We start from the raw sequence: 463279 nt of genomic DNA on the forward strand, positions 1-463279 counted from the left end.
AATTTGCATTGATATGAATCTTGGTTTACTGATATTAATTTAAGGTCAATTTTATTATATGTATATGTATTTCTGATATTGATTAAGGTATTGTGATTGTGTAGTTCACTTAAAAATGTAATGTATATAGGTTGTTAATGGATAATTATCAATAATAGTCAAGTTTGTAGTCATGTTAGTTAGATTTTCTAGATGTGCATGCATATATTTCAAATAGGCATTCATCATATCTTTCAAAGGCTAGAGAATATGGTATTTTAAATGTTTTAATAACTTAGGGTTTTTCATGACAATGAGACACTCTGCTCCTGGCAGCACCAATCTACTTCAAGCAGAAGATGGGCATCGAAGAGGCACCTTATGGAGTTTGATAGCCATTTGGGCAAGAAATTGCTCTTGCCTGGACTGTTGCATAAACTGGACACAGAGAACCCACAGAGAGAGGACTACTGAACTTGCCTAAAGGTGAGATGATCTTTCGGGGTTCCTGATTCATGAAGGAGTCTGCGAGACATTCTGCAGGACACAGCAGATAGTGACTGAACTGACTTTGAAATTTCCTGCTTCATGGAAATGTGTGCTGGAAACTATGGGCCTTTAGGCCGAAGATGGATGCCCCAACAGAGAAACTTTGGGTGACTGTCCAGGCAGCAAGATGTCTCTGTCATTTCTAGAGTTTGAAAGTTGCTTATTTCTTGTTTGCTTAGGTAATATTATATCCTTCTGGCGTCTTTGATGGAGTTGAATAATAGATAGTTATAGTTATAGTTTTCCATTGTTATGATAAAAGATAAAATAGATATAACTGTTTTGTCATATGTAATTTTGCTATGTTAAAGTGAAAGCCTTTCCTTTTTGTTTAAACAGAAAAAGGGGAAATGATGGAGAAAGGTCATTGGCTAATAAAGAAACTGCTTTGGCCCATTTGATAGGCTACCCCTTAGGTGGGTGGAGTAGACAGAATAGAATGCTGGGAGGAAGAGGAAGTGAGCTCAGACTCGACAGCTCTGCTCTCTGGAGCAGACGCCATGCTCCCCTCTCCCCGGCAGATGCGATGAAGCTCTGACCCAGGATGGACGTAGGCTAGAATCTTCCCGGTAAGCGCTCCTTGGGGTGCTACATACATGAACAGAAATGGGCCAAGCAGTGTTTAAAAGAATAGAGTTTGTGTGTCGTTATTTTGGGGCATAAGCTAGCCAGGCAACCATGAGCCGGGCTGTGGGAAGAGGCCCGCAGCCCCTACTACAAATACTGACCTTGTGTACATAGTGACGATTGGTTAACGTAGTAACCTACTGGATTTGGGGTCACCTAGGAGACACTGGCTGTGACTGGGAGGGGGTTTCCAGGAAGGCTGAACTGCAGAGACAAGATCTGCCCTTATTGTCAGTTGCACTATCCCTGGGCCTGGGCCAAATAAAAAAGGGAATCAAACTGAGTGGGCACCTTCGTAGTCTTGCTCTGCTTCCTGACTGATGTGTCATGAGCAGCTGCCTCGCTCCTGCCACTGTGCCTTCCCTCAGGTCACTCTACCCTGAAACCGTGAGCCACAGAAAAAATCACCTTCCTTCAGGTGCCTTTGACAAGTATTTTGAGTCAGCAATGAAACAAGTGGAGAGGGGCTAAGGCACTGGCCCCTGCCTGTGGGTCTTACAGAGTAGCGCTCTGAGCGGCACACTTTGCTGCATTTCTGGAACTTTTCTTTTTCAGGGTGCTCAACTAATGCGGTTCTTTGGCCAACTGAGCTCTTGTGCCCTGTAACTGCTCTGTATCCTTGGGTCCTGGATTCTATAAGAAAGCAGGCCGAGAAACCATGGGGAGCAAGCCAATAAGCAGCTCCCCTCCATGGCCTCTGCATCAGCTCCTGCCTCCAGGTTCCTGCCCTGCCTGAGTTCCTGCCCTCACTGCTTCTGATGATGAACTGTCATAGGGAACTGTGAGTGAAATAAACCCTTTCCTCCCCGAGTTGCTTTTGGTCATGGTGTCTCATCACAGCAATAGTGACCCTGACTAAGACAGATGCACTTTGGAGAAGGCTGTATCCTTCTGGAATGTGGGCCCATCTGTGTTGTTCTCGGAAGTGGTGGGGCCACCCTGACTCTCTGCTGGGAGTCGTCTGCTCAGATGACTGGTGGGACAGTCATTAATGCAGCCAACAGCTGAACCCCTTAGTGGACCGAACTTCTCTTTAAAAATGTTATTCAGTTTTTAAGTGTGTGGGTATTTTGCCTGCTTCTCTGTCTGTGCACCACATGTGTGCCGCACCCTCAGGGGCCAGAAGAGGACGTCAGATCCTCTGGAACTAGATTACAGCTGGTTTTGAGCTGCCACGTGGGTGTTGGGAATTGAACCCTATTCCTCTGGAAGCAGCCAGTGCTCTTGCCTGCCGAATCATCTCTCCACCCCCTCATTCTCTTACACAAGTGGATCTGACAGTCACTTTAACTCCTGCTTCACAGGGTCTAAGCAAAACATGTCAGATTCAACCACACCCCACAGACTGTCCCCAGTTCCCACCAACATGTCAGATTCCTCAACCACACCTCACACAATGTCCCCAGTTCCCACCAAACCTGTCACATTCCTCAACCACACCCCACAGACTGTCCCCAGTTCCCACCAAACCTGTCACATTCCTCAACCACACCCCACAGACTGTCCCCAGCTCCCACCTCGGACCTGGACACACTCCTTTGCAATGGGAAGACAAAGCTGGTTCAGCACCAGGTTTGACGGCACTGCCTCTTTCAGCTGGACACCTCCTCCCACACCCCCTCATATGACTTGAACAAGATTGGGAGGTTCTCTTCCAATTCATATATCATTTTCTTACAACAGGAATTTGTTAATTTTATTTCAGTGTGCTTTTTTTTTATTCTGTAGATGTAAATCCATCTATACAGTGTGCCATTTAAAAGGCCTAAACACAAGCTTATACTTATCCCTTGTAAATGTCACTGGCTAGAATTTGCCTCCTGACTTCTACGCTCTTGATTCTGCAGCCTCTTGCATTTTCAGTCCCTAAATGGACTGTGCAATGTAGCATGTGACCTTTAACGTGATAGTGTGGGTTCACGTGCTACCCCACAACTCTGCTAATAACCAGATTTTTCTCTTGTAAATCGCCCTCTTCAGTCCTCAGGGACTGTTACTACATTTTACCTCTGTTCCATGATGAGTACATGGCCAAGATCTGGCCAGTGGATTGTGGTACCCACTTCCCATCCCTATCAGGGAGATACCTATAGACTGAGAATTGTCCCCTGGGTACCTGGGGGGATCTTGTTCCTGCCAAGTGTGCTACAGAGAAAGCAGAAGTGTGGAGTTTTTGATAGGGTCACACCCAAGGGTCCTGGGGTGGGCAGGGGTATCACAGAGGGAGGTGGTGGAGAGTCTTAGTTGATTGTGACCCTCATCACTTTGTAAGCGAGGCATGGGGGTGCTGCAGTGTCACTGTTGAAGAAAAACCTGGTTGGTTTCCACGCATTTACACTAAACTGAAGAGTTGCCAATAATGTTAAGAAAAGAAATCAAAGCTCTTTCCCTTGGGGTCATTTAACCAAGATTGAGCCCAGATTGTGAAATTCTCTACCTCGCTCTCTGTGTGTCTTCCTTCGGTTCCCTGTCTGTTGCAGGAGTCTTAATCTGTGCCTGCCTGAAGACTGTTTTGTGAATCTGTCCTTGTGTTTGTGTGTCTGCAAATCTGTCTGTGCATTTGTTCCTCAGGCTGTCTTGTGAATCTGTCCCTGTGTGTTTGAGAATCTGTCTGTGTGTCTGTTCCTCACGAAGGACTTCACTCTGTCTTTATTGACAGTAAAGCAAGCATCCTATGGGGAAGGAATGGGAAACTTTATAGAAATCTTTAGCAGTGTTTTACAAGGGAAAAATCAGTGGGTCTAACTAAGCCCAACTGACCCAGATAACAATTATCACTGTTAATATTACTGTTAATAATCAGTTGATGAACTGATATTCAAGGGTTGTGTTTAACATTTATGGTGGATATTCATTTTAGAAGGTTCCTTTCAACTTCTATTTTTGCCACATTCAGCAAATTGCTTACTAGAACTTGGGTGCATTACTCAGGGCCAGGGCCATGAAAGAGCATGTAATTTGAGATTACAGTTCTCTGTTAGCTTAGACTGCAAATGTGGATACATGGGAAATCCAATCAGTTACACTGCTTTCATAAAGACATATTAAACAGGCAGGCCGAGCACACAGTAGGGCAGCAATCTTAAGTCTTACGTGACCTCAAGGTGTCGTACTAACTCTGCTGTGAGGCCCGGCAAAAGTTCAAGCCTCTTAGAATGTAAGAGAAAACAATCAAACTCATCTCATTCCTTTCTGAAATTTTCTTTATGGATCTTTTGATTCTTTTGCATTCGAAGGTTGAGGGGACCATCACTGGGGCCCATTCTAGAGCACCAGTGGCTGTTCAGTTTGGATTGTAAAGTTTTACCTTTAAGTTTAACATTTGCCTTCTGGGGGTGTGGGGGAGGGGAAAAGCCCTTTAGCTCAAGTTCTGGTTCCTGATCCTGGAGGCAGGAGCGAGGGGTTTGCTCACTGGGTAAAGCCCCAGCCCCACAATGAGAGGACCTGAGCTAAAGCTCCCGGTAGCCAGGATCTGTGCTCCCAGTGCTCCTCCTGTGGGATGGCAGAGGAGACAACCAGCCTGGCAGGGATCCTAACACCCACTATCATCCTGTTTCTCACACCTGCTGTGCCATGACAGACCCATGCCCACACCTATCAACAGGCACATACAGATTTCATTTGAAGTTGGTATGAGGATCTTCATGCTGTTTGGGTGATCCATGATCTCTCGAAAATTTTCTAGACTCTCCATGCAGCCTCCCTCCAGGAAAACAGACCCACACTGCGCATGAAACCCAGGGCCTTGCACATGCTAGGCCCATGTTCCAGCGCTGTCCACAGCGATGGCTGCCCTCGATTCTGGGTCCTGCTTTCCAAACCCGCTGGCTCTCCTCTCCTGGCTTCTGATAGCATTTGACTTTCCCACCTATGGCTAAGTCCAAGTTCCTTATTTTATAAGCAGAATATCTGGGAAGGCAGATCAGAATGGAGCTGGGCAAGGCGGTGCTGTAATCCCAGGGCTGGGAAAATAGAGGCTGGAGAATTGCTTTGAGTTCAAGGCTAGTCTGGGCTGTGACTGTGCGATCTTGTTTCCAAAATGAAAATAAATAATAATAATAATAATAATAATAATAATAATAATAATAAAGACCAGCTGGAGAGATAGCTTAGTGGGCAAGAGCTTTTGCAGAGGACCAAGCGGCAAAGATCCATACCCTCTTCTGGCCTCCATGGGTACCTGCTCCATGTGGCGCACACACACCATTCTCTCTCACACACACACACATTTAAAATAAAATAAATATTTTTTAAATGCAAAAACATGGCAAAACTATCCAACTAATCAGAAAACCCCAGACAGAATGGGAATGGTTCGTCTAAACACATCAGATTAAAGAGAAAAGTCTTTTTGGTCCCTGGGCATGGCAGCTCTTAGCCACAAGCCGCGTTCCTTCCTGAAACACTTCCCTGAGTCTTCTCACACGGGAAGTGCCTTCCCACACTTACCAAGGTGCTAGAGCCTCCTCCCTTCAGAACTTTCCGCTCAGCAGCTCAGCACCCGTAGGCTCCACATTGGCTCCAGCCTCTTCTGCCAATGTGTGAAGTTCAGAGTTCAGTGGAGCACAACTTAGAGCGTGGGGTTCCGTCTAGGTAAAGACGGCCCCAGTTCTTAGAGCATGGGGGGTCCGTCCAGGTAAAGACGGTGTGTGGGGGTCTGCCCCAGTTCTTAGGAGAGGTCTGGGATGACACCGAGAGGTGACTGACGGTTGAGCCATCGGACCCTGCAGGGAGTGAAAAGCCAGAACTGAAGGTATGCATAGGAAACACTGTGACCACAGGAAGCTACAGTTCACCTCAGTCGTGTACGCTTGAGAGATACGTGACTCTCTGAGGCTGACAGGGGCTGGGGAGAAAGCTCTGGGGGTTCTCTGCTCCATCCACGTGTGAGGTTGCTGAGGTCAGGTCCCCAGTGTTGACCCACAAAACTGGGGTGTCCTGTGCACTTGCAGTCCCAGCACTGGAGAGGCTGAGACATGTGTACCTGGGACTCACTGACCATGCAGCCTAGCCTACTCAGTGAGTACCAGGCTCAGTGAGAAACCCTGCCTTCAAAAACAAAATGGATGTCATAAACACCACATCCCCCAATAAAACTGGCCACCATTCTCAAAGTTTCCTTGCATCTTTGACAGTGGCCACCACCATTGCTTGTGCCAGGTAGCTATCGGACTTGGCTGAGAGCTGTCTAGAAGTCAGGCATTGGGTGAGGAAAGCTGCTAATAGCGGGAGATTCTTCTGCACAGGGATACAGTTATGCATTTCTCCTGAAGAGCTGAGGCTCCTTCAACAGCAGCGTCTGCCGTACTCAACTGGGGAGGTCTTCACAATAACTCCAGGCACCAGCTTTCCCAGCAGGTCGTTCCCACACCGTGATCTTCATGTTTGAGGCCTCCCAGGCTGCAAGCTGTAGGAGGCCTTGAAAAGCTTGACTGAGGGTCTCAGAATAGCAACCTCCAAGGAGAGCAGGGAGGGCTCTGGATGGGTTCCCTCTCCCTTCCCCTCTCCGCCCCCACTCCCCGGTGCTAGGACCATAGGTCAGTGACACCATGCCTGGCTTTTTCATGTGCGACCACACTCCATGCACGTATGGGAAGCTCCTTTCCACTGAGCTGCTTTCCAGGCCATTGTCAGGTTTGCAGACCACACTAAAGAAAGCAGGGAGGTGACTAGGACGGAAGGTGGCTTGGCAGTTAACAGTGCTTGCTGTTCTTTCGGAAGACCTGAACTCAGTTGGCTTCTAGCACCCATATTAGACAGCTCGCAACCACCTGTAACTCCAGCTCCAGGGATCCAGCATCCTCTTTGGCTTCTGAGTTCACTTCACTTATGTGCACAGATCCACACATATAACTAAAAATAGAAATAAAATCTTTGAATGAGCGATTGTGAATGAGAAGTTGACAGGTGTAAGATCTGAACACAGCACTGGCGACCTGAGCTGAGTGACTTTGGGTAAGCTTCTTGATGTCTCTGAGCCTGAGTCCCCATCTGGAAAGTGCAATAAAAGAATGGCATCTTTACTGGGAGGGGTGTGTGTGTGTGTGTGTGTGTGTGAAATGACAGCGTAGGTCAGACAGAGGCAGGTTTACTTTACATTCACAGATATTTGTTTATTGAGTAATACTGTATGATAATGATATTTTAAGTGACCAAGTGCAAAACTGACCCAGAGCTACGTCTTCTTAGCTCAGATGTCAGCTGGATATATCCAGGAACTGAGCGCTCAAGGCAAAGGCTTCTGGGTGACTGGAAGTGCTAGTGTAGAGCAGGAAGACTGAGGTGGGGAGGGGAGGGTGGCACATGCTGCCTGCAGCCAGGGTGGCTCTCTTAGGGACTGTCTTTGGTGAGGGCATGTGGGCCACAGAGCAAACATTCCTAACCCCAAAATCTAAAATCCAAAGTTCTGAACTACGAAGTTTTCTAAGCACATGAATGACATCACACAGCACCCATTTCCACACCCAATCTTGTACTGGGTCAGCACACAGGTATACCTCAGCTCCCGGGACCAGTCCGTCCATCTCAGTAGCTGATTTACCGATTGAGTTGTTTGATTTCTTGGTACTTAGCCTTCTGAGTTGTGTGTACACTCTAGATCTTAATCTTCTTTTCGATTGTAACTGATAAAGCTCTTTTCCTGTCCTGTGGCCTGCCTCTTCTCTCAACTGTTTCCTTTGCTGGGCTGAAGCATTTTAATTTTATTGGCTCTTGTCTCTATTTCCTGTCAGTGTCTTTTACAGAAAGGCCCTGCCTATGTCTCTATCTTGAAGTGGTTTCTGTGTTTTTCCTCCGACAGTTTTAGAGTTTTAGGTCTGCTATGGAGGCTTTTGATCCGTTTAGAATTGCCAGCAGACATGTGAAAATGTTCAACACCACTAGCCAGCAGGGAAATGCGAATTAAGACCACATTGCGATTCCCTCTAGCTCCAGCCAGAGCAGCTGTCATCAAGAAAACAAAGGGCAGCAAATGCTGGTGAGGAAGCGGAGAGAAGGGAGCTCTTAGATACTGCTGGCAGCAATGTGAAGAGGCAGCCACCATGGAAATTAGTATAGGGCTTCCTCAAAAGGCTGGGAACAGAACTACCCTGAGAGCCAGCTACTCCACTCCAGTGTCCGGTGTGTTTACTCAAAGGACTCCAAATTAATATCCCAGAGATATCTATGAATCTGTGCTAATCAGCTTCAACTATCAATTTGCCACAGCCTATGATCACGTGGGAGATCAACAAGGGTTGTCTACATTGTTAGCTTGTGGGCCTGTCTGTGGGGATTATCTTCATTCAGTTAAATGATAGGGGAAGACCCAGTCCACTGTGGGCAGCACCATTCCCCAGGCAGGGGGCCCTGAACTGTGTGAGAGAGGAGGAAGCGTGCATACACTCATCTATCTCCTGACTGCGGATGTGAAGTCCAGCTGTTTGGAGCACCTGTCACTGAGCTGCTCCTGCCGTGGTGGACTAGAACCTGGAACTACAACCTGAAATGAGTGCCCTTCTCCCCTAAGCTGTAGTTTTTGAGGTTATTTTGTCATAGCCACAAAAAGGAAACTAGCACACCACCCACTTCATTGTAGCATTGTCATAAGAGCTGAGTTGTGGAGCCGGCACAGGTGTCAGCAACAGAAATGCCGATAAAAAAGGGTGGTCCATAGACACAAAGAAAAATGGACTGATGGCGTTTGTGGGAAAATGGTGCAACTGGAGATGGTCATGTTTAGCAAATTAAATCAAACGCAGAAAGACAAACATTGGATGTTCTCTCTCATTTGTGGATGCTATGTTACAGATACATAAACTCATGTGTGTATACGCGACACGGAAGGAGGATTCATGGCGGGGAGGAGGGAGGGAAGAAAGGGGAGGGCCAAGGTGTGTGTGTTGGGGAGGGGGGTCAAGTACACTATATACTCACATGGGAACATCTATGAAATGTGGCGGTGTGTGCACAGGATACTTACAAACTCCAGCTGCCCCAACACAGCGAGCAATGAGCAGACCGTGAGAACATGGCGTCTGTGTAAGTGGATTTGGGGTTTGGACTTGCTCCCAATCCCAAAATATCTATCAGGTATTCTAAAATGAAAGGGGGAAATGTTCCTCAACTTTCTAGTCTCTAGTGTGCCTTGTCCTCTCTCCCAATGTCTCTGTCCAACTTTGGAATCAGAGCAATGCTGGCCTCAAAGGATGACGAGGACATGCCCCCTTCTACTTCTAGAAGAGTGGGGAGGACTGCTCCTCCCTCCCCTTCACATGGTTAGCAGAATTCACAGTGCTGTCTGTGTGGCCCTGGATTTTCTTCCTGGGATCTTTGGTGACTTCCTCCATCCCTTGTCGTATTATCTGAGGCCACACAAATGTTCTAGATCAGTACTCCTCAACGTGTGGGTCAGGACTCCTTTGGGTGCTGAACAACCCTTTCCCAGGGATCAGATATTCTGCCTGTCAGATCTGTTTACATTACAAGTCATAACAGTGGCAAAATTACAGTTATGAAGTAGCAATGAAAATAATGTTATGGCTGGGAGCCACCACAACATGAGGAACCGTGTTAAAGCGTCAGGAAGGTTGAGAACCACTGCTCTAGGTTTGTTTTTGTGGCTTCCATCTTCTGATTTTCTGTTTCATATAGGCTGTCACAGTGGAAGACCGTCCCTGCTGCAGAACACCAGCTGAAACCCGAGAACAGTGTGTCAGGGGCCTGGAGCGGGCAAAACATTTGATACAGCAACCCGGGGAGGGAGGAACAGTTTGTTTTGGTTCACAACTTCAAGAGATCTCAGTCTGTCTCAGCTGGAGCCCTGGTGGAGCTTTTGGGGCCAGAAGAACGCAAGTGGGTCAGGAAGCAGAGAGCAAGGTAGAGCCAGAGTGGCTCCATCTAAGGGTTTCACACCCTCCCCAAAACAGAACCGTGAGCTAGAGACTGAACACTCAACTCTTGAGCCTTTGGGCACATCCCGGATTCAAACGATAATAAAATGGCTAGTTTAGGATAGAGGCAGAGATGAGAGAGGATGGGAAAAAGATGTGGACCTGTGGACAGGAGTCGAAAATTCCGGCTAGGAAAACTGGGTAGAGGTAGAGGTGACAGACAACAAAACAAAACAAAACAAACGGGAGACGCTGAGGTTGGAATGAAGAAATAGGTGTGCTGGACCAAAAGAAATGAGATTAGAGCAAGGCTACAGAAATATTTTGCTAATAATTTTAGATTTTGTTTCTTTCTTTCTTTTTTTTTTTTTTTGTTTTTTGTTTTTTGTTTTTTGAGACAGGGTTTCTCTGTGGCTTTGGAGCCTGTCCTGGAACTAGCTCTGTAGACCAGGCTGGTCTCGAACTCACAGAGATCCGCCTGCCTCTGCCTCCCGAGTGCTGGGATTAAAGGCGTGCGCCACCATCGCCCGGCTTAGATTTTGTTTCTTGATTGGCAGGCAGCCATCTGCATTTTTTTAAGCCCCTGAAGGTCCTTGGCTCACCGACTATAGAGGAAAATGGTTTGAGTAGTTGCATGGAGAAATTAGCAGCCAATACGCCAAGCTGCTACTTCTGTCAGTTGGGAAGGATGTTGAAGAGGGAGTCAGAGGCTGGACCTCTGAGATCCTGAGCGGCAGAATCAATGGGCCAGAGGGTGAATTATCAACTGATATGGAGGCAGGTCATTTGCTGGGACCTTGCTCTTGGTGGCAATGGCAGCATCACCCTTTGAAGCTGAGTGCCAGGTCTGTGCACCCCAAGAAGCAGGCTGCAAACGTGACCTGACTGAAGCTGTCACATTAATTCTCAAAGCTTCAAGGAAGGACGTACCAATGGGAACAAAAAAGCTTCCAGAAAGTGTTCTTGCCTCATGGAAGCAGTGTGCTGGCAGGAAAACCTTGACATTGAGTTGATTTCAATAGTCACCAGGACAGCGTGCTTGCTTTCAGGCTTCTCAGTGGGCTTTGAAACTGTGAAGGACTGGCATGCAGGCTCAGGCAGGTGGGGAAAAAATGCCTAATTTTAGAGTAGAATATTTTTCTTTTTTCTTTTCATAGGAAAAAATGTAGAGAAAAACAAATGCCAGCCACCCTTGTTGGCAACCTGGGTGACACTGGCCTTACTTCTCTTGGGTGACAGAGGCTTTTGCAGGTGAGGCCATCTGTGGAAGGATGGTGTGTGTAAACACTCTGATGTGGGCAGCCGCTTGCTTTGTGGCTGAGCCTTGAGGTTTTTCTTGGAATTGTGAAAAGACAAAAACAATCCTCCAAAAGCAAAATGAGATGAGTGGACGCTTGGTGACTTAGGTCCCCCAAGTGACTCTGACCACACGTCCTCAGCTGGAGCCACTCCAAAAACAAAGCCAAGCAAAACAAAACCTAAATTTGTTTTGTAGATTTAAACAGTTCTGCACTAAGGGAGCTGACTCAGTGTGTCAAGGGCTTGCCACACTTTGTGTCCCCAGCACACATGTGAAAGACAGGTATGGTGGCACATGTCTGTACTCCAGAGCTGGGAGACAGAGAAAAGAGGGTGGGGGGGGGTTCGCTGGCCAGTCTAGCTGAATTAGTGAGCTTCACATTCAGTGAGAGACCCTGTCTCAAGAAACAAGGGCAAGTGATGGGGGATGACAACTTATGTGGACCTCTGTCATCCACACACGTCGGCATATTCACAAACTTGTACACACACACACACGTACACAATTCATACAAGTGCATATGTGAGCATGCTCACACACACATGCATGCCCACATGGACTTACATGCTCCCACACACATACATGCTCACATACACATGCATGCCCCCACACATACATGATCACACACATGTATGCTCCCTCACACACTTGCATACTCATACACACATATGTTCTCACACACATGTGCATGCTCTCATACACATGCATACTCACACACATGCATGTTCTCACATACGCATGCATGCTCTCTCACACACATGCATGTTCTCACATACGCATGCATGCTCTCACACACATGCATGCTCATGCTCATATGCTTCCTCTCACACACATGCATGCTCACACACATGTATGCTCTCACACACACATGAATGCGCACATATGCATGCATCCTCTCACATACACATGCATGCTATCACACATATGTATGCTCACACAATGCATGCACACACACATGTATGCTCTCACACACATGCATGCTCTCACTCACATGTATGCTCTCACACAATGAATTCTCTCATACACATGTATGCTCACACACACATGCATCCTCTCACACACATGCATGCTATCACACATATGTATGCTCACACACATGCATGCACACACACATGTATGCTCTCACACACATGCATGCTCTCACTCACATGTATGCTCTCACACAATGAATTCTCTCACACACATGTATGCTCACACATACACATGCATCCTCTCACACACATGCATGCTCACACACATGCATGCTCTCACTCACATGTATGCTCTCACACAATGAATTCTCTCACACACATGTATGCTCACACACACACATGCATCCTCTCACACACATGCATGCTCACACACATGTATGCTCTCACACATGTATGCTCTCACACACACATGAATACGCACATATGCATGCATCCTCTCACATACACATGCATGCTCTCACTCACATGTATGCTCTCACACACATACATGCTCACACAGACATGCATGCACACACACATGCATGCTCTCACTCACATGTATGCTCTCACACAATGCATTCTCTCACACACATGTATGCTCACACACACATGCATCCTCTCACACATGCATGCTCATACTCTCACAATGCATTGCAATGTGTACTTCCAGGTTCAGCTTTGTAAATTTTTACAATCATCAACTCAACAATGGCCCAACTTCTGTTCTATAAGAATTTTCCATAAAATGAACCAGTGATCCTTGAAGACGAGGTTGATTTTAGGACCTCACAAGAAATCCAAGAGATGAGCCGGGCATCCTGCTGTATCCAAAACAAGAAAGCCAGTTAGGCTTGCCCCAGCTATCTGGAAAGTTCTCAGGTCCAACCTCCTGGCTTTTTCTGTGTAAAGTCAAGACTCTGGGAGCAGCAAAAGGAATGACTGTAGGGCTGGGGAGAGCCCCAGTGGCTTGTCACACAAAGCTTGGGAGCTTGAGTTCGAATCTCCAGAATCTAGGTACAGTAGTCTATAACCTTGGTGCATCAATGAGACGAATCTCCCAGAATCCTCTGGGTCTGCTGCCTGGCTTACACTGCAGTAGACACCATGGTGGACAATAAGGAAGAGCAGTTTGTCCCAATGACCTTTATCTTACTGTGACAAAAAGCCTGACGGAAACGGCTCCTGGGAGGAAGGCTTTGTGATTTCAGAGCCTCTTGGTCCACCATACTGAGGAACACACATGTAAGTCTAAAGGTATGAGTGTGTATTGCTGAGAGACACACATGTAAGTGCCATGGTATGAGTGTGTATGGGTGAGAGACGCACATGGAGGACGAGAAAGCAGAGGCCAGTGATCACTTCCTCCATCCTAAAGGATGCACAGCCTCTCGTCAGAACAGCACCACCATCAGAGGACGGTCCTCAGAACAGGGGATTCAAGGAGACTTTTCAGATCCAAATCGAGGCACCATTCTTGTGAAAACGCCCCGAGAGGAGGCGGGTTCTGCACACATGTCTCTTAGGTAACACGTGATGGACAGGGTGGGTCTATAAGAGCTCTGGGCATTCCTGCCTTCCGTTGTCTGGCCCTGTGTGACCAGTAGACCTGATGTGCTTTCTAACAGAATGAGACAGCTTGATGGGATGGTGCTGAGGCAGCCGGACTCCTGTAAGGTGCCTCATGTGTCCCTCCTTGTCCTTTGGGAGGACACTGAGGTAGGTGGTCTCAGTGATCTTGTGTCATAGATGAAAACCTTGTACTGTTGGGCTGTGGAGTGGTGCTAGTATTAGCTATTTTTTAAAAACAGGATCTCACTATATAGCTCTGGCTGGTCTAAAACTCTCCATGTAGATCCAGCTATGGCCTCATCACAGGGATCCTCCTGTCTCTGTTTCTCAAGTACTGGGATTAAACGTGTTCACTGTTATGTTGGTATTGACTTTAATCTTTTTAGTCAGCTTTTATGTTGGGGAGAAATTGTAATTCCAGACAAGGACTTGACACTCAGAGGCTCCCAGAGGCCATGTGGCCTTGATGTGGTACCATCGGTAATGGGAGCCTTGATAGGGAAGGGCTTATAGAAGGTCTATAGGTTATTGGGGATGAGATCTTGGAGGGACTGTGTGTGACCTCAGCACTTCCCTCTTCTCCTTGCTGGTGTGAGACCATCAGTTCACTCCACTTTACACTCCAACTATGAGACACTGCCTGCCCAAGGCAGCAGGACCAGGCGGTCACAGACTGAGATCTCCGAAACTGAGAGCCAAGCCTTAGTAGTCAGTGATCTCAGATGCTCATTGCAGTAGCGGGAAGCCGTGAGCATAGGCGTGCACGGCTGTGTCTTGCGGTCTGTCGTCAGCCCTCTGGAAGTAATGAAGTACACTAACACATTGCTCTCAGCACAGCCCTCATCACTCAGATCTCCGTCGGTGCTTAATGTCCTTTCTCTACTTCAGGGTCCCACCCAAAACACAATGTCTGGTTGTTTCTTAGGCCTCCTCAGACGCCTCTGGTTGAGACAGTTTCTCAGACTTTCTTTGTTTTTGATGACCTTGACATTTTTTTTTTCATTTTTTTTCCCTCCTGCCTCAGCTTCCCACGTGTTGGAGTTTCAGGAGGTGCTGGGCTCCCTCGACAACAGTTTTGAGACTTGCGCTGTGGTGACAAGTGACCAAGATTTGGGTTGTCCCTACTGCTGTTGTGCATGTCATCTAAGGATTTCTCTCTCTGCTAGCTACTTTCATGAGATGTCTGTGTCTGAGTGTTCCTGTACGGACAGACAGACAGACACACACACACACACACACACACATGCATATGGCTATGTTGTCTGTTAGTTTCTATGCAACACACATGTGCTTGGTGCCTGTAGAGGCCAGAAAGGGCATCAGATCCCTTGGAGTTGATTTACAGATAATAGTTAGAACCACCGTGTGGGTGTTGGAAACCAAACCTAAGTCCTCTGCAGGAGTAGCCAGTGCTCCTGTCTCCTGAGTCATCTCTGCAGCCTGAGAAGGTTGAATTTGGACCAGTGGTCTGAGGGTCTGCTCTGCTCCAAATACCCACCCTGGTACTCTTTTCCTGGGCTAGGCAAGTTCAGGGTCTCCTCAAACTGAGTCCTTTATGTTGCTTTCCATAGACATCTTTGTCAAGAGGACAAGAGAGGCAGCCACTGTGTAGCCGGATACAAAGGAAAACAATTCTGAGTGGCCAGAACATGGATTTTTCAGCTTTAGTTTCAAGATTTCTGAGGCCCAGTGAGACTCCCTAACATTTAAGGTGTTCACAGGGGTCTAGGCATAAAAATATCACTCAGGGGATGGTGGCTACTTCATCACACAAATCTAGCCATTGCCCACACCAGGGGTCACCACTCTAGGGCTGTGACACTCTTCATGGGAACCCCATGTGACCCGGCCTGTCCTCTCTAACCTGAACAGTTCACAGGCACTACCCCTTAGTTCCCCGAAGACCAAGTCCTTAGAGTTTGTTCCAATCCCAGGGCTTTTTGCCTAGACCTGGGGTTCTCAACCTTTTAATACAGTTTCTTCTGTTGTGGTGATCCCCAACCATGAAATTATTTTCATTTCTACTTTATGACTGTAATTTTGCTACTGTTATGAATAATAATGTAAATGTCTGATATGCAGGATATCTGATGTGCAGGATGGCCTCAGACAACCCCTGTGAGTTACCACTGACCCAGAATGTCCCTGTCTTGATTTAGTTATCTACCCCAGATAGCAGGCTCTCCTTCGAGACTCCCTAATCCCCTGAGATCCCTGCTGTGCTTCCTGGAAGCAACTTTTACAAGTGTACGGTGTTTGATTAGTTTATTAGCTCGTTATCCCATCCTCTGAGCAGATAACATGCTCTTCCAGGGCAGTGTCTTGCCTGTTCTGTGTCCCCAGAGTCCCCAGTGTCTGTAGAACCAGATGGGAATGAAAATAACAAGGCCTGAACCTTTGGGATCCAAGTGTACCCACTGTGGGTGGGGACAGAAGGACACACCCGGGCTGCTAACTCATTGACACACCTCCCTGAGTGTTGTCCTAAAGCCCTTCTCTTGTGTTTTTAGAAATTCATGTATATGTACAAATTTGCGTACATACATGTGTGGAGGCCAGAGGTCAACCTTGGACATCATTCCTCAGGCACTGTCCACTACCTTCTTTTAAAGACAAGATCTCTCACTGGGAGATCCTGAGATCAGCCAGTAAGCGAGACTGGCTGGCCAACCAGTCTCCATGATCTGCTAGCCTCTGCCTTCCCATGCTGGGATTACAGAAACGCACCGCCACACCAGGCTCTCCACACTGGTTTTAGGTCTCAAACTCTGATCCTTAGGTTTGTGTGGCAAGCACTCCACCTACTGAGCTGACTCCCTAGTCCCAGGGAGAGCTTTCTCCAGCAGCTGTCATTACTGAACACAAAGCTCATAGGAGGTGGGCAAAGGATGGAGCTCCCAGCAGCTGTGTCCTACCCTTTAGTCGTCAATCCAGCCTGCAGCCAAGCACCTCTTTCCTCGGGTTCCTCCTTTTCCTGGTCAAGAGAGATCTGAACCACTTCTCTGAAGATTCCCTTTGCAGAAGGATGAGTGCACCCTGTGTGACTGTCCCGGAAACTGGGACACCATCAGCGCTGGTCTCTTGAGGAGCCAAACAAGGCAAGAATGTGGAGCATGTATGGGAATGCCAGTGGCCAGATGGCAAGGGGAATGGAGGAGGGGATCAGGGGATGAGGACACAGGGACTTGCTCCCTTCTTGTTGCCTCTACTGATGTGGTCCCTTGGCATATGGACGGTCACTGGGTCTTCCTTTCCTTTCTGTAACTTTTCCTTCTGGCTGGTTTCTTTGGTCTTTTTGGTTCATGGTGGTGTTCTTTTCTTTTTCTGTCTGAAAAAGAAGAATTTATTTTGTCATGACTGTATGTGTGTGTCTGTGTGCACATGAGTGTGGGGCCCACAGAGGCCAGAAGGGGATATGAGATTTTCCAGGGCAGGGGCTACAGGTGGTTTTGAGCCATCCATCGTGGGTGCTGGGAGCTAAATTCAGATCCTCTGCAAGAGCAGTACATGCTCATGACTGTTGAGCCATCTCTTTTCTCTTTGTGACCTGAATGCGTGTGTCTGCAGGTATATAGTGCATGTGTGTGTGTGTGTGTGTATGTGTGTTCTGTAGGTTAGCCTTGGGCATTTCTTTTCTTTTTTTTTTTTTTTTTTTTTTTTTGTTTTTTGAGACAGGGTTTCTCTGTGGTTTTGGAGCCTGTCCTGGAACTAGCTCTTGTAGACCAGGCTGGTCTTGAACTCACAGAGATCCGCCTGCCTCTGCCTCCCAAGTGCTGGGATTAAAGGCGTGCGCTACCACCGCCCGGCAGCCTTGGGCATTTCTTAGGATGCTGTCTGCCTTGGTGTCTGAAACTGGCCTGGAATGGACTGATCAGGCTGCTAACCTGGCTGGCCAGCAAACTCCAGGGATCCCCCTGTCTCTGCCTCCTCCGTGTTGGGATTTCAGAGTGTATCTCCACACCTGACTTTTCTGCATAAGTGCTGGACAGGGGTGGGAGGGGTGGGTGGGTGAACTCAGGTCCTCAAGCTTAAATGGCAAGCACTTTCCTGGCTGACGCACCTCCCCAGCCCTTCTGTTTTGCATTTCTTAAGTGCTAGTTTTGATGCTTGAGAAAGAGATGACACCACAATTCCCTGAGGCCCGGTGGTTCAGAAATCTGAATTGTTTGCTTAATGCAAATCTTACTGCCTTTTGCACCACCTCTGAAGTTTAACTTTTATTGGCGGCAGCTGGAAATGAATCCTTCAGAAGATGTGAGCACTGTTCCTGGCCCACCCAGAGTCCCTCCGGATACCCATGACATTACTCCAAGCAGATTTATTTTTTTGTTTTTGGTTTTGCTTTTTTAAATGTAAAATCATAGTCCTGCCTAGTGCCTGCATAGGGCATCAGTGGCTCCCTATCACTCCCTACTTGAGTTTTATGGTCTTGAGGAGTCTATGGTGTCATATCTGCTGTCTTTAAGCCTTATGGGGTGGGACTGGGGTCAGCCATGGAAGCTGAGCCACAAGACAGCATACTATTGAGCAAGACCATGCTACAGAGATGAGAGCAAGACACCTACTGTGGGAGAAAGTCCGGACAGAGCCCTTTAGATCAAGGGAGTCTAGATGGGTGGGCGCTCTAGACCTGCAGGACAGCGCTTCCGGGAGAGGCTGCTGTGTGTGTGGATGCGGGTGTGAGCTCTCCGTGACTGCTGCTCCTGTGAACTCAAGTTCAGGGCTGGATGTAGGCTTGATGCTGATGGAGTCTGGGCACAGCTGGGCACATGCAGGAGGATGGAAGGTGCAGGGGGATGGGACTGCCAACCACCTCTGCACAGCTGCCTGCCTCTCTCTGCCATGACCAGCGCTCCTCTCAGTTGGTGGCTGCTGGTTCTGTTTGAGTGAGAATGCCTATATACATGTATATATGCACATGCGCGTGCGTACATGCACACGTGCTTGCACACACACACATGCGCACATGACTTCAGAGGGAGAGCAGAGAGGTCTAAAGAACTGTGGGGCAGATTTACTGTGTGCTGTGTGTTATGTGGCATGACAAGCCCATCTAGAAAGCACTATAGCCTCGGCCACGCTGTTGGCTTACATCTTCCTTCTCCTGCCCTTCTGCTCCTTGTCTCCTTTCCTCTCTTTCTCCCTCCCCCACCCCACCCCATCCTGTATTAGCATTTATCTCATTCTTGTAACACACTACCCCACAAGAAGCGACTTAAGGAAGGGTGCATTTGTCTGGTTCACAGTTGGAGCATTTTGGTGGATGCTGGAGGCTGCAGGTCACATGTCAGGAAGCAGAGAGAGATCCAGGCTGGTTCTCAGCTCACTTTCTCCTCTTTCTCCATCCAGAACCCCAGCTCATGGGATCATGATACCATGCTCAGGATGGGTCTCTCCACCTTGACCAACATAGAAGCTCCCTTACAAACATACTCTGAAGTTTATCTCCTGGGTTGTTCTAGACCCCTTTCAAGTTGACAATCAAAATTAAAATTAGCAGTAGTCATCTTCCCTCCAGAAGCGTTCCGTCTGGCTGAGCTTGAGTTTGGCCCAAGCATACAGCTTTCTCTCCAGGAACCCTAAGAGCCCCATGCTGAGATCCCTTACTGGCTAGTAGGGACTGGTATGAGCTTTGGGGACTCTGTCCTGTGCACTGTGGTGTAAGGGTGGCATTGCCCATACCTCTAGCAGTGGTTCAAGTGACTGTGGCTTCCTTATCAAGGTAGGGGCTCTGGGAAAGACATACAGTCCACAAATACACCAGCAATTCCAGACACACAGGAGTTGTGTGCTGAGGCAGGAGGATTGCAAGGGTCAAGGTCTGCCAAAGGCAACAGCGTAAATACAAGGGCAGTGAGATCCTGACCCCCCCAATGAAATAAGATAAAAATGGCGGAGTGTTTGCCTTGTGTGCTGGAGACCCTGCGTTCAATTAGAGTACCATTAAACAAAGAAAAAGTAGGCTTGCATAGTAGCCTAGCACTCACATGTTCACATGCATACATGCGCATACCCACATGCATGTGCACACACAGATGTGGGAGCATACATACTCAAACACACACACACACACCATACATATCACACTACACATACACAGACCACACACACATACAAACCACATACGCACCACACATCATACCATATACACACACCACAAACTACACACACACTCCAAACACATATACACCACACACATCATACCACATACCGCACACGCACACACAAAGCTTACACATCTCCTGAAATCTCAAACACCCGTGTGTGTGTGTGTGTGTGTGTGTGTGTGTGGTTCCCCCTAGAATTTGACTCTATTCTTTGTTACTTTGTTATTTAACAATGTAACCTATAGCTTCTTTTCCAGGTTCTGTCAAGGGACCCAGGTCTCAAGGTGAAATGTACCAACTCCCGAGAGCAGAGTCCCAGCGGTGACCAAATTAAGTTCAGTAATAGAATATTGCGTGTGATGCCCCACTCCACATGGAGGCAGTGAGACGGGGCACCTCAAGGTTGAATTCTGTGTTCTTAGGCAGACCTGCGTGGTTCCTGTTGGCTTTGCTGGGAAGAGCTGGCCTTCCCAGAGCCCAGGCAAGCCTGCTAAGCTAGGTAATTGTTGCAGTTTACCACACACTGGCTGCATGCTCAACTGTGGAGAGGCAAAGAAAATGTCAACGAGGTCTAATAACATGGTGAAAATGAGAAGATGGATGGAGGGAGGAAGGGGAGGGAGGGCGGTGTGGCTCTCCGCAGAGCGCCTTGCCTGGAGACCAGCCTCAAGGGAAACCTCCAGAGTCCTCAGAGCAAAACCCAGCCATCAGGGGCTTGGGATCTAAACAGGGGAGTGGGGTGGGGGGGAGGGGGAGGGGGGAGGGGGGGGAGGGCAGCTAACCTCCCCTGAGCCATCACCAACCAGATGTGCAGGTGGCCTGGGGTTCCATGAGGGATCCTCGCTGCAGGAGGAAGGAATGCAGGACAGAGTGTTTTGGGGGGGTGACATTGAGTACTCCAGGAACCGTGTGAAAGGTGGGGCCAGCCTGCCTCTGCCAAGTTTGAGTAGATTTGATTGCATGGCTGCATTTGGTGTTTGCTGCTCCTGTCGTGAGGTCCTCTGAGGACATAAGCGACCAGGTTGTGTGTAAGGAAAGGAGAGTTGAGTGAGCCTCTAGGGGCACAGAATTCAGTCCCCAAATGACTGTCAGTGAAAATGCAAGGCCAGGAGTCCAATATTCCAAAGCAACCCCATGGGCCTGGAAGTGCATTCTAGCCCAGTTAAGCCTCCCTTGACACCACAGCTCTGAATGACTCTATATTGTACCCTTGTGAGACCCTGGAAAGTGGACCTGCAGAGCTACACCTAACCTCTTAGCTCAGAGACTGGGGGACAGCCACTGTGAGCTGAGCTGCATGGAGTTGTCAAGAGGATAGTCACACTGCCACCCAGCAGCAATTAACCCAGGGGCAAATAGTCAGATAGAAGCCAAGTGGCCAAGCAAGGTCTCTTCTAGAACCTTCCCTAAAGGAGGTGAGAACGGAGCCTCTGGGAACTGGCGGCGGAGAGCCACAGCTCACATTTGAGTTGCAGTTCCACATCTCAGGAAACCGATTTCTCACTTGCTTGTTGGGTGCTGAGCACGATTACAGGACTCCTGGCTCTGACTCCCAAGTGGGTGGTTATAGCTGTAGCGACGCTTCTGGAACAAGGGTTCAGCTTGGGGAAGTCCTGATCATGTGCTCTGTGCCCACATGGCAGAGATAGGGCTGGTGGAGCTACAGGAGCAGGCAGCCAAGGCGAGAGCCAGTGCTGCCTCTGCTCTCCCCAGCTCCACAGCGACCTGGAGAACTTTGGCCCTGGGCCAATCAGCTCAAGATCTGGTTTGCCTGTGGCTGTATTTGCATAGTACACACGGGTCTAGCAGGCACTTCCGCTGAGAAGAGACAGAACCAACTCTTCTCTCTTTCCAAGGACTACTTCCTGGGTGGAATTGCTTTCCCAGGATGGGCTCAGTGTCCTTACTGCTTGTTTATTTAGAGAAATGAAGGGCTGATGGATGGAGCTGTCATTTGTTTGCTTCCTGGGTTCCCTCTAAAGCAGCTTATGGGGAAAGCCCTGCAGAAAGGTCTAGTTCCCCTGCCCCCTCTCTGGTCTTATTTGGGACCGTATTAAAGGGACAGAAGATTTTTGTTGAGGAGTAACCAGTTCTTTTCACAGGGTGATGGAATGGCATCGTGTCCCTTCCTATGCTCTCTGGACTCCTTTACATGGCCTTGAAGGTCTCCAGGGTTACGTCTCATGGTTGGTGGTTGTTCTTCACTCTGACTCTTGGGGTGGCTGTTCTTCACTCTGACACCCCGCTCCCAATTGAATAAAAAGAGACTTATTCTTACTTAGGAATGCCTGGCAGCCTTAGCTTAGCTTATTTCTAGCCAATCTTTCTTGTTATCCCATCTACCTTTTGCCTCTCTGCTTTTACCTTGTCCTATTTCTGCTTATCTGTTCTTTCCTTCTTATTCCGTGTCTGGCTGTGTGGCTGAGTGGCTGGCCCCTCATTTCTTGTTCTTTAATCTCTCCTCCCAGACTTCTCCTATTTATTTTCTCTGCCCGCCCCACACAGCCTTCTCTTGCCTGGCTATTGGCCATTCAGCTTTTTATTAGACCATCAGGCATTTTAGACAGGCAAAGTAATACAGCTTCATTGAGTTAAACAAATGCGACATTAAAGAATGCAACACATCTTTGCATCACTAAACAGATGTCCCACAGCATAAACAAAGGTAACACATCTTAAACTAATGTTCCACAGCATCTCATTTCTTCTCTGTACCTGTTCAGGCCCCTGTTCCCTGCCCTACTCTCCCCTTGGAAGGGCCCCAGACCATTTCCTGGCATCTTTCATTTCATTTTACTTTTTGAGAGACAGTCTCATGTAGCTGAGGGTGGCTTCAAATATCCAGAAAAACCTTTAACTTAGCTCCTTCTGTCTCCACCACCCAAATGCTGGGGTTTCAGATGTGTGCCGTTATGCCTGGTTTAGACGGTGCTGGGAATTGAACCTAGGGCTTTATATATTGAGGTGGATCAAGGTCAACACTACCCACTGAGCTACATTCCACCCCCTCTCTTTATCCTTCAGTTCTGAGCTAGTGTCGTCTACTCAGAGATGAACCCCCTCCCCTCACACGTACTGTGAATAGGCTTATTATAGGACGTCTGTAACCTTTGGCCACATCACACCCTTTAGTCAAGCAATTAATTGCCATTCATGTCCTGGCTAGAATGTTATTTCGTGTCGTTGGGGCTGGGGGTGAGGCTGTGCTTCATGTACGTTAGGACATTTCCTTAAATGAATGATGGATGACCAGGGCACAAGAATTTGTGACTGGATGGATGGGTGACTGTTGGTGTTTCTGCTCTACCCAAGTCCTTACCTGCCCTTTGAAGGACTCAAGGGAAGATTTCTTGACTTAATTACCACGTTAGCGCCTGGCTTTCTGGTGAATGGTGTGTGACCTCCTGGCATGTGGTATGAGAAGCGTGAGTTGGAGGATGATAGTGGCTTAGGCAGAGACAGGAGGGACAGCTCTGGGGCTGGAGCAGATCAAACTCTAATTAGGTCCGACACACATCATATCTGCTCAGAGAGCATGAGGTTCTTTAGAATCGAGGGTGCTGCACTTCAGGGCCACTGGGTTCCTGGAGTCTAGATGGCTCCTGCAAAATCCCGCATTCTGTTTATTCCAGAAATGGTTGTGTGCCAGCGACCCTTGGGTGAGCCTGTGTGCCCAGGCCCTTAGAATTGACCTCACTGGTTCCACCCCCAGCAGCTCTTCCCACCTCCCTCAGCCCCTTCCCTGATCCTCCCAGGAGCCTTCCCAGAGTCTAGCTTGATAGCTCAGGCTGCCCCAAACTCCAAGTCCTCCTGCATTGGTCTCTGGCATGCATGTGTCCCCACACCCAGCCAAACCAGTTTGGATTAAAGAGAGCATAGAGAAAATATTGAGGTTAGAAGGGCAAGGGGAGGTAGAAGGCACAGAGAGAGGAAGAGAGCAGAAGCGGGGTGGCGGACAGATGATGGAGGAAGGTCATTGGCTAATAAAGAAACTGCCTTGGCCCATTTGATAGGCCAGCCTTTAGGTGGGTGGAATAAACAGAAGAGAATGCTGGGAGGAAGAGGAAGTGAGCTCAGACTCGATAGCTCTCCTCTCTGGGGCAGATGCGATGAAGCTCCGACCCAAGATGAACATAGGCTAGAATCTCCCTGGTAAGTCACCACCTCGTGGTGCTACACACATTAATAGAAATGGGCCAAGCAGTGTTTATATGAATACAGTTTGTGTGTTGTTATTTCGGGGCATAAGCTAGCCAGGCGGCCGGGAGCTGGGTGGCAGGAACGCGGCCCCGCAGCTCCATCAACAGACAGAGTTCAGGGAAGGACTCCTAACAGCCCTGCAAGGTTGATTCCAAGCCGCTTCTGTCAGAGGAATGCCAGCATACATGCACACAGACAGACACATGCATGTGCACACACACCACAGAGCAGAGAGCTGTGCATTGAGCAGTCAGACAGAAATCCTTGAAAGACAGATGTCCATACATCCAGGAAGGAAGATGGATGGAACTCTCATGCTTGGCATTGGCTGATGAAACCGAGGCTCTGAGAAGGGGCTGGGGGTTCAGGCTGCAGGCTGGTACTTTAATATTCTCATTGCTGTCAACTACCTGGCCGAGGCAGCTGAGGGGATGAAGGGATTTTTTAGCTCTTCCTTCTGCCCCCAGTGGCCCACCAGGTGGTCCTCCTTTCTCCTCACCTCAGCACCTCCTGCCTCTGGGGTCAGCTGATTTGGCCTTTCCATCCACAGCTCTGTTCCAGTGCTCTCCACGCTTCCTGCGAAGGGACCTCAAATCTCTACTTAGAAGGCAGAGTGAGTCATTGTTAATTGCTGACCAGGGATAGAGCAGATGGCCTTTTAGTGGTGGGCAGTCAGTCCAGTAGCCCCCAATTGCCTGATGCTTGTTAGAGAGTCATGTGGATGTCTCTCAAGACTGTGCCTAGAAGGCTGAAGTCTGAGGGGGGTTCTAGGATTGGTTTGGGTCTCACTTCTCAGCTATTCTGAGCAAATGTGCACAGAAGGGAGTGCCAGAGGCCAGCCTGTCACTCAGGTCTCGGAAAGGCTTAGACCACCGCTTACCCAGCACTGAATACTGGATCACCTAATGGGCTTTACCCCATGTACACCTCGTACATCTGCCCGGGTCCTGTTCTCTGGTATGTGCCCTGCTCCTTCATGCCCTCCTGTCCTGGGTGGATCCTAGTGTGGGCCCTGGCTTTCCACCTTTCCTGGGTCGGCACACTCCCAATTCCAATCTAGTCATGGAGTGTGAGGGAAGACCCAGTGTTGATGCGTGTCTCAGTCAACAAAACAACACACAATGTAGGATAGGCTTCTGGAATGTTCTCTGGAATTCTTGGCCTTGGACATTGGTACTTTCTCATTCTCTCCAGCTTCTCCTCTGAGTGCTTCTTGTGGTGAAGGTTGTTTCACCGACTCTGTTCACAGGGTGGAAGATCCCAGGTGTGCCTCAACTGAGGATGAGCATAGCAGCTCTCAGTTGTGGCGGGGACAGACCTGGCACGGGGCTCAGCCTTATCTTTTTAGTGACCATTTAAGTTTGTGTTTGTTTGTTTTTTCTTTGAGACAGGGTTTCTCTGTGTAGTCCTGGCTGTCCTGGAACTCACTCTGTAAACCAGGCTGGCCTCAAACTCACCGCCTCTGCCTCCTGAGTGCCGGCTGGGATTAAAGGTGTTTGCCACCATGCCCAGCTCTGTCCATTTAAGTCTTCATTTCATCACCTGGAGATCATGTGTGCAGTCTCAGCAAGCTCAGAAGCTGAAATAAGTGAGACCAGGCAATCCCTGCTTAGCTTTTTTCCTTGGAAGCTGCTAGCATATATTCTGGTGGGCTAAACGTGTGTTTTCACAGTTATTAATCTGTGTGTGCGTGTGTGTGTCAGGGAGCCCATGCAGAGGTCAGGGCACAGCTTGCTGGAGGCAGTTCTACATCCCCACCATGTGGGTCTCAGGAATGGAACTTAGGCTTGACAGTGTCTTTACCCCAATCTTCTCACCTTCCAGAGAGCTGTGCCTTTAGTGTGCCGTTCTCAGCCGCGTCCTGCTAATGGCGTAATGTGGTGGAGAGGAGAGAGAGAGAGAGCACACTGCGAACTGTGTGGGAACCCTGGAGTTCTGTCAATTCACAGAAGCAGCTTGAGATCTGAGCACTTCAGTCTTTTGGGGGTGGAGGGGGCTGGGCCGTGATTGTTTGCCAGGGAGTTCTGCCCACCAAGCACACGCGTGGGTGTCGATTTGTCGTCTGCATCTTTCTAGGGACTGCAGGCTGGTGACGATGATGTTTAATGACAGGGCTCAGAGGCTCAGTTATGACAACTATGTCACTGTCATCAATGCCCTTTGTTTTCGGTGAGCAGGGAAGCTGCTTCGTATTCCAGCCATGAGAAAGGGGAGGTGGAGTCAGCGGAGAAGACAGAGTGGGCCACCTAATCCTATTTCCAGAAGTTGTACCTGGGCATGAGGTCAGCTGACTTACATGATGAGGGGCCTCAGAAACATGGACACGTTTAGGACATGCTGTTCCTTCCGTTAGAAAAGCAATTGCTTGTGTTTATAAATGCACATCACTTTTGCCATTTTTGGTTCCTAGAATTGCCCTAGGGAGATGTTATTTTTGGTAAGGGGGGTCTTCCTGCTTTGGCATGTAACTGTGAGACTCTGGTTTAGAATCTTTTCTACCATGGGAGAGGCGGTAGAATGGGAGGTGATGTTGGCGGAAGACCTACTAGGTGTCAGGCAAGGTGTGTGTGTTCACATGTGTATGTGTGTATGCACTTCAAAGGGCAGTCAGATGACAAACTTGGGTGTTGTCCCCAAATGAAATTTAAGAAAAAAAAGTCACGCTTATTTATCATACATGTATACACCCATGCAGAGGTCAGAGGTCACCTTTCAGGCCTTAATTCTCCTCTTCCACTGAACTTGCTTAAATCATCACGCTAAGTGGTAAGCACCCTTACTGGCTGAGCTATCATGTTCGCCCCTCAAATTGTTTTTTGAGCTTTGGTCTCTTGATGGTCTAGAGCTCACAAATTCAGCTAGGCCGGCTGGCCAGTGAGCCCTCCCCCATCTCTGCCTGCCTCACCATCTCCTACTCCCAGGCCCAGTGCTGGGATGTGGGGTCTGGGAATGGAACTAAAGTCCTTATCTTTGTGTGACTGGCACTTCACAGACTGAACCATCTTCCTATCCCAAGGTACATTTCTAGGTGTTGGCCTCCTTCTGTTTAGACAAGAGATCTGGTTGTAACTGGTCTCATTGCCCGGTCATTAGTGAAAACAGCCACAAGAGAACTTAGATGTTGCCTCTGCTGTCTCTCAATCATTTAGCAGAGACCAAGGCTTTGAATGAAAGTGTCTCCATAACTTACTACACACTACAACTGGGAAAAAGAACTCAACAAAAACAAACAAAAAGTATCTTAGGTCAAAAAGGATCAAGAAAATGAGTGAGGCAGGAGGATGGTTTATTTGTAAAACCCCCAGATGACTTAAAAAAAAAAACCCAAGTTTTTGGAAGAAGCTATTGTGATTCAGACATAAAAAGGCAGCATCCTTTTTGGGAACTTACCCCTCCCTCCACCTCGGGTGGACAAGACATTCTGTGTTCCCATTTTTGGGTGAGAAAGTAGCAGAAGTGGGGAGTCCAAGGCCAGGTTGGGCTCCGCCTGTCTCTGCCGAGGAAGTGGCACTATGCAGTGACAGCAGTTCTATGGGAGAGATCCAGCTCCTTCTCAGGGCCTTCACACCCCTTCTTGGCCCCCTACATACTGGACCTTGGAGCTGGAGAAACTTCTGGTAAAACTGGTCAGTTAGCAAACAGAGTAGAGAAAACAAAAAGAGAGAAAACAAAAGCTGTGTCATGTGACGGCAGACCCAAGCCACTTCTGCTAGGACAGCCCCAGAACTAGCCAAAACTTGACCATTACCCCCTCAGCTAAGGACAGAATGTTGACTCGGTCCAGCTCTGGCCGAACCGAGGTTCACTGTGCTATGTGACAATTTGGATAAAGGCGCTTCAAGTTCAGGATGGCTTCAGATTTTCTGGTCCCTCAATGCCTGCCACGTGGATTCTGAATGTCGACCTGTGTGCCTGGCTACAAAAAAATAAGTAACAACCGAGGCAGGATTGGGGGTAGTGAAAAGGCCCAGGCCCCTGGAAATTCCCTATTGCCCAGAAGAGGGGCCTCAGCTCTTCTACTTCCCTGAAAACTCAGGAGGCCCAGAGCTCTCAAGGAGGCACTTCCTCTTGTACCCCTTGAGTTGGTACTAAGCCTGCAAGAGCCAGAACACTCAAAGCCCCCCACTGGACACAAAACCCGAGGCCTTTCACCTGAGTACAAGCCAGCTGTGACCTTGAACCTAGAGTGTTTCAGCAGCTGTGTCCCCAGGGACAGCTCTGCTCCAGGGCAGGACTCTTCACCCTGCTTCACCCAGCACACAGTAGCCAAGCAACTTTCTCCACTATTTCGGTTTCTCTTGGCATGGTTCACAGAGGGAGGTCTAGGGTGGGGCTAGTGGCTGGGGACACCCCCTGGGAGTAGCTCTGACCTCAATCAGGTTTTGGCAATCACCTGAAAGGACAGGTGGGGCTGCTCCAGGGTACTTCCTGGAAGTGCTTGTTGGACAGTGTGCTATTGGAGACCTCCTGGCATGGTCCCCTGAGTACTGGGCGTCTGGACTGTGCTTGGGGAGCTAAGGGTGAGGAGGAGAGGAAAGGGAGGAGGGAGAGGGAAAGGAGGAGGGAGAGGAAGTCCCTGGTGCCTGAGAGGCTGGGTCAGGAGCGCGTGGCCGCCGACGGTTGGGGGCGCGCCGGGCTGGGACGCGGAGCCGCGGAAGGGGCGGCGCGTCGGGGTCCGCGTCGGGGTCGCGCGTCGGGCGCGCCGTGGCCCCGTCGGGGCGGTGGGAGCTGCGGAGCCGCCATGGCGGACCTGGAGGCCGTGCTGGCCGACGTCAGCTACCTGATGGCCATGGAGAAGAGCAAGGCGGCGCCGGCTGCGCGCGCCAGCAAGAAGGTCGTCCTGCCGGAGCCCAGGTATGGCTCCGGCCCTCTCCGCCCTCTCCAGTCCCCTTCGGTCCTCTCCCGCCCTCTCCGGTCCCTTCCATCCCCTCCTGTTCACTCCGGTCCTCTCCCGCCCTCGCCAGTGCCTCTAGTCCCCTCCCTTCTCCTCCACCCCTCTGTCCCGGGCTGGTTGCAGGGCCGTCTGTGTGTCAGCACCCCTTCCCCTGCCCTCCGCCCCTATTCCCCCTGTAGCAGTAAGTAGACCTTGACTTCTCAGTTCTGTCAGCAGTGCCGTCACCTCAGCCACTTTCCTCAACTTGGACCCCTGGTGGTCTGCCCTTTCTGGAAAGGGTGATGGGAGAACTGCTTGAGTCTAGCCTGTCTTTCAAGACTGTCGTGGGTTCCCGCTGAATCGGCCCTGGCTCGTGAGTCCCTGCCAAGTTGCTCGTTTATCGCCACTGATTGATTATTGATTTTACGGAGGTGTGATGGCTCCTTTGGGCTGTACTTGTCCCAGGGAGTTCCCACCGGTGTTCTACCTTCTTAGCTGAGCCCACTGCCAGTTGCATAGTAGGTGTGGTAACCCCATGCACAACAAACAGCCCCTGGAGTTGACAGGAAAATTGGCTCGGACTTTATGGCAACCCTTGAACCATGCAATTCTGTTAGGATCTAAACCAAAGCTGCCCCCCCCCACACACCATGCTTTGAAATGATCAACTGTGACACACCCATGTAGCCCCAATGTTACCTTGATGTGATGGAAAATATACATATTTATTCTTTCAATCTTTTGAGGTACTGGGGAGGGGACCCAGGGTTTCACATGTGCTAGGTAAGCAATTTACCACTGAGCAGCTTGCACAGCCCCCAGAGAACCTTTCAGTGCTGAGCGATGGTCAGATTATTTTTTCCAAGTGTGTTTGTGAGCCCCGTGATCCAGGGAGCATCAAATCCCTGTATCGTGTTTGCTGGGAAGATTCGTACTGTACACACAGCTGCGCTGGCTGGGTATTTTTGGCTTGCCTTCCCTTCCAAGCCTTGGCCCCTTGCTGTTTTTTTGGGGTGTGTTGCTCCCTGATAGTGCAAACCAGCCACGAGGGGAGACCTCAGTGGACAGTAGACAGTGGACTGTGGACAGTGCATCCCCTCCTGGAGTTTAACCTATTTGGAGCTCACTGGTAATGAGACTTGATTGACATCTCTAGTAAGTGGGAAGGGCAAGACCCAGGACTCCTCAAGTCAGACTCAAGCCTCAGTAGACAACCCCCCTGTGGGGGCACAAAAAGGCTTCGTTTCGTTCTTGCGTCCCCTTGCTCTGCCCCACCCTGTGAGGGGCATGGAATCTTAAATATGTATGGTTTCTATATATAAAACCCATAAATCACAACTCATGGGGAGTTTTGCAGGGGAAGGGGACGTATGAATCCTAAAATTAGGAAGGTCTGTCTGCTGGTCTTTTCTTCTTGGTATCTGAACCCTAGCTGGGCTTCTGCTCTGTGGTGTTGCTCTCGGACGCACACTCCAGTGCCCACTTCCCCGTACCAACACCTCCGTTTTTCTATGGCCCTTTTTTGGCTTTGGTGATAGTTTCTTGCGAAGGAGAAGTGGTGTGGTTAAGTTCGCAAGCCCTGACATTCTAAGGTTGAGGGATGTCAACAAGAGAATTGAGTTAGGACAAAGTCCTTGGAGGACTGCGTTTCTGTCGCTCTTTTTCAGGTAGACTCTTGAATTAGGCCATCTGTTTCCTTCCAGGAGTCTAATTGGTTGCCTGTTTTTCTCAGTGGCTTCAGCCCCTAAGTAATAACCACCTGGTGACAGTTCCTCCTGGTGCCTTATGAGGGCTTGACTGCTGGAAGACATTTTTCGGAGTTGTGTTTACGTAACGAGGAGCGTGCATTTGAACTTGCCCATTGGTTTGTCACTATTGACTTCTTTATTTTCAACTAATTTTTTGGTTACCATCAATCTTCTTCGTGCTTCCTCGTCTCGGTACCTCTGCCTCTTCCCAGTTTTCAAGAGAACCAGACAGTATTGCATTAATTATAACAAAACTGGTCTGCAGGGCCCAGCCTCCTTTGCCTGTTACAGAGAACCTCAGAAAATGGAACACTGAGCCCAGGGGAGAGTTTTCCTCCCCCAAGAAGGCAAGAGGCAAACATTTTGTTATGTTGACACGTTATTCAATTAACGGGCCGATGGGTGTAAATCCTCCGAAGGCGACTATTTGTTCAAATCACATCTCTGCTTTAGTTCACCCAAACATTTGTTGAGCTAATGGAGCTGATAATGGGGCCTGCTGGAGGTGGTGGCTGTGACCCTTGCCGCCCTCCTAAGCAGGGTGTTTATCTTTGTGTCCATTGTGTGCTACGGTGACAAGAAATGTTCCAGTTGAATTAGGTCTCACTCACAGGCTGAGGCCAGAGAGGCAGGCTCTTAGTCATGCTGAGGCTTAGAGCTCTTCATATTGGGTCCATTTCTCTGCTAACCTTTTCCAAACAGACTGTTACTGAGTTGACTTGAAGTCACATGCAACTGAAGGAAGTTGAGTCATGAGTCTAGGTCCTCCTCTGAGAAACGCCTTCTGGCTACTGGACGTTGGTAATGTTGGGTCCTCCTTAGGAAACCTCTCTTGTCAATCACTCATGCCAAATCCCTGGGAAAGGAGAGAACACAGCTGAGGCTGTGGGTGTGCCGAAGTGGATGTGCAGCCGTCAGAGGACAGCTGAGGTGTGGGCATGCCGAGGTGGATGTGCAGCTGTTGGAGGACAGCTGTGTGGCATGCCGAGGTAGATGTGCAGCCGTTGGAGGACAGCTGTGTGGGCATGCAGAGGTGAATGTGCAGCCGTCGGAGGACAGCTGTGTGGTGTGCCAAGGTGGATGTGCAGCCGTCGGAGGACAGCTGAGGTGTGGGCATGCCGAGGTGGACGTGCAGCCGTTGGAGGACAGCTGAGGTGTGGGCATGCAGAGGTGGATGTGTAGACGTTGGAGGACAGCTGAGGTGTGGGCATGCAGAGGTGGGTTGCAGCCGTCAGAGGACAGCTGAGGCTGTGAGCATGCAGAGGTGGATGTGCAGCCGTCGGAGGACAGCTGAGGTGTGGGCATGCAGAGTGGATGTGCATCCGTCGGAGGACAGCTGTGTGGTGTGCCGAGGTGGATGTGCAGTCATCAGAGGACAGCTATGTGGCATGCCGAGGTAGATGTGCAGCCGTCAGAGGACATCCTCAGCTCTCAATCCACAGTTCCCACGTGTTTCCCACGTGTTTGAGCCACGTCTTGTTTACTGACCCACTTCTGGTCTTTTGTCTCTATCCCCCATCTTGCTGTCCCTGTTTATGTGGGTCCTCGGTATCCAAACTCAGGTCTTCACACTCTTTATTTACTTCCTAAGCCATCTCCCCGGCCCTGTTCAGTGTTTCTTATCCGAGGTGGGTAGCAGTTGTGGACCTGTTTCTCGGAAGCTGATATGGGGATGTGAAGACTCAGGGAGTAGACCTGGGCAAGAGCTTTGCTTCCAAGCGTGGTTGCCTCACTGCTGTATTTAACCTTGAACAGGCGTCATTTGGATTCTGAGGTTCTGTATTTGTGCAACGTATCATGCTTGTGAAGAGCCTTCTCATGACTCGTGAAGAGCTGTCCACACTTGGCAACGCATAAGTGACATGTGCATTCGTGTTTCCTGTCTGTCAAACCTTGGCCAACGTGGAAAGGGTGTGGCTTTCTGCCCGTTCACATTGTGATCACTTGAGAGAGCCCTCCCTGTCCAGCTTTTCCGATGTTCCCTTGGCTTCTTTCTGTGCCGACAGCCTAACCTGGGATGAGAACCGATAAGGGCGGGAAGTCACCAGGTGGTGGCTCTCTGCAAGGCTCCCATCCCCCACAAACGAGCAAACAAACCCGCAGAACCTTCGGGAAGACAGTGTTTCATCTTGGATAGGAGCCATTCTAAGAGTGCGAAAGGCAATTTGTCCTTTCCGCTATTATTTCATTCTTGGTCAAAGTTAATTTGTGCCAGCAACTCGGAGTGGCACTGGCTGCTCACAGCTGCCGGTTCTTGTACACAGATGCTCTGGGGCAATCAGTTTGGGGCCAGGGACCTGTCCAGCGGAACGCTGTAAAATGCTTGAAATTCAGAGCCCCGTGTGTCTCTTCGAGGTACAGGCAGTCCTTGCTTTGATGATGTGTTCTTAGCAACAGTCTTCTGAAGCGCTTGCCCAGAACTTGGCTTTGCCAAGCACCCATGAAGACAAGGATGTCAGGGTTGGAGGAGACACAGCAGGCTGGCAGATGGATGGCAAAGGGGTGAAGTGAGATTGGAAGCAACAGGAGGCTTTTCTTCATGGGGGCCCCCAACACCCAGACAAAGGAAAGGTGTCTTTTAGGTAATGGCATAGAAACTAACGTCACTGGCAATGTCTCCTGGGCCAGGTCTTGGTGCCATCAAGTGCTACAGAGGTAGCCACACCAGGTGCACACCATTTTCCTGTTTCACGCATGCTCAAGAATACCAGGGAAGGGATCTAGGATGCAGGATCCAGGATGCAGGATGCAGGATGCAGGTCTGGGTTCCCCATTCTACCCATTGAGCAGTTTAGCCTCTCCTAGCTGAACAGAAGAGCCAACACCCTCACCTTTTATTTTACAAGGAATGGATGAAACTCTGTTTTAATTTGGGGAAAAGTCACCTTAGGAGATCTTAATCACTGGTGTGGCTTCCAGACAGCAGGGCTGTCCTCAGGCTGAAAGAGAGCTGTGACCCCCTGACGAAGGTAATTGTGGTGAAGCATGAGGTCCGATGACACAGGAAAAAGTGTGCTGTGTGTCCTTGCTGGGGTGGTGAGGAGCTGTGGTCAACGTTGCCTCATCTTCCAGACAGGTTTCCACTGGGGTGTCTACTCAGAAAAAGGAGGTGCTGATCCCCACTTCCATTTCTAGGAAAAGAAAATGTATTTAGCTTAATTTTTAATAAAACCACTATTTCAAAAACCCTTCTCTTATTAGAGAATAATAAGGTGTGAAGACGACCACTGGGAAATGACTGAGCACGGTTGTCTCCTCATCGCGGTATCCCTCTGCGGACACTGGCAATAGGGACAGAAGTGACAAACTATGCCCTGGTTAATTTTGTTTCGGCTTGACACAGGCTGGAGTTGCTGGAGAGAGGGAGCCTCAGCTGAGAAAATGCCTCCATGAGATCAAGCTGTAGACAAGCCTGTAGGGTGTTTTCTTAATTAGTGGTTGATGGGGGAGGGGCTTAGACCACTGTGGGTGGTGCCATCCCTGGGCTGTGGCTCTAAGCCAGCAGGCGAGCAAGCCATGTGGGCAAGCTGGTAAGCAGCACCCTCCATGGCCTCTGCCTCAGCTCCTGCCTCCAGGCTCCTGCCCTGACTTACTTTGGTAATGAACAATGATGTGCTTTTGGTCATGGTGTCCACCACAGTAACCCTAACCAAGACACTGCATGTATGTATGACCTAGAGCTCACTATGTAAGCCAGGTTGACTTCAGACCTACAGAGCTACACCTGCCTCCACCTCCCAAGTGCTGGGATGATAGGTGTTCACCGCCGTGCCTGGCTTTTCCACCTTATTTCCTGAGGCAGGGTCTCTCTGTGAACCTGGGACTCATTGGTTCGTCTGGACTGGTTGGTCAGCAAACCGCAGAACCAGTCCTCCCCCTGTCTCTCTGCCTCCAGTCCAGCTCTGGGCTGAGACATGCACTATCACGCATGGCTTTTACCCGGTGCTGGGAGTCCTACTGTGTGCAGGGCTGAGATAGCTGTGCCCAGGTCACCAGCACACTCCTGAGCCACTGTGTCCAGCGGAGCTGGTGCCCCCCTTCTGCCTTTGCTTCTCTCCAGCCTCTCATGTCTTCTTTCTATTCTCGTCATTAGTGCAGAATTGGAATTCCCAGGCCTTCTGATTGCTCTGTGGGTCAGTCCTCATGTCCTGCAAATGTCATTTCTAATTTTAGAACTCATCTTTTGGGTCCTCTGTGCTCTGGCCAAATCATGCACATATTTAAATACTTTCTATGTGTGGCTTTACAGGAGCAGAGTTCTGCCATCTGAGTACCTGGTAGTCAGTGAAGGCCTTCTGGGTACCTGGTGAAGGCCTTCTGGGTACCTGGTGAAGGCCTTCTGGGTACCTGGTGAAGGCCTTCTGGGTACCTGGTGAAGGCCTTCTGGGTACCTGGTGAAGGCCTTCTGGGTACCTGGTGAAGGCCTTCTGGGTACCTGGTGAAGGCCTTCTGGACACCTGGTAGCTGGCGAAGGTCAGCATGGACTCCACCTTGGGTCCATGCACTTGTCTAACATTGCTCCATGCTTCCATGGTGTTAGGAGCAGGAAGCGTGGATCATATATGAGAGGAAGTGGCCAGGACCTCCATGCAGAGTGACCTAACAGCCCTCTGCCATCAGGGTCTCTCAGCTTCCTGTGCCCTCCCTCCTATCATTGATGAATGTAGTAGAATAGAGGGTTCTAGAAGAACCTTGGAAAGAGAGACTTGGAAAGTCTCCGATCATTGTATTCAGTTTCCACACCTCTAATGCACACTATCTACTCATCTGACCTTAGAATGCTCGAACAGAAACCCCTGTCCTAAGTATTTTTATTCATTCGTTAGTAGAGCATGGAACGGGGGAAGGCTCTTGAAGAACGCCAGACACAGGAAAAGGCAGACTTCCAGCGTACTATCTGGTTGTTGGGATTGTGCACACACAGCACAGGGCACTGGTACACTTTCAAAAAGCATATGGCATGGCTAGGAGTGCGGGTCAGCTGGCATAAACATGTGACGGCAGAAGCATTTGCCTAGCATGCATGAAAACCCCAGGTCCACACCTGTGATCCCAGTAACTGGGAGGTGGAGGCAGGAGGGTCAGGAATTCAAAGTCATCTTTTGCTGCATAGTGAGTTAGAGGCTAGCCTGGGCTACTTGAGAACCTGTCTCAAAACTCAAAAGGAGGAGGACTAATGGAAGGAGGTGGGGGAGGGAGGAGCTCAAATTAGACAGCGGTAGCTGTGAAGCAGTGTGCTGGAGGCCCTGGTGCCAGGCTGCCTGGAGGAGATGGAGGCAGAGTCCTGGAGAATTGGGAGGCTGACTGATTGGGCCAGGGAAGAGCAGCTGGTGAGGCCTAGAACCAGAAGTGGGTACAGGTCCCAGGTGTCTCCTCAGCTTTTCTGTGAGCTGTGTACTGTGGTCTTGTGTGTCTAGATCCCCCTACATGGTGTTTCCCTCCCTCCTCTCTTCTCCCTGCACCCCTCTATTCCTCTGATGAGATCTGGGGTCTTCACAGGCCTTCTGCTCTTGACTTTGTGCCTTCCTTCCCTAACATGAACCAGGATTGATGGTGTGATGCGCTAGGTGGCTCCGGGTCGTGAGCAGGTTTTGCCCGACTCTTTCTTAGGCACGAGAGATTGTAGAAATTCTCAGGGTCTCACTCTCGTGTTTAAAGGGCTCTCGGAGAGCGACCAGTCTGGCCACACGTCTCGGACACCTTTGGAATGTCTGTTCTACAGTCTGAGCGCTGGGTTCCTCGTCCCTCTGTGGTTCTCCAAAACACAACCTTCCAAGCATGGCAACTGCCCAGCCTGCCTTGGCTTCTGTGGGAAGTTCTCTGGGCCTTTGTCATCTTGGGTGTAGTGAGGTGTGCACATCACTTTGTAATCTACCTAGGACAGGAGTGTCTCCGGTAAATGAGGATCTTAAAATCCACAAAGATGTCAAAAAAGACAGGTATAAAATCCCCATAACTACTTTAGGTATGGTATCTTGGATGTTGAACGTGTGGTCGGCTTACTTCTAAGTTCAGTTTTAGAAAGAGATTTTTGGCACTGGGAATGCTTTAAAATCTGTGCTGTCAGTTTTCTGACCAGGGCTTGAATTAGGACATGGAGTGAGGGGTGGGTTATACTCATAGAAGGCTCACCATTATTGATGGGGATGTTTAAGGAAGAAGGGGGCCCTGATTGTGCTGACAGTTGCCCTGCCTTGTGAGAACGGAAAGATGAGCATTTCAGGGATTCAGGAACACAAATCCCATTAGCCGGGGAGGGCTCTACTCTCTTAATCCTAGCAGCCAAGCTCCACTGTCTGCAGAGCTGGGTGTGACCGGACCTCACAAGCTAGGCACGCACTGGCAGTCTCCCTCCTCCCCAGCGTAGCATCCTGAATCATATTACCGAGCAACACACTCTGGTGTGTGCAGCTGTGTGAGTGCCAGCCGGAGTTAATGTTTCACTTAGAAGAAGTCTTCACAAGGTTTTCTGTAGTTTCCAGACACTTCATCCAGGGTTTCTGTATCCACATGGCTCTTGATAGGAATTTAAGTTAGAACTGGACTAAGAGTTGCGTGAATCAACCCTCGTGTGGCTGCTAAATTCCGAAGGCTGCATTTTAGCTTCAAAGACATCAAAGGCTGTGATATTCTGCCTATATCGTCTTCGTGAAGTATGGGAGTCTGGAGGGCCCGCGGTGGCAGAACTCTTGCCTAGCTTGTATGAGGCCTTGTGCAAAAGGGGAAGGAAGGAAGGAAGGAAAGAAGGAAGGAAGGAAGGAAGGAAGGAAGGAAGGAAGGAAGGAAGGAAGGAAGGAAGAAAAGCCTTCACATGTGAGCCTGAGGGACTCAGTGGTGAGTCACCCAGGCCCACCCAGCGCTGACTCCCGTGACAGCAAGCTGAGGCACTGCTCACCTGCAGTGTGGTCTCACTATCTCCTACTAAATTTGTGGTGTTGCACACGAATGCGTCGCACACGTGAGTGTTGCACACTCATGCATGTGCAGGTGCACATGGAACTGCATGCGTGTGCATGTGGAGGCTGGAGGTCAACTGAAGGTTTTATCCCTCAGAAGCCATCCACCTTGGTTTGCTGAGACAAAGTCACCCACTGACCCAGAACTCACCCACAAGCTGGGCTGGCCAGCGAGTGCCAGGGAGTCCCCCAGGTTTTGCTTCTCCAGTGTCTCGACAGAGCTCAAGTCCTCATGCTTCACTGACAGTCGTCTCCAGCTCTCTAGCACTTCTGAGCGGTGCAGTCTTCTCAGCAGGGCATTAAGTGCAGACTAGGGCATGCCCTGGCTGGTACCCTTGGTGCCGCCCACTGAACCCTCCTCAGTGGGGCAGGAAGGAGTTAGTGTTTATGGAAAGAGTCCCAGCACTTTGTGGCACAGGTGGGGCACTGCCTCTCCCCCTCCATGCTGACAGACGCACCTCCAGGGTCTGATCAGCGGCTGGCTGGCTGACTGGCTGGCTGGCTGGTTTAGAGCCTTGTGAAAACAGATGCCCGTCCTTGATTCTGTGCTGTAGACTGACGGCTGATGCACAGAGCTGGGGCGGCTCCATTTGGCGGCTCTGCCTCATTGCTGTTGCAAGCTCCGGGCTTAGCTTGTGGCTCTCTCCTATCCGTCAGGGACAGCACGCTTGATGGCAGAGTCCACATAGGAAAAGATGGAGAGTCCTGCGGCTCCATAGGCCCTCTGCGTTCGCGGCTGGTTCGTCATTTCAGCTGAATTTGAAGCTATTCTTTAACTGTTGGCTGCTCTGGGTCAGGGCAGAGCCACAGCACTGGGTGACAATCAGGGACAGGTGGGTTTGACCAGATCCTGATTCAAGTCCAACAGCCATGGGAAGGCTGGTCCTGGAGTCAGAAGAGGGAGCAGGCTGTGTATCTTCCGGAGTTACAGTTTCTTCTGGAATGGAGGGGGTGGGTCAGGGCAGGGAAGAGTGCAAAGATGGAGGAAGTGTGGGAGGCAAAGGAGCCCCAAATTCTGGTAGCTGCTAAGGATGGGATCTCTGTGTCCTATACTTGCTATCTGAGAATATAATAATGATGATGATGATGATGATGAATTATTATTGAGACAGTATCTCATGTTGCACAGGCTGCCCTCAAACTCACTGTGTAGCCAAGGATGACTTGAATATCTGATATTCCGACTTCTTCTAGAGTGCGGCTTACAGAAGGTACCATCGTGCCCTGTTTGTTGGTGCTGGGGTGAAACCCAGGGTTTGGTGCCTGCGGGGCAAGCAGCCTGGTGTGGGAATTCCTGTGCAATGGCGAGGTGTGAGGGTGCTAACTGTGTTCTTCTAACGTGGAGGGCCTCCGTTGTCACACAACTGGACTGTGACAGTGTCATATGGATGCAACCTTCTGCATTGACAACTTCCTGGTGCAAAGAACTTTGCTGAGGTCCCCTGAGAGCTAGAGTCGCAGTGCTGCTAAAGAAACCCAGGGGGAAGGTGGGGAGAGCCTGGCTGGTGCAGACAGGCCGCACTTCAAGCACACTGTCACCCCATCTTTTTACTAAGAGGCCTGCATCAACCCTCTATTTTGAAATCATTTGCAGGCCTGTGAGCCGGCTCAGCAGGCAGTGTTTGTGGCTCAGGCGGTGAACTGAGTTCGATCCCTAGGACCCACGTGGTAGGAGGAGAGAACCAGCTTCCACAGGCTGTCGTCCTGAGGGCCTCATGCTCACGTGACATGCGCACAACCACCCCATACCTGCCACCACTTCACAGTGATTACTGTTTCCAGATGTGTTGCTAAGACCAGTATGAGGAGAAACAAAGTCTTATTAGAGAGAATCTGGACAATCGAGATTGTTTCTAGAGCAGATGTGTCGGTGTGCAGATGTTGGTAAACTCCAGACAGCTTGTTCATTCCTGAAAACACGAACTGGGACCTCGTCAGTGGTAGAGAACATTTGCCCAGCCCAGGACAGGCCTTCACTTCCATCCCCACCACTGAACAAAGTTGGTGAAGTCCCTAAAGGAACTCATAAGGGGGTCCTCACTAACTCAGAAGAGAAAGGGGACAAGATAACCAGAAGGCTATTAAAAAAGTAAGACAAATCCAGGGAGTCGCATCCCAGTCCTTGGATTAGATTTATGAACTAATAACTCTGAGCTGTGCGGGAGGGGTGGGCTCCTAGTCACTATCACACAAGACTCTAATCCCTCTACATTGTGTGCAAAGACGAGTTCCAGAGCATCTAATGAAGTTGTCGCGGAAGAGTTATATCAGAATGCGAGGGGACTTATGTCTGTGGGCGGGGGAACACACGGGCTTTCCTGAGCGAACCCTGAGATATATAGACTGTGACTGAGGAGACAAGGGATCTGAAGTTCTCACGTGACCCAGCTTGCCATGCACCAGCTTAAAAGACCAAGTACCCTTCGGAGAGGTGCACGGACCAGAGGTGTCCCGGACTGGGGGTTTAGCTTTTTAGATTTTGGAATATTTACAGGCACATACCGAGATAGGACACAGATCTAGTCAAAGAGGGAAGGCTGTGTCCTTCACACCTCCCACCCTTGGCTCTAGAGGGCATTTTGTTAGTGAGACCTTGTAATAAAAAAATACACAGACAACACTTTCGGATTATAGAGTATTCTGAAATCTGAGTCTTCAGGTCAGGGGTGCATTGGGTGACCGTCCTAGAATGGGGTGACTTAGCTTGTCACTTCTTTGCTGGGCAATACTCATTTAATTTCATTTCTGCTGGACTCAAAAGGCTTCAGGGAGGAGGCAGCCTGGCCAGTGCTGAGAGCACAGGCCTTTTCTGTCAGTGAGTCGGTTTGCTGGACAGTTTCTCCTCATAGACTCGGGAGGGGGGAGCTTCTTTCCAGCAGCCACACTGGTCCTGATGCTGTGGAGGCAAGCAAGTCCCTCTGTGGATGCTGCTCGCTGGCTTCTGTTTTCCTGCATTTGAAGGGAAATTACTGGTCTTTTGTGCGTTTGTTTGCTGTTTTCTCCTGGCCTGGAAAAGCCAGTGCCTCCTGTCCCTGCTTCTCTCTTGGTCCTCATGGGGACCCCCTCAGTAGCTGCAGTCCTGAACAGTATGGGTGTCTCCATGCCCCACTGTCCTAGCTTCATTCTCCATGCCTGCTCTAGATGAGGCCCTGCAGGGCAGGGAAGATCAAGTCTAGAGCCGACTTTGAGCAAATGAGTGAGTAGCAGCAGAGCAAACTCTCTCTTCGTTGTTCCCCCAAGGAAGAGCATGTATTTAGAAAGCAAGGCCTGTTGGTGCAGGCCTGTAATCCCAGCTGCCAGGGAGGCTGAGGCAGAGGGCAAAAAGGTTGAAGGCCTGTGACTTTTACCTTGACAGAGTAAGTTCAGAGTAGGCCACCGAGTAAAGAGTGCTGGGGATACAGCTCAGTGGGAGAGCACTGGGCTAGCATATACTAGGCTCTGGGTTCAGTCCCCACCCATCCCCCCAAGGAGAGCGAGAGCTTGTTAACCTATTTGTGGTAGTATGGTCGATATCCAAAGTGCTGAACTTTAAGACAGTCGTGTGCAGGACAAGGTTCTTTATGCTCATGACATCAGGAACTCCTGAATTCCTTTGTATGCATAAAAACATAAGCAAGCACTGTTATAGGACAGTGGTTCTCAACCTGTGGGTCGTGACCCCTTTGGGGGGGGTCCCATGATCCTTTCACAGGGGTTGCCTAAAACCCTTGGAAAACACAGATATTTACATTATGATTCACAACAGTAGCAAGATTATAGCTATGAAGTAGCATTGAAAATAATTTTATGGTTGGGGTCAGCACAACATGAGGAACTGTGGTTGAGCGCCGCTGGTCTGGGAAGTGACCTTATTTTTTTTTTTTTTTTTAAAGATTTATTTATTTATTATGTATACAACATTCTGCCTCCATATATGTCCGCATGCCAGAGGAGGGCGCCAGATCTCATTACAGATGGTTGTGAGCCACCATGTGGTTGCTGGGAATTGAACTCAGGACCTCTGGAAGAACAGCCAGTGCTCTTAACCTCTGAGCCATCTCTCCAGCCCCCAGTGACCTTATTTTAAACTGCAGATTTGGATACATTGGGCTCAATAGCTTTCCTTAAGCTGTGAGAATCATATTAGTTTTCTTTTTCCAGACAGGGTTTCTCTGTGCAGCCCTGGTTGTCCTGGAACTCGCTCTGTAGACCAGGTTGGCCGAGAACTCAGAGATTTGCCTGCCTCTGCCTCCCAAGTGCTGGGATTAAAGGCATGCACCACTATGTCTGACTCAAGAATCATTTTCTCTAGACAATTCTGAGGCCCCTTACATGAGAAAAATACCAGGTGAGGAACCTAACCATTTCTTGGTGACTAATGAGACAGGAGACTGGAACCCAATGAGCTCAGGGCGAGGCGGTAGGGGTCAGAAGCCGTGGGGGTCAGAAGCCTTTGGGCTCAGGGCAAGACAGTGGGGGTCAGAACCACTGGGCTCAGGGCCAGGCTGTGGAGTCTTAGAAGGATATTTTCTGGGAGGCTCATTTTGTTTTGAAAAGTAACTTGTCAGCTCCACGTCAGTACAGGACGTCACACTGGACGTCACACTGTATATCACACTGGATGTCACACTGGACGTCACACTGGACGTCACACTCAACCTCTTGCCTTGCTGGTGTCAGTTGTCTGAGAAACAGAGATAAAGGGAACCTGGGTACTCTGAGGGTTTGTTGAAGGTCCGTGCTGTTGGGCAGGGTATGGTTTAAGATCCTATTACATTAAAATCACCATGGAGGGTCCTAGGGTGTGTGTGTGTGTATGCAGAGTGGAGCGTACACACCTGTGTGTATACACGCGTGGAGGTCAGAAGTCAATGTCTCCCTTACCTGCTCTCCTCCATTGTTTTTCCGTCTTTCAGACACAGGTCTCTCCCTGGGCTCCCTGGTTAGGCCAGGCTGGGTGGCTACAGAGCACCAGGAATCCCGTCTCCTCTCCAGTGCTGGGATTGCAGGTGTGTGCCCTGGTGCTTGACCTTTTACCTGAGTGCCAGGAAGCCAAACTCTGATCCTATGCTACGTGGCTAGCGCTTCATTCACTGAGCCATCTCCTCAGCTCCTGGCACCCCTAGTTATGAGGTCTCATGATCCCAGGTTTGGCAAGGATGAGAAGCCAGTGAGCAACTAGCTCTGCTTCCCGTGGCTGCTCCATGTCCCTACCATCCACATTGCTCTTCCTGTTGGCTTCTGTCCCAGGCCAGATGCCAGCTAGGGACGCATCCCCAGCAGGTGCAGGGGAGGAGTAAGGGCAAGACAACTTCCTTTTAAGAAAGTGATTAGGGCTTGTCTCTTCTGGTAAGGTTTTCACTATTGTGACCTTGGTCATGTGACCACACTGATTCTTGAGGTGCATTGCCTATGGCTGTCCAGGTTCTTCTCTGTTCAGATGGAGATGGAGGATGGTGAGAAACAGCCCCCTTAGCATCAAGAGTCCTGGATGCCAGAGGCTCACAGGCTGCACTTGGCCAGTCATGGATTTGCAGGTTGCAGATCTCAGTCTTCAGCTGCTCTTCCAAGCACCGTCCTGTCAGAGAGGTGTTTATTTGGGTGCCTGTAGGGTAGGCTATGCAGAGATGCAGAGGGGAAGCACTAGACAACTTGGAACCCTGGGTAATGAAATTTAGGTATGCTTACTGTTGTACAAAGAAGAGGACTGGGGAGTGGGTTCACAGTGCGAGCAAGAGGGCCAGCGTTTGTGTCTTCAACATTCACATGCCCAGTGGTTCCTGTGTATAATCCTGGCACAGGGGACGGAGACAGGGGAAACCTGTGGAGTGCTGGCCAGCTGACCTCATGGAATCTGTGAGTTCCAGACTCAGGGAAAAACTCCATCTCAAAAGAGGTGGTGCATGCAGGGTGTGGGAACCTGGCAGATATCTGTGAGTTCCAGGCCAGCCAGGGCCATATTGGGAGGCAATGTTGCAATAAATAAGCAAGTAAATAAAGAAATGGAATAATGAATGAAAAGGAAAAAAGAAAAACAATGGCACGTTGTGGAAGAAACTCATTGACCTCTTACTTCCATGTGCTGGAATACGTCTGCATCACACCACACACACACACACACACACACACACACACACCGCATGGCATTGACTGTCTAGATCTTGTTGGAGTAGCACCAGGAGTAGCACACAGCTTCACTGGCATGTGGATGGATGTTCAGGGACAAATTACTATGGGTGCTGGATTGCTCAAGGCTGTGGGATTTATATGCAAGACTGAGTGCTGAGGAGCTGGGGGATGGAGGAGGCTGGGGAGGAGCTGGGAGTGGAGGAGGCTGGGAGGAGCTGGGGGATGGAGGAGGCTGGGGAGGAGCTGGGGGTGGAGGAGGCTTGGAGAGCTAGGGGTGGAGGAGCTGGGGATGAGCTGGGGGAAGCTGGGGGATGGAGGAGGCTGGGGGAGAAGCTGGGGGTGGAGAAAGCTGGGAGGTGCTGGGAGGTGGAGGAGGCTGGGGAGGAGCTGGGGGTGGAGGAAGCTGGGGAGGAGCTGGGGAGGAGCTGGCCCCAATCTCCATAGTGAAACACTTACACAGCCTACTGTGCTGCCTGTGTGGTCCGGTGGCTTAAACAGCAAGGCAAAGTTTCCATGGTGACTTTGGCTATTTGGTTCTGGGTTGTGTGCCTAATGAGTTGTTTGTGGAAAATCTCTAGCAACTGTACATTAGAAAACAAAACACCCAAGTCTTGCGGTTTCGTTTTGAGGGACTTGACGTTTGAAGCGACTGCCGAGCTATTTTTCTTAAAGAAGCTGCCCTGTGGTTTGTGATCCTGAGTGTGTGTGGTTTGCAGAGCGCTCGCACACACCAGCTGGCCTGGTCTCCCCACCTGCTTCCTGTGCAACTAGACTTTTACAGGAATGTGATGCCTACCGGGTAAAATATTTATGCTCTAGAGTGAAACAGCCAGGCCTCTGGTGGAGCTTGGTGGATTTTAACTGTGGAAGCTGTTCAGTCAGGTCAACTGCTGAGTCTTCTCCAACAGCCACAAGCTGGGGCTCTGTCTCTCTTCCCTTGGCCTGAGGAGATCAGGTGGCTGGTCCTTCAATCAATTAATTGTGTGTGGGTGTGCACTGAAGTCAGAGGGCCGCTTGCGGGAGTCACGTCTCCCCTTTCACCATGTGCGTCCTGGGTGTTGAGCCCAAGTTGTCAGTCTTGGCAACCAGCCCCTTTGTCCGCTGTGCCATCTTGCCAGCATTTCATGTGATTTAGTAGCAGAGGCGTCTTAGTCATGGAGCTGTCTGGTCCATGTCCTCAACAGTGCTGCTGTCTCTCTACCCAGCTGCCGTGCAGTTTTAAGGAACCTACGGGACTCCAGTCAGAATCTGTCTTATATCCTGGCTTAGGCTGTCAAGGAAGCTGGAGGCCGGACTTGGGTCCTTTCACACTTTGTGTGGCGAAGCTGTCACAAGTGTGCAGGAGAGAGCGGTGTGTGGAAGCACCACCTCACCCAGCCGTCACTCTGCCCCCCTCAGCCTGTCCTCTAGGGCATCTCCCCCCACCTCCCATTCCCCCTGGTTATTAAGCAACACCCCCAGGCAGGTATGTTGTTTCACCCCAGCTCTTTCTGTAAGCATTCATGAGAACAAGTAACTTTTTTTTTTTTTTAATATCTTCGAGACAGGGTTTCTCCGTAGCTTTTGGTTCCTGTCCTGGAACTAGCTCTTGTAGACCAGGCTGGTCTCGAACTCACAGAGATCCGCCTGCCTCTGCCTCCCAAGTGCTGGGGTTAAAGGCGTGCGCCACCACCGCCCGGCCAGCAAGTAACTCTTTTCAGATACAAGTTGCTTCAGATGTTCAATCAAGCCACAGGTATCTCTCTCCCCTCTTCCCCCCACCCTCTCTGACAAAGTCTCACTATGTAGCCCAGGCTGATGTCAAACTCATGATCCCCCTGCCTCAGCCCCTGAGTGCTAAGATTAGAGGCACCACACCTGGCAACATTTTAACATAAAGAGATTTTTTTCTTAGTTTGTACTTACGTGGTACATTCTTTTTCGTCTTGCAGAACACTTGTCCCCACTTCTGCGGTTACCTTTTGATTATTTTTTTTTGTTGTTGTTGTTCCAGAAATCAGGTCCCTTGTGTTCTGTTGCTGTGATAAAATACCATAACCAAGGCAAAGTCAAAAGGAAGGGTGTGCTTATGGTTGTTCCATGGATAGGAACCCATGACCGTCATGGAGGGCGCATGGCAGCGGTAGGCAGGAGTGGCGCTGGAGCAGCAGCTGAGAGCTCACATCTGACTCACAAACAGGAGGCAGAGAGCACACTGGGAATAGCCAAGTCTTCTGAAACCTCAGAGCCTGTCCCCAGTGGCACACCTCCTCCAACAAGGTCACACCTCCTAATCTTTCCCAAAACGGTTCCATCAACTGGGGCCCAAGTATTCAAACATATGGGGTTCAGTTCCCAGCACCCACATGGCAGTTCACAACTGCCTTGTAACTCCAGTCCCAGGACATATCCAATGCCCATTTTTGGCCTCTTCTGGCACCAGGCACATGCATGGCTCACAGAGGTTCAGTCAAGCAAAACACCCATACATATAAAAATTTTTCAAAGTTAAAAAATAAAGGAGACAAGACAGACACACAGTGAAATATAAGGAAACCCAATAAATTTGATTCCATCAAAATTAAACATGCAAGTGTGTGGATAATGGCATTATTAGGTAATAACACACATCTCCACACACCATCTCAGTACCTGGGGCTGCCCTCTGCAGTCAAGGAACATGCACTGCTTTGAGGGGAGATTCAGAGTCTCTGTTCTTTAACTCAATGTCATTACTTTAGGTTCTACCTATGCTGTTCAGTGCATAAATCAGTAGATTGTTTCCCTCTGATCCTCTGTTTTGAGACACTGCGTAGCTCTGGATAGCCCAGAACTCACTATGTAGAACAGGCTGGCCTCAAACTCTCAGATATCTACGCCTCTACCTAGCTCATTCCCTTTTATTGGCGAGTCATAGCCATTAGCGGACGTCCTTGTGGCAATGTGTGTGCTTTCCAGCTTGGATCAGGCTGAGATGACCAGCCTGTCATGTGTCAGCTTGTATTTGGTTGTACACGTTCACATTTCTGGGGTCAGTACCCAGGAGCAGAAGGTGGGTCTTATGGCAGTATTGTTGAACTTCGGGGCACTGCCGAGCCCTTTGCCATGTCTGTTCCACGCTCCCAGTAGTTATTCCGCATTTGCTGACATGGGGTTTGGGGTTTGGTCTTTTCTCTGGCAGTGTGTGCTGGAGTTACACTGTGGTTTCAGTTCCCGTTTTCTGGCGACTCGTGATTCTGGGTCCCTCTTCACGAGCTTTTTCACCGTCTGTGTGAACAGTGAAGTATCTGTTCATTTGTATTTTCTCACTTATATTGAATTGATTTTTGTTTTATTTTTTTTGGGGGGGGAGTGGGAGGAAAGGGTCCCAGGTAACCCAGGCTGGCCCTCAACTTGCTATGTAGCTGAGGATGTCCTTGAACTTGTGATTCTCCTGCTTCCACCTCCAAAGTGCTGGGGTTACAGGAGTTTACCAACACACACAGTGTTTTAGGTTGTTGTTCTCTTTAAATTTCTTTTTTAGATTGATTTATTTTATGTGTACACATGGTTGCCTTTGTGTGTGTGTGTGTGTGTGTGCACCATGTGCATGTTTGGCGCCCTCTGAGGTCAGAAGAGGGTGGTGGGTCCCCTGGAACTGAAGTGACAGACAGTGATGATGAGTCACCATGCGGGAACTTCGCCCCTCTGCAAGAGCAACAGGTGCTCTTAACCACTAGCTGTCTCCAGCCCCTTGTTTTCATGTTTGTTGGATTCAGGCCCCAGGCAGATGGCAATCTGCATTTGCAGTCGGTTCTCTCAGGCTGTGGCTTTTCTTTCACCCTCTTAAATTCTAATGGCAAAACGGAAGTTTTGATGCCAGTGGCTCAGTTTTTCCCTTACGGCTCCCTGTTCTGCTTTCCCGTGTTTAGTTGGAGGCCAGAGTCAATGCTGAGTGTCTCTAGATCACTTTCCACTCTGTTTTGGTACGGGGTCTCACTGGCAGGTTCCAGGGGGTCTGTCTGTCTCTGCTGCCCCCGGAGATTGGATTACAGATGTGTGTTGCCGGCCTGGATGTTACATTTGCTTTGGGACTCCGAGTTGCGGTCCTCACTGGTGCAACATAGTTTATTGACTACCCTGCCAGCTGTGTGGCTGGTGGTCCATTCTCGTATCTGACATCTTTGTTTACTACTTTTTTGTGGTTTTCTTTGGGAAGTTCTGTGGTTCTGTATGAAAGTCTACGGTGCACCTCACTGAAGTCTACAGCACATTTCAAATTATTTTCTGTATGCTGCATTGGAAGACCAACCACTATCTCTGAGCCCGAAATTAAACATGAAAAATATTGAAGATACAAGCAGAAATCAAGACATAAGCATAGAATAGGTTTCAATGAGAAAGGAAATTGGGCCTTTAAATGAAAGATAATTACACTGCTTTGAGAACTGCATGTAAGTGGATCGGGCTCTGAGACGCGGGCCAGATTTTATAGGAGGCAGATTCAAAAGTCTCAGCATGGTAAATAAGGCAAGAATTGAGAGTCAGAATGGAACCAGTGCTAGCCTGGTAAATGTGCTGACTGTGGGAGTCTAGAATGTTCCCAGGACAGTCTCTAGAGGTGTCAGGATGGTGTGTGAGCCAATCATAACATGCGAGATTCTAGATCAAATGGATTCCTTAGTTCATCAAAGAAGAAAAGATCCTGTCTTCCAAAGGAAGCAAATCCACAAGCAGCCCGCGTAGAGTTGAGTTTGGTCCCTTTCTCCAGGCAGCAGTTGACACACTGAGAATTGAGGAACATGCGCTTGCCTAATTTTACTTTTAAATTACTTATTGTACCCTATTTGAAAAGTTCATCACTAGTAACCGACTCCAAAGGACAGTAATGATGCTTCCCTCCCTTGAGCTGAGCGATACTGCTATCTCTTCTCTCCCTGCACCCTGCAGGGTAGAATGCAGGGCCAGGAGCGGTCCTCAGGTCTCTGCAGTTTGAAGCACCATCATCGTGGTTCAGGGGAGAGAGCTCTGGTGTTGTTTTCACTAACAATGCTGAGCAAGGAGCCTCTGCAGGCAGAGAAGTCAAGGAAACACCATCCGCCACACCCCAGAGGAGCCCCCCTGCATCTTAAGCCTGCACTTAGGAGCTAAAGCGAACGTTCTAGAAGAAAACCATGGTGGGACAGGTTGTAGCCTCAGACTAAGCAGTTTTGGTTTGGTTTTGGCACCAGAAGCTTGATACATAGTAGAAAAATATTGAAAAGTCAAGATCAATCAAGTTGCAAATACTAATGCCCTTTGAAGACATCAAGGGATTTCAAGACAGACTTTAAACTCTGAGGAACTCTTTAAATAGCTGTCATGGTTTCCGTTCTAGTTGCTAAAGCAACCGAAGAGAGAAAGGTCTATTTTATTTTAAGTCCTAAGTCCAGGTTACGGCTGTCACTGAAGGGTAGTCAAGGCGGCAGGGAGTTGGAGCAGCCGCGTCCACAGAAAGAAGCAGCAAGGACAAATCCTGCACCCCTGCACTTGATCACTTCCTCCTCTTTCATAGCTCTCAGGTCTCAAGACAAGGGAATGGCGCTGCCCACTTTTAGGCTGGGTCTTCCCAAGTCAGTTAACATCGTCAAGATGATCTCCCACAGGCATTTCCACAGAACAACCTGATCTACAGTTAACATAGTCAAGATGATCTCCCACAGGCATTTCCACAGACCAACCTGATCTACAGTCCCTCAGTGAGTCCCTCAGTGAGTCCCTCCCAGGTGACTCTTGACAAAACATCCTGATGATAATATATGATAACTCGAGTCCTGAATACAGAAAGAACTAAATAATAAATACCAGTCCTCCTCAAAGTATTTGAAGGGGTTCTCCCACAGAAGACACGCCAGCAACAGACAGATTAAGTGCTTAGCATGTTTATCATCTACTCTGGCTAATTTACTATCCAGGCCCATGCAGAGGCCAGAAGGCAGGCGCTATCTACAGTGCATTTGCAGCATTAGCTCCGTGTGGAGAGTGGTGTATGTGTTCCTGGAATCACCAGTCGGCAAGTCACATGGAATGTCTAGGGGTCACAAGGGACAAAGATACATGACCAGTGGGTGGATAGCCTCTGGTAGGAGCAGACTTAGATTGCTTGTGGACACAGAGATCCTCTTGGCACATTGAAAGTGTGCCATTTGACGTGGCAGAGCATGTGTTTGTTAAATGTTATACAAGTCATCACCTGAGATGGCTCAGCAGGTAAAGGTGTTTGCTCCCAAGCCTAGTGACATTTGAGCCTGGAGGACCCACATGGTAGAAGGAGACAACTGACTCCCTGGGTTGGCCTCCTATCCCCATATACGCACCACCATGGCATGTGCATGTGCGTACACACCCAAAATAAATAAAATGTAAAAAATACAAACAAATTAAAACCCTTCCAACCTGCATTTCCATGGCTAAGAAACTCTAGCTCAAAAAACTGAAGAAAAGGAGCTGACAAGAAAACACAGTAGCAGGGTTATCTACTTAAGTCCACCCATATACAGTAAATGCAAATTGTCCACATACTTCACTGAAAAGTCGGTCAAAGAGAACAGGGAAGCCAGGTCCAACTGTACACTGTGAGCCAGAAACTCACCCAGGTAGGAAACACAGGTGCTTAGGCAGCGGACCCCACACAGACACCAGCGGACCCCACACAGACACCAGCTGAGAGAAACCTGCAGCAACCTAGTCGGGCTTTAATGAACCAAGGCTGTGACATGCATGAAGAAGAGGAGCTTCAGGGTGATGGGTCCCCTCAGCATTGAGGCACAGTACCCCCTGCTCATTTGTCGAATAGAGTTACGAAACAGACAATGCAGGTGACATCGGAAGCAGACACGGACAGAATCAGGATTATAGTTTGGGAGTTCGGCAATATTGAATCTGGAGATTCTATGTGGCACCATTAGTCATTCCGACCCAATGATTATTTACCAATCAGTTCTTCCAGTAGCAACACATGTACGAAAGACTCAAAGATAGATTACATGCCAGACAGTGAAGCAAAAATTGGCAAATCCAGAGAGAACAGAACCATTTGGTGTGTGCTTTCTTAGCCTCTGAAGAATTAAGCCAGAATCAGTAACTGGCAGGCACCTGACATCTCCAAGAACTCAGTGACTCCCAAGCTACCTCAGAAACGATTATCACCCATGCCACCCCCAAGCTAGCGGAGGAGCAATGAAGACCAGACCACATGGTACTTCTGTGAGGGGTCAGGTGGGGCAAATACAGAGCTGTGAGTGTGTGCTGTTGGCTCCACAGAGCGTTCAGGATGCCTCAGTGAGGATCAGATGGTCTTATGACAAAACAGCGAACCATTAGGGACAATATAGGAAACAAGACCTTTTTGTTTTTACCCTATCAGTGCACAGAGGTCAGCCGGAAATGAACACTGCACCTGAAAGGAGAGCTACGGCTAAGAATTATCTTGTTATTTTAACTGTGTGTGTCTGTGCCTGGGTCTAAAAGAGCACCTTGGATCCCATGGAACTGTAGTCACGGGTGTTTGTGAGTCGCTGGTGTGATTACTGGGAACCGAACCCTGGTCCTCTGCTAGAGCGGCCAGTGCTCTTAGCCACTGAGCCATCTCCCCAGCTCTGATCATTCTGAAACTTCTAAAGGAAAATATAGATGACCTTTGGAGGTATGAACACTACAAAGTGTTGTAATATGAGCAGTGGGCTAAGTTCCTGGCACCCGGCCGCCCGCATGTCTTTACCCGAAATAATTACACGAAAACTGTATTCTTTTAAACACTGCTTGGCCCATTAGTTCCAGCCTCTTATTGGCTAGCTCTTACATATTGATCTAACCCATTTCTAATATTCTGTGTAGCACCACGAGCTGGCTTACCAGGAAAGATCTTAACCTGCGTCTGTCTGGAGTGGGAGAATCATGGAAACTCACTGACTTGGCTTCTTTTTCCCAGCATTCTGTTCTGTCTACTCCACCTACCTAATTTTTTATCCTATCAGAGGCCAAGCAGTTTCTTTATTAATTAACCAATGAAAGCAACAGATAGAAAGATGACCCTCCTCCATCATTTCCCCTTTTTCTGTTTAAACAAAAAGGAAGGCTTTCATTTTAACATAGTACAATTACATATAGCAAAACAGTTATAAAGCAAGAATTACAGTTACAATACTTATATATATATTATCCTTTATCATAACTAAGGAAAACTATAACTAACCATTCTTCAACTCCATCAAAGACTCCAGAAGGATATAATATTTCCTAAACAAATAAAAAATCCAAAACTCTAGAAATGACAGAGACATCTCGCTGCCTGTACAGTTACCCAAAGTTCCTCTGTACCATTGGGGCATCCATCTTCGGCCTTCAGGCCCATAGTATCCAGCAGACATTTCCATGAAGCAGGGAATTTCAAAGGCAGTTCAGTCACTATCTGCTGTGTCCTGCAGAATGTCTTGCAGACTCTTTCATGAGTCAGGAACCCCGAAAGACCATCTCACCTTTTGGCAAGTTCAGCAGTCCTTTTTCTGCGGGTTCTTTGTGTCCAGTTCATGCAACAGTCTAGGCAAGAGCAGTTTCTTGCCCAAATGGCTATCAAACTCCATAAGGAGCCTCCTCGATGCCCATCTTCCTCTTGAAGTAGATTGGTGCTGCCAGGAGCAGACATGTCTCATTGTCATGAAAAGCCCTAAGTTATTAAAACATTAAATGCCATATTCTGCAGTCTTTGAAAGATATGAAGAATGTCTGTCTAACTGAAATATATCTCTATATATCCAGAAAAATCTAACTAACATGACTACAAATTTGACTATTATAGATGATTATCCATTAACAACCTATATTTTCTAATTATACATTACATTTTTAAATGAACTACACAATCACAATACCTTAATAAAGATCAGAAATACATATACTTATAACAAAATTGACCTTAAAGTCATACCAATGCAAATTATTCATATATCATATCCCCCTTTAAATGTAAAAGAATATTTATAAACCATATTTGGGAACACGGGCGCAGTTTTTTTCTCTCCAAACTGCTTCCTGCTGAATGGGGGCGTCATTAATTAGGTCTTTCATGGTATAACCTGTGTGCCAGGTTCATCTCAGTTGGCAGTTGAGTGAAGTAATTTTTTGAAGGTGTTCACAGCAACCTTTCAGAAGGACATGGTCTATCATACCATATTAGGATAGAAACAATCCACAGGGTCTTGTCCTCTGTGAAAACAAAAGAAGACCCTTTCCAAAGCATCATATCCTTAGACCCAAATTCTGAAGTCATACCCTCATGATATCCGTTCTGGTTCCACTTGGCAGCACATAAATTGAAATGTCTCTCTGTATTTAGCTCCTTTACAGTCAAAAAATTTAAAGAAAACACAATGTACATAATCCAGACTCTCTGTGAATTTTCCATTTTTATATGGCTTATTTTTCTTTATTTCTTTTAATCTACAACTATCTGTACTCTGTCTCTTTAAAGACTTCACCCCCTTTTTTATTCTTTATATTCTTTTTCTTCTCTCTCCCAAGCCTACGTACAATCATCCAACACTGTGACTCATTTAGTGGTCTTTTATGTCTAAATCTGTTTTATTGTGAATCTGTAATTTTTTTTTTACTATCCAGGAGCATTTTGTTTTGCGCTTTTAAATCACTAAGCGCTTAAGAATCTAAGCTGTGACATTCCTAGGTCAAAAACAGATACTTCCTGCTTGCCCCGCCCAGTCCAACATGGTGGAGCTGCTTGTGCCTCTGAGCCACAGCATGCAATGACTTCCTTTTAGGCACACAGCGAGTCTAGTTGCCATCAAGCAAGCCATAGCACTTTACTCCAAATGCTCCATTCAAAAGCTCTGTCTCCCGCAGGAGCCAGACAGAGAGGGCGATGGCCGCACAGCCCAGAAAGCCGGCATTTTAAAACAGCCAGTTTTTTCCTGCTGCTGAGTCAGGAAAATTTCTTTGTGGCACGCAACCCAGAAACAGCAAAAAGCTGTCTTAAATTCTCTCTCTCTCCTTTTTAAGCCCTCTCAGGTTTTACGTGGAGTTCATTTGCACGTTGGGTGCCACTCTGTTGTAATAGGAGCAGCGGGCTGGGCTGCGTCTCGCCACCCGGCTAGCTTTACCCGAAATAATTACACGGAAACTGTATTCTTTTAAACACTGCTTGGCCCATTAGTTCCAGCCTCTTATTGGCTAGCTCTTACATATTGATCTAACCCATTTCTGATATTCTGTGTAGCCCCACAAGGTGGCTTACCAGGGAGATCTTAACCTGCGTCTGTCTGGAGTGGGAGAATCATGGCAACTCACTGACTCGGCTTCTTTTTCCCAGCATTCTGTTCTGTCTACTCCACCTACCTAATTTTCTACCCTATCAGAGGCCAAGCAGTTTCTTTATTAATTAACCAATGAAAGCAACAGATAGAAAGATGACCCTCCTCCATCAACAAAGTGGGGTTGCTGACCATGGAAATGACCCATCGTATGACGTCATCAACTAAACCAGTGTTGCAGAGACCCTGTGAGAAACCAAAAGAAGACACTAAGGGCCAATCCAGGGACAACTCAAGTTGTATTCCAGGCTGTTCTTCCAGGCTGCATAAAGAAGCCTTTCGTTCAATAACCAGGCAAGCATCCCAGCGGAAAGCCAGACTATTTGATGAGGCTCCTCACAAAAGTAGATGTGTCGATCCCAGTCAGCACGTACGGACATGTTCAACATCACTGCTCATGAGGAAAGTGCAAGTTAAAATACAAACTGAACCAAGATCTTCCACGTGCAGCAAGGTATCTGAAAGAGAGAATAGCCTGAGTACGGACAGGGTGGAGGAGCAGCTTGAATCATCACATGCTGTCAGTGGCAGTGAGATGACAGGACTGCTTGGGACTGTGGGGTTCACGGTTTCCCTGGATGGACGATAGAATTTACCAGGCAAGCAGCATCTCAGCTCCTCAGTGTTCCCCTGTGAGGGATGACAACACGCGTCTTTAAAATGTCTTGCACATGGATATTTAAGGTGTTTATTATTCATAACAATCCCAAACTGGTGGCAACACAAATGCCCACAGACAAATGATCAGCAAACCCTGGGCTATTCCTGCAGCAACAGAAGCTTGGCTGGGGAAAGGCTAAGGACTCACAGTATGGAGTGTGGGAGTAGCCCTGGGGCTAAAGATAAAAGCAAGCTCATGAAATGAGACAGCCCAGTGTGGAGGCCGATGCAAGCTGCAGTTTTGACCTGCAGCACGTGGCCTGTGTGGAAGGCCCCTAGCTGCCTGAACTCTGGAATCTGTGGAAGGCTTTTTGCCTTGTAGGACTGATGGAAACTTTTAATGTCGTTTTTTAGGACAAGGAGTTACAGGGTGCGTGCGTTTGTGTAAGGTGCACCTAACAGTGCTACCAAGATATGCATTGAATTATGACTTGTGGTGGTTTGAATAGGTATGGCTCCCATAGACTCGTGCAATTTTGTCATAGTTGGGGTTTCTATTGCTGTGAAGAGACACCATGACCACAGCAACTCTAAAAAAGGAAATAATTTAATTGGGGCTGACTTACAGTTTTCAGAGGTTTTGTCTGTTAATATCATGGCAATATATGGTAGTATGCAGGCCAACATGGTGCTGGAAAAGGAGCCTAGAGTTCTATATCTTGATCTGCAGGCAATAGGAAGTGAACTGAGTCCCACACTGGGTGTAGCTTATGATACTCAAAGCCTATCTCCATAGGGAGACTTCTTCCAAGAGGCCGCACCTATTCCAACAAAGCCAAACCTCCTAATAGTGCTACTATCTATGGGCCAAACATTCAAACACGTGAGTCTGTGGGAGCTATACATATTCAAACCACCACAGTTTGAATGCTTGGCCTATAGAGAGTGGCACTGTTAGGAGGTGTGGCCTTGTTAGTGGAAGTTTGTCACTGTGGGGGCAGGCTTTAAAGTCTCATATGCTCAAACTACACCCAGTGTGGGACTCAGTTCACTTCCTGTTACCTGAGGCTCAAGATGTAGAACTCTCAGCTCTGCCTCCGACGCCATGTCTGTCTGCCTGCTGCCTTGCTTCCAGCCAGGGATAAACCTCTGAAACTGTAAGCCAGCCCCAATTACATGTTTTTCTTTATAAGAGTTGTAATGATCATGGTATTTCTTCACAGTAATAGAAACTCTAATTAAAATATGATATATGCTAAAAAATTAAAAATGAATTATACCTTGGTTTGCCTTTAAACAGATTTTAAAAAAGTAATTCTATCAAGGAGCTCAGTGGGTAAAGGCGATTGATGACAGTAGGAATTTATGCCCCAAATCCACAGGCAGAAGAGAAATAAGCCCCACACGTCTTCGGACCTCCACACTTGCACTGTGCATACACACTAAATGAATGCAAAGCATGGAAGTAGCTTGTTCACTCACTGTCAGTGACCAGCAGACTAGATTTCATTCCATTTGGATCAGTGCTCTGCGGCTCACAAGCTGAAAAGCCCCCTTCTCCATTTCCTGTCTCTGTCCCACGTCATAGTTCAGTGTGTATGTGTTGTTTACTTTCTGAGCTCACCGCTCCTTCTGCATCTAGCACTTTCTTGTGTCCTGATGGTGCTCCTTTCATAATTAGCCCTGATATCTTACTTCTCTTCTTTTAGAAATGTACTGGCTGCCCTAGATTCTGTGTTGTTTTATATAAATTGTTTCTTGTTTCTGTATTCTGTGAAAGTCCCCCTGGGGTCCTGATGGACTCAGACAGACTTGATAATGAAATGAGGCAGGTCTTTGAATGTTCTTAAAGTCAGTCTTGCTGTTCACAACCGTGGTGCGTATCCCCCACTCCTTAAACTCTCTATGTGATTTATAATTTTCCCCATAAATGTTTTGTGCACATTTTGGAAGGTTTTAATTTCAAGGCATTTCAGCTTTTTCATTTTATTGTAACTAGGCTCTTCCCTTTTAATCACTTTAAAAATTGGTAGCATATGGAAATTATTTCAAAACACTAATTTTGTACCTGGGAAGGGTCTTTTGCTTTTGATTAAGGAAGAGATTGATAGCAGAATTTCTGTGGAAGCATGCCTGGTAGTGTATGGGGGTATGCATTTGGTATGTGTGCATGTGGCTAGGGCTGTGTGTTCAGTGTACATGTGGCATTGATGTGCATATCTGGGGCTGTGTGCAGAGTATGTATACATGCATGAAACTGTATGGAGTATGTGTGTACATGCATGGGGCCATGTGTGGGGTATGTCTGCATGCATGAAACTGTTTGGGTTGTGTATGCATACCTGGGGCTATACATGGAATATATATGTGGCATTTATGTGCATATCTGGGGTGTGTGCCTGTGTGGGACTGTGGGGAGAGCATGTGTGTGAATGTGTGGGTCTGTGGGGGGTATGTATGTATGTATGCATGCATGAAATTGTGGGGTATGTGTGCATGCATAGGACCGTGTGTGGGATATATGTGCACTCATGGGAGCTATATGAGGAACATGTATATGCATACATGGGAGTGTGGAGGCATGAGGCTACATGTTGGATATATGTGTATGCATGGGGCTGTGTGAGGAATATGTGTGTGCATGCATGAGACTTATAGGGTATGTATGCACGCATGGGGCTGTGTGTGGGGTATGTGTGCATGCCTGGGGCTGTGAAGAATACATGTGTTCATGAATGAGGCTGTGGGGGTATGTAAGTGTGTATGTGCATTCTCCTACTCTCATACATACTTTAGAGAGAGGGGATACTGAAGGTGCATTTTGGCATCTTCTGAAATGGATTCTCCACATACAGAGTTGATCCGGGTCCTGGGAGGGGGTGGTGGCTGGAGTCTTGGCTGCTGTCAGTCCCTGGACGGTTCCTTTAGTCCTGGACAGCAGTGGGAGGAATCTCTCATACAGCTGATGTCCTCAGTGGCAGTGACCATCTCTTTCTCTGTGGATCAGGGTTACTCACGCTGCACTTTTAATGTGGTCTTTAAACTATTCCACTGTATCGACTGCTCTTCCTCTTGTGCCCGAATGCCTGGCAGAGCAAACTGAAGGAGGAAGGCTTCCTTCCTCTTACTGTTTGAGGGTGCAGTCCGTCATGGTGGGGACGGCATGGCGGCAGGAGGCTTCTGGATATGACTGCGGGAACATGAAGCTGCTTGCTTACATCTGGACGGATCAGGAAGTAGAGATGGGGCAGGAAGTGGGTTCTGACTGTGAACCTCATGACCCATACTCTAGTGCCACACTTCCTTCGACTGTGCCCCTCCTCCTAAAGGACCCACACAGTCCCCAAACAGCACTACAGCTGCAACCAAGAGTTCAAATATAGGATTCTGGGGGAGAGGGGCATTTTATACCTAAACATAGCTTTCTTCCTGGGACCCTGCAGGCTAACGGCCATCTCGTGATGCAGCTGTGTCCAGTCTCATTTCAAAAGGCTTCTTTTTCCCACAGTTTTCAAAAGTCCAGAGTCTCAGCCAGGCCTGGGTGGCTCACACCTTTAACCCCAGCACTTGGGAGGCAGAGGCAGGTAGACCTCTTTGAGTTCAAGGCCATCTTGATGTACACAGAGAGTTCCAAGACCCTATCTCAAAAATCAAAAAGTTTAAGTCTCTTCCTGGACTGAAGACAAACTGTTAAACTATAAGTCCATGCAACATTAAAAATGTGTTCCTTACTTCCAGCATATGTGTGTTGAGTAGATATTCCCTTTCCAAAGGGCTGGGGTGAGTTGAGGCCTAGAGAGGAGAGACCAAGCAAAGCAGGAACAACCAGCAGGGTAGACCCTGGATCCCACAGCCCCAGGCTCAGGATTGGGGCTCTTGGTGGCATCTTATGGGCTCTAGCATTTTGGATATCCATAGCCTCAGCTCTGTTGCCCGTGGCACCTGTGACAGTGCTCTTGCGCCTGCTCTGACTGGGTGCTTTGTCAGACTTCTGTTTCTGGGTTCTCTCGCTATCCTGGGTTCCCCATTGCATCCTAGACTTTACCTGCTCAGAAGTTCCCTGCTACCCATGGCCAGCGTTCAGGGTTCTAGAGCCTGGGTGCAGGCTTTGCATCTCTATTCTTGCGAAACCAACACCATGTGGATAGCCACACATTCTGTTCCAGCTGAGATGTGGCCTGCCACCCCTACTCCTCCCTAGCCCACCCCATCCCATTCCCACCCTCTCTCACCCCACCCCACCCCACCGCTGTGGCTGAAAATGAGAAAGCATTCTTCTTAGATGCCTGGGGGGGGGTGCTCTTTGCTCAACCACACCCCTTGTATCGCAACACCCTGCGATTCTTCCTACTGTTCCAGCTCTGAGTCCGAGGCTCTTTCATTAATCACAGTTACAAGGCCTTGACTTGTCAACATCCCCTGAGCAACTTCACCGCAGCTTTGCTCACTCACTGTCCGTCCGTTCCTTGAAAAGCTGCCCACCTTTCACACGTTCATCTCTCCGCTCTCCGTCCCAACCACATCCTGGCCTGAACGCCATGCTACCCTGAGGGGTCTCTTCTCTTCGCCCCGTTGTAGCTCAGCCTCACTCAAGATTGGGGACACAGAAAGAAGACAGACACACTTTGCCAGAATGTAATGCGAATGATTGTAGTCTGACCCCCAAGGCAGCTCTTATCCCCGTGGACCTGCTGGGCGTGGCCTCCACCATTTGCATGTTTTGGGCATTCTGGCCTTCTGAACATCTTCTGGAATGACCCATTAAGGTCTGCTAATAGCATTTAAGGGCTCTTCAGTTCTTAGATACAAACTCTTCCAAATTCCTCTGCAAAGTAGTTCATCAGCCCGAGAGCCGCATGGTCAGGTGGTCAGAGCCATGATTCCCCTGCAGATGGGTTCATCAGCCTGAGAGCCGCATGGTCAGGTGGTCAGAGCCATGATTCCCCTGCAGACGGGTTCATCAGCCTGAGAGCCGCATGGTCAGGTGGTCAGAGCCATGATTCCTCTGCACACTGGTTCATCAGCCTAAGAGCCACATGGTCAGGTGGTCAGAGCCATGATTCCTCTGCACACTGGTTCATCAAGCTGAGAACCACAGTCAGGTGGTCAGAGCCATAATCTCCGTCCCCAGCAGCAATTCTCTTTTTTTGGGTCTCTGTGACTAAATGTACAGCAAGGAAGGGGAAGGGTTTATGTTGATTTATAGTTTGAGGGTTGTGCTAGCTAGTTTCATGTCAACTTGACACAAGCTAGGTGGGGAAACTCCGCTGAGGAAATGCCTCCATAAGATTCAGCTGTAGGACATTTTCTTACTGAGTGGTTGATGGAGGAGGGCCCAGTCCATTGTAGGTGGGGCCAACCCTGGGCTTGTGGTCCTGGGTTCTATAAAAAAGAGGTTGAGCAAGCCATGAGGACCAACCCAGTAACCAGCATGGCCTTTGCATCAGCTCCTGCCTCCAGGTTCCTGCCCTGTTTGAGTTCGTGTCTTGACTTTCTTCAGTGATGGGCTACTGTCTTAGTTAAAGTTCTAGTGCTGTGAAGAGACACAGTGACCACAGTAACATTTATAAAGAAAAACATTTAATTTGGGCTGGCTTACAGATTCAGAGGTTTAGTTCATTATGGTCGTGACAGGAAGCATGGTGGTATACAGGCAGACATAATGCCGGAGAAGGTACAGAGAATTCCACAACTGGATCCACAGGCAGCAGAAAGAGATGGGGGGAGAGAGAGAGAGAGAGACTAGGCCTGACTTGAGCTTCTGAAACCTCAAAGCCCATTCCCAGTTGCACACTTCCTTTAACAAGGCCACACCTATAATACCACCCCCTACTCATTCAAATCTGAATCTGTAGGGTCTGTTCTTACTCAAACCATCACCACTACGATGTGGAAGCATAAGCCAAATAAATTCTTTCCTTTCCAACTCGCTTTTGGTTATGGTGTTCATCATAGCAATAGGAGCTCTGACTAAGACAAGGGTTCAGTCTGTCGTGGCCGGAAGGCATGGTGGCAGGAAAGGTGTAGCTGTGGTTGTTAGAGTCTGAGGCTGCTTGCTCACATCTAGGTCAACAAACAAACAAACAAACAAACAAAGAAAAACCCTGAGATCAGGCAGTATGTGATGCTCCCAGCGTCTGCTTCCTCCAGCGAGGCCCTACCTCCAGAGTGTCCCCAGCCTCCTCAAACACTGGAGCGTCTGCAGGGCACTGTGCACCCATGCCCTAACAGCCACTCTTATCTTGCAGTATCCGGAGCGTGATGCAGAGGTATCTTGCAGAAAGAAACGAAATAACCTTTGACAAGATTTTCAATCAGAAAATCGGTGAGTTCTGCTTCTTCATCGGGTACTGTCATGGCAGCAGTGAGAGCTGGTGATGTCACAGTGGCCTCTGCGTGGAGCCCTTGGTGCTGTGTACCATGTAGAGCTGAAGAGGGGACTGGTTAGTGTCAGGTGGTTAGTGACTCGCTTCACTCCTGTGTATTTTCCCTGTGATGCGTTATTTGGAAACAGATGGTTTAAGCTTTAAGGTCCTTGGTGGGTGTTTGTGGAGTGTTACACCACAACCTGGAGGGAAAAGTGAGGAGAGGTTCGGTCCCTCCCCAGCAGGTTCCTGGAGCTGCCTCTCTCAGAGGGAGACATTACTCAAGGTGTTTCTGCCTGTTCACACCAGATGGACGTTTCTGTGCCTCAGAGAGACCCCTCCTGCTGGAGCCACTCCTCTTCTTGTTGAGAATGCCTCATGAAGCACCAGGCTTGCTCTTTGTGTCTGAGCTTTAGACTTGCTGGCTATTTCTCGTAGAGGGAGGCTTGCTCTGCATGGAGCCTGTGATCTCCGTGTCTGGCCACTTTCCCTGACAACGAAGCTTGCATTTATTTGTCTGCTGCTGCGATGCTAGCAATTCATCCCGTTTCAGGGTGTGCGTGGACGTACTGCACTTTGTTTATCCATGTAGGCGGTAGAAGACCGTTGGATTATCTCTACTTTTTTGTCCATTCTGAGCAAAGTAGCTGTGATCTGTGAATATTTACAACCCCCCCATCTCCCTCCCTCCTTCTCCCTCCCTCCCTCCCTCCCTCCCTCCCTTCCTCCCTCCCCCTCCCTTTACCCCCCATCTCTGTGTGTGTGTATACCTGTACAGCCATTCATTTTCCTTAGATATACACCCCAGAGCAGAGTTGCTGGGTTGTATGGTAAAATCACGTTAAGCTTTTAAGGAAAGAAAGCAGCAGACTTCCTTCTAAAGTGGCTGGACTTTGCACATGCCTGAGTCCAAAGTGCCTGCCCCTGGCTGCGCCCGCCCCCCCCCCCCATTCATTTGGTTGCAGCCATCTCATTGTGGGTTCTATTTCTCGTTCCCTCACAGTTGGGGATGTTTGAATAATTGGCCGTTTCTAGATGGTCTTTGGAGAAATGTCTATTTAAATCAGGTCACCTTTGTTATTGTCATGGTCGTGTTTGAAAATGTGCTCCTCCTGTAGGCAAGACCTCCTTTCCTGTTTCGCTGGCGGCATGTGGAGCCGCGAGGTTTCACTATTAACGCAGTCCAGTCTGTACACTTGCTCTCTGGTCACAGCTCGGAGTCATAGCTAAAACGTTTTGCTCAATGGTTTGTAACAACTTTCTTCTAAATGTTTTGGGTTTTTCTCTTACGTTTCGTATTTAGCTTACTGGGTTAAGTTTTTAAATCTACAATAAGATCTAAATTAGTGGGGTTGTTTTATTTGTATACTGTTTTTTTTTTACATTTATTTATTTGTGTGTGGGGTGCATGTATGCATGCCAAGACTTGTATGAGAGGTCAAAGGGCAACTTTTGTTTGGGAGTTGGTTCTCTCCTTCTCTCATGTGGGTTCTAGGGATTGACCTCAGGCTGTCGGGCTTGGCAGCAAGCCCATTTTATCAGCTGAGCCATCTCACCTGCCCCTTTCCCTTTCTTATGCATGACATTTCCTTTCCCCATTGTATTGCCTTTTATAATCTTTGCTGAAAATTGACTGTAGAATTGGCTTAGTGTGGCTTCTGACGTCTGTTTACCCCCGAGTTGGCTTAGGACATTGTTCATGTCCCTGCTTTAGAGCAAGGTTTAGAACTGGGAAAGAAAAGTCTCTCCACCGTGTTCTCTTTGTTTGTTTTAAGGTTGTTTGGGGGCTATTCTGGACCCTTTACATTTCTGTGTGAGGATTTTTAGTAATCCCTTTGCAGTTTCCTCTGGGCCTGTGATAGAGAGCCTTCAATCTGTGCTGCTGGCAGCCCCTGTGTTGACCCTATTTTTGCGAATAGCCTCAGCTGCTTTGATTGCTTGGGGCAATGCTGTCTTTTCCAGCCTTGTGCTTCTCAGTGAGTTTATTCCTAAGGAAGGAAACCTGTTCCACAGGGTCGAGCTGGAGCTGCTTCCACTTTTGATTGCTCATTGCAGAGATTCAGAAGTACAATGTGTTCTATAGCTAGCTCCTGGGTTCCAAACTAGGTTAATAGTTCTAGTTAGGTGGGTGCTTGTCTGTGTGTACACCTGTGTGTGTGCCTGTGTGTATGCACCTGTGAGCATGTGCCTATGTCTTTCTGTGTGTGCACACACACCAGTGTTTGTGTGCATGCATGTGTGTATTTTTTGTATGTGTGCACCTATCTGTGTGTGCACCTGAATGTATGTGTTTCTGAGTGTGTTTCTGTGTGTGGGTGTACCTGTGTGTTCATGTGTGTGTGTGTGTGTGTGCATGCATCTGTGGTTCGTGTATGTCTATTGCATGTGTGGACCTGTGTGTTTCTGTATGCATCAGTGTGTGTTTGTGCTCTTATGTGTGTGTATGTGAGCGTGTGACTGTGGTTCAAGTGTGGTTTTATGTGTGTATGTGTTTATGGTACAATTATGGTATTTGTGTGCATGTAAGTGTGTATGCATATAGGTGTGTATATGTGAATTCCTTAGGCTAGTCTACAACCTGTCTGAATAATCAGTTTTACTTCTTTATAATCTTGTGTCTTTATTATTTTTCATTTTAATTCTTAATTATTTCTTAATGTTTCTCTCAGTTGTTTTTTAGCATGATTTAAAATAACATTCATCTATAAAGAATTCATAAATTGCATTTGATTTTTGTGGCCCAGGTATAAAAATAGGGTTCCCACAAGCTTTGAGAACAAGAGAAGTGTATTTGCTGATGGGAAAATAAAAGCATGTAGGCACAACAGAGGCCACCATGTTATCACAGCTGTTTTAAAGAGGGAACAGTTTTTAGTGTTTTTCCTGTAGAGACGGAGATGAACTTGATTCATCCCAGGTCTTGTTCCACACAGAAACACCGGAACTAACACCAAACACTAGAGATCATACCAGTAAGACTTTCTAGGGTCTGGTGATGTGGTTTGGTGGGTAGAATGCTTGCCTCTAGTAGATGAAGCCTTGGGTTCAATTCCCAGCTCTGCACAAACTGGGTTGGTATTGCGTCCCTGTAATCACAGCACTTGGGGGCATAGGCACAGAAGTTCAAGGCTATCTTTGACCACTAATGAGTTTGAGGCTAGCTTGGGCTACGCAAGACCCTGTCTACAAACAAAACACTTTAGGATTCATTGTTGTCAGTCTTAATGAGCAAAGCTACCAATCTGTTTTATGGCTCATAAAATGATTGTTTTAGAAGTTTTGTACCTTAAAGCAAAATAGATGTGCAGAAGAATCTTTAGACACTGATAGCTGGGCGACCTCTGCCTGGTGACAACTGAGCAGTCTGCTTGTGGCCGTAGAGTGGGACCAGTACCTGTGACCATGCTGCACCCCCATTCTCCCTGGACTGACCCTTTCCTGACAGACATCCCAGGTTCCCTCCCCATTCCATCAGTGCAGTATCCTCTAGCTCAGAGTCACCTTTTACCACAGGAGAGGAAAGACAAGGGTGCCCCTTTGACTCAGCATCAATGGTTCAATGGCGCTGGCCTTGTGTGTCATTCACTGCAGGAGGGGAGGGGGTGGAGAGGGTTAAGGAGCCCTTTGGGCTTCCTGAGAGTGGGAATGAGCGCTCAGCTAAGTTCTGCTAACTGAATTTTCAGTAGAAAGGGCTAAAAGGTAGCAGGCAGGCAAGCTCTGGGGAACCTGGGTCAGTCAGAGTCAGAGATTCCAGTTTCTGCCTCGGATAACAAAGCCATGCAGGGGGAGACCCTGAGGAGAGGAAGCAGACATCGTCAGATACTGACAAGGTGATCTTGCAGCCACTCTGTTAGCTTGGGTCAGAGAGGGGACCTGCCCTCCCCACAGCCTCTGCACCCTGGGAACTGGGGACAAATGAGAGGTCTGAGGTGAACGCTGATGGAAGGGCCACATCTGTGTCTCAAGGAAACTTGTTTGTCTTCCTGTTAAGCCATCACTCAAATTCTAGAAGCAATCATAGTCATCACTGCTCAGAGGAAGATTCAGGAAAGGTTCATTTTAGCTACATATCTGCTACCCTGTGCTTGAACCCCTGGCTCCTGACCTTTGACCCATGATTCACAGGCTGGTAAAGCTATTTGCATTTTTTTCTAAAGGTAGATTTTCCCCTCCCATGAGCAGCATTGTCCATCCAGGCTCAGACCAATAGCTTCGTCCTCCGCTTGCACTGTTGGCTGTACTTGTGGTTCACTCCCTAAGGAGCCACGCTACTTATGTAATACTGCCGCTGCTGCTGCTGCTGCTGCTGAGTTAACCCCCGCTATCATTTCCTTTCTCTACACATGGGCAGACTAGGAAAGAACACGTGCATCTGTAGGGGCCGAGGCGGGGCTCATTTGAAGAGTGCTCAACCCCCACGTGCACACCCAGCCATCAGAACACACAGGGCACCCCAAACATGCACTCAGTACTTGTAATCCATATACGTGTGCAGGAAAGTGTGCACACATGCACACAGCACAACATACTTCCCTGCTGAGACTGTGCACAGCACTCAGGAGTGACTGTATGTATAATGCATGTGCATGTACTCAGCATAGTGCACACACACGCGTGCATGGGCACACACGCATTCATACCTCTGGTTTTTTGTTCTACTTCCTATGGGCATCGATGACTGCACTGTTCTCTAGACACTCAGGCAGGTGACTGACACATCTGTCCTTGCCCGTCACTGTCCTTCTCCATGCTACTACTGTAGCCTACAGCATTATCCCCTCTCCAGGATATTTCAGGACGTTTTCATAACTGGTGGTCCTGTGGTTACTTTTATCCCTTCCTAACTGACCAGACACACCACATCACACCAGGCTCACGCTGTGACTCTAACCGGGGCAGAGATCTGCTAGACTCAGGAACGCAGGCCAGCAAAACAGCCTCAGTCAGTTTGTTCTCCTTGATTTCACTACTTGCCTCTGCTCCCTCTTACTCTTTCCCTTCCTTCTCCTGCCTCCTGAGAAATGTCCCCACTGCCATCCCCAGGGGCACTGGGCTCCTGCCCTCATTGCTGTGTCCACAACAGCAGCTTCTACACTTGTGGACTCAAGAAGCTGCAGATGGAGAATATTCCCAAACAAATCACATCTGTGCTGAACGTTGCACTTTCCCTGGTCCACAGTCTCTGAGCACTACAGCAGAACTGCCATTTTCACAGTGTTTCACATCAGGAATGATGAGGGGATGAGAGGAAGGGACAATGGCGGGAGGATGGGAATATGGGATGATGGGATGATGGGATGATGGTGAGAAGATGGGATGATGGGATGATGGTGAGAAGATGGGATGATGGGATGATGGTGAGAAGATGGGAGGATGGGAGGATGGTGGGAGAATGGGAGGATGGGAGGATGGGAGGATGGGATGATGGGAAAAGTGTGCACAGAAAGAGTCTCACTGTATAACATAAATTCAGGAGATGGACAGCAAGGCAGTTTTCACAACACCGTTATGCAGGATGTTGCATAGAGAAAAGGCACAAAGGGAGGGCGTGCTTATTCGGCAGAAGATGATGGTTTTTAAAGTATTCCCTGCCCCCGACTGGTCTCAAGGAAATCTTGCTCTCTCTCCCATCTGCTGGACTTGACTGCCACCCAAATTTTATCCTAGTGGCCTAGGATGCAAAGCTTTATCTAATAAATAATTTTGGGCTTGAGTCTGCCCTCTTTCTCTGTCTGGTCTGACATGCAACCAACTGCCTCTATCTATCCCAATGTGGAATTTCAGCTTAGCTCAGGGCTGAGTGTTCAGGAAGTGTCTTGGCTCAAATCTCCTCAGCTCTGGACTTGCAAGCTGGATTTTCATGTCTTATAAAACAATTGCCCACTTTATTAAAATGATTCCCCACAGGCCTTTTGGCAGTTGGAAGCTTCCAGCAAACACCATGCTGTCCAGCTGATACATATCGAATGTGGGTTTCTTGCAGATGGGTCCCTGGGCCGCTGAAAAAAGTAGCTTTAACAGCACCTTTGAGACCCTGTGCTGTTGCAGATCATCCCTGTCACCATCCGTGTCCCTCGGGGACTTGCCCTTCCTGAGCTGAAGTCGTGGCATCGACTCTGTTGAAAATGCCTGCATCGGGGCCTTTGAAATTCTTCCTGCAGCCCATGTACATCTCTACACTTCCCTTCCTCTATAACCCTCCATGGCTTCCCACCATGCTAATGTTCTCACAGTGCTGATTCCTGTCAACCCTAGCCAGGGGACACAGAGGAAAAGGAGGGTGAACCCCTGTCTTCACACAAGTCTGACCTGGTGATAGGGAAACAGTAATGAGGAAGCTACTTACTCAATGAGGTGGGACCACTCCCTGAACATGGTCCTACCTGTCAGTCATAGCACAAGGAAACACCCTCCGCTCCAGGAAGTGGGGAAGGAGCCGAGAGACACATTGCTCACACTGGACCAGGGCTCATACCACAGTCACCTCAGTCATGGCGCCCTATGGCACAGACTGCCAGTCTGCCATGAGGGGCAGGCATGTAGATCTTCATGAAGACTTCCAATCCTGAGTGGTAGTGTATGCCCAGTCCCTGCACATGGGAGACAGAATCAGAAAGACATGAGTTTGAAGGCGGCTTGTGTCATTGTTCCTTTCTCTGTGGCTGGGATAAAACACCCTAACCAAAGCACTCAGGGAGTGTGGTGGTTTGAATCGGATTGGCCCCCATAAGCTCACCAGGAGTGGCACTATCAGGAGGTGTGGCTTTGTTGGAGTAGGTGTGGTATTTTTGGAGGAAGTGTGTCACTGTGGGGGCGGGCTTTGAGACATTTGCTCAAGCTATGCCTATCTCAGTTTACTTCCTGCTGCCTGAGGATCAGGATGTAGAACTCTCACCCCTTCTCCAGCACCATGTTTAATGCAAACCATCATGATGATGATAATGAACTAAGGCTCTGAAACTGTATGTCAGCCCCAATTAAATGTTCTCATTTATAAGAGCTGCCGTGGGCATGGTGTCTCTTCACAGCAATAGAAACCCTAAAATAAGGAGGAAGGGTTTACTCTGGCTCACAGTTCAAGGCACAGCCCATTATGGTGGGGAAGTCAAGGCAGGGGGAGCCTGAAGCTGATCACATTACATCCTCAAGCAGGAAGCAGGGAGTGATGAATGCAGGTTGCTTCTCCACTCATACAGTTCAGGACCCCAGCTAGGGAATGGTGCCGCCCACAGTGGACAGGTCTTCTCTGTTAACTCAAGATAACCTCTCATGGGTGTGTGTGCCTGGAGACTTGTCTCCTTAGTGATGTCTTGGGAAAGTTAAGAACCTAATGCAGGGGGATAAGAGGAAATGGACAGCTCCCTGGATCTCTGAGGGGGTCACTCTGGGGCTACTGCTTCGTGTAAGGCTTGCTTTAAGTCCTGAAGGCACAGCAAGTGCCAGCCACCTGAAGTTGGAGGGCAGATGGCCAAGGAATGTCCTGTGGAGGACTGGCAAGTGAGAGAAGAGTGTGAGAGTCTTAGTGTGTGGAGGTCAGGTGAATGGTGGATACAGTAGTAAATATAGTATGCAGATATGGTGGGTGGAGCCTATCTGCTGGACCTGGCTGACTGGGAAGGTGGGATGTGGAGACTGCCTTTCGTGAGGCAAAACAGGTGTCACTGTGGGGCGATGTGTGTTTTCTAATGTCTGCAGCAGCATCCAGGGACATTGGAAAGCACTGGGAAGGCGCTGGGGAAGGGCTGGTAGGAAAAGACACTGGAGGTTAGAGGTACTGCAGCTTCCTAGGGCACAGGATGCTTGCTTGTGTGGTGAAGGGAGCCTCTCCCTCAACAGGCCAGTCTGTCCCTGTGTTCCAGGCAGCTGTCGGCTTTCTGAGTGAGTGGATTACAGCTCGGAGAGCTCCTCATGATACACGTGTGATGTACTAGATCCTCTTTTGCTTTCAGGGAACTTGTTTGAAATCTCGTACCCCTGGGAAGATGTTCCCATGGACACAGTCAGCACGGAACACTGGGTGGATGCACCTTGTTCATTGGCTTCGTCTTGTTGGGTCTGGTGTAGAAAACCAGCTTCGACAAAACTCCTATATTCCAGGGTAGGAGCGTGAGGATAAGAATTATTAGGCAAAAGAAACAGAGATAGAGGAGAAATAAGAGGCAGGGACACAGAACAGCATCAGAGTCGGGAGGGACATTCAGTGAATACTGAATCCACCGCGGTTATTCGTCCACAGGTGTAGCTTATATACTTCACTCCAAAAGGGGGAGGGGAGGCAACAGACTTCATGACATAAGGAATAGATTTGAGTTCTCCGACCTTTGGTCCAGGGGGAGCAGATCTACTCAACACTCAAAATACTAATTAACACCACCCTAGGCCAGTGTCTCTTCTTGTTTGTAGCCACGTCTGTTAACAGCTTTGAGAGAGCAAAATAAACTCAAGCTCCCTGACCTTCAGTCAAGGTGGACCGGGCTCACGTCTGCCTGCGCCCAGTCTAGACGTGCTGGGTCCATGTGGTCTGTGACATCCTCCTGCCTCACACCCACAGCGCCAGTGTGCGTGGGTAGCTCTACACAGTTCTTTGGGTAATATTTGTCCAGTGGTTTATTAGACTATCTCCATTTTTTTGTAAATCATTTGAAATCGGCCTAATTGTCAGTGTTTGTGCTGTAGAAGGATGTCATGGTTAGTCTTCTGTCCACTTGACACAAACTAGAGTCATTTGGAAAGAAGGAACATAAATTGAGAAAACTTTTCCATCAGATTATCTGTAGGCAAGCCTGGGGGGCATTTTCTTGATTAGTGATTGATGGGGGGGCAACCCATTGTAGGTGGGGCCATCCTTGATCTGGTGGTCCTGAGTTCTACAGGAAAGCAGGCTGAGCAAGCCTCGAGGGCAAACCAGTAAACACACCCCTCCCTGGCCCCTGCAGCTCTTGCCTCCAGGTTCTTGCCCTGTCTGAGTTCCTGTCCTGACTTTCTCCAGTGGCACGGTGCCTTGGGACTATAAGCTGAATTAACTCTTTCATCCCCGAGTTGTTTTGGTTTAGTTGTTTCTCACAACAACCGAGACCCCGAAGACAAGGAGCGTGGGCTGACACTGGCGAAGGATTGTGGCCTGGGGGAGCCTGCCCTGCTCTAGGACTGGGGACTTTCACTGCGCATTCTGCCAGTTGTGACAAGATCATTTTATACAACCGGAAGGAATACAGCTATTGGAAAGGTTGGGTGCAATTTTTTCCCTCCCCAGTGTTCTAGAAGTTTCCTCCCATTCCACTTTTGTTTTCCAGACAAGGATGTTCCATGGGTTTTCCTTTGGCCTCATACCTAGATAGCCATTTGCCCTCTGTTCCCAGGACTCATGGCACTTTGTGAGAAAAGAAAGGATCCTGTAGCTCCTCCTAGAGTGTGTGGGTTTCCTGGGAACAGACAGAGCCTGGATTTCAACTTGGGTAACATGGCTGCTCTTGTGTTCAATGGCAGTATACTCAATATGGGTTTTTTTTCCTGTGAAGGTTTAAGCCCACATGCAAAAGCTCCCTTACCATGAACAATCATGGCGTCCTGCGCCTTTAATCCCAGTACTCAGGAGGCAGAGGGAGGCGGATCTCTGAGTCTGAGGCCAGCTTGTTCTACAGAGAGAGTTCAAGGATAGCCAAGTCTATACAAAGAAACCCTGCCTCAAAAAACTAAACAAAATTAAAAGAACAACCTAAACAAAATTAAAAGAACAATTAAAAGTTTACCAAGGAGGGCAGTAAGGTGCTCAGTAGGTAAAGGTTCTTACCACCAAGCCTTATAACCCAAGTTCTAGCCTCAGCATTCACTTGCTTGAAGGAAGGAACCGACCCAACTGACTCCTGTGACCTCCACATGCTTGCCGTGGACACACACACTATATACACATGGAAATAAACAGATAAATACGTAAACAAACAAATGTGACTAAAATTTTTAAACTTAAAAGATGTGGAAGCGCGTCAGGGAGGCAGTTAGCTGTATGCTTATTTTATTATATTCATTGGCTCCTGTTGGAACTGAGATGGATTGAGAGGCCCACTGAGGACTGACAGCGTGGGCTAGTCAGATTGGCCCGCAGCAGCTGGGCATGCAGTGCCGTATCTGATGGCTGGATGTGTGCCTTATTTATTTTCCTATTAATTTGCTTTTCCATTTACTGTTTAAGGTTCCCTTTATTATCCCCTATGCAGGACAAGATTCTGACCCCTTGTTTCAATGGCTGACAATGCAGGAGATGGCTCCACGCTCCAGTATTATGTGTTTTGGGGTGGAAATGCTAAGTCCTCTTACTCACATATTTTTGTATGGAAGTGGAATTATCAGAGTTCTTCCAAGGGTCTACGTGCAAGGCTTTTCGCAGACACATGGCTTGCAGGCATGTTTCTCCAAATGCTCAAGCTTCTTGTGCAGCTCCTAATGGAAGCGGCAATGCGTACTGAAGTGCACTTGCTGTTTTTCTACTACAGATGAGTAGGCTGTTAGTGACCTTGGCTAACCTCAAAGGTTGCAAAGCCTTTCTCCTTCGTTCTCCCATGACAGTCATCATCTGGAGTCACAGTCTTCTTAGGGTCCATTTATCCACAAGCATGGTGTTACTCTCTGCTTACTTACGTTTTCTCGGTTGTATGCGTTGGTGCCTTGTAACTTTTAACCGAGGAGTCATACACATGTCTGGCTAGGTTTGTACCCGAATGATGCACTGGTTGGTGTTGAGGAGCTGCACGGCTGTGTGATTTCTCATGGTGCTGTGCACCAAAGCTTGACGTGAATCTATTGCATTAGTTGATCTCATTGCACAACAGTGAAGTCTTTTATTGCATTATAGCTCAGTTTCTAGACAGACACTGCTCTTTCAAGACAGTATTTTAGGTTGTACATTTTTCATGTTGAATCTGGAGCTTCTTGGCATCCTTAACCTTTGAAACATTGTAAGAAAATGCAATACAGATGATTTTATTACCAAGGCCGTTTGTTATTCTGCACAACATGATTATGGTGAGTGTTCACTGTCTGCCCTTTGGATAATTTTGTTTTTATTCTTGGGCCATTGAGTTTCTGGCATCTCCTGTCTGGGTGCTGCAAGCTTGCAGTGTCTCCCGCTGCCAACTTGCTTCTGTTTCACCGTCCTCTGGTCTTCACACCATGATTCCTACTTAAACCGATGTCCAACCACGCATCCCACAATGTTCAGCTCACTTTGTCATATTTAAAAACAAAAGAACCTTAGTGGTGAAGACCCTCTGGGAACTGATCCAAGACCCTTTCCTTTTAAAAATTGCATAATTTATTTGTGTGGGTGTGAAGGTGCGCCTGTGGAGGTCAAAGGTCACTTGTGTGAGTCGCTTCCCTCCTTCTGCTACATAGGTCCTGGGGATCAAACTCAGCTTGTCAGCTTGGTGGGAAGCTCCTTTACTCACTGAGCCATCTCACTGGGCCAAAGGCTTTTTTTTTTTTTTTTTTTTTTTTTTTAAGTTGAACTGTGCCGAAGTATAGAGGAAGATGATGTGAGTTTTGTAACCTCACTCACCCGATGAAGCAGGCATGTGTGGTGTTCCCCAATACTTCCCGTGATGCAGTCATGAGGCTGGCATGAAGACATTTGTTTGAAGGCACTTGATGAGGTGGCAGAGTGTAGCGCCAGGGTGTATGCTTGCTCAGTGATTCCCGAAGTGTGGAGAGATGTGGAAGGTGGAAACGGCCTCCTGAAGGCCTTTCAGAGAACTCTCGGAGCATGGGGTCTTGGCTGGCCACGTGACTCCTCTCCCCACTCAGCGTCAGGGTAATGGCCGTGGAGCTTAGAAAGGCACTCCAGTTAACTTATGTTAGCAATTCCGTCCTTTTGTGCTTGCTCAAGGATGTAATGTACTCAAAGTTTATTTTTTCTTTGGTGCCAAACTCAACCATCTCAAGTGGTTGGAAAACTGCTAATTACATAAGGGACGCATATTTGAAAGCCATACTGATAGAGTTTGTTTCTATTATTGGCCATATAAAATTTTTAATTATCAAAGGCAAGACTTTGGTTATCTCTCCAGCATAATAAAATGCCTCCTCCAGGAAATTATATAATCATAAATTATTTTTTATTTTACCCCTGCCACTGTTTTGTTGTTGTTTGTTTTATTTCTAAGACATGGTCTCACCCTGTAGCCCAGACTAGTCTAGAATTCACTATATAGCTCAGGCTGGTCTAGACTTTTAGCAGTCCTCCTGCCTCAGCCTTCTAGGTGCAAGATTGACACCTCTTGCCTCTATATTGTCTTTTTAAAAATAAAATTTAATGTGCCTATGGATTCAGAGATAGTGGCATTACCAGCCCTCCCCAGCAATGTGGGAGGTCTATACCGAGCATGGTCTTGGTAACCTGGCTATCCTAGCGGTTGGGAGGGGAGTCTCTGAGTACATAGTTTACATTGAGACGATGGCAGGCACATGGAGGAGACCCTTCTATGTGTCTATACCCAAAGTGTTCAACCTTCATGCCAAGACATTTATTTGCCCACTCTTTTATTAAGGTGTTTCCATTAAAAAAAAACCAAAAAAGAAAAAAACCCAAAAACTGACTTATGAGAGTTTTGTTCAGGGCATGGAGAGATGGCTCGGTTGGTTAAGAGTGCTCACTGCCCTTCCAGAGGCCAAGGATGTTCAGATGCCAGAGCTAACCCCTGACAGCTCCCACCCAGCTCCCACCCAGCTCACACCCAGCTCACACCCAGCTCACACCCAGCTTCCACCCAGCTCACACCCAGTTCACACCCAGCTCCCATCCAGCTCACACCCAGCTCCAGGGGATCTAATGGCCTCTCCTGGCTTGGCAGGCAGATACTGGCTGAGCCATCTTCATGGCCCCCAACCTTCTGGAGTTTTTGATTCCTGTGTCTCCACCCTCAATGTACTTGGTTTATTCAGGCTCGACTGTGAGGCTTCTGCTAGGTATCGTGGTTGTGAAGTTGTGAAGGACAGGAGGCTTGAAACTCAGAAAACTAGCTAGAGGCCTGGGCCTGTGGGGGAAGCTGTGGAAAGGGATGTACTCTCCTGGGCTGGAAAGTGCTCAGGGCAGTTATGTGAGATAAGCTTGCTTTGCAAGCTTGAGGGTCTCAGTTTGGATGCCCAGCGCCCATCTGAAAACCCAGGTGTGTCTGTGCTCGCCTCTCCCTCCAGCCCTGGGTGTGCAGAGACAGGCAGATTCCAGAGCTCACCAGGAGAACCTGATACTGACATCTAGCCTGCATGCACGCACACACTTACCTGCACGCTCACCTTTGAGCAATCTTGCACAGACAGGGACATGTACCCCCATATAGACTCCAGTGTTGTGTCTCATCCTGGGCATACCTCAGAGCAAAGGTGGCCCTTGGAGCAACTGGAAGGAATAAAGGGTCTCAGAATTGTTTGTGTGGGGGACAGGGAGTTGGGGTGTTCCAGGCATGAGGCATGGCTGGCTTCACGGTGGTCCTGGTGTCCTCAGCAAGAATTCCTTGTCAATGAGTAGCTTGCATACCACGTGTTTGCTAGGATGTGAGGAAAGGGCCTAGAAGGGCCCAGAAGCTCCACCAGCCCCAGGCGTCCTGTTTCCACAAGAATCCTGTGGTGGTCACGTGAACTCTATCCTCTGCGTCTCTGTCCTCTTCGAGTGTTAACTCACTATAGTGACCTGCGGTCTCAGGGGCTGGTGACAATGGGAGGGGCTGTAAGCAGAGAAAAAAAATACCAAGCCAGCCGTGGGTATGGTACTGTCCTCGGGTTCACACTCTTCAGTTCCCCATTTTCCCCCTGAAGTAGGGGAGGGAGATGCTGAGTGATAAACACATTATTTCAAAGAAGCCCTGTGGGCTAAAATTTCCTCATCTCCCCAGCTGAAGTTTTTTCGTCTTTCCCTTTAGGCTTTCTGCTATTTAAAGACTTCTGTTTGAATGAAATCGACGAAGCCGTGCCCCAGGTGAAGTTTTATGAAGAGGTAAGACTCAGACCTCTCGTGTGATTCCCTTCCAAAATATTTTCAGCTTAGCCTTGGAACAGTCTTAAAGATCACAAACATGTTGTGGAATTCGAAGTCCATTAAATAACTTGGTGGTGGCAGATGAGTTAGCAGCGCTGACCATGCCCACAAGCCAGGGCTGGTGCACAGTTCAGGCTCCTAGCCTTGAACTCACAGCCCCTACCTGTTGCCCTGTCTCTGTCTATGCCCTGTCTTAAGAGGGCTGGGACTCAAGACTGAGAGCAGAGGTTCTCAGCCTGTGGGGTCGTGACCCTTTTGTGGGGTCCAATGACCCTTTCACAGAGGTCACATATCAGACATTCTATATATCATATATTTACATCACGGTTTATAACTGTAACAAACTTACAGTTATGAAGTAGCAATGAAACAGCTTTATGGTTGGGGGGGGATCACCATCACATGAGAAACTGCATTTAAGGGATGCAGTGCTGGGATGATTGGGAACCACTGATCTAGAGGCTCTGGAGCACGAGGGAGGAGGAGAGCAGATGAGACTCCAGAGTCATTCGAAGGTCGTAAGCGGCACCTGCTTTTGACCATCTATAGGTGTTGGTTGTGACCACGAGAGCCGAGGCTGGAGGATTTGGATAAGAACTTAAAACCCAAAGTTTCCTGGCCATCTTGGAGAACTGGGGCGGGAACTTTGTGGGGTTGGGGCTCCCAGACATATATTTGCTTTCCCCAAGACATTGGGTAAAGTTTGGAATTGGAGGGACCTGTAGAGTTAGTGCAGAAGTTTCTGGAAGGTCCATTGAACTCTGTCTTAACCTTATGGGAGTTAGAGAATGCAGGCTTCCTGGGAGCCACGTGAGTAAGTGAGGGACACCCTGGTGGGAGTGTTATGCCCACTGCTGAGGTATAGCCACTCTTTTGGGGCTGAACTGGGTAGTTGGGAATTAAGGCTCCCCACTGGCCAGAGAGATGTTTCCAGACACAAAGAGAATAGTGAGGTTTTAGGGAAGGATTTTTGGTTTTGCCCCTGCTTATTCAGTCATATTCCTCGAACCCCAGCCTCGTGCTTGGCATTGTGTGTCTCTGTGTCTCTGCGCTTACACTCTGGGAGAGAAAGCTGGATATCCACAGACATAGGAACTGCTCCAGGAGCTCAGGCAGACTCCGTGTGGTTCATTGTGGGTTGGTGGCCACTCTACATGAATGAGTTCAGTATCATCTCAGCAAGGTCTCATTTAAACAAGAACATGGGTGACGAGAAGACTGGCCCCTCCGAGGTGGGGTTAGGAAAGCTCAGGAGGCCACACCCAACTTCATGGTGGGAGGAGCTTAGCATTTAGGAGCTGACATTGAGGAGGGTAGCCTGGGAGTGGGGGAATTGGGGGGGTGGGGACAGGCGAGTTAAAGATGGACACAGTGACAGGTTCTGGTTTTAGCATATTTGGGTGTGCTGATCCGGAGCCTCTGCCATGAGCTGGATGCTCTCCATCTGGACTCACGTCGCTGCAGGTTTTTGTCACCTACCGCGACAGATGTTGAAATCTACCGCTCGGATGGGGGAAGGCCTCTCTGATTTCTCTTGAAGCTCTGTGGTCAGGCTCACCCATGATGTCACTGGTATATCACCACAAGAAGTGCCCTGCCTCTTATTTCAGTCCTCTTTTGTCCTAAATTGGCTTCTTTCTCCCTGTGCTGTGGCCGGAGCCACAGCTTCTCCCTGTGAGAGAGCAGGGAGGCTCGTGTCTTTACAGTGCGTCCCACTGACCATTCCCATCCTGGCAATGCCTGCTTCCCAATGAGTGATTTTAGACATCGTGTTCATATTGCAGAGTTTGCTGGAATTCTTCAGTCTGTCCGTTTACATCTCTAGACACCTCTGGAGCCACGGGGACAGTCATCTCTTAGAGCGCACGCTCTCCTCCCTGCCAGGGCTCTGGTCGTATTTTCATGATTGATGGGTATTATCCTGTTGGCCTCAGCACTGTGATCAGTTTTTCTTTCAATATTTTTTCTCCCTCTTCTGCAAATTGGATTCTGTCTCAGCTTCTGCAGCCTGCTCTCCCGTCCATCCGCCGAATGGCTTATTTCAGATTCCAGACTTTCACTTCTGACAATTCCAGTTGATTTTTTTAATAGCTGCTGTCCTGTTTTCATTTCTGTTGCTGTGATAAAATACCTAGACAAGAACCTTGAAGTGGGAGGATGGGATTATTCTGCTTAAAGTCCTGGGTCACAGTCTGTGGCTGAAGTCAAGCCAAGAGTCTGAAGCAGGTCACATTACAGGCAAGAGTAGAAAGACCCTAAGGTTGCTCCTTGCTGACTTGCTTCAGGCTAACTTTCTCCTCTCGGCCTGTTCAGGATCTCCCTTCTGCACCTGGTGAACAGTGCTGCCCAGGATGGACTGGACCTTTTCACATTAATTAACAATAAAGACAGCGTCGCATGGATCCACCCTGCCAAGGCCACCTGCTGTAGAAAATCACTCAGCATTCCTGTCTTCTAGGTGATTCTAGGCTCTAACACATTGATGTTCAACTAGAGTAGCATGACTGTTTCCTTCTGCTGCCACCCATCCTTCCTTAGATCACACACATGTTCTGATATTTCTAATTACAATCACTGGTGTGCAGCGCTTGCCCTGATCATTCCAGCCCCGATCTTGCTGGATCTTGCTGCTGACCTGCTTTTTCCTGCGTGGCTCCATCTCCTGCACATATGGAGAGCAGTGCGGTCCACAAAGGTGTGCTCAACCCCAGAGAGGGTGTGAGTTGTTTAGTGCCAGCAGCCACCGAGTCTGGCTTTCCCACACCCCTGCGCGGTGTGCCACCACTGAATCTGGTTCAGCTCCTTAGCCATTCTGGGCTGCTGATGTTGGCCATGTCCAGAAGCCCACATGTCAACATGTGCTCGGCAAGTCTGATAGAATGAATATCTGTGTGGATTCTGGAGCCCACCTTTGTGGCTTGTTATCTCCAGAATGTTCTTCTCTCATAGTTTCTGTTTGATGTCCCTTCTCCGTTATCCCTGTCTCTTAGGTCTCTCTGCAGTGCTTCCTTGAATTGATAGTCATGGTCTCAGGAGGACCACTCTGCTCCAAGGTTGTTGTCTGTGTTTGATGGGTTTTCAATGATGCACAAGCATGGATGATGGGTGCGGCACGTAGGCAAAGAGTCAATGGTGACCCCTGTAACCAGGGTGGGACATGGCGACTGTGATTCATGGCAAGTGGCTAGCTAGGGCTCCCTTAGATAACCCCAAATGGAGATGCTCAGCAGGAAAGGTCACATGTGCGGCCCCTGTTGCTGACGTCTGTGGGCCTGACAGCTTTCCCTAAGGTGTGTGTGGCTAGTGACAAAACCTTACAGAGTGCCCAGTGCTCTGAAGCCAATGGGAGACTGAGTGAAATGGAGGCAAAGCCCTGGAGATGCGGAACTCAGATCCCAGAGAGGGGGAGCTATGGACACAGCTGCGGCCTGGGCAGTGACATGTTCAACCATGTGTGTGCCCAAGCAAAGAGTTGATGGCCTGAAGGGGGAATGCTGTCACCACTGACACTGTGTCTGTACTTTAGCATGGGGACACCTCTAACGTGGTCCCACTTACATAAGTACCAAATCCGCCCTTCTACCAGGATTGGATGTAGTGTTACTAAATCAAGAATTCCTTTAGGCCAGCAGAGCCACCGCTGATGGCCTGTTATTTAATTAGTGATCTTTCTGAAAGAAAGTGAGGTGTAAGTTCAGCGCTGGTCCCATGCTTGCTCTACTCTGTCTGGTGTTCACACAGCTTTTTGTCAGATTCAGGTCTCGGAGCACAGACACTGGGCCGTGCCTCATTTGTTCACGAAGCCGGGATTGTCTGTGTAGCTACTGCAAGAGACAAATCATGGAAACTTCCAGAGAATGAGCATATGACCCACCAGATGCCACTCTGCCTCACTTGCACCCCATTATGTGTGTGTTCAGGATATTAGTTTTGGGGTCGTGCGCCATGACTGGAGGTCATTTGCATGTCCAGGGACAAACCTTGGTCTCTGGTTGGGTTAGATCTGTTTTAGCATCCAGGCCTGCTGGCATTAACCCTCGAATCTCCCAAGACCAAAATGTAACCAGAGCAATCACCAAGCAGAGGAAATGAACCAAACCCTAGTCCTTTCCTTTCTGGTGGCTTAGATGCATTGCACCTGACTTTGTCCACCTGGCAATGCCATCTATGCAGCTGCCATGTGGTTAGTTTTCAGAAACTGAGGTGGGATGGTTGAATCGGGTCCTTGGTTATTCCAGCTTCGCTGCTCTGCCGAGAGCCTCCGATCCTCTTGAGCTGGTCCTATAGTGACTGTCTTCTGCCCCAAGAAGACCCCATTCTAAGCCCCAGAAATCCCATAGGCGTGCATGCTAGCCACTATGCTACTCATGATGGGGTCTTGGTAATTTCTCAGTGTGGGAACCTGCTGTTCCAGGGCCTCAGTGGTGACACCTCCCTGCCTCCAAGCTATGACCTTGTCCGTATGAGAAATCCCTGTAGGACTGACTGGCTTTAATTCCAGTATGTGGACACCAGTCTGTAAGGTCAAAGCTACTTCCACAAGGAAGTCCCTGTTTCTGCCAGCCCAGGTGGACGGCTCTCAGGTGTGACACCATGTGTGTAACCAGGTTATGCACAGCAGCATGGTGTGCGGAAGGTATCTCTACCTTCATAGTTCATTGTCTTCAGTCTTGTCTTGTGTTGTCAAAATATGTCTGTAAAGAAATGAGAACAGCTTTCTGACCAGGGACCTCTCGTAATCAGATAATAGCAATTTGGATCATTCCCACAAAAGACAGTTGTCTCTAAACCCCATCTCATTGTTTAGTCAGCTGGCAGCCTTTCCTAGCATAGCATTTGACATAATAGTGTGTCCTTCCTTCCTTCCTTCCTTCCTTCCTTCCTTCCTTCCTTCCTTCCTTCCTTCCTTCCTTCCTTCCTTCCTACTGTTTCGCTGCTAGCCCAGGCTAGCCTTGGCTACACTCCTCCATCTCTGCCTCTGGAGGGCTGGGATGCACAGCCAAGCATACCACGCAAGGCCTGCATTTACAGTAAATAGTACACCATTTGCAGTAGTGCTGGAAAAGCATTGCTTTTATCCAGTAGTGTGCGCCACCTCCACATACATGCTTCCTTCACATGACTTTAGAAACCTGTTGGTGAGTCCCGACCATTTTCCCCTGCTGATCCTGGAACTGGTAGAGCGTGAACCAGCTCCATCTCAGAGCTGAAGCACAGCCAGGCTGGAAGATCTGGAGAGAACTGGCCAGGCAAGTGGTCCCTGGCTTCTGTGCTGCGGGATAACTGTGGCCACGGTCATCTTTATTTCCATATGAAAATGCTCAGGGTCACCAGAGAGGGAAATCCGTTCGTGTTTCCAGCTGGGCCTAACTTGATGCAACCTTGTTACCCTCTCATGTGAAACGGTCTTTTTTTTTGGGAATCGCTGCCTCAGTAATTTGTCTTATCTCTCATGGGGAAGGGTTCCTGACTGGGTCAGTCATGGTTCTAAATAAAGCTGGTCTCTAGGAAGCTGCAAGCTAATGTTGACACTCTCCGGAAATCTAGATAAAAGAGTACGAGAAACTGGACAATGAGGAGGACCGGCTGCGCCGGAGCCGCCAGATGTATGATGCCTACATCATGAGAGAGCTCCTGTCCTGCACACACGTGAGTGTCCCATCCGGCTCCCCAGACAGCACCCATGGGGGTTACACTGCCCCCCCATTTCCAGAAGGGAGCCCAGCTACACAGCTGCAATCCCGGGATGGGGTCTGGGTCTCCTTTTCTCCCATAACCATGCGGTTTTCTGACTCGGTGTCTCCTGCTACATATATGCCTGCTTTATTCCCTGAAGTCAGTCTTGGTCCTGCGGGAAGCTGATGCCATGAGAGAGGGCTTGTCTGGATCATGAAGAAAGGTTTCTATTCTAGACTTGATGAAGGAAATGAAGATTTACTCTCATTCTTAGTCTCATTATTATTTGACAGGGTCTCTATGTAGCCCAGGCTGAACTTCAACTCCCGATCCTTTTACCTCAGTGTCCTACATGCTACACCACCACACCTAGATGATGATGTGATGGTGATGTGAGGATGTGATGGTGATGTGATGATGATATGATGATGATGTGATGATGTGATGGTGATGTGATGATGTGATGGTGATGTGATGATGATGTGATGGTGATATGATGGTGATGTGATGGTGATGTGAGGATGTGATGGTGATGTGATGATGTGATGATGATGAGTTGATGTGATGATGTGATGGTGATGTGATGATGATGTGATGGTGATGTGATGATGATGTGATGGTGATATGATGGTGATGTGATGGTGATGTGATGGTGATGTGATGGTGATGTGATGATGTGATGGTGATGTGATGATGATGTGATGATGATGTGATGATGTGATGGTGATGTGATGATGTGATGATGATGTGATGATGTGATGGTGATGTGATGGTGATGTGATGATGTGATGGTGATGTGATGATGATGATGTGATGGTGATGTGATGATGATGTGATGGTGTGATGGTGATGTGATGATGATGATGATGTGATGATGATGATGTGATGATGATGTGATGATGATGTGATGGTGATGTGATGGTGATGTGATGATGATGTGATGCTGATGTGATGCTGATGTGATGCTGTGATGGTGATGCGATGATGATGATGTGATGATGATGATGTGATGCTGATGTGATGATGTGATGGTGATGTGATGATGATGATGTGATGATGATGATGATGTGATGGTGATGTGATGATGATGTGATGATGCAATGGTGATGTGATGATGATGTGATGGTGACATGCTGATGATGTGATAATGATGTGGTGATGATGTGATGATGATGACAATGATGTGATTATGATGATGTGATTATGATGTAACAATGATTATTATGATGATGATGATGATGTGATAATTAGTGTTGCTGTACTGTTTAGAATTGAACCCAGGTTCTTATGCTTGCTATGCAAATACTACTAAGCCATCTCCCTAGCCTTGCTTTATTAGTTTTAATTTAGCTGTACTTTAACAATTAGGTGAATCAGAATTCGATTAATATAAATCTTCAGTGATGTCTTTGGATTAATAAGAACTATAATTATTATGTTAATTTTATTCATGAATAGTTAAGTCAATTTTTTTCACGAATAGTTAAGTAATGGTTGAAATTATTGTCTTCCTTAGAAGTCAGATAAACAATAATTGAGATAAACTAGATTCTTAGGAACTAACTTCGCCAGAAATAAATGGACTAATTATCAATGTGGAAATTACCATGAGGATGCCTCTCTATCACTGTGGGCCATTTTATAATGGACACACAGTCTTCACCTACTCTGTCCAGGGCCTTGGCCACTAGCCACATAAGCTATTTGAGTTTATTTAAAGCAATTAAAATCAGATGGAATTGCTCCCTGTCAACCACATCTGAAGTATCCTGGAGCTGTGTGCCCAGAATCTCCATATGTGACAACACAAGGGCACAGCGCTGTACTGTGGCAGGAGGGCTGACTGGATGCCCCTGTCATGCCTTTGCACTTAGGGTGTGGTTACAGTTCTCAGTGATGCTGTGAGCGGCTGTACACGAGCTGGCCCCTCTCAGAGCTTCTATTGCTTTACTGTGCTTTATAGAAAGAATTGGGGCTGGGTGGATGCTCACCACTTTGTGCCCTGGTACCTTGGCTGAATCATAGAGGGTGGATGTGTCTTGTGGAACCTATGTGAATTTGACTTTCCTCAGCTGAGCTACGGGGGGAGGGGCTTTGGTAGAGTGGGTTTTATTCAAAAGGCTTGTGGTGATTATCCTCCAGATTAAGTGAGATTTACGTTCAGGAGTTAGAAGCAATGCTCTCAGAACCTTTAACAAGCCATGAGTAGCAGCCAGGTGGTGGTAGGGACACATGCCTTTCCCAGCACTCAGGAAGCAGAGGCAGGAGGATCTCTGTGAGTTCAAGGCCAGCCTGGTCTACAAGAGCTAAAACAAAACAAAACCCCCACAAAGAAACAAAAACAAACAAACAACAAAAAAAAAAAAACAAGCCATGAGTGGCATGCCCATGCCACTTGACTCCCTCTATCCTGAACACTACAGAGATTTAAATGACCAGACTCAGAAAGCTGGCCTCTCCCTGACAGGCCTGTGTGTGTGTTTGCTGCTATTAAGGGTGGATGGCTTCTTCCTGAAAGCCTTTTCCTGTATGGGTTTTCTGAGGAGGTGGCTGTGGTAGTGAGGATGTCTCAGATGGGAAGCATACTTTCATGTTTCTATGAATTACAAGAAGTGTAGGAATCCCATTAGTCAGTCATAAACAATTTGAATGAAGCAGTCTACATTGAAAGGTTTCTGGAAGATGAAGTTTGTAACCCACATGGAAGTTCTGTTCTGTTTGCCCCAGCTGCCTGCCCTCTGCTGGGGTGGCAGTGAGACCTCCCAGACCCAGAGCCAACTGCCACTGTGGCCTGGCTTGGAATTCTTGTGATGAATTCCTACATACATATTTCTGTATCCGTCTTCTCTGACACAGCAGACAGTTTACCTCTATAGAGCCAGCATCAAGGAAGGAAGAGGTTATGTAGTCAGGCAGTGGTGGGATTTCTTATACTCTGTTGCCATGGGAACTTTGATTACTGAGGGTTCTATTCTGGGCACTTAAATAAGGGCTCTGGATGCTCAGAAGACACCATGAGCTTGGACTGTGTGCAGAGAGCCCACAGGGTACTCTTCCAGGATCTCTGTGCCAGCCATTGGTTGTAACGTGTGATCTGTAGACACGTCACCTTGTTAAAATCACGATGTCTTCCTTCCTTCCTTTCTTCTGTTATTGTTTCTAAGACATTCTCCAAACAAGCTGTGGAACATGTCCAGAGCCATCTCTCCAAGAAGCAGGTGACAGCCACTCTTTTTCAGGTAAGATAAGATGGCTTCCATACAGATGCCCCTGATCTGCCTCCCAGTCAGACCTGATAATGTTGTTCTCAACTAGCAGAACTGAATCCATGGTGGTCTGCTCAGAGCACGTGGGTCCTCATCTGCAACCTGCCTCAGAGCCGACAGGTTTCCCTGATGTTCCCGGAAAGGGGCCACTTCAGTGTTCTTGTAACGATATGTTCTGGAAATCCACTGAGCTAAGACAGAGTTGAGCCTTCCTCCTGCTCGGCACTTGGTGTCTATGAGGAGTGGAGTACTATGGCTTCTAGTGATTATCTACTGGATTGAGCGAGATTTATGTTTGAGAGTTAGAAGTGATGCTCCAAGAACCTTCGGGGTCCCATGTTACTTGACTGCTTCTGTCCTGAACACTACAAAGATTTAACACAAGACTTGGAAAGCTGGCTTTCCTGCTGATGGGCCTGTGTGTGTTTGCTGCTGTTTAGGGTTTTTTGTAGCCTAGGTTTTCTGTAGAGGTGGCAGTAGTCATGAGGGCAATACGGTCTCAGATAGGTAGCATCTGTTCATGTTTCTGTGAATTATAAGAAATGAAGGGACCCCACTAATCAATTAGTTCTCAAAAGTGAAATGAATGCATTCCTCCTTTATTAGATTACCAGGTTGTTTACAGTGAGCTACACTGGGATAGCCCAGGCTAGCCCCTGGATCCTCCACCACCTGGGGCAACTACAGGCACATGTGGCTGTACCCCAATGGTTCTGGATTCAGTGTCTTAGAACATTACAAACGTCTATAAAGCAAAGTCAGTAATTCTCAGATTTAGAGCATCCGTCTAGTGACATACCGGGCATCCCTTTCCCCTCACACAGTCCCAGATGCTCCCAGAGTGAGGTCAGAGCCCATGTCCCTGGCAACACCGACAAGCTGCTTGAGTACTGGTCATCAGTAAGAAATACACATGAGCGAAGTTCACAGTGAAACACAGAGGAAGGGGTTTCTGAAGCATGGCCAAACTGGGAAGAAGGACAAAGGACCCCACCCTACAACCATCGTCTAGGTCCTGACGTGAGGACGAGGTTCAGGTAGAGGGCCGTCTGCTATCTCAGGTGTTTCCAGGCTGCCGCGTCATCCTGCAGGGTGTTCTGATCGCTCTCAGAACCACATAATGGCACCGTACTTCAGCCTTTTTCTCCCTTGAGCGTGAGATTCCTGGGAAAATTCTAGTTCTCTGGGACCTTGTTTCATAGTTTGGTGACTGCCAGGGGGACACAAGTATCTTTTTCGATTGTCTTCATCCCTGCCAGTCCAGTCACAGAAAGAGTCCATGCTTCAGCTGTGGTCTGCTGCAGTTTCTGAACCCAATGGGACACTGGCTCTCAGAGGAGCCTTGGAGTTGGAGTGGGCACACACAGGATGCTTTCCAAGGGGCCTGCCCATCTCACCATCCCACAAATGAAAGCTGTGATTAGTATCACAGTCAGCGTGGTACTAATGTCTGCATTGCCGTCTCCATGGATTGTAGTGTGGGAACTTTAGGTTTCAACTGATTTGCATAGATAGCCCTCAGCCAGTCACATGTGACATTGCTGGGCTGTACCATAGACTACATGGCATGTAGATAGCCCGTAGCCAGTCACACCTGACATTGCTGGACTGTACCATAGAGATAGCCTGTACCCAGTCACGTCCTGATGCTGCTGGGCCGTATGATCTATTGCTTGTCATGTCACTTGAAGTTCCCACGAGGGAGACGAGATACAGCATGAAGTCAGATTTATTTTCTAGAAACAACAGTGACTGCTCGCAGTAAAGAGTTTTGCTCAGCTTTTAGCCAGCTGGGGTGCTGTGTCCTAGATCGGGAGTAGAAGCTCCGTAGTCCAGCTTCCCTCTAGGCTGCCTCTTCTCATGGCGGGGGGGGGGGGGGGGGCTTGAGGCCGGAGAGTTGAGGGCGGGATACAGGGCTTATTCCTTAATAACTACCCTCTCATGAGAACTGACCAGAGTCCCGGAGAACTGTATCAATGCCTTCTGAGGCCCTCAGGGCACTGTCCACCTCCTGTCCACCAGTACAGCATCACCATGCTGGAGACCAGGCTTCCAATATCTGACCCTGGGAGACGTGTGCAGCCACACTCAACCCTTGACTCCTTCCATATTCAGATTTCTGCCTTAGTGACAAGGGAACAGGTCGCTGTAGGTGAGTTCCGAAGACTACGGTAGAAGTGGCCCCAGGGCACTCTCACTTAGAAGCTGTGTGGTCCAAGGCAGCCTCCTCATAGCCTAGTGATGAACTGGATGAATGACTGGATGGAAGGACAGAGGGCCGTCATCTAGTGAAGTCACTTGTAGCTTAGAGCGCAACACAAGTGTGTTACAGCAAATACAAAGCCATCAATTAATATTCCGTGTGTTTGCTAGCCTGGTTTGGAGAGAAATAAATTGCATCAGTGCATTTGGAGGGGGGTGAGGGGCCTGGCTGGAGGTGGGAGAGGGGCCTAGCTGGTGGGTGACTGAAACATGCTAGGCCCCAAGCTCTGCTGGCAACATTCTTAAATCTCATTTATTAGATGCAACTGTCCCTTCTTATTAGATTGAAGAAATTGAGGACCTCGAGGGGACGTGTGCTCTCACCCCCATGGCTGGTTCTGTCTCCCTTCACCTGTGTGCATGAGCAGTGGTTCTGAGCAGTGCCTGACACAAGCCACCTCAGGATAGAAGGGTTTGTTGGGGCTCACAGTCCACAGAGACACAGCTCTTGTGGTGGGGACAGTGCGGGAACAGGAGTCCACAGTCAGGAAGCTGCCTCTCACATGATGGTGTTCCCCGCATCAGGGTGGCTCTTCCTTCATAGACATGCTGAGAGATCTGTCTCCATGGTGATTCTAGACCCTGTGAGACTGGCAGTCAGTAGCTACCAGCACAGGTTTGATAGGTTAAAATGTGCCCAGATGGTGGTGAAGTAGTCCTAGAGAGGCTTGGCTGCTCTCCAGTTAATAGGAAGAATTCAGTGTTCGATAAAATGGAGAAGGGAACGATGGATGAACCCACCTGTTCCCTGTGGAGAAAGTCTATCAGAGGAACATGGGGACACGAGTCCCCGCCTCAGCGACCTGCTGCCAGGACACTGTCTACTTCTGAGGACTCCGGTCTCCCACTTCTTTCTCTATGTATTTTGGCAAACTTTTAGTGAAGACGCAGAAAAAGTTAAATTTCCCATCTTCCAACTCATCAAATATTATCAAGAGATATTTTCCTAAAAGTCCACTCTGGTGAACTTTGAAGCATGGCCATCCGCCAGCTTCTTGTTCTCAACTGGAGTGTGTGGAGCAGAAAAATGTGGCTGCTTGTTCAGGTCGATGAAGCAGAGCTGAGAAAGAAGGTTGTTGATCCCCATGTGAGGAGCCTGGAGTTCTCAGCCTGCTCTCCAGGGAACTCCCTAGACGTCCCAAGGGCACCCACCCCACCCTACCCCAGAGCCTTCTTTCCTTTCTCCTGAGTACCTTTAGCATTGAATCTAAAGAAGGTATAACATTAATTAACCACACAGACAATTAGGACAATCAGCTTCTAGTCTTTAAATCTCAGTCCACATGGAAAAGGCTCCTAGCAATTTACAAAGCTTGCTGGGAAACTCACTCACATGGCCCAGTGTCAAGTGAAAACATGCGATCTCCTTTTCAGAAGTCAGTCAGAATTTCAAGATGATGACAGAGGTTCACATAGCTCAGGGCTGGGACCCTCTACGTGGCTCATGAAGCCAATTCCAATCACTGAAGAAGTGTCTGTAGCTCCTGAGGAGCTGCTCTGTCCCTGACAATGTGGAATGTAGTAGGAGCTGGCTGAAATAATGACCCTGGGATGAGGGGACAGCAAGAGGGACAAGCACAGGGCAACGATCATCCCCGAGAAGCGTGGTTGCTGACCTCAGTGCCTGTCTTTGCTTCGTTCCTGCTTACATGGTGTTTCTTCTCCATATTTTCTAGCCATACATAGAGGAAATCTGTGAGAGCCTTCGAGGGGATATTTTCCAGAAGTTTATGGAAAGGTATGCAGCCTGTGTGTGGATGCCTGGTGTTTCCCAGTACGTGCTACCCTTCTAACATGCATTGCCTTATCCCCCCACAGGCCCTTAGTGGTCATGGTCCACAGCCAGCCTTTGGTCATACTGCTTCCTGAACTTTACGTTATAGCTCTGGGGTGTATGGCTTTATGTGCCCTCGACCCCTGCATTCTACTTCAGCATGGTCTAAAATTCAGACAGTCTAGGGAACTTCCAGGATTAGAGAGAGGCCTTTGCTGACACAGCATGGTGACAGTGTTTTATCTGATGTCGTATCTTGGGGTCCTTGAGGCATGTCTTCCTACTGCGAGTCAAGCCTGGGAAGGGATAGACTATGTGCTCAGAGGTATCGTTTGCACACTTGATGGATTGGTCCCCCTGGGTTTCCAAGCTACAGAGTAGTGTGCAGTCTTGCTCTGAAGCTGCTCAGCGCTCCTTGAGCTGTTTGTCGGAGCCAGTTCTCTGGGCTCCGAGTCCCCTAGAGGCAGCCCCCTGTGTGTATTCTCCTCGACCGTGTATGTGGTGATTTATCCTGTGCCGAGTGTCTTGGGAAATTGGCATTTATTTATGGTATCACAGGTACCAGCAGAAACCTCTGGAAAGGGGCTCAGTGAAGCCAGGGAGGAGTGCAGGCTCAGAGCTGATCTTCAGCCTCATTCCAGGCCAGCCCCACTACTTTGATTTCTCAAATCTGGCTCCCACCTCTGAGCCTATCTTACTGTTGTGTGATGGGGTACCACTTACTCCAGGCTTAGAGACTATTTTGTTCTTTATCTCAAGAGTCGGTGATCCCTCATCATGGGATGCCAAGGGGCATGATTGCCTTCTTGTGAGTGTGGAATTTGGGTTTCATAAACACGGGCCTTGGGCATCACCAGAGATGCATAGGCAGATGAGTGGGTGCATTCAGGGTCAAGGTGGAATTCCCTGTGAGCTCTGGCTTCTGCGGAAGAAGGAGAAGCCTCAGCAGTGTGGCTGTGGCTCTCTTCTGCTGTGTTCAGGGAGCACTGAGGCTGGGGGAGGGGAGATCGGGAGTGCCGCAGACTCAATGAGCCTCTAGCACTGAGCAGCAGAGTTGGTCCTGGACTCACCCGAGCCACTCCCACATCCAGGTTTCACCCTCTTTACCCTCCAGGTCCTTTGGCTCTGACTGCCCTGGTCCCTAGAGATTTGCCCTCTGCCCCAGGTTATTAATGAAGAACCGTGTCCATGTTAACCCTGAGGCAGATACTCTGCTACATCCCCAGGGGACATCTGTGCTTTCTGAAGAGGAACTAGTCACAGCAAGTTCGCGCTTAGCCTGCAAAGGGTACTGACTATTAATCCTCTTCCTGAGCTGCCGGAACGCTAAGGCTGATTGTAAATATGTCAGAGCCTGTCAGACCCAGGCTCCCAGAGAGAAGAGTAGGTTCAAGTCATGAGGGGAGGGGAGTCCCAAAGACTGGTGTTTCTGCACAAACCAATGCATGTCTGAACCGTGATTTTAGACAGCCTCGAAGAGACATTAGGAGGGCAGCGGAGACTAAAGGTCACTTCAGTTCACGGGGAGAACTGCTGTGTTTGTGAAGACCACAGGGCTTTGGGTGATTGATATCGGAAGCCTTTTATTCGGTGATCCCCAGAGGCTTTCTCTTAGGATGCTGGTACCTGTGACTTCACACAAACCCCATCTCCCCTTCCTCCTCCCTGTTTCATTCAAAGAGGCTTGAATTCTGTGTCTTTATGAGGATTCAGTCAGGGGCTAGGTGAGATGCAGTCTTCTGATCCTCATCGCCCTTCCCTTCCCTTCTCTCTCCGCTTCTTTTTTTTCTCTAGCTCTAGGGACTGAGTCCAAGGCCCTATTCCTGTTCAATGGACATTCTACCCCAAAGCTCCATTGCCCAAGCCCACACCCTGAGTTTCTTCTGAACCTCGTATAATACCACATAAAATTCTGCTCATTAATGGATAAGCAAGCATAATAGTGCCTGAGTTAAGAAGACAGAGGAAGGCATTTCTCCACTGCATGAATGAAGACAGAGCTTGGCAGGCAGTGGGGAAGGCACCTTGAGTGCCAGGGGCTCCCTGCTGCACCCCATGGCTTCTTAAGAAGCACAGGAGCCTGCAGGTCTCTGACCACCTGCTCACCGACATATGGCCTTTGCCCGGTACCATTTGCTGGCATTGGTCTTGGCAGCCATGAAGTGGGGTCGGGAGGCCCTAGGTCACAGGGCTGTTGAAAGGGGTCAATGAGCCGTGTGGATTGGGCATGCAGTGAACACGGGCTCTGTTTGGTGCTCTTAGAGATATTTGTGAACATTGCTTGTCCTTTTCTTTTTGGGCGTTTAGAGCAGAAGGTCTAAAATAGTAGAACCATCTATAGCTACCAAGCCTGTGAAGTGAGACCGCTCCAAATCGAAATGCCTCTTGTATATAAAAGAAACTGGGTCTCAGAGGCCTTGTGTGGAAAGAAAGACATAGAAAATCAGCATCCATACACTATTAAATCAAATTATACATGTGGCGTGTGACAGCTGAGGGGAGACACTGGCTCTTTCAGTTAAACAGTAAAATTAAGCCACGAATGCTGGGTGAAAAAAGTTTTAATATATATTTTGGGGTTGTATGTCATCGCTCCTCCCCCTCCAACTGCTGTGTCTCCAAGTTCATGGTTTCTTCTATAATTACTGTTGCTACAGACATATGTGTGTGAATACAAATATTCACACAAGTGAATAACCCGAGGCCACTTCGCTTTGCTCACGTGCACATGTGTGCAGGACTGACCACTTGGGACCGGACAAGCTATGTGGGTGATCATTCTTGGAGGAGACTGATTTTCACTTGGGGTAGGGCCATGTGGGGTGTCTCTTGTCCCTGTTGGCAGGTTAACTGTGCTGATCTTGTTTGGGCAACCATATTGGTGAGAATTCATGTTTGTGGCTTCTCTGTTATATGTCCCGGTCCCTGGCTCTTACAATCTTTCTGCCCCTCTTCTAAGATTTGCCCTAAGAAGCAGGTGCAGGGGTTGTGTGGGAGACCTGTCCGGTGTAGTCTTTGAGAATGTTTTCTTTGTGTGAGAGGCAACACTGGAGTTGATTTCAGCCCGTCCCTTAAGGCTCTTCTAGAACCCTATTAAGTGTTTATGTAACTCTTTGGTAATTACTTACATTCTCTTTTAGCGATAAATTCACCAGATTCTGTCAGTGGAAGAATGTGGAATTAAATATTCATGTGAGTACCATCCTTCTGTTTCCTCTGCCCTGATGTCATGAGAAAACGCTGCTTTGTTCTGGAACATTTTCCCGAAGGGTTCTCAGCGCAGATGTCCTTGTACGGCTCCGGCTGCCGTGGCTAGAAAGGCGGGCTCCCGTGCTCACTGAAAAGCAGTCAGGACCTTGACTTTCTTTTCTCATGTGTGTGTGAGAATGAGTTTATACACACAGGAAAGGCTATGTTAGGCTGGAATTGATTGACCCCAAGTGTGATAGTGACAACACAACTTAATACGCTGTCTCTGCAGCCTGGACTCTGGCCACGATGTGCAGGTCCCTTTCTTTGTCTACTGTAGGATATAATAAAAGGAGAAGAATCCTTTGCTGGAATAAAGTTTCAGGGTTGTTTTATTTCCTTTTCCTTATTTTGAAACTGTCAGAAGTAGGGGTTGGGTCAATGGTAGAACACTATTGAGTGCCAGGATTCAGGCCTCAGCATGAGGAACAAATCTCTCTCAGTCTCTCTCTCTCTCTCTCTCTCTCTCTCTCTCTCTCTCTCTCTCTCTCTCTCTCTCTCCAAAGTTGGATGCAGACCACCACTGTGTGTAGTTGCTAGGTAGCACGCCATTCCCTAGTCTGAAGTGTCAGTCATTCCGGGAAAGGACTGGTTCGTGGGTCATGTTTGGATGCACAGTTCTGTCTCCATCTCTACCTTCCTCACGAGAATCTTCTCAAAAACATGGGGTTTAATGGGCAAAAGAATCAATTGTGTTTTGTTTTTCAAGAAAATTTGTACCTAAAGCGGTTCTGTTAGAAGAGGAGTTCACTAAACCTGTTGTTTGTATTTCGTGTCCCGGATGGTTTAAAAGAAAGGGTTTGGAACACACACACACACATATACATAGGTACACACAGACACACACAGGCATATACACACACAGATACACATGTACACAGATACAGGCATCCATATATACACATACAGATACACATGCCCACACATATACACACAGACACACACACATACACACACAGACACACACAGGCATACAGACGCAGACACACATGTACACAGATACACAGATGTAGGCATATATATACACACATACAGACAGATACACACATGCATACAGACACAGATACATATATACATAGACACACACATACATACAAATACACAGATACACTCACACACAGGCATATACACACAGACACACATACACACATATATACACAGATACAGGCACATGCATATACATACACACAGGAACAGACACATACACATATACACACAGATAACACACAGGCATACATACACAGAACAGATACACATGTATACACATATAGATACAGATACAGGCACACACACATATATGTACACAGACACAGATACACACAGATATACACAGACACACGTACACACATATATACACAGACACAGGCACATACATATACGTACACACACACACACATATATATATACATAGACAGATACACACAGGCATACACAGGCACACATAGGCATACACACACAGACACACAGACACACATACACACATATATACACAGATATAGGCGCACACACATACACACACACACATACCTCTTTCCTGGCCCCTGAGCTCTGTGGATGGAGGGAGCACTTGTATAAATGAAGTCTTTTTCTGTGACTCTCTTTGACTTTCATCTGAGGAGTCCTGCCCACAGCCAGCCTCTCAGCATTTCCAGTGAGAAAGACATTTGTCCTGAAACAGATGCTCTTGACATGAACTCCTGTCCAAGCCCCCCCTCCCCCACCTCCCAGGATAGTGCCTGGAATGGTCTCATTGTCCCCAAACTCTAGGCTGAGATCACTATTCATTTTGAATAGGAATTCTACGCTCACTTGGCCCCGGGGTCATGGCTTGTATAACCTAAGGTTTTCAAGTGTGCAGGGACAATCCCCTCCCACACTGCAACCCCACACTGTCTCCATGTTGGGCCTGGTGTGTCACGGGGAGGTGGCCAGGGGACAAGGCTGCTTCTAGTTACGCCACCCTGAGAGGCTCAGGAGTCTCTCCTGGAAGGGAGAGGGGACACCAGGCTGTCTACACTTCGCTTGATGTGACTTTCTGTAATTTTGGTCTTCCTTCTGTCTTATGCCTCCACAGCTGACCATGAACGACTTCAGCGTGCACAGGATTATTGGCCGCGGAGGGTTTGGGGAAGTGTATGGCTGCAGGAAAGCAGACACCGGGAAAATGTGAGCCTCTGTCTTCTCACGGGGCCATAAGAGTGCATTGTGGAGGCCTTGCTTCCACAGAAAGAGACAGGACTTGAGCTTGGGCCGTCAGCCTGGCCCTCCACTTGTCAGAGCTGCCGTAAAGCCAACAGGAGCCGCATGCAGAGTGCCCGCTCCAGGGAGACCGTCCTGCAATCGCTACCTGTTCCTCTTGGAGCTTGAGCCCCATGATGCCCACAAAGGCCCCATAGGGCTCCTGCTGAAAGTCCCCCCAGGACCAGGGTGTCCTGTCCTCTCTGCTCTTCAGTAGGAGGTTTTATGAAAGCCATCCTGACAATGTGTAGAACATCTCAAAAGTTCCTTGTCAGGGAGAAACTATTTCCCATGTACTGAGGGTCCCTTGCTGCCTCAGGAACCCAGACATTGTAGGATTGCACAGAGAAAACACTAAACTCGAGCATCCGTCTGCTTTCCTATAGGTCATGTGATAGGGTCTCAGTGTGTGGCCGAGGTTGTCCTGGAACTGTCTACTAGACCAGGCTGAGCTCCAGCTCTTAGAGATCACCTGCCTCTGCCTCAAGGCATTTCCCAGCATGCCCAGCTCACACTGTTTCAGTTAACAAAACATAAGCAAGCAGGTGTTCTGAGTCCCAGAGAGTTGAAGCAAATGTGACAGTCACCCAAACTTTAGATTTCTCTCTCAGCTTCCCACTGTTTTACTAAAAGTGCTTCCTGTTTTCCTCCATTTGAGATGGTTCTTGCAAATTTTAAGTTGTCAGCGGGCCCTCCAATAACCAGCCACAGACATGAAAAGTCTATTTATCACTTGAAAGACCACAAGACATGCATGAGGGTGGGAGAAGCCAGTCAGGGTCTCCTGCTCCCCGCTCCCCCGCCCAGTATCATGGGGCAGGAGCACACGTTATGTATTTCTTTATTAGTGTTTATTTATTGTTTCTGCTTCATCCTTTATCTAACTAGGTTCTCTACCCATGTGCTGCGAGAAATCCCTCTGGTGCTGCACGATTGCTTTCCTCCCATAGTGCCACAAAATGGAGATTTCCTGCGGGGCACCTGGGTGTCATCTTGCTTTCTTTCAATGTGGTAGAAATATTCCAGAAGTTCGTGTAGCCTGGTGTAACCGGCTGATTGCACCCTCACCCGTTTGTTCTCAGGTACGCCATGAAATGCTTAGACAAGAAGAGGGTGAAGATGAAGCAGGGGGAGACCCTGGCCCTGAACGAGAGGATCATGCTGTCCCTCGTCAGCACTGGGGTGAGTAGCTGGCCCTGTGGCTTCCTAGCTCTTATCCATTGCTCTGTTTGTCCCAGCTGATCACAGAGGAGGTTGACCAAGGCTGGGTTAGGATGTGACACAGGGAGGGCCGGGCAGGGTGGGTGGGGTGTGAGGACAGTTCAGCCCCTGTCCTACAGACCCAGCATCTCCCTCGGAGCCCTGCCCTTCCTTGGCTTCCTTCTTTGCGGCGTGTAGTACCAGGTGGCAGAAATTATATGAGAAGAACATTTGAATGTCATTTAATAGTTGCCCACACCATGTAAAGCTAGTCAGAGGAAGAAAGGTTTCCCCCTGTCCTTGATGAGCCAGGCAGGGGTGGGGCATCCACCCTGACTTATTTGTCTGGCAGCGGGTGTTGTCAGTCACGGCAGCCTCGGCTTTGGAGCTGGAGATGTGGCTGTGGGAAAGAGCACTTGATGGGCAGGCATGAGGCCTTGTGTTCACTCCCTGTACCACCACCTACAGAAACCCCAGATGCCACCAAGTGAGTTGACCCAACCAAGACAGCTTCCCTTGTCTAAATCTATGCAGCATGTGGACACCAGAAGGCTGCGGGCAACACTCAGAGCAGGGCAGGGGTTGGGGCCATGGAGTTGTACTGTGATGCAGTATCCCTGTCATAATTGGAGGGTGTCTGGTTGTCCCTGTCCAGGCCATAGGTGGGCATTTCTAATTGTCACCTCCAGCCGTAGGTGGGCCCTTCTGACTGTCATCACCAGATTCTATGTCCTCTCTGCCCAAAGGATCTCATCAAACCTTAATGGCTAGTCAAAGATCCCTTTCAGCTGGTGAGAGGGCTGTGGAGACCCAGAGCGGACCCACCGCTTCCAGTTCTCGGCCTCACTGACCCAAGCCCAGCCATCCCTTTGGAGGCAAAGTGGGTTTTCATGGCCAGCTTTTGTTGACTTGTGGTTGGTAATGATCCTAATTTTCAGAGCTTCCAGAAGGACTGTTTGCTATGGAAGCAAAACATTCGTGTCATTTAGGTGAGCTGTGGGATGAGAACGGGGCTCTTAATACTCCATCATTGTGCGCCCCTGCTTTCCAGCTCTGGACATTTAGCTCCATTTTCAGTGAGTTATTTCAAAGCCCTATTCGTTTTCAAGAAGTCATACGGAAAATGTATTTTTTTTTTTTATGTTGGAAGTATACAAGGTCATTTTGTTTGTATTCTTTTAATTTTTTTTTCAAACAAGGGTGCATCTTTGGTCAGACCTGAAGGGAATAAATTTGAAAATGATGTTACATTGGGCCACTACCGTAAGCTTACCGAAGAGAGCCCTGCTTATGTCTGGATAGTGGTCTGGAGGCTGGTTAATCCTCAGCCTGGAGAGCCATAGCAAAGTGACTTGGAATTGTCAGCGTCTGGTTCTGCATGAACACCAGAGGACACTCCTGGCCGCTGCTTGGCCCCTGGATCAATGATGCTGGCAGGCAGTGGATTCTGAGGCAGCGCCCAGCCTACCCCTTTTTTCTGTTACTATGTTACTCCTTCTGATCTGTTTCACGGCACCGCAGCGATGAGCACTGTGGGGCTTGAACGAAAGCCATGAAAACTGTAACCACTTACCCTGGGGAACAACTGAGCTCCAGACTAAAGAAATCAGAGGGTCTGTGGGAGAAGGGGCTTCCAACGCGTGGCAGGGGAGGGGCTTCCTAGGTGTAGCAGGGGAGGGGCTAACCACAAGTATTTGTACAGTCTCACAGTACTTTGGTCAGATGCCCAACGAGGCCTGCTGAGTTTGCCACTGTCACATGTTGCTGTTAGGCTCTCGACCCTCACGCAGACATCAGGGAAGGCTCTGGTGGCAGGTGCAGCTTTGGTGAAGTAGCTGTGGGTTTTCCCAAGCATGAACTTGAAAGGAGGCAGAGATCAGCACCAGGCTGTGGTCTGAGGCTGTGAGAAACAAGGCTTGCATAAAGGATTTGAAAGACTCAAACTTGAACGGCTTGCATGTTGAGAACTTGATGGTCAGGACTGAGGCTGGTTAAAAAAAAAAAAAAAAAAAAAAAAAAAGAAGGTGTAGATCCCGCTGGCTGGAACTGGGTTGACGGGAGCCTGTACCTGGCACTGGATGAAACCACCTTCTATGGAGCCCTGGGGATGCTCAGAGACCAGCAGGTGTGGGGCTTCCATCCTGGTCGGCTATCCACTTCTTTGTGGACTCAGGCAAGCTGTTCCCTATTTAATAGGCTTGGGCTTTACTTCCTGGGCTTTGAATTAAGGAAGTGAGACCTGCTGGTTTTTTAGAGCCTCATTCTAAATCTAAAACTCATTCATTTTCTTACTAAAGGCCCTTGCTTTCTCGGGGAGACACAGCCAGCCTCTTTGCAGTTTTTCGCGGCTGTCATTAGAAGGACTACAAGCCAGCGTGTTCCAGAATCTTCCCTGTACGGGCCTCCAGTGTCCTGGGTACAGTTCCCCACCTAAGCTTGGAAAGACCCTGGCCTTACTGAGTTTAGGGTCCTCTGTTCCACTGAGCTGCCCCTTAGATCACAGGGCAAGTTTTAGGGGAGCCCCACTGAGGATTAAGGGGGAACTGTGGAGCAAAATAAGATGGTTTCCCCAGGTTGTGGGGAGATCTGGAGAAGCATGGGGGGGGTGCTATGCTGGCTGGTTTTGTGTCAACTTGACAGAAGTTAGAGTCATCTGAGAAGAGGAAACTTCAATTGAGAAAATGTCTCCATAAGATCAGTCTGTACACAAGCCTGTGGAGAATTTTCTTAGTGATTGATGGGGGAAGAGTCCAGCCCATTGTGGTTGGGGCCATCCCTGGGCTGGTGGTCCTGGGTTCTATGAGAAAGCAGGCTGAGAAAGCCATGATGAGCAAGTCAGTAAGCAGCACCCTCCATGACCTCTGCATCAGCTCCTGCCTCCAGGTTCCTGCCCTGTTCCTGCCTTGTCTTTCCTCAGTGGACTGTGGTCCAGGATATGTAAACCAAACAAACCCTTTCTCCCAACTAAATCTTGGTCATGTTGTTTCATCACAGTAATAGTAACCCTGAGTTAAACAGGGCCCAGAATGCCACTGGCTCACAGGAGGACAGCTCTGTGCTTCTTGTTCTTGAGGACACACAACACTTGGCATCAATAAATTCGCCATCTCAGCAGAGGACCAAAGAGGAAGCTGTCGTTCATCTTGACCCAGTTTTCTCTAGAACTTATGGAAATGAGTCTAAGTTTGTACACCGCCTCTCTGCGTCTGTGGTGTTGGGATTGCAAGCACAGGTCACCGTGACTAACTCTTTAATATGGGTTCTGGAGATCAAACTCAGGCTGTCTCGCTTGCGTGGTGAGAACTTACAGATTAAGCGTCTACCTAATACCAAGGTTTTAAAGAAGTTTTCCTGTGGAAACCTCAGCACCTTCTTTGGATTTTAATAATTCACAGTGATGAAAAAGTCCATATTGTGTGGATAGGCCGTGTTGTGGTTGCAACCCTCTAGTGGTGAGGTGTAGTTGGAATTTTCTTTGGGCCACCTAAATAATGTCTCCTAAATAGAGACACAGAGACTTGATGAATTGTGAAGGCCCAGCCATAGTTTAGACTTGCCCACTATATCTTTTAGCCTAATTTAACCTGTTTCTGTTCAACTATGTTTTGCCTCGGGTCTTTTTACCTTTAGTTTTGTATGCCCTACTTTCCTGCTTTCTCCGTATCTGGCTTACTGGCCCCCTGTGTCTCCCTGGTGTCTCTTTTTCTTTTTCCTTTAAAGACTAAATTCCTCCTCCTTCTTACTGTCCTTGCACAGAAGTCCTGCCTATACCTCATCCCTCTTTCTTGGTCATTCAACTTTTTATCAGAAATCAGGAGCCTAAAGCAGGCAAGGTAAAACAGAAACACATCTTTACATAACTAAACACATCTTTGCGTAGTTCAGCAAGGGGAACACATCTTTGCATAGTTAAACAAATATTCCACAGTGGTGAGGTCATGTGAAGAATCTGGACTTGTGAGTCCTGCGGAAGAAGAGCAGTCATGAGGACTGGTCATCAGGAGAAGTAGCCTTGTCAGAAGTCCTGAAGTCACCCAAGTCTTGGAACACCAGTTCCCTGCCCAGGTCATTCCTCTCCTGAGCTTTCACAAAGTGGCTAGCTCTGCTGTTAGCCCGACCTACGTGTGACTGAGTCTGCTTCTCTCTCCCTGAGAGCATGAGATAGCCTGTGTTGCTGCACATGGCGCTAGCTCGATGAGCTGGACAGCAGGGTTGGCAGGAGCTTCCCCAGGACCAGATCCAGCTTGACAACCATCTTCTAGACAGCACCTGAGCCAAGAACGGCTCATCCGTTTCTAGATGGAGGAAAAGGACACAGAATGTGCATGGTCTGCAGAGCCTGAGCTCCTGTCTAGTGCTTCTTCTGCTGACTCTCCTCAGGGGCCTTTCCTGGGCTGGGCAAATCCAGCAGAGCGGTGTGGCAGCTCTTGCACCTGTGGCACAGGTGGGCCCCCGACTGTCTGCCTGGTGTGGAGTTGCCAGGTCATGGGGTCAGCAGGTGATGCACAGTACAGGTAACAGCTCCAAACAGCTGGTCCCGGCTCAGCACCTAGGTGTCTGAACAGTAGTGTTGGTACAGAGTGTGAGGCCAGGCCATACTTTGGCTTTGTTGTGCAGATGCTCAGCTGTCCAGCACTGATAGAAAACACTGACCCTGCCTGTCGCCTTTTATGTTGCATTCATTGCACTCAAGTGACCATCTGCATGTGTGCTCACTGGAGAGTTCCTTCCTCAGTTGCAATGTTTTGTGCTTGAACTTAGGCCATGCCGTCTGAACTACATTTACCTTATGAGCAGTTCTGTGTGTGTTTGTGCACACCTGTTTGTATGCATGTGTATGTATGCTCCTGTATACATGTGTACACCTGTGTGTATATGTATATATATTATATGCACTTGTGTTTGTGGATACATGTGTGTATACCTATGGATACGTATATGTATATATATGAGTGTACCTGTGTGTATCTGTGTGTGCCTCTATGTGTGTGTACACATGTGTATACACGTATATTTATATAGTGTGTGCTCCTATGTGTGTGCACACATGTGTATACACGTATATTTATATAGTGTGTGCTCCTATGTGTGTGCACATGTATATATGAGTGCATATATATGTGTAATATGTGTTTATTTTTGCTTGTATATATGTGTATATGCATGTGTCATCTGTGTGTGTGTGTATGCTCACCTTATGCAGAGGCATGGGGATACTTGTCCATATGTGTGCCGGTGGAGGCCAGAAGTGGATGCTGGCTTAATCTGTCACTCTGTACCTTGTGTTTTGAGACAGGGTCTCACCCTGAACCTGGAGCTCACTGACTTGGCTAGATGGACAGCCAGTGAGCCCTAGGGATCCCCTTGTCTCTGCCTCCCCAGCGTCAGCATTTCAGTGTGTGCTGAGGTGGGTGCGGGGCATCTGGACTCAGGTCCTCATGCTGTGCAGCAGCAGTGTTCCCACCAAGCCTTCTCCCAGCCCCGTGAGAAGTCATCACATCCTCTGTGACTTTCCAGTTTTCCACAAAGCGTGTCTGTACTTTAGTTGCAGTCAGCCTTTCAGCGCTCATTTCTGGTAGGGTTCTGTGGAATCCATAACTGATTCAAGGGACATGGACACCCATTTACTGTGGAGTTACTCTGTCAGTCACTCTACAGCATAGGTTCCACCTTCAAAAGCTAATTTCGTACTAATAGCACAGACACCAACCACCCTCTCGTTCGGTTCTCCCGCGTTCAAAGCAGAGATTCAAATACATAGTTGACTAGCCAGAACCCAAACCGTGGCCAGCAGAGGCCAGTGGGGCAGCAGCATCCCTGGAGGCTCTGAAGAGAGCAATGCCAGGTTGAGTCAGGGTGAGAGAATGTCTCGAGTTCAGCTGCTCTGATGATGGCCTGTCTCTGTCATCAGCAGGATCTGTTGCTCCATGGTTTCTAAAGTGACCAGTACATGTCACACTCAAGCCAATGAGAAGGAGTAGGAGTCTGCAGTGGGGTGTTTGGTGGTAGAAATGGTTTCTGGGGCGGCTCCTGTTCTTCTCAGACTTGTGTTCATTCTCTCTAGGACTGTCCCTTCATTGTCTGCATGACTTATGCCTTTCACACACCGGACAAACTCTGCTTCATCTTGGACCTGATGAATGGTAAGCAAACCCAGGGGTTCACCTGCAGGGAGAGCTCAGTGTGGCGTTCATTCTGAGCTGGTGGCACCCAGGCATGCTGGACTCTGTGAACTTGTCCCATAATTGTAATCTCTTTGTAATTTGGAGGGCATCTTTGCCCTTTGGACTTTGGTAGATTCATCTTCAATATTGGCTGTGATTTCTCTCTCAGCCTGCCATTCTCTCTCTGGGAAGCTGGATCTAGAAACTTCTCACAAAATTAATGCAGGCCTTGAAGTTTTACCTTCTGGACTGCAGCTGCCCCCAATCTTTAATTAGCTTATTTCATGGTCTCAACTCTTGGGAATGAAATATCTCCCAAGCATATAGGCCAAACACAGGCATGCATTGAGAAGCTGGCTTTCCAGGATTGGTTTGTGTGGGTCCTGCCTTGCTCCTCTGTGTTTCCGATGTCCTCAGGACTCTGCGTTCATCTTTGAAACATGAACGGTCACCCTGAAAACACACAGATACAAAATGTTGAGCTGCGGAGGCTTTCAGCATGAGAGTGTGATATTGGAGCACTTGGAATGTTTTTAGGAAAGCTGACATGAAAGATGAACCATTCAGCCATTCAGATTCTTTTTATTTTTTTAGTTCCCTTGAAGTTTTATTATGTTTTGAGTGTTTGATTTGAGCTCAGATCTACCCCCAAAATAGGAAGAACATAAGGTCAGTAATGAGCCAAAGATGCCAGAGCCAACAGCACATGCCTTGCAGATCCTGTGTGTAGATGGGCAGAAGGGGGCAGTGCTCATGGAGGGGTGAGGACAGAGTGGCCCCTTCCCTGCCGGGGTCAGGCTGGTGGAGGCTGAGCTGGCCCACTGGGAAGAGCTTGGAGCCCTTTATTTAGTGTCTCAGTACATGTGCAGTGAGGGAAGAGGTGTGTGGGGTGCAAGGCAACAAAGTCTGCCATGTGACAGACTATCATACACCCCTCCCTGCCATGTGACAGACTATCACACACCCCTCCCTGCCATGTGACAGACTATCACACACCCCTCCCTGCCCTGGGCCTTATGGACTGTCCTTGAAGCAGTGAAACTGTTTCCTTTTCCCAACATTGTATTTTGAACAATTCTGAAGTTATGGCTAGGGTAACAGTTTCATGAGGTTTCTTGGATACCCATCGCCTAGGGTTTGCCAGTTACACTTCACTGGTTTGACAGCATTGACAGCATCATATCCCTTTCCATGGAACCAGTGTTGAAGGCTTTTCTTGTTTTGTTTTTTTTTGGGGGTTTTTTGTTTGTTTGTTTGTTTGTTTTTAACTGTGGCCTATTGAGGCGGTCATTGCTTTGGAACACTATGTAGGGGGGTTCGGTTACTAGGCAGGTTTAAATAGTCAGTGGTCCAGCTGGCCCATGCTTGGTGGTATAATTGGTAGCCGAGCCACAAGCCCCTAGTGGTGGCTCCATCTCATCCACTTGAAGTTGTTTCTATAATGATCAACACCTTTGGTCAGATTACAGAAACCAAAGACAGATGTCAAGGCAAAAGGAAGAGCCATTCTGTTTTGCTCTCGCACCCCTGTTATTTAGGGTGACCCCGTCTACTCTCAGTGAACATTCTGGGTCTCTGGTTGCAGGGGGCGACATGCACTACCACCTGTCCCAGCACGGGGTGTTTTCTGAGAAGGAGATGCGCTTTTATGCCAGCGAGATCATCCTGGGTCTCGAGCACATGCATACACGCTTCGTTGTCTACAGAGACCTGAAGGTGAGGAGGATTGGGGTGTGCCCACAGCAGGGACGGTACCTGTGGCCAGTCCCCATTGTCATGGCAACCTCAGTGCCTGCTAAGGTACTGGGTGGAGAAGTTCTCATGCTAGGTCCAGATGTTACACAATATAGGAGATGCTGGTTGGTATGTTTGGGGCATTTCCAACTTCGTATATAATCATGGTTTGGTTGACGCTCACTAAGGAACAGATCTTATCCTGCTGGTGGGTCAGGGTTTGAGACGGATAAAGACAAGCTGTGGGCCAAGATAAAGGATGATGGAGTCCTTGCTCCTGTGAACAAGGCTGGGTGGATGGAAAGGGGTGGGTTGTGGATTGCAGCTCAGTTCATAAAACTTCCTGGGGACACCTTGTGGTCCCTTACTGAGCTGAGATTGACTCACTGAGTTGTGGTCAAGTGCTTGGTGCTGGGGTCTCCATGCAGGAGGGAATATGGGTGTGTCCATGGTGACACTGTCTATGTGTGATGCAGACAGAGAAGAAAATAAAAGGGACTGCATTAGTCAGGGATTCTATTTCTGCAATAAACCTCCATGACCAGCACCAACTCAGGGAGGAAAGGGTTTGTTTCATTTTATAGTTTGTAATCCATCATGTAAGGAAGTCAAGACAGAAGCTCAAACAGGGCAGGGACCTAGAGGCAAGAGCTGATGCAGAGGCCATGGAGGGGTGCTTGTAATGGTCTGCCCTGTCCCTTTAAGAGATAAGCCCTGCCCACTCCCCTCCCCTTGGATCTTCCTTCCTCTTCCAGCCTGCAAGCTCCCTCCTTTCTGTCCCTCTCTTCCCTCTCCTGAAGAGGTAACTTCTGCTTCTCTCCCTTCTCCTCCCCCCCCCCCCCCCGTTCTCTCCTCACCCTCCCTCCCATAGCCCACTGAGTAAACTCTACCCAAACCCTCTCTCCGCATGGTACGCCTATCCCTCTCTGTCTCTCATCCGCTGCAGCTCCTCGAGGGACTGGCTGACCCACCAAGGGCTCTCACCTGCCCCGTGGCTCCCTGCCTGGTACCCACTGCCCCTTGTGGCACGCTGCCCACTGCCGCCCCTTGGTGACGCGGTGTTTAACTTTTACCGTTACAGTGCTGCTTACTGGTTTATTCCCCCACTGCTTGCTCAGCCTGCTTTCTTAGAGAACCCAGGACCACCTGACCGGGGACGACACCACCCACAATGGGCTGTGTCTACCCCATAAATCACTAATTAAGAAAATGCCCTACAGGCTTGCCTACAGCTTGATCATATGAAGGCATCTTCTCAATGATGGTTCTCTCTTCTCAGATGACAAAAACAACAAACAAACAAAATCATCCAGGGTGAGACCCCGACAGATTATAGACACATGTGTGGGATGTCTCAGTAGCATCGAGAGGTAAATTGGTAGAGGTGACAGCATAGGATAAGAGAACGCCAAGAGAAAGTGCTAGTGGCTGGTTTCTGTCTCCTGGAATGGTCGAGTATGCAGTGGTCTGAGATGAAGTCCAGTTACTTTCTCCAGGGCTCTGTGAGACGGACGTTGTGTTGCTTGTTTGAGACGGGTCTCCCTGTGTAGTCCAGGGCGGCATGGAACTCGAGATCCTCCTGTCTCAGCCTCCCTCTTGGAGGCTTGTACCAGCCTGTCCTGATGCTGATAGATCTAGGAAGCAAAGTGCTATATTTTGGTTTTGAGCACATAATTTCTTTTCCCCAAATACTTCTGAGAAGTTGAAAGTGTTCTTTGTGTTAAAGGATTACTCTCTTAGCTTTCTTTCATGCGTGCATACAGAAGAAAAGATAATTTTTTATTGAACTAGAAATAAGCAGATGCTGGTGGGCTCATGGCATGTTAGCTGTTCATGAATTTTATGAGGAACCAGATACATGCTGACAGCTCACGGAGCTGCTGCCCTGTGTCTTAATTTAGACCCTGGGATGGCTTTAGACCCATGTCTCTGCTGTGTTTTGTTTTCTAAGCTTTTTAGTAGGCAATGATGTTATTCAGTTCCCATTCAAATTTAATCCAAAGCATGATTATTCATGCTTCAGTATTGTAAGAGCTTGTCATTATTTTTATTTTAGTCAAAACAATAGGTGCTTCACGGCAGAAGGCAAAAAGCTGTTCCTGAGGAGACTGTAGTTGGGTGTGTGGGGGCGTGGCCTTTGTTTCTGTGATTGTTCTGCCCAAATCTAATCTAGATGGAAATTGTCCCAGTCACACCAGAGTCAGGGTCAGACTGTTTAGCCATTTGCTAGGGCCCTCGTCAGTGATGGCTCTTCATCAGAATTAGCATGAAGCTTTGGGTCAACAGTTGCACATCTTGCAAGATCCCTTCCTTGTCTTGCCCCTTGAAGCCATGTTCTCTAAACCTCGTGGTCCACAGATGACCTCCAGAAGCCTGTGCGCCTGCTCCCCATTGCTAGGATGTCCATGCGGCTACACCTGAGCTCTTGGGGTAACCCCATTGCTAGCATGTCCCTGAGGCTACACTGGAGCCCTTGGAGTAATGGTGAAGACATGCTTTCAATTCTATAGTGGGAACCCTGCTGCCCCCCACCCCCACTTTGGGTGTCATTCTCTGGTGGGGTTGGTGTAATGGTTAAGATAAAATGGTGCAGTTCCCTGAGGGGCAGTAGTAGGCCATAAGGGGCAGCCGGGTCCCACCACCTGAGGCCTCTGTGTGTCCCAGGAGGGTGGGAGGTGGTAGGTGAGAGACCTTGGTAGGTTGGCATGGAAGCCAGTCCCCACAAGGAGCCGCAGTGGGTGAGAGATGGATAGGCATGCCATGCAGAGAGAGGGTTTGGGTATAGTTTATTCAGTAGGTTATGGGAGGAAAGGAAGAGAGGGAGAGAGAGAGAAACAGTGAAAGAGAGAGGGAGATGGGGGAGGGGGAGAAGATGAGGGCAGAGGAGGCTGCAGCCACCTCTTCCAAAGAGAGACAGGGCAAAGAGAGCTCAGGCTGGAAGCAGAAGGAAGATCTACTTGCCTCTGTCGATGGGGGAGGGTGCAGGCGGGACCTGTCTCTTAAAGGGACAGGACAGACCATTACAGAGAGGGCCCTTTGTCCACCTTACAGCTCCTTCCCACTGAAGTCAGCAGAGTGGAGCTATGTTCCTTGTCCTGCTGGCTGATTTGAGAACACAGAGTTCCCCGTGATGACATAGGGATGCCCTGTGGAGGTCATGTGCAGCTCGGTCGTCTCCTGGGGACTCTTGAACTTCTTTTTCTTTCAGCCTGCAAACATCCTCCTGGATGAACAGGGGCATGTGAGGATATCTGATCTTGGTCTTGCCTGCGATTTCTCCAAAAAGAAGCCACACGCCAGTGTGTGAGTAGCATGTCCGCTGCGTTTGCCGCAGTCCACAATGTGGCACCTTTGTTCAGGCAGCACACCTGGCCACAGGTGCCCCCGTCTCCTGCATCAGCTGCATTTTCTCTGTTGTACTCAGTGTCAAGGTGGTGGGAGTGGAGGTAAAGAGCAGAGTGCTTCCCGTCACTGTTTATGGGGACAGACACGGCTCCCGGGGAACTGACCCTGCTTGGGAAGGGGTCTGGTTCTGAAGAAGCTGAAGGTCATGCTGCCCGTGGAATCTGAGCAAGTCAGCTCACCTCTTACCTTCAGTCTCTTCTGTAAAGTAGAGCAAATACACTTTTACCCCATTGCCAGAGTATGTACAGAGCCCGTTGCCCTAGAGAGGCACATGACGGAAGGCTGCCCACAATGCCCCCAGGGAGGGCTCAGGCCGGCTTCCACCTCCGTCTCCTGTACTTCAGGAACTTCGGGGAATCAGACACCTGCTTACTCACAGGTTCAGGGCTTAACACAGGCCGTATCCTAGACTTGAGAGGTGAACCAGTTGCCACAGGGAAGTGCCTCTTGAGCCCACAACCTCTAGCCATCTCTGAAGACTAGGAGCTGCATTTAGTGGTGGCAGAGCTAAGTTCAGGTGGCCTTTGGCCACCTCTAGATAAAAGCCTTGCCCTAGCTCTGAAGAAGAGTGTGCCAGTGACCACCCCAAAAGCCCACTTTCCCTTCTTCCCCCTGGGCCCATGAATGGCTCAGCAGAGAAAGCTGTTGCCACACTGCCTGACCATCTGAGTTCGATCTCCAGGCTCCACATGAAGGGAGGGAGGAGAGAACTGACTCCCATAAGTTGTCCTGTGTCCTCCACACACAAGCCATGGCCTGGCACACAGGCACACACAGGCACTAAATAAATATGAAAGTTTCTCATTCCTAGCACCGAGTCTTCTACAGTTACATTTCACCATCCCTCTGAGCAAATGCTCTCTCTACTGAATGGACCTGGAGATAGGTACCCTGAGTTTCATTCTGTGTGCAGAATAAACACAGACCTTCCTTTTGTGTAACTAGATCTGAAGGGGTGGATTTGCGGTGCTCGATGAGGGCCTGCTTTAAATGCAAACTGCCTTTGAAAGCGCATTGCTCCGCTGTTGATACATGGATGGTAAACTGCACAGTTTCTCTAAGCAGATGCTCTTTGCCCAGAAACTGTTGCAAGGCTCTGAGAGCATCAAGGGTCTGCCCAGCGGGCTATCTGCACTTCCCTCAGGCTGTTCCTTGGCCATTTTTGAGAGATGCTTTTGCATTTTTAATGCCACCCCTCTTTGGCACGCTCTTGTCTTCAGTTTACTGTGGTCATTACTAAACATGAATAGTAGATTCATAAGGATGCATCTTCCCAGAACTCAGCTCTGTGGCATGGCATAGTTTATCCTACTAAGCTGGCCGCCTAGGTCCTGAGAGGTGAATCCAGTCCACATGGAGGCCTGCTGTGCCTGCCTCCGGAAGCGCTGTATTTTGAACAGTGGCTTGGCTTCCTTTACTGTCACTGTGATAGAATACTCTGATAACAGCAAATTAAGGGAGCGAGGACTTGAGTTGTATTCCAGGTTATAGCACATCATGGCAGGGACATCCTAGCTGTGGACCCGAGGCAGCTGGGCACATCACATCCGGTCAGGAGAACAGTCCCTGCTCTGCTCACTTTGTCCCTTTTGTACAGCCCGGGACCCAAGCCTAGAGAATGGTGCTGCCCACTTTTAGTGTGGGTTTTGCCACCTCAGTGTGAACCCTAATCAGTTCAGTTCCAGGCATGCCCGGGAGTGAGTGGTCCCTCCCAGGTATTCCAAATCTGTGTGAACAGTTGACACTGGCCATCTCAAACAGCATTTACAAAGAGATTGGGCTGAGAAGTTGGCCAGGCTCCTGGTTTAAATGCTGGCATCACTTCAGTGCAGATAAATGTACAGGAAGCTAGCAAACTCCAGAGGTAGTGGACACCTGCAGAGCCATCTACATCAGCTGGTTTGATTTCTCCTGGAGGTTGTCCCTCCCCTCCCAAATGGTGGTTCAGTCACGGATAGCACCCAGCAGTCACCTCAAAGGGCTTCCAGGCTATCTAAAACTCAGCTTTCCCAATAAGCATTTTGGAAGCCCTGGCAGGGGCCTCCTCTGTTGCTGGCATGGCTCTTTTGATCTTATGCTGGCACCTTGTGGAAAGCCAGGCCTGCCACTACCTGCCAGCACCCATTTCACGCATTGTGCAGCTCCTTGAAGCCTCCCCATGGGCTCCAGTGATCATCCATGATCCTTACTGACTTGGGGTTTCTGAGTGAATCCTCAGTGTGTGTAAACAAGTCAGCAGCACTTACCCTAAGGCAGGGCATGATTTGAACCTTGCCTCCTGCCATACGTAGGTTCAGTTCACCTCTTGGGCCTTGTGATGCTGAGCCCTGGCCATACTCGTGTTCCCCTCAGCACCTCTTCATCCTCTCATTGACAGAAGTCAGTGAGAAAGAGAACAGCTATAGAGCTGCAGACAGGGGCTTTCCCAACATTCTTTTTGATGGCGTCGTAGATCCCCTGGGTCACTCAGGCTCATCTTGGGGCACAGTGTATGTCCCTATGGGTCTTCACAGACACCACCAGCCAGATCGGTTGCATCAACCCTGGCGGTCCACGGGGTGATAGATGCCTTAGCCAAATTGCCTTCATCCTCCTTCCCTTCCTGTGTGAACTCACGATCGCCTTCTGCAGAGCACTCAGCATAAGGCGTGTGCTCAGGCCATGGTGCATGCTCTCTTCTCCGTGCTCAGCCACTGCCCTCTCAACAAGGGGCGGTGTCCTCCCGTGACCATCTCCTTCCCTCCCCAGGGGCACCCATGGGTACATGGCTCCGGAGGTGTTGCAGAAGGGGACACCGTATGACAGCAGCGCTGACTGGTTCTCCCTGGGTTGTATGCTCTTCAAGCTCCTGCGGGGGTGAGTGGAACCCAGATGTCCTGTCCTGGGGTGCTTGGGTCCAGTGGAGGTTCCTGGGCTGAGGTTAACCCAGTGGCAGAGGGCTTGCCTCATGTGCAAGAGACCCTGGGTTCCATCCTCAGCCTGGGGTGGGGAGAATATTTATAAATTACTGTCTTGATGTCATGTTAAATTGCACAGTGGCCTTTAAGCCACACTGCTGCAGATGACAGCCATGGTGGCTCCTCCTTTTTTACTCAGGCCAGCTTCTATGCTGAGGATTCAGAGATTAATACTTTCTGGCTTCATCTTTTTGTCCCATGCCATAGGTCCTGGGTACCTTAAGCTAGGACTAAGGTAAAAATAAGACTAAATAGAGCTAACCAAGAGGGCTTTGGAGCATTTCCACAGTAAACCATATTCTGGGACTAGGCGGAAGCATTAAAACGTGGATGACCGGAGAAGGTGGTGTGTTGTCCCCCACACCGCCACAAATGACTTCTCATGATTCCTGAACATCAAGCATTTGGGAATTCTGGAGTGTGGGGCTGGGGAGCCAAAGTAACCCTGCCTGAAAAGTTGGCATTTCTCTGTGAGCCTGCTAACATTGTCTCTTGGAAGTTGACCTTTCTACTTGACTGTATTCTAAGCTACAGAGACACTGAGTTGGGCGGCAGGGAGGGGATGATTGACAGCTGACACCTTCTGTGACTTTCTAGATGCTCTAGCTGGTTTTAAGTGGGAGCTTGTTCTAGCGGAACCCAACTGTACTTGCCATTCTCACTACAGAGGTCCAAGAAAGATGCGTGTCCCCACTTCCTGTCTAGATTTCTCTCTTATCAGTTGCCCAGTAGCCTGTGCCCACAGTCTGTTGAGGGTTCACTGCACCCCTGGGAAAACTCATAGGTTCTGCTTAGTACATTTGAAGAGCTGTTGAATGCCATAGTCCCCCAACCTCGGCTCCACTCACTATATCCTGATGCTTCTGTAATCCAATTCTGCTGCGCCCATTGTATTCCCTGGGGATGTAAAATTGTATTACCGCTAAGAAAGTCAGGTCTGTTATTCCGTAATTACATTACCAGTACCATGTCGGTGGAGCCCAGGCGCCCCTTATTCCTGATCCCAGGACTAGCTGACCTGATTAGAGGTTATGCAGAGCAAGTCAGGGGAAGCCATTTCCCAGGGAGGCCCCCTTCTGTCCCCACTACAGTCCTTGCAGGTTCACGGAGACACCCAGGAGTCCCTCCAGTTGCTGGAGACAACAGGGCACAGCGGAATTGGATTACGAAAGCATCAAGCCAAACTGTCCATACGAGAGTCATCAATAAAGGACCCCAGGGAAACGGTGCAAGCCCGAGAAGGCTGGGATTTGCCTCTTCATTGCCGTCCCTAGTGAAAGACGACTTTGTGTTTGAAGAATCGGGAAGGGCTTGTCTGATTACCACTTCAGTCCTATGCAACTGTGATTTGCCCCTCGTGGAGTGAGTTCAGTTTTACACAGCTGCGGTTCAATTTCTGAGTCCTTCTGAATAGGGAAATAGAAAGTCCTTGGTGAAATCCTTCCTCTCCTGGGACAAGAAGTTTCTCTCACAGACCTTAAGATCCCTGAGGACGGCCCCAGGGACAAGTGTGGAGAGAGAGGTGAGAGAGATGAAAGCCAGAGAGTGGGCACAGGTCAGGTGACCAAAATGCCTGACTGCAACTCTTCAAAAGGGAGTCTCATGGAAGGGCTGTTTTGGCGGGGGGAGGGGGGCATCTGGTGAGATGGCTCAGCACAGAAAGACACCTGAGTTCAATCCCTGGGACCAACATGGTAGAAGGAGAGAACCAGCTCCTCAAAGTTGTCCTCTGACCTCTACACATCTCCCCACATGCATGTGCATGCATGTGCTAGCACACACACACACACACACAGAGAGAGAGACAGAGAGAGAGACAGAGAGACAGAGAGAGAGAGACAGAGAGAGGTTGTATCACCTAAGAATCTGTTATATGTGTGGCCATGTAAGCCTCTTGCTTCTCCATGCCAGTTCCCAGGGTCCCTGATTGCTGACTGCCTGTACTGGGGAGGAGTCTTGGCCTAGGTGGCTTTGATGCATCCTCCCCCCTGAGGTTCAGCGCTCAGACCACTCTCTCCCATGCTTACCCAGAAGCCCTTCCAGAGACTGCATAGCACTAGAAGCAAAGAGCAGGAAATTAGTTCTGACTCCTGCGATTTAAGCTTGATAAACATTTATTGAGTACTTAAAGCACATGAGGGCCTGATGCAGAGGAGGAGGGGAAGAGGGCTTTGGGAGGAGGGAGAAGGAAGGTAAAAGAGGGGGAGGCTCCCCCAGAGGACTGGGAACCGGGAAGCACAGAAGTGGAGGACCCACTTCTGGTGTGGCTGAGTGGGGTAACTGTGTGGGAGATGGGGCTCTCAGGATGGAGATGATGTGGTGGGGACAGGTGCAGCTTGCCACAGGGGCCCACTGAGTGGTAATTACTGTCTCAAGTAGGGTATGTTAGCAGAGGCAATGCCGACCTGGGAGGGCCTCGGTATGCGCTGCGGAGCATGGCCTTGTTTCTCGGTGTCAGGAACTGGGGGATTTTTAACAACGGGATGACAAGACCTTGTGACCTGCAGCAAAATGATTCTTGAAGCCGCCTGTAGTGTAGTGGGACAGAGACATGCCTGAGCTGCAACAGGAGGGGATGTGAGGGACAGAATGGTAGAGTCAGCGTAGACAGTGCAGGGACATCCGTGCACCTGGATGAGGAAGGGCAGCAGTTCGCTCTTGGGAGGATGTAGTCAACAGAACCAGCGGTCACAGGGCCCTTTCATGAGCAAGGCCCCAAGGTGGGTCTGCAGAAGGAAGAACTGAGACTAGAGACAGGGCTCAGGGGTGAAGGGCACTCTCTGCTCTTCAGAGGACCCAGGTTTGATTCCCAGCACCCACATAGCAGCTTGCAGCCATCTGTAACTCCAGTTCCAGGGGCCCTGGCTTCGTTCTCTGGCCTCTGCCGGCACTGCAGGCACAAGATGCAGGCAAACAACCAGACCCATAAAGTAAAAACGAGGGGATTTGCTTTAGAGGCGAAGGAACTAGGCAGGGGACCATCCTTCAACAGCCAGAAATAACAGAAGATGCCGCTCATTAAGCTGCCTCCGGGAGACACAGCACTGTCTTGTGAACCTGTCCTTGTTTAGAGGCCCCTGAAGCTGCTCTTCATTGACCCTGAGAAGTGAAAGTGGGTAGAGCAGGACACTGAGTGAGCAGAGCTTGTGTCTGGAGGCGTGCTGCATTCCTGGAGTGACCTTTTCCCTTCCCATCCTATCCTAAGGGCAGCCTCAGCAACACTCAGCTGCAATCTCCAGGGCCACTCAACACTCCCTGGGGATAGTTTTAGTTGTCATAGTTTAGGGTGCTTGGGCAACTCAGGTATCCAAGTGCATAAGAGATTCCCTGTTTCCCTCAGAATTATGGGAATCAAGAACTTTCCCTCTGGGGCAGCCCCCCCCCCCAATATGTCTTCCATCAACATAGAGCCTGAGTGGAGGTCTGGGGTTAGGGTTGAGTGCCACTGGGGGAAAGGGGACCATTTATAGATAGTTACTGGCTCAAATTCCGAAGGCATATTTGATATGACATACAATCTTTCTTGCATTCTAAAATTAAGTTGTGAGAGTGTTTAATCATATGTCACATTGGTTTGGGCTCAGTGTCAACCCTGTGGATTTGAAGTGTCTGATGTGGGAGTGCGTGGGCTTCCTCAGTTTCCTGGCAGGTGTGGGGGGATGTGCTCAGCCTGACACTCTCTAATTAAGAGAGCTGTGTGTGCTTTTACTCGAGATGTGGGCTCTCTGTAGTCAAAAGCCACCCAGAGCTGGGAAGCCTGTCTCTGTACTCTGTGCTGAAGACTATTTACAGAGCCCGCATCAGGGCACAGCTGCCGTCACATGTTCTGTGAGTGCCACTTGTCCTGCTCAAAATGGAGATGTTACTATCTGAGGTTTCTCTTTAACATTTTCCAAAATAGAAAGCCAAGTCCCAGACTTGGTTCACAAAGAGTAATCAAGACTCCATTTGGCAGCTCGTATGTGTGGGGCTGAATACTCAAGTGTTCCTGACGAGATGGCCCAGGGTGGGAGAGCTGGAAAGTCACTTCCCATGTTGCCTTGCTGAGTCAGACGTGGACTCACTGAACTTGTAAATGGGGACTGTGGACCTAGGGACAGATGGGAGCTTGGTGGAGGGACTGAAACGGAACCACGCCACCCAGGTGGTTTTTAATGAACAGCATTTCTTTGGGCTCATGTTCATGGAAGCCAGGAGTTCAGTGAGCAGCTTGAAGGATTTCCTACAGTGTCATTACAGGATGTGGCCGGGCGGGAGAGGGAAGTCAGACTCACCTTTCTGGCTGGCCCCTCCACAACAGCTTTACTCCTTCCTGGGGTTAGAGCCCTCCTGGTGTCACCTTTTAAAGGCCCCCGCCTCACAGGACAGTTAGAACATTTCAACAGGACTCTGGGAGTGACCTTCACACTGTGTCAGAGGTCAAGGATGAACGGAATCTGCTGGCTTTGCACTCACCTGTGTGGGCATCCTTAAGTTCAAGGTCCTCTCCAACTCCTTAAACCTTGAGAAACATAATGGGGGGGAGGCAGCAGGATGGCAGATGGAGATGCCACCACTGACTTGGCATCCCTCTGCCTGGGCCCCGGCGTACTGCTACTTCTGTGGGTTTGTCCAAGAGGGGCTGTCCAAGAGGCAGTTGGTGATTCAGAGGACATTGTCGCCAGTAGCACGCAAGCACTGTCTTCCGTGCTTTGGGCTTTTATTATTTTATGTATTTATCTGATGGTGTCTCGTGTGGTCTATGCTTGCCTGGAATTCCTGCATAGCTGAGGATGCCTTTGAACCTGGATCCTCTGCTCTTCTGCCTCCCTTGCTGGTGCACCACCATGCCTGACTTCTGTTTCCTCTCTGAGCGCAGTAACTGCATGTTTCTTCTCCTTGGAAACAAGGTGAAAAGGACATTTCCAGTCAAATCAGTTCAAAGATTATCACACATCCTTGGCCAGTGTCAGTTTGTCTTGTTTGAATTTTTGTTCAATTAGTGCTCTTAGGAGATGGCATAGCTGTGGTCATTCACCACGGTGCTGGGGCTCCCTCTCTTGTCCAGAGGGAGAAGGAAGGAGACTAAAACCTTCCCTCCAGCAGGAATGGCAGCCTAGGACAGGTGGGACTGGGACTCCCTCCTTTAGAGTTGCTAGGTCTCGGCTTCCATGCATGGCTGCAGTAGGTAGTGTTGGCCTCAGATCCTTCCCAGAGGATCTCATGTCAGTTTATGTCTGACATACCTCATACATGGGCGTGGCCATGGCAAAGACATGCCTCTCTGTCAGGAGACCTGGTCCTAGCCTGTAGCCCTTCATCAGCTTCCAGTACATCACTGGTCCAGGGGTTCTAATTTGCATATTTGAAAGCTAGCTTCTACAGACTTTCCAGGACACAAAAAATATGGCTCACACTTAAAATCCCAGCACATTGGAAACTAAAGTGGGAGAATGGAAGTGAGTTTGAGGACAGCCTGGGCTACATAGTGAGTTTAGGGCCCACCTGGACTACATAGACCCCCCCACCACGTGTGTGTGTGTACTATATAACACTCTCAGATGTTTATGTAACACTTCACATGAACACATCACAGACACTTGATGACCCATGCTCACCACATCAGTTCTCACAATGGCAAGACTACGGAAGCAGCTAGGCATGGACTACGGAAGCAGCTAGGCATCCACCAACAAAGGCATGGATGAAGACAATGTAGCATTATGTTCTGCCATAAAGGATAACAAAGTTAAGCCATTTGTAGTTAAAATGGCTACGCTGGAGCTAATCATTTAATGCCAGCTGAGTCTGCTCCAGAGACACAAGCATCATGTTGTCACTTGTGGTCCCAGATTTTAATACATGTGTGGATTATAGGAGAGTATTGAAAACTGTGGAGCAGAGGGAGAAAAGGGGGGAACAGAGAGAAGGGGGAGTAGGGAGAGAGAAGGGGAAGCAGAGAGAGAAAAAGGGGAGCAGAGAGAGAAGAGGGAGCGAGGGAGAGAAGGGGAGCAGGGGGAGAGAGAGAAAGAGGAGATGATAACATATACACAGCTGAAAATGGCCTGGTGTAACTCTAGATGAGAATAATAGCTTGAAAAATAATAGTAAAGAAGTATATATAATAAATAACACAGCAAAGAGGAGTCCTCGGCTTACCAAGCCCGTCTGGGCTCTGACACTTTACAGCTGACCACAGTATTAGCACCTACTGTCTGCTGCCACTGTCTTTTGTCTAGATGTAAACATGGGTGCTGAACAGCCAGGTCACATGGACTCCAGCTTTCCTGACTCACCCTGGGTAAAGCAAGACTGGGCCCGCTGGGGCCGTCCTTGTTACTGGGCTGTGTCATGCTGTGCGCCCTGGCTTCCAGGCGGATCCGCATTCACTGCAGGGATTCGGTGCAGCACAGAGCATCCGCTGTTTTAGGAGCTGCATTGCAGAAGTCTGCCACAGCTACTGCAGCCCTCACCCTTGCTGACATGGCTGCCTGGTGCCTGTGTCCTGCTGGTGACTTTTAGCTGGAGAGGCCTCTCTTATTGTCATAATGTCACCACAGTGAGGGCCAAGTGTGTCGTATCTGGCTCATTCGGGATATGGTCTCTGCTGTGGCTGGGTTTTGTTTTCAGAAATAGCGAATGTTTATCATCTAACTTCTGTACTTTACCCAAATATTAGTCAGTGCCTGTACCAAGTTAGCCGATGCCTTGTTTTAATAGAGCTTTCTTTTATGTCTACAGCCACAGCCCTTTCAGACAGCACAAAACCAAAGACAAGCACGAGATAGACCGCATGACCCTGACAGTGGTGAGATGATTAAGCGTGGTCTCCGTGTTCCGTGTCTCATTGTTACCGGCTAAATGTGCTGGGAAAGGCGTAAGGTGCCGCAGGGCTGGGGAGATGGCCCTGTGGATAAAGAATTTGTCCCACGGACCTGAGGGTCAGAGTTCTGATCCCGAGAACCACGTGGAAACCGGATGCATTTGTAATAGCAGTCCTGCTGGGAGATGACTTCTGAAGAGAGGAAAATCCACGGAAGGCCGGGGTTTCCTCACCCGGGTGTGCCCAGCAGAAAGGCACCAAAGACACCAGGTGGATGATGAGGACAGTCTGACCTCCACAAGGGCCTTGTGGCACACAGGCACCCACACCCATTTGAACAACCATGTGTTCATGATATATAATACAAAAAGACATAAAGAGATCAAAACCACAAAGTATTATATACAACATGTGATGTTATCTATACATACATATATAAAACATGAAATGTGAAATAAATACATGATGACAAAATCATTCCTAGGGAAGTTTTGAGAGAAAGAGATGAGTGGAAGCATGCTCCACCGCTAATGATGAGATCCGGAACTGAGCAGAATAAGCTGTGGCAGGTGGGGAGCCGGCATGGCCATCAAATAAACGGAGACTAGCCCTGCCAACCTGCCGGAAGATTCCCAAACCAAGCAGTAACCGTTTTAGATTAATGCTAGCCTGTCGTGAATTCAGTTTTAGATAATCTCTTACCCAAGGAGCAGCCTTGACCTCTGGTTGGGTGTGAAGCCACTGCCTTAGGATGGGCCTTCAAAATCCATCTCTTCTCTCCCCAGAACGTGCAGCTTCCAGATGCCTTCTCCCCAGAACTGAGGTCCCTCCTGGAGGGTTTGCTCCAGCGGGATGTGAGCCAGCGGCTGGGCTGCTGCGGAGGCGGGTAGGCTATCTTTCAGAGTCTCCACTCTAAGGAAACCGGTGGTCTTTTACATCCAGTCCCTACAAGCCCTCAGCATCTACTGGAGTGGGATCACATGGGGCAGGGTCACACGGGGTGGGGTTGCACAAGGAGGAGGCCACACAGGGTGTTGGTTATCCATGCTGTTACCCTTACAATTCTAGATGGAAATGCCCTATGGAGATGTTTGCTTTGGCTCACAGTTTCAGAGGGGTCAGCCTGTCCTGGCTGGAAGCCAAAGCACACGGGGTCAGTTTTTCATGAGGGCATAGGCTGGACTTGTTTCTTAGCTGAACTAGAAGCAGAGATAGGGGAACTGGAGGATTTTTTTCAAAGTGAATCCCTTACTGGAGCTCAAACTTTCTTGTTAGAGACTCCAGCCTTCCAAAATAGTATTAGCATCTGGGAAAACTGTTCAAACAGAAGTTTGTGAGAGGAGGGAGAATGTGGAGGAGGGGTGGGCAGAGAGGGGTACAAGAGGGGAGAAAATGAGGGGGGGAGAGTAGAGGAAGGGGAGGGAGGAGAAGAGAAGGGGAGGAGATGGGGTAGGGAGGGGAAAGAGATGACAGGAAGGGAGATGGAGGAAGGGGAAGGATGGGAGAGAGGGGGACAGGAGAGGAGAAGATGGGGGAGAGAGGGAGAGAGATTGAACAGGAGGAGAGAGGAGAGGGGGGCATGCGGGGAGGAGAGAGGGAGGGGAGAGATGTGAAGGAAATCCTGAAGGGAAGGGGGCGAGATGGGGACCGGAGGGGAGGGGAACAAAGGGGGACAGAGGAGAGGGGGAGGAAATAGAGAGGAGAGGAGAGATAAGGGGTTTTCCTTTTTCCTCCCAAGTCCTGTGAGAACTGAGTGTGGCCTCTGTCCCTCCCTTTCACCGTCCCCTGTTGCACTTGAGGTCCCTGGGTCTGGTGTTAACCTGACCCCAGCCCTCCACTTTCCGGGCCCCATCTTTAATTTCAGTATGTTCCCAAGTAGCCCCCTAGAGAGGGGCTGAGGAGTGAATACTGCCCCCGAAACCAGCCTGATGTCGCAGCTGGGCAGAAGTGCTAAAGGTCTGAGGCTGGTACTTGTGCTGTCAGGGCTTCTCTGGATGCTAGTGGCGGGGCTTCTCCAAGACCGGTGTTCCTCAGCTGTAGAGATTGCGCCATCTCCCCAGCCTGTCGCTTTCTCTTAGCACTCCTATGAGCGTTGGCAGAATGATGCCCTGACCTTGTGTGTTCGCTGTCTCTCCCCTTTGATTCCTTGTTTTGCTCTCTGATCATTTAGATCTACAGCCTTTCTATTGATTTTGTTTTTTAAGAAGCTCTTTGGCAAGTTTGGTTTCTCAAATGTCAAACCTTCCAGGGCCTTCGAAGCTTCCTGTTAGAATTCACATCTAGTTGTGGAGACTTGAGGATTCAGGGGTGGGAACAATGCTTGGTGTGTGGGTTGAGTGCGAATGTGTGTCTGTGTGTGTCAGCGATTCCACAGAGTTCCAGCACACACACACACACACACACACACACACACACACACACACAGAGTCTGGAGGTCAGCACGTGCTCCATCCCCAGAGCAGCTGTTTCGCCACCCACTTGCGCTGCATGCCACCCTGTCCGTCCCCAGGTACCTTTGGACAGCCCCTTGATGTGTCTGTGTACTCCACACCATGGTTCCTGTGACAGCAGGGAAAGGAAGGAGCCAGACTGGACGCCGGCCGCCTCTCTAGTTCCTTCTGTCACGTGTTCAGTCTGCTGTGTGTAGACAGCAGCAGGTGCAGGTGAAGACAGGACAAGGCCCCTGGAATGTCGCTCCTGAGGACATGGTATCTGCTTTGCCCGGGGTCCTCCATCCATCTCTGAGCATTTGTTAAGTGATTCGGGTTGAGGAGGAACCGTGAGGGCAGCAGAGGCAGCAGTGTGCTAGAAAAGGGATACTGAGCAACATCCTTTGAAGAGAGGTGGGTCACAGGTCTGAGCATTGCACGTGAAGGGCCATACAGTGGTCAAATCTGTGACTCGCCTTGCAGAGGGAGGGAGGGCTTGGAGGTGGGACCCCACTGCAGTGGCTCAGCAGAGCAGAGAGGCTGGAGTCACGAGGATGGAGGAGGGGGCAGGTGAAGAATAGCTCCGAGGGGCTGCACGCTCTGGATCTGGGGTCTTGGGAATTGATAGAAAGGGGGCAGAGCAAGGCTGAGGATTAGCCCCCAGGAACCATTGCTGCTGTGTGTGCTCAGCCTTGATCCTAACCTTCAAGGAGTTTGTTTACTCAGCTGAATGGGGGTGGGGCTCACATTGTGCCACTGGAGTTTGCCATCTAAGTGAATGTTGGAGGCTTCACAGTCCTGCCCTCTTCCTGTCCTTCTGTCCATCATGACTGATTGGCATTTGCTGGAGATACTTTAACACTCGGCTCTCCAGCATCACTCTTCTTCAGATTGTTTTGTCATGTGCACCCACACAGCATGGATGTACATGTGTGTGTGTGTGGGAACTGCCAGGCTGTCTTAAGCTTCAGGATGCATCTGGACAAGGAGACATCTTCCCAGGTTCAGTGTTGATGCTTCTAGTTGCTGCAGCATTTTCTGTGTTCTCAGAAAGTAACTTCTTGCTTTTTTTCTACACATGTGTGCATGCGAGTCTGTGTATTATGCTTGTGCACATGTCTGCATGTGTGTGTGTGTGTGTGTGTGAGAGAGAGAGAGAGAGAGCCCAAGATTGATGAGTGTCTTCCCTGATTGCTCTCTACCTTGTATACTGGAGCAGGTCCCTCCCCAGAGTTTTCTGATTGGCCTAGCCTATCAGAACATCCCCTGTCTCTGCCTCTTGCTACCATGTCAGTCCGGCATTTACATGGGAGCCAGGGATCCAAACTCAGGTTCTTGAGGCTACATGACAAGCGCTTTACCCCCTGGGCTGTTTTCCAGCCTGCAATTGGTTCCTTAACGAACAGGACCGTTCTCTGTGGGAGAGACACACTCTCTGGGAGACAGTTAGCACAGCACTGTTCACATTTCCCATCTGACCTCTGCAGGACTCTCTCTCTCCCTCCTCTTCCCCAGGGCGCAGGAGGTGAAGGAGCACATCTTCTTCAAGGGCATCGACTGGCAGCATGTGTACTTACGGAAGGTATCCCTCTGGGCCCTCTGAGCTCTCTGTCTGTCTCTCTGCTGCTGGCTTCCTAACTCTGCCCCCCCCCAGGTCCCCCACCCCTGCCTGCCATGGCTCTATATTCTGCCTGGATGCATTGCCATGTAGGGACCCCTGCTGGGGAGGCTCCTTTTACTCATTTTTCTCACACGGGCCAGATGTGCCTGATTTTGCATTTGTGGTTCAACCAACCATGGATGGAAAATATTCAGGAAAAAAAAACATAAAACCGCTGGTGTGCTCAGCACATGCGGACTCCTGGTGTCAAATGACACAGACTGACCACTATCTGTGAGCATTTACGCTGTCACCTCAAGACTGAAGTCTATGGGGGATATATAGGCTATATACAAGTTCTGTGCAAACCCTTGCTGCTGTATGTGAGGGGCCTGCTCCTCAGTGGACTTGTAGCCAGGTGATGGCCTGGAAGGCCCTCTGCAGGTGCCGAGGGGCAGCCATCTAAGAATTTTGGAGATATCTCAACACATGAATAGAAGGCCCAGGACAGCAGTTGTCTGCCTAATTGGGATATGTATAGAGACAGACTTCAGTATGCAAGGAACATCGACGTTTTTCTAGCCTTATACTGTCCTTTCCTGATTTTTTTTTAACTTTTGTTTTGTGCCAGAGCCCAACCCAGGCCTCTCTCCACTAAGCCTGTCCTTTTCCGTGCAGCCGTACCCTACCCCTTCCCCTATTTTAAGCTTCGTTGTGCTTCTCTTTGGTATAGGAACACCCCAGTTGAATTTTTAATGTGTTTCTGTGTGAAGCCCAGCTACAGAGTGATGGCAGTTCCTATGGAGAGGAGGGAGTGCCCGCCCAACCTGCCATGCTCAGGTCACCTGGGCAGCCAGCACTGATGAGGGTTTGCTGTGTGACGGCTCAGGGTGATCTGCCCTCTCTGGGCATGTGCTTCCTGAAAACCAGGCTGTGTTCTTTTTATAGACTGTTATCTTGGGCTGGGGGCATTCAGGGCAGCTGGTAACTGGGCCCTACCTACTTGTTGGATCTTCTAGTACCCACCACCCCTAATCCCTCCTCGGGGAGAAGTCAATGCTGCAGACGCCTTTGATATTGGCTCATTTGATGAGGAGGACACCAAAGGCATTAAGGTATGCATACTTCCAGGTATGGGGTTTCAGCTATATTCACTGTGTATGGAGGGGACTGGGGATCGACTGGAGCCCTTGTACATACTAGACGAACACTCTACCACCAAGCTACACCTCCAACCCTTCACTCACTCTGCAGCCCAGCAGGCCTTGAACCAAAGAACCTTCTCAGCTCCCCCGCTGCTGGCGTAACAGGCCACCCCACCCTTCTAGCTTGAGGAGAGGAGACTGTTGCACGCAGCTATAGTTTCAGTATTAGCACCTACATGCAGCAGCAGCAGCCACAGCTTTCCTTTCCCCGTCATTTCACTTTGATGAGTGGCAGCGTGCTCACTCGTGTTGTTATGTGTGGCATTTGCGATTCGACTCCAACTTGGATCTGCGGCAGGAATAACAACTGATTCAAACACGTTCCACTCAGAGCAGAAGAATCCGTGATCTTCGTGCGTCTAAGTCTAGGGCTGTGGTTCCCAACCTGTGGGTTGTGACCCCTTTGGGAGTCAAATGACCCTTGGGCCCCTGAAGACCAACTGCATATCAGATATTTACATTACAATCCATAACAGTAGCAAAATTACAGTTATGAAGTATCAGCAAAATAATTTTATGTTTGGGCGTCACCATAACATGATGAATTGTACTAAAGGGTCCCAGCTTTAGGAAGGTTGAGAACAACTGGTCTAGGATCTGCCTGTGTCAGGAGGGAACATGCACACAGCAGGAATCTCATGTCAATCAAGGGTCCTCTGCATTTTTCAGACTTTGGTGCATGACTCTGTTTTTCCAAGTGGTGACAAGACGTACTCACAGGGAGAGTGAGTCATGAGGAAAATCACCATCTGTAAAATGCTAAGTCAGCGAGCCTGTCATCTGCCCTGACTGTGGTGGTTTAGCCTAGCCCCAGCTCTTCTCTGCTGCTAGAGTTTATCCCAGCAGGGCCAGTTACTCAGTTTCCCACCTGAAGGCCCCCTCCAGCCACAGTGATGGTTCTGCATGTCAAACCCACACCAGCTACCTGGAGAGTGAATGGTGGGCTCTGTGACTGAGTCAGGCAGGGGCGGTCACAGGGACACTTGGAAAAGGAGTGCTGGGGACAGAATGAAGGTAGAGCCTGGAGGGAGATGAAGCCTGGAGGAGAGGCAGCTGTGAGCAGGGGCAGCTGTGTGGAGCCACAGGCTCCTGGAGTGGAGGCTGACCCGGAGACCATGGGGTGTTATAGGACCTGTAGCAAAGCCACCATCTCCTGGACCCCCAGGGCAGCCTGCCTTAGAGGGCGAGACAAAGACAGTGCTGCTGTGAAGTGCACACCCTTCACTGCAGCTCCCGGGCTGGGTGCCTGCTCTCCAGCCACTCGTGTTTAAACATTCGTCTGTGCACAGTGCTGGTGTTGGGAGGTCATGCGACGCCGGCTGACCCAGCCTGCAGCCTGCTTTCCCGCTTTTCCACACCATGAGAGGGAGGTTGGTCAGCTGGCCCAGCTTTTCTCCCTTATCGGCTTTTGAATACTATGCAGACCCTTGTCCCCATTTTTTTTTTTTTTTAGAAATACGGCACCCACAGCTGAAAGTCTGCTTGGCTGCCAAGAGTCGCTTACTGCTTCTAAATAAAACACAGTGTGTGGGGCTGGAGGAGCACACAGTCAAGTGTTTGCTGCGCACGAGCGCCTGAGTTCAGAGCCCTAGCATGGGAGTAAAATTAGGCACAGCGATGCACACTTATAACCCAGCACTGAGAAGTGAAGGGGAGCAGAGACAAGAGGAAGCCTGGTGTCGCTAGTCAGTAAGCTCCAGGTTCAGTAAGAGATACTGTCCCCCACGTATAAATACATAACTATGCTGTGTTAGAGAAAGACTCTTCCCTACCTCTGGCCTACTCACACAGACACACATACACATACACTTTCATACACATGTACACATGTAGAGAAAGACAGTGATGCCTACTCACACAGACACACATACACATGCACCTTCATACACATGTACACACACAGCACCACATACATATGCATACAAAGAAATTTTAAAAGTCAACATAAGTTTATTTTTATTGACAAAAATACACTAGTGTTATTGAAGACCAGGCCCAGGCTGCCTGACCTGGGGCCAAGGCGAAGCCTTCCCTGGTGTGGCCATGGGAGGCACTAGAGCATGTGTTCCCCTGTCCTTACACACCCAGCTCTTGGACTGCGATCAGGACCTCTATAAGAACTTCCCACTAGTGATCTCTGAGCGCTGGCAGCAGGAAGTGGTGGAGACCATCTACGATGCCGTCAACGCCGATACGGATAAAATCGAGGCCAGGAAGAGGGCTAAAAATAAGCAACTTGGTCAGGAGGAAGGTAAAAGGCTGTGGGGCTCACTGACATCAAGTGCTTCCCAGCATAGGAAACAGCGTGCCGGGCTCGGGTTTCACGTGGATTCCAAGGGCTGAGTCCGTCTCCAGGCAGATGGGAATGAACACTGAGGGAGGCATTGCTATCTGAGTTCTGGGGTCTCCCTGCTCCTGGGACTCTGCAGGGAAGACTTGAGGATTCAGTCCTTGAAGATAGGACATTACAGAGTCAGGAACAGACCCAGTGAGATTCCAGATGTCTCAGTGACAGAAATGTACAGTCCCGCCACCTGTATCCAGGACAAAGGCAGAACTAAATGTGTTTTAACTCTACCCAGAAATGCAAGCCCATGTCAGAAGGGCAGCTCTGTGGGTGCCACCCCTGCCTTCCTCTGCTGTCTTTTACTTTTTCTCCATCTCAAGGAACATGTGGGTCTCATCCTTTCGAGGGTTGTCTGTCCCCAGATTGTACATTCCCAAGGGCAGATTTTTGTCTCATCTTTATTGTTGTTCCTCAGTGGACCCACCAAACACTGATCCGTGCCTAGCCGCCATGGCATCATGGGTAGACTGATGGATGAGTGGGTGTGGTTTTACCACATTGTGAAATGCCCCCACCTTAATGACTCAGTGTGAGTCTGAGCTGTTGGACTCCGCTGTCTTCGAGGGCGGTGAGCCGAGGATGAGCCTGCAGTGACAGCCAGGGGAGTTTATAGGATGGAAGTCAATTAACGGACTTTGAGAGAATTCACGATTAAATAGTCTCTTATTTAGTAGTTTGAAAACAAAATTTTGTCCGGTCTGAGTTGCCAGTATGTACTGCAGGTTCAAAGGCCAAGAATCAAGGTTTGAACTCAGAGCTTAGAACCTTCTGAGCTCCCACATCCCAGTCCCATGTGTTAAAAAAATGAGATCATGGTGTTTAAAAAAACAAATTGCTTTTGTAGAGACACGTGCCCCCGTCCGGCCCCAAAGCTTGTCATTAGTGGTGTTAGCTCAGGACCTGAGTGACCCTGTGTCTCCACCCTCAGATTACGCCCTGGGGAAGGACTGCATCATGCATGGGTTCATGCTGAAGCTGGGCAACCCCTTTCTCACGCAATGGCAGAGGCGCTACTTCTACCTGTTCCCTAACAGACTGGAGTGGAGAGGAGAGGGCGAATCTCGGGTGAGTTCTGGGGGTGGCACCTGCGCAGCTCTTTGGCACTGGGGCTCTGGGGCTCCCTCACACTGCCTCCTGTCTGTGTCTCTTGTGTCTCAGAAGCAAGGGTTGCTGTGGTCTAACTTTTAGTGTCTGTGTCAAGTTCTTTCCTGGAATAAAGACACAGGTATCCTTTGAAAGACAGAGTCCCGAGTGCAGCAGCCTCACAGAGTCAATGGAGGCTGGAGAGCGGAATGGTGGGATGGGGAAGAGCAGAGCAGGAGAGGGCAATCCCAACTCATGGCTCGCGGGACTCAGCACACTCCAAGGTGCCTCTCTGGGCCTCAGTTTCCTCACTGAGAAGTGGGAGACACAGCTCCCATAATTAGGGCACGCTAACCCGAGGCCAGGCGCCATAAACAATCTCAGTGGTTAGCAGCTTGCATGGTCCAACCCCAACTTACCGAAAGGAATCCAGGGCAGCCAAGGGCACAGCCAGCCTGCTGTGGGTGGAGAGGGCTATTGACCCCGATATGTCTTGGTCTCTCCCCAAGTCGGATCAGATGAAATGTTACCCGTGGGATCTGTTTAGGGTGGCAAGGATGCTGACCCAGGCTGTTTGCCCTCTGTTGGAATCTCAATCCCTCAGACCCTTTTTCAAGCTAATGGTGACAAAGGGACAAGGCAGGCTGCTTCATTAAACACCCTTCGTGTGAGAGGCCCAGAAAGGAGCCCACCTGGGTGGATGGTGTGTGGTCTGCCGTGAGGCGGGGCAGAGTTCATCACTGTGAGTGTGGCCATGGTTCCCGGGGTCAGGCCATGGTTGTAATTAGGACTCTGGGATGAGGATCAGCAGCCTCTCAGCTTCAGAGGACCCGAGCAGGAGGCTCAGCTCTGCTGTCTTGACTTTGAGTCATGGTTTTTGAGAATTGCTCCTTATGAACGGTGGCAGTAGCCTGTGGTCACTTCCCGGTTGTGCCACAGGCCTTTTAAAATTAAAATCTCTTGGATTTGAGCATGAAATCAGGTGTTCTGGGAGTGCGCCTAGATGCAGCTCTGTGCTGGCAGGTATTGAAGTATCTTCCCAGAGCCTGGGCAGGCAATCCTCTCAAGCCTAGCTGTGCAAGGCCAAAGCAAACTGTCACAGTTGCAACAATGTATCATTTATTATTACTATTATTTTCTTTGGACATTCAGTATTCTGTGTGAAGCTAGGCAGTCCCGAGGTAGATCTGTAAGAATGAACAGAGGGACAGACAGCATGGGAGTTTCTCACGTTTTCCACTCCAGATTTCTTAGAATGTATCTAAAATATAAACAAACAAACACCACCCCCGTGTAACCACACTGCGGCCTGCTGAGCCTTCACACTAGATCTGCTGTAAGCATCACGCAGGACCACCTCCTGTAGTTAGGTCTTTCAGATGTGGATCTAGTGTCTTAGCCCATCCATGCCTTAGCTGTCACCCACCGCTGTTCACTGTTCTGCTGATGGCTAGACAGCGGCAGATGTCCCTGCCATGTGGCTCTGTACTCTCATGGCTTTCCACACCAACACTGTAATCCAGAACCCTGGGCGGTGGGGCCCTCACAGAAATGGTGCGTCCTTGGTTGCTTTGAACTTCTTTTTGTGTCCTTTGTAGCCCTTCTCCTCATTTCTAGAATATCAGCCAAGAAAGAAAAAGAAAATGTCATTGGCTTTTGAAAATTCACCCTTTAGTTTGCCGGAAGAGATCACAAAATAAAAAAGTAATTGTTCACTTTTCCCATTTGTATTTAGCAAAATTTACTGACCATGGAACAGATCTTGTCGGTGGAAGAGACCCAGATTAAAGACAGAAAGTGCATTTTATTCCGAATAAAAGGAGGGAAACAGTTCGTCTTGCAATGCGAGGTGAGTTTTTATTGGCGTTCTCTGGAATAACGACAGACAGGGATGGGCGGATTCCCAGGGCTCTTGCCAGGTCCCCAAGCTTCTCCTTGCCTCTCTCACAGACTTAGCTGTAAGGTTTAGGTCAATTAAGTCCAGTAAACTAACACAGGTAAATAAATTTGTGTTAGCGGAGAGGATAGTTGAGTCTGGGGCCTGCCTGGGGCAGGCAGAGCTGGAGTCTACTCTCCCAGCTAACTTATCTCTCTGATCTCTGAGATTCCAAAAGGACTTTTCCAGGGGGACGGACTGTCTGTTTTTCTCTGAGTTGTACTGTAGCTCAAGTTTCATCATTTTACACTTTTCTTTGGTGTACTGAGCTGTGTGCACACATGTTTTCACAGGGTGAAGGGAGAGGAACTGGTAGAACAAGGACACCCGTTAGCTTGTTGTTGAGACAGGGTCTTGCTACGTAGCCCAGGCTGGTGGGGAACCCGGGACTCTGTGACTTGGCTTTCCCAGTATTGGAATTACAGGTGGACACAGGAACTTCAGAACTACTTTAGACATGTGAGAGGGTGTCTTACCATATCAGGACCACCTCCCCCTGTTCATTATTCTATAGGCTGTGGTTTTAGGACCCAGAGAAAATCCCCAACTAGATTAAGGCAGTAGATAGGATACAAGGGATGCACTGGGAGAGCCCAGGACTCACTCTCTGAGTTTCTCGCCATGCTCGACGGGACCTGAAGGTAGAAGCGAGGCTTCAGGGCAGGCAGGCAGGATGTGTCCTCTTTCAGGCTCCAAACGCTTTTGTAGATACTGTTGGCAGATGGGTAGACAGGTCCCAATTCCTGCGTGTTTCTCTGTGCAGAGTGACCCCGAGTTTGCACAGTGGCTGAAGGAGCTGACGTGCACCTTTAATGAGGCCCAGAGGCTGCTGCGCCGTGCCCCCAAGTTCCTCAACAAACCCCGAACCACCATCCTGGAGCTCTCCAAGCCACCACTGTGCCACAGAAACAGCAGCGGCCTCTAAACCACAGAGCAGCAAGGCCCGCAGGAGGGGCCCCGGCTCTTCAGTCCAGAAGTGGAATGGAGCCACGGGGAGCCGTGTGGAGCTGAGACACAACGGTTCTGAGCACCGGGCTTCTCCAGGCTGGGGATGCCCACGACACCAAGGTGGCCTTGCAGGAGTCGGGACAACCTCTGGGCTGGCCTGTCCACAATTGAAATTACTGAAGAAGCAGAAGGCATTTTTCTGCATACCCACTTACTTTGGTACCCATGGCCTCAGAACAGGAAATGACCTTTATCACTCAAGCGTTATTGAGCCTGTCTGGGATGGGACCACAGTGTCTGGGGCTGCAGTAGCCTGTCCTAGGCACCGATGTATCTGAGTGCCTGCCTGGAGTTTGGGGGTGTGTGGCTCCAAATCCTGGAGGAAGCACAGTAGCCTGGGGTCTCTGTAGGTCAGGGATAACTCCTGCTTGTCCCAGAGGTGATGAAGTAGCACTGAGTACCACGTACACTGCCTGCCTCTGGTGGCTCTGCTCTAAGGATGCCAGTCAGAGAGCAGAGGTAGGAATGTCCCTTTGAGGAATGGCCACCTTCTGGTCAACATGACCAGAGGAGATGCCCCAGGACTTCAGGTCAAGCGGGATGTAGGTAACCTACCAGGCACGCGCTTGGGGTCTCCATGAGGGGCAGGTCTATGACAGAGTCGTGCTCCCTCTGCCATGCCTGGGAAGCATATCCGAGGACATGCCTAAGGCACAAGAGTATAATTTATAATGAACTCACACTGATGGGTGGCAGTGGCCAGCGGTCTCCTGTACGCCCTGGCATGCCCACATCCTTCTGTCACTGATGCACTGTGCAGTGGGTTATTCTCATGGGGGCGGCAGTTTGCCCAGCACCCTTCCCGAAAAGTTACTTCCTCCACCGCTGCCCCGAATAAATGCTGGGTTCCTGTGTCACCGCACTGAAACAGAAGTCCTTGAAGGGCTCCGCGGACTTGTCAAGCTCCTGGGGGCTGTGTTTCTAGATGAACTGCTGAGCACGTAAGAACCTGACATTGAAGTTCTTTGCATTCTGTCCTAGATCTGACAGTTCCCAGTGTGTACCGTTGTGTTTCTATGCTGGGAAAATAAGTTTTTATTTATTTATTTTTAACATTGCAATGATCTTTTGAGGGTTTGGAAGATAATTTACCCGTGACTATGCAGGTGCGTGGGGGAGTTGTGAGGCTCAATGCCCATCTCGTTGCCCGTTCAGGGTTCGAGTCCACATCCATGTACCACTGTTCACTGCCTCTAGTGTGGGAATGTGGCTGCAGCCTAGCACGGGCACCCTGCTTGCTTAAAGAGAATGGTATTCAGATTCTATTGCACATATGCACACTTAGTTAAGTGTTGATGTTACTGTGTGGGTGTGGCTGGGGTGGGCAGCTCATACAAGCTCAAGCAGACCTGCAGGGGTGGGAGCTGCATCTCTGGCCAATTCAGGGGATATACAGTACCCTCTGCCAATCAGGAGGGTGACTTGACCCCGGCTGACATTGGGCTAGCCAGACTAAATTTTGTATGGGGTTATAGCTGTACCAAAGGGTTTTAAAGGTGACAGAGGATCATGGGTTCCTGTACCTACATGATATTGAGCTACACTCTCACAGACATCATGTGTTACTGTCTTGGCTGAGTCAATTTGAAGACTCTTTTCCCTTTTAGAAAGGAATTGTGTGTGTGGAGAGGCTCTCCTCAGAGCCCCCGGCCTCAGACTTACTCCAGGTAAACCATTTTATCTCCTCAACCCCGTCTCCCTCATGAGGACACGGCTGAGGGAGGGCAGATGGCCCTTGCAGTAGGTCCTCAAGATTCCCGTGACGGTGATGGGTCCTCAGAGGCCGTCTTTCCACCCAAGCACGCGGTGACGGGGTGGCCTGAGCCCACAGGGTGGAGGGAAAGCCACTGAGTTTTCAATGCTTGGCTGTTTGAGAGTTTCTGTCACGTTGGTGGGTCCCTGGATGCCAGATGCTTCTGTACATTAACAGAACGAGCCCGTGCCTTCTCCTGGTTCCAGTTTCTGGGGAAGAGTACTTAACACGGTCAGAGACATTCCAGGAGGTGCTGCTTTAACACAATTCTGTTCTAAGCAGCCTTGGTTCCATAAACAAGACTGTTAGATCACTTTAAAGCAGCCATGTGACACACGCTAAATCGAAGCCTTTGGCAAACCCAGTTTATTTTTATTTATTTTTAACCTGAACTACCCTCTTGCTCCTGGGGCTCCATACTCGTGCCTCCAGAACATGGTTAAGTGTGATACTTCGGCAAAGTCTGTAGAAATTGTCTCACTGTCAAGGTTGACAGGGGAACCTGTCTCACTGTTGACACAGGGGTCTGCACACTGATGGCTCCATTGATTGATATTACAAACCGTAAAACCAGCAGCGAGCAGTGTGGGATGGTGGCTTGCTGGGGAGAGATGATATCCTTTCAAGAAAGATAGCATTGGATAGACTTGATGCAGCAGGATCATGAGCCCAGCCTTGATTGACAGAGGCAGGAGGCTTATGAGTTTGAGGCTAGCCTGGGCTACATAGCAAGGCCTTGCCTGTTGTGCTTTCCTGTCCCTTTAAGGGACAAGCTACGCCCACTGACCTCTTACCTCTGACCTGCTCCTCGCCATCTTGCCCCTTCTCTCTCTCCCTCTCCCTCTCCCTCTCCCTCTTTCTCTCCCTCTCTCTCCCCTTCAATAAATGCTTTTATGGCTACTTTCTGTGTCCATGGGTCTGCTCACAACCGCCACGCATTGGGAATTCTGCCGCGTGGCTTCCCTCTGCTGCCGCTCGGGTGCCAGACTCTGGAGCCGGCACCCGGCACCACTGGGGACCCGCTGGAGCTTGCTGCTCCGTGAGCCCGCCGGGTGGGGGGAACCCCAATATTTTAGGAATAAGATTGCCTTCAGAACACCAAGGGCTTTGGCAGTAGCTTTGGGGTCACACTCTTGCCTCTCATGTTCATGGTTCTGGGTTTAATCTCCAGTGGGGGTGGAGGGTGGACAGCCAACTGTTAGCCACCAATAAGACTTAGCCCGAGTAACCTCTTGTCCTTAGCCATGTGCAGCTATTCTGAGGCCCCACTAGCCATGACTGTTCACCAGTGGTCAGTGTGGCAAAGGGTCAGAGCTCCCCAGGACAGGAGCAGGTCTGTTTCATATTCCTGAGAGGCCAGTGGAACCTGTGGTGGGCTCAGGGCAGGCGGAGAAGGTTTGCTTGGTCAGCTGATGGAAACCAGACCCTGGGCATGAAAAGGCACCAAGGAAGAAAGGATGGACACTAGTGGGAGGCCCCCTGGGAATTCCCAAGCGATGAGTTCCCGAGGCCGAGTTGCTCCCCTCATGAAGGTGTCACGGGTTGTTCCCTGGACATTCCCAGGAAGGTCCCTCATCGGCGGAATATCCCTGGACGCTGAGTCTGTCACCCGACACTGTGTGCTGTGTAGCCCGGGCAGAGAGAGACAGTGTCCGGGTCACTGCTACTGAATGTGCTGCCGGGGTCGGGGGCAGTGTCCCAGGATGACGCCATGGCCTCTCTGCGTGTTTAACTCCATTTCCACTTTGAACTTTGACAAATTAAACAAAACAAAACAAAAAAAAGCATAAAACAAAATTTCTTTTCCCGAGTGAGGTTGACCTGAAAGTTGCTCGCATTTGTGTTAGCAGGATTGTTTTGCTTTATTCAGGCCTCATTCTCATCTGCTTGTCTGTTGCTCTGGAGTGAAGAGCTGAACTGTAAGCCGCCTCTCCTCAGTTGTGATACACCTTGAGGTTTTCCTTGTTGATTCGCTTTTGTTCACTTAAATAAGAGAGAACTGAGCACAGCGTCTCAGATCCCACAGCCTTAGTATTCAGGACACCGAGACAGGAAGCTGACAAGTCCCAGGACAGTCTTAGAACTAAGTAACTAACAGAATCAGAGTTGTTGCTTTCTGACCCAGAACAAGTGTGAGCACTCTGCCAGCAGCGGGGAGGTGCTGTGTCCTGAGATGTGGCATGGAAAGTGCATTCAAAGTGTGGGCTGTCATGAAGAACAAAGACCTTCTCATAGTTAGAACCCGTGGCATAGAGCGAGGTCCCCAGCGGGGTCCTTTCTGAAACAAGTACCTAGCTTCCTTCCCTTTTTGTTGGACCTAGAGATAAAATGTCTTTGAAGGTGGGGTGGGGATGGAGCCATCATTCCAGTCGTCAACTGTGATTTGTCCGTTTGTTTATTTCGTTGGTTGTTTACCCGCTCTTGGTTGTACGTATTGCATGTGGTTTATAAACTCAACACTGGCCTTTTTTTTTTTTAGTTCTGTTATTAAATTATATTTTTCTATGTTCTAGGTAATAGCAGACCTGGCTTTTTCTGGGTAACAGAGATGGATGGACCTGTAACTATGAGACAAGAGTTCTATTTTAGCACAAAAAGCATTTTATATTATTTATTGAATCCGTATGTGTGTTCCCATGGAAACCATCTGTATTTTACTGCTCCTTGTGATCTGTATAGTTTGTTATTTAAAGAGAGATGGCAGCCTTTTGTGTTGTTGAAACAATAAAACTGAGCTCCGACGAGCAGCAGCGTGAGTTGGTGTCTGATTTCTCTGGCTTGGACTGTCCTCAACTGCGGTGTGCACATGGGTTTATAATGCATCATGGGTGGCTTGCAGAAGATTGATCTCCTGTCCCTCCTCCTTAAAAGGCACTGAGAGTGCTGTGCCCAGGCTGACAACCAAACATTTCGGGGAATGACCTCCCATCACTCCATCAAGATGCTGATCTGGTTTCAAAGCCAGCCGTGTCTACCCTGTCAGCTGGGCGAACAGAGTTCTTCTCTAGCCAGCATGGCCTCCTGGGACCAGGGATGTCCAGCACACTTCAGCCTTCTTGCTGTGTGCTGTCCCCCTCGGTCTTAGTGGCCTCCGTGTACAGTAATAGATCGCACCAGCTCAGCCCTCTTTCCCTGTCTCTTACGCACAGCAAGTTGTATGTTAGAACTGGTTGGGGGAGGGGCTCATTTGCCGGGGTTTTCTTACCCCTTTCTGTTCAGTGCTTGCCACTTTAAACCAGAACCCATGCCACGGCTGCCTGGGCAGGACTGTTTGCTATGGGCCCATGTCAGGGGCCCATGCCTCCTGTCTCTGACTTGGACAGGAGATGCCCTGTGTCTTGCTGATTTGGTAAGAAAGGAAGTTACCACTGACCTGGCCAGGTCACTACTGAGACTCCCTGGAGTGTCTTGGTGCAGACTTTAAAACTCATCAGCCAAATAGCCGTCAGGAGACCCCAGTCTGGTGACCCTGGTCTGGTCTGTGCAGCCGCCCTGCGGGCACAAGACACTGCCTTGTGAATTGTAGATGTATACATCTGTAACCAAGGCCGAAGAGCTCCTGGCCCTCGGGAACGCCAGGCAAATGCCACCAACCCCGAACTGGCTTCTCTCCAAGGACACTCAACTCAGCCCCCAGCCAGTCACTGTGAATGGCGCAGCTTGTGTTTTCTGTATGTGTTTTATGTGTGTGTGTTGTCCCCTGGACTTTGTTTTTACTATGGGAAAAGCTTGAATATATTCATCAGGCTGTTGGAAGGTAGTCCCGAGCCTAGACTATCGATGTGATAGTCACGAGGCGTGTCACCGCATGGGATGGAGGAGCAGACCCTCAGGGTTCTAACTGGGAAAACACGCACACGTATCACACAGAACAGTGGGGTAGGCCACCCGCGGCAGTCGCCACACAATCTGAGCACTTGTATGTGTTTGCTTCCCTCAAGTTGCCCACTGTGCATTTGTGTTACTCGTGTGAAGCCCAAGAGCCTCCTCCATGACTGGACCCATAGGCTTGCGAGTGTCTGACTTGGGACCAGCTCAGAAACTGGGTCTGTCCTGGTGACCTTTGGGTAGAAAAAGAAGGAAATTGGTGTATTTTGTACTCCCCACAGTAGCTTTGGGTCAGCTGTCCCCTCAGCTGTCAATGTCACTCCCTCTACTCTACGTGGCTTCTTTGCCTTCTCCATTACGGTCTGAGAGGCTGGCCCTGCCTCTGGCCCCTCAGGTCTCCCTCTCCTAAGTGCTGCTGTGACTGTCCAAAGACCCTTTCATCCTCTACACATGGTGGACAATTTGAGAAGCCTTTCAACTCCTGGTGTCACGCATGCGCATCTGTCCTCATGTGCTGGTGTCACGCATGCGCATCTGTCCTCATCTGCTGGCGTCACGCATGAGCATCTGTCCTCGTGCTGGCGTCACGCTTTACGCATGCGCATCTGTCCTCATGTGCTGGTGTCACGCATGCGCATCTGTCCTCATCTGCTGGCATCACGCATGAGCATCTGTCCTCGTGCTGGCGTCACGCATGTGCATCTGTCCTCATCTGCTGGCGTCACGCATGCGCATCTGTCCTCATGTGCTGGTGTCACGCATGCACATCTGTCCTCATGTGCTGGTGTCACGCATGCGCATCTGTCCTCATCTGCTGGCGTCACGCATGAGCATCTGTCCTCATCTGCTGGCATCACGCATGAGCATCTGTCTTCATTTGATGGTGTCACGCATGCGCATCTTTCCTCATGTGTTGGCATCACGCATGCGCATCTGTCCTCATCTGATGGTGTCATGCATGAGCATCTGTCCTCGTGCTGGCGTCACGCATGCGCATCTGTCCTCATCTGCTTCCTATTGCTCTATAAACACCATAACCAAGGCAGCCTGGGGAGGGAAGGGCTTCGTTCATCCTAGACTCTCTGGTCAGAGTGAATCACTGGGGGAACTTAGGGCAGGACCTGGAGGCAGGCACTGCGGCAGAGGCCACGGAAGAACATTGCTTACTGCCTTGATCCCCATGGCTTCCTCAACCTGCTTTCCTATACACCCAGGACCATCTGCCTAGGGGTGACACCACCCCAAGGGAGGACCCACAGTGGGCTGAATCCTCTCATATCCATTGTTATGCAAGAAAATGCCCCATTGTTTGTCATAGTGTTGGGGACATTTTCTCAGTTGTGAGTCCCTCTTCTCAGGTGACCCGAGCTTGTGTTCAGTTGTCACAAACCCAGGCACCACAGGCCCTTGATGCAGTTAGTGCACAGAGTTAAGTTTGTGACAATTTGATGTAATGTGCTATGACAAGGTGGGACTCCCCCAAAGTCTGCCCTTTCCCCAGGCCTGGGATGGAAACTTCAAAGAAGCAGGTTCTGAACCTTGATACTATGGACCTAAGAGACCAAGTGACTTATTGAGGGGGAAGTAAATCCACAATCCAGGGTCTCCAAACACTGCTGCAGGTCCCTTAGGTACAAAAGGGGGCAAAATTGCTTCCAGCTGAAAGCCCCAGTTTACAAGAGGGTGGCTTTTGCCACGTTGAGGTTAAGACTGGGCCTGACTCGTGGGTGAGTGTTGAGGTCAGGTTTAGTGTCTGGAGCCTTGAACTTCTCTGAGATGGTGTGAGCTCACATGGTTACAGTGGCCAAATCTTCAGGCCAAGAAATCAGCATGGGACCTGACTCTTAGAGTTCGCACCGCCCTGAACCAAAACTGAAGGAGCTGTGGCCATTAGATGGTGGGAGTGGACCTGCCCAGTATTTTCGACACAGGCCAAAGCCACAGGACACAGTGAGGTAGGAACTGTCAATTCCACGCTTCTCCTTCAGCGCTGGGTGAGCTCACGGCTTTTACGGTGCCTGTAGGTGCAAGGCAGAGTGAGCAGAGCCGTGCAGCCAGGCCACAGTTTGCCAGGGTCATTCATGGCCACCTGGGCACTGGGCAGAAGCAATGGTGTAGATAGTAGATGTGAATACACCACCCACCTTGTCAAAATCGTCATGGGTGACCTTGACTGCTGTCGTGGGCCAATCAGATCTTTCTCAGGAAGACTTATTGGCCCGGTGGCTCTGTCATCAGATGTTCTCAGCTGTCATCTCCTTTGGGGAGGCCTCAGCAGCAGAGTGCCCTTGCTCAGCGCCATGCCCTTCTGCAGGCTGTTTCACACTGATACTTGGGAATGTAGCAAAAACAGATCCAGAAAGTGCACTGGGGTTGGCCAAGGTGGTCCTGGGACCTCCCTGTGCCAAGTGTGGATGCCATTCCCAGGATTCAGACACATGCTCCCTGTATCCTGTTCTCAGGGCTATGTCACAGGGAAACCGGTTTGCAGCTCTAATACAGTACTGGATGGATCCCCTCAGAGATGGATGGAACCGCCGTTGGTGTCACGGGTCACTTCCCTGAAAGGATGGCAAGTGACAGGTGAAAATGGGTGGCGGAAAATGGGATTCAGACATTGAATGGTGAAGACACTCCACCAAATAACACAATGACCCTCTTTCCTGGTGACAGTGGCTTGTGGGACCCACGGAACCCAGCATGGCAGCTTCTGGGTGTTTCTTTTTTCCCTCCTCTCCTCCCACTTGGGGAAGGAAGACTGGAGTTGGGGAGGGGTGCGGGGTGCTTGGCGGATGCCACATCCTGCTTACCAGCTCCAGTATGATTTGTCAGCCCAGGGGTCACACATCCACCTCCACAGACGTGTGTGGTCACTTGCTTTGGGTGGATTGTGGATGTTAACACAACTACACAGGATACTATCAGCCTAAAGCCCAGAGAATCACTTCTGCACCCCAACCCACTGCTTATGGCCCACCTTCAGGCTAAGAGGGGAGCTAGAAATGGCCTGGGTGGTTCAAGTCTGAATACCATTGGGTCCTCACGGGCTTGAAAAACATAGCTTGTAGAAATGCCCACAGCAGCTCATGCCACACACTGGGACCCTTGGGTGCCCACAACCTCATGTTTGTTATCTAAATGGTCATTCTCACAGAAGGCCCCCTATGTGCCAGTGAACCTGTGAGAATTATGGATGCTCAGGGGGTACACTGGCTTGTTTTATGTCAATTTGACATAAGCTAGAGTTAGCTGAAAGGAGGGTAACTCAATTGAGGCGACGCTATAGGGCATTTTCTTAATTAGTGATTGATCAGGGAGGGCCCAGCCTATTGTGGGCAGGGCCACCCTGGTCCTGGGTTCTGTAAGAAAGCAGGCTGAGCAAGCCTTAGAATCAAACCAGTAAGCAGTACCCTTCCATGGCCTCTGCACCAGCTCCTGCCACCAGGTTCCTGCCCTGTTTGAGTTCCTGTCCTGACTTCCTTCAGTGATGAACAGTGATGTGGAAGTGTGAGCCGAATAAACCCTTTACTCTCCAACTTGCTTTGGTCACAGTGTTCATACCAGCAACAGAAACTTTGACTAAATCAAGTTGATAGCAGGATGAGGGGACATTGCTGTGTCAGTCCTGACCATGTTGGTTTTGAGAGGACTGTATGAAGACTTTGGGACTGGATTAGAAAAGCCATTGAGTGCCGAGAGCTCAGTGGATTGTTCTGTGGGAGCTCGGATGAGGGGAATGCTGAGGGCAGGGCAGATGATGGAGGCCTGACTCGTGAGGTGTCAGAGGGAAGCAAAGACTCTACCAGGCCATTTTCTGGGGCAATGGCTGCTGGTCAGATGGGGCTGAAGAATCAGCTGCCATAAAGAAGAGATCAGTATTATTGATATGAAGTCTTCTGGGACATAGAAGCTGGTGTCCAGAGGCAGCCAAGGCTGTACCTCGAGCTGGCAGCTGAACTTGGTAGTGCAGGAGTCACCCAGGTGGTGCTGGCTTTGAAGGCCTGAAGGAGTCATGGAGAGCACCTGAGGATTGGCACTGTGTGGCAGGGCTGGAGTCCCAGGAGAGGCCAGTGGTGAAAGTGCAGCCCAGTTGCAGCAGAGACCCCAGGATTTTGGAGACGCCAGTACCATGGGATGGGCACCAAGAACAGCAGCAGTGGAGTAGAGCCAGCCTGAGCCTGGAAGACAAGCTGTGTAGCTGCAGAGGGCAGAGCTGGAGAAGTGTCCAAGTCCTTTGGAGGAGCCCAGATGACTGTGAGTGAACCCCAGGCTGCGGACATTGAATTATTTACTCAGTTGGAGTTTGGTTTTGCTTTGCTCGGATGGGTACTATGCACTGGTTCTCCCCTCTTGAAGCAGAAAGTATTTGTTTTTGATTTGACAGGAGCCCACAGATGAGAGATTTTGAACTTTAAAAAGAGACTTTGGATTTTTAAAAAGACTAGATGTTTTTTAAAAACTGAACTTTTAATGTTTGAATTTATAAAGACTGTGGGACTTTTAAAGTTACTTATGTTTTATATTGTGATATTAATGTAACATCCTGGGAATAAGTGAGAAAGAAGGTTCTAATTGAAAAGTGGTGTGTTTTTGTGCCAAGCTGACAGGGGTCAGTTGTCCTGGCTAGTTTTTTATGTCGACAATGCCTCCATAAGATCCAGCTGTAGGGCATTTTCTTAATCAGTGATTGATGGGTGAGGGCCCAGCCCATTGTGGGAGGTGCTATCCCTGGCTTGTGGTCCTGGGTTCTATAAGAAAACAGGCTGAGCAACCATGGGGAACAAGCTGGTAAGCAGCTCCTGTCCATGGCCTCTGTTTCAGCTCCTGCCTCCAGGTTCCTCCTGTCTGGTTTGAGTTTCTGTCTTGACTTCTTCAATGATAGACTTCATAATATGAAAGTTTATGCCAAATAAGCCTTTTCCTCCCCATTTGCTTTTGGTCATGGTGTTCCATCACAATAGTAACCCTAACCAAGCAGGGGAAAGCACTCTTTGTGAGGTTACTGCCTCATTGAGGCGGAATGAAGAGGGTGGTAACTGGTGCCGTCAAGCACTGGGACCAAGGTTTGATCCCCGTCACCCAAGTAAAAAGCCTGGCATGGCAGTTAGTGCTTAGAATCCTGAGTCGGGGGCCCAGTGGCCAAGCAGCCCAGGAAATATGCGGGTTCCAGGCCAGTGAGAGACCTTGTCTCAAAGACAACGTGGGCAGAATCTGAAGAATAGCACCCCAAAGTTAACCTGTGCCCTCGACACGCAACAGCATGTACTCACGCTGGCAAGTGCACCTGCAGGCACGTAAACACGCTCATATGCTCTCTCTCGCTCTCTCTCTCTCTTTCTTTCTCTCTCTCTCTCTCTCTCTCTCTCTCTCTCTCTCTCTCTCTCTCTCTCTCTCTCTCTCTCTCTCTCTCACATGCAGAGTGGAAATGTGCTTAGGAGAAGCAGCCTGTATGTTTGAACGATTAGAGTTCTGCATTTGATTTCTGACCGGATCCCTCGGGACTGTGTGTGGGGACATGTGCCCTGCGGATGTACTGAAGGCTCAACCTGCTGGTCTGCTCTGGGGCTGACACCCAGGGCCATAGGCAGGCTAAGCACCGGCTCTAAGCGCTGGCTCTACACTGTGCTCCGCCCATCCCAGGACAAAGCCTTTTGGGCAGAGGCTGGGTTAGCAATGTATTTAGGATTGCTTCTGGAGTAAATGCTACCTGGGTTCAAGTATTGGCTTTCCAGTGCCTTGGACAAGCTGGTTAACCTAAAAAAATTACATGTCTTTATTTCTCTATGTGTGCACACTAGGAACATGGGTGGAGGTCAGAGGACAATCAGCAGAAGTCCTAGGGATTGAACTCGGATCATGGGCTTGGCAGCAAGCCCCCCTCCTCACCGAGCCATTTCACTAGCTCCAAGTGCCTCAATTTCTACCTGTAGAATGGAGACGAGAGAACCTCTCCGCAGCGGGGCTGTTGGGAAAACAAACTGAATTAGAGCCTTTGGCAGAAAACTCTCGCTATGGGAGGTGCTGCCTACATTGCTTGTTTACTGCTTCATGTCACAAAGAGCCACCACAGTGGTTCCGGCAACTTCTACTCCGCCTAGTAGGATAGAGGGCTACTTGTCTTCCTTCCTGACGCTTGCTCGAGGCCTCTGCTCTTTCCCAAGGCAGAAGCTGCAGCTTGGGTGTGTGTGACCCGCCGGGGACAAGATGAAGGCTGAGAATATGCTCGTCCAGAGCGGTCCCCTCCCTGCTCCCTGCCTCCATATATGTCCATGCCATCCACAGCTGGTTCAACGGCCACCACCCCGGCTGTGTCTCCTGGCCAGACCTGGGGCTCACGGGCTAATTTTGGAAATGACTGGGGCCCAGCTGCTATCTCACTGGCTGGGGGAGGAGGCACAGCGAGGGATGTGAGAGTCTGAAGCAGGCGCTCCTGACGCCGTTCCCTGCCCTGTCCGGCTCTCCACACTTGCTGGGGTCCCTTTGTGACCATCCAGGAGACTTTCGGGACAGGAGTGGTTCCAGAAACTCGAGGCCACCAGGTACTGTCGGGCTGGGCGTTATGCTGGCACCCTGCAAGCTGGAAGAAAGTCCCAGTGTTCAGAGGCCTGTGTGAGGCCTTGGGACATGTGGTCTATTTTAGGCCTTCCTGAAGGCGAGTGCTTCTCAGGCCTTACCCTTTTCTGTGGACTGTGGTGTTTGCTCCAACAACGAACCATTTGGTGTAAGGATTTTATCCTAGACCACGGAGACACTGTTTAAGCTTCCAAGTTTTGTGTCTGTTTGCCAAGCATTAAAAAGGATTTATTTTTACATTTATTATTTATTTGGAGGTATTGTTCCAGCGCACACGTGTGGAGGTCAGACAATAGCTTTGGGTGGTGGTCTCTCTCCTTCTACCATGTGGGTCCCTGGGAGAGAACTCAAGTCGTCAGTCTTGGCAGCGAGCTCCTGCCGAGCGAGCTCTCTAGACCACTGCTAACCTTTGCTTTAAAAGTTGTTGAGTTCTGAGTTAACCTCTACTGTGGAATCTGAGAGTGCAGAGCCCAGGTGTATGTGTGTGCACACGCGCACATGTGTGCATGTATGTATATGGTGTGTGTATATGTGTTTGTAGATGTATATGTATGTGTCTGTGTGTATGCGAGTGTGATATGTATGTGTGTATATGTATGTTTATGTATGTGTGTTATATACGTATGTGTGTCTGTGTGTGGTGTGGTATGTACGTGTATGTGTGGTATCTATGTCTATGTGTCTGCATGTAGTATGTGTGTGTGGTATGTATGTGTATATACATATATTTGTGTGTGTATGTATGTATATGTGTATGCTGCATGTATATGTATGTGTGTATATGTGTATGTTGTACATATGTATATGTATGTGTGTATCTACGTTGTGTGTATGTGTATATATGTGTGTGTATGTGTTGTGTGTATGTATTGTGTGTGTGTTTAGTATGTATGTGTATTGTGTATGTATTTGTGGTATGTATATACATATGTGTCTGTGTGTTTAATCTCATTGATTTCAGCTTTACTGCTTTTCTGTCTTTGTCCAGAGGGCCTAGCTTTCCCCTCCTGAGTGTTCAGCACTGCTGAACATGAGTCTGAGCTTCCATAGGATTTTCTTTCAAATGAAGCCTATGTGTGTAGTGAGGGAGGGGCTGGTGGCCCAAGGCTGGAAGATTCAGTGTTCCATGTTGCTTTCTGAGGGAAGTGTTTGCTATAACACACTGATCCCCACTTCCCTTGGGCCCTGGGGAGGTGCAAACTTCTTACAACAATTTGTCTGAGCTCCGAGGCATCAAAGTTGCAGGTCTCAGGAGGTCTCAGGCAACTGCTTCCCTCGAGCAGGTGAGGAAGAGCCCAGGCCTTCCCAGGATGGTCCCACATTCAGGACTGGGGGGTCTAGACTGTTAATTGACTTTTGACCCTCCTAACAGACTGTTTCTCTCAGGGCACCTGCTCCTGCAGCTGACTCCTTGCCTCTTTAAGCTGCCTCCTTCTGAACCTGGGTAGCAGGTGGAGCATCAGGAGAGGGATGTGTTCTGGGGGGCAAGGGAAGCCAGAGAGGAGAAAGAAGGGAGAGGAGAGTGGAGAGGTGAGGGAGAGAAGGAGAAACAGGAGGAGGGAGTGGAGGGGGAGGAAGAGCAGAGGTAACTGCAGGAGGGAGGGAGAAGGAGAGATGAGGGGGAGGGGAGGAAAGAATGGGAGCCAGAGAAGGAAGGCAGAAGAGGGTGGCAGGCCTGGCCTTCTTTTGAGGGGCCTTTTGGTGACAATCAGGTATTTGGTTCTTCTTGCACACGGGCTTGGTCACTTTGAGTCACAGGGCCTCATGCTGCTGCTGACCCTGTGACCTTGGCCATGACCTTCCCAGTGGAGATTTTGTTTTTTCTTCTAACACCTGAGGGCAAAGGACCCCCTGGCCTCTCCTGTAGGACTTAGCTACCAGTGGGGCCTGCCCCACCTGATACATTGGTGTCTCCTTCACACTGGCCTGGGAAGGGCCCTGGAATGCGTGGTCCAGGCTTATCTCAGATTCCATGACAGTATTTGGGATCAACCAGAGACTGAAGTTCTGGCTGGTGCCCACCCAGATCAGATTTCATAGCCTTCTCTTTGATGTGTGGTGTGCTTGTGTGGTGTACACAGGTGCAGTGTGCATGTGTGTGGTATATGTGTGGTATGCATGTGTGTGGTATGTGTGTGGGGCACATGTGTAGTGTGCATGTGTGTGGTATGTGTGTGGAGTACATGTGTGGTATGCATGTATGTGGGTGTGTGCATGTGTGTGGTATGTGTGTGGAGTATATATGTGGTGTGCATGTGTGTGGTATGTGTGTGGGGTACATGTGTGGTGTGAATGTGTGTGTGCATGTGTGTGATATGTGTGTGGGGTACATGTGTGGTGTGCATGTGTGTGTGCATGTGTGTGGGGTACATGTGTGGTGTGCATGTGTGTGGTATGTGTGGGGGGCACATGTGTAGTGTGCATGTGTGTGGTATGTGTGTGGGGTACATGTGTGGTATGCATGTGTGGTATACATGTGTGTGGTGTGCATGTATGTGGTGTGTGTGGGGCACATGTGTGGTATGCATGTGTGTGGTATGTGTGTGGGGTACATGTATGGTGTGCATGTGTGTGGTATGTGTGTGGTGTGCATGTGTGTGGTATGTGTGTGGTGTGGATGTATGTAGTATGTGTGTAGTGTGCATATGTGTGGTATGTGTGTGGTGTGCATGTATGGTGTGGTGGGGGCCTGCTCACCACAATCTTCATCTGTCATAAGTACAGAAGACACACAGTTGTCACAAAGTTCTGAGGAGCCAGTGTGTGGTAGAATGGTGTACCTTTCTGTGTCACTTAGAGATGAGACCCGAGTCTCCACTCTGGGAAGACTCCCCCACAACTCAGCCTAAAGGTTGCATCTCTACACAGCCACTAGGAGGGAGGGGACAGTCTTCCTTGATGCCTGCAGTCTTTGGAAGATGAGGACATGTTCATAGGGTCTGTGCTAAGTTGGTGACCCATTACTCAGATGTGCTGGAAGCAACCAAGGCATTTGAAAACCAGAGAGGACGGTTTGGGACAAACAGAGTCTGTGGGGTGCTGTCCAATACTCCCTGTGTGCTAGGGCACAGAGAGGAGAGGCAACTTGCCTATGGGCACACAGTTCTGCAGTGATAAGATTGGGCTTGCCTCTGTCCTTCATGATGGCATTTAGACAGTCCTGCTAGAAACCCCGCCTACTGTTTCCTCCCCCAAACCTCCCACCTCATCCTTGTCATCCAAGACTGGAAAGAAAACATGCAATCCCAGATTTTTTTTTTTTTTTGATTGTGTATGTGTGTCTTTGGGTATCTGACAGCAAAGGCCAGAAATCTGCTGGGCATACATGTTTACCTGCACAGCTAGCCATTAGCTGGGTAGGGACGTTGGGGCTCAGGGTCCTGGGAGTTTCTCTTCACCATCAACCGGAGCTTGTTTTCAGCTGTTTTGGGGAACCAGCTGGTGTTTGGGCTCGGGTTTCATAAGGGCAGCTGGAAGAGCCACAGCATTGAGACACTGTTCCTTGGGATCAAACATTTCACTTGCCCTCAATAGTCCTGGGGCTCTGGCATGAAGAATGAGCCCATTTCACAGCTCAGGAATGTAGGGCTTCAGAAACCCAAGGTCACACAGACAAATGAACCCAAGATTAGGTGCTTTTCTGGTAGACATCTGTGTGATCTGTTAAATGATTTATATTAAATCCTGTGACGTTTCACTAGGGTGGATAGAAGACGAAGGCCATTCTGGGTCATCCTGCAGGATTGGATGGCTGTCGGGGACAACTGTCAGTTTTACAGAGGAGGAACCGGCACCACAGACTCACAGGGTGGCCAACTCTCTCCCCTATTTTCCTGTCATCAGTGTTCAGCACACTTTCTCATTTCTTTTCCATGTCTCATCTATTTCCTGTTGAAACAAAAACACATCTGCCTCCGTTTCTGCTTCTGCTATTCTTCCCATTATCCTAGCGCTGGACGGGTGCTGGTCTAGACTGCGCTGAATTTGGGACTTGATAATTCTGTCTCTGTTGGATCCTGAAGGGTGTCTAGTGGCATCTCTGGCTTTGACCCAAGACTCACATAATACCATCTTTGAGTGTGGCATCTGCAACTGTGCCCAGGCATCACTAGCATCCATGGGCATGCACAGTCACCATTTAGTGAGACACACTGGCACAGCCACCCATTCCTACACCCACAGCAGACATGACTAGTCAATCTCAGAACACTGCTGTCTCAAATCACACATAGCCCAGGCAGCTGCCTAGCTAAGAGTCAGACTTCATTGGTCGCCTCTCATTAAGTCATCAGCTCCACCTGCAAGGTCCAGCATGTCATTAAGGGCATGGTGGCTGTTAAGGACATGTGACCTACTGTATAATTTAGAGACAGAGGAGAGGAGGGGCTAACAGCTTAGTGGCTGATTGTGCTGTGTGATTAGGTGTTCTGTCACCTGAGAACTTTATGAGACATGGCTGATACAAACATACTTAGACCACAAGAGACCAGTGTCTTCGTCTGACAGATAGTGGAATAACAGCCCCCAAGAGCATGGGCTCAGGTGAGGCCTGAGGTCTCCAGGGAAAAGAAGGATGCCCTTGATCATGCCCACCTCATGTAGAGGGAGAAGCTCACACAGGGCACAGATACTTTCTTCTGAAAAATGGTGGGAGGTCAGATGAAGACGTGTGTGTGTGTGTGTGTATGAGAGTGAGTGTATGCGTGAGAGAGAGAGTATGTGTGTGTGAGAATGTGTGTGTATGTGTGAGAGAGAGAATGTGAGAGAGTGTGTGAGAGTGTGTGTGAGTGTGAGTGTGTGAGTGTATGTGTGTGTGAGTGTGTGTGAGTGTATGTGTGAGAGAGTGTGTATGTGAGAGGGAGAGAGTGTGTGTGTGTGTGAGTGTGTGTGTGTGAGTGTGTGTGAGAGAGAGAGAGAGAGAGAGAGAGAGAGAGAGAGAGAGAGAGAGAGAGAGAGAGAGAGCAGGAGAGCAGTGCTAGCGGTGTCGCTGTGTGGCTGCTATGGCAGCACATATAAAGGAAGTACATGAGTTATAGCATTCCTTCTGGGAGTAAGCTCCCAGGTAATGGATGAGACAAAGAGGGATGATGATCAAGAGGGATGGAATCCTCTTGGATGTGATGTCTGTGACATTAGAGTGACACAGGCAGGCACCAGAGGCCTGAACTCTGTGCTGTGGTCAGGCCTTTGGCTGCCCTTCTCCTGTGACCCTCCCTCCCCTGTAACCCTCCCTCCCTACCCTGTGACCCTCCCACCCTCCCCTGTAACCCTCCCACCCTCCCTTGTAACCCTCCCTCCCCTGTGACCCTCCCTCCCCTGTGACCCTCCCTCCCCTGTAACCTTTCCTCCCCTGTGACCCTCTCTCTTTGCCCTGTGACCCTCCCTCCCCTGTGACCCTCCCTCCCCTGTGACCCTCCCTCCCCATGACCCTCCCTTGCCCATGGCACTTTATGAACCCCTCCTCCCTGACCTTCCCTTCCCTATGTGAAATTCCATCCCTTGTGCCCTCCCCAAGGGCTCCTTCCTTTGTGACCCTCCCTCCCTCTTGACCTCCCTTCCTATGACCCTCCTTCACCTGTGACCTTTTCACCCAAGTGGCCTCCCTCCTGTGTGACCCCCTCCTTTGTGTCACTCCTCTTCCCTGTGACAGTCTCTTTCCCTGCTCTTCCTCCCCATGAGCACCCCCACTCCCCCTGCTTCTTGCCTCTGTCTCAGCTGCTTTCCTGTCCTCCCTCCCCTCTCCTCTGCCCACATTCCCCCTCACCATCTGCCTTAGGGATTCTAGTACTGTGATAAACACCACAATCAAAAGCAGCTTGGGGGGAAAGGGCTTGTTCCATTTTATACTTCAAGGTCACAGTCTTCACTGAGAGAAGTCAGGGCAGGAACCTAGAGGCAGGAGCTGATGCAGGGGCCATGGAGGGTTGCTGCTTACTGGCTTGCTCAACCTGCTTTCTTATAGAACCCAGGACCATCAACCCAGGGATGGCCCCACCCACATGGAGGCGTGATCTCCATGAAGATTCTGTCTTCCTAGACATGCACTACCCAGAACAGCTTCCAGCACTTTCCTCACTCACCTTCTCTGTGCTTTTTAATGGCCTTGTGAGATAGGAGCTCACTACTATGCAGCCCCGGCTAGTCTTGAACTCAAGAGCCTCCTGCCTAGCTTCCCACATCCGGGATTCCTGGTGTGTGTGTGTGCCACCACACCTGGCTCATTCCTTGTACTTTTTTAGTTCTGAGTATGACACACTGCTACAGATATACCTGGCTCTGACTGGCCACAGACTTTCCTGCCTCTAATGACAAAAGGGTTTTTATTCCTTTCTGTTATGGTTTGTCTCAAGGTCTGCGCCAGGAAAGAAGCACAGCCACCTCTTTTGGTTACTTAGCCAAGGTCAGAGTGAATGAGCCACAACTGTCACCTTTGTCACTTAGCCAGTAGACACAGGTGCTCCATCTGCTCCTCCCACGTCTCGGGCAGACTTTAATCATCAACCAGAGGTCTCTTTTGTCCCCGAGTGTAGACACAGCTCAGAGTTCTTCCTATGTAACACTCTAAGTAGCTATACTCTTAAGGATCAGTCTGAATACTGGAACCGATTTGACCCTGGCTGTAGCAGCCAAATCTTTCTGGAAAATGACACATTTGGTGGGATTTCAGAGAGACTAGTGAGTAAAGGAACTGTCCCTTGACAGCTGCCGCTGGGCTGGGGGACTCTAGTGGGCTCAGGTCCTTGCAAAGTGGGAAACAAAGCCCCACACACACACAAGCTGCAGCCCCGTTAGGAGAGAAAAGGTAGATTGCTGCTGCACCATGCCAAGGCTGTGCCAGGGCTGAGGCAGGTGCTTCCATTCTCCCAGCGTCCCTGCTTTCCTGAGTACCTGGCCTCTGTGTGACCTTAGGGAGCCGGGTGACAGGCTATCCAGTCTTTCTTGGTTCTGCAGGAGAGCTCACAGGGTGAGCCCTCTGCCTGCCTGCAGGAGAAAGGAGGCCCAAAGTCATTTCAGGATCAAATAAGAGAGAGAACCAACCTAGTGTGGGAAGCTGACATGAGCCACGCAGAGGTAGGCCACAGGCAGGGGGACCACCGAGTTCTAGGGACCATTGACCCATCTGATCTCAGAACCTGCTCCGCTGCCTAGCTGGGTCCTGGAGCTTCCTACACCTTCGCCTGAGGGAGGGAACCCCAAACTGGAGTTCCTCCCTAAAACTCCTAACACAGGCATTGGAAATGAAATACAAGGCTCCCTAAAGTGATGTCATTATATCTGTGCTGTCCCCCAAAGGAAGAAGGGCAGACAGTTCAGAGCCTGGGCTCAGAGACCATCCCCCTGCTCTGCTGTGTGACCATGTGCCCATAGTCCACTTCTCTGATCCCCAGACACCAGCTCTTCCTCCCCACACTCCCAGTCCTCCCCCTCAGTAGACACTAGTGCTTGTGGCAGGTCTTTCCTGGGACTTTTGGACTTTCAGTGGTGACTCCAGGCAAGGGCCTCGACTTCTCTGAGCAGCTGTCTGCCCCGTTGGTGACTCCAGCCATACATACTGGCTCAGATCCAGCAGGGTTGGGGCAGTTTCACTGTGAGGACCTCAGGGTCATGCACACGGTCAGTTCTTGACCGTGGGAACAGATGATTAAGGCCACTAAGTCAAGACAAACCCCTGCTTTCCATGTGGCGCCTCCCACTTCACAGCAAAGGACGCTGAGAGCTTCCCAGGTATCCTGGGATGTGCGTAGTGGCCAGGATACCATGAAGTCCCACTGTGAGTGGGATATTGGGGTCCCGTGGTGGGCTCGCCCGTGTCCCTGCCCTGTGAGTGGGACGTCAGGGATCCTGTCGTGGGCTCCCCCATGTCTCTGCTCTGTGAGTGGGACATCAGAGATCCTGTCGTGGCTCACCTATGTCCCTGCCCTGTGAGTGGGACGTCAGGGATCCTGTCGTGGGCTCACCCGTGTCCCTGCCCTGTGAGTGGGACGTCAGGGATCCTGTCGTGGGCTCACCCGTGTCCCTGCCCTGTGAGTGGGACGTCAGGGAGTCAGGGATCCTGTCGTGGGCTCACCCATGTCTCTGCTCTGTGAGTGTGACGTCAAGGATCCTGTCGTGGCCTCGCCTGTGTCCCTGCCCTGTGAGTGGGGGACGTCATGGGACCTGTCATGGGCTCACCCATGTCTCTGCTCTGTGAGTGGAAAGTCAGGGGTCCTGTCATGGGCTCGCCTGTGTCCCTGCCCTGTGAGTGGGACATCAGGGATCCTGTCGTGGGCTCGCCCGTGTCCCTGCCCTGTGAGTGGGGGATGTCATGTGACCTGTCGTGGGCAGGGACATCAGGGGTCTCGTGGTGGGCTCACCCCAAGTCCCTGCTCTGTGAGTGGGACATCAGGGGTCCTGTCATGGGCTCGCCCCGTGTCCCTGCTCTGTGAGTGGGACATCAGGGGTTCCGTGGTGGGCTCACCCCAAGTCCCTGCTCTGTGAGTGGGACATCAGGGGTCCCGTGGTGGGCTCGCCCCAAGTCCCTGCTCTGTGAGTGGGACATCAGGGGTCCCGTGGTGGGCTCGCCCCAAGTCCCTGCTCTGTGAGTGGGACGTCAGGGGTTCCGTGGTGGGCTCGCCCCAAGTCCCTGCTCTGTGAGTGGGACGTCAGGGATCCTGTCGTAGGTTCGCCCTGTGAGCTGCACCTTTTCCCTTCTCTCACTCACCGTTCACGGAATGGAGCCATGTCACAGGAAGCAGAACGGGATGAGGTTTTTCTGTTACTCCACCAAGAAAGTGTCTCTCAGCTGAGATCTCAGGGGAGTGAAGATGGGAGTTACGTAGGTGGAACAGCATTTGAGGCAGGTAGAACAGCATTGCAAAGGGCCTGGGGTGAGAATGTACCTGGAAGGGTATGCCTGGGGCTTAGTTTACCTGCCTTGCTGGGAGGAGCTGGTAGGCAGGTGGTCATAAGGGACTCTTTGGTTCCCATGAGGACTTACGCATTTATTCTGGGAGGCAGATAAACTCAGTGGCTGTATCTTGAAGACTGGACACTGGGTGGTGGTGGGGAGCTCAGAGGGTCATGGTGGAAGCTTCAGGTCCTGCCTGAACATGGAAAATGTTCCAGGTCACTTATATATCCAGGTATTGGCCTCTCTCACTGGCCCTCCCACACACAGGAGACTGGAGAGGGCACAGCATTCCAGAGTCAGCACTGGGAGCTGCTTAAGCTGGCATCGGACAGCATGTGTGGGTCAGGCCTGGAAGGAATGACAACTTGAGAACACCATGTAAATGCAGGGGAGATGGGGCCTTGCAGTACAAAGGGCTCCTGGCCCCAGTCAGTGAGACTAGCCTGCAGCCTGCGGGTGGGGTCAGGGTGCTGGGCACTGGGACACCAGCTGAGACCTGGGGGAGAGCGAGCAGCTCAGGGTTGTCACAGCCAATGTTCCTTGAGTCTCCGGATGGTGAGTGATTTCATCTCAGGGCCATGGCCAGAGCCTGGGAGGGCACGGTAGCTGGGACAGCCAGTGTCACGTCAGATCTATTCCTGCCCTGGGCTCAGCTCCCGAATTCAGAGCCTGTGAGTCACTAGGGCACTCTCCAGTGTCTCCCAAGGGACCTACTGTGGGGAAGGGGGTGGCCTCGTGATTTACTTGGCCTCATGCTATCTGCACATGGAGCTCAAACTGTGAGGATTTTTCCATAGGGAAAGACCTGGCTGCTCTGGCCACCTGTGCAAGGTCATGTCCAGCCTCCCACTGGCATGTAGTCTCTTCAAGCCTAAATGTCCCTTCTTGGATCTTTGAACCTGGAGTTTCTTCCTTGCCCAGGCATGGAGAGAGCTGGGAGGCCAGCCAATAACTGTGGGCTAACCAGCTCCCTGCACCCAGTCCCTGTGTGTGGCAGCTGCCAATGCCTAGGGTCAGGCTCTCTGAGGACGAGGTCAGACTGCTCACCAGGCGTTGCTGGGGCCGAGTTAGAAAGAGCTGTGCATAGAGACTGCGGTCCCAGTGTTCTGCAGTGCCCATGACTACCGTCTGCGAGGGCACATGCAATGTGCTTATAGCCAAGCTCCAGGCCTGTGCGGCTGTAGGAAGTCAGAGACCAAAGAAGGCTCTGGTGTGTGTGTGTTTGCGAGAGAGAGAGAGAGAGAGAGAGAGAGAGAGAGAGAGAGAGAGAGAGAGAGAGAGAGATTTTCCCTCTCTTTGCTTTTTAAATTATTGTACAACACAACACTTTGAACAAATTTTCCCAACTTACAGGGCTGAGAGAAGATGAGATATTGACTCCTGGCATAAGAGACAAATAAAAAAAAAAGAAACAAAAATGGGGTGAAACAAAAAAAGATCTCCAGCACATTTTCACACGCATGAGCATGCACCTCCAGGACACATGCTCACACACGAGTGTGAACCTCCAGGACACGTGTTCACACGCAGGAGCATGTACCTCCAGGACATATGCTCACACACATGAGCATTCACCTCCAGGACACATGTTCACACGCATGAGCGTGTACCTCCAGGACATATGCTCACACACATGAGCGTGCACCTCCAGGACACATGTTCACACACAAGTGTGAACCTCCAGGACACATGTTCACACGCATGACTGTGTACCTCCAGGACACACGCTAACACGCATGAGCGTGTACCTCCAGGACATATGCTCACACACGAGTGTGTACCTCTGGTCTCACTTCCACTTTCAAGTCTCTCTCTCTCTTTCTCTCTCCCTCCCTCCCTCCCTCCCTCCCTCCCTCCCTCCCTCCCTCCCTCCCTCCCTCCCTCCCTCTCTCTCTCTCTCTCTCTCTCTCTCTCTCTCTCACACACACACACACACACACACACACACACACACATGATTTTACTATCAGTACAAAGTATAGGATCCGGAAAGGAGAGCAAACCCAAGCAGACTCTTTGTAAGCCTTCTACACTGATCTCCAGATGTGTCCTTTCTCCTGCAAATGACAATATCCTGTCCTTCCCCACGACTGCATAAAACTACATCGTGCATCTGGACTATATTTCTCTATCTCCTCTGATGGGCATCTGGGGCTGGTGCAGGAGTAAAGCGGAGGCGCAAGTGTCTCTGATCTGTTGATGTCAGTCCTGCGGAAACATTTCCAGGAGACATGTGGCTGGCTGGTGTGGCGGTTCTATTTTCGGGATTTACCAGACCCTCCACACTGGTACATTCCCACCATTTCAGCTGAGGTCTGATTTTCCTACAGTCAAATGCCCCATCTTTTATTTTTTAATTAAAAGTTTTTCATGTATTTTGAATGTATTTCTGCTCCCCAAACTCCTCCCAGATCTTCCCAGCTCCAATCCCACCCCTCTTGATGTTCTCTCTCTTTCTCTCAAAAGTAAGAAAACCATTAATCCCAGCACTCAGGAGGCAGAGGCAGGCGGATCTCTGTGAGTTCGAGACCAGCCTGGTCTACAAAGGGAGTTCCAGGACAGGCTCCAAAGCTACAGAGAAACCCTGTCTCAAAAAACCAAAAAAAAAAAGAAAAAAAAAGTAAGAAAACCAAACAAAACAACAAAAAGAACACTCCCCAAATTCCCCAAATCAAAACAAACAAGGAAAAGACCAATAATCAAAAAAAAAAAAAAATGATGGCTAAAGCAAAACGAAACAAGTCAACAAATACAGCGTTGAGCTCCTACTTCACCCTGCTCTCCCGTTCCCTGTCTAACCCCATACCCCAGTTTCCCCTTTGTCTCTTCATAACACTGTGCTCTGTTTCCCCTTCCTTGGAAGATCCGCTCCTGCCCCAGACCCTTACTAGGTACCCAACCTCTTAGGTTTTTTGGATTGTGGCAGGCATATTGGATTGAAAGCTTAAAAACTAGGTTCCCCATAAGGGAGGAAGCACACGTTTGTCTCTTTGGATCTGAGTTACTCGTTCAAGATGATACTTCTAGATCCATTCATTTGCTTGAAACTTTCAGTTTCTTATTGAATATTTCCATTAGCCACCATCAGTTGGTGGACTTCTAGGCTGTTCTAATTTCTGGCTATTATAAATAGAGCAGTAATGAACGTAGATGAACAGCATCTCTGGAATAGGCTGTAGAGGCCTCTGAGTATATGCCCAAGAGTGGCATAGGTAGGTCTTGGGGTAGATAAACTCCCAGCTTTCCACCATGGCTGTCTCAGCACTCACACCAGCAATGACGAAGTGTGCCCCTCCCCCACATCCTCACCAGCGTTTGCTCATTTGTCTTATTGATCTTGGCCATTCTGACAGGTGTAAGAGGAAATCTCAAAGTGATTTTTGATTTGCATTTCCTTGATGACTAAGGACGTTGAACATTTCTTTAAGTTCCCGGCCATTTGTGTTTCCTCTTTTGAGAGTTCTGCCTAGTTCTACACCCCATTTTTTCCCCTTTGATTTCTTAAGGTAGGGTTTCTCTGAGTAACAGCCTTAACTGTCCTGGAACTAGTTCTTGTAGACCAGGCTGGCCTCGAACACACAGAGACCCACTGCCTCTGCTTCCCAAGTGCTGAGATTAAAGGCGTGTGCCACCCTCACCTGACTCCGACACCCCATTTTTAATTGAGTTATTTGTTTTCTTGATGTCTTTTTTTTTTTTTTTTTAGTTCTTTATATATTTTGGGTATTAGCACTCTACTGGGTGTGGTGTTGGTAAAAATAATTTCCCATTGTGTAGCCTGCTGCTTTGTCTGGATGATGGTGTCCTTTGCCATACAGAAGCATTGTGTTAATGGTGTTCTGTTCAGAAACTCGTCTCTTGTGCCAAAGAGTTCAAGACTATTCCTGCTTTCTCTTCTATCAGTTTCAGTGGATCTGGTTTAATGCTGAGGTCTTTGATCCATTTGGAGCTGGATGTTTTGCAGGATGAGCAGTATGGCTCTATCTGCATTCTACAGGCAGCTGTCCAGCCGACAAGCATTTACTGAAGATGCTGTCTTTTTTCCCCAGTGTTTAGTTTTTGATTAGGTATGCATAGGTGTGAGGACTTATGCCCGAATCTTCCATTTGATCCTACAGATCAGTGTCTTTTTCTCTGCCAATATCACGCAGTTTTCATTCCTCGAGTTCTGTAGTAAAATTTGACGTTGGGGATGGTGATGCCTCCAGCAGTTCTTTTATTGTTTTGGGTTGTTTTAGCTATCCTGGGTTTTCTGTGTTCCAATATGAAGCTGAAGATTGATTTTTCTCCCCCAATATCTGTGAAAATTATGCGGGAATTGTGATGCAGATGACGATATTAATGTCTGTGAGATGGATTTCATGTGTAACGCACTTGGGTCAGGATGTGGACTATTCGATGCCTTCCAGAAAGTTCCTTTGTACGACCCTGCAGCCGAAACTCCTCTCATCTCTACTACTTCTTCGGGGACTCAATCACCACGCTGCTTAGGCAGGCATGGTCTCTGTGCACGTGCTTAGGAGCCGCACACACAAGAATGTGTGTTTCTCCCTCGACACGAAGCTATGGTGTCGAGTCGTGAGGAAGAGAATTTCACACACTATCCAGTGCGTAGCTGGGGGCTTCACCGTTGGGCACACTCTCATGCGAAGGGACTTCTGTCATAGTAGAACATCCTACAATTGGTGTGGGCAGGAAGAAATGGCTGACCAGGGTAAAAGCCTCTTTCAGGTCTCTGTGGTTCAGATGGGACAACGCTGTCCCTTCCCCGTGTGGTGCTGGCAGTGGTGGGAGCTGAGCCAGTTCTAACCAGTCTCTCTCTTCTCTACCTTCCGTGTCAGCTGTCAGGCCCCTGTCCGCTCATTTCACGCTCTCCACAAGCCTGTGAAACTTCACTCCGTGTCGGCCTCCGGAGCACAACCTCATTTGTCACCTGCAGCCCAGCCAGCGGTGTCGTCATGGCCATATCGTCACGCCTCGCCCTGTGGGAGCAGAAGGAAAGTGGTATTCCGGGGCTGTGGTCACAGGGCCGGGACTCTCCCCTGGCGACATGGGCCACCTTCCCACCTCGGGCAGAGCGACAGCCCACTGTCTCCATGGCCTGATCAGGCCTTCTGGGCCTAGCCTGGTGACTCCTTCTACACCTGTCACCTGCTTTGCCCTTTCTCATTCCTTAGCAGGAGGCTGGGAATGATGGTGGCACAGCCTCTCATCCACACCTCACGGCAGCCCGAAGAGCATGGGGCAGGGGAGGGAGCAGAGGGTAGCTGTTGGCTGCCAGTCTAATGCTGGAGGATTTCCATGAACCTTCTCTGGTCACCACAGAGACCTGGAAAAGGCTCTTACCCTGGTCACCTGTTTCTTCCCATTCACACCTATCGTAGGATGTGCTAAGAGCTCCCTTGTCTCTGTTCCTCCACTCCCGTCCTCCTCTCTTCCCCTCCCGTCTCTTCCCCTCCCGTCTCTTCTCCTCCTTGCCCCTCCCTTCTTAACCCTTTTCTTCCCTTTGCATAGACGATTTTCCCTAAACTTTTCTTTCTTTCTTTCTTTCTTTCTTTCTTTCTTTCTTTCTTTCTTTCTTTCTTTCTTTCTTTCTTTCTTTCTGTTCATAGTTGGTTAAATCCATAGACACAAACAGGAAATCCAACTGCATAGGCCATGGCTAAAGGTCTTTCCCGCCTTCTGTGGTCTTAGCACACAGGAATAATCTGTTATCTTAATCCAAGTCCTCAGGAGGCTTCTTCAAAGCAACTGGGAGGTACCGCAGAAGCAAGCTTAGAGCACAGTGCACCCTGGGAATAGCCCTGTGTTAGGTGGGAAAGGCATCTTCTCCTAGAGCTCCTCCAGTGCCCACCTGGGGCCAGAAGCACTAGGGCAGGGGGGCCCAATGTGTGATTCACCCCCTTGACATCCCCAAAACTGCTTTGAGAACAGGAAGGAGCCCTGTGGTTTTGATGGTTTGAGTTTCTCTCAGGAGGAGATTCTCTCCTGTGTAGACGCTGCTATCCCTGGTCCATCCATTCTCTCTCTCACGCTGTCTCAGCCTCCTGGCATCCCTCAGAGCCCTTCCACTTTCCTCTCATGTTGTCCCCTAGGCAAGCCCCAGGCAGTGTCCCAGACTGTCTGGAGGGGGCCCTAACTTTGCAGGTTCACTTCCAACTCTCTCCACACACAGATTCGAGAGGAGGACAAGAGCCCCCCTCCGTCCTCCCCACCTCCCTTGTTCTCCGTCATCCCTGGGGGCTTCATCAAGCAGCTGGTTCGAGAGACAGAGAAAGAGTCCAAAGAGGCTAGGCGGAGGAAAGAGGCAGTGCTCGCCTCCCCAGAAGCAGAGGTAAGTGGTGGTGGTTGTGTTGGGGGGAAGCACTGGGCACCTCCGTCCTGCCCTGAGTCAATCATTCCATCTTTGCTCCTACCGTCCTACTCTTTCTTGTACTTGCTTTGTTGAGCTCCTATGTAAACTAAAAAACCCATCTCCGATTGCCCACCCCTGGAGGGCCTCACATTGTTTTTCTTGAGACCACACTGTGCTCTTGATCACAGGTCTTATTGGGAATTCGTTAACAGCGGCAGCTGCTGCTCACTCAGCTCTATATCAGCTCTCAGGCCTTGAACTTCCTTCTGTTCCAGGCGGGTCTGGAGTTTCTACTCCTCATGCGACAGCCTCCTGAGTAGCTGTGGTTATAGGCCTGGATCAGTTCCCTCATGAAAGCAGAAAAGATGCTGACACAGCACTTACTGGGCTAGCCTGAAGCTGAGCATCAGCATCCTTCTGGGTCAGGTGCATGTGCTGGGGGTCCCTGTCCCAGTGCCCTCCAGCTGCAGGTCTCCCAGCCCCTCCCAAGTCTCCTGAAACATCCATCACCCAGTAACAAAAGGGTTAAACTCAGCCAGGTCGGAGAGCCTGATTGGTGGAAGGTCCGCAGAAGAACTTTTGCTGTTCTGAATGGCACCAACCAAAGCTAGCCCACGGAAGGGGCCAGCGCCGCTTCCCTAGCCCACAGAAGGGGCCAGCGCCGCTTCCCTAGCCCACAGAAGGGGCCAGTGTTGCTGGGCAGAATTCCAAGGCTGGACACTGGGGAGGCAGGCTTGGAGTACAGTGCATCCTGGGAGTATCTCTGTGTTAGGCAGACAGGGCTCAAGCTCCTGGTGCCTCCATAGCACCCTCTTGTGGTGAAGAGAGTGATGGCAGTGCTGGGCTGGAAGGCTCAGGGATGACAAATCTAGGCTTTCGCCGGAGTCCAGAGAGTCAGCCCTGCTCCTTCCTGGCCTCCTCCTCAGTTCATCTATGTCACATGCGCTTGCACCGGTCTAGTGATATAGACTTCTCTGTGACAGCGAGCTGCTCACAATCGACTCACAGCAGCTGTGGGGACAGTGGTCCAGTCTCATAGAAGAGGGTCCTGGGCCTGCCCCTGCCTGACTTAAAGCACAAGCAGCGGCCATGACATGCCTGTGGATAGGGATCCAGTTGTGACAAATGTCCCTGCCTGTCACCAAACAATGCTCACTTAATGCTTGTGGCCCTGTTTAAAACTCAGTGCCCTAGTGGGCATGGGAGTCATACCCATTTATCAGAGGTGGAGACTGAGGCCCTGAGAGGCCAAGCTACTTTCCCCAAGGCCACAAGACCAACAGAGGCAGAGCCAGCCCATGCAAAGTCTGTGCTCTAGAGCTGCCTGGGCTGGGGGAGCAGGACATGTGGGTGAGACACGGAGGAAGGAGAAAGGGCTCACCTGCTGGGTATCACCATCAGCATGAGCAGGCATGAGGTGGCAGGGAAGGAAGGGGTGGACAGGCCAGGGACCAGAAGGTACCCAGCTTTGCCAGAGTGTAGGGCCAGTGGAGACAAGGTAACCCTGAAAGGCCTGGAGGAACCCATTGAGGGTGTGTTGGTACACTTCCTATAGACTTGGGGTGGCCCCCAATGTCCTGATGGGTTATAAAATGACAATCAGCTGATGGGTGGGGGATGGGCGGATGACCCGGACAGCAAATGCGAGAACCAGGAAGGCTGCAGTGAGCGCTGTCTCTGCTCTCCCACTCTGAGATTCCAGAAGGCCTAAACGGCATGCCTGTATTGTGTGGGAACCAGAGCTCACAGAAGGTAGGAGACAATGGCCACAGTCACCAGGCCCATGACAAGAACATGTCTCCCTACCGATGATCTCACCAGGAGGACTGAGGTGGACACAGGAGTAATAGCCACGGTTGCAGCAGCTCCTGAGAGCTGACTGTACTGGGCCACTGCCAGTCCTAACACCACACGGCAAGGCAGGGCTTTATGATCCTCATGCTATTGGTAAGAAATTGGCCCAGAGAGGAGAAGGCATTTACCCGAAGACACACAGTGGAGAGAGACAGAGGTAGAGTTGAATTTGGTTCTGTTGGACTCCCGTGTCAAACTTCCATTCCTGATTTTGCTGACCTTTAGCCTCTGTCTGGGCTGAAGCTCACTGCCAAGCACAGAGTCTACAGTGTCAGAAGGGCCTGGGCATCTTTGGGTGGGTGAACCTGGGCATAAATGGCCACTGGTGAGTCATTCAGCAGCTAAATACTTTGTGGTCTCTGTTCCTAGACCCCAGAAGTTCCCACTAACCAAGCCAACAAGACCAACAATGTCCCCAAGTCTGGAAGCCAGCAGACTTCCCAGGGCAGCTCATCAGCCACTCAGAAGGATGCAGACATTCCAGGCAAGGAGCCCCCAGGGGCTGATGACAAGAGCTCCACCCCTGTGACCAGCACCAGTGGAGAGAAGCCGCAGGAATCGAGTCCCGCAGGAACACCAGCCAAAAGGACACTGCCCCTCAACAGGGGCGTGAGGAGGGGTGATGTGTTACTGATGGTGGCCAAGCTGGACCCAGAGTTGGCCAAGCCAGAGCAGAAGACCCAACTTCGTGACATCCCCAAAGACAAGACCCCAGCCCCAACCACAGATCCTGGAGGGACAAAGAAAGGGGCAACCACAGAGGCTCCCTGCGGCCCCCAGGCACCTGTGCCTGAGAAGAACGTGACTGGGGATGATGGAGCCACAGGCCAGGGCACAAAAGAGGGGAAATCTCAGGGCTTAGAGGGGAAGGGGAGCCGGGACCCCCAGACCAAAGGGCGAAAGGAATGTGAGTCCCAGAGCACAGAGGGGCAGGGGACCCCGTCTCCAGTCCAGGGGGTAGACAAAAAGGGACAAGTGGGAACAGTAGAGAAAGACAGAGGGGGTCCCCCAAAGAAGATGGAAAAAGGGGATGGGTCGAAGGGCACAGGAGCTGAAGTGAGACCTTTGGAGCCCCCAGTCCCCACAAGGAAGTGGGGAAGTTCCCTGGGCCGAAGGAGCAAATGGGACAGTTCTCAGAGCAAGAACAGAGAAAGTGAATCTCAATGTAGGGGTGAGAAGATGGGAAAAGCGGAACCCAGGGGGCAGCCACAGAAGGTTCCAGGGAGCATGGAAAAGGCTGAGAGATCCCAGAAGAAGCCGGTGACACCAGAAAAATGCCAGGAGCAGCCTGAGGTGGCAGTGGAGACTCAGAGTCCCCAGGAAAGCTGCAAGGCCCCAGGTGCGATACCCACAGAAGGGACCTCGGCAGAGGCTGCAAGGAGGGAGGACCAACCAGAAAGCAGGGTGCAGGTGGCCAAGGAACCTTGTGTGCACGCAGAGGAAGAAGTGGACATTGTGGAGTCTCAGGCAGAAGGGCACGTAGAATCCATTCCCAAGCCTCACTCGGAAAGGCCTCCTACGCAGAAGCCTATGGAGGAGAAGCAGGTCCTGCAGGACCCAGGCAGTGGGGACCAGAGTGGAGACTCTGACCAGGTGATGGGCTATGGGCTGTGGAGCTTATGGGATGGGAAGGGCATGCCTTAAGGGAGCCACAGGGGGGCAGAGGGCTGGCCAGAGCCCAGCACATCGGGGGACCAGGAGAGCTCTTCCTTGAAAAGTGAGGCTCCTGGACTTCAAGTGGCCCCTGCCCAAGCTAGACTTCTCCCCTGTCCACTCCCTATGCTACTTAGTGCTTGTCATGTCCCATCTCACCCACAATTCTCTGCAGTGACATGTAGTTTCTCAGGCCCTTCCGTTAGAAGGTTGCAACCTCTGGTAGCTGTGGGAAGCTGCAGGTGTGGAGTCCCCACACCAAGCCTGGGCTGGTGGCGTTTGATGATTCAGTGCTGCTCTTTCTGCTCCCAGGCCTCAGGGGACAGCTGGTACGAGGCGCAGAAAGTCTGGCTGGTACAGAAGGAGGGATTCACACTTGGTGAGTGGGTTCAGCTGGGGGGTGCAGAAGGAGGGATTCACACTTGGAGAGTGGGTTCAGCGGAGGTCCCTGTTCTCCTATCTCTCCCACCACCAGTTCCCAGCCAGTTAGATTCACTCTCGGAGTAAGGAGGGAGAGGAGGAACCCAGATAAGAGTGGGATGTTCAGAGGCGTCTAAGCCTGGGGATGAAGAAGTAGCACACAGCTGGATTCCAGAGTACCACCAGGACGGCAGTCCAGGGCCAGCGGGCAGAGAGATGCCCTCTCCAGAGCCCAAGCTTGCTGACTAGTTGAGCTGTAGGCTACATTCGTCATTTTTGTTCCAGAGAACATGGAGCTGGAGGGCTACTGTTCTGTCCTGACCTAGGTGTGGGGTGGATCAGTGGGCCCTACCCTCTGAGGGGCCTTGCTCAGTGCTGGGCCCTGTAAGTCAGACTCAGCCTTTGTCCCTAAAGGGCTTAAGGCAATGGTTCTCATCCTTCCTAATGCTGTGACCCTTTAGGGCAGTTCTTCATGTACTGACCCCAACCATAAAAACTATTTTCATTGCTACTCATAATTATAACTTTACAACTGTTACGAACTGTAATGTAAATATCTGCGTTTTCTGGTGGTCTTAGGTGACCCTGTGAAAGGGTCACTTGACCCCCTGAAGAGGTCACAACCCACATGAGAACTGCTGGGTTAGGGGGTCACAGTTGAGGCCCTTTATGTGAACAGGGACAATTGAACTTCTCAACCTGTCCTAAGTTCTGTCTCCAGCTCCTTGACCTGACTCAGAGACCCTCCCCTTCCCGTCCCCTCCTCTCCCCTCCCCTTCCCCTCCTCTCCCCTCCCCTCCCTTCTCCTTTTTCCCTTCTGTCTCTGGCTACCCACACAGCCACAGTGCTCAAACCAGACGAGGGGACAGCTGACCTGCCAGCTGGAAGGGTGCGCCTTTGTATCGACGCTGACAAGACTGTCACAGAGGTGGATGAGGAACAGGTTCACCGAGTGAGTTGCCCTTCCCTCCATCCCCACCCTGCCAGAAGTTTCCCTGACCGTACCTACAGATGTCTAGAGCGCTTGTGGGAAGAGCCCTATGGCAGTCATTGTTCTGCCCGTGGGATCCCATCATGGGACTACTCACTCTAGCCTCCCTGTGAAGACAGGCTGCTCAGTCTGTTGCTGTAGTTCTGACTGACCCGAGTAACACTCTGCATTTTGTGAAAATCATTTTATGGATATGCTTCCCTTTTCACCCTGGATGCTTGTTGTTGTAGCATAGGTTCCAATGACCTATACTTTGGGCATCAATCTTTCTCTTAGGGGGTTGTGTGTTTCTTCATAGAAGCCTTGGTAAAGGACAGAGTTGGCCACTGACTTCCACCCATGGGTGTCACAAAGCATGTCTAGCATGCCTTTCTAAGACCTAGACAAGGAGACAACAGCAAGGGACATGTGCCCACCTGAAGCCCCTGCCTGATGAGCTCTGGGTTTTACTTGGTCTGACACTGACCCCACAAGGCAGTGAATCCAGGAAGGGGGACAAACACAAAGAAAATGGGCAGGACAAGGAAAGGGGCTATCACTTCTCATCTGTGTGCTGGCCTTTGTCACACGGCTTTGAAATGACAAGACCAAGCAGTGTGTGGGTACATGCAGGCATCCAGGCGTGTGTATGCAGGCACATACATGTCTGTGCATGCTTGGTGGTGTGGATGGGGTAGAGGTCGAGGAAGCCAGGAGAGATCGTATGTGATGTCTACAGGCCAACCCGTCTGAGCTGGACCAGGCCGAGGATCTGGCTTCTCTGGTCAGCGTCAACGAGTCAAGTGTTCTGAACACACTTCTACAACGTTACCGGGCTCAGCTGCCACACACCCGTTCAGGCCCTGATCTGATAGCCATGCAGCCCCAGATGACCACAGTGCCCTCTGCAGGGAAGGTGAGGTGGGACCGTGGTGGGGGGCAGGGACAAGTGGATAACTCTTCTCCTGGACACTAGAGGGGAGGAGAGAGTCCAGCACCCAGGGAAACCCCCAACTTGGCTCGGGATGAGAATCTGGGACTTGGCAGGTGCTGAGGACCATGTGACCCCCTGCTCCCTAGAGGGAAAAGGTGAGCTCTGGTCCAAAGTCCAGGTGGGAAGCCTTCACTGAGGCACTGCAGCTCCTCTTAGCTCCTAACATATGCTAGATTCAGAAGTCCCCCGCACCCACATCCATGTGAGACAGTAGCCCCGTTTACCCTGATATTTATTGTCCATTAAGTAGAGGAAAAGGCGTTTTTGGTCGGGATTAGGCATGAAAGCAAAGACTCATGGCGCCACCTGGTGGGCAGGCTTGGACCACACCTGTGCCCTTTGAGCCGTCCCAGGCAGCTGCTTGCTGGTGGGTGTGGGTTCTCAGGAGCGCTAGCTCTGCTGCCCTGTTGGCTCCTAGCGAGGGAAACAGTCACAGATGGTAAAATCCACGGTGGCCAGAGTGGACTGGAAGAAGCCAGTCGGCGAGGTGCATGCGTCACAGGTCCTGGGTGTAACTGTACGGTGACAGAATCACAGGAGCCGATGGAGGATGCCCAAGACCCTGGGCTGCAGACAGATGGAAACGGGGATGGTGTGTGAGCACGTCCTTTGTGCACTATTACTGACTTGTGGAGATGGGCCCTGGGAAGGCCATGGTGCTCCCTAACCTTGACACCCGACTGTCACTCAGGGCCGCAAAGTCACACTATACTCACTGGAGTCCCATGGTACAAAGCCCACCCAACATCTCTCGTCTCAGACTGGATGTTATAAATTGGGCAAAAGCATCTAAAAACGGGCACGGGGAGAGCTAGCTGTGAGTGCCACTGCCCTGGCCTCCATGTGGAGGGCACTAGGCTCTTTCCCTCCCCCAGTCCTCCCACCTCTCAATCTAATAGGAAGTTGTCTTGGCTCGGTCAACTTCTGGTTCCTCAGACAGCCACCAACTAGGGGATAGGTCTGCAGTGTGGCCTGGGACTAGGAACAGTTTGTGTCTTGACTGGGTGGCTTCAGGACACAGTGAGAGGCTCCTTTGGGGTTGGAACACGTTGAAGTGTCTATGGGTGTGAGCTCACATGTGAATGTGGGGTACAGCTGGGGAGGTCTGTGGAGGGGGGTTGCTGTGCACTCTGCAGGAGGTCCAAGGTGTCACATGTAGGTCTATGTGTGCCCATGGGTGTACTATGTCCCATCTGTTCTCCATACAGTTGGCGGGGTGGGGGAGGGTGTGGCTCATGAACTGGAGTTCCCAGGCTCTGAGGCTACGTCGAGTAGGGCATGCCTTGTCCTATGGCTTCTGATGAAGAACCTGCTGGCTGCTGGTGACCAGTGGTTTAGAACAAAAGACTCAAAGCAGGGTGAGGTCACTCCAGCTCTGGGGCCTCATGCAGCCCCAGCTAGAGGTCTGAGACAAGTGGAGGGCTCTGGGGTATGTGCCCAGGTTTCTCCAAGTCTCAGGGAGGGGTCAAGGCTAGGCTGGACCCTGTGGTCACTGTGGGGTCTGGGGGCCTTGGAATCCCATCCTCTATCCAGCTGTTTGTCTGATGATGTTCAACTTGTACCCAGTTCAATCCAGCTTTCTCTGGAATGCTTTTCTGTGGTTGTCACCACGCTCACAGGACAGCGCATCATCTGGAGAGGGCTCTGGGCTCTCTGTGATCAGCCCCACCCATCATGTTCCCAGACCCCTATATCTGCTTTCTGGCCCTGTAGCCTTGCCTTTTTCTTCATCCAAAGGAGCTGGCCCCCGAGGCACTCCCTGCTGCTTGCTCCTTCTGTCTGCAGTCAAGCCTGTCTCTCTGGAGACTCACTCATGCTGTACCTGTTTTCCTGAGTTTGAGGTGTTTTCTGGGACCTGGGACATGCTGTGCCAACCCCAGGATTGCTGGAGGGCTGGGATGCTGTTGTGTTCAATGTGACCTGTGACGTAAGGGTCTCTGAGAACATGTTTTCCTTTCTTTTGGACATGTACCTGCAGCAGCCATGTGGGCTGCGTGAGTTTCCATGGAGAAAGCTCCCGCCTGTGCTCTGCAGTGACAACATCACAGCACCCACCCGCATGGTCCGAGGGTCTTGCTTGTTCCACGTCTTCCTCGGAACCCAGCAGTGACTGGCCACAACTAGTTTCTTGGCCAGGGGGGATGGCTCAATCTGTTTTCATGGCAGACATCACACACACACACACACACACACACACACACACACACACACACAGCGGCCATCCCGTTTCCATGCTCAGTATTGCTAATCAGTTGTGTCAGGTTTTCCAGCTACCCCACTTCAGACAAATTCTACCCAATGACTGGACTAGCAAACACAACAAACCCCTTCTGGGTGGAGGCTTTAATGAGCTCATAGGTTTCCCAGGACCCCTGGTGAGGCAGCGGTGGATGGCACTTGCAGGCTGGCAGGAGGGCTGATGTGTGTCATCTTCTCGCAGGTACCCCGAGGCCGCCAGGATGGTCTGCCTGCCCATGTCACGTCCCTGGCCCAGCGTGCCTACTGGGCACTGCTGAGCCAGAGAAGAGACCAGAGCATTGTGGCGCTGGGCCGGAGCGGGGCTGGGAAGACCACCTGCTGCGAGCAGGTGCTGGAGCACCTGGTGGACATGGCAGGCAGCGTGGATGGCAGGGTGTCAGGTATGGTGGTTTCCAGGTGACAGGCAGATGGGAATAGGGAGGGAAGAGTTCAGGGGTCCCAGGCGGCTCATGTGGGAGTGTCCTAGGTGGCTCTTCTTTGCCATTCACTGAGCACAGATAGGCGAGGGCCCCGTGTTAGCTGCTGACCCAGGAAGCTGCTGCTCCCTTGTACACCTCTGCCAGGATAACGATTCCCCTCTCTTATGACACCGGTGGCCATTGCAGCCACCACAATTAGAAGCAAAAGTTCAGCTGCCACCTGTTGGGAGCCATCCTGCCAGACAAATTGTCAGTACCTCGGGAGTGTGTGTCCTTGAGCGGCGCACTAGGCTGTGTGCTTCATACAGAGGATCCGAGAAGCAAAGATGCAAGTGTCCCGAAGGGGTGCAGTGGGCCTTAACGACCCAACTGTAATGACAAGGGCAGTAGTCACAGCCATCAGTGTGGGCCACCTCCAAGGACCCTGTGTCAGGTCTTCAAAGCACAAGAACTCTGTGATTTTGAACAGGACTGGGAGGTAGTTATTATTATTTGAATTTTATAAATAAGGGCATTAAGAATCAGAGAGGTCAAACTAGCTTGTCCAAGGCCACGGAACAAGCTGGCCAGAGAGCTGAGAATGGTAGCCACCCCGGGTGAAGGTTCTTACTCAGATTTTAATGTCCCCATGGAGCCATCATAGGCATTTCTTACCTCATCGTGCCCCAGGCATGAAAGATCAATGCCTCAGCTAATCCCTCCCCATCCCCTCCACTTAGCCACACAGTTTATTTAGAAAGTACACACACGAGCTTGTGTGAGTGTGTGTGTGTGTGTGTGTGTGTGCATGCCTGTGTACTCTACAGACAGTAGCATTTTCACTTCCTTCCAGAGTAGTGTCTTGTCACCCTGGGACCATTGCCCCCAGGACAACACGGTGCTACACCCTGATGCCAGTGGCTGGGCAGCCACCACTGCAGCCTACAGGTGCTTTCCTATCACCATGGGTTGTTAGGTCAGTCAGTGTTTCAGGACTACGCCAGGGACTCACTATTACCACCTCCAGCCTCCAGTGATGGGCTACCTGAGACATAAACAAGAATACCTTGCCGGGCAGAGCACCCTTGGACCTCCCTTAGGTACTCTGTCTGCTGCCCCCTCTGTGGTTGCTCTAACACTTAGCTTCTGGGCTGGGGATGAGGGTGTGGCTGACCCAGACTCACAGATGGTTTCTGCCGTGTGTGTGAAGGTGGGAGACAGGACAGGCTGTATCCAGGACAGGCTGTATCCAGGTGCCTGGTACAGCATGCAGGGCACTGTGGGAACTCAGAATAGCCATGCCAGGGCATTGTGGGTATTCAGAATACCCATAGGAAGGTTCCAGGTGCTTGGCACAGCATGCAGGGCATTGTGGGAACTCAGAATACCGATGTGGAGATTCCAGGACTCTCAGGATCTCTGCTGGCCCTCAGGTGTTAATGAAGAGTTAGGAGGACCCCAGGCACCACACATTTGTCACAGAGATTGTCTCTGTCCTACCCACGATTCTGGTACTTGAGATGCACAAGTGACACCTCCCCTCTGTCTCCCAACAGTGGAGAAGCTCCAGGCTGCTTTCACTGTCCTGCGGGCCTTTGGCTCTGTGTCCACTGGCCACAGCCGCAGGGCCACCCGCTTTGCCATGGTGATGAGCTTGGACTTCAGTGCCACAGGCCGCATCACCGCTGCTCAGCTCCAGGTGAGGCTCAGGGACGGGCAAGGGCTCCTTAAGGTGTGGTGCCTGCACCCACTCTCCAGTCAGGACCCTGGGATGTGTCTGAATGCATGCAGGTCCTCAGGGACAAGGGTTCCATGAGGCTCAGCACCCCAGAATGTTGAAAGCAGCTAGCACGGTGTGGCTCTGGGGTAGGGGTGCCATGCAGTACAGACAGAATCCAGGTGCTAGTTGACATGTGTGTTGAAATGTAACAGATCCATACAGAAGCCTGTCGCTGTGTGCCGGACATGCGGCCTGTCTCCCTCTCCAACATTCCAGCTGAACAGAAAATAAAACTGAGCATTAGAGGGGATGGCCACACAGCACCTGATGCCAACCCAGCTCAGGGAGATCTGGCTCTGCCGGCACCACTGGGTGCAGGGTGGCAGGCTTCAATAAGTGCGGCTCTCTTGCCTTTCATGGGAGCTGGAGGACTCCGTAGCTTGTCTGATTGCCTGTGGGGTTCTGAACCTGGGGTGAGATCATCCCTGTGATGAGGCCTCAGGGAGTTTGGAGGTGGGGCACTCTGGTGGGGCCTTTGGGGACCACGTCTTGGGGACCTGGCCTCACACTGCTCGTCTTGCCCTCACAGACAATGCTTCTGGAGAGCAGGCATGTGGCCTGGCAGCCACAAGGGGAAGGCAACTTTGAAGTTTTCTCTCAGCTGCTAGCTGGGTTGGATATGGATCTCAGGTGGGTACCTGGGCCAGCTGAGGCAGCGGATGAAGAGGGCCCAGTGTGAAGCTCCAGCTAGAGCTGAGAGGCTGGGTTTCGGGGTGCTGAGGACCCCAGTTGCCTGGGCTCTGCATAAGGGCTGAGGGATGTTGCTCACATTTTGAGATTGAAATCCCAGTCCCTTTCTCGGGAGCACTGTGTGAGGTCGGAGCGTGGGGTAATTATGGAGAGAGGCCCTGGTACAAACAGTGATGGCAGACGGGTACACCGTGGTGTGAACTGGGGCAGCTGGGGTGTGACCCTGCAGGGGGACACCTCCTGCTCTCTGCTTCTGGCAGACCCTCACTTCCAGTCCTCTCTTCCAGGACGGAGCTGAACCTGCACCAGATGGCAGAAAGCAGTGCCTTTGGCATGGGCGTGTGGCCCCAGGTAAGTGATCGACCTCCTGGGTGCATCCCAGTCCCAGGGCCAGGCTGGGAGGTGATGGAAGGTCCTTTTGCTCTGGCTCTGCAGTTGGCAATGGCGGTCACATGGGAGATGCAGGAGCCGCCTTCATAGTCTGGGCTGACTGAGAAAGTGAGACTTGTCTCTGAATAGAGAGGAGCGTGGTGGGTGAGGCCTGAAGCAAGTGGGTTCTTTCAAACCTGGCTTTGATTGTACCTGAACATCGGTGTCATCTTGCATCAAACCTTCCTCTCCAGTGCTTTCTGAACCTCCTTTGCCCTCATTCAGCTGTGATGACACTGGGTTAAAGGTCAGGACTCTGGCACTGTAGTAGGAAGTCAGGCAAGGGAATAAATGTGGCCATGAGAGAAGAACATGGAGGAGGAAGTGAGACTGTGGGCTTCAGAGGGTGATTGGAAGAGGTGCTTGACCTCAGTCAGGACAGGTTTCATAGCCAAGGACATGGGGCCTGGCTGACATTGGGTTCTAAAGAATGAGCAGGAGTTCACCAGGTAGAGAGGAGTCAAACCAGATCAAGGTACAAGGGCCAGTCCCTCTCTGAGCACAGATGCAAAAAATTCTCAATAATAGACTTGCAAATTAAATCCAAGAGCACATTAAAAAGATCGTTCATCGTAAGACGGCTGCATTCCAGGGGTGCAGACATGGTTCAGTGTATGCAAGTCAATAAATACAATACGTCGTGGAAATGGAATCAGGGCACATGTCACAAACCTTTCAAGAGATGCAGAGAGGGATGTTGACAAAAATCCAACGTCCTTCATGACAAAATTCCCGAGGAGCCTAGGTGTAGAAGTCGTCTGAGCAACACGAATGCTGCGGGAGAACCCAAAGCTTCCCACGGACGTGAGGAACAAGCCAGGCATCCACGCTGCACTCCTACTCAGCAGCCGTGGGGTCTGCGCTAGGACAGAAGGACGAGAAGCCGACAATAAACAGGGAAAGAGGGGTCACAGTATCATTAGCGGCAGATGACCTGGTTCTGTGACCCTCAGGACTGCACCGGGAATCTCAGAGTTGGCAGACACCCTCAGCAGAGTGGCAGAACACAGACAACACACACAAGGCGGCGGCCCTCCTCTGTGCCAGTGACAGATGTCAGGGAAAGAAATCAAGGAGCCAATCCCATTCGTAATGACCACAGCAAACATCTTGCAATAAACACAACATGGCAATCCAAAGCCCCAGGCAGCGAGAACCTTAAGAAACTGAGGGAAGAAACTGAAGAAGACACTAGAAGATGAAAAGACCGTCCACAGGCACTGCAGAATCAGTGCTCTAAGAGGCTGTCCTACCAAGGCCATCTGCAGACTCAACATTCCCACCCAGGTTCCAATGCCATCCCTCATGGATGTAGAAAAACGGCCTTGAAACTCACAGAGAAGCAGAAGGGACCCGGGGCAGCCAAAGCAGTTCTGAGAAAAAGCGAGATTGAGGGAGGTGTCACCATGCACCATGTCTGGTTAACCCGCGGTGACAGAGCAGTGAAAGCACCACAGGACGACGTGGACAGATGTGGACAGACGTGTTGATCAATGGGATAGAACTGAGGACCCAGACACGAGATGGTGTACCCACAACAACAATATCCCCTAGGGAGAGACAAGCGTCTTCAGCAAATGGTGCAGAATGAAGCTCTCTCCTCACCCCGCAAAAACCAACTTCAGATGAACCAGACCCCAGTCCAAGGCTCCACACTCTGGAATTGCTAGGGGAGATCTTCCGTCACCCAGGGAACAATGCCAACTCTGACGAAGGAAGCACTGTGGAAAAAAAAAAAAACCTGTACAACAAAGGACACAACAGGAAAAGGGGACCCACAGAACACCAGAAGCTGGCAGAGGATTATCTAGAATTTGCATCTAGGGTACACAAAGAACTCCAAAAATAACGAAGCAACAAGAAATCAGTGAACCCATTGACAGTGAACTAATGAAGTGAGCAGACGCTTCTCAAATGACAAGACATAACCAGCCCCAGTCAGAATGGATGTCGTTAAGGAAACATGACAACCGCTGGCAAGGATGCAGGCCAAGGGGCCCCTCATGTGCCATGAGGGAGTGTGAGTGAATCCAGTCACCAGGGAAGCTGACTGGGAGGCTCCTCAGGAAACTAAGGTCCATGTGACCCAGAGGTGCAGCTGAGTGCTGACACAAATGTCCCTGAGTCAACTCACCACAGGGATGCTGGCACCCCAACATTCACCACATTACAGCAGTAAGTTCTGGAACCAGCCTGGGTGTCCACCAACACAGCAGTGGACAAAGAGAATGTGGGGTTTGTAGTGGCACTGTACGCAGCTGTGACGGGGAAGGGAGCTCCGGCTCCTGAGGGAAAGGAATGCCGTGGGAGATGGTTTTGGAAAGCTGAGCCATGTGGTCCCTGCACTTGTGTTTCCTGGGTTTTCTACAGATAGATACAGTCGTAGATGTGCGTATGATGTGGATGGGAAATGGGAAACAGAGGCTGGGAGGCCGGGGAGGAAGGGCCCATGGGGTGAAACAGTATCTCTGTTGTTGCTATGGTCCTGCCGGTGGATGGCAGCCCCTGCCTGAGATTCGCTGTCCACGCCCCCATCTCCAGAGGTCAGCTGTGAGCAGTGGAAAAGCCAGAGAGGAGCAAGTCAGAGCTTTCAATTGGTCACCATTCTGTGCTGGGCTTCTATTTTATTATCAGTTGTTGTCCGCCTCAGTTCCCCCCTGGCGGGTATGCAGGAGAGCAAGTGGGCCGTGTTGTCCGCAGCTCTGAGGGTCTGAAGCGTGACCCTGTGGGTGAGGCAGCCAGAGAAGGGAAGTGGCTCTTGTGATTTCTAGCCTAAGCAAGCTGCTGAAACCATGGACACAGCATACACACCACAATTGCTGTAGACATGCACGTATGCATGCACATACATATACACACCACAAACAGACATACCACAGACATGCACATATACATACCACAGACATACACATACCGCAGACATATACATTCATACTACATACATGTCACATGTGCTATGGACATACACATACACTCGTACCACAGGCACACACACACATGACACACACATATACCACATACATTCCACACATGCTATAGACAAGCACAGACATATGCCATAGACATGCCACACATAATACAGACATGCACACATACACACATGTCATAGACACGCCACAGACACTATAGACATGCACATATGGATATACATGCATCCCACATACCACACATGCCTCTAGCCCGCTAAGCCTTCCTGTAACCACTGTGCCCTGATTGAGCGTCACACGTAGATGACACTGCGTGCTTGCTGTGGTGTGAATGAACCTGGAGTGTTGGAGACTTTAATCCCTAAAGTCTTCAGTGTCTGGAATGGGGACTTTGGGAGGTGTTCAGGAATCAATAATGCCCTGAGGGTGGGCTCCCATGATGGTGTTGGTGGCCTGAGCCAGCCAGCTTTCTCTGTCCCACTACATGCCAGCTCTGCCAGCTCAGTGTGCAGCTGAGGCCCCTCCAAATGCAGTGCTGTGCTCGGGATTTCCCAGACAGCCATCCCAGGAAGGCATGCATTAGCCCGTCTTAGACATTTTAAAATTGCTACAAATGAAGAGCAACCCTTTGGATCCAACTTCTTTAATTCAGCATTGGGTTTGGAAGCCACACACACACATACACACACACACATATACACACACACGCACACATACACACACACATATACACACACACACACACACGTGAATATGATTGGCTTGTCCTTTTTCCTTGCCATGTAGAACTCCTTTCCTGGGCTTGGGATTCGCCACTTTCTGCTCAGCTTCATTCCTAGTACCCAGCTAGCTCAGGGTGGCATATCCATTCATCTGATTTATTTCTGGTTTCACGGTTTTTACTCAAGAGCAGATCTGACAGGGAGCTGTGCAGTTGCTTAAAGAACAATGGGCTCTCTGCCATCGTCCCGAGCCTCATCACATTTGACAGGAAGACACCTCCCTGATAACACACATTCTCTGTTTCCAAAGCGACCCGGGCTGTGTGGACAGAGGAGTGAGGCTTTCTGGGAGTCTCCCCTCCCTCTCACGACAGCAAAGTGCTGGGTGATAGGTTCTACCTATTATTCAAAATCGGGTGCTCCTTGCTGACACCGGGAGTCAGAGCAACCCCACATCCTGTCCTCTGCGTGTCCTTTCCCTGCTACTTTGAAATCTCATGAATAACCAGGCTCTTGTTGTGGGAATCCTCCCTTCCCTGTGTGCTGTGGAGGAGCAGCTGCGGTTGCTAGGCTGAGTCCCTGGTTGCTAGGGACTTTGTGGTTCTGTGGTGGCCCAGAAATACGACAGAGCGCTGGGACATGCTTCTGCTGTTAATTGAAACACTTCCAAGGCGAATCTCTCAATGTCACCACCTGCTTTGATGTCGCTCCAATTGACCAAGGATCCTTGTGTGTCTCTCAGTTACCCGCTGTGGCTGGAGCAGAAAAGAAACAGCCTGGGCAGGACTCAGGAAGCCTCTGGTCTCATGTCTGCAGTTAATTGGCTGTGCGACCTTTGGTATCTGTCGTGCCCTCTCTGGGCATGGGACTCTACAAAATTCAAGGACTTGTCAGCTCTAACAGACTGCCCTGCCTCTATCCCCCAAATTCTTTACTTGGATCAGGTGCTAATTGGAGGGTTGCTGACAAAAGGATTCCTGTTCCCGCCTCACTTTCTCTTTGCCTTCCAGGCTTCTGAATCATTTGTCCTTGGCCAGATGGCTCATGCACAGAACTACTTTTAGATTAATTTTAATATTCAGTCAAATATAATTAGAACTATAAATCTGACAAAAAGAGAAAAAAAGACACTTGACGATCAATAACCCATAGACATCTCACTGGGCCAGTCTTTGCTGCTTCAATTTCTCTGCCAACTTCCCTTCCTCCCACAGGGGGTAGAAAGCAAACACTACTCCAGCTTCTGAGGTATATCCTGGGGTTTGGTGGCAAAAGGTGGTGTTCTGAAAGGAATCTGGGTCCACTTGGCTTGCCATGGGCTCTTGATTGATTAGTGATGTCTGCTGTGGGTCCAGAAATGGAGTGGGGTCAGGTCTCAGTACTTAATGGTCTCAGCTAGAAACTTAGCTCCTTAGAATTGTGTCTGTGGCCTTCATGACTGACCACGACTGCCTCAGGCCTTGTCTCTTTTCCATCTTTGCCTCACTCACCTCCACGAAAAACCACTTCTGGGTCCTCATTTGGCCAGCCACCTGCTGTCATTGTCACCCTCATGGGTGGGGCCCTCCAACCATTCATTCGGTCCGTTCCCCACATCTGCCTTTCAAGTTCCCACCCCGGTTCTGCTCATCCTCTGTAATCTCCCATGTGCCTGCTCGGGTCTGGGGTCTGCTGTGCAGCCCATTTCCCACGCCCCATTGCTTTTATGTCTGCTCACTTCTGCCTTGGGGGGCTCTGGGCTGGAGCTTGGGCTGAAGCTCAGGCTCCTTTATCTTGGCATCCAGACCAGAGCTCAGTGCAAATCAGAGCCTCGATAAATCCTTCTAAAAAGAGTAAAACCTACTCTGCACCCCAAACTGGACACCATTGACATTTACAAACTTCCCAGAAGTCTGAATGTGTCTGCCAAACCCAGCCTGGCTTAACTGTGGGTAATTTACTGCGATCGTAAACCAACCGTGTGCACCACAGACTGACCTCAGCTCTGAGCTGTGACTTCTAGTCCCTCCACCGTGACAGCCTTTTCTTCTCTCCCCTTCCCCTAGCCTGAAGACAAGCAGAAGGCGGGGACTGCATTTTCCCAGCTCCAGGGCGCCATGGAGCTGCTGGGCATCTCGGAAGATGAGCAGCGAGCCATTTGGCGGGTGCTGGCAGCCATCTATCACCTGGGTGCAGCAGGGGCGTGCAAAGGTACGTCAGTCCCTCCTGCCAGCTGTTGTCTGATGTGGCGCCTCTCTCAGAAAGGTGGGGACAGACTCCACCTGTCACCACTCCTGTCTCAGAGTTCCCCAGTGATTTTTCCAGCCAGTGGTGTCCATGAGACCCTGTCATTTCTGCTGTCTGTTACTGCAGTCACCAGGCACATAAGCCACATAGCACTTGAAATGTAGCCCATAGCTATGGAATTGAATTTAGAATTGTATGTAAGTGTATGTGTATGTGTGTGAGAGTATTGTATGTGTTTGTGTGCATGTGTGCGCGCATGTGTAATATGTGTGTATATATCTGGTGTATGTATATGTTTGTATACATGCGTGTATGTGCATGGGCGTGTTGTGTGAATGGTGTGTGTGGTATATGTGCATGTGCATGCATATGTGTGTGCATGTCTGTGTGGTCTATGAGTATGTGTGTGCATGTATGTGTATGTGTGTGGGTGTGCATGTGTGTATGGGTGTGGTGTGTATATGGGTGTGCATGCGTGTGCATACATATGTGTATGTGTGTGGTGTGTGTATGTGTGTGCATGTGTGTGTGTGTGTGTGGTATGTGGAATGTGGTGTGTGGTGTGTGTGTGTTGTAGGACAGAGGAAGCCTTAGAACTTTCTTCCTCAGGTTCTGTCTACCTTGGGTTTTCAGACAGAGTCTCTCACTGGCCTGGAGCTGCCCAGTCATGGCAGACTGGCTGTTGTGTCCCAAAGATGCCCCTGTTTCTGTATTCTAGCTCTGGGTTAGCGACAGGCCACCATGCCTAACTTGTACACACGAGTGCTGGGAATGGACTCACGCTTGTGCAGCAGGGACTTTGCACACCGTATCATCTCCCTGGCCCTGGTTGTACATAATTTTAATGACTAAGTAGCCAGTGGCTTCTGCTGTCCAGAGAAGCCTTAGGCTCTGAGTTGAGGTTGCCCGTGCAATAGACGAGTAACCCATCACACAGGCTGGGTTCCACCACTCATCCCCATGGTCTGTGATTGACAGCTTCCTGGTTGTGTCTCAATCACCAGTGTCTCTGTGGCTTTGGCATCTTGGCCCTTTCTTCTTCAGCCATTCCCTGCCCTACTGATGCCCTGGTGCCACTGCCATCGTTGTGAGCTCTTTACAGCAGGCGTTTGCCCGTTTACACGTCTGTGTTTGGACTGTTGCAGTGGTTTCTTGTCTCTCTCACTGCTGTGGCACTATGACAAATGTCCACATCTTGATGACATAAAGAACAGGAGTCCAGCCTCTTCTGTCAGTGCTGAGTGCCAGGTATCTGGAGCAGGCTATGTGCACACCTGTGAAGGCTCATGGGAGCATCTCCCTCTTCAGTCTTTGTCTCTGGCCTTTTTCCTTTAGCATTGTTATCTTACCCTGTTTCTGCTATCACCTGCACTTCCTTCTGGGTTCTCATCTCCTTTTCTGTAACTTCTAAGAACACCGGTCTTTGGGTGTCCATGGTTGGTCTTGTCTTGAGTGCTGCCAAAGTAGTGGCGGCCATGCCCAAGAGTTAAAAAGAAGGAAGGGACTAGAGCTGCTCATGTGACCAACTCTCAGCTCTGATAGGCTAGGAGTCCTTGACTGGCAGTTCCAAGCTGCACAGTGGGCGGGGCTGTCTGGAAGGCTTCCTGCCTTCTAGGACAGGTTCAGCAGAAAGAGGAGGTGGTGGGTGAGGAGGAAGAGGGTAAGGAGGAAAAAGGGGAAGGCAGAGGACCAGTCCAGCAGACAGCTGGTCCTGCCTTCCCGTGTCGACTGGATATGCTCTTTGTCTCCAACTGGGCTAGACTGCAGTCAGCTGCCATGGTAAAGAGAGGCTCTACTCGACTTCCTCTCCTCTTGGGTTAGTGGGCATCCCCTTGGATGTACAGTCAGATGCTCCCTCGCGTGGACATGCTCAGGATGATAAGAGAGAAATCCATGTCTATAAATACTTTATTAACTCATGGTTATGGCAGTAATTTCCTCCATCCCCCCCCCCCCACATTATTTTACGGAGAGCTCGTGTCAGTCTGCCTGGAAGCCCTGCCCCGTGATTTACTGTATTTTTCTGCTTTGGAAGATTTCATAATGGGTTGTTCTAGAATCAGCTATTAAAAATCCACAGTCGTGTATAAACGCCTCTGCCTTGTGTCACAACAGATCGCTCTGAAATATATTAGGCTCATTTTCATTAATCAGGGATCCAGCCTGTGCCTCCTCAGCCTGCTTTGGAAGCCCTGAAACCAGCGTGCTTTGGGTAGGAAGGTGTGGGGTCTCTTGTCTGGATGGGGGCTTTGCAAAATGACAGTGTGGCAACATGCACACCGATGCTCTGAGAAGCCTTGAGAACACTTGCATATGTGGTCTGACTGCAACGGAGAGGCTGCTGGGGATGGCTGCCTCAGTTTTCTTGCTGTTAAATGGGCTGTGAGGAGGCTTGGATGGGCACCTGAACTTGGATCCCTGGCACCCACATAAGCTGGGCACGGTGGCTGTCATTTGTATCCCTGGTGGGCTTTCTGACCAGACAGTCTAGCTTGCACACTGGTTTCCAGGATCAGTGAGGGGCTCTGTCTCGAAGAACAAGATGGAGAGAGACAGGGAGAACGCCTGATGCTGATGCCTGCCCTCTGTATGCACAGCACACAGGTGCACAGGCACACAAACATGTACACGTGACAGTAGGCCGATGAGGGCCTGCACTAAGTGCACATAGTGGTTACACCAGGAGCGACAGAACATTAATACAAGAGTTGGCACCCACGTGGGGCCCGGACACACCCACTCCTGTCTGCCTGTGTTCTCCATGTGAGGAGATGGGAGCTTTTCATCAGGTGCCACATGGCAGCTGCACCCTTGGGTTCCTGTCGTTCCTGAGATGAGCGGTCACAGGCTGTGTGAAATCTCTGCAGTTTAGGGACAACACAGGATTGGGGTGGCAAAGATTGGCCCAGTGGCATTCCACAGGTAAAGCCAAGCCCTGCAGGTCATGTGGATCTCCTGTGATCTGTGACCCAGCTGCAACCTGGGTAGGTCCTTGCCTTCTCTCCGACCTCCCTTGGTGGCCACCAGACTGGGCCTTAGGCCATCTGCTCCTCCCCACAGGCCATCCCACCACAGTGTCGCAGTTAGGGAGTGCACAGACGCCATGTACCACAAATGTCGGCAGAGCTGGGACTCTCTGTCTTTGTGAGCTCTTTGGTCTCCATTCTGTCCTGTGGCACTGACACTAGGTGTGCTCCATGGGGTGCAGCTGTGAAATGCCTCCCATGAGTGACCATGCATGGTGTCACTCCACTTAAAGGTGCTGGCGAGTGACAGGCTCAGATTCCCTCTGCAGTGCTTGTCTGTGTAAGACAATGGTCAGGGCACAGGCCCTGAGACCCAGTTGAATCCAGGGTTCCTGTATATGCGTGCTGTACCTCTGTGAGGGCTAGCCTCATACTCCAGGGCTTCATCATGAGTTATTACATCCTAAGAGTTGGGGCATTTGTAAACTCAAAGGGCTCACTCCCCTTAGGGTCCCTGATGTGAGGTTCCCCATGTGGCTGTTTTCTACATGTGGCTGATAGAAGCTATGCAGGTCAAGCTGTCCTGGGCTGAGTGGAGAGCTCCTTTCTGCTCATGGTGTCAGGTCTCTCCATGTGGGGAGCTTGGGCTTCATGGAGTCTCAAGGTTTCGGGACCCCAAGTACGTGTTTGTTAGGACAACGCTGGAAACTGTCACCTTTCTGAGTTGTGGTACTTTGTCCTGTTCTATTGATTAAAAGCTTCAAGGGTCAAAGGAGGCAGACTCCACCCCCAGAGATGAGAGGGCTGGTTTCCCTAATAGTGTCCCTGGATATCAGGGTTGTGTATCATATTGAAAGACCCCCAGTAGGGACCTTCCCTCAGGTGGAGAACCCCGGACCCAAGAACCAAGCCGAGACCACAGATTGGATGCAAACTGCAAGAGGTAGACACAGGTACCTGCGGGCGGCAAAGTCTTTCGGAGGACTTGCACGCCTGCAGACTGGGTGAGGGTTCTTTTGATAACAAAAGCAGGGCACAGAAGCTGATGCATGGTTACAGGGATTCCATTGGTCAGTACAAATAAGGCGAGGGGTTCACCCTGAGGACAAGTTCCTCAGGAACATTAAGATCTGATAATAACTGACTTGACTCTATCTAGGGTGCAGGTGGGTTTTCCCAGAATTTTCCGTTCCCCTCCCAGGTCAGATGTCTGACCACAGACATTCTGTTTGGCAATCTCTGTTTGGCAACCTAAGAGCATTGACCTTGCCCTGGACCTATACTTGTTTGTGTGCAGGCCCTGCAAAATGGTGTTACAACGGCTAAGCTGGGTTTAGGCAATATAGCAGGGCTGGGGGTCTTTCAATATGCTGTGCTTGTCACTGAGCTGGCTGTGTGACTCACTGGGTCCTGCTGTGTTCTCGGGTATAGTGTAAGAATCAGCTCTGTAACTGATTCTGATGGATTCAGGGATGTCCTCCCATACACTGCCCAGCTCCTTCTGAGGGGACAGAGACTGACCGGGGTCTTCTCGGGTCTCCCAAGGACACTTCTGAAAGGGGTAATCTATTTGCTCTTAGAACACACACTGGTGTCCATTTCACCAAATTGGGGCCTCTGGTTGCATGAGCCTAAAAGTCATGGCAGTGCTCTTTGAACAAGAGTGTCTCCATGAACAAACTCATCCCTGAATCTGGCCACTCCTTCGCTCCATCTTAGGCCGGCGTGGGTGGGTGTCTTTGTCTCTTGGTTTTCAGAGATGACTTGGCAGACAGAGAAGGGGTCACCTTGGCTCCAGATACCAAGGCTCAGAGATGTTCTGTGGTTCCAAAGTCCAACAGCATCCGTTGAGCTCAGGGACTGTCTCTAAAGTTTCCTTGAGGCTGCCTGGTTGTGCTCATCCCAAGGTGCATTCTGGGTGCTCAGAGCACCACACTTTCATAGGGGCCCTTCCTTGGTTCCATCCAATCCTCTGATGTCCCTACAGCACTCTGCTGTAGAGGTTGAGCTGAGCAGAATGGGCGACAATTCCAAGTTGAGACTGTGGGTGCTCCCAGGGCCAGGCTGATCTTTCCAACTGGGACAATTCTCTGTCCTTGGGGACTCAATGTTCTCATCTCTAAAATGTTATGGTAATGTCCATGTCAATACACTTGCCATCTGACCATTTATAGTGCCCCCCCCCCCGGTTTCCTTAATACTTATGTGAATATTATCAGCCAGAAGTTCTACCTGGTGAGGGATCGTGGGCCTATCTTCACTCCTCCCCATTCCCTGTAGCTCTCCACAGAAAGTGGAGCCTTATGTCACTGTGCCTGCTGACCCTTGCTGCTGGACAAAGAGGACCACAGCAAATAGAATCTGGTCTGGCAGCTGGAGTGAGGGCAGCTCATGTCTCTGGCTTATATGGCTTGGCCTCTGTTCCCCATGAAGGTCAGAAACATGCTTCATTTATTTGCCTTCACTAAATTCACCAGCCTGCTTAGCATTGACCCATCGCCTAAGGCACGACACAGTCAGACCATATATAAGGGGCTGGTGATGGGAGGGAAGTGAGCAAAGGCCACAGTCAACTCCCGCCACCTTGTAAAGATGCCGGCTGCTGAATGAATGGGACTGTAATTTGGGGGCCCAAGAGGCTCACTATGCAGTGTCACTAACGACAAGGGCTCAGCACCCCATCCTTTTTGGACAATAATGGAGTCAGTCCACGTGTAGCTGGAGGAGGTGGGCGGATGCACTCTAGGCTGGGAGCCCCTGAGCACAGAGCAAGCATGGGCACAAGGCAGTGTCTTCCTTGCTTTGTCCAGGGTGCCCCTCTCTGCTGTTTCATGGCTGTGGTTCCGTCTACACCGAGTGTCTCTGAACAACAGAAACACCCCGAAAGGATTCAGCACCAGCCAGTAAAGCTGATTCACACCCTGCTTCTGCCTGCACCCAGGACCCAGCGGATGACCTGAGCGGCTTCTGGTCTCGGTGCTGTCACAGTCACGCCATGAGGCTGCAAGTCCCCTTTCCCTTCTCCCTCACAGTCACGCGATGAGGCTGCAAGTCCCCTTTCCCTTCTCCCTCACAGTCACGCGATGAGGCTGCAAGTCCCCTTTCCCTTCCCCCCTCACTCCTTTCTCCTACAGTTTTTTTTCAGTTTAGTTATTTTATATGTGTTGGTGTTTTGCCTGCATGTATGTCTGTATCACATTCATGCCTGGTGCTTGGGGGGGGGGCAGAAGAGGGTTCAGTTGCTCTGGAACTGGAGTTATAGGCAGTTGTGAGCCATCACATGGATGCTGGGAACCAAACCCAAGTTCTTTACAAGAGCAACAGTGCCCTTACTCACTGAGCTACCTCTTCAGCCCCCTTCTCTCTCCCCCTATTCTATGTCTACAGCAGACCCCCCAGCTGCCCTGGGACTCTGCCTTCATTTCTCCAGACTACATAGATTACCTACGGAAAGTGTGGTGATGCTGGGGACAGGAGGAGAGTTCCAGGCAGGCAGCAGCCTCAGGTGGGTCCACAGGGTCCTGCAGGCAGCTGAACCTATGAGACAGACATAGGGAGAGTGCTCTGGGCTCTGGAGCTGTAACGTGCAGGATCTGCACATCTGGTTCTTTTTTCTATCTCCACGTGAGGCCTGGGGTCTGAGTTCCCACCTAAATCCCCGTCCCCGTGTGGTAGATGGACAGCCGTGGACAGTCATGTGACTAGGTGCCGTGGACATTCCATCAATCAGTCCTGAGACCCGGCCCCTCCCCATCCCTTCTTCCCACATGCTTCTCAAGGCCAAGTCTGTGCCTGTCCTCCCTGCCCCAGCTGGTAGCTTGGCTTCTGTCCCAGCAGCTGTGCAGCAGGCCTATTCTGGGCCACAGGCAAGGATTTATTCTGCATTTTCTGAGCATATTGAATTCATTCATTAAGCGGGGATGGCTGCTCTGGGATGGAAACAATTAGAAGTTTCTGAAAAATGAACTCCCTGAAGTGGCTGGGACTGGAAGGCAGAGCTCTGGCAGCTCATGGCCTTGGGGGTGAGTGTGGAAGCTGCAGCGAGGGGCCTCTGGGGTCCAGCAGACCATGATGTCCCTTAGTGGTCACTGGGTGCTCCACAGCCACAGGAAGGGGTGTTGAGGATATGTGGTGAAGATGATGGTGGTGCTGTCATGGTGATGCTGATGACAGAAGTGGTTATGAGAAGGGTAGTGGTGGTGATGGTGGTGCTGTCGTGGTGATGCTGATGACAGAGGTGGTTATGAGAAGGGTAGTGGTGATGATGGTGGTGCTGTCGTGGTGATGCTGATGACAGAGGTGGTTATGAGAAGGGTAGTGGTGATGATGGTGGTGCTGTTGTGGTGATGCTGATGACAGAGGTGGTTATGAGAAGGGTAGTGGTGATGATGGTGGTGCTGTTGTGGTGATGCTGATGACAGAGGTGGTTATGAGAAGGGTAGTGGTGATGATGGTGGTGCTGTCGTGGTGATGCTGATGACAGAGGTGGTTATGAGAAGGGTAGTGGTGATGATGGTGGTGCTGTCGTGGTGATGCTGATGACAGAGGTGGTTATGAGAAGGGTAGTGGTGATGATGGTGGTGCTGTTGTGGTGATGCTGATGACAGAGGTGGTTATGAGAAGGGTAGTGGTGATGATGGTGGTGCTGTTGTGGTGATGCTGATGACAGAGGTGGTTATGAGAAGGGTAGTGGTGATGATGGTGGTGCTGTTGTGGTGATGCTGATGACAGAGGTGGTTATGAGAAGGGTAGTGGTGATGATGGTGGTGACTAAGTAGCTCCAAAGGGATTTGTGGAGTGACCCATGTGACCAGCTGTTGCAAAGAGCCTGTGGCTGCTAAAAGGGTTCTGGACTGGGCCCAGTTAGATCCAAGTCCCTCCTGGTGCTTTCTTTTCTAGCAGAGTGGCCTCAGGCGAGTCACTCACAGATTCGCTTTTGGTCCCTTGGTGCTGTTGGTCCTGCTATCACTTTGTGCAGCACCTTCTGGCTGAGGACTCCCTGAGCTTTCTGCTCCACAATGGTGTCCTCTGTGTAGGGACCCTGATAGCTGGCTTTGCATCCAGTGTCTAACTTTACTCTTAAGTCACCCAATGGGAAAGTGACCAGCCCATTTCACAGATAAAAAGACCAAGACCCAGAAAGAGGACATCTCTTACTTGAGATATCACAATGACAACAAAATTGTCTTTGGACCTCTGGCCTCTGGCTCTTCCCAGTCTCCCAGCTCCATGAAGAGTCCCTGATAACCACTCCCCACTGAAGTCTTGGTTATGCTAGTTCAAGAGACCTCCCTAGGGCCTATTCCTCTCCCCTCGTGAATTCTCAGTGCACAGGGCACACTGGAGCCTCTGAGAACCCTTCACCAAAGCCTGCTGTTGTAAGTTACCCCACCTGAAGGGTCCACAGTGTCACCTCCCAGGATGGCCCCACCCCCTACCGCAGCCTTAGCCATGATGCCCATCCCTACGGGTCAGGTGTAACTCAGCAGCAGTTTCTGGATGGTTTTGTCCAGATGTGCAAACAGCAGAGCCTGGTGCTGATGCCGGCTTCCTCCAAAGCAGCAGGAGGAAGTCACGTGGGTGGGCAAAGTGTCAGGGTAGGAGCTCTGTGAAGCAGGAAGCTCTGTAAGAGGAGGGACGACGCTTCCCATGGTGCCCTTGGCAGCATTTGCCTGGAATTTGGGTAGGAGATTCAGTTCCTGGAATGTTTCTTCTTAGGACATGTACTTCCTGATGTCTTTCACGAGGGTGGGTGGTTCTGGGGTGCAGATCTAGTGCACCCACAACCTTTCCAAGTCTTCACACTGCTCTCTTCTGACCGTTGCTGTCCTCATTTTGAGGAGAATGAAATTGAATATCTGGGAGTCAACCTGACTTTTTAGGACATTGTGTGGTACCAAGAGGAAGAAACCTGGTCAATCATCCTCATCAACTTAGACCATGAAAACTTCTATGGACAAGTTCAACAGAACCACCGCATACGGGCTGCCCATGCATGCTTCAGCATTGCCAGGGCACAGAACTTTCATATACGGACTGCCCATGCATGCTTCAGCATGCCAGGGCACAGAACTGCCACATACGGGCTGCCTGTGCATGCTTTGGCATTGCCAGGGCACAGAACTGCCGCATACGGGCTGCCCGTGCATGCTTTGCCATTGCCAGGGCATAAATTTCATTTTCATTTGTGGCACCAAGTGGTAGAAATGGGATTCGAACCAGTCATTTTGTCCTTGGCGCTAACTCCTGTTCTACTTGCAGCAACCACAACCACAATCCTTTGAGCTTATCTCTTCTCTGCAGGTGGCCATAGTCTTTCCAGGCTTCAGAACTGTAAATCTCTGTGTGAGGCAGAGGGAGCCAGATGCTCTGGTGTTATAAATAAGCCCCATAATGTTGAGTAATCAGGAACAACTCAGCTATTGTCGGAAGGAGAAATAACTCGGTTATTAATAAATGCAGGAGGTCACAGTAATTGATAGCAATTGAACCCACTGTGTGCAGGGACATAGCTATGCCATTGTGCACTTGCATGCATGCTCGTTCGCTCCCTCCCTCTCTCCTTCTGCCCCCACTCTCCTCCTCCCCTCCCTGAGTCCTCAAACCTTGCCTCTGCAGGTAGATTTGAGTCATAGACTCTGCAGCCCCAGGATCTTCTCTTGCAACTTCCTTTTCTCCCTCTCACTCCCCCTTTATTCTCTCTGTTTAAGTTTTGCCTGCCCGGTGACTCTGGAGACAGAGTAACCATCGGGGCTCTTTCAGCTGAGCCAGAATTTCCCAGACCAATGTCTGATGGGACACGGGAACTGCTGCAGGCTCTGTGAAGGTGTTCTAAGGTTAAACTGGGTTAAAAAGAATGTCCTCTGCTGGAGGCTCACAGAAACTGCTCTAAGGGCTCCGAGAAGTCCCGCAGCTATGATGCATAGCCAGGCTGTGACAAGGATATGATACAGGAATCATTTTCCTCCCTGTGTGTGTACAGCTGTCTGTGATTTTGGAGGTCAAAGGTGACTTTGGCTGCCTTTCTCCGTCTCTCTCCACCTTACTGTTTTTGAAACAATGTATCTTGGGCATTCCACTTTGGCTAGACCAACCGGCAAGGCCAGCGAGCCCCAGGCTTCCGTCCCCACCTCTCCAGTGTTGGGACTGCAGGCCTGTACTGCCACCCCTGGCTTTCCCCGTGGGTTCTGGGGATCTGAACTCAGGCCCTCCCTTTACTGATGGGGCCATTTCTGTCCCTTTTTCCTCGAATATGTTCGATGAACTTTGGGGAGACTGACACACAACTCTGAGATCACCTGCCCTGTTCCACAGCTCTGTTGTCACTGAGAATCACCGAGTCAGCCCTGCCTGGCCCGGTTGCTGTTGACTTGAGACTGGTCTCAGTCAGACATGCGAGTAGCCTCTGGGGAATAAACAAGATGTCAGAGAAAGAAGGCAGCTTGCTGAGAGCTTGCATTCCTCTCTGGACTCTTTGCTGGGCCACCTTCATTTGAAGGGAAGCCCAGCTAGATATTGGTTTCTGTGGCCATGGACAGTGGTCCCTCCCGAGCCTTGGCTGAAGATGCTAGGGTGAGAGTTCAAGGGCAAGGGTACATGTGTGATGTGAGGCTGGAAGGCCAGGAAGGGCTGTGCTAGAGAACAGGCAAGCAAGAGGCAGGGCTGCCTGACCATTCTCACCAGACACTCAAGAAATGGCTGGCAATGCGTACACACCGGGAGTGACCTCTCTTCTCGGAGGATATTCCAGCTACAGCTTCTGGACTCCTAGAAGGTAATGAGAGGAATGTCAGCCCACAGCAGGGAGAGGCCCACCCTGCTCCCTGGCAGAACTGGTTTTCATCCCTCTCTCTTTGACAGTCCCTCTCTGCCCCTCTGCCCAGCTCCCTTTGGTTTTATCTTCACATTGATGTTGTCCCATTGTTCTGATGGTCCATATGGCTGGCTCCTCGGGGGCAGAGGACCACTCTCATCCATCAAGTCTTGGGAAAGGAGGCAATGGCGGGGTGAGCAGGACTGGCCATCAGCCGTGCAGCTCATCCACTTCTGGACTCATTCCTCACCAGGCGACTTATCCCAAGGCCAAGACAGAAGCCTGGTGACAGCAGTGATCTCTGAGTTCTCTACTCCTCCGTGGATGGCAGAAGAGCCAAATAGCTTCTCCACAGGGGCCTGGCAGGCTCCGGGCCACTTCCTGTAACACCCTGGACAGTAAGCTTGAGCGTGTCGTGCATAGTTGTCTTTCCATTAGCACATTCTTTCGGAGGAGAAACTCTATCTATAGACGGGGCCCAGGCAGAGTCCCTGGCACGTACCCTGTACTCAAATCTCAATGATTATCATTACTGTTAACTGATAGCCTTGTGGAGGAAGGGATCAAACCCAGAAAGCCTTTTTCCTCCATATGCTGGGAATCCCCCCATTCCATGCCATCCCCCACTGCAACCTCAGTGGTGACCCTTTGAGGAGCACAACAATGTCCCTAACTTTGGAAGGAGTTAGTAACAGACACTGGGCTAACACAGGACTTCTCAGTAGAGAAGTAGCCTTAGTCAATTGAGGGCTCCCAGAGGGGACACTTGCTAGCTAGCAGTCTCCTTGGTCTCCATGGTACATAGCCATTTCTGGAAGCAGCCAGCAGACCTGCAGGGGGAGCCCTGCCCTGCAGGAACCTGGAAAAGAGCACCCCCTGGAGTTTACAGGTGAAGCTGCAGGGACAGTGAGCTGGGCACTGCTGTGGGGCTCCACCCTGTCCTTGTGCTCTTCTGAAAGGATCTTGGGGGCTCTTCTGATCTTTCATGGATTGTAATAACTGTGCGTCCGCCTGAGTAGTGGCTACTACTGAGAAAGGCAGTGGTGGAAATTGGAATCTGAGGCTGTTTCTTCCTGGTAATCTCACCCAGCTCCATCTCTCTCCTCCTCAAGTGGCACCTCTGAGTTCTTGGCATTCCTGGGATGGGCTGTGGCCACTGTCCCTGTCTGATCAAAGAGGAGTCAAGTTTTAGTTAAGCTCCTATGCTACTGACCAAGTTCCCTTCAGACCACTTTGGCTTTACTAGCTGGAGACCCTTCAACAGACCCTGGAAATGTGCTTGTAGGCCAGGAAGACTCACAGAGCCCAGAAGACAACCTCAGAACCCTCAGCTCCTCCCAGAAACCTCACCGCACCATCTCCCCAGCTTCATCAGCTCCCTGAGGCTGGACAAGTCACTGTAGGTGTGGTGGGGGCAGGGACTCCAGAGCAGATGTGCATGGTGGGGGTGGTAGGAAAGGATGAGAGACACCCACAGAGAGAAGTACCTCCTGTTAGTGTGAGCAGCCCCCGTGCCCAGGAAGAAGGAAGCCTCTTCTCTCATGCCTGCTCAGCTCCCTTTTTGACAAAGAGAGAGCTGGCTGGCTTCAGCCTGGGAGACAATGGATCTAATTAGAATCTAATGGCCTGCTGGCACCTGCACATTTCTGCTTTCTGTTGTGACAGGTGACAATGATTCTCACTAGACACAGAACTAACGTTTCCTTTCACAATGTGTTTGTCTAAGAGAAATAGATGACTAGGTCCCATCGGGGACTGTGGATCTGGGGGTCCTAAGGACGTGCTGAGTTTCCTAAAGGTGACAGTTGAAGGATGGGCTTTGGCGAGTGGCAGCAGGTTCTTCTTCTCAGTGGCTGTCTATTGTCTGTTGATTTTCTGAGTCATTTTTCGCATCTTTAAGTGACAATGACCACCCACCTCTATAGCAGCGGTGAAGGAGGAAGACTGAGGCTTCAGGCAGTATAGTAAGCTCAGGCCAGCCTGGGTTGGATAGTGAGACCTTGTCTCAAAGAAACAATCTACAAAAATGCACGAACGGTAATAGTGCTAGAATGCTCTGAAAATTTAGTAGTGATGGCAAACAGGGGATGGGCTAACATATACCAAGATGGGGACATCATATAGACTCCCAAGTTCCAAATGAGGGGAGCAAAAAATACAGCATGTTAAATAAGAGAAGGTCAATAAAACTTAACTATTACACTACCCTTATTGTTGACACCATACTCACTGCCACCATCATGACCACCATCATCGCCATCATCATCATCATCACCGTCATCATCATCACCATCATCATCACGACCACCATCATCATCACCATCATCACCACCATCACCATCATCATCATCACCATCATCATCACCATCATCATCACCACCACCATCGTCATCACCATCATTGCCATCATCATCACCATCATCATCACCATCATCACCACCATCACCATCATCACCATCATCATCACCATCATCACCACCATCATCATCACCATCATCATCACCATCATCACCATCATCACCATCATTATCATCACCATCACCATCATCATCACCACCATCATCACCAACATCATCATCACCAACATCATCATCACCCCTGCAATCACCACCACCATCATCACCATCATGATCATCACCATCACCACCATCATCACTATCACCACCAACACCATCATCACCCTCGCCATCACCATCACCACCACAATCACCACCACAATCATCACCACCATCATCACCACCATCGCCACCACCACCACTACCACCACCACCATCATCACCATCACTACCACTGTCATCATCACCATCATCACCACCATCATCACCATCACCACCACCACCAACACCATCATCACCATCATTGCTATAGCATCACCATCACTTGCAATCATCATGGCCACCACCATCACCACCACCATCAGCTGTGTCATCAGCTATGATTGACTTCCTCAGGTCTCAGTTCCACCGTCCTTGCAAAGTGGCATTTGTGGTAGCTTCCTGCGAAGCTGGCCCACAAGAACACCTAGCAAGCAGCTGTTATTTGCCATCTTCTCCAGGTAGCACTGGTTAAAGTCTCAGGCAGAGTCTTTCCCACAGCGTTCCAATTTTGCCCCGAGACTGACTGTTCAGATGTCTCCTTGGCCCACTGGGCCCTGGCAGCCACCTGGGGGGCAGAGGGATGTCTGCAGGGAGCCGTGGTTTGTGAGAAGACAGGAGACATTGTGATTTGTTTTAATTAGTCAGTTATTTGTATTTGGGTCACAAATCAGTCCACAGCTACTGTAGGGAATTTAGAAAATGTCAGTTCTTCACTCCGTCTGACTATATTCCTGCTTGCCGTGTAATTTTCAAAGATGTAAAAACATCTGTTTCTTTGTGTGGCATGTGAAGACAATGACCACACGCTAGTTCTCTCATTCAGACGTGTGGGTCTGGGGACTGAACTCGGGTCTTCAGGATTGGTGGCAGCACCTGGCCTGCTGGGCCATCCCACCATGCCCTCCCTCCTCCCTCTTCTCATCGTACCAACACTCTAGAAACGACGTCACGGTGTCTTGCAGGGTAGTTTTCCACCCACTTTTGCTGAAAGGCATCAGTGAGCACCGTGTGTGCTACACAGTCAGGAAGTGTTTTAAATGGCGCCCCGTGATTCTCTGACGACCCCACTTTGCTGCCCTCCTTGTTGTGCTCCAGGTGGACAGCTTGTTTTTCACACAGCACCCTCACTTCTGCCCCGGGGATCCCCCCCCCGCTTCCTCACCTCTAAGCTCCTTGCTGGTCATAGCCCAAGCCCAGTGTTACATCTCTCCAGGGTTCCTCTGGGCAGCGGACATCCATCTCTCTTTGTCCATTATTCTGGTTTAGTGTCTCCTTGCGGTATGAACCGCCTGAACTCATCTCCCTTGTCTGCCTGTCTGCTTGCTTCTTGCCCAGTTCCCTACCTGGACCATAAGGTCGCTGTATGAGGCAGTCACTGTGTGTGACTTTCTGTCATGTCAAAGGTGCTCTGTAAATCGTGCTGAGCATGCAGGTGACTGGTTAAATGTGTGGCTGGGTAACTGGGTAAGTGTTTGGGTGGTTGATTGGGCAGCAAGGGTCAGACAGTAGATGTGCACATGGGTGGCTATGCCCTAATTATCCTATTCTCCATTTAAAGTCTTTCCCGTATTAGCTTGAAAAGAAAAAGACCAAAGTAGATGGAAGAGTGGCAGGACTCTCTGAGGTGTTCTTGGGCATGCAGCCACCCTGTGCCTGGCATCTCATTCCACATCTTCCTTGTCCTCTGCACAGTGGGCCGGAAGCAGTTCATGCGGTTTGAGTGGGCCAGCCGCGCTGCCGAAGCTTTGGGCTGTGACTACGAGGAACTGAACTCCGCCACCTTCAAGCACCACCTGCGGCAGATTCTCGAGCAGATGACATCAGGGCCACAGCGCCAGGGCCTGGAAGACAACGAAGCCTGCTCAGGTACCAAGCACCCAAGACCACACTCTAGGTGCCCAGTTCCTTGCAGAGACTGCGCTGGTGGCTGCGCTACATGCTCTCCGTGTTTCCACGCGTTCATCATGACAGCTGAGGAGAGTTGCTCTGTGCACAAGTGCCAGGCTAGGGAATGCCAGTGTTGGTGGAAAAGGAAACAGTTCTTCCCTGACTGATGCTTATGGTCAAACAGCTCTCTCTGGCCATTGACCATGGAGGCTGCAGAGTCCTGGATCGGTACTCTGTGCTGGGAGAGGGGACATCAGGCTGTGCCCAGAGGCTGATGTATTTCCACTGTGGTTTGTGTTTGTGGGGTGCTTGATAGGTAGAGGAGGAAGTTCTACCTGTGTGAGGATGAGGGCGAGGCTGGGGCATCTGGAGTGGGGGGGGATGTGGGAGGGAGGATGAAGGGCAGGTACCTATCAGCACACACAGTTGCAATGACTGATGGGAAGCTGAAGAGTGGCTTAATGAGGGAGGAGGAGCCTTGTCCTCAGGAAATCTCAGCTGGAAAGCTGAGCCGCCAGGAGGAGAGCTGAAAACCTGTAGAAACCATAGGTGAGGGACGTGACTCAGCGGGCAGAGTTCCTGCCGTGCAAGCATGAGAACCTGAGTTTGGATTCCCAAGGACCCACCTGAAAGCTGGGCACAGTAGTGTGCGTCAGCCCTGAGGAAACAGAGGCAAGAAGGTCCTGGGGGCCGCTGAGCCAGTGAGTTACAGTGAGGGGCCTTGTCTCAAAAAATAGGGTGCAAAGTGATGGAAGAAGACAGCAGTGTCACCCTCTGGCTTTCACACTCATACACACATACATAAACACACACACTCACACACAAATGCACTCACACACAAATGCAACACAAACACATTTACAAACACACACATATACTTACACAAACACACACTGATGCACACACAATACATTCACACACAAACACACACACCACTACATGAAAGGGAAATGGAACAGATGCTGGGTCTAGGGTACACACGGAGGTGACATGAAGTGCTGGGGCACCATCTTGGATTGGGTCTGAAGAGCCATGGGGAACGGTTGGGTCTTTCACTGGTGAAGGACAGATGAGAGGCTGTACCCATGAAGGTGGCTCTCCAGGGTCCTGAGGCTGTGGTTGTAGAAGACAGAGGTGTGCTTTGTCAGGCAGCAGGGTTTGTGATAAGGAGGAGGGGCTGTGTGAACTAACTTCGGGGACAAACCTCTCTGTCCCATGGGACTCTAGAGCCGTCTATCTTCCAATAAGGCGGACGGCTCTTCTTTTTTGTTCCCAGTTTGAACTCTGCTGTCTCCTCCTCTCATTTGTAGCACACTACACACGTGAATGGCAAGCTTGTGTGTGCACACCCATGTACACATATGTGTGCACACAATACATATGCATAGGTAAGCAGCATGTATACACATGGTGTGCCACATACATGAAAAGACACATGTGCAGAATGCACACAAGACAGACACACCACTTCTTGAGTCTGAGTTGGTCTGTCCACAAAGGTCTCAGAGATAGACATTAAGCAGGCAAGGGACCTGTGTGCCTCAGATCAATGTTGTGAGGCTGTGGGTTGCCTAGCAACAGCCCAGGGTGGGGATGGAGATAAAGGAGGGATGGGAACTGCTTGGGAGCAGCAGTGGGCAGGCTGTCTAAAATGTGAAGCAGAAATATTTGTCTTGAGGGGAAATGGATTCTAATTCTATGATGGGAACTGGGCGGAAGGTCAGGAGCTGTGACTGGCTGCTCTCCATTGCACAGCCTCGTTCAGGCCAGCTACTTTCATGGGATACACTCATGCCCCTGTGTTCAGTCAAGTCTGAGGCTACCTCCCTACCCCCAGCGCTGGAGAGAGATCTTCTGCCATTTCCCACTGTTCTATGTCCAAGTTGTGCCTCTGGGCTGACAGAGTCCAATTATCTCGCCATTCGCTCTGCTCGAATGACCAAGTTATCTCAACAAAGTGATTCTGGCCAATTCAAACAGTTGGAAGACTCTGTGAACCCAGAAGATTTCACCCGAGTAAATCTTAGGAGTGAAGTGATTGAGTCTGAGTGTGAAGCCGTGACTGCTTCCAGAGGAATGAGCACCACGCATGCTGTCCACACTTCCATTCTGTGCCTGGTGCCAGGGATTTAAAGCCCCAACCCCAGAGATGGTTCTTCACTTCAGGGCACTCCCAGTCTCAGAAGGGAGACATAGTTTAAACTAATAAAGACCATGAAAGCAAAAAAAAAAAATAGATATAAAGTATAATTATAAAGCATTGGTATAAAACTGATGCTATATGCCCAGATTGGGAGTGGCTCCCCAACCCCACAGTCAGCTTTCTCTGTTGAACCAAGGACAGGAGCCGGTCATATTCAGAAGGGTTATTTGGACTAAGAGAGCAATCAAGGGTCCCACCATTCCAGGACATGCTCCTAGTGACCTAGAACCCCCCTGCTTTTTCAAGTTCCTGCCACCTCGAGGTAGTGCTAGCCTGAGGACTGAGCATGGAATGTGGCGTCATGTTCAAAATACAGCACCATATCCCTTCCTACCATTGTGATAAGACACCATTATCAATGCAACTTATAGAAGAAGCATTTGGCAGGTGACAGGCTGGAAAAACAGCAGAAAACTACATCTCAAGCCCCAAGCATGGGGAATTGTTTAAGTCTTTTGAAACACTTGAAGACCGCATCTCCTCCCACAAGGTCACACCCCCAATCCTTCCCATGTAGTCCTGCCAACTGAGACAGATATTCAGATGTGTTAGCCTATGGGAGCCGCTCTCATCCAAATGTTTCAGCCACTCTCTGAGGAGCATGTGAGGCACTGGGAGAGACATGGCACATTAGGGGAGACTCTGGGGTCTCACTAGGTTTTTAGCACCTTTCTGAAAACCACACACATATTATTTGAGCACCGAGGGAGGTGACTTCTCTCTCTGGTGACCCTGACTGCTTGGTATCGATGCTCTTGGCCCTGCGAGAGGTCATAGCCTCCAAGTATTTATTGTTTTCTGTCTCCCCCATCCCAGGGCTCAAGATGACAGGCGTGGAATGTGTGGAGGGGATGGCCTCTGGCCTGTACGAAGAGCTCTTCGTGGCTGTGGTCTCCCTCATCAACAGGTAATGGTGGTCTGTCAGACTGAACTCAGGCCTTCTGCAGTACGTAATGGGCACAAACCAGGGGCGTTTCTCAGAGTGGGATACTATAAACAGAGGAGAGGAGGTTTCTAAGGCAAAGCTGGCCTTAAATCTCGTCCTTGCTGTGTGACTTCCCAAGTCCGTTTATTCCTCTGGTTTCTACAACTTGAAAGCTGTTGTTTCCTCTGGGATTACTGGGACATTAGAACAAGTGAGCGATACATTGAAGTACATTTCTAACAGTGAAATTCCCAGCAGCAGGACCTGGGGGAGCAGGACCTCGGGGCGCAGGACCTCGGGGCACAGGACCTCGGGGCACAGGACCTCGGGGCACAGGACCTCGGGGCGCAGGACCTGGGGACGTGGGACCTGGGGGTGCAGCTCAAAAGGCAAAGTTCTCCCACTCGAGCTAGAGGGACAATGTTCAGAGCCCAGAACCCATCTAAAAAAACCAGGAAGCACAGACCTGTAATCCCCGACCTGGGGAGATGAGGCTAGGCAGACTGTCGGCGAGCCAAAGCCTGAGCTCCACGTTCATTGAGAAACCCTGCCTCAAAAAGCAGGGAGAAGAATAACAGCAGGTGGCATGACCTCTGTATTCACATACAAACACACACATACATACACATACACACACATGTACACACACACACATACACATACACCCATGCATGCGCGGGCACAAATGTGTACACACACACACACATGCATACACATACTCACATGTACACACATACATACACATGCACACAAATGCATTCACACACATACACATGCATGCACATGTACAGATGCACATACACATGCACACATGTGCGCATACCTACACATGCCTGTATAGGCACATGTGGTCATGCATACACACATACACACATGTGCTCACAGACATACACATGTGCACACACATACATGCATACACATGTATGCACAGGTACACACACATACACATGTGTGTACACAAATATGCACATACACACATACGTACACTCACACCCCAACAAAACTTACGGATTTGGTAACACCTGCTAAGGGCAGGGGACAGCCCTAATGATTCACCCCGCCTTGAGCTATTTTCTTCTCATGTGTGCCCAGTGTGCAGATGAGAAGAACAAGGTGTGGGATGGGGAGCCAGTGAGATGCTGCCCTCTGCTGCTGTCTTCCAGTGCGCTGCCCTGGTCATTTATTTCTCTAGCTTTTCCTTCTGGGTGTGGGGGACGAGCAGGACAGACTAGCAGCATGGCCTGTGGGGTGGCAGTCCAGGGAAAATGCCAGGCTGCTCCGAGTCCATCTTCCTCAGAAGTCCATTGAGCAGCTCCAGCATGACCCGTGGGGAACACAGGGAGGGGGTCCCCTTCTCTGCAAGAGTGCGCGGCATAATTAGACTTTGGAATCCTGTTAAGGGATGAGCCGCTGCTGCGTAGCAACCGAGCAGCCAGGATCTCCAGTTGCCAGGGCCTTGGAATCCGCTCCCTTTATCGCTATCTGAGTAATTACCATCCGCCGGGAGGCACAGGCACCATATCTAGAAACTGAGGGATCTTTGTGCTTCGAGGAAGGGAGGGCTGTGAGCTTGTAGTGAAGGGGAGCAGAGAGGCCACCTATCCCGCTCCTGGCCTGCCAGCGTCTCTACAATAGAGACTTTGCTGAGAAGGAAGGTCACCACGTCCATTATGGGCTCTAGGAGGTGCCCCCCTCTCCAATTTCACCTTCCTCTCGTGCACATCTCTGTGGTGGCTGCCCTGCTCGACCCCTTTGTATAGACAGAAAAATCTTCATAAGGAGAATGGAGAACTAAGGTCCAAAGCCTGCTCCCCAGAGCTGACGGCAGATGTTGCTGGTGATGGCGAGAGCAGAGGACTTTGCTGAGCACCAATCAGAGGGCAAGCTGTGTGCTCCTGGCAGTGGGTGTGGTGTAACGTCCTATTCTCCCAGAAGCCTTCGGAGCTGGCCTCTGCCTTGAACCATTTTACAGCCCAGCACCAGAGAGCTCAAGCAGCTCCCCAGAGACACACAGCCCTCTGTGGCAGAATAGAATGGCAGCCCACGCTTCAGAAGGCTTTCCGTTCTGTCTTTTGAGTCAAGCAGTCTGGACTGTCTGTCCAGACAGAAACATCGGAAGTATCCAACGGAAGTGATAACATACACAATGTATCTCTCAGCTCAGTGTGCTATGGGGAAAGAGAGGGATTTCTCTGGTGGCTTCTGACATAGGCCCCGATGGAGAAGTCACATTGACTGAAAGCTTGCTGCATCCTCGCCTCACGAGACACACTGACACATCCTTTACTGCAGCCCTGGACCAACTCACTCCTGCCATCATGTAACAGCTGGGGAAAGTCATGCTCAGAGAGGTTAAGTAGATTGCCTGGGGTGGGAGTCACACAGCCTATACATGGTGAGCTTGGGTTCAGAGCCAGATCCACCTAGAACGCTGCCTCAGTTTCTCCATCTCTGCTAGGGGAGGGTAGAACCAGCAGATCTTTTCTCTCCCCAGATCTTTCTCTTCCCACCATCTGTCTATGGCTTCCATCATGGTGGTTGACTCTCCAGGCTTTCGGAATCCTCGGCACCAGGGCAAGGACCGGGCGGCCACCTTTGAGGAGCTGTGTTACAATTATGCCCAGGAGCGCCTGCAGTTACTCTTCTACCACAGGACCTTTGCTTCTACCCTGGAGAGATACCGAGAGGTGTGTGTCGGCTGGACTGGGGCTTCCCAGGCCTGTGCCCAGGGGTGAGGCCAAACGGGTGGAGTGAATATCCGTGTCAACTGACCCGAGTCACCTGCGCGACACCTTGCTCCAGGTCTGGCTACCTCCGCCTCTGCCCTGGTGCAGACGGTTCCGCACGAGCTGCTGTTGTGTACAGACACAGGGCTGACCACCCTTTGGGGGACAAGCAATCACTTCTAATGGAGTAACAGGAGCATGCACCTGGTCACATGCCTTCTGTGGGGATTTACAGAAATTCTTAGCATGTGAGCCAGGAACACATAAGGCCCAATCGCCTCTGAACGGCCTCTTTCTTCCTATGTCCGTGCTGGCCGTCAGAGGGGGGCACACTCTCAGCACAGAGGAATGCACAAACCCTGAGCAGACAACAAAGAGAACTTATCCAGACATATCCACTACCTGGTTCTCCTCCAGTGCATTGAATACTGTTGACGTCCGCACTGTAATTTTAAACAGTTCTGGAGCATAGTAGGATGCTTGCTCACTGGCATCCGTGCCACCAATGTCACCCATCTACAAATGGTCAGGGGGCAAAGTTTCTGCTACATACATTTCACAATTTTAAAAGTAACTTCGAAAGGATGACTTAATCATTCTGGAAGCTTGACTTTCCCCCCTGAACTTACAGAGGAAACTAACATACACATCTTCTGAATTTCAGGAAGGCATTCCCGTGCACTTTGACCTCCCAGAGCCATCCCCAGGAACCACGGTGGCTGTTGTGGATCATAATCCCTCTCAGGTAAGAGAGCATCCAGGGCCCTGGGGCTCTCAGGCTTTGTTGGTGCCTGTTCTCTAAGTTCTTCGAACCAGGGTTCCCCGAGGATAGTTACAGACTGGTGTGGGGTGTGGCCATGGAAATGCCCTGAAGCCTAAGGCATGCACTCAGTTCTGTGCTAGTCCTGCAGCAGACTCACACGGGCCTGACGGGAGCCAAGCCTGTCAGGACTGCGGCAGCTCCCACTGGAGCCATCTGGGATTCAGCTGCAGATGCTGGCTGCAGAGACTGGAGGGAGGGAGCGACCTCTGTGGGAGAGGGCTCACACTGACACCATCCTCCTTCCCAGAACTTGATGACTGTACCCCAGCTCACCCTTGTCACAGATCTTTGACCTGGGACCCTAGCTTCTTATTTTTGTTTTCTGCCCTTTGCTTTTTAGTGTGAAAGTTTGTGGGCTATGGAGCAATCTAGGCACGGGTTCAGTCTTGATGAGCTTAAACCCATCTTTTCACTTCTCTCTGCCTTGGTTTCCCCTTCTCCAAGCGGGGAGGGTGTATTTCCCTGAGTGGGTATAACCTTACCGAAACATTGAACAGAAAGCACTTGCCACTGAGTGAGACCAGAAAGCCCTATACGTGGCCCTTGCCATGCCTTGGGCTATGGCCGGCTGCAGCCCCTATCCTGTCTCCTGCTGGCTATGACAGTTTTGCTCCTCAGGTCACAGTGGATCAGCTGCCCTGTGAAGCCTCTTCCTCCATAGCCCATCACCTGTTGAAGGGTCATCTGGGGGAGTGCAGTGGTCAGAGGGGCCCAAACTGTGGCTTCTGAGGGCCTCTGCTAAGTAAGGATGGACCAGCTGTCCATCTTGATTCCAGTGACGAGGGCCAATGGTCCTCTAGGCTTGGCCTCTGTGAGCATCGTGTGTCCCTCCCCAGGCTTTAGAGACTGAACTGTCGTCAGAGCCCTGGTTCAGTTCCGAGAGCCCCAGTTGGTGGGCAGCCCAGGGCCCCAGGCACACGACGTTGGCGAGTGATCCCCGCCCAGCACTACTCAGCCCGTTGTTCCTTGTGCCAACTCAGCCTCACCAGGTCTCTCATAGACCAGTCGGCAAGTCCATGGGATTCCTGGAAGGTCGCTATGAGTAGCTTTAAAATTCCATGTTTGCTATGGAGTCAAGTTCATGTTCTCTAGAATATTTCTTGAGTGCTTATCTCTTTAAATGTATTCCCTGAGAGCTCAGTATAACAAAACACCACGATTTCTAAGAGGGAGTGGTGTGGCAGGCTGACTGTGCACGTGCTGGAGCTTCCTGTGTGGCTGGGGAGGAATTACAAGCAGACACACGCTTCTTAAGTCCCCAGGGCAGTCATCTGGGGAAGGCCTTTCCAGGCTCCATTTTACATGGGGAAACAAGGCTCAGAGGGGATGTGGTAGGTTGTTCAGGGTCATAAAGATGGAGGTGGGGAGGAGTCATACCCTTTGCAGAGCTCTTGACTTCAGTAGGAGAGTGAAGGCTGAGCAGAATCACAGGGCCCAGCAGGCACGCTTAGTCCTGAGGGCTGGGAAGAGTGTCCAGAACTGAGTCTCGTACACACTGCATCTCCTACCAGGTCCAGCTACCGGCTGGAAGAAGTTCTGAGGATGCCAGGGGCCTTTTCTGGGTCTTGGATGAAGAGGTCCGGGTGGAAGGCTCCAGTGATAGTGCGGTACTTGAGCGTCTGCGCACAGCCTTTGAGAAGAAGTCGTCTGGGGCGGATGGTAAGGGAGGCAGGGGTAGGGATGGGGGTGCGTCCTGCCTCAGTGTGGAAGTCTGTCTATACCAGCTGGGAAAGGCTTTGGCTTCTTTGCTAGGCAATCACAGTACCTGGGTCTGTTTTAGGAGGTCACAAATGCAGTGGGAAAAATCAGGTCAAATATAATGTTTACATATATACACATACACATGTAATGCAGGCCTGTATGTTAGTAATATGGTCTTCCTGTTTTACATTGTAACACTTGTAAAGCAGGATTGAATGTGCATGTGCACTTGTGTGCACATGCGCGTGCGCACATACATACCTGCTACAATATAATGTAGCCAGGGAAATCACAGAGAAACTCCACACCATGCTGTTTGAAGTTTTAGCCTCCAAAACTATGCAGTTAGAACTTTTTTAAAAAAAATATAGGAGCCTGTCTCTGGCTATGGTCATGAAAATGGAGCAGTGCACAGCAGTTCCCTTTCTGTGGTTCCTCAAAAGTGCCACGCACACCCTCCTCACTCCAGGGACCGTGTACTGCCGGTTCTCGCACAGAGACACCTTCTACTTCATCCCAGCCCAGTGGGTGGACTTCCTCACCTCCTTTGAGTCTGGCGTCCTCCCTGGCCATCACCTTGTGTCAAACAATACCCCACATCACTGGGGACTCCCACACCTTTACTTTCTGCGCCACCTGACATCACACACTTTTCCATCAGACATCCCCATTGCAGGGTAGGCCAGCTCCTCTAGCATTGAGAGCTGGGCTGGCTTCCTCACAGTTCCTAGAGTAGCCCTGGTGTGACTACGTGCACAGGTTCTTGACACAAAATGGATGAACATGTGAAATCAATGATGCGGAGCCAATGAAATGAAATTCTTAAATAGGTGTCGTCTGTACCCTGACTTTAAAGCAAAGAGGCTGGAAGTCAGGTCAGAAGGGGGCGGTGTCTTGTGGAGCGTGGCTAGGGTGGAAGAACCCACTAAAGTCTGTAAACCTTTCTTCCTTTAGGCTTGATTGTCTAACCCCAGGTACTCTGAGCTGGATGCTCCAAGGCTCTCTGTTCCCAGGGGGAGACTCTGTCCTTTGTCCTGAATGGGCCAGGACAGACATGTTAATTCAGGCATTTTGGTTTCAAAGACTCCCCGTCCCCAGATCTTTCTAATGAGCTCTGAGCTCTTGAGAATAAGTGGATACTATGACCTCTGCCGAGTGTCCTCTTACAGGCCAGTGAGACTGTCTTAGACACTGTTCTGTTGCTGTGAAGAGACACCATGACCACAGCAACTCTTATAAAAGAATGCATTTAATTGGGGGCTGTCTAACGGTTCAGAGGTTCAGTCCATTTTCATCATAGCGACAAGCATGGTGGCATGCAAACCACCATTGTGCTGGAGAGTTCCACATCTGGATTCATAGGCAGTAGGAAGAGAGACTCATGACTTGGAACAGAATTTTTGATACCTCAGAGGCCACCCCCAGTGATACATACACCTCCTCCAACAAGGCCACACCTCCTAACCCTTCAAATAATAGTGCCGTTTCCTGATAACCAAATCTATGAGCCTAAATGGGGGCCATTCTCATTCAAAGCACCACAGAGCCCAACAAGGTTGGGGGAGTCTCCAAGGAACCTGTGTCCCTAGATAGTCAAGTTCTGCTACGCATTCTGTTCCATTCTGAATAGAGAGGGCTGAGAAGACCCTGCCTGGAGATCCAGTCTTATGGGGGAGTTAAGGAAGGACCGAAACAATACAAGACAAGGCTTTGTCTCCCACTAGTGTCCATCCACTCATCCGTCCACCCCCAGCGCTTCCTCCAGTCCATATGCCACTATGACACTAAGGACAGAGAGATAAACACTGATTCTGAAACAGCACCCAAAGGTTAATGTTAGTAACCGTGGAGACAAGGCTGCCGCTTGCTCAGAGAGTACCATGTGCCACGTGCTGGCTAATGTTTTATGCAGCCTTAGACCCTTCCCCACCTTGGGAAGTATGTATTATTTAAGCGTCACTTTGCAGACCAGAGAACTAAGGCTCAGAGAGAGCATTCCAGTGGATCAGCTTTCCCTCTAACCCCAAGGCCTGGTCTTCTGTGTCTCTGATCCTGTCTCTTGTTTACAAGGGTTCGCTATCTCCCGAAGGAGCCTTTGTTTGACTCTTGGTACTTCAGACGGGTCTAGGTTTCCCATGGATGCATGTTTTAAAGTATTTAACAGCCACTTATCTCCACATGGTGGGAAAGAAATGGTGCTTATTCACGCCAGGTTCACGATCAAACTCTTCTTTTAAAAAGAATGTGCCTGTGAAAACATGAGTCGGTTTAAACAAAACCTGATGCAAATCATGACCCAGCTGACAGCTAGGTACATATAGGAAACTCAGGAAGAATGTGTGTTCTCCGATTTTGGGCTGAATAGGCGTCTGGGGCTTAAGAACACAAAAAGGAACAAATCTGGAAGTGAGGCATGCGCCTCACTACTGCAGCGAGTGTGTACACCAGGAACTGCTGGCTTTAGCTGTCTAAAAAGACACTGACCATTTTAAATTTGGTGGTGGGTATGTGAACAGAGTGCACACAATCCTGACAGACACCCAATGCTCGCGCCCCCGTCTCGTTCCAGGACCCCCTGTGCTGCGGACCTGCGAGCAGCCCCTTCAGTGTGAGCTGTTCCACCAGCTGGGACTGGACCCTGTGCGCTATGACCTCACAGGCTGGCTTCGCAGAGCCAAGCCTAACCTCTCAGCCATGGAGGCCCCCCAGGTCCTGCAGCGGTCCAAAAGGTGAGCCATGCTGGGTGTGGGACAGGGCAGCATATCTGTCCCTGTGGCTGTTTCTGTTCAGCAACAAGCCAGTGAGTGAGGACGGCAGTCTAGAAATCCCATCTGTCTACAGTAGCGGAACGAAGGCCGTGACTCCAATTGGAGTAGCACAATGTCTTCCCGGAGGCAGAGCAGACCTGGGGGCAGAGCAGACCTGGTGGCAGAGCAGAGTAGGCCTTGGGGGAGTCAGCTCACAGCCAGGAAGTCGTGTCTCTGTATTTTGGCTTTCCACCTCTCATTAAGTATCTGAGAGATGATGCGACTGGAGTAACTTTTATGGACATCCTAGAACCCGGGGGCTCATAAAACCAAAATGATATGTTTTGTAGCAGTAGAAAAAGCTCTTTGAGCTCCCTGCTCACTCGTCCCAGAAGCACTGGAACAAGGCCTGCAGCAATCCAGACTCCATTTCCAGGTTAATAGAAAACACTTGCTATGTGAGGGTGCATGCCTCTCAAGTTCAGTGCTGGAAACCTGCTGGGGCAGAGCCTAGAGGCGGGCAGAGAAGGAGGGACCTGTGTTTCAGGTAGGTAGACTAATCAGGAAACGTATGCGAGTGCCTACTGTGTGCTCTGTCTTATTCTTTTTTTTTTTTTTTTTTTTTTTTTGGTGTTTTTTGAGACAGGGTTTCTCTGTGGTTTTGGAGCCTGTCCTGGAACTAGCTCTTGTAGACCAGGCTGGTCTCGAACTCACAGAGATCCGCCTGCCTCCGCCTCCCAAGTGCTGGGATTAAAGGCGTGCGCCACCACCGCCCGGCTTCTGTCTTATTCTTCTTCAGAGGAATACACATTCTTAGCTCCATTTTACAGCCGGGGAAACGTGTCTCCAGTGGTGAAGCCCCTGTTTTTGACTCTGCTGGCACAGCCAGGATACTGATTAAAGGAAGCTCTTAGGGTCTTATGGTCAGAGTTCATTTGTAACCCCCAAAACTCAGAAGGCCAAGGGAGTTCATAGCTCTTGCAGAGACCCAGAGGTGGAGTGAGGCAGAAAGAGGGTTACTGAATGGGGATCTAGGATACTGGGGTCAAGCCGCCGTTCTATCCTTTGGTGTGATGATGAGTAGCCATGCTGTCTCTCGTGGCCTCCTTCACCATAAACTCAAAGCCAGAAGCACAAGATTCAGCAGGTCAGTTCTCCTTCACAAGCAGGGGGCATGCAGATTGTGCCTCAGTTTCTTTCTGGCGCACACCAGAAAGCCTGGGCCTCCTATTCCATAGCATAGACATGGGAGTGGTGGCCACACATGGTTGCTTAGTAACACTTCTACAGTATAAAGTAGCAGGCAACTTATGGAGGAGGCTCAGTGAAGAGACAGGACAGGTGGCATGTGGCGGGCACCAAGCCTCCGGCTTCTAGCTCCTTCCACTGGAGCAGTGGGTTCTGTCCAGTTGCCTTTTTCTTTTTGAAAAAAAAAAAACTTTGACATGTTATTCAAAATTATGATGCAGGATTATGGGAGGCTATTTTCCTGGTCCCCGTGTAGACGGCTCTATCTAAAGGGTTGGATGGCAACCATTGTGTAGCATATTGTGCTTTGGGCCCGTTCTCGCTCTACCTCACTATTTCTGCCCCCCATTAGTCCTTTCTGCTCCCACATGGATTTGCTTCTACTGTCAGGAATCAGAACACATATGACCTTATGCTTCCATCAGGTCTGGGATCCACAGATGAGAGAAAACAGTGATCCCATTTTTCTGAGATTGCCTGAGGTCTTTTAATGTGATTATTTCCAGTTACAGCTGTTTTTCTGAAAATGTCCTAACTCCATTCTTCTGCATGACCCACAAAGAATTCTGTTGTGATACAAGCCGTATTTCTTTATCCATTTCTCTGTTGGGCACCTGAGTTGGTTCTGTATCTCTGCCCTTGAGCAAAACCAGCTTGGGTCCATTAGGGAGCCTTAGTAGCCAGACAGCCTTGCAATACGTTTTGGAAGGCTGGTTGTGGGGAGGCTGAGAGGAGGTGGAGACTCTTTAGGTGTAAGCCTGGGCACTTCATTATTGTCTTGTAGCAGTGAGTCATTCATTCCTATAGTCATAAAGTTGGCACCTACTGTATACCTGGTCTGCTCTAGGCATAATTAACATGGCTGTGCCTTCAGGATGGAAGGGGCTTCGTAGGATTGCCAGGAGGGAGATTCTCATGGGCAAGGGAGGGAGTTGCTCAGGAGGGAGCCAGCATTTCTGAGACAGAAGGGTTGTGAACAGAGGTGCTCATGCTTCCTTCCCCATGGGAGAGCTTACCAGAGAGTCCCTTGAAACCCCCTCTCTTCCTCACTAGGGAGGAGCTGCAGAGCCTCTTCCAGGTCCGGGCCAAGCTGCCTCCTGTGTGCCGTGCGGTGGCAGGGCTTGAGGGCACCTCTCAGCAGGCTCTGCACCGGAGTCGTGTGGTGCGAAGGGCTTTTGCCAGCGGCGTTGCTGCACTGAAGAGGAAGGCTCCCTGTGCCCAGATCAAGCTGCAGATGGTGAGTGGGTGAGCTAGGCTATGACCCATGTGACCTTGGACCTCCATCACACGGACCACCACCCCACCAGGTTGCTCACTTCTACTGAATCCTGCAAAACCACAGAGATAGGTTTCCCCTGCTCTACTGGGAGGGACACAGCGGTTCCAAGTCTTGGAGAATCGTGACCATGGCCACCCCTGAGAAATGACTCACCCAGGTCCAAGGCCAAGAGACTTGGGCATTTGGTGTTGAGCTGAGGATCTTGTGAGGGGTCATTGCCCTCTTGTCTGGACTGTTAGACTAGTTCCACTTGCCTTTCTCCCTGAGACACCTTCTCTGGCGGGGTTCAGGAAGCAGGATTCAGCATGCATGTGAACATGCTACTTTAACCTGCTTACAGGTTGGACTGGTCCTGGGCAGGCTGAGCGTGAATGAGAACTGTGGTTGTACATTGTAGACCATGGGAAGAATATGTTTGAAAAATGAAACCCTCACAGAATATTAACCCCAAGTACTAAGTCCTGGGTTCTAGTCATAGTTCCTTTGCTGGGGGTGTCTCTGTGACCTAGTCACACACAGTGACTTCTCCCATACCTCAGTTTCCCCAGCTGTGTCCACCAGGCTGCTTATTTTCCCCAAACATAAGCCAGCATAAGCACAATGTCTTGGGTGTGAGACACAGGGCGTCCCCAAGGATGTCCAGGCGATGTTCAATGTGTGTCTGTCAACTTCCCCTTGAAACATCAGCTCTGATCCTGTCTGCTTCGGTCCCAGGATGCTCTCATCAGTTTGCTGAGTCGGTCTCAGCTGCACTTCATCCACTGCCTTGTGCCAACCTCAGTGGAAAGCAAGACTGGGCAGGGGACTCCATCACCTCCACAGCCTGGCGGAGACCAAGGCGGAGCCAACAAGCCCCCAGCTTTGGACATTCCAGCCCTAAGGGTTCAACTCGCAGGCTGTCATATCCTAGAGGCATTAAGATTGCACAGGGCAGGTAAGAAACAGATGGGAACAAGGTGCCCTTGTCCTGGCAGCACCCACTATGCACTAGTCAGCCACAGGACAGGAACATTCGTTATATCTCAGAGAGTCACAGAACACGAGCACCCACTGTGGGTCCTGCGCTGTGCATGCAGTGAGAAAAGTTGTACCCGCCTCCCATTTTACAGATGAAGCAACTGAGGTTCAAAATAGCGAAGGATTCCTCAGGGTGACGCTTCAGGGATAAGAGCACTGGGATATCAGGTGTCCCTGACTTCCCATGTGGCTTCCAGAATTGCTTCTGGCTCCAGAGGGCTAGACCCGGCCTTTACACCCATCGTGGGAAGAGCGGAAGTCCCCAAAGGAGTAAAAGTTTAAGGTTTCAGACTGTAAGCCAGTGTGAAGATCTCTGCATGCAGGGTGACAAGATGAGGTGGAGAGGCAAGAGGCTCATGGGTGCCTAGGGGACTTTCCTACTCTTAGGGGTGGGGTACCCCAGCAGAGGTAAAATAACAATCAGGTCCTGAGGTGGAAGAACTGGCTGCCATCTGGCAGTGGGGAGGACACTTAGAAGAGGGACCACAGGGTAAAAGCAGGGTAAGATCAGGGAGGTGCAGAGCTGGGGTTTCTGGGAGTGAGTCAGGCTGGGTGTAGAGCTAACACCCCTCCAGGGGAGGCCACAGCTGCCTTTTCTGACCTCTCAGCGTCTGCCAGTCACAGCTGGGTGATGGAGCAGCAGGGGATGTGGGGTTTTCAGCAAAGAAAAGAGTGTGCAGATCTGTTTAGCATGCAACCCCGTGCCTGTGGTTTCTGCATCAAGTTTGATCTGAAATCGCCCCCATTGTTTTCTACCACTCAACCTTCGAAGGTCTGAGCTCAGCCACTCTCTGCAGAGGCCGGGCAGCAGTCTCATGTGGCCTGTGTGTATGTCCTGCGGCCTCTGATGTCCTATCTTGTGGTCACTGCAAATCCCATGTCAATAGTGGAACCTTGGATACAGAACATTTGACAGAGAAGCTGGGGGTCGTTAAAGACAAAGCTGAGACACCCCACTCCACACTGAATACCGAGAGCATCGGCACAGGCGGAGGAAGTGAATAACGTCACAGGGGAAAGAAGGGGTTCACAGCTGGCAGCCGGGCCCCACAGCCAATAGACTTGCCTGCCTAACAGCAGGTGTGGCTGCCTCATACAGTGTGTGTATATGTATACATGTATGTGATTAGCGTGAATATATGTGTGTGTATTCATGAGTTCATGTGTATGCATGTGGGTGTGGTGTTGTATTATGTGTGTGAGGAGTGTATGTGATATGTGTTGATGTGATATGTGTGGTGTGTATATGCATGTGGTATGTGGTGTGTATGGCAGCTCCTGTCTATGCCCAGTACTTTGCTCACCCCTTAGATTATATGAGAAGCGTGATGCCCTGGTTAGTGTACAAAGGCTTTAGCCATCCTTCCCATTGGGTGAACAGAGATGCATGTCCTGTGGGACTCTGGAAGGAAGGGTGTTGGCATTCGAGAGCTATTGAGAATTTCCTGAGTGACAGCCCTGGGAAGATGCTGCAGAGTTTTCCAGAAGGTCTTGTGATGGAGGAGGTGTTTACAATGAAGCCCGAAAGCAGGAACACGTGAGCAGTCGTTAGTACTGACTGAACACTGCCTCCCAGCGCTCTGCCTGTGTCTTCCCACTCATGACTGCCTGCTGTGTCCCCAGGTTACGCTGAACATATGGGACTTGCTCAGTTCCGCCGTCGGTTCCAGGTGCTGGACCCTCTGCTACTGAAGAAGCTTGACTCGACCTCTGAGGGACTGGATGAGAGAAAGGTATGTGAGCTTGGCTCACAAGCAGGGGAGGCCAGATGCTCCCGCGTGACCGCTGTTCTGTGTGGACTGTTTAAGGACAGCTGGAACAGGGATCTAAGAGCAGGGTTTGAGGGCAGTGGGGAGTAGCCTGTGATTTGAGTCAGACCTCACCCTACCCAGAATGCCCTCCTGAAGCCTTCATGAGTGTGCACAGAAAAGAATAGAGGAAATAGAGTGGTGTGTCCTGTGTCCCACCTCACAAGAACTGTGGCAGCACAGAACCCTCACCTTGCGGTGGCCCACAGGAATGTTTGAGGAGCACCTCACATGAAAATGTGATCAACAGGCCACCACAGGGCCTTTGCACCGGCTGTCCTCTCTCCAGAAGACACTCTCTGATGGATCCTTTGCTGTCCACCCCAGCTCAGGGACACTCAACATCGGGTCTTCTTGTTTTGGTGTCTCAGGAGTCCCTGCCCTTAACTGAAATTAAGTTTCCCAGCAAGTACTCAATAATTTTAATCAGACAGCTGGATACACACATGTGTGTATGCACACACAAGCATTCATGTGTACGTGTGTATGTGAGGATATGCATGCACACAGACATACACAGGCACACACAAGTCACACGCTTATACACACACACATAGATGCACACAGACATATACATATATACATACACACGCACACACACAATCTGTCTTGGTACTTTCACCCTGATTTTTCTGTTTCCAATCCTGCTCTAAATCCATGAAACCTCATCTTCGCCCCTCACCCCTCACTTTTTACAATGGAGCTGTCCCATGATGAATGACCGTGGGCTTGTCAGTGGGTAGAGCCTGGTGGCATCCCTGCGAAGCTAGTACCGTCAGTCTCTTTGGCAAATGAGGCCCTTAAAGATGCAGCAAATTTCAGGCCCTTAAAAGTGAATTCCACTGGTGTTCATGGGCTTGTTCCTGGAAAGTCAGCTTCTAAGTTGCAGGGGAGGGTCGATGAAAGATTGTGGGTCTTGGAGTCAGACACGTGTAACTTCAGCTGTCACTCAGGTAGGTGACTATCTGTCTGCCTCAGTCTCTTTACCTTTAGAGTGGGAACAGCGGCAGCAGCTGTCTCCATCAGTGCTCTGATGCTAAGAGTAGCCAACGTGCCCTGCACAGGTCCCGGCACGCGGAGGAGCTTCATGCACGTTAACTGCTTCTGTCAAGAGCAGCAGCAGTGGTGGCCGCTGCAGCATCTTTCAGGGTCAGGCTAACGGGTGGGTGATCCACAGACTGTCACAACAATGCTGAATCATCCCTCCGTGTGCGTGTGTGTGTGTGTGTGTGTGCTCGGGCGCATGTGCTCGACTGTACTTGGAATCCTCCACCTTGTCATCCTCAGTGAACCTTACGGTTGGAAGGGTAAACAGAGTCACAGTCTTAGACTTCTTGGTTTCTTCCCACTGTACCAGGACTCAGGGCACCTCCAGCTCCTTCTGGGTGCTTCTCCCCTTCTCTGAATTTTGGAAGCCCCATAATTTGGTTTGGCTTTGATCAGCATGTGATGTCTTTTCTCCTTGGTCCACGCATGACCACCACATAGAGGGGCTACAGTGCTGGAGACTCTGGGGTTCCTGTGCAGTGGGCAATGAGAAAGGCTGGAGCCTGAGGGAACTTCCTGTGGGGTGACGGGCACTGCTCATGGCAGCATTTGGACTCTGGACAAGTCAGCAGGACTCTGTTGTGACTAAACCAAATCCACCTCCATATATACTCCAGGCGCCAGAGAATGGAAAATTACCAGCGCAGCAGACTTGCTTGGAAGTATTTTTTGCTTCTCATTCCTTTTTTTTTTTATTTGTTCACAAATTTCATTTGCTGGGGCATAGAATTTTGGTAGCAAAGAAAGAAAACACCATCCTGCCTCTTATGAAAAAGCTGATAAATATTCATTTGTCAGGCAACGTGATGGGCTATGAATTATGCATGGGTATGTATTCTGGTGGGCAAGCCGGAAGGCTCTGCACGCAGAGTGGTTAAGACCTCAGTATTCCATGAGACAGGTCTGACAGCTAGGAAAGGTCACTGTCGACATCAGACACTAGACGGCAGCAGAGGGGATTCTTGTCAGGGTGGAAAATGGACCCTAGTGGGTCCCCCTTGTGCCTGATTGTGGTGTCTCTGCAAGCTGTACCAGCTCCTCAGAGAAGTGCTCTCATCCTGGGTGTCTGCACATTCACATCACAAAATCGCTTCCTGGTGTTGGGGTGCACGCCTGTGACCCCAATACTAAGGAGGTAGAGGTGGATAGATCAGTTCACGCTCATCCACAAGATACAAGGTGGTAGAGTTCCAGCCTGAGACAATGTTCCAAGACAAAGCCTTCTGCTCAGGGGAGTCATTTCTCAGCAGAGACGGTTGAAGCAGGACTGCAGAGCCAGACAGAGACAGCTGGGGCTCAGACCCAGACTCTGACTCTGGGTCCTTATGCAGAGCATTAAAAATAATTATTATGGGTAGAAAGATTGCTCTCCCGTGATCTTAGAGCACTTACTACAATTGCAGAGGACCCAGGTTCAGTTCCCGGCACCCACATTGGACAGCTCACCACCCCTGTAGCATCTATGAGGGATCCAATAGCTTCTTCTGGCTTCCATGGTACCTGCGGTACCTGGCACACATACACTCACTCGGACACACAGACACATACATTTAAAATTAATTAATTAAAACATTGTCGGTGACTGTAGTTGTACCCCTTTCTCTCTGTGAGGGTCCATGAGAAACAACTGAAGGGAGGAAGCTCTGGGCACAGGTCGTCTTGGCAGAGGAAGAAGGTGGTAGAAGAAAGGACTCACATCTCCAGCAGCAGGGCCAGGAGGCTGCTTGCTCAGTAGTGTCCACCTGAAGTCGGTTCTTTTGCCCCACCCCTTCCCCGGTGGGAGCTGTCCACACTCAGTGTGCTGAACTTGCTGCTCTCATCCTGGGGAGAGCAGCTCTCTGGAAATGAATTCCACCACTTTCCCCCTCATTTGCTGGGTTCTCACCATGGACATTATTCCAGTCACTGTTTTTCTCCATCACATGAATCAATGCCATCACATGTGTGGGGTGTTTTTTGGTGTGCCTCTTGGCATTCGGCTTAGTCAGCACCCTGGGTGTTAAATGGAGCTGTCTGCCTTCAACCATGCTGTGGTCAGTGTGCAAGGGAAGGATGCACGAGTTCTAGATGAGCGAGCATTAGAGCTGGAGGCTTGGGCTTCAAACTGCATCTTCCTCCATGACTTTCTAAGGATTGAAGCCTATCAACTGGTAGCCATCTGAACTAAGGTGAGCTCAGAGCAGCGTCCAGCAGAGCCCTGAGTTGTTCTCAGGACTTTGTAGCTCCGTGCGAGCCCTCCTGGCTATATCCTTCCCTGTTATCCAGGACACAGGAAGCTCTTGACAAAACTCGAGGGCAGAATTTTCATATCTAATTGATCTATCAATTATTAAGAGGCAGGTGTTAATGCCCCTGGCCACTAATGTTGAGCTGTCTTGCTTTTCTTTAATTCTATCTATTTTCTGCTTCTTGTGTCTTGGGACTTTCTGACTAGGTGCTGAGATAATTTGCCTGTCTGGCTGGAAGGTTAACTCTTTCACCACTGGACATGTCTCTAGCCATTTGTAGTAATGGGTTTGGCTTGAGTCCAGTTTTGTTTGTGTTGGTTGGTGCAAGCGCTATTTCTGTTAGGCTCGCCATTTGAAGGGTGTTGCTCCGTCCATTTTTGCCCCTTTCATTGGGCTCTGGTCTGAATCCCTTGCAAACAGTTGTCTGATTTACTTTGTATGAACTCAGTTGCTCTTCTCGTGGACTATCTGAGGAAGCTGGCAATGTTCCAGAGACGATAGAGTGTATCTTCATTCAGTTTAATATTAACCTAGTTCTGGTTCAAGAAAGAGTGTTCCATGGATCCACCTCCTTGTTGACACCTCTGTGCCAGTGTTACGTGTACAAATTATAAGTCCATTAATACAATTTTATATTTTCTTTCACTTAATCTTTTATCTTTTAAATCCATTAACATATTTTTATAGTATTTTCTTTTTTGAGACAGGGTCTCATTATGTAGCCCTGGCTGTCCTAGAACTCACAGTGTAGACCAGGCTGGCCTCAGATCCTAGAGATCAGCCTGCCTCTGCCTCCCAAGCGCTGGCACCACACAGGCTTACACCATTCCCTTGTTCTTTCACGTTTATGCTTTCTGCTGTTCTTGAATCTTTAAAAGTTTGAGTCATTATTTCTTCCAGCCTTTAATACAAACACAAGATCTGATAGTAATGACTCCCCAGCCTTTGTGTGCCCGGGTAGAGTTTTGAGTCATTTTGTTTCGGGAGGACTGGGAGCACAGCTCTGTAAGGTGTAGAGGGCTTGATTGGCAGGGCCTTTTCCCTCCTGGTATGTTTGTTATGTAATCCGACGGCCTCCTGGACATTACCATTCTAGTTTGTTTTCCATGGCTGTGACAAACACCTTGAGCAAAAGCAACTTAGGGAGCAAAGGGGTTATTTTAGCTTATAGGTCATTGTCCAGCACATCATCTTGCTTGTAGTTTTTGGAAGGAGTAAAATTTGGGCAAGTTTGAAGCCATAGCCCTTTGTCCCATTTTTCCCCCTCCTTCTCTCCTTTCCGAGACTCTACCATGCAGACACTGGACATGGCTCTGTTGCCAGGTGTGACTCAGTTTTCTTTATTCCCACCTTTCTCTGTTCTTCAAATGGGCAATTCTCTCTGATGTCACTCCCAACTCACCGGCTCACCTGCCAGCCTGGGTCTGCGGTTGAGCCCCACGGGGAAGCTGTCATTTCAGTTGTTTGATTTTTTCAAAGTGAAGAATTTCCATATGTAGTTTTCAGCCATTTTTATCTGTATATGAATTTTTTTGGTGCTGGGGATCAAACCCAGCCCCTGATCATGCTCAGCAGGGAGTCTGCCACACAGTCACCTACAGCCTGCTCTGTCTTTTAACTCACAAAGTGGCACTTTTCTCAGGTCTTTGAACAGATCTACAATGAATACTTGGAAATCTGCACACTAAGTACACATTCTGAGCCGAGAAGGTCTATTCTGTTGGCCACACCCTCCTTCCCCCAGTAGTAGTCATAACTTCTGGTAGTGTGGTATGTGTGTGTGTGTGTGTGTGTGTGTGTGTGTTTTCATTTCTGTCGAAACCTGGGTGTCTTAGACAATGACTTTAGGCACAGGTTTTTTCCTAACCATCTGGCGACTTGTCCTGACTGGTGTGAACCCCTGGTGTCTACCTGCTTTTTAAGGCTCATGGTTTTATTGTTTGGCCTGGCTCCTCCCCATTGAGGGCCACATCTGCATCCATCCTTGGGGCTGCAGAGGTTTTTCTGTGCACATTTCTATTTTACTGATGAGTCTGGGTACACAGGAGAGCTGTCTGCATCTGGGGTGTCAGCATTGCACTCCAGTGTCCACAGCTGTCTGTCCTTTCTCTTCCTACACCCACACCCATGGCTCTTGTTCTTGTCTTTAGCATAGAGTCAGAAATACAAAGGTACTTGACATTTTGAAATTTGTGGTCTAATGGATGAATCTAGAAAACATCATATTGAGTGAGGTAACCCAGATCCAGAAAGACAAATATCATATGTACTCACTCATAAATGGCTTTTAGACATAAAGCAAAGAAAGCCAGCTTACAATTCACAATCCCAGAGAACCTAGACAACAATGAGGACCCAAAGAGAGACATAAATTGATCTAATCTACATGTGAAGTAGAAAAAGACAAGATCTCCCGAGTAAACTGGGGGCATGGGAACTATGGGAGAGGGTAGAAGGGGAGGAAAGAAAAGGAGGGAAGTGAAGAAAAATATATAGCTCAATAGAAACAATAAAGAAATACAAAGGTAGTTTGGAAGCCCACTGGCTGTTCCTCTTCCTACAACCTGTGAGGTTCCTGGATGTAGAGTCCACTTGCTTCTGTTAGAACAGTCATCTTGGCTGTGACTGTCCCTACCTGCTGCTGCTGCTGCTACTGCTTCCGAGCTCCTGGCTGCTTCTGACCCTGCCTGGGACATAGGCTAGCCATGCCTTGCACTGTATCTATGATCCCGTTCTGACTGAGAACACTGTACAGCCAGAACTGATTGGGGTGCAGGGAGCAGGGAGCGGGATGAAAGAGCCCCAGTCAGGATGGCTTCCAGCTCCCACTGCCCCGACTTAGTCTTCAGCAGACTTCCTGGAGCCATTGATTCTCATTTTGTTAAATCTTTTTGTTCAATTTGCTGAGTGCTGAATTTGCTCCTTTATTAAACTGTAGCCGTTGTCATGATGGTTGTGCAGAACAGAGAGGGGTCTGGAAGCTCCTTGGGAACTTCTCTTGCATATCAGTCCTGTGACATCTGTAAGACCAGAGAGGAGCAGGTTGCCTAGGGTCACACAGCCAGGGAGTGGAGGATCTGGGCTGGGTACCAGCATCAGAGAGGAGAGAGCAGGTTCATGCATCAGTTCCTGGATCCTGTGGCATCCTTTCCTGGGGCATTACCCTTCCCATTGCACCGGGCCTCAGTTGCCTCCTTGGTGAAGGCGGAAAATGTATTGCAAAGGCTTGGGTACAAATTGTGCACAGGCCATTGGAAAAGTGCTTGGGATCGGAAGGTGGGCCGAAAACTGTTTCTTTTTTAAGGCAGGGTCTCTGTGTCATCCTGGATGACTAGAACTCACTATGTTGACCAGAAGGCCTGGAATTCTGTGTAGGTCAAACTGGCCTTGAACTCACAGAGATTCACCTTCCTCTGCCTCCCAAGTGCTGGGACTAAAGGCGTGTGCTATTACTAAACTGCTTCTTTGGAGTAAAATGGCCCATATTACACTCACAGACCAGCATTCCATGCTGTATGAACCTCAGGTGTCTGTGGAAGAGCTGATGTGACAATGACACCATCCGACATAGCAACCTGGATCCCTGCCGCATCTTTCTTATTTTTTTTTTTATATAACAGGCTGTTGGACAATGATTGCACTGTGTTGAACTAAATTAAATAATTGCTATCTGGCCTAAACAAAGAGCATTTCCATATGGTTCAATTACATATTAATATTAATGAAGACAACACAAACAGCAATTAAATAATTAAGTGCAAAGTCATTTACAAATTCCTTTTCCTATTTTCTAAATGAAGCCTCCCTGGGGTCTTTAAGGTCTAGACAGGGCTATTATCATCATTTTGCAATCCAGGGAGGAGACCGGAGACACATCACTCACTTGCTCTCCATCGGCTGGACCAGAGCTCTCTCAAAGGTCTCTCTTCGAAGTCAACAAAGCAGGCACATTATTTTCTAGGGCTGGTATTTTTGTTCACATCTGAAGGATTCTAAGAAAATCAAGAGCTAGAGACGTACCCTTCGTTCCTATAGCGTCTGAGTGCACTGTTCGGTGGTGTCTGTATTGCAGCTTAGAATACGAAATTCCTCGCGTGTTAGAACCTCTCCCAGGGTTGTGTGCGTTTGGTGCCCAACTTATCCTGGTGTGGCGCATGTAGATCAAACGGTATGTGAGGTCCCACAGACAGCTGAGATCCATTCCTCCGTCTTTTCAGAAGGAGGCCGAGGCTGGCAGTAAGGTGCTGGCCTCAGATCTTTTCATGGATGAACGAAGTAAGACCTGGTCCCAGGTGGATGCAGTTCCAGGTCTTGTCGTTTGAGTCAGGGTGTTTCTAGGTATCCGAGAGTGGTCTTCAGCTCACAATCCTCCTGCCTCAGCTCCCCAAAGTGCTGGGATTAACCCTAGATCCGCACACCCTTTCTCCAAACACACACACTCTAGCCTTTGCCTCTAAAAGAGACGCAGAAAAATGTCTCTGCCTGGGGTTCTGCTTTGCCCATCCATCTTGCTCTCAGTCAGTTTTATCATCTTTTTTCCTGTGCAGAGAGAAGAGATGTTGTATTTGGGTATATTGGCTTTATGTGTCTTGGCTGCCTTCAACTCCCTTGGAACATTTTTTTTTGCTAAAATATAATAAATGAAACCACTCAGACAGGAGGGGGGGTGCTATATAGGAGGCTTTTCCAGGGCTCCAGGAGAGGAGGCCAATTGTGATCCGGGACTAGATTTTTCAACAAGCAATTTTCGGGGGTGTCTCAGGAAGTATCCCAGGATGCTCCGGACCTTCAGGCTGGCAGCTATTTCACTCAATTGCTGCCCCACTTCTTCCTAAGTTTTGCGGTTGCTCAAGGTAGTTTATCCTGATAACAGCCTTTCAGACAGTCTATGGGGGAGCGCACATAGGGAGGGTGGAATGGGAGGTGATGTTGGTCATATGGGGCGGGGCAAGCTGAGGGACCACAGACAAAAGGAAGATTCCACAGGAATTCATGTCTACCTTCTCCAAAATCTCTGGAAAAATTAACTTCTGCAGGGAACTGTCTCCTTTGACCTCTGTCTGGATCTCTCTGACTCCCCCCCACTGCCCTGCCTGCTCCTTCTGCTTCCCCTTCCCCATGTTCACTGAGTCCTCACTGTGTGCATGGAGAAGTATCTTAGTGCCATGGAGGAACAAGGAGATGACAGACACAGGCTCCCCCTGTGTGGCTGAGGGTGGGCCAGATGGGCACAGATGCAGATATCTGTATCTTGGCAGCAGCTGCCCGCATCATTTTACCTGGAGTCTTAGATGTTTTCAGTGGAACGGGAATGGTGGGGGTTGAAACACGCAGGCCTCCTGAAGGTTCCAACGGAGTGTGTGCTGTGTGTGGCAGGGGCCTGGGGGATGCTTCTCTCTGCACTTGCTCCTCTGAGTTGGGGCTCTGCTTGCTCCTCCTTCCTGCATCCTGCCATGCAGTGAGTTTGACCTTCAGCGTGGGTCTCATTATGCCATGCTCTCTTTGAATTTCTCTCTTCTCACCCCCGCCCCTGCAGGCAGTGGAGGAACTCTTGCAGACCCTGGATCTGGAGAAGAAAGCAGTGGCCGTGGGGCACAGCCAAGTGAGTGACTATCTTGCCAAGGACACTGACACTCACATTCCTTACAGGAGCTCAGCACCCAATTCTTGTCTCACCCAATGATCCATTATCACTCTGGGTCTCTCTTTCCTAGACTACAAGGGATAAACGAGTTCTATCCCCGTCCCTCTTCCAAAATCAAGATGAGATGTGCCACACGGGTGGAAACGACACTAGAAATGTCATTTCGCTGGCCCAGGAGCCTCGAAAGTCTGGAAGAGTTGATGCTTGGGTCTTTAAATGACATTCTGAGCTCCAGAAGGAACTGCTTACAGCTGTAAAGTACCCTTAAAGGAGAGAGCTCAGGCAGGAGACTACCTGTTTGTACAGAAGTTTATTTATCAGAACAAAGAAAGCACTTGAGAGACTTGAACAGGCTGACCCGTGGCTAGGACACCCCCCGCCCCCCAGTGGATTTGGGTTTTTAAGGAAGTGCTTCTGAATATCTGTGATGCAGGTGGCATATTCATGACAGAGGAGGGCTTATGAATATCTATGATGCAGGTGGCATATTCACGGTGGAGGAGGACCCTTTCTTTCCCAGATCTTCCTTCATGGGCATTTCTTTTCACAGTCCCTACAAATGGGGAAGGATGTCAACACCGCTATGCAAACCATGTGCTAATGATGGCAGGCTTCAGCATAATATCCAACCAAAGCAATTTAATGGGAAAAGGGTTTCTTCTGGTTTATAATTCCAGGGCTATAGCCAACCATGACAGGGGAGGGGTGGTGGCAGGAGTAGGTGGCTATATGGTCACATTGCGTGAACAGTAGGAAGCTGTGAGAGAACAGGAAGTTCAGCCTGCCCATGAAACTTAAGGTCCACCCCCCAGGGATGCATTTTCTTCAGCTTTCCCAAAAGCACCACCAGCTGATGGGGACCAGATGTTAGAACACATGAGCCTGTGAGGGATGTTTCACGTTCACACCACAGCACAGACCCTCTTGTGCATGTGTGGGATGACACAGTGTGGGCAGACACCTGACAGTTCAATGTCAATGACATTTAACAACAAAGGTGTTCTGACCAGGAGATGGCTACCAAGATGCATCTGGTTTCCTCAGTTACATTGTGTCTTAACTGCATGTCTACTCTGTATCAGAAGGCAGCATGCTTCTGCAGATGTGGGCTCCTACCATCCCATTTGCAAGTGGCTGTGGCACAGCCCTAGTCCTCGGCAGTCCGCTAGTCCTAGGTGATCCACTAGCCCTCGGCAGTTTGCTAACCCTCAGCGGTCCACTAGCCCTCGGTGGTCCCCTAGCCCTCTGCAGTCCGCTAGCCCTCGGCGGTCCGCTAGCCCTCGGTGGTCCCCTAGCCCTCTGCAGTCCGCTAGCCCTCGGCAGTCCCCTAGCCCTCGGCACTCCACTGAAGTCAGTGGATGGAGGAAATAGCCTGAGAAGGGAATGGGATGATCTGAGGGGAGAGAAACCAAAGAGGTTGAAGCTCAACTCTCCCCTGCCTGATGAGATGTCTATAGAAGTCTCTGCTGCCCAGCATGCCATGTGCTGTTGATTGTCAAGAAAGGAAACATGGTATTTTAGGGATCCTGAATACTTTGACTCTAGAGCCTTCAGTTTTTTGGTTTTGGGGCACACTCATTATCAGCTCTGAAGCTGTCTGGGAAATGAGCATGAGTTTTAAAACCCAAGAACCATGTGAGTGGTGGGCAGTAGGCTACAGACAAACTCAGAACCCAGACTGGGAAGGAGGGGTGTCTAACTGCCCTGTTATTCACAGATTGGTTAGCATAACCAGTTAACCTGAATGGTCAGAACCCAACTGCAGGTGCGTATGAGCCCTGAGGAAGGGCTCTGTTCTCCCTGTAGACACCGAGGTCATGGACCTCATGCCCACTGCTCACTAACCTGTTCTAAATACACTAGCATCTCACTCTGGCCTCGGCCCAAGCTGGGAGTTCACTGTGGGCTTGACCAGATTGCCACCGTGGTTATCTGCGGATATTTCTGGCAGTAAGAATACACCAGCCTGTTCCTGGGCTCTCACGGCAAGCCACAGACTTCCAGAAGGCTCCATGCTTTTGTCTTTTCCTCCCAGATGAGGAGACTGTGCTCTGGGTAACTAACGCACTTCTAGTGACCCACGGGGAGTGAAGGCTGAAGAGTGCCAAGGCCCTCCCCACACACTGAGGTCCCCGCTGCTCACTGGTGGAAGTGGAGAGTGTGTTCACACGGGTCCCATGGTCTTGACTTGGAGTGGGGGTAGGGATCGCTCCTCAGCTCCACAAACTACATCCCTCTAGTCCATCTGCAGAAATCCTGCCCAGGAGCTTGCAGAAACCCCAAATCCTCAGACTCCAGCAGGACCTACGGGAGCAGAAACTGCATGGCGGAGCCCAGTGGCTGTTGTCACAGGCTCTCTAGGCGACTTAGATGCATGCTGGAGTCTGAGAACCACTGGGCTAGATAATTGCCCAGTTATTTCATGAATAGAGAAATTGGTCCCCACAGTCTCAGCAGCCACAGTAGAGTAAGGGAGAGAACAGAAGCTACTGTGTGTGGTTTACAGCGGCAGGGGTTGGCAATCTAGAAGCCGAAACCTCCTATAACAACACATAATTGTCACTGCATAATGCTTGGTACTCACTAGGAGTGGTGGAGGCCAAGGTGACCTTTGAGAGGCCAGACTCAGCACCAGTTTGGGTTCCTTGGGACAGGTAAAACATCTTGCCATTGTAGAATCTGGTACTGAAAGCGGAAGTCCACAGAAAACCCAGTTGGATAGAGAGAAGCTGCTACCCTATCCCTGCCAAGACTTGAAGCTTCCTAACTGATTCATGCCTCAGTGACCACAACTGCAGCATGGAACCTGTTCTATGCCTCCTGCCCGGGTCATTTAGCATGGCCAAGCTACTGTTCCTTACAGAATGCATCTATCAACAGGGTAAAGCTATTTATCAGAGAAAGTCATATTTTATTGCTTACGGAACTAAAACCCTCAGAGTTGGAGCGACGGCTTACTGGTTAAGAGCACGCACTTCTCTTGCAGAATGTCTGAGTTTGGTTCCCAGCATCCACATGGTAGCTCACAACTGCCTGTAACTCCAGTTCCAGGGGATCCAATGCCCTGTTCTGGGCTCTACTGGCACCTCTGTGTGTGTGGCGTACATACACTCATGCAGGTGAACATAGATACATATTAAAAATAAGGATTCCTTCGGGCACTGGAAGATGTGTTTTGTGTTTGTTTTTTGTTAAAGAACTAAAACTCCTCTGATCTGGGGAATGACCCCCAGGAGAGGACATAGACCTTTAGAAAAGCCTGGATTTTGCAGTTTGGGGTCAAGAACAGCAGTGGGCCCTGGAGCGTTCCTTAGACGTGGGGTGCAGGATGCTCCTCTCTGCTCAGATCCGACAAGCAGCTGAAGCCATGAGAAGGGAATCATTTAGGTTTTTCCTTGTGATTTTTCCCAGCCCCTGACACCTTATTAAGGTTTGTGCTTTGGGCCCTGACAGTTCTGACCAAGTGCGAGTCCACGTGCAGTCGGACTGCCCAGTAATGTCGTGTTCTCAAAAAGGGAAGGAGAGAAAAGAAAGACACAGATCGAGAGTCGCTTCCACAGAGCCGAGGACTTATGGACTTACTCCCACCATGGTCACAGTCCTTTCCAATTATCTTTTAAATGAAAGCCTCATACTTAATCAATATTGGACTGGGTAGCACCTGCCGTCTACTGTAATATATGAAGTATGCTGTCATCATTTTTGATCATCGATTTTTTTAAAATGGCAGCTCTGGGACTCACCAGCTTGTGAAATTAATACAGTGATTATTAAGCAATCTGAGAGCCAGGAATGGCTGATGTCTCTATTTCAGTGAGGCTGGTCCTCCTGGTGGCTCACAGCAAGCACTCTCTGATCTATGAAACAGCTGGACCCTCACAGAGCTCATTCTTACCTTCCTGTGGATCAAGGGACCCCGTCATTAGAATGGGTGGACAGTTTGCAGGACCTTTGTTCCAGTTAGTCTCAAATTCCCTTTGGAATTCAAACTTCTGATGTGTGAACCAGATCCTGAGTTCGAGTCTCAGCTTTCTGGGTCAACAGCTACCGAATTAATTGGGTTACTGGTTTTCACAATGGGACAATTTAGAGTTTAAAGACTGGACACAGACAGAGCAAAGGACTTTGAGAACTAGATGTCCAGGCCTGGGGAGACAGCTCAGTCATTAGTGTTACCCCTGAGTTCCATCTCAGAATCTGTGTAAAAGAATGGGTGCGGTGGTGCACTCTGCACTCTAGTAAAGTCCAACATTGAGGAGGCCATTGTTTCTCCCTCCATAAAATGGGAAAATCACCCAGCAGTGGAGGCGCACGCCTTTAATCCAAGCACTTGGGAGGCAGAGGTAAGGGAATCTCTGTGAGTTCAAGGCCAGCCTGGTCTACAGAGTGAGTTCCAGGACAGCCAGGGCTACACAGAGAAACACTGTCTGAAAAAACAAAGCAATACCAGAATGAAAATCAAAATAGCAACCATCTATGATCCTGCCTGCTAACTTCTAGTCTATTCTAAGCACTCAATAAACATGATCCATTAGTTGACAATGCCACCAACTCAGAGCCATGCAGTGACATAAGAGAAGATAACACCCTTGGTTCCTTCTGACAAATGCATAGGACTGGGTCAAGTCCACCATAAAGACATCCTTCCTTGGCATGCAGGGAGGTGGACCAAGGGTATACTGAGGGTATATGGAACTATAGGGTGTGTAGTCAAAGACACTCCCTGCCTGGAGAGCCTCGGGTCTCATAGATCCCTTTAACTCAAACCCAGAATCTGTTCCCTTTTGACTTCTACTGACAGACATCCCTGGGCTTCTGAGTCACTGCATCTCGTCCCCTGTCCCCTGCAGTCTGTTCATGGACCATGTATGCTGCATGGTGATTGATGCTCTGAAGCCCTGCAGGTGTGATCTCTGGCAGGAGCCTAGCAGCTCAGGGGAGGGGTGCACGAACCAGGAGGGTGATGTCCCTTCCCACAGCCTCTTCCCCTCCACCCCTTTCATGATGAATCTGGGTGTTTTTAGGTATCATATCTCAGGTAATTTTGTCAATGATTAAAAATGAACATTTTGGGGCCAGCCCAAGTGCATGGGCTCAAAACAGCCTGCGACAAGGCCTCAGAAACTGAGTTTACTACCATTCAGGGGTGAATTTGTCCCAGAGGACATTAGACACATCTGCGCTGGTAGTGACTGTCAAACCAAGACACCTCTCTTCCAGAATCAGCTGGAATGCAGGCAGTGGTTCAGCAGGGCCTTTTCTTTCTTTTTTCTTTTCCTTTGTATTCCTGTCGTTGTTTGTTGTTTGTTTTTGTTTTGAGACAGTGTCTCATGTAGCCTAGGCTGGCTTTGAACTCACCACTAGCCAAAGATGACTTTGAACTTCTGATCTTCTTGCTTCCTCTACCCGAGTGCTAGAATTCCCACACATAGTTCCATGCCACGGAGAAGGATTCCAGGACATCCTGCTTGCTAGGCAGGTGCTCTGCCAACCTAGCCAGATCTCCAGCCCCAGATTCTGCCTTTTAAAAGTCCTGGGGCAGCATCCATTCTGCTCCATGCATCCTGGAGCCCACTGGGTAGCCAGGAGCTGGAGGCAGGAGGAGGAGCCACAGGAAGAAAGACCACTTCCATCCTTAAGCTACAGCTGCAGCCCAAGAAGAGAGATGGGCTCTGAGTAGCACCCCAGACACCCAGCTAGGCAGATGCCTTACCTTTGTCTTCTCTTCTGCCCCCAGATTTTCCTCAAGGCAGGTGTGGTTTCCAGGCTGGAGAGGCAACGAGAGAAGTTGGTGGCCCGGAATATCCTTCTCTTCCAAGCGGCTTGCAGGGGCTTTCTGTCTCGCCAGGAGTATAAGAAGCTGAAGGTACTGTGTTGTGTCGACCAGCAGATCTGATGTTGGGGATCTGGGGTGAACATGCATGACTGCGCATCCCCCATGATACCCAGACCAAGTACTTGTGCAAGAGCTCACCGTGGCGTGGGCCACCCTCTGCTGGCCTGTGCTGTAGAAGAGCTGGAATAGACAAGAGGCTGTGGCCCCGTTTCCTCCACGGCTTTGCCCTCTGTCTTCTGTCCTCCTTGTCCTCTTTCCCAGGCGGGTGGACACCATACACCCACATTCTCCTTCTGCAGATCCGGAGGCTGGCCGCACAGTGCATCCAGAAGAACCTGGCTGTGTTCCTGGAGGTCAAGGACTGGCCATGGTGGGGGCTTCTGGCATCTCTCCGGCCCCTGCTGAGTCCCATCCTTAGCATGGAGCAGCTTCGTGCCAAGGAGGTGGGTTCGTGCCTCTGGACAGTGACACTCACCTTCATGCTTATACCCAGCCCCCAGGGCTACTGCAGGCAGTGACCAGCAACCCAGAGGTCTTCCATGCCTTTGATTGGAGGCTGCTTTCAACTGAGGCCATGTTCTGGAATACAGTTGTTCTCTGGAAGGCTGATCAAATGTACCAGTCACCCTTGGGTCACGTGGTTCATTCTAAGCTCAGTCACTAACTCTTTGCATCTCTTAGAGAAACCTTTGTCATCCCTCAATCTCTAATACACACACATGCACACACAGATTCACATACACCCCCACATACCCCGTCCCCCACTACCACACACACACACACACACACACACACACCCCTCCTGTGGTCAGCTGTTTTGGACAGATACCGGTATGTGCTTTCTGATGTTTATTTTTTTTACAAAAATGACCAAGTTATGCACAAGGCCCTTTCATTTCTTGCACAAACAGTAAACATGAGGTAGGCTACGTGTCCTTCATCTAAAACTAACTACGAGCAAGTCCAAGCAAATGTCCCCAAACCGGAAAGATCCTAAAATCTGGCGCTTTGATCCCAGGCACTTTGGGTGAGGCCTCCCCTGGGAAGCACGTGCTGTGTTCCTGCCAATCTATTCTAAATCTCCCCAGGGGCATCTCAGGGAGCGCTTCCTCGTTCTTCCTTAGAGCAGCAGAGCATCCCCTCAGGCTCACAACCTATAGCCATTCTGCCACCCGTGGCTCCTTGCAATGACAGCGTCACCAGCTTGGAGAGCTGTCCCTGGGGCGGGGTGACACTTGTGGGGATGGATGCCCTCTGCACACACACACACACGCACACACGCATTCCCCATCTGGAGTTGTGCACTCAGCGCCTAGACTAGGCTGTGTGTCCAGACTCGTAGGAGCAGAGGTGTTGGTATTTGGAAATGACAAAAGAGAAGGACAGATTTGGGTGACAGCACAGGCATGCTGACCGATAGCCATGCCGCCACCAGCCACTCTTTTATTTTAAAGTTTGATTTTTAATTGAAAAATGATTGTTTTATGAATTTATGGGGTGGGATGTAGATCTTCACACACATGTGTGGAGTGATGGCCCCGACGAACAAGGTGTGAACCCTTCAAACACTCAGCAAACGCTGATTGCAGGGGCATCCGTGTAGCCCTTCCTTGAAGAGCTTGCTGAGTTGCTGCCTGTCCCTGAAACCTTGCCCCCTGAGACTTCTCCTAACAGGAGTGGACCCAAAGGCCTGCCCTGGGCAGCTGACACACGGGTGTTTGTCCTCTAGGAGGAGCTGACACTGCTGAGGCAGAAGCTGCAGAAGTCGGAGAAGTCGAGAAGTGAGCTCAGACAGAGCACAGACCTGCTGGAGAGCAAGGTAAGCCATCCACGCCCACCCACGCACCCCGAGTATCTGCTGAGGGGAGAAGGGCCCTACACTACATCCCACGATGCTTGGGCAGCTATGGGACCCATTTTATGGTAAGGGAAATGAGGCCTTGCCACACCGGGGATGTGTGTGGCATCTTCCTGACCCCACAGTACCAGCTAATGCTGTTTTGTCCCAAAGAGGAAGACTCCTTACATAAGCTTGGAAGGAGAAAGCAGCCTGGGGTGAAGGGCGCCTCACCATGTCAAAATAAGGGGAGGCTGTTGATTAGAGTGTGAAGTGAAGACACAATAAATACCGACAAATACATGGAGTCAAAGTTGTCACACATGTATGGGTAAAGTCCAGAACACTCAGACAACGTGTTCCAGTCTGCTGGAAGACAAACCTTCCAAAAGTGGAAATTAAAAACTGATCAAAATGTGGACAGATGGTTCCTGTGGTGGACCGACTGCTTCCTTTTTGCTTTTTCCTCTTTTCCTCAAATTATTGATAATTGATTTAAAAGCTGTACACATGAATGAGAAATCCAGCCTCACTCTGAGGTCACCTTTCCTGGGCGTGGGACCTGTTGTCCACTACTAACATTGCTGCTGCCCAGGGATTTTCTCTGCTAAATTCTCCTTTTCTGAGACAGGGTCTCATGCAGCCTTGGTTGGTGTAGCCAAGGATTTTAAACTTTTTGTTTAAAATTTATTTATTTTTTTTAGTTACCTCTGTGTTTGTGTGGGTTTGTGCATATGAGTGTAGGGTCCAAGGAGGACAGAAGAGGGCGCTTGCTTCCCTGGAGCAGGAGTTACAGGCAGTTGTGAGTCTTCAGATGTGGGGCTGGCAATCAAACTCAGATCCTCTGGAAGAGCAGCTAGTCCTTTAAATCACCGAGCCATCTGAAAATGCATTCTCTCTCCACCCTGCACGTGTATATGATCTATTTTGTTCATACTCCCCTCTCACCCCTCCCACTCCTCTGAACCTCCCAACAAGTCCTCTCCTATTTTCTGGTTCTTTTTTGTGATCCACCACATTTAATTAGCATTATTTTTATGTGTGTGAATGTGTGTATGTGTGCATCTGTGCATGTGTGTATATATGCATGTATGTGCCTGTGTGTGCATGTATGTGTGTGCCATATGTATGTACATGTATGTGTCTCTGTGTATGTGATTGTACATATGTGTGCATGTGTGTATGATTGTGTACATGCCTGTGTGTGCATGTACCCATGTGTATGTGTTTGTGTGCATGTGTGTGCCTGTACATGTGTGTATGCATGTGCATGTGTGTGTTCCTGTGTGTGTGCATGTACGTGTGTAGGTGTTTTATGTGCACGTGTGCATGTACGTGTGTATGTTTTTGTGTATATGCATGTGTATATTGTGTGTTTGTGTGTGTGCCTATGTGTGTATGCCTGTATGTGTATGTATATGACTGTGTGTGCATACATATGACTATGTGTGTACACGTACATGCGTGTGTATACATGTGCCTGTGTGTGCACATGCATGTGTGTGTGTGTGTGTGTGTGTGTTGGCTTCACTTACAGGAACACAGGTAATTTACCAGTGGTTATGCTACTGAAGAAAATGAGTCTTCCTCCCAGCAATAGTGCCTCATCTGGGGTATGCATGAGCCCCTATCCCCCCACCCCTCTCTTCTAGAACATTGACTGGCTTGATCTTGTGCAGGCTAGCACAGTTGCTGTGAGCTCTGGAATCCCACCAGAAGACAGCGTTTCACAGCATGCACACACGTGTGCGCACACGCACGCACACACACACACTCCTGGCTCTTACATTCTTTCTTCTCCATCTTCTGTGATGTCCTGGCATCAGGGGTCTTCTTATTTCAGAGATTTGCATGCTCAAGAGTGCAAATAGACTCATGAGAAGAGACTCAATCTAAATAGCAATCAGGAAATGCAAATCAATGCCTTGCTAAGAGCCTCTTCAGGGTTCAGACAGGCAAAATGGAAAAGGGCTAGAGTGGAGGGTTGGCAAGGACGCGTGTGGCTGCCCCACATCTCTGGCATGCAAATTGATGTTACTGTGGGCGAACAAGTTGGTGTCGCATAGATAAGTGGCCAGGGCCCTGCAGTCCACAATGCCACTGTAGGTTTCTGGACAAGAGGTGCCTCTTTTATTTTATCATATGGGTTCTGGGGTTTGCATCCTTACCTGTTGAGCCATCTTGCTGGCCCTGTAGAAGCATTTTTGTAGTGCCATGCTTGACTGAAAAACAAAGGATCAATTCCGTAGTGTGGCTGACCATGAAGTCATAATAGTCACGATCTAGGCTGCCTCACAGGATGAAGGCCACTCTTCCTTCCTCTCCTGTCCCTTCTCTCTGGCCCCCTCCAGCCATGGGCTTCCACCAGGATTTACAGTGTCAGCCATGTTCCTGGGGAGCAGACCTCAGATCTAATCAGGAAGTTACTGGTCACCCCCATAACTTTCATGCCACTATGGATCCTGTGGGCACATCTTGCCTGGCAGGTCAATACTCTGGTTGGTGACTTTTCTCCCCTCAGTGGCCTGTGTAGCTCCTTCTGGCACTGTAACGGGTGGCGGGCATCATTTTTAGGTCAGCACCAGCTCACGCCCATTGCCGGTGTCACTCCCTCATCTCTTGCCATGAGGTTTGGAGACTGCTGTGTCCGGCACCATGCAGCACTGTATTTGAAGAAAGATGCTGCTATTCCTGCTGGAAAACAACTATTACTGGTTTGCATGTGTTTCTGCCTGAGGAGCCAGTAGGCTGCCTTTAGCGCTGCAGCTCTTCCAACCTCATTGGAGGAAGGTTTGACCCAGGAGGGATCCCCGCCTTCACTGCCTCTTTAACCAGCTCTGAGATGACCCTAATTGCAGATGAGTGGGTCTTAGTGTAGAATCTGGGGCAGCAGACACAACCAGACCTCAGAATTAGCAATGCTAAACCCAGGCTTGGGGTGACCCTGAAACACCTACACAGACCCCGAGCTTAGCAATGCTGAACCCAGGCTTGGGGTGACCCTGAAACACCTACATAGACTTCAAGCTTAGCAATGTTGAACCCAGGCTTAGGGTGACCCCAGAACTCCTGCTGTTTTAGCAAGTTCTCAGACATTGCAGGAGTTGCTTCTTAGGATACACAAAGGGTCACAAGGCCACAGATCAGAGAGAGTGCACAGCTCTCTGTGTGGCTCTATTGTACTAACAGTTGGGGAGCAGAGACCCTGATTGGGACCGTGCATCACAAGCACACCTCTGCTGCTGTCCCTTGCCCCTACGCTCCACCCATTTGTCTCAGCAGGTGGGCAGCAGCTTGCATCACGCCCTGGCTTATTAGACAGCTACCACAGAGCGATCTAACTGCCTGTCTGCAGTGAAGCCATGTGGATGGGAGCCAGGGAGAGGTTGCCATGTCAGAGGGGCTCTCGTGTTCACAGGGACATAGCCCCTCTCATCTAACAGGACACTGCAGGGAGGGGCAGAGCTCCAGGAGATACATCAGGGGTGGGGCCTTTTCTTCCTAACTTCTGGGTTTTTCCTACGATCTAATTCATGGCCAAACATGGAGGATAAAAAGAATTATGGCAAGAATCTACCAGGAATCTTCAGGGCCTGGAGGTGGGAGTCTGAAGGTGACATCTGTGAATGTCCAACAGGGAGGCGATAGCTTGCTGATGACCATCCCAGGTCACAGCCTGGGTCTTCTGACTCAGTCCAGACTCCTGCAGTGGTACCTCGCTCCTTTGAGGACTGTGAGTGCCTCATCCCTGGAGACGCAGCGGCCGGGCGGCTCACGGACTTGGCATGCTGTTTGGGCTTTAACTACTGATGATGCTCTCCTTCCCATGGAGCTGACCACAGAAGCTCTGCAGACTCAGTGAGACCTCAGAGGGCATGGCTACAATGTTCCTCCTGACTGCCTGCCCCAGTTTATTCCCATAGAACACTCTTCTGTGCCCACCAAACAAGACTCAGGGACCAGCAGTGTGCTGAGTGTGGAGAAGTGGCTGAGTTAGTCCTGGTTTATAGGGCACCATGGGCATCACCAGATCTCAGGTTTGTCTCACTGTCATCAGGAAAATGGTACCAGGAGTCATGCTCTTTCATAAATCGAACCCTCCACCTCTGCCACCAACACGCACATCCTTTGCCACTTCATCACAGGCAGACAAGTCCTGGGTACCTTCACCCTTCATTGCCTACCCAAAACTCCTAATGCCAGAGTAATGGCAAATGGAGACTCACCTTTAATGAGGGACTTGTCCAGGGGTTTCTGGGATGAGACCAGAACCAGTATTGTCTAGTTTTACCTTCAACATAAATGGTTAGGAAGGTATTAATGTCCCCGCGCCATAGATGAAGCCCAGAGAGGTGCAGTGGTTTATCTAATATCACACAGCTGATGAGAGGCAGAGGTAGGATTTGAACTCAGATCTGGCTTGCTCTAAAATGGCTATGCATATTGGGAATGGGGTCAAAGGTCATTGCCATTAGAGGGCTGTAGTAGGAGGCCACTTGTTTGTTTCCTGGCCACCCAGACTCCCAAAATAACCACACAGAAACTGCCTTTATTAATCACTGCTTGGCCTATTAACTCTAACTTCTTATTGGTTAGCTTTTATACCTTAATTTAATCTATTTCCATTATTTTATATTTTACCATGAGGCTCGTGGCCTACCAGCAAGGTTCTGGCATGTCTGTCTCCAATGGTGTCTCCTTGACTTCTCCCTGACTCCACCTCCTTTCTTCTAGCATTCAGTTTAGTTTTCCCAGCCTAGCTCTACTCTACCCTATCCCAGGCCTAAGACAGTTTCTTTATTAACCAATGGTATTCATAGCATATAAAGGGGAATCCCACATCAGAGGGCCTTGAAGGATATGCAAGAGTTGACCAGGGGTTGGAAGTGGATACATCCCAGGTAGAGTTGAGACACATGGTGGGGTTGGCCTGGCAGGCACAGCTCTAATGTTAAGTGTCGCATGGGTACAGCCATGATAGTCATGGAGGAGGGCGGTCACCATTCTATAGGGAAGAACAAAACCCAGCTATGGCCTCAGGTTGGGGCAGTGGGTGACAGAGGGAGGGCCTGCTTCCTCTCTGGTGAAGTGTTGTGTGAAGTCCACCGAGGCTGGTCAGTCCCCTCCATGTGCCCTGCTCTCAGGACTCCTCTCCCTATGTCCTAACAACATGACAGGGCAAGCCTGTGTAAACCTCAATTTTCTATTGGATTCTTTTGTGCATTTGTAAGAGACCCAAGAGATGGCTTGCTGGTGTGGCTGGCATTATCCTCAGATGTTAGCACTTGGGCTCCACAGCCCAGGCCAACTAGACATGTCAGGGAAAGCAGGGAAAGGTTCATTCAATGTGACCACTTGGGGAAGAAGAATAGAGGTCCAGTGACCCTTCAAGTTCACAAGAGGCTCTAATAGCTAAGCACCCTGATCACGCTGTGGGCCCACCCACCTTTTATCTCCATCCCCCCAGCCTCTTCTCTCCATCCCCTCCCCAGCCTCTTCTCTCCACCCCCTCCCAGCCTCTTCTCTCCATCAAGGTCCCCAGGCTCTTCTCTCCATCCTCTCCCCAACCTCTTCTCTCCACCCCCTCCCAGCCTCTTCTCTCCATCAAGGTCCCCAGCCTCTTCTCTCCATCCCCTCCCCAGCCTCTTCTCTCCATCAAGGTCCCCAGGCTCTTCTCTCCATCCCCTCCCCAGGCTCTTCTCTCCATCCCCTCCCCAGCCTCTTCTCTCCATCCCTTCCCCAGCCTCTTCTCTCCATCCCTCCCCAGCCTCTTCTCTCTACCCCCCTCCCAGCCTCTTCTCTCCTTTCCCCTCCCCAGCCTTTTCTCTCCATCCCTCCCCAGGCTCTTCTCTCCATCCCCTCCCCAGCCTCTTCTCTCCACCCCCCTCCCAGCCTCTTCTCTCCATCAAGGTCCCCAGGCTCTTACTACGTTTGAGAATCTCTGAAAGTTGGAGTTGAAGGCCGGGGCAGGCTAAGATGTGTGGGTCCCCAGTAGTTACTGATCTCTAATTACCCTGTGAATTCTCGGTATAGTGCCTGACACCCAGTAGGTGTGCGCATAATGCCTTTAGGATCTATAAGTAATGGCAGCCACAACCCTAGCTGTGTTGAGCTTTAGGTATCTATCTGGGGCTGCACACTGTACGGGATGCTTTTTCCTCAGTCCTGAGGATTGATCTAAGATTTGCACATGCTCAGTGAACACCACTGAGCTGCAACCCCAGCCTCCCTTGCAGACAATGTCTTGCTGTTTTACTCAGGTTGGTCTTGAACACGTGGTTCTTCTGCCTCAGTCTCTGGGTCTCCAGGGTTACCAGCCTGTGCCACCAGGCCAAACCAATTCCTTTCTCTTAGACTCTATAAAAGCGGGTAGACATTCCTGTTCCCTTCTGTCCAGCTTGTCCTCCCGGGCCATTGTCCCTAAGTAGAAAGAATATTTTTGCTGATCCCAGCACTCGGTGGATCTGGGGAGGGCTGTCAATTTCCTGACATCTGTAAAAACTCCACTGTGTTTGCAAGCCAGATCATCCTTAAATTGGTTTTCATAATTCTGAGTGTGGAGTTTCCACCTCCCCTCCAAAGACAGGGCTTCTGCCCATGCTTCGAGGGAAGGAGAGGGGAGGGAAGAAGAGGGGAGGGAGGAAAGGGAAGGGGAGGAAGGGGGAGGGAAGGAGGAAGGGGCAGGTTTGTGTGGACTTGACCATGTAAAAACATCCAGTAGTCTCCGGTAGCTGAAAGAACTGACCGTCCTTCAGGCTCCAGACTGCGGGTTCCATGAGACTCAAAATTAATTCATTAAATTAATTTTGTGCTCCCCATGCTCAGGCCGATTAGCACAAATTAAATTTCATGCTAATTGTCTAAACGAGCCATCATTGTACCTCTGCTTGGGATCAAGGCCGATTCCCAGGGAGGTGGTTAGGAGTGTGGCCCTGTATGTTCCTGGACTGTACTGATCACCTTCTCAGCCCCATGGAGTGTTTGCAAGGCCACAAGCAAATCTAACTTGCTCAAAGCAAAGAGAGGCCAGGGTTAGGGGGAGGGGGGCACTGGGGCCCCTGTGATTCTGTCCTCTATTCCTGAGCTCAGCTTCCTGGCTGTGCCTTGGGAACTCTGGTAAGGAAATTGCACTTTAACAAACTCTGAAGTGTGCAGGGCATCTCTGGTGCACTAATAAAGCCGGAAGGCTGAGGAAGAGCAGACAGGCTCCTCTCAGAGGGCACCCACCCAGAGCCCTTGAAAACCCCAATCCTGTGGCCATTGTGCTAGTTGCAGCAGACAGATGTGAGTTCAAGTCTCAGCTCTGCTGCTTGCTTGCTCTGTGATCTGAGAGTTCTTCACCATCTCTCACTCCCTGACTCTCTCTGTTTGCCCTGAAGATTTGGGTCACAGTAGGGCAAGAATGGGCTCAAGTGGGAAAGAGGGTTCATAGACACATGGTGGCCTCAAATTGTGTAGTGCAACCGTTTCCCCAGCAACACAGCTCTCACCTCAGAGGTCATTTGTTCTGGATCCAAATATGAATGGTCACATCTGGACACAGATTCAGGCTACCCATAATTCCACCATTCAATGTGGTGGCCATTCCCTGATGTGTTACTACTAGTAATGGAGCAAAGACACCGTGAGTCAACCCTGCTTAAGTACGTTGCTGGAAACATCACCGTAGTTTATAGAAAACGAGGAACTTCTACCACAGGCCACAGATGCTGGCACATTCTTAGCCTGTGACTAGGAAGTTGGGGTGTGCTAATACACAACCAAAGGTTTCACCTGGCGTCACAGGCTGTTAGGTCAGACAAAGGACAAGGCTATCAAACAGGCTACAGATAGCTCAAGACAATCGTGTTAGACTCTGGACTTGTGCCACTCCAGTCTCCCAAGTGACTGAAGTTGGAAGCGGCCAGTCAGCCTTGCAGAGTTGTGTGGGAGGAGGGGCTCTGCCCAGGAATGTTCATTCACGACAGTGTTCTGCTTTCTGATTACAGAAAAGCATTAAAACTAAATCCACAACACAGATGAGCAGCTCAGGGCAACGGGGCCTCATGACCGCCTCCGTGGATGAGTGGGCTCCTTGTGCTGCGCTCATGTGACCAAAAAATCGAGAGAAAGGGAGAATCACCCTTTATGGCCATCTCCAGGGCTCCCGTTGGTGGCCCGTGAACATGCAGGCAGCCCTAACTGGGCTTGGTGGGTTAGAAAAGACAAAGTCGGGAGGGGGTGAATTGAGAGATATGAGGCAAGTTGAGGAGATGAGATGGATGAGTGCAACCATGTTTCATTACATATATGAGGCAGTGTGTCCATATAATCCAGAGTCTGAGTGCCAAGAGACAGAAGACCCACCTCTCTCAGCCATGTGCCCCTCTCATGGTCAAAGCCCTGGCTGGGAGATTGACTGAGGAAGCCAGCACATTCTTAGACTTGACCCTGTCCCTGCTTCCTTTTCACTTTCTCTGACTTTTGACTTTATTTATATTATACTTGTAGTTGAAAATACACACCGAAGACCTAGGTTCCATCCCCAGCATGGCGTATACTTGGGCCGTGCCTGTAATCCCAAAAGGATCGGGAGTTTAAGGTCCTCCTTAGCTATCTAGAGTTAAAGGATGGCCTGGGTGACACGAGACCATGTTGTGTACATGTGTGTGTGTGTGTGCCCACGTACGTGTGGACGCACACACACAGTCCCATGCTCTCTGGTTCTGGTGTCTAACAAGAAGAAAGTGCTGTGAACCCAGAGGCTAGCTTTCCACTTTATTCTCCCTCCTATAGTGGTGGTGCCTGTGTCTGTCAGCTCAGCAGGAAGCGAAGCGCCTCTATCAACTCCTTCAGAAGCGCCCAGCTCATGTGTCCTATTAATCCCCTGTCCCCTTCTTAATGTGTCTATGTAATCACTACCAACAAATTACAGGTCAGGTGTACCTATGGAAGACAGGCGGGGAAGGCAGAGAGTGGGTGACACAGCCCACAGAGATCCACAGAGCGCCCCACACAGAGCATCCAACTGTGGTGTGCCTTCCTCAGGGACAGGGATGCTCAGTCCCAGAGGCCAGCTCAGGTTCCCTGACAGCTGAGAACCTCTGCTAAGCACCTGTCCTTAGTTGAGAGCCTACTATGTACTATGCACTGTACTAGACTCTCCAGGGCTTTATCTCATTTATTCCCCATACCAGTTCTTTTAGTTTCCTCCCCCTGTTTAGTGTGTGCTGGGTGACGGTTCTCCCACACCAGAAACAGGTACATCCTGAAGTGAGCTTTTAGCCTCTTGTTTACCCAACAGGTGACCTCTCTTCTCCCTAGTAATGGCTTATCCTCGGATGGTCCTCTGCTGTGTGCGGTGTGTGGAGGGAAGGAGGGTCAGTGGCCTCCTGGTTTCTCTTCCTCAGATCACAGACTTGACCTCAGAGCTCGCTGATGAACGCTTCAAAGGTGATATGGCCTGCCAGGCACTGGAGAGTGAACAAGCACAGCGGCTTCAGGCACTCCGAGAGGTTCAGGAGCTCAAGGTGAGGGGTCATGGGGATCTAGTGAGTGGCCAGAAGTGGTTTGTGCTGGTTACTAGGCTTCTCCAGAACCTGCCAGCCCAAGTGAGATATTCCTGCTAACTGACTTGTGTGTCCTGGCTCCTGGCCGGGTCTTTCTAAGGCAAGGCCTGAGAGGTACTGTGGATAGTGACCTTAGCAATGGAGGCTACATGTAACAGATCTATGACCTTGGGGGACCCTTGGGTGGGAAAAATGCAGGGGATACTATTCTTGTCAAACGAGAATGTAACAGGTGACCAAACCCTGGCTTTGGATGGTCACATGTGAAGTGTCCGGTTGAGTCCACTTTCGTTGCTACAGTGAAATATTTCAAAGTGGGTTTCTTGATAAAGCAAGCTAGCTCATGGTTCTGGAGGGTGAAGGTCTTGGGCTGGCCCGTTGGGTCAACATCTGGCAAAAACCTAAGAGTAGTTGGCATCATAGCAGGAAGAAAAGATCACTGAACCAAACAGCTCAAGATGGGGAGTCTCTGGGCTCCCTCCCTTTATAATAGCCCCCTGTAAGAACTAAAGTGAGGGCCTCACAAGAACCACAGTAATTCCTTCCAGGGCCCCGGAGACATGAAGACCTCTGCTGGGTCTGACCTTTCTTTTTTTTTTTTTTTTCTTTTTTTCTTTTTTTTTTTTTTGATTTTTTGAGACAGGGTTTCTCTGTGGTTTTTGGAGCCTGTCCTGGCTCTTGTGGACCAGGCTGGTCTCGAATTCACAGAGATCCGCCTGCCTCTGCCTCCCAAGTGCTGGGATTAAAGGTGTGCGCCACCACCGCCCGGCTGGGTCTGACCTTTCACAGTGCCGTGTGGAGGACTAGTTTCCCAATACATGAACCTAGGGTCGGGAGTATAGACCCTTTCATTTCCAAACCTCAGCCATCACCAAGCCTTTCTTCCAGGCTAAGTACCAGCAAGTGCAGGAGGCATTGGGGGAAGTACAGAAGCAGCTGGAGGAGGCACAGCAGAAGAGCCAGCTGGCCAACTTTGAAGAGAAACACGCAGGAGGAGGTGAGCAGCTGGGGACTCTTGGTGTTGGACACTGGCAGATGGAGTACCTTCCCTTTCTGTTCATTTGTTCATGAGTATACACTGAGCACTTATGTCCCTGCTACACCACATCTGTCAGGACCAATAGGCACAGCTCTGCCCCTGGGCAGCTTATAGTCTGATGTTAATAGCCACTGTGGTGTCTGATTGCGCTCAGAACAACACTGGTCATTGAGAGAGGTGTTACATGGGTGAAGGGCCATGTTTAGAGGCCTGGAAGAGCTGGAAAGGTGACTCATATGCTTGCCATGCCAACTTCGGGAATGACTGCTAATACTCAATAAAAGCCAGGTACAATGGTATAAACTTGTAATCCCAGCACTGAGTAGGCAGAGACAAGAGACTCTCTAGGGCTAACTGGCTACCAACCTTGCCTAATTCTTAAGTCCCAAAGATAGTGAGAGTCCCTATTTCACCAAAACAAGGTGGATGGTGTTTGAGCCGTGACTCAAGGTTCACCTCTGGCCTCCATGCTCACATATACACACATGCACACACACTCCCACACAGATGCACACGCTCACTCAAGAAGAGCTGGTGTCTATGTGTTAGACAGTCTTCTATTCCTGTGTCTTAAAAACACATTTTGATGAAAATGACTCTGGGTGGAGCCCAGGAAGCTGCACCTCCATATTTGGATCATGTCATCCGAAGCCTTCCCTGAGCCTCAGGTGCCCTATCTTCAAGTGCAGATGACCCCAGATGATGACTGGGGAGTGCTGAGCCATACGGAGTAGAGTGCTGTGAAGAACGGGGTCCCTACATGTTCTGACACCAACCCAGTTTACACACAAGGAAGTTGGGGCTGACTCTCAGGGTTACTGTGCAGTGAGAGGCAGGTGGCATTTCTGCTGTGTCCTGGTCATGCCACTGCCCAGGGATTCAACTTTCATGGGAGCAAGGGACCTGTTGGTACAGAGTCAACTATGTGGGGGTGTCACAGCCTCCTAAGAGACATCCAGAATAGGCTCTATCCATCTAAGGCTTGTCTGGGTGAGACGTCTCAGGTGTGTTTCTTCTGCAGTGATCAGGAGGCAGATGATGTGGGAGATAGACTTAGCTCACAGGCACATCGGTCATTACAGGCGCAGGTTCTAAACTCTGGAAATGCAGTCTGGGAAGCCAGGCCACAGATGATCTGTTTTTCATTATGAAAGCCACACATACTCTTTATATGAAACCTCTAAAATACAGGGAAGTTGAAATAGGCAATAAAACACCCACTGCTGTGCTTTCTCGCCTGCCTCTGCGCATTATAAAAAGACATGGCTTTCTTTATGTTTGCCTAAATGCTTACAGCGGGTCTTTTATAATACACAGCTAGCACCAGGCTGGACACTGGGCACCACAGAAGAATTCTAGTTGGGTTTTGTTCCCAGAAAGCTAGCCATAAGTGTGGAAATAGATTACAGAAAGCCAAGAAATGGGCAAATGGATAATGCAGGGCATTGTTGTACAAACCAATTAACTCATTCACTCAACTATCAACTTGCTCATTGATCCATTCATCTATCCTCCTACCCATCAATCCATTATCTATGCACCCACTTAGCCACCCACCCTAACATCTCCCATTATACCTACTCATTCACCACCATCCATTACTCTTCCATCTTACCATCCACCCATCCAGCCATCTCTCTCTCTCATCTATCTATCTATCTATCTATCTATCTATCTATCTATCTATCTATCTATCTATCATCTATCTAATCTATCTATCATATCTATCTATCTCTCCTATCTATCTATCTCTCCTATCTATCTATCTATCTCTCCTATCTATCTATCTATCTATCTATCTATCTATCTATCTATCTCTATTGAACACTCCTTGTACTTACCATATGCTCAACATTGTAGTAGGTCCTAGCATAGTAATTCTGGATATGAGTCCTCTTCTGAATTCTCATAAGTGTTTTTTTTTCTAAGAGAAATCTAGCTTGTAGCACTTTCTGCACGTTTCTTACTCCCGTTAAATTATACAAGAAGCTGAGTAGAAATAACTTGTTATTAATGCAATTATCTCCTGTACTGGTAAAAAGCAGTGCATTGAATGAGAGTCCAAGGATGGATAGATGGATTGATAGGTGGGTGTGCAGAAGGATGGATGGATGAGTAAATGGATGATTCGGTGGGTGGATGAGTGATAGATGGCTGGATGAGCTAAGGGACAAATGGATGGTGGATGGATGGACAGGTGGATGGGCAATGGGTGGATGGAGATAGATAGAAAGGTACCTAGATGACAAAGAATTGGGTTGACTACTTTGTAAGTATGTTTTCCTAGCTCCATTAACTTAAGGAACATTATTATCTTGTTTGGTTATCAAATGATAAGACACCATAATCCCTAATTCAGCAAAACAGTTTTAATTAAACCAATGCTTGATTTTTTTTTTTTAACCAAAGCAAGGGATTTAGTATATATAACATCTCCCAAGGCACCCTGGGGCCAAGTTTATTGAGTGATTACCCATTCATTTATAATAACTCAACCAGATAACAGTCAACGATAACAGTCTGCCTCCTACTCTGTGGCCAGGGGCATGACTCTCTTTGCCCCATGATTCTGCTAGGTGCACTGGCAGCTAGAACGTGTACCTTCCCTCTGTCTGAAAAGCTTCTAGATGATGTTGGGAACACACTATGACTAGAGAGCTCCCTGCCTTACAGACTATGGGAGGAACAACTGGGAACCATGCAGAATGCAAGGGACCCGACCTTACAGCAGTAAGGTCAACACTCTAGAAGGCCGGATGTGCTCAGGGCAGGCTGCCTGGAGGAAGCTTCGGCCTTTTCTCTAACTTGGACTTCAGTTCTTACCTTGAAGCCAAGGCTGAGGCTCAGAGGCCATGGGCCCTGTGAAGTGACAAGCGCAGGGCTAAGGAATGAGGGGAAGCCCGCATCTGCCGCCTCACTCACCCTTTGACCCCGCCACACAGCGGAGGACTGGCAGATGCGCTTGGACTGTGCTCAGATGGAGAATGATTTCCTGCGCAAGCGCCTTCAGCAGTGTGAGGAGAGGCTGGACTCCGAGATGAAGGCCCGGGCAGAGGTGGAGCAGAAGGTAAGAGAGAGAAGGTAGGGTCAGGACTCCTGAGGCCTCAGGACCTGGTGTCTTCTCCTCTCCGTTGTGAGAGGCCACTGTGTTGTCTGGTCCTAGGGAAAGAGGGAGTGGGACCTCTACTGTTGGAATAAATGCTGTCCCCGTGGGATGCAGAGAGTGTGTTCTGAGGGAAGAAGGCCCAACTCCCTTGGATCTGTATCCATGTCAGAGGTCTGGCTCCAGTGGAAATCTCTGGTACCAGGGCCTTAGGTAGCTAAAGTCACTGCAGCACACTCTTGGGACTGTCCCACTATCTGATTCACTGTTCTATTTCTGTGAAGAGACACCGTGACAAGGCAAGTCTTATAACAGAAAGGATTTAACTGAGGACTCGTTTACAGTTTCAGAGGTTTAGTCCATTATCATCATGGCAGGGAGCATGGTGCTGGAGCGGTGGCTGAGAGCCACATCCCAATCCACAGGTGGCAGCAGGAAGAGAGACTATGCCTGGCTTGGGGTTTTGAAACCTCCCAGCCCACCCCCAGTGAAACAGCTCCTCCAGCAATGTCACACCGCCTAATAGTGCCACTCTCTCTGAGTCTGTGGAGACCATTTGCATTCAAATCACCACAAAGGGCTCCCCTGTCAGAAATACACTTGAAAGAGGCCTGGGTTAGATTGCTTGGAAAATCCTTTCCTCCCTCATCCACGGCTTCAGACATCCCTTCCGCAGACCAGGCTGGGGTATCCCATTCCTTTTCTCCCCTCTGGTGCCTCTCTTTGAGGGTCTGAGCCCAAGGTCCATCTCCTGGGTCTGTCTGTCCCTGAGGAGATGTCAGGACCCATTGACTGCTCTCATCTTTAGCAAAGCTGCTATGATTCTGGTGACCACCTCTACTGCCCGGGTTGTGTCAACATACCCAAACCCCTGGAATCCCCCACTCCACCCCTTTCTTTCTCAGTGCTGGAGACTGAACACAGCCTTGCCCTGGGCGTGCTGGGCAACTACTCTGTTATGAAGCTATATATTACTGGCTTCGTTTCCACTGCTTTCGAGACAGCCTCTTGCTGTGTTGTCTAGGGTGGCCTTGAACTTGTGAGCTTTCTTCCTCAGCCAGCAAGAATGACTGACCTGCACCACCAGGCCCAACTTCCACTCTTTCCTGAGGGCAAAGCTCATTGGTAGCAATGTCATGGACCATCCCTCCTCCTCTGGATGGATGGGACCATCAGGCTCTTGGCTTGCCACTTGCTATTTCGCTGTCACTCTACCCATAGGGTGAAGGCAAATGGCACAAACTCCCACAGTGCACCTCATTGGCCAAGTTCCATGGTGGAAACTTGGTCAGTTTCAAATTACCATCCAGAGCCAGGCATAGTAGTCCATGCCTGCTACCCTCACACTTGAGGTAGAAACAGGAGGATCAGGCATTTGAGGACAGCTTTGGTTTCTTAGCAAGTTCAAGAAAAGCCCGAGCCAATGAGGCTCTGTCTGAAAGGATGAAACAATCCCTTTCAGCTTGTCAGGAGGACAGATTTGGAAGATCTGAGCCTCCCTCCAGCCAAGCCCCTTCCCATGCCACCCTGAGTTCTTCCTCCCCAAATGCTCCTCCTTCATCGGCCCAGGATGGTTGTCTGCGCTGCAGGATGCCTCTCTTCTTCGGTCTACAAACCCCCACCCTAGCTTAAGACCTCAGATGCCAGTTTCTCCAAAGCCGTGACTAGCACAGCCTAGGGTGGGAATCCCTCAGCCATTCCCTCGGAGTCTGCAGAGTAGAGGCATCTACTTCTCTGTCCCTCCCATTTGCTGAAGGGGCCACAGCGTGGAGGCTTTTCTTGACTGATCCTGCTACTGTATTTCTAAAGTGAGAAAACACTAAACTGTGATATGCTATGGAGGGGGTTGCAGCACGACCGCTGTGGAAGACAGGCATGACAAGCCCCTCAGAGGTTGCTGGTGGAGCTTTTAACAGTCACTGCCAAGATGGACACAGTACTGTGACTCTTCAGAGATATCCTGGGTGTCCACATGCAGAGTGACAAAGAGGGAGGCAGCCTGGGTCTGGAACAACAAATTACAAAGTCAGCTCGGGTCGCTTTCCCTAAGGAAGGGGATATTCACACTACATTAAAAAGTCATAAACCTGCAACCTTCTCCGAGCAGCGGAACATAAGAAAACATCCCATTTGCCTTCAAATACTGAATTTAGAATTACAGGCCTCATTAACTCAGAGTTTTGCTTATTTAAAGCAGCCTTTTTAATGAGGCCACTTCTTCAAAGCGTGTGTGCTGAGTCCCACTCTTCCCCAGATCTAAACTAGGACGCTGTGGGGGGAGCCGTGCTCTGGGGAAGACGTTCATCGCCCCGCGTGAGTCCTGGGGCTGCAGCCTGCACCGGGGACCATGTGGTGCCTGTTCCTGAGGGGCCACTCTGGGATGCCTGCTCAGATTGGCTGGGAGTGCCCTCTTGGTGACTCTGCGGCTAGTCCTCCACAGTCTCTCCAGAGGACAGATCTGTCAGTCTCCTGCTGATCCAAGTGTGGAGTCAGGATAGGGCAGGGGAAAATGAATTCCAGGTGTGGGGCAGGAGGCTGGCACTCGCCCCGTGTTACCTCCTGGCAAAGTGGGGCTCAGGGAGGCAGCTTCCTGGAGCTGACAGGAACTCCTCCAAGGTCTTCTCTCGCCCAGCATCCATTTCCTTACATGGCGCTGACCCTGGAAATGGAGATACCCAGGAGCCTTTGACTCCCTTCTTTCCATAGCTGGGGGATCTACAGAGAGCTTATGAAGAGGCCAAGAAGACGGCTCACCAGCTGAAGAGGAAGTGCCACCACCTCACCTGGGAGCTGGAGGACACGCGAGTGCTGCTGGAGAACCAGCAGAGCAGGAACCATGAGCTGGAGAAGAGGCAGAAGAAGTGAGTCATGTCCCAGCAGGGTGGGCCGCAGGGCGAGGGGTACACCGAGGCCTCTGGGTTCTCTTCCAAAGTCCTCCCACTCCTGTTGGGCATCCCTGAGCACAGAGTGCAGACCCCCATTCCAGAATTCATGTCAGGGTCTCAGGACTCCAACCAGGAACTGTTACCCAGCCTGCCTTGTTCCCAGTGACTTTGTGACCTCAGAGAAATTGCTCACCCTCTCTGACTCCAGCATCTCTTTTTATCAAAGGGGTTTGTGTGGAGAGTGATGTGATCTAGGGCAGGAATCCGTGCCTCTCAGGAGACCATACCAATTCATGTCTGACTGTTTTCCCTTTTAGCTGTGGGAGTTTGAGCTGGGCATTCAATGCCTCTGGGTCCCAGATGCCCATCTGTAGATGGGTGTGAGGTCTCTCCCTCGTGCTGGGAAGTATGACATACTCAGTGCTTCCAAGTAGAGTAGACTCAGCTGCCCATCCCCAGCGATGAAAAGAGGGGTGGGAAGCAATTCCAGCCGGACCTGGACCTTACACACAAATGTGTTGGCAGCTTTGATGGTGTGCCCGGGCACTGCCCTCGCTTTCCTGTGCAATTGCTGATATGGCTGAGCAATAGAGAAGCTGGGGCTGGTACCAACACCCACACCCTCCAGCAGCTGTGGCTCTCCATCCCTGAGCTTGACTGTGTTCAGTCTGGGACTCCCTCCTGGTGAGGGTAAAGGGGTCTAGCAGGGCCTGTTGCCACAGTAGTGAGTTCCTAAGCTGTGAGTAGCTGCAATGCTGTCTGCTAGAATACTTATGATGTATGTTGGTTTAGAATACTCATGATGCTATGTTGATAAATGTCCCAGATGAGCCAGCCATGGCTTTTCTGAGCAGCATCATTTCCAAGTAGCTGCAAGCAGGGTCACATTCTATAGGCGGCATGGTGGATTCTGCATTCTCTTGCTCTCTCTCTCTCCCTATCCATCCCCTTCAGGTCCCCTCCATCCTCTTGGTGTTTTTGTTTGTTTGTTTGTTATGTTTTTGTTTTTGTGAGACAGGGTTTCTCTATGTAACCCTGGCTATCTTGGAAATTGTTCAGAAGACCAGGCTGACCTCAAACTCAGAGATCCACCCGCCTCTGCCTCCCAAATGCTGGGATTAAAACGTGAGCTACTACCACCTGGCTCTACTCTTGTCTCTTTCTTTCATTTATCTGGGGCTTCCTGAGGTGGCATCTTTATCCAAAGATGACTTGCACAGATTCATTAACACACCCTCTCAAAGGCAGGCTGGCCTCTTCTCTCTGACCCTCTGTTCTCTTCTCTTTTCCATGCCCACCCGCGCACAACGGCAAGCCTTCATCTTGCACAGAGAATATGGCCCCATGTCAACCGCTTGCTATATGACCTTGCCCAATGCCAAGCACCTTAGCCATGGGACTGTTGGTATCTTGGGGCATCCTAGACTGCCTCATAGGTCACTGGAGAATGCCCCTGACAGGCTGTAGCTGTAAGCTGAGTGGTAAACACAATGGCACCTCCCAGCTTTCTCCTAGTCACCAGCTTCTTGGTCCTCCTCCTGAGGGTGCCATCTCTCTGACAGTGAGGCACTGGTGTGGGGCACTTGGCTTATGGATTCCCTTGCCCCAGGGACTTGTGTGGTGAGCCCTGGAAAGGGCCTCATCCCTCATCCTTGCTTGTCTCTTTCTCTGAACTCACCTGCCTGTGGGGACCTCCACTCCACTATTAGCATTGGTTTAGAAGCAGCTTTTGATGTTTAATTGCTGATCACACACAGGGGGGCTTCCAGGTAGAGGCATGGGGAACCCATGGGGTGGCTGAAATCTCGGTTCAATGAACATTTTGGCTGAGCACCTCTAGTGATAGAATGTTCGAGAAATCAGAGGCATTTCTGTGTGTCTCTCCAGGGTCGTCTCAATTGCAGGCCCAGCTGCCTCCATCATCCACAGCTCCACACCATTAGAGTTCTCCATCCCCATCTTGGCTTCTGCATTCAAGTGGTCCAGAATGGTTCTATCTGGTGCTGGAGCCTTGTTGCCATAGATACCCCATGCATGGGTCACAAAGCTTCATTCCATGAGCTGATGGAGCTCTCAGAGTGAGCCTCATGTCAGCCTACTGACCCTGCACCACCTACAGAGATTGGGGCCTAAACAAACCCATTGTGTGTGTGTGTGTGTGTGTGTGCGCGCGCGCGCGTGTGTGTGTGTGTGTATGTGCACGCGAGCACACACGTTCCAGAAGTTTGGGTCTATAGGAGCCTTACTTTGGCCTCAGGTGTCGTACTAAGAATTCCTCTAGAACACTGGTCACTCTCTTCCCCCTGCTGTTTTACCTCGCCTGCCCCAGGGCATGGACAGGTAGATTGGCTATGAGGCTAGGGAAGCTTGGCTCAAGCTCACTTCTGCCACTGTGGGATTTGGGGCTTAACCCTCACGCCTCTTTGAACGCCTGTTTCTTCTTTCATACATGTACCTCCCTCTGCTGTTCTGTATCCTCCTTTGGCTCCCTATTGATGTCACGTGCGAAGTTTTAGTGACTGCAGAAACCTCAGCCCAAGGTTCAGGATATTGGAACTGCCTGATCATCACCATCCTCTAGATATAGGGGCAGCAGACAGCACCTCTGAAACGATGTCACCAACAGCCAATCAGAAGCTTCAGGGCTGTTCCAGAATCTTTCTAAAGAGAGCTCTGATTGGCTTTCTTGGGAACCTGGGGCAATGAAGGACATCTGCTGTGACATCTTACACAGGGAGTCCTTGTCACTAATGTCCATGATCCAGGATTGTTGGGACATTGGGGCTTCCTGTGTGTGGCTCAGCCACCCTCCCTGTGGCCTAGCAAGGCTCTCTAGAGGGAGGCTCACCACTGATGAGGTGGAAAACCAGGAAAAATGAGAAGGCTAGTCCCACGGTGGTCACCTTTATGGAAGGGCAGGAGGTCCTTCCTTCTTCTGATGACCTGTAGGTCACCTCCTGTCCCCTAAGGAACAAGTGGCTTGTGAGGGTCTGGCATGCCATCTGCAGATGGTGCTAGCCCCTGTGTCATGAAATGGAAAATAGAGCCATGGGCATCTACACATTGGTCAGGGACACTTACATGCATAGCTGGCCAGGAGGGGGAAGGAGTGTCCAATTAGCTTCTCTCTCTCTCCCCTCTCTCTTTTTCTTTCTCTCTCTCTCCTTCCTATCTCTATTTCTCTCTCTCCCTTCCTATCTTTCTTCTCAGTCTGTTTCTCTCCCCTCATTTGTCTCTCTCCTCTCTCTCATCTTCCCTAATATCCAAATTCTTTAGTATAAACCAGTATTCTTTATTTACTCCTTAAATATACTTTGAATTTTTTTGTCTCCGTTTTTATCAGGTTTTCAATATTTGGTTAGAAATCCTTTAGAAACCTGAAACCTCCTCCATGTTGTTGGAACAACCTGGAGGTCCCCCCGCCCAACAACCTCACACAGGGAAAACCCATTCGTTCCCTTCTCATCTCACGTTTCTCAGCACACTCACAATTCTATCCACACCTGACCCTGCCTCAGTTTCCCCTACCGCAGTTCCCTCATGTATCCATTCTGCCTTGGTCAGGTTTGACTTGCAGCTGGCCCAGGCACTGGGGGAGTCCATGTTTGAGAAGACTCTCAGGGAGAAAGTGAGCCAGGAGAACAGCGGAGTTCGCTGGGAGCTGAGTCAGCTGCAGCAGCAGCTGGAGGTGAGCAGTGGGGACTGATGCAACCCTAACCCTAACCCTTCTGGACACTCTAGAATCCCCAGCATGCACTGTTGCGGTGGACAGAGGAAGAGCCCTGAGTGGGTGCCATGGTCCACCAGGCACCACTGTTCTCAGCATGCCCTCATGATGCCCACACACTGTGCTCCAGTTCCAGGTGCTACCTGGGAGGTCCTAGGGGATCAGCAGAAAAGAAATCTGGCTCAGTCATGACCTCATCCAGGAGCCACTGCCTGCCCCAAACAGTCTCTGATACAGAGGGAGTTTGTGATATCAGCTGCTCCTTCTCCTTCCTTGACTCCTTATGACCCCCCAGGATGAGCAGTACACTCTTTAGCTAGCCATTTGTCCTCTTCATGAGACTTTACCCTGGATCTGCTTCCCTATTGAATGGTCACTTCCAGGCCCTCCTTAATGCCTCAGCATGGGCCCAGTTGAGGGTCAGCATGGTGCCAGGCTTCCTTTTCCAACAGGACAAAGAGAGTATTTCCCTGACAAGCCCTGAGATCCTGAGAAAAGCCCTCCCTCCTCCTCCATTCACCGGTGTTCCCCTGAGCCTTCTCAAAGAGTGACCACACTGGTGTCTCCAAGAATGTTGTGAGGGGCCAAGAGATGACTACCCAGGTGTTAGTCATCTCAACCCTGGAAAACCTGAGGCAGGAGGATCCTGAGGATGAAGTCAGCCCGAGCTGCATGGGGAAGCCTTGTCTAATGGTTTTGAGCGTGGCATACAACTGCACTTGTTAGCAGAGGGTGGAGACCTTCCGGGAGATGTCATGTGGCCATGCGTCTCCATCCATCCCTCTACCCCTTTTCTTGTAGCAAAAGGAGCAGGAAGCCTCGAAGCTGAAGCAGGAGGTGGGAAGGCTGCAGGGTCAGAAGCGGGAGCTGCTGAACTGTGCCTCTGTCGGGGAGCAAGGCGTGGCCAGCCTGAAAGAGAGGGTCTGGGAGCTGGAGTCCAGCGCCCTTGAGCAAGAGAAGGTCCACAGCCAGCAGGAAAACACCATTAAGCAGCTGGAGCAGGTAAAGAGACCCTCCCTGTCTGGGGGATGCTCTGCCCTGGGTCGGGTTCTTCCACAGAGCCATCTCACTGCTGTTCCTCAGCATCCCCTCGAGAACCTCAGAGAAGCCAGCCCCTTGCAGGATTCCTGCCTCATGGCTGTCCCTTGCTATTCTTGGTAATGGCCACACCAAGCCAGACGGCACACTTTGCAGTGCCCTCCTCAATTAAGATACACGTTCCCCAACAGAAAAGATTTTCTTTCTTTTTTTTAATTTATTTATTTATTAATGATTTCTGCCTCCTCCCCACCACCGCCTCCCATTTCCCTCCCCCTCCCCTGAAGAAAAGATTTTCTGATTGACTGGTTGGTCCTGCATTCTTCTCAGTGCCTCTGTCTACAGTCAAGGATGACACCAAGTGTAACTGTTGATGCTCACACATGACTAGTGACCAAGTATCCTGCACTATCGATCACTGTCTGTGTATGAGACTCAGCCCTGCGCTCTGCCTGGCCTCCTCTTGTAATTCTTTATAAGAATCTCATAGGACATGGGAAGATCATGCCCTCCATGGATGTGGAAGCTGAGGCCTAAAGTCAGGGGGTGGGGTGGGATTTGAACTGGAGTCCTCGGACCATAGTGGCTCAAATGTCTACTTTGGACACAGAAGTAGGAAGACGAGCATTCTGGGCTTTAGAGAATATGCAGCGACTGCGGGAGCAGGCGACTCCAGTGTCCTAGGAAGGCATCTGGTGTCTAGGTACATGCCGAGCCACGGAGCTTGAAGCAGTTATGAGACACATGCATAGCAACAAAAAAAGTCTAAATACAGCAATGCGAACCAGAAAAGCACAAGGTAAAGTAGATGCTAAGAGCCAGTGTGGTGGCTAACACCTGTCCCTAAATTCTTGGTGTCTGAGACAGAAGGAATGCCATGAGTTCACACCAGCCTGGGCTACACAGAGAGTCTGAGGTCAGTGTGGGATACAATAACAGACCCTGCTCCCACCCACACCAAAATAATTCACCATCCAGAAATAGACACAGAGGAGAGAGGGGACAATGGCACAAAAAACTCATGTGCTTATACAATAGCGGCAGTGTTAGCATTCCTGGTTTTTCGAGATACAGGGAGTGCGGGCCTTGTGTTTTTCTGTTCGTGGTGTAAAAGCCACCCAGCTTTTCAAGGAGAGGGAAGTTCCAGTGCTTAGCTCTAAATTTCTGTTGGAGGGTTCCCTGCCCACGGTGGGAACACGTGCCAGGTGACATGAATGTCTAGATGGATGGGCTCTATGCATTCTGTTGAGGTCAGGGTGCCAGCACTTGCATCTCACTCAGCCTCGCTCCTTTTCACAGGCTGAGGCCTCATGGGTAGGAGACGCAAACATAAACAGTTCAGAATCGGGGTCTGGAAGGTCTCCCATGCTCACGAGGGCCCAGCGTGCTTTCCTTGCTGGTCTTTTTATTAAACACCTCGTGTGCATCAGATGCTGCCTGGATGGAGGAGCAAATCTGGCGTCCGGTGCTCTCTGCCTCCCCAAAGCTCAGAGTCCTGCTGGGATCAAGAGCACCTTGAGCGTGTTGATCTAGTCTTGGGAAGGCCTGAGGGAGACAGACTCACTGGAGGAATGGAGAGCTGAAGGCACAGTCAGAATAGCCTGAACAAGAGCTCCGGGCAAGGCAGACAGCTCCCGCAAAGGCCCAGAGGCCACAGAGTCATGTGATACCTAAAGAGTGGCAACTCAGACGGACTCCTGAGTCCGCTCATTGTCCGCAGGATCCCAGGCCAGTCCTGGGTTTTCTAGCTGGTTCCCTTCTTTTATGGGAACCCTGCCGACCCTCAAGCCTCAGGTCTAATTGATGAAGTTTGCAGTGTCCACACTGGTGGGAATGTCAAGGCTGGCAGAGCACTTTGCGACAGCCCTGGGTGATGTCCGCAAGCACAAACAAGCCATCAGGCATTTGTGAAAATCCCATTATCATTTCTTGAAGATTCCTCCCAGCACCAGGGAGAGTTACAAGCGAAATAAAGGAACTGTGATCTTAAGCGTGGAGACAACACACCTCCAGCTCCCCCGCCTGAACTTGAACTAGCGGGGAAGAGAGGCTGAGTTGATGCTGCAGTCACACAAGAGAGAGAGAGAGAGAGAGAGAGAGAGAGAGAGCCTTGCACGTGTCCTCCCAGAGGCCGGGCAGATATTTATTGATCTCTATAAGGCACTTTTTCCTGGGAGTTTTATGTTAACTCATATAAGCTTGACATAAATGGTATTGTAGATGTCAGGAGTGCCCACGAGGCTGGAAAAAATGAACAAGAAATATTGTATTTCCTCACACCACCCCTCATGTGGGATCATCCTTCCATAACCCCTGCCATTGTGCGAGGTTGCGGGAAGGAGCTAATTTAATGGGGCTGTGCCAGGGGCTCTGACACACATTGTCTGTTAGCGGCTTCAGGTTCCCCACATTTTAGGAGCCCAGGTCTGTTCTTCTGTTTCCTAGCCTTGTCTCCACATTAGAGACAACAGTTGCAAAATTCTAAAACAGAAGATCTTAGGTTCCTTGGAGAACATCAAAAAGGATTCTCAGGCTGTGCCTAAAGCCAGTTGGGAGAATGTGGTGGATGAGTAACACCGTGGGAAGGGGCAGAGACCATGCTGGGGTGTTTGCCTGCTTCTTTTGCCATTTCAGGGCAGGAGGGAGGCGACTTCACTCTGAGGCACACATTAGAAAGGAAAGGCAAGGATGTTGTTGGCAGTCTGGGGACACAGATGTCAAGGGTGGTGTGGAGGGCTGGGGACACGGGGGTGAACCTTTCATGCTCCATCCTTGCTTGCATGGAGGCTTGGAGACAGGGGTGTCAAGGGTGGCGTGGAGGGCTGGGGACACATGTGTGGACCTTCATGCCCCATCCTTGCTTCCCCAGCTTCGCCAGCGGTTTGAGTTGGAGATAGAGAGGATGAAGCAGATGCATCAGAAGGACAGAGAGGACCAGGAAGAAGAGCTGGAGGATGTGCGTCAGTCCTGCCAGAAGCGGGTGTGTGAGCTGTGGGCACAGTGCATCCCAAGGTCCCACCGGGGAGGATGCTGGGACCTAAGATCTGCAGGCATGCTCAGTCTATGACCAACTGAGACCTTTGTTCCCTCAGGGATTTCAAGGGTCTGGGGTCCAAAGTCATTAAGTGCAATCATAGAAGCTTCTAGAACTTCAACACAACACAACCTCTGCCACATGACAGGCTGTGGGTGCAGGGAGCAGCACTGGGCTTCTCTAGTGGCCCTGCCCTGTGTCCCTGCATTTGACCCACACTTTTTGCTCACGTTCCTCAGTGTTCTGCACCTGAGAACCAGGTCACTGCTGTCCCAGTCAGTCCATTATCTCCTTCACCATCGCCAGTGCACACACACGACCATGGAGACAGCCTTCCCGGAAGGGCGTCTGCACCGTCTCTACCCACTCCACACTCGTCAGCCCTTGTCACTTGACACTTTAATACAGTCTGCCGCCGCCAGTGTCCTCACCTACGCTCTGTCCCTGTTGCTGAACATGTGACCAATTTCATTTCTGCTGTGATGGCCCATAGGCTCTCGTTTGGATGAGGAATTGGTAAATCCCTTCCTTCAACAGTGGAGTTTTCGCACCCTTTCCCTCCTCCTCCCATCCTTCATCACACTTGGGGCCACAGGGAAACATTCTTCACACTTTCCCGGGATGTGTTTGACCCAGATATTTTATGACGGGGTATCTTTCTGAGCAACTTTTCCTTTTAGAAGCAGACAAGAGCATGACAATATCTTTCTTTTGGGCCGTTTACACTTACACTGTTTATTTATTTAGTGTATGTACGCGTGCGTACTTGCGGTTGCATGCACACGTGTGTAGACATGTATGCCATGCAGGACACCATGTGAGAGTCAGTTCTCTCTCTATGCGAGTTCAGTCCTGGAGATTGAACCCAGGCGACTGAGCGTCTCCTGCTGAGCCATCTTGCGAACCCAGACTATTTCTAACTCAGCTTTTCATGGACAAATTATAGAAGGCAGGTGGAAGCCTTCTTCTCCTCATGACACTGAGAGCAGCTTCCTTTTGACTGGCAACCCTCTTCAATGTCCCTCTCCACAACAGGAAACAGTTAGACCTGAGGGGATGCTGTGGGTGTGTGGTGGCAGAAGGGACATGAACTCCTTTCAGGAGTGCCAGGCCTCCAGATGGCTCCAGGCACAAGTGGAGGACAGAGGGGATGTGATCCCACCTGTGAGCGAGACTTGTGGAGAGTCAGCAGCTCCCGCTGGGCACTCCAGTACAGGACGCCCTGTTTGTTAGGTCCTAGCTGAGGACTCTGAGTGAGCTGCAAATTAAACAAAGTGCTGTTCACAGATTTCCTAGTTGGGGAGAGCGCTGTAGCCTAGGGCTTCCGTGAGGGTAGTCACTACTTACTGACCTGGGACCCGGTGCTGGCCCAAGAGGTCCCAGTGGTGCGTCTTGTAGATGGCAGCCTCTTATTGTATTCTTAATGGAGAGAAGAAGAGGGAGAAAGAGTGATTTCAGTTCTCCGGTGTCTTTCTTTTCAAGAGCGCTAACCCTGTTGGGGCCCCACCCCCATAGCCCCCTCTGACCTTAACCCTTCCAAACAGCCCATTCTGAATCCCATCCCACTGGAGGTTAGAGGGAACTCACACAGCCCATAACACCAAGTACCCTCCTGCGTGCCTAGGTTGGTGTCTCTTTCAGCTTACCATAATAGAAGGCCAGGGAGACCGATGTGCACCTTAACAGCCTGGCTGCCAGGTGATCCACGGCCTTGAGGGTTCAGGGTGCTGGGGGAGAGGAGACGGCTCAGGGGGTAAGGTACACGCCGCACATGCATGGCGACCTGGGTTTGGATATCCCCGCCCACTGTATGAAGGTGGGTGTGAGTGGAGTCTCGAGGACTCCAGCTCTGGGGGACAGACACAGGAGGATTCTGAGAGCTCACAGGTCCAGTCAGTCTAGTCAATGGGCAGGCCCAAGATTCCTTGAGAGACAGTGTCCCAAAAATATAACATGAAGAACAAAATGATAAAAGAGATACCAAACACCAAACTCTGGCCTTTACATGTGCACACACAGGTCAATATATACCTGTATGTATGCATGTGCACACACACACACACACACACACACACACTCAGCATGCTAAGATTAGAAAACACCCAAGCAGTGGCCATAACTACAAACTTCATAGTGTGGGGTACAGAGTCCCCCAATCTGGCCAGCTTTTCCTTTACTTGACTAGGTCCCAAGCTTTTAGGTTCCTAGGCTTTCTCACAGACACACCCCTCTCATTAACTAGGCAGCCTCCCTTAGAGTATAGCCACAGGCTCCAGGTTCCCTCCTCCTAGAACCCTAGCCAGGACTCTTTCTACCCAGGGCTCATTCAAGGATGCTCACCTCTGCTCCTTGTACCAACAGCTCCGTCAGCTAGAGATGCAGCTGGAGCAGGAACATGAGGAAAAGCAAGTGGCTCTCCATGAGAAGCGTGATTTGGAAGGCTTGATTGGAACCCTGTGTGACCAGGTAAGGTACACACAATGGGGACATTCGAGGGGATTCAAAACCCACTTCTTGGTTCAGTGAGATGGATAGGTGCATGAGAAGACCAGTCACAGGGAGAGCCTCTTCTTCCCTGTGTTCCCAAAGCAATTCTTCTCCATCCATCCTTCCTGCCTACATTCACTGGCCCATCAAAAATCTCCAGAATGGGGACCGACAGAGTTCTTAGAACACACCAAGGAGTAAACAGAAGGGCCCCGGGTGGGTGGGCAGATGAAGCTGTGTGATCTTCAGTGGCTACTGGCTGTGAACTGTGGACAATGCTTGTACTATCAGGGTGGGTATGGATGGCCACTACGGCCACAGCAAACCTTGTAGGGACAAGATTTTCCAGGAAAGTATCCAGACCAGGAGCCAGACAGATGTATCTTCCACCTCTGCATTTAGGTGAGCTTATTAATTGATCTAAGCACGTGGAGCAGGAGAATTCCCCAGGCCTGGATCAGTCACTGTTCTGGGGTCCTTGGAATAGCTCTATGGCATTCTGAAAACAATGTTTCTTGTGGTGGGGACAGTCTTATATTGTGGGATGCTGAGCACTCTGGTCACCACGAGCTGCCTTCAGCACCCTTCCCAATATGCCAATTAGAAAAGCCTACAGACCTTTCCAAGTGTCCCTAGACACATCGCTCTCCCCATCTCCCTACACCACTGTCCACAGCAGCCAGCAGAGCTCAAAGCCGTTCTGATTTCAGAGCTGGGAGCCCCCCAGCTACTGTGACGAGCTGGGCAGCAGGAGGAAGGCTATATTTCAGCACCAAGCTGCGGTTGAGAGCTCTTGTCAGGTCCCCTTGGGTTTAGGCCCATGTGCTGAGGAAGAACATTTTGGAGGGGACATGAGGTGAAGCAATGGGCTCCAAACAGGGCAGCCAGGACCATGAGAGACAAAAGGGGATATAGACGAGACCTCCAGGACGCCCCCTCCCCACAGTAGACCACTTCCTCCAGCCAGATCCTTCTACTAGGTGACATTTAGGGAGAGCCAGTGGGTGGAGGCTAGCATACCAGGACCAGACCATGTCTGAATTACACCAGCAGCAGGAGATAAGCCTTCCGCACCTGAGCCTCCAGAACCACTTAACATCCCAATGTCGTGTTGATGTTTTTATTGTGATGTAACATGAATTCTAATGGGTCTTAGCAATAAAAACTCAGACTCAGATATTAGGGGCTGAAAGCTGAAAGATCAGAGGAACAAAGCAGCCAGCTACCAGTTCTTACCTCTATGAAATTCTCAAAACAAATGGGGTATCCTGTCGCTACAAGTCCTCAGATGGAATCCTCAGACTGACTGCAATGAGCTCCTGTCTTCTCCCACCTCCCACCTCTCTCTGCCCAGCCCTATCCCTTCCTGTCTCCACCTCTCTAGTGTCGGGATTAAAGGATTGTGAGCCACCACCGCCTGGCTCTGTTTCTCTTTTAGACTGGATCAATCTTGTGTAGCCCAGGGTGACCTTGAACTCACAGGGATCCACCTGCCTCTGCCTTCTGAGTGCTGGGATTAAAGGTGTGTGAGCCACCACTGCCTGGCCTCTGTGGCTAACTAGTGGCTAGCTCTGCACCCTGATCTTCAGGCAAACTTGATTTGCTACAGCACAAACAAAATACCACCACCTGTGGTCTTTGTCAAACCTACAGAAAAGCAGGCACGTACGTGGGTGGTGTGTGTGCAGTCACAGGGGTCACACAAACAGAAACACTGCCTCGTTGTTGACCACCTGATAGGGACACAGTGCTTCCTAGCCATCCGGAGGTCTCTTTCCTAATCTCCCTCCACATCTCCCTCCCTTGTCTTTTGCTCCCACAGAAGAAAGCTTGACACTGGCCCTTGTCCCTTTCACGCTGATTTTGAGTGTAGTCCACAAGGCTTCCTACAACTGGAATCCAACGGCCTCACTGTTGTCCTGACCTCAGTAAACCTTTTCTGTCTGTGTGAGCCCTGTGCCTGCCTCTTCAGAAACAAACCACAGCCTTATCCTCACTCGTGGCTTACCATCTGTGGGAGTAGCATCGTCTCCAGGGTGTGTGACTGACAGAAAAGAGCCCCTGGGGAGGATCTGCTTTTCCACACCCCACAGACGTGGCCTAGCCAGAGTGTGTACTGTCACTTCCAGGAGCCGGCGCTGCCGGTCCCTTGTCCCTAGGGAACTGTGTGATCTCCTCTCCAGGACTCATCCAGTCATGACGACTGGCTTCTGTATTTTCTGGGAATCGCTCATGACCTGCGTATAAATGCTAATTAGTTTCTGATAATACACGTTTCAGTGACTCTGTCTGTGGATAATCCCCACCTTTGTCTAATAACAGCCCTCAGCTAACCGAGTCTTTAATGCAGCCAAATTAACCACATTTATGGCTTATGCTTTTCTCCTTGAAAGCTGCTTTCATCAACTTCAGTTCATATTTTACCATATGTCTTAAAGCTCTAAATTTGCTTTTATGTTATGATTAGGTTTTAATTCATCTTACGTGGGTGTGTGGTATGAAGTCAATACCTATGTTTTTCTGCTGTGTCTAACCTTCATCTTTTCGCCATCCCTCATGCCGTGGGTGTGTGCAGGTCCCCATTCTACTTGCTCCATGCTCCTCTCTGCCCCTGCACTATCTGGTCCTACTGATTAGCTTTCGATAAATTACAGTGTCCTCAATGGCTTTAACCATCAATTTCACACAGCTCAAGTCACCTTAGGAAGGAATCACGACTGAGGGATTACCTAGAACAGGTTGGCCTGTGGGTCTGAATGTGGGCAATGATGTAGGAGGACTCCGCCCACTGCGGGTGGTGCCAGTCCCTAGACAGGTGGGCGTGGGCCATATAAAGAAGCTAGCAAACCATGGCAAACAGCATCCTCCAGGGTCTCTGCTTCAAGGTCTTGCTTATGTTCCTCCTCTGACTTCCCTTAATGGTGAACTGTAACCTGGAAGTGTAAGCCATTTACACACACACACACACACACACACACACACACACACCCTTCCTTCACCAAGTTGTTTCTGGTCATAGTTTTTATCACTGCAGCAGGAAAGAAACTAGAACACAGGGCATCATATTTTGCTTGTCTTTGAAAATAATCTTGTCCTCTTGAGTCTCCAGTGACCCTAAGACACACGCTGGGATGTAGATGAGTCATAGAGGACTGGCCTAGCCCACATAGGACCCCATGTGCCACACACAGAAACCCGATAGGAAAAGATTTCAAGAACACTTGCTGTTTTTGTAGAAGAGCCAGGTTCTATTCCCAGAACCTACACAGTGGCCACAACTGTCTCTAATTCTACCTCCAGGCTATCCAAAGCCCCCTTCTGGCCTCTGTGGTTACCAGGCATGCACAAATGATATGCAAACATATATGTAGGCAAACACACATACACATAAAATAACAATAAGTAAATTTAAAAATGTAAGGAAAGGGATTCCAGAGGTAACTTGATTCGTCGGAATGGCTGCTTTGCAAGTCAGACTGGAGACAACTGACAGTTCATGTTAGCACACTGTGTTCTTGTCCGCAGCCCCATCCTGACTCTATTTATTACAGTCTTTATTTCTTAACCATACAGCTCACAAGCATTTTAATTAGATTCATTCCTAGCAAACTCTTGGTTCCCTCAGATTTACGGCCAGTATATTTTCCATGTTTTGATTTTTATTAAGCTGCCTTCAGGCCCGTGAGACACCCCCACAGCATTAGCCTTGTATCTAGCAAACTCAACAAACTCAGTGTTTTCATGTTTTACCTGTCAATTATTTTATCTTTTCCTACAATGATGATCTTACAATTTGGAAATTAGAACACTTTTGCCTCTGGGGGCAAGGAAAAATCTCAACTGTTTCCAAAAGAAACGTGTTGCTGGTTCCCCTCCAGCTTACCCACTGGCCTCTGGCCGGGGCTGCATGCGGACGTATTAGGAAATGCGCTTTTCTTGTGTGAATGCCACTAAGAATTATTCATGTGACTATCTCCAGTGTGTGTGCTATCAGTACTTCTTGTCTGGTTAAATGATCTTCACCCATTTCCAGATCTGGAAAACTCTCAGCTCTCACTTCATGCTGTTCAGCGGAGAACTCCCCAGTGTCGGCTCTGCCCAGACAGGAATGCAGGGTCTCCCAATCTGTCTCCCACACTGATTTACTTAGCCATCTGATTTTTAATGATTTATCATTATCATTATTATTATTATTATTATTATTTGTGAGAGTCCTTGTGTTGGAATGTGCAAATAAGTGTCGTGCCTGAGGAAACCAGAAGAGGGCGTTGGATACTCCAATATTGAATTACAAGTGGTTGTGAGCCACCATGTGGGTGCTGGGAACTGAAGCTGGGTCCTCTGGAAGATCAGTGCTACTCTTAGCCACTGTCCCTTGTTTGCCCCGAGTCACCAGATTGCTAGCATTTGTCCATTTGGATGATGGCACTTGAAGTATTTTTCAAAACTGAAATCATGATATTTACAACTTTATTTCCTTGTAGTGTTTGTTCAAGATCAAACTAACCTTGTGAAATCCATGTGCACCTGTTTTCAAGACAGTGGTTTTTAAAGTTTGCATATGTGGTTCTTGAAATTTTGAAATACTGCTTTTTAACCCTTTGGGGTGCAGGATAGATGGTTGATACTGCGAGGTGCTGCTATTGCATGAAGTCTGACCTTTCCTCTCCTTAGTGAATGATTTTGGGAACAACATCTTACTAAATCTCTGGCCTTGCATCAAACTTTGTATATATGCTGATTCAGAGCTTTTTCTGCAACAGTTCCTTTTGACTGGAGCGCGTCTGTCACATCACATGGTCTGCTTTCTCAATCAGCAGCATCATGCTTACAATTCTTTTACTGCTACCAGAACTTGGGGAAAACCATCTCTTGTCATTGTCAAAGACCCCTCTTGTGTATTTATAAGCACCCACTCTTATCTTCGCTTCATCTTTCCTTCTCGTTTCCATTAGTTTGGGCTTTGTTCTATTTTGAGCTTGAGTCGAAAAATTTTAACTTACAGTCAATGTTCCTTTGGTTTAGAACTGCATAAATCTTTTAAAATTTCAAGTGCTAGGAGCATAGCTATCTAGTAGAGCACTTGACTAGCAAGTGTAAGGCCCTGAATTCAAACCCAGCACTGCAGAAAAATGAAGAGTTAAAAATTAAAGTATTAATCTGATGGAAGTAATGCTCTGACCCCTGGGTTGCTGTGTCTCTGGTGCCGTGACATCCTCAATTTTGTCACCTACCTTGAATTCCCCTTTTTTATCACACACATCATTTAGGAATTAGATGTTAAGTGACTAACACTTGGGATTATTTAGAGGAACGTTTGACGGAATTTTCAACATAATGGCATTTCTGACAGCAGCAGGGTGGGATACCTGGTATTTTTCATTGACATCGCTTGGATCTCCATGTCACTTTAATTTGTGGTCAAGTTTAATAAGACACTGAATTATTGATTTACATTGGTGGGGGCTCTGTATATAGATAATCGATCAAAGTTGTTAATTTTGTGATTTAAAGATCACACAAAAATAGAAAGCCATGCATCATTAAAGTATAAAAATGTGTATATACTTCTTTACGTGTCTGTTACTACTGACTTTTGGTTTTTTCTGCTTGCTCTGTAGCTTGGGGTTTCACACCCCAGTGTGAGTGTGGATTTGCTAATGAGTGTGTTATAATTTCTCTTTATGTATTTTGTGGTTGTATACTTAGATGCACCCAAGTTTGATATGGTTTTGTTTTCCTGGAAGATTGTTTACTTGGAGACTACATGATAGCATTCTCTTTTCCATGAGTGATTTTGCCTTATGTTGTTCTATTTGATTCTTCCAGTCACTTTGCCTTCAGGACCCCCTTGATCTCTTTATTTTCTTTCTTTTTTTATTTTTTTTGATCTCTTTATTTTCAACCTCTACAACTGTGCATAAATGTGCACATGACTAGCTCATGTTACCTCTAAACACCCGAACAATTTTAATCTGATAGTTCAGTCTCTAACTTCTCATTGGAGAATTTAGTTCATTTACATTTATTGCTATGACTAGTCTACTTGAACTTATTTAGGTTCTCTCATTTTCTGTTTAGTTTTGTTAGTTGTTGGTTCCTGTCTTTGCCCTTACTTCATGCCATTTCTGTTTCTCAATAAACCGATGCTTTTTATCTTTTCTTTTGTTCTACTACTAGAAACTATTAACTATATTTCTATTTTTTTAGTGGCTAGTTATAATTTTTCTAATGTACTTTAGTTTTTAAAAATATATCAATGGTGTTTGCTCCACATAACTGAAAGATGTAAGACTTTGAGAAAGTGAAGTGACTTGTCCAGGGTTGGGTGATCGGTCAGTGGCATAAGTATTTGAAGTGAACTCAGCCTGTGCTATTTTACAGTCTGTAGTTTTCATATCTAGTAACATGTTGTTGCTTAAAATTTCTTAGTTTGGCATGGTGGCACAAACTTGTTATTCCAGCACTTGGACAGTGGAGGCAGTGGGATCAAGAATTCACGGCCAACTTGGCTACTTGGAGAACATTTTTTTAAAGTAAAAAGTTCTATGTCCCATTAACTTGAGACAAATGCTTGTGGACCATCTTTGTAGACTGTGCTCTCAGGCAGGCCCTCTCTATAACCCTTTTGCTGTGCAACCATACACAACATATTTTTCTCTAAGCCACAGTTTCCCTACCCACAAAGTCCATAGCTGTGTCTCTGAATCACACTGACTAGTGCTCAGGAATCACACTGACTAGTGCTCAGGAATCACACTGACTAGTGCTCAGGAATCACACTGACTAGTGCTCAGGAATCACACTGACTAGTGCTCAGGAATCACACTGACTAGTGCTCAGGAATCACACTGACTAGTGCTCGGGAGTTTGTTTTCACAACTGTTCCCAACAGCTTGCCTTTATGATAAAAGGGAAACAACCCAGGTTGGATGCAGTTTCCAGAACAGCGTGAGTCATGCAGATTCCTCACTTAATCATTAGGCTCATTTATCCAAATTTAAATCACTGAGCTCTCAGAGTGCTACTCAGTTCGCATTAATGTAAGGAAGTTCTCTCTGCTCCCTCCTCCCTGTAACCCTTAAGATGGAAAGGACAGCTCGAGCTGAGGCTTCATTGTGGATTCTGTTTACACAGCTTCCTGGAAAAGGCCGGCAATGCCAACGTTTCAAGAGACTGCAGTGGCAACAACGCTCATAGTCATTCCAACCACATGGCCAGTGCCATTAGCAGAGGAGGCACTGATGCTGACTTGTTTCTTAGGAAAGCTGAGTGTTAACTAGAGGGAGAGCGGACAAAAGAATAGGAAAAGCACAGAACCCGTGCTCATCACGGTAAAAATCTGACTGTGCAACAGGGGAGTGTGGGCTTCAGGAAACCGTCCCATTAGTCACAGTGGAGCAGTGGAGACCCACATGCTGAGCTGAGGTCCTTGGATTCTGCATTCCCACTTGGTGGCACGGTGGCCCAGGTAGATCTTGTGCTTGCAGCATGCCCCCATGTCCCTGTGTTCTGAGAGGCCCAGGCCATCTCTAACTATGTGACATGCCCATACCTGAAGTTTGTATGCCATTGTATTGATCATACAACAGTCCACATGCCAGACCACATATCCTCTCTCTTGGCTCCTGAAGGGCCCTCTTATCTGGGGCACTTTCCTTGAATCACTAGCTAGGAGCAGCTAGCTCCCAACTTCCGGTGCCTAGCTCCTCTGTGTCTCAGAGCACCTTCTTGTAAAAATTAAAGAGCTGGAGAAATGGTTCCATGGTTAAGAGCAATGACTGCCCTCGCAGAGAACCTTGGTTCAATTCCTAGTACAAACATTTCAATCCACAACTGTCTGTAACTCCAGTTATAGAGGATTTGAAGCTTTCTTCTGGCCTCCACAGGCACCAGGTACATACACAGTACACAGACAGAGGCGCAGGCAAAACATTTTTTTTGTTTGTTTGTTTTTTTGTTTTTCGAGACAGGGTTTCTCTGTGGTTTTGGAGCCTGTCCTGGAAATCCCTTTGTAGACCAGGCTGGCCTCAAACTCACAGAGATCCGCCTGCTTCTGCCTCCCGAGTGCTGGGATTAAAGGCATGCGCCACCACCGCCCGGCCAGGCAAAACATTTATACAATGAAATACGATAATGATGATGATAGTAATGATGATGGTGGTGATGGTGGTGATGATGGTGATGGTGATGATGATGGTGGTGATGATAGTGAGATGATGGTGATGGTGGTGATGATGGTGATGATGATGGTGATGGTGGTGATGGTGATGATGGTGGTGATGGTGATGATGATGGTGATGGCGGTAATGGTGATGATGGTGGTGATGGTGATGATAATGATGGTGACGATGACAACGTCAGCAGCACACACACCTCTCTGGTAATATAACTTGCTAAAGTTGCCCCTTTCTTGGCACAGCAGTTGGGTTCATACCCCAACTCTGTGTCTTCCCCAGCGAACCACCCTTATCATCATCAGACTCCTCTCCATGCATTTAGGCTGTGTGCCCATCCCGGGGATTACATGTAGTCCACCCCACAAAGCATTGAGAATCCTTCCTGTTGCTTAGAACTCGTCCTGTATACGTGAGCTGGCATTACCTTCTTAAAGGCAATAATAACAACAATGTGTATTTTAAGGGATTGCCACAGGAGTTAAGTGCGACCACACGTGACAGAGTGTGACAGGGTGCCCAGCATGCAGCACAGCTGAGCTGAGCTCCTGAGCTCCATCCCCCTGGCTGTGTATTTATACCACAGACCAGCATTTTAAATTTACCACAGTAATCCGTCTGAGGGAGGAGTCTGTATTTCAAGAACCAACTCATCTTTCGAAGAATTCCAAGCTGGCCGTGGAGAAATCGTGACATGAAATCTGTGGGTGCCCGCACCAGGTCATCGAGCAGTAGCTGTAATCCTGCGCCTGTAAAGTACTTGACACGCAGAGGGCTCAGCCGCTCATTATCACACCTGATCCCCTTCTTATCTCAACACAGAGAATAGGGATTTCTCAAAACCCTCTTAGAGACTAGAAGCCTTGATTCTGATGGATGGCAGACTTCGCCAGGGTTCCTGCCACCAGAAAATGGTGTACTGGGGTTTAGAGCCTAAGCCACCTCAGTCTTAACCTATATTCCTTTTGGTATATTCTTGGGCATCCTTAGCAGAGAGGAGGCATCTGGCAGGCAGGTAGGCAGAGATCCCCAAGATGAAAACTGAAGTCCCTATGACAGAGGTTCTCAACCTTCCTAATGCTGTGACCCTTTAATACAACTCCTCATGTTGTGGTGACCCCCAACCATAAAATTATTTTCATTGCTACTTAATAACTGTAATTTTGCTACTGATATGAACCATAATGTAAATATCTGTGTTTTCTGATGGTCTTAGGCGACCCCTGTGAAAGGGCCTTTGACTCCCAAAGGGTTCATGACACACAGGCTGAGAGCCACTGCCTTATGATGAGACACCCATTTTATTCTCAGTACCCACCTATTGGCTGGCCCCAGGGTCTTTGCTCTGTCCCTGGATGTTCCCGGGACAAAGAGGCTCCTGGTGTCTTTAAGGGACACTTACCAAGCTCACTGGGGTCCCAGTGTGATTCTGTCTATCCCACGCTTGGGCTGCACCAATCTCATGGACCTCTGGGAATCAAGACATCTAAGTCACTGCCCTGATCCTCATGATAGGGTGTGGCATCTTTGTGACCTTCTTCTGTTCCCCAATAAATTTAGAGTTCTGGGGGAAGGAATCTGTGCACTACTGGGCAAAGTTCCATCCACAGAAAATGGCTCCTGTGTCTGCCTTTAGACTGGCAAAGGCAAGCTGCTTTGTGTGTCAAAAGCTTCATTTGGGTATTTGGAAGGAACACAGCTGCTATTTGCTGAGAACCATGATGGACCCCATAGCAACCGGCAGTATAACTGGGGGTGAAGGAGAGAGGGCCTCTGTGTGGATCCCACTTGACCTTTAAACATGTTCCACCCTCTCTCTCACACACACACACTCACTAAATCATGAGTGTCAGTGAGCCCTCCAGGAGGTCCCTCATGCCTACTGCAGTCACTAACCCCCAGGGCTGCCCTAGAAAAAGGCATCTAAAGCATCTAGAAACTCTTAGCTTGATGCAGAGGACAGAATGAAAGGAGCTGAGCCTTCCAGATTATGGTGATATCTGTGGATTCTTGTACATGGTCCTGTGGCAACCCTGGGGCTAAACAAGGGTGAGCAGGTATCTAGTTTCATAGCATCCTGGTGGTTGGTGCTGTGTCATTTGGCATATGAGAGTGGAAAACAGTCCTTCTGCTTTCAAGATAGGATCTCACACTGTAGCCCAGGCTAGCCTCCAGTTCACAGCAGGCCCCCATCTCAGCCTCTCCGGTGCTGCATTTAAAGGTGTGCTACATGAGAGGCAAGATTGAGCCCATGGAGCTTAGATCTAAGAATCTTGGTCCTGGCCACTGCTTTCCATCTAAACTAACCATTCTTTGGCTTCCAGATTGGCCATCGTGACTTTGATGTAGAAAAGCGTCTCCGCCGGGACCTCAGGAGGACACATGCTCTGTTGTCTGATGTTCAGCTCCTTCTGGCTACCATGGAGGATGGCAAGACATCAGTCAGCAAGGAAGAGCTGGAGAAGGTGCACAGTCAGGTGAGAAATGCCCTCGTCGGGAGAGGGAGCTCCTCTGGGAAACACGGTCAGAGGCTCCCACCCATAGGGAGGTGGAGATATGGACCAGGAAGCCACAAGGCAGTGGGGAGTGAGGGGCAGGACCTGCTCCCTTCTGTTGGGTGGAGCCAGTTGTATCTGTTTGGAGGGCATAAGCAGATTAGGACTGGGTAACTGGCTGAAGGTAGTGTATGTGAATGTATGGACGCTTTTGGTGGCTACCAGGGCTGGGTATAGGAGACACAGCTGCAGGGTTAATATTGCATTGTCACCTCCTCATGGAACGGAGAACAGCTTTGGCCATTTGACTGTCTAGGTGGATGCTAATGATGTAGGTTAAGGTTTCATGAGGGTTACCAGCTGCCACTGACCGGAATCTTCTCCCTGCCCGCCTCCCACGTATTGAATGCTCGGTGCATGTTGTCACCTGCCATCTCTGTACAGCTTAGTACCATCCTGTTAGCCAATGAGCAGAGGCTTACTTGCGGATTTCAATGGTTCAGTCTGTGATCACTGCACCCCATCCTTGTGCTGAGGTAGAACACCATGTGAGAGAAGGCATGGGAGAGCAGAGATGCTCATCTCATGGCCAAGAAGGAGGGAGGGAGGGAGGGAGGGAGGGAGGGAGGGAGGGAGGGAGGGAGGGAGGGAGGGAGGGAGGGGGGAGGGACACTAAGCAAAGGTCCATCAATCCAGGAGACACAGTGCCACCATCTCACACTCTGTGACCTTTTCTCTACCCTTAGTGGGTCATTCTCACCCTGTTCCACCATTCTGGCTTGCTCCAGACTTCCTTTGTCTGGCACTAAAAGTCTTGTGTCCTGGGCAAGGCAGGACACTCGCTCACTCTGTGTCCTCTTTGTGATTTCAACCAGATGCAGTTAGTCGTCATGAGAGCTCCAGGGGAGCAGAGGGCACCTCATGGCCGTTTATAGATGGGACATTTTGCCCAGCGGCGGTGATGTGTGGTTAAGTGACATGGCAGTAAGTGACCTGGGACCTGAAGCTTTTGACTCTGAGTCTGAACTCTCTGTCACACTGCAACCTGTTACGTTAGGAGGAGAGTGGGGAGGTCTGGACATATTATTTCAGCTGGGGCTTGAGCACCTCACAGAGTGACGACCTCACATCCCTTGTTCCTGCTTCACAGCCTCCAAGTTACCCCTACCCTCAAGTGGGTGTTCTGACAGAGGAGATTTCTCCCCTCCCCCTCTCCCTCCTTTAAAAGTGTCCCCTGCAATCCCTCTGCAGGGTTAAGATGTGTGTTCCCAGGAAGCAGCAGTGTTTAATGAGGGCAGCTTGGGCACAATCAAAGAGCCTCATTCTCCTGAAATTCCTCTTTCCTGCTCTCTGTATCCGGCTCCCAACAAAGAGATCCACAGCCTCAACTCTCTCCGCTGTTGTCATGGAAATGACTGTAAGGACAGAGCTCCTGGACCAGAGGTCAGGGTACAGTCACTTTGGCTCCTGGCACACGTGTCCGGATGCAGGAGTCAGAGCTAATTAGATAAATCAGTGATGGCTCCTGGTATCCCTTCAACTCTTATCTGGTGTCTGGTGTGTGTCCTATGCCCGAAGGCCCCGGGGACAGAGACAGGGCAGGCAAAGTGGGAGGGAGAGTGAGCCTCTGCATGTAGCTGCTGTGTATAGCCCTGAAAAATTTCCTCCATTTGCCCATATGTTTGCTCATTGGGCATTTATGCAGCACCTACTGCATGCCTCATGATGGCTGAGGTACGGGAAGGATTATCAGTAAGGCAGGTATGGTACCCACCTTATGAAATCCATACCTGATGGAAAAGACGAACAGCAGCCCAGATGCCAGCAGTGGGGGACTTTGAGGGAGAGAGGAAGAGGCAAAGTCCTGGGTAGGGAAATGCAGAGGTGTCCACTATCTGGGGTCAGTTTCTTAGGCCTGGAGGAAGGAAGAAAGCAGGGAAGGCTTGGGTTTCATCCCAAGTGGGTAGGAAAGAAGTCACTGGCAGTTTCCAGTGGAGCCTGATTTGTCTGCATTGAAGGGACTTGCAGGTGGGATTTGGTTGGCGACAGTGTGTGTTATTTCAGAGGAGCTCTGCTGCTGCCTAAGCAGCCAGAGATTCCACTGTGCTCAGGAGAAGCCAGGATCTAGGGGACTGACTGAGCACTTTATCCAAAAGTATGTAACAAGACAGGCCTGGAGCTGTGGGTGCCAACTATCCTGGGCTCTTGAACACTAGCTTACCTGATGCTGTCCTTAACCTATGTACAGAGTCTTGTGTGAACCAGGCTTGACCTCAGAGCCTTGAACACGGCTACACGGCAGCAAGCTGAGCATTGTTCTAGAACATCACGTTTCTAGTTATCTTCCCTCTCCTTTGTTCTCAGGTCTGGGCTAGAAAAAAATCTGCTTTCTGTTGATTGCTTGGTTTGATCTGGCTACATAGCCCAGGTTGGCCTTGGCCTTGAACTCTCCACCCTAGACCTTCCAAGTACAGCAATTTCTGTGTGAACAACACAACCAGCTTCAGATCTGAATTTTAAACAACCACATCAGGGGCCAGAAGCCTCTTGCCTACAAAATTCCCTTCCCCTTGGCAGTTCAACCATTTGGCTGACCATGGGGTGATATTTATCTGATCTACCTCAGTTCCATTACTTTGAAAAGATCTGAATTTTGAGTCCAGAGCACTTTGTCTGGTGTTGCTAATTTCATGTTGGGAGGGGACACATCCAGCTCTCCCTAAAGTAGAATGTGGTCATCACTTGTTGCTGCAAACACACTAATGGGGGCCTCAGACACGGGGGTGGACCCTGGGCATTTACAAGTTGCTCATGGAAGGGTGGACCCTGAGGGAGAAGGTAAGGGTCATGGAGAGAGGTGTGCAACAGGTTCAACCCCTGCCTGGGTAACCCTGAGCCAGCCCTGCCTTTCAGGGACACCTGCATCATATCTCATAGAAGTGCCGTGCCCCCAAAGAACACCAGATCACAGGATCTGTAGACTTCCCTTTGTAAGATCTCAAGAATTGGGGTTGGGGATGGAGCTGGTAGAACGCCTGCCTGGCGTGTGTGAAGACCTGGATAAGGCAGCTTCCATCCCAGGCCTTGGGGAATGAAAGCAGGGGCATCACAAGTTCAATGTCATCCTCAGCTACATAGCAAGTTTGAGGCCAGTCTGGGCTACACAGGACCTTGTATCACAAGAACACCCTCTAAAATCAAACCCCTCTAGGACAACAGATAGAAAGAATGCCTTGGGCAGAAGTTCCCTCCTCCACTCACCTGTACGGGCTCCTCCTCAGAGTGAAGGGTTGGGGGGCATCTTTGGCTTCTGGATACAGTGTTTTCACAATGAGCTAATCAATTCCCATGGGGTGTTTCCCCTGAAACTAACCTGGAAACAAGCCATTCCAACAACCAAGATGGATAATTGAGATAATCGTTGTGCCGGTAACATCTGTGAAACTAGGGGTTGGCAGGAGCCACCTGCTCCAAGGAGAGAGTGGAAGCCAGCGGCGGCTCCTGGGTGCTGATTAGCTCTCTGTTCACTTAGTCCTCATTGGATCCGTGGCTGTGATCTCCCTTCGCAGAGGAGGCACGTGATTGGTTTTGCGATCTGGGGGTGAGGGGTTGCACACGGCTCTGTTGTTTACCCACGTCATACTCAGGGCCCTGTTCTGTCCTGCCTGCTAAGACCAAAGCTCCCATCGCGGGTCTCTGGCACTGCCCTCAACAGTGCACCCAAATTGGTGTCCTGTGCTCTGCCTGCCTTTGTTAAAAGCCACTTGTATGTCTCCTGCCTGGAAATCTCTCAAATTGCTGACTTTGTGTCTTGTCCAGAGAGGTTTTATGTCACCTCATTGGGGTCCCTTATGCTGGAGATGAAAACCAGGGTGTTGACAGAGGTTTCTGTCTTGCCCAGTCCTGTAGCCATTCAGTCCCAAAGAATCACACAGAGGTCTACATCAATTATAAACTGATTGGCCCAGTATCTCAGGCTCTTCTTATTAACTAATTCTTTTTTTTTTTTTTTTTTTTTTGGTTTTTTTGAGACAGGGTTTCTCTGTGGTTTTGGAGCCTGTCCTGGAACTAGCTCTTGTAGACCAGGCTGGTCTCGAACTCACAGAGATCCGCCTGCCTCTGCCTCCCAAGTGCTGGGATTAAAGGCGTGCGCCACCACCGCCCGGCCTTATTAACTAATTCTTATATTAGCCCATAATTCTTGTCTATGCTGGCAATGTGGCTTGGTGCCTTTTTCAGCGAGGGCAGTCACAGCTTGCTTCCTCTACAGCTGGGTCATGACTGGAGACTGTTTCCCTCTTCCCAGAATTCTCATGGCCCCACCTCTACTTCCTGCCTGGTCACCCTGCCTATACTTCCTGCCTGGCTACTGACCAATAAAATAATACAGGTGACAGGATAAAAGACTATTGTCCCACAGTACTTCCTCCCTTTTATTTTTAAAACAAGAACTCTGAATCTAATATTTTTAGTTTAGCTTTTCGCCTGACCATTATCCATAACAACATGCAGTCAACATTCTAAAGAAAGAAAAATATCCATAGTCCATTTTTAGGGAATGTGGGTGTAGTTTTCTAGGCTACTTCCTGCTGATTGGGGGAGTTGATAATCTTATGGGGACCTAAAGAAAATCTAGAATTATGATCAAGTCCTGACTGGAGTATCCTGTGGAGATTGATCATCTCAGGCAGCAGTCTTTGAACTGTTCTGGATGTAGAACTCAGACATCTGGGCCATTCCTCCTATTGGAGATTTCTCAGGGGTCTTCCTTGGTCAAACCTGATTTTTCTTAATGCAGAATGAATCCACAGTCCCTCATTTCCTGTGGAAACAAAAGCAAAACCTCTTCTACAAAGTAACATATCTTTTGACTTAAATTTTAAAGTCAGAGTGTTATGTGTAAATATACATATATTTAATCTAGCAACATTTATAATCAAATGTCTTTTATCAGCTTTTTCTCCTTCCTCAGCATTCAAACAATTCAAAGGGAACACAATAACATACAGTATCCAGATTCTCTGTGTGTTTTCCATCTTTACTTGGCTTTATTTTAAATTCTATTTCTTTTCTTTTTATTTTTAATTTTTGGCTTTTTGAGACTAGGTTTCTCTGTGTATCTTTGGCTGTCCTGGAACTCATTCTGTAAACCAGGCTGTCCTTGAACTCACAGAAATCCATCTGCCTCTGCCTCCCAAGTGGCTGTGGCTTACTGGGTAAAGGTCCAAGCATGTGCCTCTGGTGACTCCACGGCATCTCTCTGACTCCACCCACCTTTCTCCCAGCATTCAGTTCCATCTTCCCGGCCTACCTAAGTTCTGTCCTGTCATAGGTCCAAAGCGGTTTCTTTATTCATTAATGGTAATCACAGCACACAGAGGGAAATTCCACATCACCAGGACTTTGCATATCCCAGTGGGGTACTGCCGTCAGCCCAACCCCGCCCACCACTTGACCTTTGGAGGAAGATTCTGAAGACCTCAATACAGTCTTGGTTGCTTGCATGCAAGATCTACAAACTTCCCACCATCCTTTGAAGCAAGTCTAGGTGCTCTATCCGACCCATGCGGTGTCCTGCCCAGCTCCTTCTCCCCAGTCCTACCGTCATCTCCAGCAGTGTCCTCCACTGCTGCCCTCATGTCTACTCCACCTTGTCAGCGTTTCATGAGCTATGCCTTTGTGGGGCTCTAGTTTCCCCCTTCAGCTTCCTCTTTGCCCAGTGGGTATCTGTCCTCTGAAGTTGACTTCAGCATCCTTTCTCAGTGCATCTACGCCTCCCACGGCTGGGGCGAAAGGTCCCAATGTCCTGCCCTCATTCCTGTGTCACTAGCCATCGCATTTCCTCCTCCTCTGAGGTCACAGAGGCTTTAAGAAGCAGAACTGTAATTTGAACTCAGATCCAGAGGTCCAGAGGTTGACCCTGGGGCATCACATCCTTCCAGAAACTCTGGTGCTCTGGTGGGCCCCTCCCCCAGAGATGGTGATTGGGCCATTAGACCTTGCCCATCTGCACCACAAATTCCCAGCTGTGATTAACTACCAGCCTGGGGTTCCCATCAGAGAAGACTGATAACCCCGGATCTATCCCCAGTGCCCTTAATTGGGGCATTTGTCACCATGTGTCACCTACGCCTCCTTGAGACAGTAGAGGTAATTAACAGGCCGGGAAAGATTCCCTGATGGGAGCCTTTGTGCGACCAGGCACCTTGGAGACATGTCTCCCCAGCCTGCAGCCCAGAGCAGTGGCCTTACTAGGTGTTTTATTTGAAGAACTTTTGTTTTTTCCTGTTAAGACGATGTTAGAGGGAATTGATTCAATATTAACCTAACCTCCTGTCAGGGGAGATAAAGACTGTGTTATAATTGGCTGGAAACGTGGTGGTCACAGGTCTGTTCACCCACAAATATTGACACTTCCAAGGCGGTGATGAACGAAGCATGAAGAAGGCTCCGCTTTTATATCACAGGCAGGGAAATCTAGTTGTCTGTCTAAAGGATGGCTTCTGCTTATCTGGGGTGGGCCAAGCAAGCTGCAAAGCCTGAGCCCCCAAGGCGACACTAACAGGGGAATCAATTGTTTGGCCACCACCAGGCACCACATGCAGTGCATCCTGTATCCCCAGAAAAACATGAACCCAGTGGCTTCTGGGAAGCCAGGGCTGGTGCTTGGAAATGTGCCTGCAGGAGCAATTCCCCAGTGACCACACAGGCTGCCGGTCACCTCCACTGAAGGCTGGAGCACTGCCACCCATGGGAGGGAGGACGGGGAAGAAGGAACCCTGCTAGACAAGAACTGGGTGAGACTTGATGTGTAGGAGCCAGGGAAATGGCTCAGTGGACAAGACCCGAGTTTAGGTCCTCAGTATCATGTAAAATGGGTGCCTGGCTGTGGGTGCCTGTACCGCCAGTGTCGGAGACAGAGACAGACAGGCTTAGCCTTAGAGCTCACTGGCTGGCCTAATTGAGGCAGTGAGCTTCCGGTGCAGAGAGAGAGGCCCTGTCTTGAGGCAGCAAGGTAAAGGGTGATAGAGGAGAAGACCCTATGTCCTGCTTGGACCCTGAACGCATGTGTGTGGGTGGGTGTGCCTGCACATTCACATACACATATGTGCCATGCACCACACACACACATACACACACACACACACCGAGTTTCTGGGTTTTGCTGTTGTTGTTGCTTTTTGCCTCCCTGTAGCCCATGGGTGGGGGTTGATTTCACTTAACTTTGCCACATAAATATCTGCATGCATCCTCAGTCTGGGCCCTAAAGCTGCCAAAGGGGCAAAATTTTTCCTGTCTGTTTCTGACCCAAAGGTGGAAGACTCCCCATGGCACCCACAAACTGAGACTTTAGGGTTTGCCCTCACTTTCGTCCTTGGCAGCAGTTTCTTTATGCTATAGAGTTAGTTCAAGGCCAGGCTGGCCAATTTAGTAAAACCTGTCTTAAAATAAAACAAAGAAAGAAAAAAAAAGTCTGGGGATGTACCTGAGTGAACAAATGCTTGCTGAGCATGGGCAAGCCCCTTTAGACTACTCGAGACACATGAACCAAAGTCTCCATGTAGAACAGGACAATCCTGAAACATTTAGAGAACTAAATGACGATGATTGTCACCAGGTAGTGTTGGAACTTGTCTATTGGATCTACTGTCCACAGACATGGGTGACATTTTTTAAAACTTAAAAACACAAATATATATATATTTATATGTATACACACAGACACACAGTTGTGTGTGTTTGTGTGTGTGTGTGTGTGTGTGTGTGTGTGTAGGGGTATGTAGGTGCCCATAAAGGCCAGAAGAGGATGTTGGAGATGCTGGAGGTAGTTAGATTAGAGACAGTTGAAAGCCACCTAACATGAATTCTGGAAACCAAACTTGGATCCTCTGGAAGAGCAGCAAGTTCTAACCACTGAGCTACCTCCCAGTCCTCAGTGGATACCATTTGCAGAGACAGCTTTTGCTGAACATGGTTGGGGCTGTCTGCAATGTGGATTGTAGGAGATCCTCTCTGGAGAAGCTCTTCAGGCTGAAGGTGGAGTCTCCCAAATCCCAAGGTGGCATGCCCAGCATGAAAGTGTCCAGTCTAGCCCTGCAAACCCTGTGGAATGTCCCCTGTGGCATTTTCAAATCCCTCAAGTTGTTCAAGCAGACCCAGATGTCTAGGATCTAAGCTCTCTACGGAATACAGCATTTCTGCTCCACCTCTCTCCATATGTCAAGCTGCCTTGTCTAGAAGCCCTGTAAATCCAAAGAAAACATTTCCCAAGTATTTAAAGCAGGTGGATGGCTTCTCACAGGAAAGAAAAGCCATCCCTGGGCTTATAGTTGCTGTGTATGAGAGGGGGATCTCAGTCACCCTCTCTGAATGCTAGTGGTGGTGCTGGAAAGACAGTGAGCGATGGGGAGAGACAGTGAGGGGATGGAGGCAGTGGGGGCAGGGAGGCAGTTGGGGGAGACAGTGGAAGGTCCCTGGTGAGAGCTACAATGGGGAAGAGGTCTGTAAGCAAGAGTTGTGTGCGGATGGGTATGGGGGATCCAGGAACACTTGGGTCTGGAGCCTTGAAGACTTGAAGCTGACCTTGTCAAGTCATGTGTCACCGTCTTCCCCTGCCACTGCAATGGGATTCTTCATCTGTGAAAGGATCGGCTGTTTCATGGGTTGCAGTCGCCAACTGTATCTGGTGGCCACACAGGACCAGAGGGAGTGTGGAAATTCCCATCTCCCCAGGCCCATGGGAAGGAGGATGTTCTCCTTTGTGTGTGGAGAGCCTGGAGTCCTGTCACCCCACCACAGGGGTCTGTTCCACCCTTTACACATTACAGAAAGCTTACACTTGTGCCCCCCACATACACACTCACATACACATTCATACACTCACACACACATTTACTCACACATTCACACACACAGACATTCACATACACTCATACAGAATACACACTCTCTCTGTCTCTCTCACACACAGCTTTCTCCCAGTCCATGCCGTGTGTGTGTGTGTGTGTGTGTGTGTGTGTGTGTGTACCTTTGATTTGTTTTACATGCCAATCTCAGGGTTCTGAGCCACCTAGCTCAGCTCAGCTCAGCTCACCTGAAGTAGGAAAGAAGCTTCAGAGAAAATGGGAAGGTCTACCGTTCAGATGTCTTCAAGCTTGGCTGCATGTCGATGCTCCAATTGTATCATTACAAATGTGTCTCTTGGACTGGGCTTGCTCAGCTTGTGAGTGCCCTGACTTGAAACATTTGTGCTACCAGAAGGAAGGTCTCTTGCTATCTTTTACCTCAATGTCCTCAATGCCAGTACATCTTAGGAGGGTCATAGGCTTGTCTACAGCTGGGTGTGAGGTCATGATCATGAACACATGGACCTTTGGGAGACAGACATTTCTCACAGTCTGTAGAGATGGGTGGAGACTGAGTGGTGCCCAGGCTTGAGTTCCGATCCGGCCGTTTACTGTGTCTATGACTGTACAAAGCACCAAGCTCTCCACTTAACCAGCTAGGATGGGGATGACTGCTATACAGGTTAGATGGGCTACACTTGAAAGTGTCCAGGCAGTGCAGGTCTCGGAGCAAGGGCTCGCATGGGACCCGTGTGTATGCCATCCACAGATTATATAGAGTACAACTCATTGGCTGTACCCTGTAGGACTGCTCAATGCACAGAACCACCCCACCCCATTGTTTTGTGGTTGGGAAAAAACTCAAAGGCTCGGGGATATCTGCTCAAGGTCAAAGGCACGCTGGAACTCCATTTTGTCTGCTCTCTGTTTTGTTCCTACTCACAGTGTGATGCCCAAGCCCCCCTCAGGGTAGATGGGTGTCTCACCCCATAATGTCTAATGGTGTTTATATGCAGAGGTTCCGGAGGGTCAGGGTTGAACTGAGGGTGGACACAGACCCACTGAACAGAAGAACAGCTCCAGGGTCCTTGGTAGCCAGCTTCCAGAACTGGAGCAGATCTATGGAGACTGGGCTGATTTCCTTAGCAAACCATGTGCTGACTGAATGTGCCAGGATGAGGAATGTTCTAGCTATGGAGGGCATTTGGTGTTCGCTGGGTACAACAGCCACATTTATACTGTTTAACAAACAAACAAACAAAAATCACAGTGCAGAAGGTACTCTGAGCCTTGACGGCCTTCAGCAAATACCAAATACACTGTGCTGCTAAGGTCTGCTGTGGTCCAGCCCACAGGAGGCTAAGAGAGGTGGGTCTGGACTTGATCTGACCCATGATCTGGCACCTCTGCCCTGCTGTGAATGTTTGATTTGAGCACAAGAGGCCTTGACTGTGGAGGGGACAGTGACTCTCGGCAGCCCTCACTCTGCACCTCGCATGCCAAGCTGTCACTTGGGCAGAGAACAGCCTGTTAGTGATGCTGTAAGAGTCCTCACTTGCCGACTGGCCACCTCTGCAGCCTCTGCTCTCTGACTGCTGTGGTAGAAATGCCGGGGAAAGGTGTTTGCTGAGCTGACTCCAGCTTACATCACCATGACAGGGTGATCTGAGCTCATCCCTTCTGTAACTTACAGGTGACTCCACACTCAGTGTGGGAATGACACTCATAATGATTCTTGCCGTGGATCACCCATAATGGAAAGTAGACCCACAGCCTGTGTTTCTTCCTGTCCCCTAAAGTATAATAATTGGAACCTTTAAGATCCGAAATGAGACTCTGCAGCAACTGTAGCCCCAGCTGCCTGACAGATGCCTTGGTCTATGAGATTTCTGCTCAGTCCATGTAGAGTAGGTTAGACCCACCTCCCTGTGCACTTCTGGGATCAGGGACCACCCTCCACCCATAGATAGCAGCTCCTGCCAAGCCTCAAATGCTTCCTTAAAATAAGTTGTATTTGTCCTGCTGGGGTGTATGTGGTGGGGAAGAGGCTCTAACTCATGTTCTACAACACCAAAATGGGATTTAAAGTCCCCACATGAGGGGCTGGGGATGCAGCTTGGGGATGAGCCCTTGCCTGGTCCATGTGACCTGGGTCCTTCCCCAGCACTACACAGATGATACAGTTCCCCACAGTTGTGGGTCCTTCCATTTCTCTCCAAGCCCAGCCCTCCCCACCTGCTGGAGCACTCTAGTCCCCTTCCAGGAGGACTCTGTTGTGCCTTCACCACGCATCATAGCTCCCACACTGCTTCTCCACCTAACAGCCAGGGAGGAGCCACAACTCACTAGGAGAAGCCCAACAGGCTAGACTAAAATCCAAGCCTGTAGCCGGCCCCTTGCTTCGCTGCTGTGACCCCTGTGTACACCCTTGGCATTGTCCCTCTTGTCCCTGGAGGGGCACTGTCTGGCTACACTCTTGTGGTCCCGTGCTCTGCTCTAGGGCTGTTGCACTTGCTCTGACCTCTTCCCTACTTGTGTTAGCACAGATTCATTCTCAGTGAGGCCCTGACCCAAGTTCTGCTCCCCGCCTCTGTAGAGAGCCCTTCTTCTAGCCTCTCTGCCTCACTCGAGGCTGGGCTTTCCAGTTTGGCATATCTAGCTCACTCTGAAGTCTCATCTCTTCTGTGGACGGTGCCTTGCTCACACCAGTGACCCCAACTCTTGGGTTATTGCCACAGCCACGGTAACACATGGGTGGAGCACCTTGACATTGGAGCTGCTCATTGTCTGTTGGGGGGGGAGGTGGGATTGCTCCCACGTGGGTGGTGTTCAGCCCTTCTTGGACTCAGGCCTTTCTTTCCTCGTCAGCTTGCTGCTGGCTCCCTCGGTGGCCTCTTCAGTAGGACCCTGGTTGCCTCCCCTCCTCTAAGCTCTTTTGTTTCAGTTGTTGTTGTTTTGAGACAGGGTCGGCCTGAGGCTAGCCATTCTCCTGCCTCAGCCTCGCTAATGCTGGGTTACAAGTGTGTGGCTCCATGACCAGATCCCTTACCCTTCAGGAGACAGTGGTTTCAGAAGGGAAAGTCTGTATGTCAGGGAATGCTGGGTTTGCCTCTGTTTCTTGCAACTGTGTAGCTCTGGACAAGGTGCTACCCTACTTTGAGTCCTAAGTATTTTCTGTGTGTTTTTTTCTGTCTGAATATTCTAATTCTAGGGATCATGGGAAACATAGACATTGGACATAGGGTTTGTGTGCTGATAGGAGTTTCTCAATGGGACAGGTCACTCTGGGGGGCATGGCATGTGCCTGGGCAATTGTAGCCTTCCAATAGACGAGAAGGTAGAGGACGAGAAAGCAGTTTGAGTTACTGGCTCAGCCTTTGAGGTCTGGTCGAAGGTGAGCACAGGAAGACTCTTCCGTGTAGAATGTTTTTACTTTAGTGGGTTTGCAGACCAGGCTGGCCGGTCCTGCCATCCTCACACTGTTCCTTTGTCACTCCCTGTGCTCCCCAGAGGCTATCACTACTGTCCTTGCCTGTCTCCTCTGGGGAGTAGGCATCCTCCGGTGTTTGCCTCAAGCATACATACCCCCTGCTCACAGGATGTGTGTCGACAGACAGGTGTGAAGGTGTGGGCTGGGCTGGGCTGTTAGGGAGGGAGGATGTCCGAGAAGTGACTTCCTTCTGCTCCTGTTCCTGTCCAGCTGGAGCAGAGTGAGGCCAAATGCGAGGACGCCTTGAAGACCCAGAAGGTGCTGACTGCGGACTTGGAGAACATGCACAGTGAGCTGGAGAATGTGACCCGGAGCAAGACCCTGGTACTGTACCTCCCACAGCCCCACCCAGAGGAGCAGGCTCATGGTCTGGCCTTGGCCTGCTGGGGACATAGCCTTGGAAAGGAAACACTTAGGATGTGGGCATCCCCTTGAGACCCCTCTGAGTCACCCCACTGCTGGGGGATACCGGCTTCTGTTGTAGACCTTCTGAGTATTCAGTTCTGTAAGAAGGATAAGGGAACTTACTGTGGACCTACTGAATACTTGGTTCCCTAAGAAGCAAAGGCAATTTGTTATGGGCCTACTGGGTGCTTGATACTGAATTCAACAGAATACACACACACACACATACACACGCATGCATGCACACACACACGTACATATACATGCACACACACATGCACACACAGGTGTGAGATCACATTTACAAAGGCAAGCAAGGAAACCTTCTGTGGACCTACTGTGTACTCAGTAGCATGAAGTTTCACCTGCGATAATAAGCAAAACTGATCAGCCGGGTGGTGGTGGCGTATGCCTTTAATCCCAGCACTCGGGAGGCAGAGGCAGGCGGATCTCTGTGAGTTCGAGACCACCCTGGTCTACAAGAGCTAGTTGCAGGACAGGCTCCAAAACCACAGAGAAACCCTGTCTCAAAAAACCAAAAAAAAAAAAAAAAACCCCAAAAACCAGAGCTGATCATATGTCCATTTGTGCGCTCACAGCTGTACATGGTTCTCGGGAACCTCTCGCAGCCCTCCTGTGTTCTTACCACCATGGGACTCTTGGTATTTACCATCAGACTGCTACATGCCACCTTCTCTAAGAGCTCACGTCAACTCCCCGCACTCAGAAGACCTGGCTATTCATTATGTTATTGTATGCTCAACACTGAGGGGGACGGAAGAGCCATATATCTATCATGTTGGTGACAATGTCTGGAGTCTGGATGATCATACTTGACTTAAACTTGTATTCAATATACAGAATTCTATAGTCTGCATAGAGGTGGGGAGGCGCCAGCTCATGCTTGAGCAGCATCCTAACAAGCCCTTTATCCTGTATTTCATTGTTTTCTCAATGAAAAGGAACATGTCCGGAAACCCACACATGTGCTCACACATTTTTCTAGGGTTTCTATTGCTGTGATGAACACCATGTTCAAAAGCAACTTGGGGAGGAGAGGGTTTATCTCAGCTTAGATGCTCACATTACATTCTATCAGGGGGAAGATAGGACAAGAACTTTGGAGGCAGGAACTGAAGCAGGAGCCGCGGAGGAATTCTGCTTACTAGCTTGCTACTTACTGCTTGCTGTCTGCTTTCTTCTACAAACCAGGACCAGCTGCCTAGTGGGTGACATCATCCATGATGACCTGGGCCTCCACGTCAATCATTACTCCAGAATGCTTCACAGGCCAATTTAGGGGGCGTTTTCTCAACAGAGACTCACTCTTCTAAATGTCTCTATGCTGTATAGAATTGATGAAAAACTGACCAAAGCAACTGACCCTTTGTCAATTTGACACACATATACGTCACTATCCAACTATAACCTTTCCTTCCTCATGTGCCCCCAAGATTACATGTTAATATTAATATCACAGTATTAAGACTATCAAACTGTAAAAGTCCCCCAGTCTTTAGAAAATTCAAACACTTTACATTTCAATCTCTTTAAAACCCACAAAGCCGGGCGGTGGTGGCGCACGCCTTTAATCCCAGCACTTGGGAGGCAGAGGCAAGCGGATCTCTGTGAGTTCGAGACCAACCTGGTCTACAAGAGCTAGTTCCAGGACAGGCTCCAAAACCACAGAGAAACCCTGTCTTGAAAAACCAAAAAAAAAAAAAAAAAAAAAAAAAACCCACAAGGTCTTTTTCAAAGTTCAAGCTTTCTCTAAAATACTCAAAATTTCTCTAAAATTCCATAGTCTATTAACTGTGAGCACCTATTTTTAAAAAGTTACAAAATTTCTATTTCAAAAAAAAAAAGGAAGCTCCAGAGCACAGCCACAATCAAATCAAAGCAAAAACAAACTTTAGCAGCATAAAAAATTCAGCAGTTGGTGTCTAGGGCCCCATTATCCTCTGGGCTCCATGAGGCTCCATTTCCCTAGCGCTGTGCTTTGTCTGTAGGCTCAGGCAAGCTCCACTCCACAACCTTTGCTGCCCTTCCCAAGTCAGGCCACCATTGTCTGCCCTTATCTCAATCCTCCTGTCTTCCAGGGTCCCACGTAACAACCCACTGAGCTCCAAGCATTCAAGGGCTTTTGCAGCCCAAACTTCAAATACCACCACAGTCCTTCCAAAAACAGGTCTGTCATAGCAATAACCCCACACGCGGCTCCTATTTCTGTCACACTTAGAGTTTCCATTGCTGTGGTAAAACACCATGGCCAAAAGAGTGTTGGGAAGGAAAGGGTTTGTTTCTTCTTACTGATTGTAGTTCATCACTGAAGGAAATCAGAGTAGGAAGCTGGAGATTGGAGCCGAGAAGAGGCCCTAAAGGAGGCTGCCTCCTGACTTGCTCTCCATGGCATGCTTAGCCTGCTTTCTTTTTTTTTTTTTTTTTTTTTTTTTTGAGACAGGGTTTCTCTGTAGTTTTGGAGCCTGTCCTGGAACTAGCTCTTGTAGACCAGGCTGGTCTCGAACTCACAGAGATCCGCCTGTCTCTGCCTCCCGAGTGCTGGGATTAAAGGCGTGCGCCACCACCGCCCGGCTTAACCTGCTTTCTTATACACCCAGGACCACTCACTTAGGTGGTAGTACCACCAACAATGGGTTGGAGCATCCCACATTAATCTCAGAATAGATGCATACATATACATACACACGTATATGTATATGCATGTACACATACACACACACACATTTTCTCAACTGAGGTTCTCGCTTCTTAAATGACTCTAAGTTGTGTCCAGCTGACTAAAAGCTAACCTAGACACACATATACATGTACAAACACACACATCCACAGGATATGCCTACATACACATAAAATCACCAAATACACATGCAAAAGAAATGACCTTGGAGGGAAAACCCCCAATCAAATCCATCCACCCACACAATATATATTTATTTGGCACCTCTTGGATGCCAACTCTGATACTTGGTGCTGGGATATATGCCTGTGTGTGGGACAAAGTCCCTGTTCTCAGGGACAATGCAGGCTTGTGCTTACACGTCTATGCCTTAGACCTTTACATGTGTATGAATGGATTCCAAGAGGTTCCCACAGGGCCAGAACACTTCGTACGTGTTGCATCCACATCTACTGAGCATTTAGTACCCACGAGCGCACACTGAGTCATGCACTGCCTCCCTGCAGGTGGACGAACAGCTGTACAGGCTGCAGTTTGAGAGGGCAGACCTCCTGAAGCGCATCGACGAGGACCAGGACGACCTGAACGGCCTCATGCAGAAGCACAAAGACCTCATTGCACAGGTCAGGACCTCTCCCAGCTTGTGAATTGGGCAGATTTAACAGAGCTAAGGAGGGGCTGTGAATTCTATGCAGCCCTGGGGAAAGCTGGTGCGTCCTCTGGAGGGCGGCTCCACCAGGCAAACATTGACATCGTAGGGCCACCTCCCTGTCCACACACATCCACCACACACACATCTGGCCACCTCCCTGTCCACACACATCCACCACACACACATCTGGCCACCTCCCTGTCCACACACACATTCACCATGCACACATCTGGCCACCTCCCTGTCCACACACACATCCACCATGCACACATCTGGCCACCTCCCTGTCCACACACACATTCACCACGCATGCATCTGCCCACCTCCCTGTCCACACACACATCCACCATGCACGCATCTGCCCACCAACCCATCCATTCAGCTGTGTCTTAGTCATTGGTTCACCACTGTGAAGAGACACCATGACCACGGCAACTCCTATAAAAGAAACATTTAACTGGGACTGGCTTAGTTCAGAGGCTTAGTCCATTATCATCATGGCGGGGAATGTGGTGGCACACATAGAACTGGAGCAGTAGCTGAGAACTACATCCTAATGTATGTGCATGTGCGTGTGTGCTCACGCACGTGCACACACATACACAGAGAGTCAGAGAGGAGAAGAAGAAGGAGGAGGAGGAGGAGGAAGGAAAGATTCTAATCCTTCTCAAATAGCGCTATTCTTTGATGACTAAGCATTCAAATACATGAGCCTATGGGGCCCATTCTTATTCAAACCACCACAGTCTGCCTTTCCATGTGCCCACCCACCCATCCACACACCTATCTGCTATCTACTCACTGTGTCTAGCCACCACCCATATACTCAGCCATCCAGTCTGTCCATCTGTTGTTTACTGAGGGCTAGTTCTCCTCTGGACACTGTAAACAATGCCAAGGACACTTTGGTAAGCAAAGGGACTTCCACACTTCCCCTGTGGCTTTGTGAGCTGAACAGATGTTGCCACGAAGCTACCCAGAGCAGCATGTGGTGGGAGGCGGGCTGGCAAACTGAACTGAGAGTCCAGAAAAGGATGGAAATCAGGGAAGGCTTCCCTGAGGAGGAGGTACCAGGTAGAAACCCAGATGAGGGTCAGGAGTTAATGGACTTGCAGTGGAACCATGGGGGCTGGCAGGAGGGCAACCCATGTGCCTGGGAGGGAGGTGCATGCAAAGTTTCCCTGAGGCATTGCAGAGGCTGAAGGGAGGTTGGTGGGGGAAGGCAGCAGCCATGCACTCAGGGAGGCCAGGAGAGGAAGGACAGGCCAGGCTCCTAGAAGGCTTCGTTTGAGGGGAGATGGGAAGCAGGGCAGGAGAGCTGCAGCCAGCATGCTACCCCACCCTGTCAGCTCTGCCTTGTCCTACAGCAGTCTGGAGCTGAGGCGTGGGGGCGGGCACTGAAAACCACAGTGTCAGGCAAATTTGAGGGAAAGCGAGGGATGTGATGTGGACCTGGACAGGGAGGAGACAAGGTGGCTGGGAAAAATGGGAGCTTTGCCTGGAATGAATGGGGGATGGACCGAGGCGCCCAGCCGGTTTTTGAACTTATCCCAGGGAGACAAGCTCGGTCCAGGAACATCAAACATCTTCCACACTCATCCCCAGAGGGGAGGCATGTCTGCAAGACAAGCGGATGTAACCCGAAAAAGAGTGGAATCACCAGGGTTACAGCTGCTACCAGAGAGCCTGTGCCTGAGTTGTGGTTAGTTTTGTCCAATGTAGAAATGATTCTGTTTGGCCACAGGCCAAAACATACATGAGCTATGACAAGTGAACAAAACCAGACATGTGGTAGAGCAGGAGCCAAGAGGCCTCCACATCCTCGGGAAACTCGCTCTTCAGAGACTGCCAAGCTCAGCCGTTGCCTCCACATCCTACAGGGGTCTTGACTCCCCTCTCTCTCTGACCTTGGAACTAACCTATGGAGGGGGCCAAGCAGACACTCTGCCCGTAGTTAGATGAGGATACCAAGGAGCAGAGAGTCCCTGGCTCACTCTGGCTGCTGTCCAAGTGCGGGTTCCCAGCTCCCTGACGCTCACATCACTTCTCCTCCCAAGTTAGTTTTATCATTACCCTGACTGGCTAGAAGTTGCTAAAGGGCAGGATCACCTGGGCTCGTGATTTCAGGAGTTTGGTGCCTGTTTGTTTGACCCCAGGTGCTGGGAAGGACATCAGTGTAGCAGGAGTTTGTGGCTCATGGCTGACAGGAAGCAACAGAGATTCAGCAGGAAGGAGCCTGGATAGGGCACACCCCTATGATCTGTGACCCCAAGTGACCTACTTCCTCCGTCTAAGCTGCACCTTCCACGGTTCCACCAACTATAGGTTCAAACTGGAGATCTATGGATGAATTAAACCTTCCTTGCAGCCCGAGCCCTGACTGTCACTTTCCAAAAGCCCTTTGATGGCAAGCAAAACCCCACTGGGCATAGACTGTGGGAGACACTTCTCATTCAAACCACAGTGCTACGCTTGGAATGTTTACCGGATCCCGGGGCAGCCCTGATTGTTCTGGGCTCTCCAGAGTGTGACATCAAGAACTCGGCACTCACTGAGTCCCTGGACTGATGCCACGGAGTGACTCAACAGAGATGGGGCCTTGGGAAGCTGTGACTCAGCAAACCGAGATGGGGTGTTGGGAAGGGGTAAAAAGCAACTTATAAGGTACCATCATTGTCACAGAAGTTCTGTAGAGATCTGTGGGCTGAGGAAGAAGGGGTTCTGGAAAGGGCCTCTTTATCTTGTTTTCTGTCTCACCAGTCTGCTGCTGACATCGGGCAAATTCAGGAGCTGCAGCTGCAGCTGGAAGAAGCCAAGAAGGAGAAGCAGAAGCTGCGGGAGCAGGTAGGTGCTCAGAGCCTCCATGCTGTGGGAGATGGGAGGATCCCCAGGTCATCTGCTCAACTTCAGTCATGTGCCAAGTGCATTGAGAAAGTCCCAGTGGAGAGACAGCTCCACACACTCCTGTCACAGTTTCTCGTTCCTGCCCCATACACAGACAGCCCAATGCACCAGTCAGTGCTGGCTCCCCCTTCCTCTCCCCCCCTCTGAGAAATTGGTCCTAAGAAGAGAAGATGCCTGTGAGTCAGGCCCACACCCCTTTGGGAGCTCTTCCATAGGAGCCATGATTTCTCTAAACCTCAGTACCTAGCTGATTATTTTGAGCCACCAACTTCTCCTAAGTCCTGCTAGAGCTGGTGTGCATGCCTGTCAGAGTGGCCATGTCCCATTGCACGCGGGTGCCGAGTCCCGATGCGCATGCCTGTTGGATGGTGCTGGCCAGTGTGGATGGTCAACATGTAGCAGTGGAGCAGGGAACTGGTACCAGGGGCGGGACTCGGGTCAATGGTGCCAGTAGACTCTTCAATGTGCCCAGCTGCAGGTGGCTCAGCTTCGTATCCAGTACCTGGAGCAGTCCACCGTGGACCGCGCCATTGTCAGCAGGCAGGAAGCTATCATCTGTGACCTGGAGAACAAGACAGAGTTCCAGAAAGTGCAGATGAAGAGATTTGAGGTATTGAAGCCCCATGAGCCATTGGGAGCGGGGGCAGGGACTGCTGTGTGAGCCCCCATATCACTTGGTTCACATGCTTAGCTTGAGACGAATCCGACCACTCCCTCTGTTCCTCTCCCTTCCCCTGTTCTTTTTTCCTTTATTCTTCTACCTATTTCCTAGAGCCACCATGCACCCATCCGTTCTCCCCCTCTGCCCCCTCCTGCCAACATCTTCAGCCCATTCTTCTCTTGCAGCCTGTTTTTACCCCGACTCTCATCACCCTCCTCTCCTATCTCCTCCCCTCTTCTTCCCTTACCCTTTCCCTCCTCTTGCCTTCTTCGGCCTAGGCTCCACTGCCCACCCTTGAGTCCGTGGGTACCACTCTCTCCATCTCTGTCTATCTGCTCATCTTCTCATACACGTCAAATTCCTATGGTCAGTTTCTCCCGCAGCCATCTATGCAGCTCCGTGTTGGTATGTACAGGACAGACATATGAGCACAAACAGCCGCATCACAGAGTATGCCATGACTGTACAGATGGAACCTTCTAGCATTGGAGAGCCCACCTGGCTTCCAGGATGTCTGCAGTATAGCAAGACCCTGGTGGGCTTGGACGGGGTTAGCAAGGACACTGACATCAATCTTGAGCCAATAATTTCAGTGTGTGTTCACTTTTTCTGTGGACCAAGGACATGAAACGTGTACAGAGGTCACCTCCACTATCAAAATCCTCCGCCATAGCCCTCTGTGCTTGACTTTAGCAACGCCGTGCAGGGTGAGGAGTAAGGACAGCCTTCACCACTGAGAGCGAGCGTGGGGTCAGGTAGGAGTTGATGACACCAGTCCTGACCCTCTCCCCAGGGCCTGTGCTCTAGTTTCTCCGCAGCCCTCACCCCTTCACTACATGGTGTTTGGATGTGAAAGGCCGTGCCCCTCACCCTGAAGCTCTCCCCATCCCAGGACATGTGGTCTTAGATATGGCTGCTGTGGATAAACAGGGAAATTCTTGTTGACCTTGACCTTCATAGACTTTCCAGGTAGCTCCAGGGGACACTCAGGCAGGGGCCTCCAGACCCTGGAAATGCTGTTGATGGCACTGCATGGCTGTCTGCATCTGTGGAGTTGTTACTCAGTTCTAGCATAGACAACTGTCAGCAGGAAAAGAAAAAACCTGATGGTAGAACCTGGAAGATCCCAGTCTGTAATCACTGGTCCCCTCTGTCACCATTATCCAGGCATAACAGAACCTGTGTCCTTGCTGGGAAGGGTCACTGAAGACGCCATGTGATGCCTCTTTCTCCCCTTCCAGCCTGACAGTCTCCAAAATGGGGCCTAACAGGGCGGCTCCCCTTTGGGTGAAGGTCTCCGACCCTGACTCTGTCTCCTCCAACCACGGCTGCCAGAACTCCCAGCAAGTCTTGAAATAGTCACATAACCCTTGCCTGTGTCAACACTCCGCCATTTGCCCACTGGCATTTCACAGATCCAGATTCCAGGCTCACTGGCTGCCTAATAGATCCAGATAACACTGAGGCCTTTCTAGTGTGCAGGAGCCTGGATGCTTTTGTCTTCATCCCCTCATTAAGTCTGATAGGTTTCTGTCCCTGGGAAAGGCAGAGCACTGAGGGTCGAGAGAGAGGAGTGACCTCACCCTCACCCAAGGCCAGCTCTCTCCTGCCACAGGTCACAAGGGGTGGAAGGGGGAGGGCATCTTTCTGTCACCCATGCCACTGCATGGCAGATGGGGTGTGCAAGCACTGGCTCTGTTGTTCTCATGCCCTCAGGGCCAGTCCACCTTAGTCCCTGACAGCAGGGTCAGCTCTAGTGTGTTGTCTGGACAGAAACCACAATTCTCAACCCGGATCACTTGGCACACACATGCAGAGGCCCAGCGAAGGAGTCTGTTCTTTTGAGACTTTGCTTCAGACCTCTGGTTTCTTCAGGTGAGACCAACCAGGCTTTCTGCCCTTCCCAGGTCCTGGTAATCCGGCTTCGGAACAGCCTGATCAAGATGGATGAGGAGCTGTCTCAGGCAGCCAAGTCAGAGGCCCAGCAGCGAGAAAACAGCCAATATTATCAGCGGCGCCTGGAGGAGCTAAAGGCAGAGATGCAGGAGTTGGTGCAGCGGGAGGAGGAAGCCAGCCGGCGCTGCATGGAGCTGGTGAGGGCCGGCCCTCGTGGGCTCTTGTGTAGATGAGCATTTGAGCTGGAGTGGAAACTTCCTTTTGGTGGGTAGGGAAGCCTTCTTATTGGGAGACTCTAGGTTGCCCTCTTGGGCCTTTGGGGGAGGGTTACCAAGGAGGGAGAAACAGAAGACATGGGCTGAGAGGCAGCACTGTCATTGGCTACAAAATCTTGAGGTGTACCCAAAGCCAACCAAAGCTTCTGTGCTGCTGGAAGCTTCTAGACTCAGGCCTGTGTTTTCTGCCTCGCATAGGCAATGCCCAGGACAGGGTGGCCTTGGGCAACATGGAGGGAAACATGGTATGTTTAATGTCTGTCTTTCCATCTCAGTGTGGAATGCTCACAGTAACTGTGGTTTGTCGAGTGGGGAAACTGAGGCTTCAACTGCCACTTGTGGTAAATGTGGATTCATCTCTGGGCTTGGAGCAGAGACACCAAACGTGGAGGGTGGAAGAGGCATCTAGAGACTCGGGTACTGGGAACGAACAGTGTGCCTGTTTTCAGAGAGGAATCCTATGTCTGTGGTGAAGATGGGGAAACTGAGGCCCTGGGCTATCCAACATGCCAAAATGAGGCTCAGTGAAGGGACATGGGTCTGTATCTCTAGCCATGCCATTAGTCACTGGCATCTGTATCTCAAGCCATCCACGGCATGGACCAAGTACATTTTTTAATTTGTTTTCTGCCTTGTGGGAATATCCTCCATCTTTTGATGTATTGTTCCAAGAACAGTTCCCTGTGGGATCACGGGGCACATGACAGCATTAGTCTTGGGACAGGCATATTGAAGTCTTCAGGGCTCTTACTCTGCAATGTGGGGGCAGCACCCCTCTTTGTCTACTGTCACTCAACCTTCCAGCAAGTGATCCTGCGCTTACACTGTCCTTAAGGTCCCCAAAGTGAGGTCATTTCCCCGCCTTCCTGCGAAAGGGCTTGCCCGCTGTCCTCTGCTACAAATGAGCTTCCGGAGCCACCATCCTCCACAGCCAGAGTCGAGCTGTCAGCTCCGTCCTTGACAGGTCTGCTTCCTACACGGTGACAGGCGAGGTGCTCTACAAAGCCTGAAATTCCCCAGACCGGTCCAGGTCCCTGACTGAAGTTCCCTTCTCACCCTGAGGGAGAGAAAGGCTCTCCTCCAGCTGACAAGCAGGGTTCATTAGCCACCCGCTGCCTCTGTCATAGCCTGTCCGCATCACCTCTGGCCTGGAGGAAAGCTACCCCAACCTCCATCTCCCGGGATGTCTTTGTTAGCTGGCTGCACGCGTGGGCACACTGGTCTGTCAAACGGCAGCTTTTCTCTGTCTGTGCTGCCTCCCTGCTCCCATGTCCTCTCTCCCTCTTTTCCATTCTCCCCTCTGCGCCTCTGTTCCTAGGGTAATGCGCAGCTCTCTAGAAACTCTCAACCGCTGGAGAAATTAGACAGATGCCCCTGTTGCAAAAGCCCCAGGCTGCTTGGAACTTCTCAGAGCAACCTTAAGATGTGTCCCCTGTGGGTTTCATAACAATGGACTGCAAATAGGGTGTGGTTAAAGCCACAGGCTGAGTTCTCAAATGTTGTGGATGGAGGTCAGACCAGGCCACACTTACTCTGAACACCGCCCCTTACACCCCATCCTGCCCTCCCTGCCTCCTGATGGCTGTAGGTCCTGGCCAATGGCAGCTGGCAGCACAGCTCTAGTCTGAGCTTCCATCTCCACAAACCTTCTTGCCTGAGGGTGCAGGCCTCAGCTGTCCTTCTGTACCAGTGGGGACAGTTCCCCGTGGATTTGGGGTGTACCCTAAATGAAGATTGAGCTGATTGTGCAAGTAAGCTCACGTTCACAATCCTGGGTGCACATGTGTCAGCCACCCGGAACTCACCCTAGAAGTGCAGGCATCACTTTTGCCATGGCAAAGACATCTGGAATATCCCACAGTCTTTTTAGGGCATCTGATGTGGGCAAAGCTTACATGGGCAAGTTCACCTGGAGGTCTGCATTGGTTACTTCCATCTCTGTGATTGACACACCCAACAGAGACGGCCTCAGTTAGGGAGGAGGAGGTTTATCTCAGTTCAGGTTTCCAGAGCTCTTAGCCCTCATGGCTGGGAAGACACAAGGTGGGAGCCACCCACCCCGTGACTGCAGAGGTTGGTGACATCGTCTGTTCACACCAGTGCACACCAGGGTCAAGAAGAACACACCTAAACCAAGCAAGGATTTAACCTTCAAAAGCCACCTATAGTGAGATACTTCAGTCTGTCAGGCCTCATGACCCAATGGTTCCGTAACCTTCAAAGTAGGGCCACAAGCTGGGTGGGCCCAGGAGCTCAAAATGTGAGCCTGAAAGGGCTATTTCCAATTCAAATCTCCACACACGGTCTTTTGCTAAGAGTGGTTGTTCCCAGTTTACCAGTATATTCTTGGCCTTTGGGTCCCAAGGACTCTGCAGCAGTAAAAAAAGAGGTCTGGGCTAACACAGGCACTTAACAGACATGATGAGGAAGGAGGTGGGTCTCCAGGTCCCTATGGTATGGAAGCGAGGACACCGGGGAAATGACATGCTTGCTGTCATTTGAGGATACCTTGTTGCTAAGGCTAGTTGTCTCCCTGCTCTGGCATCCTGGTCAAGGCCCATGGCCGGGACCAGCATATCTTCCCATGTGTCTTCTCTACAACTCAGTGTAGAAGTCAGAGCCCTGGTCCCGTCCTTCACGCTAGATGTGTCCTCAGAGTGCCTACTGTGTGTCCAGCACCATGGTGGGCTAGGTGTTCTCGACCAGTCCACATGTGGGAGATACAGAACTGCTACAATTAGGGTACTGGCCTTTCCCAGCCAGGTATAGAGACAGGAAGTTAGGTCACTGGAGGGCACACCCTCGAAGGGAAGATTGGGGTTCCAGACACTTCCTGCCTCTTCCTTTGCTTGTTGACTTCTATAGGTTGAGTAATCACCTCCACCATGTTCCCACCACAATGTTCCAAAGCACCAGGGCAGGAAGTCAGGGGCCGCTACCCACACTAGCCTTTCCTCCTCCTCTTTGTTTCCCTCAGGTGCTTTTCACAGGCTAACACGGCAACTGTAGTGTGGAGCGGCAGGCCGCTTCCCGCCGCCCGGCTCCTGCACGGCTAGCTTTACCCAAAATAATCACACGGAAACTGTATTCTTTTAAACACTGCTTGGCCCGTTAGTTTCAGCCTCTTATTGGCTAGCTCTCACATCTTGATTAACCCATATTTAGTAATCTGTGTAGCACCACGAGATTTGGTTTACCAGGGAGATTCTTAACCTGCATCTGTCTCGGAGAGGAGAGTCATGGTGACTGCCTGGAGAGGAGAGGCATGGAGTCTGCTTTCACTGCCTTCTTCCTCCCAACATTCTGTTCTGTCTACTCCGCCTACCTAATTTTCTGTCCTATCAGGGCCAAGGCAGTTTCTTTATTAATTAGCCAATGAAAGCAGCAGATAGACAGATGACCCTCCTCCATCAGGTAACCATCACTCGTGTATTTTGCACAGATGCAGTTTCCTATTCAATGGGCCAGAATCCTCACAGGAAACCTCAGTGTCATGTCCCACTAGCACTGAATGTTCCTCCCATGCACACCTTCGCCACCACTGAGCCATGTCTAGAGCAAAGCCTTGCCATCCGTACCTTCTATTTTAGAATTAAGATCTCCCAGAAGGAAGAAAGGTAATTTCCTAACTCTATAATTCAAGCATTCATTTATCTATCTACCATCCACCCATCTATTCACCACCCATCCATTCACTCATTGATCCATAAATTCCACCCACCCACCCATTCATCCATCCATCCACCCACCCATCCACCCAGCCATCCATCCATCTATCTACCCACCACCAACCTACACATCATCCATTCACCCATTCTTCATCCGTCCGTCCACCCACTCACCCACCCACTTACCACCCACTCACTCACCCACCCACTCACCCACTCATTTGTCTACTCACCCATCCACCCACCAATCCATCTCCTCATTCATCCATCCACTGATTCTCTCAGTGAATGTTGAGTTTGTTGAAATATTGACTATCAACTCTGCCAGGCCAGGACCATAAAGGGGCAGATGTGGGAGGTTGCTCAGGGCTGGAACTGTTGACCATGTGTGTCTAGCACTGAAGTCTTCCCTGAGATATCCCTGGCCTTTCAGTTCAACTCTGCTGAAAAATGGCTCCATTGTAGGAGACCAAGTAGGATTCTGGGCCCCTGGGACCCGTGAGCTGTCACAAGGATGTTGATGGATCTTCTGTCTGCAGTCCTTTCCGCCTGTCCCTGGCCAGCTCCATTTGTCACAGTTGGTGTTGGTTTAAAGGGCTGTGAGCTGTTGCCTGTGAGTGATTGATCCCCCAGCTGGCTCACCAGCACATCCAGATCAACATCCATTACCCCACCAATGGAACTTCTCTCCTTGCGGAATAAGAAAAATGAGCTCTGCCCATTAATTTTAGTGGATGTACTATTCCTGGCAACTCCAGGCGCCATTGTGGAAAAAAGAATATTCTGGCTCTAAATCACTCAAGTTCCTTTGTCATCGGGGTACAAGACAGCTCGCCTCTGAATTTATATTCTGTTGTTTTGAGTTGTCACAGAACCCAGGAGAACCAACCTGGTCCCTGGACAGTCTAGGGAAGTTGTGGGCTGATGGTGGGCTTCACGAACCTTGATCTCCCACCTCAGCACTGAGACCTACCACTTTCTTACTTGACTGGCCTTGTGCCTTTGCCTGAGGCCGCCTCGGCAACTCAGAGCTGGTGTCAGGTGGCCCGGCTCCTACACAGTGCAGGGCTCACCTGTTCCTTATCAGCACCTGCACTCATCTTGCCATGCAGACGGATTGGGGTCACTGCAATCTGGCACCAGCCAGATGTCTCCGTGGGTAAAGGTGCTTGGCAGCAGTGCTGATGGCCTGAGTTTGATTCTCTCACGGTGGAAGGAAGGAGCTGACTCCTGGAAATTGTCCTCTGCTCTCCAGGCTCCATCTTACTCAGTATTGAGAATGATTGCTGTGTGCCCAGGCCCTACCCAACCCCCGAGAAAGAGACTGGCCATGGGGCTGCAAGCCTGACTCTTCAGCCTTGTTCCCATCCCATCTTTCTCATCCCAGATCCTTCCACTGTGTGCCAATGAATGACAACTGCCTCCCCTCCCCAGCTCTCCTCCCGTCGTTACTCATGGAACTGTTCTTACTTGCATAGGAGGTCAAAGTGTACGTTGATCCTATTGGGCTTTTATAAGTTACCAAAATATGGATGTCATAAAACAAAAAAGACCCATTATGTCCCAGCTCAAGAGACCAGAAGTCTGAAATCAAAGTATTGGCAAGGCCACCACACCCTGTAGATTCCAGGAGAGATGTTGTGCTCTTATCCATAGTCTGGTGGCTTCAGGTGACCTTGGCAGGTGGCTGCACCAGCTGGTCTCCACTTGTGTCCTCACACGACTTTCTCTTCCCCACTGACTGTCTCTGAGGCCACATTCACTGGATTTAGAGCCACAGCGTCTTTGACCATTCTTGTCATTGTGACCATTTGACTCATGGCTTTAGAGAGTCCATCGTGGTGGGGAAGCTGTGGTGGAGAGTTCAGTTCATGTCGTGGTGGGCCAAGAAACAGAGGACAAAAATGGGAGCACTCGGGGCAAAACGGGAGCACTCAGGGATGACGTAAATCCAGACCTCATCCCCCGAGTGTTCAGAACCTGCCCCAAAGAGTGCCACCAAGACCTTCCACACTGTAAGCCTGTGGGGACATTTCATATCCAAGCGATTACCGGACTCTGACCCGGTCTTGCCACCTTTATTAATAGTTTTTGCAAAGACCCTGGTTCCAAAGTGTCATAGTTTGAGGCTCCAAATGCATATAAACGGGGGCTGGGTACCACCTAACCGTCCATAGGACGGCAGAAGGAACAAACCCAGGATTGCATGGCCTCCTGGCACCTGTGAGACACAGGACGCAGCCCTTGCCCATCGAGTGGCTGTGAAGTTGGGAGAGACAAGAAATGCCCGTATAATAGCACACGGCAGACACTGAGAGTTTCCATTTGTGTTCTTTCTCCTCTCCCTTCAGAGTTGGGCTCTCTCCTTCCCTCTAGCGTGATCTGCCTCACCCTGCTCTGCATCCTACCCCCTATTAATCTTTTGTTGGTGATTTGGGTGGCAGTGACAGTGGGTGCCCTCCCCTTCTCCCTGCCAGGCTCTGGGCCATGGGCGTTACATCCAGGTCTCATCCTTTTTTTTTTTTTTTTTTTACCAGTAAAGGAACCAGGCAGCTTCTCTAAGTCCTAGGAAGTGACAGAGGTAGAATTTGAACCCAGGCCTGAGCCTCTTTAAGGCCTATTTCAGACTCAAAACATCTGAGGTCCATGCTGTTTACTCATTGAAGTTCATTTTCAAGAAAATCACAAAAATTATTACTTTTCATTGTGTAACTTAGGGTTTTCAAACCATAGTGTTATTCTGGGGTGGGGTACTGTGGAGTACAGTCTAGCACATGTGTTATTCTGGGGGGGTGCTGTGGGGCACAGTCTAGCACATGTGTTATTCTGGGGGGGTGCTGTGGGGCACAGTCTAGCACATGTGTTATTCTCAGGGTGGGGTGCTGTGGGGCACAGTCTAGCACATGTGTTATTCTCAGGGTGGGGTGCTGTGGGGTACAGTCTAGCACATGTATTATTCTGGGGTGGGGTGCTGTGGGGCACAGTCTAGCACATGTGTTATTCTGGGGGGTGCTGTGGGGTACAGTATAGCACCCTTGTTCTCTGTTCACCAGGAGCAAATAGCACCACCATCAAAAAATGTCTCCAAACACTGCTGAAATCCCAAAGAGGCAAAGTCACTTCTTCAGAGGGGTCTGATCAAATTCTCACAGTCACCGTAAGGGTGACATCTGTGCAATGTCCCATCTTATAGATGACTCAGTTGAGGCTGAGGGAGACCATGGGATATACCCTAGGTTCCAAGGCAGCTGAAGAGGGGCGCATAAGAAGACAGAGACCAGAATGGGAAAAGGGAGAAATTTAAGTTCCTGTACAGGGAAAAAAGACAGCAGCGTCCATGAGCACCTAGTGGTAACCTTTGGAGACCCAGAGGCAACATCACAGTGGATTCCAATCTGGGCGAAATTGAAAGCCTCGTTATAGACTGTGTACTTTTAATAATGTTTAAATAAAATATGGGATCACGGGTGTGATCTCCTCCCCACGTCTGGCTTGTCAGCACCCTGGCAGGCTCATAAATAGTTAATGGACAGCCACTTACAGCTCTCCTTCTGTTAAACCCAACATCAATTTTATATGCCCATGAATTATGGATCTGCCATTGCTTTGGGGTGCATTTTCCACCTTCAAATGGGAAAAAAATGAAAAGAAATCCCGGTCTTAAGGAAATGAGGGGCCTGGCCCCGCCTCTGTGTCCATCCATTTTCCTTTAAAGAAAAAGGCTTCTCCTAGGTATAATGCATGAGTGAGCTGGATCTCACAGTGTCCACCAGACCCTGGGATAGAAACTGGAGTGAGGGCCAGTGAGTGCTCAGCTGACCCCTCATGGAAACATCACCTGGCTTCTTGTGTCTGCCCATGCCCACAGTGTAAAACATCCCGCCTGGAGCTGAGTACAGTTCACTAAACACAGTGGGGATCCAGGCACACAGGACGCTGTCATACACCATCCCCTCACAGAGAGAAGAGAAGCCCCAGAAGCTTGGGTCACAGAAAAGCGCTAGTAAAGATGGAGGAACGTGACATTCTTTTTTTGATATAATTATTTCACTGACATTTCATATGATTTAATTTTTACTAATAGCGGAGTTTGACACTTTGCTTGCAAATCTGCTGACAGTCTAATAACAAGCCTGCTAGCATCGTGCGCCTGCGAGTCTTTCTAGAGTGGGAACCACATGGGGTGGGGCTCTAGTGCTCTGCTTAGGAGGTTCCCAGGCAAGCAGAAGGAAAGAGGTTTCAAGTCAGAAAGCTGTGAAATCAAATCTCGTGGCCCACTATCTCTTTTCAAAAGCAAATGTGCCATTCCAGAAGGCTCGAGTCCTAAGGCGTTGTAAGCTCAGTATAATCAGAGCTGGGCAGTGGCTCGGTGGGGAAAGTGCTTGCCGTGCCGACATGAGGACCTGAGTTCCATGCCCACCCAGCACCCATGGAAGAAATCAGTAGTGCATGCTTGCAGTTCCAGCACTGTGGAGACTGGAAGATCTCCGGAGATTGCTGCTAGCCAGTTTAACCTGAGTGGCAAGCTCCAAGTCCCAGTGAGAGACCCTGTTTCAAAAAACACATGGTGGACTACCCCTGGAGAAACATAGCCAAGACTGACTTCAGGCACGCACATATACATGTGTGCGCACACACTCGTGGACACATACGTACACACATGTGGACACACTCACATACACTTACACACACATACACACACTCATACACATATATACACAGGGACACACACATATATATAGGAACACACACTCACACACACATATATACACACATTCAAACACACTCACATACACGCACACACTAACAAAACTCTGAAGCAAACCATGCAGGCCACTCTTTCAGCTCTGTTTGTACTGTGTTTCCTAGAGATCCCCTTTTCTCTACTTTTTTCTATTTTCCACAGACTCTGCCCACATCCAGGAAGAGCCCTCAGAAGTCCAAAGCCAGACCCTGTTCTGTGTTAGACTTTGCTTTTGTTTCTTTATGTTGTTTTTGTGCTCATTGAGCCAAGTGTCCAGTGTTCAGACTGACACACAGCCCGTCCATGGCTCGCCCCAGGTGCCCACCCAGCCCAGGGCTGAGGGTGTTTCCAGTTTTCAGACTGACACACAGTCCGTCAATGGCTCCACCCAGCCCAGGGCTGAGGATTTATTCTACAAAAGCTCTGAGCATTCTCTGCTTGCAAATGTGAACCTGAGCTCAGAAAGATGAATTAATTGGAATTGGAAGTGAAGTATTTAAAAAGTCATTCCATATGGAGGGCATTTGGGGCCACAAGCCGGGTGTAAATAATGTATTTTATGGTCCCCCAACAGGGAGGTAGTTTCCTAATTATTTCCCATTACCGTTATCTCTGTGTAATCCAAATGGCCCAACACAAGGAAGGCTCAGCATTCACAGACTCCTTTACTCTCCATTCTCAGAGCCTCCTTGTGTTCAGAGCTGACAGGGCAGCCATGGGGGTTTCCACCCTGTCCCCCAGTAACCATGATCTCTGATAGACTCCCTGGCCCCTATTAGCATTCCAGTACCAAAATGACTTGGTCTTAAATGGGGCTAAGGACCTGGGTTCTCCAGCCTCCAGGCTTCTGCAATAGGTCTCTTCCATGCCGTCTTTAATCCCAGACACTGAATGAGCTCGTCACAATTCAGAAGGTGCTGGCATGTAATGAAATGAGTTTCTCTGCATCTGCCTCCGAGATGAGGCATCCAGACAGTAAAAATCTATTACTGAAAGCCTACCTAGGAATAATTGGGTCCATTACTCCCTGGCTTGTGGCTTTGTTTCTGCAATTGGAAAGTGGCTCTCTGGCAATTAATCAGAATTTACAGTTGCTAATACCAATTACAGACTGTGTGTGTAGTCTCAGGATGGCGCGCACAGAGGAGCAGATAGCGATCCTGTCCCCCGAGACCTCGTCAGCTACACTCGCGTCACTTTGCTGGGAATTAAAGTCATTTAACTCCACAATGTTAATTACTTAAGAAAAGGAGGGGGGGCACTGACTGCATCCTGCAGGTGTACGTTAGATTATTCAAATCAATCCAAAGCGGGTTGCTTGGATGAGATCAAGCTTCCCTCCATCACACTTCAGGGAAGCCCAGCAGACTGGTATCTGGGAGAGCAGTGTCGACATCCTTAAGTTACACATCCTTCAGAAAACAGTGGTCCAGGGAAATCCGGGGTCTGGTAAGTCAGCCTTGCTGCCTCGACTTCCTCCTTGTCCAGATTATACCTCACTCCGAGAGATACGGATGTCCTTTTCTGTGATTCTGAAACAGATGTTGGTCTTAATGAGGAGAAGGAAAATTAGAATGTGAGGCCGCACCAACGGGTGGGGCAGCAGAGTAGGCTGCACAGAGAGAGTTCCTGTTTTAAAGGGGATGTGTTTAGAGTGAAGTACTAGTGAGTTTGTCAAGGCTGTGGCTTTTGTGTTGTCGTTGCTGTACCTAATCTACAAACTCCGTTTTGGGTATGCAAAAGGGAACTCCCAGGTCGCCTAACAGAGCAGCCTTGGGTTTCAAGACTCTGTGATGGCTACAGGCTCAGTGCAGGCTCCTGGGCTCAGTTTGTAGCAGCTTGCCAGAACTGCTCACAGTTCTGCTCAGCTCTTTTCAGTGACATCACCATAGCTTCCAGGTGTTGGTCTCCATGGGAATATTTACAGCCCAGGAATTGGCACACCCTATCACCAGGGCTCCAGTTTAAACACTGCCCAGCAGACTCCTGGCTAGCTATTTCTCCCCACCCTCTGCACTGATGGTCCTTTTGCAGCTGGCATCCCATCTCAGGATCATAGAGCCACACTGAGAAATGACTGTTCCATCACACACAGTGAGCAGAGGGCACTTCCTACCCAACCGACCAATCCAAACTCCCAAATACAGACGAAGCCTTGTGAATTTTGGTCCCTGACTTGGGTTCATTCTATGACCACTCCTAAAACATGCTGGTGCTTGAAGGATGTGATCTCCGTCTGACCAGACAGTTCTAGGATATGTGTGCCACCTTGATGCAGAGCAGAGTCAGCTCCATGGTAACCTCATAGCAGGAAGTCAGGAAGCTTGGACCAGTAGAATATTAGTGCTGGGAGAATACAGGGTGGTTCCTAGGGAGGGGGGCCCTGAGATGCCCCTGCAGAAGCCACGGCTGCATGCCTTGGCTCCTGCTGGGGCCTCTGATTTAGATTTCATCTCTGCTTCATTTCCTGTCCCCTGTTTCAATCTCCCTTCCTCTTTTTGTTTCTGGGGCTGGGATGCATTGTGGGCAGGGATGCTCAAAGAGAGGAATGGAAACCTGTGTTTTCCTTTTCTCTTTGGGGAGCGGTTCACTGTTGTGTGTGACTCTGCCTGGGGAGACATGATAATGTGCGTGACAGACCAAAACAGTAATCCCATGGAGGCCCAGCTGGTAGGGCAGTGAGTTTATGGGTGCCAGGGGAAATGTGGGTGACAAGGTTACTTCCAGAACAGGTGAGAAAGTTTTCTTTAGAGACAAAAAAAGTCACATTCATTCATCTGGTCAGTCTTTGGTTTGATTTTATGTCTAACTAATAAACCACAACCACCAACACCCTCCTCATCACCGTGAGAAGTCAACACCATCATGAAGATCATCACCCCACCACCATTACCACTGTTTCACCGCCATCACCATCATAGCCACCACCATCACCACTGTTATTGTTACAGTCACCTGTACCAGGCTCTCTCTTTCTTTTGGGCCACCAACCAGTTTCCAAATGACACAGAGACTTATTATTAGTTTTGAATGTTTGGCCTTGCTTAGGCTTGTTTCTGACTAGCTCTTATAACTTAAATTAACCTGTTTCTCTTTTATCTTTTGTCTCAGGGTTTTTTTAATCTTTTCTTTCTGTATAACTTACTTTCACTGCTTCTTGTGTCTGACTGGTTGCTGGCTGCCTGACTTCTTGCCTTGGACATGTCCCTCATTCTCTCCTCCTTCTCTCATTCCTCTTCCTTGCCTGGATTTCTCCTATTTATCCTCTCTGCCTGCCAGCCACACTTATTCCTCTTCTGCCTTGCTATTGGCCATTCAGCTCCTTATTAGATCAATCAGGTGCCTTAGGCAGGCAAGGTGAAACAGATGCAACACATCTTTATGTAATTAAACACGCATCCTTACATTGTTAAACAAACGTAACACATCTTTGCCTAGTTAAATACAATATTCCACAACAATCACCAATTGCACCATCACCACCACCACGAGAGTAAGAACAAAATCAGAGAGTCTTCCAGCGTGTCTCCAACATAGCCCCTTGGCAGCAGGAACAAACCTAACCAGGTTGGGCTCCTTCCTGGCCTTCCCAGACTCTATGCCCCTCAAACTGTGAGTACACAAAAACCTCTTCTGGGCTAGGACCCCAGCAGCTTCACTGAACACCCTTCCCCAGTCTTTCCTTGGCTGAGCTCCAGGTAAATGACTTGGAGCCTGGCCTGCCACTGGGCTCCTCCGACACCCACTTTGATAATCAGAATGAGCACATTCGTTTCCCTAATGGCGTTCTCATCTTCCCCCTTGCGAAATTTTCAAATGGAAAAGAAAGCGAAAACAGGCTGCATCTGTCCATGTTCAAGCAATTTGCAGCTGTCCGCACTGACATCTACCCAGCTGGGTGCAGTCTCCGCATCCTGTTCGCTTGTAATGGGGGATGATGCGGTACCGTGTGATTAGTTTGTCTATGCTTTAGAGACCATTATCCTGCTGGAGAGATGCCTATAAACAGACCCTCCTGGGGAATCCTCCAGCCTCTCGTGTTTGTGAGATTAAAGAAGAGGAGGCTGATGTCACTTCTTACCAAACCAAAGGCAAAAAGTAGAGGGCTTTCACCTCTGCCTGCTCTCCCTGAGCACTGCTGTCAACAGGGTGCTCCACCCTGATGGTCAACAAGCTTGTGCCGTAAGGATCAGAGAACAAATAGCCCTTGTAGCACAGCATACAAGCAGCAGCGGCCGTGAGAGAATGGGGGGCACTGTACCCCAGTACCACCTGAGCTACGTGGCTGGATTGGCCACTGGCACTTGCTGACTCCTGGTTCTAAGAGCTGGATCAAAACCCTCACTCTAGCTCTTCCACACTGTCACCTGCCTGGAGTTGCCTATCCTCTTAAAGCCTCTAATAAACCACAGCCACCAAAAACACCATCCTTGTTACCATGATCAACCATTACCATGAAAATCACCCTGCCGCCATCATCAATTTCATATCTCTATTAGCACCATCATCATCACCACCACTCCCAACACCATCATCACCATCATCACCATCACCACAATTATCATCAACACCACCCCACCATCATCATCACCATCAACACCACCATCACCACTGTCACTACCATCACCACCATCATCATCATCACCACAATCATCATCAACACCACCCCATGATCATCATCACCATCATCACCACCATCACCATCACCAACACCATCATCATTACCATCATCACCATCTTCATCACCACCACCCCACCATCATCATCACCATCATCACCATCAACACCACCATCACCACCATCATCACCATCAATACCACCATTACCACCATCACCACCATCATCAACACCATCATCACCACCATCATCACTATCATCACCACCATCACCACCGTCACCATCATCACCACAGTCATCACCACCATCACCACCACCACCATCATCACCATCGCCACCCTAATCAGCTGTAAGATGTTACCTCATCTGTAAGATGGGTGCTGAGGCAGTGAGGAGACAATGCCTTGCACCTATGAAGTGGTGTGTGAGCCCTCTACTCACCCTGCCCCTGGCCTTGGTCACAGCTCAGCTATGCAGCTCCTTCTGCAGCTCACTGCACTATCCACAGGTGCTGGTTTTTCTCAAGGTTGACCTCTCCATTCTGGCTAGGCTCCTCCTCTCTTAGCCAGGCACCTCCCCAGGCTCAGCTGGTCCCTTCCCACTACTTCACAGTAATAAGTGTGTTATCATCTGGAAAGGTCCAAGTACTTACAGCAAGTTATTGCTGGAGGGAACTGTTGTCCTTGTGGCTTAAGATTGGGTAGACCTTCGAGGCTGGGCCAGTCTGCCACCACACGGTGAACTAATCAAAGAAATAGGTTGAATTTTAGTGAGTGAAATGTTCATACAGGGGACTGAGGACAGTTAAGGCTTCCCTGTGATGGCATCTGACAGTCATGGCTTATTTGACCAGAGCAAGGGCAAAGAGAAGTATAACAGAACCCTGACTTTTGTTTTGCTTCAGCAGGGGCTGATTTTAATCTGGGTCCTGGTTACCTGCTGCTGTCTGACACATTTGTATATGTAAAACAAGAGTCACTCTTAGAAAGAGTGGGTGTAGCTTTCTGTTATTGATTCAGGGCTGACCATTCTTGTTCCCATAGCATCCTATTATTTATTGTGCCTGGACAAGTGTAGGCCTCACTTGGCTGAATTATCTCCTGTTCCCTTTAGACCTTTGACCTCGGTGTTTGAAGTGTAATAGTGGGTCTACAGCTCTGGCTATAGAAACACAGACTCCTAGTCTCTCTTCTACTCCAGACTCCTTAGCGACTCTTGGTGACCCTTGATGCTGTTGTCATCTCAGAGCTGGGGGAGGTGAAGCACAAAGTCTCCTCCATCCAGATCCCAAGCACATAGTTTGTTCTGAACTCTGCCTCTGTTTACACATCTGCCTGGTTTTCCAGCTGTTTGCTATTACTCCTCCTACATGGGTTCCCCACGTCAGATACACAAGTATTTGCTGTCTATCGAGTGGTTCTGTAACATATTTGCATATGCAGAACAGGTCATGCTCTCATAGAAAGGATGGGTGGTAGTGGCTGTCTCAGTCTGTCAGGTTTCAGATGCGGGACCAAAAGGCCTTCTAGAGTGTTTGACATGAAAATGTGAGGATGGAAGCTAAGGAGTCAATGGCTCTTAGTTTGACATTTCTCCAGTTTTCTCCCTGGAGTAATGGCTGAATCAAAAAGAACAGACAAGCAAAATGTTTCTTGTGCCTTAATGGCATGTGAATACCAAGGAGCCACGAGGCTCAGCAGGCAAAGTCCCTGGCCCACAAAGCCAGCTTGTGTTGGTTATTTCTAGGTAAACTTGCAGCTCCATCCAACAGGGCTGTTTTAATTTGAGTGGTGTCCATTGATACAAGATGTAAAATCCAACCTGTCTGAGCAGTCACAGGTCAAACGCTCAGTGGCCATGCTTGGCCACCATATTGGATGGCAGGTACCACCTCTAGGTGTGCGGTTTGGGTGGTACTCAGGTTCTCCCCTTCCATTCAGCGTTTTTTCTGTTTCCTCCTGGGCTTCTCCAGCTTGCTGTGCCTTGCCTGTTTAGTTTCCATCTTCAGTCTCTTATCATAGATGAGATGTAAAGAAAGGACCTGTTGTGGAGTCCTCAGAGCAATGCGTGTGCTCAGTCGAGCCTCATTCAGCCTCCTCTGAGCCTTTGGGTTACATCCCAGTTGTCCCTTTGGAAGGATGTCCAGGACAAAGACACTGTCAACTCCCATCTGCGTGTCATCTTTTCCCTACAAGGTAAAACCAGCCTGCCCTTTTAAAAAGATTAATTCAGTCGCTAAACTATGATGCTGGCTAATTAACACCCATGCCTTCTGCTCCCTAACTAGCGAGCTTGTCTCGTTCTCCATATGGCTGCTTGCCGTTCAGACCCACAAAATCTTAACATTTAGGATGACAGCATCCTTGGCCATTAAGACCTGACACCTTAGAATCTGAAGACCAGAAAACGTGAGGAGTGAGAGACCCTTGAGTACAAACAAGAGTTAAACCTTTGAGTTAAGCCCTGTGAAATGGTGTTTGTGTAGTTGCTACGCCCCCCAGATGCAGCTGACTTCAAGTAATTTCATCAAAGGCAGCCTGCAGTACAGAAACCCCATCCATCCATAGACTCTCAGGCTCCAGGTATTATGGATCTCTTAGGTGTCTGAAGGGTGACTACATCTTGTCTGCGAGGCTGGTTCTCAAATTTCAGTTTTTCAGACCACACATTTTCTGTTTTGGCCTCTGAACTGTCTGCAATCAAAGCATGGATACATCCACAGAACTCTACTGACAAACACATGTGCGGGGCCAGGGTTGACCAGTTGGCTGTCAGCACTGCTTTGTTTGGAACATAAGGCTGGAAAAGCTCCAGCATGCACCTAGTTTTAAAAAATCTAGAGCTATCTCCCAGACCTGCAAATGTTCACAAACAAATGAAAACTACCAACCCCACACATACACACACAATATTGGACTCCAGTAACCAACCCCACACATACACACAATATCAGACTCCAATAAACAACCGTACACATACACACACAATATCAGACTCCAGTACAGAGTCAAACTGAAGGACAGTTTCTCTTGGCTTAGGCCACTACCTTCCCCAGAAGAGTCATTGATCCCCAGAGAGGGTACAAGACAGGTGTCTCAAGAGTCTGAGGCTAAGGTAATGCCAGGACCCAGGAAAGCATCTTACTGCAGACTGAAGAAAAATAATGGAAGGCCCTCGGTGGCAGTGCCTCGCCAAACCCTCATCAAACTCAGGCACTCCCAAGTGCCAGGGAGGGCGGAACGAATGGGTTGCAAGCCCAGGAGGCCCCAGCTGTGAGGAGGCTGTGATGGATCTGTTTGTGTGAGAGGCACGCACAGCCCGGCCGTCACCTTGAAATGTGGAGGGAAGAGCGCGCACTGCTCAACCGTTGTTTTTCTTCCCCGTGGAGTCAATAAATGGGTAAATGGACCGTGAGTGGCCAAGTGGCTGCTATAATTTTAGACTCTATCAAAAGGAACATCACAAAAGTGTGCAAAGGAAGCATGGACCGCCTCGTGTGCCGTGCAGTGAGCTGGATTCCCCATGTTGTGAGGGAGGCAGTAACGAGTAGCCAGCGGACTGGGCAGACAGCCTGGGAGCAGCGAGGGTCTTCTGTTGGCAGCGATGCAGATACAGACGCTTTCCAGGGACCTTTAGATTAAATATGAACTCTGCCTTCTGCCCAAACGACCTCTTAATCTCTGTTTACACAGTGTGAGGGAGGGCTTCTTGAGTAGAGCTCCTGGCCTTGCCCAAGGCCCGAGAGCGAGGTGGCTGACAACCATTGGGTCATCAGTGGCTTCTGCCCCTAAGCCTGTAACCATTGGGTCATCAGTGGCTTCTGCCCCTAAGCCTGTACTTTCAGTGCATGGCCAGTGTTTTCCCCAGTGTCACCCAAAGGACTCTTCAGGAGAGGTGGCTTCAGCCAAGCTGACCCGACAGAAGGGGCGAGGCATCAGAGTGACACCCTCATAAAAAGGAAAAACTTAAAAAAAAAATCACATGAATATGTATGTGTAATCATACCAAGGCATGCATGTGCAGGTCAGAGGACAACTGGGGGATCCTGCGGTTCTTTCCTTTTACCATGGGGGTCCCTGGAATTGAACTCAGGTCTTTGACAGAACGGGGGACAAGCAACTTTACCTGCTGAGCCCTCTCACCAGCCCTGCGGGTCCTTTATGATTATTAGTTTGGTTTGGTTAGCACGCAAAATGCGACTTCGCTGTGGCTTTCTCGGGTGTGTATATCATTGTTCTTATTTCCCATCATCCTCTCTTGCTTCCTCCTGATACTTCTCTTCCTCCCTACAAGTGGCTTCTTTTCTTCTTCACATCATAACATACACACGCACACATGCACGCACACACACATGCATATGTACATGCACGCGCATGTCACTTGTAACAGGAAAGACATGATATTTGACTTTCTGAGTCTGGCTTTACTGATCTGGAAACCCGCAGTTCCACCCAGACTGCTACAAAGGTCACCATTTTGCTCTTTGTGGCTGAACAGAGCTCCACTGACTGTGAGTCCTATGGGTGACTCCGCTGTTTCTGTCTATCGGCCACTCTGGGTAGTGCAGCAGCTGTGAGCCGAAGGGTGGCTCCATAGATATTGTCTTACTCTCCCTAGGGTACATTCCAGGGGCACAGCAGGGATACACGGCCATTCTACACTTTCAGGTTTTAATTGTTGTCCTGATTTCCATAGTGTTGGGTTCTCTCTCTCTCTCTCCCTTCCTCCCTCCCTCCCTCCCTCCCTCCCTCCCTTCCCTCCCTCCCTTCCTCCCTCCCTCCCTCCCTCCCTCCCTTCCTCCCTCCCTCCCTCCCTCCCTCCCTTCCCTCCCTCCCTTCCTCCCTCCCTCCCTCCCTCCCTCCCTCCGCCCTTTCTTTCTCCCTCCCTCCCTCCCTCCCTCCCTCCCTCCCTCCCTCCCTCCCTCCTTTCTTTCTTTCTTTCTTTCTTTCTTTCTTTCTTTCTCTCATCTTCTTTTGTTCTGTTCAACCGAGTCTCACCATATAGCCCAGGCTGGCCTGGAATTTATAATCCTCTGCCTCCACTTCCCAAGTGCAAAAGGTCACAGGGAGGTATCACCATGCCCAGCCCAAGGTTCTGCATTTACAGCCAGTTAATAGGGGATACGGTAGCCCAGGGCCTGAGTTGGAGAATCTGGTGCCTTTACTCCAGAACCTCCTCATCATGGCAGAGGCTTTCTCCATCCTGAAGGGGAGGTCACACAGCGAGGACTGGTCAGGGTTCAACTTCACCTCTGGGCTCTGATATGCCCTATGTTCAGGTTCAGAGTCCTGTGTGTCAGAGGATAAGAATTTCTCCAGAACCTATCGGGGACTACCTGGTACCCCCAAATTAGAGGATGCATAAGAGTGTGACTGTGGCCGGAACAATGCCAAGCAGTCCCTTTGTGACGCTGTGACTTCGGGTTCATGACGTCTGGCACTGCAGGGCATCTCCCGCCCCAGCAGATGGGAGCCCATCATCCCAGAGGCCATTGTCTTGTTCTCGGTCATCACCATGCCTGACTGCACGCTGCTCACTGGCATCCTCTGCTGTTAATGTCGCATGCACTGTCGTCTCCAACAGTAGCTCCCACCTCCACCCCAGTTTTCAGCTAGACAGCATTGATGTTCCAAATCCGGAGAAGCTGGGGCCTGGCATCGATCGCCAGTGCCAGCAGCAACTCTCTGTATCCTCCCTGATTGATCTCCTGGGAGAACAGATGTAACAATACAGGACTATTGATGAGGATTGGCCTGCCCAGGAGGCCTCTTTTCTCCGTGCTCTCTGGAGCATTTGGGAGAGTTCTTCAGCCTTTCGGAGTAGGTAGCTTTGGTTTAGTTATTAGGGGAAGAAGGAAGCCTTGTGATTATGCAGTCACCTGTCAGGACTGACAGAGGGGCTTTCTGATAAGTACACCAAGCCATTTCTTTTGGGTGCAAATCTTGAAGAGTGCCCTTATCTAGACCTACATGGTAGGGACAACCACTTCCCATGGTCTTCAGTCTTTCAAGAGAGCAGTGGCTGTTGTCGGTATAGCCCAGTAGATTGTTTCAGTGTTAGATGCTCACTGGTTAACATTGGCGGTCAACTTGACACAACTAGAGTCACCTGAGAAGAGTCTCAGTGAGCGATTGTACACTGGATGGTGTGGGTATGTCTGTGGGAGATCGTTGTTAACTGATGTGGGAAGATGCAGCCCACTGTGAGCGGCACCATTCCCTAGGCCGGGAGACCTGAGCTGTGTAAGAGAGAATAAACAAGTGAGCGTGCATTCATGCACTCATCTCTCTCTTCACTTCACTCTGGATGTGACATGATCAGGTGTCTGAAGTTCCTGCCTTGACTTCCCCACACGGATGGGGTATAATCTAGAACCCTAAGTGTGAATGAACAATTTTTCCCCGTAAGTTTCTTTTTCGAGGTATTTTATTACAACCAACATAAAAGCAGAACACTATCTTTTATGCATTGAAGGAGTGCACTCAAATGATGGCTGAGAGCCTGGCCAAAGGAGATGCAAAGTCGATGACTTGGTCTCTTAATATCGCCCACCATTCTGTGCCTTACATAGCTGTGCTACATGGGTGTGTAGTCATCAGGGTCACACAAGTGCACTACGGGGAACTTTTGCACTGTTACACTATCACATGTGTAGTCTATTGGGGGCTCAAGTGTCACTGTGGAACATGGCCTGTCATGACCTCATTTGCAGAAGGTACTTCTGAAGGTCCCTGAACATCACTCTGTAGGAAGGGAAGGAACTGACAGACAGGCACAGACAGCATATGGGAGGCAGACAGATGGGTGTCAGTTTCCAGGTCCCATAGCCCAGGCAACTTCCTGCAGTGACATTCTTCTGGCTCCCGTACTTACAGGCTGTGTCAAGTCTCTTTGTAGTCAAGGACGATCTTGCACTTTTGGATCTCTTGCCTTTGCCCTCTGAATGCTGTGAGTCTGGGTGTGCATTGCCACACACCGTTTATATAATCCTGGGGACTGAACCAGGGTTTCCAGCACTCTAGGGGAACACACCACCAACTGAGTCCCAGCCTCAGCCCTGACAAAGCTCTCTGCAGGGGAAGCTCAGTGGCCACACGGGAATTCCAGCAGCCTAATATCTCCCTTTCTGCAATCGCATGAGCCCGTGGGAGGAGGAGAACTTAGACTTGATTTGAAGGAAGACATGCCGGAGGCAGCTGGAGAATCCCTAGCTGGAGTTGTGGTCTCTGCCATGGGACGTGTCATGCCGGTGTATGTGCTAAAGATAATCTTTGCATTTGAGACTTAATTATATTGATATAATTATTCTCTCGTCAGGAAGATTGGGTGTTTCAGATGTCATATTTGCATTTGAGCAGAAAAATTGAAATAGCTTTTTTCTTTCATTGGGAAATGATGGCGTGGGTGGATGACTGGGAAATCTAGAGCCAGGAGGTTGGAGTTCACTCTAGGTCAGAAAGTGTGAATACATTTTGAAATTTGCTGTGTGTGGACACTAGGAAGGTCGTCACCCCTTTCTGTGGTCACTGAAGCAGAGGACACAGGATGGGGGAAGGGAGTGAGTTTGGGGACTGGAAGGCTGTGAAGGGATTTAAGGAAGTGTTGGCTTTTTTTCTCTCAAAGACCCAAGGCTTTGTCCCACAGGGACATCACACACCCTGATTCCAATCCCATCTACCCAAAGGCTCAAAATATCCTCACTCATATCCTATTCCATGTTAGGGTCTTTTTTTAATTAATTAATTGGTTTTTGAGGTGGGGTCTCACTTCTAGCTCTGCTGCCCTGGAACTCACTATGTAGATCAGGCTAGCCTCAGACCCACAGAAATCCACCTGCCTCTGTCTCCCAGGTGCTGGAATCAACGGTGTGTGCCACTATACCCGGCTCCCCGTGAGAGTCTCAAGAGTGTGCCTCCCATTGTTCCCTGTCCATCAGAGGAGACTGGTGACCCCCTCTTCACCATCACAAACTTTGGCATCTCCTTGCTTTTGGTAGCTGGAGTCTGTGTGCAGGAAGACACGGTAGAGTGTTGCCTGGCAGGCAGGGGCCAGGGTTCTAGCCCTATCACCATTAAAACAGCACAGTGGGAGTCAGGGATGTTCTTAGAGAGAGGGCGGAGACCTGGGGTCCACGGGCTGTTCCTACTCTCCATGTTGTACACAGATGGGCATGGCTGGCAGAGTGGGGACTTCACTGAGCTTTGGCTTTCAGCACTTTATCACCCGGCTCTGTCTGTTAACGTCCCATAGGAAATGACAGACTTAAGGGTAATTTTAAGGTGCTTTTTGCTCCTACTTTATTTCTATTTGTATGTGTGTATTCTTGCACATATACAAGTGCACATGCATGTGTGTGCACAAACGCTTGTAGAGGTAAGACATTGACCTCTTCCCCTGTTGCAGCCCCTCTTTGCTGGACTGGCTGGTCAGAAGCCCCAGGGACACCCCCCCCCCCTGCCCCTGTCTCTGCCTTCTCAGTGCTGGGAGTACAGACAGACCAGGCTTCTTACAGGAGAGCTAGGATTCATTCTCTGCCCTCACCTTCGTGTGGCAGACCTTTACACACTGAGCTGTCACTCAGTCCTTTCGCTTTCTTTGCTTCCCACAGTCCCCCTGTGGGTTCTATTTGAATTAAGAGGACACAGAAAGAACCTATGGTTCTAAGTTTGCTGGGGCCATAACATGACACCCTATACGAGGACTTAAAACAACACACAGGTACCAACTCCCAGTAAAATAGCACATGGGTGCCGACACCCAGTCCCAGAGGTCAGAAGTTGAAAAGCCAAGGTATTGCAGGTCCCTCTAGAAGCCTCACCTACTTCTGGCTGGTTGACTAGGAAAAATTGGATATTGTTGCTTTGAGGCAATCTTGCATATGGTCCATGCTGGTTTCAAAGTATCAATCATCTTGTCTCAGCTTCTGAATGCCACCAGTGCGACAGGTGTGGCAACTTGTCAGGCACCCATGATTTGGTGCCCCCTGGCTTGCACATGTTGTCTCTCCAAAGCTCAGCTTCTGCATTTTCTGTCCCTCTGTGTGTCTCTGGGCCTGTATTTGCAATCTTAGGATGACACAAGGCTTGTCGACTTTGTTGAGTTGGGACCCGGATTGTGAGTTCATTTTAGCATGGTGCCCCCTGTTAAGGGCCAGATGTCCACACCAAGCTGCTTCCTGAGGTATTCGGGATTGGGACGTCCAGTGACTTTGTTTCAGCCATTAGACAGCTGGGCTTGGCTCATAGTCACAATGGACACAGGGTTCCCTCATAAGTGGGCTTTCTGACTGTGATGATCTGGTGTCCCTCTGGTGACTATCCTCCAATAGACTCTTGAGATCCTCTGTGTGGCTCCCACAGAAATAACATGCCCCATCCTAGGCTAGGCTGTAGAGGATTCTAGGCTTCTGCCTTATTCTCTCTGGGCTGTTTGCATCAGGGAGGGTATCTTCTTGACACAGCTTGCGTCACCCAACCCCAAGGTAGAGCACTGAACTCCTGTCACCAGCCAGCAGTTGAGACCTGCAGCCCAAACCCACATCAATGACCAATGAGTATCCTTGAAAAGAGGTCCCCTAGGTTCAGTCATACCTGACGTCAGACAAGGCCTGCCCCGGCTGACATCACGACGACAATCTCAAAAGAGACACCTTGAGACTCCCATGCTGCTGCTACTGGAGATGTCCACATGGTGGCATTAGGCAGTGCGGCCTGAGTCTTGGATAGTATAGAGGCTAGAAGCCCAAATCCAACGCGAAGGGGTTAAAATCAGGGCCTCGCTTGCTGGTCTCAGGACATTCTCCTCACTTTTCTTAGTGCTCGTTGGCACCATTCCAACCTTGGCTTCCATCTGAGGCCACGACTGTCCCCCATGAGCCCTCTTGCCTGCTTCTTAGTGCCCTTCAGATGACATTTGGGGCCCATGTGGATAATTTCCTCACTCTGAGATCTTTGTCACGTATGTAGGTCCTTTTTTGGCATAGGCAGCGCCCAGAGATCTTTATTGGCCCTGCAAAGACACTGAGCCAGAACCACCCAGCTTAACCAAGCCTGAGCCCTTCACACCATAAAAATCACATAAGATAATAATTTACTGCTCCCAAGCTGAAGTAATTGTTACACATCAATAAATAACTGATACACAATACAGATTTGTGATTTTTTTTTTTACTGGGTTACATAGACTCAAGAGCTGTAATTTTAGAAGTCTTACAACCTCTTCCTCAAAATTTACAGATGAAGAAAAGATCTGGCAGATGGTGTGGCGGGAATTTATAAGCTGGAGACATCACTTATATCTTAAATAGTGAAGCCAGGGTGCTCTGACTGTGAACCACTCAACTGCCATCCCCACCTTTCTCAGCTCAGCTGTTGCCTAGCAGGAAGCTGCTGGGTGCAGTGGGGTTGGGGCGGAGAAGGAGGCTCTGCCTTGGGCACTCTTGGAAGCTGTAACATTTTTTAATTCCGTATCTCCTTGTGGGTCCTCTTGCTCCCAGAGCCAGCTTCCAACAGGGAACACCCTTGGAGCTTTACTTTACGGGAAGGCCCGAACTTTTCTTCTCATCCCCGGCTCAGCCTTGCTGTCCTGCTTCCTGCATCTCTGGCTTTAAGATCCATCAGCCTCTCTTTGCTCTAGCCTATATCTCCCCAGACTTGGGTCCCCCAGTGTGCTGACAGTTGTCTCCTATGGCCCCTCTTGCCTGCATTCTCCAAGCATCCTGCTAATGACACGCAGAGTCCATCTGCCTACTTACCCACCTGGGGATCCTTGCCACATCTGGAAAGGACTTGGACCACGGAAATTAGCATCTGGGTTAAGCCGGCCTTTTCTGGCTTCTCCTTTCCCACCATGAGGGAAACTGATTCCCTGTTCAATTCCCTTGCTCAGCCCCCTGTGTTAGATTCCTGGGACTGAATGACACGGGCAGTTTCTATTCTGATTCATCTGACTCCCTCCGTGTGAGCATTGAAATCCTTTTGCCTCCAACCAAAAGGTAATATATTTTCTGACTCATTTCTGGAGAATGAGGTTGTCCTGCCCGTGTGGCACGGGTGGCCTTTGTGCTCCTGCATCCTCACCAGAAAGAACTGTGCTGTTAGATGTGTAAGGTGGATCCACTTGGTATTCCTTTTTTTTTTTTTTCTTACAAAGAGCTTTTGCCAAGGAGCAAGAACTGCCATTGTCACTAGGAAGCGACGGTGACAAACAGTGGACACTGCCACAGCTCTCACAGAGAGGCAGGTTTCGTGTGGTCCAGAGCCAAGGCTCCTGTGTGCAAGCTGGGTGTCACTCCGCCCGCTACAGTCCCCCTTCCTGATTGTGTGACTAACCAGCGCTGCCCCGCACTGTGAGGACGGCTGGCACTGAGCTCAGGAGAAGATCCAGGTTCAAAACTCAGAGCACATTTTGTGCTGCATGTACCTTGGTTTTCATCGCTGTGGAGCCAAAGGATCATGTGCTGAATGCTGTTAATTGTGCTGCGTGTGCCTTGGTTTTCATCGCTGTGGAGCCAAAGGATCATGTGCTGAATGCCGTTAATGAGGGACTTCTCGGGTCTGTGTGTGAGCTCATGTGTGCACAGACCTTGCACATGTGTGGAAGTCAGAGGACAACTTAGGCTGCTTTGAGGCATACAGCAGGCTAGCTGGCTTGCACACTTCTGGCCTTCTCCTGCCTCGACCTCCCTCTTCCCCCAGGAATGCAGGGATCACCCACACTCTTCACCCTGCAGGGCTCTTACATGGCTTCTGGGAATGGAGTCAGGGCCATCAGGCTTGCTCTGCGCATGCTTTCAGACTGAGCCACCCCAGCTCTTGTCATTCAGACTTCCCACTACTGTGACAAACAACTGGGAAAAAGGCAGATGGATTATTTATTGTTATTCATGGTTTCTATATCAATTATTCCCTTTAAAAGCTACTGAAAAGTTCATCAATTTTATATAGCAAACTAAACTTGCTATAAATTGATTACAACACTAAAATCCTCAGTTCTTTCACCACTGTTAACATTTTAATGTAAAGGTGGACTTAATCATACCCAGATTCTGTTAACTAGAAACACTCCATTTGGGTCCACCCCAATCCACTCTGTTGCTCCTATAAACACGGTGACAAAGCAGCTTGGGGAGGAGGGGGAGATTTCTTTGTCTTACACATTCCAGCGGAGTCCATCACTGAAGGAAGTAAGGATAAAACCTCTATAAGGCATGAATTGATGCAGAGGCCATAGAGAAATGTGGCTTTCTGGCTTGCTCTCCATGGCTGGCCCAGCCTGCTTCTTTACACAACTCACAGACACCCGCTCAGGGATGGCATTGTTCACAATAGGCCGGTCCCTCCTACAACACTCAGGGTCAAGAAAATGCCCCCACTGCTTCTGGGCTAGTCTGATTGAGGTGATTCTTCAGCTGAGGTTCCCCTCCTCGGGCAATGCTAGTGTGTGCCAAGTTGACAGAAACTAACCATACAATTGACCTTTCTCAACCTGACACACAAACACACCACTATTAAGTTGTGATCTTTTCTTTCTTTAAAAGTTCCATGGTCTTTAAGCATCCTAATACTTTTAAAGTCCAAGATCTCTTTAAAACTTCAAAGTCTCAGCTGGGCGGTAGTGGTGCATGTCTTTAATCCCAGCACTCGGGAGGCAGAGGCAGGTGGATCTCTGTGAGTTCAAGGCCAGCCTGGTCTACAAGAGCTAGTTCCAGGACAGGCTCCAAAGCCACAGAGAAACCCTGTCTCAAAAAAAAAATTAAAGTCTCTTAATTGTAGGCTCCTGTAAAATTAAAAATTAAATAACTTACATACTTCCTTATTCTAAGAGGGGAAAAAATTAGAGCATTGTCATGAGCAGATCAAAGCAAAGCCAAACTTCAACAGTATAAAAATCTCTATGTCCAGCATTTTGGACTCACTCATGATCTTCTGGGCTCTGGAGGGCTTAGGTAACCCCACTTCCCTAGCCATGTCAGTCACAGCACACAGAGCTTAGCTCCACTCCATACCTACCTCTGACCTGGATGGTTGTACCATAGCCTGCCATCTCGAATATGCTGGAGTCTCCGCTCCAGCTGAGGCTGTACCCTCATCAGTGGCCTCTCATGGTCTCTTCAATGACTCCAACCCTGCCACACAGTGTCAAACCTCAGCTTCTCTCAGGACCCCTTTAACCTTGGAGCACCCATGCTTCCAAAATCAGCTTGAGATACAGTTGTGGTCTCCACGAACACAGCTCTGTGTACTGACTCTGAGGAAGCTCTCTGTGGTTTATAACATGTGTGGCCTTGGATTTAAAATACGTTCTTACTGTGTTAGACCCTGTGGGGTGTGCAGGATGAACCCTGTGATGAGCTGAGTGTCGGGGTGGTGAGAGTTCATGGCAGAGCAACGTTTCTTCCTTCATGTCAACCAGGAATCAGAAAGAGAGACAGGAAGTGGGCAGGACAAGAAATTGTACCAGGACACATGCCCAGCAACCCAACTTCCTCCAGCTAAAGTTTCTGGTGCTTCTCAAAACATCTCCACCAGCTGACGATCAAGCCCTCAGCACAGAAGTGACACTTCACATTGAAAACCTGTCGCGCTCCGTATGTCTCCCTGTGTTCTTTGAGGACTCGGGGGTACTCCTGGGCAGATTGCCATCACTTCAGGCATGATAAGGTCTGGCATTCTGGTTGCTACTGACAGGCAAAGCATAAGTGAGCTGGAGGCCGAAGCACTCAGCTGGGTGGTGAAGAGAAGAGACATTGGCTCCTGGCTGCTTAAGTCTGAGCAGGGACCCACCAGGCGTGTCTGCCCGAGATGAGGAGGAACAGTTAGATGTTTGCCCACCCTGTAAACCTGTCTCAATGTGTATGTCTCTGGCACTTTCTTTTTGTTGTTGTTGAGACAGGACTTCTCTGTATAGCCCTGGCTGTCCTGGAGATCTCTGTGTAGACAAGGCTGGCCTCAAATTTACAGAGATCTGCCTGCCACTCCTGAGTGCTAGGATCAAAGAAAGGTGTGCACAACCACGTCTGGCTCCCTGACCCTTTCTATCAGTGTGTCCTTGGAATCTGCTAAGAATTGGAATCTATAAAGAACAACTGACATTTGATCATCTAAGTATACAAATAACAGTACCAAAAGGTGGTGAGACCTTTAGGAGGTACTCTGGTCTATGGAGGTGGGGGTTAAGGTTTTACACACCCACCTCCCCCCCCATACACACTCCTGCACACCGGAGTTCTTTCAGAAGACCAAAGTGACGGCCTCCAGAGTAGTTGTCAACAAGGGACCCTGGCACCACCTTGTTCTCACTGATGGTGTCTCAGGCCCTTTCTCTTTTTCCATTTTCTGTCAGGTGCATATAGCCTCTGGCACATGCTGATGCCATGCCCTTGGACTTGCAGAACCCTGAGCCAAACTAAACGTCTTCTCCATATAAATTATCTAGTCTCGGGTGTTCTATTATAGCAACAGAGAGTGAACTAAAATGAGGTCTTTGATGAGTCTCTCTGCATTTATTATTGCACCATAAAAATAGAATGAAGCAGCGCGTTTTCTGGATGGTTAAGGGAATGACCTCGTGGAGCAGCGACTGCAGGCTCCCTGGCCCTGCTTCCTGCTGATTGCTGGCTCGTTCTCATTCTTGAGCAGGTAGAGAGAAGTTCAATTGCAGTGTACCAGAGAAATGAAGGCCATTTTCCAAGTTTCTCATAATGCATGGAATTTGTCGTCTCTGTAGAGAATCTGAAAAAGCATAAAAAGAAAACATAAGCATGTTTTGATAGCTCACGCCAGGGAGAATGGGCACAGCAGTAATTCAACATTCTCCGGTTGTATTGTTTCCACGGTGCTTGGATCTAAGGAATCTCATTAATATTAAGCAAGATGAGATACGTCAGCCATTCGGTGGAATGCCAGTCAGAACAAGACTAGATCAACACGTTCATTTATGAACTAACTCAACAGTAGTCACCATGCGCTCAGGTATGTTGCAAACACATGTGATGAATATAAAAACACTCCATGTTTTCAGCATGTTTCAGGACTGCTTGGGGATCCTCTTGTCCATGTAACATTCAAGGCCATTTGGATTTTATATTAGAACAGGATCTGGGTGTGATAGTGGAAGCCCATAAGTCCAGGTACTGGAGAAGCGAAGGCAGGAGGATGGAAAGTTTAAGGCCAGCCTGGGCTACAAAGCTGAAGTCAGAAAATATTTGCCATTGCTGATTACACAGATGTTGATAGATATAGATGTGCTTGTATTTACTAAGCAAGCCACTGGCAATAGTTACATGTGTATCAACCTGTGCACTTGAACAGTTACATGTGTATCAACCTGTGCACTCAAACAGTTACATGTGTATCAACCTGTGCACTTGAACAGTTACATGTGTATCAACCTGTGCACTAGAACACCCACGTTCTACCCAGCAGGAAGCTCTTGCTGTCTTTATTGTGTCAGAAAACAGCAAGATGGATGAACTTTATGAGTATTGTGAGATCTGTTCTTTTAGGCAAACCCTGGCACAGGTTAACCAAACCTGGAGAAAGTGCCTCAGGGGCAAGGAGCCTGAGGGGGAAGCTCCCTCTCATCTCAGGCAAGAGGAGGTCTCTGGAGAGCAGCATGTTCTGCATAAAGAAACAACAGCAAACAACAGACAGCACCGGTATATTGGTGTTAGCCTCTAATTGAATGTCATGAGCAGAAACGGTTTTAATTGCTGACATTAATTATCGTCTGAACTGCTTCCCATGTAGTGGCTATGCTTGGAGTGCCCCTGGGAAAGCATCAGTCTGGAAGTCTGAAGGGCTCCGGATTCCTTCAAGCAATGCTGGGCCAGGAGTACATGCTGCCCAGTATTGTCTTTATCTTGGCGAATATGATTGGTGCGCATTCATGTGTACATCAATTCTGTCTTTTGTCACTGAGAGTCATATAGTATCACTGACTCTCTCTACCCTAAACATGTATCTGCCTGCCATGTGTCGTGTGTCAGCAGTACAGGTGGATCAGGTTCTGTGACAGTGTCAGTTCTGTGGAAGCTGGTACACAATAGGTGCTCAATAAACGTTCACTTAATGAGCAGGTGCATGACTGGACAGTAGAGGAGTATGCAGCATGCAATGGTGCATGTAGAGGCTATTTCTTTCCCTGCCTCAGAGCTGTAGGCCTGTCTGAGCATCAGGTGGGTTTCTGGGGGGGGGGTTCTGCCATGTGCAAATCTACCTACCTACACAGGCTTACATCCTACTTACGTCTCACCCCTGAGCTTCTTCCTGCTCTGGACTAGCGACTGAGGATCCTGAGCTCAAACAGACCTCAGAACACAGCTGTGCTTTCAAGGGACAGCCGAGCCAAGGTTCAGCATGATCAGATGTGAGTGCTACACCAGCAGGCATCTGTCCCTGGATCTCATAAGGAGGCTGAAGATTCCCAGCCTGAGCCAGCTGCCTCCAGCTGGCCCCTTCTCGTTGTGTGTCTTGTATCTTTAGATTCTGATGGAGGTGAGGGGCTTTATGCTGTCTACCCTTTTTGGGCTTTACAGTATTGGAACTGATGTCTTGATCTCTATAGTCAGACTCTTCCAGCCTTCCTGCTCCATCTAGTTAGCCCCTCCCCCTGATGTCTTTACTGTCAATCTATGGCTTTAGACACAGACTTTCACATTCCAAACTCTTCTGATTTTGACCTTGGAATGCCTCCCCAGTGACACAGGAACCATGTGGCCCTTTCCAATGCTTCTCTTCTGAGAATTTGGTGTTAGCAACACCACATGATTGGTTGAGTCTTCCCCTCCCATGAGCACATTTATCCTTTACTGGCTGCCCTTATTTTGCCACGAGATGATAGGAGGCCAGAATAGTTGTATGCCTTGTTGAAGGTTGCACAGTCGAGATCTGTATCTGTACACTGATTGTCTCCAGAAACCACTGTTAGTGCTGTGAAATGGCGGATTTGTCTCTGCTCAAATCCCATTGTCTTGCCCATTTGCTTAGTTCTGGTGCAGTCCATGACTGGAGACAAAACGCCCATCTCTGCACCCATCCCTGTCCATCTCCTCTACTCTCTGGGATGTTTCTTGATGGTTGGGACTGCAGACCTCCACATGACCCTACTTGGGTAAGAGGCATGGAGGCAAAGCTGGAGGAGGCTCCTGAGTCTGCATACTGGGCCTGAGAGGTCTCACCTGAGATGATCACCCAGCTTAACATCCTGACAGCTGCTCTGCTGCAGGACAGTTTCCCTGCTCTGATGTTCAGTACCCTTGCCCGTAGGAGAACAGCCATGTGACCAGCATTCACTGCATTCCATGTGATTCCCTCATGCCCATCTGGTCCATGTGTAGAAGTATCAGCTAAGCCTGAAGGCAGAGTGGTTTGGGAAGTCCTCCTGTATATGTATGCTTTTATTGGTTAATGAATAAAGAAGCAATTTGGGCCTATGACAGGGCCAAATAGGGCTAGGTGGGAAAACTAAACTGAATGCTGGGATAAAGAAAGGAGGCAGAGTCAGTGAAACACAATGCAGCTGCCACTGAAGGAGACAGATACCTGGGAACTTTACCAGTGAACCATGAGCCTCGTGATGAACTATAAAATAATAGAAATAGGTTAATTTAGGATATTAGAGCTAACTAGAACTACACTTAAACTATTGGCCAAACAATATATAAGTTTCTGTGTGATTATTTCTGGTCTGGGCAGCTGGAAACGAATGAGCAGCTTCTGCCAACAGAATGGTATACCAGCATGGGGCAAGAATTTCCATGTAAAGTCTGAGAAAGCTTTTTTAAAAAGGCTCTAGACCCACAAAAACAGGAGCCAAGTGCAACATTTTTGGTAACAGTATTTTTTTCTGATAGGCTCTGTTTGCTGGTGGTGAACAGGGGTACTACAGCTCCTTTAAGAGAAGGCTTATTGATTCAGCATAACAAACCACGGCTTCCTGGTTATGATGGCAGCATGAACTCTGACTCTTTCAGGAGGCTGAGCTCTTAAATGGGGTTTGTGAGCAGCATACTACTAGTTGCTTAATGGTGACATAGACCTGCTGTGACCCTGGAGCTGGGGCAGCATGCATGGCTCTCAGAGGCAGTGAAGATGGCTTCACCATGTTGGACTGGGTGGAGCCAACAGGCAGGAACAAGGAGTTGGTCCAGCTATATCCACTTAGCATTAAAAAAAAAAAAGCATTCCTGGTCAGAAAATAATTACAGATATGCAATAAAGACAGATTCAGATGAAAAAGACCTCCAAATGGGTCACAGTGTTAGATAAATGTGTGTAGACTTGGGAGAGAAAAGAAAAAGAGTATAGACAGTTATAAAAAGAAGTAAGTGATTTTTAAAACAAAACAAAGTCTTTAGAGAGACAGAGTACAGACAGTCATAGATTAAAGGAGTAAAGAAAAATAAGCCATGTAAAGATGGAAAATACACAGAAAGTCTGGATTATGTGTATTATTGTGTGTTGAGGGAGCTGCGGACCTCTTCCCACAGCCCAGCTCCCGGCCGCCTGGCTAGCTTATGCCCTGAAATAAATTGTATTCATTTAAACACTGCCTGGCCCATTAGCTCTAGCTTCTTACTGGCTAATTCTTATATCTTGATTACCCATTTCTATTAATGTGTGTAGTGCCATGAGGCAGTGGCTTACCAGGGAGATTCTAGCCTACATCCATCTTGGATCTGAGCTTCATCACATCTGCCTCAGAGAGGAGAGCTATCGAGTCTGAGCTCACTTCCTCTTCTTCCCAGCATTCTGTTCTGTTTACTCCACCTACCTAATTTTCTGTCCTATCAGGGCCAAGGCAGTTTCTTTATTTAACCAATGACCTTCCTCCATCATTTCCCCTTTTTCTGTTTAAAAAAAAAAAGGAAGGCTTTAACTTTAACATAGCAAAATTACATATAACAAAACAGTTATCAAGCAATATTTACAGTTACAATATTTATATCTATTTTATCTTTTATCATAACAAAGGAAAACAACTATAACTATCTATCTATTCTTCAACTGCATCAAAGACTCCAGAAGGATATAATATTACCTAAGTAAACAAGAAATAAGCAACTTTCAAAACTCTAGAAATGACAGAGACATCTCGCTGCCTGTACAGTCACCCAAAGTTCTTTTATACTGCTGGGGCATCCATCTTCGGCCTTTAGGCCCATAGTTTCCAGCAGACATTTCCATAAAGCAGGAAATTTCAAAGGCAGTTCAGTCACTATCTGCTGTGTCCTGTAGAATGTCTCACAGACTCTTTCATGAATCAGGAACTCTGAAAGATCATCTCACCTTTAGACAAGTTCAGCAGTCCTCTTTCTGCGGGTTCTTTGTGTCCAGATCATGCATCAGTCCAGGCAAGAGCAGTGTCTTGCCCAAACAGCTAACCAACTCCATAAGGATCCTCTTCGATGCCCATCTTCCTTTTTTTTTTTTTTTTTTTTTGGTTTTTCGAGACAGGGTTTCTCTGTGGTTTTGGAGCCTGTCCTGGAACTAGCTCTTGTAGACCAGGCTGGTCTTGAACTCACAGAGATCCGCCTGCCTCTGCCTCCCAAGTGCTGGGATTAAAGGCGTGCGCCACCTCCGCCCGGCCCCATCTTCCTTTTGAAGTAGATTGGTGCTGCCAAGAGCAGACATGTCTCATTGTCATGAAAAACCCTAAATTATTAAAACATTTAAAATATTCTGTAGTCTTTGAAAGATAAGAAGAATGTCTATCTAAAATATATCTATGTATATCTAGAAAATCTAACATGACTACAAGCTTGATTATTATTAATGATTATCCATTAACAACCTATATACATTATATTTTTACATGAACTACATAATCATAATACCTTAGTCAAGGTCAGAAATACATATACATATAACAAGATTGACCTTAAATTTATATCAATAAAGTCAATTCCATACCAATGCAAATTATTCATATCTCTATCATATCCCCCTTTAAATGTGAAAGAACATTTATAAACAATATTCGGGAATATGGGCACAGTTATTTCTCTCCAAACTGCTTCATGCTGAATGGGGCACTGTTAATCAGGTCTTTCATGGTATAACCTGTGTGCTAGATTCATTTCAGTCGGCAGTTGAGTGAAGTAATTTTTTGAAAGTGTTTACAGCAACCCTTCAGGAGGGCATGGTCCATCATACCATATTGGGATAGAAGCAATCCACAGGGTCTCATCCTCTGTGAAAACAAAAGAAGAAACTCCTTTCCAAAGTATCATGTCCTTAGATCCAAATTCTAAAGTCAAGGTATTTTCAAAATATCTATGTTGGATTAGTTCAGCAGCATTTATAAACAAATATCTTTTAGCAGTTGTTGCTCTTTCCTCAGCATTCAAACAATTCAAAGAGAACATAATAGCATACAGTATCAAGATTCTCTGTGTATTTTCCATCTTTGTGCGGCTTTATTTTAACCTCTATTTCATTTATTTTTACTTTTATTTTATATTCTCTGTATATCTTTGTCCTGGAATAACTCTGTAGACCAGGCTGTCCTTGAACTCTCAGAGATCCGCCTGTCTCTGCCTCCCAGGCATTGGGATTAAAGGTGTATGCTACCACACCTTGAACTCACAGAGATCTGACTGTCTCTGCCTTCTAGGCACTGGGATTAAAGACATGTGCTACCACACCTTGAAGTCACAGAGGTCAATCTCCCTCTGCCTTCCAAAGGTTGGGATTAAAGGGGTGTACTACCACACCCAACTACTCTCTTTCTACCTTTTTTTTCACCTTTAAGAACTTTAACTTTTAGCCTGCATATATTTTTAACACACTGTAAATCATTTAAACATATTCTTCAATTTTGAATCTTTCTTTTACTGAATATCTCTCTTTTTGTGACCACATGAGTCTTTAATTTACCAAGCAATATTGGTAGGACTAAAGCCGTGGCTTTGCCAGCTAGATCCAGCCCATTCCTTAGCTTTCCAGCCTCAAGGCAGGGGTAACGGCTGTAGCCATTTTTACTGCCACAACTCTATGGCGTTTCAGGGTCCCTGCCAGCAAGCAAGCTGCAGCATTCTGCTCACAGACCACAGTTGGCCTGCCTGTCTGAAAGAGTCAGAGTTTGCCCTGGCAGTACAGACCAGAACGCCAGCATTTTAAAACAGCACAACTTTTTTCCTGCTACGGCTGAAAACAAACAAGCATTCAGTCAGCTTTTATCAATACCATTTAAGTGTTTTGTGGCAGGACCTCTTAAAAGAGCAGCAAGGTTTGCAGCTAAAGCTGAGTCAGGAAGCCTCTCTTAGATGAGAATGCTTGCTTGCCTCTAGCAAGCAGAGTAAACCCAAGAAATTGCTGCTACCAAGAAAACATGCTTTACTCTATTCTTTCCCAAGCTTTCTCAGGCTTTACATGGAGTTCAGTCATCCACGTCTGGGCGCCATTCTGTTGAGGGAGCTGCCGGCCTCTTCCCACAGCCTGGCTCCTGGCCACCTGGCTAGCTTATGCTCCAAAATAACAACACACAAACTGTATTCATATAAACACTACTTGGCCCATTTCTATTAATGTGTGTAGTGCCATGAGGCAGTGGCTTACGGGGGAGATTCTAGCCTACATCCATCTTGCGTCAGAGCTTCATCGCATCTGCCTCAGAGAGAAGAGCTATCGAGTCTGAGCTCACTTCCTCTTCCTCCCAGCATTCTGTTCTGTTTACTCCGCCTACCTAATTTTCTGTCCTATCAGGGCCAAGGCAGTTTTTTTACTTAACCAATGACCTTCCTCCATCGTGTTTTCTTTGAATGTTTTGACTGTGAATGAGCTAAGTACAGAGAGACATTTCATTGTACGAGCTGCTAAGCTATACCAACATATATATTTTAAAGGTATCTTAACTTCAAAATTTGGGTCTGAGGCTATGTTTCTTTGGAAAAGAGGTTCTGCTTCTGTTTCCACAGAATATGGGAACCTGTAGATTCCTTCCAGGCTAATGTGGTTTTATGGACCAAGACCCCCCAAAAGATCTCTGTAAACTCTCCTCCCCAAAAATACTTTGCCCAACAAAAATCAGAAAGCAGTTTGTAGAAAACTACACCCAAATTCCAATGTGTTGTTTATAAATGTTTGTTTATATTTAAAGGGGGATATGCTATAGAGATTAATACTTTACATTAGTATGGATCTTGGTCTAGTAATACAAATTTAAGGTCAATTTTGTTATATATATACACACATATATGTATATATACATGCATATGTATATATATATATGCTCTTGATTAAGATATTGTGTTTGTGTAGCTCATTTAAAAAATGTAATGTATAATTAAAAATACAGGTTAATAGATAGTCATCTAAAGTAGTCAAGCTTGTAGTCATGTTGGTTAGGTTTTCTAGATGTACAAAAATGTACTTCAGATGGATAGATATTCTTTGGCTCTTTCAAAGACTACAGAATATGGCACTTAAAATGCTTTAAGAACTTAGAATTTTTATGACAATGAGACTCAACTGCTCCTGGCAGCACCAACCTATTTCAAGAGAATGATGGGCATCGAAGAGGATCCTCATGGAGTTTGTTAGCCATTTGGTAAAGAAACTGCTCTTGCCTGTATTGCTTGATGGTATGCTATATGAACTGGACATGCAGGACCCACAGAAAAATGACTGCTGAAGTTACCTAAAGAAGGTGAGACAGTCCTTCAGGGATTCTGTTTTATGAAAGAGTCTGAAAGACATTCTGCAGAACACAGAAGAAAGTGACTGAAAAACTGCTAAGATAGGTGTATCTATCTTTGAAATTTCCTGCTTCATAGAAAAATCTGGCAGATACAATGGGCCTGTAGACTGAAGATGGATGCCCCAATGATACAAAAGAACTTTGGGTGACTGTCCACATAGGAAGATGTCTCTGTCAATTCTAGAGTTTTGGAAGTTGCTTACAATGTACTTCCTGTTAACTTAGGTAATAACTTCCAGGGTCTTTGATGGAGTTGAATAACAGATAGTTATAATTATAGTTTTCCTTAGTTATGATAAAAAATAAAGTAGATATAAATATTGTAACTATAATTCTTGCTTGATAACTGTCTTGCATATGTAATTTTTACTATGTTAAAGTTAAAACCTTCCTCTTTATTAAACAGAAAGGGGGAGATGATGTGGGAAGTCCTTCTGTATATGTGTTGTTTTTATTGGGTAATGAATAAAGAAGCTGCGTGGGCCTATGAGAGGGTAGAATAGAGCTAGATAGGGAAAACTAAACTGAATGCTGGGAGAAAGAAGGCAGAGTCAATGAGATGCCATGTAGCCACTGAAGGAGACAGATGCCCAGGAACTTTACTGGTAAACCATAAGCTTCATGGTAAACTATAAAATAATAGAAATGGGTTAATTTAAGATGTAAGAGCTATCTAGAAATATGATTAATCTATTGGCCAAACAGTATTGAAACTAATGTAGTTTCTGTGTGATTATTTTGAGTCTGGGTGGCCAGGAACAACCGAGTGGTCTCTGGCTATAGCAAAGACCCATATTTCTCCAAAAATGCAGTTGTCACTGCATGAACTTTGGCTTACAGTTCCCATACCCACTGTCCTGATGTCCCTTTCTGACCACTGACTGTGGTCTGGGGCTGGGCACAAGCTTGTTCCTCATTTACCAACCCTGAGGTGGGCATTCTGTGGCTAGCAGCCTCACCTGAAATGTAAGCTGACCTTGCCCTACTGCTCTCCACATTTCTCTTCCCCTTTCATCTCTGTGAAGGGCTGTCCTGGCTTTAGGCTATCCCTGCTGCAACGCTCGATCCTGTCAGAAAGACTACATGCCTTCATTAAGGTGCCAGCTCCCTGTGGGGAGAATGGGAGGGGGTTAGTCCACACAGGAATATTGACCAAGCTCATTCCAGTGATGGAAAACAGCTATGGTCCTAGCTGGGTTACTGGGGTGAACAGCCCCATGGATTGGGTTCAGATCAGATCCTGTTCTGCTGCTTCTAGTGATGCCTCTGTCCTTAGTTTCTTCAGAGAAGCCTGGGAAGTTGTCTGTTGTCACAGGATTGCTGGAGTTGGTGGAGGGTCTGGGAATTGCACTCAAAAATGAGCCATAATCTTCACCTTGCACACACTCTCATCATTAGGTATGTGTGTTACCTTGAATAGTTGACCAAAAAGAAACCAGATGATCAGAGCAGCTTTAAAAAATATCTCCCAGGACCCCACCCCATTCCACCCTACCCCACCCATAATATCCCTCAGACTCCAAGCTCCTCAGTCCTGTGGTGTTGTGTGGTACATATGGTGTGGGGGGTATGGTGTGTGTGTGGTGTGTATATGGTGTGTGTGTGTGTGTGTGTGGTGTATGTGGGGTGTGTGAGTATGTTGTATATGATGGTGTATATGTCAGATATGGTATGTATGTGGTGAATGTTTGTGCTGTGTGTGGTTGCTGTAGATCCCAGGTGACAGTCCTTTAGATAGTTCTATTTACTCCATGGTGTCCAAGGATGCCTTCTCCATTGCTCCATTTTTATTAATGTCCATCTAATGACATCAAAGCGACGTACTGTGATCTCCCTAACCATCCCAATGCTGGGTACAGCTTCAGCCTTTCAGCTTCTCATCCATTGGCCATACTTGCCCTGGACAAAGTTCATGTTCAAGGCCTTGCTTTGCCTCTGGTCTATGCCCTGTGGAGTTCCTTTCCAGAAGAGAGATTCTAGATGTAGCTAGATGATTCTTTATTTTGGGGAGTCTGGTGCATTGTGGGATATAACAGCATCTGGCTTGCTGCATGTCACAGTGTACTCTAAAGCATGGTAGCCAACTCTCTCTCCAGACTTAACCTGAAGTACCCAGGAGCCAACTCACCTCCCATCAACAAGCTTGGTGTTAAAGGAAAAACTGAAAAATAGATGCTCTGTGGACATCAGAGGTATCCCAAAGAGTCAGGACGAAATTGAGTATGGCAGTACCTAAGAGTACTGAGTTCAGTGAATGAGTACCACAAAGGGAGTCAGGAACACTAAGCTGGAGTTCCAGCACCTGTGCTAAATGGTCTCAGCCCCTCCGCTCTGAGGTGAGATGACTATCATGACTCACCTGCCAGGCTCAAACAGAAAGTGGTCTATAAATGCCTGCCAGGTTTGTCACTCTGTCGGGGGACGGGGGAGCACTGGGGAATCCTACTTTGTGTAGTGTCTTAGTCACTGTTCTGTTGCTGTGAACAACATGACTAAGGAAACTCTTACGAAAGGAAGCACATATCTGAGTGCTTGCGTGCAGTTCCAGAGGGCTGGTCCATGACTGGCATGGTGGGTGTTGCAGCACATAGCCAGCCATGGCCTGGAACTTCCCTGAGAGCAGAAGATGCAGGCCCAGCCAGCAGAGCCTGCCCTCTGCTGTCCCATACTTTTGCACCAGATCCATCTTTTATGCTCAGCTCCCCCATGAGCCTCTGACCCATCTTGGTTGACCCACTTACTGCTCCATTGAAGGTGGCTGAGATCTCAGGGTGATGGTGACATAAATCCAAGCATGTCTCTAAACACATACACTCACAATGCCCTGCATGGATGACCCAGCTTTGTATGCCTGGCGCATGCCAGGAGGGTCCTCTACACTCTATTCCCTCTTGCTTAGAACATGTTGTACCTGCATGGGACCCCCAGGGCTTCATATTTCCTCATCTGCAGCGAGAGCCTGGGAAGGATTTGCTAAATGAGCTCTGCTCAGGGTGTCCCCTCATGCCTGGAACTCTGGAGTGGGGTAGTTGTTACTAGAGTCCAATTCGTTCTGTGGTCTGTGTCTGCAGGAGAAGTATGTGGAGGAGCTGGCCGCTGTGAGGCAAACGCTGCAGGCAGACCTGGAGACATCCATCCGGCGCATCGCAGACTTGCAGGCAGCATTGGAAGAGGTTGCGTCTAGTGATAGTGATACAGAAAGGTAACTAAGGATGGCTGGGTCAGAGGTGGGATCCCTGCAGAGCTCTGTCGTTCCTAGAAGTCCCAGGCTGCATCTTCTAAGGTCCCAAAATGCTTGAGGGTTGCAGGCATAGCTGATTTGTTTGGACTGAAAGAAGAGAGATGACGAAGTCCTTGTCACCTGTGAAGCATGGGACTTGGCTTGTTGGACATGAGCAAGGCAGATTGAAAGAGAGCAGTGAGGGGCCATAGAGACGCTGCTTGTCCAGTCTAGGCCTGTGCTCATCACGTTCTTGTTGCTGTGACACAACCTAATTGGCCACTTAAGTGTGGGCTCAGGGGCTACAGTCCATCTTGGCAGGAAGGAGTGGTGGCCTATTCCCCTGCTGTCCCTGCCCTCCCAGGGTGTCTGCCAGCACTATGCCTGTTCCTGCATTGTTTCTGCCCCACTGCAGTCTCTATGGCTCAGCCTGTGGCATAGGCTTGTGGTGGGCAGCCTGAAGGTGTGGCTCCCTCCTGATGGCCCTGCTGCCTCTGTCCCCACCTACAGGACTGCACTGAGAACCTGCCAGTCCCAATCCATTTGCTCTTCTTTACTACTGCAGGCCTTGGGGAGAAAGTGTTTTTACTCCAAGGCCCCTGGCTTCTGGGACATTCCAAGTCACAGGGCACCTTAGCTCGGTGTAGAGTCGGAACCCAGCTTAAGAAATTTTGCAAATCTCTTTTCATTAAAGAAAAGTTTTGACTTTGAGAAATGTGCTTACTATGCAGCCCTGGCTAGCCTAGAACTTACCATGTGTACCAGGCTGCCTTTGAACTCACAGAGATCCCCCAGCCTCTGCCTTCTGAGTGCCACCACTCCTGCAGTTAGGGTTCAAGCCTGGCAGGTGAGGTGAGGCAGACAGAGAGGGTTACAGGTCTACCATGATTTTTTTCATGGGAAGAGCCAGAAATCAGGGTTTGAGATGAGCACCGAGCCTGGAGCCTGGGTTTGTTGAATGACTAAGGGATGGAGAACAGTTCAGGAATCCCGGGGCTGTCTTCACACAGCCTGCATGCTGGGGTGTGTATATAAATGGTTAGATAAATTCATACAAATTCAGAAACAGAAGCATGTGCCTGGCTCTGTGGGAAATGAAAAGGCCTCTGATGGCAGGTGACCACTGGGGTAAGTGGCCCCAGGTCACTAAGGAGGAAGCAGTATAGACCCAGGAGAGGAGATTTTGAGGAAAAATGAACAAGGACCAAGAGAGGAATGTTCTAGAAAGCACCAGAGACTTTCATTAATTTCTTTCTTAAGGGAAGAGAGGGTTGACTCATAGGCGTGACCTCTTGTAGAAGGCAGTGTGTCAGATAGGAAGACGCAGGGCATACAGCCTGGCACGTTCACATTCTGGACCAGAAGCTGGGGTCACCTTTGAGGGTGACACAGCTCCAAGACTCTGCCTTATTTCCACAGTCCCTAGAGCATCTGAGGTCACCATCTGAACACAGTGAAGCATCCCATGGCAGGATTGTGTCAGATTCAGGTCCTGGAGGAGGGCTTTCAGGCTAGAGGCTCAGTTTTTCACCCTTTTCCATTCTTCACCCTCCCCTCTCCCTCTTTCTTCTCTCATGACACTTTGCTGAAGCCCACTGAGACTCTCAGTTCTCCAGACAGTGGGAAGCAAAAGACATTCACAGAAGAGTCCTGGCTTGTTCCAACAAGTCAATGGGTGCTCAGATCCGCTGTTCGCCACTGTTTTGGTTAGGGTTTCTATTGCTGGTCATCACCACAACCAGAATCAACTTGGTGAGGAGATGGTTTATTTCAGCTCATTTCTACATCACAGTCCATCATCAAAGGAGGTCAGACCAGGGACTCAAGGCAGGAACCTGGAGACAAGAACTGAAGCTGACACCATGGAGGAATGCTGTTTGCTGACTTGCTCCTGATCACTGGTTCAGGTTGCTTTCTTATGACATCCAGGACCACTTGTCTAGGGGTGCCACCACCCACAGTCATTAGTCAAGGAAATCCCCCACAGACTCATCTATGGGACACTCCAATGGAGGTTCCTCTTCCAAGACCACTCTAATTTGTGTCAAGCCGACAAGAAAATGACCAGGACAACCCAGGAGGAACAGCACTGACTATCGGAGACAAAGAGAAGAATGTGTTGCACTGTTTTAGGTCTGCTGCACAGAACAGGGCTCCCAGCTGCTGCCCGGGGCCAGCACAGTGCCCATGTCAGCAGCACGAAGCTCTATGCTGTACCTGCTTATCTTGAATAAGAGATTCAGATTGGAGCCTGAAGGATTGGTCCTAAATACTTCTTTATAAATTCTCAATTAGGGTTCAGACCACTGGGGTGGGAAAGGAAGAGAGAGGTGGGAGAAGTCAAGGGTGAGAGAAAAACCTAACTCTCCAAACTGCCAGATGAGAGTTTTTGAGCGACTCGTTCACATTATGCCAAATCACAATTCCACAATTCACATGGAATTAGATCTTAATGAAGCAGGCCTTGCAGGCTGGGAGCAGAGATAGCTCACAGATGTGCTCAGAAAGTCAGGCAGCACACAGCGGTGCTTAAGCCTGTACGACTATGCACCAGGGGCTGGCATTGTTGGCTAGACTGTGTGACTCTGCACCAGGAGCTGGCATTGTCAGCTAGACTGTGGCATTAGCCTCCTTAGATTAATGGGGGAAATGTTGTCAGTTTGTCCCGTAGGCTTGGAAGATGCTCATTAGTCATGAAAGGACTGCATTGGCTGACAGGTGACCCCATCTATGCCTGGCCCTAGAATCTGCAGCTGCTCTGCCTGTTGCCTTTCCTGGGGATGCGGTAGGATGCGGAGGGGTTTGCAGGTTACCCTTGACTTCAGAGTCACAGATCCAAGTGTGTCAGTTCCTGCTGGGCCCATCTGAGATGGACACTCTGGGAGTGAGCGAGCATGTCCTGGGAGGCTGGGGAGACCGGAAGCAGGACACTCCTCAACTCACACATCCTAATAACCAGTTTGACATCAGGCTGTGGAGGGGATGGGGCAGATCTGGATGGAACTAGAAACCGGCCCCCTGATAATATATTGTGAGTCAACTACTCACTAGTAAGCCCTTGCCCTGGCCAGAACGTGAAGTCTCCCACTGTATGAGAAGACAGTGTTCTCCTCATGGCTCTTTCCTTGTAGCTGCCCCCATGAGTGATGAACATGACCTGACATGGAAGAACAGCTTGACTGAGCTCTCCATTTATCTAAGAAGGCTGACACTCAGAGTCACAGTGCAAGTCCCTGTGTCCTGTAGTATGTGTTTAAACAGTGCTGTGCAGGTTGCCTGGCTTTCTAAGCATGATTGTATCCAACACATAGCTGATAAGATAGATTCCTGGACAACAAATGCTCCCACAATTCACTGTGTCTATTTCCAACAGCACAGGAACCGGTGATGATGATGCCGTGTGCCCTTCCTGGAAGACAATTGTTACTGCTTGGCACTCCCTGATAGGAATCTCTGGGCTCCTACCACTATCTTTCCAAAATTAAAGATAAGGAAACTGAGTCTCACAGGTGTCAAAATGATACATGTGTTAAGTGATGGAGCTATGCCTTGGTTTTGAGGCTTGCCTTACTGCCAGCTAACGGTGGCTTTGTTATCACATAGGACATGCCATATGTCCTTTATCTCATATCAAGGTCTCTGTTCTCATCTGGGCTGCCATGATGGTGAGCTTCTGTCAGTCACTGACACAGAGCAAATGAATCCAGGCCTTGCTTCCCAGGCTGTGTTTGCATTTAGACTGCGGCTGTCAGGCAAAGGTGCCCCGAAGGAATATATTAGAAGACATTTAATCAATTACCTTGATCCTCACCAATGCCTCTTTAAAAATTCTTGGCACGAGTTCCTTTTGGAAAACAATACTGACCGAGATGTCAGAAAGAACTGCCAACACCAGCCAAGGGCTGGGGTTTGCGTCTTGCCTGTGCAACTAACCAGGTCAGCACCACGGACAGCTCTTCTGGTCTCCAGTTGCCCTTAAGAGAGGATAACTAACTTGAATGTGGCCTTCTCCAAGCACAGGCTTGGTGGGGGTTGTGGGGAGTAGCTTCAGTGATGGTGGCTACAATTTGTTTCTTGTGAGATGGATTCAGCTCTATCACCTCTCCCACAATGGTGGACTACATGGTGCACTCTTGAGGCATGGAAAACCCAGATCTCCCTGCTCAGCGAGAAAATGTCATGGACTCGGACCATCAGAGCAATCTGCCGGAGCATGAAGGCCAAACCCATATGAAGATTCTGCTAACAAAGTTGTGTGTGGAGTAGGAGCCACAGAGGGGGAAGCATCCAGGGGTGGCCAAGAAAGGGACCAATGATTTCCAGTGGGTTAAAAGAGCAAGAGAAAGAGGAGGATGGTCACATAGAGGAGGCTGCAGCAAGTTAACCAGCCCAGTGGCCTGCAGCAGAAAGAAAATCAGGGAACAAACACCATGGCCTCTCTGCCTTAGTGGCTGAGCCCATTGGGAAGTCAGATAGTCAGGAAGCACATGGATGGGACTCACAGGCTCAGTGGAATCTGTTATGACAAAGCAGGTCCAAAAGCATCACACAGCCAGTGTGACAAGCATGACAGCAGACAGTAGCCATGTCTCTATAGGAAAGAGTTCCTCCAGGAGGCAGGTAGTGGCTCTGAATGCTGAGTCCCCACAGCAGCCCTCAGGGATTCAGACTGGATGAGTGTCAGCACCCACGCGTGCTCTGTTGTCGGGTCGACTGTCCAGAGCTGCCCCAGTGGGTCCAAGTAGTGTAGGTTTCAAACTGAGAATGAGCCCTCACTGAGAGGGAAATGAGTCCTTGAGATTAGACATTCACATGTGGGTTCTGAGGACCCTACTGCCCTATCTCCATGCAGTCCGGCACCAAAAAAAAGCTGTGCTGCCACTGGGTCAGGAGATGAAAGCTTGCAGCAGCTGTGCTCTGTGTAACATGGAGGCAGTGACGGGCAAGCCTTTATAGTAAAAATAGGGAGGGGCCAGAAGACAGCACAATGCCCATAGTGCTTGCAATACTTCTTTTAAAACAACATAAAATGCCAGGGGGCTGGTCCATGCTTTGTGATGCTAGCACTTGGGGAGGCAGAGACAGGAGGCTCCTTGAAATCCGATGCCTGGGCAGTATTCTTGGTGAACTCCAGCCAGTGAGACTCTGCCTCAAAATACAAAGGTGAATGACTCCTGAGGAAAGATAAGGCTGATCTCAGAACACACACACACACACAGACATGTACATGCACACCCACATTCAAATGCACATCCTCTTTCTCTCTCACGCATGCATGCACGCACGCGCACACACACACACACACACACACTCATTTTCTCTTTCTCTCTCTCTTTTTCACACATACATTCAAATGTGCATGATCTCTCTCACACACACACATTAAAATACACATGCTTTCTCTCACACACATACACACACTCTTTCTCTCTCTCTCTTTTTCAAACACACATACACACACACACACGTACATGCACACCCACATTCAAATGCACATTCTCTGTCTCTCTCTCTGTCTCTGTCTCTCTCTCTGTCTCTCCCTCTCTTTTTCTCTCCCTCTCTCCCTCTCTCACACACACACTCGATATAAACAATAGTTTGTTGCGGCTGTGGTGCCGTGGTCCCTTGCTATTGAACTGATCAAGTTCGGTCTGTGGCTCTCTGGTCTGTGAGTCACGGTTTGGAAGAATGTAGAAGACATGCCTGTGGTCCATGAGGGCATCAGTCTACTGGGGAGGTGGTTGGAAATATGAGGCCTCTAGGGAGGCAGATCTCTAGAGGAAGAAAGGAACAACAAGCACATCTCCTCAGGCCTGCCCAAATCCCAGCAGATGTTGTGGCTGGAGGTGCAGTCTGAGGACTCAGAGTTAAGGCAACTTACATGCAGGGGTTTTTGGTCTTGCCTGCTCCCCATTTGGTGGCTGTGGCAAACTGACTATCAGCATGCCCTATGATCATCACAGAGCTGGAAGTTCAGTGCCCTTGCATAAGAGTGCACTAACTTCATCTATAAAATAGAGGCAGGAGGTGTGGGCAGAGTGTGTGAACAGTGTTTCTCCCTCAAGAATAGCTACTGATGTAATTAGATTAGGATTTCCCCACAATGCCTCGGGAAGCTATCCTGCCTATGTGTCTTGATTTGTTGGTTTTCCAAAGAATACGAGGCAAGCTCCAGACGTTTAGTCAATAACTATATGATTAATACCAGCAGTGCCAGTTGCATCTCAAAATTTTGTTTGATTTTGTTTTTTCTCTCTGAGTGTTTGGCCTACATATATGTCTGTTTACCATGTGTGTTCCTGGTGCCCTTGGAAGTAAGAAGAAAGCATTGGAACCCCTGGAACTGTTGTCAGATGGTTATGAGCACCCATGTGGGTGCTGGAAGTTGAACCCGAGTCCTCTAGAAGAGTAGCCAGTGCTCTCAACCAGAGCCTCACCCCAGTTGTGTTTTTAAAGGGTGGTGATAATGGCTTCCCCCGTTCCCCAGGAACTGTGCTGAACAAGTGCAGAGGCAGACACCCCTATATTAGTAATCACTCATGGTTTGCAAAGGGAGACTGAGGACTCATGAGGACAACTCACTGCCCTACAACCACACAGAGACTAAGGGAGGAAATGTGATGCAAACCCAGGCATGTGTAGTGTTGGAGACCAGGTCCCCAGCCCTGGCTGCACAATCATGACAGGCCATTTCTTGTATCTCTCCTAGTGTCCAGACGGCCGTGGACTGTGGCAGCCGCAGCAGAAAAGAGGAGTAAGTAAGCCCCATGTAGCTTACAGAGGGAAGCCCTGGCTCTGTGTGTGCAGCTGGCAAGGAGAAAGTCTGCTTCCACCCAGAGAACTCTCTGCAATGCCTGTGAAGTTCTGGGTTCCTGGTCTAGCATGGGCCTCATGGGAGCACACTCTGTCTACCTGCCTGACTTAGCTCAGACAGAGGGAAGTCATGGGTGACCATATCACTATCCCCCACACCTTCAGTGGCTCCCTGTTGCCCAGAGAGACCTTTCAGAGAGGCACCTGTGCTCCATGCTGGCCTCTGATCCTCTGCTTCCTGCTTTTCTACTGTCTGTGTCCTGACCTTTCCTGACCTGCACACCTGTGTGGACGCTATTCCCACCATGCCCTCATCTTCCATGGCAGGGCTAGCTGCCACCCTGACCTCATTTTTCATTCAGGAAGGAAATGGGGGTTCCTTTCTCAATCTGTGAGCTGGCCCTCTGCCCCTCTCTGTACATGGCAATGGAGCCTTCATTTCATGGCTTCTCACAGCCATATGTATCCCCTCTGCTAGGAAGCCATATTGAGGACAGGATTAATGTCAAGCCCCTATCCTGTGGTGATGGACTCAGTGTCACATAAACAAGCCACACATTTGTGCATGTATGGGCCCATGGGCGCTTGCGTGTGCACACACACATATGAGTAGCTGTGCAGCCTTCCCCTGGTAAAAAGAAGACCCAACTTGCCAAGGTGATCCTCAAAGGGTAAGGGAGGACTGAGGACCTTCACCCCTGCATATCCCATGAACGTATCATTTGGTACAAAATTCAATGGCAAGCTTGACATCTCAGTGTGTGTGTGTGTGTGTGTGTGTGTGTGTGTGTGTGCTCGTGCATGCACGCGTGCACACACATCCCCAAGAGTGCTATGGTTAAATCTAAGGGTACTGGCATGAAAGCAAGTGAGTTTTCCACCCAGGCTTCATCAGGCACCAGTTTGGTGACCTTAGCTACGTTCTAGCTTGGTCCCCCCAAGTGCCAGTGCTTCCTCCCATTTCACAGGCCGGTACCAGTTCTCTGTCTACGGCATTGCCTGTAGACTGCTCTGCAGGGCCCAGGCTCACAGCGTGTAGTGATGGTCCTTACTGTGGTTGCCAGTGTGATCATTGTCCTATCTTTGGCTTATAGGGACAATGTCTCTGTCATCAGCTCCCAGCCCGAGGGTAGTCTACAGTCCTGGATGAGCTGCTCCCTGTCCCTAGCCACAGATGCCGTGAGGACGCCCTCTCGGCAGTCGGCCGTCAGCAGCTCTCTCCTCAGTCCCAGGTAAGAGCCCTGGCCTGTGGCCTGGCTGACGGCTCAAAGGCTAATGCTTACAGGCAGGGGGCCCACACCTTCCCAGCTGTGTGGCTGCTTTAAGGGGGTTGCTTGTCCTCTCAGGGGCTGAGAAGTGTGAGTCTGATGCTGGTCACCAACTCATATAGCAGTAAGGATGCAGCTGCCACACAGACATCCACAAGGCATGGAGCATCGGTTACTCTAAACAGTTCAGTGTGGACAAGGAATTCTTTATCGCTGCTCCTGTCTCGGGTGTCACACTAGCGAGTCTTTGGTTTATAAATAAGCATGGTCAGCTATGGTTTTGTTTCACTTTTAGCTGTTGTTTTTGAGTGGAGTCATAAAGAAAATTGAACTAAAGTCAGGCACACTGGTTCAGTGCCCTTTATCTCAGCTGCTGTGGAGGTTGAGGCAGGGGGATTTCTTTCTTTTTTTTTTTTTTGGTTTTTCGAGACAAGGTTTCTCTGTGGTTTTGGAACCTGTCCTGGAACTAGCTCTTGTAGACCAGGCTGGTCTCGAACTCACAGAGATCCGCCTGCCTCTGCCTCCTGAGTGCTGGGATTCAGGGGGATTTCTTGAGCTGAGAAATTTGTAGACACCTTGTGATATAGTGAGCTATAGACTTCACAAGATAAAAAAAAAAAGTATCTATTGAGCTATGTTTCTCATGGGAAATTTGACTAAGTTTTGAATGTAAGATTTTATAATCTTGGGGTGGGTGCCACAGCCCAGCAGGACTTGCCTAGAATCAGAGCTCAGTGCCCAGCACCCACACTGAGCAGATCACAGCCGCCTGTAACTTCAGCTCTGGGGACTGAATGGCCTTTTCTGGACCCCTAGGGCAATTGCATTCAAGTGTACATACACAATTTAGACACACAAGCCTACAAATAATTAAGAATGCAAAAAAGGTTTTTAATTATTTTATTTTGTGATCATATGATTACATCATTTCTCACTTCCCTTTCCTCCCTCTGAACTCTCCTATATAACCCTCCTTGTTTTCTTTCAAATTTATGGTTTCTTTCTCATTAATTGTTGTTATATACATATATGTATGTGTGCGTGCATGTACATGTATTCCTAAATACATGTAGACCAGCTCAGTTGGAATAAAGTCAGTTGTATGTGTATATTTTCAGGGCTTACCATTTGGTATTGGATGCTCAGCTGGTGTGCTCTTCTCTGGGAAAGATGATTTATCACGCTCTCAGCATTCCTTAGTTGCCTCCAGTTCTCTGTGTGGGGTTGAGGCCTCATGGTCCACGCCCACATACCACCATCCACTTTAGCGTGTCTATTGGGGTCATTCTTGTCAGGTCATGTTTGGGCAGTTGTATTGGTGGTATGTTGTGGATGCAGCTTCTGACGTTGCTAGGAAACACAGTCTTACAGAGAACTCCCGATCCTTTGCTCTTGGAATCTCTCTGCTCCTTCTTCTCAGTGGTCTCCAAATCTTAGGTTCAGGTGTTGTATTGTTGATGTATCTGTTGAGATTAGGTTCCGTAGCTCTGCATTTTGATTGGTTGTAGCTTCCTGTATCCATGTCCATATGTTACAAAGAGAGGTTTTCTTGATGAGGACTGAGAACTACACTTATCTGTGGTTGTAAGGACAGATACTTAGAGTGTAGTTTGGGTTTATGCTGGTTTAATAAAGTAACAGTTGGAGGGTCTTCTCCAAGATCCATGCCCGGTAGCCCTGTGTAGCTGGCTAGGTTTCCAGTACCAGGCAGTATTTCCCTCTTGTTCAGCAAGCCTTAAGTCCAATCAGAGAGCTGTTGGTTACACCGAGGTACGCCTGCCACTCCTGCTCCTGATGCTACCATGCCGTACTGCTCACTGTCATATGTCATATTCAGTCCAGAGGCGTCAAGCTGGGTAGGACTGTCTGCTGCTTCCCTCACTCATCTGGAAGCCTGTGGGGCTCCTTCTGTACCATGAAAGCTAGTCCTTGGGAAGGAGGCACCCAGGTCAGTTCCAACTCAGGTCCTCTGGGTTACGTCCAAAGTGCGTGGTGTCTTCAGCAATAGGGACGTATCTCTGAAGGCAGCCAAGGGCAACAGCAATAGCCTACAATGCTTTGGGAGTCTCTCGGATAACCCCGACCAACAACCCAAAAGGGATCTTTTTATGCCTGGTGTTGGAAGTTGCATTAGATGGTCTTTGGCTTTGAAGAGCATTGTTAGCTCTAATGAAAAATTATTTAAGCTGCATAGGTTGATTCAGTCACTGGCTGTGTGCTTTATAGGTACTTTCAGATAGTTCATCGTTGAGTCCTATGACTTTTCAGACATCCCTCCTGTTATGTTACCTTCCTCCCGCCTTCTTCTGTACGCGTCTCCCTCCGCTCCCCTAATTAGAGTCGCCCTTTTCTCATTTCCTCTCTCACATCATTTGTATTCTGCTTGGTCCCCACCCACACCCGCAGTGGTCTTGTTTTACTTTCCTGGATTCTGCAGGATCTTTATTCTCATTCTGAAGATCTGTGTTGAAATATCTGCGGCAGGGCTGTGTCCCCGGCACCCAGCCGCCCACATGGCTAGCTTATGCCCCGAAATAATTACACGGAAACTGTATTCTTTTGAACACTGCCTAGCCCATTAGTTCCAGCCTCTTATTGGCTAGCTCTTACATATTGATCTAACCCATTTTTAATATTTTGTGTAGTACCACGAGCTGGCTTACCAGGAAAGATCTTAACCTGCTTCTGTCGGGAGTGGGAAAATCATGGCGACTCCCTCACTCGGCTTCTTTCTCCCAGCATTCTGTCTGTTTACTCCACCCACCTAAGGGCTGGCCTATAAATGGGCCAAGGCAGTTTCTTTATTAAATGAAAGTAACTCCTCCATCAGATCTGGAACTGGGGGCCTCTGGTGAAATAGAGCACGTGACACTTGTCTGGTTTGGTTACCTCACTTAACATGATCTTTCGTAGCTCCATCCATTTGCCTGAAAAGTTCGTTTTTCTCTCTTTTCCACAGTGTGAGTAGAGCAGCAGAGAGCTTGACAATGGCTAAGCAAAGATGCAAAGTCCTTTGGGCATATGCCAAGGCATGGTATGGCTGGGTCATATAGTAGATTTATTTTGTTTTTTGAGGGTTCTTCACACTAATAACCATAGTGGCTTCACCAGTTTGCAGTCCCACCTACCATTTGGTGATAATTCAAAGTAGGATGCCTACAAATCCGTGAGGTTGCCAGTAGCAAACTCCCCACTGGATGTCACCACCTTCCCCAATGGTGTGACTTCTGTCCTTTGCTCTCTGCATTTCCGCTGTGTTTCTCTGTGCTCACTTATTTTCCCTTGCAAGGGTGACCCTGGTGTGATCAGGGCCTAATGTCTGTGAGTCAGAAACAATGGGTCCAGCAGATATGAAATTAAGATGAACCACTCCCTGCTGCTGTGGTGGCAAAGGGACCGGAGTGACAGATAGGAAAGCAACCACCATATGGAACAGACCCAGACAAGCCCAATCTGCTCTGACCACCTTTGCCAGGAAGTGGGGTATCTCAGCAGACCCTTGTTGGGACATGCTCAGCCAATGGCAGCTGCCTGAAGAATATCTCAGGTTGAAATATATGATGCAAGAAACATTAAATTGAGGGGCTTAGAATGGGGACATGTGGGTCCCTCACAAGGCCCAGGTTACCTGATTATATCAGTATAGAGAAAAATCCACTGTGTAGAAGAGGATACATCTTCCCTTCCGCTGAGTCCACTGTCTGTGGTGAAGTCAGAAAGTGGTGACCATGTCTGAGGACCCATCACCAATCACTGTGCTCCAAGGTGTTTGGCCCCCATTTGCATAAGAGAGAGTGGGTTGGGGGTCAATGCGTGGTCTGTAGGCAGAGCTCACAATTCCAATCCTTTGTCATGAGTTGGGCAAGTCACTTGACCTCTCTGCTCTTGTGCCCTCGTGAGGAAGTCAGGGCCGTTGTCAGGTATCATAAGATGAAGATTGAACGAGCTGACTTCCGGAGCTGGTATCTAGAAAGAGCTCTGCCAGGTGCTGTGCTAAGAACACAAGCATTTACCTGGTGCCCCGAGGAATCCCAGGAGGTGGCCGACTCTGCTCAACTGTCTGAGGACCAGAGAGGGTGAGCATGTCTGACCCTCATTCAGGCAGAGCATCTCCGGAGGCCCCAGGCAATGCCCTCCAGCATCTCCTGAGCTCCCTGCTCTGCCCCCTGCTAGTCCTGGGTCAAGTCACCTGTATCCAGCATGGAGGTGTATGTGCTGGTACATTTGCAGTAAGGGACCCCTTGCCCATAGCCTTGATGTCTCTGTCCCCAGGGCTGGTTTGCAAGCTATAGTCCATAAATACTCTCTAAGAAAATGAATAACTGACCAGAGTACAGAGTTTGGAGTAGAAATATAAATTATATTTGGCAATAGTTTACCATTTGCTGTGACCAGAGAGGGCCAGTGATTCACTCAGTGTCTCACATCAAACAAGGGGAAAGGCCTGGTTTTGAACCTAGGTGCGAATTCCTCCAATGCCGCTGTCTGTACATGCCTCACCTCAAATTGCTCACCTGGTAGAGAATTCTAGAATCAATTATTCATGCTAACAATGCCTAAGGATTAATATGCAACACAGTCAGGAGTGCTTAGGTAAGGGCTTGCTGGATGCCAGACTCTGGGTATAAAGTCCTGAAATACTGGAATGTTTTTCTTTATTTTTTTTTAAAAATCATCTTACTACTATCTTATTCTTTAATTTATTCATATTATGTTATTCAATTCAATTCATATTCATGTTATACTATATATATATAGTATATATATATATATTAATTATATACATCCACCAGTACCTCCTTCCAGTTCCCCAGAATGGCCCACCTAAACTCCCTCCCAGCTTCTATCCCACAGCCTGCACAGTACATTAGCCACAGGAGAGTGTCCTGGTTTCTCTACGGTTTGCACCTGAACTGACTGGTGCCCTCAGCAGCAGGGTCTTCCTGTGTAGTTAGGATGGACATCCAAGAACAACGCTAATAGCTCATGCAGGTTTGGGGACCTCTGAGCCCTCCCTGACTCATGACTGCTAAGGAGGTGTCCCATGCCTGGCTATGACAATTCCACTTCACACATGTCTTCTGGAAATCACATTGTCTACCCATGTACAGGAGCATCTGTTTAAACCGGTGTGTGTGTGCGTGTGTGGTGTATCATATTTTCTTAATTAACTTATAATTAATTAATTAATTAAACTAGTGGCTTTCCAAGGCTTCCTCATGTACCCTTGGCTTTTATTATCCTCCCCCCAACACCCACACACTCTCTCCTCTAAAATATTCCTCTCTCTGCTTAACCTTTAACCCTGTGGCTCTTGTCTCTCTTTCCATGGCAACAGTATTCTGTTGTCCCCTCTGGTTGACTATTTCCTTTCACCGGAAGATCCTAGGTTTCCATGCAGTTTTTTCAGGCGCCCTTCATTTTGGCTAAGCCTTCCCCTTCCTATGCTTGAGCCTTTCTGTCCTCACTTTTCCTCTGCCCTTCCCTTTTACTTGTATTTTCCCATCCCACCTCTCTTTGCTGTCCACCCCAGGAGCCTGTTTCTGGTTTCTTAGCTTCCACTTGTATCAGGTTAAGCATATAAAACAAAAGATTCAAAGAGAGGACTCTCGTGAGTGGGAGCATGCGGGGTTTGACTTTTGTGTTTCCAGTTCCATCCATTTATTTGTAAATTTCTTGATTTCATTTTTCTTTACAGCTGAGTAATATTGCCCTGTGTATCTCCAGATCTTCCTCACCTATTCCTACTGATGGATATCTACGCTCGCTCCATTCCCTAGCTGCTAAGAATAGAGCAGCAATGAACATGGCTAAGCAGGCATCCCCATAGTCAGAGAGAGTCTTTGGGGTGCTTGGCTAGGGGTGGGAGAGCTTTTTGAGAAACTTCTGCACTGATATAAAACCAGTGGCTGCACTAGTTCACACTTCCACTAACACCGTGGCCACCTGTAGTTCTCAACTCAGTCATTCTGACTTGAAACCCTTCCTTGAAGCGTGTTTATAACTGAAAATTCTGCAGAGCTATTGTTGGAAGAGAACTCTGTCGTGATTTAGTTCAATGTGCCCACTATAAAGGTAGAGAAACTGAGGACTGCCAATGAAAATCTGTCACCCAAATCGATTGCAAGGGCTGGCTCAAAGGACTTCATTTGCTTGTATCTCCATCTATCTCATCTGTCTGTCTGTCTACATCTATGTATGTATGTATGTATGTATCTACTTACCTACCTATCTATGTCTACATACCTGTCTACCTATGCTGGGGCTACAGCACCCCCGAGGTAGCCTCTGGATGAATACATCTTAGGGCTGAGATCCTTTCCTCATTTACAGACTGGGAACTCAGTTGAGGAGTGATTAAGAGAGTTTTGCACATCAAGAAAGTCTCCCACAGGCATGCCCAGAAACCCGTTATCACAGATAACCACCACTACCTGTTTTCAAAAACTATGAACAATGAATATGCTAATTACCCAGGGAATATGCTAACTGCCTGGTGGTTATGCTAACCACTTGGTGAATATTCTGATCACCTTGTTGATATGTTAATCACCTAGTTAATATGCTGATAATCTGGTGAATATGCTAATCACAGTGGCTATTTCTCTGTCCTCTCTTATACAGAGACTTTCTGCACGTGGGTTCTTATCACACAGAATTTTAGACTCCTTTCCCCCTACAAGGGACTAGAATTTAAACCTATGTGCAGTTTCAGATAACTATTTGTGGCTGGATTTAAAGTATCTAAGCTGAGAGTTTCAAAAGAAACATCCACTAGAAAAAAAAATTGAATAGCAATAAATATTATTATTATGACAAAAAGGGCAATATTAGGTTTTGTCTGAAAAAGTTTGACGAGAAAAAAAAGGATACCATCAAACCTGTATCAGATAAAGGGTTAATTTCCTGTTACTGTGAATAAAACAAAATGAATCACCTTAGGATCATTTTACACATGGGTGTGCATGACTGTTCATCTTAAATACGCAATATTTTAAAAAACTAAGAAGCTAAGGATACAACAGAAGAACACCCCCTACCACTCCCTAACCTTCACTCTCCCGGAAAGGGTCCATCCCTCTTCAGTTTGGTGGGCACCCTTCCATGCCTTTCTCTGCATACTTACTTACAAACGTCTCTCACACTCACAGCCGAGAGTGCTTTTGTGAGCTTTCAGAAGGCATAACCGATGCACTGTGTGGCATGTGCTCCTCATGAGGACGGTATTTCCATCCACAGTGTGCCTGCGGCTCCTTCCTTACAGGCCCTTGACTCTATCTCGTCTTCTTGAATCCCCATGGGAGAGGCTTTATCTAACTGTGATGCCGTAGTTCAGCCTTTGGGGCTTCTTAGATGTTCACCACAGTCTTGCCAGGCTCCAACAAAGCTGTGTCCTTACGTGCTGATTCCCTGGGCCAAGGGCACTTGACTTGAATAGCTGTCTGTCACAAAATCAGCACCATGCCCGCCATAGACAGGGGAGGGTTCCCACACACCTGTGCTTGGCAGGACTCCGTAAATGAGCTTCTTGGACTCTTCCAGTTTTGCTGAAAAAAGAAGGTCACTCTAAGTACAGGAGAGAGAGGGCAGACTTCTGCCAGGAGCTGAGAGCATTGCCGTGTTATTTACAAGAGGACGTCAACGCCAGAGAAATACACCCAAAGCTTTGTGACTTATGGCCAGCTGGGACCAAGCAGCTGCCACTGATAAATGTGAGCCCTGCTGGAGGCAGACACTAAATTACCTCCGCAGCCCCAGAGGGGGAGCTTATGTCTTGGTGGCAACAGTTGACTTGGTTCAGGAACACCTTCAGGACATCTGGCAGGGGTGCTTCCATGGCTGACCAGGGGTGGCTGGGGTGGGGGTTCCCGCTACCTGAGTCCTGCTATGCCCATCACCTGCTTCTGGCCCTCTGAGACTGTCCCCTGCTGGAACCTGTTCAAGTGGGTGGCTCTATCACTTCCTTGCTTTTTGTCTCTAGAGCACTGGGATTCACAAGGATGGTAAGCCTTTACTCCTGCCCCTCACTCCACACCCAACAGAACCCCAGCCTCGGTCACAGGTTGTGTTATGTGCTGGCAGTCCCCAGCCACCTGCACACAGTGCTCAGCGGTGAGAAGTTAACACTCTGTTCCACGCAGCATCCTGCCCTCTCCTGCACCCTTCCCTTTCCTGCCTCCCTGCTCTAGGGCCCTCTCCTTCCTATCTTGCCCAATCACTTCACAGTCTGACTGATTCCTCTCTTCCTCTGTTCACATCCAGACTTCTTGAAAGGGAGGTCTGCATGCCCCCTCTTCACTTCCTCTCTCTATCTATGTGCCCTAGTTTACCTGATCCCCAAACCTGCCCTCACCACCTCACTGGAACTCTCTTTGTTTGTTGTTTGTTTGTTTGTTTTTGTTTTCTTCTTTCTCTTTTCTTTTCTTTTTTTTCCCCTCTGTGTAGCCTTGGCTGTCCTGGAACTCACTAGATAGACCAGGTTTGAACTCAGAGAGCTGTCTGCTTCTGCCTCCCCAGTTCTGGGATTGAATTTGTGCACCACCATGAACTTTCTTATTACGTCAGCAGCTTCCAGAGAGGCGCAGTAGAGCCCCACTCCCCACCCTATTTTCCTGGCGATCCTTCAGTGTCAGAAGCATCCAGCTCTCTGAAGAGCTCTGTTCACAGCCATGCCAACATCTCTCCTCCCAGGGGTCCCTCAAACACCTTTTTGAGTCTCTTCCTTCCCACCCCTCCCCAAAATGCTGGTGTACCCAGGTACTGTCACCCATGTGGCTGCTTCTCTCTCCCCTTACCTGGCTACATTCTCTTGTGACTTTTGACTCCCTGGCTACAGAAGTGTTTGAGTCCAGCACAGTGGCTCTTGTGTTACCCCAGCGAACTTCTTCAGCTGGAGTACCCAGTCTTTCAGGAGAGTGTCTCTCATACCTGCTGTCCCCTAAGGTGTGCTGACGGCAATCGTCCCTCCCACCCACCTGCGTCACCCATGCCGCGGGGGTTCTTCCAGTCACCAGGCCACTCCGGCTGTAGCTCTTGATTCACCTCAGCTTCTTGTCCCCATTTCAGCTGGTCCCTTGCACTCACAGCTACCCCAACACCTGACATCAGTGATTGTCATTCCTCTCCTGGACTCTGGCAAAGTCTTTGCAACCTGCCCTCCTCTATCCCCTCCTCCGTACTTCAGCCTGAGTGGTCCCTCCACAATGGTAATCTGGTTTCCACGGCACAGGCCAAATCTGGCCTTCATCTTGTTTTTGTTAATAAAGTTTTACTAAATCACAGCCTTGCCCACTGTTGGCTTATGATCAACTGCCTTGACATATGCCCTATGGAGTAGCGTTCAAATGTGTAAGCTAGCTGATGGTGCCCTCCAGGGAACACTTGCCCCTGATTGTACTATCACCTTCTCCCTTTTCCCCTTGTGACTTTGCGGCCTTTTTTACGCCTGTTGCTTTGTTCCTCTTTACTCTCTGGCTGTCTTTGCTCTAGTGTGGTCACACTGCCCATGTTTCTTAATTATATCTTTTCTTTTTCCGCCTTACGACTCAGCTCATATATTTCCTGCCATGGAAGCCACCTCTGAGTCCTTGGCAAGCCAAATGCTCCTCCACTGTGCTTCCCAAATGTCCCTCAACCAGTTCTGGCACTCGCTCTACCATGCAGATGAGCTCTGGATGCTGCTGGTCTGTCCCTGGACTCTGAACTCCAAAGGCTCCAAGCCTTGTCTTTGGTTTTCTGGGCCTCACCATATAGTATAGTGTCAGGCTCATAATCAGTGCTTAAAAATAGCCATTGAACAGGGAAGTGCCTGGGGAGCAGATATCTGAAGGTCCCTCACTGGTCAGTTAAAAGGGTGATGCTGATATCCAGAGCCAAGGGCATGCAGGACCTGCTGAGTCCTGTCACAGAGTAAGCACTGTGGAAAATGACAGATGGGCTGTGCTGTAGGGCTGAAGGTCTGGGGTTCATCCCCTAGTGCGTGCTGGAGCAAAAAGCAGGTAGGGAGCCTGACGATAGGTAAACTGAGGCAGGCAAAGAATACACAGAAGGGTGGAGGGAAGGCTGATAGATCTGATTCTCTTTTGCAGGGCGTGGGTAGGCATGCGTGTACCATGGTGCACGTGTGGGAGTCAGAGGACAAGCTCCAGTGTCGGTTCTTGTCTTCCATGTGAAACAAGGTCTTACTATTCACAGATGGGTGCCAGGCTAGCTGAGCCTTGAGCTTCCAGAGCAGGAGGTCAGGGCTAGATATATAGTGGTATCCCATCTCTCTCAGTAGGGAAACGGGCATTGGCGAGCTCTGTTTGAATTATAATGGGTTTAGTTTATTTGGGGACATCTGCCTGGAGTCCTGGAGTCTGCAAGGCTTTCTGGTGGAAATACGTGATGTGAAAAGAGGCTCGAGTTACTCAAACAAACAGGAAAAATGTATTATCCTTTCTAAGGGGAGAGGCACTGGTGACCCAGTCATCCACAGTCATCACTGGTGACTCGTCAGTCATCCACAGTCAGCACTGGTGACCCGTCAGTCATCCACACTCAGCACTGCTGACCTGTCAGTCATCCACGGTCAGCACTGCTGACCTGTCAGTCATCCACACTCAGCACTGCTGACCTCTCAGTCATCCACGGTCATCACTGGTGACCTGTCAGCCATCCACAGTCAGCACTGCTGACCTGTCAGTCATCCACAGTCAGCACTGGTAACCCGTCAGTCATCCACGGTCATCACTGGTGACCCGTCAGTCATCCACAGTCAGCACTGGTGACCCGTCAGTCATCCACAGTCAGCACTGGTGACCTGTCAGTCATCCACAGTCATCATTGGTGACCTGTCAGTCACCCACGGTCAGCACTGGTGACCTGTCAGTCATCCACGGTCAGCACTGGTGACCCGTCAGTCATCCACAATCATCACTGCTGACCTGTCAGTCATCCACAGTCAGCACTGGTAACCTGTCAGTCACCCATGGTCAGCACTGGTAACCTGTCAGTCACCCACGGTCAGCACTGCTAACCTGTCAGTCACCCACGGTCAGCACTGGTAACCTGTCAGTCACCCATGGTCAGCACTGCTGACCTGTCAGTCATCCACGGTCAGCACTGGTGACCTGTCAGTCATCCACGGTCAGCACTGGTGACCTGTCAGTCATCCACGGTCAGCACTGGTGACCTATCAGTCATCCACGGTCAGCACTGTCAGCACTGGTGACCTGTCAGTCACCCACGGTCAGCACTGGTGACCTGTCAGTCATCCACGGTCAGCACTGGTGACCTGTCAGCCATCCACGGTCAACACTGGTGACCTGTCAGTCATCCAGGGTCCATGCTGGGGTTCCGTCAGTCAGCACATAGTCATTGCTGATTGATTACCTGAGGTCAGTCCATAATCAACACTGGGGCATTTGGGGTGCTCTCTGGGTTCACACCTGTGGATGGGTCCCAGTATGGTGGGTGGTGGTGGTCACTATATGAAGCGTTCTACCTCCCACAGTCATGAAGCTCTTAATTGCTATGTGATCCCCTCTGATTACTGCTGTGCTTACTGAATGGATTGCCTCAGTCTGGCTAAAAGATGGCATTGCAACTTTACTCCTCCCTTGGGGTGGGGGGCTTCTTTCTATAAACACTCTGCCCATACTTTTGGCTTGGTATTTTTTTTTATTTAAAGAAAATAATCCAGTTAGACACCAGCACTACCACCCCACCCTGCCCCACATGGTTTTATTTTATTTGTCTGCCTTGAATTAGTAAAAATCTAAATTACAGGGTATTGTTTGTTAAGTAAAGTTGTATTACTCAAGGAAATGCAATTACTCTGCCCCAGACTAAAGCCAAGGACCTGTCAGAAGGGCTGTTTCCATGATTAGATAAGACTCATTTGTAATTAGCTCATTAATTATAGATATGTGAATGGATGGGTCTTAGCTAAAAAGCTCATTCTCAAAGAAGGCTTTAGTCGTCTCTGCCTATCCTAGTTCTACAGCTCAGTATTTACCCTCTCTGTGTTCCTAGAACTGAAGCCCAGGATGATTTAATACACTCTGAACATCCTTAGCAACCGGGTCTCTCATGAAGAGGTTGCATGTCTTTCTAGGGTGTGGAGGGTCTTTCCAGACCCATCAGTACTGGGGACAGTTGAATGGGTAAAGTGCTTTCCCACCTAGAAGCCAGGCAGGCGTGGTGGCCAACTCAGGAGGTGGAGACGGAGGAGCCCCGCCTGACATCTAGGCTAAGCAAACAGACAAGCCCTGGGTTCAGAGAGACCTGGACTCAGCATCTAAGATGGAGAGAGGCTCTAGAAGATTTCACTCGCTGTCAGTCTTAGACCGCCACAGGCATGTGCTTACACATCTGCACACATGTGCATCCACACACATGTAGAAGTGAGTGACGGGTTTGGCGAGGTGGTTCAGCCAATGGATTGCTTGCCCTGCAAGCGTAAGTATTCGAGTTCTATCCCCAGAACCCACGTAAAAATTGTCAAGTGTAGTGGCATGCACTTGTAACCCTGGCACTGGAGAAGATGTGACAGTGGGTGACTGGCCTAGCTAGTGAGTTCTAGGTTGAGTGACACACACACAAACACACACATACACACACACACACACACACACACATCTGAGCTTCACCTAAATGAACTTCCAACTTATACAAAACCATAGGAATCAATTGTAATTGTTAGTGATTAATGATCAGAACCTCCTCTTGGAGTCTGATTGTTAAATAAACTTATAATTGAAATATTGTTATGAAATACTATTAAACGCAACTTGACAAAATATTAAAAAACTGATCAAAGCCTGTAAAGTAAGTCAGGATTGGGAAACACCGGTGCCCCTCACACCTTCTTGGCTCATTCAAGTCCTGGCCCCCTCCCTCTGCAGAGATGACCTCCCAGTGCTGGCTTCTGATGCCTGACTTTGAACTTGATGGAAGTCCCTGATGTGTGTGCTTCCTGCACTAGGCTTCTGCCCTTCCATGTTTGTGTTTAGCCTGTGAGGTTGGTCAGCAGTGTTGTGCATGGTGACAACCTGTCACATCCTGGATGCTGTCATCAGGCTTAGGGCTAGGTAACATCATAGTAACATTCCCAGGAAATCTGCATCTCTTCCCGAGAACAAGGCTGACCACGTGGGGACGGTCGCTACTTGTCTCTAGTATGTAGAGGTGGAAGACACTGCCAGACATCTTAGGACCCACATGATGGCACCCCTTCCACAGGAAGGAAGCTTGCCCTGCCATGTCCCGCTGTGAGGAAATAGTAATTTTGTTATTCTTGGTTCAGGACCATCTGAGACATCATCACCCCCTTCCTGTCACGTGGTTTTCCTCCTTGCACTGGGAGTGGTTCATTTTGATAAAGTTAGTCCAATTGTCAGCTGAGTGCTCCAACAGCTGTGACGAGGAGGCCAGCCCCAACAGCTGTGATGTAGAGGCTGCCTTCCATACAGATGTTGCACATGCTTACAGGTCAAAGGCCAGGGCAACCTCATTGGTCACAGCCCACCTTTGTTTGGCCTAACACAACCCCTCCTCTTGAATTCTGTCTTGGGATGGTGGCCTCCAGCTCTCTCCTGGTCTTCAGCCAACACTTCGGTGACCTTCATTCATTCTCTCTGCTTCTTCTACTTTCTGGTCAGCTAGCCTGGCAACCAGGTTTCTCTGGAACATCTGTGAGCGTTTAGGTTCTTTCTAGTTGAGCACTGCCGTGAGAGGTGCTGTTGCAGTGAGCGACTGGGCGCATGCGCTCTGCTGCAGGGCGATGCGGTTCTGGGATGGGCGCAGCCAGGGCTCCCAGGAACACTGCAGTTCTTGTCAGTTCCAGCCAAGTGGTGACACAGAGTCACTGGTGTCATGCGCCTTAGGAACCTCCTTCTGCCATCGTTAACTATTAGCTATTCTAGTGGAAATGACTAGAGACACATATCAGCTTTAGTGTCTCTTGCATCTCTGCCTTTGTCTGCAGTGAAGGTGTTTTTGCACAAAGACTCTTCAGTCTTTTCTTTGCACTTCCCCTCCACACCCCCACTCCAGTTTTGTCTTGTTAGTGATCTAGTAAATCTGTCTATTCCAGACACACATTCTCTATAGGGAAACGGATCCCCTCTCCATCAGAGGTTGGTCTTTTACAGTCAATCAACTGTTATTTTGGTAAAGGGCTTTCAGCTGCACCGTCACCCCATCGATAATATCTCCTTTATATTTAATACTGCACTGTGACCCAACTCATAATTTCCCCTTCATATTTAGTATTTTCATGTCCTGCCGAAGAAAGGCCTGCCGGCTTTGGAACCACGAGTCTATTCCCTCACATTCTGAGGGCACTGTAGACTTCTATCTAATTATACAGTACTTGGAGCCTGCAGTGTGAGGTCAGGATTAAAATTTGCTGCTCTCTACACTGGAAGCAAGTTTAGGATGTAGAGAGAGATATGTATAGACTCTAGAGAAATTGTATTCTCCACATTGTGCTAGCGTCATTTGCCATGTACTGCATGACCTTCTGTACCCAGATCACTTTTAGCACTTCTTGAGCAAGTACAGCCTGCCCTAGCTAAATGGATCCATACAGGCTAGTGTCTGTCTGGAAAGTCTGAGCCCACCGGGTCCTTCAAAACCAACAACCAACTTTCAAGGAGAGTTCCACACACCACTGTTCACCCTCAGCGTGTCACCATCTCTTTTAGAATCCGTCTTCAGTTCCTGGATGCCTTGTTGTTTTCCTGAAATTCTTTAAATCCAGATTCCTCTTGTATGATGTTCCTAAGTAAAGATTTGGTGTGGCCTGGTTCACTCCATCTAGGTTCTTCTAGACTTTCAAACTTCTTCTGCTAAATCAATAGATTTTTGTTTTGTTTTGTTTTCATGCAAACCGGGTTCTCTCATCTGCCCCTAGTCATAGCTTGTTAAAGTCACCTCCTCTTCTAGATTGTCAGCTCCTTGGAATGATGGCTTATTCAACTTCTACTCACAGCCTGCAGCATGGAAGCACTAAGTAAATGGTTCTAGCCAGATATAAGGATGGATATAAAGACAGATGAATGATGAGCAGATGAATGGAGGAATGGATGGATGGTGGGCAGGATGATGGGTGATGGAGGATGATTGGATAGATGGATGGATGGATGGATGGATGGATGGATGGATGGACGGACAAATGGATGGATGGATGAACGGACAGACAGACGGATGGACAGATGGATGGATGGATAGATGGATGGATGGACGGATGGACAGATGGATGGATGGACAGATGGACGGATGGATGGATGGACGGATGGAGGGATGGATGGATGGATGGATAGATGGATGGATGGGTGGATGGATGGATGGGTGGGTGGATGGATGGATGGATGGATGGATGGACAGATGAATGGATGGATGGACAGATGGATGGATGGATGGATGGACGGACGGACGGATGGACGGACGGATGGGTGGATGGATGGACAGACGGATGGAGGGACGGACAGACGGACGGATGGACAGATGGATAAATAATTTCCATCCACTTAGAACTACACTGTCAGAGGAAACTGAGTACTTTCATGGATTAGTCTACACCTTGACTCAACAGTTGAAGTCTAAGTCTGAGAAATGACAGTTGCTGAAGATTTGCCTAAGAAATGCTGGTCCACATAAATCCATAATCCAGATAGAGACTTTAATCACGCCTCATGTCTGAGGTTGCATTCTTTCAAATCCTAGAGAAAATATGTTCAAAAGACTCACCAATAGGACCAGTGTGTACTCTGTTCCAGTGCAAGGCTGGGAAGGTCCCTCCTGTTCTTTGTCCCAGGGTAGAATGGAGGAAAGGTTGCGGCCCATCACAGATCTGCTATCTGGAGGTGGATATCATCCTATAGGAGTGAGGCCATGCTCTGGAGAACGTGTTCTAGACTACATCTTCAAAGTGGGTTTGGAAGTTTTGTTTTTAAGTCACAGGAAACGGCTTTGGTTGACTGGGGTCTGAATTAAGCGTCCTAGGTGAGAGAGACACAGCTGTCCTCCAACCCTCACAGTCCACTCCTCAGCTCTCGCATAACCTCCAGTCCGTGAAACCCTTCAGGCTCCTCTTCTGGATTCTGGAACTTCAGAAAGGAAAGATGTGTGTAGTTAAGAAACTCCTTGTTTGGGAAAAAACATACATGAATAAACATGAAATTATAATGTGGAATGGTGGGGATGTATTGTGTGTGTGTGCGTGTGTGCTTGTGCATGCATGTGGGGGGAGGAGTGCCCTTGGGCCAGTCTAGCCTCAGAACCATAGCCTTCTCAGAGGGACTGATCATTGAAGAATCATAAAAATATAGGATTTTTAAAAGCACCCTCCCCCTCATGGTGATCCCAGGAATACAGACATTAGCAAACACATAGCGTCATCTCGGATCCCAATATGCATTTCATCCAGTCGTCCCCAGTCTCACATCACTAGGTTTTAAAAAGAAGGATCTTATGAGGGACCACTTATTCACTTCAGTTGTCTGTGTCGGAGAAGTCTGGGGCTTCCTGACCAATTTTCCCCACCAGGTCCCCCATTACATGCCCATCTGTTTGTCCTAGCCCTACACTCAGTCCCTTACCCTCTGCCTCCTTCATTGAAATGGATTTTTGGGGTCAAATTTGTAGGAATGATTCTTTTTCATTGACACAGTCCTTGCCCACATTTTTAGAGTGCAGGACATAATTCAATGTGTACAATCTGCAGTGCTCAAATCAAGGCCCTCCAATCTCCTCTAATTTACCGTTTCCATGTGTCTTGATCTTCAAAGTCCTCTAGTTACTGCAAAATCCACAAGTCCCAGTAGGCTTTGGCTTCTGTGTTGTGCTATAGGACACAGCCTGAGCCCTAATGTTTATCTGGGTTTTGATCCCCATTTTAGGCTTTTTTCACTCCCTATATCTGTCTCTACCCATCCCAGTCTCCAGTTAACCTGACAGCCCTTCCCCCTCCACCCCTGCCACACTCCCGGTACCTGTGACGCTGGCATGGGCAAAGCTTGGGATGCTCTGCCGCCCTGTGGAAGATCTGTTGAGTGGGGTCCCCTGAGGCAGCTCACCAGGCTGGCATCTACCTGAACAGCAGAAGGAACTGCAAATGAGACTGGCAGCCATCCTGCCCCTGTGTCACGCCTGTGTCACTCAAGTGTTCACACTGACAAGTCAGGAGGGAGTGCACAAAGGACAGCCTCCTGCTGACCTCATCCGTCTGACTCAATCACCCTGGTCCTCCTTGCTTCACACCTTCCCTCTCAGCCTGCTGTCCTCGCTGAACCCCACTTCCTTGCCTGCATGTGTAGGTAGTCGTCATTGCCTCAGAGAGTTTTGCAGATGGAATCGGCTAATAACTGGTGGGCGGGACCTTCCCTCCCGCAGACGCTTATCCTTCCAACCATCAACACCGCTCATTGCCTCCCCTCCTCCAAAGCCTGACTCATCCCCACCTCCAGAAAGTCTGTGCTCCGGGCTCAGTACAAATAACAGGCTCCCTTGCCAAACCCTTGCTGCATTCATACCGAAAGCTTCACATTTTACCTGGAACGTCTTGCACAGTAAGCCCTCCCTCCTTCATGAGTGCTTCCCAAAACTGCACCAAAGATTTTCACTCCAAGGGCAAAGGTAGCCAGTCTTCCACTTTTGTAACTCAGCCCAGTCTTGAGGCAGACAGACCAGACTAGGATCTCAGCTCAGCTGCTTCCTCAACAAGTGTGTTGGCCCCTCTGAGCCTCAACTTTCTCATGTATAAAATGGGACAATAAACGGTAAGGCAGCAGAGTGACCAGGAGCTAAGCCCACATCCTTCCTTTTACCATGTGTTCCATGGCTTCATGTTTCCGAGCCTCATGGATGACAAAGGCATATGCTGCAGGGGAACGTGGTGCCAGTGCAGCTGAGGGACGTGTGCCTTGTGCACAGCCCCAGGCACCATGCCAGTCTTCAGCATTTACCTCTTCAATTTGGCTCTTGTACCACTGGGCCATCTTCAGGGGGAGCTGATTCCTTCACCAGACCTCACCAGTGTTAAAGAACAGCACCATCTTTTTTATTTGCTCTACAGTTTCAGGGTGTGGGTACAGAATGGGGGTGACAGCTCACCCCTAGGGTGATTCATAGTGTCATTGCCTCTGCACGGAGTCTCCTGCAGCTACATTTGGCTCTGGCTCTAGCTGGACGCTGAGGCAGGAATTGTCAATGCTACAGTGTAGTTGTGTCTGATGCCAGCTTCCAGGCTGGTGATTCAGACCTGACCTTTCTCACTCACTGTATCATGACGGACTTCCAGAAAATATGTGCAAAACAGAACAAAACTTTACTTGGCTAAGGGCCCCCATCCCTCAGCCTTCAGGGCTTGGGACCTGGAAAGAGCAAGGAGTGAATGCTGTCTTGCCACTGAGGGTCCTGGTCCAGGTCCTAATCCACTTTTCAGGAAGACCGTGAGCAGTGGTTTCAGCGCAGCAAGCCCCAGTTTTCCCGTGTGTAAGGTAGGGCAGTGACACTAATCTGGGAGATGGGGCCAGAGGTTTCACCAGCTGCAGTGAATAAAAACACGGGAGATACCCATGAGACAACCTGGCAGGGGAAGGCTATGCCTCTTAGGTGATCCCTTCTCTGTGGCTGGCTTCTCCTGAGCCTGAACCATAGCCAGAGGTCACCTCTCCTCTTCTGCCAGGGTGGGTCTTGTTTATTCTTTAAGGTCTGTGCTCAGCCTGGGTCTTCCTCAGCCCTGATGTCAGAGCTTTCAAGGACAAACAAGCAAGATCAGATTAATGAAGAACAGCACTTTGAAGCTAATCAGCATGTACTCACCCAGGTATGTGAGGGGACTTGGCTTCTGAAGCCCTCACAGATGTACACTTGTGTTACAGTCTGGATTTGCACAGACCCCACGAGCCCCTCATGCCCTGTCACTTTATAATGTCAACACTCTGCCCTCACCAACTTAAAGAGCAGTCAGGTCTTTGTATTGTTTAAGGACAATGACAGAAAGTCTATCTGTGCAAGTTCGGTGCTGTCATGGTTATTTTTAAAATAGTTTTTGTCTGGCTGAGTCCACGGAGGCAGAGCCTGCTGATGGCCCGGGTCAACTGTACGCGTGGTAAAAGTAAAGGATGCGCTGCCTTCTCTGAGGCTCTGGCTTAGATGGAGGCTGACCAGCAAGAGAAGCTCATCTCTCACTCCTAAGACGACCCTGAGACCTAAGGCGCCTTCTCAGAAGGGGAAGAGCTAGGATTGAACCCACTGTTACTTACTTAAAAACTCATTTTTCTAAACTTGGAAATTCCAATATTCCTAAGATTTTATATCCTACTGTACCTAACAGTCATTTGTAACATCAGGCAACCAGCACACAGTGTCCTGCATAGCATTCCTATGGATTCTCACCAGCACACAGTGTCCTGCATAACGTTCCTATGGATTCTCACCAGCACACAGTGTCCTGCATAACGTTCCTATGGATTCTCACCAGCACACAGTGTCCTGTATAATGTTCCTATGGATTCTCACCAGCACACAGTGTCCTGTATAGCATTCCTATGGATTCTCACCAGCACACAGTGTCCTGCATAGCATTCCTATGGATTATCACCAGCACACAGTGTCCTGCATAACGTTCCTATGGATTCTCACCAGCACACAGTGTCCTGTATAATGTTCCTATGGATTCTCACCAGCACACAGTGTCCTGCATAGCATTCCTATGGATTCTCACCAGCACACAGTGTCCTGCATAGCATTCCTATGGATTCTCACCAGCACACAGTGTCCTGTATAACGTTCCTATGGATTCTCACCAGCACACAGTGTCCTGCATAGCATTCCTATGGATTCTCACCAGCACACAGAATGTCCTGTATAACGTTCCTATGGATTCTCACCAGCACACAGAGTGTCCTGTATAACGTTCCTATGGATTCTCACCAGCACACAGTGTCCTGCATAGCATTCCTATGGATTCTCACCAGCACACAGTGTCCTGTATAGCATTCCTATGGATTCTCACCAGCACACAGTGTCCTGCATAGCATTCCTATGGATTCTCACCAGCACACAGTGTCCTGTATAATGTTCCTATGGATTCTCACCAGCACACAGAGTGTCCTGTATAATGTTCCTATGGATTCTCACCAGCACACAGTGTCCTGCATAGCATTCCTATGGATTCTCACCAGCACACAGTGTCCTGTATAGCATTCCTATGGATTCTCACCAGCACACAGTGTCCTGTATAGCATTCCTATGGATTCTCACCAGCACACAGTGTCCTGCATAGCATTTCTATGGATTCTCACCAGCACACAGAATGTCCTGCATAGCATTCCTATGGATTCTCACCAGCACACAGAGTGTCCTGTATAGCATTCCTATGGATTCTCACCAGCACACAGAATGTCCTGTATAACGTTCCTATGGATTCTCACCAGCACACAGTGTCCTGCATAGCATTCTTATGGATTCTCACCAGCACACAGTGTCCTGCATAGCATTCCTATGGATTCTAATCAGCACACAGCGTCCTGTATAGCATTCCTATGGATTCTCACCAGCACATACAGTGTCCTATATAGCGTCCCTGTGGCTTCACTACCAGCATTTATTGGATTCCTACTGTGTGATAAGCACCGGAGCATCACTAGTAGCTGAATACAGTTGAGTTGAGCACCTACTGTGTGCTAGAGGATTGAAGACTACCCTTCTGGATCCAGTATATGTTCATGGGGTTTCTGAATACTGGGGCTCCCCTACCTCACTCCATATGTATCTACTGAGCATCTGCTGTGGACTAGGGCATTAATCTGGGCAGCGGTGCCAAATATAACAGATACTTCTAACATGGGGCTTTCCTCTCTGTAACACTGGGAGGTGGATGTAACTCCCCTATTTCTTAGCTGAGGAAATTCTGGCCTGGAGAATGTAAGGCAGCAATACCAATGGCAGTGTTATTCAGGACAGCGCCAGACAAGGTCCCCTTGTCCCTTCTTCTGCCTGGAGGTCAAAGCTCCTACCTCTCACGGTTGCCAAGGAGTGGGAGAGATGCCAGCCTGTTTTCTTCCCTGATCCCAGTACAGGGCCCAGCACAGATGTTCCTGAAGCTTCCATGGCTGTGACCATCAACCATCTTTGTATTTGAGCCACCTCAATGCCTGTTATTTGGAGTGACTAAGGGATAGGCTGCAGAAGTCCCCGCATATCTCAGGAGCCTCTCTTCAGAGACTAACCCCATTGCTGGCATTCACTGTTCCAGCCACTCAGCGAGCTCTCCGTGCTGTAGCATCTCCTTGGCCAGGGCTGAGAGTCAGGTGGGCATCTTTACTGTCTGCCACACATCTCTCACGGGAATCTGACAAGGGCATTTCAGCCAGGCCACCCTGAAGGACACCTGAAAGGCAAGAATGAGTGTCCCAGGCCTGTGTACCTGAACACAGGCTACACGTGAAGGTTACAGAGCCAGGACAGGATGTGCCAGCCTCAAGTGGCAGAGCCAGAATTCTTCACCAAAGCCCAGAGGGTGTCTGGAGCGATAAATCCCACAGTGTATGCACAGAATGTGGTTACAGGAACTCTATACACAGACAGCTGATGCAGACAACAACAGGGAAGGCTGAGAACAATGGGGGTAGGGGCGTGGGGTTCTGTGCAGTGGAGCTGAGAAAGAGTTCTCTACTTCTCACCCAACACCCCCATCCTCTGTGGTCCCCCCAGGAATCCACGCATTGCGGTTTGTGTCCCTGTTGATCCCTCAAAGGAATCAGACCTTCCCAAGAAGGCGGGGCTCAGCCCTGGATCCTGCTCATGAAGCCAAGCCACACTTGTAGCCATCAGGGCCACTAGCCTGGACCACCTGCACCTTGCATAGACACACACAACTGCAGACCCCCGTCTGAGGTCCTGGCTGATACTGCTCCCCACCCTCCCCTGCCTTTTTTTTTCAGAGATGAAAAAAAAAACAGTCCCTCCTGTAATTCTCCATCCCCCTCTTCCCCTCACCTCTGTCTCACCCTTCTCGCCCCTACCAGCTGGGCCCTCCATCTCCCCTCCAGTCCACGCCTCTCCCTCACCCCATGATGGTCTACAAGGTACCTCCCCCACTCTACAGCAGCCTCTCTCACTCCCCAGGGCTTTCCTCTTCTGGTGTCTCTGTTCTTCCCTTCCTCTTCTCATCTTGCCCCTTCCCTTCTCCTCCACCCTGATTGAGGCCACCATTTACTGAGCACCTAGTGTGAGCCAGCTGAGTACTGAGTACAGGGCTGAGGCATGTCATGCTGACATGAGTTTGGAGTTTTTGACTCTCCCACCTCCCCCTTCTCCTATGTGTGTGTGTGTTTCTCCTCCTCCACACCTTCCTCCCTTCCTTCAGCTTCCGGTCATTCCATTTTTCCCCACCTTGCCCTGGCATCTGAAGCCAAGAGTCGTGGTTGGTAGGAATTGGGAGCAATGGGACTACAGAGTCCCAGGAGAGCTGGCAGCAGGCACCCTTGATGTCATCACCCACCCCAAGTGGCAGGCGATGAATGAGACTGAAGTCTGAGATACATTCATCACCCCCACCTCCTTTCAAGGCCAAGGCAGCACAGAAATGACTTTTGTCAGCTTGGGAGCAGCCCACTGGCTGTTTATTCAAAAGGAGAATGGAATGAAAAGAGTGTGAATGCACACGTGTGCTTGCACGTGTGTGTGTGCACGTGTGTGTGCATGTGTATGTGTGCATGTGCATGTTTCAAAGCACTGCTCTCCACAAGCGTGCCTTTGGGTGATTGGAAAGCAGCCACTGGGCTGCGCACTTGATGCTCAGGCAGGTCCAGCTGTGATGGGATGGGAAGTGACAGGCAGGGCATAGGAAAGAAGGAAGCTGCTGGGGGAGAAGTGTGGAGCTTTGTTTCAGCACGCAGGACTACCCACTTCTTGCTGAGTGACACAAGGTCACTGCCTATGTGGTCGTCAGTTTTCCCTTTATCTGTCTTAGCTCACTTGTGGTCTCACTGTGTCTAATGGTGGGTTACTGGAGTTGGGAGCTTAGGCGTGGGATGGTAATAACTAAAGTCATTTGTGATTGGCGTTACTCGTTCCTGCGTTCCTCTTGATTGAAGAACAGCTGCCAGTGCAGAATCAAGAGTGCTTTGTTTTCCTAACCAACTGCCCATGAGGCCAACATTGTGGAACAGGGAAAGCGGGGCTCCCTGAAGGGTAGGAGGACACATAGAACAGAGGCTGAATATGGGGAGGTCCTGGCTTGTTGTCATTGTGCATCCTTGCTGTGCCTAGTCTGCAGCATGGAGCAGGGGACAATGGGTGCAGCCAGCCCTGTGCTCCATCCTCATGAAACTGTTTGGCAGGACCATGATGGTCTGGCAGCGTCTCACAGATGCCATGCTGACAGGAACTCCTAGGAGAGACACCCATGGGATGGGTGAGGCTCTGGCCTCCAGTGTCCTTGGAGCCATGATAGCAAAACACTACAGTCCAAGCAGCTTACAAACCACAGACGTTGATTCCTCAGCATCTGCAGACTGAAAGTTCAAGTTCACAGCCCCAGCAGATTCCTTGTCTGGCTCACGGGTGGCTGTCTTTACTATCCTGGTTTGGAAGAATGGGGTAACTGGGTTGTCTGGGGGTCGTGTGTGTGTGTGTGTGTGTGTGTGTGTGTGTGTGTACACCAGAGATAAACCTCAGTTGGAGCCTCAGAATTCAACCACCTCGGGTTGAGACAGGCCCTCTCAGTAACCTGGAGCTCACTGATGAACACAGCTGACCGGCTGTGATCTGCAGGGGCCACCTGTCTCTCCCTCCTCAGTGCTGAGATGTAGGGCCTCACATTTGTATGACAAGCACTCTACCAACTGAACCATCCCCCCATCCCTGGAGTTTTGTGTAAGGGTGAAAAGAGGGCATTAATCCCATACAAGAACTCACCCTCAAACCTCGTCACCCCCAAGACTCCACTGCCTAACTCCTGTGGGGTATAATCACAACCTAAGAATATGGAGGTTGGCAAAGACCTGGCCCTCTAGCCTAGCTGTCCCCTCCTGTCCTCTGTCAGCCATCTCTTCTGGGGACCTCAGTGTGGTTATATCCTCAGATTCCTGAGTTCTACTCCCATGAACTACCCTATGTGATTGGGTAGAGGTGGCAAACTCCAGCCAGGAGCAGGATGCTTTTCTGAAAGCTTCCTACCGGCATCCCAGCCACCTTTAGCACGTGGCAGAGCCCCTACATCGTCCCATTGTCACAGATCCAATGAGCAGCCAGAGCCTGAGGACACCTGGTTCTCACCTCACTGCTGGCCTGCTCAGGCAGCTTTGTCTGCCTTTCCCAGCCCTCACATCTGGTGTTCCTTTCTGCTTCTAAATAAATTACAAGACTTCAGTGGTGGGTGGACAGGGCCTTGTTTCCCTAAGAAGGGAGCACAGAAGTATTTTTATTACACTGCTGGCCTGTCACCTTGTTCCTTTAAAGAACACCCCCCCTCACACACACACACACACACACCACTCAAGGCTCTGACTTTGGGGATATGACGCAGGGCTGCCACACACTGCTACATAACAATAGAGGCTGTTGCATCCCAGAATAGAAACTGCCTGCCCCCTTCCACCTCTGCCCCCTGCTCCCCAACCTCTGTAGAGATCTGGCTTCAAGATTTCATGTGAATCTTTTCCTTTAGGAAAATGTTCTCAGCTGCCCCTGTCCTCCACTCCATGAAGCCATCAGAGGTCTCATGAAGTATCTCACCAAGACACAATGGTGCTACCCAATGCTCCAGCACCCCACTTGTTAGAGTTTGGTCTTGAATAAGTCACCCTGCATGTTTCCCCTGCAAGCATGGAAAAATGGATTGCTTATCACACACCAGGCTCTGGAGGGATGTTCTTTTGTGTCAGACAGAATGCCCCATAAGTCCAAGTCACCCATAGTAGCCTCAGTGTTGATCCACTCAAATGCACTTAGCTGCGTTTAATTATAGATAGAAATTGCATCTCAGAAAGCAACACAAAATCATTTACACAGCTGGAGTTTCCACATCAAATCACATGATTCACTTGAGGCTGCAGCAGGGACCGCCTTTACAAAGACGAAATAATGCTCACGCCTGGGCTCAGTAGCTCTTGTGTGGTACTCGAAAATCGTATGAATTGCCATTTCTAGCGGTTGCATCTTTCTTCTTGATACAGGATAAGCGAAGAGGCCGGAGATGCTGAAAGGCTGAGACCATTATCATCGGCACTGAGTGGAGAGACCTTAAGGGGTGGTTCTGTGTCTTTGCACCCAGTCTTCCCACCAAAGCCCTACCATTTGGGGGATGGAGAAGGCTTTGCTGTCCACAGAAAAGCGACCCGAGAGCGACCAGGCACTCTGTCCTCGTCTCCCACTTCTCAGAGCATGGCTATGTCACCCCCGCCCAGGGACAAACTACCGAGCCCGTCGGCTGCTCTTTCGGAGTTTGTGGAAGAGCTCCGCAGAAATAGGGCCCAGAGAGGCCAGCATTCCTCTCTGCACCTGGGGGAGGGACCCACGCTCCCCATTTTCCAGACCACTGGGGCGTCCTCGCTTAGGAGGAGCAGAGCCAACAGTGATGAGGGAGACCTCTCGGTATGGCCCCGGGCAAAATCTCCTCTGGGAGCAGAGGGGATCCCCAAGGCCACAGCTGGTCTCTCACGGTCCACCAGTCTCAAGTGTATCTCCTCAGAGGACACTGAGGACATCTCCCTGCTGCCTTACAAGCAGAAGACACGGGTTGGTTCCTGTGAATCCCTCTTAGAGTCCGGACCCAGCACAAGGAGAAAGTCGGGCTCTCCCGCAGCACTCAGAGACCCCAGCTCTCCCGTGGCACCCAGGGACCCCAGATCTCCTGCGGCACTCAGGGACCCCAGCTCTCCCACAGCACTCAGGGACCCACTCTTATCACCTACCCTGCGGCCCAGGAGGCGGTGTCTGGAGTCCTCTGTGGATGATGCTGTAGGCCTAGACCTTGGGAAGGAATCTCTCGTCTTTCAGAACCGCCAGTTCTCTCATCTGCTGGAGGAAACTCTAGACAGTGATCCATTCAGCTGGAAGCTTCCAAGCCTCAATTACAGACGCCAGACCAAAGTGGACTTTGAAGACTTTCTCCCAGCTATCAGGAAACCCGGCACTGCTTTGTCTGAGGCTGCTAAAGATGGGAAGGAGGCTTCAAAACATCCGAACGTCTACTTTGAGACGGAAGAGGCCGACCGCTCTTTTCTCTCGGGGATCAAAACCATTTTGAAAAAGAACCCAGAATCTAAGGAGGACCCTGCTCATCTCTCTGACTCCTCCTCATCTTCCAGCTCCATCATATCCTTCAAAAGTTCAGACAGCATCAAGAGTGGTCCAAGAGTCCCAAGACTCCAAGGTGACGGTGGCGAGCAGATGTCCCCTGAGCACAGAGAGCCTGGCGCCATGAGGAAAGGTGATGACGTTGAGAGCATAATGAGGAAGTATCTCCAACCGTAGGGGTTGGTGCAGGTAAGGATGGCAAGCTAGGTCAGCCCCAGGCCAGGCAGCCTCCAGGGAAATCCTGAGCTGGCTTGCTCCAAGGTGGCAGGGCTGTAGCTGAAGTCACATACGGCACTATATGATGTCCATCGGAAAGCAGGGGTCCTGGGGGGTGATGCTGACAGAGGGGAAGACAGACACTGGCAAACAGCTCAGTGGCTAAAGTGCTTTTCCAAGAATGGGGACTTGAGTTTGGATCCCTAGCACCCATGTAAAAGCCAAACAGGAGGGTGGCCAACCTAGGTGGAGACGGAGGAGCCCCGCCTGACATCTAGGCTAAACAAACAGACAAACCCTGAGTTCAGAGAGACCCGGACTCAGCATCTAAGATGGAGAGAGGCTCTAGAAGATTTCACTCGCTGTCAGTCTTAGACCGCCACAGGCATGTGCTTACACATCTGCACACATGTGCATCCACACACATGTAGAAGTGAGTGACGGGTTTGGGGAGGTGGTTCAGCCAATGGACGGCTTGCCCTGCAAGCGTAAGTGTTCGAGTTCTATCCCCAGAACCCACGTAAAAATTGTCAAGTGTAGTGGCATGCACTTGTAACCCTGGCACTGGAGAAGAGGTGATAGTGGATGGCTGGGCTCATGGCCAGCCATACTAGCCTAGTTAGTGAGTTCTAGGGTGAGTGAGAGACACTGTCCAAAAGGCAAGGTGGCTATCTCCTGGAGAACAACTCCTGAGGTTGTCCTTCTCGTCCTGACAGGCACACTCATATATTCACACAAACACACGTACACATGCAGACAAAGATGGTGCAGGCCTTTTGGTGGCCCCATTAAGCCTTCTTTTCTTAACCCCTTTCCACTTGGGGCTGAAGGGGCTGAAGGGGCTGAAGGGGCTGAAGGGGCTGAAGGGGCATTCTGTCTACAGAATGTTCTCACTGAGCCACCGAAGGTCAGATTGGAGAATGCAAACGGTAAGATCAGCTTTGGCTTTGTCTGTAGAGAGAAACGGGAACCCCAGGGATGGGATGGAAATGTGTGCAGAGTCCAGAGCCCAGCAAGAGAGGAGCCAGGTTTTCGCCACCTCATCTCTGTTCCCAGCCCTAATCCTGTTTCTTCCCCAAGCCAAGCACAGGACGGGTGTCCCTCCCATGCAGACTGACCGCTGTCAAATGCATGTATCAGCCACGCTCACTGCTCACGATAACCCAAGAGGTGATTAGCATTAGTTACCATTTATCCCCATTTCCCAGACTGACCAACTAAAGATCAGAGAGTTCAAAACCACCCAGGCAAGCCTGAGGCCCTGAACTCCAGAATCCTCCCATCTCTCTCCAAGGCTCGTCCTTAGGTTCTCCACACAGGTGTCTTAAGAATGGAAGTCGTTGCTGTTCTGTATGCCACACACAGGCAGCACTAACGTAGCTGTGGCACACAGGTCTCAGTGTGTGCACTGCCACAGCCCCCAGGCCTCCTGGAAGCCCATGTTCACCGTCACCTGCTCCTTTGAGAGATACCCTCAGCCCATGGTCAAGTCACTGCCCCCTCTGCAGAGACCAGCTCGGGCTATATCTGAGCAAATTAATTTGACTTAGCATGGCCTTCTCTCTGCTCTCAATTACTGAGTAAAGATCTGATATTCATTTACATTATTATGCTCTCAGGGACAGGGGAAGCAGTTTCAAAGGCCAAGTAAAGGGCATACATCCACAAGGGGAGGGTGCTTGGTACACACTGGCCTGGACACCTTGTCTCTGCCATTATTATTTTTTTTAACTCAAGTACCCTCTTCTCTCTGAGAATGTTCACTCTACTGGAGAGCACTGACCGCATGTCTCCCAAATTCCCAGGCTGGGGTTCTAAACCATACCGAACAGCCCAGACATACCCCAGGTCCAGCCCCTTCCTCCCCCACTGCTAACCATGAGACCATGGGTGGGCCATGGGGCTTAATCAACATCCGTGTCTCCAGTAGGGTGGGTAGTGGACAGTAACCAGTAATGAGAATTTAAAACTCATGCTGGGGATGTTTGGGAAGGAGGGTCACAAGTTCAAGGCCAGCCTGGGATATATAATGAGACCCTGTTTCAAATACAGACACACACGGGGGGGGGATGTCCACACACATTAATGTATATATACACATACACATTTTGCACACACATGTACATATATGCACACATATACATACATACATATACACATTCTCTCACGTGCTCTCTCTCTTTCACACACACACAGGGGAGAGAGAGAGAGAGAGAGAGAGAGAGAGAGAGAGAGAGAGAGAGAGAGAGAGAGAGAGAAGCAATGGAAACAGCCTGGCCCCAGCTCAGTGGAGAGCAGGTTGCTTTAACCTTGACACTTGTGTCCCACGTGGGCTCCTTCCCATCCCTGTGATCCACTCACAAAGGAGAAAGGTTACAGTGGCTCAGGGTTTTGGAAGCTCTGGTCCATGATTCCATGGCTTTGGGCCTGTGGGGGGTACTACAAGGGTGGACAGGGAAGAGGAGAGAGAAGCAGAGACTAGGATCTATAGTGGCCTTACAGGGGGCTCCCCTGAGTGGCCCCAAACAGCTCATGGGACCCCTAAACTGGAAGTTTCCACATATCCCACTAACATCATGTAAAGAAGCCTTTAGACTTGGGCCTTGGGAACCGCTCAGATCCAAATAACAGCAACCCCTTAGAAATCTGTCCTGCTTCCTCCAGAGGCATCCCCCCACTCCGTGTTCTCCCCTCCCCCGTGTTCTCTCTGGTAAGCCTCCCCATGCTAGGCTCGCCAGCCTGCACCTCATTCTCTATCTCCCCTTTGTTTGCTTCCAGCCTCCCCAGCACCGGGGCCACGAAAGACACCCTACTCCAAACCTGTGGAGAGAATGAGAGAGACCTCCAAGCTCCTGGGGCCCTCCATCCAGAGCCAAGAAACCTGGCCACCCTCAGGATGTGGGACAGGCCCAAAGAGACATGCCCCAGCAGATCACCAGGCTGAACATATGCTTGGTCTGCATTAAATAAAGTTGGCGTCCCTGGGATCTGTGTGACTTCTCTGTTCAGGACTCTATTGGGAAGTAGGTGGGGGAGTAGAGCGAGTTCCCAAAGGATGGGACCAGCTCAAGGACTTAATGAGGTGTGTTAATTGTCCTCTGTTCCCTCCCACCACGTCTACTGGCCCTGGCCTGCCTCTCCATCAGATCATAGCCTGAAGTGCACTTTGGGTAGCTTCCTATGTCACTCTTTACCCTGTTTTCTGAGACAGAGAGGCTCTTTGAGTGTGCACTGGCTAACCCCGCCTGCCAGGCTGGCCCCAGGCATCTAGGACAACTCCCTCCCTAGTGCTGGGATTACAGCTGTACAGTCAATTTACTGTCCGTGCTAAAATAGCACGAGCAAGGCAACTTAGAGAGGGAAGGACTCTTGGTTCCTGAGGGATAAGAGTCCATCGCCATCACGGTAGAAAGTCTCAGGCATGGGAGCTAAGCCAGGATGTGAGGGCTCTCACATCATGAACCACGAACAAAAACAGAGAGAACAACTGGAAGCGGTGTGAGTCTTTAAACTCTCAGAACCCACCTCAGTGACATACTTCCTCCAAAGGTCATACTTCCTGAGCCTTCCCAAACAATGCCGCCAACTGAGCACTGAACACTCAAACACAGGAGCCGATGGTGGACATTCATTCAAACCACCCCGACCACCAAGCCGAGATCCACATTCAGACTCTCATGTTTGTGTAGCAAACACTTTACTGACTGAGTCATATGTTGGGCCCAGATCATTGTCCTCCATCTCCCTGTATGCACACATTTACTTCCTTCCTGTCCTGTCATTTTTATTGCTCTTCTTTGTGAGTGTACAAGAACACATGAGCCCTTAAGAGCCCAACACCCTGAGCACACAAAACAGGTCATTAATGTGTGACCAGTGTGTCCCAGAACCTACGGATATGTACTCCCCAGCCCCACCCACAGTCAGCTTCACCCACCAAGATGGCTTGCATTTTTAGAGGATCACAGTTTGGAGGATCACAGTTTGACGTATGGCATGTACTGTGCAGTAGTTTGTGACCACTTAACACTTTAATAACAATGCAGCTATCTGTGTAACCATCAGGTAAACATGTCTCCTCTCCCAGTCTCGCTCCCAAAGCAAGGCTATTTTGAATACTGGAAATAAATTCACAGGGCCCTCTGTGTTTCATGATTCTTTTGAACCTGGAACCCAAGAGCTCCTGGGAGATTCTCTATACCTGAGTCTCACTCCACCAAGATTTGTAGTCACCCACTCAATGTCAGGCACCAGTCCCCATGCTGAGGACACATGGGAAGGCAAAGGGACAGGCAAAAGGCCCTGCTTCTCTGTGGGGGACTTTGTAGTTGCAGAGACTCAGACAAGAAGCAAGGAAACAAATCCATGGCCAGAGAGCGAGACTGGGGAGAGTAAAGCTGAGGAAACGCTAGTTCTCAGAAACACGACTTTATAGAGGAAGAGTGTCATCAGCTTCCATCATGTACACTAACACCTCCAGAAAGGTCAGGCCTGCTAACAAAAACGAGGCTTTCCTCCTTCAGTCAGGAACAGACGTCCTAAAGAGGATCATTAAGAGTCAATTTGCTACGCCAGACCTGGTGGCTCACGCCTGTGATCCTAGTACCAAGGTCAGGCAGGAATATGGCGTGCTGGAGGCTGTCTGTGCTCTGCAGAGTCTGTCTCCAAACAACACCACAGGGCAGGGAGACAGTCAAAGTCCTGCTGTACAAACATGAGCTCAGATTCCCCATAATCAGTGTGGAAAGGCAGGGCAACGTATCACCCAGTACCGGGGAGTCAGAGGCAGGAAAAGCCTCTGGCCAGCCAGCTCGTATGGCTGAATCCAAGAGTGCCAAGTTCAGCAGGAGACCTTTGCTCAGATAATGAGTGGAGAGAGACAGGAAGACACCAGACATCTGCTTGTGGCCTACATGCACAGAGAATAACCCAGACACACAGACACACACACAGACACACACACCCCGATGTACCATCCTCCAATACAAACCAGATGTCTAGGCTGCAGAGCCCACCCAGTGGGAAAGTGGCCACACCAACACCTCCTCTTTCCACACAGAGGGTATTTTGAGCTCTGTGTCCAGATCTCAGGAAAAGCTTAGACACACAGTGCTAGAAGGACTCAGAGAAAATCCCCAAAGTGAGGCTCAGACAGTGGTTGGTCTGAGACTAACCTGTCACCGGTGCAGCAATCAGGAGGCAAGGCAGGGGAATCAGAAGTTCAGGGTTATCCTGGGCTATATAGTTGAGTTCAAGGTCAGGCTGGAATACATAAGACTGCGTCTCAAAAAAAAAAAAAAAACAAAAAACAAGATAGAGAAAGGGGGATGAATGGATGGAGGGAAGGGAAGGAAAGGGAGGGAGGAGCAGTGGAGGGGAGGGAGGAGCAGTGGAGAAAAGGTGAGGAGGGAGGAGCAGTGGAGGGGAGGGAGGAACAGTGGAGGGGAGAGGAGGAAGGAGCAGTGGGAGGAGAGGGAGGAGCAGTGGGGGGGGAATGGAAAGGAAAAGGAGGAGAGCGGAAGGGAAAGAGGGGATGAGAAGGAGAAGGTAGGGGAGGAAAGAAAAGAGTGGAAGGGAGGGAAAGGAAGATTTCACCAAAGGTGCTCGGTGTCCAGGCTGTTTGGAAGTTAGTTAATACTTACCCATCAGCAAAACACATCAGCTCTCCTGATGTCCCCAGTGCACAACAGTGCTGCAGACTCTGGCTGAGGTCAGGAGCCCAGGTGCAGCTTTCCTAAGGCTTGGTGTCAGTGACCAACACCTCTCCATTCCGGGGAGCTCCACCCTGCCCGGAGGTCCGCGGATGAGCTCCCTCCGCTGTCTTTGGAAGGCCATGGGCAGCCTGAGAAGCTGAAGAGGCAGCCTCCCTTTAGCACTGACTGCCTATTTACCTGTCGCCAACTCCAGCTTCAGAGCACAGCAGAAGCCTAGGTAACAAGTTAGCAGGACCTGTCACCTTCTCATCACCAACCTCTACCCCCAGTTCCTTGTGTGTCAGAGCTGGGTGACATCCCCAAGAGGCAGAGTCAGGGGCTCCCTGCCTGGTCAGTATCTATGGGAGATAGAAAATGAACTTATGCTTAGCTGAGTGAGACCCCAGCTCTTTCAGTTGGGGCCCCTCTTCTCCCAGAACCCCAAGTTTGTGGTCATCTTGCCCAGGCTTGCTGAAAAGGTTTTGGGAAACATTGTACTGTTAAAGGCCCCTGACCTAATGGGCTCAGACTATACTCAGACAGGGATGAAGCAGGGACATGCCTTTCTAACTCCAGGCACTGAAGTTCAGAGAAGACAGAAGCCGCCAAGAGTGGGAATCTGAACCCAGGGCTCAGAGACAAGATTACAGTAATCTTGGCAATAAAGGAGCAGACCGAGCCTGGCCCTGTAGCTAGGAGGGCAGCTGGAGGGAATTGCCCACAGGCTGCAGAGCTGTTTCTTCCCCAGCTCTAGACTACCAGCTGTCTCCTTCTTGACTCTCAGGACACACAACTGCCCCTTCCTTCAGCTTTCGGGCCTCGGAACTGCCCCTTCCTCAAGCTCTCGGGCCACGGAACTGCCCCTTCCTCCAGCTCTCGGGCCACAGAACTGCCCCTGCATCCAGCTCTTGGGCCATGGAACTGCCCCTTTCCTGGTGAGGAGGTGAACCTTGTCCTTGGGATCAGGCATAGATTGGCCCCGAGATCATCCCAGCTTCCTCTCACCCTCATTCCAGTACCTCCTACCCTAGAGTGTGTTCCTGAAACAATGTCCAGCTTCTGGATTCAGCATTCCCCTGCCTTTGCCTTCCTGAGTTAGGGTGGCAGGTGTCTACCACCTCTGGCCCCAGCACAGCTATTGTCCCGGTGGATGCTCACTTCTAGTGCCCCTCCCCAAGCCTCACATGGGAAAGGCTGAGGACATGCCCCTGTGTGTCCAGCCTATTTTCCCATCTGTCTTCAGGGAATCCCACATCATGCCCGGTGGCTGGACTGACTTGTAGCAAATTGCCATGGCACAGGATGCTACTGAGTAGTGCAGACAGCCTTTTCCAGAACAAGAAGGACCTGAAAATGATTCACTGCTGGAGATCCTCTGACCATCTTGTTTGGAGCTGGGTAGCCACCAAAGCTGTAGGTCACCATTTCTGAGCAACGCTGTCCGTAGCAGGGATTTGGAAACCCTAGTGGGGACAGGCAAAGTACTGCCTATGGCTGAGAGCAGACACTGTGGCGGTTCTACCTGTAACCAGTGTAGACTGGTCCCATCACCTTCATACAGAGTGAAAGACCCTACAGACCCCCTCTCAGAACCTGCAGCTAGCATACTCCCTTGAGAACATCCTGTTTGCTTGAGCCTGCTCTCATGAGAACATCCCGTTTGCTTAGGAAAACAGGATACCTATAGTCAGCACATGTACCAAACTTAAAATGTTAGCAGTTTACAAAAGGAACAGTTACCCCTATGAAAGACCCCAGCTTAGTTGCTGTAATGCCATTCTGCAAAACAGGATATCTGTAAAATAGGACATCTATACAACAGGATATCTGTAAAATAGGAACAGGATATCTGTTGCCATACATCTGTGCTGGGAGAGGAAAAACCACTTATGCCCCCTCGCCTCATTCCAACCGACCAAGGACCACGCTTCTGCTTCTGTAAACCTGCTTTTGCCGCCCTCTTTCCTATAAAAAGACCTTCTCCCAGTCTGCGGGTGCGCAAGTCCTCCGAAGAGACTTTGCCGCCTGTAGGTAACTGTGTATACTTAATAAACCTCTTGCTGATTGCAGCCTGTGGTCTCGGACTGTTCCTGGGATCCCAGGGTATTCTCCTGAGGGAAGGTCCTCTCCAGGGTCTTTCAAGAGAAAGGGGCTCAGGGAGGGAGCCTCCATCACCTAAAGTCACACAGCAATTTGAGACCAAATTGGACCACAGGTGCCCTCCCCATCCCTTGTTGCCTCCAAGAGGTAGAGGGAATTAAGTTGTTCATACAGAGTTTGTGAGGATTGAAAGTAACCAGGATGCATAGGGAAATCCTGTTGGTGTGTCTTAATTTTTATCTCAAAAACTGGACCCCCTCTATGTCCCAAAGGGCTCCAAATGCAGGCTGGTTACATGGCGGGGACACTCTAGAGTCTCCTTGTGCCTCAGTTTCTCTCCTGGAAGGTCAGATGACACTGGCAGTACTGGATTCATCTCATGAACTTCCTCAAGTTCTCTTGGCTTCATCTAATGACTAAACAGCCCATGGCTTCCTGAAGCATAGACGTTGCTATGACAACATATTCTATATCCACTGTAGAGTCCCAGTGCTTAAAGCCAAGGACATGGGTCACTGGCTCCTCCCACCATTTGTTGTGAAGTGGAGACTGGAGTAGCTGTGACGGGAACATTGTATCCTGTGCTCCTATGGAACTGCCTGGAAACGGTCCAGGAACTCAGGATGTACCAGGGAGCTCTCACCCTCTCTCTTCAGTCTGGTGTCCCTCTCCCTTGGTCTCATACACAGATTGTGGCGTCCCTGAATTTTCCCTGGAGAGCCTGCAATAAGGCCATGGCAAACAGTGACATGATGCTCAAACATGCATGGGAGGTGCTCAGGGTCATGCCCAGCTCGTCCTCAGCACCTCATAGGCATGTGTTGCTGTCTCGGTTCTTAGCATTCATACACATGACCCAAAGTCAGGCTCTAGAGTGAGGCCTGGGATCAAAGAACATGGGATCCCCACATCTGCCCTCAGCCCCATTCTGGCCTTTTCCCCATGTTTTGTCTCTTCATGAAAAAAAGAAAAACTTCATTCATTCATTCATTCATTCATTCATTCATTCTCTTGTTCCTGAGACAGTCATTCAAAGGAGTGTTTGCATCAAAATCAAACATCTTGGCCAGTCATGGGTGTGCATTCCTGTAATCCTATCTACTTGAGAGACTGAGGCAAGATTGGTGCCTGTGAGTTTGGGTTTCAGTCTGCCCTGTGTGACTGTAGTCCTTACGCAACTGAGGTCCTACCGCCTAAAAGAATAATCAGCAACCCCAGTGCAAATAAGAGTAGCCACTGTGGAGCCAGTATGGGGGTGGGGGTGGGGTGCCACATGACACTGAGAAGAGAAATGCCATATAATTGGGCTTTCCAGCTCCTGGGTCAGACAGCAGTGCGTCCTCAACCGTCAAATCCACACTAGGTGGTTCAAACATAGACACAGCTAAGAAACAGGTCTGGAGCACACACACACACACACACACACACACACACACGAGTAAGGTGGAATGTCTCGATATACAATGAGCGCTTACTTCAGATTTTTAAAATGGGAAGCAAACTGATACCAAGTGTAGCAGTGGCTGCTCCTGGTTGCGGGCTCACACTTGCCTCACCTGCCTTCAGCTCACCAGGTGAGCCCCTTCCTCAGACATCAGCTTCCTTGACTTTCAAGTGGCGGCAAGTCTCTCCATAGCCCCCACTCTGCACTCCTCATGATGGTACAGCAAAGCCCACAACCCTCTGCAAAGCTAAAGTCCACTCAAGCGACCGCTGTGTCCTCCCAGGTCACCTGTGACACTCAGGACCCAGCTCCTGATTGATGCTGAAGATATTCACTGACAAAACACTCTCCCAGTGGTGGGCACAGCCTCACACGGGGTCAGCCTGGTGAAAACAACTCAGCCCAGGCAATGTTCCCAGTGAGGAGAATGGCGAGGGAAGAGCCACGTCGGCAGGTTGGGGAAGAGCTTCCTAGGCAGGGAGAGCAGCCAGCGCAAAGGCCCTGAGGCAAGAGCGGCCACGGCCTTTTGAACACCTTTAGGACTCTAACGTCCATGGAATGATATGAGCAAGGGGACAGAGAGCAGACAGCTTCTGAGAGGAATTCTGTAGGGACATGTTCTGTCTGGTCCTGAAGAAAAATGATCCACGTGATCCCTAACAGCCATATTTTTAGTGTTGAATAATTGAGTAATTTATTAAATATATGGCATGCTGAGAGGGCTGGTTCAGCCAACAGCCTGTGAAAAATAGGGAGAACTGACCGGGGGCCAGGCCCCTGGACAGCACCAGCCCATAGAAATGGATCCATCCAGTGCCCAGCTTTTGCCTCCTTCCAGATTCCCTAGCAAGTGTCACTGCGCAGGTGAAAGGTGGACCCCCAATTCTGGTGGAGCTGTTCTGGCCGCAGGCTAGGGAATATTTATGTCCTCTTTTTCTAAAGGTAAAGGATATCTTAGGGATGCTGATTAGCCCCCGAGCAGCCTCCAGGCCACACATAAATACACAAACAGGAGTGTTCAGAGCCCCATTTGTCCAGAGGAAACGAGAACAAAGACAGCGGAGGGCTGTAAATACAGGGCTGGTCTCTCCAGGCTGGAGTCTCTTCCGTTCTACTCCCCGCTTTGTTGACTCATTTGATGGTTTATGGATGTACTCATCAAATGCCTCCGGGATGTTTGCTGTGTACCAGGGAGCCCCAAGGCTCAGGAACAGGGCTGCAGCTGAGTGACAAGATAAGGTAATGATGGGAGTCACGGCCACTCTCAACTGTGGCCTTCCTGCCTTTTAATTGAAGTCTCCCCCTCCCCGCACCCTCCACAGGGTTTCTCTGTGTAGCTTTACAGCCTGTCCTGGAACTAGCGCTATAGAACACGCTGGCCTTGAATTCACAGAGATTCACCTGCCTCTGCCTTCCCAGTGCTGGGTTTAAAGATGTGCACCACTGTCTGGGAGGTCTACTTTGTATACAGTGGCACCCTCCAAGGGAAAGCATGCTGTTGTCTGTTCTGACAAATGCCATCATTTCTTGATCTCTTCGGGCACAGGAGAGGCTGTTCAGTGGTTAGCGCACGCGCTGCAGCGTCCTAGAGTACGGTTCACATCGCCATGCACAGGAGAGGCTGCGCAGTGGTTAGCACACGCGCTGCAGCGTCCTAGAGTTCCGTTCACATCACTGGGCACAGGAGAGACCATTAAATGGTTAGAGCATGCGCTGTAGCATCTTAGAGTTCGATTCACATCTCTGCGCATGGGAGAGGCTGCGCAGTAGTTAGAGCACGCGCTGCAGCGTCCTAGAGTTGGTTCACATCATCCACTTAAGCCAGGTGGGGCATGATCCTAGAGCGCCATGTCCAGGGGCTCTGACCTCCTCCTCTGGCCTCCAAGGGTACTGTACTCAAATGTACATACTCACACACACAGACTTACACACGTAAATTAAACTGTTTATTTACTTCAGTTGACCATTTGCTGCTCTGCCCCTTTTTAAAGCTTCCCCCTCCAGCCACCTCTGCCTCCATGCCCATCATCACAGCGAGGTTTTCCTGTAGACAGAGTGTGCGGCTTTGGGGAAAGGCCTCCTTCACTGAGTGAGTTATGTAACTGCTGGATGAATTAACAGTTCGTTTATAAGTGTTGAATAATCTTCTGTTGTCTAAAGAAGCCATAGTTGCTCTATGATTTTCCTACAGATGACCATTCGCAGTTCACAGTGACGTCTCGCCGGGGATGCTGGGCTCATCTCTGTGGACTTTTGTTCTCATTCTCCCGGACAAACACCCAGTAGCTGAGCATCAGCAGCCTATAATACTATGCATTTAACTTGGTGATAAATCGCCAAACAGCTTTCCCTCAGGAATGTCCATTCTATTCCCTGGAAGAGTAGGGGAGACCCAGGTCCTTCACACTCTGACCCACAGTGGCTAGGGCTGGCAATTATAGTTTCCCTTCTGGTTGTTGCCCAGCAGAGTCTGTTGTGCTTGTACTGGGCATTTCTCTGATGTCTAATGAAGCTTAGTGACCTTTGCAAGTGTTCATTGGCCATTTGCGCGTGTTCTTGCATGTAATATCTGCTCGAGTCTTTCCTGGCGCTCTTGTCTCTTTATCACCCAGTTATAAGATTTTTTACATTTTTCCGTAGGCAAGTCCTTAGTCAGTGATCTGTTTTGGAAGGTTTCCCCTCACCCTCACCCTACCCCAGTCTGTGGTATGCCTATTTATTTTCTTAAAAATGCATTCGGGGGCCTGGAAATGTGGATCAGTTGGTAGAGTGCTTGCTTAGCATGCACAAAGTCCCAGGTTCAGTCCCCAGTCCTGTATAAAATTGGGCCTGGTGGCACACCTACCTGTAAGGATACAGGAGAGAAGGGCAGTTCAGGATCGGCTTCAGCTACATAGAAAATTTCGGATCAGCCTGAGTTACATGAAACCTTATCTCAAAAAATAACAACAATGAAAAAAAGGTGTATTTAAGGCAAGCCTATTGCTAGCTGTCTTAGTTATTTCTATGTTGCCATGGTAAGACACTTACAGAAGAAAGTTTATTTGGGGCTCACAGTTCAGAGGGAAGAGTTCGTGGCCATCGCAAGAGAGAGCATGGCAGCAAACAGGCAGGCACGGTGCTGGAGCAGTGGCTGAGAGCTCACAAACTGATCCATAAGCATGAGGCAAAGACGTACCCGGAATGGTGCAAGCCTTGTGAAATCTCACAGCCCACCCGCAGTGACACACCTGCTCTAACAAGGTCACACTTTCTAATCCTTCCCAAGCAGTCCCACCAACTGGGGACCAAGCATTCAATGTATGTAATCCTATGGGGACCATTTTCATTCAAACCACCACAGCAACTGAGCCATCTCTCAAGCCCAGTAGCAGGTGTATTTAGATGAATATTTTTGGTGAATTCCAGTTTGTTTATTCTTTTCCATTACTTTCTATACTCTATGAGCCCTTCCTAAGAAATCTTAGGTCATAAAACCTAAAAGGTCACCAAAATCATTCCCAGTCTTCTTTCTAGAACTTTCCTGTCTGTCTTCCTTCTTATGATCAGGTGCAGGGTGGTGCGTAAGTCACAGAGACATGTCTGTGCTTAGTCCCTAGGGCCATCCAGTCACTCGGTGATGTGAATCCTCTTTCCATTGCTGTGGGGGACACCTTTCCTTTGGTTTCCTGCTACACTTCACTTCCTTCCTCCTGTTAAACATTAATCCTGAGCTGATGACTGTGTGTTTGGATCTGGACTTGACCAGCAGATTTTTGGAGAATTTCTCCACCATGGTACAGAGAGCACCAGGGTAGGCAGAGCGGGTGATGGGTGTAGACAGGAAACTTGACAGAGAGGAGCTGGGTGGCTGTTGCAGGCTGGGTAAAATGTACTGTTCAAATTGGAGGCAAGAAGATCTGCAGGGGGAAGGAGTCACGGGGGTCAAGGCTCCAAGGTTGGCTTGGTGGACATCCCTTCAATGGCAGTGACCAGGGTCAGCTGCAGCAATGGCCACAGTCTCATTTCTTTCACCTGATCTTGACACACTGATGTGTGACCTTGGCAGTCGCACCAGAAAGGTAGAGCACTTCCTCCCCATGAGAGTTTTCTCTTGTCAATGGGCATTGCAGGAAAAAAGCCTGAGCTTCAGGCTGGCTGCAGGCTTCCGTACCTGTCTCTGCTCTGGGGGCACACTCAAGCTTCCTGGATGCTTCACAGCCCTCACCAGCTCACCCTGGCCCTCACCAGCTGGCCTGTCAGCTGGCTCATTTAAAAACGAGAGACATGCAAGGAGTTAGGCGTGAGAACAAGGTTTTTTGGAAGATCTGTCTGGGAAGATGGACTTGGGCAGGGGAAGGCTTCTAAACCCAAGAAGATATAGAACCTGCTGGAGATAGGTTAGGCTTAAACCTCAGCTCAGGAATTAAACCTGGACCCACTCAACAAAGCCAACTTGATGCTGGGGCAAAGATGCCCTTGTTTGGACTCCAGCAAGGACCAGATATGGCTGGGCTGTGGCTTCTGCTGGGTTCAGTACTAGGCAAAGGCTTGGATCCAAATTGGTCATCATAGTCTGGAAGCTGGTGAGGAGCCTGGAGGTCCCAGGAGCTAGGCACCGTGGAGCAGCTGTGGGCCTCACTGATAAGCATTGAATTATTCTTTTTGAAGCAAAATGCAGAGCTCAGCACACAGGCCTTTGCAGAGACAGGCAAACGATCCGTCGAGACTTCAGAACGAAGCCACACATCTAGCTACCAGCTCCAGGCACATACGCAGTTCACACTGAGTTCTGCCTGCTCCTGGATTACCATGACTGTTTATTATACAGCATTACCGTGGCGAAACAAAGCAAAACAAAACAAAAACGGTTGTGGTGAGTGAGCTCTGTAGTTCATGTCCCTTGGGGTAGGGACAGGACAAGCTCAGGGCTCTGCTCCAGCCAGATCAACAAGTACACAGTGGTTAATCTTTATTGCAGGGAAGCCTGACTCTGCCAGCCAACCCACGGCCATTTAACAATGTCTATGTTTCCAACTTCATTAGGCATCAATTTGTAAAGATGAGGCAATTGTGGCACTCTGGCAGCCTCCAGGGCTTGGGGCGGGGGGGAGGGGGAGGAGAATCAGAGCAAGCAATTGAATGCAGCAGCTGCCAGGGAACCTTAAGGTGTGTGTTAATAATTCATGTCCATCATTGTGCACTCTCGAGCTGGGGCATGAGGTCAACATCGCTGGTGTGCACTCATTGAGCTTGGGAAGTGGCCTCAAGGGAGAGCAGGGACTTTACCTTTAAACCTGCATAGACTCTCAGAATGACTGTGAGTGGGCACAACGCAAGCAGAAAGGCCTGTTGCTTCCTGCAAACATCTTGGGCATCTCTCTCTACTACCTTTGCCAGCCAATTAGAGGACTCTCGACTCTACCATGAAAATATCCTGAACGGAGGTTGAAGCAATGACTCAGTCAGTAAAGCACTTCTCTTTGCAAGCACAAAGCCATGAGTTCAAAACTCAGAACCTCCATGAAAGAAATAGTGTGTGCCAGCGTACATCACAGTCCTGGGGAGACAGATACAGGGAAATCCAAATCTCATCGGCCAGCCAGATGAGACTAAGTGGTGAGCTCCAGGCTAGTGACAGGGACTGTAACGAAATACCAAGAGAGATAGTGTCAAAGACACCCAAGGTTGACCTCCGGCCTCCACTCATGTACACATACATGAACACATACACAGGAGGGAGAGAATCAAATACCCCACTGCTGTCCACTGTCACCTGCTACTCCAGTCACAGTCCCGAGCAGAGGGGTCCCTCCATGCATGACGTGGTCACTGCTCACCTAGACCTCATTTCTACCTTTATCCCTTGGGGCTCTCCCAGTCCCAACAGTGAGAGTGAACTTGGTAAAAACAAAGTCACTTCAGGCCGCTACTGACTCACAATCCTCCCACCCTCCCCATGCCTGCACTGGTTCCTGGTGTGGAACGAACTGCCTGGGACTGAGCAGCTGAAGGCACTAGTGGGGGTCACGTGCAGTTTACTGTCCCGAGGAATAGGATAGGGTGGCGACAAAGGGAACCTCCAAAGGGACCTTGCTTGTGTGATTGATGGCTAGAGCTGGCAGGCGTTCAGCTAGGACTTCAGCTGGATGTCCAAGTTGGCCTCTATGGTAGTTTGAAAAAAATGGCCCCAAAGGAAGTATCACTACTAGGAATTGTGGCTTTGTGGGAATGGGTGTGGCCTTGTGTTACTGTGTGTTACTGTGGAGGTGGGCTTTGAGGTCTCATACACTCTCAAGCTATACCTCAGACCACTTCCTCTTACCTGCAAACCTACATGTGGGACACATGACTCCTTCTTCAGCACCATGACTGCCTGCACGCCACCACATCACACCATGATAATAATGAACTAAACCTCTGAAAATGTAAGCCACCCCAATTAAATGTTTTTTTTCTTTATAAGAGTTGCCGTGGTCATGGTGTCTCTTCACAACTGTAGAAGCCCTGAGACAGCCTCCGTGTCCCCTTCCTTGGCTCCTGGTGTCCCCCTCCCTGCAAAGAGCTCAGAGTGCAGGCATTGGGAAAGAGAAAATTGAAACTGCAGAAGTCCGTAGTGATCTCGGGGCCACACAACACCATTGTCGCTGTCTCTCATCTGCCTGTGTGTGTGTGACTACATATGTCCCACCGTGGAAGGACACAGTTCACTGAGGAGAGGGGTGTCACCAGTATGGTGGACAGTGACTGGGGTCATAAACTGGCCTGGTTCTGCACAGTATAACAGCTGCACAGAGCTGTGAGTACTTGGAGTGCAGCCAATCCAAGTTCAGATATGCCGTGAACATCAAGTGCAGGCCAGACTGCAAATGTAAATCACATGAAAGAAATGAAGAGTGAGCCGTTAGTGATTTCACATACAACACAAGTAAAAATATTTTGTTAAATAAAATATATGTTGGGTTCTTTTGGGGCAGGGATGCTTCAATGGTACGGAGCCGATATGGATGGATGGGGAGTTGAGTGGGATTGGGGTACATGATGCAAAATTCCCAAAGAATCAATAAAGAACTGTGGGGTGTGTGTGTATGTGTGTGTGTGTGTGTCTGTGGTGTGTGGTGTGTACATCTGTCCTAGCCAGTCACTGGCCAGTGACGCTGGTACATGCGGGAGGCTGCATGGGACTTACCAGCAGTGTGCACCTGTTGCAGGCTATCACAGCTGTCCCTCTTGGTGGCTTCTGGGACTCTACCTGTAGCTGCCTCCTATTTCTCACCTGTAGGGTCTTTCTCTTCAGAAATTAAGCAGTGCAGAAACTGCATGAGTGTGCATGCATGAGTGTACATGAATGAGTGTGCATGTGTGTATGCAGGCTTGTTCCCCATGCAAGTACATGTGGACAGCCATGGATGTAAGGAATCTCTTGCTATTGCTCTAGCAATATTTTTCTAGATTCCCCACCTTTTGCTTTTGAGATGGTCTCTCACTGAGCAACTGGGCAAGGAGCGCTGGGGACCCTTTTGTCTTCCCAGTGCTGAAATCAGACACATGCCACTACACCTGGTTTTCCATGTGGATGTTGAGGATCCAAAGTGAGGTCTCTGTGCTCACACAGCAAGTTGTGTCCCACTGAGGCATCTCCGCAGCCCCATGACTGGGATCCACCATCTGACCATGCTATTGTGAGGTCCCAAGCAGTAGCAAGAGTGAAAATTCAATATTACTGTGTCCCACGGAACCACAAAACTGCAACTGACCTCCAAGTGTCAGAGAGCTTGCTGGTTGTCTCCTGTGTGTGTGTGTGTGCGCGCACATTGTGTGATGCATGTGCATGTATGTGTGCACCTTTGTGTGTTCACATGTGTGTGTACACTTGTATGTACACACATACATTGTCCTTCAGGTGATCCAGGCAGACATTGATCTTGATCAGGGAGGTGTTGTGTCCACTAGAGGACGTGATGGCCGTGGAGAGCAAAGCCACCTGAGGAATATTTGGGAGCAGCAGAACACCAAGGCTAAACTGAATGGAAAGACAGTAATTTAATTTAAATGCAATTGCTTCAAGGGCTGCAAACACCAGCCCCTGGTTTTGGAAGAGAGCCGAAAAGATATGTTTTCAATGCCAGGCCACTCCAAACTCGCAGGTCACGTTTGCCATTTATTTAACCATCGAAAGTGAAGCATATTTACCCCAGGTGAGATAAAGGACATGCATGCATTTGTTCACTTCAAAGCTCTTGGCAAAAAGGAGGCAGTTGGTTATCCTGCACAGTAATGTGCTCCTGACCCACAGGCACAGGTGTGTGATCACTTCCTTCACCACGGAATCCTCAAGCCTGGGGCTTAAGAACACATGTGTATTGGAGACCTGAGTGGCTGAAGGCTTGGGCTCTGGAAGCCAAAGCTTGTTTTCAGACCACACCTCACTTGGACTCTCTGAGCCTCGGTTTCCCTCTGTAGCTGTGGACAACAAACCCGTGGGGAAGCACCTATGATGTGCAGGGCATAGAGCTGGCCTCCAGAGTGCAAACGAGAAGTCTCACCAAGGACAGCCCCCAAGCCTAACCCCCTTTATCTGCAGTGAAAATCAGATCAGAAATCGAATGAGCACAGCAAGCTCCAGGTGGGTGTTTGTTAAAGACACAACCTCTCTGACACCTTCGCTACTCACATAATGGGTGGCAGTGTGGGGGCAGGAGCCATTCACCTGTGGCCAGACCTGGATGCAGATGTGCAGTGTAGGGACAGGAGCCATTCACCTGTGGCCGGACCTGGATGCACAGATGTGCAGTGTAGGGGACAGGAGCCATTCACCTGTGGCCAGACCTGGATGCAGATGTGCAGTGTAGGGGACAGGAGCCATTCACCTGTGGCCGGACCTGGATGTGGACGTGCAGTGTAGGGACAGGAGCCATTCACATGTGGCTGGACCTGGATGCAGATATGCAGTGTAGGGGCCAGGAGCCATTCACCTGTGGCCAGAACTGGAGGCAGACGTGCAGTGTAGGGGACAGGAGCCATTCACCTGTGGCCGGACCTGGATGCATGAGTCATGACTGCACCACAAGTCGCAGCACAAGCTCCAAATGTGAGTTTGAACCGTGGTCACAGTGTAGCAAGGCAGGCTGAGTAGGAGGCGCTAAGCCCAGACTGTGGACAGGCAGGTGTGCAGAGTTCAGGAGTACTCCAGGGCCAGGCTGGGGCAATTCACAGGCTCCTTATCCTGCGGGCATGGCGTGGAGGATGATGAAGGGGAAGCTGTGCTCTAGTTCTCACTGACTCCTACGCCACTGCCGTTCACCTCCATGATCCCCATCTGGACACGAGGGTCAGCGCCATCTTCACTCCCACTCAGGATTACCATGAATCTTGTGTTTCATTGCAGACTCAGTCTTAGTGTGTACACATGTGTGTGTGTGCATGTACACTCATGTGCCTGTGTGCACATGTGCGTAGTTCACATACCTCTGTGTATGTGTATGTGTGTGTATACACTCATGTGCCTGGGTGCACATGCATGGGTGTGCGTGTGTGTATTTGTGTGTGCATGTGTGTACACTCGTGTGCTGTGTACACATGCATGGGTGTGTATGCGTGTGTGTGATGTGTGTGAATGTGTGTACATTCGTGTGCCTCTGTGTGAACATGAATGTGTGTGGTGTGTGTGTGTCTGTGTGTTTGTGCCTGTGTGGAAGCCTAAGATCAACCTCAAGTGTTCCCAGGGCAGTCATCCACATTGCTTTTCAAGACAGGGTCTCTCACTGGTCCTGGGGCTCACCAATAAGGCTAGGTTGGCTTGCCAGTGAATCCCAGTAATCCACCAGTCTCCAGCTCCCCAGCACTGGGGTCACAAGTGCACCCCACCATGTCTAATTTTTATGTAGGCTCTAGAAATTGAACTCTGATCCTCATGCTTGCACACCAAGTGTTTTACGGACAGAGCCATCTCCCAAGCCTGAATGTCATGGCCTTGATTAGGAACCCCTGGAAGTTCCTGCCACTAATGGGTCCCATTGCAGAACCTGACGCTGGCTTGAGTTGGACAGAAAAGTTGCCAGAAAGGTCTCAGTAGTAGATGTGGTTCTGAGGAGAGAGGGAGTGAATCGGTGTCTAGATATGGGTTGTAACCCCGGAGGCAGACATACACCGAAACAGTCACAATGCCATCTACGGTCTTCTGATGATGCATGCTGGGTATTGAGTCTATATGATGTCACAATGCCATCTACGGTCTTCTGATGCATGCTGGGTATTGAGTCTACATGATGTCACTCAGTCCTTATATGCAAGCAACACTTAGACAATTGTTTCCGTTTTGCAGAGAGCAAACAGAGGTATCTGAGGGGAGAAATTTGGCCAAAGTCACAAGGCCAATAAAGGATAACACTGTAATTGAAACAGGTCTTGCTCCAAGTAATTGTAATTTCCTCCCTAAAGAGAAGTCTGGAGGTGCAGTTAGACTTGACTTTGGGAAGAGCAGGACTAAGAGAGAGCAATGTCTTTCTTCTGAGCCTGAAGCTGAAGGGCAACCAGCCAAGAGGCTCCTTGCTTGTCGTCCCTAACAAGCTTGTCTCTCTTCATAATTAGCTAAATGTGTTCCTTCACAAACCTGATAGACTTGTTATACACAACAAGCATAAATATAAAATGCACAAATTTTGAAATGTGTATTTTTAAAAAAGCACAAATGGGGGCCATGTTAAATGCAGCCATCCTCCAGTGTCTGTGGAGATGGATTCTATGTCCTACTGTGGGCAGCCAAAACTCAAGCACACCAAGTCTCTGGGTGTTCAGTGTAGGTGTTGTTTCTTCTGAATCTCTCTGATCTGGTGGGTCAAACACGCAGACACAGAAAACACAAGGCTGGTTGTGAACATTTTTGCACATTCATCTCTTTATTTTAAAAAACACACCAAGGAGATCATAAATATTCTCCCTGTACATGATGGGAGAAGCCACAACATGGATAGACCGCCAAGCAATTTCCAGGGGCCTTATGAATACTTCTAGCTGAATCTGATCTTGTATTTCTGTGCTACCAACATCCAGGATTGTGTGTCTCTCGGGCTATGTTTTCAAGGTCAGCTGTAGCAGTCCAGCACCAGATGCTGACTACACTGAGATGCAGGTGTACAAGCAGACTCCAACTGTCCAAACCTGAGATGCAGGTGTACGAGCAGACTCCGACTGTCCAAGCCTGAGATGCAGGTGTACGAGCAGACTCTGACTGTCCAAGCCTCAAGCCTGAGATGCAGGTGTACGAGTGACTCCAACTGTCCAAGCTGCTCCAAGTTGCTTTGAGATGGCATCAGCGGTTTTCCTGCAGAATAAGTAAGCTCTGCTCAAGTTAGTGAACAAGTGATGGCGAGAGATGGCAAAACTACCAATTATTTACATATTCTGTGAATTCAACATTCCTTCCCTAGGCTCTATGTGAGGAGAGCCAAGGAGCCGAGGCTAAGACCGTTAGTCCAGAGATGAGAAGAGGAGAAGTTGAAGTCAGGTGTTGAGGTGAAGAAGAAGATGATGATGATGACAATGATGGTGACAGTTTAAAGGAGCAATTATGGGGTGTCAATTTGGCATAAACCTAGACATATTTGGGAAGAGGGGTTTCACTGGAGGAACTGCCTCTTTCAAATTGGCCTGTAATCTAGTCTGTGGGACACTTTCTTGATTAATGATGAATGGGGGGCAGCTCACTGTGGGCAGGGTCACCTATGAGCAGGTAACCCTGGAATGTATAAGAAAGCAGTCTGAGCAAACCATGGGAGCAAGTCAGTAAGCAATGCTCCTCCATGGTTTTTGCCTGCAGGTTCCTGCTTTGGGTGCCTGTATTAGCTTTCCTCAGTGGAATATGACCTGAGACACATTAGTCACATAAGTCAAATAAACTCTACCCCCCAAGTTGCTGTTGGCCAGTGTTTTATCATCATAACAGCAACCAGGCTAAGCTATGGGGAGTTAGAGAGGGCCCCACTTGAGGCAGCTTCAGCACAGACCCAGAAGAAGTGGGAAGGGGAACTGACTATCTGTGATGTACAAGTCGGGATTCTTTGGGGGAGGTCATTGAAGAGAGCAGGCATGGGAGTCATCTTGTAAGTCCTCCGGGCTGTGAGCATCACAGCCACATCCAGGCTGGACAAGGTGATGCCCAGGATGTCCTCGAGTTCCACTATGACTACTGTCCCCACACAAATTGCCTTCGCTACTTCTTTGTAAAGCGCATTTGTGCGGGAAACAGTCATTGATACTTTACCTAATAGCAAATAAAGTAGATAGCATTGCCACCCTTATGCTGTGTCACACCTCCCAGACAGTGACTCAGCACAATGTCTGTGACCTCATGGCTGGCACCAGCACAGCCACTGACAGCCTCAGGTGTAGACTTCAAAAGGCTGTGTCCCTGTAAGCAGCCCTTTAGTAAATCTGGGCTTGAGCAGGGGTGTCTGTAATTTGTGTAACATGCTTTTAAGCCTCTGAGGAATGGAAGTCAAAATCCATGTGTTGTAGAATATTATTTTAAAATGTCTTACATTTGTTTATGCTGTGGAACATTTGTTTAATGATGCAAAGGTGTGTTGCATTCTTTTATGTTGCATTTGTTTAACTCTGTGAAGCTGTGATTCTTTGCCTGTCTAAAACATCTGAAGGTCTAATAAAGAGCTGAACAGCCAATAGCAAGGCAGGATAGAGGGATAGATAGGGCTGATAGGCAGAGAGAATAAAAGAGGAAGACAAACCTGAGAGAAGGTCAAGGAGCAGAAGAACAAGGAGAGGAGGATGCCAGGGGCCATCCACCCAGTCACACAGCCAGTCATGGTGTAAGAGTTCAAGTCAGATATACAGAAGTAAGGAAAGGGAAAAGCTCAGAGGCAAACGGTAGATGGGATCTTTTAAGTTAAGGAAAGCGGGCTAGAAATAAGCCAAGGTAAGGCTGGGTGTCTATAAGTAAGAATTAAGTTTCTGTGTGTGATTATTTGGGAGTTAGTTGGCCCCAAGGAAACAAAAGAGTAAAGAGCCCAGAGAACAGCTAACAACATCCATGGTCACCTAAAGTATCCCTGAGGTTTCACAGGATTGAAGATCAAAGCCTTGTTGGTGTCCAAAGGGCAGCAGGACCCAAGGGTGTGTGTGGATGATGGAAGCAGATGCTTGTCCATGGGGGAAGAAATCCACAGATCCTCCCCCACAGGAAGGGCAGGTCTGGCACAACCCAGGAGCCCGCAGGGTTAGACGGAACCCAGCTAGGAAGAGATGGGAGTGTCAGCTACAAGCTGCCAGTTGATGACAGGAGAAGCTTGGGAGGTTTGGATAGACTTTCCTTCTAAGCCAAGCACTGCGGAAGTACAGCAGAGCCGTGGGAGGGGCTGGAGTACAACAGGAACAACCTATGGAGAAAGGCAAAGATGAGCACATCCTGATGGAGAAGGCGGACTGGCCTGGACACTGATGGACTTGTAGACGGATGCGGGAGAGGTGCCTAGAGGTGGTGTGGGATCCTAATGTGACTGCTAGTGTTGTCTCAGGTCACTACAGCCTCGGACACATCTACCACATCCTCTGATTGCTGTGCCCTGCCCTGCCCTGTGCCCCGAATCAGTGGCTCTCCTGATGCTAGGACACATCTACCACATCCTCTGATTGCTGTGCTCTGCCCTGTGCCCCGAATCAGTGGCTCTCCTGATGCCACAGCTGCGTTTTGCCTCCTTCCTTCATTTCTGTCCCATGCAAAATTGCTCTCAGCTCCTCTCAGGGCTCAGTAAAATGAGCGCAGGGCCCACCTGGTTCCCAAGCCCCATGTGCTCCCTCAGGTGCGTTCCTTGCCAGGAAAATCTCCCAGACAGCAGAGCCCCATGCCAGCATGTTCTGCCCTCTGTTGCTGTGATTAATTTGGATGAATGTGCTGTGGAGAAGCCAAAGAGTGAGTTTCCTTTTGTGGATCAGCTTCAAATTCAGAGCCAACTGCAGGGAAAGTGGTGTGGGGAGATGGAGCCTCCACATCTCAGAGCAAAGGTGTGGTGCCCCGAAGGGAGGGCTCCCCATCACACCGGCTTCTGCCATCGCGGCAGGTAAGCTGAAGTCCTGGAGAGGAATCAAGGCTTATTTTGTAACCCCACCCGCGAGAGTTCAGAGACAAGACAAGCATTTGCTGAGTCTGTTTCATAGAGTTGTCCCCATTTCTACTGAAGTAGGTATGGGAAGAGCCTGGCTCTGCCATGGACTATGGGACCCCATCACCTCTGTGCCTTATGGCAATGACACCCGGCTCATCTGGTGTCTTGAAACAACATGCAGAGAATGTATTTAATGGGCTGGGTAAGAGAGCCTGTTGCTTTTTCAGAGAACATGCGTTTAGTTCCCGGTACTCACAGTGGGTGTCTCACAACCACCCGTAACTCCAGCTCTGGGGCATCTGGCACCCTCATCCTGCCTCCACAGGAACCTGCATGTATGTGGCGTGATATGTGTACTCAAGCACACACATTAAATAGATGAGAGAGAGAGGAGAGAGAGAGAGAGAGGTCCTTTTTGACATGATGCTGGAGAAAGACTCCAGTGGTTAAGAGCACTCGCTGCTCTTGCAGAACCTGGGCTCCTGGCACCCATGTTGCATGGCCCACAACTGCCTGTGACCGACTACCTGGAGGGTACCAGACACCCCCATCCTCTGCCAGTCATCATCTTGGCACCTCAATCAGAACCTACAAAGTAAGAGTTCTAGAAAGCCCAGCATCTTCTCTGTTTAAAGCATTAAGTTCAATCAGGGAGGGGTTCCGTGCGGAGCTGTACCCACTGCATGGCTGGCCCAGGTCACTAACAGCAGCCTCCAGGAGCATGAATTGAATGTGGTTCTCCTGCTTGCGTTTTCTGTGCACCAGTGTGGGGAGGGCTGGCTCTGGGTTAGGTCGGGAGGTTTGCAACCTGGAACATCAGAAAGGATTGTCTACTCGAATCCTGGAGAGTGGTGTTGCTAAGGAGATGATTGTCGTGTTACATCCGTAAGCACTCCATGGTTATGGCAGACAACAGGAACCTTTAGGGAAGAGAGAAGCTCATTCCTTGTTGAGCAGAGGAGCATGGACACGGGTGGACTTTACTCACTCTGCTTGCTTGGGAAACTAAAGTGACAGCATTGTTCTGTCTCCTGATTGACAGAGAGCAACCTTGAATGGCTAGAAAGTTTCTGTGCATTGCTTTCTTGCGATAAGATATCATGGAATTAAAATAAGATCAAGGATATGGGAGGATTGTCTAGTCAGTAAAGCACTGTGTAAGCATGGTGACCAGGGTCAGACTCCAGCACCCATGTACTTGGCATGGTGACACATGCATCTCATTTCTACAAAGTCAGAAGCATGCAGAACCCTGCAGCTCCCTAGTCAGCCAACATAGCCTATGTGTTGAGCCTCGGGTCTGTGGGAGATCCTATCTCAATAAAGGTGGACAGTGCCTGAGGAACATCACCTGAGATGTCCTCTATCCTCCACATGTGTGTGCATGCACACACACACACACATGCATCATGCACAAAAACATGTGCTATGGATTCCCACGCACACACATTTGCACATACATGCACCACACATACACATGCACCATGCACATATACACTACACACACATACACTCATGTGCACCATGCGCACACATACATATATACACCATGCGTGCACACACATACACTCACCGTACCCACAAACATACACAAACACAATTTTTTGAAAATATAAAATAATTTAATAAAGGACAGATGGACTGGGTGACTTGGAGACATTTCAGGCAGCTGGAGTTTTGGTGAGCCCAGGATACATCCATATTTTGCACCCATTGTGGAATTGAGTTTCTCTTCTAGCTTTGGTCCATACGGCTGCAGGTGCAGAACCCAGCACAGACCTCAGCAGGCATTTCTATCTATCTGCAGAAGTGGGAGCCAGGAAATGTCAAAGACCTGTTCAAAATCAAAACAGGTACCTAGAACCCAAGTCCCCCGGCTGAGTATTACTTCCTCTCCACAGCTTGTGGGGGTTTTCAAATCTCCCCACAGTTGGAAGTACAAGAACACGGTCCTGACCCACACTTCCATCCTGTCCTTTTCCTCCCTCCGCTCCCACCTGACATAGCATCTTTCTTGGCAGTAACATCAGCTTCCTCCTGGCCCAAATGGCTCCTAGCAGCCCAATCCTGACGACCCCTGCAGAGCAGGAGAGGGAGGCTTAAGAAAAGGAGATGGATAGTCAGCCACCTAGGACAAATGTCCTGTGATTTGGACGCCTTTGGTGACAAACACACAAAGGAACAGGTAAGAAAAGCTCTTTGCAACAGCATAAATAGGAACCTACTGGGCCTTCATGCTCACTGCTTCAATAATGAGTGTGCCTGCCTTTCGCTAACAACATTTTAAGTCAGTAATTGGCCCAATGGGGGACGCAGATTGTACATGGAGCTACAGAATAGCACAGAAAATCCCTGAAAGCCTTCAGCTCCCATCTGCAGAGCCGCCTGCCTGCCAGGCCCCACGGAGCTGCATTCCTTCATTGAGAAACACATAGACCTTCAGCACAGGAGGGGCTTAGTGGGCCTTTCTCCTGGGAGCCTCCTCCACATCAGAAGTCTTTTGATAACCCTTCCCTCCCTCTCTTGGGGTCCCTGCTCTGAAGGATGCAGTCAGAAGCCCTAATCACTCTGATCTTCTCAAAGGGATGTATTTGCCTTAGATCTGTGGAGTCGGTGATTGCTCTGGTACCAGGGTGCTTGTGAAAGACGAGAACCAAGAATGCCATCAGCAGGAAATGGCTCCTCGGGTGCCCACCAGAGCCCAGCGAAGGGACTCACAGCCTCGCCACACTTGGTCCTTGTGAGGCTGTCACAATGTGTCCTCAGTTCAAAGGAGAGGACACAGGGCCGCCCACCCAGCTCCGAGCACCAATTTACCCCAAAGTCTTTCTAGCGGTAGCCAAAGTCGTCCCCCCTTTTCAAAAAGTTGGGTCTCCTTCGGGGAAGCACTTTTAATTTCTTTTGTAAGTTAAATCTTTTTTTTTTAAATTTTGATCTCAGACTTAATAATTACTTGTTAATGCAGTGGAGGTTTTCAGAAAGACCCAGAAGCCTGTTCATGTCCACCAGTTAGTTACCAACACAGCCAGTTTAAACCCGTATTTAAACTGAAGTCCTAGGTTCTGAGTTCATTGCGGCTCATGTGGTTTCAGCGGGTAATCATGGACACATACCATGGGAGGAACGGATACATGACAAGCCCGTCACCACCTCCCTAATCCACACCCAGAGCAGACATAACTAATTAATCGTGGAGTTCTTTCCTGCAGAGCTTAAATAGTTACAGAATGGAACTCCCAATGAACTGGATTTTGCAAGAAAAATCAAACCTGTTTATTCACACTGTCAAAGACCCTCTCGGTAACACAAAGAGTATGCAGTGTGGCAGTCTGCTGTCAACATTTTTGTTGGTTGCAAAAAATTCTATCAATCCAAAGTAAATTCTTTGAAATATAACACAGGCACTCCTACTTCAAGTGTACTGTCTGAAGTGCTCCAAATTTTCCGATTTTTTTTTAACCCTGGGATTTTTCATTTTTTTTTTAAATTTGGGGGCAGTTTCTATTTGTATTTTTCGACTTAGAATGTTCAATCAGAGTCTTGGCAAACATTTTCAAGTACCAGAAAAAGGGGGGAAAGGCTCTGAAATCTGAACAGTTCTGGTCCCAAGTACTCACGACACTACTCGTTCTCACGCTGGTGATAGGTGATGTTACAGTTTATGTTTACAGCATCAAGATACAAAGATGGGAACCACCAGGAAGAGCACACATAAGACTGGGAGGGTGGGGAACAGGAAGACGCAGGTGTGTCTATGAAGCTGAAGAGGAGGGTGCCCAGTCTGACCTGAAAGGAGAGATGGGGAACTGTGCAGGGGGGAGCACACGGGCTTCAGGGGCTGATGGAAAGGTAAACACGGTTCATTTTTGAGGGTTAGTTGTAGCTCATGGGCAGAACACTTGCCTGGCATTCATAAAGCCCTGGGTTCGATCCCTACCACTTACAAAGAAACCATCTTGTGTATCAATTCCTCTATACAAGACATCTCTTCCTTGCTCTCCTCCCTTCTGCAGGAGCAGCCGAGGTGGGGGGGGCGGGTTGCAGGTGGGTCTGGTGGAGTCTGCCTCTGATGGGCAATAGAGTATCGGAGTTTATAGATGTGACCGTGACTCAGACAGACATCACCTGACTCCTGTAGATGCTGTGTGGCCAGCCTGGGGGCCATGGTCACATGTTGGTTCTTGGAGACATTACCAACTGAGCCAAAGTACTTAGAAAAGGAAACCAAAATCTGACCAAAACTGGAGCAAGGGAGAGAGAGCTGATGAGATTTGATGAGTCCAGCCCAGGCCACCCAGGCTGGGAGGTGAAGGCATGTACAAAGGCCTGGAGTCACCCCGTCTCCTTTAGCAATTTCAAAGAGTTCTTTAGGGAGGTGTGTCTTAAGGGGACAGGGAAAAGTATGTCACCACTTTCTCATATTCATGGCAGACATTACCAATCAATCACAAGCTCTTTCTCATGTAGTGTGGAGTGTCCCTTTGGCAATCAGGGCAGGGCTCAGATGGGTATTAGATGTGTCCTGACTTTGGAGACATGGGTGACACCCCCCCTAGCTAATCAGCCAAATTGCTACCTTTGGATCTATTCCAGCTTGAATCCATTGCTACTGCCTTCTAGCTCCATCCTCAGACCCCCAAGAGGGCAGTTCACAGAATTATTCTCACAATCCCACAGACAGCATCAGCCTCATTAAACCAATGAAAGATCAGCCCTCTTCTGAGGATTTATTATGTGCAATTCAAAATCAACCCCCCACTGCTCACGCCCTTCACAGAGGCTCTGGGAAGAAGAAGAAATTACGTGTCACCCTCGGAGAAGGCTGAAGGAGGTGTGGGCTGAGGTTGCACCATGTCACATGTCTTACAGATTTGTGTAGTGACAATGCAATGGCTTGTTGTGACAGCCTGGGGCAATCGCTCCAACTAGAATCCTGGGAGACTCCAGTTTAGAACCACACAAAGGTTTTTAATGTTCTATGAGCCCATAACTGTGCTGTTAGGACAGTCCTTCAGGGACTGACCTCACCGCCTTCTGACCTCTCCAGGGTAGGGATCATCAGGCCAACCTCACCTAGTGCACATATGTGCACACACACACACGCATGCATTCACAGACACATGCACACACATGCACACACAAAAACACAATGCACACACTCACAGACACATGCACACATGTATATACGCACACACACATGAGTACACATGTGCACACATGCATGCACACTCCTCTGAGTGTCTCACCTCATTGTTGGTATGCATGCTTAGTTCTACTGTGGTCCAAGGCTACTATGACTTGTGACAGGAAATCTGAGGAGGGCCACAGCTCAGTGAGCACAGAGTCAAATTTTTTTTTTACCTGGCCCTTTTCAGGGAGGCATCTGCTGATCCCAGAGCTGGGCCAGCATCTGGGAAAGCAGCTGACCCTGTGCTTTGGAGCTTCTTAGGACTGGGCAGGAGCTGGCCAAGGCATCGAGGCCCTTAGGGCAGCTGACTGCTGGCAGAGTCCAGCTCAGCAGGCACTGAAAAGAGTGGAACATGAAGACAAGGGAGGCATATGTATGCACACATGTAACACATGCACATGTACACACATGCACACCTACATATACACACATATGCATGAACACATTCATTCACACATACAGCAATCGTTTCTTTGTGCCCCCAGCTTCTTTGGACTGGCCTACTCTGATACTGCTTCTCCTAGAGACCCTGGACCTGCACTGGTAACATGATCTGGCCCTCGTACCTCCTAGGCATGGGCGGGAGATTCCTGATGTATGACACGGATGACCCCCGTCATTGTTCAGCCTCTCAGCCTCTTTCACCCACCTCAAGTGCCCCGCATCACTTTCTCTATCTTAAACCCATAGGCATGTGTTTTGTTTTCGTGGATGGATTTCAACAGCTGGGGCCATGGCCCAGAAGGTTGTGAGAAATGCCGTGAGTTCCAGCCTTGATGGAACCAGCTGTTGAGCTTTGGGTATGGTGCTTCTGTGTGTTTGGAGACCACAGGGGCAGAATATCCGTAAGCAGGCGGTCTGAGATGTATCCCCCACAGAGCTGGCACAAGCACTAGCTTGCAGCTGCTGGCTTCTTGAGGCCATGGGATCCCCTACCCACGCTCTGCCCCGGCCATGTAGGGTGGTCTCTGCTCATCTCTGAGCTGCTTGCTCTCCCCACACACCACTACCCAGCTCAAGTCTCTTGGTCCAGGAACTCCACCCTCACTCCCACTCTAGAAGGCTTCGTCCACGTCTTCGCTTTGCTGGAATGTAAACTGATTCTGAAAAAGTTAAAGATGAGATGACCAACATATTCCAGGAGACACTGGGTTCAGGGCGTTGAGAGATGTTTTCTTCACTGCAGGACTTCTCAGAGCCTTGAAAATATGATTTCCTTGACATTACAGTGCTTTCCAAGTGTGATCAGTGTGTGTGTGCATGTGTGTGTGCGTGCATGTGTGTGTGTGTGCATGTGTGTGTGTGCGTGAGATTACAGTGCTTTCTGAGGGTGATCAGTGTGTGCGTGCATGTGTGTGTGCGTGCATGTGTGTGTGTGCATGTGTATGTGTGTGTGTGCATGACATTACAGTGCTTTCCGAGGATGATCAATGTGTGCATGCATGCATGTGTGTGTGCGTGAGATTACAGTGCTTTCCAAAGCTAATCAGTGTGTGTGTGTATGCATGTGTGTGTGCGTGTGAGTTACAGTGCTTTCCAAAGCCAATCAGTGTGTGTGTCTGTGTGTTTCTGTGTTTGTATGTATGTGGGTTTATGTGTGTATGTTTGTTTGTGTGTGCACTTGTGTGCATACACCATCTTACAAAACTTGGGGCTGGTGCCCTGTTCAGCATAGTAAACAGCGGTTGTTTTGACTGTCACCCTCTCCCCTCCCTGGCCACCTTCTATTAACGGTGTCCTTCTCTCATCTCAGAGTCTTCTCCCACAGTGAAGGTTGGGCAGGTCTACTGCCACTGTCCCCAGTTGAGGCCACAGTAATTGGCTGGGTTGAGAGAAGGTTTGAATGAACTGAGTTGTTCTAGTGAGAGCCTCATGGAAGCCTTGATCTTTCTCCCACTGGGGACAGAGAATCTCAACAATGCAAGTAGGCCAAGGGGTTAGACAGCTTAAGTGGGACAGAATCTTCTGGAACAGAAACCAAAGCCAAGAGGAACATCAGAACTGCATGGTGCAGAGCTGGGATCCCTGGCCCTGGTTCTCGGGCCCCCGAGCCCTCCATCTAAAGAGGGTCCATTCCACCATCCTCTTAATCACACACGCTAATAACTGCCGCTAACTCCTCTTTAATTTTCATTTTTGCTGAAGCAAATTTGGGTTCACTATTTCTCACAAATGCAACCTACTGCCCAACAAGGAGGAAGCACAGCCTCCTTGTTTTGCAACAGGCACATGGCACTAGTTCAAGATGACCCTGCTGACCTTGAGTCCTTAGCCGACAACCCCAGGGTCAAGTCCTACTGCTGGCATTTCACCCTTTTATGGCTCCTAGGAAGCAGGAGGTTGCACGTGGAGCTGGTGCACAGCAGCTTCAGCACGTCCATCCTCCATCCTTGATATCCAAGAGTTTGGTCCACAGCTCAGTACCCAGGACTCGGCCATGTAACCTCTAGGGGGATCTTAGGGCAGACCACCAGGCTTCCTTCTCCCCACAGCAGTCTCTGCCACAGCTGTGTTTCTCTTGAATTTCTGTTTCTTGAGATATTTCAAGACCAAAATGCTTGGATCCGATCACAGGTGGGCTCAACTGCGAGCCGACACCATGCTCGAATGATAGGCCAGCTAATAAATGAGAGACTGCAAGGCCTTCAGGCTGGGCAGACGATCCCTCCTTCAGGATGGGCAGAGAGCACAGGGTACCGGGGTAAGCGATGGCAGAAATGAGGACACCCGGGTGTGAAGGGAGCATCACCTCACCGCTCAGCATCACCTCACCGCTCAGCATCAGCACGGAGCTCAGGGTGACCCTGTCAGGCCCAACCCCGTCCCCTGAATGAAGAAGTTGACCCCACTCTGCAGAAAAGACCATCAAGGCAGCAGAGACTACAGCGTAACCCAAGGTGTTGAAGGTCACAGAGTCAGAGGGACAGCTGAGGAGGAAGGTGACACACCCAGCTTGCACCCAGCTCTGTTTGCATGTCAGATGGGACTGGCTAGTTGGTTTCCATCTCTGGTCAACCGGCTTTCCCATTTTCCCAGCCACATCCAGCAGGAAACACCATTTGGCTAAGAGACGCTTTTTCTTTCCAAGTCAATCCTGGTCATTTCTATAGCAGGGCCTATAGAAACTGTGATGAGAAGCCGGCTTAGCAATGAATTAGGGTGAGGAGAGGAGACAGATGAATCCATTAAGCTGACTGCCAAGCCAGCCCAGCCATGTCTATGAGCTGTAAGTTCAGTGAGAGACCCTGCCTCAAACACTGAAGAGTGATTGAGGAAAGACACCCCACGCAGTCAGAGCAGGGATGGTATGTGACAGGGCTCCTTTCCAGCTATGCTGGTCAGTTTGCTGGCTTACAGCCTGGTAGGACATCTTAACACACCCATGCATGTTGCGGTAGTGGGAAGTGGTTAGAAATGCCAATGAGAGTCCTGGGAAATGCCCTGTTAGTAAGTCAGATTTATCACTCTTGGGCGAACTCATACACAACCATTCAGATCCGCTAATAGTTCCTAAAGAAGTTTGACGATGGTTTTCATTGATTGCCCCTGGAACAGAGTCTCAATGAGGAATTGTCTACACTGGGCTGGCCTGTGGGCATGTGTGTAGAGAATCATCCTAATTACGTAGGCAAAGGTACTGAACTGTATGAATGGAGAGATGGGGCTGGCGAGCTAGCAAAGATGGGTGGGTTTGTACCCAGAGTTCTGATCAAATACACTGAGGATGTATGACACCCAGCACAGCAAGGGAGCAGCGCAGACAACTGAGGAGAAAGGGGTCATTCTTTAGTTGAGAACTAATTTGAGAATCTTCTCAGAGTCAGGCACTGCTGACTGGATGCCCAGGCTAGCCACAGCTACACCAAGTCTTGGATTCCGGTCCTAACTCAGTCTCTTACCCAAGATAATGGCTAAGTAACCACCTCCCAAGCCTCAGTTTCCCGTGCTTGCATGAAAGTAGGAGTGGAACAGAACAGAAGCTGACAAGTGGTAGCCCGGGCTGAATCCAGCCCTCCTTTTGTGGTTCCTCAAGGCCCGGAAGCATTTGACAACCTGTCATATGAAAACTGGCAAGTTAACTTGAGAAAACTCAGGTTGCCTGGGCTGAGCTGCGGCTTAGTGGGTGCAGAGTGGTGTGGATTCCAGTCCCAGCACACCTGCACTCCTAGTCCTTGGGAGGTGGAGGCTCGAGAGTTCAAGACCACCCTCAACTGCGTAGAAAGAGAGGCCAGTCTGGACTACAAGAGACCCTGTCTCAAAAACCAACAGGCAAGTGATCAGCCATATTGGGTCCCATTGCCATGGAAACCAGGGCCCAGTTTTCAGGAAATGCTCCAGTCTCTGAGACACCCAGATCCCACCCCCTGCCCCTTCCCATACCGTCGTCCCCCACTGGAGCCTGCTCCACTCAGCTCATGCTCCTGACCTATAGGCCATGACTGCAACCTGGGTCTGTTTTCTTGAACGGTCTCTTTCTCCTCCGACATTTGAGGTGACTGGGTGCGCACTTCAGTAGCAGACCCCATGGTGAGAGGATCCAGAGAGTTTGACCCCAAGAAAGGGAACCCCTACTCAGGGGAGTGTTGTATTACTGTGGCCACATCTGGGCTGTGGGTGTCCTCTCAAGCTGGGAAACTGGCAGTAGCCAGATCCAGAGACAAAGAGAAGGTGGCACTCTGCTGTTCTGCCAGACCTACCCCCCCACAAAATAATCCCTGTGTGAAAACACTCTTAGTGGCTTTGATGTCCGTCTTCCAAGAGACATCACTTCAATGAGAGAGGAGAAAGGCGACTGAGTGAGGGAGCCTGGCAGAGATGCCGTTCCTGGCTGCTAATTATTCTCCCTCTGTGTAAATAATTATTTGGAAGGAAAAAGAAAACAGCGGAAGACTACAGAGCTGGAGATGCCAAAGAAAGACAAAGGCATTCTGGAATTTGACGGCCCCCAGGAGCAGTCCCGACAGGAAAGCCAGGCCACAGAGCCCTTCTTGTGTTTTAAGTGCGGCTTTCAAAGTCCCAGGCACTGCAGCAATGAAACCACAGCTCTGCAAAGCGGCATGTGGTGATCCCCCATCTGCGTGGTGATCCCCATTTGCATGGTGATCCCCCATCTGTGTGGTGATCCCCCATCTGCGTAGTGATCCCCATCTGCATGATGACCCCCCATCTGTGTGGTGATCCCCATCTGCATGATGATCCCCCATCTGTGTGGTGATCCCCCACCTGCGTGATGATCCCCATTTGCATGGTGATCCCCCATCCGCGTCTTAAACTCTGCAGTAGAAACCAGACACCTCAGAAATTAAGACTTTTCGAGTCAGTCCGGCTCAACCTTGAACTTGGCTTCTCTGCTTGTCATAGACTGGATTGGGAGCACATTCTTGTCGAGGGGATCAGGGACACACACTTGTCATAGACCAGATCGGGGACACATTCGTTCTTCCCACTGAGTGCCCATGCAGCACTGTTCCCTCGGTTAGGAGCACCCCCAGACCTCACTCTTCACTGATACCTTCACTACTGTGTAGATACCCTGGCAGCCCGTTTCTGGGCAAGGCCAGCCTATGTTCAGCTGCCTCAGCCCTAGCGTGCTGCTGAACTCTCAGAAGATTTACACGTTGGGCTGGTCCCCAGTGGGTAACCTGGTCCCACAGTTCTTCAATTATGAGGGAGTTGACTGACTGAATGACCCAACAGCTGAATAGACAGCCAGGCAGTAGGGTACAGTTGGAGGAAGGGCTGGGGGCACTATCTTCAAAGAGCCTCCCCCCTCCCCCTGTCTTTCTCTTTCCCACTCACCCTCCCTCCTAAAAAATGAGATGGTTCTTCCCAGCACAGGCTCCCTGCTGAGATACTCTGCCTCAAACCACACAGCCCCAGAAGCCAGGGAGCTGACTGACTGCAGGATGAAGCCTCAGAAAAGGAGCCCAAAGAAACTATCCCTCACAAAGTCACAACCATGGCACAGACCTGACCACTATGTCTCCGGGACACTCAAGTCCCGGTATGGGGCAGAGTGCTGAGTAACCGTTGGGGAGCATTTCTTAGAAGTGAGCCTGAGAGCCGGGGTGAGCACCAGGCTCTCAGAGCTCCCGGCTGGTTAAGGTCTGAGGTACATGCTTGCAGCCTCCTGGGGTTACCAGGCAGCTCTAAGGGTGGCTCCTGAATCCACCAGGCACCTCGTGCGGCTTCTTTCTTCTCCCCGTGTCACCTGCTCATCTCATCGTAAGGACTGCAGCCACACACTCCACCCAGAGTCTCCTGGCTCCTTCTCCTTCTGGGAGCTCAAATGGAGATGACAGCTGCCTGGAACTCTAGCCAAAACGCCATTTCCCGGGGAGGAGGGGACACCCTCTCCATTTTGCTCAGAGCACACGGGTCAACGGTAACGGTATTTCCTGAAGCCTGAGGTGTCAGCGTGTGCCTTCTCTGCTGAGCTGAGCCCGCATGGGACTGATGACTGTATTGAGTCTTGCTATTCGGTACAGAGCCTGCAAATGCTCAGCCAGAGCTAGGAATGTGGCTCCAGTGGAGACACACTAGCCTAGCATGCAGGAAATCCCAACAATGGGGAGGTGCCAGGAGGAGAAGTTTAAGATTATCCCAAGCTAAAAATCAAGTTCAAGGCCTGCCTGGGCTACATGAGACTCCGTTTCAAATAGATGAATGAATGAGTGAGTGAATGAATGAATGACAAAAACTCAGTGCTTCCATGGTCAGCCTAAGGTTGAGGAGTAGATCTGTCCTGAGTGATCAGATTATGAATCGACAGCTCCTGGAGAACAGAGAACACTAGAAGTTGGGACATTCGCTACGGCTTCGGCGCTCTCCTGTCTTCTTCCCCCACTGATGTCACGTGCAAGTATAAACATTTTGTAATTGTTAAAATTTTGGAAGGATTACCCTGGGGTCACAATGAAGAGACTGAAAAGTGATCCAGCTTCCCTAGAGTCATACGGTACTGTCGGGCATTCAAAGAGGGTCTGGACAGCCCCATGTCCTCGGTCTAGATCATTCACTAGTGAGGCAGGACAAAGGCATGGGGGCACAGGGGACAGGAGGCCCAGGGCACATGGACATAGGTTAGTGGAGAAGAAAAAGACAGTCCACATGGGGAGAGAAGGGAATTCTGGGAAGTAAGTAGATGCACAGACATCCAAGTGAGCTTAGAGGGCTGAGTCATTTTTTCTGGGTTGCTCCAGGGTCTGGGAAACAGAAGGGAGGTGTGTGAACCCCATTCTGCCCACCCCGAAACCCTTCTTTCCCTGACAGTGGGCCAGTTGCCAGCAGGCATGCAGAGTTGTCATGGATGACAGCGAGAGAGAGAGAGAGAGAGAGAGAGAGAGAGAGAGAGAGAGAGAGAGAGTCACTTTCATGTAGCTCCAAAGATTCTTCACAATGGAAGCATGAATAGGAAATGAAGCCTGCTCTGGGTATCTGCTCCGGGAAGCCCGGCTGACTACATGCCACCTGCAGTCTTGGGTAGCTCGCTCCCAGACAGTCTGCTCTGGGGCCTTCAGTCCCTCCAGACAATCAGAGCCCCAGCTTTGTGCAGGGACAAGTGACTCTCTCCTCTCTCACAGACTTCGCTCAGATGCTCTTGTGTTACCTCCGGTCAAGCACTGGGCTGGCAGTGTGCTGAGGCCTCCAGGAGCCCGGACCAGATGCTCAGCCCTTCTGACTGCCTCTGATAAACCTCTGTGGTCCCAACCATCAGTCGTGCCCCGAGGGAATGTGGCAGAATGGGTCTCAAGGGGAACTGTGAGCCAGCAGTGCAGTTGATGACAAAGGTGGGCATGAGTGCAGGGCAGCCTTAGACGAGCCCGAGATGGGCATGGGTGCAGGGCAGCCTTAGACAAGCCTGCAGTGGGAAGAAGTTGGTTCACTTCTGTGTGCTGGGGGAGGCCCCAGGTCTTCTAGGATGGCCTGTTGTGGGATAGCCACCAGAGTAGACTGTTTGGACTTAGTTTTAAGTCAACAGAAAGTCTTTGTTAGCTTGCCGGTGAATACAGTCGGCATTTGGGATCCCGGGGTAACCCTGAGCCTTTCTCAGAGTGAGCTTTGAGGCAGAAAAGTCATGTCCTGGACTGACATCCTTCAGTTAACAAGAACACTTAGCCAGAAGCAGAACTGCAGAAGAAAGAAGCAAGGTTCATATATTCATAAACTTTCTGGGGATGATGGGCCAGTGCAGCTCTCTGAAGGTGCCCACATCCCTCTAAAATGTGACAAACAGGAGTGTGTGTGAACAGTAGGGGACCTTGGTCATGACTATGACTTTTGCCTGTGCCCTGAGCAGGCATGAGCATCTTGAATCTTCTTCCTGCCATTCTTTCTTACAGATCAAACATCAACTCCTCTTCTGCCATATAAATGCTGTGTGAATTGGCTCAACCCATTTCAGACCTCCTCTGTCATCCTCTCCGTGTGGGGAAACCAATACACAGACACGCTAATCTTTGGAATATCTCAGAATTGCCCAGGGCTCGCCACCCTGGAGACTTGAGATAAGTGCCCTTGGTTTGCAGTGCATTTCACTCCCCCCCACACCTCACACATGCCATGTCCACGTCACTCTCCTCTCAGCCACGGTACTTCTCCTGGGCCGTAGACAGGATCTCAGTGTCCAACACTAGCCTGGCTCAAAGAACCTGAGCAAAAGTCATTGGAATATGACCCAGTGGAGGGAAGCTTTGGGAGCCCTCATGGTGGCTGTAGGGTTGAGAAATTCTCCCTCTTTTCCTATTTTATGTTACAATTTAAGGAACACTGGTGTGTGTTCTTTGGAGGTCTGGTAGAATTCTGTGCTAAATCCATCTGGCTTGTGCTTTTTTTAGTTGGGAAATTTTTAATTACTGCTTCTAGCTCAGTTTGGCTGGTTGCTACCGATCTGTATAAATCATTTTCTTTGTCTTGGTTTCGCTGTGGTGGGTCATTTGCATCCAGAAATCCATCCGGTTCTTTTAGACTTTTCCAGTTGAGTGGAATACAAATTTTTAAAGTGTGTCCTCAAGACTCTTGGGATTTCCTCAGTGTCTGTTGTAATTTCTCCCTTTCATCTCTAACTTTATTAATCTGAGTCATCTCTTTCACTGTTTTGGTTAATTTGGCAAAAGATTTTTTGGAGGAGACTGCTTGTTCCTCCTGGCCACCCAGAACAAAAATAACCACACAGAAACTATATTATTTAAGTCACTGCTTGGCCCATTAGCTCCAACATTTTTTGGCTAACTCTTACATCTTAATTTAACCCATTTCTAATAATCTGTGTATCGCCACATGGCTGTGGCTTACTGGCTAGATTCCAGCTGGTGTCTGTCTCTGGCAGGGCTACATGGCTTCTCTCTGACTCTGCCCTCTTCTCCCAGCATTCAGCTTAGTTTTTCCCTGCCTACCTCTATTCTCTGTGCAGGGCCAAGATTTTTTTTTTTTCTTATTAATCAATGGTATTCACAGCATACAGTGGGAAATCCCACACCAAAGATTTGTCAATTTTGTTTATATTTTCAAAAAACCAACTCTTTGTTTCATTGATGATTTCATTTTATTATTTTATTATTTTTTCCCTGATCTTTGTTGTTTCTGTTAACAGCTTTGGGGTTGGTATGTCTTTGGTTTTCCAGTGCCCTCAGGTTTCTTACTGAGCTGTCTTTCTTTCTTCTTCTTTTTTTTAATGTGGGCTCTAAAGCTGAGTGTTTCTTGTAGGATTGTCATCTTTGTCGCTCATAACTTTATATATGTTGTATTTTCATTTACATTTAATTCTAGGAAATTGTTGTCCAGCAGAACTTAATGTTACTGAAGACATCATGCATTTTGGTCCAAGGATGTGGAGAAGTCAAATTAGTACTGACCTGGAAGTTTCGCTGTACCAGAGAGCACCATTGCAGGCTGCGGCAAGAGAAAAGAACCAGCAGTCATATCCAATTGAACTACAATAATGACCGCATGACAAGATATGCACACAGATGCAATAGTGGCATGGATGTTACAGGACAACCAGCCACTTTTGGGGTGAACTTAAAGCCCCACTTCATAAGAGGAAACAGATATGCTGTAAAAAAAAATAAGAAATAAAAAATCTGGCCACAAAAACATTTGGGGAAAAGGTCCCAGGAGAGGATCTACTCCTATTATTTTGCTAGAAGTCACAGTATCAAACTCTTTTCTAAACATATATCTCTGACCCCATGTATTAGTGCAGCTCTCAACAGGTTTCTTTGTGCAGTGGATGGCAGTTAACACAGAAACTCACAACTGGCCAGAGTGTAGAGAATATGTATCAGTACAGCCACACAAGACATCTATGTCCCCTACGCTACCTCACTCCCACCAAGGCTCAGGGACCCTTGTGCAAAGGGACGGAAAGGTTGTAAGAGCAGGAGGTCTAGGAGGACCAGAGCTAAACTGTGTGTTCTGGACACGACACGGTCACTATGCTCATGCTCTCAGTAGCTATGGTGGTCTGCAAAATATCAATATAGTTAACATTCCGGCATGGAGCAGAAAGGCGGTCACCAATCCCACCCCTAGCTGACAAGCTATTAGCTGTCAATAGCTGCTGGGGTAGGGAGAGAGCATTTTCTTTATGGGTGTGGTCCCTGGTGGGTGTTCTGTGCTCCAGTGATGGCCGCACTCCTACCCTCTCCATCTCAGGAAACCTCAGATTAAAGCTAAGATTAGTTTAAGCAAAGCCATCAGCCAGGCGTGGCATTCGTGCAGGTGTCTATGGCCATCTGTTAGTGACAGTCCCCCAGAGAAACTTCCGGGTTGGGAAACAGACAGAACAGTTCTCTGTGAAGGAATGTTGCTATTGTCCCAAGAGGCAGGAAAGGAGCTCAAGGGGACAAGCAGCACTTTGCAAGGCTCACAGGCAGGGAAATGTTCTGCATGCTGTCATTGTTCCGTGTGTTTTTGTGTGCTCTGGGTGAAAGTATCCTGCATAAGCTCACAGTGAGTGGCACTTGTCAGAGGAAGCGTATCACCGAGGGTGGACTTTGAGGTTTCAAATGCTCAAGCCAGGTCCCATGGGGCACTCTCTTCCTGTTGCCTGTGGATCTGGTTATAGAACTCAGCTCCTCCTGCGTCGCCATGTCTGCTTGCACATTGTCATGCGTCTCACAACAACAGTAACAGACTACACCTCTGAACCTGTAAGGCGGACCCAGATAAATGCTTTCTTTGTAAGAGTAGCAGTGGTCATGGTGTCTCTTCACGGCAACAGAAACCCTAATCAAGACAGTGGCCATCTTTCCTTGCCTGGACTTGTGTTGCTTCTCTCTGGGGATGGTGTGTGTGACCTCAGCCTCCTACACAATGTTTATAAAGACTGGGAATAGAACCTAAGAGTGGAGACGTAGGGCTGCATCCCAGCACGTAAGCTAAACTGGAAGCCAGACTGGGCTTCACAGTGAGACCCTGTCACAGAACAAAATCAAGGGATGTGACTCAGTGGTAGAGCGTGTGCTTGGCCTTGAGTCCTGCTAGTGCTGAAAGAATTATTTTGGGGCGATGAGCATAAGAGCTGACATGAGGATCACCCAGAAAAGCATCAATTCCATGGGCTTGAGGGCTGATTTCTAGGGAGGCCATTGGCAAGACTGCTCCTGGATTAGTACCAGGACTTTCAAAACATCCCTTCCTAAATGGCAAGAGCCCATATCCTGAGACAGCTCACAGTGGGGTTTAGGGTGAACATCTGTTCTTCTACGTATCTTGGAAGGTGGATGGTGACACACATAAATGCTGAAGTATGTGTCTCAAGTGTGACACTCTGGCTATCACAAGTGTGAACAGGTGGCTGTAGGAACATAGCCAGGTGACCCCATAAGAGGAAGAAACCACAGGAACCTGCCTATGAGTTTCTCCAGCCCCACGCATGCCTTTTGTCTTTTATCTGCCACCTGAGTCACCTAATAGTGTCACCTCACCTTAAGTACAACAGTGCGTGGTACTTAGCAGAGCAGTGGAGGAGCTGGGAAAGCCAGTGTTCTCGGGAGCTTTGAAGCAAGTGTGTGGTTTGCACCTCACCCCATGGCCTCCTAGATCTCCCCTCTCCCCAACTGTGGCCATGTTCTCATCTTCGAGAGCACAGCAAGGTGAAGAAAAGGGTGAAGCCAAGGACAGGAGCAAGGCAGCAGGAGAGCAGCTGTGTGGCTCACCCAGAGTATCTGATTCTGAAGCCTCAAAGCGCAGACCCTCAGAGAGAGGAGCGGGCATTACCCTCCAGAACCAGGGTGCTCTGGTGAGTGAGCAGGAACAGAGGGTGACTCCCCACAGGATCAGTAGCCCAGCTGATATTGGTGGTTGCATCTACTTGGCTCTGGCACCCCCAAGTTCAGGGACCCTTTGGTGTGTGGCCCCTGGTAACCCACTCTCATGCCATACCCCATCTCATTTCCTGGATAAAGGCAGCAGCTTCCTTGAACTGATGGGGTGAGGCTGTGCAGGTCCCAGTCTGACCTCTAGGGAGCCCCTCACTTGCTCCAGGAGCCCCATGGCCCTGCCATCCTCTCTGTCTTTTTCCCCCTCAGGTATATTAAAAAAAAAAAAAAAAAAAAATGCTGGTTCCGAAACTCCCAGCATCCTGCAGGGCTAGCATCATAGATCAAAGATGGAACTTTCCTCCAAAGCAGGCCCTTAAATTCTCTGCAGCTCCGTTCAGAGGCAGATCAAACTCTTGCCCACTCACAGCCAGAGTGGCACATGGATCACACCAAGGCAGGCAGGGAGGCAGGGAGGCTGCTCCAGCCCACTTCCAGCGGCTGGCCTGCAGGAGGGTGGGCAGGGTGCTGAAAAGCCCTTTGTTTAGCTAACCACATGGGCCGAGGCCAGATGTTGTAGCCAGGAGTGCCACCCACCTGCATCTCACAGTACTCAGTGAGCGACTCTCAAAGACTCTGGTGGGACAAAAAAGAACAGCTGGGACATGCCAGGGTGTGGTGGGGACGGTGGCAAAGGGGACAGACACCCTGCGTGTTCTGTCTCTGGCTCAATACATCAGACTTGTGTGGCGTGTGATACTAGCGAGAGAGAGAGAGAGAGAGAGAGAGAGAGAGAGAGAGAGAGAGAGAGAGAGAGAGAGAGAGAATCCTGAAGTCATTTTTTCAATCTTGGCTTGAGTTTTTTTCATAAAGATGCTCATGGGTGCAGTGGGCTCTTTCTGTGCCCGATCCGGCCGTTTCTCCACTCTCCAGTTGTTTGAGTCTTGGTGAAGTGACAGCATGTTTATCATGAACTCACGTGTCTCTTTGACCCTATCCTTCAGCAGACCATTCACCAGGAAACTCTTATTCAGCCTTCAAACCCTTCCAAATGTTGATCTGCTGTAAATCTGACTACGATGCTTTTTACCATGAAGCAACCCCAGTGCTCTTCCTCAGACAAGGCCCTGAAATAGCGTTCTCCGTCTAGCCAGCAGGGGGCACCATGTACAGGAGGAGGCAGATGCCCCCCAAGGTGACATGGCTTCCTGAACTTGTCCTAGTGACCATCTACTTTCACTTTCTGGATCTCTCACTGATCATGAAGAAGACACTGGTGACCATGACAACCACACCATGGCTGTGGCTATTAGACATCGGCCTCCTGACTGAGAGCCTGACTCACTCACTACATGGATGATGTAAGAGAGATGGGTGATAATGGGTCAGGTGGGAGAGGGTGAGGGCCACTCTTCTTACAGAAAGCAGGACCTCAGTAAGTCTCACAATCAATAGCTCTTGCTTTGTAAGAGGCTAGTGCCTCACTGCATGGGAACCAGCTCCTACAGAATTTACACACACACACGCGTGTGCATACACACTCACACACAAGGATGTATGCACATATGCACATGTGCACATGCACGCACACACCCACATGCATGCACACATATTCACACATGCTCACACACATACAGGTATGCATGCACATATACACATGCAAACAGGTTCACACACATGTAGGCCACACACACACACATTCACACACACACACAATCTGTCTAAGCCCACACATTCGTAGACACAAAACCCTTCCCAGTTCTCCCTGCAGCATCTGTAGCCTGCACCCCTGCTCCCAACACCCATCCCATGCTAGAGCAGATGCTCCCATCCCTGTCTGTGTGCTCTCCTTCAGTCACCAGCTACAGTCAAAGAACAACTACCATGTCAGAGAAGCTGCACCTCACCTATGACTCTGGACAGTTTTTATCCTGTTTTTGAGTTAAGCCAGAAATCGCCAGTGTTAGAACAGGCAACTCAATGCTTGGCTCAGAGAGGGGCAGGCACTTGCCCAAAGTCACACAGCTCATCCATGGCTAAAGTTCCCTTCAGTAGCGTCTCTCTCACCATGTAAGACATGCTCGGTTCCTATGGAGACTGAGCAGAGGAGCCCAGGCTCCACACCGCCAAAGCCTTCAGATTCGCCAGCTGTCTGTGCCCGGCATCTTTCTTTCCTTATCACTCTTTCTGGTGTGTTTTTAAACTAAACGCCAAACAATTTTCTGCTTAATAAAAATTACAGATTGGCTTGGTGAAACCCATGTGTTCCCAGCAGGTGAAGAAAACCCTGTTGTTGTTGTTGTTGTTGTTGGTTTTTACCCAGCTCCCTAAGTAAGCACCTTCCAAAAAAAATACAGAAAGAAAAGAAATAAAACAAAAGCTGGAATCCGAATCCTGGAGCTCAGCCCCGCGTCGTCTCTGTATCACGCCATCAAGGGTTTCTTTCAAAGCAAGAGCTGTCAGTCAGGAAGTGTGTCAGCCAGGTAAAATGACCCTTTGGGAGAGGAAGGTGGGATCCCTGAGCTTAGATGTCCCCGAATGGAAAGTGGGACACTCCTCTGGGCTCGGCTTTGAATTGTGTCTTTCAGGCATGACGGCAGGCCTGTGCTGGGTCATTTATGTAGGTGCCCCGGGATTCCTGTGCTCTGTCCAATGCAGGCCTTTCTTGTTCAGCTGTGTTCTACTCGCTGAGAACGGCTGTGGGGGGCTCTGAGAGTGACCTCCTTTCTGTACAGAGATTATTCATGGTGCAGGGTAGGCTTAGGAATCAAATTGTCCCAGCTATTGCTACAAACACAGAAACAGGCCAGGGAGTGGAAGAGATCAGTGTGGGCCATGTAGCATGTGAACAGAACAGACCATCTTGACTCATCCACCTTCTCAGCACCCAGGAACTGTCACAGGCTGTCTCTGGATGTTAACTGGTGGAAGAAACAGGTCCCAATAGATACGGAATTGTCACCAGCAAAGTGGCCACCTCCCAGCCCCTTTTGGGCAATGACACCAGAGTCAGAATACAGAGTGCATGCTGGGTGAGTGTGGTTACAGGCTGGATAAGCACAGGTGAGATGTTCCCCTGAAGTGTGTTAGCCTTGTAGCATCATCTATGGCTCCCAAAGGGCTCTGGTTTACCATTCTCCCTCTTTGGATGGGGACACTAAGAATGATGGGAGTGAGGATCTTGCCAAAAGTCACTCTGTTGAGCGCTGGCAGAGTGCAGATATGGTCCTGATGGCCAGAAAGTGTCCCCTTGGCTCTCCTGATGTCCTCTCTCTTGTGGGAATGCTTGATAGGAGTGTATGCTGGCCACTTTCAGTCACTGTGACAGAGCACCTGAGCAATCCATTTGTAGGAGGGAAGCTTCTGATAGCACACGAGTTCAGAGGTGTCAGCCCATGTTTGAGGCTCTACTGCCTTGGACCTGTGGTGAGGCAGAGTGTCATGGAGGTAGGGACAGAGAAGCTGGGATGAGTGTGCACTCTGATAAATTTCTTCCACTCAAATCCAACTCCCAATTCTCACCGTATACTATGTGATGATGGTTTTCATGATGATGCTGGCAATGTAATGGTGATGATGGTGGGGACCATGCGGATTTGGAGATGATGGTGATGGCGATGGTGGTGATGATGTTTTGATGGTGATGGAGGTAGTGATGGTGGTGTTGTGATGGTGATGGTGGTGGGGATGTAGGGAATGATGGTGATGGAGGTAGTGATGGTGGTATTGTGATGGTGATGGTGGTGGGGATGTAGGGGATGATGGTGATGGAGGTAGAGATGGTGGTATTGTGATGGTGATGGTGTTGGGGATGATGGTGATGGAGGTAGTGATGGTGGTATTGTGATGGTGATGATGGTGGGGATGTAGGGGATGATGGTGATGGAGGTAGAGATGGTGGTATTGTGATGGTGATGATGGTGGGGATGTAGGGGATGATGGTGATGGAGGTAGTGATGGTGGTATTGTGATGGTGATGATGGTGGGGATGAAGGGGATGATGGTGTTGGAGGTAGAGATGGCGGTATTGTGATGGTGATGGTGGTAGGGATGTAGGGGATGATGGTGATGGAGGTAGAGATGGTGGTATTGTGATGGTGATGATGGTGGGGATGAAGGGGATGATGGTGATGGAGGTAGAGATGGTGGTATTGTGATGGCGATGGTGGTGGGGATGATGGTGATGGAGGTAGTGATGGTGGTATTGTGATGGTGATGATGGTGGGGATGTAGGGGATGATGGTGATGGAGGTAGTGATGATGATGGCGATGATGATGCCCACAATAACTTTGTTGAACCATCAGTAGTGTTGAGCACCATCTTCCTTGAGCAATCTCATTCGTCTTACATGTACATCTGCTGAGCTGTCATAATAAAGGCTCATGATAAAAAAAAATAACTTCACAGCTCCCCACATTGCACACAGATCATTCCTACAGCGAGTAAACCTTATCCACCTTTAGCTGTCTAACTTGTCACTAAATTTAGTGGGATTCTCCTTTACGCTGAAGGTGCGAATGTGGCCTCTCCCAGAAGGAAAAGAGGGGCAGCATGGGGCTATGTCCTCAGAAAACATCAACAAGTATTGGTGGTTCTAACTAAAAAGGCCAGAGAGGGTTAGGGATGGCTTTGGGGCAAACCTCTTCCTCTGCACTCATGTGACCTGACAAAGACGCTTCCCTTCTCTGAGCCTCAGTCTCCACCTACAGGCCCAGCTTGGTGAAACTGGTGCCAACACATTTCCATCCCAGAAAGCACGACTGTGGTAGAGGTGGAAAACTATACTGCTGTAAAAATGAATAAACAGTATCTAGACATATTAATGCAGATGAACATCAAGGATTATTATTGATCCAAAGAGATAAATAAACCCATGGTGTGTGCGCTCGTGGATCCAAAGTTGGAAGCCAACAAAGTGGAGTATTCCATGGAGAAGTAGAGTGGTGGAGCTGCTAGGAATCATAGCCTGTGCTGAGTTCAGAAGGGGACCTGCTTTCCCTGGATGAGCGGAACTACTAAGTCCCTGCTGCTTCCGTGCCTGGAGAGCAATGCTTCACCTCACGGCAGCCTCAGGAGGAACACAGGTGACTGTGTACTCAAAGTACCAAACAAGCACCAGGCCCCTCCTGTCTTTGCTTCCCTGCTATTACTCTCTCCCGATGTCGCTGTTATTGAGAAGCAGATTCACACAGATGATACAAAAGAAGCAGAGTAATTATTAAATCCAAATCTCTGTAGTGACTTCTGTTAGGAGCTTGTGAATTATTGATGCCCCTGTTTGCTAAACCAATGGTGGGTCTGCAGCTGTGCCCATTATTATTAGCCTCTAACCGGATGTCGTTTTCACTGTTGGGTCTGTATGATACATTTCATAATAAAAATTGTGAAACATTAAGCAGGATTAATTATTGAAAAGGACCAACACCCCTGTCCCCCACTCCAACTGAAAGCCAGACTTCGCTGCCGTTTCTGGATGACATATCTCCCTTCAGGAGTGGATCCTCACCCTCTGGAGAAAGCCAACGAGCCTGGTAGTTGCCCCATTCATCATCCCTCAGGCAGCATGTTTTACATCCATCTGCAGATGAAGATAAAGGGGGGTGCTCTGCCCTTGTTAAGATTGCCTGCAAGATAAGTGTGGAAAGGAAAGCTTCCATGGCTCACCATGGGTGCCTTCCTCCATATAGATGAAGCCTGCTTTCTTCTCAAGTCCCAGTTGAGAGTCAGTGTATGGGAAAATGAAAGCCCAGAGCTGGAAAGACAGTGCGGCCAAGGACATCTTCTTGTAAAGGGCATCTGAGGCAACCGGATTTTCTCAGCAACCTGGGAGGCTATGATGTCATCGTGGCTTTTGGGCTCCAAGGAATCATGAAAACGATCAGTTTGTTGCGGTCGGGCTGGAGGATGCAGGGCACAGTCCCTGCCTTGCGAGCATGGAGACTTGAGTTTGACCCCAGACACAAGAGGAAGGATGATGAGATTACAATCCCGGTGCTGGGAGGTGGAGACAGTGGATTCCTGGGGCTTGCTGCTCAGCCCGACAAGCAAACTCAGCAAATCCAGGGCAGGGAGAGACCCTGTCTCAAACATGACAAAACTAAGAAAGAGGGACCAGGCATGGTGGTGCATACAACCTTCAATTCCAGCCCCGGTGAGTCAGAGGCAAGCGTCTCTGTGAGTTCAAGGCCAGCCTGCGTTAACACCTAATCACCAGGCAGGGCAGAGGGAGTACAGGAACAAACAGGAAACGCTGGCTGGCCAGAGACTGTCCTCAAAATGAACCCCGGGAGCAGGGGTAGACCCATGGGTCCTACAGGCCTGGTCTACATAGCAAGTTCCTGGCCGGCCAGACCTACATAGTGAGACTCTGCCTCAAACAAACAAAACAACAAAAACAAACAAATAAGAAAAAGAGGAGAGGTGACTCCTGAGGAACCAGACCCAAATGTGACCTCTGTCTCCATGCCCTGCCTCAGGTGCATGCCCTCTTCCAGACAGGATTTATGAAACCCTTGCTCCAGGCAGATTCCATTCCTCTGCTTTGCATCTGGTAAATTCCAAACAGCCCTGCACAGCACTCACTTCAGCCCTCCAAAAATGAAGGTTCTGGAAGGTGCTGGAGAGAAAAAAGATTTTCAGTTCTACTTGTCGGATAGGGTAAACTGAGTCCCAAAAAGACTCAGACTCTAGGAAAGTGGTACAGCAAGGAACTTCAGACTCCACCTACACTAAATGTGGCCCTGCCCTGTTGTCTTACTCTGCACTATCAAGAAGGCATGGCTTCCCATGAGCAAGAACTGCAGAACATGCACATCCAAGAGGGGATGGAGCAGGGAGACCTTGCATGCAGAGCATGGGCAGATTTGCTCGGAGGATCTCAGAGCACAAGTGCAAGCAGGGCAGGCATTTGAGGGGTGGAGTGCAACTCAGGGGGCAGGCTCAGGGGCAGCTGGGAGGGAGTGCAGGCATTTGTGAGAAGAAATATTTGGCAGGATGAGGTTAAGAGAGGTGATAGAGTTGAAAAGGCAATTGCAGTTTTCAGGGGACTGTTTGTGAGAAATCTGGGAATAGTCAAGGTATCTTAGTACCCATAAGATAGGCGTTCTAAAGTTGGGTAAGTCTGGTGTATGCACACTCTCCTCCCATAGCCCTTCACCCACACACCCACCCTGACACTTACCAGCCAACTATCTGACCAGCTATCCATCTACCCACTCACTCATCCATCCATTCATCTACCTATCCACCCACCCACCTATCCATCCATCCATCCATCCATCCATCCATCCATCCATCACCCACCCACCCACCCAGCCATCCATCCATCATCCATCCATCCATCCATCCACCCATCCACTCATATACCCATCACCCCCGCTCACACACACATACACCTGAGGGCTTGTGCAGGAACATGTGAGTTCTGGGTGTTTAATGGCCCTTTCCATCATGGTGACGTAGGCTAATGATAATGTTGGGCCCCATAGTGACTTGCTTTCATCCTACGGTATTGTATCTATGGCATCTTCTCCTGCCAAATCAGAGAACAAAGGGAACAAAGACCATGGCTGCCAGGGAAGGAGGATGGACGGAGCCACAACCACAGACCTTAAGAGTGTGTACCCAAAAGGGTTTGCTTGGCTCCCATTCCCAAGCAACTCCCACAAAGCCCCAAGCACTGAAGAAGACACAGTGATTCTCTAAGCCTCTCCTCCAAAGCCCTTGAGTCATCCCCTACCCCAGGAAGGGAGAAGCCTTCCCAGGGATCATCCGGGAAAAGCTGCATCATCAACATCTAATTCAGGATCACAGGAGGCCGAAGGCAGAGGTTAGGCTCGGTGAAAACACGGGCAGGGGCTGACAGTGACAGCCGACACAGGTAGGCTGTTAGACCTCACTGTAAGGACTCCTAATTAGGTGATTCAGTTCTGAGATAAAGGGTTATTTTTAAGCACAAATAGCTCTTTCTGTAATAGATGTTCCTTCTCTCAGGCACAGATCCAGAGGACAAGGGAAAATGTCCCAGTGACCCAGACAGCGCGGAACTCTGTGTGCTCAGCAAGGCTGGGCAGCACCCAGGCTCCTGGGCTTTGGAACTATTCATGCAGGAGACTTGTGGGGTGAAGCAAAGGTGGGGTGTGCACAGAGATGATGATTCAGAGCCTGGCCCAAGTATGTTGTAAACAGCACCCAGAGCCCTGTGCAAGAGGGAGAGAGAGATGGTAGGGATCAATTAGCAATGTCTGCCAGAGGTGGTACATATCGTGTATCGGCCATGGTGATCCATACGGACCTGCTGGAGGGACTAATGTCTGCCACAGGAAGAGCAGAGCCCTGGTGCATTTGCTGTGGATCAGAGGCTTGTGACCTGGAGTACTTGTGTGTGGACAGTGGGCCAGTCCAGATCGGTGGGAGTGTGGTACAGGACAGCATAGAGCATAAACCCAAATGTTCTAGATTCCTTCCAATGCTGTGATAACACACTCTGGCAAATATATATACATATATATATATATATAAAATTTAGGGGAAGAATTGGTTTTCATCTTACACTTTCACTGAGGGAAGTCAGGGCAGGAGCTCACTCAGGGACCTGAAGCAGAAGCCGTGGAGGGCTGCTGCTTGCCAGCCTGCTCACTTGCTCATGCTCAGCTAGTTTTCTTATATAGCCACCTGCCCAGGGCATGGTGCCTCCCACAGTGGGCTGAGTTCTCCTACATCAATCAAGAACCAAGAAATGTCCATGCCGATGTCCTCCTCTCAAGTGGCTCCAGGCTGTGTCAAGTCGACAGTTAGAGCTCACCAGGACACGGTCCTAGTTCACTTCTCTGCTGCTGCCATGAAACACAGAGGAGGCCAGTTTGAGGGAGGAGAGAGTCGACTTGACAGGTTACATTCCATCCTCAAGAGAAGCTGGCGTGGAACTTGGAGGCGGGAATTGAAGTGGAGACAGTGGAAAAGCCACTGCTTACTGGCTTGTTCCCCATGGCTTGCTCGCTCCGCTTTCCCACCCAGAACCACAGCGGTGACAGAGACCACAGTGGACGGGGTCCTCCAGCATCAATCACTGATCAAGGAAATGCCCTCACAGACTTGCCTACAGGTCAGTCTGAGGGAGGTGGTTCCTCAGTTGAGCTTCTTTCTTCCCAGGTGGCTACAGCTCATGTTAAGTTGTGCCAGAAACCAAGCTTATCCCTTCACCACCCCTGTGACTGACCAGACACTGCCTCTCTTCATGCCTCCTTCCTCTCTACCACTTTATTCTTGTCCATACACTGGAAGTATTGTTACTGCCTTGTAGTGTTATGATAGGGAGCAAGCTGGGACCTTTGCTGTGTCCCATAGCAGGTGGGTCCAAACCATGGTGAGTGACAGAATATGCCATGTAGACAGAGCTTGAGTTTTATTGAGAGGAGGGTGTTGGGAGGAGAGTAGGTGGAGGGAAGGAGGGGAGAGAGAGAGAGAGAGAGAGAGAGAGAGAGAGAGAGAGAGAGAGGCAGAGATTGCTCTTACATTTCCTAGCTATTTAGACCTGAATAATCACACAGAAACTATATTAATTACAACCCTGCTTGGCCAATAGCTTTTTGCATATTAGCCAGGCTAACTCAAATATCTTAAATTAACCCATTTCTATCAATCTGTGTGTTGCCATGAAGCTGTTGCTTCCCGGGTAAGGTTCTTTGGCATCTGTCTCCTTCAGCAGCCACATGCCATCTTTCTGACTTTACCTACTCTCTCCCAATGTTTGTTCAGATTTCCCACCTGGCATTATTCTGCCCTTCCATAGGCTAAAGCAGTTTTATTCATCAATCAATAAAGCAACACATATACAGAAGGCCATCCCACATCAGAGAGAGAGAGAGAGAGAGAGAGAGAGAGAGAGAGAGAGAGAGGAAGGAGAGAGAAAATGGCAGAAAGGAAGGGGGTGGAACTTGTCTCTTAAAGGGACCTTTGTATCTGTGTACAGTCAGGTGCTTGGAAGTCTGTGTAAGTCTGTGTTTGCCATGCACAGAGGTGACATGCCAGGTTCCCAAGGGCAGGGCCAAGGTGTGCCTGGATTCCTCCTGCCAGGTGACAGGACAGGCCCGCCTAATGCGCCTGTGAGGATGAAGTGACTGCTAGAGCCAGTCACGTGTTAAGGGCAGTTCTGATGTAAGAGGCATCCATTCTTTTATTTATTTCTCGTGTGTGTGTGTGTGTGTGTGTACTTGTGCAGACAAGTGCAACGTGCATGCATGGATGTAGACGGGTGTGCATGTGGAGTCCAGATGCCCATGGCTATCTTCCTCAGTCACACTTTGTCTTACGGCTTTAACACATGGTCTCTCCCTGAACCTAGAGCTCACCGGTTGGACTAGACTGTCTGGCCAGACCCTTAGGATCCTGTTGTCTCCACCATTAGCCACAACCATCGGGAAAGGAAACTGAGGCTCACGGAGGCTCCCCTCCTAGTTGACGGTCACTTGGGTGACAGTACGGAAGTCAGGACTCCCATTCATACCTGTCTGGTTTTTGGAAGTTCCCTTCAGGAAGCCTGTGTATAGGGCAGCCTTGACTTTGAAAAAAAGAAAAAAGGAAAAGAAAAAGAAAAAAAAATAAGCATCCCTGAGTTGTAACCAGTAACAGTGGTGAAAATGGCGCCACAGCCTCGGTCGGAGACCCATGAGGCTGAGAGCCTCTGTCTCCCATCCGCCCCTCCCTTCAGGAGCTGTGCTGGGGAGACCTCAGTGCAATGCAGAGCCAACGGGGGGTTTCAAATTGCATGCACAGAATTCCCTCTGATCCCCAGGGAATACCCTTGGCAAACAGAACTTGAAAATCTGTCTCTGTGATTCCCAGCCTCCTGTGGAAGAGGAGGATTCGCTGCAGATTCATCCCGCTCCTTTTTAATTAAATGCTATTATATATTTATTTTTCAGGTCCTGGTGAGGACAGGAGCGCTGCGGTGCATGATGATGCCCCCCCAGGGGGTGACAGCTCAGTGTGGGGGAGGAAGAGGTTATGCAGATCCATTAGTATGTGCTAAGAGCTGTGAGGAGAAGCGCTCACCCCAAGAGTCTGCAGCTCAACCTCTCTGAGTCTTCAGGGCCACCCAGGAGCTGAGCCTGCAGCCAAACATCTCAGAAGCGCTGCACTTCCGGTTCCTGGGAAGGAGTGGCTCCAGAGGAAACTAAGGACACCGCCTTTTCATCGCACCAATCCCCACCACTCCCTCCTGCCCTGCATCTGCCTTCCACCTCTTTGACCTATAGAGGGTTTAGACTTAAAACTCCTGAGGGAGTGGCATATAAGGGGAAGTGTGAATTAGAAATTAGTACAGTCATTATGTAAACAAGATGGCTGTCCCCAAACAACTAGCCAGAGCGATCCAGCAGTCTCAGGGCACTATGGGAAGAGGCGAGACAGGTACTCCCACGGTTATCACAACACCGAACACAGTGCACAAGGGCCAGATAGCACATGACATGAGACAGGGCAAGGGACTGCACGGGTTCCTCCATCTTGTATTCTTGCTGATCCATTCTAGGAGCCCGGGATCAAGATGCCCCAGCTAACAGCTTCTGTTAAACGGCTTGCTTGTGCAGACCTCCCCTGCAGCTGCTAAGCGAGTACCAGGATGTGGGTTTTGTCTTTAAAACCCCTAAACATTCAGAGCTACACTTAGCTCCCAAATACCTTGGTGTAGTCCCAACCAGCTTTCAATTGGCTATAAACTGTGTCTAAGCAGTCATGAGTGGGTCATCTCTGACGAGGTCCCCGTAACACCTCTCTCTCTCCCTCCCTCCCTTCCATATGTGTGTGTGTGCATGTGTGTAGGTAAATATGTGTATTCTCTTATATTGATTTGCATGTGCCTATTAGGTTTTCCAGATAGAGTATACAGAGTCTAACAAATTCCCAGATGATAGGCTGTTGACAGCTACAGCCAGTATTCTCCAATATGCATATCTAATAGATCAGTGATTGACACATGGCAGTGGGTGGCAGGGTGTGACATACTGATGGACAATAGAGGCCTGGCACGGGCTGATCAATCTAAGCTATGTATGGATAAAAAGAAAGATTAAGCATCAAGGAAATACTAAGAACTAAGCCCATTGGGATGGCCTGTCCCAAGGCTATCAAGGTGCCTCAGCGGGGGTATGAGAACTGTCAGCCAACTCTCACGACGGCTTGACCCACGTGGCGAAAGAAGAAACTAAGTTTTCCTCTGACCTTTATCTCACAGAGATGCCGTGGAACACACGCTCACATGGGTACACTAAATAATGGGAAAGAGCTAAGCCCATCCTCATTTTATGTCCTTCATAAGATATGGGGTGTTTCTTGAGGCAATGAGATAACTGAAGAGGAGTGGGCCACAGCCACTAACAGCTGCCCCTCTTGCTCCTGGGTCTGCTCTGGCAGGGGACCAGCGGGCTTCCTTGCTCTCTCCATGACACCCTTCGCCTTGGAGCTGTGTCTGCCACAGAAAGGCTTCTTCCCAAACTCTTACAGGAATCTGCCTTCATTTCCCTTCCCTGGCCTCAGCCTCCTGGAGCCAAGCAAACGGGTCCTTTGGAGACAGCCTTGCCTTGCTCTGCTCAGCAGGGCTTGGGGTCAGGCTGCAAGATAAGGGGCACTCCAGTCCTGGCCCTGGAGCCTCTGGAAGAAACTCAGCACCCCGGGTGGCAATGAGCTTCAGAGGCTGTGCCCTCCCCATAATCCAGATGGGAAAACTGAAGATCACATGGAGAAAGGACTGGCTCAACGTTCTCTGCATTCCCTGCATTCCCGCAGACCAATCATGTTTTCAACATTCTCCTGGGAAATTATTTTGGGTAGTTAGCAGTATTTAAGCAGTTGCACCCCATCTGTACCCTCACTTTTCTCAGCCCTGCCTCCAAAGAAAGAATTCCATGAAGCAGGTAAAAAGGTTTGGCTCTGGGGCCACTGTGTAACCTCAAACCTTGTCTCCATCAGCTTGTGCGTGTGACCTTGGACCAGTTTAGCCAGCCTCTCTGTGATTCAGTGACTTGGGTTCTAAAGTGTTAAGTGAACTCACAGTGTGAAGAGCCGAGCATGCAGAAAATGCCACCGTTTTCCAGTTACATCTTCTTGAGACCCCAAGTGTTTTCTCATAGGACTTCTATCCGGTCCTCCACCAGAATCACTGTGATGACCATACATTTGGTCTTATCCAGAGCTGCAGGTCTACTGTGTGCAGGTGCTGCTCCCAGCATGGGATTCCCTGCAGTGAGCCGCACACAGATGGAGCCCATATCCTCAGGTTATCTGGAAGCAGAACAGTGATCAGAGGCCTGGGCTTCATCCACAGCAGATCCGCCCGGGGGCTCACTCTGCCCTAGGCGGCATCATGGGGGCACAAATAGTAAGTCATGAGACCTTCCTGGCACCCCCATCCTCGTCATCCCCACTTGACAGGTAAGAAACTGGGGCACAGTGAGGATCAACAAATGGCCAGGGTCACCCAGGAACCAATCTTTGGCTGGGTTGGGATCAGGTGGAGGAGAGGGAGGGGTCAGGTGGAAGGGAGGGTGGGGTCAGGTGGAGGGAAGGGCGGGGTCAGGTGGAGGAGAGGGTGGGGTCAGGTGGAGGAGAGGGTAGGGTCAGGTGGAGGGAAGGGCGGGGTCAGGTGGAGGAGAGGTCAGGCAAGATCAGGTGGAGGGAAGGGCGGGGTTAGGTGGAGGGAAGGGCGGGGTCAGGTGGAGGGAAGGGCGGGGTTAGGTGGAGGGAAGGGCGGGGTTAGGTGGAGGGAAGGGTGGGGTCAGGTGGAGGGAAGGGCGGGGTCCGGTGGAGGGAAGGGCGGGGTCCGGTGGAGGGAAGGGAGGGGTCAGGTGGCAGGGAACAAAGATCCCACTCTCCAACCAGGCCCCCCTTTGAGGCCTCCAGTCTTAGACCACTTTCCCCACAGAACTTCAGAGCTTGGTCTCCTTCCTTGTCCTGCCACCCGGTGGGGCCTACCAAAGCCTGAGGCTTCTGTGGGCAGAGAGGCCCAGGTTCAAATCCTAGCTCACCACTGCCAAGCTCCAAGTCTCTAAACCCCCATGTTCTCATCTGTCTCTCTCTCTCTCTCTCTCTCACACACACACACACACACACACACACAGTGTCCCTGCCGTGCAGGGTGACAGAATTTACTCTACTCAGCCAGTCAGGACAGGAGGATCATGCTGCAAACTGCGTCTCCGTGAGAACCTGAAGAAAGACCACATCCTTAGAGGGCTTCAGTAGGCAGACTAAAGGTCACAGGTGTGGGGTGAGGAACCAAACCCTGTTGATCCTGCCATAGAAAAGCTTCCCTGTCCATCCATAGGCACCCCATAGTTCAATTAGCACCCCCATTTCAAAGATAAGAATCCCAAGGCCCCGAGAAGCCATGTGGCTCAGGCCCACCAACACAGCCCGCTCTGCCAGAGTCCCAAGCAGGATGGTGGATGCCGTTAGCTTTGCGATCTGCTGTATGTTCTGGAGTCTGCTTCAGTCCACCCTTGCAGTACAGAAGCAGAGAACGTAGCCCGGTGGACATCAAGGCCCTTGTCCCAGTCAGAGCTGCTGCTCTGAAGTCCCAGCTGGCCAGGTTTGGTCACTAACTCATCCCATGAGGCCAGTGGAGGTGAAAAATGGAAAAAAGTCGGTCCTGCCTGTCTGTCTGCACATTTGTCTGTCTTTCCGAACACCTGTCTCTTGGAGGGTTAAAACCAGCAAGGGTCACAGGTCATCTGTTGACCTTGGCCAGTCTGGGCAAGGTCACTCTGACTCTGTCACAGATTCCTTGTGCCCGCTGCTCCTGGAAGCTGAAGTGGCTGTAGAGTGACTCGGGAAGGGCAGCCACGGGGGGCAGAGCCAGGTTTCCAATCTCTCCTTGCTATTAGCTCGCAGGAAGCCTGGCCAGACCCACCTGCACCCCCATCTGCAGGGTGTCCGTGCTCAGGGTTGCTGTGTTTCATTAACCCTGTCGGACCCAGGCCCCGTGTCCCCGTGTGAGTGCCGTCCCTTGCGCAGGTGAGTGGCATCTTCTGGAAGTGTCCTGGCGTGAGTTCCTCCTTCATCCTCCCATCTTCTGCTGGCCACCTATGAAACAAGGGGCGGAGCCTCTGCCAACCTGTATCTAGTCTCCCACCTTGTATCAGGGGCTCTGTCATCACAGCTCAGCCTCCCCAAGACTCAGTCTCTTTTTCAGCCCCGTGGCCTTTCCTGTGGCCTTTCCCGTGGTCTTTCATACTTGGCCCCACTGAACAAAATAGGAGGCAGGCACGTAATGCACATAATGCCAAGTCCTGGCATTCAAATGAAGTGCTTGATGCTTTCTCCTGCTGGAGAAAGTTCTAGAAAACAAAAGGAGAGAGAGAGAGAGAGAGAGAGAGAGAGAGAGAGAGAGAGAGAGAGAGAGGCTCCGAGCTCAGAGCAGGCTCCTGGCTTGGGAAGTGTGTGACAGTGAGGTGCTGCGAATCCAGGGTCCCCTCCACCTCTAGAAACAACAGCAAGGGATCATGGAATAACTCAGTGGGAAAAGGCATTGGTCCCCAAGCCTGAAGACCTGGATTTGAGCCTGGGACCCATATTGTGGAAGGAGCAAACCAACTCCTACAAGCTGTCTCTGGCCTCCACACACCTCTGCACACCCCTCATCCCCATCCTGCACACAAATTAGATTAAAATGTAATTTAAAAATCTTCTAGAGTTTAGACTCAATCTTTTTAGAAACAAACAAACAGGAAGTGCTAAATACAGTCACTTCCTGTAGATGATGTGAGAGATGAATGCAGAGTGGAGGTGAGCACAAGAGCAGGGCACAGGACGCCTGGTACCCCCACCTGCGGTCAGCAACAGAGAGCCTTCCCAAGAAGAGCAAGTGCTGTGTCAGTCATCAACATAGCAGCACAGGCTAGACCTCAGAACAGAAAGGACCCTGGACTGGAATTGTATGTATATGTATGTACACCTCTGTGTGTGTGTGTGTGTGTGTGTGTGTGCGTGTTGTGTGTGGGCATCCACTATATAAGTGTGTATGTGCATGTACACATGAGTGTGATGTGTGTGTGGTGTGTGCATACACATGTGTGTGCACACCTGCATGTGTGCTCTGTGTGTACCCATGTGTGTATGCGTGTGTACACAAGTATGAGTGATGTGTGTGCATAAATGTGTGTAGTTTATGCGTGTGTATATGTGTATATCTGTGTGTATGCACACATGTGTGTGCACACCTGCATGTGTGCTCTGTGTGTGTACCCATGTGTGTATGTGTGTGTATGCAAGTATGAGTGATGTGTGTATCTGTGTGCATAAGTGTGTGTGTGTAGTTTATGCATGTGTGTATATGTGTATATCTGTGTGTATGCACACATGTGTGTGCACACCTGCATGTGTGCTCTGTGTGTACCCATGTGTGTATGTGTGTGTACACAAGTATGAGTGATGTGTGTGTCTGTGTACATATATGTGTGTGTAGTATATGTATGTATGTATGACGTATGTGGATATCTGTGTGTGTGTGTGTGTGTGTGTGGTGTTCTTGTATGCACAGCTGCAGAGTCCAGATGTCAGCATCTGTTGTCCATCTCTAATGCTCTCTATTGCTGACTAAGACAGGGTCTTGCTGAGCCCAGAGCCCGCCATTTCAGCGAGGCTCAGGAGCTCAGGGAGCCCCAGGGACACATCTATAACCCACCCCTTGGACTGGAGTAATAAATGTGCTGCTGGACCTGGCTTTTGATATGGGTCCTGGGATTTAAACCCAGGTCCTCAAGCTTGCTCGTAAGTACTTCACCCACTGAGCTGTGTCTCGAACCCCTGAAACGTGGCCTTTACCCTCACTGCGGTTTCAGTCACTCTGTCAATGCCTTGTCTGCGCATAGACAGTATTTCTCTGTGTGGAATGTGAAAATTAAGCCAGGTCGAAGGTCACAAGCAGCCCGTAAGCTGCTTGGCGCCCAGAGACAGATTCTGCCCTGGTGGTGTCAATATATTTTAGTTGCATTGCTTTTCAGTCAGATTCCTGGCAGTCCTGAGGCTCCTCGGTGTCTCGTGTCCAGTCAGGTTCTGCACAGCTTTCTGTCTCTGTGGGTCATTTGATTTTAGTTAATGTCGTCTGGGAGCTGAGCTCCAGAAGGTCGGAGCTGTGGCTGGGTGACTCAGTGAGGGGACGGTGAGCTCCTGTCCTCACACACAAGGCGTTTCCAGGGAAAGGAGGTGTCCTAGCTTCTCGTCTGTTGCTGTGGTAAGTACCCGGATGAAAAGCAATCTAAAGGACTCACGATTCCAGCTTGCTGCTTACCCGTCACTGAGGGGATGTGAGGACAGGAACCTGAAGCAGGTCATATCACACCCACAGTGGAGACCTGAGACGGACGAATGCACGCATGCTCACTTTTGTGCTCACTTTTGTGCTCGGCTTGTCTTCTTCCCTTACACCATTCAGAATCTCTGCCTGGGAATGGCGATGCCCACAGTGGACTGGGCCTCCCCACATCCACTGAGCAGCTGAGCCAGTCCTCCACAAACTTGCTCACAGTGTAGCCTGAAGTAGATAATCTCTTAACAAGTTAACTCTAAGTTAAAACTGACTCAGTGGCACAGGAGGAATAGAAACCATGCAGTTCCCAGGGCCACACGGTGCTGGTGGGTGGCATTGCCCCTGCCATTTTAATATCTAGTGCCAGCTTTAGTACCTGTTCTAGTTAAGGTTTCTATTGTTATTACAAAGTGCCCTGAGCTCAAGCAACTTGGGGAGGAAAGGGTTAATCCGGATCACACTTCCATCTCACTGCTCATCCCTGAAGGAAGCCAGGACAGGAACTCAAGCAGGGCAGGAGCCTGGAGGCAGGAACCTGGAGGCAGGAGCAGAGGCCATGGAGGGGTGGTGCTTATTGGCTTGTTCCTCGTGGCTTGTTCAACCTGTTTTCTTATAGAATCCAGGACCACCAGCCCAGGGATGGCACCACCCACAGTGGGCTGGGCATCACCCATCAATCACTGATTAAGAAAATGCAGAGGTTCACAGCTAAGCACTGGGACAAGTTCTAGGAAGCCTGTTGAAGAGAGAGAGAGGAAGGATTGTACGAGCCAGAGGGGACAAAGTCATGGCAGGGGAACCCACAGAGACAACTGACCTGAACTTGTGGAGGCTCGCTGCCTCTGAGCGACAGCTAGGAAGTCTGCATTGGAACATCCTAGGCCCTCTGCATGTGGGTGATAGTTGTGTAGTTTGGTCTGTTTGTGGTACCCCTAGCAATGGGATCAGGTGGGAGTCACTCATAGCCAGGGGACGCACCTTAGGGGCCTCCATGTAGGTGATAGCTCCTGGGCTCCCTTGCCTAGAAGACAAGGCGGGAGGTCTTGGGTCAGTATGGCAGCTCAGATTCCCAGAAGACCTCTGCTAGCCTGGGACACCCAAGGAGGCCATGCATGCCACTGGGTGTCTGCCTTAAGTCTCCTGCTCTGTTTCTGCCTCTTTCCTGCACCCCCTCTTTCCCCTGTGGGGGTGGAGTAACTATAGGCTCTGGATGGAAGACACCGTCCTCATTTCCAGGTAAGTTTCCATCTCTTTCTTCCCTCCATTTGATGCTGTAATTGAGCCATTTTCCTGATTCCTTAACTCGACAGCTCAATTTCAGAGCCATTCTTCCGCATTGTCCGTCCTGAGCCTCCCCTCCTCCCATCCTGCACCTGCTCCTTGTGACATCACCACTTTGCTCAATGCAAATCAGAGTCATTTCGCCCTCAAACCCTTGTCTACAATTGATATCCTCGGTGGATTGTGATTTGAAGTATCTTTGACTCATTTTAAATCCTGTCGGCAAATGCCCTCCTCCCAATCTGGGATGAGAGGCCAAGCAGGAAGCCAAGACGAAGTGATTACACAGCCTGGCTTTGTTCTTTGGGTTTCCTATTTAATAAATAGTAGCAACTTGCCTCAAGGTGAGAGGAGGGAAATGAAATCTCTAAGGGAAGCAGAGAGACCCTCTGGGTTCCTCGATTTAGCTTCCTGCCTATGCAGAGTGCCCTCGCCCATGGGGTTCTGGTATCAGCAGTACTAGGTTCAAATCCCAGCTCTCCTACTTCATGGCTGTGTGACCCTGCATATTGGCTTTACCTCTCTGAACCTCCCACCCTTCTTGTGTTTGCCACATGGTGGGGGAGGGATGTTAAAACACCAGTGGCCATCCATCTTCAGGGATGGTATTGGCCTGACCAGAAGGTGCTGAGCATTCTGGGAAGGATTATCACTACAGTCCTCCAACGGCCAGTCTGAGGAGAGTAACTGCTGTATGAACACAAATGTGAAGAACCAGTGAGGCTCCGACACTCACCTAATGTCACACAGCTAGTGTGCACTCTGCAGGAGCTTACCACACACACACACACACATGCACGCAGGCACATGCACACATGCGCATGCACAGACACGTATGCATGCACACACGCACACACATGCATATATACACACACATACACACATACACTCATACACGCATACACACGCATGCACACAGAGATACACACATGCGCACACATGCATACACACACATGCACACACACACCCTTCTTTTCCTTGTGTCTTTAGACAAGGCTAACACAGGCTGCCTGGGACGAGCATTCCTGCTCTGCCTCCAGAGCGCTGGGAGAGAAGGCATCCTGATGCCAGTCTTCTGGGCGCATGAGGACCCAGGTAATTACATCATGCCTAGGTCACCCTTGGGGCTTTTCCTTCCTGTTCATGTCCCCAGGACAAGCAGCATTGGGTTGAGAGCTCAGCTCACTGTGCACCCTCTCTCAGAGCTGAAGGCTGCCTTGATTAGCCGTGTGGTGTTCCTTGGGCAGGAGTTAGACACAAAGCCACGCCATGGAACAGACACAGAGGGGCCCTGATAGACCGATAGCTGGAGAGGAGCTAGATCCTGGGGCCCCAGCAGAGGTCCAGAGCTACCAGACAGAGGTACCAGAGCCCCCTCCTCGCCTTTTGGGGTGCCAGTTGAATCACAGAAGCCCGGTTTGGTTAGAGTCACATCCAGATCTTCAGTGCAGCCTGAGCCTGTGTCTGATCCCAGTTCCCTACAAGAAGACAAGGAGCTCACAGCCTGGCACACCCAACCTCTCTTCCTCCTCACAGTGTGCTTCTAGGACTGGTTGTGTTCCTAATGACTGAGGGAGGCTGGCGGGGTGTGGCATGGAAAAGTTCTTGAGTAGCACTCCCTCCCAGAACACCTGTCTGCACACAAATGTACATACACAGGCACCATGCTCACAAATACACAGACACATGCACACACACAGCACTTGTTCATACAGGCACATGCTCACACATACTCACTCTCAGGCACATACACACACATACACACACACGGTTGACTGGAGGCTGCGGAGCATCTTATGCAGGTTCTATCTGTAGAACTGACTGCATTAGACATTAAAATGAGAAACACGATTTTATTTTTTTTTTTATTTTTTTATTTTTTTTGGTTTTTCAAGACAGGGTTTCTCTGTGGCTTTGGAGCCTGTCCTGGAACTAGCTCTGTAGACCAGGCTGGTCTCGAACTCACAGAGATCCACCTGCCTCTGCCTCCCAAGTGCTGGGATTAAAGGCGTGCGCCACCACCGCCCGGCTGAGAAACACGATTTTAAAGCGGGTGCTGGTTCCCTTGCAAATCTCAATAATAAAGCCAGTTAACAAAGGACACTGCAGGAAAAAGAAGCAAATTTTGGTGCACATGAGCAAGCTTGCAGTGTGTCCCTGCTGGTGTCCGGTGCCCAAGCCAAAGGCCTAGGTCCACTAGGCTCCAGCCTTCTGACTGTGGTTTGTGTGAAACTCAAGGCCGTGAAGAAAATCAAGTTCCACCCAGATACATAGTCAGACGTGGAGATGCCAGGACCTTGAACTCTTGGGAGTTTATTTGTTGGTTTCTCAACTCAGCAAATGCTAATTCAGTATTTAAAACTTTGGCAGAGAAGCTGGGGATCCATGGGTTAATGCTCAGTGTCTCTTATCTGTGGTGACTGAGAACTCAGTCTTTCTGACCTCACTGGTGGGGGACAACAAAGTCTGTATAACTTAACGATGACGACAATAATGATGGTGGTGATGATAACGGTGGGAGATGATTATGGTGGTGATAATGGTGATAATGGTAAAGACCGTGTTGATGATGGCAGTCATGATAACAGTGATGAAGGTGGTGGTGGTGGTGGTGAAGCTTGTGATGGTAATGATGGTGATCATGGTGATAATAGTGCTGCTGGTGGTTAGTGATAGTGATGGTAGTGACGGTGACTGTGATGATGATGTAGTAGTGATGATCGTGGTTATGATATTGATGGTGATGATGGTGGTAATGGTGATGTTTGTGGTGATAATGGTGATGATGTTGATGTTTGTGGTGATGGTGGTGGTGCTGATGGTGACATTTGTGGTGACAGTGATGATGTTGATGGTGTCAGTGATGGTGATGTTGATGGTGATGATATTGGTGGCGGTGATGGTGATTGTGGCTATGATGACAATGGTGGTAATGGTGATGTTTGTGGTGACGATGGTGATGATGTTGACGGTGGTGGTGATGGTGATTGTGGTAACGATGACTATGCTGGTGATGGTGATTTGGTGATGTTGGTGGTGATGGCAGTGGTCATGACAATAATGCAGATGGTAATGGCAGATATGTTCACCCGAACAATCATCTCCTAACACTGCATTCGGTCTTCACCACAGCTCCACGGGGTAACGCTGCTTTTCTGTTTGTTTTACCAGCGGGAACGGAAGATTTCATCATTGGTCCCAGGTCAAACCCACAGCAGAGCTATGATTCAGATCCACGAAACTGGGCTCCAGACACTGTGCTCTCTGCCAGAAAGAACCATTTGTGCTCAGTCCCCGCTGCAGATAAGCCATCTCCAGAAAAGAAGAGCTTCAGCCAACGTGGCAAATCTCTGGAGCTTCCCTCGGCAACTGAAAATGCTGAGTGCATGCCGAGGAGGCGAGGCTGCGTTTATTCAACGTTGTGTTTGTTAAATATTTGATCTGGGAAAATTAAATGGCATCTTCTCTCCAGAGACTCGAGGCTGACGGGCCTGAGAAGTAAAGCTGATGGGAATATCCCCGGTTGTAATTTCTCGAATGGATGCTGTTTACAGATCCCCACATCTGTTAGCCCTTTAACCAAGCTCCCATGTTCTCGCCAGTTCTTCTTCCATCTAGGTTCTGTCCCTGCAGCTTCAGCCTTGAGCCAGTTCTTAGCCTGAACCTCTGCCCCTGTCTGCCATTGTGGATGACACTGATGCTGCTTCTAGAACCTTCCTTCATGATGACGATGGCTGTGGACATGACTGAGCACAGCCATGTGTTGAACACTGCACATTCCTTTATTAACAACAGTTATTTGTGTATCTCAGGTATCATTTTCTTCTCTCCTCAGCTAACGTCACAGATCTTTGTGATATTGTCCCATTTTATAGATGAGGGGGGAACTTAAGGAAGTCTGCTCTTTATAGGGCAGTACTACCAGGAAGTATGTGTGTGTGTGTGTGTATGAGCTGTATGCATATGTGTGAGTGTGTGAATTGGCACACATACATGTGTACGCAAATGTGTGTGTACACATAAATAGGCATGCATGCGTGCATGTGTGTGGGTCCATACATGTGTGCATGTGAATGTGTGCATATATGAGTGTATGTGAGTGTCTGCACATGTGTGGGTGGGTTGTGAGTGTATGTGAGTGTGAGAATGTCTGTGTGTTTGTGTCATGCACACATACATGATGTGGGAGTCCCCTCTGTGTTCTGTGATTACCATTAATGAATAAAGAAACTGCCTTGGCCCATTGATAGGGCAGAACTTGGGTAGGCAGGGAGGACAGAACTGAATGCTGGGAGAAGGAAGGGCAGAGGCAATGAGAAGCCATGGACCCGCCACTAGAGACAGATGTGCTGAAACTTTGCTGTTAGGCCACGACCTCATGGTGATATACAGATATGGGTTAAACTAAGATGTAAGAGTTATCCAGAAATACACTTAAGCTATTGGTCAAACAGTATTGCAAATAATATAGTTTCTGTGTGGTTATTTTGGTTCTGGGTAGCCGGGAACAAACGAGCAGCCTCCTATTACTACAGGTTGAAGCCCACATGGCCAACTAAATCCATGTAAAACCTGAGAGGACTTAAAAAGAAATTTAGACAAAAAAATACAGAGTTCAACACAGCTTCTTGCTCTTTGCTGGTGGCGTGCCACAGCTCCTTTAAGAGAGGTTTTCCTGACTCAACAGCAGAAGCAGAAAAAAAAGCCATGTGGTTTTAAAATACAGCTTCCTGGGCCACGTCACCAGTGTGAACTCTGGCTATGGAGCATTTGAATGGCATTTGTGGGCTCGGGTATTTGTGTGCCCACTCAGCATCGGGAGGAAAGTAACTGAGACCATGGTCACAGCTCAGCAGTCCCTGCCTGGGCAGGTGGCAGGATCAGGTCTACTAGGCGTGCACAAGCAGGAGAGCATGGCAGATTCCTGCTGCTGTACACAGAGATATTTCTAGGCTACACACTGTGTTGCATGGCAGATTTAGCTATTATTCAGATAAAAAGGGTTTATGTGCTGCACGCTCATTCTCAGGGTTGGACTGCTGAGTGTGGCTCCTGCCTGGCAGCCCCAGAGCTAACAGTGCTGGCGCTTCTACCATTTTAAAAGTAGAGAGAGGTGAAGCCAACATCCAGAGCAGCTGCTTTCCATTTTTAAAGCTCTTCAAGATAGTAAAGAATTACAGATAATGCAATAAGGACAGATTCAGACATAAAAGACCTCTAAATGGGTCACAGTGTTGGATAAATGTACGTAGGCTTGGGAGAGAGAAGAAAAAGAGTATAGAGAGTTGGAAAAGAAATAAATGTTTTTTTAAGGTAAGGTTTTTAAAGATACAGACAGTCATAGATTAAAGGAGTAAGAATAATAAAATAAATATTAAAAAATAACAGAGTAAAAACAAGCCACGTAAAGATGAAATACACACAGAGAGTCTGGATTATGTATATTGCTGTGTCTTCTTTGAATTTTTTGACTGCAAAGGAGCTAAGAACAGAGAGACATTTCATTGTATGGACTGCTAAGTTAAACCAACACAAAGGTATCTTGATTCCAAAATTTGAATCTAAGGATATGTTGTTTTGGAAAAGGGGTTCTTCTTTTGTTTCCACAGAGGATGAGAACCTGTGGATTGCTTCCATATTGGTGTGTTATGATGGAATAAGACCCTCCCCCTGAAGGGCACAGTGAACACCCTCAAATAAATTACTTTGCCCAACTGCTGACTGAGATGAACCTAACAAACAGGATATATACCATAAAAAGACTTGATTAAGATTGCCCCCAATCAGCAGGAAGCAGTACGAAAAAAACTATGCCCATATTCCCAATTATTGTTTATAATTGCTTATTTACATTTAAAGGGGTATATGACATAGAGATGGATTCTTTGCATTGGTATGGATCTTGCTTTATTGATACAAATTTAAGGTCAATTTTGTTATAATGTGTATATGTATTTCTGATCTTGATTAAGGTATTCTGTTTGTACAACTCATTTAAAATGTAATGTATAATTAAAAATATAAGTTAATAGAGAGTCATCTATAATAGTCAAGCTTGTAGTAATGCTGGGTTTTCTAGATATAAAGAGATATCTTTCAGTTAGATAGATATTCTTCAGATCTTTCAAAGACTAACAGAATATGGTATTTAAAATGTTTTAATAACTTAGGACTTTTCATGACATGAGACACCTATGCTCTTGGAAGCATCAATCTACTTGAGGAGGATGATGGGCATCAAAGAGGCTCTTTACAGAGTTGGTTAGCCATTTGGGCAAAAAACTGCTTTTGTCTGGACTGCTTAACTGGACATACAGGATCCACAGAGAAATCAGTGCTAAATTTGCCTAAAGGTGAGATGATCCTTCAGAGTTCCTGCTTCATGAAGAGTCTGTGAGACATTCTGGAATTTCCTGCTTCATGGAAAAGTCTTTTGCATACTATGAGCCTGTAGGCTGAAGATGGATGTCCCAACGGTACAGAAAAACTTCGGGTGACTGTCCAGCCACACTGATGAATATCTTGCATATCACCATAGAACCTTCATCTGGCGATGGATGGAGATAGAGACAGAGACCCACATTGGAGCACTGGACTGAGCTCCCAAGGTCCAAATGAGGAGCAGAAAGAGGGAGAACACGAACAAGGAAGTCAAGACCATGAAGGGTGCATCCACCCACTGAGACGGTGGGACTGATCTAATGGGAGATCACCAAGGCCAGTTGGACTGGAACTGATGGAGCATGTGATCAAACCAGACTCTCTGAATGTGACTGATGGTGGAGGCTGACTGAGAAGCCAAGGACAATAACGCTGGGTTTTGATTCTACTGCATGGACAGCCTTTGTGGGAGCCTAGTCTGTTTGGATGCTCACCTTCCTGACCCTGAGGGGAGCCGGGAGGACCTTGGACTTCCCATAGGGTAGGGAACCCTGACTGCTCCTTGGACTGGAGAGAGAGGGGGTAGAGGGAAGTGGGAGGCGGTGGAAATTTTTAATAAAAAAAAAGAAAAGAGGAGGTGATGTGGGAGTCCCATGTGGGCTGTGATTACAATTAATGAATAAACTGCCTTGGCCTGTTAATAGGGCCGAACTTAGGTAGGCAGGGAAGACAGAACTGAATGCTGAGAGAAAGAAGGGCAGAATCAGAGAGAAGTCATGGACCTACTGCCAGAGACAGATGTACTGAAACTTTGCTGTTAGGCCATGTGATGGAGGAAGGTCATTGGTTAATTAATAAAGAAACTGTTTGGCCTCATAGGTTAGAACATAGGTGGGTGGAGTAAACAGAACAGAATGCTGGGAGGAAGAGGAAGTGAGCTCAGACGCCATTTCCTCTCCTCTCTGGGGCAGACACGATGCCGCTCTTCTCCAGGGCAGACACGATGAAGCTCCAACCCAGGATGGACGCAGGCTAGAATCTTCCTGGTAAGCGCACCTCAAGGTGCTACACACATTAATAGAAATGGGCCAGGCAGTGTTTAAAAGAATACAGTTTGTGTGTTGTTATTTCGGAACATAAGCTAGCCAAGCGGCTGGGAGCAGGGCAGCAGGAAGGCAGCCCGCAGCTCCCACTACAGCCATGACTTTGTGGTGATATACAGATTACTAGAAATGGGTTAAACTAAGATGTAAAAATTAGCCAATAAGAAGTTAGAACTAATGAACTAAGGAGTGATTTAATTAATACAGTTTCTGTGTGATTATTTCGGGTCTAATCTAGACAGGTGGCCAGGAAGAACAAGCTGCCCCCCTCCCCTACACACACATGCTCAGTGTGCATGTGGAGGTCAGAGAAAAATGTTGGAAGCTGTGCCCCGTCACCTTCCATCTTGACAGGGTCTCTCACTGGCCTGGTATTTTGGCAATTGGCTACTGGCCAATTGAAGAGCTTTGGGAATTCACCCACCTCTGCCTTGCATCATCCCCAAAGGGATTGGATTCACAGCACTGAAGTGATTTTTATGTGTATTCTGGAAGTCTGAAGTCCTCCAGGCCCAGATCTGGAATTTGAACACATAGAATGGAGCCCCAACTTATCCCCTCAACCACTGAGCAGCTCTAACACCCATCACTGTCCTCCGTGGACTCTGGGTTCTTGCCTGTCACAAAACACTTGACTGTGGCACCCAAGCCCCTCAAAAGTAGCTTCCATGTGTCCTGGAGTCTGCTTCCCGCTGCATTACACCACCATGGTTTCCACTTGGAAATCCCCAGACCCTTCTTCTCATCTCTTGCCATAGCAAGTCACAGATACTGTTTCCTCCCTGACCACTTCTGCTCTCAGCACTCACGTTCCCATGCTTTCTTGAAGCAATGCTTTCCCTTCTGATGTCTCCATCCTTATAGACCATCAGGACACTCTGTTTGAACCTGGATTTAACTCATTGACTTGTGTTGTTTGGGGACCCAGAAAAGTATATAGTTCAAGGGCCTGAGAGTTACCCCTGATCCCCAACTGGTTGTGCAATGGTTGGCTTTGAAGGTCAACTTGATACAACCTGGAATCATCTGTAAAGTCTCAATGTGTGTGTGCAAGTGTGTGTGTGTGAGTGTGTGTTGAAAGTGTAAGAGTGCGAGTGTGTGTTGACAGTGTATGAGTGTGTGAATGTGTATAAGTGTGTGTGTGAGAGTATGAGCATGTGTGAGTGTGCAAGAGAGTGTATGCGTGTGTGAGTGTTTGAGTATGTGTGAACTGTCTTGAGGGTGTAAAAGTGTGTGTGTTGAGAGTATATGAGTGTGTGAATGTGGATAAGTGTGTGTGAGAGAGAGTGTATGAGCATGTGTGAGTGTATAAGAAGGTGTATGAGTGTGTTAGTGTGTATGATTGTGTGAGTGTGTGTGAGCGGGTATATGAATGTGTGAGTGTGTTTGAGAGAGTGTATGAGCATGTGTGAGTGTGTCTGAGAGAGTGTATATGCCTGTATGAGTATGTGTGTGTGCTCACGCATGCGTATCCACAATGCATGTCTACTGCGTGGGTGTCTGCAGTGTGTTGGCCCATAAGGATTGCCTTAATTAAGTTAGCTGATGCCGGTGGGTGGCCCCGTGCTCTGTTCCTGAACTGCAGAAGAGTAGAGACACTAGCATGCAGTTTGAATGCATTCATTTCTCTAGGCTGTGAACAGTGGACTTGACTAGCTGCTTCAAGCTCCTGCAGAGAAGAGCTGTAAGCCAGAATGAACCCTTTCTCTCCCTCAGCTGTTTTGGCCAGGGTGTTTGAGATAGTGATGCAAGGGGAATTAAGCCACACGTTCCTGCAATCTCACCTCATGCTTTCTGTACTTTTGTGTCCCTGTCTGCAAAGTGGGCAAAGGGCAAAGTGATCCCAGGCCGCTCTGAGGGTGGGAGGGGCTTTCTGGATTCCTGGGGAGGAGAGCCAGGGAGGTCTGTGTTCCAGGGCTCACTGCTCTAGCCCTCTCCCACAGGTGTGGACATGCATTGGCTGAGTTGTAGAATCCTCTCTAGATGCCCAAAAACACCCCCCCCAAAAAAAAAACCCAAATGTGTGTAAGAGTGACCTAGTCAGGACACAGCAAAGTGTGTCTGAAACTATACCCCCAAATATGCCCAGTGACGGGGGCTTCTTAGACCCCGCAGGGAAGTGTGGGGTTGGACAGGCCACAGCCTTGGTCAGCTAATGTACAATCCATTTCAGAGACTGCGGAGAGGTGAGAGGCTCAGCCACAGCAGCCACGTACGGGCCCCAAAGACAAAGCAATACTTTGGGAATGTCAGCAAGGTTTCAAGCTGGGAAGGGCAGAGCATAGGCCTTGATCCTTCACTTGAGGCATCTCTTGATGGCGTCCTTGGCGTGGGAACTGCAATGATTTCAACCACAGAAGGGACGGTAGGCCTAGGAAGAGAGCTTCTTGGGCCCAAGTCTGACCCTCTGTACCTGGTGTGACCCAGGTGCTAGCTCCCCTCACCTGGTGCTAGCTCCCCTCACCTGGTGCTAGCTCCCCACACCTGGTGCTAGCTCCCCACACCTGGAGTGAATTGCTCACACCTGGGGTGAGATCCTTGCATTTGGTGTGAGTGCCCCCAGCTGGCATGAGCTCCCAGTCCCTGGTACCCCTCCAGCCTGATGAGAGCACCCCCACACTTGGTGAATGCTCCACCAGCTGCTGTCATCTCCCCATGCCTACTGTGAATTTGTATGAATTCCCCTGTCACCTATGTGATCCACACTCCTGCCGTGAGTTCCTCAGATAATGTGAGCTCTCTGCCCCTGGTGTGAGTTCCCATCTTCCCTCTTTCCAAAGGTGGGAGAGGGCTCTCTACAGTTGGTAGAGGTTTCTGGGCCTTCCCTCCCCTCCACTGTGGGCAACCAGGGAAAGGCACACAGAGTTCTCTCTGCCAGCACGGGGGCCACGAGAGTGTCCTGTGTCTGTCTTTCATCCGTTCATTCTAGCCTCTGCAGTCGCTGACCACAGAGTCCCATCCTGAAGCAAACTTGGAGGAAACACATTGGACTGCCCCCATGGTTACCTCAAAGCTGACTGACAGAATTAGTGACATGTTGCTTCTGAGTAATGGCAGATCGTGGCAGACTTCAGTAGTCAGAACTCTGTGTGTGTGTGTGTGTGTGTGTGCGTGTGTGCGTGTGTGTGTGAGTGTGTGTTCAAGGCAAGGTCATAAAAGAGAAATGGCTTCCTCTCTTTCTGCTCCCATCCCCCCTTGCTTCTCTCCATTTTGCCCCTCCCCCCTCCCACTCCATTCACCTTAGGAACCCATCTTATGTGCTATGAGGAAGGCTGCATCATCCAAACTGTGAGACCACAGAGAGTAGCCACAGGCACACAGCTTCCAGCTGTGCTCTGGGTCACCCATCAGGAACATGCAAGCTGGGCCCTCAAGTCTTCTGGCCCAGGCCAAAGCCTTGGGCCTTAGTGACAAACCACTCCCACTGCCGTCCCCAGTCTCCGTGATTCCAAGTGGTTGCCTACCGCAGCCATGCTGACTTGTTAGGAAGTCACAGTGTGTGATGCAAGACCAGGGTGCAAAGCAGAAGCTCGAAGAATGGCAAAGAGCACCGGGATGACAACACACAGCTCCTAGTCAAGCCTAAGTAGGAACTTTGGAGTCGGAACAATCGAGCGGGTGAGAACAGAAAAGATAATCACCCTTCTGAGCCCGGCGAATATTCCATGTTTTCTCACAAAAGTGTGAGGAGTGCAGGGGGAGGGGAGAGGAACTGGGACAAGCAGGGCATTCAGGGCAAGTTTGTAAGTGCTATGCAAATGTCAGCATGGAACACTTTGGGGTTGGGGCTCAACTCAGCCAGCAGAGTGCTTTCCTAGCATGTAGGAAGGAAGCATGCATGGTAGTACATCCCTATAATCCTAGCACTCGGGAGATGGAGACAGGAGGGCCAGAAATTTAAGAACATCCTTGGCTACATAGCAAATTCAAGGCCAGCCTGGTCTACATGAGACATGTTTGAAAACAAGTTAAAAAATGAAGACAGTGACCACTTTAAGAGATGCTGACAACTAAGGCTCCATCTCACAGAGGATCAAACTGACTCTGTGACTTGAGCCTGCCTGCTCTGGGATGCTCTGGGATGCTGGCTGCGGGAGGAAGCTGGGGCATCCTATGTGTGTATGTTGGGGGTGGGGCTTGTCTCCTTTGTCACCTGAGATCAACCCACACTCTTTAAGAGATGGAACAGTTACTTTTGACATGACACAACAACAGCAATCTAACTAGAGCGGGGTCATTCTGTTCAGTGTGAGAGTGCAGCGCAGGAGAGACCAGCTGCAGGAGGGTGCAGCCCAGGAGAGACCAGCTGCAGGAGGGTGCAGCCCAGGAGAGACCAGCTGCAGGAGGGTGCAGCCCAGGAGAGGAGAGACCAGCTGCAGGAGGGTGCAGCCCAGGGAAAGACCAGCTGCAATAGGGTGAAGCCCTGGGAGAGACCAGCTGCAGGAGGGTGCAGCCCAGGAGAGACCAGCTACAATAGGGTGAAGCCCTGGGAGAGACCAGCTGCAGGAGGGTGCAGCGCAGGGAGAGACCAGCTACAGGAGGGTCCAGCCCAGGGAGATACAGGCTGCAGGAGGGTGAAGCCCTGGGAAAGACCAGCTGCAGGAGGGTGCAGCCCTGGGAGAGACCAGCTGCAGGAGGGTGCAGCCCAGGGAGATACCGGCTGCAGGAGGGTGCAGCGCAGGAGAGACCGGCTGCAGGAAGGCGAAGACCTGGGAAAGACTAGCTGCAGGAGGGTGCAGCCCTGGGAGAGACCAGCTGCAGGAGGGCGAAGACCTGGGAAAGACCAGCTGCAGGAGGGTGCAGCCCTGGGAGATACCGGCTGCAGGAGAGGAACTAGAGAGACCTGGTGCTCCACTCATTCCTTTTCATTCAGCCCAGGACCCACTCTGAGGATTGGTGCTATCCACATTTAGGGGAGTCCTCTCTCAATTAACCTAGTCTAGATAACCTCTTGTGGGAACACTCAGGAACTTGTTTCCATGGTGATTCTAATTGTCATCAAGTTTACAAAAGATCAACCATCATCTGAAGGGAGCTGGTCCTGTTCCTACTTCACAGGTGATAAAAGGAAGTGTCCTGAGCAGTGACAACAGGCAGAGGATGGTGGTGACGAACTCCTTCCCAGCACAGCCCCAAGCTGCTCGCTGCACCCCTGTGTCTTGGGCCTCGTCATCATATCAGCTTTCTTGTCCCTTGAAGAGTGTCAATACAGGAACCCATCAGAGTGTGTGGAGACATGAAGCTGTCTGCCATCCAACCCTGTGCCACATGTGACCTATAGAAGCGTTACCTCATCTCTAGGTAACCTCTCAAGCTGCAGTGTTCTTGTCAGTAAAATGGGACTAATAAATACCTGGTCTCCCCATATCCCCGGCTAACCTGTGACTCACTGTAAAAACCCCATTGGCTTTGAACTTGTGGCAATCCTCCTGCATCTGTCTCCTATGTGTTGGGTTGCATGTGTGCACTGTCTCACCCAACTACAATACCTTCTGGATGAATATAAAGCATAGAATTCCTGTGAGCATCTCTAGAAGCTCTCCCCTTTCTATAAGGACCCCAGCGTGCCACATTATCACGCTGCTCAAGGCTGCCTCTTGAGTAGTCTCAGCCTCCAAATACGCCTGCATTCTGAGACGCCAGCTCTGAAGCTCCAGCGCAAACATAGGCTCAAGTGGACCCGTGGCAGTTATCTTGCCCAACACCACACGGCTCATGACCGGTGACACCAGACTCAAACAGTCAGTTCTCCTCTAGCCTTTGTGCCCATGAGCCTGCCATTAATAACCTGACTGTCCGAGAGATGGATGGGTGGGCATTTCCTGGCAGGAGGATGCTCTGGTGACACACAGGCAGCCTGAGAATGCCGGGAGTGGTTTCTCCAGTAACTCTATTCAAGTTCAAGAATGGTTGTTTGCCAACGTGATTAAAAACATAACCTGCACTATTAAATTCCACCTCCATTTTTTTTTTGTATGCCACACACTCCCCTGTGCACGGAGTTGCCTGCCTCCCCTAATCATCCATGACATGTCAGCACAGCCCCCGGCCCCCTCCTCGGCTGTCACCCCATGGAGATGACTGGGGTTGGAGAAGGTTTGTTTTAATGTCAAGACCGACATCTCTCATAATTATGTACACACCCTCGTTTTCTGGAAACGCATTGTTGGAATAAAAGGCTGAGTGGTGGAGCTGTCACTTCTTGTCAACTGCAGACTGGAGTGTGTGCCAAGGGCACGGTGGCAGGATCGCCATTGTGGGAGTTCATGGTGAGCTCTTTCACAGGAGGCATGTGACAGTCACTGTGAGGTCTTCACTAGGGAAGACCCCTCCATCACAGCCCAGACCCCTACAACAAACCGCAACCAGCACACCCACACCGCCTCTCCCTCACACACACTCTGGTTCCACTGTGAAACAAGTGAGATTTGCATGTGCTAAGGGCACTGGTTCTCTACAGTTGGGGTCGTTTATCACTGCACCTACTACAGTGGCATGGAAGAGAAACCATTGCTGTAGCTGAGCATCTCCTTTGTCCAGGCTCCTCCTACACCATTGGCATTGTCCAAATCTTCACACTTGATCAAACACCATCTCTAGTCAATGCTACTGAAGAACAGAGAATACAATGATCAAGGTGACTCTGCTGATCTGGTTTCTAAACTGCTGCCATGAGGCTGGGAGTGCGGCTTGGCTGCTAGTGTCTGTCTAGCACACAGAAGCCCTGGGCTTCATGCCGCAGTACCATATGAGACAAGATGTGGTGTGTACACCCGGGATCCCTGCACTCGGGTGGTGGAGACAAGGGGTTGGGAGTTCAAGTTCTCACAGACCCAGCGAACTGTCTCCCCACTGTCTCCCCACCTCAGACATCACTCAAGCTCCCCAGGGGGCATTTGGGCTGGTGGTTAATTCACCCACCAAATATTTGGGGGCTCTAAGTGGCTTTGGGGTTTATAGGACTCTGTATGCTTTCTGTGCCAACCTAGTATTATTGATTTTTTAAAATTTATTTGCCAGTTCTCTCCAATTGGCAGAGAAAGTGTCAGAAAAGCGAAAATTTCTGAGCTACTTGCAAAGGTATTACTGTGAGTCAGGTGAGGAGAATCTGTGGATTGTGCGAGCTACTTGCAAAGGTATTACTGTGAGTCAGGTGAGGAGAATCTGTGGATTGTGCGGCTGTCCATACCTGTGTCTTCCAGCTCAAACCGCATCACTTGTGGGGGCACATTCTCAGAACACCCTCTCCCTTTATATGCATATCTTTGATGGATAAAGTTGAATTCACAAATTAACTGCAGAGCCGAGTCAGAGATTTAAAAGGTATATATAGTCAACCAGGGGTGACCTGACCTCCTTCCACACACAGCAGCAGAGGACAACAAAGATGGCGGCAACACTACCAGTGGGCATGGGCATGGTGCAACTATGCCAAACAAAAGGGAGGACGCACATCCAGCCAGGCAGAGCACAGCTCACCTCACCAGCCAAACGGCTTATGGTTTAAAATATATGAGTTATTTATTTCTAGAATTTTCCATTTGATATTATCACCTGCTTGTAGTCAACCACAAGCAACAAAAATGGAGGAAAGCCAAGCCAAAGAAGAAGCGAACACAGTAGACAGGAACTGACCTATGAGGAAACTGAAGAGTCCCAGAGCTGGAGATGGGGAATAGTTAACCTGCTCTGGGGTCAGAGGCAGTTTGGAGGCCGAGTTTCCTCCTTCACATGGGTCAGTCTCTTTTTCCCCCTTAGCGCTGCTAATTAATTAGATAAGCCCCACCACCCACGCTCTGGGGTGACCTGCTTTATTCTGGTGTTAATTTGGAAATAATGCATTCACAGCAATATTTAAGCATAAGCTCACCAGAGCCACACTATGGAAGAAGAAAATAATCATAGGCAAAAGAATGAGTAGGTGGCTGGAGGGGCTGAATGAATGGGGAGATAGATGGTTGGGTGTGTCGATGGATGGATGGATGGATGGATGGATGGATAGATGGATGGATGGATGGATGGATGGATGGTGATGGGTGGATAAATGGCAGATGGGTGGAAAAACAGTTGTATGGATGGGAGGATGGTTAGATGGGTGGATGGGTGGGTGGATGGATGGATAATGGGTGGATGATGTATGGATGGGTGGATGGATGGATGGATGGATGGATGATGGATGGATGGATGGATGGATGGATGGATGGATGGATGGATGGGTGGATGGATGGATGATGGATGGATGGATGGATGGATGGATGGATGATGGATGGGTGGATGGATGGATGGGTGGATGAATGGATGGATGGCGGATGGGTAGAAAAACAGTTGTATGGATGGGAGGATGGTTAGATGGGTGGATGGGTGGGTGGATGGATGGATAATGGGTGGATGATGTATGGATGGGTGGATGGATGGATGGATGGATGGATGATGGATGGATGGATGGATGGATGGGTGGATGGATGGATGATGGATGGATGGATGGATGGATGGATGATGGATGGGTGGATGGATGGATGGATGGATGGATGGGTGGATGGGTGGATGGATGGCGGATGGGTAGAAAAACAGTTGTATGGATGGGAGGATGGTTAGATGGGTGGATGGGTGGGTGGATGGATGGATAATGGGTGGATGATGTGTGGATGGGTGGATGGATGGATGGATGGATGATGGATGGATGGATGGATGATGGATGGATGATGAATGGATGGATGGATGGATGGATGGATGGATGGGTGGATGGATGGATGATGGATGGATGGATGGATGGATGGATGGATGGATGGATGATGGATGGATGGGTGGGTGGATGGATGGATGGATGGATGGATGGGTGGATGGATGGATGGGTGGATGGGTGGATGGATGGTGGATGGATGGATGGATGGATGGATGGATGGATGGATGGGTTGATGAGTGGATGGATGGTGGATGGGTGGAAAAACAAACAGTTGTATGGACGGGAGGATGGTTAGATGGGTGGATGGGTGGGTGGATGGACGGATAATGGGTGGATGATGTATGGATGGGCGGATTGACGTTTCTAAATACCATTCTAAAGGAACAAGTGACTGGAAGGCAAGCATCCAGAACAGGAGTGGCAGGGCTGTCATCATGAGGTCTGCAGTACAGAGATCATCTGAATAACGCATAGAAAATATGTCAGATGAGCAAAGGAGGGTCGCTGAGCTTCATGAATAGAGAGGAAGCCAAGGTGGGTATGGAAAATGAGCAGGAGTCCCCATTTTCTGAAGATATACGGATTCCTCCAGGGAGGGATGAGGGAGATGCTGGGACCCTACCCTGCCCTTTCTCTGACTTTACAAGCAAGGAGAGGGAAGCTAAGCAACATGAGGCAAGAGTGAAGGCCGTTTACCCTAGTCCACCCAACAGTTTGTATAGTAAACTTAGTCAGTGGGAGCTGAGACCCAGATGTCACCTTCCTCCCTGGGGACGATGGGAGAGTGTTTGAAATAGGGGATAATCTTATCCCTGAAGGGGCATTCAGTGATTTCAGAGATGTTTGGGACCTTAAGCAGAATGGACCCAACGGAATCTACTGGTGAGAATCCAAGAATGAGGTTACGTTCCTGTCTGTGCACATGCCAGTCCAACACAGAAAAATGATGGCAGCCAAACTGCCAACCACACTGGGGTCTTCTGCAAGTGAACCAGGCTTCAAGATGCAGGCATGGCCTTTGAATTTCAATCACAGCAAGCAGAGTTGCAGACTGGGCTTGAGGTCAGAGAATGATGGATTCTCTCTGCCCCTTATCAGCTGTGTGACCTTGGTCACTGGGACTCCCCTGGCCCCAGCTTCTTCTCTATAAATTGGAGACATCAGTGTTCCATCCATTAAAAGCCGAGTGTGAGCTTAGCTGGGTTGCCATAGCGATGCTCAGGACTAAGCAAGCATCCATATCACATAAAGGGCATATTACAGCACAGGTCGCCAGGCCCCACCATCAGCACCAGATTTTGTAGATGGGTGGGTAGGGCCTGAGAATTTTCATGTTTAATTTGCATCTCAACCAGGTGATAGGGCTAACACAGAGACCATGTTCCCAAAACCACTGAATGAATTCCTGTGATGGTAGGGACAGTGTTCAGCATACAGTAAGAGCTCAATAAATGCCCAGCTCCTTTCTTACCATCATCAGCATCACCACTGCAAGACACTTTGGGCTGAGACCTTGCTACTGAGGAAGTCTGCATGTTGCTACCCACAAAGGTGACAGGAGACAGGAAGGCCATGGAAGGCTCCAGAAGATGATACTAAAGGACCTATTTTAGAAGTACAGTGGTACTTCTGAAACCAATGGGTGAACAGAAGTAACCAGGGATGTGCTTAGGATTTCTATATTTGTGTTAAACACCATGAGCAAAAGCAACACGGGAATGAAAGGGTTAACCTCATCTTACAGTTCCAAGTCCATCATTGGAGGAAGTCAGGACAAGAGCTCTTGCAGGGCAGGAACCTGGAGGCAGGAGCTGATGCAGAGGTCATGGAGGGTTGCTGCTTACTGGTTTGCTCCTCATGGCTTGTTCAGCCTGCTTTCTTATAGAACCCAGGACCACCAGCCCAGGGGTGGCCCCACCCACAATGGACTGGGTCCTCCCCATCAATTACTAATCAAGAAAACCTTCCACAGACTTGCCTACAAGCCAATCTGGTGAGGGTATTCTCTTAAGTATGGTTTCTTCTTCCCAAATAATTCTAATTTATATAAAGCTGATAAAAACCAATAAAACAAAAACAAAAAACTAAGACAATGCTCAAATGTAACTTGGGAGATTCACAAATAGAAAAGTGAGGTCAGGGCCTTATACATTGATAGGGTTCACTGCAAGGGCTTTGACATCTAGGAGAGCTAAATTCAATAGTTTAATTCTTCCTGGCTGTGTGGTCTTTGGAAAACCACTTGCCCTTTCTGTGCTTCTATTTCCTCTATGAACAGGGAGTGGTTAGAACCTTGGCTGCCTCCCAGCGCTGAAGTTGCAGACATAAGCATAGTTCCTGCAGACAACCACAGAAAGTGCTTCCCAGTGTTCCCTGCACAGTCAGAACCCAGGAAACAAGCTCTATGATTCATCTCTGGGTTTGGTTACTTGTGACCAAATGCCCAACACGAAGGAGCTTATGGTGGAGAATTTGCTCTGGCTTTCAGCAGGTAGGGTATCATTGTGACAGGGACAAGGAGCAGAGAGAGACGAATGATGGTTGATCAGCCTAGGACTACAGCCCACAGAATGGTGCCACTCACATTCAGGGTGGACAGACCTTTGTTCTTCAGTTAAACCTCTCCGGAAGCCATCACAGACACAACCAGAGGTGTGTCTCCTAGGTGACTCTAAATCCAGTCCATTGTGGATGTCAGCATCACGCCCTTCCTGCCTCCTCTGCTACTGAAGATAAAAACCATCAGACCCCCAGCATCCAGCCACACCCAGCGGCTGCTCTCTGTCTCTGGACCTCTGCTCATTTCTCTGTTTTTCTCCTGAGTTGGTTTGTCTGCCGTGTCTCCTCCCAGGGGCCCCACTTCTCTGGATTTGGAAGATTTGGATTGCTACCTCCCAGAGCCAATAATGCACCTCTGCTCTCTGCTGACAAGGTAAACATAATTAAAAAACGATTATGATGTGGGGCTGTAGTCATAACAGCACTAGACCTAATTCCACAGCCAGTGTGGGTCTCCAGGCACGGGGCCTCTCTACATAGAATTTACCATCCTATGCATACCCTGTGTATGCAGCACTGGCATCTGAACCTTTGGCAGCAGACTCTGGGCCATGACAAGGACACACAGGCCCTGGACATGTCAGGTCCAGGTTTTGATGATTCCCCCGGATATGAACACATCTCCCAGGAGCTCTCAGCCTATTACAGGAGGGGCTGTCAGTCAAAGCAGGTTATCTAAAAGGATCAAAGATGGAAAGTAAGAGTGTGCAGTGATGTCAAGGTGGCAGGGCACCAGGGAGATGTTAATTAAAGTCAGTGAGATATCCTTAACCTTCCATTAGAATGCCCAAGACAAGGCATCATAGCAGCACACTGGGTGGACATCTAAGGATGTGGGAAATGTGGGATGCTGTACATTGAGCGGAAGATGGGCCACTCTGCACTAGGGGGAAGGCAGGCTGCTGTGCAGTGGGGGAAGGTGGGCTGCTGTGCATGGGGAGGAAGGCTGCTGTGCATTGGGGGAAGGCGGGCTACTATGCATTAGGGAAAAGTGGGATGCTGTGCATTGGGGGAAAGTGGGATGCTGTGCATTGGGGGGAGGTGGACTTCTGTGCATTGGGGGAAGGTGGACTTCCGTGGGTAAGGTGGACTTCTGTGCATTGGGGGAAAGCGGGATGTTGTTCATTGGGGGAAGGTGGACTTTTGTGCATTGGGGGAAAGTGGACTTCTGTAGGTAAGGTGGACTTCTGTGCATTGGGGGAAAGCTGGATGCTGTGCATGGGGGAAGGCGGACGCTGTGCATTGGGGGAAAGCGGGATACTGTGCATTGGGGGAAGGCACCTGGGACAGGAACACCAGGAGGAATATCTACTGGTCCTAATAAAAACCAAACTATTAACCATGTGTGGTAGTACAGGCTCTTAATCCCAGATCTCTGAAGGCAGAGGCCAGGGAATCTCTGCAAATTCAAGGCCAGCCTGATCTATATAGAAAGCTCCAGAATAGTCAAGTTTACGTAGAGAGACCAAGTCTCAAATAAACAAACAAATAAACATGGAGCTGGAGAAATGGCTCAGTGGGAAAACCCTGAGGAACAGAGCTCAGATCCCAGGACTCATGTAAATGCTGCTCAAAGGAGTGTGCATCTGTGACCCAGCATGGGGAAGGTGGCTCCCTGGCCAGCCAAGCTAGCCCAGCTACTGAGTGAAAGTTCAGTGGGAGACTCTGCCTCAAAAAGAAGTTGGAGAGCAACTAAAAAAAGACATCAAACCTAGTACGCTGGCCTCAGCATACACGTGGACGCACAAGCACATACACACACCACACAGACAGAAATGAAGTACATTTTTAAAGAAATATGCAACAACACTACCCCTGCTGAACACTTAGGCATTTGTCTGGGGGTTGGAAACCTCATACTTACCCATGCCTGTTCACAGATCTCTCACACCGGATATTGAAACAAGCATCGTGTCTTTAAACAGGTGAATGGCCAAACCCACCAGGCATTGTAAAGCAAATGGGGAGGTTCCTCATATCTGAGCGATCCAGGCCACTGTCCCCAATGAAATCTAGCTTGTATTTTGTCAGGATACAATGAGGTGGGGTACAGGGTGTGGCTGCATCTTCCTTACAATTCTCACGGGTTCAGATTAGCTCAAAGTTAAAAATTCACACACAGGCTTGCAGAGACAGCTCAGCAGTTTAGAGCACTGGCTGCTTTTGCAGAGGTTTGATTCCCAGCATCCAAACGGCATCTCACACCTGTCTGCAACTACAGATCTAGGGTACCTGACGCCTTCTTCTGGCCTCCAAGGATACCAGGAATGCATGTTATGAGGCACACATGCAGGCAGAAACCCCACACATGCAAAGCAATGCATCCTCAATTCTGGCCGTAAGCCAGAATTTTCGAGTGACTTGAAACCAAAATTATCTTATTCACTTTTTCATAAAGCTGCATGATCCTTCCAGGTCTCCCAGCAAAAACGTGTGGTGGGAAACAGGGACACCGATGCCAACACTGGGTCTCCACATGAGCACACGCACAAACACATGCACACCATACACACCACATACACTACACACACACAAAACACAACACAGCACACACACATATACAAATATACCACACATACCATACCACACATAAACCACACATACCACAATACACACATACACACACATACTGCACACATACGCCACACACCACATCACACATACACACACACTTACATGCACACCACATCACACTTACACACACACCTACACACACACCACACCACCCACACATACACAGACATACACCATACACACACACACACACATACCACACGCACATACACCACACATACCACAATTCACACATATACACACATACACCACACACACACACACACCACAAAATTTAGGCACAAAGACAATCACCAGGGTTTCATTTATAACAATGAAACTTGGGCAGAGAACTTTTATTGGAAAAATGACTAAAAAGTAATATACAGCTATAAAACAAAATAAAAATGGAATATCCCACCACACAGGAGAAGTTCCATGACACGCTCTACAACCTGATGAGGGAGGAAGCACCGATGCTTGTGCCAGTGCCACCAGTGTGGAGACAGTGAAGATCAGGCTGCCGTCGGTGGCAGCGGCGTTTGTCTTGGGTGACATTTGTCTGCGTGTGTTTGTTTCTCAGGCTCTTCTATGCTTTTCAGGTAAGCCTCAAGGAAAATGTGAGCGCTGGGCATTGGAGTGTGGCATTCGGCCAAAAATGAAGGTCAGTGTGAAATAGCCGAGCCAGCGGGGAATAAGGGCGGGGAGACCTCCTCAGCCATATTGGGAGCTGCTGTGCGCACACGGAGGCCAGAGGCTGACGTCCGTCCTCCTAAGAATAAGCTTTATGAGCCTCGTTTCACAGGGTAAATAGCTGAGCTCAGATACGATGAGTAGTTTCCGCAAGGTCACACAGCCAGCAAGGGGCAGGATTTGGAACTCAGACCCTTTGCCTGTGAACCAAGGGAGCCTTTCCCGGAGTGAAAGCTGGATGAAGTCTCGTCAGGTTCCTGTGGGTAGAGGAGAGCTGAAGCTGCAGCTGAAGTTTCAGTGGACAGAGACTGTCCCCGTACCTCATGACAGTCTTGAGCCTGGAGAAGCCCCGTTTCCCAGGGAAGTCATTTGCCTGAGATGCTCTAGCTGGGAACCAGCCTGCAGGTTATCCTGAGGTCTAAATGTCTTCTGGCACTTTTGCTATAGCTGGAGCAGTCCCCGCAGGCGGAGAGGGGAGGTTGAGCCCGGGCCAGGGGGACTTCCAGTCCTAGTAATTGCCAGACCAATTTGTGCTTACCCCACACAACCCTGTGCCTGCCGAGAACTGTCACCCGGCCTGCAAGCGTTTCTGCATAGATCTTTAATGATATCAGCCTTAGCCATCTTCATGGTTCTCATTTGTCTTGCGGCAAGCAGCACAAAGAAACAGGAGAAACTTCCTAGTCAAGCTAGGTTCTTCTGGAAGCCTTGCCTCTTCCTTCCACAGCAAGCAGAGCCACGGCTGATCAAGAGTTTGTGTGTAGGGTCTGACATGGGGGTGTGGGAAGCTCACCTGTCTCTCAGTCTCTCCTCGGAAGGATCCTGGTACCCAGCACCCCTCCAGCATCTGCCGCATGCCAGGAAGGGTGCCAAGCTCGAGGTGACAGCTGCGAAGATGTGAGCCATCCCACGGGGATCCCCGTTTAGAGTGTGAGGCACAGTGGCAGTGAGGCAGAGAGGTACAGAGGGCCAGAGGTGGGATTGCCCTCCTCTTCTTCACTGAATCCCTCACCCAGAGTCCCCAACCCCAGGACTGAAGCTGTGGCAGGTCATGTTCTCGGGGACAGAGGGGGTGACAATGGCAGTGAGGAAGAGAGACTCATGTGGTCCCAAGCCAGTCCCCGAGACCCTCTCAACCTAGCACTAAGATGGTCCTTCAGCCAGGAAGTGGTGCTACACCCCTTTAACCCCAGCACTCAGGAGGCAGAGGCAGGCAGATCTCTGTGAGTTCAAGGACAGCCTAGTTTACAAGAGCTAGTTCCAGGACAGGCTCCAAAGCTGCAGAGAAACCCTGTCTCAAAAAACAAACAAACAAAAAGATGGTCCTTTGTCTTTGTTCCCTATCTGGCCACAACAACCAGGCTTTGACCTTTGACCCTAACTAATCACTATGCATGGGCCACCAGGGAGAGGCAAGAGCTTGCAGAAAGTGGCTCTCCAAGCTGAGCCATCTCTGCAGGGCTGTCATTCCAGCTCTTTCCACCAGCTGCTCCTGTAGAGAGAGCCTGACTGTGTGTCCACTCCCATTGCAGGCTGGAGACAAGACTCACAGGGCTTTGCTCCAGTCTGTGGACCATGTAGTGTGAGTGTCCAACAAGGTGAGAATATATGGGCACCTTCGTTCCAAGAGTCACAGATGGCTTCCAGGACATAAGAAATAATGCTGCCTCCACAGGGAGTTCAGCTTTTACCCGTGTCCCTTCAATAAGTCCCCACCAGCCCTGAAAGAGACTGCTGTTAATATCTCTACCACAAGCAAGGAGAGGCCCCAGCCTCAGAGAGGGTGGCACATTTACCTAAGGCCACACACACAGAAAACTGCCAGACCAGGACTCGAACCCTGCCCATAGCAAGCACAAAGTCAGCTCAGAAGCACCTTGTAGGGCCTGCACCCTACCACTGTCAGCATCTTAGGGCTCAGCCATTTCTCCAGCATGAAGCTGACTGGAAACCCTTTTTCTCACTAGAAAGAACTTCCTCCATTGTAAAATGCTCCCTGGATGTGGCTTTGAGTCCCCTCATACCTGCAAGAAAATGCATATATGAAGGGAAGAACACCGATCAGCCATCAAGGGGGACAGAGTTCAGCAGGTGCCTGGAATGCTGATATCCCCTCAAGACCTTGGGGGGCTGGGAACTGAGGCCTGCTCTGCTGGCCTGGCCCAGCATTGTAAGAGGGTGGCTGCCCTGTGTGCTGGGCTCTGGAAGATTAAGTTCAGAAGCTTACACTTACACAGCCCCTGCCACGCCAGCCTGAAGACCCAAGTGTGGATCCCTGGATCCACACTGATCCCAGCATGACACGCAGGGGAGATGACAGTGGAAACAGAGAATCTTCCAGGCTCATGTAGCATTGAAAAGACCCCGTCTCACACAGGTGGGAAGAAGAAGGCCCAAAAGCAAAGCTGCCTTCTGACTTCTAGAGGCCTGTCTATCATGGCCCATTCCCCAACCACACACATGTACACACAGATACATCAACACAGACACAACAGAAACACACACATACACAGGTATGCACACATACATAAACACACACACAGATACACAGAGACACATACACATAAATACACATAAATATGCACATACAGAGACACACTATACAGATATACACAGGCACATACACAGATACATACATATATACAGACACACATAAACATGTACATACACACATATACACAGATAACACAAATATATAAACACACATAGACACATATAGATACACAAATGTGTACACATACACAGAGATACACATAGACATAAATACACCCAGATATAGACATGCACACACATAGATACATAGAGACACATACACACAGATGTACATTTATGAAGACACATATAAACACACACACAAACACACACACACACAGAAACACTCACAGAGATACACATATGCACACACACATACAATACACACATGCATATGCACACTTATAAGTGAATTTCTGTTGGAAACGCATACACATTGCTTCACACTGCAAAGATTCATAAAGACAAAAGGAAAAGGGGGCAATGTGGTTCGCGCCAGAAACAGTTGTACACATCAAAGAAGAGCTGACCCACAGCTCTGTGGGATGAATGTTTGGCTAAGTTTCCTCTAGTCTGTGGGACGTCCCTCCCCCATGTGAGCACAACCTCTCAGGCGCCCCCCTGGTGTAAGTGTGTCCAGGTTGACACACACACTTTGTAATCTCACTTTTGATGGCAACGTAATATTCCATTAACTGGACCCAGACAGTTAGAACACCCTTCATTCTTAACCTCTTACAGATGACAGGATGGCAAACTGTTTCTATCCATAAAGTTCTTATTTCCTACTTAGGATTATTTTGTGAAAGGATTCTCAGAAGTACAGTTATTGCCACTAAAGTCGTAAACAATTTTCAGAACATTGGTGTCTCTCCGCCCTTGCCGCTTAACAGGCATTTGTATCCAGACATGTAGCCTCCGGCAGCGGCAGCAGCAGTGAGCAGCCCAGTAATGTATTTCTCCCTTGATTTTGTTTCCTTACACAAGTCAGCCTCGTGCGTCATGAAGCAACAGCACAGGGTTTTAATAAACCCAAGCAGAGGCTCCTTCCTCAGGGTCAAGCCATCCATCTCCCTGGCTCCTGACAATGGGACAATGGTATCCACTCAGTTCTTGCGGGCTCTTGCCTCCAGTCTCCATCTAGGCTGGTTACTATAGCAGCCCAGGAAAACCAGCTCCAGCGACTCTGTATTCTAAGGCGAGAATAGGTTGCTTCAGGCACCTTCCTCCTCCACACAGCTCAGCTTTAGGATTTTTCCAGCAAGGATCTCCAGTGTGGAGGTCCCTTTAGGACATTCTGCTACCTTGCAGAATTGACCATGGCGGCTACAGGGCATATGTGGAGCAGCTCGATGCTCCAAGGTAGCCGGTATGCTCCGTACCCCACAGGCACATCTGCAGAGCTGGGGGTGCTCATCCCCATCTCCTTCCTTGCTTCCCTATTTCCAGTGATTTTGTTTTGCTAATTAATGCTCCATAACAACTAAATAGATCCTTCCTGTCCTGCTGTCCCTTGGCCTGATGGTGTGTCCTGTGTCCCTGTGACTTGGTCCCAGAGGGATGCATGTCCACCTGTACCATCTGTCTTTCTCCGGCTGGCCAGGTTTACTTGCTTTACACCCCACAGGGCACACAGCTTACAGTCTCTCCCCTTTGAGCCCAATACTTGCTATTTTCTGCTCTTCTCTTTTCTTCCGTGGTGCTGGAGATGGAACCCACAGGCCTTTCAAATCCTACAATTTCCTCACACTGAGCTACACCTCTTCCCTTCTTTTCTATATATATATATTTTAATTTGAGACAGGGTTTTATTAGGATGCTTGGGCTGACTTTGAAATCACTCTGTATCCCGGGCTAGCTTTATATATTCCTGCCTCAGCCTCCTGCATACTGGGGTAACAGGTACATGTCACCACACCCAGATCCTCCTGCCTCAGCCTCCTGCATACTGGGATGACAGGCACATGTCACCACCTCCTTCAACTGGGCAGCTTACAATTTGCCCTCTCTCTCCAAGACCGTAGAATTCACAAGGGTGGGAGCCTTTGGCTCTGGTTGTTAATGAGGTACAGGTCCCAGGAGGACAGAGACACTCAGCAAATAGAGATAGACAGAGGGACAGAGGGGGGAGGGAGGAGGCGTGAGTGGGTTTGACTGCTATTTGGAATCATTCTGACTGACCCTAGCTGTGCCTCAGCTTGGTGCCCTTGTTGGCCTCTGTTCCAGATTTCTCCTGCAGGGCTGCTACCCAAGTGGCAGAAACACCGCCACAGGGTTAGTTTTGTGTTCATTTTGTATTCTTGCTAGAGCCATTTCTGGCTTAATTTGATCTCCTTGATGGAGAATCCCATGGAAAATTACCCAGTTCTATTCTAGGACTCAGGGCCAGATGCCCAGGCTAACTTAGCCTCTGTTAAACGGTCTGCTTGTGCAAGCCTTCCCTGCAGCTGCAGAGAGAGATACCAAGATCTGGTTTTCTCTTTAGAAACCCCCTGGTCTACGTGATCTAGGCTACACCTGGTCCCCGAATACCTGAGTGTAGTCCCAACTGGCTGGAATAAAGACTGAGAATTGGTTATATACAGTGTCTGAGTGGTCTTCTCTGGTGGGCTTTCCCTAACAGTTACACTGATTGCTGCATCTCACCCCCTGGGCTTAAAGGCTAAAGTCCTATTTTATGTTTTGTGGAAAGCTGCAGTCTTTATGCACACATTCTCTCTCTCCCTCCCTCCCTCTCTCCTTCCCTCCTCCCTTCCCTCCCTCTCTCCCCCCTTTCCCTCTTTTTTCTTTCCCCCTCTCCTTCCCCCTTCTCCTACAAGCTGGTTCCATCTTCAGCAAAAGTGGTGAACTGTGGAATCCTCAAGAGATGGCCCAGAGCCAGAGCCCTGCAGGAGAGCAGGCTACAGAGCTGCTGCCACCAGGGAGGCACTGCCTGGCTGGGTATGTGCTGCAGTCCAGAGGGAGACAGTGGTGACAAGCCTGACTGAGACACACAGGCCCCTAGGCCAGATGTCAGCTCCATGATGCTGAGGAGCGATGAGGGGAATCTGTTCTGATGGTCCTTCCAATTGGAGACTGCCTTGCATCTGCTGTGACAGAACTGCCCAGAGAGAGAAGAGCTGCCCTGAGACAGAGAGGACAATGAGAGAGCAGTCCTGGCTGTCCTCCTGCAGGGGAGAGGTTCATGGCAACCCTCGCCATGGCCAATGTCAGTGGCCAAGGAGGAAGGAAGCTACCTGTGAGGAAAGCCCTGAGGCCCAGCCCCAGGTAGCTGGGGGTGCAGCTTGCTTGTCATGACTCCCACCCTGGCAGCTCAGGGGAGGAAGGGCAGAACCTATCTGTCTGTCTGTCTGTCTGACCACTTGGCAGTGGCCTCGTTCTCTTAGATATCTCCATTCTCCAAAGGCCCGAACACAGGACTTTGTAAGATGCCCAAGAGCAGAGGCTGTGTCTGTCTTAAAACACTGTGTATCCAGTCTGAGTCTGGCCTGAAACATGTGAGCTACCGGTAGGCATGGGAGGAAGGAAAGGTGAGCTGGACTGTCCAGCACGCTGTGGGTGCTCAGGGGCCACCTGCCAAGTATAGATGAACAGCCAGTGTCATTTGTGATGGTAGCTTCCGGGTCTGCCATAAACACAGGGCAGGGGCTGAAACCTAATGAATGAGTGAATGAATAAATGAATGAATGTATGACTACCCTGGAATGCACAGATGAAGAAACCTCTCTCTTCTATTCACCATTGAGTCATGACTACCCCAGGGCCTGGTGGAGGGGGAATGGGCATTTGGTAAACAACATTTTGATGCAGAGATTCTGCAGGCTGCTTATGAGGGGCAGTCTGGAGACATGGCTCAGTGGGTAAAATGCTTGCCTGAGTTGCATTCCCAGAACCTGCCTTTGAACATCCAGGCATAGTGACATGTTTGTTATCCCAGATCTGAAAAGGTAGAGATAGGAGAATCCCTGAGGTTCACTGGCCTACCAGCTCAACCAGGTCAGTAAGTCTTAGCTAAGTAAGAAAAGGGGCCGTGGTACTAGGGACCAATGCCATAAGTCACCCTCTCAATTCCATACAAATATGCACACACATGCATACCCACCACACACATGCACCAGCACACATACACATTCACATGTACCCACACACATGTGCATATACACCAGCATACACATGCACACATGTGAATACAAACATGTGAACATCCATTATGCACACACATGTACACATACAAAAAAAGCACACATTCTTTCATCAACCTCCAAACTGGGGTATGAGAAGCTCACAAAATAATTAAATGTCGATGCTAAATGTTCAAGATGAGAGATTTTTTTTTACTCTTTTAATTTGATCCAGGCATTTGAGGGCAGTCTTTTGAGCAGAACTGGGGCCCCTTCCTGTCCTATCCACCTAGACGCCTTGCTTCATTCCCAGAAGTGAAGTTCAGGCACATAGGTGTGGGCCAAGTCATCAGGAGCTGTGGAGACAGGAAGCTATGGACACCGGGGTCACTGTCCTCTGCCTTGTCTCTGTGAGGAGTCAGCACGTGTAATGAACTCCACACTGGCATACACCTGTGTTCCCACACACCTACCACCCACTCTGAAATGCACAGAGTGGGGGTGGTGGTAAAGGGGGGTGGGGATGGGTGCAGCTGGATACAAGGGCTCACTTCTGATCCTCTGCACACAACAGGGAAACTGTGGTTGGCAACCACTCATGAATACTCCCAATACAAAGGACTAGTTTCCAACATAAAGAAAGGATCGGACTGGGGACACTGGCAGCCCGGTCATCTGTCCTGACATATCATTTTGGTGTGCTGGGATGGCATCCACCAACCTACAGTTTCCATGAAAAGTAAGAAAGAAAAGAAGGAAGGAAGAGAGGAAAGGAGGGGGAGGGAGGGAGGGAGGGAAGGAGGGAGGGAGGATAAAAAGGAAGGAGGAAGGAAAGAGAGAAGAGGGAGAGAGGGGGACAAAAAGAGAGAAAGAAAACTGAAAAGAAGAGAAGAGGGAGAACTAGGGAGGAGGGAATGGAGAGGGAGGGAAGGAGACAAGAGCAGGCAGAGGAATCCACGCTCCAGGGAATGAACAGGGAATTGGCACCAGGAGTCTGGAAGAGGGTGGAGTGCTCTCACAACGTGGCAGTGGAGGGCGCTGTGGCAGCATACAGGCGGAAAGCCCCTTGAAAGGGGCTCCCAGACTCCAGACCTCAGCAACTCTGAGATTACTAGCCTGTGTTTTCCTGACCTCATGGTTATAAACATGTTGGATTGTGTCTTCTACCTTGTCTTGAAGGCACCCATTGTGTCATAATATATTAATCTTAAACGCCATGCCTGTGCGCAGCCCCAGGGCCCTGCGTGGCTCACCTTCTCAGCAGTGGGAAGAGTGCTACCTGATCACCCTGGGGAAGGAGGAAGAAAAGGACTCCAGAATCAAAGCAGCGGCATTGAATTCTTTGGGAGGCTTTTGTGTGTTTGCAACAGAATCTATGGCACTGAAAACCTTGTGCTTCAACAGAAAATGTCAAATGTTTGAACAACAAAGGAAAAAAATCTTATTTTTGGCTTCAAATACCAAGAACTGGAGCATAAGCAGGAGTGCAGAGGGAAGGAGGGAGCCCTGGTTCCAGTTTCCCAAGCTTGCTAGCTGATGGAGTCTGCAGGGGTCCTGGAAGGACGCCAGCTCCAGCCTCCAACAGGAAGACAGGTGTCTTCAGCTGGAAGGATGCCAGGGCCCCTGTGCCAGGCCACAGACATGTTTGTAAGGTTGACACCCCAGAAGACTCGCAGGTTGTGTGGTACCCCATATATCAAGAAAGGAGCGTGGATTCCTAAGGACACCAATGAGTTGTGGGGCACTTCCCATGAGGCCTTTCGGTCACAACAGAACCTCTGCAGGTGTCCAGTGTGCTTTGGAAAGCAGCCAGGTAGCCAAGTCCTAAGACCTAGCAGGAAGCCAACAGAGGCCACAAGCCCAGACACCCTCCTAGAGCTCCGATGTTACAGTAGGTAGAGCACAAGAAAGGCAGACCTGAAATGCCCACATCCTGTGCTTCCAATATTTCAGTCAACCACAGATTGTTCAAGCTGTGGGGATCTGGACTTGACCACCCCATGACCTCACAGCTGACTTATTTTGTGTAAGTCCTCTCTGTGACACACAATGCTGAGTGCCGGGTTCTCTGGCAGAAAGAGCCGGAGCAGAGCCTGACCCGCCCGACTCTCCCTGGGACTGAATGGGATGGTGAGTGTTGTGACTCAGCCCTCCCCACTGAGTTGGGAGTCTGTCAAAGCAGGATCTCGTTCAATGGTGTCAAGCAGAGACTTATGTTACAGGGTTGTGATGGGGGTGGAGAAGCTTGGGATGGGTTAAGGCGGAGTAAGGAACAAGGGCCAATAACATTCCGCCATGCCAGGGGTGGCTGGGCAGAGGCAGGCCTAGTTCTAGTAGCAAGAGACAGGTCTTCAAACTCAAACCAGGCTCAAGAAGTTACACTAGGCCTCACCAAACTCAAGTTAGGCTTAGGAAGTTACACTGGGCCTCATGCCCAGGCCTCATGAGGCCTAACAGATAAAGACGCCTGGTGACACACTTTGTATCCCTGTCATTGAGTAATGTGTGTCTGTGCCACTCAAAACCCAGTAGGTATCCATTATGTTGGCTCAGCAAGATCAATCCCTCTGGCCACAGTGGGCGGTAAAGAATCCCTCAATCACGTTGGGCTTATTTCAAAGAGACAAATGGATCCTGAAGTCTGGAGAAGGGTGACCGGCCTATGGGCTGAGGCTGAAACTTGAGTCCGCTGGGGTCATTAGAGGAATGGTCTTGGCATCCTTCCATCAGCAGATTCCATAGGTTGGACACAGACACCACCAAGACAGTCCTGCATTGTACGTCTGAAAACCTGACCTCCTGGACCTACACACCTAGTGCTCCAGGTGAAGCAACTGGAGCTTTGAGCTGTGCGTAGGTGAGGTTCTCTCTCTGTTCCTTTGTGTGTGTGTGTGTGTGTGTGTGCACATGTGTGTGAGTGTGAATGACTGTGTGTGTATGCATGTATATGATTATGTATATGTCTGTGTGACTATGTGTATGTATATGTGCATGTTTCTGTATTTGTGTATATATGTATGTGTATGTGTGTGTCTATATGAGTGTGAGTGTATTGTGTGTCTATATGAGTGTGAGTGTATGTGTGTGTGCAGGTGTGTGTGTATGAGTGTGTATCTGTGTGTATATGTGAGTGTGTATATATGTATGTGTATCTGTATGTGTATGTTTGTATGAGTGTGAGTGTATATGTGTGTGAATGTGTGTGAGTGTGTATCTGTGTGTATGTGTGAGTGTGTGTATATGAGTGTGTAGCTCATGTATGTTTGTATGAGTGTGAGTATATATGTGTGAATATGTCGGGGGGGATAGGCCAGAGAACAACCTCAGTTATCTTATAATTTATTCCTCAGGCATGACATCATTATTTACTTCTCGGGTATGACATCATTTATTCTCCAGGTGTCTTACAGGGTTTTGCATACTTGTTTGATTGGGTGGGTGCCAAAATGTACCAAGCCACATGGCTAACACAGACAAGAATTATGGGTTAATTTAAGATGTAAGGTTAGTTAATAAGAAGCCTGAGCTAATAGGCCAACCAGTTTATAATTAATGTAGGCCTCTGTGTGTTTCTTTGAGACTGAACGGCTGTGGGACCAGGCAGGACAGAAACCCTTGTCAACAGATGGATGTTTGTTTGTTGAGACCAAATCTTACTTTCTTTTTTTTTTAAATTAATTAATTTATTTAATTATTAAAGATTTCTGCCTCTTCCCCACCACCACCTCCCATTGCCCCCCTCCCCCAATCAAGTCTTCCTCCCTCCTCAGCCCAAAGAGCAAGCAGGTTTCTCTGCCCTGTGGGAGGTCCAAGGACCACCCACCTCCATCCAGGTCTATTAAGGTGAGCATCCAAACTACCTGGGCTCCCACAAAGCCATTACGTGCAATAGGATCAAGAACCCATTGCCATTGTTCTTCAGTTCTCAGTAGTCCTCATTGTCCGTTATGTTCAGCGAGACCGGTTTTATCCCATGCTTTTTCAGACCCCGGCCAGTTGGCCTTGGTGAGTTCCCGATAGAACATCCCCATTGCCTCAGTGTGTGGGTGCACCCCTCGCGGTCCTGAGTTCCTTGCTCATGCTCTCTCTCCTTCTGCTCCTCCTTTGGATCATGGGATGTACTCACTCATATTTGGTTTCTAGCCATAAATAAAGGACATTGAGACTATAATTCGTGATTCTAGAGAAGCTAAATAAGAAGATGAACCCAAAGAAAAACATATAAGCATCCTCCTGAATATTAACCTTCATCAGGCGATGAAAGAAGACAGAGACAGAGACCAACATTGGAGCACTGGACTGAAGTCTCAAATCTTACTTTCTAACCCAGGCTGGACACAAATCCACAAAGATTCTCTCATCTCTGCTTCCTGAGTGCTGAGATTTAAGATGTACACACCATGCCTCTATCCACCTTATTTGGTTGAGACAGGGACTTTTCTGGTCCAATTAGGCAAGACTGACTAGCCAGGAATCCTCCTGTCCCCACCGCCCAGCCCTGGGCTCACCAGTGCATGCTGCCACACCCATCTTCCTGACACCAGTTATGGGGATTGAACTCAGGTCCTCGTGCTTGCACAAGTACTATTCTGACCAAGCTGTCTCCCAAGCCCACATTTTAGGTTTTCTTAGTGAATGTTTGGTTCCCAAGAGGAAGGGAGAAGAAACAAAAAGGCATCAAAGGAGAGATTTAAGACGAGACCCAAGAGTCCAGCCTCAGATGTTGGCATGGTTCATAGGCAGTCTTTTCAACCCAAGTTTCAGTCTGCCCGGTTGCACAATGGCCTTCAGAGTGGGGACCCCTGGGCTGCTGGCAGCAGAAGTCTGGCTGCACGCATGGATGCACACTGTAGGCATTAGGAGCAGGTGTGGCCATGGCAGCTCTTCTGCCAGCTGCACTCCGGCCTGGCACCGGGCCCAGGCAGGCAAGGCTCCCTCTGCTAAAGGAAATGGAGTTTAACTCAGTGCTCATGAGCACTTCTCTCTGCCTGGCCAGGCCTCCCTTCATTGGGGTTGGCACAGCATCTTGGCTGGTAGCTCAGGGCTGGAGGGAAACAACTCTACCAGGCCTAGGGCAAAGACTCCGAGTTAAACATCTCTGCAGTGGGCAATGGATCCTCTCCAGGCGGGGAGAACCAGAGACAGTGAATCCAGGCACGGCGGTCAGAAGAGGAGCGCCAGCAAGGGAAGAGCACCAGCAAGGGAAGAGCGCCATAGCCCCTGAGGCCCTTGATTCAGCAGTCAGTGAGAATTGAGAGGGCAGCTTACCTAGGACTTCAGAGCAAAGAGAGGCAGCCAGGATTAAATCCAGACACTCAGACTCCTCAGCTAACCTGCTTCCTCTGAGAAGTCTAGAGAAAACATTGTCTGGAAAAGTAAAACAAAATTCAAACTCGTGACCATCGGGCATGAACTGTGATGGAACCACACATCACGGTTTTTCACATGGCTTTATCGCCCACAACCCAAATTTTGTTTGTTTGTTTGCTCAGGACAGACCCTTGCCAAGTCACCCAGGTTGGCCTCAACTCCTGATCCCCTGTCTCTATCTTTTAAGTACTGGGCTCCAGGCAAATTACACCAGCTAGTCTTTTTTTATTTTCAAATAGTACAAAATGATATGGATGTTTTGCCTACATGTGTGTCTGTGCACCATGGGTGTGCCTGCTGCCCATGGCAGTCAGAAGGGAGTGTGGGATCCCCTGGAACTGGAGTTACAGACAGTTTTGAGTGACCACATGGTTGCTGGGAACCAAATCCAGGTCCTCTGCAGGAACACCAGGCGTTCTTACAGAGCCGTCTCTCCAGTGTACATTAGCTAGTTTTCATCTTATTTGCCTGATGAAGAAATCCAGGGGCTCAAAGGTGAGGCCAGTGCGGCACTACTGTAGAGCCTGGGTTCTCATCTCGGCTTCTCTCTGTCTCCAAGGCCCAGCCCTGTCACTGATGCTCAGTCCTGGGCACTGTATGTGGTGATCACCATAGTACCCATGGGATTGCAGAGGTCAAATTCAGTTGGAGCAGGAGAAACTGAGCATATTTGGCACAGACATCCCCATGTGTGTATCTGTGTTGCAGAAGTCTCTGTCATTATCACTGTTTTCCAAGAACAAATGGAACCGAAAGAGCTAAGACAAAGAGGCCCTGTAGCAATTGAGAGCATCTGCATGATGCTCCCTCTTCTCCATGACCTTGACACCAGCTCAGTGACTCTTGGCTGTCTCAATTATCACTTGTAAGTTAAAAATGTATGAATGAATGTATATATGTATGTGTGTATGTATGTATTATATATGTACACATATGTGGATGTGTATATATATGTGGGGGGTATATGTATAAGGAGAGAGGGAGGAAGGGGAGGGGAGAGAGAAAGAGAGATAAATTGGCTGACTGACCAACTGACTGATTGATTGATGGAGCATGTTCTAGTTTTTCTTTTGCCAAATAAGATATTTTATTTAAAGGGGTGACCACTTCTGCTGAGCAGCACTTAATAAAGGACCCTGAGCAGGTAAAGGCAGCCGGGAACTGGGATGCGAGGGTCCAGGAGAGCCCTTGCAGCAAACAAATGCACCTTTCCCAGCTCTCTCGCAACATTATTCTTCTCATGTCTTCCAAGGACTGGAGAGAGCCCATCAAGAGCCCAGCCTGGGAATGCAGGCAGCAGTTAGGAAAGCAGAGTGCTCTGCAGCGGCTTTGTGGGGGCTGGTTCAGGGGTTTGGGGTGTCAGATGTGTTGCTGAAGAAATGTGCTCTCAGAAACGTGGTACTTGATGAGCAGAAATACACAGTCACGTGCTTTTCTGCCCTTTCTTCTTCAGCAATCTGAAAAGGGGATTCTGTGCAACAGTAATAGAGCCACAGACTATGCCACAACATTGTAGCATTAATAGAGCCACAGACTCAGACAAGACTAACTTGCAATTTACAGGGATGTATTAAGCAGAAGCCAGGGCCATGAGTCTGAATACCAATCTGGGAATAAACATTCAGGGCTCTGAGTCAGCTGAGAAGCCAAGATGTCCTCTTCACCACTTCTACAGAGGCAGGGCTGTGCAGAGGCCCTTTCTCCACAGCCAAGTCTAAGCAGACACTAGGGAAGCCTGGTCATTCCACACCAGGATGGAGAGAAAGAAGTGGGTCTGAAATCTGGACACCTCACTGGCCTTGGGAGAGAAGATCAGAGCTAAACCTAACTCCTGGGAAGAATGAGATGTAGCCACACAGCTCACAGAGCTTGCTCAAATTGTATGGACTAGAAGTCACTTCTGTAGCCCCTCCCCTCCCTGTTTCAGGCCCATATCAGTAGATACGGAATGGAAATCCCCCCTCCAGCAACTTTCTTCAAGTTAACCACAGCTGTCAATCAGTGGGCTTGCAAAACCTGAGGCCTCACACTATTGGAAGCAAAAACAGTATGGAGTTGGGATTAGTGGACAAGGATGGTGCCTTCCCCTTCTACAGCCAGAGTGTAAACAGAGACTGTGACTTATTTTCCTGGCTGTCCAGACCCAAATAATAACACAGAAACTATATTAATTACAACATTGCTTGGTCAATGACTCACATATTTCTAGCTAGCTCTTATATCTTGAATTAACCCATTTCTATTAGTCTGTGTATCACCATGAGACTGTGACCTACCAGTAAGGTTCTGGGGTCTGTCTCCTTTGGCAGCTACATGGTGTCTCTTTGACTCCACCTACATTCTCTATCTCTGTTCAGATTTCTCCAGTTAGCTTAGCTCTGCTAAGCCATTGGCCAAAAAGCTTTATTCATTAACCAATAGGAACAACACATATGCAGAAGGACATCCCACGTCACTAGAGAATAGCTTTAAATACAAGGAAGCTAGCAAGCTTCCCCAAAGGGCAGAGGGTTGTGAAGCCTTTCAACTGTGGTGCTTCTGCCACATCAATGGAAGAATGAGAAGGCGGCTCTTGCATCTCAGGCAACAGGAAGTGTAGATCTGGTCCAGAACCCAGGAGGGTACCAGTGCCTCTACACAGGTGTGTCAAAGGCAACACTGAGAGTCCACAGCTGCAAGCCAGCCCCTCAATTGTGCTGCAGTCTCCCCAAATAGCACCACTATCTGGGGACCTGGGGCTCAAAATGCAGAACTTGTGGGGCATTTCCCATTCAAGTCTGGTGTCTACATTTCTACGTCAGCAGCTGAAGTAGACAGAGAGGCTCCTGGAAGACAGGAACCAACGTCAGTTACATTCTTACCATCACCACCACCATCATAACCATCACCACCATTGCCATAATCACCATCACCACTACAAAAACGACCATCACCATCACAATCATCACTATCACCATTGCCACCACCATCGCAATCATCATCATCACCATCATCACCACAATTATAGTCATCACCATCACAATCATTACCATCACCATTACTATTACCATCATTACCATTACCACCACCACATCACAATTATCATCATCACCATCACTATCACCATTATCACATCATCACCACCATTATTGCCATCACTGCAACTCCATCATCACCATCATTGCCAGCATTACCAACCTTAACCAAAAGGTACCTAACACCTACTTCCTTTACCAATCTAAATGCTTTTGATAATTTTATCCCTGTGGTTTGGGGGAATAGGTGGTACCCTAACATTGCTGATTTCAGGCTGGAGAACCCTCCTCGAGATAATGAGACTCATTCCATGGTGATAAAATGGTAAATTCATTGAAAGGATGTAACAATTGTAAATATGTATTTATCTATCACAAAACTTCAAAATATGTGGACAAACAACTGATAGAACACTAAATCAAACACAGACAAGCCCACAATTACAGCCCGAGATTTCAGTCCCCCTAGCCCAATCATTAACAGACCAGCAGACATAAAATCAATAAGGATATTGAGAGCTGAAAAACACAATCAACCAAATGGGCCTAATTGACATTTATGGAATGGCAGACCAAACGCCAGCAGAATACTTATTTTTCAAGTATACATGGAATATTTTACCAATAGAGATTATTTTCAGGGCCATCAAGCAAGTCTCAGTAAATATAAAATGATTTAATACCACAAAGCATAGTCTCTAACCACAGTGGAGAGAAATCAAAAAGCAAGAACAGACATCTAGAAAATTCTCATGTCTAGAAACCAAGGCTGGACCAGAACAGTGTTCCGTGTTGTGGCGCATTAGAAAGGGAAGAAGTCCTCAAGGCAGTAAGCCCAGCTGGCGCTTTTACAGACTGAGAACAGGGAGATCAAATTAAACCCAAGGTCAATCAGAGAAGGAAATACTAAAAAAAAAGAAAGAAAGAAGAAAGAAAGAAAGAAAGAAAGAAAGAAAGAAAGAAAGAAAGAAAGAAAAAAAGAAAGAAAGAAAGAAAGGAGAGAAAGAAAGAAAGAAAGGAGAGAAAGAAAGGAGAGAAAGAAAGAGAGGAGGGGAGGGAGGGAGGGAGGGAGGGAGGGAGGGAGGGAGGGAGGGAGGGAGGGAGGGAGGGAGGGAAACAGAATCCATGCAAACAAAACCAGTTCTTAGTGAGAAATCCCAAAAGGAACAGAGCTCTGTTCTGAGCACAAACCAGCCAGAGAAGGTGAGACAGCCGTGAAGGCAGAGGGAGGGTGGGGCCGTAGACACTAACATGCGAGTTTAGAAAAGCTATCCAGGGCTCTGAACATCAAGCCTGAAGTTCGTTAAATCTCCAGTAGAGACCCCACTGGTCCTCTGCCCATAGAAATTGTATAATCTATATGGAAGGCAAAGGACCTGGAGGGTTAAAAAATATTTTTCTGGTGAAGCTTGAGTTGGAACTTCACCTGAACCCGTTTGACAAAAGAACAAAATGAATGGGCTTAGTGTGCTGGCCTGTAAGAGCAGGTCCCAGGAAAAAACCCTATGTGAGACTGGCCTAAACACCATGTGCATTGACGGAATTGGACAGGGTTGAGGAATAGTGAAATACACCAGCAGTTTACAGCCCATTGATCTGCAGCAAAGTCACCAGGACAGATCAATGGAGAAGGGACAATCTTCTGTTAAATGGTCCTGAAACAATGGGACAACCACACACAAGGGATGCACAAGCCGTAATCAAGAAGTATCTGCTACTCTTAGAACACAAACCTGTTTCAAGAACCGTCCTAAGGTCTGATTCATCTTGTCCCTAGTTGCCTTGATGAGCGGTCTCTGTAGACAGTGGCTATGTGACAGGAAATAAATTCTAACTGGGATTTCAAAGGGGGTGGGGTAGAAGAAGGACCAGGAGCCCCATGACCATCTGCGCATGTCCTCACTCTGGACATCAGAGAGTATGAGCCCCCTCCAGTCATTGCAGCTGAGGGCTGCCTGAGGTTCACACTGTACCAAACTCTACATCCATTCCCAGCACAATAGGAAGATGAAAAGGAGAGAGAAGATGAGCAGGGGAAGGGGGAAGGGAGAAGAAGGGAGGGGAGGGGAGGGGAGGGGAGGGGAGGGGAGGGGAGGGGAGGGGAGGGGAGGGGAGGGGAGGGGAGGGGAGAGGGAGTTGGCTTTCAGAATCCTGGTCTGTGACAAGCATTTCAGACTGAGTTCCCTTCCTCACTAAGCCTTCCCATCACATTCTTCTGGTCTTTCCAGTGCATTCCCTTTATATTTGTGCATGTTGATGGTGGGTAGTTTGCAAAAGAAAAGCACATGGTTACTCATAAGTGGTTTCTCATTTGCTCCTTTTAAGGGTCCCCAGGTGGAGTTTTAGATCTTCGCCCCTCTGCAGTGACATATGGAGCTTGTGTCTTGCCTGTATCTGATCAACGAAAGCATCTTGCTGCACCTTCATCTGTTCTTGCTTCCTACAGGTCCTGGGTCCACACACGCTCCTACTCAGTGAGACCGACCTACTCTAGACCTGTGTGTGGTGCTGTTCAGGCGTACCACAACAGCTGTGCACGTACGCATTTGGAGAGCTGGGTCTGCCTTTGCTTCCTCTTGCTCTGTGTATTTTCTAAACACTCTGAAGTGTTTGTTTTCCTAAAAGTTAAATGATTAAATAAATAAAAAATTAAAAGATATGCTTAGTCAAAGCCTTTTCTGGTCATTCATATAGCAGAGAACTTTGCTTTGTATTAACAAGGATCCTTAAACTTTGAACCTCACCTGTAATCACTCGGGTCCCTGAAGTTCATTCCCATTAGGATCCATCAATACCAGCAGCTGCGTGTAGTGCCCCAGCCCCCGATCTCTAGAAGTCTTGTTTTTATTCCAAGCCAGAGCAGCTGTACTTGCCAAGAGGAGGCCTCAGATCCTGACCCTTCTGGGTACTCCCACTTGAGACTCTTCCTTTGTGCCTCAGTTTCATCACCTCTAAAAGATGGTGAAATCAAGCATAGTGGTACATGCCTGTGATTCCAGCACTCAGGAGGCAGAGGCAGGTGGATCTCTGAGTTCGAGGCCAGCCTGGTCCACAGAGTGAGTTCCAGGACAGCCAGGGCTACACAGAGAAACCCTGTCTTGGAAAAAAATGGTGAGTACGCTAAGGCAGCATGTCCATGCCCAGAGCTCTATCTACTACGGCATACCCTGCACTCCGTGTCTGTGCCCAGAGCTCTAATACTACGGCATACCCTGCATGCCAGTCAAATGGTAGGGACACCAGCTCACCATCAGGGCTAGTCCCAGGATCTACAGGATCAACACACCTCCCAGTTTGTACCTGTGGGCCAGAAAATGTGGAGAGTCATACATGGCTGGGCATCTCATGGGATCAGCCTGGAGACACCTGCATCATCTTTCTCCAGGAAGGAGGGACATATCTGGTGTCAGCCACCGGGCTTTCCTGTGCACCTGTAGGAGTCGTGCCTCCTGGCTCCCTGCGTAGCTTCTGCATGAACTCCCCACAACTGTTCAGCCCTTGTCAGAGTCTCCAGTATGGGGATGCACTGCCCAGCTTGCTTGCTATCCTTGGGGAGCCTGTCTTTGTGAGAGTCAAATGAAAGGCCTGAAGCCTTGAGTCCACACACACCATCATGTGTGTGATGAAGGGAACATGTGTGTGACGAAGGGAACATGTGTGTGACGAAGGGAACATGTGTGTGATGAAGGGACACAAACGGAGGTGTTGAGAAGAGGGCAGGGGCATCACAGGGCAAGACAGGAGTGGTCACTCACTTGGCAGGCACAGGTCAGAAGGTGGACTTCAGGTACATGGACATGTGGAGCACAACGTGAACACTACAGTCCACACCCTGCCTCGCGTCTCTAAAGCCTTTGTGCCTCTGTGAGTGGCCCCTAGCTATTTACATCCATGACAACCTGGCAGCCCAGGTGTCTGGGAAGTCACCTCATGACACCCAGCAGTTAAGGGCCTGGGGACTGGTAGAAGCTGGTATTGCGCACCCAGACCCCCAAATCTCTTGCCTGCTGGGAATGACCTTGAGGCCACAGTAAGTTAGGGCTCTGCTTCCTCCACCCAGGGGTGTGGAGCCCCAGACAGTATGAGGGTCATGTTCTTTAGGACTGACTTTTCTTTCCTTCCCGGGCTTGCTTCTCTATTTCATCCTTGTACCCCAATCTTTGCTTCAAGGTCAGCTGCTCAGGGTCCCACGAGAGGATGACTATGGGATGGATGGTTTAACACACAGATCCAGAGACAGCAGCACTGCATTCCCAGAACATAGTAAGGCACCGTGGAAGTGGTGGCATCCCACGGGTAGCCAGAGTTCTAAGGGTACCCATAACCTGGGACTCGACCTAGGGTGCCAGAATGTGTTTTGGAAAAGTCAGTGACAGAATGACCAGGGCGGAATCCAGGGTGAGACACCTGAGATCTGCACAGAATGAATACCCAATACATCATTTTAAACCAGTAGGAAGGGAGGGAAGGAGAGGGGGAGGAAGGAATACCGGGGAGAGGGGAGGGAAGGAGAGAGGGAGGGAGGGAAGCAGGGGAAAGGGAGAGGTGGCGAGGGGTTGAAGGAGGAGGTAAGGGAGGAGGAAAAACACAGATGTCAAACATCAGGAAGATCTTCTACGACAGCCGTGGTCAGGGCCCTATCAGGCCCAGCTCCCATCCAGGTCACTCTGTCCCTCTGTGTGACAATCCTCGGCATCTGTGTCCTTTCATCTCCAACACAAAGCAATGCTGCTACGTTCACCAGAACCACACAGCTGTTGCCATGAGCCTCCTCTGAGTTGGGCAGTGGTCTGAGCTTCTCCGAGGATTTGCCTCCTCTGGGAAGCCCACCCAGACTCTAGAGATGTGTCAAGCACATGTTCTTCACAATACTTGGAATCTCCCACAGACAAAAGTCCCATACCCAATGGCTAACTCCGACTCGCAGTGCCCGTCCCAGCAGAGTCTAAACATCTGACAGAGTCTTAGGGGCACGGAGGGTCTCCTGATCAACCCATACGTTAGACCTGAAGCTTGTCCAGGAAATCCCAGAGTCTAGAACCTGCCTCCACACCACAGCACTTCTGCCCTCGAAACACCCCAACCAAATGACAAAAAGCATCCGGATTCTGACAAAGAGCCTTCAGCAAACCATCTTGGCACAGCAGCAGCTTCTGTCCCAGTCAGCACCATCACAGGCAGCTTAATTATCCTAATTATCCACATTAAAGCATGATTATAACATAAATTTGAATTAGCCGTAGAACACACCCAAATTTTTCGGTATGTTTATTGATTTTGTTCCCCTGTTAATCAGAAGGCCATAGTAAAGTTAGTTAGAACTGGTTCAATTAAAACAAACCCAAGCCAATAAACTCTCATTAGCATCTGTCCCTTGTCAGGGACAGTCATAACAATAGGACATTTCCTTTCTGGACCTGCGTGGCCAGGCTGCGCCAGCTCCCTCTGATTACCGTTTTGAAAACAGATGTATATATGTATGTCATGAGGATATCAAAGAAACACCCAAGGAGACAAAGAGGATCATTCCACTGGTGACTGGCAACATACAGACAAGGGAATGAGCAAAGCTGTGAACCCCGAGAGCCTCACGTTCAAGGCCTCTCTGCTGTTCACCAGCTCTATCATCTGAAGAGTTTCATTTGGGACTATAGAGATGGATTGGGCCTAGTTGGTGAGTTCGAGACCAGTCTCTGTCTCAAAATTAGAGTGGGTGGTGCCCAGGGAACAGCAGCCTGGTCTGACTGCTGTCAGACTCCACAGGCACCCACACACATGAACATGTTCCTGCATACTGCACACACATATGCGAACATGCTTCTGCACACATGCACATGCATGAACATGTTCCTGCATGTACACACATGAACATGTTCCTGTACATACACACATGAACACGTTCCTGCATACGTGCACACACATATGCGAACATGTTTCTGCACACATGCACACACATGAACATGTTCCTGCATACATGCACACACGATAATAATAATAATAATTTTTATTTTACATAGCAAAACCTTGGCTTCCACAGCTGTGGGCAGAGGCCCAGCAAGAGCCTGTCCCCTACTGAAGGGTTCAGCCTAAAAGGCTTGGAACACAGTGCCTCAGGTTTTAGGAGATTCACATATTCTTAATAAATTATCCTGAACCCGAAACTAAACCTGACATTTGCTTCTTTTTTCATTTTCACCTTCCACATACAAATGAAGATCACTTTGGCAAATATTCTTGGCATTTTGACTGTGACCCATTGAGGTCAGAGGTGGAATTTTCCACTCAGGCCTGAGTGTTGGTACTCAGCAGAGTTTGGATGTCGGTGGAGGGACTCAGCCTGTCGTTTGTGCCTCCAGCTCTCTCCTGATTAAGTTGCTGCGATCTTCATCATCCTCATAGCCCCCTACATCTTTAATTTTACCCAGGAAATAACTGATTCCTGTGATGTCTGCTGGGGCTCTGAGGAATTCCACAGAGCCATGGAAACACCAGGGTTTGGGACCCAGGTGCCTGCAGCCTCAGCTACTCAGAAACGTGGGTCCTCCTATCACTGCCCATATTTCTAAAGCAAGCAACACCTTCAGGCACTGAGAGAGAAGAGATGGGAACCGTGCTTGGGATGGAGTGAGGTCTGCCATTGCCTTCTCTTCACAAATACGCTGTCCTATGCCCTGAGAGATGGTGATGGCATGCCTCAGGCTCCTGGTCACCTCAGTAGCCAGTGGCTTGCAACATTTCAGCTGCCCGGCAGTCTTGCCCTTTTTCTGGGGCTGCTTGTATTCAGCCAGTGTCCTGTGTGTGCTGGTGAATTCCCCTTCCTCTGTCCATAGAGTGAGCACATGATCCAGTCAGGTTGATGGTAAGTACCCAGTTGAGTCTGGTCATGGAGCAGGAACTCAGTGGACATTAAGTGTCCTGTGTCTATAACAATGGGGAACTTGGTACACTGTTGTTGAGGTCCACATTCTCTGAGATGGACTTGGTCCCCAAGGAGGCCCTCGGGCATTCATTTGTGGCTGTAGCTTGGGATGAGAACCTCAAGCCAGTGTCTCAAAGGCCAAATTGCATACTGAATTTCCCAAAGCATGAGTTGGTGAACTTGGCTGGGACTCAGGCATGGAAGAAGGACTTCCAGGGCTGGTTTACATCCTGGGAGGGTAAGAGACACCCAGACACCCTGAGGCAGCTCCCAGAACATCTTATCTTTGCTTTTCTAATTTAGTTCAGCCAGTATTTGTTGTTTGTCTATATGGCCCATGTCCTGAGTTTTATGTCTCCAGATTCACCCATTATGGCTGGAAGCAATCAGACACACACACCTCGAGCACAGACAGCCATCCCTTGCCAGCACGCAGCAACAATGTGATATTAACGCTGATTCCATAGGCGGTGCATCACTGGAGGCAAGTCTAAGAATGGGCAGCGGTTAGAGATGGACACTGTGCCATTTAAATAATTGGGTGTCCCAGGAGGGATCTGGAACTCACCCCCAACTGTGTTAGACCATGTTAGACACTGAACAAGACTCCAGCCCTTCCCATCCTGGAGACCCTTGAGGTTCAGGATCCCATGAGGACTAAAGTATGTTAGAAGGAACTATAGATGTGGGAGAAAAGGAAGCTACCAAATAAGAGGATGGACCAGGAAGAGGGGCGTGGAGGTGGGAGGTCGCACCTTAGATGGCCTGGCAGGGAACCAGGAAGGCTAACAAGCAGGCAGCCATCACTGAGGGACCTGTGAGAAGTGAAGCCCCTGGAGAGGGTGGCAGGGAGAGAAGGGCTTCCTGCGGGCAGGTCTGTGAGCAGGGCAGGAAGCCAGAAACGCTGACAGCCATTCTAAGATCTTCAGCCCGAGAATGTGGAGTACTGGGGAGCCATGGAGGCTGTGGGCTAGGAGCAGCCTATCTACACAGTAGACTTCAGGGCAAGGCTGCTATTGAAGCACCGAGCTGGAGGCACACACACAAGGAAAAGCCTGTTTGACAATCAACGCCCCCCCCCTCCCTGTCCTGAGCAATTTTGATTCCATTCCCTTCCATCAGGCGGAAACCTGAAGTTATCCAGACAGCCTCACTGCCATGGCAACAGCGGGAGAAACAAACAAAGCTCACATCGAACGGCTGTACACAAAACCTATGTGGTTTCCATACCATTATTTTAATAATCGGTGATGGCCACGCAGGGCTGAGAGCAGCAGTCTGTCATGGCACTGCCAACATTTCCCGCCTTGAGATGGCCTGAAACGCTCCCAACGCATGAACCTTGGCACTCAGATCATGTCACCAATGGAGGGTTCCCGCTGGGGTAGGGCCTTACTGCCAGCAATGACCACCAGTTCCTGGGCTTGGAAAGTCAGGTGGCCAAGTGGTTAGAGGCCCAGGTCCAGCAACCCTGAGTGCAAATCTGACCTCTGCCCCTTCCAGGCTGGAAGGGTTTACTGGAATTCAAAGTGACGATTTACTCAGGAAGTTGTTCAAAATTTAATGAGGCTTTTGTTGGAAACCTGCAGGAGCTTTGTGTTTGCAAAAGGTCCTTGTATCCGCAGAGCTCAGTCTAGCGGAACACCAATAACACACGTGTAAGCACCTAAATAAATACAGAAGGTGTGTGGACACTTTCCTAAGCACAGAAAGATTTCAAATGGAAGGAAAGCCTCTCTGGAGCAGAGCCAGCTAGGAGGAAAAGATCAGGCAGGTCTGAGGTCAGAATCTCTGGAAAGGGACACAGGCAGGTTTGAACATGCCTCTTGGTCCAGCAGTCACAAATGAGGGGGAAGACTTTCAGTTCAAGGCCAGTCTAGAACAGAAAGTGAAACTCTATCTTAAACAGTGTGGAGGGGTCACTTGGAGAGGGTTGTGTGGACTGAGTAGGAGCTCAGCTTGGTATATAATAGTATGAGCTATTTTGAGGGCTCAGTGGACCTCAGATGTTGAACTCCAAGCACATGCTCACAGAGGTTGGCTTTCTCTCTCACCAGGACAGGTCCAGTAGAATCTGGCAGTCACTGATTAGGAAGCTGACAACAGAATCACTCATCTTCAGAACTGTGCGGTGATCGTTTTTGTTGTTGTTCCTAATTCTATTTTTTTCACATGGCTACAATTTAGATCAGAGATGGTACAGAACATCTAGACTGAGCCCAGGAGTCAGCACGGAAAGCCCACAATGCCTTGGGCTCTTGAACTTCATCCTATACCAAGGTGGCACAGTGTTGGGAAATGGACTGGCTTAGATGTGTTGAGCTTGTATTGCGGCTTCTCCCTGCAAGCCTTGGAGGTTCTTCGGATGTCCCGGCCCTCTGCCCTCCTTCTGTCCTCCTGGGTGCCAACGCTGGGCTTTGACTGGAGACCAGGATGGACTATTGAGTAGCAGGAGGCTGACCCAGCCTGGCCCCTTCCATATCCCACACCGAGGAGCCTGGTGAGGCTTGAGAGGAAGGCAGAGGGCTATAGTATGTTCCTGGAATTGAACAGAACAGGTTGTCTGTGTTAATTCTGCAGGAAGCCAGTCACCCACAAAACGGATCTGACTGGCCACAAGTCTGAAAGTCTTGGGAGCATTAGTTTCTCTGTGCCCTTAGCCTCAGCCAGACTTGTTTCTGGGTCTAGATGCTGACGAATTCACTCGGCGAACCCCACACGAGTGACTTTCTGCAGCCTGTGTGCCTCTCCGCCCAGTGCTCTTCGGTGACGCATGCACGTTTGCTCATCACCCTGCTAAGTCAGGCTGCAGGCTCAGCTTCCTGGAATGACCCACCCTCCCCCAGCAGTGACACCGAGGTCACTGATGATGCCTGAGGATGGGGAAACTGAGGCTCAGAGGCTGCACACTAGCAGGGAGTTCTGGCTCACATCCAGGCAGCTCTGACTCCAAGGACACAGTTATGCTTGAGTGCCCAGCCTCACAAAGCTTAGGCTAACCCACCAGTGCACCTATGCAGACAAAGGCTGTTCTTAATGGCCTAGAAAATGTGCATCATGGTTTGCAACATCAGACAATATAAATACACACAGTCTTTATTTATTTTTCTCCCTTTTGAAGCCAGGGCACATAACCCTTCATGAGGAGATTCTTCCCACTGGGCTTGCAGGTCTCCACTATGGGGCCCTATTGCATGGATGCTCCTGTCCCCATCTTTGAGCTTTCTCATGCTCTTGGCTGTGCAGCAGCTTCCCGTCCTCTCTGGCCTCTGGAGGGTACAGATCACTCCGTGAGCTGGCACTGTGCTCTGTCAGCTCTCAGTTGGAAAATGAAGGCACTGTCCTGTTGCACAGATGTTTAAGAGATGACACATCTCCAAGGGAGCCAAAGGGGTAGATTGTCCTCCGGAGGTGGTGTGGGTGGCTAGGTGGGGCAGCTGCCTCACACATGACCGTATCCTTATCAGCTTCTAGTCAGCAGAGAGAGTACCCGGGCTTCCCACTGGGTGCTGCAGAAGCTGTGCTCTGTCATGAAGACCACATGAGAATCTTCTGGAGGCTCCATCTTCACTTCAAAGACATGGTGGGGGTTCAGCTCCTTTGATTATATCCCTCTTGTTGGTTTATGGTTCTCCCCCATCTTCAGAACAACAGATCAGTTTCTTCTCCTTCAGTACCCAGCAATAAAAGTCTTTGAGTTCAAGAGTGTTCCTAACAAAAGCATGTGATTCTTGGGCTGGGCAGTGAGTGGAGAAACATGGACCTCAGTGGCTTTCAGTCCTTGTGGAAGGTCACACAGTAATCATTAGGAAGCCATTCAAACTGGAGGCTGTAAAGTTTCGAAGCCCAGACTTTTAGCCACTCTGTGAAACTGCTTCCCTGGCCCAGAGCATTGGTTAAGTAGAAAGGACTTGAACCTTTGAGTTGGCAGACCACGTTAGACAGGCCTAGAAAGCAAGAAATGACATAAACTTGCACTGAGTTGGACGTGTAGGTACCCCTGAGTTGGACATGTATGTACAATTCATAGAGCACAAAGAAGATGGGCTGGTGGGAAGATGGGTACATTGGCAGATGGACACAGAATAGATGGACAAATGGGGGGACAGAAAGAAGAAATGATGGGATAGAGGAAAGGAAAAGGAGAAGGGAGGGGCTAATGGGTGATTGGTTAGGTAGATGGCTAGATGGGAAGGTAATGCATGGTAAATGGATGAGTAGAAGAGAAAGATGGGTAGATAAGTTGTTGGGTACATGGATGGATGGGATGGATACATGGAAGAATGGTGGATGGATGGATAGATGGATGGTTGAGTGAATGGATGGATGGATGGATGGATGGATGGATGGATGGATGGATGGATGAATAGACAGAAGGGTGGATGGATGGATGGATGGATGGATGGATGGATGGATGGATGGATGGTTGAGTGGATGGATGGATGGATGGATGGATGAATGGATAAGTGGGTGGGTGGGTGAGGGAATGGGTGAATCGAAAGGTAGGCAGATTGAGAGACCGAGTCCAGAAAAGCAAGTGACTCCTAGAGAGACTCTCAGAAAGGCAGAGCCAAGATGAGAAGCTCCATCTTCCTTTCTACTCATTGTTGGGACCACAAACACCTGAGATGGACACCACAGTTTCCTCATGGTCCAGGGATCTGTAGATAACAGTTACTCAGACTGAGGCCAAACCCAGATTAAGCTTTGAGTTGACCTACTCCTGAGGTCCTCTCCCTCCCCTGTGAGTCTGCATGCAGCATCTTGCCATGCCTGGAGGAGACTCTTGCACACTGTCAATCACTCCACATGGCAGACATTATCTTTCCTCCTACTCCTTAAAAGAGGAAACCAGAACTCAGAGAGCACAAGTCACTTGTCACTTGCTCTTGGCCTTCTGCAAAGACAGACAGAGGTGAGGGGAGGGTCCAGCCTTCACCTCACAGACCCATTTTAACTCCATAGCAGCACGCAAGGAGGACAGAACTGCAAGTTCATGACAACTGCAGGAACAGAAACTGAGGTTCTCTACACAGCTGACAGTGGCCACAGGAAGTCACGCTGACCCCAAAGCCAAATCCAGGCATAATCTGCCAGTAGACAGAGCATAAACCTGGACCAGGCATGGTGTTATGCATGTCATTTTGCCTCCCCATACCTCAGTTTACTTTTCTGTTAAATGGGTCTGGAGATGAGGAAGATCTTCCCCAAACACTGCCTTTGTTCTAACTCTGTCCCTGGCTGGCACTTGTTGCTGATGGCGTTCATCCTCCCGCCGCTCTCAACACCACATCTTCAGATTATAGAGAGTCCCCCTTCTCAGAATTTCAGCACAAGCTGAACTAGTACAGAGCCACCATGGGTTGATAGTCTATGACACACGCAGGTTCATGCTAGACACTCGCCACGCTTCCTAAATGGTGGCTGCAGTGTACGTGGGGAGGTGGTGAGGAGCCACCGAGTCATAGCCCACAGTCAGTCACCTTGGGAAAGATAATGTGTGTGGACAAGGGTCTGAATTCAACTCAGACCTGGCCTTGAGTTTATCACATCCCACTACTTTCCGGCTGAGTGCCTTTGGCGAGGTTGACCCTCTGTAGGGGAGTGGAGATGCTGATCATAACACTCCCCGGTGAGCACTGTGAAACTTTGTGTCTCCTTTATTCTTCTCTCCCCTCCACTTTGCTGCGTTCTAATTTATGCTGTGTTCCTCAGGAGTTACTGCCTGACTGTCTGATGCTAGACCTGTGCAAACCCTAAGAGCGAGGGGGTGGGCTAGGCCGCTCTCTACAGCTCCTGTCCCTTCTGCAGGAAGGCAGGACAGGATCTCGGGTTCCCCCAGAAGAGGAATCGGGCCTTCTACTTGTGAAACATGCCTGGCTTTACTAGCTGGAGAGCCTATGTGAGCATGGAGGAACTAGGGTGTTCTCCATCACCTGATAGAGTCTGGGCATCAAGTGAATGGCCAGAACACCTGAAGAGCTTGGGGCCTTTGGAGCCTGGACCATTACTTCCTCCTCACAGCCCCCTCCCCTCCACTTCCAGTTCTCCCCTCCCCCACTCGTTTTTTAGAGATTCTCAGCTCCTCCATTGTGCTAAAGACATTTTTCCCCAGTTGCTACAACCTTCTCTCCATCTGCTCCCTGCCTGTGCAGAGCAGCAAGGTGGGGTGGGGGAGGGGAGGGCTTTGAACTGGGAGTGAGGGGCCTGGGAAGCCAGCTGGGCCTGTGAAACTCTGCAGAACAAGGAGGTCGGTCTCCTTTGGTATGAGGCGTCTCCACCTGGCCCTTGGCCAATGCCTGGCTACAAGTGGCTGCTTGTCTCCTCTGTGGAAGAAAGACACGTTGCTAGAGAATCTGAACTGGACAGCAGCGACCAGGGGATGGGCTTGGAACCAGAGCTCTCGCTGGGGGAGGGGAAAATGGGGCTCAGGCTCTGGAATCCTGGAGGTTCTTCAGAGCCCCGTTGAGAGCCAGACCTAGCCAGTGGAGCTAGGATCCTAGTATGGGCGGTGGGGCTACATCTAGGAGTTTGTGGCTGGGTGTCT

General features: G+C 49.5%; 2 protein-coding genes across 3 annotated transcripts; both read left to right on the top strand.

Annotated features, from left to right (window-relative positions):
- The first annotated feature begins 28789 nt into the window (after positions 1 to 28789).
- Grk3 (G protein-coupled receptor kinase 3) lies at positions 28790 to 131987 on the top strand. 2 transcript variants are annotated; one of them, XM_057763841.1, is made up of 21 exons: positions 28790 to 29005; positions 61004 to 61080; positions 75028 to 75101; positions 80691 to 80792; positions 83984 to 84058; positions 88024 to 88085; positions 91262 to 91313; positions 93445 to 93536; positions 94691 to 94790; positions 100873 to 100951; positions 102558 to 102688; positions 105915 to 106009; positions 108860 to 108967; positions 115789 to 115855; positions 116656 to 116756; positions 119815 to 119881; positions 120919 to 121014; positions 123193 to 123355; positions 124380 to 124516; positions 126270 to 126383; positions 127234 to 131987. In XM_057763841.1, the coding sequence occupies exons 1-21, from the start codon at positions 28893 to 28895 to the stop codon at positions 127393 to 127395; spliced, it is 2067 nt and encodes a 688-aa protein (XP_057619824.1). In that variant the 5' UTR covers positions 28790 to 28892; the 3' UTR covers positions 127396 to 131987. The 2 variants fall into 2 exon arrangements, with proteins under 2 accessions (XP_057619824.1, XP_057619825.1); XM_057763842.1 differs by lacking the exon at positions 61004 to 61080 and having other exon boundaries at positions 28869 to 29005.
- A 15795-nt stretch (positions 131988 to 147782) lies between these two features.
- On the top strand, positions 147783 to 356413 carry Myo18b (myosin XVIIIB). The gene is made up of 44 exons (XM_057764761.1): positions 147783 to 147921; positions 153404 to 153621; positions 154698 to 154856; positions 157101 to 158324; positions 158697 to 158763; positions 159644 to 159756; positions 160514 to 160690; positions 163209 to 163407; positions 164982 to 165124; positions 165735 to 165835; positions 166183 to 166246; positions 172019 to 172163; positions 187268 to 187441; positions 190482 to 190572; positions 193085 to 193277; positions 193981 to 194061; positions 195651 to 195798; positions 198410 to 198569; positions 200889 to 201072; positions 201829 to 202048; positions 203755 to 203864; positions 212751 to 212816; positions 218596 to 218724; positions 218994 to 219137; positions 220424 to 220513; positions 229921 to 230040; positions 230968 to 231076; positions 234061 to 234185; positions 236928 to 237082; positions 240671 to 240794; positions 241635 to 241835; positions 244741 to 244851; positions 247267 to 247371; positions 257894 to 258046; positions 270611 to 270724; positions 274010 to 274126; positions 276916 to 276999; positions 277532 to 277669; positions 279628 to 279813; positions 318693 to 318823; positions 325551 to 325595; positions 326749 to 326886; positions 352095 to 353406; positions 356212 to 356413. The coding sequence occupies exons 1-43, from the start codon at positions 147783 to 147785 to the stop codon at positions 353392 to 353394; spliced, it is 7995 nt and encodes a 2664-aa protein (XP_057620744.1). The 3' UTR covers positions 353395 to 353406; positions 356212 to 356413.
- Positions 356414 to 463279: the final 106866 nt, after the last annotated feature.

Source organism: Chionomys nivalis, chromosome 3, assembly GCF_950005125.1.
Source record: "Chionomys nivalis chromosome 3, mChiNiv1.1, whole genome shotgun sequence".
NCBI lineage: Eukaryota > Metazoa > Chordata > Mammalia > Rodentia > Cricetidae > Chionomys > Chionomys nivalis.

Excerpts from the sequence above, each read along its gene's own strand:
- Myo18b (XM_057764761.1), top strand. The coding sequence starts at position 147,783 with ATGGGACCTGTCATGGGCTCACCCATGTCTCTGCTCTGTGAGTGGAAA. Across the intron at positions 172,164-187,267 it reads TGCAGCAGGGGCGTGCAAAG|TGGGCCGGAAGCAGTTCATG; the intron begins GTACGTCAGTCC and ends TCCTCTGCACAG. Across the intron at positions 241,836-244,740 it reads CCATTAAGCAGCTGGAGCAG|CTTCGCCAGCGGTTTGAGTT; the intron begins GTAAAGAGACCC and ends TTGCTTCCCCAG.
- Grk3 (XM_057763841.1), top strand. The coding sequence starts at position 28,893 with ATGGCGGACCTGGAGGCCGTGCTGGCCGACGTCAGCTACCTGATGGCC. Across the intron at positions 108,968-115,788 it reads CTCTTCAAGCTCCTGCGGGG|CCACAGCCCTTTCAGACAGC; the intron begins GTGAGTGGAACC and ends TTATGTCTACAG. Across the intron at positions 115,856-116,655 it reads ACCGCATGACCCTGACAGTG|AACGTGCAGCTTCCAGATGC; the intron begins GTGAGATGATTA and ends TTCTCTCCCCAG.